At 42.4% G+C, this 453513-nt stretch overlaps 11 protein-coding genes and 1 long non-coding RNA gene across 36 annotated transcripts; 3 read left to right on the top strand and 9 right to left on the bottom strand.

The window, feature by feature from the left end:
* Positions 1 to 17462: 17462 nt before the first annotated feature.
* Positions 17463 to 34081, bottom strand: LPAR3 (lysophosphatidic acid receptor 3). Of its 5 annotated transcripts, none has more exons than XM_067001234.1 (3): positions 34006 to 34081; positions 25000 to 25757; positions 17463 to 19734 (listed from the first exon to the last, which is right to left on the bottom strand). In XM_067001234.1, the coding sequence occupies exons 2-3, from the start codon at positions 25733 to 25735 to the stop codon at positions 19385 to 19387; spliced, it is 1086 nt and encodes a 361-aa protein (XP_066857335.1). In that variant the 5' UTR covers positions 25736 to 25757; positions 34006 to 34081; the 3' UTR covers positions 17463 to 19384. The 5 variants fall into 5 exon arrangements, with proteins under 5 accessions (XP_066857335.1, XP_066857336.1, XP_013033503.1 ...); XM_067001235.1 differs by having other exon boundaries at positions 34010 to 34049; XM_013178049.3 differs by lacking the exon at positions 34006 to 34081 and adding an exon at positions 33578 to 33994.
* Positions 34082 to 36439: 2358 nt separating this feature from the next.
* MCOLN2 (mucolipin TRP cation channel 2) lies at positions 36440 to 55231 on the bottom strand. Of its 4 annotated transcripts, none has more exons than XM_048059019.2 (14): positions 55086 to 55231; positions 52555 to 52714; positions 50054 to 50227; positions 47429 to 47573; positions 46837 to 46924; positions 46604 to 46700; positions 46063 to 46162; positions 44460 to 44575; positions 42912 to 43061; positions 41275 to 41376; positions 41042 to 41164; positions 39116 to 39322; positions 38447 to 38562; positions 36440 to 37153 (listed from the first exon to the last, which is right to left on the bottom strand). In XM_048059019.2, the coding sequence occupies exons 1-14, from the start codon at positions 55133 to 55135 to the stop codon at positions 37117 to 37119; spliced, it is 1665 nt and encodes a 554-aa protein (XP_047914976.2). In that variant the 5' UTR covers positions 55136 to 55231; the 3' UTR covers positions 36440 to 37116. The 4 variants fall into 4 exon arrangements, with proteins under 4 accessions (XP_047914976.2, XP_013033479.2, XP_013033480.2 ...); XM_013178025.3 differs by lacking the exon at positions 55086 to 55231 and adding an exon at positions 54322 to 54455; XM_013178026.3 differs by lacking the exon at positions 55086 to 55231 and adding an exon at positions 53567 to 53695.
* Positions 55232 to 58037: 2806 nt separating this feature from the next.
* On the bottom strand, positions 58038 to 72500 carry MCOLN3 (mucolipin TRP cation channel 3). The gene is made up of 14 exons (XM_048059018.2): positions 72369 to 72500; positions 71133 to 71362; positions 69159 to 69326; positions 68488 to 68641; positions 67932 to 68016; positions 67755 to 67851; positions 67048 to 67147; positions 64921 to 65033; positions 64699 to 64848; positions 62717 to 62818; positions 62483 to 62605; positions 61687 to 61893; positions 61155 to 61284; positions 58038 to 59285 (listed from the first exon to the last, which is right to left on the bottom strand). The coding sequence occupies exons 2-14, from the start codon at positions 71358 to 71360 to the stop codon at positions 59266 to 59268; spliced, it is 1677 nt and encodes a 558-aa protein (XP_047914975.1). The 5' UTR covers positions 71361 to 71362; positions 72369 to 72500; the 3' UTR covers positions 58038 to 59265.
* DNAI3 (dynein axonemal intermediate chain 3) lies at positions 72408 to 98499 on the top strand. Of its 5 annotated transcripts, none has more exons than XM_048059012.2 (23): positions 72408 to 72751; positions 77240 to 77367; positions 78392 to 78430; positions 82329 to 82510; positions 82974 to 83078; positions 83929 to 84087; positions 84522 to 84721; positions 85004 to 85120; positions 85801 to 85991; positions 86842 to 86966; positions 87067 to 87156; positions 87601 to 87738; positions 88419 to 88547; positions 90331 to 90404; positions 92042 to 92183; positions 92954 to 93041; positions 93810 to 93940; positions 94735 to 94798; positions 95222 to 95352; positions 96030 to 96234; positions 96694 to 96785; positions 97730 to 97852; positions 98254 to 98499. In XM_048059012.2, exons 1-23 carry the CDS (start codon positions 72408 to 72410, stop codon positions 98311 to 98313), a joined length of 3057 nt encoding a protein of 1018 aa, XP_047914969.1. In that variant the 3' UTR covers positions 98314 to 98499. The 5 variants fall into 5 exon arrangements, with proteins under 5 accessions (XP_047914969.1, XP_047914967.1, XP_047914968.1 ...); XM_048059010.2 differs by having other exon boundaries at positions 91925 to 92183; XM_048059011.2 differs by having other exon boundaries at positions 87601 to 87765.
* A 5548-nt stretch (positions 98500 to 104047) lies between these two features.
* SYDE2 (synapse defective Rho GTPase homolog 2) lies at positions 104048 to 129427 on the bottom strand. 2 transcript variants are annotated; one of them, XM_048059015.2, is made up of 7 exons: positions 129168 to 129427; positions 125644 to 126366; positions 117553 to 118652; positions 115252 to 115378; positions 110957 to 111138; positions 110265 to 110496; positions 104048 to 106667 (listed from the first exon to the last, which is right to left on the bottom strand). In XM_048059015.2, the coding sequence occupies exons 1-7, from the start codon at positions 129271 to 129273 to the stop codon at positions 106165 to 106167; spliced, it is 2973 nt and encodes a 990-aa protein (XP_047914972.2). In that variant the 5' UTR covers positions 129274 to 129427; the 3' UTR covers positions 104048 to 106164. The 2 variants fall into 2 exon arrangements, with proteins under 2 accessions (XP_047914972.2, XP_047914973.2); XM_048059016.2 differs by having other exon boundaries at positions 125644 to 126363.
* Positions 129428 to 129555: 128 nt separating this feature from the next.
* On the bottom strand, positions 129556 to 150876 carry C8H1orf52 (chromosome 8 C1orf52 homolog). 2 transcript variants are annotated; one of them, XM_067001239.1, is made up of 5 exons: positions 150549 to 150876; positions 150249 to 150456; positions 148527 to 148603; positions 139163 to 142413; positions 129556 to 136708 (listed from the first exon to the last, which is right to left on the bottom strand). In XM_067001239.1, exons 1-4 carry the CDS (start codon positions 150810 to 150812, stop codon positions 142399 to 142401), a joined length of 564 nt encoding a protein of 187 aa, XP_066857340.1. In that variant the 5' UTR covers positions 150813 to 150876; the 3' UTR covers positions 129556 to 136708; positions 139163 to 142398. The 2 variants fall into 2 exon arrangements, with proteins under 2 accessions (XP_066857340.1, XP_047915244.1); XM_048059287.2 differs by lacking the exons at positions 129556 to 136708; positions 139163 to 142413 and having other exon boundaries at positions 148052 to 148603; positions 150549 to 150869.
* A 704-nt stretch (positions 150877 to 151580) lies between these two features.
* On the bottom strand, positions 151581 to 161771 carry BCL10 (BCL10 immune signaling adaptor). 6 transcript variants are annotated; one of them, XR_010833082.1, is made up of 4 exons: positions 157043 to 159534; positions 155126 to 155414; positions 153592 to 154021; positions 151581 to 152820 (listed from the first exon to the last, which is right to left on the bottom strand). XR_010833082.1 is itself a non-coding variant. In XM_048059281.2 (4 exons), exons 1-3 carry the CDS (start codon positions 157127 to 157129, stop codon positions 153657 to 153659), a joined length of 741 nt encoding a protein of 246 aa, XP_047915238.1. In that variant the 5' UTR covers positions 157130 to 159538; the 3' UTR covers positions 151581 to 152820; positions 153623 to 153656. The 6 variants fall into 6 exon arrangements, 5 of the variants coding, with proteins under 5 accessions (XP_047915238.1, XP_013033467.1, XP_013033468.1 ...); XM_048059281.2 differs by having other exon boundaries at positions 153623 to 154021; positions 157043 to 159538; XM_013178013.3 differs by lacking the exon at positions 157043 to 159534 and adding an exon at positions 160117 to 161771 and having other exon boundaries at positions 151581 to 154021.
* A 140-nt stretch (positions 161772 to 161911) lies between these two features.
* Positions 161912 to 259241, bottom strand: DDAH1 (dimethylarginine dimethylaminohydrolase 1). Of its 5 annotated transcripts, XM_013177904.3 has the most exons (7): positions 195838 to 196484; positions 195689 to 195756; positions 179952 to 180051; positions 178715 to 178788; positions 178008 to 178127; positions 166908 to 167051; positions 161912 to 166450 (listed from the first exon to the last, which is right to left on the bottom strand). In XM_013177904.3, the coding sequence occupies exons 3-7, from the start codon at positions 180040 to 180042 to the stop codon at positions 166334 to 166336; spliced, it is 546 nt and encodes a 181-aa protein (XP_013033358.1). In that variant the 5' UTR covers positions 180043 to 180051; positions 195689 to 195756; positions 195838 to 196484; the 3' UTR covers positions 161912 to 166333. The 5 variants fall into 5 exon arrangements, with proteins under 5 accessions (XP_013033358.1, XP_047915241.1, XP_047915243.1 ...); XM_048059284.2 differs by lacking the exons at positions 195689 to 195756; positions 195838 to 196484 and adding an exon at positions 259206 to 259241; XM_048059286.2 differs by lacking the exons at positions 195689 to 195756; positions 195838 to 196484 and adding an exon at positions 252442 to 252642.
* LOC136791329 (uncharacterized) lies at positions 220144 to 222244 on the top strand. The gene is made up of 3 exons (XR_010833083.1): positions 220144 to 220356; positions 221371 to 221469; positions 222169 to 222244. It is a non-coding gene; the product is annotated as an uncharacterized lncRNA (long non-coding RNA).
* On the top strand, positions 253507 to 256050 carry CCN1 (cellular communication network factor 1). Its single transcript, XM_048059279.2, has 5 exons — positions 253507 to 253668; positions 253780 to 253996; positions 254333 to 254680; positions 254818 to 255020; positions 255130 to 256050. The coding sequence occupies exons 1-5, from the start codon at positions 253609 to 253611 to the stop codon at positions 255427 to 255429; spliced, it is 1128 nt and encodes a 375-aa protein (XP_047915236.1). The 5' UTR covers positions 253507 to 253608; the 3' UTR covers positions 255430 to 256050.
* Positions 259242 to 263891: 4650 nt separating the features above from the next.
* ZNHIT6 (zinc finger HIT-type containing 6) lies at positions 263892 to 297304 on the bottom strand. The gene is made up of 10 exons (XM_067001236.1): positions 297155 to 297304; positions 296250 to 296315; positions 296063 to 296169; positions 295890 to 295975; positions 294459 to 294562; positions 285666 to 285734; positions 284796 to 284876; positions 284223 to 284303; positions 269496 to 269620; positions 263892 to 264856 (listed from the first exon to the last, which is right to left on the bottom strand). The coding sequence occupies exons 1-10, from the start codon at positions 297220 to 297222 to the stop codon at positions 264771 to 264773; spliced, it is 873 nt and encodes a 290-aa protein (XP_066857337.1). The 5' UTR covers positions 297223 to 297304; the 3' UTR covers positions 263892 to 264770.
* A 701-nt stretch (positions 297305 to 298005) lies between these two features.
* COL24A1 (collagen type XXIV alpha 1 chain) lies at positions 298006 to 432977 on the bottom strand. 3 transcript variants are annotated; one of them, XM_048059107.2, is made up of 60 exons: positions 432691 to 432977; positions 426027 to 426091; positions 420261 to 421543; positions 412483 to 412536; positions 409347 to 409400; positions 405525 to 405578; positions 404439 to 404492; positions 398472 to 398516; positions 396383 to 396436; positions 395164 to 395208; positions 392985 to 393038; positions 392331 to 392375; positions 388950 to 389003; positions 386856 to 386900; positions 382694 to 382747; positions 382558 to 382602; positions 382135 to 382188; positions 381477 to 381530; positions 379870 to 379923; positions 371316 to 371369; positions 366951 to 367004; positions 365563 to 365607; positions 360431 to 360484; positions 359317 to 359361; positions 350276 to 350329; positions 348415 to 348468; positions 346614 to 346667; positions 345853 to 345906; positions 340077 to 340130; positions 339726 to 339770; positions 339565 to 339609; positions 338234 to 338287; positions 335239 to 335292; positions 334183 to 334236; positions 333915 to 333968; positions 332545 to 332598; positions 331793 to 331900; positions 328706 to 328759; positions 328058 to 328165; positions 327059 to 327112; positions 326253 to 326306; positions 324920 to 324976; positions 323450 to 323503; positions 322363 to 322416; positions 322199 to 322252; positions 319257 to 319310; positions 317529 to 317636; positions 315545 to 315652; positions 314287 to 314394; positions 314148 to 314201; positions 313771 to 313833; positions 312496 to 312549; positions 311016 to 311051; positions 305215 to 305250; positions 305085 to 305111; positions 304303 to 304368; positions 303360 to 303528; positions 301907 to 302016; positions 300556 to 300771; positions 298006 to 299735 (listed from the first exon to the last, which is right to left on the bottom strand). In XM_048059107.2, the coding sequence occupies exons 1-60, from the start codon at positions 432744 to 432746 to the stop codon at positions 299589 to 299591; spliced, it is 5058 nt and encodes a 1685-aa protein (XP_047915064.2). In that variant the 5' UTR covers positions 432747 to 432977; the 3' UTR covers positions 298006 to 299588. The 3 variants fall into 3 exon arrangements, with proteins under 3 accessions (XP_047915064.2, XP_047915065.2, XP_013033440.3); XM_048059108.2 differs by having other exon boundaries at positions 420693 to 421546; positions 432691 to 432975; XM_013177986.3 differs by having other exon boundaries at positions 420261 to 421546; positions 432691 to 432974.
* Between the last annotated feature and the right edge of the window lie 20536 nt (positions 432978 to 453513).

Genomic DNA, 453513 nt, shown 5'->3' with positions numbered 1-453513 from the left:
TGGTTTACCTGCCCCCTCCCCAGTCATGAAAACAAGACTTACTATCAGCAAATAAACATGTCTGTGTCATTGTTCAGCCCCCAACGTAGCATGCAGAAACCCAAACTCTGATGGGTTATCAGATGAAAAAGGAGCAGGAGTTTGATTATAATATTAAACATATGGGAACTGAGGCACCAAAGTGTTAAGTGCTTTTTCAGGGGAGTCCATTTCACAACCAAGAGGTGTAATTTATTTTCTTTGCTCCAATTTCAGATCATAAAAAATTAAATGCCAGTAGAAATATGCTCCTAACTCTCTCACACAAACTTACCATTCATTTTACACTCCTATGAAGCAGCATGACCTAGGAGCTATCAAGAGTGAAGCTGCATGCAAGTACAAACGTCCTACTTCAATGAGGAAATTAACTGCAGCATCATTTATTGACTGCAAAGGAATTACACAAACGTCAGAAAAGAAGAATTAAAGCTTTCACCTAGTGCCACTACCAACCATGCAGTGAAAAGATTTAGGAAAATAAAATTTCTAGAATCATATTTCACTGCAGTACAGTCCTTTCAGTGTGAGGCCCACAAAGTAATTCAAAATGTCAGTAAGCCAACATAACGTAAGGATTTCAGCCCTGTGTCTCTTCAGCTGGTCTGTGACTAGCTTGCAGAGTAATTAAACAGCAGTTATCCACTGTGAACACAGCTGATACTCTTGTTTTTAAGTGTCCTCAGCTGCAACTAGTTTCAACTGATGCCTCTCTGGAGAGGGGTGCTTCATGTCATGCCACTGAAGTGTAGTCTGAGCTAGGGAGAGTTTACCACTTGAAGTCACTTAAATCAAAATCCCTTTTTTCATTTTAGGATGAGCTCAGCAAAAGTATAAGAAAACAATTTTATCTATGGTGCTCAGCCTAGCAATGCTGATGTACATGATGTACGCCAAACTTCACATGCAGAAGTACTGTTATCCAGATAGAAAAAAAGTAAATGCCAGAAGAGATCAACAGCTGAAAGGAAACTAATTTACAAAAATGCCATATTCAAATTAATACTTTAAAATAAAATAACTTACTGATAAAAATAAGTTTTAAGGGAAACAATATGGGAAGGAGCAGTATCTCTTAACTCTGCCAAGACATGCTGCCACTGCAGAAAGGAGGTGGCATGCCTCCTGCATGCTGTGCCTCCAAGAGAAGCAAGGACAAAACCAAAAGGGAAGCAAAATACTTTAAAATCTAAATGTTTAAAGATAATGACAAAATCCTTGTACCGTGAGTTGTTTTCTCCTTAGTTCGTAATCTGAAACCTACTCAGGGAAACTTCTCATTCACTCATACCTACACAGTTTAAGCATCACAAATGCTGCTAGTATAATAGCTCTCTGTCTGTAACTGGAAAGACAACTTTGAGTAACTTGTTCTTAATACTCTCTTGGGTAATAGCTTAAGAAAGGTTTTCTGTTATTTGAAGATATAGAGTGAACTGCTTTAAAAACAGATTGAGACAAACAAACAGACCTTGAAAAACATCCTTAAGTGAAGTCATTTTTGTAAAACTGGTGTCAGGGGTTGCATTCCAGCAAACGCCACAACAGCCCACTCATAGCCTTATTTCTTTGAAAGGCTGGAGAAACAGTATCTTAGGTTGGGTGTTGTGGGATGGGGATGGTAATAGCTGCCTTATACACGACTTTGGTCACTGCCATTCTACACAGCACACTCAGATTTACAAACAGCTAAAGAGTTCTCTCAAAATGAAGCCAAAGAAACCTGTTTAAACAGCTTTGGTTGAGCATAGAAGGAACCCACAGTGAAAAAACACTTTTTTGAAAAAATAAAAAAAAAGAGAACTAATATCAGGAAACATGAGAGAAAAGGTTTTGTCTTCATATCAAAATTACTTGAACTTCTGGAAATTGCAAAAGAAAAAATATGAACCATGAGAGACTTGTCTTAGACTTGATCAGAAATTATACTATCATTTTTGTCTGTCCCCGCAGAGATGACATAGTCACCTTTCCCTGGTGACTAAAGTACACTTACTGGATTTTGAAAGGCAATTATAAAATGAAGTTATGGACCCCTCATCTGGAATAAAGTAAGGTTGATTTTAATTTCAGACATCTAGCATGTGCACGTGTGAAATTGCCAAAAGAAGGAATAGAGATGTGTGTACATTTCATGAGGGGACAGGGAAAAAAAAAAGAAAAAAAAAAATGAATTTCCCTTTTATACTGCCTGCAGGAAAGGGAAAAACTTTTTTAAGAGTGCTACTGCAAGGTGCTGGTATGTAAAATAACTGTCTGATTTAGTGCAAAGTTTTAGAGCAGACAATTCAAGGTACCACTGCCTGCAGTCACCATCTTCACCTCTTGCTGGAGCTGATGGCCTCTGGGATCACAGCTAGAGAACCTGAGTGAGGAACAACTCTTCCCCCAGCACCAGCAGTAGGAGAGCTGTCTCCAGGAGAGGGAAAATCATGGGAACTTAATCACAGAAAGCACCAGTGTGAAATAATACACAGGTTCACTGTCACAGGACACAAAAGGATGGAGGCTTTGGGGCTGTGCTACACCCTGCAATGTAACACAAAGGTGGAAGAAAAGCCCTTGCCTTCCAGTGGGCTGAGGTGCACCCCTGGGAACACCTCAGCACCAGGTCCTGCATCTGCAGTGTCTTTCTGGGGGCTCGGAGACATGGCAAATCTTGAGGAGCTGCAGGCTCAGCTGTGCAGAGAGCGAGGAATTCGGCGATCCGTATCCATGACTCTGCAGCTGGGCAGAACTGGCCTGGTGTCAAACACATACACACATTCCTACACATTAAGAACAGTAAAAAGGCTTTAAAGAGCAAGATAACACAAAAACACTCGTTTAAAGAAAAACCTGCGTTTTTCCCAACACTGCCTTCTCCCAGCGAGAAGACACACGACTCAGTGCCGAAAGAGGCCCTCGGCTGGTGGGACATGAGAGGCCTGGGGGTACGGGGAGCCAGCGTTAGTGTTGTTTTTCCCAGCTTTGGGACTACAATAGGTCTTCCTGACTGTCTCCTCAGCACCCTGCAGGATTTGCGATCGCTTCTCCGCAGTCAGCAGCTGGGGCCAGGCTGCCCGGGCTGCGAAGGGAGGGCTCGGTGCTGGGAGCCCTGGTGAGCAGGCGCAGTAAAAGCCATAAATAATTTCAAATATAACCTCTTTTCTGCAGCGAGTTGCACGTGCTGGCGCTAGGGAAGCTGCTCTGACAGGGGCCGGGCCAGGCAGGCCGGGGCCGTGCCTTTCGGTGGAACAAGAGCGGCATCCAGCGGCCAGGCGGCGAGGTGGGGGCCCGCCGGGCACCGCGCGGCGCCGCCGCCATTTCCCTGCCCGGCCGCCCGCTGCGGGAAGCAGCGCATCTCCCTGAGGGGGGGGGTGTAATTGCCGCTCAGCCAACACAGCAAAATACAGTTTATAAACTCCAGTAATTAAAAGGTTAAACCCTGCGGCCGTGTTGTCGCTGGCCTGAAGAAACTGTGGAGAGGGCTTCGTGGGCCCTGGCGCAAACGCGCTTGGTGTGGAGGCCCTCTTCTGGAGCTGAGGTCGAGCCCGCTGGAACACGGCATGGCAGCCGTGCTGCGGGCGGCTCCCCTGGGTGGCCGGAGGAAGGTCTGGGTGCTGCTGTGTGCATCACCAGATGTAACGCTTTGGTTGCTCTAAAGCCTCAATAAGTGTCTTTGCAGTATCACTGAAGTGAGTTGCATCATGCCTCCTTACAAGCTATCATTTATATCAGCGAAATTATCACTGGATTGTGTAGCTTTATATCACTTCTTCCCAGCCTGACTGAAGACTTCAAGAAGTGTTTTTTCGTGTTTGGTTTTAGACGCTCACCTTTAAATCATGTATTTAAAGGACAATGAATGGAGAGCTTCCGTTCACATCGGGCTCGTCACCGTAACACCCATTACATGGGAGACCAGTCCCTGACAGCCTGCTGCTTCTGGCTCACCAGCTCCTTGCAGAGCTGAAGAACGTGGGAAATAAAAAAAAAAAAGAAAGGAAAAAAAAAAAAGGAAAAAAAAAAAAAGAAAAAAGGGAAAGGGAAAGGATGGGGATGTTTACTCCAGCAGACCTCCAAGGAGCTAATTTACATCCATCTGCTATTCCATTTGGATTTCAGCTAAAGCAGCGAACTTGACCCTAACCTGGTAATGACAAAGGCACCTGCTGCAGTCTCATTTCTGCACAAGCAAAATGCTCTGAATGAGATGGTGCTATACTGGGGGGAAAAAGTGTGTGTTACCTGCCAAATACAGAAAGACAATTAATTAAAATTGTGTGTTGTGACATCTGATGGAGAAAAACTGAGTCAACTTTTTCAGGAAGTTCAGAAGAGGTTTCAGCCCTTTAATTTAATTACATGGCAGTCAAGTGACAGCAGGGACATAGCATGGAGGGGTGGGAGAATCTTGTTCTGTTGTGGTTAGTAGATACTTTCTGCTAATAAAAGATGTCAGCTGCTATCTCAAATGTATGTATTTTATGTAGACTCTGTAAATTCTGGAATTCTGATTTTGTACAGATTTCCCCTCCACGTCCCCTTCTTTGTCCTTCATGCTCTTCAAATGTCCCAAGTTGGTCCACACTGAAGTAAATGTAAAGCCTCCCACTGACTGCAGTGGGAATTGGATTAAGTCTCTAAAACAACAATTACATGCCTAATTGCTCTTTACTGCTCACTTAAAAATGCATTCTTTGAAACACTACCAATATTTGTAAAGGCTGAGAGTTTAATGTGCCAAACTATTTAGGTCATTTGGAGACCTGTTTTCCACCAGTGCCTGGGGATTTAAATAAATACTATAAAAGAGTGTTATTTACATTCTGCATTTGTAACAGAAGTGTTTATATTGCATCATTATTCTTCACAGTGATTTTCCCCTAAATGCCAAAACTTGCTGCTTTGAAGTCAGTGGGAGATCTGCCATTGACTTAGTTCTGACTGAAACTGGTGATGCAGGTTTAGATCATTCAGAAAAAAAGACAAATTTTGTGAAGGACTCTTCACAGAGCTCTGCCACTGGCTTTCTCTCCTGAAGATCATCTTTACCCTGTCTACTCCCATCCTGAGTGTCTCTTGAGCAGCAAAAGGCCGTGTGAGTTTGGCAGTGGCAGTAAATAGTAACTGAAATAACTGTGTTAAATCGACAGTAGCTTGGAGAACTTTAACCCTACTCTGCAAGCATCAGTCTGTGCCTGCTCAGTGCTCTGAATCGCAGTCCTAGCCCTAAAATGAGTACAAACAAAAAACACGTGAAAGTGGGTAGGAGAAGATTCTGTGGAAATTAATTAACCATCAGAGATTCTTTACTTGGCCTCCAAGACTGAAAAAGTAGTCAATGAAGGAAAACAGCACAATTCTCTCCCTCTAAAATCTACTGAAAGAAACAATATAATTAAAATAACTCAGTTTCACAAGCATAGCCTGGAGGAGGACTGTAAGATTTGAGTTTGGCTGTGTGCCTAATGACTTCTACAGAAGCTATGACTTTCTTCATTACCAGCATCCCCTCTGCATACAAAAACCCAGTCTCTGCCACAGAGCACCTTCTAAGTATAGAGTTTGAAGGTTAGGTATCCTTTTAAACAGGTATAGCCATAACTCTCTGTATAGACTTGTGGATAATTCTGAATAGTGCTGAATAACATTTTTAGACACCATAGGTGAGTCAGATTTGGGGAAACAGAATTACAGGTTACAGAATTTTCTCTCTAACTCTATAGAGGACTGATGAAAGGCATCTAGAGAGTAAATAGCCTCAAAAATATTTACCAAAAAAACAACTGATGAGCAAATAAAAATGAGCAGTCCATCAGTATACAAATTAATTTTAGCATTATTTCAGAGATGTATGCAGATCCTGTAAGACGACCAGACTTTTCCAAGAATTAAAAGCATACACATCATCCTGCTGCTATAATACATCAATGTACACACTCTTCATATTTAAAAGCATTTTAAGATCATATCTTAATAAGCTGCAGCAATTAAAATAGTTTCTTGTATAGCATACTGTTTCTCAGGAGCTGATATTAGAGTAAAATGTGCTCTTCTACTGATTTGATAAAGGTAAGTAATTTAAGAGCAACCTAATAAAATATCCCAAAGTTAAGACTGGCATATGAAAAGTTTGTTTTCCTGGAATCTTTGATAAATGTAGAAGTTTTTTCCACAAAAACATCAGCTGTGAAGCTGGCTCCAAACTCTTATTTTCTTTCTTTGCAGCCCTGCATTTCAGCTGTGATTACATTAAATTTTACCTCAAATACTTTAATTTTTATGCAGTTTAAACTCTCATGGTCAAGTTTTATCTCCAGAACGTAATTTTCCTTGTCATTGCTGTTCGCTTAGCAAGATGTTACTATGATGCTAGAGGCAAACATTTTCAGTACAACTAAGAACCCTGTGAAACTAGGGCAAAGCTGGAGATTGCTGAACACAGCAAAATGAAAGGACAAATGTGCGACATAATGATGCTGAACTTTATCATATACTATACTGGCACTGGCTCAAGGAAACGCTTCTGGATTAATAGAAAGAAGCTATGTCCACGTGCCTGCTTAGTTGCAGCAAACAACTCTCCTCATCAAACCCATTTTCTTGGCGATGCTCTCCCTGTTGCTGGATCTGGGCAGAATGTGTCCCCTGCCCATCCCAGCATCACTGTGGTCAGAAGTGCAATACAAATGGAAGGGTTACATCTGACCAAAAAAATTCAAAGACAAACATGGATGTCACACAGCTGTAAAATAAAACCAACAAAGACTACATCCCACAAGCTCTGATGCTATTATCATTTTACCTTCTGTCCCCCCAGCATTTTTTCCAGTATGAAGAGGGATGAGTTCAGAAGCCATTACCGAGCACTCGCTGAGCTGAGGCCCTTTCCCATGGCAACAGGAGATGCAGCCGTCCGCGACCATCTGCTCCTGCGCGAGCCTGGCTGATGGCAATCCAACAGCAGCAGTCCACACGTTTTTAGGAACTAAGCTTTACTGCAGTATTTTCAACTAACTGAAACAGAGAAATAAATATCCTATTAATGTGCTGTCAGACCTTTTTTTGTGTGTGTGCAACTTCTTTTTAAAGTTATTTCATAAGTCAAGTCTTCCTAAGGAATTTTTATTGACTAGGAAATGCTAATATTTACATTGTAATTATAGCATTTGCAGTCAGAAACTTCACCTGATCTTTCAGGTGCCTCTGTGCAGGGGCAGCAGCCATGCCCGTGAGGCACTGGCTGCAAACCAGGGCTCACCTGCAGGTAAGACAGCTCCCTTTTTTTTTTTTTTTTGAGACCATGCAGTATTTGTGTAGCTCCCTTTGATTCTGGCTGACAGCTAGAGTCACCCTCCTGCCATCAGTGGCAAGCCCCAAATCAGCAGTCAGGAATGCTGAGCTCTTCCCCTCTGCCCTGGCAAGGCTGACACAAGGGCAACAGCACTTTGTTGGGTACTGCCAACCCAACCTGGTGTACCTTGGCCCCCAAAATAACCCGCAGGTGCAGCTGGATGTGGCTCTCCTGTCCCTTCCCCAGTGTCCAAAAGCCCCCTGCAGGGACCTTTGCCAAAGCACTCCTGACACACCTCGCGCCTCCCCAGCATGCAGCAATGGATGGTGTGGCACGTGTGATGAGCAAGTTGTGGCTTTGGCAGCTTTATACCTGTAACAGAATTTTCTGTCTGCACAAACACCAGAAATGCAGCACAGCTTGCCCCTGCTTGGAGCATATTGAATTATAAGGAACTAACTAGAAAAGTACGTAGGGAGTGTGGCATAACACTGTGCAGCATATGGATATTCTGGTTTTCCATGCCCAAATTCTGTCTAGCATAAATAGGCTCATTTCTCACTGGCATCAAGAGATGCTGTCTTACATTATTCCATACTGAAATTTAAAAGAGGATCACGATCATCTCCCACATCATCAAGCAAAAACTAGTTGTCCGAAGCCAGACAACATTCCCATAGCAGCTTTAGTGTACACCATCAATCTTTCCCTGAGAAGCGATTTTCCCTCTCGCCGCACCGACTGTCCTCTGATGCAGCAGCAGGTTACTCGCAGGACAGCGTGGAGATTGTACCTTTCCCCATGGTGCGATGGCTCAGCCTGACGCCACGGGGAGACGTGACAGCTTTCAAAGTGGGGAAGCGCAGGAGCACATCCCCTCCTACCAGCATGGCCTGGTCTTCTCGTGGCAGAGGTCGTCCCTCCAGGATCCACCACGTTTTCCAGCATCCCCATTTCGCTCACGCAGCCTTCCCCCTGGAGTCTGCAAGTAACGGAGGAGCCACATCAACTGCCAGTGAAGCGCCCTTTGGACTAATGTTTTTCAAGTGGCCTGCTGTGTCAAATCCCTAATTGCACTAATGGACCTAATGAACTGAGGCTCCCAGAGGCAGCCACACTGACAGAGTTATTTAAAATTAAACCCAACGAAGTGCTCAGGAGCAGACTGCCGGAGCGGCCCTGCCCCGGAGGGAGGCAGCCCCTGGGCCCGCTTCAGTCTCCAAGATTTGCTGATCAGCGCCCGCAGCCCCAAAAGGAGGGGCTGATGAGCTGTGTTGCTTCTTTGTGCCAACAAACGGCAAATACACAGGCAAACCATTCATTTCCTGATGTACCCAAGCCTGAAGGTTATTAACCAGATGTCCACTATTTTTAATATCTGTTTTAAGCTGTTTTCCATGATGATTGCACTGCCTGAAATGGGCGTGTGTAGTGCACAGCTTGCTTTGTGGTCCTGAGGTGATTTTTAATTGATGAGTGGCCTAGAACTGGTTGAATGCTCAGAGCTATCTTTTAATAATAAAACAGGTTATTTCTGTATCCCTCCTGCTGTAACTGCTTGTTCATTTCCATAACTTTCTATTTTTTTCTTCTTGGGCAAAGAAAGAGCTAGGACCATCTCCTGGAGAGCTGGGCTTTGGCAAAAATGCCTGCAGCTACTGAGGCTCAGTCACTAGCCTGCCTTTCAGCGAGGGTCAGCCACTGAGTTGGTTTTGTTGTGCTGCAGTTGCCATAGAAATTATTTTAAAGTTGTTTCATCCCACTAAAGCAAACTCTAACAGACAGCAGCAATTCATGAGTCTTTCACATTTTTCTCTAGTTACTCTTGATCCTGTCTGTAACTGCAAATATTTACATGTGGGCCAGGATAGTTTATCCCTCAAGTAGCCTTTTAATAGCAACATAACATCCCTCGCAGATCTTCAGCCCCATTCACGGAAGCCTCAGCCTGCTTCAGGAAAGAGAGTTAGCTGTTAATCCAGTTGAGGGGAACAGGAGTCATCACGTTACTGTCTGGAGAGGTTACCTGCTCAGGACCAGCAGCAAAACTGGAGGTGGAGTTTGGAAATGGTGCTTGCAAAGACTTGCGCTGCCACTGCCAAACTGTCTTCCTCCGCCAGAGCCTGCAAAGCAAGGAGGGTGAAGGTTTCACAGCCCCGACCAGGTATCTGCAGTAATGCAGGCAAACCCCAGAACACATTGCTGGCAGAAATGGAAGATGCCGCTAAATCGACAGACCAGCCCTACCTGGAGGCTCCCCCACACACTCATCTCCTCTCCTCTCAAACCACTCAGCAGTGGTGTTTGTCCTCCCTCATCACGCAGGTCTACCGTCCGGCGAGGTTGCTCAGGCTTCCTGGGAGGTCAGGTTTCTGTACGACTGCCAGCTGTGCTGCTGTCCTCCAGACACTTCCCAGTTTGTCTGGAAAGTTCAGCCCAGTGTCCTGCATGCAGCCTGCCACTGCCAAGCCACATCAGAAAACTGCCTCCCGTCCTGCTTGTGCAAGAGTCCTGGTAACGTCCCTCTGAATGGCACTGGTATTTCTCTTCTGTCTGCAACAGCCCAGCACTAGTGTTCAATTCTTGCAAAGACAGGATAGAAAATGGCCTGAAAATGTGCTTTACCATCAGCCTTCAGAAAAATAAACTAAACTCCTCTCAGATTGCCATGAGCCACTGGGGAAAAAAAAAATAATAATAATAAAAAACACCACTGTTCTCCCAGATCCAAGTTCAGGTGGTCCCTTTTTTTAAAAATAAAAAATAAAAAAATGTCTCCAACCATGCCCAGACAAAGGAAACACTAGCCTTTCACAGGTCTGCTTTAATGCACTCCTTTCACCCTTTATTTACAACTGCTGCTCCATGGGGTAGCACTTTCTCCCATATGCATAACAAACCTCTGCCCCAAGATTACAGGTGCCAAAGCCCAGTGCCACGGCTGGCAGCTCCTCATCGATCCTCCTCGGTGCTGGGCCAGGTCACCATGAGCTCTGACAGCGTTTCGGTGCCCGGAGCCCTCACAGAAAGCCACATCTCCCCACACCCGCCTGCCCCCACCTGGGGCCCAGCAACGCCATGGCCAGGGGAGGGCCGCAGGCCGGGCCAGGCCGTGCTGGGCCACGGCTTGCCCAGGACGTGGCTCAGGGCAGCACCGGGCTCCCGAGCCCTGCTTGTCCTCTGGCTCCGGGTGTGCCATGAAGTTGCTCAGGAGGCAGGTTTGGCCCAAGCACTGCTTTCATACATCCCGTGTGAAGCAACCTGGTCCTAGGTGCTGCGGCCTGGGGCTGGGAGCAAGCACAGGGGATGCCGAGGCCAGATTTATACAGAGGGTATACATTTGTATGTGGGTTATAAACACTAACATCGCATTGTTTAAACCAGGAATAAGCAAATAATTGTGTTTACAAGCATAGATGTGTACAACCTCCCTAGCGTGCATCAGCAACAATCCAGAGCTGCTATAAATAGCAACATTCCTAAAATCACATCCTAAGAAAGCTCTATTGTAACAAAACTTGGCTTATCTTTACTGGTAATCGGGTTTTACTATTCTTTGAAGAAGACTGCTAAATAAGACCTTTCGCAGCTGCTACTGTCAGGCAGTAGTATTTTTGCTGCTGGAAGCATGGCATTTAACAGATGGAAAAGCAGATAATGTAATGCTATAGCATTCACAAATAACATTTCAAAAGTGGTAGTCATGGGCTTTAAATAAAACTGGGCAAAGCAGAGCTGAGTCAACTGCAGCTCCTGGGTCAAAGAAAGCTCCAGTTGCTTCAACTTTGACAATGTCAAAAATGGTCCTTAAAAACTACTGGGACAACATTTAAACCTCATACCTGGAAGATGTACAAGTGCCAGTGAGCTCTCCAGAGAGGGTGGAGATGGAAAACCTGAGGAGGCCCCCCAGCATGGGTGCGAGCAGTTGCTGTGCCCTGGCTGAGCGGTACCGCCAGGACTCCGTCAGCGAAGCTGCCTGCCTGCTTTGTTCCTCCCTTCCAAAAAATATACATATAAATAAATAAAATGTAAGAAGCTTCCAGCTGCATTTGGTGCACAGGCAGCCCCAACCACTGCTGCACCTTCGGAACCCCAAGATCCTTACTTTCACAGCGATGTCTCCCACTTTAGCCTATGCAGAAGGCAGGTGCACAGAAATCAGAGGTGCAGAACACAGCAGTGCCAGCTCCTCACAGAGAATGTTTTTGGTTTACTGTTCATAAAAGTAGCACATCACAAAAGCATTGCTTGTCTCCCAGCCAAATATAGGGATCAAATAAAGCATTAGCAAAAACCCAGTCTGCTGGGCGTGTCATCTTTGGCATGTCAATGCAAATATTTGCACCCAGCTTGCCTTTTGACATAATAGCTCCTTCAGTCTTCATTGTGGGATTAAGTGAATCAACAACCCTTCAGGGCAGTTCCTGATGGAGCCTGCTCCTACCATTTGTATCACATCAGTGGATACCAGCCCACAGGAAATTATTGTAGCAAGTCAAAATATTCAGTGTGAATGCTGCAGGGAAGGAAGAACTGCTCATACCAAATCCAAGTGTTATCTCAGCCCCAGCACCTCTTCTAATCAACGTTTGTCTTTACTCCCTGAAAGCTCTGTGCTTCGAGTCTGAAGCTCGCACTGCTGCTGCTGCAAAGGGACAGAGGGCAAGAGCAAAGGGGACAGAGAATTGAGTTCTCATCCATCAGACACTTCTGTCTGGCAAGCCCCAGCCAGTCGTTTGGGTTAAATCCCTTGTGATATTGAAGTGTCATGTCTTACTATTCCTTTGAGCTTGAGCCAAAGGGGATGCCAGCCTAAATACCATACCTGAAAACCAGGGAAGATGAACCTCCAGTCTCCCTCCTATATAAAAAGAAGTGGACCTGGAATTAATTCTTATCTGACAGTTATTGACAGGGTTATAAAGCGCTTTGATAACTCAGTGAAGAAGACAACTGTAGATGTCACTAAGATAGATGGCCATCTGTTAATGTAAATATTCATGACTTCTTTTGTCCTGCTCACAACCCTGGTACACGGGCAATGAACGCTCTGGACCTGCTGCCCTGGATGTGGCATCCAAGGCTGTGAAATCCCAACAGCACCATGGGCTGGCCCACTCCCATTCAGAGAAAAGGAGCTGGAAACTACAGGTGTCAGCTGAACAGCTTAACAGCAGAACCCAAAGAAAAGTCGATAGCATCAGGTTTAGTTAGTAGGATGAGTAGCCCTGTGTACTGGGAATCTCCTGTGACTGGCTGCAGCCCCTGAGGTTCCCTCACATCAACCAAGGCATGATGACTGGCTCACTCAAATCTCTCCTGCTGGACACAGCTTTCAGAATTCACATATATAAGCAAACACTTGCAAGAAAGCCTCTGGTCAGAGCTCCTTCTCCGCTCAGCAACCGTAGCTCCAGCTCTGGGCTTTGCCCCATTCCTGGGACTCAGCAGAGGTCCTGGGAGCCCACGGATGTGGGTGGGAGCTTCGCCAGCGCAAGGGCTCAGCATGTCGTGCCTCACGCTGGGTTCTCATGCCCAAGAGGGGCTGCACGCACACTACAGCCACGCTGAGGTTCAGAGAAGTCGATCAGAAAAAAGATATCTTCAGTTCTCCTCTTCAGAAAACTCCCTGGTTAACAGCCTAAGACTCCCAAAGTGTTAATTGTAGAAATCAATCATACGCCTGGGGTCTACTTTTGTTTAGCCAAAGTATTTGTCATTTGCCAGCATCTAACTAATGTATGCAAACATTACTTTTTTGTTGTTGTCGTTATTGTCAGTATTCTGACCTTGCAAAAAAGAAACACGATGAAAATGTCTGCTCAACCATCTCTATTTCTTCTTGTGGCTCTCTGGTCTGTGAAATTGGAGGGTTGCTTTAGGATCCAGTACTGCTGGAATTTATCTGTTTAGAGAAAAGTGTGGTTTAATCTGTGCTTTGAAGAACAAAGCAGAACACAAAAAATTACATGGACTGTGCAGAGATTATACAGGAGAAAATGGGACAAAACAGCGTAGGTCAAATTTTGGACATAATCCAACATTGCAAATTTCTGCTTTATGGGCCCAAATGTTTCTTCTTTAAAGTCAACAATTGTGTCTGAGGGGAGGATTAGTGCATGGGCCAATCCAGCCTTCTGCTGCTGCGCCTGTTGGTAACGATGTAATGGGAACGTGTGTCATATAGCAGAAACTTACAGCCCAAAACCAGACATTGAACGTCTTGATCTCACAAATGCTGACACATGCTTGGCTCCTTTCACATGAAAGGTCTCCTGGAAGCAACACAACTGTGCAAAAATTACAGCTAAGCACATGTGTGAGCAGTTGTGAGTTCACAGTCTATGGGCCCTTTATCCTTATAGGCACAAACCCTTGCATTTCTAATTAAATTAACTCATTTATACCTGTGGGAAAAATCACAGCCCAGTATCACAAAGTACACTGCACAAACACACTGACATTCATAACAACTGATGCGTTAACCAGAATTTGAATAGAATCATTTAAGCATTAATAACATCTCCATCTCTGGAGGTCAAGCCTTTTTACTCCCCTGCGTTTTGACATCCATTAGTAACGGAACATATTTCTAATAGAGACCTAATTAAAGCCAACACACCAAGTGTTTGTTTGCGTAAACACAAATGGAAAATGGAGATAAAATTAACTCTGCAGTACTGTGAGAGTCTAGCATATGCAGGAGAATCTTAACATTTGGGGTCAAGACAGTAGATACATATTCTTAACCATTACGTACGAAATGCAATACTTGGTGAGAGTACCAGCTCTTCCAGACCATGATCTCATCTCCTTCCACAGCAAGTTTAGGAAAAAAGTGAAAGGACCTCCCTAAATAAGAAGTACATCCCCAGATCATCACCTTCTGAAACACTAAGCAATCCACTTTTGCTCAGAAACATCACCTTCTTACTTTCATATATATCAGAGCAAGCAAGGAAAACTAAAAAGGTCAGGGAAGTTAAGTAGGCTGACTTACTCCTGGCCTACAGATATGCAGAGGAGTATTTTTTGGAGAAGTTAGACTGTATCCATGGTTTCAGTGAGGCTAATGTTTAAATTAAAACACAGACAGTAGTGTCAACAGATTAATAAGTGATTTCTGCTTTTGTTATTGCGCATGTTGATTTCCTCATAGGGTTGTACATCAAAGCCCTAAGCGCACAAGTAGAGAAATGTGTGAAGTCTAGTTCACAAAAAAATTGTTTCTAACATAACTATCTGGTGAACGTAGCATTGGTTAGTTTGAAAATAATTTATTTCAATATACACAGGAAAACGCACTTAGATACTTACAGGAGATGATCCAAAATACCATATCTACAGGCTGTAAAACAGCACTTCTAAATAGGTTGGAAGAAAGCAGATGCTTCTGCCTGCTGCAGTGAAAAAGCACCCTCATCATGTAAAAAGATGTATAAAAGAAGCACAGGGACCAATTACTACTTGAAAGATAAGCAGGGTGTTTTGAAGAACGGCTCAAAGCATAGAAGTGTTTAAATTCCTTATCTTCCAAAAGGCCTTGGTGGGGAGGGGGTTGGGAAGCCTAACGTGACCTAATTCCTTATTTCATGAGGGATTTTTTCCCCCTTCCCCCTGACAAGCATGCATATTCACTGCGAAGCATAGAATTCAAGGAGGATTGTTTTAAAAAGAATTCCAGAAAACAAGTCATCTGTGTGACTGTATAACAAGCCGATGAAATAATTCAGCTGCTAGGTAATGGCAAGTGGAAACTCTTCTCTAGTTACTACCAGCGTGCATCACCCAGAGCCATTTTTCAGCTGGATTGGATACCCACTGCAGTTCGCCATCTGGCCTCACAAATGGCTGCACCAGCATTGGAAGTGGGGAGTGGGTGCAAGGGGGGAAAGTGAAATTACTTCTTTCATGTAAGTTAGAAGCATTCTTTAGACTCATATACTAACAAACAAAATTTACCTGCCTTCTTCTTTTCAGTATTTCCACTTTTGGGGTCTAGTCTTGCAAGAAGCAGTTGCTTTGGGCTAGACCAGGGCCTTACCCCACAGTGCATCCTCTCTAGGATAGCAGCCAAAATAGCCAGAACTCTAGGGAAGAAGCATAAGAAATACGGCAAGCTTAAACTGACTCTTCCCCATCAGCTTCCGTTAACCTGCAGGTTAGGCCTAAAACCTAAACCTAACCGTTTTAGCAAACAGTTTTGTTCACTAAAACCATGGAAGAATCATAGTAGTGTTATTGCTCACGTTGTTAGCTGCTACTTGGCAGTTTTGTTTTGTTTTTTTAAACAAAAAAAAAAAGCAAACAAAAACAAAGCCATGTATAACTATTCATAAGATGTATCTGATCAGGGAAGGAAGGGCACCATAACTTCACAGAGCTGCAGTAGTTATTCCAGTTCACGAATACATGCACAAGCTGCCATACATATAAATTCTGTTGTATTTCACCATTTCACAATAATTACTACAATAAATAAATAACACAACCAAAAAAAGAGTTAACCACAGAAACAGAGAGAAAGAAAAACAGCCATGGTAGAACAGCCCCAGAAGCAGTGCCACGCAGGCTGCAGCAGTCTGGCTGCTCTCCCAGACGGCCCAATCACCCCCACCACCTTGGTCAAAACGACGGTGCAGATCTTGGAGGAGAAACATCTCTCCCACGCACGGTTAGTAAACAATGACCAGGCTAGCTGCTTATCCAGAAAGATTCAAAAGATCTACCATGTAAAATAAAGCCACGTTGCTTGAGCTTTTAATAGCAATTCCCTGAAAATCACTTCTATCGTGACCACAGGGACTTTATAGGAGAGCTAACCATGGAGGACTCTCCCAGCCTCTCTTCAGCCTGAGAAAAGCCACAGAGTGCTTCTTCCTACACCTACCGATCAACTGGAAGAGCAACTTTGGTCTGGGAGACAAGCAGTTGGGGAAGGTACAGGAAGAGACATCACAAAGGTTCTCAATAATTTCTGTGAACACATTGAATTAGAAATACCTGCTCACCACTTAAAACAATACAGCAGCTCTTGAGGGTCTCCCAGAGACAGAAAGGCCTCCAGTATCACCAGGAACACCCAAAGTCTTGTAGCTACACAATGTTGTGCCAATTCTACACTTGCCTTCCTCTCTCTCCTAAGAATTAACCTCGTAGAGTTCTTGTGGGTGTTCAGCCTAAAGCCCTCCCCAAAAGCATGTTTCATCTCCTACATCAGTACACTAACATATGTAAATAGGAGCAGACACATGCAAAGTCAGAGGATACTAATACCTTTTTTGGGTTATTACTGAAAAAGGAAACAGGGAAACCCTATAGAATATGCCTTCTCCATCTTCTTTAAAAAAAAAAAACAACTCAAGTACAAATAATGTTTTAATGTTTTCCTTGAGACAAACTCTTCTGATAAATATTTACGGAGTTAAAAAGAAATTCCCTGCTTTGTGAGTAGCTGGATGTTTAGACAGTTTGATAGCTCTCCAAGGGAAGCATCATGCCAGAACAGAGGCCATGGCACAGTGCAAGAAGTGCCATTCACAGAGCACCAGTTTACAGAGCTTTTTTTTTTTTCGCCCCACAAGGAAAAGCGTGGAGACAGGTTTTGGTTGTTTGGTTTTGTTTTTAAATGAGACAACACAAAGACTAGACGTACAGACCTCAAATCCTTCCACTTGTGGCAGAACAGTTGTTAATACCTCTCAGGCCTTCACCCAGAACGCGAATCTACTGTAGGAGGAATACTACAAGCAATGCCATCCTTTACCTTTTTACAGGATTCACCTTTTCCTGCTTACCTGGAGAAACTGTCCACATGTTACTGTTTTGCAGTCCAAATCCCAAGGTCTGCAGGAGAAATCTAGTGCTTTCTCCACTGCTGCAGGTGTCCCAGGCCTTCATGCAAGTTCTCTTCAAGACCCTGACCAACCAAGTATTACACTGGCTAGTGTTGCCAATAAACATAGCAATTTTATTAAGACAGAAATCCCTTTGTGATAATATAAAACAAGGCTTTGCCATCTTCATTTTTACTTGCAGTTCGATCAGTCTCAGCTCCGGTGGCTCCATGGAAACAAGTATGAGCAGCAGCAGCCATTTACTGCTGGCGGTGGTGCCAGGTAACGTTCAGCCACAACCCAAACAGGAAACAAAACAAGTATTTTATTTTGAAGTAGCATTTTATTTTCCATTGGCTTTGTATACTGAGTTTTGGCCTGGTTAACACAAACTGTGCACTGCAGGTAGCTCTAGGGACACAAACATTTGCATGATATGCCTTTGCAATGTCACTGGCTTTACAAAGCACAACTTTACATAATTTTCAAGACACCAGACTAATGAAGTAGTAATTGCACAAGAACATTGCATTATAATGGCCAAAAACAAAACCAACAAAAATACCACATGTGTAAACCTTTCCAGCATTACTCATAAATACAGCATTTACTGTGAAATGTTAGGTCATACCCATACTAGCTAACTTGTGTTAGGGGGGAGCTCTCTGGCCATGGGCTTGCGCTTGCTGTGCTCGTAAACTAAGGTCTGCTCCCAAATCCCCCAGTGCCTTCTATAAAACTTCAACTCGGCCTTTAAGCCAGGCGCTGGTTCTGCTTCAACCAGCACGATCCAGATTTTCTGCGAGCAAATTGTGCTGAAAGAATTTGCCCAAACCAAACCACAGATTATCTTCTGGCCTTGTACAATACGCTCTTGATGTTGTTCTCCAACAATTCCACGTGGTCTCTGCATGCGATTGCCTGATTTAGTACCAGGAATCAGGTTTTCTCTAGGACAACACAGATAACTCCTGTTGAAATTAGGAAGAGGGAGCAGGAAGCTCACTGCTGTTGAAATCGGACAGCAAGAGACAGGTTCTTAGACCACTGAGAAATCCACATTCGAATTTTTAATTTAAAACCTTATGGTTTAAAAACATTACCCTAGAGCTTTAAATTGCTGGATCCTCCATTAGAGCATAGTCCATAAGACAAAACTTACTTTTTTGGACGGCTGTGACCGCACGCACACTGCACATGATCGGTCACAATGCTGAAAGCCCTTCATCACTTGCTGTTTCATGGCCTCTTCAAGCATATTACCTTAAGACTTGCTTGCAAATCAGAGGTTAAATGTGGTCCAGATGAGGTCAGATGATCAATTCATATTGTATTCTTGTAGGAGTTTAAGTTGTTTTCAGGCTTTTTTTCTTTAATTAATTTCTATTTTAAATAAATTAATTGAGCCTGTATATATTATATGTACATTTAAATACCCCTTAGGAGTTTGCTGTGTTAGAACAGGGTTTCGGGTATCATTTCTCTCAGTGGCAAAATAGTCACAAAGAAGGGTGAGCCACCCATTTGATATTATCTGGGAAAGTAAAAAACAGGCTTAATAAGCACTGCCTTGCTGTTAGTCCACCCTCCACAGCTGCCTACGTGACAGCAGCAAAGTGTGCAACATGTCTCCTTGCAGCACTCATCCGCCTGTATATAATGGCTTTTATACACTTTGTAATGTCAGATCCTGACGATTTATGGCTGAATTTTATACACACGCACAGGTATTTGGTCTTCCCATTGCAGCTGGGTTTCTGGCACAGCTTTAATAAGCCATTGAACTACTTATCTTGAAAGCAAGAGAAGGAGGAGGACAAGAGAAGTATGAACTTGTAAACAGGGAAAGCGAAGAGGCCACAATCCTGTCCAACCAAGCCTACAATCCTCCTCAAGAAACTGTTCAAAGCATGAATGCCATTCACTGGAGGACCTCACTACACTGTTTACGTTTTGTTTCCACGCACAGAAAGTCTCTCATATATACTTATTCCATTCACAAAAAAGATAATTTCAGGCACTTAAAAGAAAAAGAAGCACAGGAAGTTTTCTTCATTACAAAGTGTTTTTCCATCAGTCAATTACTTATAAGAACTTCTGTTAACACTGGAGTTGAGGCTCTGGAACGAAGTGGATATATTGTTTACCAGTTTTGCCAGTCAATCTTCTCTTACAAAACTTCTCCCTTCCCCCTCCTTTTCTCAGCCAACTCAGGCCCTTGAATTACTCAGGAGTTTCCTTTATCATTAAGATCTCCTTTCCCACAAATCGTCCCTTGAATAATACCATCTTCAATGTACTGCCCTGTGGTGTCCGTGCTCCTGCCAAGCACGGTGGAGGGAATCCGTGACGAGCGTCTCTCCTGGCTCTTATCATCAGACGAGCAGCAAAGCATCTTCTTCATCGTGCTCCACATCTCATCATCTTTGTATGAATAAATTACAGGATTCATGACAGAGTTCATCAGGGCCAGGAGAAGAAACCACCTTTTCACATTCTGAACCCCACAGTAGGTGCAATTTAGACCATCAAGCAGTAAGACGACCAGTCCAGGAGTCCAGCAGACAACAAAGGCACCTGGAAATAAAGGAGAAAGAGAAAGAAAGGAAAAAAAGATTTCAGACTTCTAGCTTTGTCGTTTTTTAAACATCTTACTAGTTTGTTCATCAAAAAATTACTCAAAAATTAAGAAAGCCGGAGCGGACAAAATACTAGTGACAGTAGCAAAATGGCGTCTGCTATAGCTTCTCTGCCAGGCCCGGAGCACGAGGCCCTCAGAAGCAGGCAGGGTGTGAGAATCCAGCTGCTGTCAGCATCAGCTCAAACGCAAGTCGGGAAAGGACCTCACAACAGCAATTTGTCCACTCTGGTAAATAAACAGGATCTCTGGAGCACACAGCTAGCACTTTGAACAGAGAAGATGTCCTCTCTTCACGTATCTCGTATGCTGGAGGGGAAGATGCCCAGCGTCTCACTGCTACCGCTTGTAAAGGAGAACAGAGAAAGAAAAAGATGAGTCAGTGAAGATGAAACAAGGCTGTAGCAGTCAGGGCAAAGAAATGCAGCAAAGTGCATGATTAAAAAAAAAAAAAAAGGCAAAAAAGATGAGGAAGTAGGAAAGTAGTGGTGTGGGGAACAAAAAAACAAAGGACTAGCCCTAGAGCCACAGGGTTCTCCTCGTCTCCTCGAATGTGTGCAAAGTTGTCGGGGGGACGACATCGGGGTGTTTGGTCTCAGCCTCAGGCTTGGGAGGTGCCCGGCCCCAGCTGCCCCCCGCGGCACCGCCAGCCTGGGAGCCCACGGGGAAAGCAGCCCAGTGCACGATAATGCTAACTTAGCACAAGCCACAATTGCAGCCTGACGTACTGAAATAGAAAATTACAACTCTGCGCAGCAGTCACATTTCAAACAACGTACTGAGCAAATTCCAATCACTTACAGAGGCATAGCTCCCCTTTTTTGGGCGTGAAAAATAATCAAACACGTAAGGATGGCAGCAGCTACATGCTATAAAGCTCTCCTGGGAGTCTTGGTATCTGTTCAACAGTTTTGGTCACGCTCCTTTTCTCGAGGCCACTGATTTTCCCATGTCCAAGCCGTGCCCAGCCCGGCGGGGGAGCCCGGCTAGCAGCAGGACACCAGCTGGGCAGCACCACAGGCATGCCCTCCGCTGCGAGCACCCGGCCTGGGTTCATGGGCATGCACACTTACCCCCTGCTAAGGAGCTCAGGGGTCATGGTGCCCACCTACACCAGGCCATAACGGTATGCAAAACAAATCAACGTGACAACACCCCACAGACCTTGTTGCAGAACGACCCCTCTTTTATAAAGAGCATCTTAAGGAGTCCAGAAAAAATCCAACTGATGCCTTTACTGCGTTCCAGGAAGAATTACACAGAATGGAAAGGTGAGAGACCACCTCCTTCAGGAAATGCATTTTCTACTCTGCTGTACCAAGATGTCTGTGATGCTAAGTACCAATTTCATGGTGTTAGTTTAGAGCTAATGGTCAACATCAGTGACACTCCTCCAATACCCACTGGCACCAGGAGCGGCAAGCTGCGACCACAGCACATGCTCTCCCCGGCCAGCCTCTGCACTACGCTGCACGCTGGTTTGGCTCCACCACGCTGAGTAAGCAGTCGTGACACCAGCTCCCTCTTACAGGCTGCAAGGGAGAAAACATCCTACTGATTTATGGCCCTGGAGTTCAAGGGCAAATCCCACCCACTGTAACAAGCGCTGGAACCAGACCACCCAGACATGGCTGTGTCTACACGAGTGCCTCAGCAAGTATTTGGACAGGATGCTTTTGCTGGCCACCAAAGGTCACTGGCAAAGTTGTCAACACACCACCTCCATGCAGAAATTAATATGGTAGCGAACCCTCCTCAGAACAAGCACAGAAAGCATTCTGATCACCTGCCTTTTTTTTTTTTAATATTATTATTTTTTCATTCTACCAAAACATGCAAGGTCCAACCCTGCTTTCATGGAGGTCAGCAGGACAGGAAATGGACCCCACAGCCACATTTAACAAAACCAGAGAGAAATCCCTCCTGCAAAAAAAACCCTGAGCTCACAAGCAGGATTAGTCCACGAACTCTCAGGAGACATTGTGGGAGCCCTATCAAGGTTGCAAAGGGAAAAGTGCGGAGGGATAACATCTGCAGGCCTCTCTCTGGCACCCAGAACCTTTCAGTTTCCCCTGCTGGGAGGCTGCACCCACTCCATGGGCAGTGATGAGGAGGGGGCAACGCAGTGGCAGCACTGCAGTTCCTGGGAAGTGCTCTCACAGGGCTGCTCCTTCAACTCCATCCAAAACACATTTTACTGTCACCAAGCAATTCACACCCTACTCACAGTGTGGCACTGATGAAAGCAAGGCATGGCTCAGACTCGCAGCCTTTCTAGGATTTTGCTATTTTTACCACAGAACTTTGAGAGGGACCCATGGTTAAACATAAATATAAGCCTTTGTCTCGGCCCTTCGGCAATCTTCTTTGCAGACTTTTTATCCCGTAGGAGCTCCTCTCTTTGAGAAAGTGCCACGCTTTGAAAATAATTTCATTTCTGGGACTCTAAAATTCAGCGAGTGACAAGAAATAAAGCCTGGCTGCAACATGAATCGGGAGAACAGCTCTGAGACTTCACACCGGATTATGGGAGATCAGGAATCACAGAGCCTCAAGGTCAATTTGAGGATTTTCCAGGAGTTTCAAACATGGATTTTCTTGTAGATTACATCATCTCTACTTAAAAATTAATGGCTTCCTGCGTACCTGGACGTACTACTGATGCTTTGGTGGCACCATGCCTTAAAAATCCACATCAAAGCTGTCTCTCAGCATGCCGACACTAAGAAGGGGCGGGGAGGGAAACAACAACAGAAAAAATACGATGCGGTAGCTTCCACTTGCCTTTGCCACAGATGTGCCCGTGTTAAAACAGCAAGTTACCAATTAAACTATAAATTCACTAAAACTGGAAGTCACGTGCCTTAAGGTTGCCATTTCAGCGGGAATCTCCCTGCCAAGTTCAGACGAGCTGCCACACACACACACCACCCAAACATCACACACCCCGGCACCACCAACTGCCCTGCGTCACAGGGACAGTCGCATGCTTTGCCAGGACTGTGCCACAAAAGGTCAGCCCAAGAGGATTTTAGCCCCTTTTGCTAGGTTTCCCAGTTCCAAGCAGATAACTTCCTACAGTTGAGCATGCCAAAGGGAAAGCCACTTCCACTGCTCCTATCCTGTGATGGATCATCTGAGGGCCTATGGCAGAAAGAGAGAGCTTACAGGAACATGGTCGAGAAGACGGGGACCTGAATCCCAGGCTCTGGAAGGAGCCATGCAAGCCCAGCAAAGGGTGGTGCAAAAAAGCCATCTGCAGCTGAGATGACCACGCAGCCATGAAGTTAAACAAACCCAGACTCCCCCAGCTCTCATCTGCAGGACCACAGGAGAATACCCAGAGAGGACAGCGATGTGTCGAAAGCAATGTATTGCCTGTGCCTCTTTTCCTGGGGAAGACGGAAGGATGAGCATGCCAACAGCACCCTGCAGCACGCAGCCTCCTCCCATGCAGCAGAATTTTGTCCTGAACCTGCCATGACACCAAGACAGCAAGTTAACAAGCACTCTCATTCTCATCATGCTTCCTCCAGCGACAGCGCTTCCTGTAATTGCTTTTAGTTGAGACCATACCAGCCATTTACTGCAAAGCATCTTCAGATGGTTAGGAAGAAGCCACTAAAAGTAACTGCCTTGAGCTGAAAACCCCATGCCCACTTGCTGCATATAGGTATAGGCCGTTGTATAAGTGGACGTAAGAGCAGTTTGTAAGTATCAGAGTGGTCACTTGGGGGTTCCTTTTGTAATCAAAAAGGCCATAAAACATGGCAATCCAGTTTCTAATGCTTTTTGCATGGTGTGCTTGAATGACTAAGCCAGGAATACACATTGCAAGCTGTTCTAAGAAATAAATTCTCATTCCTATAAACAAATATTTACAAAAAGCCTCACAGAGCCAAAATCTGTAAAATTAATAAGAAGGAACAGGCCAAGAGACAAGTCATCTGACATGGGAGTTTGGGGTACATCTTGCACCCATTGACATATGCACTCATTCGACTTCTATGAAAGCAGGCTCTGTTCTCATTTTGTTTCTGACTGGAAAAGTAAAAATACAAAATTATGACCTCCAAAGCAGCACCCAGACTAAGTTAAATTTGTCTGACCCATGAAGTAATATCATCATATGCTTTGTCTGAATTATAGTTTAATCTGGTGGCTAAAAACCCAGACTCTGCAAGTAAGAGGAAGCTAACGCTGGGCTTTAAATTGATCCAAAGGCCCCTCTCCCCACCAAAAGAAAGAAATAATTTGAAAGGAAGGACATGAAATTTGAAATCTGGTTTCTTTTCTGAATGCCTAAGGAGGAACAGGAACAGATTCATGCTGCCTCAAGAAACAAGTGTAAGTAACTACACCTGGAGGAGGGCTTTGTTCTGGTCCTTGAACTTTATGCTACAGGTGCTCACTACTCCACTAGGAGATGCTCACTGCCCATTCTGCCTGAAAATTCACCACCACAGCTAGTGTTTTCTTCCAGCTATCAACCATCCACTCTGCACCTCTATTTAATAAGCAGCTACATCACAACTAGCTGAAGTGATCTGAGCTGCTCAGATAACCAGAGTGTCTCTAGGGTGAAATCTAGGTCACATCTCATTTTCTGATCTAGAGATCTAAGGCTGTACTGTATCACCATCTGAAAGTACTTTGCACTATGCAATCTTTACAAAACAGAGGCAAATTCTCCCCCTACAAAGCAAATAGCTGCCAGGAAAACGTTACAGATCCACCAGGCATCCTCTCCTTTCCCCAGTGAAGGTGAATTTTCAGTAAATTCAGGAAACGGACAAGAGGAAGAAGTACAGACAAAGCTACCCACATACAGCCACAGGATTCAGGGCCCTGTGCACATATTAAAGAACATTATTTTGAAAGTGTTTTACTAGGTAGCAGTGAACCTTCATAAGCCTTCCTCCACAGCTGTTCTGTAACTCCCTGTCCCCTGCAACAAACGAGGGACAGCTCACATTTTTAACAAGCTGCCTACAAACAAGCCCTGTGAGCATTTACCAAACAGAGACGCGTCTCTTCCACGTGCCGCCAACTGGCCCTCTGCTTTGCATTTCTATTTCGTGCAACATTGATTTCACTGTTTAAGCTGGACAGAAGGCTAAATAACTTCACCACTTGTAAGTTTAGTGGGTTTTGTTTTTTAATAAACACTGGTTGGCATTGCCAGCCTTGCTCCAGCCTCTTACCTAAGAGAGTCATGACGGTCTTCATAAGCTTCACAGGGGTTCTCCTGCGGCTAATGGATCCACTAGTGTGCGATGATAAGACGTTAGTTTTCCGCTGGACGTACATGTAGATTCTTATGTAAACCACCACCATAATGAAGAAAACAACAAGGTTTAGGACGCTCCAGAACACCAAGTAACTTCTGCTGTAAATAGGTGCCAGGGAAGAGCAGGCGGTAATGTCACAGAGGCAGTTCCAACCCAGGGAAGGAACAGCGCCCATAAAAATAGCAATGGCCCAAATTGATATAATTAAAAAGGTGACTCTCTTCTTTGTGAGATTACTGTGGATCTTCATCCGCATGATTGACATGTGCCGCTCAACAGCTATGACGAGGAGATTCACCAGGGAAGCTGTCAGGCTGGTATCCAGAAGACCCTGACGCAGAAACCAGCGATTTACAGTTAATGTCTTAGACACTGGGCCAGTGTTGAACATCAAGAAGACATAGGCAATTCCAGCAAAAAAGTCTGCAGCTGCTAAATTGGCCAGCAGATAATAAAAGGGAAAATGAAACCTCTTGTTCTTGACCACAGCTGCTATGACCAATGAGTTTGAAATGAAAATGAAGAGACAGAAGAACGTCCCAAAACACAGAACAACAATAAGCGTTGGCCCTGTCCACTCATCTGCTGTGTCAGTGTTTGTCCTGTTATAAAAAAAGTCCATGCGCTTATCATAGTAGCATTCGTTCATCCTGGATTACAGCCCCTGCATCCTAGGAAGAGTGGAAGGGGAAAGAGAAAGAATTAAAGTTAACTATTGGTCCTTGCTCGAATTACCACACTTAACATGTTGGGGTAATTTTTTTTTTCCTTTGGGGGGCAGGGGGGCATGTATTTGGAAACCTCAAGTAAAAATTCATATTGTACAATTTATTAGTGCAGAAGGAGATATTCTGTCCTCTAAAGGACTGCAATTAATGATGCTTCCATGAATGAGGATTTTTTTGCAAGTCTTACCCGCTTACAAACAGCCAGCAGTCCCCTTGCACTAGCAGTCACGCTGTGCAGGCAACAATGTGGAAGTTAAGAGGTTAAAAGTGGAGGTCAAAAAGAAAACCTGAGCTACAGCCAGGCCTTTCTTACTGTGAAATCCCATGTTTGAGCCACAGCCCCATCATTATTTCCATTTCTCAGTGCATCCAGTCAGGACAGCAAAGCATAAATCATAACTCTTCCATTTTACTGGCTAAGCAATAAAAAGCCTATTACTGGAAAAAAAAAAACTTTTTTTGAATTATATATTAATGAATGCAATAACGTATGTATATAAAATGCTAAGGGCATATATGTTCTGAACACATGCCCGTTACTGCTACGGGATTCAAGTAAATGTGCTGAAAAGTGAAAAAAAACCACTGTACATATTTGTCTGCGCTAAAGCCACAGATTATTTTATTGGGCTGTCACCCCAGAGCGCTGTGAGCAGCACACACACACCAATTATCTTCAAAACCAAAACGCAGCTCTGTACCCAACCACAGGATAAAGAACGGCCCAGCAGGAGCAGCAGCGCAGGGCTGTTTTCTGACATCTGCTCCGCACTGCTGTGGACACGGGGCTATTAGACGTGACGGAGGGGCAGCTCTGGCTACCAGATGACAGCGCACTTCGGCTTCTCCAGCGAGGTCAATGTCGGCAATCTCTGACAGCAACTGCTCACGGAGAGCAGGCCCTGTGCAGGGTCTCACAGCCTGGTAGCGGGCGTTTGTGTCTGATCACCACGAGCCCTCACATTCACTGCCAGGACCTGAGTAAGTGTTTTAACCTTGACTTTGCTAACGAATACCATATAATTTTTGCCAAACCCAGGATCCCAGCCATGGCACAAGGCCCTAGGCACGGCAGACACCACACAGAGCAGCAAACCCGTGCCTGACTGAGGACAGGAGGCGGCGTGGGGATGCAGGGCTGCTGGAGGAACAAGGCTGCCAGCTTTGTCAGCTTCCTCGCAGGCCTCAGGGTGCTGTGAGTGCCAGAGCGGCGGGCTGAGTGGGGCTGAAAGGATGGAAAGAGCAGATGCAATGGGCACAGGCAGAAAGATGCAAGAAATGGCCTAAGCTTCTCACCTCTGCAGCTAAGACTGATCACAGATAAAGATCAGGTACACTTAGGTAACCACAGGCTAATAATGGACTAGCAATGGTATCTCATCTCTCTGGAGAGTGAGAAGAAAATTAAGCAACCCCCAGCAGGCTGGCTAACAATCCACATTTATGTTAAAGATTCTTTCTGAGCTTTAAGATAAAAGGTTTGTCTTCTGTGATTTAAGTTATGCTACTGTTGTTATTTTCTCACACAGCATTTGTATCATCTAACTTTAGATCAACTCATACTATTCTGTGATTAATATTTGCAGCTAAGTGAAAATTTGTTGAATACTTCATTTTTCTGAACTGGCTTCTTAGCCTTTCCTGGTTTCCACCCTGTATCTAGTAGTCAGCATGAAGGCAGGCCACTTGATGTTGATGTCCATTTTTTTTTTTACCCTCAAGAACCTAGGCAACTGCTTCTTTTATACAAGAATCTCTTATTTAAAGCATCAAATTCAAGTATATAGCCAGAAGTAAGAACAGCTGTTTAAGGATAAGAAGTGGAAGGAAACAAGTAAATCATCCCTTGCACTGAAATATTACAGAGCATCCCTTCATCTAAAAATAAAGAACCCTCAGTAACTCAGAACCACCATCAGGAGTCAACTAGAGCTTGGTACCTACCTCTCCCAGCTCAAAGCAGCACAGTGAAGTTGGGCAGTCAGTAAATTCCCCGTTTTCACTTAGAAAGTATTCAGAAGAACATGATGCAATTAAATCTGTAAGCAACCAGAAGTCCCTAAGCAGCTGCAAACAACAGCTACTCAAGCTGGGAACCCTGCCCAGCCCAGGCAGTTCTGGTCTTACCCACCAAGGCAGTAAAGGACTTGCTGAGCTTGGCAGGAAGCTTTTAAAGAACAACCCAAGTGCCTGCATATAGAAGTAGCATTTTGGGCAAGAGTAGCAGGAGAAAAAGAAAAAAATCTGTGAAAATTACAGGGAAGGTTTTCTGAACATGTATCTTACTGTGTAATCATCTCAAGAGATGAATCTCTTGCTTGCAGTGACAAGAGAGCAAAGAGATCTGCAGACACATCATTACATCTTAATCTGGGCAACAAGCTTAAAGAAATCAATAATATCAACTGTGAACTTACTCTGAATACTTCCGCTTATTGAAATGCCATACTCATTTGAAATAGTACCCCCAAAGAGAATAAAAATCACCTATCAGTAATTCTCCTCCAAAATAACCACAGTACACTCACTGTCACCCAGCAGAGCTCAAACGGCAAATGACTTCGAAAGTGATGTCTTGTGATGCTGAGATAAGGCACGAAGGGAGTAGGAAAGCATTCAGCTAAGGTCTGAAGGTCACAGGGCCAACTCTGGAGATGTCCAGACAGAGGCTGCATCCGAGCAGTAGCTGAACTGGAGCTAGCTTGCATCCCAGTACTGCAGAGCGCAGGGCTGCCTGTACCAGCCTATACACAGAGAGCACTGCTCCTCACTCCAGGGCCCATCCAGAGCGTGGATATCTTACACCTTCATTTTATGTCTGTGTCCTTACAGCAGAACTGGCCCAGCCTCAGGGCAGCTGTATCCTCGATGGCCCTGCACCAATCTGCACCAGGCACAACGAATGTGCGAGAGGAGATCCCATATTTCCTGGCGTGGCACAGGTTAACGCATTGCAGGACTTTATTCTCCAGGTCTTCGCTTCCGCAGTCAAATTGAAGAGCTTTTTCCTTACAGCAGGTTTAAACTTAAGAAGAAAAACAAACTTCTTAAGTATTAGATATTTCAGATTTGTTTATTACGTATTTTTAAACAAATATTTGAAAAATCAGGCATAATATAGTCTGCCAAAGTTATAAAATTAATAGAAACTGAAGTAGTAGAAAAATAGCTAGACCTTTTATTGTTAAAGTGGCTCTCACCAGCTTGATACTTCTAGCTTTTATGGGAGAGGACAGCAAACAACCTCTATTCACCACCTCTGTGCCACTCGTGGCTTTATAGAGCTCCACATAGATCTCCAAAAACTCAGTGACAGTAACCATCTTTTCTATGTTATACAGATAGGTTACACTATTTGCTTGTTCCAAGTCAGTCGCGAGTGAAGACATCAAAACTTTGCCAATCCCAGTGCCTTTTTGCCCTTGTCAAAAAGGTTCTTTTCCTCGTGTCAGTCTATTTAGTTAGTTCAGTTCAACTAATTTTGGCTACAAATATCAGGAGCTGATGGACCATTTCTTCCTATTCTTACTCAGAGTGCTAGAGGTATTGAGGGAGAGAAGTCATCTGCTCCAAAATCTCAAAGGATTTGGTTCAGTTAAACTGCTTGCAAATGAGAAAGCATGTATTAAAAATGCTTCTCATTCCAGTGCATTTTCAGCTCTCTTGTCTTCAAGACAGCTTGCGTATTTGAATTGATTTTACTTTTCTCCATGTGAGCACAACTTGTATCATGTCAAAGAATGGTTTGGGTGGGAAGGGACCCTTAAGGACCACTTAGTTCCAACCCCCCTGCCAGGGGCAGGGACACCCTGAGCCAGAAAATATCCTTCACCATTCTCAAGAATTTGTCTGAGTCTCTACTATTATAGTATGCTAGCTACTTAAACAAAAGGTTACTAAAATAAACCATCACGTGGAAGCTTCAGACAAAAGCTTCAGCTGGTTGCCAGTCAACACACTGTAAGAGTTGTTATCCAATTAGAAAAGGGTTTGCCTCAAGAAAGTTACAAAATCACATATATTTACACAAAAACTGGTATCGGTTATTTAAGTCAATGATTTTGCTGATTCAAACTGTGATTAAAATCACCTTTTAAATCACTTTGACTCAAAATTAGCTCGGCCTGTAGGTCACTCCCAAGGGGAGATTCTCACCATTAATGCAGCCTGCTCTGAAGGGAAAACTCAGATAGCATTTTATTGAGAGATTTTAATGAGAGGGTCATTATAACATTTAGCCTGCAAGCCACAGCGTGATTCACGGCACACACCACTGCCTCACTGCCTTTCCTGTCCATTAAAAGCCGAGCTGTTTCAACGCGTTTGCCACAACCTTATTGCAAAGCTGGCATCAGTTTGGAGGATTCAGGGCGGCTGCTGGCCTGCTGCTGCAGGAAGGCACCAGGGTGGGAGCGTGTGAGCTGCGGGGAGAGGACAGGAGCCCAGCTTCAGGCCGGGGCTGGGTGGGCAGTGAGGGCTGTGCACACCAGGCAGGGCAGCCCGGCCCCAAACCCAGCCCCAGCAGCGGGCAGACCTCTGCCAGGCATCTCGGGCCTGTCACACGGCACCTCTGAGGCACGCAGGGGTTGTACAGCCGACTTGTCACAGGCACCTGTGGTGGAGCAAGGAGGCAAGCTGCTTGAAATCCCCCACTCCAGGTCCTGCACCCGGTCTGTTACTGCAGAGAAACACTCTACGGTAGATCCGGCTGAGGACAAGTTAAAACACAAGTCCCACCGGCAGCAGGTGGCTGTGCAGCAGCACGAGCCCAGGAAGGCCAGGACACTCACGGATGGCCCCATTAGCTGCACTCCTGCCTGCCCCATGGGCCCATGAGGGCACCCCCGGCCTCCTCCTCTGTTCTGGACAGCCAGTGCCCCTGCCATCTTGTTTTCCAAGTCACCGAGAAGCTCCTTCTCACCTGGATCCACAGAGGCAGCGATGGCAGCAGAAGGCAGCCAGCATTCAGCAGCCAGGCTACGTGTACCAGTAGTACCAGTTTACCAGTCCAGAAAGGGAATCGGTTCCTTGTTCCCCTCCACACCCTGAACACATGCATGGCCACGGAGGAAAACAACACAGACAAATGATTGCGCAGTAACCCAAGAAACCCATTCAGGTTGCCTCAGCTTAAAAAGAAAGAAATACCAATGCTGAAAAGGGTGTGTAACAGAGCCGAAGCCAAAAATGTTAATATGTAACTGTAAGAAGGAATTTGGTGAGGTAAGCTCTTAGGTTTACTTTGAATTGTCTTTAGTAGTTAATTAGTATTATACAAAAGTCAGTTCAGAGAAACAGACAAAAAGGAAGTTTTTCCCTAAATCCACATTCTTAGTCGTCAGTTTCTGATGCATAAAGAACAATGTTATTCCTTAGTCCTCAGATTCTAAACCGAAGACTTTATCTGATACCATTAGAGGATGCAATGGAAGTCAACATTCATTTGGCAGGTTTAACGGAGAAAAATTATCTCAGAAGTAACTGTTTTACATTTGGTTTATTAGGGAAATTCTGTGGGCACTGCCTGTACTTGGAACAGCTGCTACATGGTCTGCTTTTCCAGGCACTAAGAATGTACTTTTTAAAAGCCATTCTTTTTAATTCAGTGTTAAAAGTATAATAAAAAAAAAGATTATAAATAAAACTATAAGGCTTAATGAGTAAGCTCTTGAATCCAGAGAATTTATTACTACAGAAATCCATTTCTGTCTGTGGTTGGCCATGTTTATTTTTCTTCATAACTTAAGTATCCCCCATTCTAGATAATTGACTGTGAACTCAAATCAAGCATGCACAAGCAGCATTATCTTGTTATCTTGGTCTTCAACTCTTTTTAGAATAAGAACAGAGTGCCACATCCATTTCCACTCCAAGCCAGCTTCATCCACATAACGTTAACTTGATAGAAATGCTCAGGCTTCCACCAGGGTTCCGGCCGCTTCCAGTAACGGTCCATTTTAGTGGCAGCATAGGTTGGAATAAAACAGGCAGGGACCGGGAGGAGGGTAGTCAAGATGATTCTGTAAGCATGTTATATTTCTGAGAGGCATAAATCATATCTCTTTGAATTACTTCTATATTTGTCAACTCCTATGTATTGGTGGTGGAAACATCTAAGGCTTCATTACTTATCAGATAGCCTTGGTATCGTACACAGGATAGGGGGGTACAAAGGGTCTTAAAGCATTAAACCTTCCAAAATTTTAGGAGCCCAAAACTAAATATTTAAATTGCAAGGTCAGGAAGCAGTACCACCAGCCACGGACCCACAGCGCCTTGTACACACAGACTGATAAAAGGCTTAAAAATCGTTATGGGGGCACCCTGTGCAAGTCTGTGACAGCGCTGGCCCCCAGCGAGCCGTGGCAGGCTGGTGCGGGCTGCTTGGCTGTTAAGCACAGGGTCACCTACACCAAGTCCTGAAAAGGCTCAGGCTCCAGCTCCCGGCATCCCTTTAATGCACAGCTACCCCACTGCACCAGAGGTCTTTTTAAAGCTCTGATCCACTACAAGAAGTTGTTCAGGGCAGCTACTAAGTAACTCACTAGTTACCACAAGTTTAGACTTCAGACTTTGGTAATTTAAGACTTTCTGAAATTATGGTTTACTAAATCTATATATGGAGTCCAAACTAAAAACTTCACTGCAAAGCTTTCATTTAGAGCCTCCTTTAAGTGTGGTTCTGGAAGGAGCTGGCAGGTCATCCTATAATGCGGAAACAGACACAGTATTTAAAGTATTTCAAAGCCATTCAAGCAGCCTTTACATTGTGAAACATGCCTAGAAGAAAATACCTGTTCTGCTTATAAACTAAGCTTGTCGTTTCTCCAGAACCCTGCCATCAGCTCATTGATCACCAACAGATGCATTTCTACAGCCCAACACATCGTCAGTCTTTCACGAAACTCGTACACTGGAAGTACAGAACCCTTCAGCACATTCACAAGCAAGTGGACTTTCATTTGTAATTTTCAGCACAGTGCTCATTAGGAAAAGCCACCTGCCCACATCTGATTTATTAACAGATTCAGAGCTGTGGTTTGCAAGCATTCACTTCAGTGGAAGTGGTAAGAAATGGTGGGCTCCAAGAAACACTTAGCTAGGCACATGAAAGTGGACTTAATTGCTTTAAAAAAAGAATCCAGGCATGAGAATCTTGAAGACCAACTACCTGAGAAATTGCTTTTGTGGAATATATTCTCTATGCTGTTTTACACTTCAGAGACCTTATTTCATTCCCTGATAGCATAAGGAGTGTGCCGGAGGGGGCTTTGAAGTGGTCATAGCAGGAGATGAGGATACAGCCAGTTCAGCTCGTCCGAAGCTGTACTCTGGCATTCTGCAAAGAGCCAAACGCATCCTTCAGCTTTTCTTGCTGATAAAAGCCACGTCCTTTCTGATCGTGCAAGTTAGCTTCTTTTCTTTCCAGCAAACAGATAAACGTAGCGAATTCAAACGTTTCCCCACATAACTGGATTTGAGTTGTGCTTTCTGCTAAACCTCTTACAAGACTTTAAGAGCACGGAAGAAACCACAAGCTGTACGTAGGCTGGCGAAGCGAGCTACAGCAGTGCACGATACCAGCCTGTAACAAAAAGCGCTGGCTTCCAGACCGGCACCGCGGGCGGGAGCACAGACCTCCCTGCACGACACGGAGGTACAAAGGCGCTCGTTCTTTTTCCGTGAGGAAAAAACGATCAGAGCATATCGCGCAAAGTCGCATCTCTGCGTTTCTCAGAGCGGCACGCGGATTCGGACCCTACCTTACGAGCAAGGTGCCAAGGGGCCACCCGCACGGCGTGCCGGCTGCCGGCGGCTCGGGGCAGAGGCGCAGACCCAGCGGGAGGCGCACGGACACGACGCCACGCGTGTGCCTGCCGAAAGGGGCCGCGGGCGCTGCCTTCGGCCCCGGCCGCTTCACCGGCGGTAACCCGGGGGGACCGCGGCGCCCCCCGGCTCCTGCCCGGCGGCACGGGGCAGGCGCTCGCAAACGGGGGGAGGGGGCTGCGGCATAAGCGCGAGTTCAACAGAGCTGCAGACGGGGCGGTTCTGACCGAATAAATGAAAAATAAAAAGTTCATAAATCACGAAGTCGGTCCAGCCTGCGACGGAGCCATCCCGCCGCTGCCCCCCCCCACGCCGCCGGTGCCCGCGGGCCCTGCCCCGTGCCCGCAGCCCCGCCGAAACTCACCCACCGGCAGCCTCCGGAGCGCCGCGCCCGCCGCCCGCCGCCCCGAGCCGGCCCGCCCGCTGCCCGCCCCCGCGCCGCCTTAACCCGTACGGCGCTGCCCGCACGGCCCGGCCCGGCCCCCCCTTCTGGAGGGGCCCTTCTGAGGCGCGGACAGCGAGGGGCGGCCGGGGGGGGCCTGCCAAGAAGCCGGCTGAGGGGCGCCGAGCCCCAAGAGCCCGCTGTGGGGGCGCTGAGACAGGCCCTGGCCGCGGGGAGCCAGAAGGAAGCCCATAGAAAGCAACCCAGAGTAGGCCCGGACAGGTGCACGGCTGCCACCCCCTGCCTCACCTGTACCCGTGTTTATGCCTGGTTTAGGAGAACAAGCAAACAGAAGCATCCCGTACCTGTACAGCAATACAGAAAGCGTGAGGCTCAGTCAGCTCCCACGGGCAGGACCTGGCCCACACAGCTTTGCCACGAAGGACAAACCAAGCTCAAGTGTGGAAGGCAAAGACAAAATTTACCTAAGGACTGTGTTCTGCTGGGTCTGTCCAGTGCTGCCTACCTGGACAGGTTACCAAGAACAAGCCTGTGTAGAAGCTGTGCGGAGCTACTCGTGTGGCTGCTCACAGCTGGAGGAGAAGTGGCAGAAGAAAATCTCGGCAGAAAGTCTCTGCCCCACTCCACAGAAAACCCAGTCGCAAGTACGACATAAATCCTACTGTTCAAGGCTGGGTGGAGCCTCGCACATTAACTTTACATGCAGAACAGCACACAGCGTCTGCTGCAGCCGCTTTTCCCCCATTTTATCCATGAATGGAAGGCCCCAAACTAAGAGCCCTGAGTCTTATCCCACACCATACTCCCTCCCCTGAATGCTCACCTTGAAGACGGCTCAAGAAGTTATCTTCTGCTCCTTCCTGCCCTTTTCCTTTAGCGCAGCCTTCGCGCTGCCTTCCCACCCATTTCTCTCCTGTTGAGTCTTACATGGGATTAGCTTTTTATTCCCAGCGAACAAGACAAGCAAAAGTAAGAGCTTGCTTTCAGGACACTTTGCAAAAGCTTATATTCAGGTCTTGCTTCCATTACAGTGCATCACCTCCTTAACAGCTGGGGAGGGACCATCTATCAATCAGCAACTGCATTCAAGCCCATACTAATGCACAGAAGTAAGGGTCACCGTATGCCAGAGTTCCTGTTAAGTTCAACCTCGGTGGAACAGAAAGCTAATGAGGAGCTCCAGCAACTGGCTCTTATCTTTCTTCCAAGAGAAGAACTAAAAACAAAAAACCACCAAACAGCTGGTGAAGACACAAATTGGTTTCTAAAATACATTAGTGACCTGTTCTAATAAGGCAGGGCTGAAGCAGCGGTCCAGCTAGCAAGCAGCTCATATGATTAAAAAAGACATCAATACAGGACAAGAAAGCTTTGTGATTCCATTATAGAAATTAAATCTGAACAGCAGTAAGAACAGTAAGCATTTTCTATATTCCTGCAGTTGATAATACGTACCCTCATTCCCCTAGGATTCCCTCACAAACAACTATTTACCTGGGCCGTGGCTCCAGCAGGCCACGCTCAATGCCCAACCAAGTCAGTGAGAAGCAGCCCGAGTGAGAGCACTGGGGCTCCTGCGCTGCAGCTCAGGCACTAGACATGGCTGGTAGAGACCCAGCACAGCTATAAGCTTGGAGACAGGCAACGTCCATCCCCAACAAGGCTTTATAAACACACAAAAAATGCTTCTTGTTTTTCTCTCAGTACTGATGCACAGAAGCAGGATAACATGACCAAAGCAATAGGTACCACTACCAAGCACTACCAAAGGTATCAGAGAAATGTTACTGAACTTTTCATGCCTTTGCTCAAGGGTAATAAGTCAGGCTTTTCTATCTATGAATTACTTTAGGTAAACAAGTAGTGCTGTTAACAAGAGCAGGAGCTTTGGACAACACTGTTAGCAAGCCTTTACCTTTTTAAAAGGTTGAACTTTTTTTCTCCTGACCCCCAGGCAATACTGGAGCATGAATTTGCCAGGTTCTAGTTTTTAACCATAATTTTTCTACGTTATAGTTATCTGTTACCAACAATTCCTGGTCCTCTCTGAAACTCTTCCTGCCAGATTGTAGTGGGAAGTATATGCAGTATTGTGAGGATGAGTCTTCTGTAATAACAGCTGTCAGTAAGTCAGGATCTTGTACAAGTTTTACCAGCATCATTTTACCCCAAACTAAGCTGCCACCCACCTTACACATACAAGAACAGGATTTTTTTCCTCTCTTACAGGCAATTTGAAAAGTCTTTTCATCATCCCTTACATTATGCTTGCCACAGAAGTTTCTAACTGTGCAAAAAAAGTGTTTACCTATAGGTGAAGCAGTAAGTTTAATTTGGTCACAATATACGCATCAAATACTGTAAGCATAATAGAGAAGACTCACAACCAAAAAAGGATAACAAATTGCTTTTGTTTTTAGTAAAGCTATTAAACAGAAAAATGATCTAAAAATGGTTTATGTTAAAACTGATATACAAGAAGGAGAACAGCAATTCTTTTGCACTTTTTTGCAGCTCTGTAGTTTTACAGAAATTTATTCCAAGGAAATGAATTGTGCCAAGTAGAAGTTAGTTTCAATGCTAAATGCATCACTTGAAGTGAAATGAAAGCCTCCTCCCTTGCCAATAGTTGTAATACTCTACTTTTTATTTATTTTTGTGCGCATGTGTTTTTGTTTTTACTGTGGAATTATTTTTAAATGTCATCCATGTATGTCTTACTAAGAAGAACTGCTGGTTCAGCACCACTTTTCTTCCTCCTGGCGGTGATTAGCAAACAGAGCTCTCATAGACACTTCTCAAGGATCAGCCTTCTTTAATGTGACAAAACTTGGGGCAAGAATGTAGAGTTCTTCACAGGTCTCCTCCAGACCAGCTGGGCTCTTTTCCTGATCAGCCAGCTGAGGTCACATTAGCAGCTTTTCTTCCCCAACACCTTAATTAGGTCCAATTAGTCTGTTCACAACGAGGCAGGTCCAGATAGTGGGTTTCGTTGCAATTTGGAGAATTATTATTCTCCATACAACTATGCTTTCTTTGCATACATTAGTGGTGAATTTCAATGCAGAATCGTCAGTTAACGAGTATTAAGTTGTCATCACTTTGTCGCCTGCAAAAGAAAAGTTGACAATTTTTCATTCAGTAAGGAATAGGAAGCAATACAAAACTATGATGAATTTTGATCATTCTGCCCTGTGCTCTCCCATTTCAGGATACAGCTCTCAACACCTGCACTGAGACAATCAAGCAGAAATTGTTTTAGTAAAAAAGCCCTATAGATTTGCACTCCAGCTACCAAGCTTCTGTCCTCACCACACTCTGCAGCATATTACAGTAAAATATATTTATTATGCTCAAGCAGACAAGAATCTCTTAGCTTGCATGATAACTCAGATGTGAAACCTGAAGCTGTACCTGGCTGGCTTTCTCATGAACTAGTCAACTTTCAAGTGCCCACAGCAACTGCTGGGATACCTGCCCATCATCATCTCACTTGCTCCTTTTTGGCTAAGAGGTTTCTTTCTGCCAGAGTACATCAAAAGTATAAGGTTGCATTTCACAAAAGCCTCAGTATATAAGAAGGATTCGTTACGCCAGTTGGGACTGAAAAAGAATTCACATTCAGCACTATTCCTTCTCCCATAGCCTTGGCTTCCTTGCCCTGTGCCCACAATCATTCTGTGCACAAGCACAAATACTCCTAGACTGTCTAGTGACAGCGACAAGAAGTCTCCTACCTTTTCAGTCACGCACTCAGAGGTGTATTAGGTTTCCTCAGAAACAGAATTCTATTCTTAGAATTCCAAACCAGATCAGCACCAAATGAGATCTCGATACCTCACCAAGACCAGCTTAAGAAGGACCACAGCTTAGATCTCCAAAGGTTTGAATTTAGCGGCAACCAGACATTTAGAAATGTTTCTGGTATTGTGACAGATTACATTGGACTGGTTTGCCTCACAGATACAACATAGCTGTGGAATTAAGTACAGGTCCCTTGCTGAATCACATCCTCTTGCTGTCTACTACTTCCCACAGCCTAGTGGAAAAACTATTTAGAAACAGAAGACTTAAACCCTAAGCTGAGGAGACGTAATTTTCTCCTGACTTCTTGGCAGCTCCACATTATACTTTGCCATCCTTCTGTCAACTTCCACCAGTTTCTGCATGGTAGCTTTTACATGAGTAAAACACTTAAGGTGTGTTTAAACTTAGAAAAGCTCCCCTTCACCACAAGCAGACTAAAGATCTAACACCCAGTAAAACACGGGAGGGATAACAGAGCCCAAGTACTCCATGGGCAGAACTCTGGGTGCTCCAACATTTGCGAAGCTCCACTTTGTAGTGAGAAGCTAACTGGTGTACTTCTGAGAATAACTCTCATCAGAAACACCCTACTAACCTTCTACAGCAACAGATGGATGGCATGGAAGCCTGTTCTTTTCTGTAACAAACATTGCCACAATCTTTTAGAAATTCATGTAGATCTGTTACTGGAAACCCACTTTGCTGGTATTTCTGAAAAATAAAGCATGTTATTACAACACATCAGAAATTACCGGGCATTAAGTGTTTTCAAGTCTCCTCTAGAGTACAAAAGAGAAAAAATGATTTAATGATTTGTTTCATTCATTCAGTATTTCTATAAGAAAAAAAAAATACAATCCCATCCCAGAAACACTATATATGTAGTGGGATCAGAGCAAACTAAAAGTGACAAAATTCACATTGTCCAGTTTCTTTTACATCTAGTTCACTGACTGCAAGAACAAGCAAGCAGTCTTGAATCATGCTTGCATTGATCCTCCCTTGTTCCAGCTAGCTGCTGTGCTCACTGCGATTGCCCTGGGTTCATTTTCATTAGCAACAGCAATTCTGGATTCCAGAGGCCCCAGCGTGGACATTCAGCATTGCCATGCAGAGGAAATGCTCTCCAAAACACCAGTTCAGCATACAAGATTCTAATATTCTAATCAGTCATCATAATTAGCGCCAGATATTCTGGTGTTGAGTGATGAACAAGGATAAATACAGAACTAGTTAGAAGTGCAATGGAAGACTAATGCTTTACCTTTATGGTGTCGTAGGAGTCAGTGATGAGTGCAATAAAAAGGCTGAGGATCATGTATATGAACAGACTAATGAAGGAATACAGATACAACCGACTGAACAGCCACACCAGCGTGCTTTTCTGCTGGATTTGAGCAAATGTTGCAAACATATCATCACCGTTGACCAAAGAAAACAGACACTCGGCCACCGTGTTCAGATCTTCAAACTAGAAAATAAAGAGTACAAATACTATTAGAATTTCAATCACTCATCCAGATTAAAGGGAAGGTGAAAAATGTAACTACAAGACACAAGTATTTCCTCCCTTTAGAGCTTTACTCTTAGCAGAAAAAAAGCCAACCGAAGCACTACCATCCTTCGTTTCTTTTCTGAACATTTAAACTGAAACATACCTATCAGTAGTAGCTATGCTTATATTTCTACACAGTTCTGAGCATTTTGCATTGGCTCTTTTGCCCGTTGAGCATCACAGGTCTATTTTGTGATAATAAATCTCCTTACATTTCTGTTGTCAGTAAGTGACCACCACAGAAAATTTAAGTTCTTAAATTTTAAGCTATTCTAAACCTGCAGGAAAATAAAAAATAAATTAAAAAAACAGCATAGTTATGTTTTCCAACTAAAGTTTTTCAAAGTATCTGAGAATAAGGACCTCTCTCCTCTGTACCTGCCCAGCAGGGAAGGCTCTTCCCTCTCCCAGCGCAGGGAGCAGGCTGCCAGCCCAGCACCGGGCTCTACATGCTCTGCACAGCGCCACATCGCCTTCCAGTGGGGCACAGGGGAAGTGTTCAGCAATAGCAACGGTGACAAAAACCCCCACAGAACTACAGTTGTTTCCCCGATATCGATCTGTAATATTAGCACGAATTAACATGGAAATAGATAAGCACGTTGTTGACTACATTTCCTTCTGCTCAGATCGTTAGTGCGCTTTCTACAAGGACAGCAGGGAAGATTTCAGGGAACAGTATTCATGTCGTGCTTCTTATAAAGAACTTAGCTGCTATTACAATAGAAGATCTCACAGCATATAGCATCCCGGAGAAATGCATTGTCCTCGATTTAAGACATATGCAGACTGAACACCTACACTTCAGAGGAGAGAGTTATGAGTTTGATGAATCCAAACCCTGGGGGTAACAAAAGCTAAAGCAAGCACTGCAGCATGCATCTTTTTTACTGTATATAGGGTGTGTAATCAGAAATCAAGCACAAGAAGTCGTTTGTTATTTATGAATGGATGTTTAAAATCAGGAACCTGCTTCCCCTCTCTCCCCCCCCCAAACAGTCAGATACAGCATCCATTATGAAAAGAAACCAAAATTTAGAGGGTTTTTTGTGTGCATTTTGCAATGTATAAAGCTTTACTTCTGTACACAGGTTTCTGAGAAGATGAACACACCAGGCAAACATTTTGATATCAAGCTTACACAAACAACACAGAATAAAAGAAACCACAACATACCCAGACAAAGCAAAGTAAACATAGAAGAAAACCACTCATCCACCCATCTGAGTCAAGATTTAGTGGCTGAAGTTACATGGCATGGAAAAGATTTGGAAAACAAGGTCAGTGGATGTGATACCCAGAAATGCTAACAGTGAACTTCATTCCAGTTGCACGGAGATTGCCAGGAGAGGGCGACAGAGAACAGAGCAATGCACCTCTAGCCCCAGCCAAACAATACAGACACTCAGATTACAGGTCGGTACAGTTCAGACAGAGAACGCAAGAACAGAGTTATTTTGTTAGAAGAAGCAGGTGACAAGAAGCGTATGTGGAAGGAGAAACGCTTCCATGTTCTTTTGCGTTGGAGCTTTTAAACAAAAAGAAATACCAGAAACAAGTCCTAAATTCATAACCGGGAGCTTCACGCAGACATTTACACAGTTGACCAGAAAAGGAGTAACACTGCTGACATACCTTTTCATGGTACGGTCCCAATACAATCCAGCCACAGAAAGTATAGCCAAGATAAATCATCCCAGCACAACAACAAAACCTTAGCACTTTGGGCAATGATGCTTGCATAGTTAAAATGAGCACCTACAAAAAAAGCATGGAGGAAAGGAAAAGAGGTCACACATTAAACAAAGACCTGAATAGGAGTGACAGATGTAAATATATAATTGTTGAATATTTGATTCCAGCCTTACATTGTAGGTTTGAAAATATCCCAGGTATCTGATGACTCCGACCCACACAAATAAAGTTGATGTTCCAAGTAAAATGCTGCAGACATCGTAACTTGTAAGATTCTGAGGGATCCAAAGAGAGCAAGTGGTCAGGTTACTAAGCAAGAAGTATGTCAGCTTGAGAGCTGATCAAGTTTCAGCAGGTCAAACAAACAAAGCAGGACAGTCTGATATCCAAAGGATATTGCTACATCACAAAAGTCAGACCACAGTGTGCTGCACTTATTTAGCAAGATGACCCAAACGCACTAGTGCTGCAAATGAAAGTACATCTACACTGACATTCTTGAGGTTTTTCACAAAGCCTGGAAAAACTAAAGCCCTTACTTTAGTTACTGCATAGTTCTAGGATCAGATTGAATATATCTCCAAGTTCATTTATTTTTTAATGAAAAAGTTAACATATGCCGTTGTTAGGCCAACAAGCTTTCCTTCACTATTTAGTATAATGTGAGCCATCATTTAAACAACAAGTTAGCCTCAGGACCACAGCTCTGTCTGTGCTACAAGCATTAACAGCTTTGAGCAGGTTGCCAGCTGTTTGAAGTGGAACACAATTTTCACTACCAGGGACATTTGTAACCAATTCTACTCGCATTCTGCTTGAGCAGATGGCTAGAACTGGTGACAGTAAGTGTGAGATACTCATTTAGTTCACGATTTCCCACCCTCGCCATACAACTGGACATTGGCAAGTGCTTCCTCTGAAAGCCACTCTGGGCATTTGCCCTTTGAGCATTAGTACACATGAAGCAGCAGCAGCACACCACCTATTCTGCTTTTCCCAGAATACAAAGTTTTGTGAACATACAAATTGTTGACACACAGCTCTATTGAAATTAAAAAAAAAAAAAACATACCACACACCACTTACAGCTGCCAGCTGGACAAAACACATTGATTTCAGCAAGCCCAGACGAGGAGGTCAAGGACTAGCAGTTGACACTGGTTGTGCCTGTAGTTTGGGCAGGCTGGGACAGCAAGCTGTACTAGCTATTCTTCCAGCCCCTGGAGCCATTCAGGCCCCTGTTTTATCCAAGGCGGATGACTCCTGACTTCCCTGTGCAACATGCACTACCGCTACTTACAGGAATAACATAACCCAGGGATTTTAGTTAGGAACCGTCTACCCACAGGTTCTAAACCAGGGATTAGGGGACTTCACACTGTGGAAATGAGACGTTTAAACAGCTTACAAGGTCTTATTGAATGACACTGGGGAAAGGGGACTGAAAGCAATTATTAGTAAGAATAGCCCAGCACAGCCTTCATTTTAACAGATGATGCATGCATGTCCTTTTTGCTGGATGCAAGAATCCCTCCACCACCCATAAGAGCAGTGCTCAGAAAGAAGAGCAAGCCCAAGAGTTTGATGTGACATACAACATAATCCTCAAGGGGGAACAAATGCCCAATATCTCAAGCAGCTGCCTGTGTTACAGTACAGAGGACAACGACATAGGAGAAATAAGAACTAGCAAGAAGCAAACAAGATAACTATTAACTATTGTAGCTCACTTTCATTTGTCGCCAAGTTAAAATACATTACACCTGATTGTAACAAGACTAGTACTTCACCTGAAGCATTGAACTCTCACCTTGGCTTTTATTTCCATTTTTAGGATTGACCCAATGATTGTCATCACATCACTGATAATGACTAGGACATACCATCCATTTATGAACTCCAGGCGATCAGCATGACAGACATGACGCTTGTATTTCTCCAAGAAGAAGTTCACAAATCTCTATTGACAAGCATTTAGATGTTTAGTTACAGGTCACCTTAGATGAAAAATATGTACAGATGCCCCAGTACTGTAGTAATGCTCAAGATTCACATACCCACTTTTTCCCATTGTATGTGCTGGAATAATAGCCTGAAAGTCATTGGCAATAGCAAGAGAAATAAACGGAAAGAAAAACAATTTAGACCGGTGAAAACCAACTTTCCATAGAACAGCTGACTTCCTAACTGATCCCCACTAACCTAGCCATGGCTTGTTATCCCCTTGTCAACTGCCTTCACAAGAGGTTTCTATCCACCCCCCAGCAGGAATGAGACAAGAATAATTGATACCTACAACTCAAACATGGCTGTAAGGCTCACTTCTGACAGAGCTAACAATACCACCTCCTGCACCCCACCTGGCCTATCTGCTCTCACTTGTTCTTTTTGCTCACACACAAATGACAGTGTCCATACTCCTGGCAGCAGTTTGATAACACCTTTGCTGAATTCTGTAAACCACACAAGGGTGAGGACAAGAAGGATATACTGAATAAGATAAACAAGCATCTGTGCTTTCATATCGTACATATCCTGCACTTATTTTCCACCTACTATAAGCTTACAAAGTCTGCGCCAATTAATTGTTACAGACTATTACACCTCAGGGCCCAGCTCGTGTCTCTGCATCAGCCTTTGGCCCAGAAGAGCCAAGTCTGCCTACACAAGGCTCTACAAGCAGCTTGAGATGAAGTCAGTCTCAGAGTCTGCAAAGGAAGGTAAGCAAGAGGAATCTGACAGCGGGCTGACCAGGGACAGTAGAGGGAGAAGGAAGAACTGAAAAGATCTGTTCCAGTCTCAGAAAGACCAACAAACCGACAGAATTAAAATATATGCTATGCTTTCTGTTCTCCAGTTATTGTTGGCTTTGAGGGATGTTCATTAAAGTATTAATTTACAATATGACCCGTATCGGATTTCTGCTCTGAAGTCAGTGAAGGAGAATTCATACTTTTAAGGTGTAAGATGTGTTGGCTGTTAGCAGCACAAAGACTCAGAAGTATTATTTTGTTCGTTTGTGAAGGTCTTGATGGTTTTGTTTGTTTTTATTTTGTATAAGATCCTGAACAACATTAAGTCCTGGACACACACCCAAAAAGTGCCCTCCTAGCACCCTCAAGAGATAAAATGAAATGCTTCATATTACAGTAGAATTCAACCAGAAGTAAAACCCCCTTCTGCAAGCAACTGTTCATCACAGACACTTACACATCCTTTCTAGCAATAGAGATATAGCAAGAGAGCAACATCCTCGCAAGTGATTTGCCAGCCAATATTTCAAAAACATCCCACTTCACAAAACTAGCAAACATGATAGAGACAAAATAAACACTGAGATTATGAGTACTGTGCTTACTTTTTGTAGCCTCAATGCAAGAACAATGGATCGTGTGCAGAGGATAAGAGATGCTAAGCAACTTAAGATGACAAATCCATCAAAAACTAGAATATACTGACTGTTTTTCTGGAGAACTGTAAAAAGCCAAGGAAAGGAAAGAGTTAGTCTTCACATCTTTTTGAGCACATATTGTTACAAAATGGTCAGATATATTGCATTTAAACTCTTACCCCATGAAGAAAGGAGGTATGAAACTACTCATTTTTGAACAAGTATGTCTTGAGTATAATTGACCAGAGAATTACATGGGTATCAAGAATTATAAGCATGCTTGAGTTTTTCAAAATTAAAACAAAACTGGGAATATTAATACAGGTGTCCCCTTTCTCCACTAAGTTCATCTCTCCATCTACATCTGTGCTCCAACAGTGTTACAACTACACAGGGTAAAAGAAGTGATGTTGATATGAGTCAACATCTGTATTAACTTTAAAACCAAACAACAAAAAAAAATCCCACCTTGTTTCTCATTCCCTGACCTGCAATCAAACTTGTTTGACTTTTGCATTGTATTCTTTTCATGCACAGATTTAGAAGCCATCATGTAAACCCAGAACAGATGTTTTATCATCAATTGTCCCTATCACATGTATTTTTTAACTATATGAAATACAGTAAAACACTCTTTACCATTGTAAACAGCACTTCAGGTTTATTGCAAAATTACATATGGTCCCTCAGCTGGTTATTACATGTAAACAAACTACTCAAGAACAGCTAGCTGAAAGACAGCCACCAAGAAATTTTGTAAATAGATGCAAGCCAGAACACTTTGTGGTTATTCAGAACACACTATAAGATATCTCTTTAATATCAGTACCACATGCTATTATCAGAGAAAAGTTGGCTTTGGCCAAAGGCAGGCTATTTAACATCATCATTAATTGAGATCCTGTATAGGACACACAACTATTACTCTGCTATAGTCCTTTACAGCAAGTCAACATACAGAAGTAGTCACATACTGTTCAGTACAGTGACTATTCCTGCGAAGGAGTCTTTAGTACACAATCCTCAACCATTAAAGCCTTCACAATTGAAAAAAAAGGTAGATACCATCCCTTGCTCATGCACATCATGAAATTTATCAGTGGAAAAAACAATTAAAGAAAAAAGACAACTCTAAACTCTTTCAGAAATAGCATGCTTCAACTGCTCATAAAGAAACACTTTTGAAAGTTGTAAAAAGGATTGAGTTGGGAGTTTACCATTGTTAGTACATGAACTGGAATCGTTTGAGCAATCTCAGATCAGTAGAACAATTAAAATCTCTAAGAGAAACATCCACCCTCCTTCCAGATATAGCCTACTGCTAACACACACCACTGTATAGAGATGCCCATGTTATCTCAATCTCTTCTGTAAAAGGGGATTATTTCCCAAACACCTGATTACAAAGAGGTAATGAGTTGCATCAGGCAAAGCTTTTTGTTGCAAGGGCAGGGAGTGTGGAGGATGAACAGGATAGGGAAAGTCTTGTTAGACAGACTTACAGAGCAGGTGAAATGACAGGAGGAGATGTGTAACAATGCCATTGTGCAAAAGTGTGTGCTATACTCACCAGAACCAAGTATGTGCCAGTCTTTGCATTCTTGAATATCAGTATCACTATCAAAATAGATTTTGATTTTTCCACTGTGAGCTCTATTATTGAAAGTGATCTGGAAGCACAAGAGTATATCAGAAGCAAGACCAACAAAAATGTATTTATAAAACAAATTTTGGTAACTGTTCTGACATAATATATATCAGTATTTGTTATTCAGGTAAGTTTTAAGAAAGCTGTCACCATAAACAGTGGTGTAGAAATAGTTTGAGAACATGTATCTTATAGCATAAAAGGCAGTATTCCAAGAAGCCAAACTTCAAGTTTAGCCTTCAGTAGACTAGCAATTACTTACCTCCTTCTCAGGCTATGAAGTTAGCAGCTGGAAACAACATTGGCCCATGGAAACAATTCCAGGAACCTTTGGTAAGAAGGGGTAAGGGCCAGGACTCAACTGCTTTTCCCTTCCAGTCTAGATACAAGGATGATGCCTGTGGGCCCTTAAACTCTTGTTATATGTATAGTGTTGGAAGTGCCATACCCCACAGTCACTTACAGTATTTTGAAATGCATAGCAGTCAGGCAATTCACGGGCATGGATTGTTTGTAGGGCAATGCCTTTCAGCTTGAAGGAGATTTCAACCTGTATAAGCCTGAATGTTTTAAAAAGTATATAAATATACACACAAGTACATGCATACACAAAGCACAGAAACTGTACAAATCCAAATCCATCATATCCATATGAAAGTGAAAAAAATTGCAAAACCAAATCCCACACTACTTTACCTATAAAATTCAAGATTGAAGAATGAAGAGTTCAACTTCAGTTCAGCATTTTTACTGGCCAGCTCCTGTGGCTTTAAAACGATACATTCTGCAAAGAGAAGACAAAAAGATAAAATGCTAAAAATTTCACATATAAAGCACCATAAAATTCACCTAATTGGGTTCAATCATAAGTCCTAATCAAGCAAATATTCACAGAGTCCCAGCTAGGGGATTATGTAAGCAGCTGTGGAGAAGCTGCAGCCAGGTCTCTGCTCTGAGAGGTGGTAAGGACACCCACCTACAGAAGTTACAGCCTTATCAGCACTCGGAAACCTGCATTTGAACTTTCTGCATGGAATGGAGATGAAAAAACAAACAGGAAAAAAGAAAAAAAATAAAAATAAGACCACAACCAGCTAATGACAGCAGCTGAATAGCTTCCTATAGTCTACACAGTTGTCACTTTTAGGTAGATAAGCAAGAGGGAAAGAGGCAAAAAACACATGAGCACCACAGAAAAAAAAGCCATTAGTTTTAAATTTTACTGATTTAGCATTAGAATTTAAATACTCTACAGTTCAAGATACTTTTTAGTGCAACAGTACCATACCTGTTTCAGTAGAAACGTCTATGTTCAGTGTGTCATTGGAAGGAAGCATTGCACCTTTCTTGTACTGCTGTTTACAAATTTTTAAACCTGATCCATCATGTTCATAACCAAGCGTCCCCAAGGATATGTTCTTTAATTGTTTGTACTAGTTTAAAAGCAAAACAGAACTAGAAGTTAACAGAGATTCTCCTCTTTCTGCCAGAGACAGTAACTTGCTGTCTCAGTTACATGCATCAATACAACTTTTGCATAAAAAAAAGAAAACCCCTCAACTTGCAGACTATGTGAAAGTAAAGATTTTGGGGCATCTCACAGGAAGCTAAGCCGGCTGCTGGCCACTAATGAGTAGTGCTTGACATCCTGGTTACACAGTGACTAGTTGCCCCATACCTACTGGGCTGCCGGCAAATGATTACCCGTGTGCTGTTCAGCAAGCCAGCAGACAAGCTTTAATGAGATGCGTGGCAGGGACTTCAGTGCAGTCCTGCTACTAACCACACGCACTCCAGGGATATCTTATGTATTTAACTCACGAAGGTGCTAGTTTTCAAACCACTTGAAACTTTAAGATCTTTGGTTTAAAATTCAGCACAATTTTAAAAAAATCCTGGGCTGTATAAGTTAAACTCTTCTATCTCGAACTCAGATGCTGGTTAAAACAGTTAAAAGCACAATACTAAGCAAGCTTAGGACTTACATGAGCTATTATGGGTTTAGTGTTAAGGCCTGGAAAGATTAGTAAGTGATTTGCAAATTTCTGCTCTTTTTCTACAGCAATCCCTTCCCTAAAGTAGTCATCTCACGAAGATAAGTGTACCCAAATTATTACTGCCTCCATGAAGAGGCTTAGGTTGAAAGTACTTACAGTCCAAGTCACAGTTGTATCTTTGTCTGTAAAACCTACCCCAAGAGCAAAATCAAAGCTGCTCCCTGTAACTACAGGAGAGTGAAGCCACATATCTGCTGTACAGCTAGCAACCAAGGAGCACACACACAGCTTGGGCAGCGTCCAAAAGTAATTTAACCTGTCTGCTTTACACAAGCACAGAGGCAACTCAAAGTACGCCTGTGAAGAAGGCACTTTAGTTTCCACTTACTTTACACACAGTGCAAGTCACCTGGAAAGCGTCACTGTGCTAGCTTCTTCGTATGTGCTTAAAAACAAGGGCTAGAAATGCAAGCCAATAAGGAATGTCAAGTCAAGCATTCTCCATGCATGGATCCACTGAAAAACTCCGTTTCAAGGCTGATCCTATCCTGACCTGCCTCCTACACAGCCCCAGGGCTGGATGCCAGGTATATGCTCTGACCGTGGAGTCTCACCTTGCAGGTGATGCTGGCACCTGGGGCACAGCTCCTGCCGTGCCTCTCGGCTGCCCAGCAGCAGAGCAGCTCAGCGACAAGCCCATGTGCCAGCCCAGCTCAGCACCAGCACCCAGACTACACAACTTTATCCTTCTTGAACAATATGTCTACATTTATACAACATAGACATTTTATGAAGAGACCTTTTCCTGATGCCTGTATCACACATTGGCTCATTCTTGAGGATATAAGCTATTATTTCTCTACTGTCTTCTATCTGGACTTCACCTCAGCATTAGTGCCTACAAAAGAAGGAAAAGAGAGAAAGCAACCAAGAAAGAAAAAAAAAAAAAGAACATTTTGGAGCAGAAATAGTAGCAATATTGAGAACTCAGAAGATGGAGAAAACTACCTCAGCACTCATTTTAACAGCCAGACCCTTGACCTTGCGCTGCACAGTAGAAATGTGTTTGATCTGCTGAGGGCTCTGCTGTAGTGTAGAGATGTCTGAGAAGCAGCAAACCCCAGCACAAGCACACATTTAAAGAGGAGGCATGGCCTCGCACCACAGCATCCCCAGATGCTGCCAGGCACAGCTGGCAGTGGGCAGCACTGCTCTGACTGCGTCAGAGCTAACGTCCCGAGGTCTGGGAAGGGAGAGGTGGTTCAAAGCCAGTTGCTGTTCCTCACACCTGAACTGTTCCTGAGCCTATCACCATTCCTGAACACAAACAACATGTCCCATTTTACACACACACACACCCTCTTTCATCTCATGACTTCTGAATGTATTAAATATAAAAATACATACTAGAATGAAAATTCTAGATTTATTCACCCTCCTCCCTCAATTATAAAGGGGAGGTTCCTTAAAATGCCATCCCTAGCCAGGGCCAGTGCCCCTACATTCCTGGGAGTACCGTATTCCCCATTTTGAGGCCTCTGGCACTCACTACAAAGCTGCAATTCAGTATAGCTGTAAGCACAAAATTTTTTGAATACCACACATAGGTATACTCAGGCCCATGGCTCTTCAAAGCAAGACCTAAACAAAGGTTCCAGTTCATGCGAGATGACTGATTTTTCAGGTTTTCTGGATTTCAGTACTATCCACTAACCAAATAAAATTTGTCTTAGATTTATCTCCAGGAGACAAAAATGCAGACATCTACACACAAGCTTCAGAACATCCCACCTAAGTGGATTCACTAAAATATCAAAGTTGAAATTCAAATAGAGACAGAAAAATAGAGGCTTAGCAGAGGTCTATTAGCTCTACATTCAGCTTCAACACTCTTCATTATAAACAAATGCACTTACCTGATTAATAACATAAAAAATACTATCATAAGCATCCTGCTGTGTATATATGCTGCAGCTGTAGTCATCTTCATCAAGACCAGAATAGCCTTTCAGGAATAGGTGTTTAAAAGCGACAGTGTTTTCCTCTTTGAATGAAACCACCAGCTGGTTACTCAAACCGAAGAAGATAAGCTGACAAGAGAAACAGAGTTTTGAGTACTGTTCAAGCAGCAACATTTTGGGAACAGCTTTAAAGGACAATAAATACAAAATAGAAAGGTGCCAATTACTGTGATCCTGCTACAATAGGAGCAGAGTATCTGCCTGTTTACAATGCTAATGAACACCACACCACTACTAAAGTCAAGGTCACCACATGCACGGCAAAAGAAACAGAAAACCAAAGTTTTCTACAAAACTTACAGTGCAACAACTACACAAAGAGCTAGGTCACTGCTGCCTTTTACACACCCACAACCAGCAGCTCTAACTGAAGCTTGCCAAAAATTTTGTGGAGGGTGCAAGGGGCAGAAGAGCTCACCTAACAGCACAGACTGCTACCCCAAAAATGCCCTGCTTTGCTATGGGACAAATTCCAGCAGGTCCTTGGCACGGCACAAGGCTACAGCAAAGCTATGTGGGACCCCAGGGCAACAAAAAGCATCACCTGGGGCCCCAGGTGCTGCTTAAGGAGGCTATAACAAGCAGCAGCAGAAGACAGCAGAGTCTCTTCTCAGGATTTGTGCTGACCACCTATATGGATGCCCCTAAATGCTGAAATCAAGCGGCAAGAGTTTCTTCATGAACATCATAGCTGGAGCATATCCCAGGCCCCAAATAGCTAACCCTTCATCCCAGGATTCAATTGTTTACTAACGGGAAATGTGAAACTGGCTCGTTACTGCATCAAGTTTCCAAGCCCTGCGAGAAACTGGTAGAAGCAGGAGGGAGAAACTGCAAGGGAACCACAGACTTAGAAGTACCCCAAAGCAAACAGGCAGGCTCCACTAACATCCAGGTGCCTTCACTGAAAACAATGGAAGCTGGAAAGCACACCTATTTTTTCCCCTTCACTGGCACACTTCATCATTTGTCCGAGGCAGTAATTGCTTATCTCTGGGCTAGGCTAAAAGGATACATGCAGCAGTACTATTTAGAGAAAGACTTTTTGGTTGCACAGCGAAACTACAGCCAGAACAAAGAAAAAGGAGGTGCCAGCTGTGCCTGTTACGCACAGTCTTTAGATTAAAGATATTCATGCTTCTAGCCAAGTTTTAAATCAATTACATTTTCAGTTGGCTACAAAATTGTTAACTGTGCTACAAGTGAGTCCACAGCACTAGTGGTGCAGTAGTTAGGATCTCTGGAAAAACAAAACCAAACAAAACCAACAACAACAGTCCACAGGGGTCTTCCAGCCACAATACAGAGAAATCAAACAGCAGAATTTCCTCAGGGGACTCCCTAGGGGATTTCTGCACAGAGTTGGAGTAAAACTTATTCCCCACGCTGGGACAGATGCCTCTTCTGCTTTTCACTAAGGCACAGATGTCTAGCTGCTATGCCACACCTAAGGAGCTGCAACAGGAGCCTGGTAATAGGCTGACATGAGGCAGAAGCAGCTACAAGAAGGCTTAAACAACTTCCAGGACATTATCTGGGATCTGTGAAATATACAGACACTTACGAGAATCTGTCTACCTGCTATTAGCTTCTATTCAAGACTGCCTTGAGCCTTCACAGTTTGTTTTCCTTCTCTTGCTGACTACCTGGCAGGTGTCAGAGCAAGGCCCAAGGTCAGCCTGAAAGAAGCCTTAGGAACTGATCCAGGAAATCTTGTGGCCTTTGAAAGCAAAGCTCACAGAGGGCTATGAAGGGACCTGCCAGTCAGCATTTGCCAGTGGATAGTAAGATAACCAACCGCACCATGACAGCTGTGTGTTTAACAGCCTCCTCTTCTCTGCCCCTACCTGTCCAGCTCTCCGCAGACTGTTTGAAATGCATCACTCGGTGACAGAAGCAAGGGGCACGCCTGATTCCCACAGCCTGGTCATTCCCTGCATCAGCAGACAGACTGCCGAGCATTTTCACACTGAACACGTACATTTGAAGTCACTGACTAGATTCTGAGGACCACCACCTTTGACGTGACCCAGTGAAACAGTGATATATGAGTGCAGCAGGAAGCAGAACATGCAGCAGCACTGTGACACAAGCACTTCTTAAGATGGTGTTGGATTTAGAGGAACGGATGAGTAATTTCTTTAAAGTGCTATCTTAGAAACAGCAAATTATTTGGTCAAACGCTGCCGCAAAACCTCTAGGAGGCTTTTGTAATTTAATTTGTTATTCTTCCCCTTCAACATACAGCTTTCATAGTATTTTTTTTTTTCTTTCTGGACTGAATCAGAAAGTCAAAGCCAATGAAGAATACTCAGAGATGGCAGAGACAAAGACCACAGACCTCCTTCTCCTGCATATCATTGCTTTTCTAGGAGTAAAAACAGAGGAAAGATTACCTGTGTAGTCACCATAAGGATCTTCAAAATCTGCAAAGCCAGTTTCCATGGTATCTGACGTCTTGCTCTGTATTTTTCACATGGGTTCATGAAGTAAAATTTCAAATCTTCTTTTAGAGCCGTCTCTTTTAGGTCTAAATCTGACTGAGCCATCATATTTCTGCCATACAAACAATGTTAATTAGAACCCAACAGAACACTTCAGCAAATTATTCCCTCATTTTGCATTTTCACCTCACATCTCCACATGACATAAAGGGTGTGTAATTTCTTTATAAACAGTAGAATTTAAGAAATATTAACGTATGATCACATAATTAAAATCACTCAACCATAACATAATTAAACAGCTATTTCTCAGGAAACAGTTGTTAAATAGGACCTGTAATGGCAATAACAAGTCTAGTTTTATCCCGCTCTTAAAACTGAAGCTTTGAAGCAAGAAGAGGCCACTGTTAACACTTCACTGAACAACCCACATTCCACCACCAGAAAAAGATACCTTTAAGACTAAACAACCCAAGCAGGCTTCAGAGCGCACTGCCATCATGAACACACCTCTTTAAGGGCTAAAGTCATAGACGTTTAAATATTTGAGGAAAAAAAGAAATCAAATACGTTAAAAAAAAAAAAAAGAAGAACAAGCATAGAGGACTGCTGTTGTAGATGTCTTAAACCACTGGAAGCTTCTCCCTCTCAGCTGAACACGGCATTGAAAGCTTTCCCCTTCTCTCACAGTCTTTCTAACCTTGTTCTCCGGTGCTGCAGTTGTCCGAGTTTCCCTGCCTCAGACAAAGGTCAGAACCAAGCATGTAACCTCTTTCCCCCCTCCAGTTGTCAAGGCAGAGCAAGCACATCTGAAACGGCTACACCAGCTGATTATCAGTCCCGTTAACCATCCACAGAACTGCTCCCACCTTCCGAATTTTAAAAAGGAAATTTTCTCTCAAGGTCAAAACCAAAACGACCAATTCCAAGTTTTCAGACACAGTCTTACTTCTTCTGCCCCCACCTGTCCGAGGAGTACAGGTATTTCTGCCCGAACAGTAGACCATGAGGTGCATTTGGCTTGCTAGAGCAGGCAAACACGAGAAGTGAGAGCTAGCCGCAAAGGCAGCGCGGTGCCATTCCTCCATAAGAGGAAGTGAAAATCTATTTTAGCATCAGAATCTCAAAGGTTATCTTTATTACACATTAAATCAATCATTCACAAAGGGGGGGGGGGGGGGGGAGGTTGCTTTTGGTTTTGAGACAGGGAAAACACAGGAATGGTTTTAAAAGGAAAACTTGTAAAATACAATTGTACTTGGATTTTTAAGAAAAAACAAATGTGATTAAAGTCAGTCCAGTATAAGATATAAACTTGGAAAAACAAACAACCAAATCTAACAGAAAAATATAATAATAACTGAGTAGTCCCTAAGGAAGGGGATATGTGTGCTTTTCAACCCAGCACTGACACCCCAGGAAAGAGCTTCTCCTGTCCCAGCTGCTCATGAACAGGCAGAAGCACTTGTGTGGTACGCAATGAACAAGACCTGCACCAGACTAAAACGAATAGGAGCAGGGAAAGGAGGAGGAAACGGAGCAGGTTTAAGCTGGATCTGATTGATATCTAAAGCATAGAAGTATGACGTAAAAAGCACCCCAAGATATAAGCAAAATCCTCCCTTAAACTTCAAGTAAATCATATCTGAAATGGCAGATGTTAAAGCAAACAGCAAGCTTTCCGAGAAAGACTGTTTCCTTAGATATTCGAGTACATACCACGGAAATCACGGTGGTTTTTTCCAAAGTCGCCTCTCAAGCCCCTACAGCTACTCTAGCAGCTACAAGGTGACTAATAACAGCACTTTCACTTCTACACAACCCTCGCTTATCTGCGCTGCGAGGGATCATCTTCACTGATGCCTTCAGCTTCCTTCAGTAACCAGCTGCAGAAACTCTTGGCAGGAAGTTCAGCCACGGAAAGCAGCGCACATTTTGATTTACAAAAGAAGAGGTGAGACTCAAGCCTGCATCGCTGTTGGGTTTCTGCTTCCAGCAACCAACAGGCGGGAGTGCTCTGGGGTGGTATTTAAGGAATAATACCCTCAACAACAGGCGATACACAGCAATTGCTTTCTAAGCCGTTAATATCTAGAATAAATGCAAAGTACCATTCAAATAAATTGCATTAAACTGCAGAGCTGCAACTTCTAACCAAAATATTAGGAAACAAGCGTGAAAAGCGGTGGTTAGAGCACTCTGAGCGGTCAGCGGGGGGCCGCACGTTGTGAGCATCGCCCAGCTCCGAGCCCCCAGCTCGGGGCACGGCGGAGGGGCGGCTGCATCCCGGCACGGTCCCGGCCCCGGGGGCACCGACACGAGCGAGCTGTGCCCAGGGGAGCCGACACCGCAGCGTTACCTGCCCGTTACCTGCCCGCTACCTGCCGCCCCGCGGCGGGGGCCGACCTCCCGCAGCCCAGCTCGGGGGAACACCGGGGGCTGCCACCCCCACCCCAGCCCCGCCGCCTCCCCGCCCCGCTCACCCGCTGGCGGCGGCCCGGCCGCCGGGCAGGTACTTGAGGGAGATCTCCATGGGCGGCCCGCGGCGGGGAGGGAGCCAGCGCCGCCTCCCGAGCGGCCGGGGCTGCGCAGCGCCGTCCCGCCGGGCCCCGGCCCCGCTGGCTTTAAGGGGCGCGGGCGGAGGAGGGCGGACCCGTGCCCCGGGAGCGGTGGGACTGGACGGCACCGGATGGGACCCCAGGCCGAGGCCCAGCGGTGCCAGCCTCCCCCGGTACCGCGGTGCCCCCCCGGCGGAGCCAGGGGCAGAGGGTGGCCCGGCCCAAGGCGGCCCGGCGGCACCTCAGCGCTGGAGAAGCGGCGTTTTGTGCCCCCTGCAAACGGGGAGGGTTGGCGGGGGCTTCACCAGGGCACCCGCGAGCCCCTCACCTGCCTACACGACTTATGCACTTGTTGCTTTTAATTGCTTTAATTTTAAGTTGTGAGCAAAACGGGGGGTTGATTTCCCCCTCTTTGCATGCGTACTGTACTCGTTCCCTCAGGGATATGCGGCGTGGGCAGCGGTGCTCAGAAGGCCCTATTCCCCTCAGTCTGACTTATTCTGTTAATACACAGGAGGTGTGCTAAAAACAAGAAGTTTTCACTGCCGAGCCATATGCAAAACCACGGTACTGAGGCGAGCTTCGGTGTCAGCACTGCTGTGACCCACGTTTAGCACCCTGCTGCTTGTTTTCATGAGGGAATACTGACTGAAAAAAACCTCCATAAAGCAACTCTTACCCCTCCACACCTTCATGGACAGCGCTTAGAGCCCCATTTTCTTTCAGAGGGCATTTTTGAGCACAGTAATTTCATCTGGTGCTTAATTTGCTTATTTGCTCTCCCCACCTACACTTTACAGTGCTATCTGTGCCTGCCTGGTGGTTGTATCGGCACGAAGATAGCGATGTCTCCAGGATGCAGCTTTACATGTGTCGCTAGCATTGCTGATGTTGAGGTCACTGATACTGAGGTCAAGACTTTTTTTTTTTTTTTAACAGAGATCATTGTCTCTACAAGGCTATAGTCAGCACATCATATGTTGACAAGAAATAAGAGTAAAAAGCCTCATCCCATGCAACGGCAGCAGCTGTGAGGCTCCTGGCAGAGCTGCCCTTTGTCTCAGTTGCAGCCAGCAGACCAGAAAGCACAGAACCGCCTGGCTGCTTCTCAGGTGAGCCAAGTGCTCCGGCAGAGAAGGGTCCTGAACACCAGGAACTGAGCAGGTTGTAAATCTGGACAGCAAGCACTTGGATTGGCAGCACGACTACCACAGAGAAAAATAAATGTTTGAGCATCTCTTTCTCTTAGTAAATAAATAAATAGGTATGTAATACAAAGAGCATTTGTTTGTAGCCACAACTGGACAACCTGAGCAGGTGTCAGCCAGTAACCTTTCAAAGTACGGATCTTTCCCTCATATGCTAGCCTGCATCCATAGCCAGAAATGTGTAAGTGTTGCTCTGCTAACTTTCTGAGCAGTTTGTCCCTCCTTTTCCTCCCACCCCAGCCTATCCGCTGCTTCACATAGCCATCTCCTAATTTCAGATAACCCTTCCTTTCTGGCTTCACACTGTGGCCTTTCCCATCATTGTCTAAATGCAAGTTGCGTTGTGTCTCGCCTCCCCCAAACCACACAGCTATCAGCAATGCTAGATTAGGAGGAGCACTAACACAGCCTGGTGTTCCAGCAGTGCTCTGTGTCTCAGCTGATTGCCATTTAGCTGCAGCACAAGTACAGGGCCATACTTAAAGGCTCTAACTGGAATCTTGCTGCAGAAAAAACTTCACCATGAGGTTTACTCCTTAGGCAACAAAAACCACAGAGGTTTACTCTTTAGGCAACAGAAACTACTCCTGAGTAGATTTCTCCTCCTAGGAATTAAAAGAAGCTGTATACAATATCTTGTCCTGCTTTTGTGTCATCCACTATAGTTTTCTATGCCTTATTTTCATGCTGCAGGCTTCTATTAACATGATTTCTCCCTACTTCTATGAAACTTTGTAAGAATTTGATATTTCAAAGCTGTCAAATTCTGCTGAAAGCTGTTGGCAATTTTGCAAATTAACAGAGATGAGGTACTCGGCCTTGCTTCTAAATGAAATTAGACTTCTACTTCCCTTATAAATGTATTGGAAAACAAAGTATTCCACAACTGTTTACAAAATGCATCTGCATTTTGAGCAAGTTATTAATTCAGGGAAAAAAGAATGAACTATTGGGTCAGCTTTGTTTTGGGTACAAACCTTGAATGAGTGTTGTTCTCAATGCAAGCCTCGGATTTTCTATTAAAATTTAGCTTTCTTAACTTGGTATGAAAAAGCCTTGCTAAGATGCCAGCCTTCTGCAGTTGAGTGGTTTTAAAATGCAGAATTCCTTGCATAAACTGCTTTACACAATAGCAATGTGCACATTACTATGTTGTGTGTTTTCAAAGATCCATAAGGAGTTTAATGTGTCACCAGAACACGCAGTTACTTAATATTTGCTTTTCAAGGCAAGGATGCCTTTAACTTCCTTAAACAGCTTCAAAAGTCTGCAATCTTAGGTGGCTGTTAGAGGACAAGTATCTCAGTACAAGAATCTTTTAGATACCTTGAATAATCTGTTCTGCCTCCACATGGCATTTGGTTTGCCTTTGCTGAATTTGAACTTCATGTAATACACAAAAGCATTCTTAGTATAAGGTTTAACAGTTGCTTGTTTTTATGACAAACATGCAAAGCTGTTATCAGGATCAAACTGAGACCAGCTGCTCACCATGATCCACAAGAACTAGCCTGACTGCAGGAAATACAATTTTGCACACACTATATATTGCTGCATGCCAGAAGTTACATATTGTTATTAAAAAAAAAAATAAGCAAAAAAGCTCCTATGCTATCCTGGAAAAATATTAAATTTTCACTCTTGAAATGAATAGTAACACACCCAATACTTACTGCAACCACAAGTGTTTATTGTAGCACATTTACAATATGTAAACATTGAGACAAAATAAGTTTAGTGTCCTTCATATTGGTGCACAGCATACAGAATTTCATTACATATTTGCACACACACCTACTAAATTGTTGCTTACAAATGCAAGTTATCTAAAATATGCTTCCCTTTGTTTTCCTCCTCTGCTCCCAGAGTGAATAGACTATAGAAAATAAGGCATCCATTAAATGGTATCACAATGAGCAAAGTATATCATCCAAGTTGCCAGAATTGAAATTCTGTAAGATCTAATGTTTCAGACAGCCACAGACAGTACCAGGTTATTAGGTTGGTAGGAAACATCAGTTTCTATAGTGTGGTGAGATGACTCTCAGAGTCTGTGTGTTCACCTTAGTTTATACTCCAGGCTTACAGACTAGTGTACCAAGGGAAGTTCTCATCTTAAGAAAATAGATACTTTGAAAGTGCTTCTGTCTGACTTTTCCTTTAAAAACATAAGGTGAGCAGACTGCTAAGCTGAAGACCGCAGCTGACCCTTACTGGAGCTGGATGTAGAAGGTCTACATCTCTCCTCTCCCCTTGCCCCCTGACTTCAGCCGTGTCCTCCCTGAGAAGAGGCTGCCACTTATATCGCATGGCGCTTCTCTTTATACAAGTATTTAGTTTATGCTCAGAGCCGTATTTGAATGGCTTGTGCACCAATTGTGCACTGTAACATCTCCAGAAAAAAGTTCCACCAAATTTCATAGGTTTAGTTTATTTTTACTATGACTGCAGATAAACAAAAATGCTGAGAGCACTAGAGTCTGCCTTAGTTCATTCAGTGAGCGAGAGAGAATGCCTGCAGTACTGAGGGCCAGCTCGGTGTTCAAAGTCGCAGTTGTCCGGCACCATTTTTTGTAGTTGAAAGTTCCTGCCTTCCTAGTCCTTTGTACAATCTAGCCAAGCCTCTGAACAGACAGCTTGTTAATGCCCTTTGCAGTCCAGCACAATTTAACTACGGAAACAAATAGAACAAAGCTAACAAACAAACAAACCTGACCTAGAAGTGAGAGTGCCTAATGAGAAAGTCTGTAAGTTTACCACAAGCTTCTGCCACAGGCTTATGCTGTTTTTGGAGAAAAGCATTCAGACTTAAGGTGTAACATTTTCTGCTGACTCCACTATCCAGTTCTTGCAACATGTGCTGCTTCAAAGCCTCCAAGATATGCTCCCACAAACCATCAAATACGTTCACTAGGACCTGTACAGGGGAGGGGAATAAAATGTTGTCAGGTGCAGGCATCAAAATTATAGTTTCATTGTACAAGGAGCCTTAAAATTGCATCGGAACTAGCTAATTAGTTATTTGACATATACTGATGAGAAACTACCATCAACCACAACAAAAACATTTTGAACATGTGAAAGGATTAAGAGGAGCCTCGTGTGTTGTGTAGGACCACATGACTATTTAAGGAACAGAAGCTATATAACCTTTACCACCTGAGATACTTGTTTATTCCTACGGACCATTTGTTTCCAAGTAAAACCAGAAGGCCACAGTACTGAGCTAAAGGAGCAATGTCCGTTTGGAGCAATGACATTTGTCTTCCCAAGATACCGTTACACGTGATGAGCCCTGCTTTCCTGGGAGTGGCTGACACCTGCCTGCCGATAGGAAGTAGTGAAGGAATTCCTGGGTTTGCTTGGCTTGTGTGCAAAGCTTTTGCTTTGTCTAGTAAACTGCCCTTATCTCAACCCATCAGTTCTCACACTTTTACCTTTCTGATTCTCTCCCATATACCAGCTGGGGAGAGTGAGCAAGTGGCTGGGTGGTGCTGAGCTGCCCGCCAGGGTTAAACCACAACACCTCTAGATAAAAAATGGTTTGGAACACTAACATGCATAGCATGAGGAGCACATGTGGATCACGACATTTGCCACGATGATGAATAATTAAAGAATCAGTTTAGGAGACAGGGCTGCAAAACCAGGCACTTCAATGGCCACAGCTCCATTCACATCCAGGGCTCTGCGGACTGCCCAATACTCCTGAAGAACAAGTTGCTTGAGAGCAACCAGTTCTTCATTTTCAAATGCTCTTCTAGAGTCCTCTAAGTCAGTGGGAAAAAGTACCATGTCCCCACCCTGTCCTGCCTCATATTGGGTTTCTTGCCTGATTAAACTGAGAGGTGTGTGCAGAAAAGGAAACATTACCACCAGCACCCTTTACCCAGGAGCAAGATGGCCTGCTCTGCTCCATCCCACACTTTCATCTCAAGTCAGGCAATGGGTCGGAACAAGGGCTCTCAGCTCTGGACAGCCTCACTGCGGGCTCTGTTCTCTCCTGGCTCCAAATTTGCTCCCATCTCCTCTCCTTCATATATACGTGACATTTAACGATATATTGCACCAGAAAAGCCCATATCAAGGAGCTTCAAATTTCTTTGATCTTTTTAGCGAGCTGCAAGTATTTAAGGCTCCTGCACCAAGGGACCCTACAGCAAGCAAGACGCAGAGCTGCTGCCAGCCAGGTTAAATATAAACCGCATATCCTGCAGTCTGTACTCCTAAAGAAACAAAACTTTAACTGAAGCATTATGCTCTCCATAGAAGTTAGGCAACCCTTTTCCTAGAGCTGTGATAGTACCTTAAAGTGCATGCTATCTTAAAACCTTTGCAAGCTGATTTTTTCAGTTTCAGAACTGCTAACATTTAAATTAAGACACCTTGCTGCATAAGGTATCATTAAAAAGTGGATAGGAAAACAGGGAATGACTTCAGTAAGTCCCAACTATTGCAGTGGGTACAGGAAGAGTTAATGCTTGCACATGATACATATACACAGTAATTGGGAACCCTGTATTATCTAACTTTTTGTACTATTTTTCGTATGTTAAGAGATTCTTAATTTAAAATTTTCCTCACCTCTCCTGAGGAAGTTTGGTGGATGCAGACATTTCATTCAAATGTTCCATACAGCATAACAAATGGTTTCTGATTTTTGTGTTTGTTTTTTCCCCTTGCCCCCCAGAAATTAAGTACACTTCATGAACATTATATCAGGGATCTTTTGTGGTGTGCTGCTTTTGCACATACAGTAATGTATAATTTTAAGTTAGGTACTTACCCTTGCAACAACAAAATAGTGACACAGAACTCTCCTCTTCTAACCTGTACCTGCCAGAGTTTGGTAAGTCTTTGCACTGCGATATAAAACACTGAAGTTCTGTCTCTGGAAAGCCATCTTGTTGGTAGTGCTAAAAATCGATATTTAGTTAATACTTTAACAAGGCTAAAACATACAATAGCCTAAAGCAAAACAACAAAAACATACAATGAAACATGCAACAGCTTCCCCAGACAGTGGTCAGATATTCAGATACTGCTCAGGCCTGAAATCTGAGAATGGAATATGAAATTACTGCTTTTTAGTTGATACTTAACTTCCATTGGGACAGGAAATCAGATAGGCTCGTAAGAAAACCAGAGTACAGAAAAATAAAAGTCTCTTGTAATCACCCTATGCCCTCAAAATTAGCTATTATATTCATTCTTTAAAATGGCATGCACTGCAAGTCAAAATATCAAGGGAAATGAGAGCCTGCATAACACCAATCTTGCCTTTGTATTCCAAACAAAGAGTAGGAGTTCGTGCTTACCTTGATAGTTTCATACGTATCTGTAATGAGCGCAATGAAAAGACTCAGAACCATGTAGATGAACAGACTGATGAAGGAATAGAGGTAGATCCTACTGAATAACCAAACCAAGTAGCTTTTCTGCTGCATTTTTGCGAAGGTGGCAAACATGTCATCTCCATTTATCAATGAAAAAAGGCATTCAGAAACTGTGTTCAGAGAACGGAACTAGAGAGGAGAGAAAAAGACAAGGACATCCGTTGCCACTTTATTTGGGGCCAAAGCCTGTACATAACATGAAGGAGATATATAACTGTTGACTGGCTCCTCCGATCTCTTTGTATGCCCACAGTATGACAACATGCAGAGCTAACAGTAAAACATTTCAGGAATGAGCAAAGTTTGTCACCTCCTATACCCATGCAGACTCAATTTATTCTCCTGTGAACGCTTTCTAGAGTTGATAAGGCAATTTCCCTTTTAAAAGGGATAAGGATAACATCTCCAAAGCTTTAATCTGACACCAGAGTTCTGCAAGATGAAGATTGTTTCTCAGAACACCAAGCAGGACTCCCAGAACGTGACTGGGAGTCACAGCAACTTCCAATCCTGACTCAGAGCTTTCACAACCAGAGGAAAGTCTGACCGTGTCATGACAGTCAGGCTCCTCGAGCAGAGCAGCATCATGTTGAAGATGCACTATTCTTATATTAGAAAAGCCTTGACATGGAAACTTAGAAGACAACAGTAGTAAACTGTCATTTATTTGGAATCCATTCTATTACTCAAGTTGTCTTTTTCACGTCGAGTATGTTACCTTCACGTGGTACGGTCCCAGTACAATCCATCCACAGAAACAATAGCCCAGATAGATCATAGCAGCACAACAGCAGAACCTCATTACATTGGGTAATGCTGCTCGCAGTGTTAGAATGAGAAGCTGCAGAAGGCAATACAAACAGTAAGAATTCAACCAGGTATTTCTCCCAGTTGTCTTATAGCAACAAACAGAATAAATACCAACAGCACGAAGATCTCAGGAGATCCTTACATTATACTTCTGAAAGAAACCTAGGTAGCGAATGACTCCAAGCCACACAAGCATAGTGGATGTTCCTAGGAGTATGCTACAGACATCGTAACTTGTCAGACTCTAAAGGAAAAAAAAACAACAAAAGAAATCAAATATTATAACAACTGACAGGCTCTAAATTGTGACTCTCATTACTACAAAGATCTGATAAGGAGCATTGTTTTCCTTGGAAATCTCTCTCATTAGAAGTTTGTTTGGGGCAATATACATCAGAGAGCAGAAGTGCCACCAAAGAGCAAGGGAACTTTCAAGTGTTACTCATTTCACATGCCTTTACATATGACTGTTTATAAAACAAATTCTGACAATGAGCTAAGTTTGTTTTGCAAGGCCAGCCGCACAGCTGGACTGCAGATGCAGAGACCCCCTCGCCAATGCCCGGCACTCCAATGCCGACTGCACTGGCAGATTCCCTGCACCAGCTTGGGAATCTCTCAGCCACATCCCAACATACAGCGCAGACCTGATTTTAGAACTGCAGAGCAAAAACAGTTCTTCCAGCATGCTGGCAAAGCGTTTTTTAAAAAGATATCATGACTTGTCAGCAGAGTTGAGATAAATAATAAGGAGGATCTTGATATATAGCAAGGACCTGCAAGGCGTAGAAAGTCACAGTGAGAAGAATAATTAGCTTCACATTAATTCTAACCAGAGCTTCATTTATATTTTATTGACACTTGGCTGTTTTTTTTTCCACCTATAAATACTGGCTCACTTTCATCCAAGTGAGCTGATACTCTGTTCCCTGAACTGCAGCTCTTCTCTGGAATGCTCACATCTGGAAAGCTTACTTGAATAAGAAGCTTCCACTATTTTCTGTTTTTATTCCTCTAACAGCTGGCTAATCTTGCGTATTTGCATAACTCATTTACAGCTTGATAAAAAGCAAATATGGACTACTTTAATGTAAACTTGATACTTATTCAGCCATTAACTTTCACACAGTAACATGGAAAAAGACCTTGCTATCGTGACCCACAAGGCTTGTAAAAAGAAGTGATATGTACCTGTAGATAAGAGTTTAAGTAAAATACTGCCTTAGAAAAGATATATATGTATATATATATGTATTTATACTTATGAGATACAGGAATGCTAAACACAGGATCTTGTTTCAGTCTTGTTCCTGTCTTCGCTTCTCCCCAAGCAGGATAGACCTCTCTTTTTTATCGTAACTAACTTCCTCTTAGCTTCTTTCTACTTCTAAAAACTAAGTTTACATCTCCAAAGGTAAGATAGAGCAATTTGTGCAGGGTGTTTATGACAGTCAAGCTGTCACCAGATGGATTTCAGCACTGTGCTTTTATCGCTACTGTCCAAAGTCTGTTGTGTTGCAATGTTATGCTTCAAAGTCTGCTGCTGATTCAGTGAAGAACAACATTATCTGAATATTAGAGTGTTTCAGGACAGCATATTGCAATTTTTGTTCCCCAATGTTAAAAAAAATATATATCAAATATATATTTTTTTTCTACAGCAAGTTTATTTTAGAAATTGAAGGCCTAAAACCAGGCTGTGACTGTTATGTACATGCTGGAAAGCAGAAGATGGGAAAGCAGCAATGTGATGCTCAAGGAGAGTCCTTACACCAGTTAAGCACTCGTTAAATGGGGAACAGAAAGTTAAATGCTAAACCTAAAACAACAACAACAACAAAGTATAACTGGTCCTAAATGGTGAAGAGAGGAAGTCAACAGCCTTAAGCTTTCAGAGGTGAAATTAACTTTATTCCTTGGAGACAACCAAGAGGAGCAAAGAGAAATAGAATTATAATATCTAGTGATATTTGGAAACAACACACCTCAGTTATAAATGTAGAAGAGAAGACAAAGTTTTAAAAGTCCATACCAGTCAGAACTAATAACCAGCCTAGAGTCCTCAGAGATTTAAACCTAGTTGGGATAGAAATAACAAGCATTGCTTCCACCTAACTATCTTACCTTGGCTTGTATCTCCATCTTGAGGGTTGATCCAACGATAGTTAGGACATCACTAACTATAATCAGGATGTACCACCCATTGACAAATTCCATCTGAGCACTGAAAGATACTTCTTTTTTATAATAATATTGGAAAAAGCTTACGAATTCCTAGGGGAACAGAAAAAGATAATTAGACTTACTCAAGACGTGAATATTTTCCAAAGGAAGAGTTATACCCACCCTTTGGAGTCGAATTCCTTTAACCACCGATCGCGTGCAAAGGATCAATGAGGCGAGGCAAGTCAATATGACAAAAGCATCGAAGATCATCATGTAATGAGTATTCTTTTGTACTGCAGGAACAAAAATGCATGTGTTTATCATCATATGCATTTCATCTTGAATACTGAAGTAAGAATCAAGTTTTGATGTTTGCGTTTATATAATTGAATTACGAAAAATCTTAGCATTTTCCCCACAGAAGCTTGTCTAACATTTTCAAGAGAGACACAAGTATATCTGCACTGCTGATAGCACTTCAGTTAAGAAAGTTGATGCCACATCAAAAATATCATATATCAGAGTGTGAATGCATCTTACAATGCTGCAAAATTGGGGGTGAGGGTTGTCCATTTTACAAGCACTGGAGACACAATATTTGACTAAAAAAATATCTTAGGAATTTTACAAAATATTTACCTTCTCTTCCAGAACAGTATTTGACTGTTAGATGGGTTTTCTGTCCTAGAGCCATGTAGATAATTTGCACTGTTGCTCAGATAGCTAAGACCAACATTGAGCTGGACGTGAGAGCTCCATCTCTTTTATTACTAAAAATCTCATTCTTTATCAATTAAGGTCAAATTTTGCACCAAAACTACAATTAGGCATCTTTTTCCTTTTTATCCTTATCACACAGAAGAAAATAGTTCAAGTTAGTATAAGGATTAGATTTTTAATGCTAAAAGTATTACTGTTTGAAGAAGAAAAAAAAAGCAGCAAATTAATGCTAACGCTTTGAGAATAGGCAGCAAGTCTCCAAAATGGGATGATGAATTTCTAGTTGGCTTCACAAAGATACCTGCAGAACTACCCAGAAAAAGCCCACCTACTTCTTGTTTATACAAAAGCCACTAACACACGTGCTGGTGCCATTTAAGTTGGTTTTACAGTCTAGTCCAGAGCAGCAGCAGCAGCTTGTTATTATCCATTTGCCATCAGTGCCTTTGTATTTTTCCTTGACTATCAAAAATTAACACAGGGTACTTCCAGAGACAGTTTTGAGAACTGTAACACAGGCAATCTACATAAATGTGAAATATGGATTATTATAGAAGCCTGGTATCGAAACCTTCTTCTACTGCTGCACAGGCAATCTGTTTGAGGTAGTATGCCATCTGGTGTGCATTTATAACATGGCATCTAGCAAAGCCAGTTGATAAAGACTGTTTAGCAGAATATGTGTTTGCTTGTGCGGTATGTCTTGCCCTCTGTGATGCATTTCAGTAAATTTGCAAAATTAATTCCAGTCTGGATCTTAAAAAGAAAGCAAACAAATAAAACACTCATTTCTTACTATCAGCTGTTCACAAGGGAATTTCCAAATGTAGGCACAGAATAAAAGAAAACAGCCAAATATAAAAATGGACCTCTTTCATTGTATTGCTTACATCAGCAAAAAATTGAAAACCAAGTGGAATTTGGAGTCCTGGAAAGCTTCTGGCATTCAAAGAGATTACTTTCTCTAATCTTAAAAGATCTCAGGCAAAGTTTGGACTGGAGACAGTAGGTGACAACAAAGGGTGTTCCTGTCAGTAACTACCTAAAATAGATATTTAACCATACCATGCATCTCAGTTACACTCAAATACACACCAAAGATCATTTAAACAGCAATCAGAAGTGTTTCTAGCCATTGCACTCTAGCAGCCCTTAGCAACAATGCTTCCTTATCTGGCTGGTGTTAAGTCCTGCAATAAGAGTGAATCAGTTTCAACTTTCCACTGCTATCACATGTCCTTCTGTTGCCCAGTGCTACAGCAATGCTGCAAAGCCCTGCCTTAACCAGTGAGCGGCTTAAGCTCAGTAGCCAAAACAAGAAGGATGGAAAAAGTTTGGTTTAACAGCATCAGTGGTACAAGGTTTCAGAGCTGATAAGAAAAGTAATGATGTGGCTAGGTTCCAAGATTTCAATTCAAGAGTTTAAGAACAACAATTCTTTAGGAAAAAAATCAAGATTTAGAGTGTACCCCCTAGGTAATGTATGTCAATAGTGCATCATCTTTAAATAAAGGAAAAGGTTAACGAACATTATGTTAGCATGATGAAAGTTTAGCACAAAAATTAGATCACATTTATGTCACTTACTTGATCCAGAAACATGCCAGTCTTTACATTCCCTGATCTCTATGTCGTTGTCTAGACTTATTTTAATTCTTCCACTATGTGCTTTATTATCGAACAATATCTGTATTAATAAAAATTTAAAAAAGTGCATGTCTTTTTAAAGTTAAACCATAATATATACAGTATATTGTACTGCTAAGATTGCATAATGATTCAGAATAATTCTGCTAGGGCAGAAGTTATGAAACTTGTTTAAGCTTAAAGTAATTTTTGTTTATTCAAATAAACAGTCAAAATGAAAGACATCTAGCTAAGCAAGTATCTGCCACAAATTGCTTGATCAACTAGATACTGAAATATAGGTGAAATTCTTTTAAACTACAGCCCCCTATCTCCACGATAGGAAAAAAAAAAACCACCCACATTCCTAGAAGCACCTCTCTAAATGTGCTTTCCTCATAAGCCAGACGGGTTAGAGTACAAAAAAGCAGTAAACTGAACAAGTGTGTGAGGACTGTTTCAGGAGCACTCAAAGCTTAACCTTCTATAATCACACCTGATGGTGGTTTACAGGGTACCAATACAAGGCAGAGTAATCCAGACACCATTGGGGACCAATGAATGGTACCCAACACACCTCAGAAAACATCTGTGCTGACTGCATATAGTAAATCAACAAGAGTGGGTTCTCATTTCAACTGAAAGATGCATGGCAGGCTCCCACGTACCGTCAGAGTGAAATCATAACAGTCAGGGAGCTCGTGGTGACGAACAGTCTGGAGGTTGATTGCCTTCAGATTGAACATGAGCTGCACTGCTACTAGCCTGGAATAGAGTCTCACATTAGCTTTTTGCAGGGGAAACACACAAATACACCGATGTGGGAAGTACTTACTCCTCCTCACCTGTGGAAATCCAGAGTGAAATTCAAATTGTGCTTTCCCACTGTTCTGTTGTCTAAAGGCGTCATCGGCTCAATGTACAAGCAGTCTGCAATGGATAAGTACTCACAAAAACATCTCATGGGTTATCACGCTCTTTAGCTGTAATCTGCCTTTCCCACTCCGAAGGCTGTAAAGAGCAGTTGGCTACAGTAGCCAAGATAGCATGCTTAAATGATGAGTTGTTTTGGAGGCTAGGTTACAAATACGTTGGCTTGCTGAACGCTAGCCAAGACATTCATCATGAATTCACTGGGAAGGCTCCTGAAATTAGCCTCAAATACTTGTATTAAAGGGTTATCATGCTAACAGATCCCTTTTTTGTGGCAGCAGTTAAAAAGGACAGTTTTTCTGGAAGTGAAATTAGCTACACAGTACTTTTCTTGTGGGTTTTGGCTGGTACTAAGTTTAGTACACCGCATTTGAATACACAATATAGTGCTGGATGTTAATTAAGAATTAAGCATAAATGTAGGGTCCCTCACCCCAAAGAAACAATACAATAGACTAGATCCATTACCAGTCACAATCTCTGGGTCTATATCAAAGGTGTCATTTCCAGGACAGATGGTTCCTCGCTTGTAGAACTGCTGACATACAGCCAGGGCTGTCTCTTCTGCTCCTCTCTTCTCATAAGCGTGGTTTCCAACAGAAATGTTGGGCAGCTGTAAGTACTAAAGTTCAGAACAGACAAACCAAGTCAGATTGCACCAAAACTATTGGTCTCTTAAAAAAAAAACAAACAACAAAAAACAAAAACAAACAAACAAACCAACAAAACAAGCAAAAAACACAAGTGTTTGAATCTGTGCCATAACTCATCTTTGTTTTTAAAAGGTCCCACCCAATAAAAAATCTTTGATATTCAACAATTAAAATTTGTTACCTCATCATAAAGTGCCTGTTAACAACAGAGGAAGAGCAGTGTTTGGGTCCTCATCTTTCCATGAGGAGTAGGTTTCCAGGACAATAACTCAAAACACTTTACCACGTGTATGTCACATTTTAATCTGCATTTGATAGATGGGACATAAACCTTCCCCAATATCAAAAATACCCTTAACAAGTCAATATTCGAGTGTTAAGTAACAGGTGCACATGTGCAATCTCAGACATCAGGGAAGGAAGAGGAAGAAAAGGCACATAAGTAAGGAGCATGTATATTGTATACATTGCAGAGACAACCCTTACCTGGTTAATTGCAAAGAATATCTGGTCATAGACATCTGTCTGTGTGTAAACAGCATAGGTGTCATCCGTTCTGTCCATGTACCCTTTCAAGAAGAGATGTTTGAATGCAACAGTATTCTCTTCTTTGAAGGCAACCACCATCTGATTGCTCAATCCAAAAAGCACAAGCTGAAAAGACATTTATATTTCCTGTTCAAAGGCAAATTTGGCTTCTGGAATAGCAGATAAATCCTGTCCTACAAACAGCTACTCCCATCGTGCTGGTACACACAGCACTTACATGCAGGCTACTCCATTTTGCAGCTGGTCAAGTTTGACTTTAAGGAAACAATGGCTTTCAAGAGTGTTCCTTTAACGTGGTTACCAGTGTCTTGGCTAAGGACTCACATTTTCACAAAGAAAAGTATACCAACCCAAATTCAAGCTATCCAGATACTGTTACATTATTTTTTAGTTCAGCCCGACATTAATATAACTTGCCTTGAGGAATATCAGTGTTCCTCGGCTAAATAGGCAAGACAAGACATAACCAGACCCCACTTGGAAGCCTGGACTCCAGCGCAGAAAATGCAAATTGAGGACAACTCAAAAGAAAACAAACATCTCTCCCTCAGGTTTGGGTAAAAGGTGCTTTGACAGTAACTGATGAAAACTGTGCTTGTAACAGGATAACCTTCAAAGCTGTTAAAAAATAATACTGCAACAGTTCATGAAGAGTTAGCATAAAATGCTGCTAGCTATCATCCAGGGTGGGAAAGGTTTCCGAAAAAAAAATGTGCTCTATTGTTTGCAGGAGCTCATAATTCTCTTTAGTGACTATTGTTTCATACCTAGTGTTGGGATTATTGTGAAGAAACTCATCAGAGCTAAGTCTGAATCAACAGTCTATAGATTAGCTTTATGGCCATGATGCAAACTGTATATATACTTTTTGATAAGGATAACTCAGTTACAGAGATACTAAGATAGTCTGTGAGCAAACCCGGTATTCAAGGCACAGACGAATACATTGGCTAATCAACAGCACTAAGATTTAATTACCTATTGGCAGATTTTCTCTGCAAAGGCTAGGGTAAATTACCATTAGTTTCTTTCTTATTTAGGTTCTCGAACCATCAAATTTTATTTCTAATTGAAAAATGGGACAGATGACAATCAGAGGATGATGATGTATTTGAAACTAAAGCATGAAGTGGGGAATACAAACATACTTCTAGATATATAGCAAGAGAACTACTATTCCTATAGTTTTACCCATCTTTCAGGTACCTGTGGAAAAAAAAATCTTCTCCATACTTTTATTTTCATAGCACTAACACCACCATGAGTGTAAATCACATGGGCAACTCGAAGGATGATCACCCAAGGCATTAGAAACGTTACACGGAAAACTTCCTAACTCTCTACTCACATTGCTCTGAGGCAAACCTTGCAGCTCAGGCAGCAGATAATTTTTTTACAAGAAATCCATGGTGTAAGGCTGGGTGAGAGGAAGAGTGGGGCAGAATTTTTGCTTTTTTGGATACAAGTGTTTGTATACCATATGCAAGGCACAAGCTTATGGACACAAAGCAGGTATCAATTTCAGTTCCTATCACTATTGTAATGCATGCCACTGTTCCTTCCCCTAGCCACACACACACCGTCAGAGAGAAAATGGTACTGGGGGTAATAGACATGTAAGGATGCCATCCTTCAAAAAAGGAGAGGAAGCGGAAAATGGGAAAAAGAAGAAAGCCCTTGAAGATGGTTCCTTTCATATCCACTCTCAGTAAAGCTTTTTCAGTCCACAGTTTTAGAGAAAACTATGCCTCATGAGATCCCGAGACGTAAGCTACATATATGCAACTAAGCCGGTTCTGTAGTCCATCCTCTCCCACTCTCCACACCAGACCAAGAACAGCATTTCTAATCTACACCCTTCATTTGAATTCCCCTGGACTAAGAAGAGTTCCTGCTTCCATACTTACTCACCTGAATAGTAACCATTGCTATTTTGAGTAGCTGAATCCCAAGTTTCCAAGGTTTCCTGCCCCGGGCCCAGAATTTTTCACACGGGTTCATGAAGAAGAACTTTAACTTCCTTCTGAGCTGGTCTTCCACCAGCAGCTCCTGTGATGCTGACGGGTGTTGTTTGTAGCTGCAGAGCCCTTCATCATCATAAGCACTGCAGCTGCTTACAGCCACTTCAGGATTTTCCATTTCTGAAATGAAAAAGGTGCACAGCAGTTGGAAAACGTGCAAGCACGCATACAGCAGCAGCAGGTCGGTCTGCACCGACAACCTGGATCCCAAGGGCGTTTGTCTTCTGTGAAGGTACCCGCACGTCACACCGAACAGGGGACCCGACCTGTAACGTTGCAGTGTTCTGCAGAGCCCATATTGGGAGCCTCACAGCCAGGAGGTCAGAACGTTTATTTAGTAATGGAATTTCTGCCCCTGTGGAATTATAAAGTCGCTTGTGGAAAACCTCTTCCCCTCTCACTGCCCAGCACCAACACCGCACATGCAGGGCGCCCTGACTCATTTCCTTCTGCTCAGCAGAGCACCAAAGCCTCCAGCAGCACTCACCGGAGGCTGATCTGCCCTGCGAGGGCTCCCCCCCCGGCCCCAAGCCTGCCGCTGTCGGACGCGGGCAGCAGGGGACCTCCGGGCGGCGGTGAGCGCCGTCAGGGGCGGAGGGGGCACGGCTTGGGTGAGCGCTGAGACAGGCGGGCAGGGCCCCTCGCAAGCACAGCTCGGGATGTTGCCCTGCACCATCAGCGCGTTTAGACCGTAACCCGTTACCGCATTCACCGCGTCCCAAACGCGTTACAAACGCTACCACCGATACCAACAGGCAGCCAGGGCCGCGTAGCTGAGAGGACGGCTGCTGGCATTAAGAACAGCGCAGGCAGCCTAGGTCACGAATAAGTTTACAGGTGTGCCGGATTAGGCTTATTTTTTTTTAAATTTGCTTAATGAAAGTTTCCTACGTAACTCAAACAGAAATCACCACCCGGTAAACCCCCCGAGGCACAGCTGCCCCCGCTGTCCCCGAGCCCGGTCACGGCACACACGGGTCCCCCCGGCCCGCCCCGAGAGCCTCCCGGCCGCTCGGCACCCCGGAGGGGCACGCAGGTCGGAACAGCCGGCCCCGAGCACAGCCGGCCCCGCTCCCGTCTCCGTCCCCCCCCCGCCCAGCGATGCGGCCCGGGGGCTCCCCGTCACCTTGCTGCACACAGCCGGTCCCAGCGCTGCAGCGCCGTAATGGCGGCGCGCGGCCGGGCGCCCCGGTACGGACATCCCTCGGCGGCACGGACAGCGGGGACCGGCACGGGAGCGCCTTGTCCGCGGAGCCAGGAGCGCGGAGCCGCCGCCTACTACGGCCCCCATGATGCCCTGCTCCTCGCTCGCCCCAGAGGCAGCAAGCCGTTGCGCGCACGGCATGCTGGGATGCGTAGTTTTTCTGCCCGGCCGCGCGGAATAACCAATAGCGACTTCCGCCCGCGGGGGCGGAGCGCTGATTGGCCGCCGGGCGCGTCAATCCTGGCCCGCCCCGTTGCCGTGACAACCGCGGAGCGCCAGGGACGCGGCGGGGCCGGGCCGCGCAGGTAGCGGTGGGCGGGGCGGGGCCGGGGGGGCTGAGGCGCCCCGTGAGGGGGCGCGGGGCCGTGTGGGACCCCGCTGCCCGCGCGTAGAGGAGGTAAACTAAACCAGGGGCCGAAACGGCAGCTTTGCTCCCCGCAACACCTATACAGAAGTCGTGTCCGAATATGTACGAGCGCTAGTTGTAACGCAAGCTTGAGGCGTTTAGTCAATCTCGTGTTAGCGCTGTAGAGCGAAGTAGAGTATTGTGTGCTTCCTGACAGACCCCTCCTGGCAGCCGGCCCAGCACGCGGGCGTTAACGTACCGCACTGGTGTGCTGCGCTGTGGGTGTGTTAATAGGGTATCAGCGTATGTAGGGGCCAGGTTGCATGTGTATTTTGTACATTGTATTTTTGTGCCTTAGAGACTAGGTCAAAAGATGGTATTTTTAATGATTTTTTTTTAATGAGTTCCCAAATGTTTACAGACAGATGGGTGGTTTTTAGCTTCACACTCAGACTACCTAAAGAGCCCCCAACAAAACCACAAAAATAGAGCACGTTTTTTTTAATAATTTCCTCGCAGTGCGTTTGTTAAATGGACTCACGTTTTGTCCTTTCCAAACCAGAGCAAATTACAGGCCTAAATTAGTAATGCACACAAGCTTGATCTTAAATCATTCAATTAGGCAAGCAATGAATCACGCTGACCTCAATTCTGACAGCATCTTTTGTGTTACCGATAGCTAATTAACTTTCCCCTTTTGCAGTACCTAGCAACTTTGTGGATTTGTTTTGTAACTGTAAATGTCTCAGCCCATTACCGGACCGGAGAACATTGTGATCTGTTCCTCTTGACTCTGCAGATCTGAGATCCGTCTAAAAATAAATGAGGCTACAAAACGTCAAAGGATGTTGTCAAACATTTGCAGCTTTAATTGGGCCTTACCAATTAAAGTGTGACATCGCGTTCCGCTGAAAATTTGCTGAAAAATTAGTCTGAACATATTTAATGAAGAATTTTAATAAAATGCTACTTTAAAAAATAAAATATAGGGTAGTGTATATGACAACTGATTTTCAAGTGTTGGTTTTTTTATTTTTATTTTTTGCACTTTGAAATTTTTCAAATTATGTTAATGTAAATGCTGTTTCCAAGCTCACTTCTCAATCACAGCATCATAGATTTATATAAGCATTAATGGAAAAGTATAATGCATTTTTGCCTGTTTGTGGACAAATATTTGTATTATAGAGTTCTTTCTAAATAAGCAATACAGAAATATCCCCAACAGGGTAGGAGCTAACCACAGATTAAAAAAAAATTCTCTTCAAATTTAAGACTTTATACTGTATGAAATCTTTGGGTTGCAAGATTTCCACCAGCCAAACAACTGATTTTCTTGTGGCTCACAGTCTAAACACTTAACAAGAGGTACCTCAGCACATTGTATGCAAGTTGTTTTTTTCCAAGCACTTTTTTTCCCATGAAGTAAAACACAACATTGAATAGGAGCAACGGTGCCAGTGCCTGGCATGCTGATGCGAGGAATTACCGAGCCCCAGCCCTGCCTGGCAGCATGGTCCGCTGTAGCTCTTGGCCACAGGTTGCCCACGTGCGCACTCTTTTTGGAAGAGCTGGGGAGTGGAAGATTGCTGTTCGTATTTTACAGTTCTCAGCTGGTGCCAGTTTCCCACAGGGAGCACCTAGGGATTAGTAGCATAATTCTTGGTTTTGTCTGTTTGTTTTTTAAACTTTAAAAAAAAAAAAGTTTAAAAATGTGCATATACAGTCTGTAAATGGATATAGGCTGGATCATCTTTCAGAGAAGTTTTTCAAAGTTCTGCCTTTGCTTTCATTGGAGACTGTAAATGTTTCCAAACCACAATCATACGCCCACAGGATGACAAACAGGCAGATGCAATATGTTATTAGGGATATTGTAAAAAGAGATAATTACTTTGTATTTTACTTACTTGTATTTTTCTAACTGCTTTGGATATATCTGCTTTCCAGTTGGTGAGGTTCTGTCACCAAGGATGGGACCATAAGCAGTCCTTATTGATTGCTGTATTCGTTTGCAGCCGTTAACATATTGGATAGATACACGCTCACCCTCCCTGCTTTCACCAACGGTCCCAGTATCTCTATAACACAGCTGATTCTTTCAGTTAAAGGAGGAAGAACTTCATTACTTGGAGACAACTTCCAAAAATTTTAACTGTTTTTCTAGGTATAATATTCTTGAAGTAATTCAAAGGAAAAGAGGTTTTTTTTACTTGCAAGTTATTCTACTAAAAATAGCCATGTGATTTATCTCTGCCCTTTCAGTGTTTCCTCCATGCATGTGACTTAGGGTTTAGGTTACTCAGAAGAACTCAAATTTTCCAAACTGGCTTGGTTTCAGAGTATAATCAGGAAACAGTAAAGTAAGACAATGTAGCTGTAATACATATGAGATATAATTTCTCATTATTATATTTTCCATTATATATTATATATATTATAATTCAATATATATTATATATAATTCAATTATAATTCAATTCTATACATATTATATATATATATTATATAATTTCAAATAATTTCTAAAACAACTGTCCTCTCTTTCTATCCTGGAGGCCACTGTATCTTTTATTCAGAAGTATCAAGGTTGGTTTCACGTTAGAATAGACACAGAATCCCTCTGTAAAATGTGTCACAGATTTTATTTAAAATATATGAAGAGATGGATAGAAAATACCCCCCCCCCCCTTTTTTTTTTTTGGTAAATGAGAAAATTAGCCTCTCTTAACCATCTGAAGTAGCACGCCCTCTAAGTTAGGTAGCCCCAAGTGTTTCAGAACAGTAAACCAGGCATTGTCCAATGTAGAGGCACCTTTAAAAGGTTGTAACTGGGAAAATATATTGAATGTTGAACATAACAAATATATTGTCAATGTTTGTAATCCTGTACTTGACAAAAAGACTGTAAGAATGAGGGCAGAAAAAACCTCCTAAGTTTCTCCTTACAGTACATAATTTACTTTTTTTTTTAAATCTTCCAAAACCATCAGCTACTGCAAGTAAAAAGTTTCAGAATTCTAAGGCATTAATTTGTTGGGTTGTTATTATCATTGCTTTTTTGGCAAAAACAGAAGATTAAATTGCTACAGGTCTTCAGATGGAGTAAGCAAGGAGATTGTATTTGGCATAATCAATGCACAACAGAGAAATGCCCGCAGCTTATCACCTGTGATCTGCAAGATCCAGTCTGATAGAGAAAGGAGCGCAGGGATTTTGAGAGTATTTTTCTATTTTAATTGGAGTAGGATAAAAATGCATAACTGTAATAAGAGTTTAAATCTTGCTGCCATTAAAGTCAATAGCAAAACTTATCCTGAATTCATGTGAAGTTAACATAGGTCCCAAATACAGGCTATACCACCAGGCTATAACCTGTGACCTCTATCTATATTGCCAGCTTCCAAAGTATTTGAGAACTGTGTTACAAAACAGATAAACACCATGTTTCACAGCCTGGGAGCAAATGACCAACCCAAAATGATAGCACCCAAATACTGTAGGTGCTTTGTATAATATTAAGAAACAATTTCTCTGCCTGTCAGTTTACAGTCCTAAGAAAAAGTGGGGAGATGGAAGTGGGGAGAGGGAGCGGGTTCAAGTTTCTTTCCTGTCACTAGGGGCACTCGGAGCACAAAAACTGGGAGTCCCATTGTCCTTATCCCAGCTGAATACCTCCAGCTGTTCAATAACAATATCAATTTTCAATACTTTTCGTAACAAATTTTGGAGCATGCTGGTGTAGCTTTACCAGGTGCTACATGTACATCTTCCACATGATGGTGCTGGAGATCTATTTTTTGGTGGTGCTGTCCAGTCTGTACAGCGTGGGCAGGCTGTTTCGTTTTCTTCTTTGCAACGGAACGGAGTCTTTTCTACACTGTTGTTCTTATGCTTATTCTAGATACTAGGAAGAAGGGGAGTAAATGAAATAAAAGTAGCTTTCTATGCAGTATAGTCTCCAGCTGTGTGATTGCTGCATGTACTTATGCATACAATTTCTTTCCAAGTTTGTCTTCCACAGACTTGCACTGAAAAATGAAATGGAAATGCAAAAGCAGAAAAATAGTTTGTGCAGCTGTGTAATGATTTTATACTTGAGGACACTGGGACAAATATGTACAGCTATAGAATTTTCACCTATACTTTTCACACTGAGGCTCAGGTTCTTTAGCTTTCTGTAAGGGTAATGCCTATTCTAATTTAACATTCTACTGTTTTGGAAAATCAGTTTCCATACTTAATGACCCTGGACAGAAGGAGTATTTCCAACTATCACATATCATATAAAAATACAGTTTATGATTTAAAATTCTGGAGCATACCTTTGACTGTGGCTGAAATTTAAACTGTAATAATAAGCTACATAAAGGGCCAAATTTTCACTCATGCACAGTGCATTCCACTGCCTGTTTACTCTTTATTGATGATATGTATTCTTCTCTAGAGAATCTGAAAACATGTCAGAAAATCTCAGATCCAGCAAGACCACCTCGAAAAGTCCAAAAACTTCAGCAAAGAAACAGAAAGGTGACAAAGCTAAGCAATCCTCAAAAGGAAAACGAAAACAGCTTGGTACGTAAGATACTACAGATATGAAGAAAGCAGTTATCTGGTTTTGCATAACAGCTACCTTAATTATTTTGGGCCCAGGCATTTAAGTAAACATGAGATAAATTAGAATATACTATTTTCATAAACAACTGAGTGATCTATGATTACAGATAATGTTTTTGTAACCAAAATGTGGAACATAAAGCTACATTGCAATATTGACACTTTGTCTTAGTAGTTTAGATGTAATAGTTTGTTGTATCATAAAACCAGTATTGAATGGGAAATTAGGAGACTTCATACATTTAAGCGGGGAGATTTACAAGAGCTAACTTAGTCCAAGTACAGAACACCAGGCAGAGAAAGGTGCCCCCACAGCTGGAGTTTAGATGCTCAGGATCATACTCTAAAGGTACAACAACAGACTTTAAAAATATACCAAAGTCTCACAATTTAATTGCAGTGCATTTTATTGCATTTTTCTGAGATGTCATGAGAGACTACACCACTTGTGTCATTTACAGTGCACAGCTAAGGAAGCATAAGGCTAAAAACAAGGCCTTGCTAAATACAAATTTGTTGTTGGTAGGGTGGTTTTTTTGGCCATGACAGCCAACTTCCATAAGTTGGTTTTCCCTTTTAATCACCTTTTTGTCCCCATTTGATTAATAGCTATCGTGCTGCAGAGAATATTCTGCTCATCAGTGGTAATCTCCTCCTATCCTACCCCTCCATGGAGTTTGTAGGTTCTCTCTCAGGAACTGACGAATGCCCAACTCCTGCAGCACCCTGCCACTCAGAGCAAGCCTGACTTCTCCGCTGTTAGGAGGAGTAACATCTGCTCCTACCCGCACACCTGCCAGTTCTGCTACTGTACCATGTTAGCCAGCCTTGTCTGTTTGTCACCTCCTCACATGACATGATTTGCATGATGATTGCCCCACAATTTTAAGATTTTAAGTATTGCCCCAACAAGGAAAAGAAAATTCATGGGTATTTTTTAAGGAAGAAAAATTACTGATAACATCATGTTGTTGTTTTTCAGATAAAAAAGATGAAGTTGATCTTTCTATGGAAAGAATAGGTAAGTGCTATGATGACTGGGCTTTAAAGTAATAGTTTTGGAATATTTTCAACATTTTGAAGCTTCAGTGTTACTAATGCCATGGAATGAAAAGAAAAAAAATATGAATGGGAAAAAATAGAAACTGGGAAGAAGTACGTCTATTACAATAGTGATTATAAACAGTACCACTCTCTGAGTAGCACCAGTGCAGTGAGAAAAGAAGCAGATATGGGTTTGTAGATGATGTTTTTATCTTGGATTGAGAGGAGCTGTGATCAGGGGAAATAAAGAGCATTGCAACAGAATTATGGGATACAAAATGTTTGCATTTAATAATAGGTAGCAATTGTAAGAAAAAAATGAAATTTTAATCATTTTTTAATCTTTGATTTCGTAAAATCATTGTTAAATCTGATTATTTAATATTACGTGGCAAGCTAGGAATATACAAACCTGGTAATTTTTAAAGACTTCGTATATCACTTGCCTTCGTACACAATCCTATACAAACGTAGGTGAAAGTGAAAAGCGCACTCTGACTAGCTTCACCAAAATGGGTAATCTGCAATTAAAGAAAATGGACAAGTGATTCCTCAGATCATGAAAGTGTTACTTTTAAAATGAAAATCATGGTGTTCCTGGAGATTCTTAGTTTTGTCATTGAGAGAATTTTAGCTCCATCTGGTGGCAAATAAGGTTAGATCCATAATACCTAACCTGACAGTAGAGAGAGGAAAAAATGATGCTCTTTAGTCACTGTCTGTGCAGGATTCAAACTGTATCCACGGTATCTCCTTAGTGCAAGATCTGCAAATGTTCTTTACTTCTTGTAGAGTTTTGGCCCTTTGTGAAGTGCTGATAGCACGAAGAGCTATGGTCTTTTCAAAGTACATGAATACAATTTCCTATTAGAACAAAATATGAAGTACATATGCTACATACTTTTTACTGGAAAACAGCATTCAATTAAAATGTTCATACTGGTAAGAATTCCAACAGCAGCTCCTTATGAATCTATAATATAGATCTACATATAGTTTCCAAGAATCTATAACACAGGCCCTACAGTATAGAATGCTGTAAGGTACAATTCTATAATACAGAATATTAGTACTTTTGACTAAAAGATGCACATATTTTAAATCTGATGACTGCTTTGTTTTTAACTTGAACCTACAGCAGTTGAGCAGTGAAAAAACACGACTTAGACTATCTGTCCTACTCTGCTCTCTCTCATAATGATGTCCATTGTATTTTGCTTAACTTTAATGCATGCTTGTATTGTTTCTATTGATATTGAAACCTACATCTCTTTGAGAAGATTTTTTTAACTTTAGTCTTTGTGGACAAGACTGCTTGCATCTGATTCAGCATTAAAAAAAAAAAAAGTCATCATACAAGCTTCCTGAAAAAAAAAAGTTATTTCTACTTAACTTTTTTGATGTATCAAAAATGTAATTGTTCAATTTTACTTTAATTTACTTTGAGCCACGAGAATAATCTTCTGCTAGAAATTCACATAACAGTCACCAAATTATGCTTCTAAATTTTTAATTTCTACTCCTCTAAATTGCACTAGCCACATAACCAACTCTGAAGACTGTGATACATACTAATCCACTGTTCCATTGCCTTTCCTGTCCATTCCATCCTGTGAGCCAGTTGTGTATAGCAGAGATTGAAATTACATTCTTTTTTGTAGGCAACTCTAAGTTTCTATCCTCTTGGCTTATGCCAAGAGCACAGCAAAGGGACAGTCATACCTTCTTAGTCATACTTTCAGATGGAAGGTTTCCCACTGTAAGCAAGAGGGGACCACCTCACCTCCCAGTATTGTTTTTCTGTTTCGTCTTTGTGTTATTTTTTTTCTGCACCCCTTTTTACTAATTTATCAGATATGCCTTAAGAAGTGCAGTTTGCAAAATGAGATTTAATTTATGGCTCCAATATATCAAAATGTAAAGTCTATCTGTTCTGTTGTGGTTTGTACTTCGGTTTCAGTCCATTTCCTTATGAGGTCTCATGTCTTTGGCTAGGGTGACCTGGGAGTCCTGCAGATCAACTTTTGCAGTTTCTTAAAAAGATTATATGTTTTAAATCAACATAGACTATGCACTTTTTCTGAGTCTGGTCTCATTGCCAAAATTGATAAGCAAAAGTAAAATCCAGATCTTGGCCTCGTCAGCTACAGAGAGTAGTATCAGAAAGACAAGAATATGGGCTCCAGAAGATAAACCAGAGCTGACTTGGTCTGGTGTTGCCTATAATGACAACCTTCAGAGATCTTTCCCAATCCTTTGCCTATAATATGCAATTTTTGGAAGCATCCACACAGAAATCCTGGAAATCTCCGAGATATCGAAAAAGAAAGCCATGTAATATTTACTACAATTGTGCTGAAAGTGAATTAATGGACTGTACATGCCTATTGTGTATGCTACAAAATAACCAGTGAATGCCAAATAAATCATACCTGGTATAGCGCAGGGTGTACCAGATGTGCCATACATTTCATTAATTTTCATGGATGACTGTAGCAGAATGGGTGCAGTGGAGGAGCAGCACTGAAAGAGTTTAAAGGATAAATGTCAGATTCATCAAACATTATATATTACGTGATAGGCTTATGCAGATTTAGTTTCCCAGATGATAGATATTAAGAAGGATTTATTGTTCTGTCAGTCCTTGTTGGCTTAGGTCAGAGATAGCTTCTCAAAACGTGCTGAGCCAAAACTGGTCAATATCATTTTAGACAAATCAACTCTAATTTAAGGCACACACGAGAATAAAAATACCGCAAGTGCGAGGAATTAAGATAAAATATTTAATATCTCAAAGAAATGTTACAGAGACTGAAAGTATCAGCTTTTATCAAGCCCATTATAGTAGATGATAAACCCACATCAGCAGATAATAAAAATCCCACATATACATGTTGCTAAATCTTTACCATTTTCCAGTTTATCGAAAAATTGAATGTTCAAAATGAACACTTGCTAGCCTTCTCAGATGAAAGCACAGTGGCCTTCATGAAGAATACAGTTGTGTTTTGTTTTTTTTTTTATGGCAGGGCAGTATTGGTAAGAGTCTTTCAGTGAGGAAGGATTCATCTAGCTTGGTCTATATTGGTCTTAACTTTTATCCGTTATGTAAGGCAGAAGATGTAGTTTGTGCAAGACAATGTACATATGGCTGACATAAGTACTGTATATTATCTTCAGATTGTGAGTGTTTGCAAAGTGCAGTCTCCTGGTTACCTAACTGCACCCAGCCTCTCTAAAAATGCTGAAGATAACAATGTCAAGAGTTGGGATAAGAAACTGCTGTCTTGTTCTGAACGGACATGACTGAAACTAACAGAGGTCAACTATATATTCTCCAGCAAAGCTGAAAATAAACTCTTGTACCTGGTTTAAATCTTAGTGACCTCACTTCAGTCTCACCTACTAGTTCAAAAATAGACTCAACGACAGTCGGAACTGAATGAGAGGAAGGCCTAAGTCCAAAATCAGAGAAGCGTCCTTATTTGGGATGGTATTGAAGCTGTATTTAGATTGAACAGCGGCTTAACATGGTGTTGCTCTACAGGGAAGGACTAGAGTATATAATCAAGCGCTCTTGTATCCTTAATGTATATTCATAAAATTCATAACCACCTGTTGATCAAAAAAAAACCCACTCATACTAGGAATAACATATATTCATTACGTAGAAAACATTAGGTACAGTCATTTCCAAGATAAGCAAAATATAATATAATTTGTATTCCACACTTCCAAAAATACCACAAACTAAGCTGAAAGATTCAAAGGCAATCTGCTAGGAAACAGTACAGACCTGAAGTTATTAAGGGATATGTTTACATTTAAAGAACACTCTAAATTTGTTTATTGTGCAATTTTGCTTTCTTTCATAGGCCACCCAGAAATTTTTCCCTTGGTCTTCACTACAAAAACCCAAGAAATTTTTAATTGCCGAGTGGATGAGGATGTCACAGAAGAAAATTGTTTCAAACTTATTAAAAAAGAAGACATAATTCAGGACCTGAAAACAAGAGCTGCTATTTCTGATTTCTATCCTGTCAAAAGAGTTGTTCTAGTATGTAGCTTATTTCATTCTCACTTTAAATTGTATACTCTCAGAACATATATTCTTTTAATAAGTTCTGTCCTTGTTTGACTCTGTAAAAACATTAACACTGTAATACCCACAGGTCATGGACCACTGTCAACTCTAGAAGTTTGTCATGGCCCACCATGCACTTAAAAACAAACAAACAAAAAATAATAATTTTAGATTGAAAATATGCTAAAAGTAAAATAAATGGTACTAGTTTTGATTCTGTGAACAGACAGAGCTGAACAGATTTGGCTTTCTCTGATTCATAGGCTACTTACTGAGAATCATTGAAACAGTTTCTTGTTTAATTCTGCACATGAAATTCTCTGTTAAAATCATAAGATTAACCAAAGATTCTGAGTTTACACAATCTCATTAGTCTTATGTCTTTTTTGGATGCTATTTGTTTTCAGTTTTCCAATATTTGTTTTAATTAAAATAGGAATATCCAGGGGAAGAACTTCTGGTAGTTTTTGATGCAAATTTCCAGTATGGACAGAACTTCTACCTTGTTGCTTCTGAGGAAGCCAAGGAAAACTTTCTGAAGGTAAGGAAATATACCACAGCATTACTCTATCAATAATTCAGAATCTTGTCTGAAATATATACTTCAGGATTGGTATTGTGTTCATAAACATCTGATATGCTTGGTAAGCCAGAATGTTTCTCTGAAGGTTAATCTGATCATGAAAAAGAGATGTATCACTGTTAAAATACATTTTGCAGTGAGAAAGACTTTGTATTTTACTTCAGATGGCTAGTATAACTGAGTGCTGCATTTTTATCATGTGTTAATTTCCTCTGCCAAGATCCAGGTTTACAAGACATACAATTAAGAGATTATAATAATATATTGGATACCTTCAAGTAAGTATTCTATTTATTTTTCACAATACGCATATATAGTCTTCAAATAATACTTTGTTCTGTAGCTCTAAACAACAGCAGATATATAGATTTCCCCTTGTGCTTTGCATCACAGGAGAAGGTTTATGGTCAGATTATATCATTTTTCAACATGAGTTTCTCACCCACCATTAGAAGCAACAATTAATAGAAAAGCAAATTGCAATTCCAGACAGGAAGGCGTAATGTAGAAAATCACTATAAATTCTTTTTATATAACAGTGATTTGCTTTCAAGACAACTCTTGAATATAACATAACACTCTTTAGTATTTAAATATCAAATATGTAACATTTATTGGAAAATTCTCGTGCACAAATGGATAAATGGGACCTAACCCAATTGAATGCAGGGGCACAGCATAGCCAGATTTATTGCACTGAGACAAAAGAATGCGTAAATGAAAACTGAATTCCAGGTTTCTAGTTCATACTTATATTTCAGAAACACATTTTTGAAAAAACATTATTTTTCACTGTTTGATGTCACAGCCTCCAGACACTGCAGAAGAAAAAGAAGAAAAAAGTGAAGAAGAAAAAGAGGGAACTCTGGATGTCCATGCCTATAAGCGTTCTGTCCGCAAACCATGGGTTTCTCTTGGCAGCGAAAAGGAAGTTGAAGAAGAATCTGTTAAAGGCTATGTTACAAAGGTCAGAAATAACAGATGTAACTTAATCAAATATCACAAAAACAAATTTATTTTAATTTCCTTAAAAAGCAAAAGTCAGAAATTGAAGCTTGCAATCCTAGTTTTTGCTTGGGGTCTTTAAAAAAAAAAAAAAAAACGAACACATAGAACTATCAACTGTTACCAAAAACAAAGTGCTGCAGAAACTATTTTTTATGACTCCTTTCCTTTTAAGGGTCTCATCTAACCTGGTCTTGAACACCTCCAGGGACAGAGGCACTTGTACATAGCTGATTTATATGAACACTTCGGAATTTCACAATGCAGAAATATAAGTAAATTCAGTACAGAAACCATCAATAGAACTCATTCTACTGTTATAAGAATAATGCCATTTTACAAAATGGATCTTCCAAGAACTCTCTCCTTTGCTAACTTCAGAAATGCTTTTTGCAGATTAAGTACATGTTTTCTCGAGCACGCAGGAAGTTTGGCGCACCAATTAGATTTACTGATAGGAATGCTTCACATGTGAAAGACAGTTATGTTGAATGCACTTCCTACCAAGACACAACTTTCAGCATTAAACTGCTTGAAAGAGATGTGGGTGTACAAATGGTTCCAAAAGTAAAAGAAGCTAGTACTCAGACAAAATGGTAAGTGTGAGAAATATTTATCAGCTTGTTTACTAAGCTATGAACCGTTTCTGATCTCACCTAATGTTATGCAGATTAACTCAACTCCTCTGGACACGCTCTGTTACAAATTGATTAAGAGAACAAAATTGGATGCTCTGTCTGTATCTTCTTTCACTCTTTTCCAAAGAGATTCTAGAAAAAACAAATATACTTAGCTTTTAGTTTTACATATTACATGGCTTTTTGCATTTGAAGTTGTTTATATGCATACTCATGTTTATATTTATTTCAATTGGTTAGGACCTATCCAAAAAATGCAGCCACGCAGTATTCTCCTAGACAGTTGTCAAATGAAGAGATGGAAGAGAGTCTGTCATCTGAGAAACTGAAAGAATTTCTCACATCAGTACATTTAAGGTAAAGTTACTGCAGCCATATACTTTAAAGGCTGCATGAAATGATATAGAATCAAAGTGAATGGAGTCAGAACTCTTGGCTGAGTGGACCATCAATCTGGTCAAATACTGAAGTTTTTTTTTCTCTTGCTTGTTCTTTCTTATCCTCTTGCTTTTATTCTTTCTCTTGCTTATTATTTTAATATTAACAAATATTAATCTGATATTTGTGCCTAATTAAAACGAACATGAAAACTATACTGCATTAATTTGAATAATAGCTTAAATCGGAATTACGCCTGTTACAGTTGGTAGCAATACATCTTTTCAAACCAGCTGCAGAGCTCATCTTTCAAACACTGCTCACTCAAGCAGAGAGTTATGCAGAAGAGCCAAGGTGCTGTTCTACAGGCCCAAGTCATGGGACAAGTCCCACTTACTGACACTTTTTGCACAAGAATGGGACAACTGCACAGTACTTGATGCACACACAACTGGAGTCAAATTCTTGGTATAATTATTTTTTTAAATGGGAATAGTCTCCTTACAGTTGTGATATATCACAATTTTTAATAATTTAATAATATGGTCATAATTTTATGTAAAACAAAAGCTGTCTCTTCACAGACATATTTGTGATTCTACTACTGAGTAGTCATATCTGGATTCTTCAAAGTATTAACTGTTCTTTTCACAAAACAGAATGGAAATTGCATTGCAGCAGAATGAAATTATGAATGCCTTTTTTGATGACTGGAAGGCCCTAGCAGAAGATGAAACCAGTTCTGGTGACAAGTCAGATGTCTATCTTAAAGCATACCAATCATTCACAGATCCGCAGTATCTCAAGGACAGAAGTATTAGCTGCGTCCGTTGGCATCCGACCATCTATGGTAATGATCTTAATCTTGAGTGACATGTATTACATGACTGCTATAAACTGTGCATCTTTCATAGTCATTGACCTTTAAATTTTAAAAAAATAATAAACACAATTTTGTATGTCTAAATAGCCAATTTGAGATAAAGTGAAAAATAATACAGACATTGTTTATGTAGTTCAGAAAGGTCATGCAAAGCCTATCACACAAGCATAGAACTGGAGCTTATAGGAGGGGGAAATTTCTCCCTTATGAGGCTCATTTAAGCAGGGCTGCAACTGGGCCAGGTACTTGTGGTTCTATATACGTTGTTCTCCCCATGGCTGGGTCTTGTAGCACACCTAATATTTTTGAGGAACGTTACAGCTACCCTGGCATGTGGCTCTACTGAGTAATATTAAATGTCTCCTTCTGCTCCCTACTTGGTATTACTACTCTAAAAAGCCGTGCTTGAAAGCACAATTAAGTTTCATATGAATGTCTTAATTGCACAGCATACTAACAGCCAACATTGCTGCCTGCATAGGATATTAATTAAACTACGAAAGATTTGATTTCATGATGGATGGCCAGGTCTACATGCTTGTCTTATCATTTCAGGTTCAGTATTACATGATTACAGATTAGTAGCAGAAAAGTTGAGTTTTATCCTGATCCTGAGCTTCCACAACACATTGATAGATAATTCTAACAGAAGTAATTCCTTCAAAGTCGATCTATAAAAAGAAAAATATAAATATATGCACTTTTTTTTTTTACCACTGTACTGGCAAGGGCTAAATATAAGTCACTTAGCATAATTAATAGAATGTTGAAATTTGATTTTTCTCTTCTGAGAAAATTTCTTTTCTCTCTCAATCAGGGATAATAGCAGAGTCAGCAACACAGCAGCATTCTGATGAAGAAAGAATTAACCTTTCTGACAAATTATTGTTGCAGGACTCAGTCATTATTTTTTGGAGCTTTTCTGACCCTATCCACCCTCAGGTATTTAATCAGGATTTTCAAAAATTCCAAGTGTTCATATAACAAGAGATCAATAAATGTGAATGTATTTCTCGACTACTGTTTTCTTCTTTTTTTTTAGTTAATATTACAATGTCCTCATGACATTTACTGCTTTCAGTTCAGTCCAAGTGATCCAAATATCATTGCTGGTGGCTGCTTCAATGGACAGGTATTAATTCTCTGTTTCAGAATAAAGTTAGATATCTCTGTATTTTCTCACAGTATGAAAATACTGTAAGCCAAAATTCTATGGCATAGAATTTGTATTTCTTTGTATTTTCACTGTGGAATGAATTAAAGAAATTCTCTAATCCTGTACTGAATTCTGCTAAATTTTCTGATTATTCCAAAGTTCAGCCATTACTTCAAAATTGTTCTTTGCAGTTCATCAGTAAAATAGGATAAAAATCAGGTAAATAGGTCAAACTGTGAAGACTCTTTTTGTGATGTAAGTTTGGCCTTTCAACATTGAAGAGGCAATACTTCTGAAGACTTAATTCTAGTACACAGTAAATTTCTCATCCCCCCCCCCAAAAAAAAAGAATTGTATTTGAAAAATGCATATTAATAAAAAGAATGAAAGAAATCATAATATACTTATTTCTCATTGTAGGTTGTACTGTGGGATATTTCTAAACATGAAGAAAGACTGCAAAATGCAAAAAGCATTACTGTTGGAGTCAAAAAGTCGGTTGTTAATATGGACAGTGCTTCTGTTCTAAATCTATTGGAGAGCAATGATACATCTGAGGTGAAGACAAGGAAAGTTAGAATACAAGTTAGTGGGAAAAATGGGTGAAGGTATCCTGGCTCAAGACAGAGGAGTAGATAATCTTTGCAATGGGATACTAAGCAGGATAAGAAACCTGATGGGTTCACGAAATAAACCCATTATCACAATATCATTTCTACCTGATTAGTGCAGCTTAATAGCTTTACTGTATTTTGTGCAGGCTTTGGCTTCACTAAGACTGCTCTTTATTGGGCATCAACATACACTCAACCCTTATCATATGAAGTCCATCAAATATGTATAGCATTTGTTGCTAAATATAATACTGAAAGCGACTCAGCATTTCACTGAAAATGAAAATATATGGACAGAAAAAAAAAGGTAGCTTGGAAGACAACAAACAGATTTCAGTGGAAGGAAACTATAAAGGGGAGAGACCTAAAAGCAGAGGAGAAACTCATACCTTACTGGATGTGTGCCTCTAGAGGCACATTGGAATTCTCTTCAGAGCTTCATATCCAAATGCCTGTTTCAAGGCTGTCCATTTTCAGAAGGTTCTATATTAGACCCCAAGAAAGTTTTACAGATAATATGAAATATGGGAAGAAGCATTTATCAGTATGTAAAGTAAGCTTTTTCTCTGACAGGTTTACAATTTTATTTTGGAAATACGCTAACTCTTTTTAAAACATTTCTAGCCATCATATATGGAAGACGATGAGAGTGTTACAGAACCACCTTTAGTGAGATACTGCGCAACCTCTTCCACAGAGGGTAGCCATAAAACAGTGATTACAGATATACATTGGCTGCCAGATCATTTTGAGGTGAGTTTAAATACTTATTTTTCCACTTTTTACTGTTTTCCTACTTACTTCAGAAATCATAGTGTAAACTCAAGATAAAATATTAAAGGTTCAATTATTTGTAACAGCTCTCATTACTTCTGACCACGTTTTAAAATGCTAAATAATCTGGTGCTGCTTGTCCCGTTCATTGTGTTTTACAACTGTGCTGTATTCTCACCCTAATATGATTCTGTCATTACTGGAAAAAAACATGTAGTTTTACACAAAATACAATTCGGAATTACAAGTCTAACTGTAAGCTTTCTGTATCTAAAATGTGTTGAATTTCTACTATGGGTAATCCCAGTCTGCCACTAAGAATTCAGAAAAGTAATTTCAATTACCTAAGTACCTAGGCACCTAAAAAGACTGCTATAGTAGTTAACTTAGTTTTTGTAGCTGCTGTGTACTCAACTCTTGTATTTTCGGTGATGTTTTTAAAGCTCCATGGTACACAGGCTCAATGTAGTTAAAGGGTCCAAGTCTATTACAGGAGTATCAGATGTTCATTTCTTATCAAAGTTCTGCAATTTGTTGTACAAATTAACTTGAAAAGCAAAAGTAATCAAATGCAAAATGGCCGTGGAAAAGCAGGTCAAGAGGAAGAAAACTGACACCTTTGAATGGTTTATACAAATTAATCTATCAACATTGTTTGTGACCAAATGTTTAAGACTTAATAGATACTACAGTCCTTCACAGCAGTACCCATGGATTCTAAATGGTACCAGATGTAAAACACGAAGAAAGGGATTGGATATCAGAATGCTAGTTTTATTTTACATTTGTTTGTTTTGCCAAAGTTTAGGCTCAGAAAGCTGTTTTCATGTTCATATGGGATAACAGATGCAGGAAAATGGGGCTTTATAAATAATAGTGATAAAGAAATCACTTTCTTTGTCAATATCTAAGAGTATGTACTGGAACATACTTGTTACATAAACAAATTTGAGATGTATGTCAGCCTTTCCACAGCACTGCAGTTTCTAAGATCTGCAGTTCGTTATTACATATCAATGAAAAAACTTTCAAAATTATATGCAGAACCTAATCCAGCTTTGCATGGTTGAGAGACTACCACTTAAACTCCAGGTTGGCCCTAATGAATGAAAACAACAGTAGAAATAGGCCTAAAACCAACCAAGCAAACAAAAAAGCATAGCTGAAACTTTGCTGCACAGTTGATAAGTAGCGTTTAAGCCAGAAATAAATGTTTTTTTGCCTACACTGGGGATCGTGTTTAATTAGAGCATAGCCTGTCATCAGATGTTCCCTCTCCAACCCATCTTCTGGATAAAACAATGACTACTCAGTACATAATTACTATAAAACCTGCAGCATCCCACATACACAGTGATAATTTAAGATAGATGACCATGGTGTGAACTGGGTTCCCACCACTTGAGATAAATTTGTCAATAATTTGCTCTTTGGTTAAGCTGGATGAAAAGTTACAAACACGGTAATCTAAGGAGGGCCTGACTCACAATGTTTGCAGCAAGTTTTTATCCTGTTGATTTCTTAGAAGTTTAGGTGTCTAGGAGGCAAAGCTGACATCATTTCACTTGAAGTACATTTGTAAAAATACTTGACTATTATTTTAAAACTACAGGTTACTGAGCCCTGATTTCCAAACTTAACCAAGCTGAAACAGTGTCTTAATTCCTAGAAGACCATTTTATGTATTGAACCGTATCCTTAGCAGAGTATGACTTTCATTGCTCACTTTCCTTTTCCCTGTAATTATTATTATTGTTTTTAGGTCAACCGAACGGGCACCACTTTTGAAAACAGAGCTGAAATTTGCATCCAGCTCGTGACCTGCTCCCCTGATTGGTATATGCAATGCCTACTTACTTTACAAGATGTCTTCCAGCTTCCTTTGGAAAGCTTTATGGAACATACTCAATGATACTAGCACAATTCTGGATTCCTGTCAGCCTGTCCTAAATAGTTGAAACGTAGTTGTACACAGAAGACAAACACACCAAGTTTAAGCCCTTTGCAGTGATGGTATTAAGGGTTCATTAATTGAACAAGCTCACATGTACACCTGTATATTATGTGCTTACCAAGTGCTGGTCACACATACATTGGCCCGGAGAGCCAAATCACCACATTTGGCTCATTTATACATTTTGTATGTATGAGTCACATAAGATTATGAGAATCTTGCACAAAAAACTGTTAAAGATTTTGAGGCCACATAAATAGTGTAAACTATATTTAAAGATGGAAATTCAACTGGCAAAATTATTTGGTATGAAACTCCTCTTTTGTGGACTTCATAATCATGAAGGTTATGAGCAAATATTATCTTATGTGAAAGACAGGCAGGGGGACAGAAAGCAAGAAGTGGAAATACGTGTTTAGCTTTCATAATGGCAAAAGGCTTATGGCTAGGCTCAATCAAGTATTTGCTAGTTATATCAAAAGGAGGATCAGTAAAAAGACAGCAAAATTTGTTAATAATAGAAGTTATTTTTCCTAATCAAAATCAGAAAAGACTTCAAAGAATTAAGTTGGAAGAATGATTGCAAATACAATTGTCCGTAAATTTGCACTGTAATGCTGGTAGTGTACATAGAAGAAATAATTTTAAACTACTCACATACCAGGGCTCCACATTAATAGTATGCACCTAAAGAGCAGGGGAGTCGCTGTAACGTGGTCCTTGAAGAGCATGGGTCCCTGGGCAACTTCTGTAAGCAAAGCAAAGGAAGGTATCAGTGATGAGGCAAATTATCATCATCTATGCCAATTCAGTGAATCAATGCCCAGAGAAGAGCAACGGGAACAATTACAGGGCTGAAAACTCCAATGGTATGGTACATTCAAGCAAGTAGGGCCATTTGTCTTAAAAGTCAGCAAATAAACTGGCACATATAAGAATTGGTGATGAGGTTTGATCTGCATTACTGTATTACCTGCTAGAGGGTTCTGTCCATTTCTCTGAGCCTCCAGTACTGGCCCAGTCAGAGACAGAATATTGACTTCGATCAGCTAAGATGACATCTATATTTTTAGGCTGTATTAGCATGTTCCTGCTCTTACAGCAAACTGGGCCCATCACAGTTGCATAACAGCCTCATGATCTGGTCCAGGCGTGGATTTCAGCTCCCTAACCACTCTTTTAACTAACTGTGGAGAGCCCAAGTAATCACACTGGTCAACAGATAAGGGAGTTTCACCCAGTACTGCCATTAACTTCACCCAGTAACTTTCCATAAGCAAACTGTATGAATGCCATTTGGCTGCCTTGGTAGAGTTACAACTGATAAAATGTTGAATAAATGAATATAATTACTTCTTTCATAAATGATGGCTTAAGTACTTAGCATTTGCCTGCATTTCAGGGTCTCTATTGCTAAGTTTGAAGATGAAAGCGTAAAAAAAACATTTTTAAAATGCATTGAAAATTGCCCCGACTTTAAAACAGAAACAGAAGATAATACTATACAGTCATTTTGCAGCTTAATATTGTTTTGGGATATTCGAGTCACCAAACTTCCCGGCAAGCTTTCATTTGAGAAAGAGAAGAACATTTTTGATATGCCCCCTGGAGTTCCAGATACCTTTAAGCACCTAGCTCTCAGCTGGAAACCTCTCATAAAGGTACTGTACACTAATACAGAACAGTAGGACCAAACCAAACTGTAGATATGGCCAGAAATCCATAGGAATGTATTCTTTCGCTTCCCAACCCTTTAGTTTTTCCACAACATTGCAAGGTTCCTGTGGATTTCCTTCTAATGATGAAAGGCTTCAAAGTTCCTCTGAAACTTCAATAAAATGTGTTCTGTAAAGTTAGCACAGAAGCAGCAGCATGATGATGTCTTAAAAACTGCACTAATGCAAAAGCAGTTGTAGTAACAGCAGATGTTGCTGTCGGCACTTTCAGCCACTATGCTGTCTATCTCAGGGGGTCACAAACTGTGAAACATGTCATGATCAACAGGACCTTAATTACTGGCAACCCAACAATCAAAGTCTGATGAAAATGGTTATAGCAGTTTGTGTGGGACAGTAAACAAATGAAGGCTGAAAATAATAATGTTAAAAAAAAAGGAAAAAAGAGAAACTGATGACCTGTTCTGCTCAGAATAGCTTCAGCTAGTACAGTCACTGAAAAAGCAGGACCACTAGAACCACTTTTTGTTTGTTTCTTAGAAACATAGCAAAAGTCTTATAAGGAAAAGCTAACACAGGAGAAACTGCAAATTTGCAGTTGTATACACTTGCATGTGAGGCAACAAATGCTGGTTGTGCAATATTACAAACCACAGACTAAAACAACCTCTTTCATTACGGCAGAAAGTAATTTAAGTCTTGTAGGTACAAAACATCTGACAAAACAAATTATCAAATGCTTTTTTTCTGAACAGATAAACCTGTGCAAGAGTGATACCGAAATGGAATACAGTCCCATCAAAATTTGTCTACTGGAACAGCATCATCATTACAAAATCTTAGGTAATATTTTTATTACACGTTATTGGAAAAAATGTTTTTAATAAGCTTGTATTTCAGTATGTATATAATGAAAGCTAAACAATAAAATGTTCTACAGCATCTGGAGAAAAAAGGTTTCTGAAATATACTGGTATTCAAAGTGGAATATACTTATATTGAATATGAAAACACATACACATATTGAATACATAAGAGCAGTTCGGTATCCACGGTAACTGCTGCATTTTGCTCAATAGCCCATGCAAGTCTCCCAGTCTCTTAACTCTTGAAATAGTACATCCTTTTCAGTCCACGCAGAAAAGTATCTTTAGAAAACAAATTCCTGGAGTAACAGCATATATTGTATGCATTTGGATAGAGGTATCCTAGCACTTCACATTCTGTAGTAGATCAGTTCTCACTAACAGTGCAAAGGAACTCAGAGACAATCTGCTCCTGCCCAATGCGTGTCTAACCTACTGCTGGAAATTGTCACTGCAGAAAGGGTCACACCTAAAGTACCAGCATGGTAGGATTAGACCACAAGTCCTGCTCTGACAGAGAGAACTGAGCTATTCTAGCATTCCCATCAGCTGCAGCCCCAGTATCAGGGAAAGATTTTCCAGGGAAGCAGCTAGCCTGCAGGACTGCTGCTTTACTTGGCAGTCGTTCTTTCTCTCTGCTCCTGTAACTCCCCTTATCTATAAACTACCTTTATAAGACAAAGGAATTGTTTGATCTGGTAACTTTTCCGGTATAATAAATAAATGTATCTATATTGTTTCCCAGATAAGGCACAATCTCTGAACAAACCACAAGCACTTGCCAGAGAGAACCCATATGCAAAGATGAGTGTTCCTTCAAACAAACCTCTGAAAGTGCTAGAGAGTATCTCCAACAACTTTTTTGTTGGAACTAAAGTAAGTGAAAGTAGTAAATTACTAAGAAAATGTTAATAAAAGATCTCTGTTGTTTAGTTTTTCAGTCTTTCAGGGCTTCCACAAATGTACACGCCTACATGTTTTCTTCAGGTGTTAACTAAAAAGATCGTTCTGGACATGCCATATTTTACTCTCACTTTAATGCATTTAGGGACATGATTAAAACAATAATAAAAGCCTGTATTTGCTAGACTATGAACCCTTACTTCAAGGGCAGAGTTAGAAGACATTTCCAAAGTGCATTGAATTTAACTAGCTGACATCAGAAACCAAACAGTACTTCCTTATTCCAAAACCCAGATTGGTAATATTTTTTCCAGTGTTTCCTCAAATGTCTGATAGAAACAATACTACAATTTCCCCCAGAACTTAATTTTATTCTAGGAAGTCCCAGCTACTCATAGCTCTCTACCTACCCTACCTATCTAAAATTCCAAAAATCTATCCCACTTTTAAGTTCACGTGGAAACAAACATTCATCTTTCACCTACCCTTCTTGCTTCCACCATTTCCCCAAATACTTGGGTGCCCAGTTGTGCAGGAAGGACTGCCTACGTACATCATAAGTAAAGCTGTTTTGGCAACACAAAACTGTAAAATGGTGATCCAAAAGTTTAGCGTTTTTTCAGTCATTGGCTGCAGACTTTTGTTTTAACTTACCAAGAACATATTTAATAATGGCTATAAATAAGTCACAGCTTAAAAACAAACCACTTTGTTCTATGTCCTCAAGCTCTAAATTTAGTATTTACTTGATTTTTCTGGCGTTACAGGATGGAGAAATTATCTATTCTGACTGGAAAATAAAGATTGATAGCGACTCAGGAAAACCAGTTAGTAAGTTTCTCAACACCTGTTTAAACCTTAATATACTGCTAACTTTAAAGTCTTTGCCACTACACTCTGTCTTCTTAAGGTTCTTGCTCATTCTTCTGTTCTAGTAAGTTGGTCTCACTGATGACACCAGAGTTTTCAGCAGGACATGCTCAAGACTGCATGCAGTTTAGCTGTCACAACAGAATAGAGAAAACTCTGGTGTATCGCTATGTACCTGTTGGCACAAATCAGGGAAGTCATACTTCACAGTAACTAGATTTACAGCAATTCCAATTCCTATACCATGTAAACAAAAGAAACAAGGCTAGTATCTTTGAGGCCTGTGCTGGATCCTTCATCTCCATTTCCCCCCACTTAACTCCCATTGTTAAGACAATCATGGAAATCACTAGTTATAAGCAACTGTCTTTTTCATTCTGTTAGGTAAGAAGCCCTCTCATAAATACATCATCCATGATGAAGCTGTGAACACTGTCCAGATATCTCCCTTTTTTAAAGACATCGTTCTAAGTGTTGGAGGCTGGAATTTTGCCATTTGGAAAGAAGGTGTCACAGTAAGTTACTTTAAAACATCTGTAACATAATTGATGGAGATACAAAAGATATCTATAATAACAGCCTCACAGACCATTTTCAGAACTGTTTGTATATCACAAAGCTTGATAGCTTAGAAATAAATTGGGTATAAGAAAAGCTTTTCCCTTTTCTTCACATCAGAAAAGCTGTTTTAGAAATAGCTTTGTAATCTTGACATTTACAGAAAGAATGGGGTGACCTTCTTTAATATCAACTTCATAAAAGCCGTAGCTTCTTGACAAGTTATTTCTGCTGCTATAAAATCAAACAATAAAGGCAAGGTGTGCTAAACAAGTCTGAAGAGCTCTTATTTAGGATGCAGTCTCTTCGTCAGCTGAAAGCATAAAAACATGGGCTTTTTTTTGTTTGTTTTTGTTGTGTAGGGGAGCCAGGTTAGCTGCACTTAGCAAAATCTCAAGACCACAGCTTTTAACAGCAGATAGACAAATTACCTTAATAGACAAAGCGAGATACCAGCTTTTTTTAATCCCCCATATATGTCCTAATCACAGGTGATACAGATTTTGCCATCTGTATTATTCTGTAATAGGATCATTTAAATTATGAATGTTCTCAAATGATAGGAAATTTAAGGTAGTGAATGGACAGCATTGTTTGATTGTTGGGTCTTGTCTTTGTTTTGAAAAAAAATAAGGATGGACCTATTCTCGAGTCAAGCTGCACGGCACAAAGATACACTACGGGACACTGGTCCTTAACAAGACCAGGCGTTTTCTTCATTGGCAGAGATGATGGAAATATAGATATTTGGGACTTACTGAAGAAACCTCATGAGCCATCTCATTTCCAGAACATCTCCAAATCAATGATAACTTGCATCAGCCCCTGGATTGCCTCACGTATGTTGGTGTTGATCATACTTATGCTTTATGTATGTAAAATGGCCCATTACTCCAAAGCACACTAATCTTGCTACATCCTATATAGCAGATAAGTATATACTTCCACTAGTTGAACGCTGCACTGTACACAGAAGTGCATACATCACATTCTAAGCATATTAAGTGTATTAGGAAGGCATATAGCAACTAAAAATTTTAAGTAAAAAAAAAAAATTTTTGAAAAAGTACAAACTTTAAATGGAATTTCATTTGTTAAGAAAATAAGAGCAATAAAGCTGTGTTTTTGCCTCAGTAAACAATAAACCAAAAAGACCACAGTACAACTCTTAGTAGCTCTTTGCACTATCCATAGTAAGAGACATCAGTTCTCGTATTAGAAACCAGACATTTCATGGTTAGGTGGAGATATGTATTACTGTTGGAATTTAGATTATGTTTTTGTTAAATATCTTTCAGCAAAGCAGCAATTTCTCGCTGTTTCTGATGATTCTGGAGTACTGCATGTTTTAGAAATCTGTCCGATATTAAGCCAGTCTTCCAGCAATGAGGTTGGTAATGGTTTTTATTTATCTCTGCGACAACTTATCCTGAAAACTCTAAAATAGAAACAGGCCTAGCTGAAAAATCTTGCCTTCAAACATGTCGTGATTAATTTGAGATAAGTAGGCCATATTCTCCAAAAATCACTCATAGCAAAGCTGACTGCACAGCTCCTGTAAGAGGCACCTAAAGGAAACCCAGGTGACAGCTGGCAGAATTCCACTGCTCCAACCTGCCTACATGAAAACACAGTGAAGAGTGCTTCGTGCATAAAATGACACCTGCTTTCATACATTAAAGTAATGTTATGTGGTGCATAGTAATGAAAATATACTGAGTTTCTCTTTCTTTATTCTTCCCAGCCCAAGAGCAAGCTAGGATCTTCGTATTACCTAGTCTATCAGTCTTACCTGCTACATAGTCTGTTATTTTTATAAACAAAACTTTCACCTCATCTTATCCCAGTTCTAAATCTTCCATGTATATGTTGAAGTAGTTTATAAACAGCCCACAAATGGTTTGCTGTGTGCAGAGCTACAGTATGTCACAATGTAACACCAGGTGAGCCACCAAATTTTAGTAAAACCTTTCCAAAGTAAAGTAGGAGTGGGCTACGTGCAATAACTGAGGAAAAACATTGCTTCTGCCCAAATTATGAGTGTTGTGGATCTATGCAACTTAGACCACAGAATTATTAATTCTGTGTAATAAAATTCAGTGTAAATAAAGTTATAATATTCAATATAATAAAAATCACTTAACCCTATGCATATTTGTATCCAAAATTAACTGGTTTCTATCCGTATCTTTGCATTATTTTGCAGCAAATCATTTGGATGAATAGAGATCTATATTCTTAAAATAGCCAATTTGTTAATACCATGCAGATCCATCAGCAATAATTCCAAGTCTTTAGGTTTGTAACAAGACTTGCTTGTCATTGTGTTAATAGCAGGCCAATGTACTTGATTATTTTGAGAGAGAAGTCAAATACCTGAAGAATTACGAGAAATACCAAGAGTTTCAAGCCAAAGAAAGAACAGAAAAGGAGCTGGAGACACAGATGGAGAAAACAGTATGTTATATATGGAATTAAGCAAACTTCCTTTGTTTCCTTAGATCTTTAAAATGCACCTATTTTTGCTAGGCTGAATTTCCCATAGTATTTTCAAAAATCAGGATGTGTATTTTCAGAATGACTTAGCAGCTCCTTATTTCTTATTTGCCATGGTTAGGATTAGAATAGATGGTCTTGGTTCATTGGTTTCTTTCTTCACATAATGATTTTGCCTATCTTTGGTAGATGGTTTAATAGTACCAGCTAACAAACCAAGAAAATAACAATTCAGTTAACATAGCTCTGTCTACTCATTTCTGATTGCACTTAATACTATCCACTGGAAGGCAATGGAGTCTTTGTTTTTGTGTTTCAAAGCTTACCAGTGAATTATTGCCTTGTTTCTGTTCTTCCTTCAGAGTGCAGCTACTAAACAGAAAACTAAGAGAGATGGAGGAGCAAGAAAATGCAGATTATGAGGTGTTTCTGGAGCTGGAGAAGCAGGTACTAATGGATTTAGGACTAGTAAAGGAACTAGAAATGCCTTACTCATCAGATGCTTAATGCCCATTATCAATTTGAAAAATAGTGAGCTTTTTATTTCAGGGCCTCTTTGTTTCAGTAGAACGTCTTTAGCTTCAGAAATAAAGCACCTCGCACTTGGAGGTTATTGTTTCATTCATTTTATCTAGTTTATTCAAAAAGGGTTAGAGAACAACTGCTCTGGGCACAATTCCTCCACTACCTTCATTAACACAGTTGTTATCATTATTCTATCTGTTTAAGTAGTAGGGTTTTTTTTGTTTTGTTTGTTTTTAAGTTCTGTGCCCGTCAGGACTCTATAAACTATAAAAATCTTAAACAAGTTAACTGACCAAATCAACATGCCAGTATTCACCCTGCAATCCACATCTGTGGATTCTGTTCCCGTAGTTATGTACACATAGGCCATCTAAATTCTGCTACTCTGCTCCACCAAGGATCTCCTCCCTCATCCTCAAAGTACTCATCTTGAAAAACTACAGACAAGCAGTAGTTTTTTGAGGTATCCAGGACATCACCTGCTCTGGAGATACAGTGACAGAACAGACTCCGGATCGAAGAAACACCCTCCTGAGTCTCATGCAGCCCCGCATTCCCGAGTTGCTGCTGAAGGCAGAAGAGGAGGCATGCAGGCACATGGGTACCTCAGATGACGAGATCAATCACAGTAACACACAAAAAGGAAGGAACAATTCCTCATGAAACAGCTTCACTCTCACCCTGTCTGTCAAAAACAGACCCTAAATTGCTCTTATAAATCAATGAGCCACTGCAGTTCATGAAGCATAGGAACAAAAGCAGTTTTTCCACAAAAAGGTGATTTCATTATTAGGTAGTTTTACGCACTGCAACTTCCATAAACAATTGTTTCCTCAGATACCATGTGCACTCACCTGGACTACAGCAGGGAAGATCTTCTCTGTATCAGAGAAGAATATCTTCTCTGAAGATACTCAAAACCCACCTGGATGCCATCCTGCACAATGTGCTCTAGGTGATGCTCCTCAGCAGGGGAGTTGGACTGGATGATCTCCAGAGGTCCCTGCCAACCTCAACCGTTCTGTGATTCTGTGATCTGAACATGCTGTCATAAGCACGACGAATTTTGCAGCCGGAACCACTTTTACTCACTATCATTGAATTAGAAAATGAAAGTTATTTAAGCCTGGGTAATACTTCAAAAACAGAAAACCAAAACTATAAAATACATTGTTCTGTGACAGGAATCAGTACTGTTTAGAACGGCTTTCACTAAGCACGCTGCAGCTGTTGTGTGCTTGTACTTCTGTCAAAAGAATTATTCTTGAGGGAGACTGAACTGTGTTATAGAGCAGTTCTGTTACTTACCAGTGTAAATGAGTAACAGCTCGTTAATATTGATGTTTGTCCACCATCCAGAGATGACTCTTTCCATACGCAGTGCTCTGGTTGCTGCTTGGTAGCCAATAGCCAGGTCAGACAGCACGTAACTGAGTACAGCCTGTCAAGTGGAAATTAAATCCATCAGAGGAGGACAGATTAAACTCTATACGGGCGAATTCACTCTTTCCATGACTCACCCAACTGTCTGAGGGTCAAAGACTCCTGTCAAACAAACATCCATATGGTCACAGCAGAAACCAAAGCGCAAAAGAAGACTGACACACGGGGGATTTGCAGAGAGGAACTGCAGCTGACAAGCAGTCACCAGATCCAATGCTGTGCTTCATCAGAGCAAAACGTGGCCAGTCAGAGCACAGGATCACTGTGAGCCTCCTGTGTCCCAAAATAAACGCTGCAGATTAGTTTTAGGTAATGTTAAAAACGTCCCCCCTCAGTTTCCTAGGGCCAGGATCTATCTCCCTCTCACAATACTTTTATCACTTTGAAACTCAGTCAGATTTAAGATAGGTTTGGTGCCAATGGATCAGATTTGGTTTGAAAAATAGTCTTTCGTTAATTTGATGTTTAAATAATATATCTTGCCCCTCATATTAAACTACCTGTAAATTAAAACCAAAGAAAACTCAACAAGCCTGTCCCTACCACCTGCAACAGTGTTTGCAGTTGGAGTTCAAACAGGAAGAGAACACAGTTCCCCTGCTAAACCAATATTTAACTAACAATCTGATTCATACGGACATGTAAATATCCCACAGCTGACTAATCACAAAGCTCTGCTCTTGGTTATCAGGCCAGGATTTCTCTAGAACACCTCCGCAGATCATCTTTCACAGGTTTCTGATTAACAGGGCTGCCAACTGCATATACATTAAAGTCAGCCATATGGCCTTGACTTGCCTGGAAAGCCCCAGTTGTCTCCACTCCTTCACAGCTCTGTAACTGTCACTTAGGGACAGCAGCCTCAGCGTGCCCCTATTTCCCCCGGTGCAAGAAGAGCAAAACCTGCCTTCCCCGTCACCTGAGCTGCCCCCTCCACTGCCCTGTTATCAGCACAGACCAGCCAGGGCCAGCACGTTGCACCCAGTCCTCCGGGATTTCAGGAGAGGCTGCTGTAAATGCATTTATTTTCCCATGTTTCCAGACAAGAGATATCCCAAACCTGCTCACACCAACGGAGAGTGCAATCCCAATTAGCCTCTGTGGGAGCTGGGCAGGAACAGCCACGTCTCGCTGCTCTTCACACATTTTAGGTTAAAAAAAAATGGTGCAAAAAGAGGTACTTACTTTGTTAAACAGCACCGCAGCATTAACTTGGCACAGCTGCCCTCTTTAGAATCTCGATTATCAGGTACACCTAAATATTAAGAATCTTGCAGTTATCCTAAAAGCACCCAAGACCCACAGGCCCTGTTCTGGGCACGCAATCCTGAGGTGGTCAAGCGAGGCTCAGGCTTACTCCCTTCATGACTAAATCCAGGCACTGGCTGGCAGTCCGGACGGCTCCCTCGCTCCCGGCATTAACTGCACTGCTTGTGGACAACCTGAAGCACTACCGTGGCCAGCCAGATTTCAGTGCAAAACCCAGCAAAAATTAAATGAACACTGCAAAATAAAGCCTTGCTTTGCAAGTTGGAAGACAGCCAGATTTCAGCTGAGTTTTCCTAACAATGAGATAAAGGAGGCAGTGAAAAGGAGGTAGCAGATCAACCCTGGAAATGGAGCAGCTTCCCAGAGAGGCATTTTCCTCCTAATCTATGCTAGCAAATAATACCAGAGACATGAGATTAAACATCCCGTCGTGATCTTTGAACATCCAGGATTACATTAGAGAGGATAAGAGGATAAAAATACCTGTAGGGTTTGCTTTGCATTATCTTGTGGCAGGCTGTTACACAGACAAATTCTGCCTAGCCAATGTTGTTGTTGTGACAACATACAGGGTTTCTTGCATGGCTCTGAGAAAATCAAAACAGTGAAAACAGTTAAAATGTCATTCTGCACAACGCAGTAAAACCAATACATTCTAGTTACAATTAAACATAAGATGTCCCATACACCAAATAACCACCTTTCAACTGTTCCTAGCTCCATGGATCTAGAAGAAGACTTCTTATTTCAAAAGACAGTTTCACTGTTAAGAAAAACCCTGTACCGTGAGACTGGGAAGAAGGTGAAGGGGTTAAGGTCTGGCAGCAGAAATAGCAGATGCGTCTCTGGCTTATCAGATTTATAGATTTATTCTGTAAAATCCCTGAATACCCACTTCTGCTGGGGATGTTCCCCTTTATTTTTAGAACATCTGAATAACTGCAGCTACATTTCTTGCCTGTGCATTAATAAAAAAAAAAACATATACATTATGCATCTGGGAAAAACAGATCGAAGACCTGAAGTTTCTCTCTACGAACACAGGTCCCCAGCAGCTTAAGCCAACCCCAGGCCACACTGCCACCCCCTCTACATCCCACACAACCTGTACCCATCCCTTGCCCACTCCTCTAAGAAGCCAGTTTGGGAAGCCTGGAAAGGGTGGAGAAGCGATTCGGCGCCAGCCGGAGCAGCCACACAGCCCTGCACACCCGTAACAGCACAGGCACACGGGACTCGGCCGCACCACAGGGCCAGGGCTACTGCAGCCCAGCCCAGCACCACGGAGATCGGCACGTTAGAGACCTACCAGGGAGGCTAAACCAGATAATCAATTACAAACCAATTCCTGGGCGTTACAACAAGTCCTGATGACCACATGCAGTCACGAAGGTCCATCTAGCTTACCAACAGCTCCCCAGGAGCAGCCAGTAACTGTGGTTGGAGAGAAATAGTAAAAGAGCAGGTAAGCCCAGCAAGTCCTTTTCCTGTTACAGCCTCACAGCCTTCTCCAGTCACAGATGTGAAGTCTTCCCTAACTGGCAAGCAGCATTTGGACAATCCTGTTCAAACAAACAGCAATGGATTAAAATACCATGAATTACCCTAGTATATTTCTGAACCCGTGTTCAGTGTATTATATCCTTAACATTTGGCAACAAAGAGTTGCACAGACCTACACAACTCATTTCCTCTTTTCCCTGGGGAAACCTTACAAACTCATTATCTTATCCAAATCTTACAAACTAAGATTCTTGGCTGCCACCCAGGCCAGCATATGTACATCATTGGCCAGGCCCAAAAACACCAGAAAAAACACTACCTGTGTATAACAATTTGCCTCTGTGATTTTGGTGCAAATCTTGGAACTGTTTCTGTGAGAGCACCTGCGTTCATCCTCTTCACCTGGGAGCTTGCACCTGCAGGAAGTCCAAGCACCCCAAGGACATCAGCTCTGAACTCAGCTGCAGGCTCTGCCCACTGCATTTAACCGCTTCCAGTCACGGTAGCAACCCCTGCAGAACAGAAGCTGCTCTATAAAGTCAGGCCAAGTTACACCAAAGAGTCAACAATAACCATTAGTACTCTATGAAAAGCTTCTGGCCATGCCCACAGGGTTCAGTAGGAGCTTTGCCCTGCAAAGCCCAACAGCCCAAGGCTGTCCTTTTGAATACACAGTACTCGTTACTATCTTGGTAGAAGCACATTATTTTAATTTCCTCACTTGGTGTTTGTAGATCAGGGTAATTCCCACACCAATCTTGTTCCTTAAGAATCTGCAACAATCCGAAAAAGGACGCAACTTGACTTATATAAGATTATATAAGTAACTATATAAATATAATAGTATCTAAGAGTGCATGTATGTATGCCTCATATGAAGTACAACATAAAACAAAAATACCACTCAGGAAATATCTCATTAAAAGAGGGATTTCTAAGATACAAAGTGTGTTGTACAGGTTGCTATAACTAGAATAAAAAACAAATCAAATGTTTCATTTGAATAATACCAATACTAAATTGTCTTTGCTTTACTATATTTTAATTATCTAATTAGATTAACATTAATACAGTTTTATCAGGTCATTATTTCCCATTGCAAGATTACAGTATTAAAAGTTGACAGAACAGCACAGTGCTGTACTGAGTGACGTCTTCCTGCAGGAAAAGCTCCGACGTATTCAAAGGCACTCATTTGCATCATCTTGATTACTAAAAACAACTAAAAATGAATATACCGTTTATCAAATAGCTTTAAAAAACACAAACACCTTTTAACTAGTGCTAGTAAATTCACATACCCAGTGCAAGACAGGCTACGATCAAAAGCATCAGCATCCTGCAATAAAATAAATAAATAAAGACAGAACTGCTGCCAAAACACTAGTTTGATGACTTCTTGAGAATATTATTCCTTTTGGATTTGAGGACATTTTCTCGTTTTTTTTTTTTTTTTTTTTTTTTTAAATTGTGTAACTGAAATGCTGATCAATCTAGAGAAGACGCAGGTTCAAATAATCAGTAACCATGCTTAGTCGTATTTTGTTCTTAATTCAAATTTTATTTAGAATTAAAATTTATAGTTTAAAATGTATGCACATTCTGTAGGTATAAAAGTTTAAAAAAATACATTGATTTATTGATAAATGCTTCAGGTTAAATTTACATTTTCATACATTATCATTATATTGCAATAATTGTTTTGCATCTTTTAACACTTACAAAAAATAAATTAATGAGATTGAATAAACAATTTGAAACCATTTAAAAATAATTCCTTAGAAAAGAGGGATGAAGTTTGTCATAACAATTCTTAATTCCTTGCTATTGTAAATAAATAACTCTTCAACTAAGCAATACAAGGAAGTCTGGGTTGGCAGAAAAGCACTTACCCACGCGGAGACTAGAAAGCCATGGCGGGATGCCAACATCGTACCGAAAACATGGAAATAATTCTAACCTGCCAGTTGACAAAGACTTGACATCTCAGAACAAATAACCACCTCACCACCTCTCCCCCAACTCCCCGGCTCCTCACCAAGGGTGACCTGTAAAGGTAACTGTATGTAATTTGGTAATTATTCTTAACTAAACAAAGATTGTGTTTTGTTACCATCAAATGTTTAATTACTCACCACACACCAATGACTAAAGATAAAAGTTGATCTGACAGCATGCTGACAGCTGAATCTAACGGAGCCGCAGCAAACTGCGATCCCACTGCGGCTCCCCAGGGGTAACACCACTCTGCCCACTCGGCCCCGTGGGACAGCCCAGGTGTCCATTTTGGGGCGATTAACTAAAGGCTCCGAAAAATTAACTGCTGCTGTGCAGAATCTGAGCTCACATCTCCAGAGGGCTCAAACACTGCTACCAGCAGCCAGACAGGGCTAGTTCAACACAAACACAGGAAACTCTGTAGCAAAAAGAAGTGTCAAAGCATCGAGAATATGGGAAGAGGTTACAGGGACAAACCAAAAGCCTTTAAAATAGAAAGTAAGCACCGTTCAGACCTTCTTTACATGAAAAAAAAAACATATAGAAAAATCTGAAGAACAAAAAATAAAGAATCATGCCTTAATCTTCTTGCTGTGCATGCTGGTCACCCTTAAAGCCAGCAGAAAAGTTCACTGCCAGAAATCCTAGAAAATCCTTACAATTGATCTGAAAGGGTTGTAGGGTTTTGATTTGGGGGGGAGGGTTAACAGTCAACACCTGCAAACCAATGACCTGCAACACAAAGTCATTTATATTAATCATTCACCGTGCCTTCTCTCTGAACACGTTTCTGTGCATAAATCAAATGCTGTGCTACTCCAGGGGTAGCTTCATCTTGGCTTCACCGAACGAGTCCTTTCAGAAATGGGTCTGTTTCAAAATTCAGAGACCCTTCCTTTCCAAAGGCTGCTACAGAGACATGCACATTTACACACAGATGTATACAAGGTTAGAAAAATATTTAATTTTAGCTTGTTTAAATAATTATTGAAAAGTGTTAATACATGAATACGTTAATATTTGTACAATTAAAACTTTATATATAAATATTTTATATATATATAAAGCATTTTTCATAGCAGCCATTGCATATATAGTAAAATGAGTCTATCTAAAGTTCATGCCGCAAAACTCAAGCCAAGCAGCATAAATCCTCTTCCAAGAGGAACTTCTGTACCAGAGCTAAAGTTTCAGGAACAAGGATTCCTGCTGTTAGACAGCAGAGATGTTGATTTCTCCTCTGTCAGATATTGCCCAAACCGCCTAGGTGCGTAGCATTTTCAGGGAGAAATGCTACTACATGGAATCACTTCATGGTTTCCAAGCTTCAGCCTTAAACACCAGAATCAGGCCAACACGTTCTTCTACCGAGAACGCAGAAGTATAACAGAATGCCTTGAAACAGACTCGTTAACAGACTGTGGGCCACGGTCTCATGGCAGCTCGTCCAAGGGCACCGGCACCCCTCACAGCACTGTGGGGGAAGCCCGGCGAGGGGCAGAGGCACTGCAAGGAGGCATCGTGCAGGCAAGGGCTTAGCAACTCATGTTTAGTTTGTTTTTGTTGAGTTCCCTTTCCAGGTTTCCTATCAGGGTATCGATACTTTCCTGTAGGTCTTTGAGGTTTGCTCTTTGGTCCACCGCCGAATCTATCGCTTGCATTGTCAGGTAGCTCTGGAACGCGTGCTCTCCGGGGACGGGCTGCGGACGCGTCGTGAGGCCGTCCGAGTCATCCACCCTGCCGCTGTCGTCTCCGCTCTCTGCATCCTCCGAGGGGACGTAATCGTAGTCTGCTTCGCTCAGGCAGTCTTTGGGGTCTGAGAAGTAGTTCTCCCCACAACCGCTCCAGTCGCCAGCGTAGCGGTTGCTCGATGGGCTGTCAAGGCCGGCCGGCCTCGGCCTGAGCACCCCAGCCATGTCAGCGCCGCTCAGATTCAGCATTTGAGGCCTTGGCCTCCTGGGCCTCAGGTAGTTCAGGGATGACGGGTGCTCTGGAAGCGTGTTCGGATGCGCCGGTTCTTGGGCAGCTGAGTGATGTACTAGAAAAAAGGAGAAATTAAACCAAATGGGGCTGAATCCACGCTGCAACGCGGAGTCCATCGCAGAGTGCCCACTGACCCCCCTGCAGTGCAGGCTGACAGCATGCAGGGACACGTGCACACTTACAGCCAACTCCGTCAGGTCTTCTGCCACTCTTTGATACAAAATACTATAGGAAAACTACTGTAAAAGCTGTTTTGAAGGGTCATGCCAGATTCAAACTGCAACAGAGAAATCCTCTTTAGGAGCAGAAACCCCCGGAGCACTGATTAAATTCACTGCGTTAGTCAAACACCATCCAGCTACGGGTCAAAGAAAAGCAGACAGCTCGGCTCACACGCTTCATCCAGGCTAAAAGAAGTAACAGAAAGCAGGCACAGCAAAAGAGGTTAAAACACAACAAAAATACCAACACTGAGAAACACCTAGAGAAGCTAAAGATGCACCAGAGCTGAACTCTCGTGTTTCTCTTTTGCCCTAATGTTCTGCACTATTAATAGAAGCTCATTTGCATTAATTTTTCTAAGCAGCCACAACCAGAGGTACACTCAGGCAGGTTTGCTGGCAGCGTTACCTGAGCCCACGATTACACAGCACAAGTTACTAACAGTCTCCTCCACTGTTACCGGCCTCCTACAGTAAACAGCACAAATATTTTTACTGGCCTGTGCCTATTAAATGTCTGAACTGCAAAACTTTTTTTTCGGTTTTAAACAGACCATTGCCTCCTGTAATTAGACGCAGAGGCTTTCTACGTGCACTCACTGCTGAAAGCACGGTGTGCACCAACACACCTCATTCAGCATCTGACCCATTTTCCCTCAGACTCCTCACAGGCACAGGCTCAGCCCTGAGCCCTGCCAAACATTGCTCTCACACTACAGGTCTCCCCGGGGGACTTTAGCCTCGCTTTACGTCTTGCATGGTAACGTGCAATAACTATCACTGCTTTTTTTTTTTTTTTTGCCTGCCCCTCCTGTAACAAAAGCCCTTCTGTTTAGACTATGCTCCATTAAGACGAAGGGGCATGGGTTAACAATAACTTGCCAGTATTGCATGTTCTAACCAAACAAGGACTTACTTGTCTTCAGTTGGAAAAATACGGAAATCGAAGTATTGCACAACATGTTGGTTATCAAGCTGTCCCCAGCTCCTGGAGATTAAATGGAAGAGACCAGACTGCGATCCCTCCCTCAGGTCCAGCTGCTCTGTTCACACCACACCAAGTGTTTGCTCGCTCACATCTCTGCACTCGTATTTACCTCAATTTTAGCAGTGTCCTGCACACCTTCTTCTTTCAAGCCGAGGGATTCAGACTTTTCTTCAAGGTGAAGAAGAGCTCTACTACTTACCTTACTCTCACCTCCTCGACAGTAATGCGTACTCCTACGGACAAAGCTGCATCTACCTGCCTTTGTTCCCCACAGCACTCACGCCATGAACTATCCCCAAAGTGTCACCATGAGCTTCTGTGCAGTATTGTTTCTGTGCAGTATTTGCTGCCCACGCAGCTCTTTATCCCTTTTTCCACCCACCTTTCCCACCTCTCTCGCACTGCCTCATGGAAGTGACTGAAAACTTAACTTCTGGTGCCCGGTGGCTCTGGGGCTGCCCAGTTAGTGCTGACAAGGGCACGCACATCAAGCCAGCTTCTCTGGCTCTTCTTTTCAGCCAGAGGCAGGTTTCCGTGGGGCTGCACTGAGCAGACCAGTCACCAGGCAGCTTCCCAGAGGTTTTGACCCAGAACGTGGTTGGTGCGTGCTTGTCACAGCCGCCCAGTGAGCTGTCACCCAAGGCAACTCCAGGGCACGGGTACGGTCAGGTCAGCAGAGTGTGAAAAAAGAAGTCTAAAAAGCACTGCCATTTACTTTGTCTACAGGCTGCTTTCTAATGGAAGCAGTCCATTAGGAAATCAGACTTCCAGGGGGAGGAAGTAAAAAACAACACACAACGGAGACAATATTTGTTCTTCCCTCAGGACATTTACTGTCCACGCTGACTTTTTTGCCAAACTCATCTCTCCCATTGCTAAGAAATGGAGGCAGAAGCAGGTGCTTGCAGCCAGCCAACTGCTGCAGGCACTCTTGCCAAGGAGGTTTGCAGCAGAGGATGGAGCCCTGGGATGCACCCAGCGTGCTGACTGTTTGTACTAGGAACAAAGATCGTGACGACTGCACGCACTGTCTCACCCAGATTGTTCTGAAAAGCAGACCTCCTCCTCCTCATGTAAAAATAAATTTAACAACACAGCGTCAGACACATTATTCCTTTAGATTAACTGTAATTGTTTCATTGGTGCAGAAAATTAGCAGTTTCCCAAGAGCAATTACTATGCTCTAAAAGGGAACAATTAAGAAGCTGCTAAGATGAGCTGCATCTTCTCTTTGTCTCAAGAACTTAAGGGTTTACACTGTTCATGTTTGGGAAACAAATGTTAAAATACTCAGGGTACCAAAAAAAAACCCAAACCACCAGTTCTCCACACCATCAGTGAAACCACTGTGAAAAAGGAAGGTACTACAGCACAGAACAACAGATCCACCATCTGTACAGAAAGGAAACTTTCAGCAACTATTTGGCCAAAGAGTATCTGAAAACAAAATTAAGCCCGTTGGATCTAATGTTGAGTTGTTTCACAGCGTTATCCTCAAACTTAACTGAAAAGCTCCAATCCCTTCGTCTGCTCTTGATTTACGGCAGTGCTTAGTGCGATTCAACAGCAGAAGAAATGCAAAGGAATTCACTGTGGGCTGAAATCCAAGGCTCACTGATGCCATTGTATTTCCACTTATGTCTCCCCTAATCGCCAAGGAAATTTGAACACTGTATAGGCATCGTCCATTTGAAAGGAAGATCTTAGCAGAAATAATTGCCTTCACTTGTACTTCAGTAGTTAATTAAGACTGGAATTTGATTTCCTTTCTTATTGGGAACTGACTGCAAATTGGGCAAAACCATACAACCTCTTAAGTTTGAAGGGGGAGATAAAAGGTACTTACCTTTTTTTTTTTAAAAAAAAAAAAGTCAAAAAAAGCAAACAAAACAAAACAATCTACAGAAATCACCACACACGCAACATTTTTCCTTATGCAAAGCTCTGGAGAAACTACCAGAACCTGCATAGCTCCTACTGTAAGGAGCAACTCTGCCAAATTACAAACGTAGAAATAAAGTAAACCATTGAATCCCATACACTCAGAATCCTGAATGGTAGAAGCATAAAAGCAAGGGAAAAAAAAGAAGAAAAACACTGTAATTCAGATGTGGAGACATTATTATTACTGGGTCTGCTTTCTCTGGTGCCTTTACTTACATAAAGCACTTTTCACTGCTTCTTATGTTACACTCAAACACTGCCATTTGGTGAGGAAGTAACTAAAACAACAAACTTCCCATTAAGTGAAGTGACTGAGCACAAAGAGTAGGTTATATACTTGTCATGATTTCTTTACGTTTATAGGTGATGCCACAGTACCTCATATTTTAAGAATCCTGATGCCGCCTAATTATCCCGTGACTTAATCTACACTGACACACAGTAAAAACATACAGCAGTGGCTTGACATTTTCCTCTGATCAGGCTCATGAAACAGTACCTGGCCATAGCTGGAGTAAATAGTGAAGAACTTCTATGTGTTTTTTGAAGTCCAGGGCACTAGCAAGCTCCTCTGAGTCTGTGAAGACTCTGTTGTTATGGTTGGTGGTCTCCTGCTTCTGGCTCAGTAACACTGGCCCAAAACACACAGCTAAGTTCTGGCACGTCATCTTATTTACTTCGTGGTAAGAAGCCACCAGTTTCAGGTGATCCAACAGCATCCTCAGGGTAGCCTGAAAGAACAAAATATTAGATGAGGCAGTGCTGACATCCTAACATCGTTGCTCTAGAGGGATAAGACCAAGATTCATAGCTTCCAGAAGTCAACTTGCTTTACTAAAAAAGGACTTGTTGCTAACTGTCTGCCAACCCACTCCTGCTTTAAATGGGAATGACTTACCTGAAATCCATAAAGCAGTGTAATTTTAACTGCTTAGCTTGCAGGGACAATGCACAAAGGTACATTTTAATTAAAGTTATGGCCAGGTACCTTCACTTTCAGCTGTAAAGCTCTCCTGTATCTTTACCATAGGAAGTATTTTCAAAGACTTGGAGCATCAAAAATCCACGTGGACTATTAAGTCAGAAAACTGATGTACACGTTTTGACATGTTCTAAATACAGTGTGAAAATGCTACTTTATTTTCTGGAGCAAGCAATTTACCATCACTTGACCTTGTTAACACCACTCACCTTCTCAACATCTGGCAGGCAATCCAGAAGCGCCACTGTGTGCTCAGAGTCACTTGGGTCATTTTCACAACCACTCGCTGCCATTTTCAGGGGATTTTTCACCATGGCATCCACCACTGCCTCATAGAGCTGCTTAGTTATGAGGGGAGAGGGTAGCTCTCGCAGGTAATCCTTTAGGACGCCTTCAGAAAGGACACAAGGATAGCTGCTGTTAGCAAGCCGCAGGTTCACTGATCAGAATTGGTTGGGAGCACTAAGGCACACAAAATTCACCCATCTCATGAGAAAATCCTCCATGCCCGTGACAAATCTGGGAGAAAGGGGAACTGCTGTGAGGGACTAGTTCAGGCACTGGCCACAGCTAGGAGGCTGCTGAGAACTGAATGTTTGCACTTCTGTAAGTTGGTTTTAAAGGCTGGCTGGTACTTCAGTGTGAGCGGGGTTTCAGCAACTGTAAGAAGAAAACCCAACACAAGACTCCAACCAGCAGCAGGCACGTGAACATAACGCCGTCAGGGGCAGCAAATACTACCACAGTCTGCTGTTTAACAAAGCACAAGTTTGTATGAACTCAGTCTTTATAACTTAGTTGCTAACAACTGTATCGCAGCGGGCTTTCTTACAAGGCTGTTTCTAAAAAAGAAATATGGGGAATGGAGTTAACATTTTCCCCTTCACAGCCATGTTTACATGCAGAATACAAGTAAAAGTTGGCTTCTCTCTGTATAAATGTTTTTACCCCTCAAAAAGGCTGCATCTCTATCAACGCAGACATCCACGTCGCACTGCATGAGCAGTGCTAACTGGGCAGCACCACGCACTGGAGCGGTCGGACCATCAGTTTGAGGAGTGGGGCAGCCAAACAAAACTTGGGTCCGTGCAGAGCAACACCCAGCACACAGCAGCCCGCCCCGAGCTTAAAATGGGCACATTCCAGCAGGAACGTAAAATCCCAAAACAACCATCTGTGTATTTTCCTGAAAACATATTCCCCTGGGCCTTTCTGTTTGCTTTGTTGTTGGTGGTGGTGGTGTTTTAATGCAGAGCAGTTACAGAAGTGGCAGATTCTTAAGTTTTTGTTCAGTAACTTACATTCCCTCACCAAATTTTATTTCTTCCTCTCATTTTAGAGGCTCATGTCCCACGCGTGGATTAACTGGTCAAAATATGTCTGAGACAAATGTGGCAGGAGCTGGAGCAGCATATGACAGGTCGGGGTGCTTTTCCCTTTTCCATAGGCAGAACACTAGCAAGAGACGCTGACTTTATCAGGATTTGGCGGGGGAGGCTGAGGAGGCTGACATCAGAATCAGCTTACAGCAGGAAATGAGTAAAAAGGTATGGCTTAATCACATCAGCTTACACAGTTGCAACATTCGTAGCCGTCTGTTACCAATAACCTGAGAGGAATTCCTGCGGCAGCATCCACAACCACAGGACTTCTACCTGCCAAAAGACTTTCTCCCGTTTAACCCCGGATAGGAGGCTCGTTTGGGAGCCACAAATGCCCTCTGACCTTTCTAAATCTTTCTGCTATTCACTCTGCCAAATTAGCCCCGTAGGAGGCTGCTGTTATTTTCCAGGAACCTATGCTTCCCACTGCTGGCTGCCAACCCCCTAACACGTTCTCCTTGACACAACCCCTCACCCCACAGAACAAATTTAGATGGCAAGCTGAAATTGCCATCCACTTCATTAATTCCTCATTTTTCTGACCCACTGAGCTGTTAACAGTAATACACGCTTGATGGTATGTAATGGTATGAAGTAATACTCAGAGGTATGAATTCACACGGATGAGAACAGACATGATGCAACAACACTGCTACCGGTCAGTTCCTAAAATTGGCAGCGTGCTTGATTTTGGGCCACGAGCACACTTAATTGTGTGTAAGCCTCTGCCAATCCCAGGAGCAGTTCTCAGTCGAGATTTAATCATTAAATGTTCATTCTTTGGTCTTTGGATAGCTGTCAAAAAAATATCTTTATAATCTTCTAAAAAAACAGTGCTACTCAAATTTCAAACAGGACACAAGAAAGCACTCCTCTTCAAACCTGCCAAGAGTTACACTGAGAATTCGTACTGCACGGAACACATGTTTTGGCTTAGAGGAGTATGAATCATGTGCACCAGCCTCAGCACTGCAAGTGCAGCAGCAAAGCACCAGGGCGAACACCCCCCATCAGCCAGCCTCCCCAGGCATACGCGGGATTTTGTACTGTGGGCATTTTCATTCCTAGTGCTAAGCACAGCGGGTTCCTCGGGTCTGCCAGCAGCAGTCGCAGGCTCACCTTTACGTCCAGCCCCCAGAGCTCGCAGTTAACCAGAGGACAGCTTACATTTTGGCCCTGCCCTGCCTGCTCCCTGCGACACGCACGCTATCACCGCATTGAGGCTTCTCAGCGCAACGCCAACACGGGCGCTGCTGGCCATTACGTGGCACAGATGCAGGGCTTCCAGGGGGAGACATTTCTTTTAAGTCATTTCTTAAAACAATTTCTCTTATAGGTAAAGCAGCAGGTAAGTACATTCTTGCAATATAGCATACAAAAAGCATAGCCAGCAGGCTTTGTGTAAGAAAGGCATCAAGGCTTTTCACTCCTATGACCCTAATTCTGGATATAAAAACAAAATTTACACTACAGCAGGATGTAGCAAAAGGAGGACTAAGAGCCCAGGATGTTCTGCACGGTCACAAGTTCACCAGCATCAACGAGGCTTACAGCAGTGGTACTGTGACACTAAAGCACGCTGCAATTTAACCATCGCATCCTAGACCCATGACAAAAAGATCAGTCAGACCAGTGCTGCTGCCCTTCCAGGGCTTTTTATCTGTACTGAGCACTCCTGCAGTACAAACTTCAGTTTCAACCAATTATGGTGGGTTTTGAGTGCACCATGTGCTCAGGGATACTAAATGCTCACAAAGTATTTCAAGTTCTTTTGTATACAGATAGGAGGAAACTCCTATAACCTTTCCCAGAATACTTCTGAAGCATTTCTGCAAACAGTTTTATTGTAGATGATTTCCTGGACCATGGGAGCGCAATGACATTTTTATAGTTGCAAAATTAAATGTCAAATACGTCAAATTTTACATCAGCCAAAAATTTGCATCAACCAAATATCTGCCTGACATTGGTCTGCTTACAAGTCAACATCAGACTGCTTCTTCTGTTTGGCAGAGGTTTATTTTTTCCCCCTTCTGAGTTCATTTATTAAAATTGGGAAGAGGTTTTCAATAATAACAACGTGATTTTAGAAATCATTGCTGCCCTTTTTCATGAACTTACATGTAAAGAGAAGAAAAATATTAAGTTATAAGACTGTCTGTATTATTTACTTCTACTATTCACCTTCTCTTAAAAAAGGATGCCTCGTACCAGAGTGAAGCATAAACACAAGATTCTGCTGCTGCGAATGCTCGTGCTCGAGAGCAACACCGAATCCAACAGCAAAGCCAGCCAAGGCGAGTCAGGTGAACAGACTAGCTGGATGTTCTTTACCAAAAGGTCTATTTAACTAAGTAAATGTCACCAGGTAATATCTCCTGACACTACTTTGCATAATTATGAAATGTACTGAACACAAAATGAATTCCCAACATGCTGGAATGAAATTAACAGTCAAACAGGACAGAACTGTCCAATACCTCTGAATGTCCCAAAGTGTTCAGGCACAGAAAATTTATACCCACTGCTGTTACGTGACATTTTTCCATCACTGGATGCATAGGAAATGAATGTTATTGCCTGATAGCCTGCAGTAATTAATGTACTCTGTGATCCCTTAAATTAGATCAACTTTGGTTTACGTAACAAATATCATCAACAGTTTTAGAATTGTTCCACCTTTAAGCAACGACAAAAAAACACCTCAACAACTTCAGTTGTACTGTGCCGCTCCTGTGAAAATGCTCACTTAAAAAACTGATGCAAACGAAGACAAGCCTTGTAAAACATTCTGCTCCTCCGCTCCCAGTCCTTCTTACCCTTGCCAGGATCTTGCTGTGAGAGCCCCCAGCCTTGCGCACCATTACCTTCCTGCACCAAATGCCGTGTTAGCAAAATTCCACGTCCTCCTCCCTCCCAACCCCAGCTATCTGACATTTGTACATCTCCTAGGTTTGTATATCTCCAATACTCATTTTCATTTAACTTTTAGCAATACAGGGAAGTAATTAATAGCTTGTTAAATGACAACAGAAAACTAGTTCAGAGCCCAACTGCACCTTTTTGAAAATACGTTGTGCACATGTCCGGATTATGTATTACAAGTAAAGTAAACGTCTTACCTGTTATCACATTAATATCTGGGTACTGGCTTTCAGAGAGAGTAACTGCCTTGCTGTCCCTCTCAAATGCCTCTCGAAGCTCCTTCTTAACCGCTGCTGAGCCACACAACCGATACAGACCTACAACCTAGAGGCAAAAACAGTAGCCCCACATCAGTTTGCAAGCATTAGACAAGGGACTGTTGATCTGTGAGCGAATAACATCACAGTTTTGCATAACAGCAGACATCCTGAGCAGTACTTTACTGACAGAAGCCAAGTTTTAAGTCACAAGCACACCATCAAGTAATTCAAGATCATTTAGCACTTTTACATAAAACTTAGCAATACGGATGAAACATTGATTTTCCCTTTATCCTACTCATTCAGGTCACCACTGTTTTTCCTAGTGTAACTGTTTAGTTATACAACATAAAACTGGACCTTCAGCAGAAATAAATGAGGACAGACAGCATTTTGAACGTTAAGTATACCAAAGTACAGTATCCCAACATAGTTATTAATCATTAGTAGAAAAAAGTAGCCACACTACTGACTACCTGCTAACACCAAGAAATGCTATAAATCCTCTTTTAAAAATCCTTAACATTTTTCGTGCATGAATAAGCTAGACATAACTGAAACTAAACTATATTTGATGTCAGTAAAAAGAATTTCAAGAGAATTATGAATACTCCATTATAACATCCACAAGATGCTTTTCGAAAGATGGCAAGATGCTGACTTGCATGTTTCAAATTATATGGTAAGTTTTATGCAAAGCAGGGGTTACTTCGCATGTTCAAGGTGATAGGACTGAAGCCCACAACACACCTGGACTGTTACTAATTTAATGTGCTTTCACACACAAATTTTGCATTTTATCATTACTGTACTTTTCATCAACTTCATTTGTACAAAGCACTTCTGTGAGTGAAAGGAAATAAATCTTAAATATATTATTTTTATGGACTTTACAGGCAGCTGTACTGAGCTGTAAATGGCTAGTCCAGAAATGCTGTGGACTTTGGCAAACAAAAAGCCCCCAAACCTAATGCAGACCGTACTGACTTAGAACACGTATATCCAGGTTTGCAAAGAAGAGTATTTGTCTGGCCATATATTAATTCCTGTTTAAAGAAGTGGAAAGTTACTCAATGGAATTTGTACTCCATCTTTTCCAAGACTGAATGACCTAGTATTTGCCTAAGAGAATTTCTTTTAACTCCGAAGTTTTCTAATGCCATGTCTGAAATTCAGGTGGAAATGACGTACCATGACAGTAGTCTGCAGCCTATAAGAAAATAAAAAACCTCAGACAGGCACATGGTTAAAACAAGAAGTTAACAGTATATTTTGCATTTTTGATTCTCCTTGTGCAAATGCACAAATCAGATTTCATGCTCAAAAGCACCAGGTGCACGCAGACAGCTCAGATCCCAGTCGCCTCATTACCAGTGATGCCTTGATTACCCAATATCATTTGCATGACTAGGTTCTAATAAGCCCAGAATAAAATGCTGAAACCATGGGACACATATACTGTAAAGAATACAACTTCTTTTTTTCCACTGATTTGCATGTCAGGAGAAGCACTCACAATGAAAATCACAATTATTATCAGTAATGACTTTCAATAAGTAATTACATAGAAATACTATTGCTGTCTGTATTATATGACCTAGGTTATAAGTAGCCACGTTAATCTCATAACACCTGGACTTACAGCCAAACTGCCAGCAATTTAAAATAGCAACAGTGGTAGGTGTGATCACTTCTCAATTTCACCTGAGCAGGAACACCTGTAAAAGAAACCAAGGGCTCACACATGCTAACGAGCAGTGCAGAAGTCCTCTCACCAATTTCAGGTGAGTTGCCAAGGGGAATCATCCATCCTTAGGACTGTGCATCTTCCTTTTTATTTATTTATTAATAAGGCTGTGCCTTATAAATAAAGGCTTATTTATTAATAAGGTTGTGCCTTATTTTGATGGTGACTCTACACGCTAGGGGCTGCAGGTTCATTTAACTACACCTAGTCCTAGAACACTACTGTGAGCAAGCGTACTTCTTTACGAAGGCCAGGTTGGAAGCACTGATATCACAGTCCTGTTATTGTTCACACAATACAATGACAAGTGTTCAACAAACAACAGGAGCAGCAAAAGAAATTAAAATTTAAACATGGAAAGTTTTTTTTTTAATTACCCCTTTTCCACTCACTGCTTATGTTCCGTAAGTAACAGTGCGAAGATCTGTAACAGCAGAGATCCTGGCACAGCAATATTAACAACACAAAACAGATTCAAATACGCACAGTACCTGACAGCCTCTCTTTTCAATCTCCATAATGCATTTCTGAATTAGAAGGGGTACCATCAAGCCTGTATTTTCTTTCTCTACAACTTTTCGAGCATCTACACCGAACATCACTGGCTCCCGATCTGCATCCAGACCATCGAGGGAGTTCTCCCACTGTTCCATAAGCGACAGCTTGACGTAAATAAGTCCCCTTGGCTCCAGTCTGACAGCCAGCTGATGTGTCTTTGTCACTCGAAAGAGAGTAGGAAGAGCCACAGTGCCGTGACAACACACGCGGTTTTTCCGCGGGGTGGGTTCCCAGCTGAACACCACTAGCTTTAAGTGCTGAGCATTTTCAATTTCTATGTTGAACGTGTGGTCCATATCCAGAAACGTTGTCCTGCATGTAAGCAGGGCTGTTCTTGCTTTGTTTACCGAATCAACCTGTATTGCACAAAAGACATCTTTAGAGTCTATTCTTGGTGGTTTCAAGTCTTCGGCACCATAAAAGTGAATGCTCATGAGTCCAGAGATGTACTGAGAACACTTGGGTTGATCAGAAAAGTTGTAGTGCCTGAAAGCATCAATATCTATCTCAGTTTTACCACTGTTACTAGGAAGGCTCTCCTTTCCTTTCCCACACTTGGTTTCATGTCCATGTTTACCTGATTTTGTTATGAGTTCAGGAGAGTCACCATCACTGAGGTAACCACCTTTGCTGGAGGATTTGGAACTCCTCGAGCTTTTCTTTTTGTAGGTGTGCTGCGACGACACGCTGCTGTCGAGATGGTAACGACTTATCACGTTCCTGCTGGCAGCTGCAGTCGAGTTTCCAGAAGATGGCAAAGACGTTGTATGGCTTGTATCCCGACAGCTCCCTTTCAACAGGGAAGAAGGATTATCTGAACTATTATGGCTTGAAGTTCCCTTGACACTCAGCTTCCTGCTGAGCTCTGGCAGCTTTTTCATTTTCATTGAAAGTTTCCTCACAGTTCTGGGAGATTTAATTCTATCAGGGAAGGGCCAGTTGATGGATCCGCTTTTTTTCAAGGGACTGGGACTTGGAGGAGAAACTTCTGTTGATGGTATATCTGCCTTGTGTGCAAGTGTAACTCCAGACCCTTTAGGAAAAAAAATAAAAATAAAAATAAGTATTTTTTGAACCATTTGGTAACTGCAGTTTGCAGCTATGAAAATAAAACAATGAACTAGGGGAAAATCCGTTGATTTGTCCTACCTTTATAAACGCAATTCAGACAATTGTCAGTCAGATGGTCAAATGTTCACAAGCATGCAGAAAGCTGTATTCTGCTGACTTGTTCGGCCAAATTTGGCAGTTCATAGTCAGAACCCTGATCTGTTCTGCTTTATGGAGATGAAAGAGCCAGAAACTACAGATAAACAAATGAGCTATTTCACCACTGCATTCAGCTCAGTCCATTTGTGTTATATCCCCCTTCATCCAAGCAGACACAACTGCATTCCTGGGGCACAGGTGCAACGAAGCCAGTATCAAAGGGGAAAACACTGCATTATGACGTGCACTCCTGCCTGCGAAGCAGTTAGCTATGAAGATAACATGTCAGCATTGCCCCCTCAAGCCTAAAGGAAACAGGCTCATCCCTGGTGAAAAACACTGCTTCTTTTGCAAGGCCCTCTGTTACCCCAAAGTGTACCAAATCCTTCCCCGTGTAGATGCAGGTAGTGTCTCAGACCTCTTCTTCCATTTCTTTCAGCTCCCCTTTTCTGCTGCAGGAAGGAGGAAGAGGAACACAACAAGGATTTCTTTCTTCTGAAAGCTGCATCGTGCACTGCCACATGCCAGCAATTTTCCCTTTCCTGGCACAACCATCCCACAACAGGGCTTAGTTATACAGTTCCCAAGTGACATCCTTGTGGCAAATCACTCATTTTTCCAAGGAAATACAAAAACTAAGTTACAGTTCAAGCCCTTCTCACTGTCACCAGCATGAGGCAGTGATGACTGCAGGAAAGGCAATGGATTTACATGAGTTGCTGAAGCGTGCAAGAGGGGGATTGAGGCCAGAATGATAGTTACACATAAAATTTCATAAGTACATTCATTTAGAGCTACTTTTCTGTCCATCAAGAAACTGATAGTGGTTCTTGGTAGCAATAACCACCCCATCCACTCATCCCTTGGCAAACTCGAGCAGCTCCCAGCAGGACTTGTGTAGCCTTGCACACTCAGCTGTGCCAGCACGGAGCCCCCAGGCAGGCTAATCCCTGCTTGTGCAGCTGGAGACCACATGCCTGTACCATCAGTTATCCATCCCCTCGCTAACCAGGGGAAGGCAGAATCTATTCACGGCATGTAGAAGGAAAGAAAGAAGAGACTTCCTCGAGATACTCAGGAAATCATACTTTACAGCAGCTGCTTCTACAGATTTTCCTAACATTTACTGTATAAAGCCTAATAACTAAGTCCAAATCACCATACTACTAGTGATTTTTACAATTCTCCTGCTCATCCAAATTATTTTGTCACCATTTAAGTACAACTTTTTAATACTTCGCTTAGCTTAATAATATAATAGGCAATCTAGTCCTTGATCAAACTGATGTGATGCCTTTTTTTTCCTTCAGAAAACCTACAAAGACTAGTTTTAGTCCCAACAGAAGTTTGGCTTTAATAACTTTTGCAGGTAATTGCTTAAAAGAGCACCTTTGTAACAGACAGTTTCATTTATGAAGAATAACACGTTAGAATTGGTTCTCCAGTGCAACAGAGTAAGACGCGCCTTGCCCTGCGTTTCACTGAAGGTGTGCCCTCGGAGGGCGCGGGCCATTTCTAGCACGCCTGCTGTGCTTTTCTGGCAAGCAGCTGGTTAGGAACGTGCTGTTTGATAAAGTTGGACAAAGCCCCGCTTGTGCTGCGACTCGCGCCCTGGCCGTGCTGGTGGGCTGGCCTGAGGCACCCCGTAGCAGTTGGTGGCATACTCCAGCCCGCTGGCATTCATCTTCCCCTTCTGCCATGTCTCTGGCACAGGCTTAGGAAAGCAGGCCAGCGAGTTAAACTTCCCTCCATGTCATTAAAGCTGAATAGCCAATTGACACCGTGACTTCTTTGGGTCCAACTTCCGCCACCTGCAGCGCCGAACAGCTGAAATGAAACACAGGGCTGAGAGTCACGTGCCGAGTGGGTCAGCAATACCACCAGGGTCACGCCACACGCTGGCCCACTAAGGCCAGCAATGTGCTGAGGTACACACTGAGGTACTCCTTTAACCTGCAAAAAAAATCTTTTTTTTAAACTCCATGAAAACTACTGTTTTGACCAATTCAGTCCCTGTGTGCAAACCCTCAGAATGCTTCAAGGTCAAAGAATGGTGAAATTATTAAAAGGGTAGAAAAAAAATCTCTAAGAACTCTGTAATGGTAGCTTATTTTCTTCCAATACACTGTCAAATGTACACTGTTGTTAACTAAGCTGTGACAAACCCATCAACTCTGGGATCACGTTTTCTGGAGCAGAAGCGACGAACTACTTTAAACAGGCCACTAATTGCAGCAGGACGTGACTACGAAGCAGCAGAGGCCGACGGGCCAACCGCCGCCTGCTCTGCGCCACAGCGATCCTCAGAGCATCCTCTGCAGGGCCACCCCATCCCCGGGGAGAACAAGCACGTTTAACAGCACTCTGGATCACCAACCAGGCTTAAGAGTTCAGTATCTGCAAACAAGAATGAATTCCTTGCAAATATTTTAAATGTTAATGATTCTCCACGTCACACAGACCACAGCAGGCTTCGTTTGAACGCTGGCGTTGGCCCAAACTCCACTGGCCCCAATGCCAGGCACAGCTCTTTCGGGCTACTTGCACCAAGTTCTCCTCCTCTTGAGGTTTCTTTCATGGCACAAAAAGCAGCTTTGCCTCCATTTCCCCAGTAAGAGGATAAAAACAGTTATTCTGTACAAATTGGAGGCTGAAAAGGGAAATAACTACTTTAAATTAAGTGCTTTTAGTCCTCAGTTGCTACATCCCCTTGCCTCTTTCACCAGCAGGTCCTTATGGTACCTCTGCTAGACAGACCGAAGGCATGCCCGTGAGGAGGCCCTCAGCCCGAGGCGTGCGTGTGGTGCCCTACAGGCCCGCTGCGGCCCCACAGAAGCAGCCGGAGCCCCCCCGGCCTGCGGCAGCCGGCCTCGCGCAGCCCTCGCCCGCCCTGCCTGAGGCTCCAGCACCAGCCCAGCCACAGCTCAGGATGCTCTGCCCCGTGACTTCGCATGGCTCGGAGGCAGCTTCGTTGCACTTTGGTGACATTTTGTCACTGACATTTCGTCACTGACCTCTCCTCCACATACCACATCATTTTTGTACCACAGACGTGACACAAATATTTCGCGTGAATGCTTTTTTGCCTTATGAAACAGCAGCTCCTTGCACTTGAAAAATAGTAAAAATCACAAAACGCATTCATCTCAAGAAAGTTAAGTAAAGAGGATTTGCAACATATGGAAGTCAGCAAACGTGATCTGCTGCCCCGTATGATCTATGTATACTGCTGGAAGCTCATTTGCAACATGCAAGCACGAGAAATATTTGCCCTCACTGGCCCCAAAAGATGCATTTATAAGCCAGGATAGCAGTCATGGCATAAGTGAAAAAAAGAGCACAGTAGTTTTATTTTGATTTAAATCAACCCCAATACATGCCAACTGTAGTTTTAGTGCACAGTACCAACCTTTGGTTCCTGCCAAGGTCCTCACAAGCTACGATGAACAAGTCCTACTAGAATGTCTCTGAGACACAGATGCACATGAAATGATCCCCCTGATTAGTTGGACACCAATCCCAACAATAAACCTTCCCAAAAACTAAAACATTACAAATGCTCCAAAAAGTCCTATTTGGAGCTCCACAATGTAAACCTGTCGCCAGAGCAGACACTACAAAGGGGTGCTATTCTTCAACATTTTGCAAGGAACACACACATCTAGCAAAACATACAGAGTACAATCTTAAACAGTTGTAAAGAAAATTTACTTTAAAATTTTGTATATGTGAAAAACTCTAACTGCAATATGAAAAGTTCACTACGTAACAAAATGCCCTTTACTTCCAATCACAACCATTTTGCCTGTGCAAGGACACATTGAACTATAAACGTGCTCCATGGTCCACTTAAATTTCCAGCTAAATTCTTCTCCCAGAGACCTAAAAGCACGAGCTGATGCTATGTTTCTACACTACTGACTCAGAATTAAATTAGCTTCTTACTGCTACCGTTTCTGTTTGTCATAAACAAAATACATGAAGTGTTTTCTCAAGCTCTGCTACAGGGTCAATTTATTTTTAGTCAGTTTCCTTTCTAAAAACCAGCACAGCTAAAATTATTAAATGAGAAATTACCTGACAAATCCTATTAACATAAATGGCATTTACTGAAGAAAGTAACCTGAATAACACCAGGAACTAATGATGTAAGTTAAGACTATGGGCAAATTAGCAATCCTACGATTATGTCTCATTTAAAAATAACATCTACAGGACGTATCTGTTTGCTACTTTTTTTGGGAAGACTCCCAATAAATTAATTCTATCCTTTAGATTTTTTGCTTTATATTTCAATATAAACCTTTCCAAAAAATAATAAAAAGAAAATCCATGACCACATTCTCTGTACAAAAGTTTGAAATCCAAATGAGGCAGCATTGTTTAAAGTTGTACAGGTTAAACTAATTGCAGCAAACGATAAAACGAACAAGATATGGATTTTGTTGGCTTTAAGAGTATACCACTTTTTTCTGCCATTGCTTCTCAAGATCTTTCTTAGATTCTAGCACTAACCAAAACTGACATATATGAAGTTCTGTCAGTAAGAAAGATAAGCAGACTCTTCCCCAAAGCAGTAACTGTGTATTTCTCAGGAGTTACTGCTTGATGTATGCAGCTCTCTACGAATATAGACATCTATTTCGTAGCAATTGTGTGTTAGAACCTCGTTTGAATTACACACAACTGAAGTTAAATTGGCCATGTTGCCCTTCATGCGGTAATTGTGTATGGATAAGCTGTCATTTTAAATTTGACTGAAAATAACTGCAGACACCTTAACTGGACTGAAAAGAAGAACTAAACCACTTCTCCATGATAAAGCCAATTACTGAGCAGCAGGGATCCACTTCACCAATTAATCTATTCAGCCTGATCACTGTTCAAAACATGCAAAAGGATAGCTGCATTTAAAATAGCTTAATTAACTCAGTGTGCACCAAACCAGTCAGGGGAAATTCGTAACACTTTTTTCCTGGTTTAATGAAAGACTCTTTAACGGGGCAATTGAGCTCTCATGAATAAATGTTTCTTCAGCATGAAAAAAAAAATTTCCTTCTTGCATAAAGAGTTTTATTTTTTAAAAAGAGTCATACATCAAGAGATTAATCACCAAATTAATCAAAGGGGGTCAAACAGCCTGTAGGACATGCTCATGCCTTTCCTTAATAACCATGCTTAATAATGACCACTCCAAAGTGCCTTGAACTTCAACCGTGAAAAAATATCATATTTCACCTATCTTGCAAGCAAATATAATTGGTCTAAGTATTCAATGCAGACTATAAAGTGAACTATTTCTAAATAAATGTTCTCAGTATACTTTGTGACTAAAAGTACATTCAGATCTGCAGTATTTCCACAAAAAGAACAAAATGTGAGCTCCCAGAAGAGAGGACAGAGTGCTTTTTCTTCCACTGTTTACAGAAGTTGCTTTGGTGCCTCTGAAAACATCTCCCATTCCCAGAAGCCATCTCTGCGCTGGAAATCCATGCAAAATAACTTCTGGCATTTACAGATTTGGGGCAAATTTTCCAGGACTGAGCACCACGGGGACAGGGCTCCTCCAGAGGGCAATGCAGAACAGGAGCCTGGTACCCAAGATTCAGGTCCTCTGCTAGCTCAGAAAGACACCAGTGCTTCCAAGTCAGTGCCCTGCCTCTCAGTGCAAGGAGGCATTTAAACCAACCCCAAAATACACGAAGCAGCTCATTGCACCTCTCTCCACTGCCTGCAAAGCAAGCCAAGGGGAACAGTCTTCAAAACTCAGGCATCCAGATGTCTACATGGTGTAACACGAACCCTCTCAGCTTTTGATTGTAAAAATATTGTATATCCACACGAAGCAGATGATTACTAATGCATCTGCTTTGTACATGAAATACGGGGTGTGCTGGCAGACGAGCTGTTCTGTTGAGAAACCACATCGGTGCCAAGAGTGGAGTCTGGAGCTGCTTGTCTCCTGACTTTTATGCTAAAACTGCAACTCTCTCAACAGGATACTGGAGTTAAGGTCAAGATATAAGAAAAATCAGTAATTAAAAAAAGAACTTTTTGGATTTTCTTTTTGCTTACTTTTGTTCAGTTATTTCTGTTTGGGTTTTTTGTTTGTTTTTCTTTTTTTTTAAATAGACTGGGAAAAAATCTTTAATAAGATGCTGAACTCGTATACTAATGGAATTATTAAAATGAGACTATCGAACACTCAGCCAAAAGTAACAAGCCAGTTAAAACCATTCCTCTCCAGTCTATTAGATTAACCTGAGAGAGTCAACAAGACAGCAATTACAGAAAGCGACATGATGAATGGCATTTATAGTCTTCCAAAAAGCCTTTATTAAAAATCCCAGGCAGCAACTTCTGAAGATATTAAGCAGTTTCAAGGCTGGAACCCAAGACCTGAATCAGACACTAGCTAACAGAAAGGAAACCAAGTGTGTCCTCTCATTAACAGGCTTAAGTAAGCTCACTTTATAAAACCTTTGTTTTCAGCCAGGTGGGAGCCAAAACGAACAAGGACTGTTTTGAGTTCAGAGCTGGTTCCAGAGGGCTGGCAAGCAGGGCAGAGGAAAACCACATCCGGGCATACCAGGTGAACAAATTGACTGAAAAATCACTGTGCAGCTCTACATTTAGTAGGTATCAATATCACTGCTTGAGTCTTTTTTTTTTCCTTCAAATGAACTTAACATGCACTTCCACTGGAAATTTGCTCAATGCAGACAAAAGGAGGAAAAAGAGAAAAGAGACGTAAGAAAGCCTTATTATTCCTTTAAAATATGAGAGAAGATTTTTGTCTTCCTGAACGCTCTTACCTGTTGAAGGGCACCTGAACGCAGGATTGTCTTCTGCTGCCGGCACACCCTGGATCTTGCAGGCAAACCTCTGCCGCTGCTGCTGCAGATGCTCCCCAGGGTGCACGGCATCAGCTGGACCCAGCTCGCCGGGCTGAGCGTCCCCTGCCCGCTCTGGGGAGCCCGGGGGGCCAGCGTGGGGCCCCAGCTCCCGCCCCAAGTCCCTGCTGGGCACGCTTTTGCAGCAGCCCGTGGGGCAGTCCGTGGTGACAGGGTTATTCACAGCAGGACGGAAGACCCGCAGGACGTCTGGCTCGTCGTCTTCAGGAATGGGATTGTACCATATTTCTCCTTCATCGTCTGCGTCGTTATCCTCACCAAAGTTGAAGGCACAGCGTCTCAGCGCGGTGGAGCCCGCGGTGCTCGGAAGGGCACTCATGGCACCGCAGCCAGGTACAGGGCACTCCTGCCCTCCCGGGGACTTGGCAGGAGCCCTCTGAGTTTTAGGTGTAGGCTGCGGGCTGGGAGACTTGGGTAGCTGGGTGACAGCCCCCTGCATTTTCTTACATGTGCTTTCTCCCTCCGGGCAAGGGGCTCTGTGGGTGCTCTGGTGCAGCCAGTTGCGTTTCTTGGAAACAGTAATGCTGTTCATCTGTGGCCGGTGCTCGGGGACCTCGCTTACCTTCGGAGACTTGGGCTCTTTTCTGCTTCGTGGAGCTATGTAAACATTTTCAATTAAATCTGCTGTCAGAAAGAAAGGCAGAGAGAAGGGAAGACTTAGAATACCATTTCATTTTTAACAGGACAAAGACATATGCTGTTATGTTACATTTGCCTTAGACCCCATCCAAGAGGGCAAAAGACAAGTTGATACCATCATAAAATTATACTTCAGCCTGCCAAAACAGAACGCACGTATAATTAATAAAAAGTCAGACTTGTCGGGCTGTATTTTTAACACCATGTAATTTAGATAAATGGCAGAGAGACAGCTGTGTGGAAAGGTCACGCATACTTAGACAGAAACGGCTGCCTTTTGCTCTGGTAAGTTCAGGTACAGTGGGTTTGACAAGTTGCTACCTACTATTTCTACAGTCTGTTTCTGCCACTGAAGAGCAGCCCGTGCTTTTGGTATAACGTACTGCTCAACTAGCTACCAAAACCACGTAGATTCACTTCTACATTTAAGTGCAAAACGAAGGTGAAGACCTCTGCTGTGCAGAAACCTCCAGAAAGGACTGTCCTTACCAGCTTTATCCTACACTGAAGATAGGGCATCCCCTGATTTGTGGGGAATAAAATGAAGCACACAGTCATGAAAGGAACAAAGGTGGAAAGAGCAATCTAGAAAACTTCTTAAATAAGCCATTTTACAAGTAAATTTTCATCTAATAACTGATCAAAGTCCATTCGCAACTCCCAACTTGACACAGCTGCATTAAAACAACGGGTAAGCTTTTAATGGTGCACCACCGGGCAGGCTCCTCCCTGCCCCTGATGACTACCTCAAGGCCCTCACCTTCTCCAAAAAGCCTAAGGAACTCTGCAGGCAATATAAATAGGTGCAGCGTGCAAGAACTGTGTTCCCACAAACAAAAATATCTGCCACTTCCTGCTTTTCCAGGGAAATACGGGCCCTCCTGCACGGGCTAAGCAAGCCAGCAATTCTCTAAACCAGAAAGCCTGCACTTATAGCACCCATAAAAAGTGCACGCGTGCCCAAGTACGCACCGATGGCACACCTGGAGCCGCGGGCTGCCCCCGGTGCTACGAGCAGCAGGCGCGCAGAGCGAGCTCAGCAGCATGCTCCACCGCGGCTGTTCTCGATGCGACCCTGGGCATCTCGGTAAGAAGCTACCTGCAGAAGCTCACCGCAGACGCGTTAATAACCCGGCAGCTTCGGCGCACTCACATAACCTGCCTGCTTGCAGAGGCACGCTGCATATCGCGCCTGCACACAGCTACCCTCTCGCAGTCTCCCAACCAGCCAGCGTGCTGCCAAGAGACATCGATTGCAAATGTTCGCTGAATCCCATCCAAATGATCCACTTGCATTTAAGTCTTCCAAGCGCAGCTCTTGCAACCAATAGCTGCGTTTGCAAGTATTGCTTTCCCTTTATTCAAGCTTGGCCCCGATCCTGAAAGCCCTTATGCCTGTTTATTTTAGTAACAAACCGTTTCGCGTGCAAGTATCTGCACAACCAGCGGTTCCACGGAACAGAGCGAGTTCTAAACATCGTGAGCTGTTATAGTAACGAGACAAATTCAAACAAATAGGAACCTTTCGGAGCTATGCAAGCGACGAACACGCTTTTTGCTCCAGAGCAAAGCTCCATTCGGAGGGACGCCGCCTGCCCTGTGCTAGTGCTCTGCTCCCAGGATGTAGGGCATCCCCAAAAGCTGGCCAGGCCTCCGCCAGGCAGACCCAGCACAAACAGAGAGCAAGACGACAGCTCCTCCCCAACAGGCCTTGATACAGCACTGAAAGTACATAAATAAGTAGGAGTTGGAGGTTCAGTTCACCTTCCACTCTTTCTACAGAAGATTAAATAAATCGCTAGTTAAAGCTCAAACATTACGGTAACACCACAGACGCTTTCAGAACCAGCGCCTCAACGTTTCAGCTCAGCTGAGGTCAGGATAAATATCCTGCCTATTACGCGCACACATGAAACATTTCAGCACGATGCTGGGCGCTGCTTTTCGGGCTGTAAGGCGCTGGGAGCGGCTCGTCCCAGCCTCCCCACGTACGGGTCAGGACGATCCGCAGCCCTCGGCTCGGAGCAACGGCCACGGCAACGCGCTCTCCTCCCCGAGGCTCTCGGTAAAACCATCGCACGTAGTTTTTATGTTTACGGATTTAAATGGCATTACGGATTTAAATGGCACAACAGCGAGGCTAAAGTTTGATCTGTTAGCTTTCAAATGCATTGTGTAATATAAAAAAAACGGAGACAACAAAAGCCAAGGAATGACAAACAGCCGCAAGCCAAAGAACAGCAAACGGTCATATGATAAGAAAGCGCGTGGGGACCCACACAGAACAGCGGTCTGCACTCAAGAACCAATTATTCCTAAGAAATTTTACTCCCGAGACGAAGAAGGACTGACGCGAAGATGCTGCCGCTGAGGGCTGGTTCAAGACCTAAACTTGGACGTGCCGAAGCGGACTGCCTCTGCTCTCACCAGAGCTGGAGGCTTCCCAAGGTCTGGACGCAAGGCAGACGCTTCCAGACCGCGGTAAATAACTCACTACTTCATCCACCTGGGTGCTGGCAGCTCCAGCTTAAACCCCCTCGGTTTTAGGGCTGTTTCTGTTCAGCTGTACCTCACAGGAGCCGCCACGGACCGGCGCACCTGAAGGCAGCTCTGGGGGCCGGGCGCGGGGCCGCCTTGCCCCGGCAGGGCGAGCCGGCGGCCGGAGCCTCCCCGGGCTCACCCGGCGGGCCGGCTGCTGCCAGCTCCGAGCCGCACGCGGTGCCCCCGCGGGGCGGCACAGAGGATCCGGGAGACCGAACCCCTCCTCTCGGCGGCTTCTCACTTACCCTGCGGGGCGCAGGTCCCGCCGTGCCGGTGCCCGCCGCCCGCCGCCCCGCGCTGGGACCTCCTGCCGCGGAGCTTGGAGAGGGTCCTGCGGAGCGGCTCGGCCATGCCTGCCCGCTCGCTGCCCGCCCTCAGCGCCCGCTGCCCGGCGGCGTGCGGCTGCCGGCGGCCCCCGGGAGGAGCGGCGGCGGCCCCCGGCCGCGCTGCCCCATGGCGGCGAGGCTCCGCGCCCCCGGCTGCCGCCGCTGCACATACTTGGCATAGCTGAGCGGGGTGAGAGGCCGCCCGCACTGCGCATGCCCCCGCCCCGCGCCCGCCCGCCCGCCCGCCCCGGGGCCGCTCCCCGCGGGGCGCTGGGGGCCGGGGCCCGCCTCAGCGCGCGGCCCCCTGAGGTGAGGGGGGGGGGCCCGGGCCGCCCCCGGCCCCGAGCTTCGCCGTGCGCGGCCGGCGGCTCGCCGCGTGTTTTGAATACCTCTTGTCCCTTGATGTTAAATGTTTTCCTCGCCCCAAAGAGACAAAGCTGTGGGCTTCAAACGCGCCGTGCTCGCTCCCCGGCAAGTCTTCAGGTGGTTGCCTGGGCCCTGGCCTCAGCCCCTCGGCACAGCAACACCGGTGAGGCAGCGGTAGCCTGCAGTAGCCTTCAGTATTCCAGCCAAATGCCACAGAGGAAAAAGACAAATGGCATTCGGACAGCAAAAATAACGTGCTGAGGCCGCTTCCCTGGGCAAAGCTTTGGTTTTGGTGTGTGCGTTGCTCACACATCTCCCATCAGTTCCATCAGTGAGCATGCATTCCCCACCAACCTTGGGAAAAGGTACGCTGCCGATTTGCTACCAAGATAAAATCCTGAGACGGCTTTTGTTAATTAACATCCACACAAGCTTACACCTCGTGCTCTTCATTGCATTACAGACAACTTCAGGAAATCTCTGGCAGCTTTCCATATGCTGTACCCTACAAACAACCAAATACCGGGCCACAGGAAATGCTCCCTAGGTTCTGGAGAAAACCACTGCAGCTCACGAGCATAGCATGCATTCACAGATTTTCTTGCTTACCAAGTTTTGAGAGTGATTTAATTACGTTTGAAAGTGAGTTTTTCTGAAGAACAAAATTAGATTCAAATTTTAAGTCTTAATATGTAAAACACTAACTGCAGTAGGCCAGTGAGACCTGTACACACACGATGTGGAGGAGCTCCAGAGGCCTCGGCCCACCTCGGTCACTCCCTCGACCCCAAATTTCCCCTCACATCTGGGCTGCCGCCCTCCCTGGCCGAGGCATGGCTCGGATACAAGGAAGGAGCTCCAGCCAAGCAGAACACCAGTGATTTCCTGGGTAAAACCCTGCACAGGCACCGCAGCACTGACCTTGCTGATGCTATCAGGGGGTCAGCTGTGCCACCAGCAGATGTGTGCCTAAAGCAAAGGGCAGGCATTTGATGACTGGAGGAGAACACTGAAAGGATTCAAAATATCTCCTAGGTGAACTGTGCTTTTCCTGAAAGAAAAAGTTAATGTAACCACTTCAAGCGGAGCAAACATACCATGTCCTAACCTCCCTCGACTGTGACCTTCATACCTGCAGACTCCCCACCTGCTCTAACAGCAAATCAGCTTCCTGCCTGCCTACCCGTGCGTTAGGCTGTCTAAATCAGCTCCCTAATGAGTAACAACTTGCTGTATGGCAGCTAGCTGTAAGTAACTGGAAGCAAGTTCCTCTTTAGATGCCATTTTTGGGAAGTTTTTGTCACTTGGATATTTTCCTTTAGCAATTAGAATAATATTAGAAAGTACATGCTAGCCAGAGTAAGGACCAAATCCCATAAAGAAGTGGACTACCCACGTTTGATTTGCAGTACTGCATTCTCCCATGAGTATTACCTATGGAAACAAAAGAAAATTCAACATCATTGTGTTTTCTGTGCTGCTTCACACAGAGTTTTCCTCGTGTTCTCTATGGTCTTAAATGTTAGTTTAAGCATTTAAATGATTCCTCTCTGCAGTAGGCACACAGGAAATGGCTCAGTGAAAAGCTGCCAATAGTTGAGTCTATAAACACAGTTTGATCTGTATCATAGAAAACTGTTTCCATTCCAAACTGTGGTTACAAAGCACTTTTTCTTGTTGGCAGATGGATTTTTTTTTTTTAAATCCCTATGCATCCTGTATTTGCCCAATAGAGTTGGCACTGATCACAGAAAAAAAAAACCTGCGGATAAAATAACATTAAGGATCTGGCTGGAACTAACTTGAGCCAGTGGAGTAAGAGTCAAAGCCGAGCTTTTGTTTTCAGCTCAGCCTGTTTTGTTCAGGAGCTGCAAAGCACACAGTGCAGAACGTGATTTGCTTTACCAGGCTTTCTGCAAAATGCAGAAGTGACTTCAACAGAATGGGAATAGAAGAGACTTACTAGGAGACTGACAAATATTTAGGACTGGTTAAATACAGTATGACTTTAAACAAATAGCAAGCAGTATTTTCCTGTACACGAGAAATGATTTTACAAGTTTTTTTTTTTCATCACCAGACCAAGATTTTGCCAATTTATTACTTAATCTTTTGTGAGTTGAGGACATGAGAATTGTAAATGATCACACAAGCAAAAAGGTCGAATTCAAGTTGGAAAGAAACCACACTGGGGAGGAGGATGTCCCCGGTGAAGAAGCTGACACGTAGGTGGCAATGTTTGGGCACTGATATGTCCGAAAGATGACATGATGCAAATAAATAGCTCCTAATAAAAGACAGACAAATAACTTCTGTAACCTCCCTGGCAGCTTCAGAGATCAGCTCTGCCTCAGCAAACACCTTTAAGTGTCTGTGCTTTCCTAAGTACACAGGCTTCCATTTCTACACGGGCTCAGTGGCTGGTTTTGCACTGCTCTGGTATGATTTTGGAAAATTCCGTCTCTCATAGCATGTAAGCTGTCCTCAGGTGTACCTGAACTGAAAGTTAAAGATTAACTTAGGATGTAACTGTGCAAAGATACACTTAACTTTACTTCAGTGGGATTCATTCACGTGAATAAAAGTGTCTGGAAACGGGCGTGAGTCCCCTTTTCATTAAAGCCTAGCAAATCAGTATCTTCCTTCTCTCAAAATCTGTCACAGGCAGGGGGATAAAGCGAAAATCATACGAGTAAAGTGGAGCTGATGACAGCTGGGAACCGGACGCAGTTGAATGACCCAATAAAATCTTTGAGCACTCTTGTTATTGAAAGCGTCTGCCTTGCTGGCATCCAAACGGACTGAAACAGGAGTCTCATGAAATTCTATCGGCCACACCTGCCAGCTAATGGCAGCATGCATTATCTCCAGCCCGCCGAGCGACTGATCTCTTGCGTATGCAGACACCACTCCAGTCACCCACATCTTTGTTACCCCCAGACCCTATTCTGAACGGGCCAGACGAGGCACCCCAGTGGCTCCAACAGTTTGTAATACAGCTGTTTATCTTCTTGCAAAGACAAACCAATGGGAGAATAAGCCATTCGTATTCTAGACCTAAGGAGGCTGCTAGACAAGAGGCCGGACAAAACCGAAGGTGTTCATTACCAAAATGGCTCCACCATCAACTCCCTGGTCTCTGGCCCCATTTCCAGTTGAGGTCGCACTATTTAAAAGCAAATCTTACAGACTTTTAGAGCAGCTAAGGGTTTGGCTCAGACCAGTGACTCCTTTCTCCAGCACATCCTTGCCAAAAGCCCCCTTAATCCAAAACTGCTCTAAGAAGCACTGCTGTTGAGACTTATGCTCGGTGCAGGTTTTGGACAGCAGCCATGAACTCCTGGACACTCCCAAGAGGCACGTGGTGTGACAGCCCACCCTAGGATGTTCATACAGCTGCCAATGGTCTACTTGCTCTGTTAAGCTGAATTTAAAATTAAACAGGAGAGAATTTAAAAAAATATCTAAGGTAAGTATAGATTCAAATGAGCAGTGCGATGGAAATACTTCTGTTCATAACTAAGTTAGGCAGCAAGCGTACTCATGGCTCTGCCTTCTGTGCTTTGTTTAAGCAGAAATAAGACAGTAGCTCATGCTGTTTTTGGTATCTTGTACTTAGCTTTTTAAGTTGGTGTTTGTCTTTTTAAGGAATGCAAGCTAACATCCCAATGAGCTTTCAAACCATGCCGCTGAACTTCAGCGCTGTCATTACCACCTCTGATTGCAATCTTACAGCATGAGAGTGCTATTGTAGGATGCCAGCCTCCCTAAAGATATGCTAAAAATACCAAAGTATTTTGGCTACCAAGAAGCCAAAGCATTACCCACACAGTAAAAATAGTTGGTATAATGACCATCATTACCATTACCTCCTCCTAACATGGAGACAAAAACAACAGATCAGTGACACTCCACCTTGGCTGAAGTGAACATAAACACCACAAACAAGAACGTAATATGTTTAGGCAAAAGAACAACAGATTCAAATCTATGCTTAAAACATCAGAAGATCCTCTTCAAAGGAACTGAAAATACTAAATAACCTTTCTCTGCCTACTCTGTCCTACCTGCTTCTGGCCAGGACCACATTTACAAGTCACGAGAAAGCATTTTCCTGCTATTTCTGCCCAAGGAGGACAAGAAAGAGCAGGATTCTCACCAGTGTGCCTGTGGTCTTTCTCCTCAGCCTTGTGACTGCACAACGTCATTGCCTTCATCCAGTTTCTCTCTGTATTTGCCTATTAGCCCAAATTTAGAAGCTCATCTCGTAACTAGCTGGAGCCATGGAGTTTTTGAGCTGTGTGCTGTAGCAGTGCCTGTCAGCGTTGTCGGAACATGAGACCGGCTCGCAGACCCTCGGCACAGCCACTGTTCTTCCTGCCAGCCTACACAGTGAAGTCCATGAGATGTTGCCAGGTGCACCTACCTACAAATCCTCTTATGCACAGGGTCCTAAAAATTCCTCCATATGCAATATGTATTTAATTAAAAATCCTGCAAAACTTAAAAGAAAAACTGTAAGAAAAATATTTTGAATGGTTTCCAGTTACCTATTAACAGCCAACAGTGCGTCAGATTGGGAAAATGCATTTAATGAACGTGTTCTGAGGAGACTCCACTTCCTTGAAGTTCCTTTCTTTCATTTCTACCATTAGGAATGGGAATTTTTCTTAATCGTCAGCCTCAGAACTCTGAGTTTCAGGACTGAGCAAAGTGTAAAGGACCCAAATGCTGTAGAAGGATAGGTAATATTTAAAAAGAAAAATTGAAAGGTCCTTAAATTGGAACACAGATCCTTTTTAAGAACTGAATATACTGTGCTGTGCTCAAAGTACTTGAGATAATCACAAGATACTTCAAAGATGTGTGGTCTTCAATTTTAAGCAACTGATGCTGTTTCTGTAGGCAAATTCTGCAAATGGCTTTCACATATTGAAGGCACCTAGTTTATCTTTCTCTTAAGTTAAATACTTTTATTATTCAAATAACTTTATATATTTGCATGTATGATCGTTTCACAATAGCTACCCTGTATGTTGCAAAGCCAAAAAATTAATTAAAAAAAAAGCCAGAGGAACCCAGTGTACCACCTCAAGCTGCTGCACGATCTGCAGAGTTTTATACGTGAACCATTCTCTTCTGTCTCTTCACCGTGTGTGCGGCAAAGTGAGCAGTCAGAGAAGCTGTTAGTAAGAAACTGTTACGATGAAGTCTGTGCATGCATTAACGTGCTCACGCCTAGTTGTTTGCAGAATGTGAACAGCACTGCTTCAGTAGGGTGACTGAAAACTAGAAAAGCATTCTTGTCTGCCTGTGCAGATGAACCCTGGGTCTGGGTGGTGGGCTTGTTTTTCTTTTTTTTTTTTTTTTTTTTTAATCTCCTGGAGTGTACCTACCAAGTGGAACAGAGAAAAATCAGTGTTCCACAGGAGAAAAAAATCTTTCCTGTTTAGGCCAGCCACGGTGAAGCACATGTTTTGACCTGATGGGCTTTCTTGACTTGTAAAGAACAATCCAGCAAAGAAGACTAGTACTTGATCCTACCGGCTGACGCAGGGAAATTCCCTCATTTGCAAACTTGCCAGGGTTGCTGCTTACCTTCTGCTGACAGCTCGCTCCCAGCTCTCCTTCATTCCTGTGATAACATGGAAAGGCAAAAGCGCAGCAGCTGATGGGGAAGCAGCACGGTCAAGCTTCTTTTGTTTGTGTCCATTATAACGATTACTCACCCCAGGAAGACACAACAGAATCCAAGAAAAGAAAGGTGAAAAAATACATTTGTGCTCCCTTAATCATAAATCTCCTTGTTTGCTCATATTCATACCAATCTAGTTATAAGTATCTCAAGCTTCATGGTCCTACTAGCATCTCAACGGCCTAACCAGCCACGTGGTTAGGAAACATTTCCAAAAATGTAAACCAAATGTTAGTCAGTTATTGTGTCCAGTCACATCTCATGTGATGCATCAGTGTAACGGCCTGCTAGCATTCTGTGCTTCCTCACTGGTCTCACTTGTAGAAGACTGTCCCACCCTTTTCAGTGTGCTGCCATGGTTTGTTTGGCTATTTTTAGACTCAAATTCTATTTTGGATTAAACTCTGTGAAATTTCACTGACTCAAAGTGCGCTGCAAGACCCGACCCAGAACAACACCTCAGTGTGGCCCCTTCTCTAGACCACAGGCTCTTGCCTCCTGCCACTAACATCATCGCCAAATGTGGACATTGCACTTTGTCCAAATTCAGCTCGGTGCTTGACTTCTTTAGCTTCACCCACTGCCGCTACTAAAAAAAGGCTCCCGGGATGGAAGTGCTGACAGTCGCCCCTGCCCCTGATCCCAAGCAGTAGGCACTCTGTGGCTCTAAGCATATCTTAAATGCCACCTTATCTTTCCTGATGTGAAGCGTGCATTACAGCATGACATGTACAATAAGTGCTGCCAGAACGAGGAGCGGGCTTTGAGTAAACACAGAATTATCACTAACAACAGCAACAAAACAGCAACCAGGAGGGGAAACTAGATGTCAGTCATTAGTCTATTAATAGCATTTGAGGAAAAGACAGTACATAGTAACTGTTTAAAATTATGTAAGAATCAACATATTAAATATATACTAAGCTGTGTTAACAATTCGTGCACTCGGCTGCGAGGCGCAGGCTCGCTGTTCAGTCTGCGATCACTGCCAGGCAGAAAGTACACAAGCACTGACTGATGGGGTGGCCAGCCCAGGTGCTGTCCAGGCACTGCTAGGACGCAGGACAAACGCCGAGCCAGCAGAGAGAACTCTTGACACAGCTGGCTGCAGCCAGGAATACCTGCAGTACAACTGTAATCACAAAAACCATGTCTCTTGTGGTGCACAGCGATATTATATATATAAACGACAGCGTGATATTCTTGTAAAACGTGTTGCACAGAGCGAGATGCATTTGGCTTTCATTTGCTGCTGTGTTGTGGTGCCCATGACATGGCCCTGCGTGGCATCTGCTCCTACCCGGCACAGCCTGTGGCAGTCCTGCAGGAGGAGGCACTGGACGCTGGCACACTGCCAGTCAGTCCTGCACGGGTTCCTCTGGGATTCCAAGAGTATTACCTGGACAATGATATAGATATTTAAATGCAATTTAATCTTCAAATAATTTAAAAACAATTTGCTTTTCACTTTGAGATATTTTCTGAGCGGGAGTGGAAAGTCCATGCACCTCAGCTCATTTCAAGTGCACGGGGAAGGCTACAAAGGCTTCTGCGCTTTCTGTAGTGGGCCCTCACAGTGAGGGTGCTCTTCAGATCAGGTCTGTTATTGAGAAGTGTGAGCTGCTGAAAATATTCAAAATATTTACATTCTTTAGTGGATAGAAGCACTACTTTATCCTAATCTCCTCCCTAATTACTTTGAGTCTCCAGCCATGCCACAGGGTAATCTGGGTAACGCCCGCCCAGGCTCTCAGCGCTGCAGTACAGCACAGCACTGGCGATGCTCACAGACCCTGTGTGTCTACTGCATGACATCCGTATTTCAAAGTAGGTTATTCCTTGTTTAATGCGCCCCCCCCCCCAGCCTTTCTTCTGAAGAAGAAAAAGACTTTGCACTACGTAAAAAATAAGCATTTAAAATTAAACTTCTGTGTTGTTTTTTTTTTTTTTTTTTACATTTATCTGTAAGATCTAAAAATGTCTGGTTGCTTTTTCCTTTTAATCTATTCTTAGAAGGGTTTAACTTTGTATGTTTCCAAACACTGGTTTCATGCTCTGAAACATCATATGCAAGGTCATTTTCAGTGTTCTTCCAGCTTTGTCTGGCAGATTCCCTTGTTTATATAGAAAAGAAACACAGCTAAACAGGATATACCAAGTGTAAAAACAGAATTTGCATGGGAGGGAGGAGGGCAGAGGGAAGTCTGAAACTAAAATTACTCCAACTCATTTTCTGAAACGGTGTTTCCAAGGTGACTGAAAAGCCTTTATGGTGAGGTTGCTCATTTATCTTGAACAGTTGCCAGCATTTTGATCTAACTTTTACTTCTGAAGACCTAAAATTACCTCCCTCCTCCTCAAAAAAATCACCAACCAAACACAACAAAAGAGATTTTAACCACACGGAGGCTTCTATCTTTACGAACAACAACAAAGAAAACACAGGTCCCATTGTAAAGCCTCCAGTTTTAGCATCCTTTGGAACAGGTCTCTCTACCCAGCCCATTCTGATCATGGGGTCATGCGTGTGGTTTATCAGGTATCAGGGGCCAAACTACGTGATCAGACCCCATTACGCCTCTGCAGCCCTTCTGAGCTGACATGGTGTGTCCTTACATGACAGACAGGCCCCCGTCCGGGCAGCTACTGGCAGGTCAAAGCCTGCAGGCCTTGGAAGGGAAATTTTGGAGACACACACACACATGGCGTCTATGGCAGCATGTAGCCATGAGTACTTAAATACACAAACCTACCTGGTGAAATGCTTCTTCAGATCTTCATACATGTTCGCTATCAAATATGTAAGGGAAAAACAATAACTCTAAAAAAGCACCAAAGAATCCCTCTATAAAACATCCCCAAGCTGACGAAGCATTTAAGCAACACTGCTGGAGCCATACAGCTGGCACCTTACCAACCAGGGCATCAAGTCTCAGAGCTGCAATACCTCAAAAATGTTAGCACCTTGTCTTAGGATTCAAAGTGCTCTTTCCTACAGCCCATGTTCCTTCTTTAATGACAGAAACTGCAAGGTTCATCTCCTTTCCCAGTCCTGCCCTTCCTCCTACTTACATCCTGCTCTCACAGAAAACACTCTAAAAACCTATTAGCAGGCATCTTTCCCCTTTACCCCCAGCTTTATCTCCTTTCTCCCTCTTCACTTCATTCTCCTCACTTACTACATCATAGCTGAGTTTGCTGCTCAGTTTTGGGACAAGTACCAGGACAGAGCTCCACCGATTTGTTTGCCTGAAGTGGGATTTCACCAGCTCTAGACGTCTTTCCCTCTGCAGACCCCATGCATCAATTTCTCTGGCCACAGAAGGGTTCTGACAGCGATGCTTGCCAGAGCCCTGTGTTTTGCCACTGCAGAGGAGCAGAGCCCTGCCTCGCTGCGTGCTTTCGGGTAGAAGAGGTGCAAGCTGTGGTGCTGCTGCTCCTGGCACTCCCTTTTCCCCCAGTACCGGACAGGGTCTTCTGGCCCCTGCCTCAGGGCACATGCTAAAATGTGCTTATCTGTCATTTTGATTGCCAGTTAAAGCAGCTTCAAGACCAACATGTGAACGGAGGCAGGCTTACAGCAGCTGCTCATTTCGATTCGGTGCGCACAAGCAGGCAGCACGTGCCGCTGCACCGCCTGCCCTCGAGCCCTCTGCCCGCCGAGTCAGCAACCAGCCCGGGGCTCACGAAGGCATTCGGTCTGCACCGGCTCTCCTGTCCCCCACACCCTTGGAGAAGGACAACAGAGGTTATGGGGGGACGTGAAGGACTGCTCACTAAGGAGCCACTTCCTTCACTTCTGACAGACATGAGCCCCACCGCTCCCACTGCTCAAAGCCACAACTGCTCTTACCTCAGAGACAGGCACAGATGGGAGGAGAACCTTTTGTTTCCAGCTATCGGGGTCTCTTTCAGACCTGGCTGATTCTCAGTTTTCACCATTAAGACGTCAGCATACTGTAGCCACTAGAGACAGGACACTGCTGCCAGGGAAGAGTCAGCAGCAAAGGAAATATCGGCTTCTTGTGCACAGGCAAAAGCAGCAGTGATGCCAGCTGCTGCTGCGTGAGTCCTGCTTGTGCTCTGCAGGAAAGCGAAACGGAGCGTACGAAGAAGAGGATGCAAATGCACAGTCACTCAGTCACTCTCCCCGACTGCCTCCCATCTCCGATGACATGGAAGACATCCGCTCTCCCTGCTTCTGTAATTCAGGGAACTCCCCAGAAGCCCCTTGTCGAATTCCTTGTCATCCGCTGTGCCACGTCCTGTGGGCATGCAGTATTTAGGAAGCCTACCAGGAAAGGTACCCAAAGCATCAATTAAAAGGTGAGTGATGTATTTCCATCATTTCCACTTCTAAGCAAGCGGTGCGGGGTGATTTGTCTAATGAGAAGCACACTGAATGTGGCCTCTGTATTTCTCCATGAAAAGCACATCCATCCTCTGCCTGGAAATAGGTGACACAGGGAGGGAAGCTCCAAAGACTTTTAGCCCAGTCAGCAGGGGTGAGCCCCACCGTATCACCGCAGCCATGGCAATGCAAATCGGTGCATCTCAGGCACTGTTGGGACGCCTTTCATACTGGCCTGCACTCTCCCTGCCAGATTTGCATACAACATGGATTGTTTTGAAATACATTCACAAATGTTACCTGAAGCAGAGTTTTTCTTTGCCTGCCAGCAAAGAGCATCTGGAAATGATCAATCTCTCTCTCCACCTTGCCCAAACGTCCTCAGGGAGAAATTCATCTTTTAAGACAACTATATTGCAATGAAAAAACGTTTTTGTAAGCTTGCTAAATTTAGATGCTAGTAAGTTCTCTAGAGAAGAAAGCATAGGGAGGAGAAAGGGATCCATTCTTTCAAGGAGTACAAAAAAAAAACAAACACAAATTACTTTCCTTACTCTACTGTGGGATGTATAACAAGGCTTCAGTCCCTATCAAGAATCAGATGATCAGTGCTATGGCCCCTGGCAGCATAAATTCACATGTGATTTACTTCATACACAAAGATTTTCCACTGCCTGTGGTGGGATTCATGCATAGCTGAGCTCCACAGACGCACGTCAAGTGCTGCAGCAACAAATGCTGCATCTCTAAGGAGAAGTGTCACCAGTCTGGGTACAAGGAAGCAAGGATAAGTGCTTAAACTTAACTCTAGTTCTCTTTCTCCAGTATTCCCTGTGCTTAATTAATATCAGAGCCATTAATAGGAAAAGAACAAAACCAACAACGCCAACAATAACAACAACAAAAAACCCCACACCACAATCTAAAGCATGGAAAAAGCTAAGTTTAGAAGTCAGTATTGGCATGCTACCAAAAGCACAAGCCTTGAATCCAATCTGCATACAGTCGTTTTTGTCCCAGCAAGGCTAATTTTGGGCAAGGAGGCGTGCCCCAGAGACAGGGCTGCTCGCAGGGGCTGACTGTGGCAGCAGCAGCATTCTGCTTTGGGTCAGCAGCATGCTTTTGAAGTGACTCTCCCCATCGTCCTGGCAGATCATGCTTTGGTTTCAGAGTGCACCAGCTGGATTCCTTTCGGATGAAACCCAAACCAGAAGATGCAGCGCAGGAGTGCATTTAACGCCCTCCAGCTGCTGCTGGGTGGTGAGGCTATGGGAGCAGAGCAGAGCTAGCCTGCAGCACTGACTGTTTCACATCATGGATACTCTCCCATTGTGCCAAATGATTTACTGAAGTAAACGTAACCACAGACTGAAAAGCATCATTGTAGCATGACATCAGAAATAGAATTAAAGTGGTTATACCACATATAGCTTCCCAGCAACCCTATAGTATTGACAAGGAGGGTCAGTAAACCTGCTTATTTTGCAATAAACACAGAAGAGCTACTTATTCAACAATTAAAATTCATATGCAATATAACTGAGGAAACCAAACAGCTTTTTAAGATGGAACTGACCTTTTGAAACGGATTAGCAAGCACCAGGAGAGCCAATTTCCCAACAGCTTTTCTCTCTGGTCCTAAATGTTCAAGTGTTATATCCCAGTCTGGCATAAAAACGCAGCACTGATGGAAAATTGTAGAGAGTTTCCTGGGAATTAGTGCTACATGTTACTAAATGTGATAGTTTTTCAGGATAATTTCTGTGGAACACTATTTAAATGTGGGACTTCTGCAGAATGAGAAGGAAAAACAAAAAACAAGGTCTGCAAAATATTCCCATCATGAAAATGACTTTCATTTAAGGCATGTTACCTACCGAAGGCTGAATTTCATAGCTATCAGTGAAGACACCTGTGTTGCACCCAGCAGAAGACAGCGAAGGCATGCATGGAGCTGTAGTCCAAGTGGAACTTCCACCTACCATGGGACACATTCAGCTCATGGCAACCTGTGCCTTTTAAGCCCATCATATTAGGTATTTCCACAGCAAACAAGTTCATTAACTTCCAGTATAGAGCCAAAATCCAGTGAAATATTAAATGAGGTCTTTTAATTAAAAGACTAAATACATACAGTGGGTCAGTTCCAACCTCTAGGACCTCCGTTTCATCAGCAACACAGTCGTCAGCAGAAGCCTGCTCCAGGGGAACGTCGTTGCAGCGCATTACCAGGTTGTTTTGACCAGACAAAATGCCCTCAGAAGTTGCTAAAATTCTGTCATTGAGCTTAGAATTGGGTCATTGACATAAAAAATGTTTTTCTCCCAGCTGTGCCGCAACCAGAGAACCAAGCGAAACCCAAGATAAATCACATTTGGTAGCTCTGAATATGTCATCCTGAGCCACGTGCCCCTGTGCTTACACAGGAGGCCTTGCTCTGAGCAAACACAAGACTATAATCCCCAGAGCTGAGCGAGAGGGTTATATGATTCCCCAAAATGGAGAAGAAGGGTGTCAACCCCCTTATTCAATGCATGTTTTTGCTGATCCCTACAGATTCATTAAAGTACTGACTTGCCAAAACCGAACGACGTGCTGGTGGTGCTCACTGCACTGCTGCCTTCCATGGAAGCATTGTTTTCCAACGGAGACGTCTGCCAGGAATGGCGTGGGTACGGCTGGCCTGGCCTGGGGCGGGTGGATGGGCTGGATGGCCTTTGCGAAGGCACATGACAGCTTTATTTTTGTAATTTCTATGAAAGACGGGAAAAAATATCTGTAAAACTGCTGCCTAATACTCAAGTTACAAGCATGCCTGTTTTCCTAATAAAACAAGCAGCTTATGATTGCATGGGAAATTAGGCAAATAAAACTTTCAAAAGCCAATTCCTCCTCACTTTCTCATTCCCAAGAAATCAGCTTTTTGAGTGGTCTTGAATTTAATCCAACCATTACTATTCCAATTACAGGATAATAAAGTCCCTGTTCTTGGTCTTTTTTTTCTAAGCCAGAAACTTTGGAACCCATGAATTCGTTTGCCCTCAGTAGAAGTTTGGTATGGTTTTAACCATTTATTATTTTGATACTGATTTTCACTGCTTTGCTGCAGACACACATACCTGGCTAAAATCATTTCCCAAATAACTGCAGTTTGAAAAGCCTTCGTTGCACAAAAACAATCTAGAGCAAGGTATCAAGAAAGCAAACAAAACAGATGTGCACGCTTTCAAGAGGCACTTAATTCAGGCTGAATCAAAGAAAACCAGGCTCTACAGCATAAAGTAGTACTGCTAAGTGAACGAAAGCACCCTCTACTGGATACATACCTATACAGATACTTTGCAAATTTTCAGTTTGAAAGATGCAAACAGCATTTCATTACAATGAAGATGTAGCTTACTGAAGCTGTCTCAGAGATACAGCACATTTACAACCATCCCTGAGGTGGGCACCAAGGTTCCTTTGAGACCATGCCACTTACAAGTCACTAACAGCAAGTAAAAACTTGGACCTTGTATAAAAATCAGGATGCCAAACTATTACACAGTATGTTTATAAACAACCTTTTGCCATCACCCCTGTTACAGCTACATTAAGTACTATTAGTCTTTGAAACGTTTCAGACATCTATAAAGCTCTGTTAGTCTCACAATACACATTAGGATTTATCAATCCTAAGGAAGGGATTTGTGCATTTGTTTTAGAAATCTTATCACACCAGACAGGGATACTTTCTCTAGACCAGAAGCCTAACTGAGAGAACTTTGGTTTTTTTAAACCTTCTTTATCTCTTTATTAAGTAACAGTGTTCTTTCCTACAAAAGGAACGAACTAAGTCTCTCACAGCACCAGGGCTGGTTCCTCAAGCATCTCTTATCACAGTGTGTTGGAGAAGTTCAACAAAACTGGCCCATGTTTTGCTTCCCAACTAAAAGGCTCATGATAACTCTCACTAGGAGCCTGCTGCCGGGGGGTGTTGTTTGGTTGGTTTGTTTTGAGGAGAGGATGTTAATCCTCTCCTGATGAACCCTGTGGTTTAGCTTTCACTCCCCATTACACTTTCCTGGGGTTATTCTGTGTTAATCCATTCTGTATTTCTTTTTCTATAAATCCATCTACAGCCAAAACAGACAGTTGGAGAAGTTAAGCAAAGGGATGGTAAATCAACGTTTGCACCCAGGAATAAGCTCACCTTGTCAGAAGGCAGCACAACACAGAGCACTTGTGTTGGTGCTCACAGCCGCAGCAGAGCAAAGGTGTGATTTATCTTTTGAAACTACCAAGATGAAAGCATTCTAAAGATGAAGAGCACTTCATCTTCTAAATGAAGAGCACTGATAAAAGTATTCGATAAGGATCAAAAATGCTTATCTCCATTCACTGAATTCATTGCATTCTTCTGTCAATCCAGCTCCACAGGTCCTGGCTTCCCTGAAAATTCCTGATTTTTCAGAGGTGCCCTGAAGAAAACAGTTCAAAGGAACCAGAGCATAAACCCATTCCAATCTCTAATGCAACTCCCCCCTCCAAGTCCAACTGATCTAGGTCTACATGTCTATCAACGACACAAATTCAGTGCACTCGTATGAATACTCCCCTAGACCTGGGATACCTCAGGGACTCTATTGTGATCTAGTCCTTCATTCATGTTGAATCTCTGTTCCTCTGTTATTCCCACTATTTCTTGGTTCCTAATTATATGACTTCACAAGCTCTGATAAAAAGTCCACTGCTACCAGATGGTTTGTCTCAAGAAGAAAATAATTCACTGAGATTCCGGCATCTCACTGGAAGCCTCATATACAACAAAAGCATGGCATTTCTCTCAGCAATTTTCTGTATTTTGCAACCACCTGCTATACAGAAATACCACTTACATTTCCATTTTGAAAGTTCGACAAGCCCACAGAACGTCTAGCTACTCTCTGCCTCTTGTTGCATCACCCTTTAAATTTGACCTTAGTCAATGCACCCAGAAAATGCCTTTGGCAGTAACGGAGTTAGTTAGATTCCTTAACAAGGTGCCTCCATTTGCCAAGGTGTTTTCTGAAAACATCCCATTCAAGTCCTCTTTTTGAGAAGTCTTTTTGTCTGCAATATTAGCCTGAAACATGCTTTCAAGACAGTCCTGTGTCATTCGCACATCAAACCTACACCCAAACCAAAAGCACAAGCGTCTGTGTCCAGCAGTAAAAGGGTTGTGGAAAAACCAGCAAGCTAAGTCAGAAACGGTCACAAGAGCCTTTCAAGCCTGAAAAGAAAACCCAAATTGTATCCTGCTGGTGACTGAAAGCATTACATCTTTTCATCCAAATTCTGCCAAGATTTTGCAAGATTAGCAAACGAGCTTCCTGTCATCAGAGAAATAAGGGTCAGCCAGTTCCACACAGCTCCTCTTTCTCTCTGTTGATAAAAAATCCTCCTCCTTTGCTGATTACAGGTTCAAGATAAATTACTCTTTGTGGAACACACTGCATGTCCCCGGCTTCAATTTCAGATTGGCAGCCTGAAGCTTATCACAAACCATTTGTAAATGAATCAGTTCTTCGACAGTGTTCGCATGCATCGAGCCCTCGCAGCGGAACAACAAGCAGACTGACAGAGGGATGCCTTGCAGCAATCTCTCCATCAGCACTTCCCAGAGGACGCGCTGCCTGCCATGAAAGCCATTATCTTAAACAGCTGTAGTTTTATACTGCCTTGAATATTTCTTCTCCAGATCATCCTGCCTGTCTCGGAGAGCTACATTATGTAGCTGCTATTATGCCAGCATCTGGAGGCGACATGTGTTCATTGCAAATAAATTGCCTTCCAGCCACCATTTTTCTACTCTTGACAATTTTTTTAGAGAATTCAAATCAAACTTGTAGGGACTTTTTACTGCCTTTTTTCCCCGTTACACATAATGATCATCATCACATTTGATTCATGGTAAAAACAATGCAAATGATGAGTTAATAGTGGGCTAATTTTCAAAGCCAATAATCCACATTTGTAAGCAGGGATGTATGTTCCATGTCACTGTCTCCTCTTGAAAGACACTGGGATAAAGTGTTCTCTAGACATTTTTTGAACTGAGCTATCAGTTTAAGTTTAATAAGTGTTCACTTATGCACTTCACAGATCCTGTTGCAGAGTAGCCAAATTTTCTTTATGAGCTGCCCAAAGCTAGCTTTGCTTTTCAGCTTCTCATCTTCCCCTCTTCAACTTTTGAATCAAATGGGAAAATCTTATTGCTCATTTCTTCACACTTGCCTGATCTGCTTCTCTCAAGCACTGTATCACTACCAAACTTTCCTGTTTTGTAAATCAGTGTCACTCCACCTAATCACCCAAAAAGCACACAGAGGAAACAGTCCACTCTCTGCTCTAGGCTTTTCTGTACACCCAAGAACACTTCTGACTTGCTTCAGTAGCTGCAAACGCAGAGCTTCTCTGGACAGAAGCATCTCTACCAAAAATCCCTCCAGCAACAGCAGCGGTTCACCCAGGTAACTCCACCTCATTCAGGCTCTCAGCCTTGTTTCAGACGTCTTAAGAAAAAGACAAATAGTTGCTTTTGCCATGTGTCCTGAATAGGGATGCTGCCATGGTCACTGCTTACAATGGAGTTTCCCTAAATGTGTAAATAATACAATTAATCATTTTTCTCCCAGATTAGACATGCTGGTTTTCTCCTTGGAAACTGAGTATCAGATGGTGCTAGCTTCAAGACAACCGGATACCACGTATATCATCTTATCTGAAAACAAAAGGTGTGATTAGCATGGTAGCTTCCTGAGCTGCCGCGTAGAATAGCAGAGCACACAATGCAAGGACAAAAGCCTCCTTGGTCATGGCAATCGTGGGAATGCATCCTATTTCCAGAGGTAATGACATTAACCTCCAGCTGTAACGCTCTTCAAGAAGAACGTCAGTAGCAGACATTACTATTAGAAGTTTTTTGAATGGGGCAGTCCATTGAACCCTGTACTTATGTCAAATCCCTCAAATTTCAAGAAATTTTTCCACCCAACCCACATAAACCTGGAATAATTTTGGTACATACAGGCAGATTTCTCCAAAAGCATCTTGCTAGACTAGGTAATCTGCAATTTGCCGGCTGGCCACAAGCTGAACCTTGGAGAAACTGACCTAATATCTGATTTTCGCACGTCAAAAGAAGCTTGTTATTATTCCCTACTCTTAGGTCTCTACATCAATTATAGTATAAATACATTTCCACTAACAAAGGAGCATAAACACTTTTTTTTTTCCCCTACTGCATTCTCTGAGGATTAGCACCTTCAAGCTAGCAATATCAGGACAGCAGATACAGAAAAAAAACAGATCACAGTGAGCCTTTTCATTCAGAGAGGTCATACTCAACGCTCAAACACCTGATCTCAAACAGAAGCTAGAGAGCAGCTGCGTTAGTAGCTTATGACAATCTGAAGTGGATGATCTCAACCTGCATTACAAGCATGGGGACGGGTATTCCTTTAAGAGAACAGATACGCATTAGATGGTAACTTTTAGATAAAGTTTCATGCACAATTACTAGGATATTGGGAAACTTACACTAGCATTCTAGGAAAAAATGAAGTATGGGCATAAGAGTATAGTCCCTCAACTGACCAAAATGCAGATATCTGCAGTTCCTGACCAGGCGCACTGTGCTGGCTCCCCACCTAGTAAAAACTCCATTTCAGCAGAGGATAAACTGCTGCTGATAAAATGCTGTGAAGGGCTCTTGACTCCACCTGGAACTCAGCAAGATCATTATTAAGCAGGGTTTCTCCTTGCAGCAATTACGAAAATAAAATCTACCAGCGTTTACACTGATTGCTTAATTACCTAAATTTCAGTCAGTAGGCCTAATCTCACTGTACACTGCCCAAGGTGCAGATGCTTTAGTTGACAGCAAACCTATGGTAACCCTCCCTTTCCCCCACAAGTTTGCTGTTACTTTTCCATGTACAGACCCAAAACTCCATGCAGCAGCACATCACAAATGCAACGTGCGCTGTCTGTAATACTTTAAGAAGCTTAACTACTGTTAGTACTGAAGTAGATACAATTTGACAGCAAAGACTGCCACAGCTTTGCCTTAATATTTTTCATGTAAATACACAGTTGCTATTTTCAATTTTAGGAATAACACTTTAAATGCCTCGATTCTTTTATCACTTAAGATTCATGTTTCACTGATGCAGATCATGTAACGTCAAAATCAATCATCCAGTGTTAAACTCCATTTTTAGGTCCATGTTTCAGTTTGCAGTTGTGTATTTATTACAAACAAAACCCTGAGGAACCTGTTGAGACATTAGAGATACAGCACCAAAAAGCATACAATGCGGAATCCATCCCTTCTATTCATCAAGCATGCAGTGCAATACTTATACCACAGAAGTTTTCAAACGTAGATTTATTCCAGTGGCTTATTTACAGTCTTTACACAAATTCCAAAACAGCGTTATTCAAACATATCACAGTACAATACTCAAAGAATTTTTAGTATATGCTCCTTTATGAAAGGCTTTGACACAATGGAAAGATAGATCAAGAAAAGCTCACGTTACCAGGTTTCTCGATAAACAAAATACCAGGAAACCCTGTAACCTGCACAAGTACGCATCACAATGCTTTAAGACACCTCTTTTAAATAAACTGGTTTAAATTTTGTTTAGTAGCCGAGTTTCTATCACAACACTGTCCATTGAGTTTTGTGCTTTCCAAAAGGCAAGCATACTGCTGAAATACGATTCCCTACCCAACAGGAGAGAGAAATTCAGTAAACATGTATTTGTTTCCCATTCCAGCAGAGGAATCCAAGTTCATTGAAATTCTCATTACAGTGAAATCAAGCATATTCTGCTTATACCTTCTTCCTCTTTGTGTGCTCCCCAGAGTCTAGTTTACGTTTCTTAGCAGAAGCTGGTTCGTCGTCTTTTTCATCATCTTTAAATAAAAAGACAAAATTAATCAAAGTCAGCAAAACCAGTGTTTTTGTCTTAAACACCATCCTCATCCCAGAGCAACTGACTTAGCCACACATGAGATGCCTGGAAAAGAGAGACAGAAATATTAGCCAACAACACCCTCATTTTTGGAATGTGGACAATATGTGGTCAGAATAGGGTTGATTAGCTGTTTTAACTACCACAGATCATGGAGTATAACTAAGAAAAGGCCTTGTTATGCTAGTAGTTATGCTGTGCAGTACCTGCTTCTAAAAAATTATTATTTGAATAGATGCGATAAAAAGCTAGGAAATACATTTTAGAAGCAGAAAGTAAAGTCAAGGTAAATTAATAATTTATCTTTTTAGTTTCTGGGTGAAGCCTAAGAGAAAGGAAGCATGGAGGAAAAATAACAGCATATAGAACAAACAGAGCAAGACAAAGACAAAATAACAAAGAAACGTAGAGAACGAAAAAGTGCAAGAAAGCAAAAAGAACAAACTTTTTTTGCAAAAGGTTTGATGAAAACTTAACTGGTGAACCAAAACATTATTGTACATTCTGGAAGTCCAGAATTTCTTCTTCTGGTTTTGTTCTCCTGTTTGTCATTGGCTGTTCTCTTTCTCCATTAGTTTGTTGTTTTATTTTATTTTTGTTAAATAAAATCATTCCTTCCATCTCTCAAATATTTCTTTCTGTATTTCCTAGATTACCATTAATGTTTGTACCATGATCAAAAGTGAAAAGGACAGTATTTTCTTCAGTAATCTGTCACTTGCATTTTATTTTTTTTTAACTTCCACCTTGGACCCCAAGCTTTGCAAACATAAAAATAATCTGACCTGCTGCTCAAATGCATCTGCATCTAGGGTTGAGATAGCCCTATTAAAAGAAGCTCTCACTCCTCTTTGTATTCCAGCAAGTCCTGAACCTGTCGGTCTCTCATAACTGCTGCCCTATAATGCCTTTTAATCATTCCCTGCTTCCACTAATGATAATGGAAGGGGATCAGAGAAATTCCTGATGGGTCTCAGTTGGCTCCAGGAACACCAGAACACACACACACTGAACTCGGTTACCATCACTGCAGCCAGTTACTACTCTGCCCTTGAGCAGCTGCAGATGTAGAAGAGGCCAGCAGAATTTCCTCTGAATTCGTCAGGCACAGCTCCAGTCACAAGCTACTCACAGAATCCACGTGCCGGCAATTCTGCTCTTTATGCACACGAATTTGAAGCACGTGTCTGTGCAAAGCACACCAGGTCTGCACAGGAAAGGAACAGATTACAAACCGTGCAAGAGCATCACCTGTTACGTGTTTATGACAGAAGACAGTACATCTTGAATAAGCCTCCAAGAACTTGCAAGTTGTAACCACTGAACCCTTCAGACATTAACAGTTTTAAACCATCTCCTGTCAAGTTCGGTCACGCAGTACTGTACGTAAAACTATGGTTTCACTTAATCTCTCTGTAACTATGTATTTATCAAGTTACCTTACACTTCTGCAGACAGAGGGAGTTTTTGCCAAGGCTTTCTGCACCGGCTCCCTGCATTAGGACAGCACCTTACGAGGAGGGCACTGAACACGGGCTGAAGGCCACCAGCAGGGCAGGTTCCCGGCCGCCCTGCAGGCACCCTACCTGACTCGGGGGGCTCCTGCTCCTCCTCCGGTAAGAACTTGGCCTTGCCGGCCTGCCGGGGCGCATCGTCGCCGTTGTCCTCGTAGATGTTGGACCACTTTATGGCCATGTCGACGGCGGGGGGCGGCGGGGGCTTCTTCTCGGGCGGGCTGTACACCTCCGGCGGGGGCACGGCGTTGTTCCTCCACACCTTGAACTCCCGGGGGGGCTGCGGAGAGAACACAGCGCCCGGGGCTGCGGCGGGACCCATCCGGCCCCGCGCAGCCCCGGGCTCCCCGCCCGGCCCGGCCCGGCCCGTACCTCCTCGGGCGCCCTGAGGACGCGGCTCTCCCAGTCGATCTGCTTGTTGAGCGGGTTGTAGAGGAAGGCGGGCGGCTGCGACACCTCACGGAACAGCTCGTCGGGCGGCGGCAGCCGCGGCCGGCTCCCCGGGCTGCCTTCCGCCGGCGCCGCGCCGGCCCCCGCCGGGCTCTCGTCGGCCGGGGCCTCGTCGGCCTCCGAGTCGGAGCTGGAGCTGCCGTAGGCCGCGAAGAAGCCCAGCGGGTCCCCTCCCTCCGCCGCCATGGCGGGGCCTGCGCCGCCGCACGGCCCGCACGGAAACCGGGCCCGCGCCCGGGGTTCCGGCCTGAGGCGGCGGGCGGCGGGCCCGGCCCTGACTGACTGACCGCCCGCCCGCCTCCGCCCCGCCGAGCAGCGGGGCCGGCCCCGGCAACCAGGGCTTTCTTCTAACGGGGCAGAGGTCTAGGAAGCAGCCGTTGAGTATAATATGGTAACATTCCTTGCTGGGAGTTAGTAAACTGGGCCCAGCTGGTCTCTCCTATTACATACCATAAAACATAAGAAACCCTACACGCAGTGCAAGGAAAACAAGCACTGAAGTCCCCGCAACACTTGAGAATCCTTTTGAGTCATGCTGCTCAATGCACAAAGGTTTTGGTTCTCCCCCACTAGTCCAAGAAGTCTTGAGACTGAAGTCAATATATGCATAGGCAGAAGCAACACTTCTCACATCTTTATAAAGTGGAGCAATCAAATCATTAAAAAAAAAAATCACAGCAAGAATCTGGTTAGCGATACTAATCATGAACCACAGAACTGGTAGTTAAGCAGATGAGGTCTTCATTTCACATGCATGTCTTCCCTACACACTGCTCTTGAATGCAGTCCTACAGACACAGGTGTGTCAGTCTTTCCACCAGAGACAAACCTCTCTAAAAAGACAGCAAAAGCCTCTCTCACATACAAAACCAAAACCCCACATCCAGATACTGGCATGAACTGCACTTAGAACCTACACATTTTAATAATGATAAAGCCAGACAGAAAACAAGCAATTGTACAAAAGAATTTATTCCAAAAGTTGTGATAAAAATATTTTTTTAAAAAAATGCACCTTACAAACATTGGTAAGATAATACATTCATTTAAAGTCTCAGGTTAACAGGCTCCATTGCAGGAGTAATCCCTGTAGAGGCAGGCCTACTGCACGCTGTGCTGTGTGACAGGCAGCAAACAACCCAAGTTCCCATTTAGAACTGCAACACGGTTTTTACCTTGAGCTGATGCTCTTTCAGTTAAGGCAAAGCTTGCTCTCCCTCCCTCTCTCCCCTCCATTTATGAGGAATCCAAGAACAGACCCAAAACTAAGCTTCTAAGGAGGTTAAAACAAGGAGAGAAAAAATATTTGAGAACACAAGTGCAACTCAAGTGGTTTACAGTGAACAAAGGGACATTTAAACTTTTATACATCCTGAGTACATGCAACTACAGTTCAAGTTAGTGGAAGAGAGATTTACACCTACCCTCCAATTCATGTCAGAGAGCAAGATTTTGCTTGGATTTAGGTACTTAAATCCCAGAGTGCCTTCTGTATTGAAGTTTCATTTACAAGCATTTGCACCATCCTGACAGTCTATCACCTTAGATGTATACCAGAAAATCAAGGATTTTATAAACACTAAACAGAAGCCCACATCTTTAGCAAATGTAAGCTATTCACATACTGAATACAGAGTATAACTGAACAGTCCAGTTTATTTTAACCTACTTCCAAAACCATAGCAATCATGAAATAAAAATTTAGAGGCCTTCTGCAGGACCTCAAAAAGGAGAGCACAATTTAGGGTTATTGCCCTAAATTATTACCCTGGCTTTGAATTGGAATGGAATTATACAGCTACAGCACTGTATAAGAGCCTAAATAATTTAAAACCTTAAATACAAACCTGCCTTTTGATATACTGAAAATACTGAAGTGTAGTTTTGCAGAACATAACTGTACACATTTCCAAGGAAGAGTTTGTCTTTGTCTAGTAATTTTAAAGTGATTAAAGGCCACCTTCATAAAAAGTAGATTACAACTCAAGAGTAGAGTATGAGAGGAATATAGCATGTTATATTGTGTCAAGAAATATGAGAACCTTCCCATGCTCAAATGGTTTAAATACCTTTGACTAAGCAATTTGAAATGTAAACGTGTCTATCTGCCTCAAGGAGTAGGTATCTTAAGTGCAACATTTCCAAGAATCCTCCAGTTAAGGATGCTTTCCTGCTACACGACTCCTCTACTTACCTACTGGGACAAAACATACAAGCATTAGTCCTTAACAGCATTATACAACAGCATTTTTTCATAGCCCACATGACGTGGTTACAGCAGTTTACTTTCCTTTTCCAGTATTAATGAGAATTTATATTTAAAGTGCATCTCAAATCACAAATCTCTAAATAATATACAAGAATAATATGCTAAGGCTTGTGGAAGTATACGTGATGCTGAGTGCCTTTCAACGTACTGGTGGACAAAAAGTTCAAAAAATTAAGAGACTTCTTGCAAATAAGCATAGAAACAGATTTGGTCAGATTTGTTCTTTTCAAATGGAAATACTTTTTGCACACAATATACATACAAGGAGGACAGACTTTATCCTACGCAGAAATATTTAATTTGGCAAACGAGGTCAAGCTTTTCTGCAAGCGAGCTAAAGCTTTTAGTTCAGGAAATTAATTTCAATACTCAGTACTTTTCCTAACCACCTTTGCCTTTCACCTGTCACAGAAAGGCTAAGAACACCAGGTTTGTTAGTTACTGTTCTGTAAACTGCAGCTTAAGTGTCTGCAACTAAACACGAAATCTTAAATATATTGGTTAAAAAAAAAACAAAAACAAAACAACTTTGCTGGCGTAGTATCATGACTTTTTTTTCTAATAAAAGCTTCCTAAATAACATGAAATCAAGCAGCTAGAGTCACCTGATCATCAATTAAAATTGTTAAAAACAGTAAATAGCATGGACTGTTTCCTCTGATTTCACAAATAAACAGTTTGAAAACTTTTTTTTACCCTTATAAGACATCACATGCTGTTTCCGTACCCTTTGGATGAATAGACAAAAGTCACTAAGTTCACTATGGTTGAAGAGAACGTGATCTTAGAGGCAAAAAGCAATTGTCACTTGAACTGTTAGATGGTTCTTGCTGTTCTGACTGGAGCTCTGGTGGGAGAGGGGGTGCACCAGGGTCTCCAGGGCCTGGAAGGGTGGCTGAGAACACCACACACTCTGCGTTTCCTGTCTCTGCAATTGGTAAATTCATGGAATGAAGAGAGACAGCAGACATAAACGCAGCAGTGCTATAATCTTCTTCTGGATGATGCATCTGGGTTGATTCTTTGTCTTTTGTTTTATCAAAAAAATTAGATTCATCAGAATATGATCTAGAAAGATTATTCGTTCCTTCATACAGCGAGGTCATGCAGGTGCTGCAGCTTAGACCTACGACAAAAAAAACAGAAGTTAAGTTTAATTACATTATGATGCACTCTTAAAACTGTGCTGATTTAGCATCAGTAATATTGTCAAAGATCAGTTGTCTGTAATTTTAACCAGCTGTCCTTTTCGTCTCACCTGTGACGTCCAAGTAGTTGTGTCAAATTAGAAAATACATGCAGGTCATCTCATCAGCCATGTGCATGATTTCTCTACGCCAGCTACTAGTTGACAAAGTGCACTGTAATTTAAGCTTCACTTTAGGATGCCACTTGTACAGGCAACCTGACCTATCTTTCGATAGACTTTTCTCACCGTATTCTTCAAAAAACCTTTTAAAAGCTTCAGCCATATTGTTCTACTCCAAACGGGACTGCTTTTGAAGGCTGCTGCACTCGAAGCCAGAGAAAACTGCAGGCCTTTCATGTCTAGGGTCAAAAATGTACCTTCTTCCTTCTTTATTGCTCTTTAGATGGGTGTGGAAGGGGAAGTAAGGTTTTTGGTTTAGAAAGCTTATACTTTCTTTTTCTGCCTTCAGATGTGAATACATAGAGCAACTTAAGTTTTCTGTGTCAGCAAAGCTTCTGATTGTATGAAGCAATACATTCAGAGTCTATTTTTAAGTTTTGCACTGAAAGCATTTTGGGAAAATTCCCCTCAATACTGCATTTGTGGGCTTATCCTCTGCTGAGGTGCAAGGTTGAACAAAAGCCAAGCATCCTGCCACTGCAGTAAATAGCTTCAAGAGAAACGCAAGATGGAAGATAACCACTTATTTTGCGTTCTGAATTAGAACCTCATAGAAAGCAAAACTGAAGTGTGAAAAAAGACTTATCCATCAGAACAAAACAGAGTATGTTTGTGGTTTTCCCCCCCTCTCCCTACTTTGTTATTTATGATGTGTTCAGATAGTAAGGAGGCAGAGCTATTAAGACGTCCTGAGATTTTAAACCCAAACTGATGCAGTGTCCAAGAACACTGCCCCAAACACTAGAGAAAGGAAAAAAAATCTGCAATAAGAAACATGTATTGAAGAACTGTGCGAGTTGTATTTTGCAGACCCTCAAAGTAAAACTTCTATCTTACAAGATTTTATTATAAACTTCTTACCTTTAAGAGCTTCAAGTTTTTCATTTTTGACTTTCAACACTACATCAGTTATCTTTTGTAACAGAAAGTTTTGTGTTCTTTCTCGCCTGATAGACTCAATCAAAGCATCTAGTCCCTTTGGGTTTTCTGCTAAGTAGTCCAACAACTTCCCAGTTTTTTTCCTACTGGAAGATCGAGAAGAGATCTCTTCTGTGTCCTCTCTGGTGAGTATTTTCTTTGAACGTAGGTAATCAAAGTGTCTCTCAGCTATAATCTTGTCACACAAGTAAGGTCGCATCCTTTCTAACGCCTGAAAAACAAAACAAACCAGTATCAGCCGATCTTTTAATTCATTTAGAAGCCTTTATTAGAAATCTTTCTGATTTTGTTACAGGTTAGTCAAACAGTTTTTAAAGCTGCCACCGTATTACCTAGGGGAGAACTTTCTCAGTGCAACTGAGTAAAAAAAAAAATATATATATATATTTTAAAAGTATTTTAATTTACCTATCCTTTTCAGTTTTCTTTTGAGTGACCTGTGAAGCTTTAATGCATCTTAAGTAATTAAGGCAAATATTTACTGAAAATATTACTTTAGGTCTACGATTATCACGTTTCAGAACAGTCACCAAGTAAAAATGAAATTAAATAAAACACAACAGCAACTACTCATTTTGCCTACATGCATCCCCACTCTCCCCATTTTACTACCCAACTGCCACATTTTCATGTTACTTGTACCCAAGAGGCACAGCTCCGTGGCACTGCTGTTATTGATGCTTTCTGTATACTGAGTAAGAGCGGTCTCAGAGCAACAGCGTGCATATACTCACTATTTAGAAGTTTTATTAGACAGACATTGCTGTGAGTTCACGAGTTCACCAGCAGATTACCAGCATCCCCAAGACATGCACACTCTTCCACAGATGTACCTACTCTCAACAACTTCGCTGGCCGCTTTTTCTTTATCAATCTGCTTTCTGGTGGTTTAAGATTTTATATTAAACACCTGCAGCACCCTGTACACTTCCGATACGCTGCACTGACCCCTGAGAATTAGTACATCTCTGATGACTCTGGCAGAAGTAAAATGCCTCTCCCCCCTGCAGCACAACTTCAGCTAACAAGTGTCAGCTGGTTGCTTAATCCTCTCTGTAACCAGAAAAAGAAGAAAAAGGAAAAAAGCAACAATCTGCCCCAGGAGCGGATTCCATCCATTGTCTACAGACCCCCACACTCAGACAGTGAACACGGGGCAAGATGAAGCAGAGAAGTCTGCTCTGAGCACTTCACGTCCTCAGGAACCGCACCACCGAGTATCCCGTCCCGTTCCCCCCGTTCCCCCCATTTCTCCCAGGGGAGATGCGCTGTCCTTTCTAACCGTACTCAATTAGCACGTGATTACCGATTTCAGAGGTAATTCAGAGGAGCAACATCACCACTTTGAACTCTTCTTTGCAGGATCCTGTGTCCCCTCTTGCACTGACGGATTTGTTCAGACACCCAGCAAAACAAGAGGTGACCTCCATCCCCCTCGTTCCAAGGGTCCACGCAAGCACCTCCAAAGCGTAAATGACATTCACCTTATTTCAATCCGCACGTTAAGAGGCCTGCTTGATGCCAACGTCATAACAGAACTAATGCCTGTGTTCACAACTCTGGTTTCAAAAACCAATCTACTGCTCTGTGAAGATGACAGTCACAAGTATCCTTTTACTTGAGAAACAAACTCTCAGTTTGTACAATACTACAGAATCGGCAGGCTCCCTTGCCAACAATTTTCCCTGTGAAGAAACATGCATGTCAGATACACGCTAGCTGAAAGTTGCTGATGTGAAAAAGCATTCCCTCCTCTCCTCCCAAAGTTGCCTCATTTGATTCAACAAAAGTAAATTACTTGAGAGCTAAAAGGGGAAGAAAAAAAGAAACTTTACATACGAGAGATGTGATAAGATGAAAAACAATCACAACTTTTTTCCTGAAGAAAGTCTTCCAATATCCTCTTGTTTTTTGGTTATATCCCATGAAAGCAGCATGAAGACGACTTTGCTTTAAAGGAATTTACTAGCTCAATAGAACTGCCTGGCATCCTGTGCTGTGGCAAGCACCAATAACTCAATTAAAGAAAAAAATTTCTGGACTGCTTCACCAAGCGCAGCAAAGGAAGAATGGAATGTGCTCTTGTAGTTTTCCGCTCCTAGAGGTCCAACAAAAGCAAGCCATCAATAGAGAGCCTGTGGTTATGCAGTTAAAGGAATAATCAGGAGGGCACGCAAGGAAGAGAAAGGAAGGCTGCTGGCAGCAGACCATCACCAGTGAATACAACACAAAACCCAAACCCCAAGGGCGCGGCTGCAGGGTGCCTACATCAAGCTGAGGGCAGCTCCCTGTTCCCACCCTCGCTCAGGCTCTGGCAGGTGAGAGGATCCATCCACGAGCTGGTTCGTTACCTGACCCCGTGCTAGCACAGCAGACTGGGAGGAACAGAAAACGGCAACAGCACAACTCCCACTGCTTTTCTCTGCCATCCCTGTCAAGTATCCAAGTGCAAGAAGCCCGTGCTTGCTTGGCTACGGGTGTTGCGAGCAGTGCTGTGTTCTTTCACTTCTCAGGAACCTCTTCCTACCACCAAGGGGGATCCACCAACAAACTCCGAAGCAGAACAGTCAGTATGTTTTTCAGCATTAGAAGAATACAGCGAGCTGTTACTCGATTGAACGACTATTGTGTTTTGACTAACACCCTCCTGTAATGAGCCTTACGCTGCATGAAGCGCATCGGTCCTGAATTCCCCTCTGCATTGTCCTCAGAGGGTAACAGTTTGTAAGGGACAGAAAGGGTAAACACAGAGCACAAGCATTAAGCACCCTTTGCTCTGTATCGATGCGTTTGCATGGCTCGCTGCCTCCTTCCCAGCCGGAGGAGGCGAGATTCCAACCTTTCTAATTTCTCCTCAAGACAAGTTTATTCAGACCAGACCACCCCTGCAAGACGGCTGAGGTATGCTGCCACACCACACACTGAGAATTCCTGCTGTTGCGTCAGTTCTCCTTCACAGTTCACTTAGTAAGGAACAGAAGGAGGCAACACACGGTAAGGTCACCTCAAGTCTTCCCTGATGTGACAAAACAGTAGGGAAAAGGTACAGAAAGTTTTGGGGAAAAATATTTAAGTGCTAGTTTACTTGAACTCAGATGCCAAAACAAATCCTGAGAGTGCTTGCGTGGTTGTAGCAAAAGACAGCAGAAACTGCTTGCATACCCTACATAAACCATACCATGTTTTAGTTATTCTAACGTACTCAACCCTAAGCAAGCATACCTTCAGTTTCACGATGATAACACCTATATCCAAGAAGACATAAAGCTTTAATACAGCACCCTGTTTTTGATGGCTTTAAGATTAGTGCACAGAGCAGAACATAAGTAATGATACAGACAGAATATAAAACATTTTAACCTAGCCATCTATGCAACATAGCTGTCAGTGACGAGCAATAACCACCTGACAATGTGCAAGTGAAGAAATATAAGTACAAAAGAAATTATGCACAAATATATTTAACTACGACTCTTTTTTTAAACCTAGGATACAAAGATTTACATTTTCTTTTAACAAAAGCATCAGTTCGAGTGACTTGAAGCAGTCCGCCCTCTTATTTTAAATGTAATCTACAAGAACATTGCTTATTGATGCTAACTAGCAGCTAAACTTTTATTACAGCTATGCCTTCACAAGGATTAGTGGGGTCTACACTGTATCTGATACCCTAGTTGTCTTGTTCATTGCTTAATCTACCCGAGGCACAGACACCTGTTCATTCTGTTACGCTCACACATCTTGCCATGCAACTCACAGCAGTGTTGTGCCGACTGCGGGAAGAGGCCAACGCCTGACTGGATCCCAAGCTCACCCTGACAAGGTTCCTTGACCAGAGCCACCTGCACCATTTTGGAGCAGCTACGTGAGCTTGCAGTGAGCAATGAACCTCCCTGGGGGGAGGATCTCTGCAGTCAGGTTTACCATATTGTGTTTTGATGACAAACCTAGCGGTATTTCTTACTACGCAGCAAGTTACCACCAAGCCCTCTGATTACTGAAGCAGACTCTGTAAGATCTGAGGCTGAAGCGACACAGATGGACTCTTTTGTTTGAGAAGAAGCTGTGAATTCAGTCACTAGCTCAGGCCGATTTATACATCGTGTTACACAGCTGGTCTGATTTAATAGTTCTTTTTTCCCTGCGACGACGGGATGCTGCCTACTGCAGCGTTACCCTGCGGCTCTACAGCAGCAAGTGGTAACTTGTAAAACATGCCTCACAGAGCTCCGACAAAGCGTTTAAAGAAAATTCCATATGCCTAATGGTACTAAGAAGCCAGAACTCAGCTCTTTAACGAACTGGAAGATGATGTGACGGCAAAAAAAAAAAAAATCACACAAAGGGCCCCGGGGAGGCGGCGGGGCCGTGAGGGGAGGCCCGGCCTCACCCTGCCCTCAGCGGCTCGGCCCTGCCCGGGCCGGGCCGGGCCGGGCCGCGCCGCCCGGCCCCGTCCCGCCCAGCCCCGCGGCGGCGCTCACCTCTTTCTTCACGTCGGCCATCTCGTCCTCCGTCAGCGGCCGCCCCGCCGCCGCCGAGGCCGGGCCCGACCCCGCGGCCTCCATCGCGGAAGCCGCCGCCGCGGAAAGCCGCCCCCGGCACCGCTTCCGGCCCGGGCCCCGCCCGCCCCGCCGGGCATGCGCGGTGGCACCGCCCCGCGGCGGAGGGCGGCCGGGCAGGGGGCGGGGAGGCGGGGCCGCGCTCACCCCCCGCCCTCACAAGATGGCGGCCGCGCGCCGGGCCGCCGCAGGGGGTCGGGGCCGAGCTCGTCCCCGCCCGCTCTGCCTTGCCGCTGCCTCGCTACCCGAGGCGTAACGGTGCCGGTGTCTGCCTCGCGCTGCCGGCCGATCCGGCTCCCCAAAAAGCACGCTGGTTCCGCTCAGAACACTGACGCACGCCCAGGGGATACTCACCCTTCTTACCTGGCCCAGAGCTGATCCCTGCCGAGCCGGGCGTTAACGTCACAGTCCCCAGAACGGCTCCGGAAGGTTTCAGGCTGCGCGGAGCTCCCAGCGAGGCGGCTGTGGCACGGCCGAGGCGGAGGCCGGTGCCCCCCGGCCCCTGAGTCCGTCCTCGCCCGTTAAACCAAACGCCCTCTGGCTCCTTCTCTCCAAGGCGAACGAACGCTGCTGTAGGCTTCGCTGGCTCTCTACAACGCTTTGATAAAAATAGCTATCGTGCATTCTGGACCTAGGGTATTTATTAATAACCTTGCTCAGCGAGAGGTGCAGTTCAAAGCCACGTGACGTCTGGAGAGCTGGGCTTCTGGATTCCTCAGCCATGTAGGCCAGCATGAGGCAAACTAAAAGGAATTAACTTAAGCAATCAGGGAGGAGGGCATGTGGTTAGAGAATACCAGAATAGAATAGATTTTAGCAGATTTACTGCCAAAAAAAAAGAAAAAAAGAATTAATGGTCCAGGCAGCTGGAAGAAGACTACTCTCAGTATGAAATTTATTTCAGGAGGTTAGCATCAGTTCAATATTGAGAAGCGAGCCTCAATGAGGAGTGAGTTACAACTTTTTTTTAGAGGGAGGTGAGAAGATTTTGGACACCACATTGGTTTATATGATTATGTATATATGTCGTGTTGATATAGAATAAATTTCTGAGTCAAAGAAGTTTGCCATTTAGAAAAAAAATCAAGTAAATTAGTACCAACTCTCTCCTGTAGACATGCGTACACAAAGATGCGTATAAATGATGCAGTTTACTATATTAAGTAATTGCGCCAAGCTACCACAGTAGAGGTAGCACCAATTTAAATACCGTATTATAAAAATCTTACTTTTAACTCCTGTAAATTAGTACAAAGGCTATACTTACATCAGCCGTAAACAAAATATTTCCTCATCCTTGCTTCTCCAGCAGGAGGCTCTATTAGATTATAGTCTGTTTAAAGTCCTATTACTAGCCAAACTGTACGGTGTGGAATTGATGTAATTCTTTCGCTCCAGTACTGTTATTTTATGTTGGGTTTCCTAAATAAAGAGTTGAAGCAACAATACTGAAGCCCTGAACAATTAAAACTTTGACTGCCACACGGTGGCACTGAAGGCCTACGAGCACTTACCCTAGGCCCCGTGGAGGTGGGTGTAGCTGCGCGTCTCCTAATATCATTACTCCTGGTATCAGTCTAGTCATATTAGAGCACAAGAGTACAAGCAGAGATTAACCCCACCTGCATCATCTACAGCATGCAGCCAGTGGTATTTAGATATAAAACACGCAGCCATCTGTCATATTACCACAAAGCAACGCCTGAAACGCTGTCAACTCTCTTGACATCTTGCAGGAGGAAAAGATATAAGAGCTACATAAAGAATTAAAACAATGATCATGCCACTATACCTTAGTCGTTTCATTTGTTGTAACTTGCAGTAAATACACACACTACAGAAAAATACTGTACTACAATAACATCTATTTAGTTATCTTGGAGAATAACATCAATCGCAATCATTGCATCTAGCACACTTAGCCAGTACCTCCTCTATCTACGTTATTCTTAAAGGTAAGTCTGAAATCATGATTTGTTTTTAAAGAGTCACGATTTCTTCTAACAGGCTTAAAGGTTTAGTACTTGTGTCTATTACTGGCTTTATTTCTAGGTATGTAGCAAGCTTCCAAATAAAAAGATGGCATGGAACAGTATGAAATTAAATGCATGTGCTTGCTGTTTCAAAATAAGAGGCAAAAACTACATAGTTCACAGTACAATTGACACTTTATTCCATTGTGATGGGGATATATAGTAATGAAACTGCAAGGATCACAAAAAGAAAGAAAAAAATCAAAGTGCAAACCTCTATTAGAATAGATTATGGAATGTACTGATGTTTTTGGCACAAAAAGTGGGAAACTATATACTGCAACAAGATTTTCAGTTTGATGAAATGTAACACTTCTGTGTTCAGTAGTCATATTTGTGCACTGCAGAACAATACAATGTAAAACAGTGACTAACACGATTCACATGCAACTCTAAACAAGTTACATCATACGTCCAGTTAAAACTTTTCTGAAAATACACGAGGTCCAATGATACTTTGTTCACAATCACTTAACAAATACCATTCTTTAAGCAGTCTTATCTTTTCAGCTTCCTTACTGATAAAAACAAAAATAGAGAATCTTAAATAGTAAATTATTTTCCCAAAATGATTCTACATGAATGCCAGTATTTTCTATCAAAGCAATTTGGCTCTGACTTCATTGATATAATGTTTAAGAAGATGAGTGAAATCAAAAGCTGATTTTTTTTCCATATTTCATCCCCAATTTGCTGTGATCAAACAGAAAAAGCAGATTCCTGTTCTGCATTTCACTGAATATTTATTTTTAAAACTGGACATGGTGCTGCCTATGACCTCTGTACCTATTACATGGAAAACACCCAAAAAGTCAGAGAACAGCTTCATACAGTGGCATCTATTTAAGACCAAAAAGGATTATATTAGCATGGAAATGACAAAAATGCAGAAATGGAAGAATTCAAGATTATCTTAGAAGTACAGTATGCATTCACATTTTCATTGCAGAGAGAGATACTGTGTTCACATTGTTAAAGAGAGAAACCCACATAACACAGATCTTTCTAAACTCACAGTAAAGATAATAACCGTGAAAGATCTTCAATGCACATTGCAGCTCCTTCATTTGATCTAAGCTTGGTCATAGAAAAAAAAATACTGATGAGTAATTCAAACCCCGTTGCTGAGCTATTAACCACAAGATCTTCTGCACTGACCTTCTCTGTCATACAGCCTGACAGTTGTTATCAAATGCTTTATGTGGGCAGTTCAGTGTCTCATCTCCTTTTTTGGTTTGGGATTTCATCTTATTATTTATATTAATCAAGGATGATGATTCACATCAGACATCTGAGAAATGTTCTAGTGACAAGATGCACAGGACGCCCGTTAGATGTATATGTGTTACAGCAGAAATGTCCTCGCAATTGAATTCTTTGTTTGGGCAGCAGAAAAAGTAGCAAGCAGCAAGAAGTAGCAGCATTTGGCATGACTCTAGTTCTTAGTACCATACTGTAAATGCAAAGTGAAATGCTTTTAACGTTGTTGCTTTTTAATGTGATAACAAAGCATAATGCTAAAAGCAGAGAGGTGATGGCAATCCCATTAACCAGTTTAGGTAACTTTTGGCATCGAAGATTTGATTTAGAGCATCTATATTAGGAGGCAATCACACCTGTGACAACCTATGTCAAATGGAAACAAAGCACATGTGATTTAGAGCACCCAAATTCTGCACCTGAAGTTAGGTTGAGTACAGTTTGAAATAACCACCTGAGGGAATTCAAATCCCTCAGCCACTCCTCCACTCTTTCTGTATGCCAAAATACAGCCTTGAAGGCAAGGAAACCTAAATGGCAATAGGTGAAAGACCAACAACCTCTCTGGGAAATGAGGTGTTGCTCAGCTCTGAGATCCACCCTCCCCTCTCCCTTCCTTGGGAAAGCTATTATCACCTATTCTGTTGCTTTCAGGGACACAAGGTATCAACAATGTCCACCACATTTTTCTCTTTTCTGGAGCAATCCTGAAGAGGAGTCATCTCCCTTGTCACTCTCTAGATGTACAGCCCCTGCTGACAGTTATCCTTCCAGCTCAGTCCCTCAGAGTTAAAATGGACACCTCAGTTTCTCCTCCTACCTGGCAGCTACTTGAGGAAGGAGAGAATTAAGAATTAATTCACTATGAAGCGAACAGCAAGGAGACGGGAGTGCAGAAAAAGACTGAAGTAGGAGAACTGAGGCAACAGAAGGAAAATCCACTTGGAGTTAAAAAAGTGCTTATTGTACCATAAACTAGAAGCTGTAGTCTGAGGAAGAGAGGGGAAAAACGCAACAAGAAGTTTGAGGTGTGAATTGAATGGAAATCCCACAGCCTAACTGGCACAGGCCAGCTGGATGCTCCAGCTCCCCACTGAGATGATGGAGAGGGACTGAAGCAGATAGATGGGGCAAGGTGCGGCCAGGCCAGGGGAGTACAGACAGGCCAGGGGGTTCTGTTCAGGCTTTGTACAACAGCTCCCACAGATACAGATGTTTTTAAGCATAAAGCTTGGCTCTAGAAGTTATAGTTAAATACTGCGGGGTTATTTTTTGGCACAAAATCTTTGTTTAGTATCAATTCATTTTAAAATGCAAGATGCTGTACCAGATACATAAAAAGCACTGAGGGAAGGAGAGAACGGAGATTTCCCACTGCAACATTTACATCTCTAGAGCCTGATCATGTGGGTCAGGCTGAAATAGTAGCTCATGGAAAGGGAGGAGACAAAGGAGAAACATCAGGAGAATCCTTTGGGACAGCCACAAAAACAGCTGCTGTTTGGCTGGTGAAGGACCTCCTTTGGGACATATCTTTCCAAATACATTTTATTTGCTCGTCATTGTTCTCTCCCTCACGGTGCCTCGTGTCGTCACAACGTACGGTGCACCCAGACATGAGATGCATCCTGGTGGCTGCCAGGATGTTTACTCCACGTTAGCCACTGATGTGGGGTGAGAGATGCCCTGTGGAGAACCTATAGATATATGTACTTGTGTTTCCAACCTTATGATCGTGTGAAAAATCACGTGGGTTTCCAAAGCATACCAAAGTGCGCGCTCGGTTAATGCTATTTGCTGTGCTACAGAACGCATTACTAACCCCCCTCCCGCCGCTCGCTTCTGACTGTACCTCAGAAACACGCCACAAGTGGTTCAGGAAAGGTGGAGGAGGTGCCTAGGAAGTCGATAACATGTTCAGACTATTTGTCAGTCTCCGGAGAGTTCCCACTGCTGCCTCTGTTTGGGAATTTCTCCATCCTTAGTTTACAGATGGTTTACCAAGAAGCATGTGAATACAATGGGGAATGCTTCACTTTACTGTGGTGAAAAAAAAGTATGACTCACTGGGTAAACATGTTGTGGAATTTGCTACAAAAACTGTATTTGTTTTAACTGAATACCACAGTAAATATTCATGCAATTAAAAAAATAAGATGGTCATTGTTCCAAGGAAAACTACCCCAAGGGCAGATAAAGTACACATGCCAATCTTTCAGGAAACAATAGCTTCCCTTATTCATGAGCATAATCCAGGAATAACTGTCCTTCAACTCATTCTATCAGCCTTTCCTTTTGAATTTTGCTAGTACATGGCCTCCAAAAGAAGAGAAAACAGCAGAACAGAGGGACAAATACACAAAAAGTAAACAAAAGAATAAAAAAACAATTTAGCTTACTTTCATGGTTTTAACTTTTCCAAGAGCATCTGAACTTTTCATTTTTGTGGTCCAGGTGCTCCCTGGGATCTGGCCTTCAAAAAAAAACTCGTCTTTCATTCTCACTGAAGTGAAAGACAGAGCATTAGCAGCAAACCGGGACCTGAACTTGCAGGACATGTTGCATGTGGCTGCACTGAGATTTCTTTTTCTGTCATCCAAGTTTCCCAGGCAGACATTGCCCTTGAATGCTCCCGTCAGAGAAAGCTTCTTCCAAAATTGCCACCTGGCGTCTGAAACTGATTCTAGGCACGATTCTGCCCAGCAGCAGCAATGTGATATGGCTGAGACAGTGAGCAGCCTATTGCCCACTGTTCCAGCTTCCCAACCACACAAGATACCAAGTTCATGAGCCCCCTGAACTTTCTTCAGCCCCCACTGACACCTTGCATTACTGAAAGAAAAGAGAGAAAGAGAGATGAAAGACTGAAGAAGGAAAAAAAGACGCAGATCAAGGAAGCAAGAGAAAAAGACAGGAGAAGGCAACAGTACAGAGACAACAGAGGTTCTTGAAGTGTTGAGAATTAGTTGGTTTTCATAAAATTTTCACACAGATAAGTTAAATCACTAACGTGAGGGGTTAGCCATTATAATTGTCTTCTGCTAGCCCATGGGACTAACATACTTGAGAGTTATGTGCCCCTCAAGAAAAGCATACATCCACCTTAAATACCATCTGCAAGGACATAATAAAATTACACAAAGCAAAAAATTTGTAAACAAGGGTTAGTAGCACAGTGGTACAGTAGATTGTCAATAAAAACAATAGAAGTGTGGATACAGATTCGTCTACCTTGTGTGTAACGTTATTGCCAGTTACAAGGGAGGGACTCTGTAAACTCATAATTCTGAAGTTTTGTTAATAAGCACAGAGCAACAGGTGAGTGACCCATCTACTTTCTCCAGTTCTGTGTTGGCTATTGGAATCAGCATGTGGTCCTTCAGTTTTTCAAAAACCTATTTAGGAGAGAAAATAGAACAGAAATCATTACATTTTACACTTCCTTATTTTCCCTTTTCCCTAAGTAATTACAGAATAAATAGGCATGGCTGGATCAGTGGGTGCTAAGCGGTCTCGTCATTTGTAATCAACACTAACATCATGGTGTATGTGGCCTTCTGTCTACAGCTCTCGAAAGGTTCACAAACAACAATACCGCAGCAAGGGGAACTGTTACTGCTCCCAGTTGTGCTGAAGTACCACCAGGGGCACAAGAGACAAAATTAAATCAGTAGTGGAGATGAGCATAGAGCCCAGGCCTGCCACCTTTCAGAAGCCAGTGCTTTTGCCCTCTGATTTTTTCCATGACAGGATATAACCCATTCTGGAAAGCACCGCATTTCAGCTCCCAGCGACTTCCCGGAGGGGCCAGGATGCTGGCGGTCTCCCAGCCACGCTCAGCACCTCTCTCACCTTTGCGCTCTCCGGGTACTCCTCGGGGGCTCGGTGCAGCAGGACGTGGCCTTTGCTGGGAATGTTTAAGTAGATGCAGTTTGCGGCAGCATCATCGGGCACCGTCAGCTTGTCGTAGCGGTGGTCACTCATCTGTTGCATGGTCTGCCAGGAGACACGAAGTGCAGCTATTTAGACCAAACGCTTTAGAGGGGCCCAAACAAATGCAAGAACAGAGCCTTCAAAAAAGTGCTAATTACGACTGCCAAGTCAGCCAAGAGCCATTTTGCTATGCAGCAAGTAAGGAGATCTCTCTTTATCTCTGCCTTCAGGGAAGAATCTACTAACCCTACCCAAAAAGAGCAGTAGAAAACCTCTGTCAAACGGTTCCTGGAAATGGCAGGATTAAGCAACAAACAGTCCGTGGGCTTTTCCTGAAGGAATGCACATCGAGTATGCAAACCTCCCGCTCACTTTGACAGAAACTATAGGTGTTCAGCACCTTTGCGAAAAGCAGCCATCATTCAATATTTATAAAACGAGCGTGAATTAACACAAACAGGACAGGAACGGTTCCCAGCTTGGCTATCAGCCCAATCTTAATTCTTTTCAAGGACCTCCTTTCTGCCTTCCAAGCAGTTACTCTTTCACTAGCTAGGCACCTGTGCCGGGGCGCGAGAAGGCACGTCTGAGTTAATCCTCGTTCCCAAGGGGACGACACAATAACCTTGTCAGAACAGTAGAGCTGGTGGTTTTCAGAAGTTTGGTTTATAAATATAGGGCTCATACTCAAATTTGGATCCTGGCAGAATTTCCGAGACAGAGACTCTCAGCACACGAGAAGCCTGAGATCGCGAGTTTTGGATTAGGCTCAACTTTTTACTAAAGATAGAAAAAGCCTGGAGACGAGAAGCCTGGCTCCCCATTGTATCACTCCAGCTTTACACCAGCTTCTCTGACAGAGACCCCGAATAATGCAGAAGTGAACAAAGCTCAAAGCTTTGGCCCTACCCAGCGCCTAAGCAAATTCAAGTGTTTCAGTTTCTCTCCTAGCTCTCCTGCATTCCCACACAGATTTTTAAGCTTTTTTTTTTCCAGCTTAAAATTACTCACATTAAAATTATGTTAAAAATAAACTAGCACTCTGTTCACAAAATTCTTCAACTAAATTTCCTTCTCAGGGAAATCCCACAGATCTACATCACATAGCTGAGAGCAAACTTTGATCTTAGGCACAGTTATCTTCAAATTACTGGTAAGGTCATTTGTACTACTACTCATTCATAAAAAATGCCATATGGAACTGAATTATAACAAATGCATCTCCAACATATTAAGAAGCACCAAAACAACTCACGCTTCCACACAGCTACAGTAATTCCTTTATAGGTCTGGGTGCATTTTTCATGTTGCAGCCTGAGTCATCCACATCCCGTGGAGAACGTGGAAACTCGTACCGAAGAATGCAATGCATTCTTGAGGAAGCATTATCAGATTGTTATTTCTTGTTCCTTCTTAAGTTATGAATCTCTGCTGAGTTCCCAAGGTTACATCTACCTCCATAAAAGGTTAATGTGTTTTGCTGGAGAAAAATCCTTGCACCTTTCCTTTACCGGATGTATTTTTATTACTGCACTTACCATGTTTGACTTCCCTATTTATGAATTTGTTTCCGCTCCGTTGCCATGATGTATTTTTTTTTAAAGCTCTTCTCGACGCTGTAAGCATCCAGCAGCAGGTGACACGCCTGCACCCACTGCTGCTGCTGTCCCTGGTAACAAGTCTGCAGACTCGTCCTCTACCCACAGCCTCCCTTCCCTAAATAATCTTTTTAAGTCTGGATTAAGGAAACTTATTTATTAAATCCACACTGAAATACACGTAGTGGTAGACAAAAAGCCACTGCCTGGATTTCGCTCAGCTCCCGAACAATTGTGCTTTCTCCAGTCCTTGTTGGTAACAGAATCCCATATTACCAGTTTTCTGTAGGAGCAGCTCATTCATCAGAAATACATTGTGACTCACTCTGAAACATTTCCATAAGAAATTATAAATTAGTTCTCAAACAGAAGGGTATGGACACATCTCCCATTCATTTGCTTCCACAAAACACTCCAAGTCGGAACACCCATAGTGAACAGAAACGAAGAACAAGTGCAAGGCTCTCGCTGTGCCACAGCAGACACAAACCAGCTTCAGGAAACCTGGGAGATGATGGCGAGGGCACGTTAGGAGGATTGCTTTCAAGATTAAAAAGCACAGAAGTGGTGGATGAATTAATTTGGGAACAAATGAAGAGAAAAAATGAGTAGAAAAATGAGAAAGAGAAGCATGGGATTTTGAGTACCCAGCTGCGGTAGTGGGGATGGGTTCTGTTAGCAACAACACTGCCGCAAGAAAGCATTTATTAGTAACTGGCAGTCTGACAATATAAAATTACTCTCTTCCTTGGCTTTTAAGATAAGAAGGAAATCATATTTGCAAGCTTTCATCCCTGTTATAACTATGTCTGCACGTTGAAATAAAATTCCAAAAACCAATTTGTTGAGAGCGTGCACAGGCAATAACACCCCAGACCTGTGCCACGGGGAGACTCTGAATCCAACAGAAATATGCTGATATGATGTAATCAGGTTATTTTAACCTGACCCACGGTCTTACATGTCTCTATGACACAAACTCACTGCATAAAGTCACTGAGCACGTGCACCTGGCCAGACAGGACTACAAGGCAGAGAAAAAGATAAAAGCAAGGTTCTTTGATCATGTTTTCTATCAGATATACCCCCAAAATATGTATTTTTTGTTTTGGAAATGGCTAGTTTACAGAGACTATAGCCCTCGCGCAATGCGTTTGGGCTGGCTTTCTGCCCACAAACATATGACCAGCTATGTTAACAGTCAGGCATTTCCCGCATGCCTAGTTTTTCTGGGAATTTTCTTCAGCCCAGAGAGGGTAATTTTCATTGCACATTCTCTCAGCCCTTAGTCATGCTTTCCTTATATGTTGAAGTCATTCGCATAGCCTAAAATGCCTTTTCTATAGTTTTTACAGTGTGTCCTCAGACAACTGAGGTAATGGATAAGCTAAATAATCCTAAATATGAAGCAGCATTATGCATGAAGGAAAAATGCGTATGTGTTCAGGGCCTATTATCGCTAGCTGAGCTGGGATGACCACATGCACATTTAAGGCAGGCCAGGCCCAGACACTTTGTCCCTCTAGGAGGAAGGCCCCAGCTGGAGCCCTGCTGCCATCTGGGACCTGCTCACATGCCGGTAGCTATGGGATGCAGCGACCAGCCCCACGCCTTTTTACCTCCAGCACCCCATAAGCAAAGACAAACACACAGCAGCTGTTCTTCTTCCAACATGACAGCAAACACTGTATGTAAGAATGCCCGCATCACGTTGATAGAAAAAAAAAACCTGTCAATTTTCAGGCTCTGATTTTAGTTTTAATTAGCCCTCCTTCCCTAGCCCTTGGCATTTAAGAGAAAAAAAAACCCACAAACCTAAGCCCAATTCGAGTGCATGTAACTCCATACCCACAGGATCATTCCCCTCCTACATTCCATCCAGTTACCTTTCCTAAACCCTTCTAGTCACGGTATTCTTATAAAAAAAACTATTTATGATATTTTTTCCATCCCTCCTCTCCTCATTCTTTCCAAGCATATCAAAGTTTTGCCTGTTTTACAGTGAAGCATAAGAAACATTTGGCCTGGGGTACAGAGCAAACTGGGAGATTTTAACCCAAGAGATTGAAAGCTGTGAGAAGAGATTAAGCTACATCAAGTCTTTGTCTGCAATGACGACAACTGGGGTGCAAATTGGGTGCTTTTTGGGGCACAGGGTGACCAACGCTGATGAGAAGAGTAACCCAGCAATAGGCAGTAACATCTCCCTCGCTTGGCTGGGCAGTCTGGAAGCACAGTGCGCTTCTCTTCTGCTTGGAGGAAGAACTACTTGTCTAGGAATATAAATCTTTGCTCACTACCAGGAAAATAACTCTGAGGAAGCAAGATGAAGCTCCTTGCCCTTAGAGTTACTCTGTTTTTTTGCACCAGAAGAGACAAAGAACAATTGATTCCCAACCTCCTTTTCCACACCATTCCTGGTTTTTACAGGCATCTATCATCCCCTCTTAGCTGTCTCTTTTCCAGGTAATAGTCACAGCTTGCTTAATTTGTCTCTTTATGCAAGATTCTGAGTATCTGTCCATCTAATACCCTTTTCCAAGTCTTTCCAGTTCTGCTTTTTTTTTTTTCTTTTAATGAAGGTATGGTGCATGCAAAAGGCATGTAACAGCCAACACACAGATGTACCACAGCTTTAACTGGTGGCGTAATGATGTTCTCCATTTGTCTTTCAGCTCAGATGACAATCTCAATTTCTTGATCAGATCTTATTTCTGTGGTAATGACCAGTCAGAGCACATTATTTCATATGTGAAGTTCACATTACCATTCTCCCAGCCCCATCACTTTACATTCATCTACACTGAATTTCATTCACTGTTTTATTGCCCTGTCTCTGCCTTTTAAGTTTGCTTCATCACATTTGGAAGAAATAATTGACACTGGAGCAAGAAAGCAGCAGCCTTGGGGTTCAACAGGAGAATGGGGCTGGGGAGCCATGCCGCGGTGTTACTCACCGGGGTGCCGGCACCCAGCCCACACATGCACCATGTCATGAGATGTTTTCTGAGAGCTTCCTTAACGCAGCAGTGACAACAGCGACCGTGACCAGATGGACAGGAGGGGACAGGAGAGGGGAGCTGTTAGAGCCAGTGCTCTGTTCGAATGCCAGGATCTGTCAGGAGCATCACCCCAGGAAGGTGGAGGGGCCGGAGGGAGGACAGTAGGAAGGGGACAGCACAGCCAGTCTGGGCAGTGCAAATCACACTAGAAATGGTCTGGGTGTTTTTGTCAGGAACACATACATCTCCCTAGAGATATAATATACTTAATAAAATATAAAGATAAACCCTGCAGATGCAAGCACAGGATCCCACGAGTACAACAGAACAAACGCACACCACACCTAATCCAAACCAGCCATGCCCCCAGTCGGCCACGGCCACGGCACCCAGTCTGCAGTGGGCGCGCAGCCAGCGCGCGGCTTTAATCTCCGCCTGCCCCCACATGTTCTCGGCAGCTGGGCTTTGGGCCCTTTCCTCCCTCCTGCGCCCTCCCAGTCATCTTTTCCAGAACGCCGAGTTCTCTAAGACACCTCTCCCACCCCGGCCCACGGCGTGGCCTGGCTCAGGCCACCCCTTCCTTCACCTCACACGCGTGGCACCGCCCTGCCCCTCGCAACGCCTCGCGGCCCCTCACAGCGCAGTCACCCCGGCCCCTGCCCACGGCAGCGCCTCAGGGCCGCTGCGTCCTGAGGCAGGGAAGAGGAAGCAGCTAGCCTTTGCTGTTGCTCTCAGACAGACGCCTGCAGGACGAACATCCTGTCGTTTGGGACAGGAACCCAGGGAGAGAGCAGGCAAAGGAAAAATAAGGCAGAGGAATGCGAGTCCTCATTTACGCAAGTCGAATGACATCGTCTGTCAGCCTCTGACCCAGCGCCTGGTGATGACAAACGCACACGTAAAGTGACACTTGCCTCGCCTTTTGTAAAAACAAAACACAAACCAAAAAAAACAGCAACAAAAAAAGCAACAAAACAAACCAACACCAAATACAACACGTTATTCTATAAATACGCTTCTGAGTCTGTATCTTACAAAAGACTCAGTTCTCCTGCCTGTATACAACTTGAACAACACTTACACTCAATTCAGCGCAGCAGATTCATTACAACATCCAACCTTAATTAAAAGAAAAGCACAAGTAGTTGCCTTTTTAAAACAGCAGGTCATCCGGTACCCGGTGAAGACCTGTGTCCTCTGAGACGCCATACACCCTTAATTCATGAAGTAATGGAAAATCAGAAGGAGCTGAAAGCATGCAACGTCTCACAGGACCTGATCCAGAGCAAGCAAATATGAGCTAAAGGAAAGTGCACAGAATCTTATAAATTGACTAATTTTCCTACCTATAAGGCTGAGAGCACATGCCCTTTTTTTTTTTTTTTTTAATTATTTTAAGGAGCAGGTTGTCAATTGTTCTCTGGATTTCACTAACTTCTTTGCTGCTGCATTATACAAGTCAGGATTCATCTGCACTTTCTGCTAATTCCCTACCTGAAGTCATCCTCCTTGGGTTATTAATATTAGTAATCATTTCCACAGCAACCCTTTGTGATATCGTAAATAGAGGATTATGACTTCATGCAGGGAATAAGCAGAGGCACAAATGATGAATTCTTAAGGAATAAGAGATAATGTGCTCATGCAAACTTCTGCATTACTAGAAAAGAAAGCCACTGTACAGACAATAGCAGGAGCAGCTCTGGATGAGCCTTTTAGTATTGCCCAGGGAGTATGGGCTGCTTTGTAAGCACACGGGATATATGACCTTTTCTTCTAGGTGCCCATTCTGGAGACGCTTCTGTGGCTGAGCTGGGAAGCCCAAAGCTTTTACGCAGGCACTACATCCCTGCTGTACTGCAGGTGAACAGCATTCTGCTTCTTAAAGCTGGCACACGCTGCAGGGACTTGAGTTACCCAAGACAGAGTAAGAAAAAGAGGCATTTAATCACAGGGATAGGGGCAACTCTGCCAATGCTATAAAAACTTCTTGTGCCCAAGTCTTTAAAAGCATGGCTGTGATCGCAGCTTTGGATACAGACTAGTTGGCCTAGCTGCCCAAAAGAGATTTCTTTCTACTGTGTGCTTACGATGTGATTTTCATACAACTTCCTTGACTTCTGTCAAAACAGAGGGGCTGCATTTGTAATAACGTCCTCCAGGGAACGCTCCAGGAGATGAACGAACAGCTCCACTCCCCACAGAAGATACTGAACGGAAGAGTCGATAACAAGGCAAAGCAATAAAGTCCAATCTTTTATTCAAAGGGAGAAAAAAAGACAGGTATTTACTGAAGTCAGAGTACTCCAGTACTGTACCTGCTCTGATACTCTCCTGATCATAAAGAAATCTCATTGACTAGCGAGGTTGGGGCACCAGGGAGCAGCTCCACATGCAGGTGTCTCCAGCACACTGGGTCCCACACAGGCAGCTCTGCTGGGGGAAGTAAGCGGAGGGGAGCCTGGCCGTGCTCACTGCTGTGCCTTGTCACCCGGCCATACTGCTCACAGCCCAGACATCGCCCGGCCACGCTGCCTCGCGCTTGGCAAAGGGCAACCTCACTTCCCAGCAGGAGAATTTTCAGGATTTAGCATACGGAGAGAGCACAGACAGGAGTGTCAGCGCACACTGGGGCACTGATCCATTGCAATCCTAGAGTTTGCCTTTGCTGCTGAAACTGGACCTGACTGGGCCCCAGGCTGGCTCTCGCTCCTCTGCTGTCCCAGCCGGAGCCCCCACTGCGCCCCTGGGTGCCGACAGCGGGGAGCAGAGCGTGCACCAGGCAGCACTGCCCGGCGCCAGCCCGGACACGGACTCCTCACGCTGGGTCAGGGCCCCAGCCAGAGCCTCCAGCAATGCAGGATCAGAGCCCAAAGGCGACACGTTTGGAGAACTCCTGGCCTCACTGACGGAACAGAAAAAAATTCGCCCCAGGCTTTATCTGCCCAACAACCACGGCAAACATTCAGTGACAGAATTATGAACGGGGTTAACTGCAAGAAGGAATTAAATGCATGCTGCAAGCAGCAGAGGGAAGTTAACATTTCAGATGTGAAATCAGGACAGGCCACGGTAGTTTCTGTACTTAATTTGTCTCTCTCTTTCACCCAGTTTCCTTAAGCGTCTCTTTTCAGCTGCAGCCCAAATAAATATTCTGTACTTGCCAGAGTCTGAAGTGGATTTCATGGTTAAAATGTCACTTCTGATTTATTATCTGCTTCTAGCATGTGCTCTCTAATCCTAAAACCTGTACACTCATTTTATAGTTCACTTGCAGTGCTCTCCGTTACACTCATGATAAACAGCACTCTGCCAGACTTGAGCACCAGATGTCATTTCTTTTTCTATTTTCATGGAATCATATGGATACATGAGTAGCACCAGCAAGAACAATCAAGAAAAACTGCTGTCTTTCAAACAAGACTGCTAGTAGAAAAAAAAAATCCTATTTTAAATATAAAATGTTAGTCTAGCATGACACAGCAGCTCACTTGTTGCCCACCAAGACACCCTACAGAACAAAACCAACTGGACTACCACAGGTGCTCAGAAACATCATCATCTTTCTTGTACAAAAGCATTTCCAGAGCAGACACGAAGGATGGCATCGACAAAGCCAAGGCTTACCACAAGGAGCCATCCAGCTAAAGGAGCAGCACTCAGGGCTGCCACAGGCACTGACTTGGTAGGAGCTCAGGGGACTGCACGGCCGCACAGGCTGCGAGGAGAGGCGGACAGGCACTGCTATTGCTCCATCAATCAGCCCAAAGTCAGGCAGCAGCTTTTAATTCTGAGGATCAGCACCTCATAGAGATCCTAAGGCAGTTTTATTTCCACCAGGGTGTGAGACACTGATTACCAACTGATTATTTTTTTCTTCAGAGGGAAGCGAATAAATACAAAAATCACTTAGGTCAAAAAGCAAGAATTCAAACATTAGACAAAGCTATGGATATGCAGCACGACCATTCCTATCATTTCTGAGGGAGATGCTTTACTCACTTCTTTTCATATAATTTCTTTGAAGAGAAACCCAGCTCACAGAGTGTGACCAAATATAACCCTTACACACACATGAACATGCTGCTCAGTCTCTGATGCACAGAAATACACTGAAAACTGACATAATTGATTTTCTTTTAAACAACAAACTGCTAGGTTACCTTGTTATTTAGGGTATTCTATTCAAAATGTATCTGCTTTTCACTGCGCCTTGATTAATGGTGGTATCTGCTCTATTTGACAGCTAGTTATCAGCATCATTTAATCAGCTTATACAAAAAATATGTTTGGCTACAATAGCTGAAGTTATGCACTGCAACACGATTAGCCGAGCTGTGCAAAAGGCTTTAATCAAACTGATGAGTTCTCAGATTAGTCCTGGCTCAAGTTCAAATTGCAGCTCTGAGTAACCAGTATTGTACTTGAATTTTGCTCATGTTTATAAACACTCTACACAAGAGTATGGTTGTCTGGATATCTGCAAACTTCATCAGGCTGCAGCTCACGAGGCATTTTGAGTCTGAGCCTGAATATTTGGGATAGTGCATATTTCACAGGGAAAGACACAGGGCACTTTCCATCCCAGACTAAATCAATCTCACGGCATCAGGAACATCAGACCTTTTCAACCAAAGCCATTTGTCATAAGTTCCTCAGGGGAGAGCAGAGGTCGATGTGGCTGGGAACACGCTCCCAGAGCTGCACACAGTGATTTCTAGTGAGACAGTAACTTCCTCAGGTCGTTTAAATGAACAAGCAGACTTACAGCCCCTCTGAGCTGTGTAGGAAACCAAGGGACCATCCTCCTGTTTCACAGCTCCCCTAAGCTTACGCTCATCAAAGCAATTAGGCTGCTACCCTATTCCCTCCATGGCTGTCAGGCTACAAATCTAAGGCAGCCAGGATTGCATTTTCCTCTCTTCCCCTCCATAATTCAAGCAGCGTCCAGCAGGGGAGATCCTGAGCAGATTTGAAACATTGGTATTATATCAGCTGGGCACCGAGACATTTTTAATCTTGAACTACCACAAGATGGAAAAGAAACAAACAAACAACAAATCTCTGCTGAGCTCTGATAGAATAAATGATCCTGTTGGGAAATGTAAAGTCTTGGGATTATGCCCATGAAGAAGATCTATATAAACCTGAAGAGCAAATGTGCAAGGAAATATCTCTGCATGGCAGTAAGAATGAGAACAGGCCTCCATCTTGCAGACAATTAAGGACATTTTTAAGTCAGTATCACGTTTTAAAGTTAGTGTCACTAGCTTGCTGAAGCCAAGGAGGTGTTCAAGACATGCAGGACGGGTTCCAAAGCTCTTTCGGAACAAGATTTCAGAGTTATTTATTACGTCCATAGTAAATGTACTGCACGTAGCAGATACAGATCAGTAGCCATGGGCACCCATAGCAGTGCTGTTCCTTAAAATAATTTATGCTTTATAATCAGAGCAAGAGATATAAGCTGCATTTAAACTGAAAGGGCTTCAGAGGGCTATCTCACTATAGTTAAGTAGAGCTATCTCCACCCTTCCCCATCTGTAGCTGGCTTCCTCCAAGCATTACTGATCACGTTGCATCAAGGAGGTTTTGGCAAAACCTAACAGGTAAGCAAGTCTGCCAGCAAAGAGACCCAGATTCACAAGGCCCCCTTAAAGGCTCAAACCCACCCCTCCTCCTTTAAAGGGAAGTGTTCAGAGACTCCATGAACGGCAAGGCCCGGATGACAACTCCCTTTCTGCTGAAGCCATCCTGCTACGAAAGCCTGATGTGAGCAGGGAGGAAAAAGTGAGCAGAAAGGAACCTGACTCTGCAGCCACCCAATGGAGGGATGGGGAGTCCTGCGCCCAAGTCCCTGTGGCTGGAGTTACATACTGATTTTATCCAGAAATCCTACACTGAAAAAACGTACACACAGGCCACCTTTACAACAGGGACCATGCCCCTTTCCCTCCTCCTTCAAGCCAAACCTTTTACTTCTCTTCCGGCAATTTTAAAAGCCACATATTCTCACAGCAACATCTGAAGTAAATACAGAATCACAGAATGGTTTGAGTTGGGTGGAACCTTAAAGCTCCAGTTCCAACCCCCAGCCACAGGCAGGGACACCTTCCACTAGACCAGGTTGCTCAAGCATCTCCTGCTGCCTTGATAGTATCTCTTTCCTCCCTCCTATCACCAACCTGTCACATTCAATCAACAAAACTGTAAATAATAACCTGCGTATTCCATTTTATAATTTAATGTAGATAGCTTAAGCTAAATTAATGTCACTGTTCTCTTACCTGATATAAACACGTACTGATTTCCTATTTCACTGATCTATATCTATTTTAAAATTCCAGCAACCTTGAGCAGTGATTAAAAACAAACAAACCAAGTTTGCTGGTTAAAGAAAATTTTCTTACGTGCTTTACCTTGAGGGCTTTCTGTGCAGCTTCACTTGATCCAATAGCAATCAGGTTTGGTCCAGCCATGCTGCAAAAACTCTTCAGGTGCAAAGAATCATGAACAGGGACTGTGGAGACAGCATAATCCTGTACGGGATCAAAGAATGGTTGCTATAATTATTCTTAATCTGTCCTATTTTCATAATTATATTGAGACATTCGATAATTAATTGTACTCTCTGCAAATTAACAATAGCAACATGTCCCGGGGCATACTGTCAACTGTTTAAGTACAACATACCTCTCTGGACCAGCGTGTCTTATGCACTAGAGTAAAATCCAGAACATGTTTCATAATACTATTGTTGCAACTGTAAAGCAATGCATTAAAATGCGTAATTAAACAGTATGTACATAAAAACTCTCCAGGGACGAGCATTAAGAGCATGGTGCTGATACATGAGAACATTAAGAACATGTCAATATGCTCTCAGATAATAACAGCCTCCCACTCTCCAAATTACTTTTATGCAGTGATCCCTCACTTCAGATCTAACTTCATCATCTGTCTCTTTAAAGGACGTTCAAACCTTTTCATTAACTTCTGCATTTTTTAAAAAGAAATTCTAAACAAAGCACTTAAGAGTATGACAAGTGTCTTGTCCAGTATAATTTTTCAACTGATCCAACGGATGATAGCTTGTATTTCCTGTGGCATGAATGAATTTACAAACCTTAAACGTGTCAGCCAGAATTTCTGCACCACGTTGATTTGTCCGCTTGGAAAGACCCACAAAAAATTCTCTGCCTGGAATGAAAAAATGAAGCACAAAACAATTACAGCTTTTTTTTTTTAAGCTGAAAAAAAAATAAAATCACATCAGCTCTTCTGTCAAACAAGCAGATTTTAAACCAGGCCAACTTTAGAGACATTTTGAGGCAATCTTTAATATAAGTTCCTATCTTTCTCTTCTTAGTAAATAGTAAAGCTGAAAATTCAGCTTAAACGTATGCAACCTGCAATCGTGAGCCGATAATTTAAAGCAATTATCTTTTTCCAGAAGATGTGTTTTGCTAGGAGCATAAATAGCTTCCTCTCCTAAAGCCCTGCAATGGTCATTGACTCAGGAAAGAGAACAGCTGGGCTGGATTAGTACAGTGCTGATTGACCATTTCCCCCTCCCTCTGAGATTTCCTCTGGTCTCAAGGCAGCTCTGCAGATGCTGGCACCCTCAAGCTCCAGAGGAAATCAATCGGTGCTGGATCTGCGCTGCGTTAGAAAGGCCTTCCTTCTTGGCCTGCCTCTTCTGAGACCCTTCCTTCCCCTCTGTGAGCTAAGGCAAGCAGCCAGTCTGCTGTGATGCTGATCAAAATGAACAGGCTCATTCAGCGCAGGTGGGGAGCAAGCGTATACGCAGCTGATGTGAGAAAATGCCTAATGGGCTTAATGACACAAAAAACACTGTCAGGATCTTCATCCTTGAAGTCAACCATGCATATAAGTTGTCTAGCACATGACATCTGGCAGGCAACTCCGCCACTTTCTGCATAAACTAAAATGCACTTCTTGTATTTGATTCGTTGAACCAGTGACAATTGTCTGCATCAAGCCCTCACAATTCCTGAAAATGAGTCTGTGTGAGCATAGCTGCTTGTAATAAGAAATATGAAACAACTGCAGGCAGCTGACTATTGAAAGCATTTTTCTTATTGGCATTTTACAAGCTAAAATAAAATTTGTATGCACAGTACTGCTCTTTGTACTGTGTGTACTGCTACTTCATTTACTGAGACATTAGGCAGGACATTGAGGGTTGCACTGAAAATTAATCTCTCAGCTACCTGTGTGACATTCAGCAAACAACTGATTTAACAAGCCACGTGAACAACATTTTGTTACGCAGACAACAGATAACATGCTGTCTTCTAGGCAGCTGGAATATTTAAACAACAAATTTACTACCACTGTACCTGTAAATAAGACGTCTCCGCCATCCAAGGTTGCATTTTCATCGACCATCTCTACTATATTGAGGTTAAGACTTTCTAGTACTCTCTTCATGGCTTCAACCTGTGTAAGAAAAAGTTGTTTAGATCAGACTTTGTCTGTATCACTGAAAAACTTAAAAAAACAAAACAAAACAAGAACACAAAAACCAAACACAACTCAAACCCTACCTGAAATGCATATCTTTAATAAAAATCAAAGCTCTTTAACACACCAAGAGCAAGATGGACAGCAGAGCCCCTTGCGTCCTTGTGTCAACCTCCCTTCAGTCAGAGAAAAAAACTGAAATCATTGTGTGTCCATTTTCTCTATAGTTTTCCAGCTTTCCTGAGAACTAGTTCCCCCTGCATTTCTAAGCTACCACACTAGAGCACCGCAAGACCTGTCATTTCGGTGTGTCTCTGTGCATCTCTCATTTCTGCCTGTTGTCCGTGCGGCTGCTCGCTGCGAGGCCGTGTGCGTGGCAGGAAGCCCAGGGCTGCCCCAGCCCTCTTCCCACTGACCGGTGTCCGGAACACAACTGGGGAGTTCAGCTTTCCCGTGTTTCTTCTGTCCCATGAGGGCTGCTAAGGATGCTGAGTGCAGAAGCTGCTCCCACAGTGTCATGTCTTAGGCCATCCGTAAGAGGGGTTAACGCGCGTTATGTTCAAGCACCATTGTCTTGGTGCCCTGTAATCCAAAAGAAGCACCCACACACAACCAACAGCTCACCAAAGCTTATGACTACGCCTGGCAAAATATCAGCGTGAATATTGCCTCATCCACAGGAACGTGCAAACTCTGGTCCCGCACGGCAGCACCTCCGTGCTCAGCGAAACCGCCTCGCCGTGGTTAACCAGAGCATTAATACGTGGAAGATGCAGCGAGGGCCTGTTAGACAGCGCTGAGTTTTGTATGTCCGTTACCTTTTTAACACGCTACATTAAGCATTTCTAGACGAAACACGGGAAGCTAAAATAGGTGACACAGTAGCTGTCCTGCAGCACCACGCACCAACAGTGGCAATGCTGGCAGCACTGCGACTTGGGCCCCCAGCCACGCCTGTCACAGCAGGGAAAGCAGTCTCAGAGCAATTGCAGCAAGTTGCACGGCTGTCGGGCCTTCATAGGAGCAGTGCTGACTTCAGGGAATAAGGGAAGGGGCAGATGCAGTCCACCTAAGCCCACTTTTGCTGCTCATTTTCCACAACTCAGTTACCTGGCACCTGTGTCGCCCCCCCAGCCCTGAAGCGCCGGCAGAGCAGGCTGGTCTGCAGGGACTGCCAGGCAGCTGACGTAGGGATGTAAGGGATGCACCGGGGTCGGCATCTTACCAAGGATCCGATGTGCTCTTTGCAGGTACCTCTTCCTCTAGCCCATTCGCACTGCCCAGTCACTTTACAGACAAAGCACAAGCACACTGCTGAAGCACGAGGCTCGGTTCGAGGCTGAGTGGGATGAAGGCAGGTCTCTGCGCCACCTGCAGCACACTCACAGGTTAAACGGCAACACAGAGCTGCACCCAGGAGCTTCCCCAGACCGAGGGACTTGTCCTCCCTGCTTTGTCACGCAGTCTGGAGCGAGCCTGAGGCACATCCTTTACAGCTACTGATGTTTCTTTTTGATCCTGTCTTTCACTTGATGCTAGAATGACTTCATCTTTGCACTCAAGTCTCCAGGCATAGCAGTAAGCTTCACCTTTCTTGGTCCTGCTGCTCCATCTCCAGTGATCTTTAAAATTAGGTTTAAGAGGAGGACTGGACCCATGTGGTATTTTAAAAATCAATGTGAAGCAGCTGAGTTACAATTGGAAAACGGTCTGTTGTACAAAACCTGCAACCTTTCTTAACATCCGTGTGCTCTCTGATACCAAGATTTCTTTTGCCTGTGAAGCCCAGCTGTGTGTATCATGCTGGCGCTTATGAACTGTGAGACCCCCAAAGAAGAAAGGATAATACAGGGCATAATACCATTGTGCCATGCTACAGGAAGGCTCCCAGGCCAAGAGCACACAAACTGACTGCGTTGTGCCAGAGCAAAGCGGACCAGCCAACTAAAGGCTGGGCACGAGGATACCCTCGCACACCTACGCCGGGCATTAGGGCAGCACAGACCTGCCCTACCTCCCTTCTGCAGGGAGAGCCAAAAGCAGAAGTTCCCCTTTGCCACAGGAAGGCATCTGAGAGGGGCAACGTCTGTGCAATCTACAGAGAGGGGGAACAGGGAGGACCTGGATGAGCCTTGGTGCAAGGCGGGCTGGCAGAAAGCTCGTGTCCATTGTTTTAACACATTTAATGGTCAGAAGGAGACATTAATGAGGAGAGCAAAGCAGCACACATCTTGACTAGGCGAGGGGGTACAAAAGACCCAGGGTGGGTGCATCTGAGACCAGAGCTCCACCTGGGCTCCCCCTGGCAGGTGGGAATTTGACCTGAGCACTGCAGCGATGCGAACTCTTGCACTGCCCTGAGAAGCAGCCCCGAAGCCAGCAGTCACCTCGCAGAGGCGAGCAGGGAGGTGGCTGCAGGTAACGAGGCCGGAGCGTGTCCACAGCTCCACGGGGCAGGCAGCAGCACCCAGGCCCTGCGCCAGCACGGGCTCGGAGCCCTTCTGCTAGAGGACCAATTAAGCAAAGGGCCCGGCTAATGAGGACAGTGAAAGGTAAATACCGAGTTCAGAGTTGTCATTTCAGCCATGTGCATTTTAATTACCAGGCGCTGATCACAATTTAACCACCAGGCTACGTCAGAGATGCCTCGAATTGTTTCTTTATTTAATTTGCAGGGGTTGATGCAGCTGTGGCACAGACATTAAGGAAAGTTATCACATCTGTAAGTTGTCCAAAATCACCGAAAACCAGTTTAATTTGCTCTGTGATTGTTCCAAGCCTTGCAGATATACATAAAATGCTCAAGATGTTTTTCTCCCAGGGCTGTGCTCATTTTAACTTACAAAACCAAATTTAAACAAATAAAATGACTGCCATGTAAATAGCTGGATCTTTTTTCCATCATGGGTGTTTATGAATTCAAGTTTATGGTTCTCTATTTTGTGGGGTTTTTAAGCAACCAGTAAAATTTCCTAGAGTTTTAATTGGAAAGTGCTGTTCACACATCTGGTGACATATACTAGGAATCTCTTTCAATATCCGCAGCTTACGTAAAATAAAAAGAAGTCTCAAGTTACTGTTGGTTTTTTATGCGAACAACACCAGGAGCTTCATTCAGTAGAAGCAGAAATGGAAGAAGGAGCACAAACTGAGACACAGAAGATCAGAGGGAAGACTTAGCATTATCAAAAAAGACTACTGGGAAAAGAGGATTTGTAAATACAGGATCCTGGAAAAACAAAACCAAAAATGACCAGCCCTTCTGCTTTTGCACGTAGTTGATTTTCATGCACAGGGAGAGCGCAGACTTGCATCACCCCCACCACACTGACATCTTCAACGCAACGCTGCAGTCCCCAGCAGGCTCTCCGATACAGCATGTTCAGGGTAAGTGCTCGCCACCAAAGACACCCGACCTGCATCACTCAGCGACGGGGTTAATAGGTGGTAAAGTCCATGCAAGTTACTTGAGTCTGTATCTCACTATTGCAAAAGGGAATCAAGAGCTTGGCTCCATCCTTGAGCCCTCGTGAAAGCGTTCCCAAATGAGGAAGGACTGTGCCACTTCTCAGTGCAGCTCCTGCGCAGAGAGAACACAAGGTGCCATCTCTAGCTGATGAGGGACAAGCGATCATTATCCTCAAGTGAAAAGTTCAAAATAGGGATGCAGGAAACGGGTTCGTACAGAGCCCTCTATCCTCCTTGTGTTTTGTTCTCCCAAAGCAACCGATCCCAGTTCTTCTGAAGCATGAAGTCTTAATGCATATTGGTGGGATTTTACAATGAATTAAAGACTAAGTCACAGAGCTAGCTTTGATTTTGAATGCATAACCACCTCTTGCTTTTTTTCCCAGGAAAGAACTGAAGAAAGGTAGACGGACAAAGTCTTCTGTAAAGCCACGTTACCCAGGAGACAGCTGTAAAATACATTAAGCGTTTAGACATGAACTGACTACAAGTGTATTCACTATGAGGAAGAATTATCATTTATTTTTTTCAAAATAGCCAAAAAGAAAAGTCACCTTCCCTCACTTTATCTCCTTTATTTGAAAAATAAAACCCCAGGTAGTCAGAATTGTATCGCACAAAGAAAACACTCATCTGTATCGCTTAAGATTCCTGTATCGTATTATCTCAGGTCAGCCTAAGGTTTGTAACACAATATTGGGTTTTATTGTAAACGTAGCCATTAGTACATCAGATGAGTGTTAAAGCTTGTATGCTTTGTGTAGTGATATTTTTTCTAATAAGCACATTCCTGGTGTGAGACGGGATGTGTCTAATCCATAACAAAGCTGATGGAGAGACAATGGACTTCAGCCAGCTCAGTTCTGTTTCAAGGAAAGAGGACAATAACTGCGTTTGACATTTATAAGAATCTAATTTCCTCGTGCTTTACAAATGGAGCTCATTACCCGCCGGACTGCTGGTTCCACCAATTACTGTAACTGATGTGCTGGGATTTTTCCTTCTCTATATTACTATTTGATGCACTCCAAACAGAGGCTGTTTCCTTAATTATTTACTGGTATTCTGTGCGCTAACCACATTATGAGATTTATGTTATTGACAATAAGAAGGAAATGATCTTTTCGAGGGACAGTGGAAACAAGGAAATGATTTTGCAAGAGGGGCCTGAAGCCAGCATTGAGCACTCCGCTACAAACCATGGCTCATCCCAGCGAAGAGGCCAGCAGAAAAGATGCCTGGCTAACACCTGGGCTGGGTGCTGGGACTTAGGCAGCGCATCCCTGAGGCTCTGAAATGCCACTGGGTGCAGGGGCACAGCTGGATCTGGGCAGAAGCTGCGCGTGGTACCCAATGAAGCGTTCCTTAATGACTCCAATTACCCGTCTGCATTTGTCTCCGAGCTCTCAGTGAAAGAGAGATGTCTGCGGATCCATTTCAAATGAAAGGATGCAAAGAGATTCAGAAAGCAGAAGATCATCCTATGAACCAGATATTAAATTAGGTTTCTGAAACAGCAGAGTTCAGCTTTAAGTGCTAACAGCTCGGTTCTCTGGAGACCGCAGCCCTAACAGAAAGGACTCGCAGCCCAAGAAACACTACTGCATTGTCTCCTGAAATTTTACATCCACCACCAATTTCTTCAGCACGGTAAATCACAATTATTGGATTTCAGTCTCCACTTCATTGTGTTTTAAACTGTCATTTATAGCCATGCAAAGCAAATGTCAGACTCAATATATGCAAAATTTGGGCTACGATATCTCTGAGGTGACTATTTCTGGAGCCATTAGTTCCGAGTTCACGAAGTGCCACTGTCAATATATAATGCATTTTTCAGCAAGGCTCCGAGTGAGGACTATAAATAGAGAGGGACAAATCCGGGGCCAGGGAAGGGTAGACTTCAGTTTTGCAAAACCAGATACCAGTGTTGGTCTTGATCCAGATCCTCGCCTGTCTGAATCTGCTGTTTGGACATGAGGAAAGTCTGTCTCCCCCCGATGATAAGCACTGCCATTCTGGGCTTGCAGAGGCTTCAAAGAAAATAAAGCAGCACTGTAATAGTTTTGAGCTTTTTTTTTTTTTTTTAAAGAATAACCCAGTACTGGTTATTTTCTTGCTTTAAATAGGTCAGATACACACCCTAGTGCGTATTGATCTCACAAATCAGTGGGATGTGGGTTATGGCAGAGTTTCCGACTCCTGTTTCCAGCTCTGTTGACACCAGAAAAGGCCCTGGCTTTGAGACGTCAGCCGGGAAGCAGTGGAAGAACAAGACGCTCCAGAGCTGCTCTTCGAAGCAGATCAAATCACAGAAGAGTTATGTGCAAGACAAGTAACATCAGCTCCGTCACAGCAAACAGGCTCCAGCACAGCCTGGTAAGGACGCCCTGTACCTGCCATCGCCTCCCGTGCCAGCTGAAGGACTGCAGTCTGCCTTGGCAAGTGATTCTTTGCCCTTTCCACCCACGCAGGGCCTTTGTGTCCACCCCCCCCCTCTTTCAGGAAGGGGAGGCGAGGTGAAGACCTGCAGCTAGCTGCTTGGCACCACGTTACGGGGTGACACGGGGTACGTGTGCCTGAGGTACCCCTACCGAACCCACCCAAACTGCTCAGTTCAGAGCCCCCAGAGCACAACGTGCCCAAACCAGACCTCACGTCGCTGTGTGTGGACAACACGGTGCTGCTTCAGAACACCCAGAAAAACCTTTTCAGGGCTTTCCCTTTTCAGGGGTTTTAGTGAACCCTGCCCCTTCAGTGCCCTAGCAATGTGGAGCTGTGGGGCCAGGCCTGCACGTGGGCTCCTTCCTCCCCCTCACCCGTGACCACTTCTCCTCACGCGGACAAGGCCACAGTGGGGACAAGAAGGCACACCGAGGTATTCCCAAGCTATGTCCTCGAGCAGAAAATAGCTTGTCACAAAGCCTACCAGGTACAGGTACAGCTTTTGGCAGGGTTTGGGTAGTTCCTGAACCACGGAGTTCAGAAAGGGCCACACGGATAATTACCCCGTTCATTATTGCCCACACGCTGCTTATTATGGATCCAAATCCACTACTACTGAAATAGTCTCAAACTGTGTACCTAGAACTGACGTACCTGGTGCTCAATGTCCATCGCCCTTAGAGCACCCTGAGATCAGGTTAAGCACAGCATGACTAGGAATGGCCGGGGAAGAGGAAATACCCAAAGAACTGGACCGTGGAAGGCACCGGGAGGGACCAGCTCATGGAGGAGGAGCAGAAAGTAGAAGGTGGCCTCCAGGGCTTCGTGTCACTGAAGTCTCCTCAGCTGCACATCAGGAGAGCCCCAGCCCGGCACGTCTCAGGAGGTCCTGTGGCAACCTCCTCCTGCAGGTGCCCCAAATGCTGGGGCCACATCTGCTCGCACCCCCCCCCCCCCCACACAAATGCAACCTTTCACCAGTGCAGCAGGCACCATCTAATCTCATGCCCATCCCGCGGCAGAGAAACTGCAACAGGAGGAACTGATAACAATAAACAAACAATAGTCTGGATATTCTATCTTCACTGATATTTTATGATTTTAAAACTTTACTAAAAATCCATTTGGGACTTGATTGTTTTACACTAGGTGTTTTTCGTGATGCCTATAGAAATAGATTTATGTAGATGTAAAACGACCAAAAATCCTTCAAATTGCTACATAGACAAGAGATGAAACACACTGTGGAAAAACTCTACCCTCGACCACTATTATTCAACTGATCTGCAACAAATTCATTGTAGTTAGATTTATACATACAGTTAAAACACCGCTAAACGGGATGTCCTTGAAGCGTGTCATGTTTTAACAGCTAAGCAGAACTGAAGCACATGAGAACAACTCTACACAGCTCACCAGTAGTAAAGGACGCCTGGCTTTCCCCTTTCTCTTACAACACTTAGCCTTTGAAATGTAGGGACACCATTTCCCACAAGACAGGAGCCAGCGATCTGCTTGCTTACTAGAAAAAGGCTGAAATTTCAACCCACAGCGAGTGGAAATAATTTCAGTCGAGTATAAATCGTTGACAGCAAAAAAAAAAAAAGAATGCTTAAAAAGATGGAGATTTAAAGTCACTAGAAAAAAAGGCTCGCTAAGATCTACTAAGCATAAAATCAGGTTAGTGGAAAAGTTTAAGCAGCATGAATGCATTGCCACAGAAAAGCAGCGAAGATTTTGCTGGATAAAGATGATGACATGAAATTTAAGTCGTACACAGGCATGCTGAGAAAGTAACGTTCTAAATACTTTCTGCTTACAATTACAAAATGATCAATTGTTAAAGGTTGGACAGAGACATATCTTCCACTCTGCCTGGACATGCACAGTGGGCCAAGAATGCACCTGGATAAGCCAAGCATTCATTATCTCCCAGACACTCAATATCCCATAATACCCACAGCGGCTGCCAGCTTCTTGTCCACTGTTGACCACACGCCATGTGCCCCATTTCACAGCTGAAAAGTATTTAAAATTCATGAAGCCTGTTGAAAGCTCGACTGTCACATTCTGCTCATTCCACAGGCTATGGGAAAACCGAGCAGAAGGGACATTTCAGCCAGGGCTATTATGGCTCTTGAATAACCAATATTCCATTAAATTGCTAATAAACCCACTTGAAGATAAGTTGATCACAATCGAACCATACAGTAGCATTCCTTCCCTTTAACGGCGAGTTGTCAGGTTTCACTCTGTACTGTACTAATGTTTCTGTGCCATTTGTTCATGACTTGACACCGAGCATTCACCATGCTTACTTTGTCCCAAGCCATCTAAATGCCCTATTCTAAAGAGGCTGAAAGATCTCTGGCAAGGATAATACTCCACTTATTTTAAGGTAGGGAACTCTTTTTAAAGGAAAATCTACACTAAAGAAGTGAAAAATAATTACGCCTCAACCAGGACAATATATATTACATACATATAGTAACTTCTTGAATGAGGTGCTCCCAGTTTGGATGCAGTAGTAAATACTGCTGGGGCTTCCTGCAGAGGAATGGCCTCTGGGGCTCCCAAGTGCCCCGTCGGGTTTGCTCAGCTGCATTTTCATTTCAGCAACTCATTTCCTCCTCTCTTCACCGAATCTTAGTTTTAACAACCAAAATAAATATAAAAGACTTCAAAACAACAAAAAAAAAAACAAACAAAAAAACTCCAAGAGTGTTTATTTTGCATTAAAGCAGATTTTGCTGAGATTCCTAACAGTTAATTGTCAAGACGTGGGCAGACTGCCTTCTGATCTTGCTGGGTGCGTGTCATTTTGCCAAGAGGACTCCAAATTTTGTAACTTCTAAAAGCATCTCAACCTCCTTCTCAGAAGAGGGTTTAGAAGTTTCCCTTTATACTAGCTAACGTTACCCTGCTGAGAGGTGGCTCCCACCCAGCTCCGTCCCAGCAGGGCCCTGGAGCAGTTGTTCCCATCCAGATCCAAATCCCCTTCCCATCACCCAGACAAGGCAGGCACCGAGCACTCCGAGGACTTCAGCTGCACGAATGGCAGAGGATCTTCAGGAAGATCTGGCCCTACCTCACCTGTCTGGTGGGGAGCCACAGAGAAGACCCAGTGGTCACTGGCAGGTCCACGTGCTGCGGATGGCAGCGAGGAGAAGCAGAGTCCCCTGGAGCCAGCCCAGGAGGAGCAACGACCATCGCCCCAGGCAAAGAGAATATTTTTGCTCGCATTAAATTCACTCAATAACTGACCTTTCACTGAGAAACATCCGGTTGCTCCCTTGTTATTTTATAACGAGGGCCCCACGGGCAGAGGTTATACTAACCCAGTGTTTTTCCCCCTCTAATAATAGGTTTCATTCATGCTTTTACAGAAGTTGACTTGACGGTCTTATTTTAGCTACGCTAATACATCCTGCAAGAGTGTCCTGAAGCATATAGACAGATAACCACAATAACAGCAGAAAATGTGAGTTCTGACCATTTTCCTTCCCCAAATAGTTCCAGGAAAGTTCTGCTGTCTGAGAAGTGTCATCCAAGAAGGAACACAGAAATCTGCTGAAACACGTAAAATGGAATTAAATCCTTGAAGACATAACAACAGTCAGAGTAGTCAAAAATCGATGTACCTCGGTACCAGTAAGTAAACTAGAAGTGATCCGCTGAACAAATGGGCCATCGCAGCGCTAGCTGTGACACTTCAACCCGAAAATAACCTGAAGTGGTCTAACACAACACTGACAGGTTTTAACAAATGCTTATGCTCTAGTAGAAAACCCGCAGCAAGCGTAAGTAACTGCCCATCTCTGGCTACGATGCGTTCAACTCAACCCGACCGAGGCGGAGGAAGAGCCCGGCTCACACGAGCTGCTTTTACAGGCTGCCCCCTCTGAGGCTGCCAGCACCAAGAGGAGACGAGAACAGAGCAGCGAGCACAGAAGCAAAGAGCACGCGAGGAAACACAGCGGTTGGTGCGTTCTCTCCCCAACTGCACGCATTTATGAGGTAGGAAGCCATGCGTACACACACCCCCTTCCCCGCGAGCCTGCAGGGTGCTGCCTGGCAGGCTGACAGCAGTGTGGGAAGAGCCCGGGGCTCCCCGAGTTGCTGTTGGTGCTCCCCACAGGCACGGTGCTGCCCTGGGCTGCCCCACGGGCACTGCTCCGCACCTCCGCGAGGGGGGCACCGCGCTAAGGGCCCCCTCTGGCCACCTGCAGGGCCGAGCTGCACAGCTCGCGGGCAGGGGCTGGTTTAAAAGCACAACACCCGCACGCAGACCGCACCATTTTGTAATAAACGCTATGTGAAGGTTACACGCACAAGACAGGGGTCACACCTCCAAACCAGTGTGCTCATGCCATGCCCCCGGCCCTCCTGAGGCCTTTGCTCGGGGAGGCTGCGGGCGCAGAGCCGCACCACGGGACGCTCACGGCAGCAGACTATAATAAGCCCGAGTCACTCTGGTTTCAAGTCTCAGAGGATGACGCTGCCCGGACCCCTGCCGGCATCACCCGCGTAAGCCCACGCGGATCTGCCAAGGGTGGGAACCGGGACGGTCAGACCTGAATGTGGGACGCGAACCCTGGGCAGGTGGCAGGGTGAAACCCTGACCCCAGCGAGGTCAGAACCCCCTCCAAGATGTCCTTAATATTTTGTACAATCACTGCAGGAACGCAAATATCAGCATTCCTGTAAGGAAGCCACTTTCCAGGCACTAACAGGTGCTCCCTTCCCCACCAAGCAAGACCATGTTCTTTTAACGGTGCTAAATGCCACGTTCTGCTAGAAAGAGCAGGGAAATGGGGGAGGGGGCTGTTGTGGTTTTGATAGGAATAATTTCTTTGACATGCCTGCAACTAGATTACTGCTGCATTGTGCTGCTGTATGGACTCGGCCTTGTACAAATATAAAATGCAAATGGATTTTAAACGCAGGGAAACCACCACACCTCGTGCTCCTTTAGAAAGAGATGTGCTTTGCAAAGCTGTCTCCCTTCATGTACTTAACAATTCCATTCATCACGCACTTTGCAGGAGACGCAGCTCCCTAGCCATCCTACCACTCTGTCTTGCAGTCACTTCGGGAAGGGAAACCTCTCTGTGCAGGCTTTTAAATGCACGTTAGAAATTAGGGTTTAAGCTAAGGTATTATTTAATAAGATCTACTTTGAAGGAGGAGCAGATCCAGAAAGAACTACTCATAGCCAGATTGTACAGGGCTAATTAAATTTGATGACCCACATTTCCTAATTACGCCCGCTGTACCCGAGGCAGCACGTGCCCACGTTTCACAGCATCCAAGCCTCCTTTTTTGCTAAGTGACCAGGATATTCCCAAAGGTTTGGCTGCCAGCACATCTCAGCCCTGTCCTCCAACCACCTCAGTCCCCCGACATGTCCCCTGCTTGGGGCTATGACTGTGCCACGAGATCGGCTCGAGCCCACCGCTGCGTGAAGACCTGAGGCAGGAACAGCCCCTGTCCAGGCTTGGGTGGAAGGGGGAGCACATCTGCTGGAGTAACAGCCAGGAGGTGATGATGCAGCAGACTGCCTGATGGCTTTTCCTTTCCCCATGCAGCACTACATAAACTCGCCGCTGCTTAGAAATAAAGGGAAAGGCTGAAATTTATAAAATCATAACAAAATGGAAACGATTACCTCACCAGCTGTTATCAAAACCGCCTGAGGTGCGGCAGTAACCCGACAGCTTGTAACTGCAGCACGCCCAGACAACGGCGATGCCAGAGCCCACACGTACCTGCAGGACCTGGAGCAAATAAAAAGCAAGCTTCGTGCTGGAGCAGGGTCATTCACAAGAGTTAAATGAAAACCATTTCACGTGCTCATGTGTCATGGAGGAGCTGAAGAGCATGTTTCCTCAGGGGGTATTTCTGGTTTCAGCCACGGGGCCAGGAGCAGCTGCTGTCCCAGGGGAGAGCATCGCTGCTGCGTTGGGCAGCTAAGCCCATCAAGAACCGCAGCCCTGGATGCACGCATGGCCCAGACTGGGAGGAGGGAGATAGCGCCTCCATCACAGGGCAAGCATTTGGGAATTGCTGGGATCGCCTGGCCTAACGATGATTGTGTGTGACTGCTGCATCGAGCCCTTAGTGCACCTCCTGCCAGAGAAAACGAAGATGCCCCAACACTTGCTCATTACATACCACCAAGAAGCTAAACTGCTCGAGAGTTCCTCATTCACTTCTCACCATCACTGGGTTACTTTCAGGAAGAACCAGAGAAGCATGTGTGACATGGGAAATGTTTTAGCTTCCACAGTACAAGGGGCTTCTGCTGGTGGTGAATCTCCACATCACACATGCTTACAGATACGTGGGTGAAGCAGTAAAGTGGAAACTTAGATAACAATGGCTATATAGTTTGTAGATGTTAGCATGTGTTTTTAAAACTCGTCTCCATCTACTGCTGAATGCTTCTGATGTCCTGCAAGCAGTAAGTGCTTGAAGAGAAAGGCAGGAAGCCTGTTTTCCTACCCATTTTGGTTGGCGAAGAGTTTTAAGTGTAGTTACACAACAGCAGAGAGAAAAAGCTGCAGAAACACATACGGTCCGGAGGGTCGGAGCAAGAAGAATATGATCTTCTCTTTGGCTTATTTATCTTGAGCTTCAGCAGATTAACAGGTTAAAAAGAAAGTGAAGGCATCAAGCATGTCTGCAACACACTGGAATGCACCACATCTTTTCAATACTCACTTCAGCTAGGGGGAGAAACACAGCTTCTCCTCCAGAGACCACTCATCGCAGTGACCAGGAAGATGGTGTTCCTGACAAACCTAACGCACAGGTAGCAGATATTAGTTTATAAAGCCTGTTATTTTGTTCCAAATATGGGTAATACTCCATGCTCTTCCAGTTGCATAGAAAGTGATGAAGGTAAAATTCACTGAACAAGTGACAGATTTCATAGACAAGATGTCTCTAATAAGCAAAAGCAGCTACACAATGAGTAATGTTCGCAAGCATGATTTTCTCAAAGCTGAAATAGTAGTAAGACAAATCATTAAGCAGCAAATCCGCATGCTAGAAATAAGCATGCTCAGGAGTTTTATGAAAATGTCACTAAATGTCCAGAAAGCCTGCACTCACATGTGGGAAAGAGCGCCATGCAAGATTAAGAAGCAAACATAATGGATATTTATAGCCGGCGTAGAGGAAAAATTAAAGTCAGTTAAAAAAGCCAAAACAATTGTAAGAAGTTACAGTAAAATATATCAGAAATTACGGGAACTTATGAAAGCAAAAGGACCTGGTGAAAGCCTCTGGACAGCAGAATCAAGATTCAGAACATTTTTTCAGCTTTGCTTCTCTATCTGAGGAACAACAGGAACAGCAACAGTGGTGCTAATTCATTACTAGCTGGAAAGGGTGAATTTTTCAATATTCACACAAAGATAGAGCATTAAATAAATATTTTTGCTCTGTGTTTCGGGAAAAAGTCAGTTAAATATTCAGATTGCATCATGGAGAGTCACTTTCGATCCAGCTGTAACCCAGGAGGACATTAAATAGCAGATATTAAAAGTCATTTTTAAAACAGCAGGTCAGGGTGCTCTCTGTCTGAAGAGGGGTTGCGCAGTGTTCATGGCGTAATGGTGATGCCAGAACAAACTGCAAAGTGACTGACAGGGGAGTAACAGGGAATTGCAGGAGGTTAAAATAACTGATACCAATCAGCGTGTGTTCACATAAAATCAATCCTGCCTAGTTCGGTACAGTTTTAGGTGAGAGGATAACTCCAGTCAATAGGAATAACGGTGCTGAATGTCAGGCTGAGATGTGTAAGACCAGGTGCAGCTGTAGGTATACAAATAAAATTTCTTCATATTAGTCTCAAGATGTAATGCTAATGGAAATCCTTGCAGAACAGGTGTGTTTCAAAAGGAAGCCCCCTGGTGAGTGGTTACACAAGTAGCACACGAGGAGCAGGAAGCCAGGACTGCTCAGAGCACAGGAGCACACAGCAGCACACAAACCAGGCCACAAGCAGGGAGGTGGCAGCAGGTAGGGACAGCCCATGCATGCAGCCCTGCGGCACCTCAGGCCAGCAGCTGGGGCCATCTTTAATCTGCAACTTAAGCCATGGCAGAGGATCGCCATCACCTGCATGGGGGTTCTCGCCGTGACCCCGGGACTCAGGGGCCTGTGGACAGACAGGCAGGGGCACCCCCAGGAGCAGCAGAACCCAGCCAGCCCAGTGCCCACGGTGCCACCACCGCTGCGCAGGGCCGTGTCCCTGCGCTGGGAGCAGCGCCAGCCAGCACCAAGGGCTGGGGAGGAGGGCGCCATTTCAGAAGCCTCAGACAAAGCAGGGTTGTCAGAGCTCAGTCTATTTTGCTGACTGGAGTGGACTAAAAGAGGGCTTCATCAGTGTTCACAAAGACCTACACAAGGAAAGGTTTAAAAGGCAGGCAATCGATCGCTCAGGTAACCTGCAGCAGGCAGCCCCGTCTGGGAGAAGATGCTGGACAAGAGGCTGGAGCCCGAAGCCCACCGTGTGCCCGCACTGACAAGCCATGATGGGCAGACTGTGACTGGGCACCACCTCCTCCCCACTCAGTGAGGGGGAAGAAGGTGCCGAGCAAGGCAGGCGCTCCTTTCAGACTGCTGCCAGTGCCCGGGAGGTAACTGAGGAACAGATGAGTCCAAACGTCTCTACTAAGAAGCTTTTTTCTTTCACAGTTTTTTAGTCACTGCCCCACATCCACACACAGGCATAAGTGTGCTCACAGAAACAGATGTGCTACGCTGTGCTACCGAGCAGATCAATTTTCTCTTTGTGGGTAGCAAAAGGCCTCCTTGAGGCTATTTAGGATGGGCGAGGTGGTTACAGACACCTGACAGCACCTCTTACTTGGCACTTCTGCTGGCAAGCAGGGATGTTACAGGGCCTGGCCTGCCCTCAAACCGCCCCGTGCCCGCAGCAGGCCCTGGGCAAGCGGGAGGAGCAGCACCGAGAGGGAGCTCGCCTGGGAGGGGCAGGGGGCAAGGCAGCCCGGGAAGCACTGACGTCTTGTCTTTCCATTACTGAAAATTACACTTCGTGAAATAGCATTAGATCATTTTAAGAGGTTTATATAAGGACACTGAAAAACAAGTGTTTAAAAAAAATTGCAAAATGACATCTCCCTCCTCTCTTTCCATTTCCACTCTGCATCAAGTTGTGAAAACTCCGCATGCAGTAAGCCTCGCGTTCCCAGACAGAGGGGACCAACCCCAGCCCAAGTTACGTCTTCCAGCTGTTCCCAGCTCCTTCTCTTCTCTCCCTCAGACAGGCTCATAGCAGCGCCTTAATTACTTGTTTAGGAAGGATGTGACATGTTCCAATTTAATACATTCAGCCCTTCTTAGAGCAAATGTAGAATTAAGCCTCAGTATGCACTTGACAGATCTCTTAGCAACTGGAGTGCAATCGGCCAACAATGGATGATTCACAGTTTTAGCAAGAGTGTGCAGAACTGCCTGCCAAAAGTCTGAATAAACGCACATTGCTAGACACTATGGTAAAATGTACCCTGATCTCTTTTAAACTATTATATCATAGAGGAAAGTTAAACTGCATGCATTCCAGCAGCTTGTCGGAGTCTGGAAATACAATTGAACTGTAACATCTTGATTTTATGATAACCAATACTTCTCGGGGGTTATTTTTGCTTAATTGGAATAATGGTACCTTTCAAAGAGAACCGCTAAAATCCATCAGTGTGTGAACAGGGAGCTGCTATTTCCGTTCCTGTTGGTCTAAAACGGGAAGAGAAACAACCCCCGTTAGTGTCCTCCAGGTTCTTATCCAGGATCTCGCCGATTAAGAGACGGGCTTACCCTCATGCCTGCTGCTGCAGACCCAGCGTTGCCTCGCATATTCAGAGACCCGTGCAACCCGCCAGCCCCACCGGAGCAGCAGGAGGTGGCACAGGGGTGCCAACGGCTGTCTTGAGGCACTGCTGCATTTGCTTTACCGCTCACAAAGCATGGTCAAGGATCCAGCTCAATTCCTCGGGAGGATTGCTCCTGCGAAGACAAGGCTGTTTGTATTTCTACAGCCAAACTTCTGCCTTCACTGGCCGGTTTTACTCCACACTTCATCTCTTGCTTTGGAAGAGTTTCCTGTATACACTCCATGTGGAAATTGTAATACACAAGAACAAACTCAAAGAAATCTTTATGAAATATTATGAAGAACAAACAACACGGGAAGAGCACTGTTGGGATCAGTCCCACACTGCAAGAGCACCAAGGCACAGGGTAAGTCACAGCCCCTTCCCCTCCTGCTGCAGCCACGATTAGCGAGCACAGCTTTTCCTGCCACCCACTTCGTACCAACTGAAGAGACACCCTACAAAAAGAGAGACATCCCTTAGCCTCCTTTCTCCTCCACCCGTTCAGTGGGTCCCATCCTCCAGCCCTCCTGCTCTCTGCCGCCATGGGGTAGCAGCCCAGCACCCGGTGGGGCACCAGCCCTCAGCTCAGCCCAGGCACAGCAGCAGCGTGGTGCCCCCATGCCACTCAGGGAACCGCCACAACGGTCCTTACCGACCAGGCTCCCGCCCGAGACCCAGGGCAGAACCACCAGCTGCAGCACACTAACCCACTCACCGTCTGCCTCAGTTGCCCATGGCTCCTGCTCTGCCAGCAGCAGCCGCCCTCTTCCAGGTAAAGCAGATGAGCTTGGCAAAATACGCAGCTTTCTTTGGCAGAGGAGAGCAGAGCACCCAGGCCGGCTGGCAGACTTCGCCTCTAGGAGGAGGCTGTGGTCAGGGGAAGGAATTTGAGCACAGAGCTCCCTGCTGCCTTAACACTAGGGTGGCTGCAGGCTTCTGCCTGTACAGGGCTGTCAGCCTTCAGAGCACAGCAAAGGCAGCAGGGGAGGTGCAGCAAGTGTTGGGGAGACGCATTAAGTGCAAAAGTGCCGTGGCTGAGAGTTCCTGTAAGTGTACGAGGACAAAAATCAGGCAGATAAAGAGAGGAGCACAGAACAGAAGGTGCTTCTACAGTTATTTCTTTTGTAGAGAGAACGTCTCACTGAAAGTCAGTAGGACAGCACTCGATAGACAAACCAGAGCCCAGAAATTTTTTCCATCTGCTTCCACAAGGATAAGATCAAAGGGCTCAGAAGAATGCGAGCAGCGGGGCTGCAGAAGAGCTGGGGCACTGGCACTCTGGTGGGGAGCAGCAGTGCTTGATCTGCCTGCACCACCAGCATCACGATGTACCACAGGTGAAAAAAATATCATTGCATCTAGAAACAAAACATGCTAGGGGCTGATTTTGCCTCAGAGCAAGCTACCCTTTGCTGGAGTGAAGGCAGATGGAAGTAATTTTTCCACCCTGAGCTGCCCCGCTGCAGTCTTAGAGCACGCTGCTGCAGTGCCCCTGCCCGGGGTGCTCTGGGAGAGGGCACGTGGCTCACGGGCTGCCGCGAATCCCACATCGCAGGAGGCCGGGGAGCAGGGCTGCGCGCTCCCACTGTGACCGTACAAGGGCAGCCGGTGACAGCGCCGTGAACCTGTGCCTTCCCCCAGATTTGCTGCAGCTGCTGGAGCACTGCGAAGCCAAGACCGAGTTTGGATTCTTGTGTGTTGTGATAATCAGCTGGGGTTCGGAAAATCCTTCAAAAAAATCCAGCGTTCTGGCAATTCTGCAAGGCTTCTGAAAAAATAACAGTTTAACATCTGGAACAAAAATACTCCGAGGAAGTCCAAGAGCAACACAGCACAGAACATTTTCCCCCCCATAGCTGTTGCCGTACAGCACTTCCTTGTCCCCGGCTCCGGGAAGCTGGAACATTCGCATCAAGATGCTGAAACATTTCATTGGAAGTCACGCAGAAGGTGGAGAGAGAAAGAGCTATTCATACACTTGAACATTTTTTAATTTTCTGGGTTTTGTTTGTTTTTCTTCCTGTCCCATGAATTTCCTCAGTCATTTAATGCATCTTAATCTTCATCAATATTTAACTCTGCAGCAGAAATACCGCATACTATGTTTTCCCGTTTAACTTGAGGGGGGGAGGTCTATGGGAAGAAGAAAAACAGCCAGTTCTGAAGGAAACTGCTTTTCCTTTTTCCACAAGATGTCCTGGAATAGAGTCAGGGAGAAGGATGAAAGAGAAAGGTGGGCAGCAAACACACCATGCTGTTTCAGAGCGTTTGCTAATGTCATGATTTAGCTCTGCTTTCTGCCTCTGGGGGGCCAGGTTTAAAAGATGGTTAGATTGAGACTGGAAATATTTCTCGGGGATGAACTCAACCAACCCTCAGCAGGCATTACCATGTAAGAGCTGTTCCCTGCAGTAATAAAAAACCTGCAGCATCATTCCCAATGAACTAGTAACCTTTATAAAGGGAGTATGCAACTTACGATATAGTTCCATATTAAGGGCACACATCTGTACATGTATATGATATTCCTACTAAAAATTCACATCTTCAGTTGAAATACAACCCTTGCAATCTAAACAAAACTCCATCCCTTTCTGTACTTCCTGGAACAGGAATCTCAGCCAGCAGCAGCAGACGTTCCATGATCCTAATGCCCCCTTGGAAGCTGGGCTCACCCTTCAGCTCTGCCAGAGAAGGCAGGTACAACAGCTGCTCTGCACCTCGGGATCCGACAGGAAGCAAAGCTAAACCCAAAATATATTCTATTCCATTGTATGGCCCAGAGGGTTTACATGGATGAACGCTGGTGCGGTGAGCTTTCCTGCAAGGGGAACTCAAACCTAGCGGAGCACGTATTGCCCCTCCACAGGAGGGTTTCTAAGGAACACTGCTAACATCACAGGACAGCGGAACCAGGCCCTGCAGTATTTACATTTGTAAACGCATCCATGCACAGGCAACGGCACGCGGTGCCAGGAGGCACTGCCTGCAGCACCTAGCCACCCGCTGGGGTTAAATGCGGAGACTGACAAGTCAGCCTAACAAGTCTCACGTGTGGGTACACCCCAACGCGTGGGAGCGCTCAACAAAGGAGCTCTGACAGCCACCCCTGGAGCCTCAGACTGAATACATTACACATCTGTTCTTGCTTGCAACTGAAACCTCAAGTGGAATCACCAAACACTTGAACAACGGCTTTCAAGCGCTCTTGCAGGAGTCCACGATTCCTCCCTTCACCTCCGCAGCACAGGGTTTTGCTGCCCACCACGGGCAGACAGCACAGCCCTGCCCGAAAGGGGCCAGGCACCACCACAGCCACAGCAGGACGAGAGCCAGGACTGCTCAGAGCACACCTCAGCCCTGAGAAGGGAAATGCTGGAGAAGGACCTGTGCCCACCACTTAATTGCTCTGGGTACAGAAAATCCTACCTGATTAAACAAAAACTGAACTTCGACAGGAAGAACTCAGACCTGAAAAAACAAGCAGCAGCTTTCAGCGGGCTCCTTGCAACTCTGACCTGAGATGCTAGATGTTCAGGCAGCTTATTTGTTCATTTCAGATGTTCTCTTGATCAGAGCAAACAAGATAAACAAGCACTTCAGAAAGAGTACAGAAATGCTTTAAGTTTAGCCTGGAATGTTTTCCAGACTCCTGAGATTTGCCTCGAATTTTTATCTCGGATTTATAATGAAAAGATCCCCTATTCATACAAATAGACATAAAACCCATCAAATCCATCCTCGTTTCAAGCAAAACCGAAACAAGATAAATGAATACACAACTCGATGAGGAAACAGAAGTTGGAGCTACAACTTGGTCTGTGTGGATGCTCCTGGGGCACTCCTGTGCCACCTGGGGAATCGTATGATGCGTTTCTCCTCCAGCCCAGAGCTGACCTTCCCCAAGGACCCTGGCACTGGTGTTTTGCAGCAGCTTTTTTGAAGTTTTTGCTGCTGAATGTCTACTGGAGAAACAGCTTAACACAGTTGTGATACAAAGCCAAACTAAGTACATAAGGCATCTTAACTTTTCAGCTTATTTAATGGTGACTTCGCATTCCATAAAAGCTAAGCAAGTGGTCCTTAATATAACCTGGTAGATATGTCCAATCTGGACAACATTCAGCACCTTCCCAACTACAGCTGCCCAGTTTTAATTCTCCCTGGGTTTCAGGGACCTGCCCATAGCCCTGGACTACCTGGTACCTGTCCTCCTGGCTCGGTGCCTACCGTCACTCCACAGGATCTGGGCACCCCATGGCAGCTGGGGTAAGACCAGCACCACCACCTCAGACCCAGTGCGTTGTTTCATGGATTTCCCATCTTCTGGGTTGCTGTCTGCTCACTAGGGACACAGACCCACTGCACTGCTGACCATCCAGGCTTTGCAGAAGGTTGCAAGAGCCCATCCTCTATCTTCTGCTGTCTATGGCAAGCCTTCTTAAAAGGAGAAGGCTGCAGAGCACAGGAAGAGGTGCAGGCAGGACGAGCTCAGCCCAGATGCTCACCTACCCTGCCATCCAGGGCTGGAAGCCCCAGACACCCACACAGCCCATTCTAATCCCTTACCATCCCTCTCATTTTTCACCAGTATCAAACCAGAATCTTGCTCGCTGCATTTTAATCCCACATCATCTTACCCTATCTCCTGTAACTAATTCCTCCCTTTCAGCAGTTGGCTGCCCATGGGATACTTCCGTATTTTTACTGTTGGACTATATAGAACATAATGAATCTTTAAATGGACTTGATGAGTAAAGTCATTCAAATTAGGCTTCATCAGCAAGACAAAACCCCAGCTGTCTTTCCTAAAGGATATAAAGAAACAGTTTAAACTACCTGGAATCTAATTTTAGCACTGCAGAACAACAGTTAGCAAAATGAATTTGAGGTAAGCAGGGAATATCTGAAACAGAAGAAAATCTTCAGGATCTTAAACAGGCATCTTTTTAATCCATGCAGCTTTTATAGAGATTCCTTCATACCAGTAGTTTCTAGCAGCCTAACAGGCTTAATGGAGCCAGTAGCAACTCTGCAACTGGTTTCACAGGGGTTGTCACTTGCACATTCAATGTATTACAGAAAAAAGGTGCAAGAGCCTTGGAAAAGCACCTCCAGGAAGCTTATTGTAGCTCCATGGAGATGGAGTAAATAAAGCATGCACCATCAGCACATCCTCAACACGCTTCTCATCTCTTTCGAATGAAAGCAATGCTGGGAGCTTCTCTTGTTTAATCTGCAGGAGAGATTGCACTTGGCAATGAATGACTCCTCACATTGACTTCAGTGGGAATAAACTACCCTGGATCTCAGAAGAAAAATGCTCTAACAGAAAGTTAATGAGGTACAAACCAGGTTATGAATGGACCAAAGAAAAACCCTCCTAAAGCTATTTCCTGCCCTGCTGTGATCGAATGCATGCCTTTTAAGGCCTCCCCTTGTCCCCTTCCCTTCTTTGGGCAAGGCTTTATTGCACCCCAAGACTTTCCCCACTTCTCTAATCAGTTTCCATTATGTCCTTTTCCTTTAAAGTTCCCCACCGTTACAGCTCCACCAGGAGCAATAATGCCCAAAACGGCAGCATAGGCTGGATACAGCTTTTAAAATTGTCTTGAAATGGAGCCAAGGTAGAATAAGTCTGCTGGACGGAGGTTAAAGCTCGGCTCCCTCCCTCCAGTGCCGGCATCTCGGCTTCCGCCCAGGCAGCTCCGCACACGACAGTGCGGAAAGTTTTAGAGCAGAGTCTAGCCCGGGTTAAGGGAAAAAATCCTGACCTACAAGTTCGAAAACTGTTGTGAACCAAAGTGCTGGGTTTGGCCCCCTTTGAACCAGAGGGGGGCCCCAAGGAAGAGCAGTGCCAGACCAGCTCCACGGAGGAGCTCTCAAACTGCAAAGGGAGCTTCCCCATGTCCTCCTCCACTGGAGGAAGGGACATGATGCAAATTTGCTTCATTTATTCATTGCTTTTACATTCAAAACAAAGAAAACCATTGCCTCCCCCCATACACACTGCCATCATTTCTAATTAGCCATTTTGCCCATCTTCAGCTATTTCCTTCTCAGCTACATCCCCACCTCACCATTTTGCACTAATAGCTAGCAACAGGGCCAGCCTCGGAGCTGGCTGGCAATCTCATGAGACAGGCTCTCACAAGAATTTCCTGCTTCTGGTTCAGCCAGACATACTGCAACAACAGACGCTCTCGCGGTATTTTGGCTCTCCCATTCCTTCTTCAGGCCAAGACCCTGGAATGCAAGTGAAAAAAACCTTAATTTTCAGAATTTTAAAATAACTTGGCTCTTCTCTCTGCTGCAGTGGGTGTCTGGTGGCTTCCACTGAGATGAACCGAGTTGGAAGTTACAGTGCTGAAGGTATCACCAAAAAATTCGTTTCCCAGAAACCAGCTTGGTAAGACACCATCACAGTGGGACATCATGGCAGTTTAGTACAAAGACGCAAGTGTTATGGAAAGAACAAATGAATGACCCAGCATAATAAATTGTGTTTCCATGAGTCCTTGGGTATTTCCAGCAAGTGCTTTGATCAAGATGACCTAGTTGGTGAAAACCACGTAGAAGCCTCAAGCAAGACCCAGAGATGGATGATCCTAAGTCCTAAGACGTGCAACACATGAGGGACTGAAGAGCTCTTTCACCAAATTACTGTGCAAGCCTGCACTCCGCTTGGACAACACCATTTCTCAGTGTGACTAATCTCACAGTAAATACTTTGGATACTTGCAGGCTGTTGCAGCCCACATCTGTACTTCAGGGAACATCTTTCTAAGCATCACTGCTGGGTCAATACAGTTCCCACTGACTGACTGGCTTGGGTAAAGCCTTGCTGGAAACGCAGAGTTCAGACCACATACAGATGCCCACAGACATCTTTCCTCATATCAGGTCTCACCTTGCAGGACAGCCTGAACATACGCCCATGCTGCTGGCACAATGTAATGGCCACGCTGGACACCAGAGAGGGTCCTTTTGTGACAACATGCTCCCAGCATACTGGCAGATCAAGTTTTAAGGGCCAGTTTAGAAACTGGAGCCAAAACTTCTCAGTACAAGCTCCCACAGCTGGGCTGGGCTCCTAAATCCCATTTAGGCTCAGAAGCAAAGAGCCCTGCCTTTCAGAGATGCTGCGCCTGGACTTCCCATCCCAGGCTTTGGCCAGGGGTCAGAGGACACTCAGCACAGCACGAGCTGTTATCCAGGCATGTTTAAACACTTTTTTAAAAGACCCTGCTGCTGATCTCATCTGTGAGAGTTATCACCTACTCGGTGCCTGCGCAGGGGCAGAGGTAATGCCTCGCACCAGACAGCACGAGGTGAGCTCTGCTCCTCCTGAAGCAGAGCTGGGGCTTATGGCAGCAGCCTCCTCACCCCCAGCCCCTCTGGGCTCTGGAGCACTCCCCCAAAAGCTACACGACTGCGTCTGTTCTCTACTCGGCGTGAAGGGACAGGCCTACAGAAAGGCTGATTACTAAAGCAGCCAACACTCAGGGGAGACGTGTCAGGTGCTTTATGCATCACCAACAAAGAGACGGCTTTCCCCATCCCCGGAGGAGCACACAGAAAGCATGACACAGACCAAGCGTTTAAAGATGTGCTACATATGGATTTAGCTTGTTCATAAAACTCATCGCAGGATATATTAAATATTACTACACACAGCATTTAACATTACTATTCCAAGCTCTGTTGTGTTATTAACCACACTTGCAGGCACTGCACTGTAGCCTAAAATCTCCTAGTCAACATTTCAGGCTAAGAAACACTTTCAAGCTAAAGCCATGTCATTTTGACAAATGTTACATTACATCAGACTTTCCACTACAGAAAAACACGATCATGAGATCAGCTCAGAGAGAAGGTAAGTAAGCAGACAGCACAGGAAAGAGTTTAAGCGCTTTAAGCTAGGGAGAACGATTACAGGCTCCATGTTAAGCACTGCACCTTGCAGGATTGAGCCCTCGCTACCTACAAACTTGCGTCACAGACATAAGACAGGCCTTAAAATCCAAGAGTTCCCTTCCTTGAATGCTACTGTTACATTTGAACATCAATTGCCTGTCTTTACCCTGGGCTGAAGCCGTGGGCGAGGCCTACCCCCAGCTCCCGAAGCCACCCTGGCAGCAGGCCGCAGCAGCCCCCACGCTCGGTCAGCCTCACGCTGCAGTGGGGCCGCTTCCCACCCCAGATCCCCCCTGCTGATACTGAGGCTGTGCTCTGTTCTGTGCGCTCAGATATTTAAAGTGACTGTCAATACGCAACTTGTAAGGTAATAAAATTAAAGTTGCCTCTCACAACCTCTCACGCTGCCCCGAGAAGTTGGGTTTGTTAGCAGCACAGCACCTCACGTGCAGCAGCGTAGGTGAATCTGCTTTCAGGAATGCACACCAGAGCTATTTCTAGGCACAGACTTCATATTTACACGATCTCAGTAAGGCCTTACACACTGTTTTATTAACAGCTCTTTGTTTACATTCCATCCCCAAGCAATACAAACTCATTTCTTAAGAAGTTTTGGGAGTACTGCTGCCCATTGGAAGGGCTGGCAGACCTTTATGGGCTCCCGTTAGGCCTCTGGTTGGGTGCAGCAATCTTGTAGAGAGGGTGAAGAAACTCAAAGCAGAACTCAGTTAAAATCAGAAGCCTGGTACAAAATTACAAGCAGTGCCTTTAGTCCCTAAAAAAAAAATCAAGCACGATAGCATTTCAACTGCTCAGAAGCTTTCTGCAGTTTCTGGTGGCTGCTGACATTCATGCTAAAGCTCCCTTATGTAAGAAGAAGTGAGAAATATAAAGCCATGTCTGGCAAATATCAAAGCTGGATCATTAACCAGAAAACCCATGGAGGGAGAGGACACACTCTCCCCCACTTGAGCTGCTCACTGCTAATGGAACAGGACAGTCAGGGCAGTATTTTCCCCACTTGTACCACAAACTCACTGTCTTTGTCAGAGCCTGGATAGCAGCACTCTTCTTCATACTAGTTTCATATTCCCTGGCATTTACTTTTGCTACTCGTCAGTCTCCTGCACGGCCGTCGCACAGCGCCATGGCGGTAGGGGCTGAAGGGAAGCTCCAGCTACCAGGCCGGACAAGCCCCAGGGAGCACACTGCAGCCGAACGAGCGGCACTGCAGCAGACAGGGGTGCAGCCCCAGGCCTTCCTCCCGCCCAGCAGGGCCTGGGTACAAACCACCAGGTCCCAGGCTCACGCAGCCCACATCTGAGGGGCCCACCACTGAGGCCGTGGGTCCGCACCAGGTTTCTGTGGAAAGGGCTCACAGCTGGGAGGAGGCCAAGCAGGAGGCCTTGCAGGCCAAGCTCGATGCTCTGCTGTCAGAAAGGGCTTTTAGGCTGCTCGTGGCATTATCTCAGATAACAAGATGGATGCCACCCCTGGCACTCCACCATTCATCAGACCTACCTGAAAATGCTCCTGTGACTGCTGTTTGCAGGCATAAGATCAGTTCTGCTTTGCAGATGTTTAAAAATTTGATTACCTGTAAAGCAGGGGTATAAGTGCAGAAAAGAGCAGCACCTTTTCCAAAAGGCTCCTTGTGCTCTGAGAAAGAACTTCCTACCACCAACACTGATGTTTTCAGGCTCACTATCTGTATCATGCTATTCAGGAAAGCCTGACCATGATCTCCACAGCCAACAGCAGCAGATTATCAGCTGCCATCAGCTCCCCCATGACAATATTGACCTCAAAGCCCAGGGGAGACCACCCTCCCCACAGCACCTTTTTGCCAAGCCTCCTCAAGGACATTCTCTTTCACAACACTAAGCCTGGCTCTCAATACATCAAACCTCTGTATGCCAAGTATTCATCGCTAGGCCTTTCTAAGAAAGATTTTGCAGAGCTTGGATGGCAATATGTTTTCACAGCTGATGTGGAAAAGCTAGAAACAACATTTCCCAATGAGAGATCTCTGTGTTACAAAGTATGCACTGTTTCTTAGGGTTAATCTGACTTGGTACAGGGAAGAAAAAAATCCTTTTATACTGTTGACAAAATATCTCAGCCTGCCTTAATAGCATAATCATTCCATTTTCTAGTCCCTGTGCTAGGATGGATATGGATAGAGGCAGAGAAGACAAAAAGTTAACACCTGACCTCAGATCATCCATGTTTGTGCTACCACAGCCCACCTAGCACCACCTGACACCCTAAGCCTGAACACAGGTTCCCACAGCCCCACAGGACAGAAACACTGGCAAGATGACTGCAGGATTCACACAGGGCAGCAGTGGAGAAGTGTGTCCCAAACCGCAGCCCTTGAACCACTCGTGACCTTCGGGATAACAGCAAGCAACTCATTATAAGGCTGCTAAACAGCTATCAGTATTACAGCTTATTCATAATACATCAGCTGCTTAAGTGGGTCACAGGGACCTGGATATCCAAGTAGCCTGATTCCAGCAGCACTGGCAGCTTAAGGAAAGAATAACAGAAAGGACAAGTATAGAGTGACTCTGTCTCCGGTATAATTTTCCTCAGCTTATATTGTAAGAGGCAGTGTACACGTTTCCAAAGCCAGATATTGCATCTGGATCAAAGTGTTGAACAGCTATTGATGGATCTCTTTTGTTAATTTACACCCAGCTGCACTTTTGGACCCCACAACGTCCTGGCAATGAACTTGACAGCTCAGTTGTGCGTTGCATGACAAAGTACTTCCTTCTGCTCGAGCCTGCTGCCTGGGTATTTCTCTGGATATCATCAGGTTGTTTTATCATTCCCAGTTCATTTTCTCTGTACAATTTGAGATATTATAGAGCTCTCCTATTTCTCCCCTCCCCAGAATAGCTTTTTAAGATGAAGGCATTTATCTAATTAGCCCCACTTGACACAAAGGCAGTCCTGTACTGCAGCAAGGTCTTCTCATCCACCCCTACCTTTTCTGCTTACGCTGCGTTTCCAGGACAGGTAACCAGAACATCACACAGCATTTCTTATCCAGGTGAATAATCAATCTAAATCCTGTCCAAAAAGTGGCCTTTCAGCAATACTGGAGGAATACAGTATTTTAAAAAAAGTTTTAGAAATGCTCATTCAGAAGGGAACGTCCTAATACAGAGCCCTGCAGTCAAGGAAGCCTAGAAATAGTTATCTAACTCATATCCTCCTCCAGCGGTATCTTTAAGCAGTTTCTATTTGCCTCTCAACAGCACTGCTCACTTCAGCTCTAACTACCACATTTTGTCAGCACAGGCATTAGTATTCCCATCAGAGGCTTTCAGAGGCTTTTAACGTAAAGTGAGCCACAAGCTAGCGTTAAGCCTCAGGGAAACCTAGTGGCTAGCAATAGCCACAGCTCCGCTCCTCTGTGCGGTCAACGCTGGAAGAACACGAGGTGCTTGAGAGCCACCACCTCGACTGTTTCAAGCACAGTGATGTCAGACACTCAGCCATCTGGGTAGATGAAATGCTCCAAATCACTTAAATTGTTTGCAAAATGAACTCCTGAAGGACTGGTAAATATCTCATCTTTACAAAGAGGCATAACCTGGATTACTACTAAACATGTGAAGTGCTCTTAAAACAACAGCTTGCTACTTCTGGACAGCAGGCCAAAACCTGGCTCCCTCTCTAAAACACTCACCTTTCTAGTTAGCTCAACATAAGTGCTTGGAAGGAGATGACCACCTCCACGGCTGCTGGCCTGCAACTCAAAGGACACCAATTACACAGAAGTGCAGGGACATTGGTATATGCAGGGCTCTTGCCCTGAAACATCCCCCCATGGGGTGTGGGAAGAAACATACAGCATCCAGCCTCCATGACAACTCTTAGGTTAAGGCTCTTTACAGATGAAAGAAAAGAAATCCAGAAAGATATCACAACACTGCTGCTAGTTCCCAATTCTGTGGCAGGTCTTGTTTCAGCTTGCTGCAGTGGCCAGCTGGGACTGAGCTGAGACAGACGATTTGGTTTTGCCAGAGAACTTCGGCTGGCATTCAGAAGCAGGCAGAGCACCAGCTCCTTTACTATTAACACATACAGCCCTTCCAGAAGCAAATTAGCACAATTATTTTTTTTAAAGACAGTGCCAAGCATTGAATGTCTACTGAAATTAAAATGAATTCCGCAAGTCTCAAACAAGCTATTTTTGATGTACTTGTTTGGTTTTGCTATCAGTGCAAAGTAACAGAAAGGATACATCACCTGACTCAGCCCAATTGTGTGCTATCAGCTGCTTTAGATGGAAGCAAGGCCTGACTCAGGTACATCTGAGCCACAAAACACTTCCTTAAAAGAAGGTATTGCTACTACTACTAAAAAGAAAGGCAGCAAAAAAGATACTGTGACCACGTCACTCACCTCGCTCTAGAGCCATGACTGACCAGTTCTTACCACTGGCCAGATCAGACACCAGGGTGAAACTCTTACAGCATAAGCCTTGACTGAATAGAGGTGTGCTCCCGTGTAAAAATAGGGTGTTGGAGCAAAAATTGATCAGTAGTTACTGACCATGGTAATTACTTTCTGATAGGAGCACGTTCTCTGCAGGCGCTAACCTCCGCAGGCCTTCCAAAAACAAGGGCTTGTACACAGCTGCCTATGCACCGGGATAACTTCTGGGCAATGGAGACTCCTGCTCTGTATCTGTACAGGCCACTTGTGTTTCAGGTCAGACATTTACTAATCTAGCCTGCGTTTTTCATCCAGCACTGTTTACCAGGAGAATTAAGACAAAGACAAGAAATCCTCTGAAAACTGAACAACGCAGAAGCACAGACACCACTTTCTTGGATTAATTTATACCACTAATCTCACCAAATGCTCAACAGAACAGAATAATGCAAGTTAAAGCTTGCTGTATGGTCACCTCCTATAGCATCCTCAGTGCAGTCCTGCAGTGCCTGCAGCCAAGGTTGAGTACCAGACTGCCTCTCCAGAATCACTCCTGGGAAGCCAGCAAGGGCAGAACAGTATTGGCAGAAATGCAAGCCTGAGTGTGCTTGCTTTAATTAAAAAGGTCAGTGTTTACACCAGTAGCGCTTGTTGACATGCTGCACGCTCTGGTGCCCTCGCCAAGAGGGACAACTGGAGGCACTGAGTTCATTAAGGACAACTGGGGACCTGTTACTAACTCTCCCCAAATCCCATCTGACCAAACCAGAGGGTCTTGCCTTCGCCATGTGTATGCTCCTAAATCAGCCGTAAGTATATTTTACGATGAGCCAAAAGTTTCACAAACTTGGTCAAAGTGACAGACAGGCACCTACCTATCTGACCTGCGGGACACACACTCCACACACATCACCAGCAAACCAGAGCTGAATTCGCAAGTGGAAGCATGCAAGAGGCAGAGGGGGGGAAAACCAAGACACGCGCTTCTTCCTGTGCGTGTCCTGGCACGGCGCTGGGAGCAGCTGCTGCCTGTGCTACTGGTACAGCTCAGGAAGTTCAGCTGGGGACCTCACTCCCCACACCGAAGCGTCTCAGAAGCCAGCAGGCAGAAGCAGACACCACGGCAGCTCCTCTGCATCCCACTCGGCGCTCAGAAGGTGCTGCCAGATCGCACCGCGAGCAAGGCAGCGCCGCAGCCCACATACAAGCCCTCTCCTTGGCAGGGTACACAGGGTGCTGTGGGACTGTGAGCAGTGTGAGGTTAAAAAAAATGTATCCATCAAGCAACTGGGGATGTCAGGAACCCGCATTTATACTCCAAAACACGATTCCAGCAGTGACTGAGTTAAACCAATTTTTATGATGCTTTTAAGTAAGGCAGCTGCCAAAGAGAAAGATTTAGCTTCAATCTGACAGTCGGGCAGGAATCTCTTGGGAAAGAAGCAGGGTAGCTCCGAGCCATATGGATAAGTCAGAACAGTAGAAAAGGCTCTTTTCACTTTCTTATGGAAATGCTTAAGGTTATTTGGAACCTTTAACCACTTAGCATTTGCACTGAACCATAAGCTCACCAAGGACTATTTATCACAGCTAAAGAAGCTGTGATTAAAAAGGTACGAAAGCTGACATCAGGCTTGCAAAATAATAATTGGTGTTCACAGGATATTAAAAGCAGACATTTAATTTGGCTTCTGCCTTTTTTGTTTTGAATCTTGGTCAGCAACTCATATTGCTGAGAAACTTGATGTAGCAATTTATTAAAGTCTAAACATTGCCTCTGGTAGAAGAGCATTGAACTCAACTTGTTCCTAGACCATCCTTAAAGATCGTTTTACAGTTCTATAGATAGAAAGCAATTATAATGAATATGGTCCACTTATATTGATCTGACTAGAAGCTGCTTCCTAATATTTTCATTAGATCTGTGATTACAGCAGCAAAATTGAAAAATCAAAGAATGTAGTTCTTGGCATGACCCATTTGCCTGAAGTGTCAGCCCTATTAATGTAGGGTCAGAGCTACATCAGCAACGAACTCGGAGACCAAAGCAGAACATACCCGAACCACAAGGCAACACTCCGGCTGCAAAGAGATAGGAGGAACAGAGCCACAGAAACAAATACAACCTGCTTCTGAAGTAGGCTGCTTAAAGAGGCTAAACCATTCCTTCCATGTGTCTGAGACTACAATTACATAGGCTCCTGATACAGGTCTGATGCTGTCAGTGATTTTTTAAAACTCACTTCAAGTACTCTTTAGGAGGAAAGCTGCACACTGTTCAAGACAAAACTTCTCCACTGGGTGCTTTCCAGTTATTTTACCCACTAAGACCAAAACACTGAAATGACAGCTAACAAAACCAACTGTAGGAAGCACTGATGTAGATTCTGATGAGAGCCACTTGGTTGCCTTCTGTACCCCACGATGGGCAACACCTGTTTGCTCCTGGAGAACACTGCTTTCCCTCAGCACAGGCACTAGCACACACCTCCACATGGCACACACTTTGGGGAAGATCATTGCACTTGCCTCCATCAATTATGCGTGGAGAGCATTGAGAACAGCCTCTCCACAAAAGACGAGCACAGCCCAGGTATCCATCCATCTCAACCATCTTATCCTACATCTGACTGGGACTTCTTGACTTGTTTTCAGCACAGCTGCAGATAGCAGTGACAACCATCGACAGGATCTTTTGCACTTCTGATTTTGAAGTTAGAATGAGAACACTGAAAAGAATAGGCCAAAGGAGCTTGTGTATGGTTCAGCATAAAATGGGAAAGGCATTCAAGAAAAAAACAACACAGCCTGAGGGCAGAAAGGTGCCTAACACCATTTCTAATTGTTTTGTCAAACCTCAAAGCTTTTGCCCCTGTTTACTCATCAGCTGGTTTAAACACTAAGCAATGACAGAGGGGTAACCCCTGAGACTCCCTCCCAAGCTTTCTAGGCAGAACATTAATCAGTAACGTCATGGGCAAAGCACAGTAAGTGCATGCAAAGGAGCCAGTGCAACTGAACAAGACCTCCAAGATCTGCTATGACAATTTACAGAACTATGAATTAAAGTTGGTGGTTTTTTTTAATCTCTTGCCTCTCTAACGATCAGCAAGTGCTAATCCTCCAAGGAAATGAGACAAATGAGACAGGTCTCCGCCAGTTGTGCAGAAAGAAGCTAGTTTAAGTGATTAGTCAGCAAATACAGGCTCTTGCATACTAGCATGTGCTATAAAATAAATCCCCCATAGCCTAATTAGGTTCAGGAGCTAGCAGAGCCTTGAAACATTTCTCTAGAGCCAAGCTTTTCTATTACTTTGCAACAGACATTATCCTGCAGAACTACTGAGGTCTACAGATGGAACGGACGAGATGTCTGTCATTTAGCAGCTGCACTACAACGAGACCTGCCTATGCAGGCAACTCCTCACCTGTTTGCTTTCTGCTTTCTCAGAGGCATCGGCCACCCAGCCCACGAACCATTCCTGGCAGCACCAGGCTGCAGCCAGGTCCGCAGCCCAGCACATGCACGAGCACCAGGATGACCTCTCCATGCAGCCCCACGGGAGCACACCGAGCAGGACGGGGTGGCTGTGCCGGGGGCTGCTTGGTGCTGAGCAGCAGGCTACATGGCCCAGCACTGTGGGAAGCTTGGCAGGACCACAGCTGTGCACAGGGCCCTGCCACCCGGTGAGCAGATTCAGGAAGAACCCAGAGATGCTCAAGGGGCAACTGGGAGGCTCTTCCAAACCTTGTTGAGAAGATAGCACATAAGCACATTCCCTTGTCATTCACCCCATCCTCATTGCCCGTCTTCCCTCCCCATGCTGCAGGAATGCAGCCCCACAGACTGGTCCCCAATGGGTTTTGGGGGGAAGAAAGAGGGCTCTTGGATTGACATTTCCTCTTGACTTAGGAAGGAAGAATCACTCAGTGATCTCTTCTGCAGCAGATCCTGAAGCTTCCCCAGCCATTCTCCCTTCCCAATGCAGCAGCTGAGAAGAGGCCAGGTTAGCGGGGGCTATATTTCGCTGAGCTTTTGGATTTCCATCTGCCTGCATAAGCACAGAAATGGTGGAAGCGCTGTTTGTGCTATCCCAAGCACATTAAGACAACTTAGGCAGTACGAGCAATGTGCTGATCAGGGCTCTTCTCCGCATCTAACCCTGTTGTGTTCAGAAGGTGACGTGAAGCGTTTATACTAGAGGAATAAGCAATTGAGAACACGCTGCTGGAACAAAAGGTGCTGGAACCTGATCAGTGATCACAACATTTCCATTAGAGTTACTCAACTTGAACATTAAGTGCACTGGTGACTGCACACAGCTAAACAAAACACCAGCTTATCCGCATTAGGTATCTACCTCTGGCTTACTTTAAACGCTTTCACCTTTCTACTAAATCCAAAACTCTCCAGAAACTATGAATTTTAAAATAAGTTCAGAAGTTGATAACACAGAAACATAATGCCTTGGAATAAGCCCCTGCCTCTTGCAAACAAATCATTAAATGCATGACCAATTTTTCTACTTTACTAAAAAAATACTGGTCTGATTCCCAGTACTGACTGAACATGACCAAGTTTAATTCAACTCTTTTTCCTCCCTACAATAACTTGGAGCAAGAACAAATAATCTGTGGGTTGGGGTTTTTGTTGGGTTTTGTTCCAGGCAGACAACCAGTAGAGAATCCAATGGTGCTGGAAGGGGAACCGCTAGTATCTGTACAGCCTGGAAGCTCAGTTAGTGCTATTAAAGACTGCTGCAGAACTGTGCCTGCTACACACAGCGTTGCAGTAATTGATAACAAGCCTTCTTAATAAGGAATCTAGTCAGCGAAAGAACACGCTGCAACAGTTCTTAAATATTGCATTACGGTTTCAGTAACATGAAGTGCGGGAGGACAGAGATAGTGCCTCCCGATGAGCTGCCTGCCAGATGGGAGGGCTGAGCGGCTCCAGCTGTGTTCAGCCAGGCTGCACCTCAGCAGCCCCCAGGCCCTTCATCTTCCCCTTGTCCTGATGGGGCTTCAGCGCCCGGCCCACCGCAGGCCTCCCGACAAGCTGCCTGGACACGAGCCCTCCTCCATTAACACTTGACAGAAGCGGCGCCCCGCAGGTCAGGGCCGAGGCGAGCAGGCCGTGCCTGGCGCAGCAGCTCCAGGCCTCACAGGAGGCACGGCCGCAGCGCGTGCTCAGCGCACGGCCCTCACGTTAACTGGGTTAAGCCGAGCGCCAGCCGCACTGCTGAAGTACTCATGGGGTTACGCCTGTGTTACATAAAGAGCAAGACTGCGCTGTGAGAAACCCGTACTGCACGTGGACCGCAGCCACCGCCTTCCCTCCTCTGCGAGCCTGCTGACCGTATGAGCCCCGGTCACGTTCGTACCAGGCTGGCCAGGCCAGCTGGGCTGGGAGCAAAGTCCTCCAGAGAAGGCATGAGAAAACTAGTTTCGCAGGGCCTCGTCCTTCTGACTTCTGGCAGTGGATCTATCAGACCATGAGCCATCCAGATCTAGTGACTGTCCATGCCCTGGGCAGGCAGACCAGGTCATTTCACGACCATTAACTGACAATGCCCATCTCCAAGTATCCTACCTTACAACAGGCTTCACCCCCAGAGTAATTCAAGTCGGAGGGGACCTCAGGAGGTTTCTAGTCCGTCCTCCCTCTCAGAACAGGGCCAGCTATGAGAACAGACCAGGTCGCTCAGGGCTTTAATCCAGTCAGGTCTTGAAAGCCTCCGCAGATGACTGCACAGCTTCTCCAGGCCCCCATTTCACTGCTCAGCTGCCCTCACTGTGAGAAGCCTCCTTACACCCCATTAAAACATACTGCTTCCACCGAAGCCTGTTGTCTCCTGTCCTCCTGCCACACAAGTGAACAGCCTGGCTCCATGCTCTTGATAACCTCCATGTAGGTACTGAGGAGCTGAAGGATATTTATAGCTTGTTTTTTAATTCACAGAAAGCTCATGGGAGTGATTGCCCCTTCATTCAAGGAAACTAATAAGTTTCAAATTGTGCTTCAAAGCTTCCTCTCACGTTGATTTGTGACTCTGCCTGGACAAGTCATCCAAGGAAAGAAGTAAATCTGCTCCACTGCTTCTGCTAAGAGTTTACCATGCTCAGGCTTTTATTTCAAATCATGTCTGAGTTACTACTTCATGCAAAGTAGTTGGTGCTGATCAATAAGAGACCTAGCCCAGCAAAAAGGAATATAAACAGAACAAACTTTGTATTACCCTCTGACAATACACTACATAATTCAATGATAAATTGTTACCATATGCATCCTCTCCAGCACAATCCTTTTTAATTATTTTGTGGATGCTGGGGAGCAACTTCTAATTATGATTTAAAACAATTTAACATATTTAGAATTACATAAGTAAATGTCATGTCTTGTTTTTTGTTAATGGGGTAGAAAACAGACTGTTTTACCTGACTGATTCTTATAATAAGCAGGATACAACTCATGGAACTTCATTTGCTGCTGTTAACCCTCAGGAGAGGGCTAATGCCATCAGGTACTTGCACTCAACATTATTTCACTCAAGGGCCAAGCAGCCTCAAGCATCACTAACTCCCCCTCATTACCCCTGCAGCCTTGGGTTATGTATCTTTGTCCACTACCTTCGTGGAACCAGAATAGCTAGCAACACTGAAGGGAGGAGAACAAAGAGGAAAGAATGAAGAGGAAAACATAACTTGGGGTTTTTTAAGCAAAGAAGCAAGTATCCCACATCCTTTGCTTCCTTGTTTCATGCATTTTAGTTTCTTTATTGCACCTCAAATAGAGCAAACAGTTACAGCCACTATCGCATTCAGTTGTGCTGCCATATCTCATCTCTTCATGTTCACTGTACATTGGCATAATCTGAGACCTCAAAGTAGGCAATGAAATACCACCTCTTACTTTCAGCTGGTGGCAACTGGTGTCTCCCACCTCCTGCCAGTGCCACCAATTGTCACCAGGTGGGTAACATAAGCCACCACCCCTTGCTTCCCAGGCTCCTTCTAAGCACATCCACCCAGAGCTGACCCCCACCTCCATGCGCAGACTCCTGTCTACTTGCAAAGCCCACAGTCAGTGACAGAGGCGTTTCTCCTGCAGGCCACTGGAGCACACATGGCGACACACACCAGTGACTCACGGGAAATGGCCACAGAAAGCTCAGCTGGGCTCCAGCTGAGCAACAGCCACTGCTGGAAGCTTCGCTCTGGTGCCGCTGCCTCAAAGAGGACTGGGATGCGCTTGAAGCAGCGCACACACGTGTGTATGCACATGGAGGTACGTGTGTGCGAGAGCTGTGAGACATCTGCGACTCACTGTCGGACAACGCTCAAGTGAGCCTTATTACTAGAACGAGGGCACCATACCCATACTAAGGATGCCAAGGCCACGGAGACCACTCCCCGCTGTACTTGCCAGCCAGGCCAGGGGCACTCACTGACAATGGGCAGCAGCAGGCTGCAGGTGCCCGTGGATCACAGGGCGAGTCCTGCCCCTGGGGAGGACGGGCACTGCGAGACAGGAGAGGGCTGCATCGGGACACGCCTGCGGGAAGGCGAGCGGCCAGCTGGGCGGCCCTGCAGCTCCGGGCTGGGTGCGAAAGGTTCCTCGCCCCCCGAGGATGCGGCAGCCGGGCGGCACTCGGCCACCCGCCCGGACCGCGCCCGGCGGGCGCCCCACGAGCACCCGGAGCCCGGCTGCAGCCCCCGCCCCGCACCTCCCGCGCCCGGCCGGGGCCGAGACCACCGGCGGCAGCTCCGCGAAGCGCCGCGCTCGGCGGCCGGGGCCGGGGCCGAGCCGCGCTGCGGCAGCGACCCCCGGGCGGCGGCAGAAGGGAAGGGCCGAGCCCGGCCGGGCACCTGCGGGCCGGAGCCGGGGGGCCGGGGGTCGCGCAGGCGGTGCCGGCCCCTACCTCCTTCCTGCGGCTGGGCGCGCCCGGGCGGGTGAGCAGCGCCGTCTCCTCGCACACCACGGCCGCGTCCTCCACGAAGACGCAGTCGGGCAGGCTCTCGTCCGCCGGCAGCTCGAGCACCCGCAGCCCCAGCTTGCCCCGCAGCACGCCCACGTACAGCTGGTGCTCCCGCTCGGCGCGGGCGAAGTCCACCTCGGGGCCGGCGGCGCTGCGCAGCGCCTGGCGGCACAGCGACTCGGGCAGCGCCCGCACCACGGCGTGCGTGCAGCGCCCGAAGGCGCCGGGGCCGCCGCCCAGCCCGGCCATGCTGCGCGGGGACGCGCGCCGGGACCGCCGCCGGCACCGGGACCGCCGCGACCGGCTCCGCGCCGCCGCCGGCCCCGCCGCTGATAAAGCGCCGCCCGCGGCCCGGCCGCGCCCCATTGGCTGCCCACCGGGCACGGCGCCACGGGGCCGCCGCCGAGCGCGCTGCCATTGGCTGGCGGCGGCGGCCGCGCCCCGCCATTGGCCGCCCCCCGCCGGGCGCCGCTTACCTGGGACCCTCCCGGCCCGGGTGGGGCTGGGGGCGAGGCCGCGCCCCGCCGTGAGGCGGCCCCGCAAGGGCCGGGGGGGGGCCGGGGTCCAGCCCCACCGCACGGCCCCGCGCCCTCCCGCCCGCTGGGGGGTCCGTGCCCGGCCTGTAACCCCCAAGGCCGGCTGGGCGACGCCCGGCGCGTGGGAGACGGACCTCGAGCTCTGCCCCTCACCGCGGTCGTCCCGGCGTCGGTGCGGTGCCGTGCCAGCAGCAGCCCAAGGGCCAAAAGGCTGATTTCCCCTCAGTTTGTTCAAGGCAGACACAAGGCGCCCGCTGACTGTTGCAAGCAGTTCGAGGAGCTACTTGCGTACAAGGTCATTCCTGTAACCCACGCTCCAGGCGTGCAGTGCTCTTACAACCACGGAGTTACACCGACCATGCCCAAACTCCTGCACCTCCCTGCACCTCTGCGTTCCGCCAGGCTCGGCCCAGAAAGGCCGCTTGCTGCTCTGTCATGCCCAAGTGCCATGCTGTCTGCCCGCTCCTGCCTGTTGTTTCCCTGGGACTGGGCGGGTGGCTGGGAGGTTGATCCATAAAGCCAAATGGAGAACCTCCCATGAAGGAAGGCAGTTCCAGAGGAAATAAAACCAAATCACTCTTCATGCCTTTCTACCAGACCATTCACTGGGACAGCTTGTCCACCTTCTTCCCTTCCCTTAAGGTATCAAAGCTTCCACCTCTGCAGGGTGGTAGGGAAACCAGTGTTCTGCTCCATTTCTGCCTTGGAGACTGAATCAATGAGGACTTTCCATCATTTTCCCTAAAAAGAAGCCCTTACTTCCCCCCATTGGATTTTCCCCAGGCTGCATCCTGACGTGAGGTCACCCTGGGGGAGGCCCAGCCCTCCCCGGCCCCTCCAGTCGCGCACCTCTGGCTCGCAGGCAGGGAGCGAATTCGGCTCGGCGCCAGGCCCCGCGCTAAGGGAGACGCCCTCCTGGGTACCTCGAAGTCTCTCCTCACCAGAGCAGATGGGAAGAGAGGAGGAACCTGAATTTGCCTTCCAGCTGTTCTTTTCCTGGCGAGGCTGTTTCGGGTGTCCCTCTGATCACTGAAGCCCCCCCCAGCACATGGCTCCCTGCTCCCTTTCGGCACTCAGAGAAAACCCGGGCAGCTGCCTTGGTTGTGCTGTCGTGGACACAAGCACATTTCATCTTTTGGGGATATGATTTATGAGTAGTAACATGAAGGAAATATCAAGAGTGTTTCTAAAATGGCAGCTGACTAGATTTTCATCTGCATTTTTCACACGTTCTCCAAATACCCTGTATCGGCTGCCTTTACTTAACGTGCATAGGCGCAGTTATTTGTATAACTGTGATTCATTGAATCATGTGCAAATATTATTCTCCTTAAACAAATGGTCAGGCAATTGAGCTGCTATCATTTACGACAATTTAAATTATTGAGAAACAACTACAAATGGTACTATACCATTTCTGGTATACAGTAGTCAATAGCTCATAGAGTATATATAATGTGTGGTCATTCCAGAATCATTAAGGCTAATTTTTACACCTTACAGATTTGGGATTTGGCCATTGTCAGTCTTCATTTTATTTATTTATTTTTTGTTAGCACGACTCTTAGCCAGAAGAAAAAATGCTACTATCTTTCCGCAATTTAAAAAATTGCCAGAGTTCCTATCTGAAAAAGTATTGAAAAGACTTGTTCCTGTAGCCATTCAATCGGAAAGTTCCAGTCAATATAGATTTTTTGACTTTCATAAATACCTTATGAATTTAAATGCTCTGACAATGTTTAAATCTCACTGAGAGATGCCATGCACTCATCTTGGCTGCATATTACACGAGAGGACAGCGCGGTTTGCCCCGGAGGCATTGCCACTGACCGGGCTGGCCTGAGGTGGCCCGCGGGAGCTGGCCCAGCACCACAGCCAGCATCGCCGGCGTGCCTTCCTCTGGTGGGGGACGGGGCTGGAGAAAGGAGAATCTCTTCACGGGCAGCGGCATGCAGAGAATGCAACGTGTTTTGGAAACATAAAACGTTACCTATTTAGACAAGGTTACAGAAATAATTACCACGGTAGAAAGACAAAGCCCCGGCTAGCTCCACCGATTTATAAAAGGTGCAGTGTACATACAAATGATGAACTGTTTGCTGATTGTGATTGTTCTATTATTTATGTTGAACAGAAAGGCATCATCAGCAATCTAGGAACAGATGCAGTCAGAGCAAAACTGTGCATATTTGTAATAAGATTAACAAAATATCAGTTTGCTCACAAATTAGCGTTACATAAGGGAATGTGTTCACACAGTCCTGCAGGAGTTGTGTTAAAATTCATCATAGGCAATAATACAAAATGGGTCAGCTACAGTCATCTACATAGGATTTCTCGTCTGCCTTGCTGTATAGCCAGTATTTTCCTGGTAATTTTGTCCTGCTGGAGCAACTGCTGTTAAAGAACAAAGCTGCCTCCCAGCAAGAAAAAAGCTGTGTCACCTTACGGAATTCAGGCAAAAGGAGAAAACCGTGCTGGTAACAGAAGACATAACGCGGACCACTCAAGCACTATCATAGAAAGCTGTATGTAGAAAGGAGAAAACACTTTATACAGAAAATATAGAAAAGAATGCAAATCCTTTTTTTTTTTTTTGACTGACACTACACAGAGTCATCTGCTGGCAGTGACAGTGAAAAGAAAATTGCCTTGCAAAATGTACTTGAGGAAGCACATGTGAACAGCGCGTTCACTTGCAGGAGAAAGCATTAGATATCGAAAAAGAAGATATGGCTTAAAAGTTATGACAGAAAAGTCATCAATAAACAGAGCAAAATTTCATCCATTTGACAAAATCTCCAGCAGCATATTGATAAGATTTTTTTACAGCCGTGACTTGAGAACAGCCTGCAGCTCCGTGAAAAGCTGCTGCAAAGCCGAAGGGAATAATTTGTCCTCCTTACCCACAAGGTTGGAGACAAGCATGGGACTTAGATTACTGCAAGGAAAAGTACGGAAAACTTTCTAACAATAAGGAGCAGAGGAAAAGATTGCCTGGGAACAATGTGCAGCTGCCATACCAGCTGTTCTTAAGAAGTTAAAAATATATCTGTCAGGAGCAGCTCGAGCTGGGGAAGAAGGATGGATGAGAGGAGGTCTTTTCCATTCCTGGGCTTCTCTTATCATTTTTACACTGGAAATGACTGATACTTTTTTTCACTGCTGTTGAACAGTTTGTGGGACAACGACAACAGAGAATTTGGATTTGGGCTGATTGCTCGGACGTGTCCGAAGGCTGCAAAGACACCTCTGGGTCTACAGCCTTAATGACCACCTCGCACACCATAACTAAGAGCCACCTGAAACTCAAGACATTGAAGACCCCGGACTAGAAGGCCACTGAGCCCCTCAGTCACCAGCACTTCCCGCTGCGGTGGTTGAAGCTGTACCAGAGAGAAGGAGAGACGCCGAGTTTCACTTTTTAAAAGGAGTACAAGTTTAAGGGGTTCCTCACCTCAGTACAAGAGCCGTGCAACTACTTCCTAGCCAAACACCATTATGAACAGAGGCAGACACTTTGCAGGAAAAGCTCCCGTTATGACCCAAGGGTCTTTCATTCTCTTAGCAAAGGTACAGGATTGGGTCTTAGAGCCATAAAAAAGAAAATATTATTTTAATCACCCTTTAGATACATGAGAAGTCATTCAAAGGGCTTAAAAAGCCTAGATGACTAATTTTCAACTTCGGCTCTGGTACTGTAATGCAAAACAACATCATGAGTCCATTGAACAGTATTTGTACTAAGTAAGTGGCCGGGCGCCTTAGGCAACATATCACCTCTCTTAACTTTGCCCCAGCACATGGACAAACTCCAGAGCCTTTTATGTTTTCCAAATGCTGAACAGACTTAGCTCTCTGTGTAACAGGCTGCTCTTGGAAGAGGGACCAATCTCTCCGGATGGTGTAAAGCAGCAGTGCATCTGCCAGCGTGCGGGGAGCAGCGTTTTCCCTCGCCTGAGCTGAACCCGAGCTATCTCACAGCCTTACCGCGGTCAGATTAATTCTATATATAGCTGGTTCCGGAGAAACACAATATTTGTTTTGTCTGGTATGGGCTAATGAACCGGGCCTGTTCTCAGCTGGCATTTCGCATACTCTGGAGAAGGAGGAATTTCCCTGAGCTGACAGCTAAGCAGTTGTTGGGGGACAATGCTGTCAAAGGGTGATTCTTTAAAAGTCAGCTTTGGCAGCATTGTTGCCAGGACACACGGCACCAAAGAGCCTGGACAAAACTCAGAGGCTCAGGGCATTCTTAGCATTTATAGCCTTCCCACGTGTTTTGTTACAATAGGTTGCACTAGCACCACCAGGATCAGCTACTCGGCTGAGCAAACAGATCGTTCGGGAGGGAGCTGCTCCGTTCTGTTCATGTGCCGTGCTCACGTTTCCTCACCTGCACCGTGCCTTACGTGCACTTCTGCCATCCTTCCTCTGTAGGGGGAAAGTCTCTTGTTCAATTAATAAATAAATAAATAAAAAAGCCTGGGTTAGGTACCACAGTTTCAGACGACAGGCACTAAAAAGCAAGACTAGTAATCTGTGGGAATTTATGCTGAATTACAATATTTGACATCTCCCTTACAGAAAGGAATAGGAAGACACCATTTGTTTCCCTGATGGATATACTTCCCAGCAATACGCCAGAAATACTACGCCAGCCAGGAAAGAGGAGACAGGGCTAGGGTAAGTGCTTTGTAATTTGTTCTCATTGTGGCTACCCTGGGAAAATTAGACAATAAGACTTTTTCCTGGTATCAGATGGCATTTTTAATAAAGTATGCTATTTTATCAGCTTGGCAAGGGAATATCTCCAGCAGTAGAAAGAGGGATGGCTCATGCCATTCGCACTTACGCAGCTAATTTTCAGTGTGTCTCACAAATCCCAAAATGCCTGCTGTGGGGTGGCTGCCCAAGCAGCGCTGCAGGTGCCCCCATGGGCTGGGAAGGACAGCACAAAAAGGCTGCCAGAGGTAAGGGTGGGATGAACTCTTTGGTAAGTCATAGCTGCTGAAACAGGGAAGCAACGATATGACAGGGGTGATGCACATGCTGTTTTTTCTTTCCGTCAGTTCTCCAGCAAAAATATGTCTCTAATCCCTAAAAACCCAAGAGCCTAAAAATGCTGATTGATCCAGGTTAATATTTTCTGAAGGACCCAAGCCCTTTACAAAGTGACTTGAGTTGCTTTTTAATGTTTACCCTAAGTCTCCATTTGCCTCTTCTATGGAGCCAGCTGACCGGTTGGCAGCACCCCGCAGGTGTGGCAAGCTGTCCTTCCATTTCATTGCCTGAAAAGCCCTTGCAAGCTCAGCAGTAAGATGCAATGACATTTGGCTGTACCATTTCTTGCTTTTCTTAGTTTGCATTTCTTATTCCTTCCAGTGGCCAGCTGCCTGAGAATGAATTCCCAGCCCTTCTTGTCACGTTGGCATCTTTTACCTTGGTTTGTAAATGCTTGGTACATTTTTGGTGTTGATTTGGTCAAAAATCTGCAAATGCAACTATGAAATTGTATATTCACATGAACATGGTAAAGTGGAATTAGCTTTTGTATCCTCAAGAAAGAAAATATGTTGGTATATATAAACACACACACCTATATATACATCCATATATGTAAGTGTATTCACGTAAGTCAACAACTTTGTGGTTTCTCTGGCGTGCCTGCAAAGGACAAGCAGGTCTTTTGCCAGCTCCTTTGGCACTAAGATTAGTGTTAGAGACAAACAGGTTAATACATCACAAATTAAACTGAGAAGGTAAAAGATTTCCAATATGCTTTTTTACAGAGTTTATTAATATACTGTCCTAAGTGTCAGAATTAAGCTACAAAACATGAAAAGATGCACGGATTAGCTTCAGTATTAATGTATCCAGGCTTGTGGCAATAAGCATTGCTGTAATCCGTCACAGAATAGACATAAAAGAATCTTTTCTTCTTCAAACACAAATATTCAATAGCTGTTTGCCCCTCCAAACCAGAACAATCTGTAGTGCTTCCACAGGAAGCAGGTAGTAAACAGGGGAGTGACACTGGTTGGAGGACTTGACAAGATACTGGGTGATCAGCTTGTTCCATTTTAATTTGTGTTGTTCTTTATCACTTAATTGAGAGGTTTCTGGATACCTCTAATGCGCCAGCTGAAAATGGAGAGATGGAACAGTTAAGGTGCAGTTCAGAAAGGGATGTAACTACCACTGCGCACAAGTTCCCTGACAAGCAGAGCCACTGCGCACAGCCGGGTCTGGAGGCAGCGCTGGGAGCACTGGCTTCAGGCAATAAACTGACAGAGCAGCAGGAGTTGAGGCACCCTTGACACCACCTAATGTCTGATTCTGAGCAAGTGCTGAGCTGAAGCACCTACCGAACTTCAAGATCTTTCCAAATGGCAGTAACCAGATCAGAAACCATCTCGCCGTGTTCAGTACTAGGATCGTTTCTCCTTATGCACATCGCTTGAGTAAATGTTTCCTGCTCGCTTGTCCTGCAAGCAGTTTGCACGGACGGTCTACAACCAGAGCACTGCTGAGTAGCTGCGTTCTGATTGACCTTCATGAAGATGGTTTTGTAGGGTCCGTCTGAATTATCCCACAGATCAGCACAACCCAAACTGAAGATTTGCACCTCAGCGTATTCCAAAGAACAAGCAGGTACACCAGTAAAAGATCTCATTCACCTTTTCTTAATGATGTCTTGAAACTGATGATTACAACTCTTTTTTTCCCCCAAATCCTGAGGACTTCTGATAACATGTAAATTAATGTGCTGCAAATATTCTGTACTGCTGCTCACATTTTGGCCTGATCTCTCGATATTTCAGAATTTTTATCCTTTTACATTTGATAGCAATTCAATATTTTACAGAAATTCAACCATTAAAATTTTAGGCAGACATAAAAACATTGCCAGCCACATTATTTGAAAGGAATAAATGTCTTAATAAGCAACTAGAAGAAATCAGTTCACATACTGAGTATGCTTGCCAATAGCTTTGCTGAGCACATAAATTCAGGTCTGTTTGAAATGTTTGTGAAATGAAGTGGAGAGGACCAGTTATGCCTTTCACAACATAACTGCAAAGACAAAGGCAGCACTGAAAGCAGATAGCTCTCATATTGATTTCTCTGAAAGCAGCAACAGAAAAGTATACTTTGTGTATTTTGCCAGTTCTACTCCTTACTGCTATAAATATATCTAGACTAGTACCACAAAATGCTCATATTCTTAATCCATTCAGGATCAGCGAAGAAATACCATATGGTAATGAGCACATTAAGTGGGAATGGAAGGAATTTTATTGTGCATCTAAATAAAATATAATTATTTAATGATTATGGTCGTAGTTTCACAGGATATATAGACCTAAAGTATAATTATCTGCTCACTTCCACAGATGTATTAAATAGCAGGAGTGGAACTGTATAAAGCAATTTAAAACATCTTTTTAATAGCAGAGGGAAAAGCATTCTTTTAGTTATTTTTCACAAGAGAAAGACCTATCTTTAAAAATAACCAATTACTTCAGGCATTTACACTTCTGGGTTCTGTTCTTTCAAGACCTGCAAGTCAAAGGCCTGGGAAAGCGCTTCGGTAAAAGCAACATCTGAAGTATCCTAAGTAGGACACACCACACCGTGAGTCATTTCTCAAAATCTCACTAGAAACAGTGAAGATGACAAGACAGTGTCATGTGGGAAGTATTTTGTTACAAACAGTAGAACTACTTTGAGTATAAAATGAGGCTATGATCCAACACTGAATAACAAAGGAGATGTATCAATAGCTGTTGTATTTTAACAGCTGTCTGAGGCACCAGATTACTTGTGCTGTGCATACTGTCATCTCCTGATTGGAAAGGGAGATATATATACATGAGAGTAAAGCAGCAGTGACATCATGATTTAAAAATACTCTAATAGGACAAGATGAAATTCAAGATCTAACTAACCAACAGAAAATGCATCATTTTCCTATTCTAAAGTTGGCAAGTATGGATCTAAAACTTGCCTTTTTTTATCTCCACTATCTTGTCCGTGTACAGGGTTTGCTTTCCACTACAGGCTATTTTAATGGGATTAGTTATTAAAGTCAAATGTAAATAAATCACTGTCTCCAAGAATGTTTGAATTTGGAAATTATTTTTTCCCTACTGCTTCAGATTAAATCTTTCTTAAACAAAGACAAACACACAAAAAAGTGAGATATTACTAGTGAATGACTGTACTAATCCAAGTTAGGCATTTCTTTCCTGGTAAGTCAGAAAAAGATAAATTTAAAACATAAAAACTCTTACTACACAATATTACTTTTAGACGATTTCTTTTTAGGTATTAGTCAAGTATCACTTTCATCTTAAGTTCTAAACCATCACTTAACTTTGGCACACTTCCTCAGTATTTAGATATCTGGAGGCTGATTCTGCCTTATCATTGCTGTCAGGAGAAGAGTTGTTCCAGTAAAGTCACTTCAGATGAAAACACGGGCAAAGTCATTTTGCTAGCATGGGGTACGTCTAACAATTTTTACTATTGACCGTGATTATTTTTACTGTATAGAGCACAATTGCCTGGGGCGCTATATGATGGAATTCCTTGTATGTGTAAGGTGTATCTGCTGAATATGTAGCATTTTACTAATTATCAGTTCCTCAACAGAAGGGAATTCATTATTCCAACCTGTATTTTTTTTTAATTTCAGAAAGCCATACGCACATTCACCCAGCACAGGCACACCAATCTCCATTACACGTACAATGCTGGATTAGTTATCTGAAACTGTGCGTAATGATGCTATTTGCAGATTGAATTGTAAATCACAGCAAATCCGTATTTTCAGTAGCTTTGCAAAGGCAATTCTACCTCCTGCTCCCTTCTCAACCTTTTCCTGCAACATTCCCCCTATTTTTTTTCCAAGTTCAATTGCTACACTTTGTGTCTGCATATGAGTTTTTTCATGTCTGTTTCAAGATCGCGACCTGCACCAGCTGTGCTCCCCTGGAACAATGAAACTGTCAACTACAGGGCAAAAATGTGGCATTTCGCCCATGAAATTTGGAAGCCACCCACAAAAGGGATCATGTTGACTATGGGCATTAGCATCTTCAAAGTGAAATGCAAAATCCACTTCTTTTGTCTAGCCCTCTGCTCAGTAACACCACATTTATAAACAAACACACATCATAAGATAAACAGTGCCTTGCTCTTGTTGACCAGAGAGAAGAAGGATCTTTCTGTGCCCATTTTATTTTTGGGAAGCAACTGGACACTACAGCAATGAGATGCTTTATCTAAGGACATAGAGATGTGGAGATTCTCCAAAGCTGACAGCACATCGTGTACTGGTAGTGTGGTTAGAAAGGCTATTTTACAATTAACTCCTTGCAATTCTATCCACATATTCAGCTGAGCCCCCACCTGAAATCTGCAGATGAAAGCAGCTTTAGCTTGCACACAGCAGTGACAGAGAATGAGGATACACATCGGGCTGATGAGCACTAAGAAGTAAATTGTGTGCCCAGATGGAAATCAATAGCTCTCTTCATTCTTTGGCAAGATCGGGAGCTTTGGATGGCAATTAAAGCTCACCCAGCTGCCAAGTGTCCTAATTACACACACAAGAAATTTCACGTATCTCCTTCTACCTGAAACATCCCTTGGGCCACATTCATTAAGGTCATTACAGTCATACCTGCTGCTGTTGCTAGCACTGATTTTTTTTCTTCTTTAATATCTATCTATCTATTTAAATATATCCTTGCTTGCACCTGGCTCCACCGGTGAGCGGCCCACCCAAAGGCCAGTGGATGCTCCACGATCGCCTCCAGCCCCCCTGCAGAGGCCAGGCAGCCATCACAAGGGATTTTCACAAGGCCCATCCCGGCAACGTCTTATCTCTCCCACTCCATTTTTACCGTTTTTCACCTCCTACTGAATTTCCATGAAGAATTGCTCTCCTGCCTGCTCGTTCACCAGCCACTCGTTTTATTGCACCGAACTACCTCGGATTGTCTTTAGCCATCCCTCTCACCGCCTGGGCTCTGCACTGCAAGCCCCTTCAGAGCAGCAGTTACAAGCAGTGAAAAGCAGCACAGGCAGGTGTGGAGATAAAACGATGGCTTAAAAGTGAGGCTGCATCTGTGTGCGGGACTGTGCATGCCGAGCACCTGCGGGTGCCCCCTTTGCCTGCTCATCCGCGTGAGCAGGTGAGCAGCTTTCCAGGACGGCGCGGCATCAGCTGCGCACACCGCGCAGAGCGCTCAAAGGCGAGCGGCGAGCTCTTCCGTTGCGACATCCAGGGACCTGCCTGGTTCTCTTGGAAACGAAGCCCTGTCTTCTATGTATTTTGGCATTACTTTGTTCATACAGCCTTTGTGAGCCGAGGCAGGTTGGGATTCTAACAGGAAAGAGCAGATTTTACTTCTCTTGTTAGGAACAATACAGAAAAAAATTCTTTATAATCTCTTTAATTTTCCTGGCACATTTTCGTACTGTATAAATAATAGTACCTAATGGACAGCTGAACTTGAGTGGTGCAACCAGTTTCCAGGAACGCTTCATAATTGTCCTTGACCAAAACATGTTTGTTTTTTTTTTTTTTTCAGAAGCCTTCAATAATTCAGATCTGAATCTAATGCAATTAGTGAAGCTGTGCAAAGCACACTGAAAAGAAAAGCCACTAAAAGCTCAGGACTCTTCTTTTATCATCATGATTATCACTTTATTACGAATTAAAGTGGGAACACCCATTAAGTACCTGTGGAGCCAAGAGCAAGGGCTCTAAAAGCTCTAAAAAGTCAAAGATAAAATACCATCCCACTTAGCCTGACAGCTCAAGACCACAATGCTCAAGCCATTGTGCTGTATAAATCACCTTGTGTTTGCACAGAGCCTAGATTATTTTTATTAATCCACAAGATTAGCTGAACTGGGTTCAACTATATTCACCAAAGAACAAATAAGCTACCGGATACATCAAAGGTGAGAAGAGACAAGAAAGGGTAAGAGGGAATCAGTCATTCCCCTTGGGCCGTTCCAATCTACATATGAACTTCCCAGGAGGAGGCTGACTATTACAAACATTTAAGGATATTAACTTATCCTATGCCTTTTTTTCTCATTTATCCTCAGTGTCTGCTGCACCACTCTGGAAGGGCAGTGAGGCCTCAGAGGCAGGTATAAATGGCTTTATGCTGCCAGACAACCACAGGGGTGCCTTAGAGATAATGAAAATTATCTCCATTGTCAGAGAAAAAATAAACATTGAACAACCAGAACTATTTTTGGTACAAGAAATAGTTCATAATTTCACTTCATCTAGATGCATTTTAGTTTGCAAATAAATACTATATTCATTCTCCTTTACTACAAATAATTCATATGCACATTAACTATTGCAAATAAAGCCTGATGGGAATTCTCCTTGAAGAAGAAAAAGACCATCTGTCCTTCACCAGCCAGGCACAAAAGGGATGCTCGGCTATTTTATAAAAGCTGCCAGTCACTTCTAGGTGTGGGATCATCTCTCACAATAGGCAACATGCCATCTCCCACACTGGTGAATGCTGTGTAATTTGCAGCACTAGGAACATGGTTTGTAATGATATTTGATAGGGCCGTAGGACATAAATTACAGAGTTATTACACTGAGCTGCTACCGCAAATTCCTGTCGGGCATCAGACCCTATGGGTTTTCACTAGGGATAACGAAGAGGAGAAAAAGACATGTTCTGAACTTTTTAGGAGACATTATTTTTACAAAGAAGTTTAGGGAGAGAAAAGTCTTATGTGGAAAGGTTTTACTGTTATCCTTGTTATTTCATTGTTAAGAGAGTTATCATTTCAACTGGACAACATCCCGATAGCAAGAGAAAAAAAAAAGACAATTTATACATTTACGTAGTTGTGTTAAGTCTGGGGATGGCACTATCTGTCTAGGTACGGCACAGCAAGACCGGTTTTCCTCTCCTAATTTCTATGCTTCGTAAGCGCAGCTGTCAGGCAACATTCTAGTCTGGAAACCAGCTCCGTAAAGGCGATAGCTTATACCCCATTATACACGTCGGGTGCAAAACTTTGTCATATTGCTGACTGTCATGACAGATGCTCTCCAGGACAAACAGCACGAAGGCCTCTCCTGCAGAGAACTTAGCGGTGGAATTTGAAGGGACAGATCATAATCATGGCACAAAAGTACATACTACGCGATTCCCCGGGGTCTGCTGTCACTGAGGAATCGGAGCCTGAAATCGCTGCCCGGCGAGGCCGTCCTCAGACACTGATCCCAGCGAAACACTGCATGATTGAGGATTAGCAACTATTTAATTCATTTTGGCCTGGAAAGAATTTAAGAAGAATGAGAAGCTTGAATCAAAACTTGAGTAAGCCTGAAGCTATCCTGACATGTTTGTGAACTAAATTCCCTCCCAACACTTTTCTATTATTTTGGTTCTTGGATCATCATTCTTTACATGCTGGGACCAACAATGCCTTTTATTGTAGCCTGCCCCATTTTCATCTTGCACACAAAGGGAAAGCTCCCTTGGTGAATGCCATAGGCAAATACTGCTTTCTCAAAAAGTTACATGGGAGAAGTATGTTTCATCTTTTGTTTGCATACTGTAATCTTCAGCCTCTCTGAGGGCAGATGAGTCATTCATAAATACGGCCTTTGGACTTTAAAGGTCAGCTATATTTTTTATAACAAAAACCTGTTACACAAAATCATCCTGGCAAACCCAAATAGCAACTTGAATTAACGTATCACGAATGAACCACCTTGATAAACGCTCCACCCACAAAATGCTACTCTAATCTACAACAAACGGTAGCAAAACAGGAAAAAGTGATGAGAAGCTCTTAAAAAGGTTTAGGAACATCTGGGGTACTTTTCACGGCTATAGCTTGGTGCAGGAGCTTACTGAAAAGTCTAGGACTTTTGAAACAGAAGGCCAGCTTAGGAAAGACACAGAATCATCCAGTGCACCTCACGCAAAGGATCAGCTCATGAATGAGAAGCCTTGCAGCGAAAAGACAAGAGCCAGCTGTAAGTAAGAGAATAAGATGAGATACAGAAAAAAAGCAAAAGCTCTCTTCCAAACATAATGAAAAGTTCAAACTCTTCCAGCAGCTTATGGTATTTAAATGTAAATGAGCCTACTTCACCCAACCCGGAATTAAGAATTGCTTAGAAATTGTTGCTTTATTTTCTGTTGAGTCTTCCTAACTTTTGAGTGTCTGGGTGCTCAACATACTGTCTGACAAGGAGCCTGTAAGCCTGGTGCTGGCATACGTATGTGACCGTCTCATATTAAACAAAAGGGATGTCTGTTCCAAAAGGGGTAGCTCCTTCGCAGCTGGGTTTTGTGCACACCAGTTTAGGTGAGACCAATTCCTTTACAATGTGCCCGAACCCCAATGGTTTACTGTAAAGTTGTCATTTTTATGGAAATAAGTTAGAAATATTTAGAAAGAGCGGCACAGGGTTGCTTCCTCTTAAGAGCTGTAATATATTTTAAGATTTATGACTGGCCTTGGAGCTGATGCTTTAACTTGACAGCCAGAAACCGACAACCGCTGCAGAAAGCTTGCTCTGGAGGCAGTGGGAAGCAGCACCAACACTCTTGGCTGCAGCAGCAGCCGCTGGGGCTGCCCACATCCCTGCCTACTGTCCTCCTCCCTCCCCAGCCGGCACCAGCAGCTATGCCGGTCCTCACAGAGATCTCTGTGTGCTGGGGGGTTCCCCACCAAGGTGGCGGGAGTGAAGAGCAGCACTCGATCTGGCGTTTGACTTCGTGCAGCACTCGCAGTAGGACAGACTCAATCCTCACCTTCCTCCGAAGCCCCTTCCTCCTGCCCCATCCATGTCAGCAGTGCCACCGCCCCTCCTCCCATGCAAGCCTTCAGCATCCCATAACCTCTGGTGCCTTTGTTTCCTTACTCCTTCTGTCCTCCCAAAACGCGTCGAGCCTCTGACATTTCCTTCTCTACAACTTTCCTGACAAGTTCAGGCTGACCTGGCCATCTGCACTGGGCTGCAAGTACAGTGCCCCTCCTGCCCCCCGGCACTCAGCCACCCCTACAGCCTGCTAAAGCGTTGCTTTTGAAGTCGTCTGACTCAAGGATCCATCAAAACTGGACCTCCACACAGTTCTTCGCCAAGTTTGGGCTTCTCAGAGCAACCTACAGCTGGCGGGAGCCGTCTTAGGTCCCTCTGACTTCAGGATCAATGTTTTCACCACCCACAGATCTGCCCCTTAACCTTCCTTTAAAAACCCATCCCTGGTCCCTTCAGACTCTGATACTGCTCTTACACACACAGCCCTGATGCTCCTTTCAGGCTCTCCCAGAGCAATGTTTTCTTCTCTTTCTTCTGCCACATCTCCATAAGGAAATGTTTTGCTAATTCTGCTCAGCTTACTGCTTCTTTTTTAAATCCCTCGTCAAACTCACTCTCACCAGACCGCTCGCAATGCAAACAAAGTAATACCCAGTTATTTGCAATAGCTTCTCAGGACGTTATGTCACGTTGCGATACAACTTAACCCTTCTGCCACGGGCTTGCAGCCAGGGCTGGCAGGGGAAGGCAGGGCTGGCGGGACGGGCCTGCACACCGGGGATCCGAGGAGGGAAAAGCCCGTGCCCGCAGCTGCCCCGCTCACCCGGTGCACGATGACCCCACTCTGCACCGCTGCCCAGACCTCGAAGCTGCTGTCCCCCACTCCCTGCCCCCAGTCCTGTTGGAAACAGTCAGCTTTTGGTCTTGCTTAAGTTTGGATTGTTAAGATCCCTGGCCAGGAAACTTGGGCTGTCATCAATAAGAGAATTTCCCTTAGAGCACCCAGCAAATCCCTGGGCAGTGCCAATTTACCACGGGGAAGGCCATTTCTATTGCCAAACAGTATGAAAATGAATGGAATTTGCAACGTTTGTTTCTAGTAGTTGATAAATGCTTACTGATGTGGATCAAGAACTACAAAATTCCTACGTCCAGTTTATTCTACAGTGTGATTCGTAGTAAATAACTTAAAAGGCCAAAGCTAGCAGGCTGCATGTGAGCTAAAGATGGAAGATGAATCAAGAAATTATACATACTGTAAAATATTTATGCTACTGGATTTCTATTGCATAGATCTAAATAATAAAATGACTCATGCCATGTAGCTATCCCATTCCTACATCCAAAAAGGCACCGCAGCTATTGTTATGGTTTCTACATTTGAGAGCTGGCCAAAGTTTGTTCTTTTAACTTCTGCGAGTTATAAAAAGGCCCATCTCTAGTGAAATATGTATTTAATTTGTATTTAATGTCATTTTTGGAAACCAGACCCAGACTTATTTTATACAGAAGAGCACAAAGGCTTAACATCTGACATTTTCCTAAGCTTCAAATTGTACTCCAATGCGCTAAGATCTTACTTTAACTTGCCTATAAGGATTTCTGTGGGTAAGAAATTTCTTGTTGGCTGTGATGTGTTATTTTATTTGCAGTTAATGTCTTTAAAACAGAAGGTATCAAAGACAGCAATTACAGAGTCTGCTTTCTACTCTGGTATCAGAGCAGTGCCAGTGACGCCTGAGCGCGTATATGAGAAACTACCACAACGATGGAAATCAGGAAAGGGAAGCATCAGCGGTAGGGAAGTGAGCGAGGCAGGATTCAAAGAGTGCTCCAAGCCCACACAAACCACACCACCGTGGAGCTCTGGCTAGAGGAACTGTAAGACATGCCCTGTCACAGTAATGACGAACAAGACGAGCATCCCAACCACACAAAAATAAGCTGAAAATGGATAACAACTGGATACAAATAAAATGTATGAAAGCATGCTGTACAGCTAGGCAGAGAGGTGCTGATACCACTTACAGACCCTATCCAGGCAATCTGACCCAGACTAGAAATTCCTCTGAAAGCACAGGTGTACCTTTGTACTTAATACACGTACAAAACCCTCCGATTTAGGAGATCAACTAGTTGCATATGCTTCTATCTCCAAGCTCATGCTGAAATCCCACGGAAGACAACAAGGCTTTAAACACACGCTTGAAGAATTTCCTGCCTAGGGAAGGAAGTCTTCCTCGGCCCAGCAGTGTCCATCTGTCTAGACACTGTTTGGGTTGGAAGGATTCACCCTTCTCGGAAGTATCTGATGAATGAAGGTAAGTGACAAGACGGAACAGAGATCCTGTACCGCTTGGCAATTCTTCTAACTCGCAAAGCGATAGCCCAAGGATGTGTCATTCCCCGCAGAGAAAACTGAGCTGAGAGGTTGCGGGTCACCTTCCTGCCGTGATGCTATGCCGCCGGGTGTGTGCACGCTCCAGGGTGTAAATCAAGGAAGACTTTGCCAGGAAGAGCTTACAAGGAAGGGGAGGATAAAATAACAGGCTGAAGAAAAAAATCTGGGGACAGGGTGGGGCGGTGCGGGTGTTTCGGATACCAGTCAGAGAAGAGGATTAGGGATGTGTATCTTCTCAAATGTTAATATCTCTGCAAGAATCTGACCTGAAACACAGAGTTCAGCCTTACACTAATGTATTTTCTGTATGTTTCACTGGATCCAGGGAGGAGAGAAATAAAATCAATTTCTGCGACAGAGCTGGGGTCTCCAGCATTTGGACAGACTTCCCACTGCTCCTCCCCAGGGCCCAAGCAGTCACCTCACAGCTCATCGTGCCCAGGTACAGAATGGAACTGTTGTCTTCTCTTTTTAAAAAGTCAGATGTCCAAAGGACAACTTTTTTTTTTCTTTTTTCTTTTTTTCCCCCCAAAACGGAAAACTCCTTGTGCTGGAATCAAATAATTGAAAAGATGCTGAAACAAGAGACTAACAGTTAATCCTGCCCAAAGGGTAAATCTAAATTCTCCCTGGAAAGGCTACTGCATGTGGGATTACATACAGTGGTTAACCAAATATTCAAGGGACATTAGTAATTACCATAACATCCCACCACTTACTCTGTCAAATGCACAATTTATGCAACAAGCCCACAACTTCAAAAGGAATTTGTTTACTTTAAAAATAGTTGGAAATACATTTCCAACCCACAGTTTTTCCCCCAATGCCTTCCTGTCCCCACCTCAAAAAATGCCTGAAAGGCTTGGAGGTGTTTTGTGCAAACACCTTTCTGGGTGAATTTTCTCTCAGTGCCATCCGTTCAGAGCATGCAGTGTGCCAGGAACACAGCTTCTTCGTTTCCCTGCTCTGCCAGCAGAAGTTTGGATGTGGCTGCTCTGGATGTGTGCCACCAGGCCCAGGTCCTGGTCTGGCTCCTTCCTTCCCACCTCAGGGGATCACCGTCAGCTCTGGGGCTGCATCGGGGCACTGGAGAGGCTCACACAGAAGGTGGCTGGACAGGGGCTGACCTTTACACTGTGATTTCCAAATTCTAAGATTTATAAAAAACACACCTCCGTAAGCAGATGTACAGCACGAAGTCACAGGCGGGGGGCAGAGACCGGCAGCTCCTGCTGCTCTGTGACAGCGGCACCGCCACCCCGGGTGCAAGAGATGCGCTGGGACAGAGGGCGAGCTGGTGCCCCTCTCGGCTGCTCTGCTCCTGGTCCAAAACCAGCTGTGGCCACGGCCCTGAGCGGCACCTCCTGCCATCACCGCTCCAGGCCAGGCTGAGTCAGGGCCCTAAAAATAAGAGTGGCCCCTTTCCAGCCCCCGGCCGTTTGATCTCCCGGCCCTAGCACACACGCTGGAAATGCAGCGCTGAGCGGCCAGCCCGGTGGCCTGCCTGGGCTTGTCTTAACCCGCAGCCCGGTAATTTCAGGGATGTGTCACACTTCATCCAGAGCTCGCTCCTTAAACCTGATACAGGCTTGTTTTGGTCACTTGCTTCTTTCTTACCGACGCCCTGGGAGCACCAGATGCCTTTAGGGACAAGGGATCGGGGTGTGCCCCTGATAACACCGTGTTTTTATAGCAGCACTTCAGCTTCTGATGGGATTTATGTAACGCTGTGGAATATTTATAGTTGAATAGAACTGAGCAGGGGAATAAATATAGGCTTTATACATCGCAAAGCTTATGCTATTAACTGACCCAGTGCCGGTAGCCAAGCCCGAAGCAGCGCTCAGTAATGCAATTCCGTGCGTCCAGTTGAATGCACACGTCGGGCTGAACTGAGGGGTGTCTGAGCCAGCGCTCACTGCCCTCCCTTGAGTTTTTGGCAACCCCCCTTCTTCCCCTGGTACATGCTCCTCCGGCCGGGGCGAGCCCCTCGGCTGCCCTTCCTGCAGCCCCACAAAGCACACGGCCGTCCTCGAGCCCCCAGCCCGGGCCCTGATGGGCTCGTCAGGGGCAAACGCCGACCGGGCCCTCCCTCTCCTGGCCCCTCTTCCCGCTTCGCGTCTCACCTCACGGCTTCACAGCTGAGCCTGCCTTAGTAGAGGCTCCTTACTAAGCCTTACAAGGCTATTTTACAAAAAATCGCAAAGATACCGGAACTAAAAGCCTCGCTTTGTTCATATTTTTCTTCCCTTAGCTGTGTGCGTGCCAAAGAGCTATCATCTTGCTTTCCGGCTGAAATAGAAATTCAGTAATGCATACTTTGGGAGTTCTGTCACTGAAGTAATCACTTAAAAGTGACAAATAAGCCAGAGAATAAAACAAACAGATGGAAAATGGTCATCCCCATCCATGGACACCTGCTCTGGGATGCAGTCTGCGATGATCTATATACACTTCAGAGACAAAATTACTTTACCACATGTTCGAGAGTATCTGTTCAGACCTTGGAATGGGTTACAGGAAAGACATAATTGGTACCAAAAATGGCATAAAATCAGCAGTCTAAAAAGTACCTAGTTGTAGTTTTGAAAATAACAGATTATCTCATTCACAAAAAAGCTCATGAATTGTGAAACAAAATAAGGATAAAAATACTCCTTAAAGAAAACCAACGTGAGCCCCAGCACAATCCACCCCCAGGCTGAGTCACCTACGCCCTAAGCTTTGAGGGCTTTTTCAAATGTGCGTTACTGAACCTAATTTTATTCAAATGAGGCAATCCTCTGACTAGGAGCAAGACGGAGCCTTCCATGCATTTCATTTCCAGGATCAGGCCTACACTGAGTTTAGAAAACCTACATGCTTAACACCTCCAAAACACCAGGCAAACCTGACTGAATGCCTAAGAAAGATTTCAGGAGCATGTGATAACACTGGCAGCCATCCCTGTGTGGGTACAGTTTACAGTAAGGAAGAAGAACCTTTGCAAGAACACACCTTATATGCGTTCCCTAAGCAAAACTGGCCTTATCAGATTTTTTTTGCAAAGTAGAGAAAGGATGCAAAAACCCCCACTCCTTATTCAACATCACCCTCCCAACAAAAGTTTTCAGTGTCTCCATCCTTCTGAAAGAAAGTATTTTCACTCCTAGATTTTGGAATTGTCTTGGAACTCAGATAGTCAGAGCACTCTTACGTAATAACAATGTGGCATCATGCTATGAAGTCACTATCTGGTCAAGTTTCAGCTGTACAGTACGTAGGTATTTTAAGATTGGGATTGCTGGTCTTTATTTGTAGGAAGGCCAGATTTAGGTCACCACAAACTGAGTACAAAAAAAATCTCTTTCCCTGCTCTACCCCTCCCCTCTTGGGTTTAATGGGAAACAGCGTAAGTCCTAAATATACATTCATTATGTTGGCTTTCTGAGAACATATAAATATGCTAAAATAGCCCACTAGCATTCCCCCCCCCCAAAAAAAAAGAGCAAGCCAATGTAGATGATGTAATATGACAATTCACTTATTAAGACATCAATTCTTTTGCACTAACAGAATAGATATTATTGCAGTCCTAGAATCTGACAGTGAATCCTTGCTTTCCAATCATGTGGCTTAATAAAAAAACTTTGTAATAGGAAGGAAACAAAAGCAGATATAAACATGGAAAGAAAATTGAAAGCAAATGGGATGAATTTTGGTGGCAATTACATAAAGTAAGCGTGAGCATATACAGAATATGTATAAAAGCCTTATTGCATGTTTTAACATCAATTATACACCATCACTCCAAAAATAACTTTCCGGCAAAAACACATATCCACAGGAAGAACAGAAGACTGTTATATAAAGGGAATCAGGGTCAAAAAAGAAGGTCCATGAACAGTGATCTATTCACAAACCCTGAATTACTTCACCTCTTTCATGGAAAAATACAGGGCAAGTGCAGGCTTTCTTGCTTCATGTGGTTACAACTAAAAATACACCTTTTGCTGACCTGCAGATATTTACTGATGCCAGGCAGATTAAAGGGAAATTCTTGCCAGCCTTTTCCTCCTTCTTTTGATAACAGGTATATGTCCATGACACTTAGCAAGAGCAAAGTCCAAAAATGACTTTGGGAATCTTAGAAGTGACAGTGGCTATTTTTATAATCCCCTTGCCTAGATCTGTGGGATTTTCCCCATTAGATAATTGCTATTTTAAGATTAACTTGTCAGTCAACATGAGCCAGAAAGATGAGAGCCAAACTTTGTACTGTTTGTATCACCATCTTGAGTCTGTAATCAGTAATGCTGTAAAATAACTAATTTTAGGCATCTGAGGCATGTAAGCAACCTCCAGCCAAAAGAGCATCATGAGCAGTCTACCTCACCCGAACAGAAAAGCACTCCATATGTTTAAGATGCTGCCCACTACTATTTGGGAGGGCAAACTGGTTAGCCCCGTATCAGGATTCAGTCAATATTGCTGCTAGCCCAGCGCATCACCGCGGGGTCACCGGGAGCTTCGCGGCCGCCCCGTGGTGCCCTCTGCGGCAGCCCCAGGGGACGCTCGCCCCTCAGCTGCATGCTGCCACCCAGGCCAGGGCACAGACCCCGTGCCTCACGCACTGCCTGCACAGCCCGAGCCACAGACCCAGCCTGGCACGAGGGGCTCCTTTCCCGGGCAGACGCTGCTCCCGGAGCCATTCGTGCGAAGGCGAGGGGACCGTAGGAGCCTGCCGAGGGGAGGGCGAGGTCTCAAACCAACAGCCCTGCTGCTCAGGGCAATTACTCCAGCTTTGAGCAATGCAGATTGTGAAAGAGTTCAGTTGTATGGGAAAAAAAAATTATTATTTTTCTTCCTCCACAGAAAGGAATGGATTCAGCGTGTGCCAGACTTGCCTTTTTTTTTTTTTTGACAACTTGCAGCCCATTGTTTATAAAATGGCACCCTGAATCTTCTGCGTCATATTTTAACTTAAATACTTTTATTTAACTAAAACAATGTGTATGATGGCAAACAAACAAACTAATAAATAAATAAAAAAAACAGGACTTCTGTGGAAACTAAGTTTACAATTTCCCACATGGATTAGATGTTGATTTTCCTAATGAAGTAAAACACTTGCACATAATTCTGCTCTGGGCCTCCAACTATGGATTTTTTTCAATGTGACTGCTGATTACAAACATGTTGTGATCACCTCACCCTTGTACCTTTTTTTTTTTTTTTTAAAGAGATGCTACATTTCCGTTTCCATGTGGCTTCTGACCTTTTTTGTTTCCTCCAACTGGAACAAATCTGTTCCAGAGGACACACGTGTCCTCCTCCCCACCAGGGGGTTTCAGGGACGAGCTGGTGCGGCCGGCCCGGGGCCGATGCTCTGTCACAGGGGCCCCTACACTGTGGTCGGGCAGGGGATGTGCCAGCAACACATCGGACAGGAGGCGGCTTTGGCTGGACCCCAAACGCCGGGATGGTACCTCCTAGGACTTGTTAATAGCCTGAATAACTGAGAGCAGCCTTAGCCTGCTCTAAATCACGCTGAGGCTGTGTAACCCTCCCTGCCGTGCTGTTGCAGTGTCCATCAGAGGCCTGTGTCCTGCCCCAGTCTCCCACCTTACCCTGCTCAGTCCTCCCCAGTGAAATTGTTTCAGTTTTGCCTTCAAACAGTGGAAGTAAACAAGAAATATCAAGTGCGGTTGGCAATGGCTGAGAGGAGAGCGCTGCGAGCCCCTGCCAAGGAGAGGCGGTTACCTAACGCTGTGCCGGCGCTGCAGCACCGCTTCCTTCACCTCCACTTGTCCCCATTTGCCAAAAATAAGTAAAAATCAAACCCTACAATCCTTACATGAGGCATCAAACCTATCACGCGGGGTCTCAGATGGCTGAAGCCCTTCTAGGCTAATAGCTTTGCTGTTAAGAAATACTGGATTAATGTAGCAAAGGGTTCAAATATTTATGAGCATCATGGAACGAGGCCAGGCAACATGCACAGTGTGCTAGTCCAGCTGTTACACTCCCCTGGCATTTTTAAACGGTGCCATCTTCTCCAAAGGACAATATGCACATTTAAAGAAATAATTAAAAAGAAAGAAAACAAAATATGATTTAGAAGTTAATTTTCTTTGGGGATTTTTCTTCAGGTAGACAGATGACCAGTATTTACAGAAGGTGCAGGGTCTATGGTGCTTGTGGTTGGTTTGTTTTTTTAAGCAAGCTACAGTTGTAAATAAGACCTCTGATGACTAAAATGGAGAGAGATCAATGTGTAAAGCTTTTTCAGGCTGTTTATGAACATTTGAGAAAGTCTGCTTCACTTTTTCCTCTGCACAGGCAAGTTTCCTCTGCCTCTGTGTACAGCAACACAGGACAGAAAAACACTGGGAAGATGTTGGAAAATATGATAATAGAGCTACCAGCACTGACAGGTGGGCTCAGCCGAGGTAAAGCTCTCCCTAATCATTTTATTTTTAACAGGCTGGACTCCATATAGAAGCGCTGCCTTCCCCTCCGGTGCAAGAAGAAGCCCATTGACAGGGCAGGGAGGAAGGAAGGTGGGGAGGGAGCGCGGCAGGACTGAGCTGGCATTTCAGCCCAGTTCCTCCCAGCTCTGTGGATTCCTTCGAGTCATCCTTGCCCTGACGCTCGCCCGCTGCCCTGCGTGCACCCAGTGCCTGCTTCCCGAAACGCCCTGTCCCCAGGGACCCCCTGCACCACGGGTGTAGGTGGCAGCTCCCCGCAGCAGAAACGCGGCTGTGGAGTGACGCCGTGTTTAGGGAGGCCGGGAGACTCCCACCTGCTGATCTGCGGGCCAGAGGAGCAGCTTGGCTCCTCGCTAGGTGATCGCACTCGAGCACAGCTTTCGAGAGACGTCCCATATTCAGACAACGCCGTGTCTGGGCGCTGCTGAGCTACCTGGGGCCGGGCAGGGTGCAGCATGATGCAGGCCGTGCAGCAAGGCCTGGCAGCACGGTTGGCTCCGTGAAATCCTCAAGTAGTGTGTATGTTTGTACCGGCGGCACTTCGAACCTTACTGCGCATTGAACAGCAGCTGCTCGAGCATTCACGCAATGCTCGTGAATTACTTTTCCCTAGTAATGTTCCTGACAGGCTATTTTTTTAATTGTATTTTTTACTTTCTTAAAAAGGGGGGTGTTTCACCGTGAGGCCTCCTCCGATGCCGACAGGCGGCTGTGGTAAGCGCGGACCCAGCGCTGCCAGGATCAGGCCACGTCTCTGAGCCCGGGCTGCACGGCCCAGCTAACCCGCTGCAGCGTGGAGAAACAAGGGCTATTCAGTGGTTTTAAAAGGGGAAATTATTTTGCTGCCAGACCATCCCTGGCTTCTAGCGCTCCCCACACCGCCCTGACCAGGAGCTACGTTTAAAACATCCTCCCTGGCTTGTTCCCTCTGTGGAGGAGACATGAACAACAAACCAGCGCAGCCCTGTTATAATGCCACATTTCTCCTGGTCAGTAAGATCTCCAGCAAAAGCGCAAAATATCCAGCTGGATTTTGCAGCATGGGAGCCGGGGTGGCACCTGAGGGGCAGGCTGGGCTCAGCTGGGTGGCACGGCCCCGTGACCCATCCAGGCCCTCGGGAAGTGGAAGCCCGGGGTGACCCAGGGCAGACATCTGCCTGCTTTCCGTCTGACCAAAAGCCAACGCTTGGAAGCCCTGGTAGAGCAGCTAACAACTTCTGTCAGCAGCGGGACTCATGAAACCGTATTTCTTACAGACCCATGTTGTGTGGTTGGGCTTTCCAGTGTCCCTGGAGCACAGGAGCTCCAAGCAGGCGCTTTCTGCAGTCGGGGTGCTCAGCGCCTCTCCTGCAGGGGCTCCCCAGCACCCAGCTGGAGCTGTGCTCGGGCAGCAGCATCTCCCGGGGCACTGGCAGGGCCTCCCTCAGCTCCACAGCTGCTCACCTTCCTGGACTCTGCCTGTGATTTCATCTCTCTGAAACAAACCCCTTCTGCTTATGGTGGGTTGAAATCGATCTGATGGATTCAAAAACCATAGGGGGAACCAACAGGCCAAAGTGACTTTAAAAACTGCATTTAATAAGAAAACTTCCTGACGTCCCTTCCAACTTGAATGATCCAATGATCTTGAATTTTCCCTCTGCCATGGTTTCCCACGTGCAAAATGCAGAGGAATACATGGATAGCATTTCCCACTCACAGTAGTTTCAAGAAAACACATACACTGAGACTGTGTGGCACCAGTGACCACAGAGGTTTAAATATAAACACCTTTTTAAGACAATGAAGAATAAATACCCTCCACATGAACAAGTACAAAATTAGCTAGGGGCATGTTGTCTGTGGGACAGGATTGACTTTGCTGTGACTTCAAGCACTGGTGCTGGTTTGTGGCGGAGCTGCATGACACGGGGTGCGACCTGACGGAGCACGTTCCCTGCTGAAGGAGGCAACCAGGACATCGGGCCAGAGCCTCCATCTGCATTTACAGCTTAGTCCACGCACCCAACACCTTCTCTCCTTGACAATCTGCTTCTTGAAATATTTTCCTTCCTAAAACTAACATGAAAATGAGAGCAGAAAAAAAGCTTAGCCTCAAACTGCTGTTTAAATGGCACTGTTACTAAAAAGCAGAAAAAAAAAATCACACACAAAAAAAAATCAAGCTGTAGATGAAAGTTTCTGGAGTAGAAGAGGCTGAAAGGCAGCAAGAGACTTCCAGATATGTTCAGAGAAAGTTGGCTCCCATTCACATCTACAGCAAAATGTCAGTCAGCATCTGGATCAGGACCCCTCTGCACTGGAAATCAGCCTTCAGATGGGGGGCAAGCCATTCTTTTGTATTTCCTTGTCTGTGCCACAGTGACAGTGCTGCTAACACTTCATTTATTTTGTTCATTTAGGAGACATCTAGTTATCTCAATTATTTAACAATGTGTAAAATTACAAACATATTCAACTACAATATGTTCCTCTTGCGTAAACCTCTCCTCTTGGCCACATGCATAATGAAAACCCTGTTGAGTCAGTAATAAAATCCAGAAAGCTTTCAAGTCTCAGAACTGAATGTTCAAATTTTGTAGCTCACTTCCTTTTCTAACCAGACAGCAGGGCTGCCAAGAGAATTTCTGGGCGTTCAGCCCCTTTTGATATACATATACACACACACACACATATAGCACTTTACCAGGGCTGGCAAAGAGCAGGCACTAATTGTTTTTAAGCCAGTTATGAACAAACGCATTTTCAAAAGAAGTCAGAATACTACTTGTTTTCATCTGATGGAACAGACAACTCAGACCTGGACAGGGAAAACGATCAGCTCCAGCTCTGTCAATAAATAAATATTTGTATTTCATTCCAGCAGAGGAAAAATGCAGTACTGATTTTAGGAACCAACCTCAAAAATTCATGTGTTGAAATACCACAGTTCTTCATGCAAAAGGGCCAGTTGCGCTTGCAAATTCCTGACTTGCCTGAATAACTGCACTAAATGCATGTACAGGTTGGGCACATCATCTAGCGTACCACATTTTTGGAGGTTAAGCCTCATTCCCATGAAGAGAAGAGCATCCTCATCCTGCACTGAAGCCAAACTGTAATGAGTGAACTTGGCCCATCTCAACTAGGAAGACTTCAATGCTAAATATGAGAGCTTTAAGATCATATTACACAGCACACTTATGATTCTTGCCTGAAAGATTAAATACCTTCTAAATCCTTTGCACTATTTATAACAACAACCACAACTACATTTGTTTCTCTTCAGAAGCACTGTCTGCTTTTGCATTTATACTGTAAGCAGCATATTAAAAAGGGGACAGGATAGGTTTCACATATGTCAATGCAATACAAGAGCAGACAGCAGCCACGTGAAGGGAAGGACAAACACTCAAAGAGTTTCATATGGCATGGAAATACAAAGCTAAGTTCAAGTCTGAGAGTTTTCCCACACTTTGGCTAAGTACATTACCAACAGCCACCGATGTGCTACTCGCGGCGATCGTATGGGAGTGTGATGACACACGGCACAATGCAGCACACCCCTAATGCACACAGGCTCCACAGCCAAGGAATATATGTGTGTCTGCTGGTGTGTGCCCTAAGAACGACCGAACAGCCTTAACCGTCTGCGAGATACATTGGCAAATAAGCATTGACTGAGGAATTAGACCCTGTGGCTCTTCACTTGACAGCAGAAGCGAGGTCGTCCTGACCTGCCCTGCACACCCAAATGGAAGATCTTTGCATTGCTTGCGTGATCAAATCTTTCCATTATCAGTGGAGAGTGAGTCAGAATAGGATACAGATATTGTTTACTAAAAATCTCTTGGAACATGAGAGAGGAAAAGGGAAATACATAGGAGAGGCTAAGGACAAATTCCAAAAAACAAGACAAGAAAAATAAAACAGGGACAAACCGTGAGAGTGAGAAAAGAGGTCGAGAAAGAAATACCAAAGTGAACGCAGAAGGGGAGACACGAGCTAGAAGAACCCAGACAGAAAGCTGAATACAAGCAAGGAATAAGGAAGCCAGGCTGGGACACCAGAAGGGTGACAGTGGGAATACGGGAGACGAAAAGGGGAGACAAGAGGCGGTGGGTCCCCAGGATGTGCGCTACTGATGTGCACACGCCCTTTATTTAAGCAAACACATAGCCAAGATGACCCTAATATCTTCTGGACACTACCAACACTGTCAGACAGGTGGCTTGCACTGGCAGAGGGTATAAAACAGAGCAGTCTATGAGCAGGGAGAATCCCTGCTGTGACCAATTAGACGAAATGACTGGGATGAAAGGGAAGACCCGTCGTCCCCAAAATGCCATTCCTCCCACAGAGGTCACTACCCCATGTGCTGTGGCTGCTCCGCACACGCTCTTGCCATCCGTGAGTAAGCATCCACAGTCCTCTCACCCCTACTTCAGGCATCTGAATGCCTCCCGGTCTTCAGCACGCCCCCACACCATCCCTGTGAATCAGGACACAGAATTTGTCTCCTCTCTACAGACGGGGCATTCAAGCAGAGAGGGATGCCTGCCTTGCCCGGGACCACACTGGCAGGCTGTGAAACCCAGAGCTTGAACCCAGCTCTCCCAAGTCCCAGGCCAGAACTGCAACTGCTAACGAGAACCAAGAAAATTCAAAAAATGCAAATGAGCCATCTTGAAAGTTTTATAAGTAAAACTCCTGCTGTAGGCATGAATGGAGGAAGTGCAGACTCCAGCAGGCAAATTCTTTGCCACCCCATCTCCCGAGTCCCAGAAATCCTGTTGATCTGGGCTAATAAATTTCCCCAAGCCCTAGACATTCTCTTGGCCCTCATCCCAAGCTCACATAAGAAGCTATTTCATAGGCAAGGTTCTTATTTACAGTTACTCAACTCCCATAATATTTTATCTGAGGTGGCATTTTTAACACTCCCCTCCCCAATACTGGATGAACTGTCTCTTTCTTTGCTTTATAGGTTTGTAACTAATCTAGTTAAAATCCCATAAATACTGCGATGTTTCTGTGCTCCACATTCAGGCAGGAGGCTGGCTGAGGAAAAAGCACATTAGCATTAAAATGATGGTGACATCCAGACTGAAGCTGACAATTCATTCATTTTTTAAGCCTACTGTCATTATGCCAGCTGCCCTTCAGGAGCTGACTGTGCAGCAACTGTGTTCTCTCCTAAATGCGCAATACCCGGGCACAGGTATCCTGCCATAAAATCCAGAGTCACAAGCCCTTGCCAGGTCACACAGTGGGTTAATGTGCTGGGTTTCCACCCCCTGGAGACCTGGGCTGGCTTCTTTGTTTTGCTGCAGACCTGTGTGCCACTCCAGCAGCAAAGGGAAGGTCATAAAAGCGGTGGAACAGGGCACTGGGGAGCAGCCGCAGCAGCGCGGGGTGCCTCAGGCCAGGGCTGCTTCTGGAATCAATGAATCTCAGTATGGGTCTAGGAGCGCTGGCTTTGTGTGGATCCCTGCTCACAGCTAAGGCACAATGAGGAGGTGCAAGCAGGCCATATCGAAACGTGGCCTCTAACTCGGTGTGTGAAGAAAGAGTTGCATTATTCCACCACTTCTCCCTCTGGATGGGCAATGGCCCACAGTGCCGCAGCTGTAACACCAGCGCTTGGCATAGGTTTCCTCCTCTTGGTACCCCAGCTTCACGAGGGGTCCACCGACGTGGTCCGTGGCTGGGCAATTCCAGGGCAGGATATGGCCAGTCTGCCCAGCAAACACCTCCTTCTGTGCTTTCTGTGCCGACCTGAGCTGCTGCCTGTGGTCACGGCGACAACTGCTCCCCGGATCCATCCCAGCTGCTTCTCTTACATCCGTTCTTCTGCCATGAGGGAAGGGCCACGTCCCTGCACCACCCAGCCCAGCACACCTCTTGAAGGACGCGCGGGCTTTCCGCAAGGCTAGTGACAGAAAACAGTGATACTTAGCCTGGGGGAGGATGAAAAACCGGACCCTGCCTAGCACTTGTCAGAGGAGGAGCTTGCAGACCAGGCAGGGTGCCCGTGCCGGGGCGCTGAGCAGCTGCTGCCTTGCCTAGGTTGCTCCCCGTGGCCTGGCCCTTCGGGTCAGCAGGACAGGGGGCCGCACGTGGCTGGGAAACGTGCCCGGGAAACGTGCCCCTCTGCTGGTGTGGCTGGTGGGAAAGCAAGACAATCCCACCCCGCCTCCCAGCTTTATTCACGTGCTGAGACGACTATTACATTTATATACATGTATATAGGCGGCTCTATGTACTCACACAGTGCTTAGCCCACCGCAGTGCAGACTCCCATTCCCTAACTCTACTTTTCTTCAACAGAAAATTTCCCTGAGAAACTAGCCAGACACTCCAAGAATCTCTTTTTAAATGTTACCTTAATCTCTTACAAGAGTTACAAATCAGCCAGCTCTTTAATCAGACTATCAAAATGAACTCACTTCTTAGCTGAGATAACTTCAGAGGAAATGAGGGAGACACTGATGCAGTCCCCCAGTCCTTGGGAGCTCTCAACTCCAGTGTCAGCTCTTTAAGTTAATTAATGTGTGCTAATTAATGCCATTAACTTTGATCAGACAAATCAGGTTTAATGTCAGTATAACTGAGATGGGAAGCTAGTGCTCAGGTAAGACCCCAGTCGAAACCAAAGCAAGTCTTCAAGAAATCCTGAATCTGGGAGCGTATTTCTTAGCATCCTGGCCGGCAGCCTACACGCACGGTGGGTGCTCACCTGCCACCCTGCACAAAACCAAAGGCACCGTATGCTTGTGCACGCGTCCATCCGCACCCGCTGTCAGGAGTGGGGGTGGCACAGCGTGGCTCGCTCCTGAGCTCTTCTTCCTCGTCCCACACCGGCCCTTCATCGGGAGCACTTCTATAATAACTCTGTTCTCCTTCAGCCAGAACTCCATCCTGACCTCCTCCTTCGCTGGCTATGTAAGCGAGGGAAAGCTTCTTACCCCACATCCTCACTGACCACAATCTAGTCCTCTATTTTTGAAATATTTAAGGCCTGAAATGTAGAATTTGGGGTTTTACACCAGTTAATATTAATAGAAGCATTCTCAGGATTTTTTCCCCCAATGTAAATGGAACGCTTTTATTTTTTTAAACATCCCCCTGTGGTGCTCGCAGACCAAACACTGCAGCATTGTGCCAGCCCGGGGAGCTCGCTATAAACAGATCTGTCTAGCTTCTCTGTCAGACCCAGGGAGCTCCGCATAAACCAGGAAAAGTAAACGTGTACATTAAATATTTACTGTTTTCAGCGTGTATAATCTAAAAGTGTTTTTAGCAGCACAAGGAGGGTGCACTTTTAATCTCCGATTTTTATTTTGACATGGCACTGTTATAAAATGGTACGGGTACATCCTGAAAAAGCCCAGTCCTTCCAAGCAGAGGCTCTCCTCTCACAACTGCTGACAAACATTGTGTTATTACACAGTGCTCACCTGAAAGACCCACGCTGCTCCACATTGTTCTCAAATAGTCCCATTAAAAGTTGAGTCTGTGGGAGTTTCAGAATCGGACCCCCGGTTAGGCAGCAGGAGAGGACAGTGATCAGCATGCAGGTAGCTGAGTACAATACGATGCAGAAGAGTGCAAAGAGTTAAAAGAAATGAGGAGCAAACATCTCTGAAAGTACGTAGCTGCCAATCAGCACTTTTTTGTTTACGATTAACAGAACATCTAGCTTTTAATGCCTGCTCCACGCGGAAGGGTTTCTGCTTTCATCTCAGCACTGACACTAGGAGTCATAATTTCTGCACAACAACAGGAAAAGATATGTTAATGCAATCGTAAAAAAGTCTCCGCACCACAGCGGGCTGCTGATAGCCCTGCTAACCCCGCACTTCCTGAGGACACCAGTCCCTGGGAAAACAGTGGGCAGCAGCCACGCTTCCTGGCTGACTCAAAGAGATGTCCTCTCCCCACGGGTCGCGCTCAGCGGCGGGCTGCACGGCGCTGGCTGCTGCAGGGAGCCACGCGAGGACCCGGTGCAACGCAGCAGCCTCTCGCCGGGCTGCCCACCTGGTCTTGCCTGCCGGCTCCCTCCAGCTTCCCTTTAGTCTCCGGCAGGGATAAACTGAGGAAGGGATTCCATTCAAACCGTTTCTTCTTCACTCCCCAAGAAAAAATCCCCCCAACCAGTTCAACAGAGCAAGACACATCTTTTAGATTTGGATGCTACTCAAGTCTAGAGATGGTTTAGCACTTCTCCTGAATCGCAGACACGTAGGACTGGGATGGGCAGTCATTTGCACATTCTTGGACCGTAACTCTGTCTCCAGAAACATTCTCAAAGCACATACATGATCTGTTGGCTGTCTGCAAGTCCTCCCTATCTGCAAGGATGACATCGTGTCTACTTATTTGTCTGCCATTGATTTTTCTCACTCCACTATCACTGACCAGAAGCGAGGGGCACAAGCCAGAGAGCAGCGCACGCAGCTGATCTCCAGCAGGGCAGCCCTGGGCTGGCTTCCTTCTCTCAGCTGGCTCCTGGGTGTCACAAGACAAACGCACGCAGGAGAAGAAAAGAACACAGCTGGCTGCCACTGAAAGGTGCTCACAGTAACAGACTGGTAGGCGAAGGGTAAGAGCCTGGAGAGAGCAGAATGGAAATAAACAGTAACGCAGCAAACACAACTACGGTCTCACCGTGTTTTAATAACCTTGTGTATGTAGCAGAGAATGAGTAATGATTCTGGACAAAGCCAACGGGCACCTCAGGGGATTCGGCACTATTCTGCAATTAATCCTGTGACATTTACAGCAGCTAGCCTGGAAACTGACAGAATTCACTGTGTGGCAAAGCATCTTCTGTATCTTGCAGGATCAGGCCTTCCCTTCTACATGTGTACAAAGAAACAGAAATGCTATTTTTTTCACAAAACCAAGCAACAACAACTAAAAACCTACAAAAAATGTGTTCTTAAAACCAAAGGCCGGGCAAGCCCTTTGAATGTCCACGTACCAGTGACAAGAAAACATTTCCTCAGGTCATTAGCAGGAGAGAGGGAGTGAAAGCACCAGAACGAAGGCAGAAGGTTCTGCCAGCTTTTATTCAGGCTAACCTTAAGGAAACAGACCTTTGATTAAGAACTATAACAAAATAAAACACCTTTTGGGAAAGAAGTTTGCAGGTATTTTAAATGCAGAAATGTAAAAACAAATCTGAATGCACTGAGGAGCGTGTGTTCTGGGCCAGAGTTCCACATGCAGATAAATGCAGAAGGCAGCTGTCCCCAAGGTGTAGCTATGATGTAGGCTGAGGCAGACAGCAGCTGAAAACCATTATGGGCTGCAGCCTGCAAGTGTTCTGATGCTGAGAAAGAACCTGTGCATGCTCCTGGTGCCTCAGCTTCCTTCAACGAAATTCACAAAATGCAGCTGTTAAAAGGATTTTTCTATGATACATAAAGAGAGATTTCAGCCTACATTTCAAGTTGAATCGCTGCATCGCAAGACGATAGGCGTGACTTGGAATTCATGCGCAGCCAGGTGCTAGCCAGGACCACCTGATGGTCTTTTTGTGTTGCGCTTAGGCCAAAGCCCCCCCAGCAGTCTTTTCATTGCAAACTTCAGATACAGGGATGGGCCTGATTGCAAATTCTCTCTTCTGAGTGTACCATAATGTTGAAGCATACGCACGTGAGAGTGGGTTAATACATACTAAGTAATCCACCTGCCTCACTGAGAAAACAGAACTTCCCAGTAGTGCAGCAGTAGCTAGTACTAAAATAAACTGAATGTGAGCTCCTTGAGCGGCAGCGACAAAGAGCTCTCGGTTCTCTGAATGGACAGCAGGAACTAAGCAGAAGATGACTGTAACTGCTTTGCCTTTCTGCATCCAAGCCTTGGGTGAGAAGCCGTTCAGTATGTGTTACCAGTCAGAGGTTCAACGGGAACACACTGATCATCAGCAGGGATGCTTCTCGCCTCTGTTTTGATGTTATGTCCCTTATACCTACATGGGGTGCAGTTCACGAGCTGAAGCAGCAATGAGCACAACTGAATACTACTGCAAATTTAACTTCTTTGGTTCCCCTGCAGGCTCAGGAGACTCCCAAGTTCCCTTTCCACTTTCACAGAAGCAGAACCTTCACAATACCTTGAGAGCAGCCAGAGGAAAAATCAGTGCACCTACAAAGCAAAGTGCCTCGGCACAAATATTGCAAAGCACAAACCCACTAGTATTAGAAAACACAGGCAAGGCACATACTATACAAAAACTGGCAGGCATGAGCATAGCTAAAGGGAAGGTAGCAGGGAAGAGGAAGAAAACAAATAGGAAATGCCATACTCAAAGAATTCAGCATAAACTCCGAGCAAATCAAAGCAAGAAAAAAAAAATCTGAACCCACTTGAATTTTAGCTGCTGAAGTCTTCTGGCTACTCTGCCTGTGTGTTGGTATGCTTAATTTGCCCCACTGGATTTGCACCTCCTGTGAGTCACTGAGAGGAGCCATTGACTGGAAGAACTGATTTAGTGCAGCAGGAACCGGCGGCCTGGCAGGAGCTGCAGGAGAGGCCCAGCCTAAGGTAGGTAAACATTAGAAGAGGAAAGGCCACAGGGAAAAAGACTGGAACAGGGAAAAGGAGAAGAAGGAGAAGGAGAGATGGAAGAAATGCACAGCAAAGGATGGGCAAAGGAAAAAGAGAACGGGGAAGAGGAAATAAAAGTACAAAAAGGGCTATACGCTGGTTTTAGTAAGAACCTTCCCCAGAATCCACACGACTGTAAACTTTTGATGTTCCCTAGTTCAGTGCTGGATACCTACTGCCACTGGACATAGCAGCTCTCGGAGGAATATCTGTCCTATACATCCCCTTACGCTGCTCTGGAGTCCCTACACATAGCTGTGGAAAACCGTGTGGAAGGAAGATAAACCATTCAGTTATTTATTTATTTTTTTCTTGATTTGTCTCTCTGGAAATTCCTTTTCCTGGAGAAATAAAGGCCTGCAGAGATGACAGTGTGTACTCAGTAAATCTGTAATACCTGGTGTATAAGCCAACTGTTTCAAATTCCTGCCTTGCATTAGCCAAGCTCTCAGCAGACTTTACCTTACAAACAGCTATTATTGCCTATGGCACAAAAAGTTAGGAGACAGTAAAATACCCTTCATTACATAAAGCTGGGAACACTTCCCAGTTCCCTTAGGACAACAGAGGTCTGGAACTTGGTGTTATACTGAATACAACCTCAAAAAAGAAAGATACTCCAAACTTTTTCCTGTTTCCTGATGCTCATCCACAAGACATAGGCACAGCCTGGAACGTAAACTCGGGGTCACAGTTTATGACAGGGAAATGTGTGCAGTGGAAGCGTATGAAAGGTTCACAGTCTAACCTGAGCTCCAGAGAAACGCAGCCGATCTCGAGCGTTGTCAACTACTTGAAATTCAGGACAGGTTTGTTAAAAGGTGCTTCAAAGCTTTCAAAATGCCCTTTTCTGAGCAAATGCAGGTTCGGTTACAGTTTCCCATCAAAGTTGTGTGAATGTGTGGTAAGACATGAAACCAAACGAGAAAAGGCGCCATTCATCGACTGTTCCTGTGGCATTTGCTGAATGTTGTGAAAATCATAGATCAAAGCAAAACGCTTGGTACGTGTCCTTAAATTAGATGTAATTAAACAAACAAGTGTTTGCATAAATCCCTGAAAAGCAAAACCGTCCAATTTAACCACACGTTGGTGTGGCAGCTCTTTCTGCTCTAACATTTTCAAAATTGTCACTAGCAAAAACGTGCTGAACGACAAAATCGTTCCTCCTGATCACAATGCCACCGCCACAATGTCACCTTGAAAAAAAAGGACCGGTCAGGCGCTCCACCTATGAGCCAACGTTCGACTTTGTAAAACTAAAGTGCCGTAGCGCACACACACACCTACCAGACTGAGGGAAGCCTGGAGCACTGGATAGCTCAGAGGCTGGAAGCAGGACCAAGCAGCTCCTCCTCGTCACAGCTGGAGCCTGGCCAGATCGGTGGGGCTGGAAAGTCGTTACCGCCATTACTGGCAGCCGCCTGAGTTCGCCGGCTGTCTCTGTCCAATTCTTCATGGACACATAAAGTGATTCCTGTCGCCAGTAATGGCACTAATTGGTGTATATTGGCATTCTCAGGAGATAGCTGCATATAATTAAAGACCAGATTTCCCTTTCAACAATCATCCTTTCCAGTCAAGTTTGGAGGTGTACGAAGGAAGCAGAAAACCAGCGCCGCCCTCTGAGGGCAAAGCGGGCCTGAAGCTTTTCTCCTGCCACCTTTCACAAGCCACCAAACCACCCGAAATAGCTGCGGGGATCTAATCTGGAGAGAAAAGCACAACAAGACTCAGCTGTGGGGGAAAGCACCCACAGGGCACCAGCCCTTTTGCCAGAGGCAGGCTCTGCAGGCCCGGCCTGGGCCAGCCAGCTCAGGGCCTGGGCCTGGCCGCTGCGTGTCGGGGCAGCCCAGGCCTCTGTGGAGGCTTCCCCGGTGGGGAGAGGCTGTCTGGCAGCAAGAGGCCAGTCTGGGGCACCGGGGACACCGCGCTGGGTGTTTTCTGTGTGAGGATGACACAGGGGCTGCCTCGCCAGCCCCCCGCTCAGACAGGATGCGCGTGGGAGAGGCGCAGCAGCTCGGTGCGTGTCTGTGGGAGCCCGCCGTGGGGGTGCGGGGCAGCCGAGGACAGGGGCCCCGTTGTGTGGGACCCCTCTTGTGTCACCCGCGCCTCCCTGGCAGCCCGAGTCCCCCCGCCGCACTCCTCCGGCCAAAGCCAAGCCCAGGAGCAGCGCTCCCAAGACAACAACGAGCCCCCTTTTCTGCGGCCCCGGCAAGGTCCAACAAGGCTGCCTTATTATTCCTGCCGGTATTAAAATACAAAGCAAAACAAATCGCACGGGCGTGCGCGCACGCCAGCCCCCAGCCCCTCGGCGGGCTGAGCGCCGGGAGCAGCCCTTGCCCAGCACTTACCCAGCCATGCGCACCGTCCGTCCCTCGCCGTGAAGCCGTCCCGGCCGTAACCCTGCCGGCAGCGGAGAGGGGCCGGCGGCGAGGTGCTGGGGTGCTGCCGGAGCCCCTCGCTGCGCGCCCCTGGCTGGGAGCAGCAGGCACAGGCTCAGAGCCTGGCAGCGCTAGGCGGGCAGGTTAACCGGGTCTCCCTCCTCTGCGCATCCCCTCCCTCTCCCCTGCCTCCCCCTCCCCTTCTGCTTTTCTGGGCTCTCGAGGGTTTTTTGCAAAGTTTCTCCTCTCCTCTGCATCTGCTCCTCCACCTTCCATCGTTGAAGGCAATCAAGAAAAAAAAAAAAAAGAAGTAAGGAAAAAAAAAAAATCCCCCCAAGCCCACCCCAAAGTTGTGTTGGGCACAGTAATCTCGTTTGCCAGGAAGCATCCCGGGAATGGGGCTGGCGGTACCGCCGCCGGGTCGCACACGGCGCTGGGCTTTTTTCACCCGAGCAGCGAGCGGCAGCGCTGCGCCAGTTGGCTCCTCCGGCACAGCGCTCCTAAATCATGATGGACAGATTGCGTGAAAAACAGGAATTCCAAAGAATTTCCTGCCCTGGGAACAGAAGCGAGGGCTATATTTAACAACCTCTGAAGCTGTCAAGAATGCTTTGTGGCTGGATAACAGAGCAGAAAAATGCGAAAAATGCGGGCTACTGCTCTACCAAATAAGGCAATATTGTTACGTCGGGTGCCCGCTCCCAGCTGGAGGCGCTCGGGGCCGCCAGGAGGAAGGCCGCCCCGGCAGCGGGCTCCCTGCCCGGCCCGGCCCGGCCCGGCGGTAGGCGGCGGGTGCCGGGGGCCGGGGGGTGCCGGGGGCGCCGGTGCCGTGCGGGCGCGGGGCCCCCCCCCCCCCGCGGCCGGGGCGGGGCGGGCCGGGAGGGGCGGGGCGGGGCGGGGCGGCCGCGCGGCGCGCGCCAGGCGCATTCCTGGGATGCCGCGAGCGCTGGCCGCGGCCGCGGCCCGGAACGCGCGACGTCAGCGGCGCGGCGCACGCGGCGGCCCCGCGCCCTATATAAGGCGGCCCGCGCCCCGCCGCCGCCTCAGACCGCGCCGGCCCCGCTGCGCGCTCGCAGCTTCCCGCCGCCGGCAGCCTCCCCTCAGCGCCCGACGCCGCCGCCACCACCGCCGCTCGACATGGGCTCCGCGGGCACCCGCCCCGCTTTGGCGGCCGCCCTCCTGTGCCTGGCCCGCCTGGTAAGTCCGGGGAGGGAGGCTCGGCTCGGCTCGCGGCTCTCCCCTCACGGCTCTCCCCTCGCGGCTCGGTAGCCCCGGCGCTGACCGACCCCCGCTGTCTCCGCTCCGCAGGCTCTCGGCTCGCCCTGCCCCGCCGTCTGCCAGTGTCCGGCCGCCGTGCCGCAGTGCGCCCCCGGCGTGGGGCTGGTGCCGGACGGCTGCGGCTGCTGCAAGGTCTGCGCCAAGCAGCTCAACGAGGACTGCAGCCGGACGCAGCCCTGCGACCACACCAAGGGGCTGGAGTGCAACTTCGGCGCCAGCCCCGTCGCGACCAAGGGCATCTGCAGAGGTAAGGGCCGCCGCCGTCTCCCCCGGCCGAGCGGTGCTCCCCGGAGCGCCGGAGTTTAGTAATTTTGAGTCCTTGTATGGTTATGCTTTGTTGTTGGTAGCTTGGCAGAAAGGCACATGACTTCAGCAGTCTGGAATGCGATTCAGTATGTCTGGGCTCCGCTAAAAGCACATAAGGAAAAGTGATTCCTGACTAAGTTATTGTTCTGGCCCCGTGTCTCCCGGGGATTGTAGGGAGCTTTACCGCGAACCGAATTCACAGAGCAGCAAACGCGTGCGTTTAAAGGAGCGACTCCCACCTCTGACTCCCTCTCCTCTCTCTCGTTGCTCTCTACAGCACAGTCCGAGGGGAGACCGTGTGAATATAACTCCAAAATCTACCAGAACGGCGAGAGCTTCCAGCCGAACTGTAAACACCAGTGTACGTGCATAGATGGAGCTGTGGGCTGCATCCCGCTCTGCCCGCAAGAGCTCTCCCTTCCTAACCTGGGCTGCCCCAGCCCCAGGCTGGTCAAAGTCCCCGGGCAGTGCTGCGAAGAGTGGGTCTGCGATGAGAGCAAGGATGCGCTGGATGAGCTGGAGGGTTTCTTCAGCAAAGAGTTTGGTCTGGACGCTTCTGAAGGCGAACTGACTAGGAACAACGAGCTAATTGCCATCGTGAAGGGAGGCCTGAAGATGCTACCTGGTGAGTATGGGCTAGCCTGTGTAACGGTGACAGTTAAGGTGGGGAGGAAAGCCATGTGGCTCTTCAGACCCCAGCGGGAAGAAAGAAACCCAGTGGGAAGATGTACTTAAGTCTGAGTCCTCCTTTTCTTTTTCCAGTGTTTGGATCCGAGCCACAAAGCCGAGCTTTTGAGAATCCCAAATGCATTGTGCAAACAACTTCCTGGTCCCAGTGCTCCAAGACATGCGGAACCGGCATCTCCACGAGGGTTACCAACGATAATCCTGACTGCAAGCTCATCAAAGAGACCAGGATATGCGAAGTGAGGCCATGTGGCCAGCCAAGCTATGCCTCCCTAAAGGTAAATACAGACTCCTGTGGTGCTCCTCTTCTTTCCAGACTGGTTTGGATAGAGGGGAAAAGCTGGACAAGAATCTCCCACTAACAATATTATTGCCTTCTCTTTATAGAAAGGGAAAAAATGTACTAAGACTAAGAAGTCCCCATCCCCAGTGAAGTTCACTTATGCCGGATGTTCCAGCGTGAAGAAGTACCGCCCCAAGTACTGCGGCTCCTGCGTGGATGGCAGGTGCTGTACGCCCCAGCAGACCAGGACTGTCAAGATCAGGTTCCGCTGCGATGATGGAGAAACCTTCACCAAGAGCGTCATGATGATCCAGTCCTGCCGATGCAACTACAACTGTCCGCATGCGAACGAAGCTTACCCCTACTACAGACTGGTCAATGACATTCACAAATTTCGGGACTAAGCTGTGGTGGGGGTGGGATGCTAAACAGAGTTCTGAAGTAACCAGCCATGGAGAAAGGACCTTTGATGGAAGTGGTGCCTTGCCCGTTGGAGGGCAACATTGAGATGTTACAAGAGTGCACTGTGCAACTGGACACTAATGCGACAGATTTAAGCATACTTAAAGCTTCATAGTACTGGAGCAACTTCACTGCTTCTTTTTGGAGCACCTTATCGTATATACTGTTTTCTGTTTGTAAGTGATCTGAGACATGTTTTGTTCCGGTTATGAAAACCTTCTTCCTATCCTGTTCGATTTAACACTATGCTTTTCCCCCCTCCCTCTCTCTTCTCCCCCCCTTCCCCAACCAAGTTGGAAGTTACATTCCTTCCTGAGGTGGGCACTTGTGAGGTGTTCACAGTGGCAGCTATTATGTACCAACTGTAGTTTAATGGCAAACAGAAATCAGTTGTTTTAAAGCTGAGTATTTTATTTATCAAACTGTAGCTTTTTTTTTTCTTTTTTAACCCCTTCCAGACCCTGTAATACTGGAATAAGTTGTAAATGATTTTAATTTTATATTCAATGAATTAAAAGAATTTATTTATGGAATTAATCATTTAATAAAGAAATATTTACCTACCTACTCTCCATAGAGCATTTGAAGATGGAACAGCTTTAACTACAGCAAAGGCAAGACCTTTCTATGAACACTTTGAGTCCCAAGATTCTCGGGAAACTAAGGCAAGCTCTCCTGCAGATGCAGCCATGAACTCCACTAAGCTGAGTCTAATTCGTGGGGTAAATGATATACTGAAGGGGTATATACGCTCTGCCCCCCATGCTCTAGAAAGCATGTGCAGAAAAATGTTCCTGGCAGTGAAAGCCCATGTTTGATGGAGAGACTGAAATGTTAATTAGAGTGTCAGATTATTCAAACTGTCCTGGAATTTGCAACATGAGGCACTTCATTAGAATGCAGTATGTGCACAGCGAGGTAGAGCACTGGGGTGGAAGTGGTCGTCAGGTCTCACATTTTTTTGGTGGCTGCTTCTTGCAAATTAATAGAGTTCTGTGGAAGAAGAATGTTTCCTACAGTCTGCAGGAGGTAGTTTGCTTTCACTAAATTCAAATTAAATGAGCTTGAAGCAATGACTTTTGTTAATCCTAATAACCCAGTGATGAAAAGTAAACATACTGTTAACAGAAGAAGAATGTGAGGAATTTCAAGTACTTTTCCAATAGAGTAAAAGGCAAAGCAGCCAATCTTTTCTCTTCCTTGCCTCCCCTTCCCACTTTTCAAATATGTAACTACACTTTAGGGATGTGGATGACATTTAGCAAACCCAGGGAGCCCTAAGATAGCTAGCTGGCATGCGTTAAGAAAATGGCATTTAAAAAATGACCTAGAGGAGGAACTGAGAAAGCTGCACGAAACATTTGTACTATGCTGGTTAGTATAAAGCTGCACTACAGATAAGGCTGAAAGGAAACCTGCAACACATTTTTTTCTCCTCATCATCACCAGTTAGTTCTCTGCCAAGAAGCCTTCCTGTAGTCTTGAGTGAGAAAAGTACTTCTCAGGAAAAGCAAAGACCGATTGTGGGGTTTTAGGCTGGTAGTACTGTCATCCACCACCATGCGGTTTGACACGCAAGTGGTTAAGAGTTCACTTTTCATTTGATTAGACATAAATATTTCAATAAAATAGATGGCCAAATATCTCAGAAGCTCATCTCTGGCACCTAATGCTTTGCCTGACAAATTACAGCTGTCTCTCTTCTGCTCAGTCAAGTTCTCTCCCCGAAGGCATTCAAAACTTCAGCTGTTTTGGAATTTACCACCTGGCCACCAGTCTTAGCTGTACCTAAACTTGTCTGTACAATATTTGTTGACAGTAAAAGTGTAAAACGCAATGAAGCGCTTTTGTTTGGTTTTGACTTACATCTAGCACCGAACACTTCATTACATCAGCCTCTCAACGAGGAATCACTGGGTCTGCATGTCGGGTTACTGCACGGAGAGTAGGAACACACGGTTCACAGACACAGCGGAGCTGCCTGCTCGTTCTTGGCCACCTCCACTTTCAACTACACCTGAATGACACCCACTTTAAAGTAACCTAACTCAGCTCTCCTAAAAATTACACGTAGGCATAACTACACTATATCCACAGAGTAAGTCTGAACGCGCACACGGCACCCAAGCAAAAACGGCCCTTCCAACTTCTGTCCGAAGCGTGGTTCCACACAGGTCCTAGTTTTTACAGCCTGCACTTTGGGCTTTCCATGTCTCATCAAGAAGAGGGGTGGGTCTGTAATCTTTGCTCACTAAAAAAACGTACTGGTGGGAGCATAAGGGCTGCAGGAGCAGAACATGCAAACATGAGAGCAAAATATACTAAATAAAATTACCCTGTCATAAAGAGGGGAAATGAACCCCACGAGAATGAACTGCTAATCTTCCAGAGCTGGGACTTCACACCAACCGAGCATCAACCACGCTGTTCTCTTCTCACTTGCTACATTTCACAATTGCATGGCAAAACTACTAAACCCCACAATACTGTAAAAGGAGTCAGCATCACGTCTTGCCTTTGTGCTTGCTTTGAAATCTTTATGTCCCTGTTGTTCCAGCAGAAAAAGAACCCCAGATACTAGGCATGAAAATATCAATGATAAAAACACGGCTTCCTTTAAGTGCAACCAGGAGGGCCCACAGGTAAGGTAAACGATCATAACTGTTACTCTATCTCTGGGTGGAAAACTAAAATACCAACGTTCTTCTTCAAGAGTCCTCGCACAGCAGAGGGGCTGCTGCTGCCCGCCCGTGTCTGTGGCAGTGCGTTTGTGGGGTGCTCCGTCTGCCGCGCACCCGTGCAACGAGCAGCGGAGGGGCTGCCAGCGGTGGGGTTACCCGGGGATGGGAAGCGTGGCACGGGGCAGTTTGCTGCAGCTGCTGCTGCCGCCGAAAGGAACGCTCGTCAAACTACAGCTGTAGGCCTGAAGAAATGCCTCTTGTTGTACTCAGCGCAGTTATTTACAAGTGCCTGGTGGAGGTAGCCACTGCGGTATCAGGGGCGCACATAAAATCTTCCCTACCAATGTAGGCAATGCCGTGAAGACAAAGTTTATGTTTCCTCAAGTGCTGCATCACAAGAAACAAAACAAAAGCTACGGGGGAGCCCCAGCAGAGCAGGGCCCACCGGGCTGTGGGACCGCCAGTGGGCACCTTCTGGCAAGCAGGCCCAGCGCCCTGCTCCGGCTGGGAAGCTGCACACAACTTGTCTCCTGTGTAACTGGTGGATCTCTGCACGTGCAGCGAGGGAACGCTGGGTCTGTGGTTTTACCTGCTGCTCTGCCTCAAGCCCGTTTTTCATGAAGGCATGTCCTTGTTTTGACCTTCAATTTGTTTTCTCCATGTAACATGCCCACGTACAAAGCAGCACATAGAAACATAGAGGGGCCACGGAGAAAGCAGCAAATACAGCTCGCTTTGGAGGTACCTATAAATGCACTTCAGGTCACAAACAACTGAAGTGCACGGAACTGCAGTGAGACTTGGTATGCAAAAAATACAGATCCAAGCAACAAGGCGATGCAACGAGCACCTATCTGTATTATCCTGTAGAGACCAAACACCGAGAAACTGAACAGATGGCATCCAGTACGCTATGACCTCCCCACACCCCCTCCAAAAAATGTCCACATACACAATTTATATTGGAGAACATTCTGGAAGACCCCAAGGCACCACTCACATAAGCAACTTTATCTGTCCTAAGTACAGCCACTTACCAGATGGAATGCAGCAACCATCCAGGACGAAACGTTACACGAGCTTTTCGTTTACTGGCCAGAAGGAAGACTTGTAAAGGTAGGGTGCAAAGGTTTGTGCAGATGGAAATCTGGCTAGGATATAGGCACTGACAACCTCATGCCGAATGCAGCCGGAGTTTTAGTAAGAGGAGTGACGAGACGCCGCTATACGCACCAGTTGAAGTCGGCAGGCCAGGCCAGTCATGTTCTGAGAGCACTGTCCGACAGCAGGCCAAAAAGATACCTGTGGATCTGCGGACTCTAAGCAGCTGATTCTCCAAAGCTACCGAGCTTCTTGAGCATCTCAAACCAAACATGTTAGATCTAAATTGGCTCATAAAATCTAACATAGTCAGACATTAAGATAGCACAGCTATAAAATCTGCAAGTTGTTTATGAGGACGTAAAATAAGAGAGTAGGTTTTACTTGTGCTGCGGTGAAACAATCCCATTAAAACCAACATGGATGCCCAAGCACAGCTGAAAGCAGAAGCAACAGGCAGCTTTCACAGTCATTTCTTCCTCCTCTTTGTGGCTGAAATGGGATGCCAGGAAGAAAGTGGCAATGTGATTTTCAAAACACTTTTGCTTTCTCCGCAAGCTGGGATCACGCCGGAACCAGCCAGCTCCCAGCGCAGTGTGGCAATTTGTTCTCTAAACCAGGACTCACTCTCCTCCCTCACTTCTATCCCTGTTTCTTGGGCAGGTTATTTTTAACTTGCTCTGATTTGTCACGCAACCCCACCAACAGCTGTACTGATGCAACTGATGCAAAAAGCAGCCTAATGCAAAAGGACGAGACAAATATGAGGACTCCTGTGCCAGTTAAAGAAAAATCTCCCGTTTCTATCACAAGCAGGAGGCAGCAAGTCCAGAAAGACTTCCCTTTGCCCCAAAGGTAGGCAAGGCACTAGTGGATTTCTACATTTTATCAGTGTTAATTTTCCTGCCAAAAAGCCCACTACATTAGGATAGGCTGGAAAAGCTAGTGGTGGGGAAATCAGGCCAAGGCAGTGGAATTCTGCTTCCCAAACAACAACAACAACAAAATATGTCACAGCGTGCAGAGCCAAGCAGGGCAAGAAGCTCAGGCAGTAAAAGCATCATTACAGCTACGCTGCTGTCCGACGGGTCGGCGAGACAGGCAGGACACGGCACGAGCACGGTTCTGTTGTCAGTTCACAGAGGTGGGCAGCAAAACAACTATCCCTGTCTTTTCCTGGTTTTACATGTCATCTGCAACTCCCCTTTCAGTTTCAGTATTTATTTGGAGTTGGTTTTGCTGCCATTTCTTGTTTGTCCCGCATACATGTGACTTCCTTCCATCTCACCACAAATTTCCACCAAATAAAACCATATGCACTGCCATAGCAACATCCTAATACAAACACAGGGTAATCTTTGTTCGCTGAAGTACACAGTTGTGTTTTTTTTCCCCCTCTCATTAAGAGAACCTGCATCTGCATACAGTTTAACTGAATGTCATAGCAACAACATAAACACAAATTCAAGATATTTTTTCTTTGGAGGGAGGAAGAATAAATGTTTTCAGGAAAAGTGTGTGGGACTTGAGAAAGCAGAACGAGATGTTTGTGACCAAACAGGGCCTGACGTTACATCATCACAGCTGTATATTTACTCCTTGAGAGCCTGCTCTGACAAGGTGTGATGCACTCCCAGCTCCTACAGATGTCAACAGAGAACAGCCCTAGCTGGCAGGGCAGGGTCCGAACCACAGCTGTCCCCACGCTCAGTGCAGAGGTTGGGCTTCCTATCGGCACGAAGCCTGGACATTTCTGCACTTTTTTAGTCTAGAGAGGGTGTTCTGCACTGTGAGCAGGTTTACTCCTAACGCGAAGTAAATCCGCCCTGCTTTACTGGAGTAGCAGCTCTTGGTTAGCTCGCTAGTCCAGACTGCCTCTAAGAGCTAGGGCAGCAACTCTGTTTGCGGCATGATCCCCTTTTCCTCTACAAATCAACAATCCCTAAAGTGGAGTAAATACGGTACAGCCTAGCATTCAGATGTGTTCATTCAAAACCTTGCTGTCATACTGACAGGGAGTTGTTTACCCATGACAGTTCCCTAGCTTATGCCTCATCCACCCCAGGAAGCTGTACAGAAAAGGAAAAGAACCAAGTTCTCTCCTAGGACTGACTCAAGCCCAGCTCTCAGCTATTGCTATGCTCTTAGCTAGGCTCTATTTTTGTCCCTTAGTTTGTGAAAAGGATGACTTCATTACTTTTTTTTTTTTTTTTTTTACTAGCACGTTCATTCAGTACAAGAGCCTCTACTCTTTGCTTTGTAAGCTGCTGGTCCTTCAGTTCAAGCATGCTGTGAGAGTTCAGGGTTTGAAACCTGAACAGTCTAAACATTAAAAGAAGTGCTGTAACAACGCTACACACAGAGCTTGTTCCTTCTGTGACAACTAGTTTATAGAGAAAAACAAATGAGTAAGCATAGTAGGCATAAAATCAAGCACTCAACGCAAGCTGGTGCTGAATGATGAAGATTAAAACAACAGCACGGGTTTCTCATTCACAGGCATCATCTGCACTGAATCAAGTCAGCGGCCTATATTGGGATGCCAATACAACGCGATTATGAGAGGATGTTTTCAGAATGGACTGGACTGAAGTCTTCCAGGCATCCTCTGCGCTTGACCAGAAATTTAAGAATATGGCTTTGTAAGATGTATTTTCTTTCTTCAGTTTTTACGATACGAGATGTTCATTCTGCGTTAAGTCACTCAGAGGAATTAAGAACTTCTCCTAACTGCCTGTGAAAGTACTAACAGCCAAAGAGTGCATCAGCTGTGACTAGGTCCGTAACCTCAGCACTGTTACCAGTGATGCCTGTTGCAGGACCTGCACTAGCCAGCTGTCATCAGTAAGACTGTGCTGTTAGCCCAAGACCATCACTTTAATTCATTTTTACATACAAAATATTCAACAAGCTTTGCTAAGCTAAATATTTGAATTCCACCTTGGCTCGCATTCGATGAATTGCCACTGCTCAAACCAGTGTGCCCGTTACCACCACTGAATAAAACCCACTAGACAGCAACCTGGGAATGAATGGCAAACACACCTACTAACAAGGCCTTTTACTCTCAGTTTGTCTGAAATCTGAACTATGCTCACAGCTTTGTTTGGTAAATCTCCTTTCTGGTAACCACTACAGGAATAACCTTTCAAATTTTTTAGAACCCTCTTTAAGGTAGGAACAGATTTACATCCGAAGGGTAGATTTAACAGCATCTTCATCTAAAAACAAATTAGGGCTGTGTTTTGACTCCCAAGAGAGCTTAAATTAGATTTCTACAAGAAAACACAATGCAGGGAAACACTCAGTCAATTAATGAAAGCCTCCAAGAGCGCAGGAAAGTAATGCAAATCCCATTGATTACAAATGCGTGTTCCTCAGCCGAAGCCGAACCACACACACATGCAGAGCAGCGTTAATATCTGCGGCACTCTCATTTCCACTGCACGCTCTGACTCGGGGCAGAACTACCACGCTTTTACTCCAGATGAAACACTTCTTGGCAAATGAACTGTGGCAGTTTTGCTGTTCTGCTCTTCTATAGGTGTTAATATGAATGGGTTCAAGGCTGGTTTAAAGTAATTTGCGACTACCAAGTGAGCATGCAGTAATCACTGATTAGGAAAAGCTTATTCACTGTCACTGAACTGAAAAAATATGAAAGCAACACCTATAGCTAGGAACCGCGCTCCTTTAAAGAGGGCTAAGAAAACAAATATTGAAACGAGAGGTGGGCAGAGGACCAACAATGATTAAAAAAGAAAATAGAGCACAGGTGGCTACTGACAGGCAAGAGCAAAGAATTCCCTGTTTTATTACAGATTGTAAAACAGATGAAGGAGAAGGTACACAGAATCACCGTGAGGAGAAGCAGCATGCGACTACCAAGGTCTGATGCTCTTTCCAAACTTCATTAGCTGGATGTTGCAGCAAACAATTTATTAATGACAATTTGTTTGCAAAAGTGTGAAAAAATAACTTCTACAACCTTGAACATCTCAGAAATCCTCTCCAAGCAGTATGGCTGGCCAGGAGCGGACAAGCTGGCGCCCTGAAGTCTGGATCGAGCGCCTGAAAGCCTGAGCCCTTCACTGCTGTCACAGCCTCGTGTGACCTCAACAGGCAACTTCACTGCTTTGTGTTATCTTTCTGTCTATCATGTCAGCCCTGGCAGGAAGAACACTTGTGACCGACAAACCATCTTCACGGGAGTTTGTGGTCAAAACATCAAGCTCTGCACTCGAGTGGCTGACCAGCGCGCATCCCGTGCCGCCGGCCTTGGTCACAAAGGTGATAATCTCCAGCAGCAGACAGAGCAGGGCAACAAGGAGCTGGCAGAGCTGTTTACTGAGCTGGGTAACCACGTGCTTAGGATTTTACAAACGCTGACTTGCAGCTAGACCTTAGGTGAACCACAACCCCCGCCGCAAACTAATCCCAGATGCCTGGGCTGACTCCCGAGACTTGCGCTGCGAGGGCGCCGAGGGGCTCACCCACCCACCTGCCTCCTCCAGCTGGCCCTGCGGGCACGAGGGGCTTGAACCAGACACCGCGACAAGTGCTCGGGGATCGTGGAATCCTCTATCGGCGGTTAGTGACAGATTGCTGTCGTCAGTAGATGATACAGTACAGGATTCTTCTGTTTTGTCTTTATTTGCTTTTAGGTAGTTAAGTTCAGTTGATATTCCAGTAAACATTTTCAGTACCTGGCTTCAGTAGGTAAAGCAACAACACAGGATTACTAGATGCACAACATCAGCACTGTTTAGAAGATCAGTACGTTAGCATTAGTGACACTCCATGTATGTACTTCTATTCATTTTTTAAACCGATGCTAATTTAGAAGATCAGGGTAGAAGATTAAACATGCCACGCACAAAACATGGCTCAACTTGGTCCTTGCTTGATATATTAAGCAAGATACAACCAAACAAGAAAAAGATACTGTGCTAGACATCCAAAATGCCACCAAAAATTAAAGTCAGAAAACTTTAAGAAAATTAAAACCAAAAGTAAAGATCACGTGCAGCAGCTCAACATGACAAAGAAATACCCTAAAAGAAAACTGATCTAATGAAACACCAGATTTTTTTCAGTAAGTTGAAGCACGATGGCTCATATCCATTGATAAATGCAAATATGTGATATTTATGCTCAGACAAATCAGACATTGAGATGTTAGGATAAAAGGAAAAATATATTGTTGAAATGAACTTGGAAACTTTGAATCTGGGTTACTCTGTTCAGTAAAGATAATGGATAAAAGGGTGCTGTGCAATAACGTCAGATTTTTCTTGAACCATTAATTCCCCATCTCTTTATTTACATACCTAAACATGCATTACTAAATCCAAAGTTAGGGAGGCAGCTTGGAAATGCTGCCTTTAGTGAAGCAAGCCAAACCGAACCTCGGAGAAATCTGTTGTGTAAAAAAGATTTAATTAAATTAAAAAAAAAATATATATAAAAGGCTCATCACACCCTCTTCTCACAAAGAACTGTCATGAGCTCTCCCGAATTTCCCCTTCTTCCTCAGATGAAAGTGACGAACTTTCACTGTCCGAATCCTCTGCAGATTCGCTGGCATCTGAGAATGAAGGACACAAACAAACAAAACAACAAGCAGTTAGTCTCAGCAATGTCGTTTCCCCCTTTTCCAGCTTGCTCAAACAGAAGTAGTGTTTTGAATCTTCTTTTCCTTTTCATCACAGTTTCCTTGAGGACAGTTATTTCCTAGCAAGTAACAAGTCTCATAATGTAGGATACAGCCCTGCGTAGTACTTTGTTGTCGAAGGACAAAGCAAGACAATGTTTAGGATTTCTTTTAGCTTTTAAATCTTGGTCTCTTGGTCAGGTAGGTAAGCAGAATATTTATTCCACACAAAGCTCTTCATCTTCATCCAAATTGTTCTCTTGGTTTGTTTTAAATGCTGTTTTCTGGGTTGCTACATACATGTATTACAACTGCAGTGAATTACAGGTCATTAGCAGTGTGCTGTTAGCATTTCAGTTAAGACAGGGAGCTATTGAGAAATTCTGAACGGAAAATTAAGATGCGGCACATGTGCTCCTTCCACATATTCCCACATCCCAAAGATGGTGTCAAGCTGCATGAATCCATGAGCTAAGGCTGGGGAGGCTAAAGCTTCACAGTAACATGTGCTTTAGGACAGGCTGCTGCATTCTGTTGCGATCACATCATGAAGCTACTCATTTCCCAAACTGGTCTTCAGCCATACATCCTGAGACTCCCTCCTTAACAAGCACCGACCCCTGTCACCTCGTGGTGAGGTCACCAAATGCCGCTGGTCGGTGGCACTCGAGCTGCACAAAAATAAACTACAGCGAAGCAGGCACATGATTCACACACCGCTCTCATTGGTATTTTCAGTGTTTGATCCGACCATGAATTTAAAGAAGATTTTGAGCATTTAGTGTCAGATGCTTCATTAAAGAAACACTACCAGAAGGGAGCTGATGAAGCATAGCTACTGTCTTGTCAAGCTCAGTTCTACATCTGGTAGTACACAGGACACAGTGTGCACCTGTACTGTTTCAATGGAATTTGTTCAAGAAAATAGAAGGATTTCACCCAGAAACACCAGAGGTCACATTTTGTCTATATTAAATCTAGTGTATAATCAATTAACATTTATATGCCAGATATGTACCGAGTAATGCACAAAGTAAGGATTGTTTTTGCCTCTAAGTCCTGTGAAAACTTCTATAATCCCCTACTATCTTCAGCCATGACTGACCCTGCCTGCTGAAATCAGAGCACCTGTATTTTTTGCTGTAAGCAAGTCAAGCATCAAAACATCCCGTAAAAGAATGCGGCCATCTCCTGGCTCGCCATGAAGATCAGCAGACAAATGTTAGCTCTAGTTTAAAGTTTTGTTTTACAGGTATTAGAGATTGTCTTCACTCAAAAAGAACATATTTTTATGGTCATAATGGCGCTGCCTATAAATTAAGATTGTCCAGTCCCTCTCACCATAAAGCTGTCCACAGTTTACTGATAACGTAAAAATTAAACTCCTGGTCTAAATTGTTCAGTGCTGGTTACCTTCCTTCATTAGAACCTTTTTGGAAGTTTCAGCCAAAATACTTCAGCCATTTCTGAGAATGAGGACAGGACAAACAGGCTTTGTCCTCACTAACTTCTAGCAGCCTCTCTCAGCAGGTGTCCAGCTCTAGCTCTTCCCCAGTCTTTCAGGGTAATAACTTGTGTTGTGGCGTACTCGCTGAAGAAGCTGGACTGCAAGGAACATGCCAAATGCTGCAGCAGTAAGGTGACTTCTGGGGAGACAAGTGGGCTAATGCTCCTCTCTCCTTACAGTGTACTTCTCCCTGGCCATGCTGGAGGTGAACCCACGACTCCCACTCTTAGCAGTTACCTGTGAACGTAACTGGTAAAGCAAGCTAAGTAGTGTTTGTTTCTCCTTTCTTCTGTAAGGCTCTTTACAGTACACAAACGAAGAGTTTGATGATTGTGACACACTTCTACAAAAGCGATTTTTTGTCTTCACGTGGAGTAACAGCACCAAAAGGCCCTCCTATTTTTAAGTTCTGAGCATGCTTTTCCTGAAACAATCTGGAGGACTGGAATTCAACACCAGAAAATAATATGCTTGTTTGCAAAGCCCAGTCTATGCTAAATGCCTAAATACGCAGTCAAGAGAGAGCAATGAAAATGTTCAATGCTTGGCCTCCATACATAAGGTCCTAAGAAACACAAAAGTAAAGTGGGAAAGCTTACAAATACACACTCAACATCTTTAATGTTCCTACAATACAGACTTTATAAAAGTATACAATTTGCAATGTTTTGCAGGTCACAATTCATTCTTTTCCTATTCATTTAGAAGTACCTATTACTACTTGACTAAAAGTACCAGAAATATAATTGGTTTCGTGAAGTCAGCTTTCAGATGTCCAATTTTTGTTGGCCTGTTAGTAAAGTAATATCCTTCACAATTCAAACCCTAAAGCTTTAGAGCGAAAAAAGACAAAAAATGTAATAAAAGGAAAGAAAAAAAAAAGATTGGGAAGACTGAAAAGGCTTTTTTTTTCTTCTTTTCAGTATATAAACCTATTGAAATAGTTGGCTTTTTATTTACTTTCCAAAATTATCTTACAGCAAGTATTAAGTAAGGGAGGAAAGGACTGTGCTACTTCAACACGAACGACGTACTTCACACTTGTGAAAGCACAAGAATGTAAATGAATGCTCCTACTCTTACGCAAGTAATATGAACTGGCACTGAAGAGTATTTTGGACATGAGGAGCTATGGCCAAATCAAAACTTACATGTCTCCCAATGAAGAGACATTAATCCCTACATTATACAAGTATCCCGACTTTGCATTTTAATGTATTGGGAATATTTAGACAAGCACAGTATGAAGAATTTGCAGCTATTATATATGTAACTATAACATGTTTTATTTCAGTTACTGTGTCTTCAGTTTGCTTCCAGACAATTTGTTGGAGACAGCTGCATAAGACTCTTAAAAAGATCACCTGATTATAAACTGGCTTCACCCCTCTTACCTCCCACCTCCCTTTAAGTGCGAAGAAATGCTGTATAGCATTTCTCTTTCCTTCCCTCTGTTATATCCTGTTATTTTTGCCGTTAGCTATAAAATTTTGCTGTCACAAACAAGACACCTCAACAAGGAGTTATGCACCTGATTTTTATGGAATCTCTAGAAACAGTTACCAAAGATTAAGAAAATCAATGGTTCCCCAAAGCTGCAATAGCTGCCAGTGTTCCCCGAATACCAGCCTCAGGGATGACGGCTAACTGAATGATGCCTGCAGCAGAGGAAGGTCACTGTCTTGAGGACACACGCTTGCACTGCCCTGCGCCAGCTATCGGCACTTCCAGCTGCTATCAGCTCCCTTTCCCTCGCCCCTCCGCCCTGCGGTCCTGCAGAGCCTGCCTGTCGCTGCAGCAGCCTGACCTCGAAATACGGTTGTTCAGACAACTTATTTGAAACTACACCCTTCGAAGGACAGCCTCCCTACCAGCTCAGGAGGCGGTAATGACGACCACGCTATTGAGATGGAGTTTGAGTCAACCAGTTGTAATTCCCTCCTGACATCTAAATCATAGGGGCAGGGCTGACAACTGAAAGGCAAGGGACCCTGACCAAGAAACGATGGACAAACTAAAGGTATCTCATGTCTTTGTCCTGCAGCACATCTGCACGTACTCCCAGGGTGAACATCAGGAGATCCAGTTGCTCAGACAAGACTTGGATCTTATCCCCTGGCGTGGTGTCCCCCCTCCTGCAATATACAGATAGCACAAGAAATGTCTGCATACGGTTCCTTGACAGCAGATTGCTCCAGTGGATCACTTAGTGAAATCTAGCCAGAACATCAGAGACCCAGGGAGGTGTGCTATCGCTGGTATGATATTCTTAGTCTCATATTTACTCAGTTTAATTATATACATACAGAGCCATGATTCAGTTGCTGCAAGGAAATAGCCACAGCAAACTTATTTCAAAGCTTTTCCTTGGAAATCTGTAAAAATAACAGATGGGCCCATCACTGAAAAGTATGTTCTTTGACAACTAAAGTTACTAGCTGAGGACTAAGGGACAAGGAACTGGCTCCCTCTATCAGCAGCTGCAGAAAGCAAAGCTTTTATATGGAAAAGCAGAAATACAGAAAGTGAAGCCTTTATATTATTGAGAAAGATGGTACTTTCCAAAAAGACAACAGTGCTTTTAACCCACCCAAAAAGCTACTTCGCCATTACAATTTCTAATAACCATCATATAATTCATAATTATTTGACCAATTTTAGGAGTTATGCTGGGAAATCATGGACAAAGCTTCCCTTTTCTGTAGCAGGCTTACAATTAATCTTCCTCTGACAGCTTGATTTTTTAGAAACAAACAACTCTGTCCATCTGCTATGTACAAAATTTAGCACGAGTCTGAAGGATTGTTTTACCTTAGTGGCTAAAACCATACAAAAACAGATGAAGCACCAGTAAACAACGTTAGGACAAATACGTACAGTAACACTGAAGTGAGACATCAACCATAAGATTTAAGACAGCATTCACAACAGTTTGATATCAATCTTCTAGAGTCTGACGGAAATATACTGTGCATTCCTGGCACCAATAATGGGTGTATCCTTGATTATTGTTTATTCAACTAAAATATCTAAGTATAGAATTACAGGAAATAAATATATGCTTACCTTGGCCAAGAACCACCATGTCATTCTTCAATTTTTTTAAGACAACAAATAACGTTGGGTACTCAATTATTACTTTGTTTTTCAAATTTTCTAGGAGGCTTCTACTGGCATCCAGTTCATTGTACCTTAAAAATAACAGGAAAGTTTATTTTGGGTTTTAATACTACCAAGGACATAATGTACACTTTCTAAAAAAAGCTTTCTTGCAGTTCACAGGATTTTCTGATGATATCATGTTTAGAAGAACTCTCTTATGATTCAAATTACATATCTGGCCTTATTATCCAACTACATCTTTTTAAACCCTCCTAACATCTAAGCTTAAGAACAAGAGGAGAATGGAAGTAAAGTTTCATTACAGGCCAAAATGTTTTCAGAGCTGTTAATGAATATGTTCACCAAAATCAGAAATGGACATATGGATATATTTACCAAAATCAGATTCTAAACTGAAAATAAGACAATGTCCTACTTGTTTTTTCCAATCACTCTTAGTATATGCATAGTAAATGTATACATTTGTTATTTTTCACGCTTATGGCCTCTAATATTACAGATTTAATTTACATGCCTAGTAGTGCACCTTATCATGTTTTCTTACGAATTGTCACTCAAGTATTGGAAAGATGACATAAAAAGCGTGGCTGACCAACTATAAAAGCAAAGGCACCTTGGAAGTGCTTAGAGCTCCGTTTTTGTAGGGCTCGGATACCCAGAACAGACAACCATAAGCAAGCATTTCTAGAAGGTGGTACAAGATCCCTGTTTACGGCCAAGAGAAGCCCTGCTTACAGCACCATCTCCAGGAACCCCTGTACAGCGAAGGCTGCACGTGTGTGTGCTACGAGGCACGCGGCTCGACGCGCAGCCCCTTCCCACAGAAGGGCTCCCTCCCCTTCACCCCGCAGGCTGAGGCCGGTTACGCAGCCATGTAACGTCATACAAGTAAAAGGTAAACTGAGCATCTTCTCCTAATCTACAATGATATCCTAAAACTGTAATGTCCTCTCCCATCAGAAACCTGCACGTGGGATTTTGGGGAACGGAAGGGTGTTTCAAAGCCCCCTACGAGAGAAACCCTGCTGCTTTCACTTGATACAACCACAGCATGCACCACATGCTCTGATAGTATTACACTGCAATCTGAGTTATGCAATTCTTTCTGTAATCAGGATTATAAAATCACCACTAAGCTACTGTATCAGCTAAAGCCAAAGGAAGTTCAAAACCAAAATACACTGTGGGCAATAAGGGGAGTATTTCGCACAGCTGCTCCGCCTTCTCTGAGCATTTACATACTATGCACTTGGACTTTCTTTTGCCAAAAAAACCCACCACAAAACAACCCCGGAGGGGTGAAGGAAATGTACACTTTATGATTTTCAGCAATGTACGATTAGGAACAGTACATCAGAGGAGTCAGCAGACAAGAAGAATATTGAAGGCAAAGCAGGATTTGAGTTCTTGGGATTTAAGGGAAACTTAGTTTGAGCAAAAACTATTTCTCTCTCATATTCGACTTCAATCATCATGAAAATATTTGGTTTCAAGTTTCTCTTAACCCAAAGTAATTATGACCTGTTCTTTCTGAAACCCTTTAGAAGGGATAACAGTATATTACATTTCTCATTGAATGAATGCATTCATAACTCGGGGATTAACACACATGAACAGAAACATATTTACTGCTTTATTTACAGTACTCTAAATGCAAAGCATGGCGATACCTTTCCTTTGGCAAGGACCTCAACACATTCTTTTCTGGTTAAGCAAACGTTTACCACCAAGAGGCTAAACTAATTCACATGCCACAATACACTTTCCATTATCTCATGTTTTAGACAAAACATCTCTAGCGTCCAGCTTGGCATAAGATAAAACATTTGTACTTAAAACTATTTTATGATAGTAAATTACTGGAGTGTTAGATCATTACAGTCAGAGCTTTATCTTTTTTTCTGTGTTTAGTAAATGGTACCGTTTGACAATGACAGAGAAAAAACCCCAAAGTTTAGTTCATAATCTGGTCTGTAAACTTCAGGGAGAATATAACAAAGGAGCTTAAAGCCTCTCTTCTTCCAACTTTAGTGCTGTTAGTGCCTATTCTACCCAAAAGACCTCAGTCTACCACACTCCTTACTCAATATACAAGCACAAGTTGAGGTTTTCTGCTAATCCACCTGTCAATCTTTTCCTCGACTGTGCATGTCTAAAGATCTGAAAAGAAAACTAATACTTGTCATTCAATTTCAGTCAAATACAGGATGGCTCGCAGAGCAAGGCTGACTTCAGGTTCTCTCCAAAGGACTTTTTCATGAGAAAAACCTTCCCACTTGTACCCCAGAAGCAGAACACAGCTGTACACCAGTGGGGAGAGCAGCACAGGCCTCTGGCCAAAAGACAACCGCCCTGTACAGCATTTCTAGAAACCCAAATTCACCCCAGTCTCAGATTTTACTTATGAAAAGGGTAGACCTATTTGAAGAAAAACCAAAAAGCATGAATCCTAAAAAATGGAATGGCTTCTTACAAGTCTTGTGACTGCTCAGCACCACGAGGAGCTGCAGGGAAGCGGTGTCACCACGGCTGGGGATGGTGTGGTGAGAGCTCGGAGCAGAGACCCCTTTACCATCACGTTACCTACTTCTCCTGTATCACTAGCATCGCCTAGCCTGCTCGGCAAGAACCTACAGCTGGCTGCACCTTTTTTCACGCCCTTCCTTCAGCGTGCTGTTCAAGTTCAAACCTTGATGTGATGCATCACAACCCCGAACTGCACATTTGGAAAGACACAAATAAGACACGGAGGTTTTCTTTTTTAAGTTGTCGTTAAGCATCCTGCTGCAGAGAAGCTGTCCTGTTCTGGTACTGAACACACGTTGCTGTCCCTCCTTGCCTCATTCAGCTTCCCATTTCCTACACTCGGCAGGACTTCTCATTGCGCTTTTCCCTCTGAATCTTCCTTCCTCTATGGTATTTACTTCTATTTACTGCCCCTTCCATACATTCCCTCAGTCTCCTCATCCTACACCCGCCGCCTAATACATTTTCCAGATTGTTATCTTGCCCCAGGCAGGGCTTTACGCCCATGTCATGAAGCAAGAAATGGGCCTGGATTTCTTCTTAATAAGAAGATTCCATTTATAAGGACCACAAAGAGACACTCTTGGCACACAACAGCTTTTGGTTTTAGCCGGGATGAAATAACAATAACTGCTTTTTAAAGGACAAAAATTAAACAGAATTTGCCTGCCAGCAGGCAGTTTAAAAGCCTACAAAAATTGAGACAATTGAGAAAATTTAACAAGATTCAGCAATCCCACATCAGTTCCCATATAATCTTTTACATTTACCCTATGAATTGCTTTGTTACCTTTCACAAATGCTGAAATTCACATGGCTCTGCACTTCTGATAGCATCTGTGAGTATCTGCAAAGGCCAGTTTCACTATCTATAGTTATTCTGCTACCTTCCAGGAATTCAAAAATTCGGCCTCCTAATCTGTCTCCCCCCGCAGGAATGCTCCATTAGGTCACTGCATCACAACAACCTCCCTCAGATGGAGCCTACGGCTGTCATCGCAGTGGTGTAACTTGTCTCCACAAATTCAGACAGCAGGAAATTCCCTGCTGATCAGGTTTTCCTGAATGTCATCGACAGGAACTTTGATTTTAATAATAAAGAAAAATCTGCAATCTGGAATTAAAGATAAGTTGTAACCATGTTACTTCTCTCATTCAGTCTTCTAGCTACTGGAAGAAAAGAACAAAAAAGTTTTCCCAATCTAAAACTGCAAATATTAGTAAGATGCATGCTTGTGTAATGATGTTCATAGTTTTCCTGTGAGAGACATAAATTAAAGCTTTTACTCATATTTTAAACAAAGACATTTTTTCTTCCTAGAACTCAGTGGAAACATCTAGGTATCCAGTTGGCATAATTCAGATACAATAAATCATGGTATCTATTTCGGGCCTAATCTTAAAATCCACACTCAAACTTCTGCTAAGTTATGGGCAGGAGGATTTCTCCCCCACATCCCCCAAGTAAGGCAGGCGGCATTTTCCAGCTATCTGCGTTTCCCCAGAAGAGAGCAAAGACTGGGTACAGCATTTAAAGGCTCTCCCAAGCACTCCTTGTGAAGAGCTGCAGCATAGCAAAGATAATAACTAACAGATGGACTTTCATTCCTAAGTGGTGAATAACCTCGTCGTGTGGTTATGATTTGGTGAACATGGAAGTAGTGAAATGCACTCTTGAATAGATATGAAAGGAGGCTTATATGGCAGAAAGTAAACACAATGTACCAAAACAACGCAGACTTTTAATATTTAACTTTCTCACCAGAATTTTGACATTCTAAAAATCTGGAACACAGTGAATTTTGTTAGTCCTTATGCGTGAAAAAGAATTACAGAAATACAATAAACAAAAAGTCAGAGTCCTTAAAAAAAAAAAGAAAACAATAAAGGAAATTACTTGCCGTAATGCTTCCTTTGTAACATAATTAATAACAGCAGCTGAAAAACACGGAAGTCTCTGCTTTGCTTGACCACTCTTAAGGAAAGAGAGAGGAGGGTCCGACCACGTTTAAGTTAATATTCTAATACAAAAATTACAATACAGTTTACACAACTATTTTAAAACTTCCTAGGCTCCTCCTTCCACTTTTGCTTTATGGTTTCTCTCCCAGTGCAGGACATCCACAGCCTGCCTTGACAAACACTCACTAACCTCTCCTCCCTACTGTCAAAACCTGCATAGCTTAACCTACACCCATCCAGAACAGATGCCTGACCAATCTCTTTTTGAATCAGATGGCCATTTTCAGCAACAAGTTCCATCACTGTACAGTCATTTTTCCTTTTTTTTTTTTTTTTTTTTTCCAGAAAAGAAAAAGGAAAATTAGGACAAGCAACCTCTTCTTTTCAGCATTTGGCCCACCAGTCCCATTGGGATACAACTAACAATGCAGAGGAAGACACGCCAGCGCACCGGGAAGGCATCTCAGACTTCATCACCACCTCCTCACTATACCTACACGCTTCGAACGCATAAAGCCACTTCAGAGTAACGAGGAAACCACGACACTGTTCCTTTTCCTTGCTGTATCTCTACCACAGACCATCTTCACACAAAGACCCTATTAAGACAAGCTATAACAGGGACACTGACCGTCACGTAAATTATCAGGCACAATAGTAGCTGTCCAGAAAGATTCATTGGTTTGTTCACTTTCACCCTAGCAAATACACAAAGCAGTTTGGGGAAAGAAGAGATAAGCAACGTAAGAGTACAAGTATGTCACTGCAGAAGCACAAAGGCTGTCCTTGTCTAAACCTCTTGAGAACGAGGCAATTGCATGAAGGGGGGGAAAAAAAAAAAACAGCAAAAGTTCTTTAATGACAACCACGGAAAAAAAATATCAATTGATGGCAAACAACATAACACAGATAAGGCATCTGTTGCAACAACTGAGTAGACAGAGCATTAGGCGAGATGTGGTAAGAGGACTCAGGATGCAAAACAACAATCTAAAGATTAACTCAAGTACAAACCATTCTGAATCTTTTAGTTATTGGAGAAAGTACAACAAAACAAACAGGAGGAAAATATGAAGCTAACTAATGTCATTTTCTTGGATTCAGAAGAATTTGGTTCAAAGAATACAGAAACAGTGATACTGAATTTCAAGAAAGCAAATATTTTCCCCATCTCCTAAGACATAATGAAAAGAAATAATAAAATCCAGCAAGTAAAGATACTATGGCTCAAGTGCATGACAGCCAACAGTCCTTTATACATGCAGAAATTTGCCATGGAGCTTCACAAACTGCTCAAGAGCTTAAGGTTTACGTTGTAAAATCTACGTTGTACAGTGCAGATATACTGTGAAAGGGTACTCTGCGATCGCATGCTGCTGCTACGTGCCTGAGATAAAGAAGCTAACCAGCCTAATAAGTTAATGATAGCCAGAAGGCCTGAAGGGAAAATGAAATTGCACAAGGGAAAAGTTATTAGAAAGAGAGTGGGTTTAATACTGAAGACGAATTCCTGAAGTTTCAAAACCTGCAAAGATATTAGTGGCATCTCTAGTGCAACCAAAAGCTGTGGGTGGTTCCCCAGAAGTCCAGGGAAGTCAAGTTCTGTAACTTTGCCATTAACAAAATACTGGCATGTTCATGGAGGAAAAGTAAATGTCACAGGTCTGCTTTACAGTCCTTCTGTTACAGTGCCCCATGAAACATTACTGCAAGGAGTTATAGAGGTGTGTGTGGGGGGGGGTTACAAAGGAGTAACAAAGGACATGAAAAACTCTGATATACCGAGTTCAGAAAACTAATAGGTCAAATCTCATTGACAACTTAATGCAAGTCAGCAGTGCACTGACAAAATTAACAGAAATACAAAGCTGATGAGAAATTACCCTTTGTACGCTGGAAATAATTTTCTTATTACACTTGAGCTAGTCTAGTGAACCACTACTTCAGAAACCAGAATTGATACTTCTGTAATTTAGGATCCCTTGATAGCAAATTCCAAGTTTTCCAATTTAGCTCCCATGAAGATAGCCTGAACACTTCTAACCCTCTGCACTAAGTTTTGGAAACGTATCCACAAATTTACAGTTCTTTGCATGGAAACCACAGCTCAATAAACCTTCCATTAAGGGGTTACTAACGCTTTACAATGAAAAGGAAAAGCTATGAAATAAAGAAAACAAATTATTTTCTTGGCAAACAAGCAGGAAGGTCAATTCCCTCTTTGGCGGGGTCGAAACAATCAGTCCTTGCTCATTTCCGTCAGGAAAGCGAAAAAACAGAGGGATTCCCCTTTGGCAGCATCACAAGGAAATAACAGGATCTCGCCTTTCCCACTGGAGCACGAAGAGGTTCCCCTTTCCTCTGCCTCTGTGAAAACACCGATGGCTGAGTTGCCATTTTTCACAGCGCTGCAGCTTCCAAGTTCAGTCTATCGCTTTGACTGCTCTCAAACACAAACGAGTTTGTATCTTTGCTTCTAGAAGCATTTTACTCTGGCCTCCCCGTGCTGCCTGGTCCCCATACCTGAGAAACTCGGCTAGCTTCAAGTCAGAGCCTCACCGTGCCTCTTCCTTCCAAGGCACAGCTGAACGTACTCTGAGGCATGGCCTCTCTCCCTTTCTGGAAGACACTGAAGAGCAATCGAGGTAGATACAGCTGAATTAAACCCTCAGTACATCTCACAGCACGACACTTAAGCTAGGCTGGATCAGGACAAATGGTTTGAATGTTTCCTCCAATCTACAACCCACCTTCAGCAAGTCCCTCCCCTAGCCGAGGGGCGGCAGTTTATTCAACAGGGTTTTTTCCAGTCTGCAGTTGCCTCTCGGGCTTCATGGCCTGTCTTCTTGCCTTTAGGTATGCCCTCGGTGTGCATGGTGCACAGTGCACGGACTTCAGTGAAGGCTTTTTCCACACCATATGTACATTACACGTTACAGCCGTATGCGCAAGTTCCTCTCTTCCCCCCAGAAGAGATGGTTCTGGAAACCCATTCCTAGACGAACACTTACTCAGAGAGAGGAGAGGAGAGAAAATCGGCTTGTGCACATGCTGGGCACATCGCTCCCATGCTAATAAGCCCAGTTATGATGCAGAAAAGAGGCTACGGTGTACACTTTTCCCCTTCTTTCACAATTTGGGGCCTGCCCACTTGCTTTGAAAGCGTGAAGGCTCTGAAGGTCTTTAAGCCTGCCTGTGGTACCTGCAGATCACCACCAGATGACTAGACAGGGCAAACCACTCGGGTGAAGCCAACACTAACACTTTTATTGTTATCTCATCCTCCACCTCTTTACTTACTCACACATTTTTCCTCTGTAAGTGGTCTGGATCTAACTTGCCGCAACACAGACTGCAGAATTTTGGAGCGGAGAGAGCAATTTCAAATAAATCTTTGTGCAATAGATGTCTCAGCCTGAGACTCTCTAGCTGGGACGCTCCAGAAATCCTAATGCAATACCATTAATTATAAAACAGTTCATCCAAAAGAATTCAGCATGGGTTACAAAACGCTGGATTGTTACTTTAAAAAACAGGCGCATACTGGTTCATAAAGGAATTCTTTTCAGGAAAAGAAAAAATGAATGATTGCTCAAGATAGTAAGATGGACAAATTCTGTTTTCTTTGGAATCATCCCAAAAATCTTCTCAAAGGTCAAGTAATTATAGTCAGACATCATAAACGTTTAGCTGTGCATGCTACAGATTCACATCATACGTACTTTTTATAGTCAGCAATGACTAGTTTTCTGCTTTCCTTTTATGTTGTGTAAGATGATTTCGATTAAGAACGTAAGTAGAAAGGAAGGAAAACTGACTACTTTTTACAGTAAAAGTTGTACATCCTGGAATCTGTTGCTCTCCATTGCTTTTGTCAGCAGGGAGACGGATGTTCAGAGAAAGAGGGAGCAAGTGAAAAATGACACTGAAATGGCTGCAGTAACAAACCTGGGAAGATGAAAGTGACCTATAAGAAAACATAGCAAACTATTCAGGAAGAAAAGCAAAAGTTTTAATAAAAAACAAAACCCAGCACTCTGGGAAAAGACAGCAGCAAGTAATACACAGGAGCACTGTGTTTAAGAGACAGACTACAGAACAAATTTGATTTCCCCTTGAACAGGACGAAGTAGCCAGAGCCTGACTAGAGTTGTGCAGTGAAGAATAACTATTGTAAGCTAACTCCCTGCCTTTGTAAAGCAGGCAGAGCTGCTTTTGTGCCAGCTGCTGTGAGCTCGAGAAGAGTAATGAATTCTACTGTCAATCTTCTGCTGGCATAGGCTAAAGCCAGCCTGGGGTCTGTTCCAACTCATGCCAAGGCCAGCAGTTCAGCCAGGGATTTGTATCCGTAATTCCTGTCTCATGTATACCAAGCACTACATAAATGTGAAGAGAAATTGCTTCCTAAGTAAGACTAGGGAATATTAAATAAACCACCCCACACTTTTCAACACTTGCAGAAAATGCAGGGAAAGAAGAATGCCTGAGAAGGGCCCATTCCAGCCTTTTGTTTTGCTAGATGAATGAAGTAGTACTTTTGAAATGAGTTCTTAATATGATGATAAAAATTGATCTGAGCACCGCACTGGTAGCACTGATTTTTTTAAGCAACCAAATCACCTATGAAAAGCAGAAAACAAAAACTATAAGCTGTACTGGTTTCACATGAAGTTATTCACAAATGATAATGCAGAAGGAGTTGCCCTAGGAAGACAGTATGAAAAATTAACACGATCCAAGGAAGACACTGACACTTGATATTTGAGGCTCTGATGTGTTTAAAGATAGCAGTATTTGATACTCTTACAACCACTGACAAAATATCAGGTATAATAGACTTTAAAAAAAAAATAAACAAAAACAAGAAAATAATCAAATCTATGTAAGTTTTGCATTTAAAAAGATTCGATTCCATTGCATTTATATTACTCTTGGAATTCCAAGGCAATTTTCTAAAAGTCTGTTGGCACACACGCACTGAAGCAAAAAGAACTGACTTCATCTTCCTAAATCTATTACTGTGACTACTGCGACCTACTAATGTGATCTAACCCGCAGATGCTGAAAAACAATGGACTACAAAAGAAAATTCTCTTTGAGCACAGAACTCAGTCATCCAAGGAAATAACTCTCATTTCTGCCAGCTGATCTTGAGACAGGGAAGTGCTCCAACATTACTAACATCATCCAGGCTTCTGGGAAGCAACTGCGCTGGATCAGTTGAAGCAAAATAAGCGTTCACCACCATAAAGCAATGACATTTAGTAGAGGAGAACCTCTGATACTTGTTTAGCAAATTTTCTTCCCAGTGGTCCACAAGAATTAAGCGGCAAACATGCCAGTATTCTCATGTGCACCGGCCAATGTCACCACACAAAGCAAGAAGCCCCCTGATGCTGGAACCAGTACAAAAATGCTTTGGATATTTTTGGCTTTCTGAGTCATTGAATCATGAGCTGCACCACTACCACTGATACAAACACCAATGCTACAACTGATCCTATACACCAACACCCCTGCATGGTGTGGCTGGTTTACAACAGGAAAGCTAGAGTTCCTTGGAGGACACGGTCCCCCGAAAGTAGTGGGCTTTGCAAGGCTTTAGAAGGCCAAGCAGCCTCAATTTTCCACACATCTAAATGTTCTGGCAGTGCCTCCAAAGTGTTCTACAATGACTTATGCTGAAACAATGTTTACATGTCATTCGGAATACACTAATGGTCAAAGAAGAAAAATGACCTATAAAGGACCTAACAACGATGTTTAAGAAACCATTATTTTTAATTCCATTAAACTAAACAAGCGTGTCTAAAGACAACTATCTCAACTAGCTTCATGCAAGAAGTTATGAACCCAGTAAAGGAGATCTTTATTTAATTGTCTCAGAGAGAGAAAAACATCTACTGTAAGCCTAGTCTGTTGCAGTTCCTTCTCATGTAGAAATAAGTTCATCTTCTATGGTAAGCAAGCGTAAGTAATGATCCCATTAAAATCTACAGTCACAAAACCCCTCAAAACTTTGGCCACTAACTTAGCTGTAACAAATATCAAGGATCTGCTGGATTTCGGATTTTTGTTTTTGCTTTTTTTAGTTACACAAAGCCTAATAAGGCAATTCTCAGGAAGAGAAGAAAAAGAAGGTGTATTTCCCAAACCAGACTGTATAATTTGGCAGTTGCATTTTTTCTTTCCTTAGTGGAAAAAGCAATGCTCTTACCATATGAAGTCACTTTGAAGGCATCCCAAATAAAGGACTGAAGACAGTCAGGACATTAATTTATCCTGAAGAAAGAAAAGACTATTTTATAAAAGAATGTAGACTGTAAAAATCATCCAAGAGGCAGCAGCTAAACCTTTCTTGGAATATTTTCAGCCAAGGACAGAATGGACACCAACTAAATATTGCGTAACAGGTGATAGAGGCGAGCACCACAAAACGGAAAACTATTATAACAACCCATTCAAATGCAGATTTTTTCCAAACCAAAGCTTTAAAGAAAGAAGAGTTGTGTAACACTCATGTTTTTAAACCCTCCTTCACAAGATTCCTTATAAAGTAACTGCAGTTACACGACAAGACTATCGAGTGGTGTAACGGGTGCAGTGCCATAGAGCATTAGGCGACAGATGCGGACGAGAGGACACGAGGGGAGATCATGCTTTAGGTTACTCCAAACAACTGTGGGGTGCTACCAGCTCAAACCGAAAGCAATTTTAGAAACTGGTTGTAGAGGAGAGCTAGAGACCGGGATGAGGAACAACAACAACAGAAACCCGCAAGAGCTTATCACGGATGGGAAAGTTCGCTCAGAACTGTCACCAGGGATTACAAAAAGCACCTAGCAGGGAGAAAGCCACCACCACGCTGCTTGGCAGCCCTCCGCGAGAGCCACACAACAGGGCATTTCTGAAGTTCTGCAGCACTCCTGTGAAGAAGCATAAATCTGCACTGCATGGATAATTTATACTTCTGGATAAAGAAAAAAAAAGCCCCCCCCGCTTCCCCTCTATCCCCAATTTAAAGCATTCTGCAAAGGACTTTCAAAACTGAAAGGATTGTTTGCTGTGAAATACAGAAAACAGACAAAACTAAACCACAAACTCCTGTTTCATAAACATTTGCAGGAAATACTAAAATCCTTCTGTAACATACTTAAAACTAGCAGACTAACATTTATAACCCATAATAATCCTACTTAGATGTTCTCTGAAACACCACTGCACTGACTCAATAATACATAATCCCAGCTATGAAAAGTATTTTTCTTAAATGGTTCTGCTAAGCCTAAAACCAACATCCACTCAAACAAATACATTTTACAGCCTTCCTACTAACCTACTACTTGTGGAGAAATAATTCTCTGGTGGACCAGAGGAAGTGCTGGATAACAGAGTATTTATGTAGACTTGCATGATTCGTAGACTACACCAACCGCATTCCTCTAGGCTGCTGGCCCCAGAGGGACGAAGAGGAATGAAGAGGGTTCTGCCCTACAGGAGCCCACAGCCTAAAACCAGGCAGGGGAGGCGGCGCAGGATGAGTGAGCTCACAGCGGCAGTGATGACTTCACAAACCAGCAGCTCCCCACCGCTAAGACACAAGCTGGTCTGCATCAATAGCAAGTACCGAGTGCTCCCACTGCAGCCCCAGGTACTGAGTTTTTTACTGTGAGACAACGCACACCCTAATTAATTTAACGGTGGGGAGCCAAAAGGAGCCAAAATCAAAATAAATTCTCTCTTAACTATAATGCAACTATAGTAAAAGCTTAAATTCCCTCCGAGAGCCTTTGTCACAACAACTCTGCTAGCACAACTACACCGAGAGCCTGCTGGCAGAGCCCCAGCTCATGTTGACAGAAGATGCTCTTCTGCTGAGCTGGCAGTCCCATCGTGTCAAACCAGCTTTGTCCTTTCCTTTCTGAAGCAGGATTTTCTTTCAGTGTGCTGCTTCCGTGACCTGCCCCCGCTGCCACAGCAGGGCCTGCTCTACCAACAAGGAGCTGCGTTTCTCATCCAAAAGACTTCTTGTTAACTTCCTACAGTTCTTCTTAAAAATTTACGATTCACTGATTAAATACTAATTACTATAACTTTGGTATTGGAAAATAAAGACGATTCTGGAAGTGTAGGGTGAAACTCCAGTTTCAGGCTATTTATATTTATTTTGCAGATAGCACAACTTCTGAGATTCTTCTAAAAAGCTTCATGAAAGATGATTTTCTCTCAAGCACATGGGCTAAGGAAGCATTATACCCATTTCAGAAGATGAAAATGGTTAAGTAACAAAAGGAAGCAATGAGCAAAAGAAATTGTCTACTTGGTATTAAATTGGTTTCCTTCTCAAGCTTTCTACACTACTATCCTACTTCAAATGACTGAAAGGTGAATTTAACCTGCTATTGCAAAAGCAAATTTTTCTTCCAAGCACCTGTCTGAAAGTTTAAGTAGCAGTTTAAGCAGTCATTAACACTTCTGTAACTGAAAAAGCCGCCAAAAGCTTAGAACTAAAATAACAGTGAAAAAAATCTGTGTATAAATGACCATATTTTAAAAATACAAATGAATATTCAGTACCATCACTTGAATACTGCCTTTCCAACCATGCACGGCAGAATGATGTACAGCGGTAACTAGCTGAATGCATTCTCAGTTTTTCCTACGTTAATCTGCGAAGGGGACAGAAGTTGTTCATGCTGTGGAAACCTGTCCCGAATACCACTACTGACAGCTGAGCCCAAGTCTGCCATAAAGTATTGTAAAATGGGAAATTGTTCTGATGCCGTTTCCTAGCACTAAGTTCTAGAATGGCTTTTTTACTTGGGTACAACACCATACACAACCTGCATGGCTAAAGTGCCTGAACTGAATTCACGGAGCACTGGGAAATACAGCAGAGAGAGAAACCTGAGAAAGCTTCACCTGCCTGCATCCTTCCACACGGAACTTTTCAGGTCAGCTCACAATACCAGCATTTTTAATTCCCCCCTAAATGTAGAGAATTAGGCTATTCTTGAAGTAAACGGAAGTCAGTCCACACATTTCACTCAAAACCAACAGGTTTGTAGCTGAGAACTCTGATGGCAAATTTTACAACCTTATTTCAAGTAGTGATTGCAAAGAGGAAAAAAAAATCAAAACCATGAGGAGTTTATATTTGTGGCTTGAATGATGAAGTATGTTACCCACTTCTGAATAATACTTACTGGGAAAGAGAAACATAGCACAAACATGTTCAGTTACAACTGGCATTCTTCTACTATACCTTTTTTCTTCCCCTTAGAAATAACATACCATGCTTCAGGGAAATATATTATTTCCATTTGTTACATTTGAAGAAAAGAATGTACTTTAAGAACCCTAACTAGGAATCACTGGTCAACCACAATAAGCTATGATATTAAAGCTGGTACATATCCTTTTCAGTAACAATGACAACAGGGTGGAGTCTTCAAAATGGTATTTATACCATCAAAAATTATTTATTTAAAGTTTAATTTTGAAGTCCAAGATTATTATTGTCTGTTCTGGAAACAAAGAAAACAATTTTTCACAAGTCACAACTCTGGAAACTTAAAAGCCGACACCCAGCAATATCTTAACATGAAGAGTAATGAGCTAGTAACGTTGAGAAAAATATGCTACTTCCAATTCAGCGACTGGGTGCTGAGAAGTAATTTCTGCTGCAATGGTGGTTTAAAAAAGACAGCTCCCCAGCTGACTCCCTTGAGAGGTTCACATATCCACAGAGGATCTTATAGAAGAGAACGGACACTACGCTTTAGCTGGTCAATGCATTAATTTAGCATTTAACACAACTTCAGCGCAAACACTCAAACATTTGCATGGACTGCTGCTGAAGCAGTTCAGGCACACGCACACTCACCAGTCCACCAATGCAGCCGTGAGTGCCACGGCTTCTTAAACTGTCCAAGTATGACTTGGCTGAATTTACCAATCGTGCAGAATCGTCTAATTGTGCAGAAATTTCAATGTTGATATATTAAAAGACAAAGAAATAATGTTTTTTTGCAGAATCACTTAAAATGGCTGGTGATTACTCACTGAAGCTTAATCCATGAGATATGTGATAGGTCCCTGTGATACTAAAGACTAAGAAATGTATTTATATATTTTTTCTATCCTTAATTAAGAAGCACACAAACTAAAGAACCATCTTACCTGACAGAGTTTTGCTTCCTGTTTTCTATTTTCATTAAAATTTGTACATCTGACTGAGGAGACATTGTATAGATTTTTAATCTGAAAAAAAAGAATAAGCAACAGATGAAGAGACAATGATGTACTTCAGACTCTTATCATCCATAAGAGATGGATATCTTTTGTATGTCAACAAGCAAAAGCATTTATTTCTTCATAAAAAACAAGTATTTGCCATATGTTGAGTATCTTCTAAAAATTAGGGCTATAATTACTAGTGTGTTTTTCTAATTCCTCCAAAGAAAAGGTTCACTGCAGATAATTATGGTCATATTTTTTAGAATTACAGTTGCTTTATTTGATCTGTATGCTATGAGTCAACGTCTTAATCTTCTACTGATTTAAACTTTGTGGCTATATTCCAGGGTTACTTAATTGTGAAAGTTGGGATGGTTTTTGCCACAGGAATTAAGGATGTCCTGCTGACAGGGACCTCAACCTTACATATTGAAAGTGCAGCTACTTTAAGCAATCTATTCAGGATGACTCCTTTCTTTTATTAGTGAATTAGACAGAAAGTTATTCAGTACGCACCTTTGACAAACTACAGGATCTGACTCCACTGGATCAATGTAGGGCTTAAGGATATCGGTGAGCGTTTTATCCTCTGGCACCCTTTCACAAAAGATAAAAATCAAATACATAAGACATGCTTCATCGTGTACACAAAAATCTATTATCTGAGTCATTTAAAGGAAACTGTGTATTTGCGTGCTACAGTGGTACAACTGAGCACTTTATAGGAGGATTATAAATGTGTATCAATACAGCACAGGTAATTGACAGCTCTATCTCAGTTTCAACACTGGGACTTCACTGGCATCCACAAGGAGTAAACAGATGAGTATCTCTAGTTTCAAACCCTGCAGCATAACATGCTGTTCGTACAGCCCAGGAGTAGATGCGGGCGTACTTCTCATACCCCTTCAGGCTAGGAAAAAAAGAGAAAGAAGGATTTGTCAATAAAAGCTTAGTTTGGGGATTTTGGAAAATGCGCTTATGGGCTTTCCTACAAAGGAAACAATGCAACCATTTCATTGTATGTGAAGGTCAGCTCCAGCGCGCAAGCGGAGAGGAAAGTGAAATCCTGCTGAATCCCTGCTCCACGAGAACAGAATAGATTAGCTGTACAGCATGTCACCACCATGAATATACATGCTGTTCTCTTTACATCAAGGAAGGACTAGCAATGAAATATTTCACCTGATTTGAAAAGCCCACTAGCTTTCAAGGACTAAAATACTACACAGCGTTAATTTAAATGCCCCTGTAATTAAGGCAGAAAATAATATTAAAGTTTACCTTGTATAATATAAATATTTAAGAACTGATCAAAATATTTTCCAGTTTAATTCCAGCAGAAGAATTTAAACTTTATACAAATCTGTTTATCAAGCTCAGTACCTTTTTAAAGTGTATTCAGCATGACAGTGAGGAAATACAAGCTTCAAATGCCAGTAGAACTTTTGCTCCCTGAAAAGAAAGAAATGCATGCTGTTAATGCCTTACTAGTGTTAGCTGGTAACTGCCATTTTTTTTCCTATGATAAAGCCTGGTAGCCTATGACACAAGTGCAGAATACAATATATAGTAAAGATTTTGAATGGCATTTTCAAAGAGTAAAGCAGCACACAGAGGAGCTGAGAGGGGCACTCAGAAAGAGGCAATGATCCCAGCTCCTGCTGAATTTCAAGTCCTTTTGGGGTGAAAACATCTTCCTTGCAAATACAGGCACGGTACCACCAATCAACTGATCAGCAACATTTCACGTTTTAAAAGGGAACATCCTCCAGCTGACTTTCTATGTGCACAGCTGCCCTTTCATTTGAGAAAAGGAAAATGCTTTTTGGCATATCACCCAGGCCAGACTGCCAACCCAGCACAACAACAACAGCCACAGGTCCGAGCTGAGGCCAGGCTCCCCACAAAATAAAGGACCCGTCTTTCTGACCAGAAAAGGTGCTGGGGCAGGAAGGGAAGCTGCGTTTTGGCATAACAGGGTTAACAAAAGTTGGAAGGAATAAACGCTTTACAGAAATATCAGGAAACTCTTGGTAGACACAGAAATTGATGCCACAATCCCTTCTCCACTTTGTGGGCTGTAAAACCATCTTCCCTTTAAAGCCAGCGCAAGTAGTACCTGAGAACAGAAACTCCTGGAGCATGGTTCCAGCGCAGTATCGTGTCAAGAAAGGCAGTACTGCCTACAGGACACCCCTCTATGACTAGAAAATCTCTGGCTTTGTCTCTCATTTGCAGAGAATCTGCAGAAGTCAATAATGACTTAAGACCAGCCATTCTTCCTTTCGTTGTTTCAAACTCTCCCACTCTGTATGGTGCATGTAACAATCTTCTTCTAAATGAAATCTCATAAAAAAAAAAAAAAAAGAGCAGTCTAAAAGGTAGGTGCAAGGCCCTTTGCTCTGGTTCCGAATTTTACACTCGTGACAAACAGTACAGATTTGGGAGAGGAAGGAGGGACGGACTAGCGCCATTTAGAAAGCAGACGCCAGACATCTAAGTGAAGCACAGGAACTTTGAGCGGTGGTGGTGGTACTTTTTTTTTTTTTTTTTTTATAAACTACTTAAGAGCTATGAATCATTATATCCAAGATAATCAGCATCGGTTATGCGAAGGTTCTGGTACCACAATTAAAAACAAACACATTGTTGCTCCAACTTGCTCTCTCATTTGCTTATCGGGCAGATGGAACATTATCCAGCGGGGTCTAGTCAGCTGCGGAGACAGGGTATGTGTATCCAGCAGCAAAACAGTCAACAAGTTAGTTGCTAAGCTCAATTAACTATCTTATCAATTTTTAAATGCAGGCTCTTTATGAAGCGCGCTTACCAAATATTCACTGCCTTATCTAGTTATTTCTGGGTTAAAGCTAAGCTTTACAGCTGAACTATGCTTCCTGCAGTGTAAGTACAGTGGTCTTCGCTTTTACCAAACAAGAAAGGGATGGGGGGGGAGCAGCAAGCAAGAAGCACCCTTCCAAGGAGTTACTGATCAAATACAATGAACTAAGGAAGGCTAAGGTCCACAAAGTAACATGCAACAAGCTCACTGACATCTTGCCTCGTGGATTTTATGCTATTTTGCATATTGCTATGATGCCGACTTAAACTACTGAACTGAAAAAGTTTTGAAGTAACTCAAAATCAGTCAGTTTAATGGAATTTTTAAAGTCTTCTGCAAGGTGAGTGAAACAAAGTTTTTAATTCTTTATCCTCACAACTGAAGGAAGCATCAACACCAGCATGTGCACAGAGCAAGCTGCAGTGGTATCTGGCATTTAACGTGGCACAGTATTAATGCAAAGCACCTTCCCAAGCAGGCTTCGGTAAAGGTTTGCAATCTTTAAACAGAAATAGGCTCACTATCATTAGCTGCAGTGACCACTAATGATGGGTAGGTATGCTTATTAAAACACATACTTACAGGACCGTTCGTTATACACTGTCCACTAACTCGGGGCTTTCTAGCAATTTTTCATTTAATTCACCACCGACTTGTTCAAACAGGCCATGCTCATGTATTCTAAGTGACCAAGCCTTGTAGTGACGTGAACTTTCTTTCTGCCAAACCTTTAATCAAGACGGCCGGAGCAGTGGGAGCACTGCAGACCTGCCTCTCCCAGCTGGGCCCAGCACGGTGTGACGCAGGTCACAGAAGCCCGGACGTGGCCTGTAGGGCTGGCTCTAACACAGGCACTTGAAACAGAAATGTTCCAGAACTACTTCCAGCTATCTGCTACCTGTTGCTAGGAATACTCTTTGTGTCTGCAGAAACTGTAGTCACACAGCACATCCTGATTTCACATGCAAGACCAGTTCCCTGTGGGCTCACTGAGGCAGACTCAGTCCGTCGCTGCAGCTGTATAATCAGCTTAAGAGGGCTCTTTTCAGACTTTCACCCAGCCTCCCTCCCCCTTCCAGGCACAACCTAGTCCACGGATTAGTGCACAGAAAGAGTTATGAATCAGAAGTCTGAACTCTACATTTAAAAATATCGTTCCTTGTCAGAAGGTTCCACTGGAAAAACAGAAATGTCGATATTGTCAGCACACTAAAACCTAAACCGGTGTTACTTGCTTCATCTCTCTTCGAAGTATTCTTGCCTGAACGTAAATGGCAAACAGTAAGAGGTAAGACAGACTGAGAGCTAGGTAGAAGAAGGCAAGGGATAAAGAAGCTTAGAACTGGAATAGCCTCACACACTTTGCTGTCAAATGAAGCCTTGAAAAACAGCAATATTTTTACACGGTAAGTTTCCATAAGTAGAAAAAATTTGTAACGACCTGCTGGATCCCTCCTATTAAAGTGAAGCATCCCTCACCATCACTGATTTCTGCTCAATTAGAGAACTTGATGCAACTGTAGATGCTATCAAAGCTGCTTCACAAAAAGTTCAGATTAAAATTAGATATCCTGGCTCCAGATCTCACTGACTTCATTTTCCATTATGGCTCACTGGGGTAGTATTTCCTTCAAATATAACTGTCATGTACCATGTTCATTTTCTAAATGAAACGCTTAATTGAGTCAGTCATCTGCAGTTGAGTAACAGCTCGCTGCTCCAAGTGCTCCACGCCGCTCAGCTGCCGAGCAATGCCAGCCCATGGTTTTCTTGAATACCAAGGCACTGACTATAAAACTACCAAACTGCATGGATCTGGATGAGGCGCAGCACATCCTTGATGCCAGTAAGAGCAGCATCATCTCCCATCCCTGCGCCGCTTGGCTTCATATCCTATTTTGCCTGCTTCAGAGCCATACAAGCCGATCAGAAGCAGAAAGAGAAGCCAAGCACCGCTTCCCTTGCGTGAGATGTAGCTGCAAATTATGCTCAGAGCTGCACAGGCTGTTCTGCAATTACTGCTCTTCTACAACAAATAACCCTCTCCCTCTTGTTTTACCTAAAACTTCCAAAAAACTACTTTTTGTAATCAACTTCAGTTTTCCTCACTGTTTTTCTTCTACTGAACCACAAGCAAGTGATATTTCAATTTCTGAAAGCTAGAACTGAAAGATTTTTATTTCTGATATTACAAAGACTGCAGTGACATGCACAATGTGGCTGTTACCTTCAAGTAGCTCTGGGCACAGCTGCAAAGGTTTTCTTCACTGCCTTTTACATTTAACGCAGCACCCAGGGAGATGTTCCAAGCTCTGTGGGTGTATGCAGTACGGGTGCTGGGAGGTACAGGACAGATCTAGCACCTGCCTAGGGTGCTACAAAGGATTTTGGGACTTGGAGCCCCCCCATACGTACCTTGAAGGATTTTTAAAAGGGGTCCAAAGCCTACATATTTCTCAAAACATTTGAGATTGTCACAATTTCATACATAAATGTTTCATATAATATAAATGTTTCATGAACATTCATGAACATTCATTAACATTTTTACCTACTTTCCTCTGAACAGTCAATTTTGTCTAGATCACTGTAGAAGTACATATAAAGAGCTTTACACATATGTATTTATTTTTATAGAGAAAACCTGTATTAAAAACCTATTATATATATATAAAACTTTTCACATGTATATTTATATAGATGTATAGAATATAAATATAATGACAGAAAGTTCCAAACTCATCACATCTTGAGATACCAATAGTAGTTCTGGCTCTGCAAAAGTACCTAAGGGTTGGTCTATCAAAGATCTCTGACAATTCTGTTTCCATTTAGCAAGTAATATTCTTGAAATGTTTTAAGTAAGTATGTGTGACATATCAACGCACAAATACTGTAGTATCTCCCATCTATGTTATTTTACATTGATAAAAGAGATGAAGAGGAAATAGATAAGTTTAACGAAGGACCAGTTACCTTTAATTTGACAACGCCCTGTACTCTCACCTAACACACTGAAGTTTCACTGCAACACAGGGCCTTCACTATCCACTCCTTTGACTAATGTTACCTTTCTCAACTTAAGCAACAGAGATTCAGCACAACTAAGTGACTAGATTCCCTTGTGGAGTCAAAACACCATTAACAAATGAGAACGTACAGAAGTGTGATGGTTTCCTTCTCCCCTCCGCCACCAACTACGTGCTCCTAGTGCCAAAATGACTGCTGCTGTACGTCTAGCAATAGCACACAAAAGAGGATGTCTCCATTTTGTTGAAACTTCATTAAGCTTATTCCTGGATTTGATGTATAAACAATAAAACAATGAAATATTTCTCCTGAAAGTTCAAATGTTTCCTAGTTACAGTAAACAGCACGACAATCGATGAAGAAACTGAAGCGCACTTCCGCTGTAGCACATATGGTCTTCTACAAGGGGGCCTCACAACAGCAGGAGATGTTACTAACCGCCTGTGTTGCAATAATCAAACACGATAGGCTTGAACTGAGAGTCCTGGGTAAGGAAAGGGGATGCTGCTGAGGCTGAGTGAGTAACTCAATGTAATTCTCAAAAAAAAAAAACCACCAAAAACTACTGTCCTCTTTAACTTCTGCAAGTAAACAAAATGAGCATCAGACTCACTATGAGAATAAAAGATTTCAGTTGCTAAAATAAAAAAATGTCAGCTACAGAACTCAGTAGCTATTCATTTTGACATGGGGATATTTGGAAAGCTACTGATTTGCAGAAATGCACACAGATCCTGCCCTCAGTACTAAGTAACAACTAAATTCAAGCTTAAGGGCTCCAGCAGTGTAATATGAGCCCCAAAACCTGCTCATGTAACTCCTTGGTAAATTCTCAAGATCAGCAACACTTCAAAAAATTCACGCTGATTATCTTTACCTAGTTGAGGATTAAAGACTTGACATTTTAGGGCTTTCATAAGCACCTCAGAAGTAACTTCCATAGCACTATCACCCACTACTAATCCCAAGTCTCCACACCAGATTTTATTCAGGCTATTAAATCAAAGAAAAGAGACAAAGGAGAGGATCCCCTCTTCTCCCACGTACGTGACGTGATCAGAGGTCCCCACCCTGCAGGAACGCCTCCCACCCGGGGGGAGCTGCATCCCTCCTTCCCGTCTCTGAGCCTCCGCAGGTTCTGCGCAGGGGTGCTGTGCGCAGACGGGATGAGGCAGGGCGGAGGGGCCCAGGCAGACAAGCAGCAGAGCGGGGCTGAGCAGGGCTGCAGGGCCGAGGGAGTGGAGCTGCACTGCCCCACCTCAGCTCCTCGTTGCTGAAATCAGCTCCCGCTGAGGATGCAGGAGGCACAAGCTGCAAGCTCCCCCGGCTCCTCCCGTGTGCCCTGCTGGCTGGAGCTCCCCTCTTGCTGCCCAGCCTGGTCACGCCCTGCAGCCCTCTCCCGAAGGCTCCCTGTCACAGCAGCGCACCCCAATTCCATGGCAGCACCTCCTCCAGAAGGGGAACTAGCACTTCTATTGGAAAATGAGGGCGCTACAGCAAAGGTACGATGAAGCAGTGCATTAAAAAGAATTTGCAAATAAGGGGGCCTAAACCACCTGCAAGTCAGATGGCCCACAGGTAGGAGTTCACAAACTGGACTCAAACTCCATTCTCTACTGACCCCCCGGTATCTGGATTGCTTGATACTGCAAGTTAATCCAACCCGTGTGTTACCCAGCACTGGCACGTATGCTTTCACAATACTAATGGAAACAACAAACTAATGGAAACTGGGAAATGAAGAGTCTGGTTAACACATCTAAACAACCACTGATTTGTCCTCCAGAGCTGGCAGGGGCAGGGAATGACACAAGAATACATCTTGTACTTCCTAGTTTTGGATTACTTTCATTCCTGCCTTGTATAGCCTAACAGCTTGGCTCCCATGGAGAGTGTGAAAAAGACATCAGAGAAGATTCTCAGCTCTCCACACACATACGCAGCGCAGCTTCCAATCTGCACCCTCCAGAGCAACCCCTCCACAAACCCCGACAGACAAACAGCGTCAGAAGGGGTTCAGAGCTACCGAAGTGCAGACACACCAGAGCCTGACAAGAATCAGGTGTTAAGCTCATAGAAAGCAACCATTTGCACAGCTTTACCCCACTTGGATGTAACATTCAACAAAAGTTAGGGGTCTTATCATGAAATCACACGGGACAGGTATCAAATGGCTGATACTTTTTGGTTCGATCAAACCTTGGGTTTGATTCCTCAGGCACCCACAGGAGGAGCAGGCAAAACGTGCCAATTACAAAAAATAAAATTAAAAATAATTAGTTTTTAATCTACATCACTGAATTCAAACAGCTCACTGCTGAGTGAACAGTAGCAGCACCAGAGAGGAAACGTCCCTCTTGTAGTTACCACAGAGCATGCCCCATTCCCTTGGCAGCACGTGCAGGAAGCAGAGGGTTACTTCCTATCCTCCTGGGACAGAGAACGTTACCATGTTCTTCCTGCTGGGGTCTGAAAGCCCCGGAAAGGATAACATTCCAAATCGACCACAAAAAACCACCCCAGGACCTCACAGCTGACAAAACAATAAGGCATCATCCCAGACGGCCTGTGAGACACTTCCATGCCTATTTGGCAATGTCACTTTCTTTGCCCCATCCTTTTAGGTTTTAAGTCTGCTATTGTTAAACAACAAAACACGTGAAACTGTAACCTGCTTAAAGCTTCATTTGTTATCAACAGAAGGTACATTTCAGTACCTACCCAAAAAAACTTTCTAGAGAAAAAGAACTGAAGAACATGTTACCTGAAGGCAAATTTCCGTCAGCACAGGATCGCACTGTGCCCGGGATCCTACCAATAGGGTCAAAATCCCTGCATCTGTGCCTCTTCTGTTCTTCTGTCTTTAGATACCAAGCCGCTGATCCCAGCAGCTCTGGGCCTTCTGCCCTTGCTCTGGCTCTGTAACACTACTCCCTTACCCTGTACTGCCAGGGATGCCCGTTTTGTTTTATCCACAACACTGGGAAACGCCGCAGCTCGGCCTGAGATACTTCAATAGCATGAGCCCAGCACAAGATATCTGTAGAAGGCTGAATGTGTGGCCAAAGCAAAGGAAGGCAGTACAGAGGCTGACAGCCTCTGCTCATGTGGCTAGAGAGATCCCCAGTGATGGAGAAAACACCCCAAATTTCCTTTCTTTCCATGGGTCTGTCATGGATTTGCTTTGGCAGAGCTTGCAAATTATGTAACTGCTAAAGGTTACACTTCTACAACTTTCTATGCCTTATGTTCTGCTAAAAATGACGATATTTGTGTTAAAAAAAAAAAAAAGCTTGTGTCTCAGAACGGCAGAGATGAGAAGAGATGATACTGGATGATACTGGGAAGTGTGCTGAGCAGCTTTTCAGGTTGGTTATTGGAGAGAGACACCTGGTGGCTGCTCCCCAGCCACAGGCACCTCACCCCTTCCAGCCACCGCTCCTTGGATCGTGGTTTGTAAGTCACAAGAACAGAGGGAAAAATGCATACTGAAACCAGAACTTGCCACCAGAACTAAGAATATGAAGAACTGAAGAGGAGGAGCCAGCAGGGATGGCCAGCATATCTAATTACTGTAAGAAGCACAGATCTTCAAGCTGAACGTGACCTGTTTCCTGTCGTAACAGAGTACTCTGCAGTATGTTTTTCATAGTAAAAAAACCCAAAAACCAAAAACAAACAAACAAAAATGCTTTAAACACAAAGTCTGGATACCAGAGAAAACCTACAAGAGTAGATAAAAGAAAGCACGTCTAAAGTCTTCTTAATCTTAGCCTTCTTCCTGACTTTGTATCTGTCTGTCTGCAGTTGTCTAAGCTGTGCACATGCTACAACATACGTCAACCCTAAGACGGCATGCAGCAGGTAGATGGACTGGAAGCACCCCTTTCAGACTTAAAGACAGCTATTTTCAGAGAGAGGAGTTCTCAGCAACCATTCTACATCAATACTCTATTGTAAACCTTTAAAGGAATGTTTTCTTCTTCCAACAACAAAACCCCCAAAAACCTTCAGAATCCCATTTAACAGATGAAAATCACAACAGTACTAATTCCTCTTACTCCTCTCCTACTTAACGTTGGTATTTTTCAAAATAAAACACGAATTGTGTAAACTATAAAACTGAGCTCAATGAGACTAAAAATGAAAAACTGCAGCAGGAAATATTAAATCTAAATAGCTTTTGTAATAAAAAAAAAAAAGCATAACATTTTAAAAGCAAGCATATCAGTATGAATTTAGATTCCCACCATTATGGGTTCAGTGAAAGCAAAACATTGCTGACTAACTGACTGAAGACTCACTTCTTATTGAAGATGGTTGAATTTTCTTTTCTTTTTGTAAATCCAATGGGCAGTGTCTTCAGGTTGATATTATGCCTTCGAGCTCTGTTTCGCAAGTAATTTATCTAGCAAAAAATAAAAATACATTTTTTTGAATATGAATAATATACACAAAGCTGGAACATTAAAATAAAAAATGAACAGTAAATCATAAAAGAATTATGAGGACATTATAGAAAAGGCCATATTTAATGTAGAACTTTGACTTTTGGAAAAAAACCAAAACACTGTGATTGAGAAAGTCAATAAAGCAAGAATGGACACTACCTGAAACATTTTCAGCTGAAGTTTTCCACAGTTAAGAACAACATGCCAATGAACTCTTTTCTTTTCCAGTTAAAGCTCTTTAACATACCGTGAAAGTCACAAACAACTACTGTGGGTGTAAAACCACCTACAGAGCTGGGTTTTGAGCTACAACCCTGCTAGTGGATGGGATGCACAAGCAACACCTCAGCCACTCTAATAAAATCCTATCTGAAGGTAGCGTGAAGGATATCATCCTGCAAACATGCCTAAAAACTGCTGCCTCTGGAGCATCTCACCATCTTCAATGCACGTTTTCAAGACATGGTTATAATACAGAGTATGACAGCAGCTTAAAAGACAGAGGAAGACTTTAAATTTACTTGGCAGTAAAAAAAACAACATGAATTCTCTCCAACTGAGGAGTTGAATGCTATATTAAAAAGTATCTTCACAGGACTGGAAAACAGTGCCCTTATGCCTTTTTCTGACACACAAATGAGACAACGTATTTTGGAGTGCATTTTGGTTTTTATACTTCTTGATCTTGGTCTTCCCTGTTCTGTCATAGGGCTTTTAGGAAATGACATCTAATTCCATGATCTCATTGATGCTCTAGTGGAACTGGAGGAGTTTCAAGAAAAATCGCCTCTCATATTTAGCACGTTAGCTTTTACTTCACAGTTGCTTAGATTTATTCTTTGCAGAACTCTAGTTATCTTGGTTTGGTAAATGGGGAAGCATGTAAAACTTTTTAGGCAAAAAAATGCCAAAAAAAACCCCATGTTGTTTACATGGAATATTGTATGTAAAAATTCAGAAAAGTTGTAGAGGTAGAAAGGAGCAATCAGGCTCTCTTAATACACATCTCTCATTCTCAACCCAAGAGAACAGCCACGCATCAAGTATTTTAAGAATGCACAGACTGTTAGCAATTTATTCTTCTAAGCAACTGGATGTAGCCATCGGTACTGCTATTACATAAACCTGGAGACCTTTCTCGATTTCTGGCTCTAAAATCCAGGGTCATCCATAGCTTCACAGTAAAGGTATCAGCTCTGAAATCTACACTGGGACTGTCTCAGTGGGAATGTAAAGGTAGTCAACCCTATTTCCAACAGACCAAGTTGCTAATTTAAAACTTACAAATTTATTTGTTGTTGGCCTATGCACAGAAAGATCTCGAGCCGCAGCATCAGCTGTCCTTCCTACATCTTCCAGGAAACGATAATCTGAAAGCAAAAAACAGAATAGAAAAAAAACGTAGTGCTAACCTACTACAAATGGTGAATTTTAAAAAGCACATGGAATATTCTTACCGCTCAGAAGGTTCAAATCGGTAAATTCATTTACAGAGATAAATGATGTTTTATCCCTGACTCCATTACAGCTCAGTGCAAGCTTATGCTTCTTTACACACGATAGACTGAAACGACACAAAAAAGAACCATTAATACGCCACGCTCAGCACAAGAAACATAACAGCTCAATTTAGATAACAGATACCTGCACGAATATTTCATGCATCGCGGACATCTGTACTTAGCTTCCTCTTCACTACACGTTTCACATCTGAAAGAAGCAGAAAACACCTCTTAGGAAAGTGGCAGCTTTGTGCCCAGCTGGCAGTGGCTTGGGAGGGCACCACCCAACAGGCAGGCACGGTGCCATCAGCTGTCACGTTTGGATAACGTTACCTGAACCTTGAAAGGAGAGAGGGAAAGCACAGATAGCTTGGATTTGATAAGCTAGTGGACACAGCAACATGAGCTACGGTGAATATCTCCAAACACGTACCAGGGTCCTACCGATATTAAAATGCACCGCAGAGACGCTTTGAGGAACACCAAGCTAATGCAGGGCTGGAAGCACAGCAAGGCTGCATCACTTTATGCTTCGCAGGCTGCTCTATCAGTGCCTTTCTGCATTTATATTACTCATAATGTGCATTACTACTTTTCATCTGTCTAAAACTGGGTGCATCAGTGTCTGGGATTCACACTATGACCTGAACACCTCCGCTGGCAGAGACCAAACCCGGGAGCCTCCTGGGGCTGCCTCCCTCCCTCGCTCCCTCCCAGCCCCTGCCCGCTGCCCAGCCGCCCCGCACCCTGTCGGGCAGCCAGGCCGGCCGCATGGCGCCGCACCGCCGCTCCTCCCTCCCAGGCGCGGCGGCAGGAGCGAGGATGCCCGGGGCAGGGCGGCGCCGAAGGGCTCGGACCCCGCCGGGCAGGCCCGGCCCGGAGCAGCGGCCTCGCGGTGGGGAGAGGCCGCCGCAGGACGCGGGCCGCAGCCTCCCCGCGGCGGCCCCGGAGCCCCCGGGAGGCGCCCCCCGGGCCGGGCCGCGGCCGCGAGGGGAAGCGAGGGCGCAGCCCGGGGGCTGCGAGGCCGCCCCGTCCCCGCGCCCCTACCTCTGCAGGGACATCTTCCGCCCCCCGGCCGCCCGCCCGGGGCTCCCGGGGCCGCCCTGCCCCGCCATGGCTGCGCGGCGCCGCCTCCGCACGCGGGGCCCGACGGGGCGAGCCCGGCCGAGGCCTTCCCCCGGCCGGCGGCGCCGCCTGGCGGCTCGCGGCGGCCTCTGCGGCCCTCCCGCGTGGAAATCCTCCCCGCCTCAGCAGGGACAGCAGGGCTCTGACACACAGCTGTGGTCTAGCTCAGGGCTTGCTCTAAAATTCGGGGTAACAAAGGAGACGATTGCCTCCAACCATCAGCAATTAACAGCTGAGGGAAGGTACCTTCACAACACCGTGGGACAGAGTTGGGCCAGAGCTCCTGGGAGTGCTTTGAAGAGCTCAGGTGGCTGCAGGCAAGCGGCTTCCCGAAACTCATGCTGCACAATGTAATAGTACGCTGCTTTCAACCGACCGTTTCTGGCAGCCTCCCACCTCAAGCACCACAGTACATTACTGGCTGGTAGTGGCCCGGTGCACAAAGTCTTCGTGCAGTTGGCATGGGATTTGCATTTTTGACTCAATCACAGAAATGAAGATATTTACATCTGAGCAGACTAATAATGCTTTAAGATATGTGTTTTTAAAATAGACGATTTCTGATAGAAACTAAGAGAAAACAAATACAGGCTATAAATAATTTCCAAAAGTAAGGCAATAAGATTAAAAAATACACATGAAGCAGAACATTTTCTAACATTCTTACTGTACATATATATATATATCACATCAGCTCCAAAGACAAACTAAGAGCAAACGCCAAGTGATGCTGGCAAAACTAGCAATCTTGAAAATGCAAAAGCAACAGGAAGGAATTTTCTATAACCTTTATTGTCATTCAGTGATCTTACATAGTTTTTGATCAGATTTTCTCACAGGGAACAAAAACAATGCTTTAATCAAAAACATAGGATGTACATGTACTTTACCTTGTAAAAAGTAAATACTTGTGCAATATTCCACGGCATTTCCCCTTGGAAAACAAAGCACTAGCACCTAAAAAGTACCCTTCTAGAGGATTTCCATCATTGCTGAGAATGAACTATACAGTATCAAAACAAGATAGTAAAAGACAAACGGACAGTTTGGAAGCTTATTTTATTATAGCTTAAGTATGCTTTCCTGTGGATCAAGACAATTAAACCAGTTGTTTGAACACTTCCCTGCTTTGCAGTATGGTTTGGTATCATTTCCCACTTATCTGCCATCTTCCTCAGTAGACTTTGGATTGAAATAGATACATCGTTATAAAAGAGTTATAAAAGAGTGCTTTTCCTAATAGTAAAATTGTTTTTTGTTTGTTTTTAATAAAGATGGTTGAACATTTTAGGCTTAATTTAAGGAAACAAATGATCTAATAATATTGCAAAAAAATGAAATTTCTAAATTGATGAAATGTTGATTATAATTTAACAGCAGTCTTTCAGAAGACATGCTGTAGTAATTTGTTTAACAAGTTACAAAATATATACACAATATATCATCATCTTAAGATGCCTTTGGCATTCCGAATCTAAAACTCAAAACTACTGTAGGTAGCTCTTCTAACAACAACTTTTACAATGGCTGTAAAGCTAACTGTTCTGACTATATGCATCATATACAACGTGCTGTCTTATATACCATTTCTGCAACAGTACATAAAAATATTTTAAACAAGAAATCCACATAAATAATGTTTTAATTGTAGTGAAGTATGTGACCAACGATTTAAAATAAGTACCTTGACAACAGAAACATATCCTGATGTAACCAGCACATACAGTCTGAAAGATAGAAAGGGACTCAAATAATCTCTGTTACGGCCACCAGCACCTTGTGTTATGAAGAGCACCAAGGCAACACGGACAGGAAACACATAAGAGGTAGTGTGCCATCTGTTAAGATGAATGTGTCCACAAAGGACTATAATAAAACTTAATGTTTAAGAAAAGAGGATGTATTGTACTGTGGCATAATTCACTTCTCATATATAAGCTATTGCACATTTAGGAGCATTAGCCAGTATTGCTCCTTAGTATTGTATGTCTCCAGCTTTCCTTGGGGTGGTTTTTTGCAGTGCTGTTAAACAGATTGCCAAGAACACTAGAAGTCCTGAAAAATTCCATGCTCAGATATTCAATTTCAGGAAATTATGCAAGAAAGCACCAACCAGTATTAAAAAGAGATTTAAATACTTTAGGAAAATTCTTGTAGTCTTCTCTTTCTTTCTTTTATTTATTTGAAATGCCATTTCTCCTTAGGAGGAAGTCTTTTCTTCCCGAAGTTCTTTAACCAACACTGTTCAAAATGAATCTTCAGTTTCATAGCAATTCTGCCTATAACAGGTCATTACTCTTGCACTCAATCTGTGCAGCAATTCCGTGCTGATGCAGAAAGAACCAGGACAGAACCTTTAAAGGAAGCACACTGAACCACTTTCTATGAAGTGCTGCTGCCCTGGTTTGAGATGAGGAAGTGTGTTAACTTGAACAACTGGAAGCTGATTAGTGTCCTGAGTGTGAAAGAAGAACTGTGTCTTACGCCAGCTGCCATCTTGAATCTGCAACACACAGAAGCAGAATATTAAATTCATATCAAAGATGAGGTTCAAAACACAAATGGAAGCTGTACTTAAGGAGTGAGGGGAGAAATGTACAGAAACATTTCTTCTCCCAGCAGTTCATAAAGAAACTGCGTAATGTAACAAATGCCATTTCTCCCACAGAAAATCACAGGCACTCATGGCGAAACTGTGACTTCTCAGCCTGCTGCAGAATACAGCTGGGGCAGATGCAGATGCAGTGCAACAGGGCTCAGGGGAGAGAGCCTGCCGCTTTGCAAGAAGCCCTGGGCTCATACAGCTTCTTAGATCTCTTGCTAAGTTCACCTTGAAAAAAAATTGACTCATAGTCAATTAATTTAATGATAATTAGCTGTCCAAAAATAATTACCAGCTTCTTCAAAACTGAGATTGTGTGTTATATAACCTCAAGCGAACTATAATTGAAGTCGGAATTTTCATTTTGAGAGTAATCATTCCTAAAATTCCCTCGAGGACCTCCTTATTTCTGTTTCCACCTCTCTTCAGAGTCTTAGTAGATTCTTAAAATATTTGTTATTTAATGTGAACAACAAGTACAAGCTCCATATTACTGGAGTTGCTTTAGTACTTGAGTAGATGTTGTACTGAATATCAAAAGGTTGGTGTATGCATAAATATGCAGAACAACGTAAGAAATTAGCTTCAAGGCGTATAAATCTAAGTGATTGTCACAAGAGCAGGAAAAAATTGTTCTCAAAGATTATTTGCTGAAAGTTAATACTGCCTAAACAGTGACTCCGTTATGGTTTTAATGATGCTAATGCTAAAAAATATTTACCATGCATTCATCCACCAGCACCTTCGGTTCGAGCAGCGTATTTGCTTTAAATACTTGACCATTCCAGCCTTTGAAGCTAACTGATGTTTTTTGGCCACCTGCCTCATTTAATTCCCACATTGGTGTGTTGAGACAGTGAACTGTGATGCTGTGGGTGGCTTCTGAGCTCAGTAAATGAAGAAAGTTCATCTGCACTTTTCCAACGCCAAATTCCAGCTAAGTTCCAAAAGAAACACACTGTTAGACTTACAGCTGGGCCATGCCAAACGGCCACCGCAACGCAAAGTGACATGTGTACACTTGTGCAGTATTTACACCTAGGAGCACACACACGTTTATACATGGGGATCAGTGCCGAAGAACAGCATTTGTAGTTTTCAGGAGAACTATTAGGTCCTGTTAGAGTGCTTACTTCAAAAAGAAACTTTCCCTGGACATTTTCAAAGCTCAAAAAGAAACATTTGCTAACGCTTACAATACCGTTGAAACATAGCTAGGCAGAAAACGCTATTTTAAAACAAGGAAACTGAGAGAAAGGATTTTGTCATTCAAAACAAGATAATAGCAGCAGCAGTGCTTAAACTGCAGTTGCACCTTTCTGCTAATTAGTCTTCTTAGACCACAGGTTCTGGCTGTTGATACCTACAGCCTGTTAATAGCCTGAAAATTATAAGCATACTTTGATTTTAGACAGAAAATACAGTTATACATTCCTCAACAAGAATTTCTCCAAGACTAGGTCATATTCAGGAATCTTCCAAATGTAGGAATGCATATGGAGCTTTATGTTATTTCTGATGCTCTTTGATGGCTGAAGTAGATATGCAAAACTCCATAAATATAAAATGTCTACTCCCACTGGTTTAAGGACCACAAGTAATGGGCAGCATGGACTAATGACATAAAGGAAACCAGTCTTTACCTAACAAGGCATTTAACAGTAGCTAGGTGTTGAAAAGTATTGATAATTTTTCTTCCTTCCCATTGCAATGATGTCAGCATTACACAAGTAGCTGCCCTGAGTGATGAGTTACTAATGTAGCTTAGAAGCATTTCAGGCTTATTTTTATGCTATTTTTAGAAAGGTATAAAGCAGAACGAAAGAATTCCTTTAGCATGGAAGACGAGTAAATGAAGAAAGTGACAGTTACAGTAACATACATCGTCTCCAGGTATTCTGCAACTTCCTTACCAGAACATACAACGCGTCCTTCAGGAAGATGCACATAACACCCGTTCAGCCCCCACACTCCACACTCCCCTGAAATCTAACATCTTCTCATGGAGTCAACAAGCAACCGTTTGCTTGAAGTTTCAGCACAGACAGAATCTCCCAGGAAGCAATGCATACCTTTGTCACAGATGGTGGTGTTAAACACGTCTGACCACCTGCAGTGAAGTTGCAGAAAACTTCAATGGCATCAGAAGGACAGCCAATATTTGGGTCAATCCAGTATCTTCCTATTAGTATAAAGTCCCAGATAGAAAATGAACCCAAATTATAATTGTTACTAAACAAGAGCTGCTAAAATATTCATAATTCTTGGCAAGCATTAGATTTATTATTACCATAGCTTCAGTGGGGAATAGATAGAAAGGGAACATGAAAGTCTTTCCACTACCATAATTCTATTAATAATGAATGCTGAGCAAAATTATCATAGCCATTCAGTTCTGATTACATATGCAATAACTTCTGAATACGGTTACAGTTTCAAAAACGTCCTCTCTACAGCTAAGTAGTGGGAATAAATGGCATTTGCAGTCTGCTCTTTATGTATGAAAACTTAACTTTTTCCTTGGCTTTATACCCAGAATATATTAAGAAATCTAAATTCTTTTCCTCTCACAGCAACTCGAAGATCTTGTCTTTTTCCACTCTCTTTCTCCCACCAGGCACTTTGTATGACATGTGCTAGTGACAGTAACAAGGAGAATTTACTGTTGTGAACCCATGGAATTTGGTTCACAAAAAGAAATAGGACACATGTAAATTAGAGTAGGATTTAGCTTCCCTGAATTTATGGTTAGAAAATAGGTGAGCCTGGGCCATCCAGTTTGTGTGTGTGTAATCCTGTGAAGTGAAGAACTGTGTCAGTGACCTCTGTGGCCCTAAAGGAAATCTTTTTAGTTCACAGTTCTAATAAGTGTTAGGCTCATCTTGAAAAACTGATTTGTCCTTACCTACGCTAAGGAATAGGGATTTCCCTGTGGTCTCTAATTTCATTTCCCATTTCCTCTTTAGTTAATGCTAACACTTGATAATAAGGATGTTTACAGGTATTTATTTTATTAACCACTCAGAATGAGAATTATGTCACAGAATTGACATTACACATTAAATAATTATTTTTGATTTGAATTATCGATTCAACATCTTCTAAGATATCAACAGCTATCAGTGTATCTGACAGTGGTAGTCTATTGTATACAATTTTCTCATTAGTAATCTAGAACCTGATCCACACAAAACTCATTCCAAATTGGCTCTAAAATTGGCTCTAAATATTCAGAAAACTTTTGATCACAAAATGAGATTCATTTTCAAAATTTTTGTATGCTTTTGTTTGCTTTTATATATAATCTCTATCAAATATCTATATAATACTAGTTAGCTACATACTTCAATCTCTAAAATCCAGAAATTGTATCATAAATAAAGATAAAATAAAGATAACCGACAAACTGCAACAAAGTCTAACAAAAAATCTACACATCCAAATCTGGATATAGAACATATCGTTTGGCAGGAATGCATTTCAAAGCCTAGTTATGTTCAAGCTTTGATGAAAGTGGACACTTACCATCTGACACTTTACGTTCACAGCTAAGCAAATCCCTGCAGATGCGTGCTGGGTTATCTCGTGTGCCAAGGGGGTTCTTGATGCTGTGCAGTAAATTGCTAAGGTAGTGCAGCGTTTTGTATATCTCTGTACTGTGATCTAGTAAAGTTACTTCAGTATTCTGGTATCTCTGCCAGGGGCCATTAGCAAATGTGTTACCACAGAGAAGTATCACAACAGCAGTATATGCAGTAAACATCAAGTGGCCATTGAAAAGCCAGACAGAAGCAAAATATTTATAATATATGCCATCAGCCATACAAAACAGGGTAAGAATAACATATTCCAATAAACACGTTAGTGCATTTTATTAAAATTACCAGAGCAGTGAAGTTACAGGCAGTGGAAGATCATGCAAATACAACACCAACACGTTGACAGAAATATGAATATGGGAGAAAAAGAAAAAAATAAAAGTATATGCATCAGTTTTAGATTTTGAGTAGTGAAATCTACTCTTAGACTTATCCTACAAAATAAATGCAAATATATTTGACTTTACACATGAAAGGAGGGTTTGTTGTTTTTTTTTTCTTTTTTTTTTTTTTTTTTCAATGAGACCACATACTTGCACAAAATTAAGTATGTGTGCCAGTATTTTTTTGGATCAGGGCCTAAATGTTGCTATAATCTCTAGCTGAACAGTTATGGTCTGCTATGTGTGATATTTGATACATTTCCATCACTGCTAATTGTGATAAAAAGATAGAAATGCTGTTTTTCCTTAATTCTGTTTAAATTGTATCCTATGTATCTCAACATGTTTAATTATATTCTACAGTAATTGCTTGTAATCATTGCTTTGTTTTAAATTGTTTTTCTAAAGAAGCCCTGATATTTCCTCAAATAGTCTCTTTATAATTGCATATGTAAATGTTAAAGTAAATACATTGAAATTCATTACCTCCATCTGCAGTGCAGCATTTGACTCAATCAAAGCTCGAACAGCAGCATTGATATCCACAAGTTTCTGAAAAATTAAAAAAAGATAATTCAGAACATAAAAAATGAATAGAAATATTCTAAACTACAGGTAAGTAAATTTATGAGTATTCTTGTAGAAGCATACAGATGATCATAATTTTGTCATTTTCAGAAAATAATTCATTGTAAAAACTTACTTTTAAAATAGTATCTTCATTCTCTACAGTTTGTGCGATGTACATAGCAGACACCAGATTTATTTATTTTTAAAGAATTAAGAAACCCATACAAACAAGCAGGTCTTGCAGTTGGTTCTGGTTCTCAGATTACATATACCACTGCAGATTTAAAACACTTCAAATATTGAGTTTGTCTTGACTGGCACAATCCCTTAACAGACTAACTGATATAGGAAGAACAGCAGGGCCAGAAATAACACAGACTTTTCTGTTGCTGTCTTTCTGCGTGTTCAAATACGGAACAGCAGAAAAACCTTTTAGAGTATGATGGAGTTAACCCATATTAAAAATATGAGCGTGCCCATGAACATTGCCTGTTAAGGACTCAACAGTGTGGTAGAACAAAGCCAACAGTGTAACATGGCAGGTCCAAAACCTGTATTACTGTAGCAATGGAAATTGTAGAAAAATGTATTTGCATTTCACTTACAGTGACAGAATAAGCAATGCATTTGAAGACAATCCTGTATTTTCACCTTCAACAGAGGATACAACATGTAGTTCGGGTAGTTACAGTACTTACTCTTGGTCCTGGTGGTCCAGGTGGTCCCTGGAAAATGGGAGAAATCACAGATTAGGTGCTTCACATGTTTATTTTTTAAATGTTTAATGCAATCACAATACAATAATACAGGCATTTTTAATACACTTACAGGTGGCCCTGGCTGGCCCTGAGGTCCCTGAGGTCCCTGAAAGAAATTGAAATAAAATGCAGTGGTTATAGATGAACATTTCTACTTTTATATTTATATATAAAATAAATATATATATTTAATCACAAAATGCCACAATACATACCGAAAAGTGAAAATGTTTGTGATATAGGTCTCGATAAAACTGTAGATTATTAGTTATTATTCTTAAAGTACCACACTCTGTTAATGTGAGATTGTACCTGTGAGAATTTCTGGGTTGGCTGTTTACCAAAACTTATTTATTCAATTACCTGTGGTATACAAGTTATACAAGCTATTAACATACAATGTGGCAGCATTACGCGCATATTGCTGATACAAGTACTACAGTGGATGAACGATCATAAATGCATTGTAAAAAAATTTATAGATTGTTGTAAAAAACTGACTGATCTGTTTGACTCCACAGATATCTACTAGGCATTTATTAGCTCCATTTATTAGCAGTGCCACTTTTCAGCCAGAACATGTTAGGCTCATTTTTAATTTTTAACAATGTTATTGCAGGCTTCCTTCATATTAATGAAGTTACACCCATGCTCCTGATCTTAAGAGACATTTTTTTAGTATGCAGGATGTTACAGTGGGGAGGAGGAGAGAAGGAACAGCTGCTTTTCCCTAGTTTATAGTGCCTACAATGCACAGTCTTATATCTGAGTTTTAGTCTTGCCTCAGGGTTGGATGAAATGTAAATAAACTCCCTGTCTGATTTAGCCTTTCTCTGAGCAACTGTTCACACTGAGATACAATGATTATGAATATCTGTAAATATTCAGTAATACTTTTGTCTCTGTTAGATTCTCTTCTTCAGTCTCTATATGCTTAAATCCTCTAGGAGCTGCTGTAACATAAACAATAGCAAGAACAATGACAAGGGAAAGAATAAGTGGCAGCGGCTTAATACAAAAAAGGAGAAGGAATGAAAGACACAGACCAGATCTGCATTATGTATTAGTAAAACCATTTAACATAACCGAGTTTATTTAAGCAAAACACTCTTTAGCTAGTACTTATTGTACCAATTATTTAAGCACAATGAGCTGTTCCAGCAAAAACAGTCGTATACCAATATGGTTATGCTAGTGCTAAGTCTCTGTAAAAAGAGAAATAATCTTATTTGACATGGTAATTAATGCTGGCGAATATTGTGAAGCTAATTTAGTCAAAGAGGTATCAAGTTGTAAATCACTTCATATAGCAATAAGAAGTATTCCTGCTGTGAGATTTCACAGCAAGATCTGTGCGAGTGTCACTGCAAGCTACAACTGCTGAACTCGGGCAGTGCTTCAACCTGCCACCAGCTGAGGCAGCTGGTTCAGCTGGAAACGACTAGATGGACAAAAACAGATTCAATCTTACATTGATTTATGTATATTTAAATAAAGAAGACTTCAAAGTACATAGGAGCAATTTATTTAAGTCACTGAGGCTCCGGATCTATCAATATTAAGACAATACCAGCTGCGTTTTTTACTATTCCTATACATACTCATAAAATAGAGCATATGGTGGCCACCTGGGAATAAATCTGACAGGGGATTATGATGACCTCCACAACTGCACGAGGTTAAGTGCGCCTGCACATCACCTGCCCTGGCCATGCCAGAGGGGCTCAGGTGCTGGAGAGTGAAGGCTGTGAAAAGTGGGGGCCACCACGTAATTCCTAGCACCAGATCTGTGCCAACAAGGCTATGATAAGGGACCACAAATGACTTCGAGGCTGAGACCCATGTTTTGTGCAAGCTCTCTGGGAGAACTGAAACTGAAGCTATTTCTGGGAGTTTAGAGATACGGCCTTCTGACAGTTCAGATGACATTGATGGCATAAGCACTAGTCGACTAAAAGTCAACTTTCAAAATAAATATGGTCAGGATGCATCAGTTGCATTTCATACAACTGTAACTGTATAAGGGACTCTAAATCGTTTTGTTGGTAAATTTGTACTGGTATTTAATTAAGGCATCAATGATTAGTATTGAAAAATGGAAATCAGAGGATAAGTCATTTTAGAATATGCAGTAATACAGAAAACCTGGTAGATTCTGTGGCAAGTACCTAGATTTCCCTTTTTACTCTGATTTTGATTACTGTCCAGCTTGAAATTTTCTTTAAAATCCCATTACTACTACATAGGCGTAAAATATTATTACTGTTATTCATTATTTCAAAACTGATGAGAGATGAGTTTGCAGGGATGACATCCACTTGACTGATTTGTTGTAGACCCTTGGGTGATACAAATTAATTGGGTTTCAGAGCTACACTGTTGAATACCAGTGGAGAAAGCTGACCTCCACATTTAATGAACCACATCGACAAACTCGGGGGCTGTGAGACTGCTGCAGCATACCTTCAGTCCCACGTGGATGCGTTACTGAACTCTATGATCATACTTGGGGAAGTATGTTTAATATAAAATGAAAGAGAAAGTGTGAAAAAGAAACTTGATGGAAGAATCTGACAGTGTGAGGACATATTTGTTTATCTTGGTTCAGGACTTGATTATGCAAACACCGAGTCAAGCAAGGCACAAAGTCTTCAGCAGTTTGTCCCTAAGTAACCACTGCTCTGATGAATAGATGCCTTTGTTCTCTGGGTGTTGAGATTTAGAAATTCCAGTGGATTTTTCAGATGACTGAATACTTCATCTAATAATCTATATTCTTGGCATATGCCACAATTTTAAGACTTCCAACATCTTGAGACTGGAACAGCTGAAAATTATAGTGGTTTTTGAGACAGAACTGAATACTTCAAAAATCAAAAAGCGCACTGTTCCAATGAATTTAAGGTATTTTGCGAAAGATGAATGTGATTTGTCTTGATTTACTGTCATCTTGCCAATAAAATCCATGTGGAAAAAAGGTAAATAGTGAATGCTATTTTTTAACTGTAGTAAACTTCTTTGGAGGGATATTAGATTTCTTAAATGCATTAAAACTTCAAAGGTCTATATCAATTACTTTTACAAGCCTTTAAAATGTAACAAAACTGCTTGAGTGTGTTGAAAATCCTGTAGAGATGTTATAAATGTTCTTGTGTTTGTTATAGAGCAACAGAATAAGGTTAAGTTACACTTTCCATGGATTAAGCTAATTGCAGAATGTTTCATTGGAATGTGCAGGATTACCTTTACAAAACCACTTAATTTATCCTTTGATCATACTAGAATTTAAGTGGGAAGGTTCCAGTATAACTCCAGTATACTGAGTATAATTCTAGTTCATAATAACAAAAGCAGACAATAGAAATGTTAGTTTTAGTGTGCTCTTTAATTCTTTAATCACCCAATTTGATTGCTAGTACAGAAGTTCAAAGGCCAAAACTCTAATCTTTTTCTAATACCATAAGGCCCTGATTTTATATGCAATGATACACATGCTTAACTTCGAAAACATGAGCAGTCCCAGGGACTTCCATATTTTCCATAACTTTTGAAATTTTCCAAGAAACAAAGTAAAATAATGATTTTAAATCAATAAAAATGATTTTAAAGAGGAAAAAAATGCCATCCCAAGTAATTAAGCTTTCCCTGATCACTTCTGTCACTTTGATGTTATTTCACTGTGTCTTGGAATGGGTAAATCTTAGCAGCATCCTGCAGTACAATACTCTGATATACCATTACAGTGTAGCAGCAGCTATTACTTACTGTAAACCTAAGATAAAAGATCATAATAGAAAATTACAGATTATGCTTTATCATCTTGTGCGTGTATATATACATATAATAATAATAATTATTATTATTATTTTACTTTGAGGATAGTCAAGCACTGTAACACTTGCCCAGAAAGATTATCTAATCTCCGTTCCTGGAGGTTTTCAAGATGCTAAGCAATGTGGTTTTATCTCAAAGCTGATTAAACAGGAGGCTGGACATGAAATACCTCAAGATCCATAACAACCTGGATTATCTTATGATTCTATATTATCATCCACTATGTATTATTAATGACATGCAATGAAATAAAAAATCCCAGGTAAATGAAAACACTTTCAGAGATGTCAGAATTCTGAAACAATATTCTAAAAAGCATTCCATGATTATCTAAATGTTTCAATCAAAGCGATATGAATATTAGGAATTCGAAAATATTTTTGATTTTTTTTTTCAAAAAACTCTCAATCTGACTATCAATTTTTCTCCAGAAATAGCCTACAGAAGCTGAACTTTGGTTCACCACTGACCTAAACAAGGAGGCATGATTTTACATTCCATGTTTTTCAGGGGATAAGAGAACATTCCTTTCCAGTAATGAACTGATATCCCTGACAGACTAAAAACTGTAACTAAACTTGGACTCTTAAAGAAAAGTAAAAATCTTTGTGAGTCTAGGAAGAATACCAACACAATTTAAGATGCAAATCCAATCTCAGAATACACAGTTGGATGGAAATCATTTTCTCATCTTTGTTTGTGAAAATAGTTGGAAATATATCCTTTTCTTGGCTAGATATTGAAAACTTCTTGGCTAGATATTGTAAACTAATGCCACTGTGTACAGTTTAAAATTAAAATTTTAAAATTTAATTATTTAATTTAAAAATTAATTTAGAAATTAAAATTTAAAACTTATTTTTTAAATTTAATTTAAAAATTAAAATTATTTTGAAAGCAGTCTTAGGAGACGAATTAATGATTTAGGAAATCATCTCTTTTTCTCTTTTCTTTTTTTAATGTCAGCTTTTAGTTCTATGCTGTCATAGAAATTCTTATGAACAAAAGATGAGAAAAACACAGTTGAGATGTTTAATAGTAGTACGAATTAAGAGCTTAGTTTTCCTCTTACTCTGAGATGGGAATTGCCTCAAGACCCTTAAAATCAATGAGGAAAGGTCCTTGAGACATGTACACCAAGCTTCATTCTAATCCTTAATTCTTTAATTTTGAATTTTTATGATTTATTTTTCAAAGCTTTTATAAGGCAATTAGGTTGGAATTGTACACAGGTGGATGCTTAAACCAAAATACAGTAAGATGAGAAACCAAATTTAAAGTGATTTAAAGTGAGGTGGGATAAAAGGCAGGGTGAGAGCAACAGGAACAAGATCGCATTGGCCAGCTACCGGAAAAGGAAGTAATTATAAATCTATCATATAAAGTAACGTCATAGATATCAGCTAACATTGTATTCATATTTGCTGTAAATATAATAAATTGGCACAGTCATCATTAATTGGAGGCCTTACTAGCTCTATCAAATTTTAAGTAAAATCAAACATTTAGTAATATACAAAAATGAATGTACAAGTCTTACTGAAAACAGAGAGTGAAACTTCATTACCCGTCAGTACTGCCTACCGCTACCATAGGCAGCATATGTTGCATAGACACCCACCTTCATCTCCAGGTTTTTCCTGAACTTCTCCTCTACAGGAGATGATGTAGACGTCATGAACACGGCACTGTACGCACATTGTGCCGTGAGGTACTGGAGCATTGACAATGAATGTGACAAAGGATTTTGCTTTTAGAACTGAACTGTAACAGATCCGGAGTATGTGACTGCTACACGATCAGGGCCCTATTGCCTGGCAGCATACACTTATCAGGCATGCCCGTGCCTGTGTGAACCAACTCATACAAGAAAAGGTCCAACTTCGAACTCAGGGTCCCAGCCTTCTTGGCCAGCACTCTGCAGGAGCACAACCAGGAGGTTTGGCATTCAGAGCACGCAGAAACACATTCAGTGTAACACACGAATACTTTTTACACAGCCAAGAGGACAAAAGCACAAAAGTTGTTTCAACTTACCATTTCACCCCTTGTGCCCTTTTCACCTCTTGGTCCCTGTAAGACAGAGAAGTTGTTAAGCCAGCATGCTCTCTAGGCTTCTAGGACTGAAATAAGCAAATTAACGTGTGGGAGAGGTATACTGCTCCCATGAAAAGTCCAAACTCATCTGTGGAAATATTTACAGCTCTGGGGCTTTAATTTTTCTGCATTATTAGAAAAATAAATCACTTGAAAACATCTTGTAATTCCTATATTTGGAAAGTTGATTGTTTCCTTCAGGTTGTAGATATGTTTTTTCCTCAGTAATTTTAACTGTCAGCATTCTCCCTGTCAATCAGCTGTACTCTCTTCAATTTGATCTACTGTAAAAGGAGGTAAGTGTTTCACTATTGAAGAGCTGAGAGCCAAACATGGCACTCTGTCACCGAAGAAAGCTATCCGTCATATATCTGCTTTATTACCCTATTAGTTCTCCTCTCACAGTATACACTGGTTTTCTGTCTCCATGGCATTTTTTTTGCTAGTTTTCCACTTACACTGTGTTTCTGAAGCCAGTAGCAATCTTCCAGTTCTCTGGAAGAATGTTGTATCTTGATGGCAGCATTTCATATCACATATAAATAATCTTCAACTTTTAATGCTTTCTGAATGATAATGGCAAACTATTACATTCAATATGAAGTCTATTAAAACCTTTATACTGGTATACATAGCTGTGAAGTTTTCCTCCTAAATGGCAATGAAAAGAATGCAACAAGACTTAAAATGCTTTTTCCCAGCAGGTGGAAAGGATAGTCTAATTATAGGAGGAACATTTTCCTTCCCCTTTCTTTTTCACTTTTAAATATTCATATTTATTATTTTTATTATGGATTCCTGTTATTTTGAGGATTATTATTTCAAATTTTTCAACATTCTCATTCCCTCTAAGTTTTGTTGATCAGGCAGAGGAACTTGGGTGGTATAAAAAAAAGCTTCTATATGTACCTTACATGGGTGGGACAGGCACTCTGGACATAGCAGATAGAGCCAGCAGGTGCTCCTGCAGAATGCTGCTCTGCCTCTAGCACAGGGAATGCGACGAGGGATGGAAACAGGGATGAGGGCAGAGCTGTCCCACTGCAGAGAACCTAGGGAGCTCTATGGGTCATCAGAAAGGCCAAGAATTTTTTTTTCTAGAAACATTGCAGACTTAAGGCTGAATATGAATATCCAGGTGACAGTTAGGGTGCTAGTTTACACCTTGATTTGTCTACTGCTCCTGTAGAGATGTCCTCTGTATAATGTACTTTGATAGAATGCCATTACAATGATTTTTTTCCATCATCTTGTTTGTATCAGATGCTGAAATCACATATATTAGCTTGGCAGCATGGTAATATTACAAAGACAGTCCTACCAGTTGACAAATGGCAAAATACGTCTAGTTGTAAAACAGATTATTAAAAATAAAGGTAGGTGAAATAACCAAACTATCCAAAAGATAAGGGAAACTTACAGGCCTGCCAGTTGGGCCCGTAATGCCTTCTTGACCAACAGGACCAATATATCCCTGTAAAAAAGCAAAGTGATTTATTAGTCCACCATGTTTTCAAAATGAAGAAAATCCGTATGACATGTCCTGGTTTCAAGTTGCTCAGCACCCAGCACTGGCAAATATCCCAAATATCATGGAAATATTATCTTTCTGAATACTGAACATACATTGCTACATAATCAACAAGGTAGTTATTTTAATAATTAGTAATAGTTATGTTTGGAAAGCCCATACGCATTCTTTTATATGAGAGGTGATGCACTAAAAATAGTGGAAACTTAAGTACTCTGACTACCAAAAACAAGTATTCATTGAGCTACAGTCAGTATTATCTTGAACTATATTACTGCCCGCAAGTGCTCTTGTAAGGCTGCCAGTAAATACTGCTAAAATGTTACTTTACCGTTCTGTTTCACTCAGAGCAAACTGTTCATTTCCAGTGTTTATCTTGTATAGGAATGTTTAGAAAAAGAAAACAGCTATTAGAACAGGCCACTAAAGCCTTTGCTCTGCATCTGGTTAACTGAACCGAGTAACTTCTGTGATGTCAATGGCAGCAGTGAGAGAAGAGCATTTTGCAGTAAGATTTCCCATGCTGCAAACTTCCTCCCTTTCCTGCTTTTCACTTGATGCTGTAAGCTGGATGCACGCTCCCAAATATGATAAAATTCTTCCACATTTTTGGAGAGTAAGAAAGTAGAATGTCATGAAGAAGGTGTTATGAAGAACGAGCTAACGCAGACTTGTAGCCACATAGATAAAAAGGAAATATATTTAAAAGGCTACCTATTAATTCACAGTGCTTTTGAGCACTACCCTGTCTTCTGTGGGTAAAGTTTGACCCCTTTTTTTTGTTTCACTGCTGGACAGTCATACAGTCAGCATTATTGCCAGTAAGAAGAAAGAGAGCATTAAAACCCCCCTCAGACAATGAAATGACAGTGATCAAGAGACTTGTAGATAAAATTATTGCTAAGAGAGTATAATTGTCAGCTGAGTGTGTTTTTTTTCCTTTAAGACCGAGAGCCCAGTTCTGCTTGTGTATCTGTATGCACACTGTAACCAGACTAGTGTGGAAGAACAGGCAAAGGGCTCCTAGTGCAGGCACAGCCAGAGAGAAAGGCTTGGCTAGAGGGCTCCAGCCTTTCCAGTAGGAAAAAGAGGATTCCCTAAATTAAAAATTTGTGCCCCCTGCAAGCTATCCTGATAAGCACTTTCATGGAGTGAAATACTTACAATTTGCCCTGTTGGACCTTTTGGGCCCAGAATTCCAACTAAGCCAATGTCCCCTGCAGGACCCTGAAAATACAAAGAAGTTTAGTCAAACGTGAACATTAGTTATCAACTTGTATTAATCTCTTGTAAACAAGGGAAGTAAGATAATTTCTAAGAGCAGTAACAGTGAAAATACCAAGCTCACTGACCCAGACCATTCATCCTTGAAAGTGGAGTACACAGCTCTGCCTAAAACATCCCAACAAGTGCAGATACATTCTGAACAAATTATTGTTAAAGCTGATTAAATCTACGCTTTCCTAATATTTTCACTCTGTAAATATTTTCAGTCTGTAAATCTTAATCTTAAGATCTAACAGAAAAGAATGAACACATACTTTTGGACCTGGGAATCCTTGAAAACCCATCAAACCTTGATCTCCATCTTCTCCCTGTAATAGAGGCAGGCATCCTCACTTATTTCACGTTGGTAACTCTTGGAGTAGTTGTTTTGCATCAAATGCTGTAATTACGTACAGTCTGTCCTTTCAGACCAGCATCTCCTGCTGGTCCTTGGTCACCTTGTGATCCTGGATGGCCTCTTTTACCTCGTTTTCCTGGATGACCAAGAAGCCCTTTCTCACCCTATGAAAAGGAAGATAATACATCCTTTATTATAATTGTGAAAGTTATAAATATTAGTTTCTGGTCAGAAATGTGGAACATGCTTTCTGTCTGTTTTAAGAAATAAATATACTCTATTCATTTCATTTCCATAATTATTTCTTACACTAAAATGAAAATATGACCTGACTGTTCCTTGATTTGATAACAAACAAAAAAAACCATACATTTCAGGCCATTTCCAGTATGGTACCTCCCCATGAAAATGCTAAAGTACACAAAATGAAATACAGAATAGGCAAGTTAGAATCAAATTAAAAAAGCAATCCCCTGAGCACAGCACAGTATAGCTGCAGAACTCCTTGTTGTTAGATTAAAAGTTCATGTCATTTCACATGGAAACTAGGCAAGTTCATGCTAGGGAAATCCTCTCAGGACCATCAAACACACAGAAACCATGTCTAGCTCAGGAGATTACCAATCTGCAAGTAATTAGGGACTATTCACCTTCCATGACTGTTTTGCACGTACGCTATTTCTTTGGTGTTTCCTTTTAGCTCTAACAAAGACAGACTTTTGGTCTGACTCAGTACATCTGCTCTTAACATTTATTTTGCACAGTCTAGTATCCCTTTTCCCTCACTTCACCTATTCCCTGCCTTTTTGAGATTGCAATATTTTCTGAGCAGGAGCTACGTTCCTACATTTCATTGCGTAGACAAAGGCATATAACCCAGACTGAGAGCACTGGCAATAAACACTAAAAATAGTGAATAGAGTTTATACTAAAATATCTTCATGAAAAGAGAACAAAGATAGACGGTATTTCCCTCTCCAGTTTTCAATTAACTTGAGGTTTTAAAAACTGCTTACCGATAAAACCACACAGAGCAGTGCATATCATCATTTGAAATGAAAAATCCTACACCAAATGGTGGAAATTATCAGTAATGTTTCCATTATTTGCTTCTTTTATCATTGAAATAAGTAGTTAATATTATCAGTAGAAGCTGAGTAGGGCAGCAAAATCTGTAGTTTCACCCTTCAAATACATTTTGATATCAACTACTTGTACAATTAACAGTAGCATGCATAGCATCACTGCATGCAGCATGAAGACTGGGCAATATCAGTAATACTTCTCTTAAACAACAAGAACCTATATGCCTACCTTTAGTCCGGGTGCTCCCATGGGCCCTGGCATGCCTGGCAATCCCTTGGGACCTCGAGCTCCAGGATAACCTGCCAGACCCGCTAAGCCTGGGTTTCCCTTATTACCCTTAATGAATAAAAAGTGATTGATTACAAGCAGAAAAGCCAAACATATATTTTCATTGTATGCGAAAACAGGCATGTAACATACAATCGACTAAAGCTGCTTAATATTCTTCTGTATACATGACACATTGGAGTACATCAAAACATATGAAAAGAATGATCGGCAGTATTTCATCTGTATTTCTGTTAATTCATCAGAACCCACGATACTTAGCAACACAGCTATATGTGTTTTAACTGTGGGTTAGACTGAAGATTCTGAAGAGGCAAATTAATGCAACTTAACAAGTCACTGACTGTCAAGCAAAGCAAATGCTAAGCATGCTTAAGCAAACGTTCATATCAGTATTCATCTCAAACCTTGTTCTGTTCTAACCTAAACATATCCTGCTGTCATCTGTGATGAGAACCTTCTGAGAACCTTTGAGAGAATCAATTGTCTGTTGGAGTTGGCGCATGGCATCTCCCCTATTAGCACACTCCTAAATAGGAATAGTTGCCCAGCTGGATCACCAGGTTGGGTACCAGGGACCTACAAATCCTGAGCATTTTTCTGCCCATAGTTGTTGTCAGTTTTATGGACATACCAGTGATTGCTTTCACCTTCCACAGGGAATCATACAGAATAGTTAATGAGACTTAAAATGTCACCCACACCTGCAAATTTGCATATTCAAATTAATAGTCTTTACAGCTGAAACATATCATTCTTTGCTAACGGTATTTTGAAACCTGCAGAACAGAGCACTAATACCTGTTACTTATAGAAGATGACTTCTTGAAATGTTTCTTGGAGGAGCGCTATGTGATATCTCTTTAGCTAGAACTCTGAGGATTCTGAGCTCAAAATAAGAAGCTCCTGATAGAAACAAGATACTAAATTCATTTACTATGGATGAGCTGAAAATGCTGTTGAGATTCATAGCACTCATTTTTCAAGAAGGGACTCTGCATCAAGAAACAAAATGAGACTCCCTTCCCACAGAAGCATGCAAAATTCAACATGTCTATTTATAAATACCAGGCATACTAATAATATTAGTACGACTATGTACACTCTGAAGATATACATATAAAATAACTTTACCACATCAAGGAAGATCAGAACAGTTGTTATGAAAATGTATGATAAACTCTAAACAATAGCAAGAATTTTGAATGAAAAATAAGTCATTGAATGCATGGAGTTAAGCCAATTGTCATGTTAAAGAACTCAAAATGGAAATTTGCCACCATCCAAATGAACATTGCTGTGATGTTGTTTAGTAGAAAGAACAGTTATCCTATATTTCATATGATATTCTGCTAAGTATTCATAGAAATAAAAGGGTTACATGAAACATGATTTTTATATTAAATGTGATTTCCAGAACTTCTGAATATGGTACTGTGGTTTATAGACTGATCAAATGATAAACTTATATAGCAAAAGTTGTGTTCTTTTATTCATAATGGGAAAAATCAGAAGTCTCTCTTTAGTACAGGTTATAATGCTACTACATTTAGTTAATACGAAGTAATGGAGTAACTTTTAATATGAAAGATGACATTTTGAATGAAAAGGCCAAAATATAAGAATTCTTCAGGGTGTTTATCCTAAATCCAACTCCCCAAAAATTAAGTACTTGGAAGAGATTCAGCAGGCCATTACCTGAAACCTGAGAGTCTCAAAGAGGGTACACCTGCCCCCTATGGGCCTCTTGTTTAATCTTCTGTCAGATAGGCAAATTTATATTTGTAAGAAAGAAAACAAAGAATTGATCGAATTTTCAAGATGGCAACAGTACTGGGAATGGTTCCTTCTATTTAAACACCTTGGCTCAGAAAATCTGTAAAGCAGAATGACAAGAAGAGGGGCAATGTGGAAAGCAACTTACCTTAGGGCCAGGTTTCCCTGACAGCCCAGGCTTGCCAGGATTCCCAGGAATACCTTCTGGTCCAGGGTAGCCCACTGCTCCTTTCTGCCCTGCTGGTCCTGGTTTTCCCTTGAAACAAATTCAGACTAAATATAGCATGGTTGGCTCTCTTTAGCTTCACCATTACAGAACTACATTGCAGTCACAGTATTTCTTAAAACCTAAATAAAAACAGACCCAGTGACACAGATGACTCTGAGTTAGCATGTTTGATTTAAATAGCTATTGGCTTAACTTTAGATGTGTTGTATTGTGGGATCTAGGCAAATTCAGCTGAAACCATGAGGCTGACTGCTCTGCATGCGAGGCCTGGAAGATGGCTGAGTGTGTTGATTCTTAAACTGAAGCAAGGAAACCTGATGAAGTCATCTAAGTAACTCTAAAAAATTAACCATATGCCTTCATTTTACTAGATAGCATATATTGTATGCTCACAAATATATTCTGTTCGAATTTGTACACATTAAAAATACACACAAACTTCTAATGAGACAAGTTTGTGCTAACTGTTGCTATACGTGCACTGAAAAGCCTTATATCACATTCACCAAATGAATGGTAATTTTTTTCTTTATAATAATTTCCTTTTAGAGTGACACATATGATCTTAGGTGTCTTGGAGTTCTGCAATTATCTCCGTATGAATGTATCTCAGGAATTTAAAACAGTCTAGCTAGAACATGGCTCATTGTAAGAAGTATATTTAACAACTGTCTTATAGAATATGAGAAGTGTGCCATCTTAATCTCATTTCTAACTTCTGATTGCTGAAGAATCACATTCTTGGGATGTGTTTTGAGATTTCCTCTTTACTGTCTTTTCCTCCTCACTTCTCCATTTTTCTTGCCTTTCTCTTCTCCTCCATTTGCAGAACGATTATCTCCAGAGGGAAGAGCCAAATATTTACAAAAGACACAATTTGCTTGCCTTCAAAAGGCTATTCTTCCACTCTGCCCAGAAGGTACAAGCTCTGCGAAGCAGCTGCATTTCTCTGGTTACTGACGATGTTTTGATGTGAGGGAGTAAAATATATTTACAATATGTGCTTGTGTGGTATTATTTATTAGGGGACCAAAATAGCCTTGGATGCATTTTGTTCTTGGTTATGTTTACAGAACACCTACTGCTTCCTGCTCTTTCTTTTCCCTCAGGGAGAAAGGGATGCAAGTTATTTTCTCCCCAGTTAGCTTCTCCAGAAAGAGCATTAAACATTTCAGCTCATGGCAAGTGAGAAAGAAGAAAACCTCAAGAGATCTGTCAGCCGTATGCATCACGGACATATGGATACAGCCTTCTCTAGGCTGCAGCTGTTCAAGGAACTGATGGGAGCCAGGAGTGAACAGTAGTACAGCTCTGTGCAACGTAACGCGATAACTTGACTATGAGACACATAAACAAATCACTTAATTAAGTAACTATACAAGTAGGAAGCACCTTGGTTATAATAGCTGCACTTCACTTCCATGTGCCGAGTAACTGAGTGTAAATCAGGTTGATGTCACAGAGTTTCAAAAATCATTCTACTTTCATGGGGGCTCCTTTACACTTCCTGGACAATGAGGCGATTCTTTAGAGTGAGCAGAAGACTTTCTGGTATGACGCTGGCATGACCCAAGTTTGGTTTAATTAATTAATATATATGTTTCATTTATAACATGAAAATTATAAAACTAAACTTTTGTTACTTACAGGAATTCCAGGTTTTCCCGCCTGACCTGTTGCTCCTTTCTTCCCTGTGGGTCCCTAAAAGTTACAAACACTGGTGAACTGACAAGTGTTATAAACCCAATCCCCTAAGAAGAGCTGAGAATCGTTTTCCCCTCTAGAACAAATGTTCACATTGCCTGGCTTTGGACCAGATCATTTCCACTTCAGGAGACAGCAGAAGGTTTTTCAACAAGTTAATACATTTTCTGGTAGAAAACCACACCACTGTAAGGAAGTATGCTTTTACAGCACTTTCAATACCTTTCAAAAATGGAAATCATTAAAAGTTGGCAATGTAGATGCACTGAGTGTACGTGGAGGAAAGTACTAGAAAACAGCATCACAAATGGGAACATTCTTTTTATCTAAAATGTAGAATAAAGATAAAATTTACATAAAACCACTCTTTTTTTGTCTTGACTGATCTAGGAATCTGTAGTCTCAGTCAACCGAGGGATACTGACAGAGTATCTTGTAAGTGGTTTAGTCTGAGTGGACAGAGTCTTGTAAGTGGTTTAGTTACACAGAAGCCAAGAACCAACACGGAAAAGCTCGGAATGGGTCGGAAGAATGTGAGAATTCTGTTTGCAGCATATTCCCCATGGAATATAGATATCAAACATACCAGAAAAATTTAGGAAGTATTCACAAATTACAACATGGGCATGAATTTTATCTTAACTCTCAGACGTAACCCCTCAGACAGCAGAGATAAAAATAACATTTGTTAGCACTGATCAAGTAGAAGAGTTTCCAAGGTTTTCTGGATTAATTATTTTTAAGACTGCTATTAAAGGAAAAACTATGATAATTATGCTGCCATATTACATAACATGCAATAAAGTGAAAAGAATAACAGTCATTTTAAGTGTAAATTTTTTTTTTTTTACAATTAATATGAATATGATAAAATCAGCAAAATTGTGTTCTATTCCTTAATTTAATGTCTTTTTGTTTATAAAGGCATACATAAAGTCCACCAATCAGAACAGGAACCTGTATATCCAAAGAACTCTATATTGTTTTCATTAAAATTTCTGAACACATAAACTAAACCCAGATGATTCAGCATTGCAATTTATGGGATCGGCTTTGTGAGGCTTGTTATAGCAGCACCAAGCATGCCAACGGAGTTAAGACTGTATGGATGTTTCCACTATTTCTTGTGTAAATCTTTAAGCTCTTTTGGTTTGCTCCAGGCTGCATATTGGTTCCATATTTAACAACGGCAGTTTTAATCTGAGGGACATTTGCAAGACCAAGAAAAAATTCCCCAAGGGAAAGGCAGAGGAATGATTGATTTTATCCTGTGCTGTGATAGTTTGTTGAAGGCAATATATCTGAGCACATGGTTACAGTACATGCTGACAATGTTTACACATCGCATTTTCTTTTTGTTTCTCCCTATTCCTAACCTACTGTAGATTCTTGTATTCACCTAGAAAATTTTGGAACTTTAACAATCGTCTATGGAACATTTCAGAGAAAATTTCTCATTTAAGTTGCAAAGGCAATTCAAGTTGTAAGAAATTTCTAGCTTAGATCTTCTGGAATCTCAAAGGTAAATAAAAGTCATGGTGGAATATAAAATACTTTTGGCAACTTTCAACACACCATCTACATGAACTATTATTTCTAAAGAAAAATATTTAGTCTTTTTTCTTGACTTGTTCTGTCTTTTTACTCTACTGTTCTGTAGCAAATCCCTTATTTCCAAGTCTGAGTGAAAATTCAGCGCAGTGCAGTACCGGGAGGCTTCGTTTACAAACCAGAGCAGTAAAATCCTGGGTGTTTTTCAGAGCTAGTTTGTCACAAGGAACTCTATTTAAGGGTATAACTGAATATCACTCAAATTTTTCAAAAAAAGCCTCTCATAATGCTTTCTATTACCCCAAAGTAAAACCACTTATCTATCAAATTACACATATATACTAAGATCATTACGCAATTTTCCATTCTATATTTTTATTGTCCCTGCAGGTATGAAAAGGAAAGCCAAACACTGAATTTCAACCTTATGTAACAGTGAAACAAAAACCAAACCAAAACCAACCAAACAAAACCAAAGAAACAAAAAATCAAAATGATTTCCATGCTGCTCTGTCAGTCATTTACAAAACTTTCCTACAAGCTTAATGTTTGGAAAAACTAGCCCAATAGTTTCAAAAGAGAATTTGAGTATGAAAACCAATTATTTTCAGGGAAAGGCAAAACGCCACTAATAGATACTGTCATATAAATGCCAAGACACTACACACGCATCTTAGATGAGCTAAACTGTGCCTGCAAGAGAGAACACTGTGCTCCACGTGCAGGTGGCTACTGCCAGCTGTAGAAGAAACCACAAAAACTGTTGGAGCTTCAGTGAGCACTGGGCACTGCTCTGTTCCCACTTCAGACTGTGTGACTCAAATGTATTGCTTGGGGATGTAAAATAGTACAAAAAGAACCTTCATTTAAGTAATCAGCAAAAATTCAGCCTAAATCTACAAAACAGCTTGCATCTATATTTGAGATGATTTGAAACCTAAATATCTTTAGTATAGAGATGCCCAGCAAGCACAGAGATTTCCTACAACAGGCTGTAGCAAATCTGTCTAGAGCATCATGCAAATCATAGTGGCAGACAATGATAAGAACTTAAGCAGAATTCAACTCAAACGTGCTGGTTCAAGTTGTTGAAGACTTCACAGGATGTGCAACTTGAGAACAGGTGATGGAGAGCCCTAATTTTCTCGTAAAACTGGAATATGAAAGCAAATACTACATCTTTAAGAATATCCATCAGAAATCACGTTTTACTCTTGAAACAAGTCTTATCTATCAAAACCCTACACTTTCTTCTTTTCCAAGGATAGTCAGTGAACAGTAAAACCAGACAAACTCCAATTAAGTGCACTGTTTCTTTACTTTTTTCTACTTACTTCTGAACCTCTTTCTCCTTTTGGTCCTTGCTCCCCAAATCCACCTGGCTCTCCCTTTGGAAAGAACATATATTAAATAAATAACTAACAACATATCACAGAAATGCAGAATAAAATGTAATTTCAACGATCAGCAGAGAAACCTCATCGTTTACAATACTTACTGGAGGCCCCTGCTGTCCAGTTGGTCCTCTAAGCCCTGGAAGGCCTATGTGACCCTGGGAAGCAGAAAATATAATATATTGCAATATAAATAACTCAGGATGTCATGCTCCGTGAGCTACAGACTTCCTTCGAAAGCCGATCTTGGGAAGTGCTGAGTGGCCTCAGCTTCACTGACTTCACCTGTATAAAGTATGCTCAGCTCTCCTGACATCAGACCTTAGGGACCTTTTCTTCTTTAAACTCTCTACTCCAAACTCACTGCAAGAGGGAAATATATGTTTTAAACATTCCTGCACTTTTCTGTGCACAGACTATATTTGCTTCACTGATTTATTACTACGCCTATCCGCACTGTCTGTGTAACTTGAACAGGATACTCCCTGTCAAGGAGTCTCTTCTGTTTTTCAACAAACAGAATGAGTTACCAGCCATTTGTATTTGCTGAAAGACTGCATACAATTAATGAATGATTATTAGGATTAGATTTACAAAGCTATAGCACTTACATTTCAAATAAAAATGTTAATTGATTCTGTCTAACAGAATCATTTAGGTTGGAAGGGACCTTTTGAGATCACCTAGAGCAACTAAGCTTAAGCAGGGCCATCAGTCTGTCCAGGACCATGCCCAGGGGGGCATTAATGATCTTCAAGGATGGGCACTCCAAAACCTCTCTCTGGGCTACCTGTTCCAGTACTCAGGTACCCTCACAGTTAAAAAAAAAAAAAAAAAGTGTTTTCTGGTGTTCAAATGGAATATTTCATGTCTCTCAACGCGTGCCTTTTGCTTGTCACTGTATACTACTGAGACGTGTCTGCTTCCTTCATCCTCATTCCTTCCCATCAGGCATTTATACACATTAAGATCCCCTGCCTGAGCCCTCTTTCCTCCAGCCTAAACGGTCCCTGCTCTCCTAGACTCTCTTCACATGACAGGTGCTCCAATCTATACTAAGAACTCATCAGTGCAGTGAGACACCAGCAAGTGCATCTTAGCATACTTGCAATGACACTTTTTCAGCATTACTACATGTATGCACAGCACACCATGTTCAAATACAAAGAATTAAAAAGCAAGAGGTATTACCTTGTAGCCCTCATCACCAGATTCTCCTCTATCTCCACGTTCTCCACTAGGCCCCTGGAGAGAAAAACAAAGAGCATAATGTAACAGCTGGACTGAAAAACTGCTGCAGAGAAGTGAAAAAAGAAAGCTGGGATTTCTCTCAAAACAGACAGACCAACAAGAGTGAATTGAGGATTACTAATATTAAAATTAGCTTGTCTAAAGGAATAAACATGATTTTTTTTCTAAACAAAATGCATTACAGTCAGGCAGGAGACGCTTTCTAAAACATTTTGCTACTGAAGACCAGAAGCTAAAAGATGAATCTTGTATGGGGAAAAATGAAATGGGAATATTGGCCTCAGTAGAAGTTCTCCAGGTTTACACCCATATATATATGGTATCAGAATTAAGACTCCCTGTGAATGACCAGACTTTATTTTCAAGGCATGTGAGGAAAACTCTCTTATGGCTTTCATAAGAAAAATGGTGGAATAAGGAATCATGCCCACAGAAAGTAAGAACGGCCAAGACTTTCAAAAAGACATCCAGCTGCTCGTTAGATGAAATAAGGACTGTCTTTTTCTTCCTATGTCTGAAGTAAAAGCACATAGTGAAAAACTGGCCCGGCATCACTAACTGCAGCGCATCTTTGTGGTTCAGAAATGAATAGATTAGCCGCATCTACTGCATATCCACCAATAGGTACTATTACGCAACTGGTTCTATACTCTCCAAGGTTTTGGCATGTTCATGGCATGTTTCCTAAAAGGAATCTGCAAAGGGCAAGGCCCTGCTTGCAATGTTTGAACAGTCAGCATAGCAAAGTCAGCTCACCTACAACAGAACTGGCTGGAGCCTTTTCTCTCATGCCTTTCCCTAATTAAGTTAAGAACCTAGTCCAGACTGTCTTCAGTTACATCTGTGTCTTACAGTCCCTACTTTTTAGGGAGGTGAGGTACAAATATTAAGGCCAATCTGAAGAGGAGTAGGGTGTACAAGCACTACTTTCTAGCACAAAGCCTGAACGTTAAATGCTTGTAATAAGATTTTGAGATTGCATTTGTTTTTTGGACATGCTCATAATTGCATAGATATTTAGTAAGCAGAAAGGTTATAAAATGAAGCCAAAACAGCTAAATTAGCTTTGTAGTGATAATGAAGTAAGTCAAAATACATTTCTGGTTAGTAAAGCAATTAGGTATAATTCAGTATAAACATAGAGGATAAAAATTCTGTTCCAAAACCTGCCAGTCTAGACACAGAATGATGGCATTAGTGTAATTAAACATTAGGCACATACTCTTAAAGCAGGAAAGAGCATATCATTGCATTTTTCAGAGAGAGATTACTGATTAAAGGACCATCACTCTACAGTTTTGTACAAGGGAGTACCGACTCCTTAGACAGTAATAAGAAGTTTCAGGAAGAGCCTGCGTTGTCTCTTGTATTGAGGCACCAATATAATTTTTTTGAGAAATAAAGACCTACTGGTTCACCTATGGGCCCAGGTGGTCCAAGCACTGTATTGTCTTCGCCTGGGTAACCCTAGAATAAACATACGGATTAAAAAATGCATATATGTTTAAATATTAGTAATACACCACAAAGTATACTGTATAGATGCTACTAGTGAATGTGATGCTTATGTTTTTAATACAGTGGAAGCGGTAACTCCATTTCAACATGCACCATTTGTTTTAGGAAATAAATATAGGACTCAAAAAAATAAGTATTTGTTCTACTTTTAAATGCAGCTATTAAAAATAATACTAGTATTTGAACAAAGTCCACATAATCATTTGTTAGGAATGGAGAAACAGGGTATATGACAAGAGTAAAAAACCAAAATTTCTTCTACTGTCTTGAGATATATACTTAATACAGGTAAACAAGTGTCCAGAAAACTCCAACAATCAGCATAAACAGGATCATTCTGTTTATAATTTTAAATATGAAACATCCATCATCCAAGTAATCCAAATAATAGACAACACAATTACATATTCTAGATGATATTTACCAATACATTTAATGCAGAGGCACATATTTTGAATATGATTACCAGTTTCAAAAGTGCATCAAACGGAAATTTCAGAGGCAACGAGCAAGTTAGACTCCTACCTCCCAACAATTCAGTTTTCAGGTAGTGTTTATGAAGATTTTCTCAGAAGCTATTTAGAAAATCCTCACTAACTGCCTATTAGCAGTATTCATTGCAAAACTGGCCAAAACGTGAGAATAGGTTTCTTTGTCAGGCACAACTCTAAATTAATCTTCCTGAAGGGAATCCCTGTACCTGCCTGGGGCTACACAGACTTCACTCAGCATACAAATTTGTTTGCAGGACTTGGAGCTTGAAAGAACAGTAGTGAATTTGACACTGAAATAGCGACACTGAGGCAATATGCTGTCCCTAACATTTTATATTAAGCATAGAGCTTCGACCATCATAGTTGAACTTTCAGCAAAATCCATGGCAGTACTCACAGGTTTAAAGTTAAGTGAATACTTAGCAGTTCCCACACTGATTATTTCTGTCAGTAGCATTTACTGAGGGCAGTGGTGCTATCTGATACAATTACACATTCTTTACACTGGGTACCTTGTGTTTTAAAGCCTCAAACATTCCAACTACAGTTCAGAACTTTGCATCCAAATGATCGGTTCCACAGTTTATATTTCTTTTCATGTTCTCTCACAATACTAATAAAAACTCCAAATGGTGGCTTTGCTGCATGCTGAGGAAAACAGTGAGCTTACAGTAATATTTCTTTCCTTTATGATTACTCAAACTATAGAAAAGTATAATCCAACTTCATACCTTCTCTCCTTTGGGTCCTGGGGGCCCTGAAGGCCCTGGAGGACCTTGGTGGCCCTAATGAAGAAAACAAAGCAAAAATTAGTTCCAACACAAATAATTAAAGAAAGAATTCATTTTTTAGATGCTTGTTGTCATTATGTTTTGCTGCTTGCAAAATTAATGGGCACAGGCAGAAAAATTATTCTGTGCAGGAAAACCTATGTGCACAGTTAGAAACCGAAGGTTCTGGCAGGGCTTGATGTAAGTGAGGGGAGCTGGGCTGGTTCTCACATCAGGGTTAGGGCCACAGATGGACATTTCTGTTTGGAGTAGAAATGGCAGTCTGGTCTGTAAGAGCAGGACTCAATCCATCTACAGTGATCATCGGAAAACAGTAATTATTTTTCACTGAAAGTCACAACATTTTTATGCCCTTCAAGTAACCTCATTCAATCACTGGTTTTGTTACTGAAAGGGAAACTGCCTGGCCAGACAGTAAACAGAGGTGGTGGTTTGCTGAATCCTCTTTATAATGAATAGCTGTTGTAATTTTATAGGAACTTTATTAACAAATAGAGTGGGATGCATTGGACAAACAATAGTTTCAAATCTGAGAGGAAAAAAATCTGCTGGTGAACTCACAAAAAAACAAGTCACCACTGCTTAAGGCTAATGCTTTTAAGTAGGCAATCAAGTGTGACATAAAAGTATGTATCTGAAACACAATACATTTGTGTATTCTAGATACAGATGATATTTGAAATTATTTAGAGCACCAGAGTTACACAGGAATGTGTGTGTACATGAATTCATTAAAAAAAACTCACCCCATAACCTGGAATTCCTAATTCTCCTTCTGGTCCCATTCCTCCCAGATGTCCCTGTTAAAAGCAATAATCAGTGATAGAAAAATTAGTTCCCTTTTAAAATGTTACAACAACACATACTTCATAAAGTAATCACTTGGAAAAATCTTCAGATATTGAGATTTGAGAACCACAGATTACTTCCTTGTTACTTCCAACTTCATTTGTTAAAGAATACTGGACTTTTCCTTGTGCTGTGGAAATGATGGTCAAAATTTCAGTCCTAACAAAAGAGTTCAAGTCCTTCTCTTGAAAATTAGACAGTTACTTTAGTTCTAAACTTCACGTGTTGTGGGAAACAATGCTGCATTCAGTGGTTACGGTATTGGACCTTGGAGCTGTGATGGGCAAATTGCCTCAGTTGCATGGAGGGTGCATTTGTTTTTGCATCTGCTATCACACAGTGTGGAGCAAGCTTAGAGAGCCTGTGATGAGAGAAGTTCATGAAGTTAATGAAAATACCCTTAAATCAGTTAACTTTGCCAGACTCCCATTCAATAAGATGAGCAGTTCTTGACTGAAATGCTTTGTTTCAGCCATGACTAAGGCTTTCTTTATGTAATAGCAAACCCCACAATTTCTTTTCTTGGAACACAGCAACATCAGTGAAGTTACATCTGGATTGTGGGGCATGTGTACTCTCTATGGCAAGCCCTGCCATCCTGCTCCTCTGACTGCCAGATCAGGAACACGACCAGAGCATGAGATGACTTCCTGAAGGTCCATGAATTTCTGCCTGGAAAGGTGCATAGGTCTCATGCTTGTTAGCATGAAAGGCCACACATCGGTACCCAGGGGCTGAGAAGGACTTCTAGATAGTTTAAGCACTGCCTGCATCTCCATCTCCAGCTGGTGATATTTGTACATGCTACACCTGTGACTTGCCTCCTCCCATGGAGAGACGTGACACTGCTAAATCATAAATATATGAGCTCTTAAATAAACATATTTTGTACAAACCGAGGGGCCCCGAGTTCCTCTTGCACCTTTGGGACCAATTCCTCCAGGTTGGCCAGAGTCACCTGCAGGTCCAATTTCTCCAGGAGGGCCAAGCTGCCCTTTTTCCCCCTATTGGTGTTATTGTATTAAAAATAATAAGAGATTGATACTATGTTTAAAATGTAGTTTAAATGCCTACTGAAAGCATGTAACAGCATTATTTAAGAGGATTATTATATTTACATGTCATTTACTGTAGTTTTTAGAATGTCTGATCCCAGAACTCTGCAGTGCAAAAAAATAATTCTGACAGAGAATTTTTTTTGGTTTAGCCAAAGCTTTACATTTTTGATAGCAGCAGAAACTGCGTTGCACATTTTGATCCAAATTTAAATTTCCTGAGGTCTCAGAAGTTATCAAATGCAGAACAACGACAATTCTAATTGCTATGGCTAGCAAGAAAAAAATTAGCTTGAAGCGTGATGGAAAATAGGTATAGATTTAGTTCACTTTATCGTTAGATTGCAGTATGAAACTATCAACACATAAAACCTGATGTCTTTTACGGTGCTGACTGGCTCTCAACAGTGTCGAGGGATTGAATGGAATTATTTTGTAATGTAAATTTCAGACAAAAGGAAGGGAATTTGGGAAGATGAAAAATACTACCTTCTTTCCTACACGTCCCCTTTGACCTGGATTTCCTGGTGTTCCTTCAGGACCCTGTATGTTAATTAGGGAGAGAAAAAGAAACGATTGAGAAAAGTCCTGGAAACATGTTTAAATTGTGCTCCAAATTGGATAGCTAAGCAGGCTTTTGTAATACACAGAGGTGGGAGGAAAAATCTCATTAAGTGTTGCTGTGAGAAAGTCAGTAGGACTGTTTCAAGTTACAGCAGAAATAAATGGGCATACATAAGGGATCACTTATCAAAGTACTGAAAATGCTCTGGAAATGAAGAAACAAAACAAACAAAAACCACCAACCAATAAATCTTGTCCAGACAGAAAATATTACTTTATTACTAAAGTTGCTTCAAGATAAATACTGGATTTAGAGAAATGCAATACACAGTCAGGAGAAAATTAACAAAACTTTGGGGCTGTCAGGTGTGAAGAGCAGGGCCCTGACACAACTTGCTGCAGCAGAGAGCCCTAACTCAGTTAGTGGTGGCGCCTCCCACCACCAGCCTCCTGGTGATGGTGTAAGTGGGTGTGTTGCCTGCAGGTGAGGTGTGCATGAAGCTACAACACCGCTGCCCTCTGGGTCACTTCAAAAAATGATTCTCCCAAAGGGCTGGAAGTGTCTAGAGCTCATTGGCCTCAGGTTACCTGATAACTCCTTGAAGGCAAGGAGGTAATTCAGCTTCAGTTTTGGGTAAGGAGAGATCTATCAATCTCTCTATAATATTTTCAGGATATTGTGGTGATGAGCCATGATAAACAGAGTTCAAACTGATTTGTGAAGTACATATGTTGCTTCATATGTATCTGTAAGTAGAACGTAATATTAATCTCATCCCCAATAGAACACCCAGACAACTGATGATAGGTAATCCATTTCCTTGTTTAAACCAGAATGGCATGATCTGTTCACATCCCTAGAATGAGGTCAAGCCAAAATCATGATCTGAACACTCCCAGATGCTGGGGAAGATGAGTGAGGAGGGACTGCAGCCACCTCTGGAACGCATGGAACAGAAACACGAAAAATACCCTGCTAACCACATCCTCCCAAACATCGGATCACCAGACCCGCCCGTCTCACTGAGGCACAGCGGCACTGTTGATTTTGTTTACTCTATACAAGTTAATTACATACTTTGCAGATATGCCAGGGCCGAGCTGTTTTATAATTTTAATGTACAAAACATTCCAGCTTTTCCAGAATTGCCAATGCATAAAATAAAAAAAGTCAGGGTGACATTACTGTATCAGAAACTAAAATTGTTCTGCAGCACACTGTGAGCTACCAGCACGCTGACAGCTGAAAGCGCACTTTCTTCCTTTACTAGCAGAGTAGGTCACTGTGAAGAACCCAAGACTTAAAAAAAAGCAAATTGTAACACTGAGGCTTAGAGGACAGAGAGGATAGTGCTCACAGCCCTTAACAGCTGGCCCTCCAAACTAATGTTTACTCAGACTCAATCATCACATAAGAGCCACGGTGAAGGCAGCCAGAGGACTGTGAATGAGAACATGACAATTTTTGCTAAGGGAATCTGACGTCTAAATTAGGACTACGTACTTGCTTTGGAAACTGTGCTCTAAAAGATTAGTTTACATTAAGAAGTTGTATAAAACTTCAGCAAAACAGATTATATGGATGGAGTTTAGGTGCTAGGCATTAAGCCAGAACAAATAAGCAAACTGACCTAGCAATGTTGACTGTGGATCCCAATGCTCATTTGCTATTCGACCTGTGCGTGCGTGCTGCTCTTTCTCTCCATCTGCAGTCTCTGGTTTAGTTATCTATGGCAATTGGTGATATGTTCATTTAATGATATGTTCATTTAATTCCTTTCACAGAGGCACCAAAATGAAGTTAGTTAAAGTGTCTTTTAAGAATAAAATGGAATCAAGAAATTCTTTCTTCTTTCTCATTGCTTTTTATAGTATCTGCCTCATTACAGGACCGTTGACGAGGGAAGAAGAGAAAGCCCACCAAAGATGTGACCTCACACCACGGCACAAAATTATCAGCTGAAGTAGGGCTTCCTGGCACGACACACCTTCATTTCTGGAAGTCAGTTCCAGCATAGGATGGACAGCATCCGTAACAATGTCTTTACATCACTTTGCCAGCAATGTAGAAAGGCCACTGTTAGGAAAGACAGGCCATCCTCCAAAGGCAACTGATCAGGAAACACCAGCAGATGTTGTTTGGACTATGTGGTATCTACTATCACGTGACACTGGTTTTAAGCCACTTTGACCTGTCTTGTATCTCTTAGCAGAGAAGGCCCTATAATCCAACACTTTAAGAAATCCCATGCTGTCGGTGTCTGTGCTGCATTAATTTTCTAAATAAAGACACCTCAACATTACAGATACCACTTTTTCTAGAAATGTTATTTTTAGACTTAACTTTTGTTGTTAAAGTGTATTTAAAAGAACGACAGCATGTATTTGGTGAGAACATCAGCACAAAATCTTCAACTGGAGGCAGATCTTGCATGCTTTAAGTTCTAGAGCTTTATTATTTGTAAACTGCTCAAAATGGCAGTTCTTTGTCCTGACAAACTTTTAATCTAAACTAAAAACTAAATAGCCCTGGGACAGCAAACAAAGCCATTAGGTAGGGAAAGATAGAAAACAATGAAACATCTTACAGCACAATTTATGGTAGGATACATTATCTCACCAATTTCTTTGGGCATTTTTAAAAATGTATAGAATGATTTAATTCTGTTAAATTGCCCACAGTCTCCAAATGAAGGTGAGGATAGAGACTAACAACAGAAGGTTGTCTGGTGGGGAGAGATCTGAAGTGAGAGACGCCAGGCTGTGTGGTGTATGTGTCTAGGTGACAAGTGTGAGGAAATACTGTCTGCTAAGAGACCCCAGATTTAAGATGGGGAAAACACTTGTTGATCTACCAACCCTGAAAAGCAGAACCATATAGAAAGGGCAGACAAACTAGTTTAAAGACAGTAATCTTTAATGCAATAGCAAAAGAGAAAATAAAAAATAAAAGTAAGCTAAATTAAAAAGAAAAGAACCACAAAGAGCCCACTTAAAGTTGAAAACACTTACAGGAACACCCATTATGCCAGGTTCACCAGGGGGTCCGACAATTCCGGGTATCCCCATCTCTCCTTTTTCACCAGCTTCTCCAAGTAGGCCCTGTTCTCCAGGGTCTCCCTAAAGGGTAGCAAAAATAAATAAATGAATAAATAAAATTAATCAAGTTACTGTTCCAAAATTAATTATTCTTGAGAAAAGTGAATTCGAAATCTTCAGGTTTGACCATAAAAAAAACAACCAACCAAACAAACAAAAAAACTGAAAAACCACCACACTAAAACTGACAGGAATTTTTCCAGTCAAATTCAGATCAGGCTCCAAGTTAGGGTAAAGCCCTTTCTATCTCATTCATTCACTCTTTCTACAGCCAGATTTTGCTTCATCCATCTCCATCTACCTTGAGGATGTGACGTCCCCTGTCCTTGCACCCGACACAGTCCCTGGCATAGCATTGATCTGACAGAGGACATGGAGTAAATTTGGGCTCGCTCTGTCCAGCATGATGGTCATAAAGGAAATAAGATGTACTCAGTTCTTCAGTTTGCATTTCTCTGTCAAGCCATTCAGCTTTGTTGAGCTTGCAGAGCCGGTCTGTGCCTAAAAGGCACAGGAAAACCTATAATATATAGGGCCTCCCATGTTAAAACTGAACTTACTCAGCTGGGCTCTGGTGAACTTGTGAAACGGGGTGGGGGCAAAAAGATATATTGGTCTTTAAATTAATATGACTGCTTTACATCTGCCATAAAAACTGAATGTACCTTTGGGCCATCTTTTCCTTGAACACCATCTTCTCCTGGAGGTCCTGGTTCACCCTTGCAGAAATGAACAATTGAAAACAAAGTTATTGCCACTAACAGAACTTCTCCAGATAGAAGTATTGCCTTGGAAGAACTCAGACTGCTCTTACATATGCTTATCATCTTTTTGGACTTTCTGAACTTTGGACTACTTTTATGTTGCTGTGATAATTTGTCTTCATTTTTCGCAGATTTACAGTGACAGTTACAGCCCTGTGAACCTGGAACACTGGAACATGTAGAAGACAATCTACATTAGAAAATTGAGGCAATACTATGCTCATGTAACACTGAAGATTTGAACAGTGGCACTGAGATTGCTTAGTTTCAGAGTACATGACATGTAATTACAGTAACCTCAAAAATACATCTATTCTGTTCCATTTTATGGAAGTTTATGTGGATAACTACTGTATTGGTATGTTCAGTGACTCTGTTTAGGGCCATGAAAAACTCATCATTTACCAACAGTACTATCTACTATGACATTTTAGAATATTTGCATTTCTCAGGGCCTGATATTCAAAGACAGTGGCAACTTGCAACTTTTGATGCAGATAGTAAAACAGCAAATACAAGCTGTCCTATACTAATAACACGGTGTTTCAGGCATAGAAGTATGGTAAGTCCAGAGCTTCTATTGTGTGCTAGTACCAGGTTTTACTGTTCTGCCAGGGCTGGCAAATTGTGGAATGTACCTTGCTAGAGATTTTGGGCAGGAGAAAAAGATAACAGCAAGGAACTAACAGGACAAGAGACTAGCTCAATGGTAAGGCTCAAATCTAAAAGGATACAGTTTATGCTCTTTTACAAGTGCCCTGAATAAAACCTGTCTCTAGCATTTTAAAAGCTTTTATCATCCTTCAAAGGTAGGCAACTGTCACATGAAAGAGGTAACACATGCAGAAAGAATAAGCAGGCACACAAGTGTTTGGTAAAACTAGTTGCTGAATGAGCTATCCACAGCACCAGAAGCAAATCAGCTGCATGAGACAGTGGTACAGAGGGACAGCTTGCTCTGCTGGGACTATAATGTTCCCATTATTTCACCCAGACTGGGTATCTGTACACAGCAGTATTCTGTGCTGTTATCTTAACAGCTGGGCTAGACACCCTTGGATTTAGTTTCCTGCTCAAACCACTTATTCATGGGTCTCTGTGACATGAGACACTTAGAAAAATTTCACCTTCACAATCAATACTCTTTTTAACTTGTCATGGCATTACAACACTCTTCTAAAATCTTCTGACAAATCAAGGTTTTCTGACTTGCATTTCTGACACATCTGTAACATACTTTTCTTTCTGGAAAAGATTTACCCAGAGCTCACCCTTAAACCTTGGTCGCCTGGTTCTCCAACCTTCCCAGCAGGTCCAGCATCTCCCTGGAATATCACAAGAAAATTAAATCTTGAAGTTGATATTTCTAACAATGATGGGGTTTACAGATAATGCAATCATCATGACAATACTGCTTAATGGCTCACACACTGTATCGCTATCTACTTGGCTAATAAGTCAGATCACTCTGATTTCCTTTTTTTTTTTTTTGGAAACCGGAAAATTTAAAAAGCCCAAGAGAATATTTTCAACATTTACCTTCGTGCCTGGTTCTCCCTGCATTCCAGGTTCTCCTTCAGGGCCAGGAGGTCCCTGCATGGTACAAGAGCTATTGTTACACATGATCATCAATAATAATTTTGCTACTACCAAATAACACAGACAAAATACAAGCAAAAATATGACATGAGACACTTAGAAAACTGCATGCCTGAAAAATAAAAATAAGAGAAAACAATTGCTTGGTCTTACTATAGACTGACAGGAGAGTATAAAGGCATTCAGAACTGTACCATCGAGCGGTAATATACTGAAGACTCAGCAATACCACTAAGCATTTACCTTTCATCATAAATTGCTAGCAAGCTAAGCAATAATCTACCTTTTGGAAATCTTACTGACTACTCCATCACTGTTTAGACTTGGAGTTAAGTAAATACAGACATTGGAAAACAAATATACAGGTCTTCAGCTTTCACAGGGTTAATGGTATCAGATTACTTCTTGTAGAGCTTATATTTAAACCTTTTTCTGATTTGGTTTTTAACAGGCAGTCAGAAGACTGGGTTCTGGGTGACTGAGGCAGTGCATTTCTTTGAAGAAGCCAAATTCCTTTTGTTCTAAGCGAGCTCATCCCTCATCTACTTCATTGCAAATGTGGCTAATACATTCTGTCATACTTCTTTCAAAGAGATATTAAAAACAAAGCAAAAAATAGAAGCAAAAGTTAGGAAGAAGACAGCCTGCAGCTGCTTTTCTTCATCTACCATTTGCAAGGACATATGATTAATACCATTCCAGTTGCAAACCCCCCGTCTTGGATAAGCTTATCTAACTGCAAGGAGAATGTTTCTTCTTCCCCCCACAAGTTGTTTACCACAGATGTCGTGAATGCATGCCTGACAACAGCTCACAACAGAAAGAGGTACTTGTTTCAGACATTATTGCTTTGCAAAAGCTTTAAGAGAGACTCTCAGCAGTCATGGTATTTAAGTCAGCTACATGTAATCCAAAAAATAATTTCTGAACACATTGTCTAGGCATATTCTGTTGCTCGAGTGTTTGTGATTAGTATATAGATGATTAAAAACTCACCTCCAAACCCATTTCTCCAATAGTGCCAACATCCCCCGGTTGTCCTCTTGGACCCTGCCATTAAACAAAATTTTGGCTGCATCATTCAATTAACATTAAATTATGTTGTACAGCCTTGACTTTGTCTCTTCAGAACTCTACCAACTGGCACAAAGAAGCATACTTCATTGTCTTTCCTCCTGAATCCCACAGTGTATGCAAGTACCATGAAAGCATACAGTACCAAAGACCTCATCGCCAGTCCTGACACAGTGAAATAACAGATTTCACACCAAAATAACAGATTTCCAAGAATAACACAGATGTCTCTTCTTATAGACCAAAAGTAAACTGTTATCTGAACTAAGCTCTCCTCTTGATTAACTGAGACTTTGTTTAATTAAGGTTTGTTAGACTGTCTGGTTTGTTTTGTGGAAAAGCCTACAGTCTGGTACAGAATTAACTGAAAGCAACTACTGTGTGCTTCACTGTGGATTTGTGGATTTAACAATGTTTACAGAGAACAATCACTGAGGTGTAATGGAGTAAAGGCTGAAGTCTTTTTGATAATATCAGTAAATATGCTACGATCATTTTCTTATAAGCCCTACTATAAATAATAGATTGCAGTAACACACGTAAGGATCTCTTCCTAAAGTAGCATGCTCAAGCTCTATGCATGTTAGATTGTCCACCTCTGCATACGGAATGGAATTTGCATGCCTGGGGAGCAGAGTTTGCTTGTAACAGCTTACAGCTGTTTCTAGATCCACTATGAACATATGTCAAGACAAATCAACCCCCTCGATGTATCCAGTCTGAACTCTGAGAAAGTTCGTACCCATTTACCTCTTTTGGACTCATTTGAGTTTAAGGAGATTCTACATTCAAAACATTTTGTTGCTCTATTAAATCTCATGTAAAGATGCTGCTACTCGTATTGGTGATAGAAGCCTTTTGAGCAAGTGTTTACTCTTTTTTATTTCACCTCCTCCTTACAAGCTACGCATATGGTTTTCCTCCTCCTGATGACTTGGCAGTGATCACACAAGTCTGTTCTTCCCTTGCAGTACCAATGTAAACTGCATGTGAAGGAGAACACTTCAGCAGATGCATCTATTTTAACCTACAGATTCATTTAAGTGTGAAGAATGACTGAAACCACAGTTAATTTCCTGTTGATAATTCAGTTGGGCTACACTAAGTCCATTGGGTTTTGGTTTGCAGCAATTCCATGACATTCCACAACGCAATTGTCAGAAAGCTTCAGTTTGATTCAGGAGTCAAGTCGTAGTATTCACGCAGAGCTAAGCCTGCTAGATTGGTAACACATCTTTCCCCTGTGACTTTCAGGGAAATCCAGACGCCAAACAGGGTAATATAGGGATTCCTTTTAACCATTAACAGCAGATAATTTGCAAACAAGATTTTCACTGAATTGCCTGACAATAGGTCAGGTTAACATGTAATTTAGATCAAGCCTGCTACTACAAATAGTTCTAATTGCATAAGTTTCTGTGCTCCTCCATCAATAATTTGCATTTTTCTGCTCTGTGCAGAACTAGTGACAGGGCAAGGGAAACTGTTTCAGCAGCTGGCTTCTGTATAGTGACCAGCTGTCAGAAGATGAAATCAACTTGCTTGCAAAAGCAGTTAAAAAAAGAGCCAAGCATTTCATTTTGAAATGTCTTGCATCATTTTCACAGCTTCCTTCATAGCTGACAGTGCGCGTATAGATTCTACAATGATGAGAACAACAGAAGCGTAGGTTCCTCAAGAGTAGACCACTTAAGTTAGATAAGGCTGATTGTCATTCAATGTATATAAAAATTCAGTATTGACCAGAAAATAGCAGGAATTTTATGTATAAGCCTTGCGTTATAAGGCTGTCAGATGTCACATTAAGTAAAACAGATTAGATTATATGGAAGAGAAAAAGTGACACGAACCCAATAACAGAGGTTAGAAAATACATTTTCTGTTGACACATTTTGCCATTCCTACAAGTTGGCAACTGAAGTAAACAGGCAATTTTATTCAAAAGAAAATTTGCTAAAATTTCTAAAATGTTGGCTGTTGGAATTTTTCTAGACCACGCTTCTCCAGTGTGCAATGGCTTTCTATAAGCATCTGTCAGCCTAAGGATTACTAGAAATATTTTTTAATAATTTTAGAAATAATAGTAGAAATAACACACTTTATATCAACAGTTCACTTTCAAAATTTAAATTAACTGTATGTTGTTTGATGTACAAAATATCATTTCAGAAGCAACAAAACCACACATTTTTTGACAACTCAGACTTCTGCACCATTAAGTGGCAGCCTTTCCCCAAGTCCCCCTTCTAGGAAAGCACGCTCTTTCACTGGACTTACATAATCTGATTTGCCCCCAGAGATGGTGATGCAATAGTATTCCTATCACGGCTACATATTTCAGTACTTTGTACGTATTTGCTGCAGATCCTTCACGTTCGTCTGTTACAACTTTAGCCACATGAAAGTGAGTGTGGCTTTGAAATAATAACAATCAGAACAAGAATCCATTCAGCAGAGGAATGTCTGAGGTTTATTAGAACAGTCTCTTTTTTATTGAAACTTTAACCTGCCAAATAGATGCGGTTCCTGAGTTTCTGAATAACAATCCTAAAATTTGTCTGAAAAAACACCACTAACATCAGTACTGGCACATACATTTACATAATCCATAACTTGGATGTCTACCTCAATACACGGTAGAGCCACCTAATATTGCAGTCCAGATTCTGCCATGCTCTCTTATGTTGTGCATGCCTTACTTCAGTGCTTCCCAACATGATTAACAGGTCTCCTTATTTACAAGTTAGGCTAAGCAATGGAGGCAGACTCTAGCCCTGTAGTTTTAGAACAATTACCCCACAATTCCTACCTAACCGCTGCTAACAACAACAAATCTTGGTAAAATGGAGCTTGAGTTACTCGGGAATTCAGTACAATATGTGGAAAAATTTTAAAGCAGGCATAAGGATCAACTTACTGGCTCTCCCATTGGTCCTCTGTCTCCTGTGGTTCCAGGAGGCCCAGGCATACCCTCAAAGTTAAAAATAAAATGAAGTAAAATAAAAAATCTGTAGGAAACAAGCTGTTTCACATTCTGTGAAAAGCCACTTCCCTCTCTTATTTCTGCTCACTCAATCACTTGCTCAGGAATACCTAAGAAATTTTTTCTTCTGGATGACATGCACTGCCATATCACTGGCCCTTGTGGCAGGTGAGGAAGCCCCAAACAAAACCTTTTTTTTTTTTTTTAAAAAAAATAATATTTTTTACTTAGGGATAGATCTTGGCTGACCCGCCGTTTATCAGATCCTCACTGTTCTCCTTAGTCTCATGTTCTGCTTGTGTGTGTAGACTCAACCTAACCATAACGTTACGAGTGTCTTGTCCTACAAACTGTATTTGAGGTACCACTAAGGGTTCACACCCCACTTTTCTTTCTGCTCATCCTGGCTCATTGCATGCGTCTCACACCCTCTTCTAGAAACTGCAGCTGTAGTACTAGTGCAGTATCTTGTACTTTGCAATAAATGTACTAATTCCCATCATTTCAGCCTAATGAGGCTTTGCTTCATTCATTTGTGTATATATAGACACACACACAAGTCCTAGTGAAGGAACAGGAAATGAAAACCCATTGTCAAAGGTGAGAGGCACCAGGCTCCTAGATCTGACCAGAAGAGGCAAGAGAAAAGCAGTGGCAACCAGCATGCTGAGTCTCAATTTCAGCACAAAATCACTACCATTACTGCTTTGCTTCTGCTTTTCTGCTTCCTTCTTTTTAAAAAATACTGTACCATTAGGATTGATTAATAACCTCCTTTGTAAAAGAAAAACTTAAACAGAACACGTTAGATTTCCATTGAAAAAAAGAGGAATTTTCTCCTACACGATATCTATTTCATATATTTTTCTTTATTTATCCCAACATCGATGGCACACATGTAGTCTAAAATCCGTCAAACAACTATTTTCTATGTCACAATGAATTTCTCCCTTAAAACTACAATAAAACTACTAGCAAAACAACTTCTAGCACCCCCAAGCTACACATAGTTGCCATTCTGCTGCAATTTGCTAACATACCGTAGGTATGCACTGTGGGCAATTGTCCATGAAAACACTGGTCTAGCAGCAGACCACCATGTTCACACTTACTCTCACTTCTGCCTCTGATTCTTTGTATGAAAAAATACAAACTCTTATGTTAGTTTTCCAGCTGCTCCAAAGTAGACAAATTCCCTTATACTAGTGATAAAGAAGTATGGTATTTGGTGTTTGGGAAGAAGTACTAGAGCATTTCATACTCACTGGTGCACCTTGATCTCCTCTTTGTCCTGGATTTCCAGCTTTGCCCTGGTCAAAGAGAAATATTGAAAGATGATGCTGGCTTCAGATAACTTCCAAACACAGTTCAAAAACTTGTGTTAACTGCATTAAGGCTTAATATAAAGATTGTCTCCAATACTTACAATGAGCCCAGGAGTGCCTTTCTTTCCTGGATCTCCTCTTTCTCCCTGATAAATAACCAAAACCATGTGAGTTCTATGCGCGTTTGCTAGATAAGCTGCATACAGCTGCTCCAAGTTGAAATGTTGGGTTAAGTGCAGAAATTGCGGATTCAGGCTTAGATGAGTTTATACCATAATAAGGAAATATTTGAAAAAGGCAGAAATTTGCAAGGCTTCTCCCAGACTAAATGGAAACTTGTTATGACTTCTAACACACTAGGTGTTGTGGTTTTTTTTGGGTGGGGTGGGGGATATTGCCAGTCATGATCTATCTAAATGTTTTGTAAAGTACTGAGCAATGCAAGCACTCACCTTAAGGCCTTGTGTCCCTGGTTCTCCTGGAGGACCATCTAGACCTCTAGGTCCCTGAATATTGAACAATTGATTAGGAACATTAATTGCATGTTATTTCAGGCTATCAGCAGGGAGATGGAACACAAGCTTTAGGAGAGGAAAACACATTTTGTTGACATGTACTCTGAAAATCCACAGGACAAAGAAAATTTTTCACTGTATGTTAAGTGTGAAATAGAGCTTCAAATAATAAAACTCATTACTGGCTTACTATAATGTGAATGTAAGGTTTTCTTTTTGTTTGTAAACAAAATGTAAAAAAATGTAAACAAGATGTTTAGGGACTCTGTTAGACCCAGCTTGCAGGCAGATATTTTCCACTCTTTTTCATCCACTTTTTAAGCATGCAACATGTATTTAGAAGAATTTAGATGAGCACTGGTTATATGGGGTGCTTGCTTTTGAGCATAGGTTGTACATGTAAAAAAATCCAGTTAGGTTGTAAAACTTTAAAACAGGCAGATAAATTTCTTCCATTAGTAAGCCTGTTTGAGGCAAGATTAAAACCGATTTATAATCTCACAGAGTAAACTGCTGTATTATTAAAATAAACTGTCTACTGTAAATTGATATTTTACAATCAATACATGAACAAAGACTATTATGTTATGCTATGCTATTACAAATATAGCAAATATTTATTGCCAAGATGTTCAGATATGATTATTTAAGATTAGTAATGCAAATCCATTAGTTTACAAGCAAATAAAAAAAATCCTTAAAATAGGTAATGAGCTAAGTGGAAAAGAACATTTTATCCACACTGACTCAGGAGGGTATTTCCATAACTCTAAACACAATGAATGTTTGTATATAGAAAACAAAATTAAAACCAGTTAATAACAATCTGAAACCTATGACCACTTTAAAGTAAGAGCTAGATGAATATCAAGACAACAGAGTTGGGCTCTTTACAGCAGAGAGACGACAGCTTTCCTGGTGGCTTCTTGGCTGTGCTGGTACCAAGCAAAAGGAACTAGTACACTGCTATGGCATTGCCTTGAGGAAAAAGATCTGCATTTTTGGAGCGCACTACTAAGTTGTAGAGAGCCTTACTTCTTGGGTCACGGTTTATAGTGCAGGGCATGCAATCACATCTGATTCCACAGAGTTGTAAAGTGTTCTATCAAGTAATAATGCGGGGCTTGTAAGAAGACTTTGTTGGAAGTGCTGGAAATACATCTGATTTTATTTATATTACTTTCCCCTCAAAAAATGCTTGTGGCTTCCATGTCCCTCTTGAGCTTCTGAGGTAAAACATGGCAAAACTCTGTTCACTCTAACTTGGGTTTACCAACGAACATCAAAACCTCTGTCAGAACAGATGATGAACACCCACCTGCCCCTCTCTGGAGCTACAGTAAAAGAAGTGGCTGGTCGGTAACTTGGAATCCAGAATCTGTTAGGCTTTGATCTTGCAACAGAATAGTCTCAAGAAAAGGTCCTTCCTGTGAGTTGATATATCACTACATCCCCTGGCCAAGCCATAATTATCCCATGAGAAGCTTATCTGCCAGCATTTCAGCACTGCTGCTTCTGGCCAGCATGAGGGAGCAAACAGGAAACACAGGATGAGGAAAAGGAACAGGCAGGGAAAGCTGTCTGAATACTTCGGAAACCTTTGGCAGTTTTGGACACAGCTTTTGTGAGGCAATCCTTGTGTTATCCTGGCCACCTTCCCCGTTATGATCAAATCATGACTATTTACAGGCACTTTTTTTTTTTCTTTTTTCTTTTTAAGCTAGAATAGAAAAGAAGAGAAGCTATAAGAGACGACAACACTCCTGGCTGCTGCAGGGCTCTTGCTGAGAAAGGTCCCAATCCAAAGACAACTAAAAGTCTACGGAGAAACTCCTAGGGACTTCAACACACTCAAAGATCAGGACTGAAAGACTAACAGTGTTTTCAAGGGTGATGGAGGCCTTGATAAGGGAAACTGGACTGGGTCTCAAGTTCAGATTATGTAATTGTGTAAGCCCAATTACTGAATTATTATACAGCATTACTTAACAGAAAGCTAAACATCTGGATTAAATTAACGTCAGGTTACTGATCTGCTCTTTTTCTGTAACTGATACCTATAATGCACACCAAATGAGTTGTGATGAAAGCTCAAGGAGGACTGAGCAGGTTTAGAGTCCCATGATCTGACATTGCTTTCAAGAGAAAGTTCTCCGATAATGGAAGGGAAAGGGAAGGTGGGAAGCCTTGAGATGAAATGAGGATGAGTCAATGAGCTGGGGTTAAGGGGAGATAGAAGTTCAAGGACAGGCTGCAAAGGAATCCCCTGGGGAACACAGGGAGGGGGAAATTCAGAGTGTTAAGGTTAGCAATTGCAGAATAATTTTAGTGTTTCTCAGACTTCTTAGATACGTGGCCTGTCATGTGTCTTTGCATTCTCAACAGGGCTGATAAGATGAAATACTCAAGGAGGACACATTTTAATTGTATGAATTTGTGTAATAAAGAAATTTTTATCTTCTATCATTAATAATATTAACAGATAGATCTTTTTTAAACACTTGTGACTTCCTTTTAGTCATAATGGGGGTCATAGCCCATAGTTTGAGAAATGGCCCTGTCAGGAAACTGCATAGGATTCTGTCTGTATTATGTGTGTAATGCGCCAAAACCTTTCTGCTAGTCACACAGGGACTGCCGCTTCAGTGGAGATGGCATGAGCAGCCCAGTCATTAGGAAGAGAATGACAACTGAGTTAATCGTTGCTAACCAAGTCAAGTGGCATATCATTCAAAACACCAACCTTTCTCTAAATAATTTTGAATCGAAAACAAAGTAACAGAAACCAACATGAAGCTCAGCTTCTGTCTCTGGGCAATGCCTGTTTTTAACCTACCGTTAGTCTGCCATAGAGTAGAGTGCTGGAATCCAAGGGAAAGCCAATTTAATATTCTATCAGAAGCACACCATAACATTCGTATAAATAGCACAGCGTGACTCATTATTGGCACGGATGGGTTGGATCTGTATCTTTTCCTACTATAACTAGGACAGAATGAGAGATACACATAATTTGCCTGCTGTTATTTAATTTAGGTTGCAACTGAGCTGAGGAGTAAGGCTGCCAAATGATTGCTACTACTTTTTTCTTTGGCAAGAGTTCAGCTTTATTTCTAAAATGGAACATATTGCATAGAAAACTCAAGGATAATCAAATGAAAAAAAGTTCATATACGAAGGCAAGAAATGCCAATCAACTCTTTTTGTTTTCCTCATCCTACCTCCTAGATATAAGAAAAGATATAAGAAAATAACATTATAAGCACACTATGCAGCTACTTATCTCTCTTAATGAGCAGAATTCCAGGAAAATAAGAGCAGAAAAACTATTGCTTTTAAGCTTTAAAACACCAAACATCAGCCTGAAGATTACTAACTGCTCAGAAACTTGGCAATTCTTAAGATTTTTACTCCAGTCTCACTCATTAAGTGAATCTAACGATTCATGAACTCTTCCTCTCAAATTAAAGATAACTGTTGTGTTAATCAGAGATTATCGTATGGACAAAAAGCAGCACCAGTCTCTGGCATTCTAGTTTTCTTCCCCTTACATTAACACACAGAACTAAAAAATGCGTCAATGCCTTCATGGCTGCCAACATTGCTACCAGCTTGTCTTCCAGAAGTCTTGAACGTGAGCTGAGGAACCTCTGTGCTCAGGGGCACATCCCCCAAAACCCCCTGACTGAGGTACTCCATAGGCTCCCAGACAGCCTCCCTTCAGCTGGCCAGAACTCCCCAGCGTACTGCAGACTGAGCAGCTGGATGCTCTCAGGCAGAAGTAGGCTGCTGGGTAATCTTGGATGTGAACTGGTTGCTGTAAGGTCCAGAATTTATGACATGAAGGAATTCCACTCTGTGACAGTGCAGAAGTGGAGGGTCAGCACTCCCAAGACTTCCTGCAGATTCCAGCTATGAAGATGGGGTAAGATGTTTCAGTCACAGTGAAGGGGAATTTCCATATGCTTCTATTTAACTTCTGTATGTGACTGCGGTACGCATTTTTCCAAGGGCTGCCACACAGAGCTTAGGGTTCTTACACTTGTCATTCTGAATCCAGTGATGACAAACCCCAGGTTTCAGGGGCCTCCAGATATTTTCCTTATGCGAGAGTCCACTTTGGGTCTGATATTTTGATCTTGAGAGCTGAAAAAGTTCTCAATGGTTTCCTTGGGAGTTTGTTCACAGAGCCTGAAGACCTGGATCGGCTCCAATACATGCTTACATGAAGCATTCCCAGTCATGCTGGATGAAGGCAAAGGCACAAACCACAACTCCGAACCAGGACTTCCACAGAGCTTGTGATGTTTGGGATTTATTTTGAGTGATCTTTAATTATAAGCAATGTACTCCATGATGTGCTGCCAAAGGCATAGAGACTCCCTCAAAAATTCCTGTCTCAGTTGGCAGATGATGTGATACTCCTTAAATAAAATATCTCCTACCTTCAAAACAGAATCTAAATTAAAATAAGTCTGTCCCCCACCCCACAAAAACAATCACCAGGTAGCAGATGATGCTGGGAGGGAGGAGAGGCTCCAGGACTCACATTTATGTCAGCAGCTTGGTTCTGACTCCAGCTCTGGTGATGCTGGCAGATGGACTGCCAAGAGGGAAGGATCAAAAGAGGAGTTTCTAAGGGAATGCTGTGTCTACTGGAATTAAAACATACATCCTGAAAGCAGATCAGTTCCAATCTTAGAGACAACTATTTGCACTAAGTTACTTTTCAGCTGGCCTTTGAACTTACTGCAACCTATAGGTGATTGGTGAAACAAACTCAAAAAGACAGATAAGGCCCAAAGGATTTTTCTTTTTCAGACGAAGCTCAAACATCAGCATTTTACAGTGAAAATGGGTCTGCATATATGTACTCCTCCTCCACGTGCCACTAGCCTGATGGCTAGAAGGGTGCAGCCTCACTGCTATTTTTGACAAACTTTGTAAAGCCAGTCAGAAGAAGGTTGTTCATGCTGTAACCAAAAGCATCTATACAATGAGCCACCAGTGCTTCCTGCAGGCATCTTGAGCTCAGACTGCAGAAGTAAGAGCATCCAAGCCCAGGAAATGACTGGTGGGGTTTATGAAGGAAAGCGTTTATGAAAATCATGAAGCCATCAATACCAAGGTAACAAAGTGGAATACTTTCACTGAACTGGTTTTATGCACTGTGATCGAATGCTCATACAATTTGATAAGGACAGACTCCCTCTTGGTTTATTTGGACTTTGCATAAAATGAAAAATGGCTTCCCATTTCATTTTTTCAAAATGCAGGAATTGCAAATGACAGCCTAATTGGAAGTCAGAGATGCTCGACTACATCCTCTTCTGACTTTGCTCTTTCCTCTCACAGCCACTGAGGACTTTGATTTTATTTCCAAAGATATAAATGACATGCTGATAAAGAAAACAGTTCCTAAAACACCGAAACAGTCCAATGGTAGTTATAAATGGCAACATTTGCATATTTATGCCTACAGAAAACAAGGTCATTTGCAATTTTTGTCCTGGTCCTGTTCTCAGCTGAAATCAATGGCAAACCCCTATTTAACTGGAATGGGAGAAGAAATGAAGAATCATATTGCTTTCTACATGGGATTACAAGTATCATCCGTCTGATGTCAGTACAAATAGTTGGAGTCCGGAACAGAATTCAGTGGAAGCAACTGTACGTGGGTCACATATCAGATTCATACATCAGTATTACTTACTCTTCTTCCCTTAGGTCCCTGTGGCCCTGGTGGTCCTCTTGTCCCAGAAGGTCCCTACATGTCAAACAAACTTATTATTGTCTTCTACAGACAGATTTCTAGAAACTATGGGGTTCATGCACACTTAGTAATAGCTAATGTAGCCAACACAAATCAGTAACGCCTATTCATGGTTCAAATTCAACTAATTGTGTTAGTACAATTTATCTATTAAAATCTAAATAGTAGTCTCTATGTAATTTTATTCTGAGTAAGAAAGCACGATGTGACTGTTGGATACATTACTTTTGTCTAATGTCCAAAAATTCCTCAAACTTTTACTTCAGAAACATTATGTTCAAAAAGCCTAACCGTTGTGTATTGATGAGCCACAGCCAAATTACAACACAATTACATAAGTAAATCAGAAAATATTTTTATTAATAATGAAACTAAATATGATATATGTAAATTATATTAAGCATCAATGAATAAAATTGCTGTGCAATAATAAACCATCCTTAAAAAATTTTAAGCCTCTACTTTTATCAACTGAGTAGTTTTTATATCAGTGAGTAAATGATATAATTACTTTTCCTGTCTCTCATGGATTATCCTGGTAAAGAGCAGGTAAACAGACTTTGTGTCTGGATGGGTAAATTTTCATGACAGTTTTACAGACTGCAGCACCAATTAGAAAATGTTCTTAATTCCAGCAAAGCAAAAAGGCAAGTTAACAATGGCACATTTTTTAACAAACCAAAGCACTATTTTATACCTACAGGTAATCCTTCAGGCCCCACAGGCCCAGGGCCTCCTGGAGGTCCTGGATAGCCCTAGAATTGAAATAAATACAGAAAAGGACACAGTTTTATCAAAACTGTTATTACAACAATAATAAATCCAGTTAGTTACCTGCAAAATTGGCAGTAAATTAATAAAATGTTTAATCTTGCAAAAAATATTCTCAAAGCTTTGTTTAGAAAACAGAGATCTATTTGGATATACCACAAAAATATCCAGATATTGGATATATCACAGAAAAAATAGCCTAAGAATGTTTTTCCCTGCACATGGGCACTAGCTGACAGGGATTTCCTGAAACAAAATCTGCTGAGTTCTAAATTGATTTCATTATTTTAGAGTCACATTCACAAAATTAGTCATGCAATTCTCGGAGATATCCCAATAAGCAAAATTTCCTCTCCAGTACCACGATATATCAATGTGAGCTCCTCCTGATGAACAGAACTTTTCAAATGTCTAAAACTCCGAAGTGTTAGCTGGTTCTAGAAATAACTCTTTGTGGGACTGCTGTTTTGGGGGAGGAAAAATGTGATTAGAGTCAGTGGCCCAGAATAACACTAACCACTCAGTTCAGTGGTTGTTATATACACCTAATGAGTCAGTTAACTGTGGCAATGCATCCTGTAGGGTTTGTTAACCCCATCCAAAATCCTCATGACAAAGCTGTGACAATGGGAACAGAAAGCGGAGACAACCTGGTGTGGACAGAACTGGCCAGGACAAAACGCCAAGCACAGCTCTTGTCCAAAGCCCTTGTCCATCACACACAGGCCCACATCTGCAGCCTCTACATAGAACCACTGAGGCTTCACCATAGCCCACCACATTACTGCCAGATATCACAGGACAGAGTACCCATGCTATGTCAATGGATAATGAGTATGTCAAACTACCAGCATGCCAGCTCTACACTGACTTTAATACTGTATAAAAGAAAAGTACAAAATAATCCCTGAGACTGACAGAGCACAAGATCATGGTATGACCCCAGAGCCTCATCAGTAACATTGCTTTGAGACCAAAAATTTCTTATAAAGGAACACTATGACCATGAGGGGAAGGTTAAGTGTTACACATTGCCTATAACTGTTTATAAGGAAACAGGAAGGGAGGTTAAGTCTGTAAGCATTCTCTGTTCATTCTGGAACGACCACAATACTTGCAAACAAATGCACAGTCAAATCCCTACTACATCTCCTCAAGAACTTCCATGCGTATTTGGCAATGGCCACACATGTATAGCTTTATACTTCTGTGTTCTGATAACCCACCTAATATGACCGTGGCCTCTAGACTGCCAAATGATGCATGAAATGTTGCATCCTGATTTAGGACCAGTGGTGCTGTCAGGAAGTCAATCCTCCAACCAGGGTGGTACCCAGGGGCTGTCTGGGTACTGCTGTGCAGCAGAATTAAAGAGGTCACACTGGTTACTAGCCTGTCAACTAGAATAACTTGCGTTACCCCAGCATATGTAATAAACTGTTCATTTACTTTCCTTCCTTTATTTCTCTCTCCTTTCAATTCAGTGTGTTTTATTTTTTATCCACGTTTGCCAAAAGCCATTTTCAAAAACAGTTATTTTGCTGCTTCATTCAGCAGATCACTCAGAGGGTGTTAAAGCTGCTAATGAAGCTTCTGGGGAACAATACCTCATAAATACTACTCTTTTCTATAAGGGTTGCACAGTCAGAAGGGTGAGAATTTATCTGTTTTGGAAAGTAAAGTGCCTTTCTAAGTAATGTAAATATGGATTCTACATTACTTGTGACTTACCGTGACACCTTTCTCTCCAGGAGGACCTACTGGTCCTGGACTGCCTCGCTCTCCCTTTAATGAAAAATTAAAAAGAAAGTAACAGTGAGTGCTCTGTCCCATGTCCATTGTTCCTAGGATATACTGCCAACAAGGCTAACCTGCACTAACAATGTAACAGTGATAACAGTGATGCAAAAAGACTTGTATCAGATTATAATCCACAATCTATAAGCGACTTGATTGCTAAAGGAAACAACTACTTGCAGAGTGTAATACCACCACTGGTTTAGGGACTGCCCTTCAGGAACAGAAGCGGTTTTTTTTTTTTTTTTTCTTTTCAATAAATGATAAAATTGAGTTGGTGTGTCTTCCCTTTTCTTAGATGACCAGAGAATAGATTCGGTACTACTTCAGTCTCTGTGAATTGCTGCTGGCAGATCCCTTGTCTCTGTTGCATGTACCACATTCTTTAACCCATAAACCTTGCCACGGAAAACAAAAAAAAAATACATTCCCGTCTACCTCATTTCTTCAATATGTATTGGGAAAAACAGAGATCTAAAAGCAAGGCAGCCCTACAAGCAGCAGCAGAAGAAATCAATTGGAGTAGGTGGAGTAAAAAGGGTCTCATTCTTGTCTTGCAAACTTTCTTATCTTTTATTCACTTCACATCCAGCCCAAGTTCTATGCCCACAGATTTTTTCCATTGCAAAGATCACACTTCTATTACAGCATTATCACTATGTCATGTGTACTACCTGTATTTATTACATATTTTAAAGGCACATTTCTTTAAAATAACTGTGCTCAAAGTACATTCATCATTTAAAACCACATAGCACTTCTGCACCGCAGCATTTAATCCATAAAAGAGGAAGATCAATTCTATAGAACCAGCACAGTAATGAAAATAATTATTGCACCATGAAGAAGATTGCTTCCATTTGCTGATAATTAGCCTTTTTCTCTCTTCCCTCCCCTCCTACTTAAACTAGCAGCGGTATCCCAAGGTAATCTTTGTTGGGTGAAGTGTAATTATGAAGAACAAGAATCCTTTGATGCTGAATTCTAAGATGATATTGTGATTAAAACCATATGACAGTTTTCTAAATTTTTAGTTTACAGAAATAGTGCTTTCCACTGATATATTTCTGTTCATATATTATATAAACCAAAAATAAAAAATTATCATCAGATTTTCATGGATGCGCTAATAAATTGCAAAGACTTTTACAATGAGGTCTCTTTAAATAGCAGCCACCAGTCCAGGTGAAATAATTCAGCCCTGCAGGGCAGAAATAAAAATGGTGTTGGATCATTCCAACAATTATGTTTTTATTATAATTGAAGCTGACATGCAGTCCCATAATAGTTTCCTGTTTTTCAGTTTTAAAATATTTCACCTAAATAAAACCACGTCAAATATGCTTAAGCTATTTATACTGTTCTAGTCAGGTTGTCTGCCAAACGTTGCTTTCATAAACACAACTGTTACTGCACAGCAGACAAAACTAACAACATTGCCTTCGTTACTCAGTTAATGCATACAGCCAAATTTTATCTTTCTACATTCATCTCGTAACTATGTAGCAGGGCTTAATCAGCAACTATTGAATACACCAAGTATCATTTATGCCAGTTTTGTGAACCAATAGCAATGGATGGTAAAGTAAATGTCGTGACATGAACAAGGTATCAAATCTATCAGCAATCTGTCAAATTTGATATCTTACCATTTAATACATCCCTGTTCTCTGAAATAGCTACACAAATACTAGCTTTGTCTGGGGACAGTAAATGATCTGTCCCCAATATTTTATCTCCTCAATGGTTTTTAACTCCGATTTTTGCTGCTGAACAGTCAGATACATTTTTATACCTTTTCACCAAGGTTTCCAGATGGCCCAGTTTCTCCAGGTAAGCCAGCTGATCCCTGCGATAAAAAGTAAGGAGAATTATTAGTGCAATGTCCAAGTTCACGGCTGGCAGCTCCCCAAAAACCTGGCAGTGGAGCATGTTCTTCAACCCTGAGAACTACTGGTCTATTTGTCTAAGTGCTCATGGGAGGAAGTGATGATTGCACAAGCTAACCTGGCTTACAGTTCAGGCAAGAGGATCACTGCATTTAGACTCATCAACAGTAAATGGCTACTTATAGAAATTGCATTAATTTAATAATGATACCATGCCACCACCTAGGGTCTGCCTCTGAAGTCAATCTTGTAGTGCTAGAAGCTTTGCAAACATAAAATTAAAGGTAGTAATTGCTCTGCTGGCACTTCAGTCTAACCACAAAGTTCAAGGTAAATAAATTCAGTAGAACAAAGTAAAAGACAGTCAAAAACGATATTGGATGAGGTGTTGCCAGAATTTCCCTTTAAGTGTTGTAGCCCCAAACACCTTTGAAGTCAGGGGATCAGAGCCTTCCAGCCCTTTTAAAAATGAAGTAAAACTCTCTCCTGAGACTCTCCCACAAATTTCCACTGTGTAGAACAGAACCACCACATGGAATGGGAAACAAGGTATGAAGTACCTTTAACAATCTTATTCCCAGTGTCTGGAATAACTCCGCTATTATCAAAACAAGAAATAGAAAATAAGTTATAGCGCAAGGCCCCAGCTGAGAAAAGTATGGAACACTGAGCTTGAAGAAAAATAGGTGTCCAGAGTATATTGCATGACCGCACACGAAAGATGACAGAAACGTGGAAGCTCCTAGCAGTCCATAATACACAACTGGATTGTCTGTAACACTCTGAAAGACATTGTACAAACAAAACGGCATTTCACACATTGGCATTGCTCTCCATACACGTGTAGAAATGTACTGGCTTAACTAGCACTAGACTGGCACTAAAGCGAGTTTTTTTTTTTTTTTAACATGACTCCTATGCTCCCTAGGACAGTTATATTCTTTTCATAAGCCTAGTAATAGTTTTTTTTGTTTTTTTTTTTTTTGTTTTTTTTTCCATAGAAATCATTTCATATCAGAAAGACAACATTCCAGTCTGAGATTTGTCTTTGAAAATAAATACATTTTTCAGCTCTTTACCTGTATAATTTAAGCACAGTTCAGTCTCAAGTACTTTAGCATGACAGGTGCAAAGTAACTAAGGCTTCAGGATTGCTTTTTATTTTCTTCATTTTTTTTTTGAACTACTAGCTACTCCGGAAATCTCATAGTTAAAATTATTGCAATGAGCCACTGAGATAGCCATCTTTGAGGTTGATAACACTGGCACAAATAAGTTTGTGGAAGGGCTAAAGAGACAAACAGGCACCTCAATGGCTGCTGGAGTAACGTATTGTATGTCTGAACTTCTGTATTATGTGTCAGTCTAAGACGTCTCTTGGCAGCTGTCAAAGATTTGTCCTGGTGATACTGGCACTAAGGCAATGCTCAGAGGTCACTGGCAGAAACGAGGGACTTCGTGACTAACTCTGAGAATGAGAGCTACCACTGCTGCCGTGACTCATGACTGACAATGGGCCTCAATACCAAGTAGAGATCTGTGAGACAAAGAATTACCCTGTACTTTTGCTCATCAAGATGAGGGCTGTAGAGGTCTGGTTTCAAAAGGCTGAAGACTAATCACTTTGATTTTCTTATTCCAGAAAGGGAGTAAGATGTAATCAGAGCCAAGATGTAACTCAAGACCTGTTCTCTCTCCACAGAGACACTCCTGAGTGCCCAGTCAATGCCACACTGTTTAGAGGGCTGAAGGTGTCAATTAGAAAGATGGGTAGCCGTGCCCCGTCTGCGTGCAGAGAAACTTTTGCTATAAAGCCCCTGATCAAGTCCCCTTTTCAATCCAGAAGTATTGTGTTTCTCAATAAGTTGCTCTGGTGTGAGAGAGAAGGAATGACTAGGAAGCAGCAAGTGTGAACGTGCTATTTTGTTACCCAGCACATTAGGCTTAGCCTACAACGCCTTCCAGAGCAAGGACTGAAGTTGGCTATGACGTAGAAAGTTTTGTAGATGCTGTCCCTCAAAAGAAACTAATTAAAGAAAATTCACAGTAGAAACACTAAAAGAAAGTAGATTTTTGTGGGGATAAAAAGAAGGAAAAGAAACACTGTGCGACAGGAAGTGGGTATGTATGGAAAGCAAAACAATACTGAACAAGAACTGAAGCTAAAGAAACTGGAAAAGCAATAGGGACTTCAGGAGGAACAAAGGAGAAAATTCATGACAGATTAACTAAAGTTTCTTTCACCTCTCCATCCAAAACAGAGTTCAAGTGTCCAAGACTGAGATAACGCTAGGGCAGGTACCAGCAGAGGCAAGAGAGAAAAAGTTTTCCTAGGAATATAATTTTAGTTTTCAAAAAAAATAGTAGCACACAGTGAAGAGAAAGTGCAATCAGAAAGAAAAGCATCTTGTTCCATTAATATATTAGCCATAAAGTGGTGTTTTCCCCATGGACTGTCTTTAAGATCACATGGCTCCTTAAATCTTAGTTTGGGGTTGGTTTATCATAGAAACCAGCCACTAAGACTGGGATGAGGTTTCAACCCTCTCTCCTTCTTATGTAAGAGGATGAATACACTCCAAGGCACATTTGTTGAGTCACTGTCTTCCAGAATCCCTTCAATCCTTTGGGAATCAGTGGTGGACTCAGAAAATCAAATTGAAAGTATTAGGCAACAGAAAAGTAAACCAAAAAAACAACCTTGAAATGTTTAAAAAATCATCATAGTTTTAAACCTAATTAAAAAGCAGTCATAAACTTTCATTTACAAAGATATGTGTAAAACTCTACAATGACAATAACAGCATTTTAGAAACCTTCTTGACAGAAGCATTTTCATGGAAAATCAGAGACCAGATATCACAATTAACACATGCGTAAGACAGACAAAACATCTTGCCAGCACATATGCTCCATGTTAGAAACCGGACTGTAGCTGAATAATTGAAAACACACAGAATACTTCATGAAAACGCAAGTTTGGAGTAATCCATTGAAAAGCTTGGTAGTGAGGAATGAATACTCAGCTGGTTCCAACAGTTCCTGTGGAAGCAGCTGCATATCAGGTTGTATGCTAACACTATCTTCTGTGTTAAGTGAAAACTTTCCAATCCAACATTATTTCATGAAGAATTCAGTATTTTCAAATATCCTCATTCTGTGTTCTTTTAATGAGATCCCAGAAGTAAGTTTTAAATATCATCTTACCACATTAACTTTATTCTTTGAAATTCTTTTGGGTATTTTCAATTAATTTTCATTAAAATTTATCCTTAACCTGTACATTCTACTTCCCTCCATATTCAGCATGGTCATCACCTCTGCCTGCTCATTTCATTTCCCACTTAAACATTTCTTGAGATCCCATCAGCTTCATACTGCACGAGGGACTTTATGACGCATACAAAAAAGCAAATGAGCAAATATTAAGGTCTGATTTTAACAGATCAAAACTTATTTGACAATGCTTGAAGATTCACATCAACTACCTCTTAAAATAAAAGCCAAGAACAATGGGCAGAAGAAGGAAGAATGGATGCTCTAACAGTCAGCCTCTACTAGTTCATACCCAGCTGATATATAGAAAAATACCTCCACAACTCATAATATAATAAAAATGAAGTTTTAAGAAATAAGCATTAATCTAAGCTCAGTTTTACTAGCCAGACATAACAGTACTTACAAGTATTTTTAAAACCGATCCATCTGGACCCTGGTACCATACGCACTAATTCTGGATCACCCTTGTAACAGATGTGGCCTCGATTAGGCCTGGACACAAAGAAAGCCTGACAAAGGGCTTGTGCTGGCTGCTATTTGGGCTTCATATAATCTGTAGTAGAAAAAAAATGTAGCTGATCTGTCAGGAAGGAGGTGTTGTGGACAGCTGATACCAGCTCTGGGATTTAAAACAAACAAACAAACAAAAACTAACACCTGCTAGTTGTAGGTTTCTGGGTGAATTTCTATTGGACCAGTGCTTTCATGGGGCTCTGTTAGTGATCTGACCAAAACTAGCATATTGCCGAACCACAGACAGGCTTTTGAAACCAAAGACTTGCAATAACGCCTTTGTGTACAACATCTGCTCACTGCTGTACCTGTATCAGGTACGAACTAAATGGAGCAGCTGTTAATATCCTTAGAGAGGCATTATCCTCTTCCTTACAGGTACGAGTAACCTGCAATTTTAAAAGAAATCCCTGTCTTCAGACTAAGAAAGGTGAATAGCATTATAACCAACCAAGAAACTGGGAAAACAGTTCTGAAAATGCCACCTAATTACAGTCCAGTTTTAAGAGGGTTTTCTTCTAGGCCAAGTTTTTTTTAATGTCATGCACAACCTGGGTACAAACTGACTGCATCACAGGAAAAGTTCTGCACTTGTACCCTGCCTCAATATGAGTAGAAATGTCTGTGATTTCTAATTATAAGCCCATGGGCCAAGAAAGGGCTGAACGTCCGTAATGGAGTTGGCACGGAAAAATTGGAACTAGCTTCCACTTAGTTATTCAGAGTGCCCTGGTCTGGGTAAACACTAGCACTATCAAACAGTAACGCAGTCCTGACAAGCAACCTTTAAGTTCAGATGAGTTCAGTTTTGTGCCACAAAAACTACGCAATGAATCATTTTCCTAAATCACCCCTGACTCTGTAACACAGACAGGTCACTGGTATGAGGTACTTGAAGCAACATGGTTTCAAATACTTGCTATCCATCGCTGATACAAGAATACAAAATCCAGCTGGGTATGTCAGCAAAGTGAGCTTTTCCTCCCCCTGACGTACGGGCAATTTTCTCAGTAGCTGAAGTGGCTGTTTCCTTTGGCATGACTTCCAAAAGATTTTGTCTCATCAGCAGTGTAAATTTGCTCTAACTGCTGGCTGCTACTTTTCACTATCTTAACTGATTCCTCTTCAATTGCACCTATTGATTGTACAGTAACTGAGTATCTCACAGCAAAGGAAAGCCCTGGATCCCACTCAGCTTTGGGCTCTCTTTAGCCAAGCAGCACCACCTGAACCTGCCCACCTTCCCCTTGAAACAGGGCAGATGGTGTAGCCAAACTTTTTTTTTTTTTTTTTTTTTTACTGTAGAACTCAGTTAAGAATAGTGTCTGAAGTCTGATCTTGGGAACATTCCTGCTCTAGTATTAAAATGTGTGTCATTTTTAAGCTTACGAGCACACTGAACATTTTGTAAATTTAGTCTACTCAGTTTCCACTCTGGACAAGCATCCAGAAATACTTCTGCAGAAGCATGCTTTAAAGAGTCAGCAGCTTCATGTGACCTAACAGATGGTGGACAATATGACAGCTAGTCTATTGAGAGAGTGCGTTTCAGCACATATCCCATCTTACTAGACTGAACAATAAAGCATTATGCTCCAGTCTCCCACTGCTGAAACTTCCCTGCTTGTGCACAGCTTCCATCTGTATTCTTCCAAGCTGATATTAAGCAGAACTTGAACATTAACAGACAGATTAGTTAAAGATACAAGATGGATGATACTGGGAAAAAGCAGAAGAATAGAAAGAAACAGAAGAAAAACATTGGTGTAACCATTTGGTATCAGTAGCAGACACATGCTTCTTGTCATAATTTCTTATGAATTTAACATTTACAGGACTTATTTCAAAATTGTTTCTTTTGACAGAATATTCACGAAATGCATGAGTTTTCTTTTAGAGAATTGGAATGCTGTGATGGATTTCCCAATAGCAAAAACTAATGTAGTATACTTCAACTGTGGGCTTTAAAGTTTATATCATTTTCTGTAATTTGAAGAACTCAGTTAATGAAGATCATGAATAAATATCAATAGATAAGCCCCCCCCAAAAGGAAGAAACCATAAACACAGGAAGTCCAATGGCTAATAAAATACTACCAACTTTCTAGTAATGTCCTTTTCCCTTTGTCTTTACTGTTAAATAAATTGTACAGTAATTGTAAAATATTTAGTGTTATTTGTACAAATCTTGTTTGTATTTGGTGTCACCAAGCATGTGATAACACAGGCTCAATAAGGTATCAATAAGGATGGATGCCTTACTCCATTTAAGGAGTTTGGATTCTCTCTGCACACCAAGGACAAGAAAAATTACTTACTGCAAACAGAAGCCGGTGAGAAACTGGAAATAAAAACTGCATCCAAAACGTACAGAAGTGAATATGTTGCATCAGGAATCACATCTGGAAAAACGTTTTCTGCTAGTGCTTTTCATTTACTTAGGCAAGGCTTAACTGTTATAGATTACAGTGGGGAATAAAGTGAGGGGATTTTGAAAGGCCTTTCCTGAGTTGTGCTGAATGTGTTTGAAAGGCTCTCTCCTGCCTTAGGTGTTTTATCATAAGTTTAACAAAGAGATAGTATATATTGCCCTCCAAAAGAACAGACAAAAAGTGAGCATTAGTCCTCTGCTGCCAGTTAATAAAGGTAACACAACAGGATCGAGGGCCAGTGAATCTCATTTGAGTAAAATACATTTACATAAAACAGAAGACATTCTAAAATTCACAAGTAAAAATAAAGAGTAGTTGCCAATGGCTGGCCAACCATGTCAGTTTGCAGGAATCATGTCATCCTCTATTATATGAAAATTGCCCAAACAGCAAGTATGGGAATTGTTAATGATGGGCCATAATTATCTTTATTTATAACACTGTAACAGGGCTGCAAATAACCCTTCTTTGGGAATAAAGCATATTTTATTTTATTCTTGCAGCTTGTTCCTGACTGCAGTTAGGTAGGTAGTTTATTTTATTACTCATAACCATAACATATAATAATTGATTATACATTTCAGCTACTCTGTTTCACATTTCTATTAGAATGGAGCTCACTTTGCAGTGATTATTATGTACACACAAAACACCTGAGTTGTGGAAAATGTGTGCACTGAATTCAAGTTCACTGAGGAGCAAAACAAAGCCTATGACAAATTCAGAATCTTAAGGTTAAGTAAATTCTGTGACTGTTTTATGTGCTATTTAGGTAGTGGATTAAGATTGATTTTAGCTTTGTTTTATTTTGAGGATTTTGATGCACATGGCACAGAAAAACCAAGTAAATGTCACTGATTTTTCCTAACTTGTTACAGGCTGAAAAAGTAGAATTTGTATGTAATAAAGCCTTCATTTTGCACACTGTTGGAAAAATCAAGTGTAATGTTGGCAGAGAAATGCTGTTTATATGGACAGATTATATTACTGTGTCTCAGTACACAGTCACTCCATAACAGCAACATAGTGTTGTGATGTCCCACCCACTCTCTCTCCTCTACCATAACATCCTCAATCCCCAATACTCATCTGTTTGTCCTAATCATTCAGCAACATTAAAAACCAAACAAACAATTTTCCAAATTGTATCACAAGGAAAGGAAGCCACTGTTTTACAGCTCTAATTACAATCTAAAAAAAGAGAATGTTTTGCTATGCGTATGAACTGCTGAACAAAGCTGTGGATCAAGCTGCTGCTAAGTATACTTGCCACATTCAGAGAGATGCTGGCTTTCAAATGGACCTTATATTACATTATCAGTACCTGTCTAAGCAGATATTTTAAATGTTGACCGAGAGTTCAATTTCTCAATCCTCTGTCTTGGGATATGGACTATTCATAACGTCCAGAGGAGCCGGGACTTGACTTAGAAGCAATTCTGAAAATTTCAGCGGTAACCAAGCATCTCATGAGCTTGGAGGTATGTCTGCTTCGTATTTTGCAGACAATTGGGAGCTCACTTTGACTGCAGTCTAAGTTGAACAGTTTACATGAACAGGACAGTACTGAGTCCAAACCATCGTGTGGTATCTCACTTTGGGACGCATTAACTCAAGAAACAAAATCAATTTAGTCACGTTCACACAAATTCTCAGTAACTCAACCATTGGGTCAACAAGCTCACACCTGCTCATAATTCCCAGACAGAAGTCAAAAATACAAAAGGGCATGGGATGAAATGCAGCAGGCAGAATTGCAAAGCAGCATGTGTAAGTGGTAATTCACTAAAAAAGCACCTAAAATGGAAAAGCTGAGAAAGATAACTTCACAAAACAAAACAAAAGATTGGAGACTGTGGATCACATGCTGAACAACACACTATTGCAAAAACTGGGGTGTATATGCAAACATATGGCTTGTAAGAAGCAATTTTTCCTTTCCACTCAGCTGTCTGAAGCAGCTTGGGCAACAAGCTGGAGTCATAGGTGTAGAGATGAGTTAGAAACAGGTTACAGGAGAGTAAGAAGGTGATCTAAATTATCTAGAAAACAGGAAAGGCTAAGTGACTTAGGATAGTGTAGCCTGAAAAGACAGAATGAAGGAGGGACGCAGTAAGAGCTATCATTTGCAAAAGGTTGTTTCAAGCAGAGGAGGGTCAGTTTACACAATCAGAGGAACTTCAAAATAGCCAGAGAAACCCTAGGCTGCCTGCAGGTCGTGGAGCCTTTGTCCTTGGAGGGTTTTAATAAATGGTTTGCCAAGCATTTGTCAGATGTGATATAACTGATTCTGCCCAGGCACATGGACTACATGTCAACTCAAGGTCACCTTGAGCTCTGTGATTTTACAGAGGGCAGACAAAACCAGTCTGCAAAACACATCTCAGGCTAAATGTAGCCTCTCAAATCATTTCACTGGAAAAGAATTGGTCATTCATTTACTTGAACGTGCTTTGGAAGATCACTACAACTACCTGTAATGTTCACTCAACCTATTAGGAAAAAAACCAGAATTAACTCTGGCAAATATTTCAAATGGGGATTTTTTTTAAATAGTATGATTCTGAAAGACCACAAAAGGTATACCTGACATCTTATAGCTTCAAAGGAAAAACAAACTTTTCCTTTGAGAAAAAACAATGAAAAAGTTACTGCAAAAAATTACTCCACTCTCAAATGGGCATAGAATTAAAAATAAAATCCGAAAGAGAATTCCAGCTTACTGCTTCACCAGTTTTTCCAATGTTTCCCTGGTCTCCTTGTTCTCCCTGTTAAATGGAGAAAACAGATAACGCAGTTCATTAGAGAAGTAATTTCTTTCATATGTGTATATTAAAGTTCTTTATTTTCCTAAGAGACACTTTATTTTCTAAATTACAGCAGCAAATTATAACTTTAAAAAATAAAATTAAGCAACCAGCAAAAAAATAAATATTGTCATTGGCTAATTTTAATTTTGTAAAAAGATGTAAATTTTGTCCTAAAGTATTTATAAGTTGCCCATAAAAATGAAAGCTGTGCATTAAGGGCTCACTAAATACATTTAGTCAGCAAATACTGTAAACGAATGATATAATTTTAATTGAAATCTTCTTCCTTGCAAATATAATCACCTTCATTATTTTACAGTCGTTTCAAAAGTAAAATGTTACCTGTGTACTCTGTAACTTTTACTACATTACAAAATATTCTATTAGGAAAATTAACATTTAAATTATATTTTAAACAAATGATTTTTTTTTTTTTCCTTCCAGAAATTCTGTACTTGAAACTTGAAGGATTAAATGAATTAATTCTGTTCTTAATAATGCTGCCAGCCGAGTAGCATTTTGCTATGTATTTTACAGGTGAAAGCTGGGTGTATATGTGGCATGAATTATCAGTCTTTGACTATAATCCTGGTGCCCCGATGAACAGTGATTTGGGAACTGTTTGCTCAGATTACAACACAGCATTGAGAAATTTTGCTGCCACAAGATCCTCTTTCAAATTGTAGCACTCCTCCTTTCCCTGCCTCCCCAAGTTCTGCCAGCACAGGAACTGCCCTCGGTCCCTTGATGGCCCCCAGGCCAGTACCCTTTAAATCTTTCTGCAGCTACACCTCTATTTAGCAGGTGCTATCTTTTTTCATACATCTCCTAGACATGCATAATTTTCTTTTCCAAAATGAGATCTTGTGAGAAAGCAGAGTTACCAGTATGATATACATTTGTATTATATGGAAGCATATGTAATTCTCATTCTTTCACCGGCACATCACTGTACATTGGACTATATAAGTGTACACAGCTGATACTCCAAACACATGTTCATTTCATAAATAAAAACAGCATTTACCTTTAAACCTTCTGGTCCAGGGTCACCTACATAACCTTTCTGTCCTGGCCTTCCCTAAAATAAATAGAAAGGAATATTAAAAATATTTTAATGTCATCCTCATTTCTGTGTTTACCAGAATACATATATTAAAAAGTGTACAGTTTAGTAAAATTTAATACCTGTGTTCAAAGTCAGCGTATTTATAAACTTAAGTCTGAAAACACTATTAATTATCACAGACCACACTAGCGCAGAAAGCAGAATCTGTATTAACTCTCAGTTAACGCTAAGAAAAAGTCACAATCCAAGAATCAAACACTTCATATTTCATTTTTAAAACCATATTAAGGAGACAAAGAAAAGACAAGGTCATGTTCTGTCCTGGCTAATTCCAGCAGAACAGGGAGTAACAGTAACAGAATTTGATCTCTAGACTTTAGGGACTGGTGTCATAACTGTCCTTCCTCAATGAGACAAAGTCTACTCGAATATCTTTTCCTGTGTTTACCAAATTAATTATTATAAACCTCATTTCTCTCCGCTATCATTTCTCTGCTAGTAGATCTTGGTGTTATGATACTCTGTCAATGACATAACATTACCTGGAAAATAATATAGCAAGACCAATCTGAGCAGAAGGCCATGAATTGAAGCGATCCTCGAGGAATTTTCAAAAATACATCCCTCCCTTTGTTGTGACAGAACCACAAAGGCATAAAAATTGAAATATTTTTCTCCTGAATTTTCAATTAGATGTTTATAGCTTATTATGCCTCACTTTTAAGAGGTTATTTTTATTTCAGGCAATCTTTACTTCCTATACAATCTAAAACATGACCTATACATTTGGTATATGAACAACATAGCCCTGTCTAGACAAACTTTCTCCATCAGCTCTGAGGCAAAAGCCTTGCTCCAAAAGTAAAGGTCCAATAGGCTGGAACTGGCTCTTCAGCAAGCTGTTAATGAAACTGATGAAATGTGACAATTGGAGAAGGAAAATAAACACCACGTTTTAATGATTCAGCATCAAGAAAATGCAGATTTCTGCTAAAAGGAAATTATCAGCCATTAGACCATGTGTTTGTTCCAGCAGACTGAATAATTGCAATCAGACTCTGTAATGAGAGCTTTCCTTTCCATATTGGGTGTCCTGAGACAAAACTGATCAAAGCAGCAGGCACCAAAAAAGTTCCTTCAAAAAAGATGTGATTTTTTACATTTGGCTCTTTTGCTCTGGCTTCTTTGTGCCTGTTTTTCACAGCAGAATGTTAGTTTCTGGGCATCTGAGAAATTCTCTATTAATTATTTTAATAATATTAAAATGTTATTATCTTAGTAGGTTTTGTGACTTCTCATATTAATCCTCTTTCTCTCCCATTCTCTCTCTCTCTGTGATTTCATGCCCGAATGACTTCATTTTGTTCTCCAAGTTCCAACAAGTCTCAGTGCGTTAGGAACAGGCTTTTGTTTTGGAAATGGATTAGCACATGACACAGCCTGGAATGCATGGAGAAGAGACCATGAAGACTGGTTCTGAGAGACTCCGATAAGGCAAGTCATGTCTTCCCACAGGGCTTAGCAAAGAACAAGCGATGTGCTTCTGCAGGTTCCTACATGCTCTTTTACTACTACACTGCAAAGAATGTGAAGGTCTCTGTGGTGAGCAGGCTGTAACACAGGAATGTTTTAAATGGAATTCCTAGAAAGAAAACTAGTGGCCACTATTAACTACCTAGATGATTTATTTCAGTCCGGTCATACCTGAATTGCAGTTACGGCTTGTAAAGCTTTCTTAGCTGTACTGCCCCAGTTACATACTAACTTTGAAGGACACATGGCAGATGCAAGTCGGTCAGAGAATGGAACAAGTGGATTTAACTGGTAAAACAATTTGAAATGCACAGATTTGGCTCTCAGCAGGAATGCAATACAATTGTAAATCACATGTGGAGGAAAAGCCACTCACAGAAGGTTAGGCTAGGGATGGCTGCTTTTCTACTTGCTAACCCCTAAGAAAGTTACCCTTCCAGGGCAGTGTGATCCCAAAGGAAATGTATTTCCTAAAATATTAACTGAAAGTTCCTTTCAGGAAACAGCAACCACCTGTGCTTCTTCTCACCTCACTTCTCACCTCACTTCTCAATGGATTGAGTACAGGCTTGGGTATTTTAATATAAACTCTCTCATTATCTCTCAATTCCCAGCTCTCCTCCACAAGCTCCTCACATGCCTTCAGCCCTCAGGAAGACACAAGCCGCTTTCAGGAAATACTGCACGGGGGAGTGGGGTATTTCTGAGAGCACTTGCCCCAGCCTTCAGGAGGAACTGCTCATCTAAAGCCTGTAAGATACCAGCTTCTGTTTAACACATCTCAGAAATATCAACTTGCAGCTCTTTTTTACGTTTTGGTTTAAAACAATTTCCCCCCTTCAAAAGCATTTTCTGCTCCTGTGATGAACATACAAAAAATGCTTTCACTGACAGCTGACTACAGACAACTACAGTGTTAACATTGGGATAGCTTTTGAGAAAGAGTTGATTATGAGGGAACTTAATAAACACAGACAGTTCTTTAATGTTCAATCTACTGTATTTTCACAGAACAAAGAAACGCTAAAAAAACAACATTTTTTGATTTATGAGGATACATTTAAGAGAATGCAAGTATTTGACACTGGAGTAGAATGGGGGGGAAATCCTGTGACCAAATTCAGCTCAAAAATCCCTTTCTCAATTCAAATAGGCTGAACTCTGTGGAACCTGAGACATCCTGAGTAAGCAGGGAAGCATCCTCAGTTTTGACTCCAGCTGTTTGAGACGTATGGGAAATCTTTTCAAACCTGGGACCTGGAGCACAGGTTCATATTCACCTTCTGCTCCAGTAGAGAATGATCTGTTTTTGCATCTGTCAGGTGGGACCCAGAGGTTTTTGGTGTCATGTACTTTTTTTTTTTTTTCCGTAAGTAAATGTTAGGAAGGAGTGGGGAGGATGGCTGGGAGGGGGAAATGAGGAGAAACTGTATTGCTGCCTGCTTGGTGCATGCCTAAACCTGACCTTGGGGCTGAACACTTTAACCTGAAAACTATACAGTAAGGAGATGATGAATTCCAGAAAAACTAGAAATCATCTCCATTACTGTTCAATAGAAAGCTGGAATAATTTTCATAAAGATAATCAAAGGTTTAAAATACATAATCTACAAGGATACTTTACTGAGTTTAGAGAAAACCAAAGAAAGTGAGGATAACAGCTGCTGAAAGGGGGAGTAAACTACTGATGTCTGTACCTATATGTCTGTAGGACAGGAAATCAGGTTGTATTGAGAAAAGCAGGCGAGACTTTTAGACAGAAAGGCCAGACATTAGAAAAAGTGTCAGTAAAACAAGCAGAGCACTGAAGCAGATTGCCAGGGAGAATGAGGAATCCCCTATCCCTGGGGGCTGCAAAAAATAAGTAAGAAACATCTGCCTAGAAAGGCAGAGCTGACAGCTGACGGTGCCTTGGGGCCCCAAGCATGGCTTGAGCAGTTCCTTCAGGTCCCTCTTGGAGACCTCCCCTGCCCCCTTGGATACTTCATTAGTTCACTGAAGACAAACACAACAACACAGCTTTGACTGCATTTACTTTCAAACATGTTTTAAACTTCCTTCAATGAACCTGGAAATTAAGCCTTATGTAAATCAAATGAATGTAATCAATCGCAATCAAGCGAACATAACTTAGAAAGATGGATGCATTCCAGAGTTAACTGATTCAGTCCCATTAAACTATGTATAATGGAACAACTTCATGACCGGGACTCTCTCTCCAACAGGCATGCTGTCTGCGTTACAAACGGGAGGGAAGAAGCAAGGACAAGCAGCGTTCAGGGAGGCAGTGAGGAGAAGCTGGCCTGGAGCTGTGAAACAGCTCGAGCCAACAGAAGCCGTAGAATCCAGGCGAGAACAGATGGGCCCCGGGATGAGGGGAAAACAGGCAGGGCTCCACACCAAGCAAAATTCCCATTTCCCCTACCTCTCATTTCAGGGGGTAATGTTAGCCAAGAAGCTACTCAAAAATGTCTGGAGACAGCAACCCAGGGGCCCACCATGGATCCACACATTCTTCTCTCAGCAGCTCGTAGTGAGAGAGAAACCACGGAGCCGTAAGACACGCCAATGGTGTACACATTTCCCATTGAGAGAAATCAAAACCAAATTAATTCAGGTCAAACTGACCCAAAAGAGGTTAAAAATATTTCTGCCTGCTGGGCTACATAGAAAGTTTTCTTCTTGGGTCACTTTGACATCAGCTGATGGTGGCCAGCGCATGCATGGTGATGCAGAGAATGTGATGGTCGGTGTCTGATTGCCCGTGAGTCACCCGCTGCTGCATCATCTTTCCCAGTCGCCACAGCACAACATGGGAGATGCTGTCCAGCCACAAAGCCCTTCCCAAAGAAGAAGATTCAAAGCATGATGCAGCCAAAATAAAAATTTCCATGAGGCTCTTGGCAGAAGCTCAGGCAGATGAAACAATATCGAACTGAGTCACAAAGCGTTTCAAATTTCTGCTCAATTTTTTTCCTGTTTCCTCAGCTAAAAAAAAAAGTGTTATTTTATTATTCATTTTTACTTATTTCATGTGGCAAATAAGCTTTTTAATGTTATTTCTAACAGAAGAAAATTCACAGCTTTGACTAGCTAATGAACAGCGAAAATGACAGAGGTATATTCTCTCCAGAACTGGGGAGCAGTAGAAAAGACCTCACTTTTGATTTTTATTTTTTAAATAAGCTTCAAGTCCCCTAGAATGCTTAGATGCTAATAAATATTCCTAATTAACGAAACTGGTGAAGGTAAATTATCTTTTAAAACTTATTAGCCCAAACAGCATTGTGAGTTTTCATCTTTAGTGTTCTCAGCAGTCTACCACATCAATTAGAGAATGCTTTCTTAAAGCATCAGTCCTTTATATCGCTCCCTACAAGGTGAGTCTCATGATGGGTTCTTCTCCGATTTCGATATTTCAGTCTATCAGCTGATTCGGGTTTACAGAATAATTTATTCATGAGGTGGCATTTCAACACAGTCACTTCGCAGAGTAAATGTATCTTTTAAACCAGTACTTCTACTAAAAAAAAGTCTTCCATAACAAAATTACTTACTCTTGGGCCAGCTCCTCCAATAGGTCCATCTGGTCCTACTTCTCCCTACAAGAAATCAGGACTTCAATAACCTTGATGCAAATACTAGCTTAAAAAATAAATAAATCTGTAGACAACTGTTTTTACTTATTATGTCACATTACATTTGCTTCGTATGTGTACGCATGGGTCTTTGAGTCTGACAGAAGCACTGTAAAAGAGACTAATCTGATTTCACTTAAACTCATTAGCCAGAAAGCCATGCCGTATGTCACCACCAGAAGTGGCCAGAAAGGCCGTTGAACTATTGATATCTTCCTTCACAGCAGTATCTTGATGATTCTGAGCAAGGGGAGACCTGACAGTGATGGATCAACCTCTGTCTGCCCAATACACCTACTTGTAGCAACATTTCACACTTCCTAACTACAAGGACAGTAGGAACATTCTTGCTCTTTTCCTCCACTTGGCTATGGTACAGCCACTAAGTTAGTCAAGCCATTTAGGCAGGGCTTATTCCTGTCTTTTCTTGGGAATGGAGGAAGACTAGAGGGTCAGGCTTGTCAGCTGTATAGTAGAAGAAATGAGACACTGTGCCTGTGCTGCACAGTGCACTGATATAGCTATGCATGCTAATTAACACCAAAGCACAGATTTGTATCAGTGCCATACCGGGAGCTCATGCTGTTATTTAACAGTTATCTGATCATCCTCAATGTGTAAGATTTTCTCCAGCTTTTGCAGGAAGTGGTATACAATCTTTTCAATTCAAAAAAATACATAGCAAAGGAATTAAGAAACACTATCTGCAGCTTCCTGGCTGCTAACTGAATGGATCATTTTGCCACTGCTAGCTTTTAATCATTCAATATCTGTCATTAAAGTCCTAAGTAGCCTGCTTAATTATGAAGACTAAAGGTCTATTCCCAGACTCGTTGATTAAATAATTTCTAATGTTAACTATTTTTAGCCTAATAGACATGAGTTTTCATTTTTATTGTGATGAATTAAGAATACCTAATAAACTTGTAAGATGAAATGTTGCCTTCCTTCCCCTTCAATTAATAAAGGTCTCAAAGATCATTTAAATCTATCTCAGATACTGTAATTAAATTCATATTTGCTATCTATCTCTACACACACCCCTGCTGTCTGCCTGCTTAACAAAAAGAAGCACGTCAGACTCTGGACCCTTTGAGACTCCACTGAAATCACTTAAATTATGAAATGGATGCATGGCCCTGTAACACCACTAAAGTCTCTCTGCAACACCAGCCAAAATACAAAAAAAAAAAAGAAATCTTGCATGACAACACCATAAATACCTAACCATTATCGTTTAACCCTCCTCCTCCTCATAACATTTTATTTTAAACAATCTGTTGATCAAATAATTTTTTGTATCTTACCTCAACTCCTTTGGGCCCCTGTGGCCCTGGAGGCCCTCGGTCACCCAGAAGTCCCTGAAAATCCAAACACACACAGTGAGATCTTACATCAACTAACAATCATATTGGTATAGTCTCTTCTCCTCTTAAAAACCTGGACACAAATGCAAAACTGAGTAAGCAGACCTCATTAAATACTATTGTCCATTTCCCTTAGGAAGCCAAGAGAATATGCAGCAGAATTTTTATATCTGCTGGAAAGCTGGGTATCTTACAAACTTCAACTATATTAATTTTTCTGAAATTATTATTTTGACTTTTGAAAATGAAATATTGGAGCTCTCAAATCAACAATTTCTGTTTTTTGAGGACAATGCATGCCATCATATTAAGATCAGAGGCCTATAAGAGTTGTATTGGTCCTGCTTTAATTTAGATAATCTTTAGTATAACATTTGATGACAACATTGCAATGGAAATGAACTAGAAAGCGAATTTAAACTACCACCTCGTCCAAAACTACTCGTGATTTTCAGTCCTTACTTTTCTGTCAGAATTATATTCAGCTTCCCAAAGATGAAGGACCTCGGCCTCTGCCAACTCTGAGTTTTTATGACTGTTCACAGCAATGCTTTCAAAATTTTGTTAAAATGAATTAGCAGCTAGCAGTGTGTAAAAGTTCTCAGTCATCCAAATTACAAAGGTAGTAATTGGGTACAGCACTTGTTGACCAGGCATAGGACTTTTTTTTTTTTTTTAATATCTCTCTGTATCTATGTAAACGTATTATTAATGTTCTTGGAAGCTGGGATTAACAATATCAGATAAAGCAAGAAGAAAGACACTGTAGAGATGATTAGCCTCTGAAGAAAGCGATGGTGGGAAAGTTCCTAGTGTAAGCCTTATTAATTGCTTACTAATGAAGCTGAAGTCTAGACTGAAGGTGCAGGCATTCATCCAGTAACAGTTCACTCAGCACGCAAAGTAAAACAGAACAGAAAATTGAATAGGCCACCTCAAGGTCCATAGGCCGCCATCACTCTAGGAAAGAAGAGTGTGAAGAGCTGTTGTTCGATGTACCACAGAAAACGTGACAGGAAGGCTTTTAGTAGCACATAAGCAATAGTCCTGTGTAGTTAGTCAACAAATGGTCATTTTATTCTAATAGCAAAGCACATTAGGAGATATGATTTTCAGTACAATGTAGTCGCACCATGAAAATGTTAGCAACACTGCTACTCTTGCGCTGCACTTAACTGGATCTGCAAAAAAGTTCCAGACTGTACAATTGATAATAGGGCTAAACGAAATTTCCACCTCTCCTTTTAGGTTTCAGACAGCAAACAGAATTGAAGGTAGTCATCAGACATGTGCCAAAGTGTCTGGAAAAAATCTGTGGAGTCAGCAAACAGTGTATTCTGTATTTCACATACATAGCTTTGCAGATGATCATCTCTTCCAAAAACAGTGGAACTCCTAATAGCCACTTGTATTTAGCGTGCTGTCCAAACAAACATAAGCGAGCAGGACTGAAGTTCTCAGCTACTTCCATGGTACAAATGCACATTACCGGGGACACAACAGCTGTGGTCAACATACTCTGTCCTTTCCTCCCATTTTTCTCAGTTACAGAGCATAAATACTTATAATAACATATAAAACCAACTAAATTGTTTCAGAACTTCTCAAACTTAACTTTTTTTTTTTTTTCCTGTTAAATAAGCACTGGATTAAGATCAAACACCTAAAATACTGCTTCCAAACTGAGTAATGTGCTGTACACCAGATTATGTAATAAATCACTTGAATGTTATTTTAGAGAGGTTAGATTTGCTGATTACTGCACTAATTTAGGGAAAAATTAATAATTCAGAAGCTCTACTGGTATTTAGAGATGGCTGATCATGCTTATAGAGCTTAAACTTTCCAACAAAAAGCTGAATTTCTCCCACACTAACTGCTAAGAAGTAAAGTTTACCCTGCTTTCTTTTTAAAATTAAAAATGGGTATTGCTTCTGAGGAAGCATAAACAAAAACATGCGGAAAAGAGCAGCATAGTGAAAACAGTTTTCTAAAAATAGAAAGATGGATTTTTTTTTTTTTTTAAAAAACTGTAGTCAACACAAGACAGCTGGGAATCCTGAAAGACAAACACTTCCAGTGTGCAGACTTTCTCTAATGTTCTAGGAGCAATTTAAGAATTTTTCCAGTTCTTCCATCTCAAATATAAGCCATCAATTCTTCCTGATTAGAACAGGCTGTCTAAGCTTTTTGTCTCTAAGAGCAAATGTGCAAGAGACCACTGAATCCTACTCTGCTGTGTAATTTTTTTTGTCATTGGAATGCATAATCTTACATAAACATTGTTGGCTACCTTTTTTTTCTGTTGGAGTTTGGGTGAAAAACTAATAGATTGCTAAGGTATGTGTTAAATATTGACCCAAATCTATCAAAAACATCTAATTTAACATGTTGGATATAACATGGAAACATACGATCTCAGTTATTGAAGAAGCTGGGTAGCAGAGCAGGGATAAGGTCTCAGAGCATTCATGTATCAACTTGAAGGATTATAACTGATTTGTAATTCAAGAACTGTTGACTCTCTTCTATCTCCTTTAGATTCTGGACACAACCTATCACCAAATTTTTAAGTCTCTTGATATTTCACCATTCTCAGAAACACAAGACCTACTGCTACTGCAGTGGTCTGATAATCGTTCATATAAAGAAGGCTATTATCTTTTCACATACAAAAAAGTTAGTAAAGCAATAAAACAGAATGAAAGTAAAAGTCCGCATCTGTCTCTGGCAATGTATTTTAACTTCTCCCCATTTCTGCATCAAACAATGATTTTTCAGCCTTCCTAGTAGATTCATGTCTGGGTTATTTTGGGAGAAGGCTCTTGACACAGCTGATAGACATGAGATGCAGAAAATGGCTATGGCTCTGGCAACTGGATTATTTGAGATGTTCTCAAAAATGATGAATTTTGTCATGGAATGATTCTACTATTTTCCAGGCAAAACGAAGACTATACCATTAAGCCATTTACAGCTCCCTGTTCTATATTGTCTTAAGCAACCCGCTGCAGAATTTCACAACTATGCTGATGAAAAATCTCATTTCCATCTCTGTTTATTTATGGACAATTCTAATGCTGTTCTTGGAGCAAGCATAGTTCATGTCCATGGTTCTGCATAGTTCTTCTGCCTACCCACAAATTTTGCCCTCTGCTTCACTTACAAAGCTCAGAAAGGCCCTTCGCTTTGGTAGGATAAATAAACTGTCTCAGAATACAGTAATTTGAGTAACCTTTTCGGCATCTATTCCCATTTGAGTCCTTCTGGAATACAAATGCCTAGAACTCTGTGGGCTACTTAGATAAAGTCTTCTCGTGCTTTGTACAGTAGCATTAACATGACACCTTCCCTCCTGCATTCTAGAATTTCACTCATTTTTAACAGCCTTATAATGCTTTCCTTTCAAGGAGATCTGGCAGTGGCTTTCCTTCTATTGCCAGCTGCAAAGCTGTAAGTTTACAGTAGGATTTATTGTTTTAATTCCTGCATGCATCAGTCTGAAGTAACAGAAGTGGGGTGAACTGATGCAAAGTGCAGTTTTTAAGATTATCTAAAAGTGCTCAACTTTGTTTCATATACAAATTTAATTCCAGCACTCTTGTGCCTACTTATTAACGAAAATATTACTTAACGATATTCTCTACTACTATATTAACTACTAAGTTAGGAACGTTATTGGTACTTTTATCAAGAAGTAGTCTACATTTAGGCACTATGCGATCATCTCCCCTTTGGGTTAATTTCTGACCCACCTGCATTTTTTGGTACTCATCCCTACCTTCTCCATTTTAGGAGAAAACTAATGTGTTTTTATCCAAAGCTTCATTGAAAACTCTGTATGAATTTTTGCTAAGCTTGGTTTACAACATTAGTCTGCTAAGTAATGCTAAATTATTTAACCTGGCATGTGATCTTTGTCCATTTTTCTGTAACCTTTGCTATTTCTATCAAAATTTGTTTCAAAATTTGTATTAGCTGAGATTTTAAAGGTCTGCATGCCTTTGACAAGCACTGTTTTTAATATTTGTGATATACATGTTACTTCCTAGCTACACAGTGCTTTCTCCAAATTTCCTTGCACTTAACTTGCCATTACAAGCTTCCACCTAACACAGTAATTACCCTCATAACTGTGTGGACAGCATTAAACATTAAATTAACTTCCTCATACATACACCTGGGGCAACGTATTTGTATTTTGACAGATTATCTTACCATAACACCAATGTCCATCTCTCAAAGTTTTTCCTCAGACTTATGCTGATTAACTGTTACTGTGAATAAGTTTTCATACAGTCTTACCTTGGGACCTTCAGGGCCATTTAATCCAGGTACACCAATATCTCCTGGAAAACCCTAAATAAATCAGACAGACAAATGTTTTATAGCCTAGGAATGTTTCCAATGTACTTGTTCTGATTCTGTCCATCCATTTAACAAACTTGAATCACAGAAACAACAACTAAATTTGTTCTACCATTCCCCAAATGTCAAAATACATTAAGTACCCTTGAAAGGCTTGGATAAGTGACGGATTTTAGGCAGCTTTCATTAAACTCATTTTAGCAGATGTCAGTACGGCTTTCAATTCTCTTAACATGAGACTTTTTAACCACTGAGCAACGTTTATAATTAAGCCATTGGACTGGTCTTAATACACAAAGTACACACAAAGCAGCCAGCACCAGGTCCTGTACTCGTAAACTCAGCTTCTTAAAAAACAAAACAAAAAAACAAAACCCACAACCTTAGAGAACATCTAAAGCTTTTTAATCCTTGGCCTCACTTTAAGGACAAGATCATTGCAAGATTAAGAACATAGCAAAAAGCCTTTTGCCTCCAAATCAGCAGGTGCTAATCCAGTTCTGGCTGGCAGTAACTGAAGGTCACCAGCTTGCAGCATTATCCAGAATAAGCTTTGGTGAAGTAGCGTGTGGCATAGGTCCAGCTGTTGGTAAAGAAAACTGTATACGTAAAGGAAATGAATCAACTGAAGTTATCACCTAAAACCATCTGGCCAGTAGACCCTAAGTAGGATACCACGAAGACGCCTTTGGGAGAAGAATCCAATGCTACAACTAGATTCCTTTAAGGAATGAGCACATTTTAAGGGAACAAAGATGAAACAGCTAACCCTTACACAGTGTAAACAGCAGGGAGTTAAATTTCATAAATACCCTGTGAAGAAATAAAATCTTTATATTTGTAGGATACAGCATTGGTAACTGACTCATTAGCTAATGCAGAGCTCGCTCATCACTGGCCTAGATAGCTTTGTTTTGTTTTTAAACATGTAAATTTCACTAAACCTTGCCTATTTGAAAATAGCAAGCTGGCACCAAGAACTTCTTCTGAGTGATTTATTTACTACTACATCTGTGCACATCCAATGCCTACCAGAAAAACTAGTTTCCTTCTTAACAGAACATCACTGCAGAATAAAACTTGTACCTAGCACTCTTTGAATGCATACTTTTCCAGTAACGGAACTGAAAGCATCATAAGTGATCAGAACACCTTAAACAATATCTCAGACCTTCTAGCATAAAGTTCTGTCTTATATCTTCCTATATTAATGCAGGCTAATTCATGGCTTCATTAGAGTTTCAAGGGTCACTTTTTAGGTTCTCTAACCATGAAAAAGGTATAAAAAAAATTGTCTCACTAAGTGGGTAATATTTGGCCATACTATATTCTTCCAGAATAACTGAACTTCAAATACAGCTAATAACCATTTCCAATGATTATTCAAAATCTGTTAAGCATAAACCAAAACAAACAAACAACCACACAACTTACCAGAAAAGTAAAGAGAAATCATAGTAAAGCAAGAGGTTTAGAAAAAAAGACATATCCCTTCACCCTCAACTAGAACAGTACAGCTGTCACATCATAATAGAATAAAAGCTTTTTTTTTTTTTTTTTTTTTACTGTTCTTATTTGTAGGCCTTTCTTCCATTGGGTTTATATAACCTGTTCTTAACAGGATAGAAAGAGAGAGAGGAAGTTATAAGTAGAGATGTAGATATGATGAAAATATTTTTAGGTGCATTTATATAATAGATCAAACACGTTTAAAACATCAAACAATCAAAAAAAATACAAAAACACCTTAGTGTTAGCACTTGAATACTAGCTAGTACTAAAGAAAACCCACTGAAGAACGAAAAAAGAACTGAGCTGAATGTTCAGAATAACTGGAACAGCCCTAACGGACAGCATTTCACAAACATCACGTTGGACATTGCTTTTTTGCCATAAAGCAACTGGTAGAGCCATGCAACAGCTCCAACATGCCTCTAGGTGGCACTTGGCATATTATTCACGTGACAAAGGCACCCAGACGGGTAGCTCGACTTCGTCGTTGAAAATGAGTCGAGATTAAAAACAAACAAACAACAACAAAAAAAAACAACCTTGACACACTGGTGACATTTGGAAGTTTCAAGCCAAATCTTATGAGGTGAGAGCTCTACTGGCCTGACAGCATCAACACTAGCAATGCATTTAAACATTTAAAATCTTGGATCATTTTGTCTTTGCTGTAAAGAATAGTCTAGCAGTTTTCTTGAGCAGTACCACCAATGCAACACAGACGTTACAGCAGTCCTAGAGCACTATATCCAAGCTGGTCTCATATCAGTGAGAGTCCAGGAGATGATTAGAGTAATCCATGACATAGAAAACGTCACTTAAGCCAATTAGAGAAAATGAATAAAGGAGCTCTTAAAACACCTCAGCAATGGCATTTGCCATTCAGACTCTGAGCAGTGAAACGGTATGCATTTCTATTTATACTTAAATTTGCGAAGAATTATTCAGCAGCCAGTTCCGTAGGAAGCCACTCCAGATTAAAAATTATTATTGTTCCATAAGCGAAAGGCTGGGAGATCAATGTATAGCTTCCAGCTGCAACTTAGTTTTCTGCAGAGACTAAGCGGAACAAAGCATCACTTGATATTATAGCTTCTCCAAGGGAAATGTGATGGGCAGATTCTGGTCTTGCTATCAGCCAGAACCCTGACAGCCTGTAGACTACCAATTATTTTCAAAATCTTGCTGCAGAGAGAGGTGGCCTTTTGCCAGCAAAGCACTTTAGAGTTCACTCAGTTTAATCAGACTAGAGAGTGTCAGAAACTACAGTAACCACCTATCTCAACACAAAGGTAGTTTAACCTTGCTATGAAAGTTGCTTTTTGCGCTCAACCATTTGAGCATAAAATTAATTTCATAAATAATACATTTATTGTTCTCATTTACCTATATGATCTTTAATAAACAAAAACGCAGAGATGAGCTGGCTGCTACAACATCAGGGTATGTCTTTTTGTACTGAAATCAGTGTCTCAGAGACGAGGAATCTGCAAATGCTGTTGCTTTTCTTTTGTTTGTTTTCCTGTGTGGCTGCTAACATGGAAGCAGAATATCAGGAATGTTTGGAGATTACACTCACTTTCCACTAGGAATTTTCTTGCATTTGCAGAAGCCCACTCACTCCAAGCAGTTTCCACATGACATTTGCCAGCATCACTATTAGTCACTGGTCCTCACGCCCTCAGCTTCTCAGCAGCCCTCCGAGGGATGGGGATGAGAGCTCTGGTGCGAGAGCAACACAGAGCAAAAATCTCTCCAGGGACTGTGTTAGTCCCTGCAGTTGACAAATGCCCCTTCTCAGAAGCAATTTCATTCAATTGCATGCTGTGTTTCATTTGAATGAGAGTTTACAATGAATTTTCAGAAGCAATACTGACTGAACTTCAGCAAGAAGCTTTATTAGAGCTTCATTAAAACTTATTATCAAATTACCAAAGAAAGATTTCTGCTTAAAACTAAAATCTCTCGGAATTGAGAAAGAGAGAGCTTTAATTTTGTATTCTCAAATAAGAAGCGTTCATTCTTCTGCTGAAAGGACAGGCTATCCAGAGAGACAATTCAATCCAAATAATCTGCTTTCTTCTCCACACGATTTTAGAAATGTCACTATTCACACAGTTACAGGACTTTGCTCTCTGACATTTGTACAACTGTGTGACAATGTCAATAATGTGCCAAGTACAAATAGTAAAGTAGTAAGGAAAAAAAAAAGATTTGAAATGAGCTTTTCTCTGTGTGTACCATTCCAGCCAAAGCTTAATGCCAGCATTTTTAAAGGGCAGAGACAAAACCTTATTTTTTTCCCTACAAACCTTCAATCCTGATTTTGTAAAGGGTGAAGGAAGGAATCTAACAGTATAAATTAAAACCACACGATTGCAATTTGTCAGAGAACAGAAAAAACAGCAATCATGGATTACAGTAAATATCGCAGGCAAGATTCACAATTCACTGTTACTGAGATGTCAGCAGAGTGGTGCTGCTGGCTTGTGCATTTGCTAATTGCACATAGCAGATCCATTCAGTCATGCTCAGCAAGACAGTAGCAACTGCTTTTCTTGTGAGACACGAAGTGTAACGTATCTAGTGTATTCTGCTTCATAGCATGAGCAGATGCTAGAGCAGCCCTTCCAAATACATGTCTTCCACAGACCTGGTTGGCTGCTTTATAACCAAGTGGCTGGCAAGTGACCTGACAGACAGCACAGCAGCACCGGCCTCTGATCAGCGTATTAAAGGTGAAATCTTTATGCATTCTGCAAATCTACAACACAAAAAGGAAAGAGCTTTGGCACGAACTTCAGTGCAAACCTACCCTGAGGGTCAGACAGGACTTCCAGACGGAGCTGGACAGCTACTTTTATGAAGCTTTCCAGTACACAGAACAACACTAAGCAGGTAGATGTATGCTTTTACATTTTCTTCTGACTGATGGTGAAAACAAACACCAAGTGTGAGAATTTCTTAAGGAACAAATATCAGTTTACATACTACTTTTAAAATATCCAGGCTCATTTTCGTGTTACAGGTCCTCCAATAACAGTTAAAAATCTAACATATGAGGAATGGGTCTTCATTCAGGCATGCTTCTAATGATGTGATGGCATGGTTATGCAAAGCCTAAGTGCAGAGGAAAGTCACCAGGAACACATCCGTGCATTTTTAAAATCGATTAACTTTAAAGCTTAGAAGGAATAGTAACTAACTAATGGTTGGTGAAATAATCCTCATGCAAGAGAAAAGACTTGAGCTGAGCAAGATAGTTCCAACAGATGGCCTGGACTCCTTAATGGGAGATTCAGTCCTGGCATCTGCCAACATTAACTCAGAGATTTTAGGTACGGTGGTGCTGCATGCTGTAGGTTGTGTCTATGCTGTCAACTGCATGCCCACACAGATCAGACCACAGCTAGACCCAGGCCCCTCCCCACCCCCAAAGGAAGAAATTTCAAATTTATTTCTTCTAAGATCAACAGCAAAACCCAAGATGCAAAGCAGCACAGGTGTTTAAAAATCGAATAAAAACATTTAAACATTTGCTTGCCTTGCTAGGCAGATTCAGAACTTGAAGAGCAAATATATTGCCCCGGGAAAGCAGCACAAACCAAGTTTGATTTATTTGTATGTACCCTCCTTTCTAGGGGGGTCTCAAGACAGCCCTGCCTGAAAAAGGAAAGTCTCCAAGAAGACAAATGCAAAACACCTACGAAGGTCTGTAAAAACAGCCTAGGACCCAACAGGCAAAGACTGTTTCACTCCGAAAATACAGAACACGGGAGGGTCATCTGGAAAAACATTGTTCAATATCATTAAAAAGGCAAGGAAAACTGAATATTTCTGCAAAAGTAATACACCTAAAAAAAAAAGAACAGAGAGGTACTTATGTCAAGTAAATTTATGAAAGGACACATTAAAGATTCTGTGCAAAGGCAAGCATAAAATATAAACAGTTCTACAGTAAGAACAGCTCTTCAGACATATGCCGGGACATGCAATTAATTCAGCTATAAAATTGTCTTTATTTCTATATTCCTGCCAAGTCATTTACACTTTATTTTGTTTGATGTAATATTGAAAGAGAAGACTATGTTATTACTGCATTCATGGCATTGTCCGCACAACTCAAAACATCATGTGATAAGATAAAACAAGCATTAAAAATAAACTTCCCTCTTTTAAAGTGAGCAACTCAAAGCAACTAGTGATTCACTTAGAAAATATGTGCCTTTTTGACTGTTTACTATGATTTGAATGCATTCTTTTCCTTTTGTAAGCTACTGCCTTCAGCATGAAACAAAGCAGCTGAATCCCATATGAGCACCTTCCCAAAAGAATAAGCTAACAACCTCAGATCAAAACAATGCACAGATGAAGAAAGTTCTATTGAAGATAATGACTAATGCTCCCTCCACTCCAGCTGAAACCTATTTATAATACTCAAAGCACATCTGAAGGAAAGTATCACCACTGTTCATGGGTGAATCACATTCAATGTGATTCATAGAGCAAAATTTACCTATAAATAAAAATATTCTGAATACACACAGAAGCCTGTTAAAACCTTGCCTAATTGTGGGCTTAAAGTGAGACCTGCACCTTCTAGTTGCTATACATAAAAAAAAAAGCTCTCAAAAAGCTGGCATTTCTGCATTTTTTTCCTTTTTTTTTTTAATGAATAACAAAGCAGGAAAACATGCAAACACAGATGAAGAATACACTCTGTCAAGCGTTCACTAAAGATATCCAGTGCTTTGTGAGCAGCAAGCATTCAGGCATACAACAAAACTGAGCTCTGTGGCAATATACCCAGAAGAGAATTTTGCTTGACGCTGCAGCAATCTTACACTTGGCAGCCCCACCTCCTACAGCCACCCCGACAGCGAGCAGAGACCTCTGTCCCTTCCCCACCTGCTCCTGCTGGTCAGCACTGCAGTTCCCAAACAGAGCTACGAGTGGGTGGCTTATTTCAATGTCAGCTTGGTGCACCCAAGCTGAACAGCTACAGAGGAAAGATTTAGAAAGCAATTCACTGCTGACCTGCATATAAAAAGCCAAGACCCTGGGAGAATGAGCAAAGCCTGCCAGGCTTGCTCCCACTAATGCGGGAGCCCTGTTTGACCAGCCTGTTTTGTGAAAGAAACAGGATTAGTGATCATAGAATGGGTTAGGTTGGGAGGGACCTTAAAGACCATCTAGTTCTGACCCCTTGCCACAGGCAGGGACATCTCTCACTAGACCAGGCTGCTCAAAGCCCCATCTAGCCTGTCCTTGTTGGCCAGCAGGATTTTCTTGTAGGAAAACCTGCACTCGTCACTCGTATTTCATATACCAAAATTATTACAGAACTTCTGAAATTTCCAGTTTGTTCAAGATCCTGGTATACTGCTGTCCAACCTCCCTTCTACTTCTTTTATTTTGCCATATGGTGACCATGCTTTTTGTGTGTATGCGTAATACAGTCAAAACTTTTTTTTTTTTTTACTTTATATGGATCTGCCTTGTGTGACTAAAACCAAGTGAAACACTGCTTTGTAGTTTTAAACCTTATGTTTTGTAGACAAATATTCAAAGGAAAACACCTGCTTTAATTACATGCTTTGATTACTTAACATGAAGCACTTTATTTGCCTTCTAATGGCTGAAGCAATTCCGCACCCCTGAGCAAAAGGAAATGGTGAGATTGTCAGACAGGAAGATTTCCTGTACAACCTGCCGTGAGGGTACTAACCCTGAGTGACGAATTTCTCCCCAGGCCTAAAGGAATAGCATGCTTGGGTTGGAATAAGGTTCAAGACCAACAGCTGGATACTAACCTGTTGCAGGTCTTCCTTGCTGGCAGCTATACAAAGAGGATAATGCAGGAACATCTTATGCTAACAGCAAAGAGGATCACAAAATATGAGATCCTGAGCCACAGAAAGAGGCAGCTCTGGGCAGCATGCACAGGCTTTGTGCATTTTTCATTGTAACTGAAGGGCATGAAAATAATCTCTTGCCATTGACTAAAACATGTTGGCGTTGCCTAAAAAGACTGTCTTGTTTTACTACCACGCATTTCCCAGTGAGTTTTCTCTCAATGAGGGGTCACATCCAACAAGAAAATCTGTGTTATCTAGGACTTAGAGGAGCTATAATAGCAAATCAGGTGATAAAACCCAATAATTTGTTCTGTGAAGATCAGAACCCTTCAGTTCCCCCTTATGAAAGGCAGAGGAGATACACTCCCAGAGTTAAATCTTGTAAGGCAGGACAACCATTATTGCTAAAACATAGTCCAAATGTATTAAAAAAAAAAAAAAGTAAATACACCTGGTTAAAAAAAATCTGATTTTTTTCCTTTTACCTTTCCAGCACGGATACACATATATTGTATGTGTGTGGGTGTCCAGCAGCATTTTTTCCAATAGCCCATGGTATAAATGCCAAAGAGCACCCAAATGGAATGATTCAGGGACAGAATTAGTTTCTATGTACACTTCCATAATACTAATTATTATGCCCTGTTCTTGGGCAACTGCTGAGACAGATTAAAGTGCTTTGCAATGCTTCCTACGTAACCAGTGTTTATTCTTTGCATTCCTTCCAAATACAGTTATTTTGTAAGAGATAAATATGCAACCAGGCTTGAAGAATCCAATTTTTAGAATCCTGTAGAATTCATGTGTTCAAGACATCACATGAGCCCCATTTAAGGTGTAAGCCATAACACCTGGTTTCAGATAAGAACTAATCTGAATCAAATAAGTGAATGAGGCACTTGTTTTATTCAAGAATTGCACATATTAATATTTTGCATTAAAAATATGCGCTAGAATCTTTCGTACTTTAGGGAGTAGAACACAAGCACTGGAAATAACTGATTAAGAAGTGCTCTCCGATTCAATTAAGACACCAATCTTAGAGGTAAAGGTGTTTGCTTCACAGATTTCTGTAATTCAGAACTAAGTAACATTCAGTTTATATCTATCAAGCAACTTCTTACCTCAGGACCTGGTGGACCCAATGGTCCATGGGATCCAGGATCTCCAATTTTTCCCTTAAAAAAGGAAAACATATTTGTGATATATGTATTTTTTAAACAACAGATTGTTATTAAGATTTTAAACACATTTTATACCTTCTTCTATTTGGATATAAATTCTAGTTCTTCATATCTCATTCAAGTCACAATAATATATATATATATATTTATTTTTTTTCAGAAAAATAAAACTGGGTGCTTTGGAATGGTCCACACAGTTGTATAAAGCAAAACTTGAAATATATAGCTGTTTTCATAATAAAAAATCACACATTGTTTAAAAGTTAAGGAAATAAGTCTTATAGATATTGCTTTATAAACCTACCTCTCTAGCTTAACTGTTCATTCATGTCCAAGACAGTTAATGGCAGTTTTGCAATTACTGTTGCAAATATTATTAATTATACGAATATTATTAATACTATAATTTGCCCAATAGCAAAATTGGGCCCTACCTGCATGTTATAGTGACTCCATTATATACAAATATTTACACACCTAAAAACTGAACAAAATTTTTCTCAAAAGTCTACCTTTTCTTCCACATTTTTGAACGTTTACTGCTGCTGCCATCACTGTGTGTTCACTGAGCTAAATTCAACCTTGACCTTGAAAAATCTTTTTTTCATTTTTTTATGAAAATGATTGTAATGTGAATGCATTCTACAATGTTACTTGAAGGACTGAAGTCTCTTATCTTAATTTAACAGAAGTCAAGATGCTGATCACATTCAGTTGGTGCCTAAAATCTACACCTGATCAGGAAAAGGCTGATGCACATGTTTATCTTTAAGTACAAATAGGCCAAGCTTTCCCACATAAGCTTAAGTAAACTTGCATAAGTCTTTTTGTAGTATTAGAGTTTATAATATAAATTCTCTGAGACAAAAAGCTATTCCTGTCGAGTCTAAAGGACCATGATAAAAACTAAGACTGGAGTTATTAATCTTTTAAAAACATTAGGTATTGGCTGCTTTAAATTATACACAAGAAAAGAGGCTGCTAGTAGTGCTAAAAACAGCTGAGGAAAAAGCCAGGTAAGCCTTTCATGCCTCAACATTTATAAACCTAGCAGAAATGCTAGCACTACACAGATGCTTTTAAAGTTGCTACAAATCAGTAAATACTTGAATTCATGACTACTCCCATCCCTGTGAGAAATGACTGACCAGTATTAATGAGTATTAATTAATCCCACACTCTCTCCAAATCCACCTAGCCCTAATGGTCATCTTGGCAGCTCCCAGAACTCTCAGCTGGATTTGTTTCAAACATTACCAACATGTCTATTCCCCCAGCAAAATGAGTGTCAAAGAATAACTAATGTAATAAGAAGTCCCATATTAAAATCTGACACACATACTAAACTCTGTGATATTGTCTCACACATGCTAGGATCTGACTCATTCTAAATAGAAACAAAAGCAGCTTAGACCTTATTCTTCATGCTTTTTGATGTAGGTAGCTTCTAGAGGATTACATGCAGTGTGAGCATAAGATACAAAGAAGTATCAAACATAATAATATGCAGTGATATATTGAAAGCAAAACTTTATGTCTAAACTTACTGGGGGTCCTGGTTTTCCTCTGATCCCTGGGGGTCCTGGTAAACCAGGAGCACCCTGAAAAAAGAAAGCCATTAAATGCAAATGAAAATATATTGTTGTTACATTAGAAGCAATAGATCACTACACTTTGCCACCTGAAACATTCTTCAAAATAACCGTAGGATCAGAAGTGACTTCTAACATTAAACTCTTAACAAAAGAGTTCTCACAGGATGTGCTATTTCAGAGACTTTTGATGTACTAGTCACATAGGAAAGAAGATAGTGTTTCATCGTATGAAGGAGAACACCAGATCATGTGCAGCTGCTAACCACAGTTGATCCAGGTGAGGTGCAGATGAACAGCAAGGTTCAAGGGAAAGCATTTTTTACAATAGTTTCTTAGCAGGTTTCATATTACACCATAATTATTTTCTTGTTTGATGCATCTCAGACAGCAGCCATTATTCTGCCCATGCCCTTTACTTGTCTTCGCTCATTACTTTCCCCAACTAAGTTTTAATTAGCATAGTATTTCTTTAAAAAGTGTTAATTCAGTGGCATCCAGTAACTACTGCATTCTTCTTTTACGCAGCTGAGTTATTGTATTGTAATACTCAGAAACCTAAAGAAATGTCTGAAAAGGGACAATTTTTTAGAACAATGCAACTATAAGTTACCTTGTCTCCTGGGTACCCCTGGTCTCCTGGATCTCCTGCAAGGCCGTGCTCACCCTAAACAACATATTTTATACAGACATATTTCTAGTTTAGAATGGAGTAGTTCTCGGAAAAGGAGAAAGATGAATTCAATATTTAATATTTAAAACTAACATGGATCTTTGAATGACAATGCAGTATGTGGTCCTGAAGCACCTGCTCCATGAAACCCTACAGACATAGCAATGAGCTACTCTTATGTCCAGTACTCTGTCCAAAAGCTTGTTCAAAGTATCAGATCCTGAAGTATTTTTAAGAAATACAAGTTGAAAGAGAGAAATCAAAAGGAAAATAGAAGGCTTTGTCAAGCAGGTTATTTTCAAGATTTGATGACAGGGGTTTGAAAGAACTACATCTCTGGGATAACGGAAATATTTAAATCACCTTATCACCTTTCATTCCGGGCTGTCCCATACTCCCTGGGAGACCCTATTAAAATGAAGAAAACAAAAATCCAATGTATTCCAATAATTTGGAAAGCAGCATAGGCACTTGGCTGTGGGAATGTTCGACACCATACCATAGGCCCTGGAATTCCTGATGGTCCACTTGGTCCTGCTGGCCCAATGTCACCCTAAGAGACAGGAAGAAAGGTGGCTACATTAAACATTTGATGAAGTGGAGAGACTGGTAATTGTAGCATTTCCTGTACCACATAGATAAACCAAAATTGTTTTCAGACTAATTTCTCATGGAAAAAGCATTCATATTATAAACCCTTCATCTTATAGCTCCCATGTACATGAACAGAAACACCAGGAATCAAACTTCCATCTTTTCCTGCAGATGACGTATCCAAGAGAAGATAGAGCTGCATTGTGCAGCGCAGAATAAGGAAGCTTTCCTTTGTACTACAGCTGCACATTCAGTGGCTATTCACTCTGTCCTGAGGGTTACATGACAACACTATGCTGTAAGCATCAAATTTGGCTTAAAGGAATTATTCTACTGCCAATTATGACATGGAATAAAAAGTGACTTTTTCTAGGATTTCTCATCTCTCCATTACTTCTTTAAGCTAAAAAGGAGATGGGATTCTCCCCAAATACTAAGTGTGCAATCTTAACCTAAGATGAGCATGCTAACTTCTTCTGTTCTTATGTACCTTCAAGCTGTTCTTACCTGCCTCCTTTGTGGGATTTAAATCTACAGTTTCATGACAAATGAAAAATGAACCAGAATTTAAAAAAAAAAATAAGAATTTTAAATGATCAACACAGCAAGCGATAATATTAAAGATTGTGAACTAAATATAAGAAATGATCCAGCAATAACTAAAGCTGTATTACAGAGATAAAAGGAAATCTACTTTCTGCATATTCTACCTCTGGGAAAAAAAAAAAGGCAATGTTACACCTCTGTGACTATGCAAGAATTTAGCAACAAACATGAATACAGAAACCTTTAGTCACTTGCTGAAAGTGACATGAAAAAGCTGAGGTGGACCTACCAATTCCCAGTTCAGCACACGTTATTCTCTGGAGGTCCTTTATGTAATGTTAGCACAAACATTTTTCTGCAGCCATTATCAACCTCATGGATTGCTGAAGGAAAAGGAAGAACATCTTGTCTTCCCAGTGGTGCTTGGTACAACTCCTAGGAAGATTGCCGCTCTGTATTGCTTCATAATTCAATAACTGCTTATAGACTATGTCGTCACATTAGCTCGTGCCAAGATAAATCAAATATAGTATTGTCTCTTACTTGAGCTGTACATATTAGTTCAGCAAGACATTGCTGTATTAAAGATACCATGTGTCGAAACATGTACTTATAGTAACAAGACCTTTCATTGACTGAAAAAGCAGAGAGCTGGGAAATTTAGCTTACAAAAGCAATGGGAAGGAATTCCAAAACAGGAACAAAATTCAGGTTAATGAAAGTCCTGCCACAGTCTCCAGAGATATTGCCTGGCCTAATTAACAGCAAAGAGATGGAACTACACAAAAATGAAACTATCTCAAAGGACATCAACCTTATTCCCAACTTTCACACTTGTGTTGAACTTCAGGCATGAGGAAGGTCTGAAAACCTTCTGCCTCTATTAAATTTGATAACCTTTCCTTCCACTTGGCGTTCACATAGAAAAAAGGAAGGAAACTGTCACATTTTCTACCCTAACGTGAAGATGCAGAGTTGAGGTCACTGATAAGAAAAGAGTTGAATAAGGAAGTCTGTCAATTTTTGAAATTGACCTCTGTCTACATCAGCATTGCTTTATGTTAGCACACATCGATCAGTTTTAAAATCTGCTAGTAGAAAGGAAACAAATTACTTCAGCTACAAAAAGCATACAACAAGTTAAACTAAAACCAAGTTTCTTTTACCTGTCAAAAAGACAGGATATCAGCAAAGGAAAACTAATGTTTCCTAGTATTAGGATTTTTTTTATTATCATCATTATTTTTAAAGAAAAAAACGTTTAAAAAGGCTAGCTCTGATAACTGTACTTGCAAGTTTTCTCAAAATCCTTGTCTTACGAAAACTCCTGGCCTTGCAAATCTTGAGACTGACTGCTCAGCAAGCCAAAGCTCTGAGCTTGGCAACAGTTTTGTATATTTAGAAAGTCATAGAAAGAAGGAATTCTTGGACACAGCTTGCCAATGCTGCTTGCTTTGCCATTCTTCTCCTGAACAAACACAAAAATATAATTAGCTCTTGACAATGCATACAGCTGGGCTGGACAAGCTATTTGAATTCATGTTGGGTTCTGCCAGAATAATATTACATTCAATCTCATGTTCAACACTGTATCTTGTAACGATGTAATGTGTATTATTGTATAATTCACTAAGTTTTTTAGGACAAATGTTGAGATCTCTAGCTCTTTACTCAGTTTTAAATGGCAACTGGCCTTTGCGTGAGCAAGGGCCATGTAAAAACAGAGGCCAGAGGTGTACAAAACCATTTGGTTTAGTACAGGAACAGGACTACACAACAGAAATTGTGCTTGGTGGTGGTAGGGTCAGCTGAAATTCCTCTTCGTGAAACTCTGCTACAGTTTAAAGAGCACAATGGACCCTTGTAAAAAAACAAAAAACAAACCTCTGAAACAAAGCAGAGCTTTTCTAATTATCTTACTGACTGGGAAGCTGGGAACCAGAGCACCAGTATGATGCAGTGCAGAGACACGAACAGATGGTGCGTAATAATAAATGTTGCTGATCATGCTTATACACTGTGTTAGCATCTACACAAGAATCATTAGGACAATTAGATACTGGAGTTCTCTTTAGCTGTATTCTGAACTTATTTCAAAATTCCAGGTAGGTTTTCCAATGCCTTGGAAGCCTCCAAAGGCTGTTCAGAAATCTGGAGCAAACGTTGCTGTGCCATTTTCCTCAACTGCAAAATCTTGCTGTACCAGTAAGGTCTTATCAACCACAGAGACTCATTGAGCCAAGACATGTTAGAAATGCTGCTCAAGGACACATTAAAAAAAAAACACAACAAAACAACAACAACCACCACCACCTTCAAAAACACCTTAAGATATCCATAAGATCTATTAGGCTGTCAGAAAGGTGCACAATGACCCTACCTTTAATGTGCTGCATTTGTACTTCATAAGCACTTGTCTGTACATATTTTTATTCATACATTTGTCATCCCAAGCAATACACTCATTTAAGACCAGAAGTTCATTTGCAAAAACATTTCTGCCTTTAAAAACGTTAGAGTTTTCAGCATACATACATACACCTCAGCTACAAACACAGGTGTAGGAATCAAAGGAGCTCTCTGGTCCATAAAAGTCTCTAATTCCTTTCAGTCAAAGGAAGCATCAGCAGATGGTAAGAGGATGATAACAATAGACGATCAACTGTCACACTTCAAAGGAAAAGTTAGATGACCATCAACGTAAACTAACAAACATATCAGGGATGTTTTAGATCTCAAGCTATCAAGAAAACCCCACCAACAAACAAAAAAACCCAACTCACACTGGACACAATTATGGCTTTCTTAACTGAAGTGAAAACATGCTATTTTCTCCCATGTTATGAACACTGCTGTGTAGGTAGGCCTTGACTGAGCCAACATCAAGAATCAAACCCAAGTCCTCTACCAGCATACACTTGAATTACTTTAGGAAGTCTACATGATACAAAAGTATCACAGTCAATCCCACCTCTAACTCCTACACAACTCATTCATGTCACAGAGTTTCTCTGGTGCAACTGCATTTATACAACTGCAGTTGCCAGTCCATAATGGGCAGCGCATAATTCTGAAAACATTAAAAAAAATCGGACATGATACTGCATATAAAAAGTAATTTTGCTTAGGAATTAATTTTGCTTATAATTTGGTAGCCACATACAGGAATTAATGAGGACTGTGAACATTAAAAAGGGTTTTTGAAAGCATTGCACATTTTCAAAAAGTCATGCTGGATTTAGGAGTAGAAACTCAAAAAGCTCGTTATTTCAAATGAAAAACCCAGACACATCTGAAGCATACAAAACCCAAACCAAATATATAAGTGCTTCATACCCAGCAATACGACAGCAACTTTGTGTAGTGACTTTAACTAAAATCACAGCTATATAAACCAATCTGCTTAAACAACTGTCAGAATTTCTGGATTCTTGTATTTATTTTTGTTATTTCACAAACATACAAGACAATATTATAACAAATATTCAAAGCCATATCAAAATAAGTTGATGTGTACTCACTCTTAGTCCTGGAAATCCAGGAGGACCAACACCACCAACAATTCCCTACAAAGACAAGGAATTTAGATTATAATAAACATGTATTCACTCTCAGTGATCTGCAAAGCAATTACATTGGGATTTATATAGCGAGTTCCTCAAGAATGACAGATTTTCACTCTGTAGGAGAACATGCTTATTAAAACCTCTGATTGCAGAGTTGGATCTCACAGTATTTGCATCATGAAATCATTCCTGCATTACCAAGAAATATCAGAATTGTTACCTTCGTATTTCAAGTGGGAAGAAGAAAACATTTTTGTGTGGAGAAAAAAAACAAACACCTGGAAAATTTATATAGATTCCTTAGAAGATAAATAGAATACCAGCTCAGTTCATTGAAAGGCCTTTGCAAATTAAAGGCTACACTCTTTATGGAAAATTATGGAAAATTTGCTCTAGCAAAACCCTCCAGAGCAGACTGACACTCAGGGAACTGAGGGGTTGTTGGGGATGCAGATGGCATTACTCTGTTAAACAGAACAAATCAGGCATGGCGACAAATGTCATCAGCACAGGGAAGATGGGAAGAAGAGTCTTCCCTTCAAGCTCCTGCTACCACAGGCTTCCTAGGCAGCCTCTGGTCTCCGCTGCAGCTCAGGAAAAGGCTCTGTAAATATTCCATCAGCATTGCAGGCCCCTGCAGCTGCAGCTCGGGCCCCTTGCTTGAACAAGCCCTGCAGGGTGAGTTTTGGGGGAGGAGGGGGAAGTGTTGCTGCCTGTTTGAGAAGGCAGCAAGATCAGAAGTTGTCTTGACAGATTAGAAGGAACTTGTCTGCAAATATTTGTGTTAAAACAGGCTTCTTTGTAATGGGTAAGTCTAATTTCAGATCCAGGCTTTCTGAGTTTAATTCTGTTAAAGTACTGTTCTTCCTCAGATCTTGTGGAAAGGGCATCTCTGCTTTCTCAGGAAATGAGGGAGACTTGGGAGTACAAAGAGGGGGGAAAGAACTCACCTTTTGATATAATTTGCCAAGCAGCAGGTCACATAACCCCTCAGAGTGCTTTGAGGATGAAAAGCTACATGCTGGCATCACCTGACATTCCCACAAGGGGAACTTTGCCTCAGTGACAGGAAATGAAGAATATTTTTTTCCTTATGCTCCAAAACATTAGCATCAGAGGATAACAGCTATAGCAGCAAAATTTGCATAACCTTTTCTAAAATAAATTCCTCATAAGGGTGTCTGGAAAGGACAAGCCTTCAGAAAGGCCATCTCTGCCCAGTTGCTGACTCCGGTCCGTATCAGAACAGTCTTTAGAGACAAACTGACTGCACTTTCCAAAGCAGCATCCAGCAAGAAGAGCTGATTCAAATCAGTTGCTTTTTTGCCCAGCACTGATTGGTCATTTGTCTTTTCACTGTTTTCCCATATCAAAGGAAATTTGAGTTTGGAGTCTTCAGCCAAGAGTTCCCTACAAATAGAGCAAGACAGCAAAGCTTCTTTGACAGTAGCCAGTAAAGCAACTTGACTGTGCTGCAGTTTGAACACCATACCACGAGAGCACTTCAAGTCTGCACAATGCCAAAGCCAAAGCTGTTATCATACTGATTATAATGCAGTAAATGACATACTTGTATTCAAAATGACATAATTGTGTTCAGTAACAGTTCAAAGGACAAAATCAACTATCAAATGCATAAGTATACGAAAGCTGGGGTTTGGGCACAGAGGCAGAATCCCATTTGTTAAGACGATCCTAGAATAATGGTTTAAATAAGAAATACAAAATCATATCTAGTGCAAGAAGTTTTGGAGACGAGACATTCATCAGCAATGCAATGAGGACAGTAAGACACCTGGTTCTCAAGGTAGTCAGCACCTGCAAGAGTGGAAACTGTGCTCTCAGCAACTGTGCAGTTGTCTTCTCTAATACACCTGCTTACTACAGAACTACCCTCGCACTTTCCACATAAAAGTAACAGCGCAAAATTTTCCTGTGGACTTCAATACTTTGCTTTTCAGGCATAAATCTCCTTTCTGTTTGGGAGAGGAGTTAATATTGAGTGTTACATATTTTACTATGTTAATTAAAACATAATATAATACTTACAGGATTCCCATCTGGGCCTGGGGGGCCTCTATTTCCAAAGTCACCTGGAAAACCCTGAAGCAGAACAGAAAATGTTTTCTTTGTCCAAGACACAAAGGATGGTCTAAGCGCTTTGTTTGTTTTAAACTAATTTTTATGAGTGTACTATGGCCAGGCAAATCTCAACAATCTACTGCCATAACTGTAAGGTGTGACGCACATAGCATTACTGTCTTATCATTTAATCAATAGAGGTTCATAGGTTAGTGGTCAACTCAGCAGATTTAACTGATTCTCAGTCTGTACACCAGTGGCCGAATTTTTGCAAGGCACTGAAAGCGTACTATAAAATTTCTCACACACAAAATGTGTATTTGACAGTGTCTATCTTGTTAAAAGTTACCAGCTGACAGGATATAGACAGAGATTAATTTACTATTCTTTTCTTAATAACATACTTTGGTTGTATAGTCTACTGCAGGTAGATGTTGGAAGAAGCAGAGTTACCACGACACACAGGAGTATCGATTATAAATAAAGTGAAAAGAAGAATACAATGGGAGTTTTGCCAGCCATCAGATCACAGATGCAGGCCACAGATGATTATTTATATACAGCAGGAACACAGCACAGCACAAATTATAAGGGCACTAGATTACCCAGTCATCATAATCCCATTATCTTCTAACTGATGCTGATAACACTACACTAGTAAGTAGAAAAAGAACTGAATATGCAACAGGAAAACAGATAAGCCTAAAATTGAAAGTAATATAATACTACTACTGTGCAACAAATGTTTTATTACATCAATATCATCATCTAACATTATTATAAAGCATACGAAGGACAACCATTCCTATTTTTAATATAAAACAAACTGGTTTTGCATAGTTATAATGGACAGGATTAGTAAATTCTTGGTATAATTTACAACATCTGTTCTGTCATATTGACTGCTGGTTGTAACTAATTCCATACAGAAGAAAGCTATGTAAAAACATTCTCCCTAAATGTGGTCAAACTATGTACGTAAAAGCACTATACATCATACTAACAGGACTGACAATGCATTAAAAATATTGGAGAGTCAGCCAAATTTCATATTACAAGCACACAACGGCAAGAAATGGGATACATATGCTTTGGCTATGAAGTATTTTCTTTAAAACAATTGTAGGTACAATCCAAAATTCAAACAAATTCTCCTGCCATAGTCTTTAGTAATTGGAGATTTTGTTCAATTTCAACTGTGCCAAAGATATGACAAATAAGAATAATTATTTAATAAATCTGCTAAGTGGTTGTATATTGAATTTTAAGGGAACGATCCTTTCTTGGATATCAAACACGATACCTATCAGTTCCTCGAGGTGATAAACTAAGTGGGAGCAAATGCAACTGTTTATGCCCTTTTAACATGTCCTTACTGTAGTCTTCAATGCTTACAAAATGTTAAATGAACATGAAACGATTTATTTACCAGTGAAAGATTGCAGTCTCGTCTTTTCTTCTACTTTATATTACTTTCCAAAAATAAGAATCATATTTGGGATTTTTTTTTTCTAGAAAGAACTATACCAGTCAGAGTATTTTTTTTCCACTAGCATTACGGAAGGTCAGGTGTCTGACTTCTGACGTTATGCAATTCCCAAGCTTTTTTCCTTTAAAACAATGTCCTGCCCCAGAGCACTGGAGTAGTCAACTCTGGGACACAGTGGCAAAAGACATGGTCAGTTATTTTAACCCTAGACAATGATAGTGGTGATGACATTCTCTACATTTGTAATCCAGCAAAGTACTTCAAGACAGGCTCCCAAGTAAGTGTTTTCCTGGTTTGTTCCCTACATTAAAGGACTTAAATCAAATAAAGCTTACAAGATTCTATAGAAAGGATGTAGAATGAACCTTAGGACTGAGTAAAAGACAAGATAGCAGAGGAATCAGTACTGAATGAAGATAATCACAAAGACTGTGCAGAGGTGCTTTTGGTGCCTGTCCCCTGTGTCAAACCACTGAACTGATCTATATAACTAGAAATCATCATCAGAGCACAGCCTGGCACTAATAGAAGCTGTGCTTTTTTAAATGAAACAAAAACTGCTTACTACAGCATGCACAGAACCAACTTTCAAAGAGTGAAAGAAACTACTACGCAGGCAAACAAAAGCCTCAGTGAAGCCTGTCATAGTGAATAACATTACAAAGCAAAAGCAGGTTTTTGGAGAACCCTGCTGCCACCTCCTCTTCCACACTGAGCACAAGCCTCTACCTTCCATCCAGCTTCACTTTCTTCTTGAATGCCACCCATGACTCACTGGCACAACGCACTGCTGACTACCACAATGCACTGACAGCACAGACAGCTCTTGCCCAGCACTCAGCTGTACAAAGCAGTGTTTGAGTCAAATTACAAGCAAACTACAATACTGTCAATAAGCACAGAAGCACCCAGTCCTGCTAGCTGAATAATTAAAACCCAAAATCTTACTTTGATTTTATACCTTACCAATTCGATGGCAGCTTCAGATAGAGCAGTGTATCAACTTAATGACACTTTCCTCTGCATGACTTTCTTTACAGTAGAAGGAACTCTACTGAAGCCTAGCGACCTTTTTTGGCTGGTATTAGAGCACACAGAAAACAAAACTTAATTAACAGAATCCTCCACAATTTTCATACTGTACATCAGGGGCTAAACGATAGTAATCGCACTACTACTGCCGTGCATGCTTGTTCAACATGGTAGATGAAAGTCATCTGAAGCACAACTTGAGTGCACGACTGCAGAATGGTATCTCAGTTTCCAATCACAGACCACAGGAGAGTTAAAATTGGAAACTCCTGGATAGTTTCAAAGACCTAAAATAATAAGGTTGCAGCAGAAAACAAAAGACTTGGCATTAAGGATATACCACAGGAAATATGTAAACCTTGATAATGTATACTTGGCAGATTTGTGTTTATTCTCAGCTGTAGAAATATATTTTAAGTAGAAGACAGCTTTAATTTACCATCATCCAAAAATATCATACATTAGAAGCAGCTGATTTGCATTCAAACCGGCACCAAAATCAGACCTCATAAAACTTGCATCATATCTGTACCTTGAGCTAACACTAATTTTATTGAATATATTTATGTGTTTGTCATTTTTTAGCCCTCTGGCAGCTGATATCAGTACCCAGCCACAAGGCTCATCACGCTGAGCATTCTTCACTTCAAAATATCTACTAGTTATACCCTGCAAGGAATTTGCAATACTGCAAAGTACTAACTGGAAACAATAGACATACGTGAAGAAAGCAATGTTAACATTTTTCAGCTGATTAAAGTTGCAGAGTAAATTACAGGTACGTTTACATTGGCATTAGAAATTGTAACAAATGTTAGCAGCTTTACCTGTCTCCCTTTAGGACCTCTTTTTCCACGGAAGCCTGGAATGCCCTGAGAAAGAAACAACCCATCATAACTAGGTTTTCTTTTCTTCATCATCTTAAAGTCAAGTAATTAAACCTTCCTTTGATTAGAAAAGACAGCCTGAGAAGTACCACCATTAAAAATAAAAAAATATGTTGAGTGAAGAAACAGCGAGAAAATGTCCTGTAACAGGGGGGCAGAAACACAAACTGTGCTTGTGTTTACTTTATCCATATCAGCAGAACCATGAAGAAAGGCCACATTGTGCCTCCATTAAAGTACATGGCCAGGCATCCTTTGTACTCAAGAGAAGAAAGAATTAGAGCACAGTGACAGAGATTAAGATTTCCATGACGATTTTTATTGCAAACGTCATGTGGCAACTGACAAATATTACTTATTGATTGAAATTGCTTCAACAAAAAACACTCGTTATAGATCTATGTGGCTCTAATCCTTTCATACCATTTAATTTAATCAATTAGACAATTTTGATGTGACCTATTCATGTAATTTCCTCCACATCAGTTTTGTTTTTAGACCAAGACTCAAATGAACGGTTACGTGCAGTTTTTCCCATTCTAACATATATTACCACCCAAACATTAATGTTTCGTTGATGTTTCATTAACCTACCCTTTCTCCTTCAGGTCCTGTTTGTCCTGCTACACCTGGAGGTCCAATGAAACCCTGGAAACACAAGAACAATTCAATGCTTACAAGGCTGCTTCCTACCATCACTGCTTGCCCGTTAGTATTTTCTAGCTGTGGGTTCAAGATCCAGGGATTAAATCCAGGCTCATTTTAAATTACCAGTGAAATTTAACTGACTTAAATGTGATGAGGATTTATTCTCCAGCTAACAGCAAAAACAATTCCCTATTATACAGATACTGAATAAATTAACAAAGAACTATGAGGTGAGTGTTTCAGTAAGTCAGTCTGGCAGAGACTTTATTTGAATAAATGAAATCTGAAAAAGCTGCTGATACTAACCTTATTCACAAAATGCATCAGAAAAGATGTTCCTTATCTCTAATAACTTTGTCTGACCCTTGTTATGTACAAGTGTCCCCAAGAGTTTATCTTGTCATAAGCAGAATGTTCTTCTTGAATTGCAGTCACCATGTATTTTTCTCCCACTATCCTCTCAGAAAGTCAAAAATAGATCTTGTATAATTAATTTCATGGACATTGAAACATGCTGTTGAAGTGACAGTACAATTCACAAAAAATTATAATGGATTCTGCATTAACAGATTCAAAGAGATTGGAACAAAGTTATTGTTAGTTACAAAAAAAAAAATCCCTGGCTTTTCTACTTCTCTGAAAAAAACTATTTCTCTAAAAGAAACTCATTTCTTCCACGATAAGGAAGGTACTTTATTTTTTTCAATGATTTCTTAAACAGCTGAGAAGCAGACTATAGTTTTATTTCAGGGATGCTCTAAACTTAAGTCTTTAAAGATACTGTACAACATGTAGCTACATACCTCCATGGTACCTCACAGTTGTATAACTCAACAGGCTACCTCATCATTTTTATTGCAATTTGCTTGTAGAAGTCATATAAAGGATTTAGTCTTAAGACCTGACAGATATTTTTCTCCAAAATTACTCATACCTCTAAACATTGGCCATTTTTAGCTTTATGTCAACAGACAAGTACTAACTTTTCAGGAAGTAACTGGGATCACTTAATACCTTGTTGGTGAGAGGAGAATGAGACAAAATGCAGTCAGAATTTGCGCAAAAATAAAGTGAAGAAATGTAGAAGAGATACAATCCCTGAGGGTGCAGTATGTGTTGGCACTTGATCCCAACAAACGCATTTTTCCCATCACTGTAATGAAAACTGACATCAAAGACATCCCCATGCCAAAAAAACAGACTTAGTTTAAGAAGATATTACAGGTAAAGGCTTTTAGTAATTACATTTTAAAAATGGGGCAAGAACAAATCTAGTAACACAATAAGATTATTTCAATAGATGCTTGAGAACACAGCGAACTGCTCAGCAAACTCTACAATGTGAGCCCTGTGGAGCTGAGGATCTGAAAACAGCTTGCAAAAGACCCTTGAAACCCTTTATATGCAACCTGCGATATCAAAATTTCTGGAAACCGATGTGTACTGCCTGATGGTGAGAGTCAGGCTTAAAAAATTTTTACACACAGACGCATGTATACATGCATATGTGCCTATTTAAAAACAAACAAACAGGCAAAACATGGAAAAAAAACTACTTATTTTACCTCCAAAAGCAATCAGGAGCAAACCCTGAATCAACAGAATGTTAAAGTTTGAGCCTTCAGTCCCTGCGTTGCGTGTGACTAGAACCGAACCATTCTAAAATCTAGAAGACAACCACTTCTATGTTTTTTATGTGACAAGACTGTTTCCCTTTATCAACTTCTGTAGCTGTTGCAGATTGTAAATGGCAGATACATCTCCCCTTCTTGGCAGTTTCTGTTATGGAAATAATGCTTCAGGCAGGAAATGTCCACTCCTTTACACTCCCAGATCTCACACTCCCACATTCATTACTGCTTTACTTTTCTTGCCCATATGCATTCCAAGTGAGAGGAAGGGCATCGATATGAGACTGTTCTATGCCTCTCACCATGGCCAAAAAAAAAAAGTTATCTTTTTATTTTGAATATGTACTAGGATCTCAGTTTCAGGTTCTGTAAAGACATAGTGGTTCACTGGGCATACAACTGGCAGAGATACATGAAACTCCCCATACCCTTTCTTAGGTACTTTATATGTGAAAATAGGCATGCATGCCAAAATGCTTAAAATCTTTACTTACTCTTGCACCTTTAGGACCTGGGTTACCTTCTGGTCCAGCTAAGCCCTATTAAAAAAGACATGAGTTGTACTTAATTTTAAATTCCAGTTCTTTCAAACAGAGCATACTTGTTTATAGTATTTGTTAACTGCAAGCTGGTAATACGTTCTTCAAAGTGATTAAAGTTGAAGAGGGTGTCTGCCATCAAGCAGTGCCCTAGAACCATTCTCAGAAAGGTCTCCATTAGTTCATGGCTGAATCTTAGACAATGACCAAAACTTCCTCTACATTAAAATTATTTCTTCTCAGAGGAAATTTTTTCCAGACTCAGTGATCTCGTATGACGGTGACATAATTTCACAGAGCTTTTCATAAGCTTTTATATTTGGACACAGTTCCATTTATTTTCAAGCTAATGCCTGAATAGTATATGTAGTCCAAATGCTCTAAACATTTTATATGATTCAACACAAACACATTACCATCCATTACTATATAAAATATTGTAATGGAATTTTTAAATATATAACCATTACAAACCTAACCCAATAAAATGCTAAAGTATTGGGCAAAATCACTCTTCAAGCAGACATAAAAACACAAAGTCAATAGTTGAATTTGGCTCACATATCTTTATATAGGGAAAACAATGAATATTTCTATTTTACATCTTATTCGTGTTACTGGACCGAGGTATCTGTTAGCTTATATAAATACTGGTTTATTTTTTCATATAAGTGCTTGTGTTTATAGAAAGCTGGTTTCTGGTTTTGTTGGTTCTCCTTCTCAATTATCTGAGTGGAAAAAACTCTTTCTGTTTCTCTAAAAGGCTGAAGAAATAGTTTCAGCAGTGAAGCAAATACACTGGGGCAAATCATGAGGAACTATACTACAATAAGCATTTTCCTATTGCTTCTAAACTTGAAATTCAGTTTAAAAACACAGATCTACAAGAGGTTTATGCAGGAACATACAGTGCTTAGACATTCAATCCTACAGTGATTTTTGCGCACCAGAAAGGTACAGCATTATGCATTGAGGCCATCCAAGTTTAGAAGGCCACAAGATTCAACATTACCTAAAGGCATTACCTGTGAAAGAGATTTGTTTCAAGAATAGATTATAGGATATAGATCAATACATTTATACTCTTAGTTCCAGAAGAGTTACATATGATACTCTTGAAAAGAACAAACACGGGAAAAAAAAACTACCAAGACATTAGTAACAGTTACTGCACCTGCCTGCCAGGGTAACCCACTGTCCCAGTACTGCCAGCCAGTCCTGGAATTCCCTAAATGGAAGGAAAAGAGAAAAAAGGAAAGAAAATACAGAAACAGCAAACAAGCTTAATGTCACGTTTATAGTTCAATTGTTTTATCATTTTTCTTTTAACACTTAGTCATATGAAACAGCTTAAGCTCACTGAAAAATCGCTTTTTGAAAAAGTTACACAGCAACTACCCAAAACTTACTTGTCATATATAAGTAATTCCATCAGTTGCATATGCTTAAAAAGGTATTACAAGAGTAGTGTAAGACTTCGTGAAATACAAAAGTGTACTACTTCCATAATAAAAACACACAAACAACTTATGAAAGTAGTTGAGGAGGACTCGGGAGACAGATCCTTATAGCAAAGTAACGGCACTGGTCTTAGCTATATTTGAACAAATACGTTAAATGTTTCATTAAATTAGAATTCTTCTGTCCTTCAAACAAAGTCAAACTTCTTTGTGTTCTCCAGAATCAGGTCAATATAGCGCTGTATTAGTCATGAACGCATTGAGCTTCTCTCCACCTTCTTCCTCGTAATCAAATCTAAAAGTCAATCATGTTGCTGTTTTACTACTAAAAATCTGCACACCCTACTGTTTTCAGAAAACGGTGCTTTTCTGAAATGGTGCCATATGCTATGGTGCCATCACCAAGACACGGGAAGCTCCACCTACCTCTGTTCAGTTCACTTTATTTTATAAAAGCCAAGTCCATAAACTTCACTGTCTCCCAGACTGACCCTTCCACTCACTGTCATATGTCAGTGTTACTATAGCAATAGATCAGGACTTGCTCTCTGAGCCATTCACAGCTGATTTATGGTCAAACAGCAGCCATAGGAAGGACAACTCAAAAGTGCAGAGGCAAAAAGGGGTTGCTGTATATTTTGTTTCAGTGAGCTGCCACTGAGGCAATTCTGTCACTTAATTTCAACTGCCAGTGATTCATCTTCTGACAGATGTTATGCTGTGGAAATGGGATCTGTGCTCTCCTACTTCGGCTCAAATGGAACTCAAAAAAAAAAAAAAGCATGCATGAAAAAAGCTCAAAAAGCAGTAGAATCACTGTATTTACAACTTATCTTTTAAAATTCTGCTTTGGTTACTAGCTGTGCAAGGAATTCAGCAATTGACATATGCAGAGGAATGTCTGTCTTTGCTGTATAAGCTTCTAAAAACTACAGACATGGATAGGTGCTACAGATGACTAGTAACTGGTGTAACTCATCACCTTCTCCAAACAGGTCTGAAAATACCAGCAGTAAGAACTACTTGCAAATTAAAACACCGTCCTCCAAAGTGCTCTCTTAAAAGAGAACTCAGAGTACTTTCTAAACAATAATAAAGGAAACTATTTACAGCAGTTCTGTTAATCTCACTGTTAACTCACAGTCATCACAGAAAAATACCTTTGCGCCTAATAAAAATCGCCACTCATTCAGCAAAGATGGCTAAAGATGGCTAAACATAACTTAAATTATGGATGATGTTCATGAGTTATCATCTCCCTTCTGCTGTCTATCATCTATTATCATCACCATTTCCCTTTCAGCATTGTCCAAAAGGGCACTCATGTTTCCACCTATCCTGTTGTTAGGTGCCTTGTTAATGCTAACATGATGCATTCATCAGTTGGATATCTCCAAGAGGTTGCTTCTTGAACCGACATGGAAGTGCGAAAAACGCACTGTATAACCACTTCACTTTCCACATGTTAAGAGACTAAAGAAAAAAAAGGCATTAGAAGCATTACATAACAGGTTTTGAGAGCACCTGAACGGTGCCTCTAACAAGGATTTTACACCAGCCTCTGCCAAGCCAGCGCGGTAGTTGAAGAAAAACAAACTAGTCTTTTCTGCTTCATCTAGATCATTTTTTCACCACACTGATCTCTACGTAATCTGATTCTTGGTCAAGAACTATCAAGTATTTCCTTAAGCAGTCAGTAATTTACACTGATTGATTGCACTGAAGTCTTATATTGGATTATGCATTCTTCCATTCTCAAGTTCTCATCCAAAGAGTAGAGTCTACTGTGTTTTCATCACTTACCTGCTCACCCCGTGGCCCTGGCAGTCCTAGGTAACCCTTATGACCCTGCAGGTAGAGAAACAGGCACGTAATAAATGTAATTAAGCACAAAAGAGACTCTCTCTTCTCACTCCAATCTCCCTTTATGAAGAAAAAAATATCCAAACATTTTTGCCTGCAGCATTAACGTGGTTTACATTTAGAAGCTCTCATGGAAGCCAACCTCGAGAAAAGGAGTAAAAAATCTTCACGGCAGTGTAGATAATTTCGGGATATCAGCATGCTTAAAGACAGTTCCAGACTTGTGCTTTTTTTAAACAAAGGAGTATATAGGATGCCTTCCCCTGTGATTGCTGAAACTGCAGAACTGGATTTGGTCCAGTTTATTACTCTGCTCCAAGTCCTTGTCATAATGTCCTCTCTGCACACAGCAGAAAGGTGGACAGCTATATGGAGTCAACCCAGACTGTTCTAGGACACCTTAAGGAAGACAGACCTTTCAGGACACAATACTTTTTAAAAATTAACTTATAACAAATTCTAGCCCTTATTATACTATGGAGTTCATATCAGTGGAGAGAATAGCCTGTTCCTCATCTCAGAAATCTTTCCTGTGGTGCTGGAATCATGAAACCATCCAACTTTACTCTGTACTTCAACAATTTCAACCATATTTTAGGTATTAAAGATTAAAAAAAAAAAAGAATTAAAAATACACCTGGAACCTGCTATCAGCCTCAGTACACTTGAAAAGGAAACCTTCTTGGATGTCTTTACACTGTCCCAAAAATATCCAAACAAGCTGACCAAAAAGAGAGACTGTAACAGTTGCACGATTGATGCAGAGGCCAAACGTCTGGTCTCCACATCCCTTGCAGAGGTACCGGGAATACACAAGCTTCTTTCAAGCTGCAGCTTTGGGATAAGACCAAAACAATCCTCATTCCACACAGAAATCTATCACAAAATTGGCTTCAAACACATTGACTGAGGAGCAGGAGTGCCTTGGCTGATGTGGAACATCTGGCTGCCTTGGGGTATGGTGTTGCTTATTAATAGAGATTGGGGGTAACATGACAGACCCGTTGTAATAAGGAATCCTGAAACAATTTCAGTAAGCTAGGTATCCCCCCATTTTGGCTAAGTTTCTGCAGGACAAAAAGAGTACTGCTGCATGGAATTAATTATCATATACAAAATTAAAGGACAGAATAACTTTACTTGGTGATAATTTTAGGTAACGGAAGATAATGACATCTGCTAGGCAGTTTTACTATTATAGGATTGCTTGAGGAATCTTGGTCCAAAAGAGATGTACTCATTAAGCAGCCCAAAGGCCTCATTTTCTCAAAACCCAACGCAGCAGGTGTGTCCTTTCATTTTGCTAATCACACACAGGACATTGCCATTTTGCAAAATTATAATCTATTCTGTTTTCAATCCTCTCCCATAACATAAGTCTAACAAACCTATACATGTTATCTTGTATCTAAGAAAACAGCTCTGCCTTGCTGTTGTGGGAAAAAAAAAAAAAACCTGTAAGAGATATACAGAGCAAAACAATTAATCCGATCTTGGATAAACCAGTTAATGCAAAATATTCTAATTTACTATATTAATGCATGCTTAAAGAAAAAAAATGATTAAATTGCTAAAGCAGAATTAAAGATGCCTGCATAACCCAGTAACATATCTTTAGATTTCAAACTGTGCTTCAAAAGCCACTACATTTGTTACGGTTCCAGTCCTCTCTGTATTTCACGAGTTTTGCCCATTTTAGAAGTTTACACTCTCTCTATGATTAAATGATCAACTAAAATAAGCGTTGCTAGAAGAAATCTCTCAGTAGTTTATTACTTCTGTGCAAGGGAAAAAGGAAAGCAAGTGCTGTTATACATGCAAAGACTAAAAGAGAAGTTTGTCACAATTTAAAGTGGGTCAGTTTATCTGAGTGACAGCTGCATGGACAATCTCAAAAGGCGGCACACAAGGAACTGTGAGATGAAGTAGGCCTAATTGCCACATGTATGTTTCTACATAACACCATCTTACTTCTGCCACAGGAAAACTGCTATTATGAACTTCAATTTTAGAGCAGTGTGTCTGTTCTCTTATTCAGACTTAACACAGTCCTAATTTATTTTCAACTCGATGCTGGTTGGGAATAAAGCTAAACAACACTAAAGCAAGTATTTAAAAATTCTGGATTGTTCATTAGTCCAGGTTCATATTCTTAAGCATACCCACAAAAACAAGTCCCAGTTTGCTCTGAGCTAAGATTAAAATGAACAAAAGGAATACAAGTTCACATGCATTGGTTCGGAAAATGAAATACCTCCCAAATCCTAACGCAGATCAACACTTTGATTTAAAAGATCAACGTAGAAGTGAAAGGTTTGAAGCTTTGAATTACAGCAACACAGACTTCAAGCACATAACTAGAACACCGCAAGCTGCAAGAATATTTCGTTCTACGTTACAGAATGATCCTTACCACCAGCTAATGGCAATCAGAGAAGCCTTCACAGAGAGTTTAAGTGTCTGTCTACCATATGGCCAGTGCAGCAGGACCCAGGCTGAATGAATTCTGTATACACGAGCATCGTCCTTTCTGACCAATCTATTCCCCAGTACCCTGTCAGAGGCAACTACTCGTCTGTCTGTAGAGGTCAAGTAGGCCCTTTTTGGGAGGAGGAAAGAACAAGGGGGCTTCTACCCTGGTGAAGTCTCTGCACTGCTATAATGAAAGTTTTGTAAGTGCTGATTTTAAAGTGGCACTGTCAAAGATAGCTCCAGATAAAAGATTTGTGCAACTGCTCTAGAAACAGCATTCTCCTCAACCTAATTCTCAATTTCCAGCCATCATTTCTCTGTTTCAAAAGATGCCTGAAAATACAGCCTTTAAACACTTCATAAACATGCAATTTTCTATTCTTACACTAGAACAAATTTGGAACACTATCCAGGGCAAAAAAAAAACTACCATGAATTGAGCAAAGCTCGGCTTTTTATAGTGTGTGTTACAGGCAAAAGAAATATGTCATATTTTATATGTAGCCACAAGGATACATACTCCAGCACACGGTGTGTAATGAAAAAGGTCCATCAAAATAATCTGTTTCCACAGTCCTGATTAACAACATACTTTTGTTTTACTATCTCACAAAAAAAAAAAAACAACTAACCCCTTTATTCAGCTGTATTCAGCTTTATAAAAAGAGACACATCATTTTATAGTTATAATACAAAACAGTAGTTGTGCTGTTGTACTGCACTGAGAATTTCTTTTTTCTTTTCTTTGTAAAAAGAATCTTTCCAAGAACCTTTCCTAATATGATTTACTAAATTCAGATATTCAGGAGAAAAAAAAAAATCATATGGCTTCTCAGAAGTCATTCAGATCAAAATAAATAAATAAATAAATAAAATAATATGGATGTTGACCTCACATTTCCAAAACACGTTTTTGTATAAGCACTGAGTAACAAGAGACAAAGTCCAAAAGCAGGGAAATTCTGATGAGAAAACTTGAACACAATTTCAGCCACAGCTACTGTGGCAGGTGTGCTAATGCCCAGCGGAGGGCAGCAGGCATTGCGGTGTACCCAAACCTCAGCTCTCCAAAGCCACCAACCACCATTATGGTTAATGCAGAATTGATGTTGAATTTGCTGAAGAAAAACTTCAGACTTATAAGTCGTTCAAGAAAACAATGACAAAAATCAACAAAAAAATGTAACTGCCATGAAACTAGTATAGATTTGTATTACACTATTAAAAGAATATCTGTAAGAACTTCAGGCTTATTTGCTATCAAATATCTCATGGTTTAGAAACTGTTGAATTAACACAAGCCATCTGCCAAATATCAAAGAGAATTTGTGACACCATTAATTCATATATAAGATTTTCTTATCTTCCTTTTTAAGTGGAATAAAAAGAATATCAGAAATATGTTATTTATTCTGTACTATGGCAATTACCCGGTAGTACTGGGCTACAAAACAAAAACTGAAGTACTTGTTTTTGTTTTTTTTTCCTGCAGTTTATTCTTGTATCTGGTTTATTTCACAGCTATTTGTGCTTACATTCCTTCGAAAATAATTTCCAAGATCACAATAAGCTAACAGCAAAAGGACTAGTCTGACAGCGCATTTACCAATTTATATATATTGAAAAGTGATAATGATCAATTATTTAAAACAATGAATTGTGAGCTTGTCATTAAAAAAAGCAAGCATGAAATGCTTTTTAATATTTACAGGTGTAGTGTGTTCAAAATCTGGTGTTCTTGCAATGTAGGTCAGGCAGAAGTTAACTTAAAAGTGGTTCTAATTAGTGTCTGATGTGTACAACATGGAAATAGAGAGTAAAGTTTCCAGTGATCAAGTGATCACAATTCTCCACTGAGTCTCTAAGCCTCAGATAAGGAGTGAATTCTTGTGGCAGGAAGAAAGCATGATGGCCATGAGATTTTCATTTCCTCGCCCCCAAACGTCAGTCTTATAATCCAGAACAAGTGACAGCTGCTTCCCATCTAAAAACCTTTAAAACAAAAACTACTTTGTTTTCTAAGTAAAAGCATAAACCTGATGAAATGAGAAAGCACAATACGTGGGGAATCTCAAGGTGGCCCAAGTTCAGTGAGTAACAAAAGCTATCAACATGTAGGTTAGCTCCCAACAGAAGGGTTGCGTTGCAAATTCTTGTTACAGCTATACATTTTCTCAGTTCACAGAACTGTGGACCACATGTGTTTGGCAAACACAAGTTTCCACACTCACGCTACTCATGATGCTAATCAATGATAGTTTCCTTTTCTGGTCACATTTTTACTGTTTTGGTGAATTCTAGAAATGAACGATTATTTACATATAGTTTAAAAAATTGTCTTACACTAAGATCAAGCCAACATAGAATGAAGATGTTTTAAAATGTAACACTGAATGAGTTTTGTTGCAATACCATTTTTTCTTTAAGTCAATAACAGGCAAGCCTTCAATCATTATTCCTTCTTCATATGTCAAAGGAAGACCACGAATTCCAGGGCCTGTATTTCTAACAGTTCATTCCATTCTTTTGAGGAACACTTTACAACTGCTTTTAGTGCTACTACTGCAAAATTTTACTGTGGTATCTCTTCTCCATCTTTTTTATTACAATTGCAAAACAAAATTGTCTTCTTAAAAGACAGCATTTAACACTACTTTCCCTCCAACCTTCTTGATGATTTTTTCTACTGTGCCATTTTATTAACAATACTGACAATCCAGAGCAGCCTACTGGACATGTCAGATAATCTTTCCACATAAGCTATACCCACTCCCTCACTCCACTCTGCTCATTTTCTTCATGTTGTTTCATTCCCTCTATTAACATCCTTCAGTTTCCCTCCCCAAATCTCCTTGTTTGTCTTGTGCTTTCTTGTATATGTGGGCCTGCCATAGTTTTGATGTATTTCTTAAATGCAGTGTGTAGCACCTGACGTTTCTCATACCAAAAAACATCGCCATTATATAGCACCCAAAATCGGAACTTATTTCACCTGGCTTCTATTTTTAGCAGTTCTGGCACACATTTGGAGATGTAGTAAATAATGCAGCACTGAAACACTGAGCACCAGAATTACTACTCAATGAAAGAGCACAAGATCCCAAAGAACTTTTTCTAAACTATGAAGTACACAATAAACAAAATTAAGAGACTTACTGAAAATTGAACACAATCAATTTTTAAATGGCTGTATCTTGCAGGTACACCCACACTCCCGTTCTGTTCAAGAAGGGGCATGCCATGCCTGCCATAATCTGTTTGTTTACTTTTTACAGAAAGTTTTGCGCTGACAGCCCTGGAACCTCATACATTTAACAGTACCAACAGCAGGCATAAAGCTCGTTCACTTTCTGTTCCCTTAACCACAAGATATACTTCTGATGGCCGTGCATTTGAGGCAGGGAAGCCTGTGTGAAAAAGGAAACAGGAACTTACCTTCTGGCCTTTGATCCCAGGTGGGCCTTGAAAGCCTATTGGGCCTGGATCACCCTGTACAAGAAGAATATCCAGAATCACTGTTTCACTGGAACATGATCTAGGGCTATCAATATGTAGGACTTCATATCTTTGCACTCTTGGACATTTGGTATGAAGAAGTAAATATTTTACTAGGCACAGATTTTTTTGCTTAAAGGAATAAAATAGAATAGGCTACACTTTCCCAGATGCTACCAGCTGGTACTTAGGCTGACGAAATTTGACTTGGGTGAACAGTCGAGAACCCAAAAGAAAGAGAACTAGAAAAATGCCTATCCATCTGATATTTTTGGATTATGGAGGCATTTTACATACAACTAGGTGTAGCTAATACTTATACATGGGTGAGCTTTAAACTGTTCAACAATATATCTGTGATAGGTTGGGCTCCTGGCAAAGAATAAACTTTGAGTTTCAAGTGGCCTTATATAGCTCTTAACACTGGTTAGATTGTCAAAAGTACAAGCTCGTTAGCTTAAAATAATGTTGCTATTTCTACAAAAGCAGCAGTTAAATTTCTTATCAGTGCATCAATAGAAACTTTTCTGAATTTTGCTCAGCATTTCTTTAACATTGAAAATATGTATTTGTGAATGTTAGGATTCGACAAAATTTACACATTAACAAAGAAATATTATTTTACATTCACATCAGCAGCTAGTAAACAACAGTTATTTGTTAATGCTTATTTCATTATAGATAGTATAAGTCCTGGACTCCTACCTGTTTTATACTTAGCACAAATACTCCGCAACTGAACTAACAGCAAATGCTCCTAATAAAGTTTTTCACAAATACAGGTCACTCTAAGAACTAGTCTAACACATTGAAATGTAAATATGCCATTAGATTTTTAGTATTATCATTGGTTTTAAAGTTTCATATGTAATCAGATGATTCGTAATCTAAAAATGAATAAGCCACAAGCTTTCAAACATAACATTTCCATGAGGAATCATTCTAAATATTTATACTCAAGACTTCCACAGAAGAATGCAACAGATAAAACTTTTTTTTTTTTTTTGGTAATTAAGAAGGTGTTACCTTTTCCCCACGTTTTGCAGGTCCTGGGGAGAATCCTGGGTCTCCTTTAGGGCCCTATCGCAGAGAAATTAAGCTCATTAATATCACCCGGGAACAGAGTTTTAAATTATGTATGTGGAAACAAACGTTTTCACTGTTACAGCAAGAGAAGTGGGAATGTATATATAAACTGTATTTACTATTACTGAAAAAGTTTTGGAAAAAAATCTGAAAAGAATGATGACAAATTATGGTAATTCGCACTGAAAGGAGATTCATATTTTTGAAATTTTATGTCACAACAACATTTATTAAAAAGCTTTTATTTGTAACTTGTCTAGCAATATAGATGTCAGTGTGTCTGTATTCACAATTATAACTGAATATATGACCTGTTATTTGTTTTGCCTGTAAAGCCTTATTTATCAAACAGTAAATGGATACCAGTAGAGCATGCTGTTATTTCAATTTCTGTGAAACTATATTTTAAAATCCTAAAGGATTAAAGGATTTTAATCCAGAGTAGGCCTGTTTAAAGCTGTTCATTTACTTCAAATGCTTTTCTTTACTTAACTGTGTCAGTGTTCTTCTCCGAGTTAAAGGCTGCTTTAAAGGACCACGTGCTTTCAGCAACCACTTTTATTCTCACAGGTATTCCCATTAGCTTGTCCATAAGATTAATATACTTTTGCACTAACCCTTTAAAAAGGCACATGAGAAGCAGTCCTGCTAAGCAAGATTACAGTAGTCACCCCAACTAAAATGCTTTCCTCAGGACCCACCACTTCAGGACGCCACGTATTCCCCAGTACAATGCAAGATAACCACTCTATATTATTGCGCTGATTTAAACGTGTCTGGGTCTTCCTCACGCTACTCTACCCAGTGGAGACATCCTGGAAGGACAGAGCTGTCACCATGCCTGAAAGCCTCTGTTCATTTACAAATTATTTCCTAGCTGATTATACAGTTCATCATTCCTGGGCAGAAATTACTGCCTGCATCTAAAACTAGGCCACAGAGCAGGGAAGAACTCTGCCCCACTGATCTCTGCTATTCCAAACCCTTGGTGCCAGACCCTGCCACCAGGCCCCGCAGGAGGGCCTGGCACCTGGCCCTGCAGAGCTCTCAGCTACAGGCACCTCTGCCAACGCCACAGACACCACACCAAAGATACCGGTGTATCTTCAGTTACTCCTCTAAATGGCACAGAATGTGTATCATCTGCTTGGGCTCCTTGGTCAAGCTTTACAGGGAAGTCACTGAGACCTTTTGTTTCCTTTGAAAGGAACAGTTTAGGCCATCCTGGGGACAAGGTACAACAACACCTGCCACCCATGGCTGGAGATCTCTAGCTACCCAACACTCCTCTCATAGGGATGTACAAAACGAGCAGTGTGAAGCTTCCTGACAGTCTGCCAATTAAGACCTGTAAAATAGTTAAAAATTTACATATTTGAATTTTATATATAAATTTTATACACATGAAATGCTACTGGGTCTGATACTCCTCTTGCTTACATTACTGCAGATCAAGAATTATCCCACCACAGTTAAGATTTGTATATGTGAAGCCACTGGAGAAACTAAGCTTAGTGAATGCTAAAAATAAAGTCTAGAAATATAGGCAAAATGAATCTTTACTGTCAATTTGTCAGGTCACATAGAACACAATTCTTCAGCATGGTAAGAGTTTTTTAAGTATATTCCAGCAGCTGGCTTACATTTTGGAAGGTAGATTATAATATTCCTTGAAAAAATCCAATCAGTCTTCTGCTTCTATTTTCCAGTGCAGGAAAGCTTATTAAACTAAGAGTGGAAATATAAACTAGCAAAGAGCTGGACACGTACACACAAATCAAAAAAAAAAAAAGAAAAGAAAAGAAAAGAAAAAACCCACCACCACCAAAAAGAAAAATCACACACAAAAAACCAACAAAATCAACACAAACACGCCAGCTCCCCCAAAACAAACAACAAAAAAAATAACACAAGCCTTCTGACAACTTAACTCACAGCCTTTCCTTTCCCCTATAGACATAATTCCTCATTACTTTTAATCTAAAAAGCAAACCAGCCATTGTTATGCATCATTTTCAAATTTGGATGAACACATGACCAGGTCAAGATGCGAGGATAAATAAAGCAGCTCATTATTTAATCTATGTAACATTAGAGTGTAGTTAGTGCCAAAATCCACAAACTTGATTTTCTTGACCTAACCCTTTTTCCTGTGAGCCAGAAACATAGTCAAGCTTCTTAAGTACTTTTAAATGACTTTAACGCCCTCAATCAACTGTTTATCAGAAATTAAATGCTGAGGACACTTAGCTATTGGTAAGAACTGCTAAGCATAAGTTCGGGGTAGAATCTGGCTCTCTATCTGAAAGGATCAGTAGAAACACTGAGAAGGATATTAGCTAATGTTGTTCCATGCTTCAAACAACTGCCTAAGGGATGTTTCAACATAGAAGAGAAAATGCATGCATCTCATAGGTGAAATACAATTCTGCATGAAGAAATACAATTTCTGCCAGAAAATTATTGCAACTCATCTGTAATGTGTTAAGATCAAACAGAAGTGTTTCATTTCAGCTTCCATAGTCAGTGTAGGTCAACTGGATTTTCATAGTCAATTCTTAGTGAGCACTCAGTTAGTTTCTTTTCAAATAAAAGTGTTTCAGAAGGTACTTGTACTGAAAGGGTAATTTATAGTCCAACAGATTAGGAAGAGCGCTAACCACCTAGTGAAATGTGTGTGTATACATACCTATATATCTGTGTGTGTGTATAGATATGTGCATATCCACACAATCCCTTCTGGTTTTAAATTCATGGAGATGGCTACATGACTGATCAGGATTATAACTCAGTGGAGTGGGAAAATCCATTATCAAACAAAACCTAGGAGTAATTGGTTACAATTATTTTCCTAACAATGTACTCTATTATACAGCAACCATAAATATTGTGACAATTAACTATGAATCTAACTGTTCCTATAAAACTAGACAGTAACAAAAGAACATAACAAATAGAGTTGCTTCGTTTTACAGTGTTCAACACTGAAAGCTTTATTTAATTTCTTTTTATGTCCTCAAGTAGTTTCTAACACCTGTCATGACAGGTCAGATTCCTGCCACAAGGAATCGCACTAAAACAAATCATGGTTGCTGTTCTTTTTTCCTAACTTATCTATCAAATCATTCAAACTAAATATGAGTTGAAGGCATTCTGCAATTGCACAAATCTGTCAAGACTGTTTAAAGGGCCTTATGTTACACAGGTTTGAAGGGTTTTTATTTGAGCTTCCAGGTCTTGTATTTTTTCTTCGGTTTTAAATATCACATTCACACATCTAGAGAAAATTACTATATTAATCAAGTGATAATGTTTGAAATAGCAAAGTATTTAAATATGAAAGGTTGGGTACTGACAAAAAAGAGGAATTTACAGAGAATGACTCAGTCTTTTTTTTCCCCCCTCGTTCTTTTCCATCAAGACAAAAAGATTACAGCAATTAAATGTTTACTCTCCATAAATTCCAGTTTATTGAAGAGGCTGAGCTAATTTACATGAACTCTTTTGGGAAGCACAAACTACTTGCATGGGTAACAGTTTCCAAGCCACCATTCTGCACATAGTTTTTTATTCCCTGAATAAACTGCCATTTTGTTTTGATTTTGATTGATTATATTTAATTAAAAATTGTTTACAGTAATAGTCTCCATCTGTAAACCAAAGAAGGCCAATTGCTTCAATTAAAGGAACCAGTGCTATGACTTCCAAAAAGTCATTAAGAAGCTCACGTATTCACATGGCAACATAGATAAATTAACTCACCTTTGGACCTGGTAGTCCTGGCAAACCTGGATTACCATGTGGTCCTGGAATACCCTATAAAAACAAACAAAAAAGAGAGTGGAATTACTCAGCACATCACTGAACAACTGTGAAAAGTTTCATGAATCATTTTACTGTATAATTGTTGCTTTTAGAAGCACTGTTTGGGACTTTCAAAGGATTCTCAAGAAATGTGCACTTCTTCCTAAAAGTTAAGTATTTCCCCCTTCTTTTAAATCTCTCGTGTTTTTGTTTTTTTTTTTTAAATCATCTTCCCAAATCTTAACAGGTATTTGGCATGCAGTCACTGCAAAGTTCCTCTGCAACTCCAGTGCAACTGCAAAACTTGGAAGCATTGGATTAAAGCAGAAAGATCACATTCAGGGGCACCCAGTTATAAACTGCAAAAAGAAGGAATTGTAGTAGTTCTCACTGATTTAAGGGATGACTCAAACAGGAGTATTCCATCTCCTCTAAATAAATCATCACAGATAGAAACCTGTCTGATTCTCCCACAACCAATGTAGAAAATGGGTTTGTTGCCAAAATAATTTAACTAAAACCATTCCAGGAACAGAATGGCTAACCGGGACTATCTATATCCAGTTAAAACACCGTCCAGGATAAGTGTCCATTCCTGCAATACACTGAGTAATCCTCAGTCCATGACAAACTGTGCATTAGGGAAAATATTTTTGCAATGACTGTCAGCAGCTATTTACCCAATAAGTGGAGGACCAAACTGGTGAAAATCTATCTCTGGTAAGTCAGCAGCGAAACTTTCACTGAATTTACTAAGGCCAAAATTCAGCCAAACAATTCATCCAAATGACAAAATAATAAGAATCTGTTTCATCTCTCTCATATTCTCAGTATTCTTAAAGGAGATAAATTCAGCCTCTATTTTTTTCTTCACATGACTCTGAATTTAGCAATTATACCTTGCAGTAACACTGAAAGCTATATCTCTTAAGCGCTCTGTCTTACTAATGACAATGTTGACAAAACTCCATAGAAATACTAATCTCTCAAATAGCACGTGGGATTAGTTTGACTGCTGGCAACATTGGAGGCGCTCTCAGGGATTTAGGAGAAAGGAAACAAATAGAAAGTGCCAATGGAGCTCCAGTGCTGAAGTGGCTTCTAGCTTTTGCTGCTTGCAAGAGTCACTTGCAAGTTGGAGCATAACTGAAGATGTGTTGCACCACAGAGGTGCAAAGGTATCCTGGTGGAATGGGAAGCATTAGGGGAAGTTGATCTCATTGTTGATTAATTCTGAAGTCACTGAAAGTTCATTCTTGAGAAACTTGGAACAAGCCAAAAAACCAAATACACACAAAACCAAAAACCTTCAGTGGACTTCTCTACCACAGAAACACAAAAATCAAAATCCATTTTTAATGGCAATCTCTGACCATTAATCAGACATTGGTACCATGCCCAAAGTGTTCAACCCTCGTGAACTTGTCAAAATCAGGCTTGGGCATGCACCCAAGAGACCTTGCAAAAGGCCCAGGCAATGCGACTCTGCACTCTGCTGCTTTCCTTCGACACATCGAGTCACATTTTCAGATTTCAAGTGGCAGCTCACGCGATGGAAGACAAAGTCACAAGGCAGACTTGTACATGTGGAGATGAACTTTGCATCAACAGGGTTTTACATGCTTTTTGGCTCAAACTACTCTGACATACCATGTCTTTTCACTAGCTGTAATTGCTTGAATTTATCAGCATTAGGCAAAGTAAAGAGCAATAACATTTAAAAAAAATTATTCCATTGCTCAAGTACTTTTCTAAGCTTTCTTGGCCCATATAAATATGTATTTTAAACTCTGTGGCAAAATTGCTGGTAAATAATAATCACCTTGGCCATTTCTTTACTTCTTCAGGTACCCTACCATAAACAATGTCTCCTTACAACAGGAAGGATGCCCTACTCAATAATTAATCCAGAAAACTCACACAGTAGAGCACTATACTCTACACCTATAAAGAACACTATACTCTACACCTATATACACCTAAGTCCTCTACACTTATAAAGAGGATCTGCAGCAATACGAACAGAGCAAGAGAGAGATCTCACCAACAGGCATGGCTTTAGACACATGGGCAACTTCCAAAACAAAGGCAACTTCCACTTGTGAGGGTTGGCTTGGGTATGTTGGATCCTGCCTCTGAGGCAGGAATGGCCTCAGAGGCAATATTGTTTGGCAATATAAAAGTCTGAGATGTAGGTACTGTCAGCTCTTATGTAGCAGGATAATTTGAGAAAAGAACCCAAGAAATTAAGTCAAAAAGGTATGTATTTGAAGAAATTGTTTTCATTTTATACTTGTAAACGTGTCTTATCCACTCTCTTACCTCCAGCTGCTCTAAAGCACCAGGTCATTCTGCCCCCTTGACCAGTGTACTTTCCTACCCAGCCACACCACGTTTTGAAAGGGCATTCAACACTATGTGTGATAACTTGTTTAAATGTGCCTCAAAGGCTGACTCAACGCTACTCCCACGCACCTGCTGAGATTTTCATATAAACTGCTCCCTTACTTCCCACTTGCCATTCAGCTAGCCTAAAGTGCTACAGCCATAACCACTTACATCCCCAAATACCATTACCCTAAATCTTCTACACAATAATTACCTATCACACCTTTTATCAAGCTATTGTAACACACAAGTCCAAAACAGATCATTAGGAATGATTTTTTTTCCGTCTTGCAGGGGTTAATATTGTATCAACCGCCAGCTCCTCTGTGGCAGTGATATGCATTGCTCACTCCCTCTCGTTCCAAAAAACAAATGAACGTGATCTTAGACTGCAAAGCAGCAAATGGGAGCAACATGGAAAAACAAAAAGTTAGCATTGCAAGCAACAAAAGCTAGGTGCAGATGTAACAGTGCCCCATGTACACACCCATACACAGAATTAACTATGCTGAAAGGTCACAGTAGAAGAAAAAGTTGATTAATTTGCCTTATTCTAACCTATCTACCAAACGTTAAGAATTACATACTTTCATAGTCAACAGGTATATGAATAAGGTTGAAAATAAAACAAAAAGATGCAAACTCCAACTCCAGTTTAATTATCGTTGACTTGTGCAGACCCACACAAGAACACGCTTTTACTCACCCGAGGACCCCTCTTTCCTGACGGACCAGGTAAGCCTGGAGGACCTGGAGGACCCTGGTGATAGAAAATCAAAACAATTAAGGCTAAAATTCAGCACAAGGACAGTACCACAAGTCTGAATCAGACCAATTCTTCTTGCTGATGACTTTTTACTAGTAAAAGCCTTCTCTACTTAAAAACTGATTCCCAAACTGCAAGCACGTGTGTTTTTAGTCTTGCTCAATATCAGATTATGTTTAAAAATTATTTTATGCCTGAGGAATTGGAGACAATCTAGATTAATACAAATACACTTAAGCAAAATTTACAAAGGAAGGAGAACTGATCTCAAGAGTTAGAAACATGATTAGTATATTTCAAAACACAGAACAAAGGATAATTAAGCCTTTTTAATAAACACACTGGCATGCCAAACATTTTTAAAAAGTCAGATAAATAATCATGAAAAATGAGATACCACTGCACAGAAAAGACAGACATGAAAAAAAAGAAACAAACATAGACAAATGATTGTTCAGGTTCCCTGATTACAAGCTTGGGATAAGGATAACTGGCAACATGTTCACCCTTAGTTTCACTTGTATATAAATAATTTGCTTATATATATATACATATATAAATAATATAAATCACCCAGGCTTTCTCATGCTTCTGTTTTCCGCAAATTCTGCATCCTCTCACCTGAAAGCCTAGGTGAAACACTTTGAATATCATCCTGCCCACCCCCAAGCAACACTGCTGAAAGCTGGAAGGCATACCAGAGAAAATCAAAAGGGCAAGTATGGTGACTAAAATGAAATGGCCAACTTGCAGGCTTTGAAAAGAAAAGCCAGCATGTTTTTCATAAAATAAATATGTATATATTTATAAAATAATCCCTTTGAGGTTTTAGTAACAACAAATAAATTACTTTATTAAGGCAAAACTGTATTTTTTATAAACCTAATTTTTTAGGGAAGTGACATTTCTTTTACCTTGGAAAGAACATCACTGGCAGAGAAGAGAGCGCTGATTACAGGCTTTAGGAAATATCAAGCCAATTACCTTCATTTAGCCAAAATATGGACTACTTTGCACAGTTCTGGAAAAAAAAAATCTTATTCCAAGGAAGAACAACAACAAAAAATATTTTCCTCTCCAATTAATCATAGTAATCTTCAGAGACTTTTTTTTTTTTTACTGGACAAAATTCAAGTGATACAATCTTCCACATTAGAGGACAGAGCTTCAGTGTTCTAGACTCAGTAAGATCCCACTGCATTTACTCACAAAAAATCTGCTAGAGCCACACTGATATCTCCAGATAGTTATAGCCCTATTAATTAAATGGTCTAAGAAAACAGGGGAATTTTAAATTGGAAAAATAAAGTCTTCCATTAATAAATGTCTAGCTGAATCCTGGAACCTTGCTGACTGCCCCAAAACCATCAGAATTGGGAAACATCTGGTTTTGGAGTTAGTCCCTGCAACAAATGTGGATTCTCCTGTAAACAAATTATAGGCTTTTTTCCCCCCCTCCCCAGGCTGGCAATTACAGCCAGTGAAAGTCTCAGGGAAACTGGGCATCAGCTTGGGCAGTAAGAGCAGACGCCTCGACTCTCTGAAGTGCTGAGCACCGGCTATTGTCCCTGGGCTCCGTCTGCCGGAAAGTTCAGTTGGCACCCACAGTGAAAATAATGACTTCTAATGACTTATGTATAATGACTTATACAACCCAACTTTAAGAGCAGTACTGGCAGCATTTCCCCAAAGTTACTCTCATAGACGTGATAGCTATTTGAAGAAAGCTCAGTGGTAGACAGGGACAGTGCAGAGAGACGGCCCTTCTGCTGTAGCCCTAGCCCACACCTGCACCTCTAAACAGCAACTCAAGTCTTGCTCTGCACGAGGAGATATTATAACAGAGCAAGACTTTGAATACTGTTGAATGCAATATTCATCCTAACTGCAGTGCAGCTGCCTATTCATAGCTGGGAATGTACGTATGCCCATCCTGCATAACGTTATGCAGACACAAACCACATACTGGTTGTATTTCTATCCTGGTGTAATTTAGATCTGTTACTGTCCCAGGTAGGAAGTCCTGGTCATAAAGTTGAACTCTAACATCATATTTTTAGTTAAGGATATTCACTATTCACCCTGACTGCATAAACACTCACTAGCATCCTTGCACTTTACTTCAGTTAAAAGACCTTCATAGTGTTTAAGAGTAAAAACCTAGCAGGCAGACACGTGGCAAGCTCTTCACCTGGCATTTTTGTCAGGAGAGTTCCAAAAACACACCTCAGACAGCACAGGGAGCTCCCGGAATAATGCTTTCTGATCTTTCCTCTCAAATTGTAAATTGAGATATACACTTTGTTTAGAAAATTATCCTGTGGCTACAAAACAAAACATACCACATTTTTCATTAAGTAAAATAGTTTTAACTAGCGCACAATCTTTTGTGGTGAGATGTTCTTCTCCACTCTTATTTCAGACACTCTCTACATTTCTGTAAAAAAATAATAATCAAATCCCACCTTTTTCTTGGCAGAAATATGAATGTGTATTTATTGACATCTCTCGCCTTTGCTGCTGATTTATTGAATGAGGGCTGCAGGAATATTTTCTTTACTCGACTCCTTTCTTGATAGTTCTTTTTTTTTTTTTTTTTTAAAGAGTCTGCTTCCTTTGGAAAAAAATGCTTTGTGATTACACTAATTCATTAATAATTACCTCTCTTCATCTAAAAACACAAAAATGAAGCAAAACTAATGGAGGAGAAACTTTTAGCTACACAGTAGGAAAACACACTCTGTTCTCACAACCAAGCTCTCAGCAAACCCTAGAAGAAGTAGCAAAATAATTTGAACTGTATAGCCAGGGGTGAATAATGCTTTCCTCAGGCTTTCTAAAACAAAGTCAGCTGTTGTAGTAGATGAAGTCTTTGGTTAACAATAATTAACAGTTAAAGTTAATTGAACAATCTCTCAAGACTTGAGTCTTCCTGCAATCCTTCCTTCATCCTTAAGACGTCATCTTAATTTTTTTTCTCCAAGACCATTTTCTCCACAGAAAGCCCATTTGCCTTTCTACCTGTGCACAAGGACTAACAAACCAGCTTGCTGAATGCATCTGCAGAACATTACCACTTAGAAAATATGCAGTGGGAAATATCTTAGTGACCTTATTCTACAAAGGGTAGTCCTACAAAGGGCGTCCCAATTGACTTGTGCCTCCATCTTCCATCCTGTAAAAGGATATTTTAACTTTCTGGGGAACAGCAGCCATAGAACTGTACTTAAACACTTCTCAAAACATTCACTTGTTATATACGTGCAACACGTTTCAAGGAAACATTATTGCCCCTCCCAGGTGACTGATTAAAGCATTAACAAGGGCTCTCCTTGACCACAGCATCTTTCTTACTCCTCAACCCACAGCTCAGACTCCTCAACTTAGGCAACCTCTCAGCTGAGAGCAGACTTAGTACACCACACACCAGTCTTCCTGGAAATGTTCTTCCAACTAATTGTGAGAAGCTATTACGCCCCATACACTTCTTCATCTTGTTTAAGGAACAGCAAACTTCAAGACAGCATGACTGTTTCTATACTAGTTAGGAAGCAATTTATGAATACAGTAGAGAGAGACCTCTCAGGCATCCACTTAAGCTCCTGAAGACAACTTCTGCAAGTGAGTCAGTCTCTCATAAACCAAGGAATTAGTCATTTGTTTGAATAGTTTCTCCTCCAACTGTTGCCAACAGTAGTAATTAAACAAACTTGAAGCAATTAAAAGTGTTAACTTTTTTGTACTTGACATTTTAACCACCAAAAAAAATTACTACTTTGGTAAACATTACAGATGCAAACTTTAAATCCACTTCTTTAATAGAATCAGCTTGCACAACACAGATCGTATGCAGCTTCTTTAAAAAAGACGCTGCAACTTATCATCCTTATGAATTCTGAGCACTTCATTGATATAACTGAGGGGAGAAGCTCAAGTTGTGACTTCATCCTGAAAAAAAAAATAGTAGAACCCACACTTTCAGTAATTTTCACTACCTTTTGAAAGGTCCTCAATGAGTGTTGTAGTGAGCGTGCACAGATTTCCTAGGATATTCAATCCAGCCTTTCTATGGATGCATGTACAGTTCTTCCAGTCTGTCAAATTGCTGTTGGTATGTTTTTGTTTTTTTAAATTTATTTAAAGACAGAGCTCAGCACATGAAAATTGAGGACAATTCTCTCAACCGTGGCCTCAGCATACTCAAACCAGTAGAAAAATAGCCGAAGCTCATCCCTCCTAGTAATGAATACAGGTTATCACTGTAATGCTTGATGCATTCTCTAGTTGTACTGTAACAACAGCCTAATACCCTCATCTGATTGCCTAACTAATCATTCCCCAACAACTATTTGTACTTCTGATTTCTGTAATATTGCACTAATAATGTAATATTGCACTAAATGTCACCCCATCAGTTTTGGGCCATCTAGAATTCAGATTCTGTCACTCAAAATTCTTCTACCTACATCTAGCATGCTCTCTCTACCTTTTTTAAGCATTAATTTTTGAGCAACCAGGATTCTACCAAACATGAATGCCCACCTATCTTTTTCCACTTGCTTCATTTGAATTTCATTAGAAGTGATAAACGAAAAACACTTCTCTTCCCCAATGCCCTAGAGCAGGCAGTCACTTGTGTAGGATTAACCTCCCTTCTGTACAGCTGTTGAAGTCTCTCTGTAAAGAATCCTACAGCAACCAAAGCAATGTCATTAACATCAGAGGAATATACATGGCTTTGGGTTACAGATTAAAGCTTCTCAAGATTTCTGTGAAGAAGACAGGAAAAATGTATCAGCTTCAGGTGAAGTAAAAGAAATGTTTAAATAATTAGGATAAACTTTATTTTTTTCTAGTAAAAAAAATAAAAAATAAAACAGTAGCTTAACTTTTTAACTGAATTAGCAGATACTGAGGTAAAGATTTCCCAACCTGGGCAGGGAACTGTGAGGGTTACCTGCAGAGCTAAGATATGTGAAGGTAATTAACTGCCCAGTACATCCCCTGTGGCTAGGGAGAGCTGCAGCAAGCAATTTTGTTCAACTGATAAACATGCTAAGAGTGAAATCTCGGATGACACCATTCTTACTGCCTTTCTATGTAGCACCACATTTAGGATTCCTAAACTCCTGCCCTCTTTGAGGGTTCTCAGCCTCATGCCTCTTGGCTGGAATAAGAGGAACTCGTCCAGGACTCAATTCTTCCTGATGCAGGGACTGCATTTCCAGTTCCTCCTGGCAGTATCTCCAGACTACTTGTCCTTACCAACCAGATAACCTAAGGAACACCACATTTTGTCTTCTATCACTTCTCCTGCCAGACTAGTGTCTTCATAACCCAGAAAACTTTTCCAACAAAGAAAACTAATTCCTAGCTCATTTCTCAGGGGAAGTCAAATCCTGTGCAGCTAGGCAGGCTGATGCAGTTACCTGCCAGTAAGTAACCGAACTCGGCTCTTCAGCTCTTACTAACCCTTCCTTCTAGCCATTTGGAACTATACATCATGCTACTGCAAACAGCCTTAGCACTGTGCAATGAAGAGTATCAGTTAGACAGTTAAACTGTTAAAAACACACTTTTTAAAAAATTTTTTTTTTAAACCTTTATACATTGCCAATACCATCTGCAATACAAAAAGGAGAGGCTCAGCAGATAAATGGAGCAGCTTTCCCTCCAAACTAGTGTTTTAGGAGACCACACTGTTTCACTTTAAACTTGCATCATATTTTTTTAGGGGATTTTGGTCATTGCAATTGCTAGGATTTTAATCAGTCATAGTACTTTTGAAGAATTAGGTGCCCTTTTCCATATGTTACCCATAAATGAAAGCCTGAATTCTGGAGCCCTGCTTTGTAGTGATGGGTGAATTCCACAGCTGTGGGATCACGGAACACAAGGGGCCTAATTATACAAGGCAAGAATCAGTTCTGGTAGATGATTAAAAGCTAACATGAAGCTGAGGAGTTTAAGAACCACAAAAGCTAGTTCTTGCCTGTCAACTCCAATAGAACGAACGTTATTTTAGTGATGAAATCTTGAAAGAAGGTTCAAACCAACCACAACATAATGAAAGAAGAAGAAAGGGGGCTTCATGCCTCATCAGAACTTTTTTTTCTTCCCCTGCACTGTTGCTTTTTTAGGATCTTCACTGATAAGACTGTGTGGGTACCTATGTATTAAAGGGTTAGAGCCACACAGATAAAACCTGGATTACCACTGTTTTCTCTCCATGGGTGTACTAGACTGAGAAAGGAAACCAAACGCATCTCTGCGAGTCCAAGGACAGTGACAGGCGCTGTGCCACACAAGTCGCACCAAGCACATTACAGAAATCTTGTGTGGAAAAGCCATACAGAGGTCTTTTCTCCCTTTGGCAACACAATGCTTCAGCTTTGCCCAGTGGCTGCTGCTGGCCCTTTCAGCTGAGCTTGTGCCCACAAAGGTCTAGATCTAGCTCCTGGCTCTGCAACATATCACTTTTAAGACCTTGGGCACGTTAAATGCTGACCCAGCAAAACGCTCCAGCACAGACACACAATATTCACTGCTACAGACTATGCCAAATGCAAGGTCTGCTGTCACTAACTCGTAGACAAGAAACTTCTGCATCCCGTCTGTAAGAGAGACATTGACAGATTGACATCACATTCAGAAAAGATTAAGCAAGAGCACCTCTCAACTAGTGTGAATTACTTGTTAATGCATTTCTCAATTGTGTAACAACCTCTCTTGGCATCAGGATTCTGGTTAGAGTAAAAATTGATTTTTTAAATAAGTTGTCAGCTGCTGACTACACAAAATATTTTTCAGTGCTGAAAGTATACATGCCATAAATTTATGGACACATTCAAATGTTAAGAGCTGCTTAACATCTACCAAATTACTTTCCAGTAATATTCACATAAACACACACAAGAGAAGAGCAAGTGGAACTACCTTCCCCATGCTATAGTTTAAAAAAAATTAAAGACTTCTGCATTAACTACCATATCTCCCAAGCTAAACATAAACTGCTGTTCTTTCTTGCCTGCAGCTTCATATAGATTGTTCCCATTTTTATGTATTAAAAAATACATGGCTTTCATGCACACAGAAGAAAGGACAAATTAGTGCTATTAAAAGCACTACTGTGCATTTGAATCATTTCAGAAATTGCTTACCCACTAATTGAAGAAAGGCTGCAGAGTAATGTAAGAGTTTAAACATTATTTTGCATCCAGCTTTCGTGATCCTGCAACTGTGGGTTAAGAATGGTTTTACTGGTCTAGATTCTGCAACTGGTCTGCTTCTACCATTACAAATGTTGATAGCATTGCTCAACTGAGAAAACCATGTCATTCTTCCAAACAGCCTGGTTGTTCTTTTCATGGATCAGTGTCTATGTCTGTGTACAGTATGAGTTTATCCTGTAATTTTGTTAAGTGAGCAGTCTCCATAGTTAGCAGTTACAAACATCTGGCTGCATTTCAAATTTTCAAAACGTCTGGCTTGCCTATCACTTCACCAGAAGCAAATGCCTATGTATTCTGCCAGTCAAAAATATACAACACTTAGGCCAAAATTACATGTGAGACACACTTAATGCAGACAAACATTTGTACAGTACAGTTGGGAGAAATAGCAGTCACAGCATGGCATGCTTTGCTACACTTATTGTAAAGCCTCTCTTAAAGGTATGTTGCTTCATTACAATAATGAGTGTAGTAAAGGTAACTTACAGGAGGTCCAGTTTCCCCCTTTGAACCTCTGATACTTCCCATTTCAAATATTTTGTCACGATCTTCATAGCCATAAGCATAATTATCAACATCAATTTCATAACTGTTTTCCACATGATAAGACTTATTAGCATCAAATGGGCCTTCTTCCCCTAGACTGAGTTGATTATCCAGAGACAGGTCAGCAGTCAAACTGTACAGGGTTGTGTTGAAGATTTGTTGCTTTTTGGTTGGTTCACCTACATGCTGTCGTTCTTTGTCCATTCCATCACTTTTAAATTTACTCTCTTTTACAGGGGAGATCAGAGAAGGCTCACTTTGTCTGTCTGCATCTTCTATGGCATTATGTGAAGTATTTGGATATGAACCCATGGGTTTTTCAGTAATGCCTCTTCTTTTGCTTGGTTCCTGCTGATGAAGGGGCAGACTGACCTGCTTCTGAAGTTCTGTTTCTGGCCATGCTTCCAGCACAGGTTTGGCCTCTGCCGAGACATTTCGTGATTCCAAGTACTCTGGTAGAGAGTGAATCCAAGCAATGTTAGTAACAGGAATGTTTGATGCTCCTTTCCTTCTGTAAGCAGGTATGTCTTCTGACTGTTTTTTCTCACCCGTATTTTTCTTTAAAAAAACATCCAGCCCATCTGACACATGTGGAGCTCCTAACTGAGATCGATACGTTTCAGCCTGGCGACACTGCTGTTTCACATATTTACAATAGTTTGCAGAGGCTTCTGCAGAAGGAATAATATCTAGCTGGCATATAACTCCTTCAAAGCTGACAGAGTGAGAGTTCATCCTTCCCAGGGTAAATAAACCATCCAAAACAAACATCTCCACTTCAGAATGTATTTCCTTGCTATAGTACTTCTTTCCACACTCAGCAAATATTGAGACAGTCTTGTCTCTAATGTCAATGGCAAACGAATGCCATTGTTCATTATGAACACTGTATTCAAAGTATACGGACTGCTTCCCTCCAGTGAACACCACTACTTTTCTCGTTAGCAACTGGACACCAAACTGCAGCCTGTTTTTGTTCCTAATACTGAAAAGAAAAGCATTATTTACTCTGTAAGAGTACAACCCAACCAATATGGTGAAACGATGCCCTAGATTTGCTGGTATGACTTGAGCGACGGGGGACTCAACATGTGCATCACCAGTCAGTACAACTCCTGCTACGGTCAGACGAACCCCCTGAGGTAATGGCGATGCTGAGGGCACTGTTGTCTCTGAAGGCTGTTGAACATTGCTCACGAGGCCTAGCTGATGAAGAACATCTACTGCTGAAAAAAGAAATAAAAGCATATTGTTGATTTTGTTTGCAAGCTCAAATTCAGATCCATGTAAACAAATGCACACAGAGCATCTTAACGAATCTGTGCTTCCTAAAGCATAAATACTGCATGCAGCAAGGCCTCCAAATCCCTAAAGTAACGTACAACAAGCTTTCATATAAATCAGACAAATGCAATTAAAGCCAGCTTTCCTGATGAACAAAATTTAACTAAAAGAAAATAAAACACTCATGTAATGCCCATTGGAGACTAATTCATTTATGAAACTGAAAAATCCCTAGTGCTGTCCCACACCACAGTTGTGGCACACCGGTTGTCTGAGGCAATTCAGAATGGTTCTCTCCATTCTGACTTGGAGTAAGAAATTAAAGCCACTTTCCTCCGAAAGGAGAAATAAATGGTCAAGGATGAGTGAATTCATTTGCTATTGCATAAATTAGATACAGGCACATTGGAGTTGGTGTGCCTAAACACCTTCTTCCTTCAGGATGAATATAAAGACACTATATTAAAAATGACTAGTATTTAACAGTTGCACTGATGTCATAAGCCTAACTAGGAAGAGACTGGTACTTCCCACAGTATTTAGCTGAGGATTTTTTTTTTTTTTTTTACTGCACAATTTGTGCTTATATTAAGTAAATAAAGCTATTAAATGGCATAACAAAAACTGGGAGTAATCAACAGAAGCCAAGGATGCACTGCTATCTTAAGAGAAAAGAGCAACTGAAACAAATGGATGTTCAATATTTTAGTGGAAAAAAGGTTTCCTTTCCCAGCCTTCCCTTCCTCTGTTTACTGAATGTATTCACGGCAAACTTTAAGGACAGACAGATGTTGGCTTAGTTTCAGTAGTAAATTATGAAAAGAGCCTGAGACTTCCTTGAGAGTGGTTTATAAGTTGGAACCAAAAGCATCAACCTGAACGCACTGTGCATCTTGAAAATTAATTACACACCTTGTAGTGTTTCTAGCCATGTTAGAGATGTGCAGGCGTGCCAAGATTATGCTGGCGGGCAGCCAGCCCAGCCAGAGGTACAGGGAAAGCATATCTTTGCAGAAAGTCATGCGTACGCCAATTTCTCAAGACGTTCTGCCTCAGAGCAATTAATTTACTAGGCTATATTTTAATCTGTCATACTGATAACAGAGGTCAGGTCATAGAAGAGCTTCGAAGCAGAATACTTCTGCTAATGAACCACCACACTTTCCCAGGACCCCAGTCCTGCGTGGTCTGAACATAGCTACACAGGAGAAAGCTGTGCATGTGTTACCCTTGTGAAAGCTAAGAAGAAACACGGGCCTGAGCTCTGGGCAATGCAGAGGTCTTACACAGGCAAATAATTCCCTGAGGGCTGGAGAGAGAGCTCCAGCACTTCTGTGCGCTGGCTGAGCCAGCTGATTGCGTGCGGGAGAATACACTGCACCATGACAGCCAGTCTAATCTAAGGCTGTACCTAAACATCACAGTTCTAACCTGAGATATTCGATAGGTATTTGCAAACATTTGAAACTAAGTAGTCCTATTTAAAAATAGCAATGCACCTATGATCTCTGTCCAAAACATAAACTTCAGAATAAAGCATCAAGCCTCCCATGACAGAAAACAACCAATTTTAAAGTGATATTAGAGGATCATTCCTAAACCTTAAACTACAAATTCTGAAAGTTCCAATTTGAAAACAGCACATCGTTTAAAAGTTATTTTAAAAAAGAAAAAGGATCCTAGAGCACAATGAGAAATAAAACATTCTCCACATCCTGCAAACAGATCCTTGCTAACAATGACAGGTCTTGAGAAGGCTCAATGCTGAGAAATGCTGTGTGAAAAATAACAGCAAAAGATTAAGTATCGGATAATTATTCCTTGCTGACTTGCTGCCTGTTAACCCACCGTCAAGCCAAAAGGCTGTTCCAGACTTTTTTGGCCAGTCATTTTACTTCTGGTCCAACTTTTTTTTAAGCTTTCAGAAGCTCTTGGCAGTACATAGGGTTTTGGGAGCAGGCAACCCTCTTAACTCTTCCTCCCAGCTTGACAACCACAACTTTCTTTACCTATCAGTAGTCAGTTTTCTTTGTTTACCCATGTCTGCACAACATCTGTCTTTGCTTACTGTTCATTGAATGCATTAGTCCCCCGAACTGCAACGGCTCAGCTTCTTGAGTGAAAAGCTGTTTGGGGTTTTTGGTGTGAAGTGCTTTCCTTCCATCTCCTTGGATTACTTTTAAAATTCACAACATAATCAGATCATAAAGGGAGGAAAAACGTATCATGAACTTGAGCGAAAAATCTTCTGACCCTCTTGTGGCATAAAATAATACCAAAGAGAATGGTGGGGTGGTGGTGGTATCAGGCTGTTACTTGGTTGTAGTGTTCTGCATCACTATTCTGTCCAGTCTCTGTTGTTCATTTTCCACATTCCTTCGTACTTAAGACTTCTCTGAAGGCAGGATATTTGGGGTGCTCTCTTCCTTTCAACAACCCCAGTACACACATTACTCACTTTCCTTTTACTGGTACTGGTAAGGGAACAGCGAGGATCATTCTTCAGTCAGCTCCACCAGAACAGTGGATAATTACTCATCGGGTGATTACTCATCACCCATTTTCTAGGTGATGCTGCATCTGGAGTTGGGTAAGTTAGGACACCTGGTTGCAGCAGATGCTCTCCCAGACACCAAGGTTGAGTACTGGCACAGAAAAAACAACCCGACACATGGATTCTGTGTCCTTAAGCCAAAGTCAAAGTACTATTCCTAAAGCCTGAGGCTGTATATTTACATATATTTCACTGAACACAATTTATAACACCCGACTGAAATGCATAAGGAAGAGCTTCTCAGGTAAAGGATGCACAAGCTGTCTAGAGAAAATGGCTTCATTCACTTACATTCCCTTCTCTGATGATTTTCAGATCTATCGTTCAACTACAAGACTTCCTAAGGAAAGGTTTTTGGCAGGTGCGCTTATTCAATTACTTTTCAGGAGCCACACTTTTTGTATGTCCTTTATACAGGGATTCAGAGGGAAGATGGGGCCTCTGCACTCATCCCCACCAGCAGGAAAACAAATCCTACAGAGCTAGAAGGTGCTGGAGCATCCCCAGGGCTGGCGGCCCAGCAGCCTTCACAGCCCTCTCCTTATGCTTTTTCGACAAACCATTTCTAAGGCTGCAGAACATGAGAAGCAAAAGAAATTGCTTATTTATTTGCAGAGCAGAGTGGGATGGAGAAGTGAGAACAACTCAAACCATGGCTGCAGAGCTGTCTCTGGCATCCCTCCCCAGCTCCACTGGGAAGATGCAAACTGCCTCCCTGCCCCAGCCTCTCCCCTCCCGTCCACGCAGGCCTGGAGCAGGGCAGGCCACACACATCTGCGGGTGCTGCCCTTGTCAAGCAAGCTGACTTTTTTTTTTTCCCCTCCTCTGATGCAGAACTTGGCTCAATGACTAGAAAATCTGGGAAAATCCCATCATCACGAAAGCACATGTCCCCCATTTAGCTGAATGTGAAAAAAACAGCGAACAATCATACCAGGCAAACAATGAGCAGCTGATGGAAGATAAAAGTACAAAGGGAAAGGGGAACCCACCCACCCCCAAAAAAAAAAGTAACCATGACAAAAAAAGCTCTCATTATATAATGAGAAGGAAAAAGGCATTGGTGAGAGTAATGGTGGGAGGCTGCAGAGATATCCCACAGGGCTCTAGCAAACCTTATCAGGAATGTGCCCTGAATTCACCATGTGACCCGGCTGTTTGTATTCAGCTGAGCATTTGCAGTTACCATACACATCATCAGCCAAGGACAAGCTACTTCTTGCTTCATCTGTATGGTGAAGGAATATGGTAGAGAACTGACGTTGCCACTCTCCTTTCAAATAAGAGAATAAATGGCACGTCAGCCTTCACCACCCTGGGACACTAGCATTCCCACAACAGTCCCTAGTGCAGGCTGCACATCTGGTGCAGATGTAACAGCTGGCAGATCAAAAAAGAAACAAAAAACAAGACAACCCTATTTCCTCACTGACATCTGCATCTGAATGCAAAACCAAATGAATACACAATTTCACTTTTTGCTTTAATGATGCCAGCCTAGACTAAGCCTTTATTATATGCAGTGGTTTGCTTGTTTGCCCTCAGAAGTGCAAAGGTAACTCAGTCATAGCTTGCCACCCCCAAGGACACCCACTTGCAGTGAAGACACAATCAAAGCCTTTTCTCTGTACAAGACTTCTCTTTTATGAAGAGTCTGCTTAAATATGTAAGCAATTTCATGGACAGAAAGTCTGAGTAATTTTCAAAAGGTCATCTTTTCCAAACTGATTACTTTAAACTTTAGCTCTCATCGCACTGCTGCTGATATTTAAGTCACCATAAGGAACTGAACCTAAGGTCACTAGTAGACATTTACTCTCTTGATCTAGTAACAATCTAAGCATCTTGGTATAAGAAAGTGTTCTCACCTTGTTTTGGTGCTTGTGCAACACCCGCAGCTATACATATTGCAATACAAAGGAGGAGGGGCTTCCTAAAAAGAAAACAACATGTGAGAAAATATGCAAAGTTTCAGGAAAGCATGCAAAGTTTCAGACTTGAAGGAATTAGAAACTTGATTCAACATCCACAGCCAATGTCAGGATACCACTGACTTCAGCAAGTCCTGGATCAAAACCTTCAAGCCCTCCTTCACATCGTACAACTTTCCACTGATGCTGAGAAGGCATTTTGCACAGATATCAAGGACCACGGATGCTCTCATATATAGCACATACATTTCACAATGGCTTTTATTAATAACGTAACTGCATCTGTTTTATATTTTCTTGTGGCAGCCCTCAAATATGAATGCTGCTACGTAGTAAATTTCTTACTGGAAAAAAAAGTTACCATAAAGAAACTAAAAAAACAAGTGACAAGTTAATGCCTACTAGATACTTTTGTCCCAGTGTACCTACAATGTCTTGTCACCGTATCACATTGTGTACCATAAATTAAAGTGTTGTGTCATTTTTCTTCCTGTATGATAGTTTTATCATACTACAAGATACGCTCTTCAAAGTAAAAAAAATCCCATCGCATTTTGACTTAAAACTTCATGATCTGATAGAATTTTAATGGATACTCTGGTCTCGCTGATGGTAAAAAAGCAAATAAGGTCAATACAGATAACGAACTTGAGATTCACATTAAACAAAGATACCATTAATGCTGAATCTGTGGGTTGGGAATACATTTTTACCATTCTTAAAAAAGTCTAAAAAAGTCTTTCATTAATTCACAAATTAGCCAGATTAACAGCTAATCACAATCTTCTTACCAGTGACTAAATCTTGTAATAATCGAGAAACATTTTCTATTAATGTTAGACATCCAGACACAGACACAATTTTACGTAACAATGATAGCGACGTATACCAATTAAGCAGTAGGAAAAAATATTTCTACAAAGTGATGCTGAGCAGTCAACTCATGCTCAACCCTCGGCTCAACCCTCTTGCTCACTAACATATGTTTAATATCAAGAAAAATCAATGAATGAGATCCACTGAAAGAGTTTGCTGGACCACACCAGAGTACTTGAGCACCTGGAGTAAACAGAAAGCATTTGAAAGTAATAAAACCGCAACTAAACACCTGTAACTTTGTATGAATTAGTCTTGCCAGTTAGTCAGGTTTGCATGTCAAGAAAGTGCAGGAAGAAATCCTCATGTCTTTGTAGAGGAGTGTACAGTTCAAACAGTAATGGCAGACAAGTTTCTTCCCCTAAGTGTTTGCTGCCAGGTTACCTTCAGCACGGAGGATAACATACACATAAGCCAGGAAGTAATGCTTCAATGAAAATAAATCATGCTATGATTTACAAATATCTATGTACCTATATAAAGCAGTATTTAGTGAAAGTCTTAATATTTCTTTCAAGCATTTGCAATTCAAACATTCCAGAAATCACAGAGCAAAAATCTGTCATCATTGTTTCCTCAGAGAAATAGAGTCAAACCTCATTGACCTAGCAGAGGGTGGGTTTGAGTACTTACCCTCTTCCACCCGGGCAGCTTCACCGTGAGGCTTTCAGAGCCAGTCTCTCCTGGCGCACCCCCTGCGCCCCAGCCCAAGCAGCAGGCAGCTCTCAACCACTGCCCCCAGCCCAGCCCTTGCTGGCACTCGCCAGCCACCAGCTGAGTGTCCCCCCTTCCTGCTACAAGGAGAAACACCTGCAGCAAATGCCAGAAGGAGAAAGGAAGCATTACAGGCTCAACCAGTTACCACCTTACAGGTGCTCTGGTTCACAAGACAATCAGAAGAAGCATGCTTTCCATCACCACCCGCTCTGCAGGTTGTATAGGGTATTTGGCAATAGCCATCACTGTTCTAGTTCTGATCGCGGAAGGGGTGGGGGAAAGCCTATGCCTCACAAATCCCAATGTGCTTGTTAGGGCACACTTTAAAATTAACCACTGCAGTCCCTAGCAGTCCCCCTCTTCAGTCCTTCTCCTGCCAGTCATGAAACTTCTACCGCAGCAGTTCTGCTGCTTCTGCAAAAGAGTTAATATTGCCTGTTATCCTGACAGCAGGTCAGTTACTGGGCTCACACTTTATTTTATTCAACTCTGAAGACCAGAATTCAAGTTCTGGTGTAATTTCATGAGTAAACAGTTTCTGTGTCACACAGTGTTTCATCTTTTGATCTAGTAAGAAGCTCGGTGAAAAAAAAGTCTTGGAGGTGGACAGTAGACAGCTGTGTTAGCAAGGAAGTCCAAGTATTGCACCGTATCAGCCAGAACTTTTTTTTTCTTTGAATTTTTCTTCTCTTTTCCTATCTTTCATGGACACAAAAATTCCCCATTAAAAATAACATGAAACATTTTAATTAACTGAACTCCAAAGTCAGGGTGCTCAGAGAACCCCAGAGCCCAAAGTGCAAAGATCACTCCTTAACATTACAACAACCTCTTCCACAAAGTCAGCCAGGGACAAGCTGAGTGTCAGGTATCTGCCCCTGTCACCTCCCAGCAAATGTTGTAGGAAGGCAAGAAATTCTGAAATGCTCCCAGGGCTGTAAATTACACAGATGTAATTGGATATACAGAAACATTAAGTGAGAGGTAAAGACAAATGTCTGGCTTACAAAGTGTGCTCCAGCTAATGTTAAGAACAGATGAGCGATCAGCTAAGAGAAAAAACAGGGACCAGAGACAACCATAGGTCTGGAGGTCCCTAATGCATGGGAAAATATATTCTTCCTTCTACCTTTTTCCACAACAAGTACAAATTTTTGTAAATGAAACTTTGTGCAAACTAAATTGAAGCTATACAATGCAGCCTCCTCCACGGCCAAAGACGAAAGATGAAAAAAGGAAATTCTATCTTTTGAAGAGAACCTGTTCATTAAAAACCTCCCTTCTTGGTCAAGATCACTACTGTTGGCATTAAAAGCAGCAAAGCAGCCAGCTCTCAGACCCTATCCTCACACACAGAGAGACCAGGTTCCCTGCTGCATAATGCATACACGGCTGAATCCATCTTCTGCCGTAGCTGCAGGAATGAAGTGAGCAGTGTGCAAGGCACAGAAGCTCAGCCTCAGTCCATGTGCCTTAGCAGAGGCCATAGCACTTGGGGAGACTTGCCCTGTTGGGACATGACAACAGAAAAATGCAGAAGTGTGTGGCAGGAAGACCAATCTCCCTGGCTGACTCAAATGTTGGCCATTATTCCCCCTTTTAACAACACACAATGAGCCTGAAGCTGTTCTGTATTGGAACAGTAATGCCCCTTGGCAATGTCCTGTCCTAGAGTCCAATTATCTTTTGAGCTTCCTCCCCTTCTCCTACCTTTGCATCCTCTCTCCTGTTTTATATGGAAACATGAGCTGATGGCAACTACATAATTGCTTGCAGGAAGGAACTTCCAAATGTGGTTGAGCTATTCCACCACTTAAAATAGAGCTTATCTTTCTGTTTATCTTTAAGATCTTGTGGCTGTTTGTCTCTTCCTATGCGTGGACAGCGACTGTGTTTTTTTCCATTCAGGATGACAGACGGCTGAGGAAACTGATAAGCTTCAAAGCAAGTCATGGCAAGCAACAAAGCAAAATTCCACATTTGAAGACTACTCAGCAGCATACGGAGCTTGGGTTTGGTCAGTGCATGGCAGTGTAGCATAACAGTATCCTCTTCATTCCCTGATAGTTTCCTAAACCTCAGATTTGAAGGAAGGAAGACCACTAGCTGGTTGCTAAAGAAGGCTAGAAAACCTGATCCCAGCGTAACCAGCACAGACACAGAACATACTAAACCTGAGGGCTGCATTCAACCCCGCATTCATCAGTGACCCCACATGCACTGCTGCTTTAGATCTCCTCTGAAGACAACAGCCCAGTTTGTGTCCATCACAGAAGTTGAAAGAGTGTCATGTACATCTTCTAATGTATGCTGCATAGGCAGCCTTCCTCCCAGCAGCTGTCCCCATAACATCCTTCCCCCGAACCACCTGGGCAAACACAGACTGTGCACCCCCTCATTCCACTCAAACTAAGAGCCCCCTTGGAAATCTTAGGCAAGTGCTTAAACATTGGGAAGACCCAGGACACAGTAGTATATCAGGAGATTTGGATTATCCTCTCCAGATGGGCCTGCTGTTGGCAGTCTACAACTCCAAGCAGCACAACCCCTGTCTCTGTCAGCTCCAGCAGTGCTTAGGCTGGTGTTGCAGTTCTCTTCTGTCTCCTGATGGCACATCCCTCCACAGGGATCAGCACTGGCAAAGCTGTTCATACTTGGACATACCTGGGCGTCTAGGTATCCATACAGGTAACTTTTTAAGTCAAACCTCACAGCAAGTGCAGTCACAGCTCCCTCACTGATGGGCACTAGTGTAACTTCCTTCCTTTCTTCCAGTTTTTTCCCACTCTAAAATCACTATATCTGTTTTTCACACTGCTCTCCTCAGCCAGGCAGCCCTAGAACATCCCGTGCCTCCCACACAGATTTTCTCAGAGTTTCCTACGAGCCTTGTCTCCACAGCAAGGAAAAGGAGCAATGAGTGGCAGAGCTCCTGCCATGCACAGCCTCCCTGGCCTCTCAAAAGCAGGAGGCAAATAAGGCACTCAGGTAAAACCCTGAGGGTTTTTTGGGGACCGGCGATAGAACCTTCTGGACAGAGGCACCCCGTGCCTCTCAACGACCCCAGGCAGTTAAAAAACACCTATTTCAATATCTGAGAAGACAGATGTCTTCCTTTGCCACTATCACGAGACAAGGTGGCAGGGCCCATGCTGCTCCCGGGTTCTGACGCCTGCAGCCAGCGCGGCTGGCGGGGACATGGCGGCCTCCACAGCCTGGTCCTGGGGAGCGTCGCGCACCCTTTGCTCACCATGCACCTGGTAAACAGCGAGGGTGAGGCGCCTGAAAACCTTGCAGCAGGCTCCCAACTTTATAGAAGGGAGGAAGGAAGGGACAGAAGATAAGGTGAGAGGAACAGGATCAAAAAATGCATTGCTCTTCCCTCCTGAGGAGCAGTGGCCTAAGAGGAGTCCTACAACAGAGCTGTGGTGTGGAGGAAGGGAACTCCCTGCCTGGTGGTCCCGTTGCTCTCGGGACAGCATGTGGCTTATGACGACAACCTAGCACATCCGGAACAACCGCGTTAGCATTTCTAAAAGCAGAAAAATGAATGAAAAAATATGATTTTACAACTGTTTTTACGAGCACGTACTTGATTCCTCACATTAGCTCTTGTCTGGACAGAGGACACTAAGTTTCCCTCTGTATCAAGGCAAAAGTACGCAGCTTGGATTCCCAGTCCTGTGAAACGCGCTTGTCTTTCTAGGATTGTCTCTGTGCATTTTGTAGATCACTCTTCAAAGATCCTACAGCTCACTGCTTGCAAGAGACAAGGGGAATACAAGGTTGTTCATGTTTTAAAATGAAATATTCTGTCAGCAAACTGTGTCAGACTTAGACGTCACGCAGCTTTAGGAGTTTTATGTATTTAACCTGCAGAGACACTCCATAGAGGTAGCAGGTCTGACCTAATGGCATTTCCACAAAAACGTGGTTGAGGTTGAAAGAGACTGGCTGGTTTGAGAAACGCTAAGGAAACCTGATCCTTTAGCAAAAAAAAATCTGGTTTGTTAACACAGGCAAGCACCCGGGTTGCCTTCTCTCAAGAGAATGAGGTAAACAAGACAAACTGTCCATATAGCTCCAGAACATATACTGTATCTACTACAATTCTGTCTCAGCGATACAGGTTTTGTACTCAGGTAAACTGCATCTGTGTTACTTTACAATAATTCAGCTTTTATCCATCAGCAATACCCCTTCACAAATACCAAAAAAACAAAAATCCTGTTTTTAACTTGCGCTCAGAAGTCCCGCAGACGCAGCCACTCAGACCACCTTCGGGCAGCCACGTAGCTGCTGATCACCGCTCAGGCAGACCCAGGTAACACGCCAGCAGCACAATCCTCACCACAACACAGAACAAATCCTTCCCGTTCCCACCCGGAGCTCACAGTAAACCTCATTCCAGCCACTGCCTGAATAAAATAAGCACTTTATAAAGAAGACACACACTGGTAACCTCTATAATGTCATTTCAACCACCAAAAAAGTTCACGGTCATCTTGCTTAGTCTGCATTTAGGCAAGCCACAGAGGAGAGAGGAGCTCTGCCTTCACATCGCAGATGTACTCTAGAAACGCATAAGCCTCTTGGAGAAGCATGTAAATGCAGGGCACCTCACCTGGTGATTCACGTTACAGAGGGAGCAGCCTCAGCTGTTAAGCGTTAAGCCTTGCAGGCTTTGCTTGCTGCCCTTGAATAGACGTGCAGTAAGGGGGGACGTGCAACCAGGCCACCTGCGGGTGCAGGGACACGCTGTCCCCCAAGCGCCCCGCTCCAACCTGGGGATGGGGGACACCGCTCCTCGACCGCGCTCCCCGCAGGGCAGGACAGGGGAGAGCTGCAGAGCACCGGCACCCCCACAGCCCCCTGAGGAGGGAACCAGCACCTCGTCGGGTTAGGGCTGGCGGCTCGGGAAAGCCCCCGGGTGAGGAGCCGAGCCGAGCCCCGATCCCATCCCATCCCATCCCATCCCATCCCATCCCCTGCCCGCGCTCCCGCTTACGTTGGTGCCGCGGGAGAGATGCGTCCTCGCCTTGTCCTCTGGGCTCCCAAATGCATTTGTATGCATTTGTCCGGGCAGCGGAGGTCCGAGGGAAAGCCGGAGCCGAGCGCCGCGCCGCCGGAGGCTCAGGTCCTGCCCATCAAACCCCGGCGGCCCCGAGCTCTCCGCCGAGCTCCGCGCACGGCCCGCGGGGGGGGGGGGCTCGGGGGCCGGGAGCCGGAGGGGGCGCGGCGGGGCCGGGGGCGGTGCAGGGGGCGCGGGGGAGCCCCGCGGCTGCCGGAGTCCGGCGCTGCTGCCGCCCGCCCCGGCACCCGCCGCGGTGTTGGGTTTCACCGCCCGCTGCCGGGAGATTACATCAGCAAACGCGGCCCCGGGGCGGGCCGGCCCCAACCCCACGACCCCAACCCCACAACCCCGGCAGGTGATGCCGCTGGGCGCTGCCCGCCGGGCTTCAGGTGGGGACCGGGGCTGGAAGGCGCAGGTTGGGTCAAAACGCAGGGATTGGGGAGGGGGGCGGTGAAGCGGTGTGAGGGGGAAAAGCTGAGCGTGCTGCAGGCTTCTGCTTCTCGGGTGGAAGGGGAGTGGGGTCCTGCAGTCCTCCCTCTGGAGAATGTTTGAAGAGCAGATGTAATTTGGTAGCATGGGGATGCCAAAAGAAATATGACTCCCTTCGCTGGCTCTTCCTAAAGAGACAGAGGTCTTCTTAACTGTCATCTGCAGTTCTCCTGCCTCGTCCCAGGACCAGTCTAGCACAACTTTTTCCCATAAGACATCTTGATGCAAGCTGTCTCTGAAAACACACAAGGTAAAGTTAGACGATGCAAGACGTTGCAATACACACCGTGCTGCAAACCCGCGGTCAAATCCTGCAGCCTCACTTAAGCAAAACTTCCATTGACCTAAGCAGAAATTTTACACGAGTTAAGATTGTGGTATTTGGCTCTATCTGGGTGTAATTTCACAAAGATTTTACATCAGACCTGCAGCAAAGATCTTCAAGCTTTAGGTATGATGGAGAAAGGTGACATGAAGTAAAACTGAATGTGCAGAAAAGAATTGCTAAAGCACAAAGAAAGGTTTCTCAAGATGAGGATTGCATGTTGTCACTGAGGATGCTCCACTCAGCTGAAAAAGCCTCCTCTGCGTGGTCCAAGAAGCTGGGAACAGGCATAAAAATGGGGAAAAAAAGGTGAGGCAACCAAGGGCAAACCTTGACTGGTGACTTTTCTTGAGTATAGCAGAATACAAAGTTACAGGAGATAAATTACTCTCAGAGAATTGACCTGAATGTTTCACTGTTTAGTTTCACACAAATTCATTTTCAACAACTTGAATCACCCAGAACGTTCATCGTCTCACTGACTACCCTGGGATTTCCTATTTCCTTTGCATTTTGAAAGCTGAAGGAAAAAAATGATGACATTTTACCTTCCTATGTACCTTGCATTAAAAATAAGTGACAGCAGAACATGAAAATGTATTTGTTCACTGAGGAGAACTTTGTTCCTGCCCAGATGTATTAGACGCTGCTGTAATCAAGTCTTTGTCAGCATTTCTTTCTGGTTTAGACCATACTTGAGTGGCTTCCTGGGTGAATCCTGCCCTCATTTCAGTGCACATTGACAGGTCTAAGAGCCATCCTGCAGCGCAAGGCGAGGTGGGGTGAGGGCATCGTGTGCCGAGATCGCCCCTTCCTGCAGTGCTTGTGCCAAGGATGGCACAACTTGAGCTTCTCGCCAGCCGCGTGTACAGGGTATAAATAAAGCTTGCTGACCCTGACTATGCAGTGACTTAAAGCAGTGTAATGTTTAAAAATTAACACCAGTTGTTCAGTTTCCTATATTCAGAATGACAAAATTAAGTTCACAAGTAGGACGCTTGACTCCTGCTTGGCGCTTTTTTCTTTTTGTCCTTGTTAAAGTCTGTGCTGTGGGTTTGGGCCCTTCCTTCAGGCTACTTGGGCAGGGTCCTTGGCTGGCCCATTGTAGGGAGTCCAGGGGCCCATCAGGACATGGGAGGCATGGGCCAGGGCTACTTGTGCCATCCCGTTTCCCTGCCACATGCAGCCCACACGCTGCAGAGCCAAGCGTGCACCAGCGGGTTGGGGCCCCGTGAGGGCAGGTCCTTGTGCCCCCACCCCGTGTCTTGAGCCTCCTTCTGTAAAGTGACTAATGCTACTCTGCAGCTCAGTTGTTTTCCTTTGGCATTAACACCATTCAGAGCCTCTGAAGCTTCTAGCAGAAGCAATGAGCACCATTGAATGAAGACAAAGAAAGCAAATCAAAAAGCATGAGGAAAACAAATGGCTTGCCTGAGGTCAGACCACGAGTGTGTGGCACTGCTGGAAACAGTCCAGCAGTCCCCACCTCGTAGCCCATCACCTCGAGTGTTCGATCTGCGCCAGCTCTCTTCGAAGCTTCACGCCAAAAGTCAGCATCGGTCTTAATCCTACACTTCTTCCAAGTGTTTTTACAGCCTAATACACAAAACCTACCATGTTTAAAGCTATCAGATTACTTGTGTTTATTTCAAGAGCTATATTTAGTCATCTGTATACTTACAGACACTGAAAGACACATTCAAGCTCCAAATGTGTTAGCTCTCATTCCAACACAGTGATGCTGGAGTTTCATTTCCTATGGCGAATGTCCCGAGATCCCATTTTTCCGTGTCTGCTCTCTCCTGCTTGACTACAGCCTGTCCCTGATTTCTCTTATCTCTCCAAGTAAGATTACTGAAAGACAAAATTAGTTCTTTCAAGGCACCACTTCTGGCCTTTCTGACATGATCGCAAGCTCTTCTGTTTGTTTTCTCATTTTCCACCAGTTTTTTCCTCCTTTCATGAACTAACTTGCTTGTCTGTCACTCCAGATTACAGCTGCTGAGTTCCAGCCCCGCTGCGAGGCACATAGCACATGTTCTTAAGCGGTGTAAGAGGCAAGGAAAAAGGTTCCTATCTGGGATTCTCCTTCCAAAATAAGTACAGGAGAAAGCAATAGTAAGTACATTTCCAGAGCCTAAAAATAAAGAAATAAAGGAATAAGAATTTGAAGGAAAATGTGTGAAATGGGAATGTAAGGGCTTGGAGTTGGACTCTGAGTCTTATCCCATTGCACTCAGTGAGCTTTACCTTTGACTTTGGTAGGAGCAGAACGGGACCCATACAAGTTTCCTGGTCCGGTCCCAGAATTAGGATTTTTTGGCAGAAGATCTACACTGCTATTGAGTTCCCACTGGCGACCGATTTTCCCTGCACACCACAATATATGGTGTTAGGCTACGTACCAAAACTGTTGGAACATAGTTCAGCAAAATATTTATTTAGAATTCTCTCTGTGGCAGCCAAAAAAATGTTTAACACATTGCTCTGGTTAAAGAAAGTTACCAAGCTATCAAATGTGATTAAGAAATACAAGAAATGGAAAGGATTACAGCATGTCTTTGACAAAAAATGCCTAAAATCAAAGAAAAAGGAAAAGTGGTCTGAAACCATTTGTCTTTGCAGAATGTGAAAGAAATTGTAATGACCAGTATCTGCCTTCTATCTCTAGATAGATAGTATCTGCCTATTACCTTCCGATAGAAGGAATTAGTGAGAAACAATGTTTTCCAGTTCTGAATATGCCAAAAATCTGGAAATGCCTTTGAAGAACATGGTTCTTGATGACTTCTTACTTCTATCACTTTTAATTTTCTACTAGCAAAATTTCTGCTATGGAGAAATAATTAAATTTACATTCCGAAGAATTCAGAATGGAGAGGATTTTTCTACCTTACAAGACAAACACAAAAACCTGTGAGGGGAAGGGGCTAAGAGAAGAAAAGATGCCATGAGTTCGGAGGACTAAAGTTCAGAGATCCTGGCACACAGAGCAAAATAAATAAATAAAACTAAGATAAAATAAAAGCATGCAATAGTCAGGACTGACAAAAATGCCAAGCCACAAATGACCATACAGACCAGTGAGATCCTTCGAGATGCTTAGTTAAAGCAAACAAGGGAGCATATCCAGCCAGGAGCAAGAAAGAGAAGAGAGCCCCAGTGAACCGCAAGACATAGTACAGGCTCCAGACCACAACGCTCCAGTGACTCCAGCTGGGAAAGGTGTGTCACTGAAGCCAAGATACTTGTGACCGTTTGTGAGACCTGGTATCATCCATTTTAATAAGCCACAGCTCCAGCAGAGACCCACCTTAACATAGAGTTAAAGACCCTTTTAGAGAAAGCTGAAATGTGCAACTGAAGCAAACCGTGCTGGAGGAGCAACCCCACACCCAGCAGCTGAAAATCTGTGACGTGTTGTTCCAGTGATGGCACACTGTACGCCATACCAAGAATGCGGAGAAGCCTAGCCAAACACACAAGAAAATATTAAAGGAAGAGAGAAGCCTGAGAAGCAGCTATTCTGAAAGTAATAAGTGAATGGAAAGTACAAGAGCAAGAACGAGCGCAACATAGGAACCATGGGAATGGCTCACCAGACAAGAAGACTCCAATTACCAAACAGGCCAAACTGCCAAGAGAGAAGCACAGTAAATTTCCATCTCAAAGAAAGGCTTTGAAGCCCAAGAGCAACTAATGAAAGAAAAACCAGAGGAGTTAAAGAAAACCCTATGATTTTCATTTTTAGTTAACCTTTGTCCCATCATCAATGGAGTGTTTTGCGATCCAGGCAGGAAGCGGAGACACCCACTCTCACGGGCAGAGAGATGTGTTTGACGTGAGGTATTTCTGGGATACTCATTGAACTGAAAAGCTACTTGTAGGTGACATCTGTAAATATGGCTGAGAGTCGGTATGCCCAGGACCAAATCACAAACTCTACAGGCATGTGCTGAGACAGAGAGCAAGACAGACCTCAGTGGGTGCATTTAACCAGTGCTCCCACTGGGGTGGTGGTTGCGACCTCCCACCACAGGATTTCAGCAACCTCGGTGGGGTCCCCTGCACCACAGGGTTTCCTCAGCAAGTCTCCAGGAGCTTTCCCGTGGAGAAGCCTTTCCCAAAGGGTCCCAGTCCTCTGTCACTGTATGAAACCTGCCCCATCTCCATCCACAAAGGGATGTAAAAGCCTATTTTTGAAAATAAATAAACAACAGGAAAGCTCTGATAGTTCTATATGAAACTCATTTGTGTCACCCAGGGATGCTTGGCATCCTTGGTAGTGCTCACTGGCACCCTTCTGCATAGGAAGAAAGGGACAAAAGAACTAGCATCGTATAGGACATCTTTCTGTAGGATAAAATCTGCAGTTATTTCCTGAAAACCACTCTCTGTAGAAGAATAAAAATGGAACTCATTTGGAGTGAAAGTGCCCACACCGATAGTGCTCTCGCAGCCTGCTAGCAAAATCTCAGCAGCACTAAAAATTGCTCACACATCTGGAAGAAACAGCGCAGTCATCTGAGAAGTATTTCGCTCCCAAGCCACAAAGAAGTCTGCGTTAGGCCAGTCCTTTTCCAAAGACATTCCTATTCTTTTCTCAGCAACTGCGGAAGATGCTTCATTCCTCAGTTCATTAGTCCTAGAAAGGTCTTTCTTGTCCATCTTTGCTTCCAGCCCTCACTAGAGGAACAGGGCTGAAATATGCTTTTGGCCTGTTTCTGCAAAATTAGCTTCTGGCAACATCAAGGACAGGTTACAGAAGATTTACTCCTCCACTTACTCGTGATGAGTGGTAGTTAAAACCACATTAAATCTCTCCCTTGGAAAAAGGGAACTTGTTCTCACTTTAGAAAACCTTCTCACAATTCTCTCCCGTTGATCTGATACATCAGAAAGTTTCCTCCAACTTCGCACCAATTCTCTTAAGTGGTTTTTGAGTCTCTTGACAGTATTTGTTGATGCTGTTCATTAAAACAGGAGTTTCCAGACTCAGTAGATACTAACATTATCAATATAAATTGCACTATTTCCCCCTTTTTTTGGTACAGGTATGTCAGCATCAGACTTCTGTGCTCTTTAGCTTCCAGTAAAGGGAAAAATTGGGACTTACTTTCTTGGAACCTCTGGATCAAAGAAGCAAGCCAAAAGTATTTTTAAGTAGGACTTGGTATTTTTGCGTCATGGATATTTAATTTCCAAAGTGAGAATTCTAGATGAGGCATGTATAATAGCAGGAAATTTTTCTATACAGAAAGGGACTTTAAGTAGATCGCTTTTTCTGAAAATACCAGACAGCTGAATATGTGGAATCCCAGACCAAAATACATTGGCACCAACTTCAATGCTGATATTTTTATAGTAGTAGTATAATTAATTTTTGTAAATCCTTTGCAGCTGTACCACCAATATAGTGTGGTATTTTTAATAGCCTATTTTCATCACCTTATTTTTAGAGATGAAGGTTTTAAATCTGTTCTTCAGTTATTTAAAATTGTTTAGATATGTGGACAAGAACTACTGTTACAGCAAGGGACTTTCACCAGGCACAGCATGATTTCAGAGCAACTCTTCCCCCTTCCCTCTGTTCCCAGTCATCTCACAGTAGAGACTATTCTTGGAGTAAAACTGAACCAAACAATAAGCACTGATTTAAAAAAAAAAAAAAAGGTAGAGAAGAGATGAATACATCTGAAAGATGAGAATTTTTTGCTTGGATCTAAAAAATTTGTTAAGCCAGATGTGCCCGGATTATTCTTATTAGATGGTGGTAAAACCTCATGGTGGTTTAATTATATGGCGTTGGCTTAAAAATCATCAAAACAGTTGAACAACAGATGATGCATGTAACTGCACTGTGTTGACCCAAACTCACACAAAGGTTTAGTAAATGATCCTTGTTACAAGCTTTGGACTTCTCAACTGTAAGTCGAAGCACCAGCATTAACTATTGCCTGCAGTCTGGCAATGCACACTGGAGTTCTTGCAGGATTGTGGATGATTTTTCACAGGGCTCCAGCTTCTTCTGGTGCTCAGGTTCCTCTCGAGACCAACCAACATTGCACCCTGCGACTTCCAGGACGAGCAGTGGTGGAAGCTGCAAAGTCTCTCCTGGACACAAGGGAACTGCTACATTTCCAAAGCTCACAACTTGCCTGAATTTTAATGGAAAGGCAAGAGCTATCGGACTGGCACAATGGTCCACTTTACTGCCAGACTTTAGGTATTTTTGCTGAAGCAGGAGATGCCAAACCTTAACTCAGTCTCCATGTTCAAACATAGGTTTTCATCATCAAACAATATGGTTTTCATCTCCCTTCAGAAACTGCTGGGGCAGTACGAAGCTTTCTGAAACGATCCAGCTGAGACAGACCTTTGCAGACTGACTGTGGACCTCCCTAAAACCAGTAAGAAGAAAAATGCATAAAAATTCTATAGTTTGTTCTTTTTTTACTTCATAGCTCAGGGAGCACTTTATTGTCCCTAAGTATTTAAGGCATTAGAATGTGCTTACCAAAAAATATGGCATTTATGGTTATCAGATGTTTAGCTTTGCTTTAAACTGATTGCCCAACACATGTAAGCTAGCCGCTCTTTTCCAAAGTGAAGTATTTTCCCCGTAATAGCTAACTTACAATGATTTTAGAGTTACATATGTAATAAAACAGCACTTATTTGCCTGCTGGAGAATTTGAATGAAACAGGTTTTAATAAAAAAAGTTAAATATCTTATTCCTTTACAAAGAATTGTAGCCTGTATTTTATAGTTTAAATACACATTAAAAATTGGATGAATATCCTCAGATATTTCCAAAAGATCTGCATTATTCTTGAAGCAGCGTTATTTACAAAGTGATTTCCCTAAGCTTAATAGTCTATAGGTTGAGTTTTGGGGTGGTGGTTCTTTTGGTTGTTTCTTTGTTTGTTTTTTGGTGGTGGGAGGGAGGCAAGGGTCTTCAGCTCGCCAGGGTAGCTGAGGCAGTATGAGTTGATTATAAGCAGACTTCCTGTGAGAGGGTAGGTCCCGTGGAGCATTCCCAGGTCCTAGAACACCGCGTTTGTCAGAGCAGACTCCAGAAGAAACTGGGGCAAGCAAAAAAGGGTTATATTTTCCAAGAAATAAAATCCTCTTTTCAGATCCATCCAGATACTTCAGTGACATGAACAGATCCCTCATTTTTGGCAATATCATGTCTATTGAGTCCAGTTTACCTTAGCAAAATCCCAGTAACTGTCAAACACAGACATGGGTTTTGTGGAAGAAGTCCAGATTTTAGAAACTTGGTTGAAGAGAGAAGTATTTCAGATGTGCCTCTGACAGCCAGCCACAACTTGATGCCTTCACTCCACTCCATTTCCTGCACTTTGGAGGATGCAAGAGATTTTGAAGGCCTTTGGTTTAGCAAACTTGGTGATAGGAAACATCCTTCCAGGCTTCATACTGACTGCTGGGAAGATGAGGCATGTGCTAGCAGCAGCCAGCCGAGCACGCCCTTCCCCAGTTCTGCATATACAACTGGTAATTCATACGGATCAAGGCATGCATCTGTTAGGAAAAAGATTGTTTTATCTTAATGATACTTTTGAGGAAATGCTGGCAATGAAGACTGACCGCTGCCATCAGACCATCACCGAGGAGTGGGAAGAATCCCAGTGGCACCAGAGCTGCTTGTTCTTCACTATGGCAATTTGTGCTGAAGTTACTCCACGCGGCAGCTGGACAGAAAGAAAAACCCCAATCTTCATTTTGCATAGCAGCAGGTAATATATTACTCCAAATGTGTAATTAAACAGCATAAATATCAGAGAAATATTTGCTAACAATGACTATCACTTCCTTGTTGACACTACATAATTTATTTTCCATTCTTTTTTATGCCTCTCCCATTCAGCTGCTTCACTCATTTGACAGTCTTCCATGAAGAGACTGAAGAAAATAATGCCACAGAACATTTGGAAAGGGGAGTGTTTACAAAGCATATAAATAGTCTGATATAGCCCGGGTAATTAGTTGTAAGCAAAGTAATAAAAAATGTGGAGAACGTGCAAGTATGTCAGATGGCTGAAAATGCAAGACTAATTCAGCCATTGGGGCCAGGTTGCATGCTATATGAACATATGATGGATGCCACTCCATAATGTGAGAGCACAAAATAAGCCATGGGCTACGTTCAGTCCAAGTGTGTGCACTACAGCTGAAATATCAATCAAGCCAGATGTTAATTTAGCTCATGGCCCTAAAAATACATTTCTGCAATCTTAGGTACAATGTGCAAGGCAGGATACATTTTTTCCAGAGTATTTACTGAACATGGAATTATTCTGAAAGATCCTTAAAAAAAACTTAGAATTCTTCAAAATTTACCCACCAACACAAATTCTGCTTTTATTTAGACAACGAGCAGCGAGCACTGAAAGCATACCTATCCCCTTTATGGAAGCTGCTGGTTAGCAGTGAAAATCCCTGGACCTCTTTGCCCCCTGCTGTTATGTTTTAAAAATTAATGCAGAAGTCCATCAGATCAATGTTTATTTCAGACAGTGAGGTTTGGCTGGGATGTAGCTAACGTCCTTGGCATGTTTTAAGTATCATATCAGAATGAATCATCGACTTTGGTAATACTGTATTATATTTGTCTCTTATTTAGAGAAATAATGTGTAGCAAGGGAACCCTTAAGGATTAAATCCCCATTTTGGGAGACAGATATACATGTGCTAAGATATGCGACTGAAGTTGACTAACAGCAGCTCTGAACTTACTGTGTACATACATCTGTCTGTTGATTTTCTTCTTCTAGTCTAGAATATTAACCAATTCTCCAATTTTGCATTTCCCAAGAGAATGTAGTTATTAAGGTTTTTTGCTGCGTTGTATCATTCAAATCATCATTTTTCTAAGGGTCTAAATGTATGGAGGGCTACCACCAGCCCAGCGTTTTCTAGCTTTAGACACACAACAGCCTGGCTGCACCAGAAGCACATGCAGTGCAGGGGGATGCCAGGGAGCACTTTTCACAGTAGTCCATGCAGAGCTTGGGGTAAAACTGGTGGCTGGAGGTAGGTGCTGGCTGTGCTGCCAGTCTCTCCCCTGAGCTGCTGACTTAAATGAAGCACCATCAGCTAACATTGTGGTTCTCCATGGGATGCAAGACTCATAGTCTTGTTTCATTTCATTCAGTGACTTCCCCATCTCCCCCGGGAGCTACTCTCCACAGTGATAATATCAGACAATTGTACTGTAGCAGAGCCTGGCCCTTTGTAACCTTGCAAGTACCTTTATTCTCTCGTTACAACAGTGCTGCAGCACGGAGTTTTATCACAATTGCTTCCATCCCTATTTGCTATTGTATAATTCCAAGGGCTGTAAATGCAAAAAGCTTGATAGATATTGGCACTTGGATTGCTTTGGCACTTGGATGTGTTGCTTTTTTTCAAACGTCCTTTAGTCCTAAAGTCTGAAGAGATTATCCTCCCAAACAATACCATCTGTGTTATAACTTTTTTAGCACTCAGTTATTTGGATTGATATTTCTACCACCACACTAGACTCTACAGCATAGGCTGCTATTGTCTGCTTGAGCTCGTGCATCTGAAAGGACTGCAGACAGCAATATGCTGCACCCTGATCATCTTCCTGCTCAACTTTAAAACAGAGCCAAGAACAGCCTATGAATAGAAAGTCATTCAGTTTTCTTGTTTAAGTCAACTGCACCTCCTGACTGCCACTGGGAACCTCATGCATCTTGTTTCTACTGCATCAAACTCAGACTTTGCACTGTGCCTGCCTGCTCTTCAAAAAAGGCTTTCAAAATCTCTTTTCATTCACTGGTTCTAATGACAAACCATATAAAAGCTTCATCCTGCCTCTATCCTTCTGTGTTTTCTGTTGTGTTTTGTTTTGTTTGTTTGTTTTTCCCTCAAAAAATATTCTGACACTTGTTAAATTACTTTTATGCTGTTTGTTGACAGGATAATATAGATCAGGAAACATTACAGTCAATTGTGTGAAAATCTTCTACTGTTTCCCCAACAACACGTAACAGCACCCCACAACTAGGAGTTTATTCTGGTCTGCTGCCCTTTGACATATTTTTCAGTTTTATTTTCGTTTGCAATTGTGCAGTCCTGCATCCTAGGAATTCACTCAGAGGAACAGCAAGTCACTTACAAATATCCCACCTGGCATTTCGTGTATTACTGATGGCAGGATTTCATACTTAAAGAATTAAAATAAGTACTTGCAAATAAGTTTTAGGGTATTGGCTTTAGTTTGTCAATAAACAAGCCAGGCCATAGAGTGGAACGCATCTCAGAAATACAGTTCATCCTTCACAAGGCTTCTCTTCAGAGAGAGGTTCAGACTCCCTCATTTTTGAATAAACATGACATTCATAAGTCCCTTGTTTCAGTGATGATAGATCAGATTCAAGCTGGTTCGTTTAAACACTCTAGAGGAAAGTCTACCACAAAATCAATTTGGAGAGGCAGTGGAGAACAGAGCCTGCATGCCTGATGCCTCAGAGAGGGGCCTGGGTGTGCTGGGGAGCCAGAGGCACCATGAGGGTCTCCTCCCTGCCCAGCCACCCCTGAGCAAGGAACCAGGACAGCTGCCCAGTGCTTCCACATCCACCACCTGCCCACAAAATGGTGCCACCCATCATGGACCCCCACAGCTGCTCAGCCAGGAGGTGCAGGTCAATGGACTGCATGCAGTACTGCAGCATCCGAAGCTGACAGCACAACACTGCGAGCTGCAGATCTACTCGCAGCTCCAGCTCCTTGTTAACAGCTACGCCAGAGCATATTTAAGACCATACCTAACATTTAGTCAAGTTGAGCAAGCATCTTCTCTTCTCTGGCATTTTGACCTGCAAAAAGATACCCAGTGCTTTCACATATACTATGTACTTTCCAGAGAGGCAGATTTTAACTCATTTTCCTCAGAGACCTCTCAGATCTTTTGCTGTTTCATGTCCAAATATTTACAATAAAGAGCACTTTCCTGTAAGTGTAACAATAGGTCACAACATTTCACTGTTGTGTTTTGGATTTAGCCTCAAAACCAAGCAGACATAACTATTATCTGTTGTTTTTTTAAAACAATAGCTGCCACTATGTTATCAACAGCCACATAACACCATCCCAAACTGAGCGCATTCAAGAGCAAGAAGATTCACTAAATTCTGTTGAAGTATTTGTGCCCATGACAAGAATAGGAAAAAATATCCTAAGAAACCACGAGGAAGAACCAGCACAAAACTGGATCATATAAAAATGGTTTACTGGAAAAGACAATTCTTTTGATTTCTCAGGAACTAAAAAATAAAATGTTATGGATACGTTAAGGTTAAGAGACTGCTTTAGAGGGGAGTTAACTCCACTGCGAGGTATTACACTGTACTAGAATAACCTTTAAGGCTTTTTTTTTTTCCAGACCTGTCACACAACTGAAGAAAAACTGTAAGAGTGTGTTTGCCCCAACCTTTTGAAGGTTAGTTTATAGACTCCATAGCTTTATTCAAACAATTTCAACCCCTTTCAAATCTGGAAGAAGATAGACGCCTAACTTGGAAGTTAGCAGTGTCAGATGTAGTTAGGAGAGCATCAATCTCCATGAAGAAAAAGGGGTTTTCACCCTGAACCTGACACTGTTTGCTTTCTCAGGGAGAATGAAGCATGGGCATTTTACTTTCAAGACCTTACAGTAAGGACTGCTTTACAGCTTCCTTATGTGAAGATCCAGAGACAGATGGCCTCCGCTGCCAGCAGCCTCTGGACTGAGTTATTTTCACTCCTAGGACCTTTGCCCATTCCTCACCTGAAGTCTGAACCTCTGGTCTCTGATGCAGGACTTTCCCTTCATCAAACATGGAAGCTGCACGTGTGAAAGAACATGGAGAAAACTCTACCAGTTACCAAAATGCCTCAGTCTTTAAAGATTCAGAACTAATATCAGACTGACATAACAGTGGAAAGGGAAAAATGCGAGAAACCAGCCTGATGAACCTCACTGGATCGTGGGCTGCTTTGGATGAAACAAGTTTGGTGGTTTTTTTTCAGTCTGCAGACAAAGCACGGTGCAATGCCATCCTCAGGCTTACAGAAGTCTGCCTGAGCCTAAAGCCACTGCGAGGACAGCAGCTGTTGAAGTTGAGGCACGTGTCCTGCCTGAAGGGCCACGTTGTCTTCAACATTCGTAGTTCGCTCAGCCTGACCAACGCAAGCACCAAGCAACCATGCTGAAGCACATTGGCACTACTGGTTTCTGACCTCATGGCAATGGAGCAAGTGCATGGGCAGTACAACAGCACTCCTGACACAGAAGCAGCGAGCTGTGCTGATGTGAACATAGAGGGAGGTAGGGTGGATGATTCAACAGGGAATTCCATTTCATGCCTTGCTGTGTGGGCCAGCTCAATCAGCTGCATTACAGGTGAACATGCCTCTGGTATAGTTGCACTAGGATCCTTATCACTGCACAGCAAAGTTTAGAGGATTAGTTAGTATTATTGTCACATGGAAATAGCATCTACCCCTAGAAAAGTGAGACATTCTAGAGCTAGGAGTAAGAATCAGGGTTGTTTCAGGTCACTGTCCCACCCTTTTCATCCTGGTGAGGGGAATCCCAGGTGCATACATGGTAGCAACTCTCTCCAGCTGCCCACCAGCTCCAGCACAGCCTGGACTCCTCTGCAACAGGGCTTTGTTGCAGCCCTTCTCCCAGACACGAAGTGCCTGCTTTGGGCCTGAGCAGCCACCCTTGGAAGAAGGCTTCAGCAGGGCTTCTGCAGCCTATGCAGAGCAGATAACGCATGGCAGTGTGAAGAGCTGGGAATGAGCCTCTCTCCTCTGATCCGTAGGGGACAGCAGCTAGAGAGGAGCGACCATGTCTGGGATCAAACCCTGCTGCCCTCAGCCACGTTCCCCAGCCACCAGTGCTGGGGCCAGGAGCAAAGGTCTAGCTCCAAAGGGGTAATTGGTAAACGGTATCAAGAGCAAGTTTAATCAAAAAGTACACTTGCTATTCAGTACAGCTGTTTATATTTATCACATACATTCAATTAATTCTGTCCTCACTTTGAATTTGTTTCTACTCACTGGACTGGTTTCCATGACCATATTCTAGATTTGTACTAATGAGTAGAATCAGGCCTGCTGGATTCCCTGGCAATTATCATCTTTGTAGGCCCATGCTTAACGAGGAACCTTCAGCAGCCAACAAATGACATTAACAAGACAGAAAAAGGAAATAATGTCATTCGTTACAATACATCTGTAAATGAAAGAAAATTCTTTGCATCTGGCACTGTGGTTTACTGAGCAGGTATTTCTTATCATTTGCCAAAACACTATGTCCATAATAGAAAGGCAATAAGTGATCCAACAAAACCAGTTGACATCTATAAAGCACATTAAATATTGGTATCTGTTTCAGGAGTTGGACAGAAGTGAACTGGTGACAAAGCAAAGGAACTGTCTCCCAGAACATTAAATGAAAAACACCAGAAAACATCTAGCATAAATTACTTTTCCATTTCATTTCCTGATTCAACAACCTTTTTAAATGAATGAATACATCTTCTTGATGAGTTTTCCAGTCTTGTTTTAGAAAAGGAAATGGAAAAGACTGTGGTTCATACATTAAAAACAAAGAGAAATCTGTGTTAGCTTTGTCATGTTTCCTCTTCACTCTAGATTAGAGTGAACTCTGACTTTCTTGTAAGAAAGTTACTAGAACAACCAAATGCTACAGGTGCTCTGAAAATGAACGTGTTTGTGGTTGGTGACTTTTGCACAGATTTATGGAAAAAACTAAAAGGAAAAAAGTATCCGTGCAGGTACTACAAGCCCAGAAAACATGGTATGTTTGAGAAGAACATGGTAAGATGTTTGACAGTAGACAAGACTAAGCCACACCTTAATGTAAAATATTTGGCATGGTCAAACACAGCTCAAATGGCCAGGTACAATAGGAACCTTGTAACGAACACTGTAATGACAGTGAATAAACACTCTTCACAGCAAGGTGTTTACATTGGTTTCTGTTCTGGGGGCTCAGGAGTCCCCCTTTTATCTGCTTGAAATCAGGATAACCGAGATGTGTCCTTGACTGTTACAATTTCCACGAAAAGCACATCTGAGCATCCTATACAGGAAGGGTAGAGGGCTATCAGAAGAGGGCTATCACACTCATACAGCTGGACTCTGACAGGTTCCCATTTCTGCCAGTCCCCCCACATTGCTTTAGCAGAAAACACCAGTAGTCATGCTTCAAATTCCCTTTTGTGTTCGAGTAAATCAGCCTTACCATAAAACGACAATCAGCCTCAGAAGTCTTTATGGGAAACACTACATGGTAAAAAACACGTAGTCCTACAAATATAGAATCCTTTCTTTTCTTCACTCTTTTTCAAACCTGAAATTTTCCTTAGGCATATGAAGACATATAATTAAGGACATGGAGCTGGCTGTAGGGATGCAAATATATAGCCCTGCTCTAAGTTAGGCTACTGAAACGGAAGCTGCAAGACAGACCGATAATCAAGAAGAGCCATTTATAGAAGGAGGGGACACAGCACATCTGCCCACAGATCAAGCCATGGCCTCGCACCTGCAAGGGGCCCCAGTACAGAAGCAACACATTTCCCCCCTCCTGCAGCCCTCGCCTGGAGCCTGCCCTCACCCAGGTGCCCTTAGCAAGGGTTGGAGTAAGAGAAGAAATGGCTCTTGCATTGAGTTAGGGTTATCAGGGACTTCCGGGTGCTGCTGAAGCAGCTTCCCACAGTCCTATGGACAGCAGGGAGATCACAGGAAGGGTCTGGTCTCAACTACAAGACTTGAGTTCATACAATGGTTTAAGGAGGAACAAAGAGGGAATGACTCTCACAAACATTTTGATGTGACACAAACTAGTTCATACTGCCTTGTTCCATTGCAGGATAGGAGCGTGCAGAGCAGAGGATCCCCGGGTTTGCTGCAAGCAGTAAGCAGATCCTTGCTGTGCAGCCGTGGGGCTGTGATCTGCAGAGTGGTCCTGCTCAGCACCCACCTGCCTGCCAGGGCCCAAAGGCATCCACTGCATCACTGGTTTTTAATGAAATCCCATTGCACTACAGTCCCTGTATGCAGCTACAAAAAAAAAAAAAAAATATGTGCAGTGCTGCTTCTGACACCTCCAGGACTGGCAAGTATCTCAGAGTAAAAATTGTAGGTATTTGCCATTTTAATCCTTCACACGAGTATCTGAATGCAGGCTGACAGGGCCAGTGGAAAGCATCAAGGCTGAGAGCTTTCAGCAATTTTTTACTTAAAAGCCTGTTTTACGCAGCTGTCCCAAAGTCTGCAATATTTGAATGAAACTGGTTTGGATGAAAGAGGAGCTGTGTACAAATTAACCATTTGTTGTGAATCCGACTTCTGCTCCTGCTTCAGGAGTCTATCCACAAGCTGCATATGGCACTGAGCAGGGCCAAAACCCAGTGCAAGGCTCACTTCTTCCTCTGCTCAGACAGGTAACTCCAGGCCAGTCCCACACCATGCATCACACCATGGGGGAGAAGTTCACAGCAGGCTTGGAGTCCTTCGCAGGAAGGAAGTCACCGGCATGTATTGCTGACCAAACAGACTGGCCTTAAGTAAACACGTTACGATTCCAGTTGTCATCCAGGACAAAAACCTCCTTTCACCAAAATACAACACTGAAGATTGCTCCCTTCCCCTCTGAGCTCTTCTTTCTCCAAAAACCACACGCCTCCTTTCCTATGTTACCAAAATAAAACTCCCAGGACAAGCAAGCAATGCAGCTGCCATGCCAAAACAGTGGGAATGCTTTCCTACAATAGGGTTTCTTGCTGAGTGATGAATTCAAAGCAGAAAGAGGTAAACTCATCCTTGTTTTGTTCCCTGTAGAGAGGGTAAAAGAGCTGCTTCCTCAGATCCAGCACATCAGCTGTGCTGCAGCTCCTCACTGACCGCTCCCCTGCATTCTCCAGAGCACAGGAGACATTTTTCTTGCCAGCCCAGTGGATGCAAACACTGCCAATGGTAAGCAGGGGTGGAAGCTAATGCTGTTCAGTGAGCAGTGCCAGGAGTGTTGTAGCAGGCCTAGGTACCAAGGTCTTGGCTCGTCTGCCCCAGATGACAGACAAATCTGATCATCCTGCCACCAAACACTGCTTGTTCTGTTACAATGGTGTAACAAAGCTAAAGATGTGCCTCAGCAGGCCACAGTGTTGGTCTGTTTTCCTCTCCACACTGGATGTGGTATGCACCAAGACAGGAATACTCTGCAGCACACCACACACTCAAAGCTGCTCTCAAGGCACCTTCTGGTCTAAAAATCCAAATGTTACCTTAGAGTTATGAGCAAAATCTCCATATTCATGTGATGGAGAGTAATGCAATGGGGACACCAGTACCTTATTCAAACTTGGAGCACACGTTTCTAAGTCTTGAGTGAGCTCACTTTCTACTGAGAGTTCTAAAAACTCGTTAACATTTCTTATCAAGCTATCAGAAAAATGTGGCCTTTAAATCTCTGAGCTGAACACAGAGAGCATGACCTGCAGGATGAAGTTCGTGGTTGCACTAGGGTAGGACTACACTGGACAGAACAGCTATTCCTGAGTGCCTCCACAGCCAATTCAACCCCAAGTGCCTGTCAGCTTTCCGAAACAAACCAAGAACATCCTGCCTTTAAAGACAAGAATAGGTTTTTGTGGTACTGTATGCCCTTGAAAACATTCCAATTTTTAAGCACAGTAAAAAAAAGTATTTTGTTTAGCAGAATGCTTTCAGGTCGCCCCAGTCTACACAGCACCCCAAAAAGGTAGCTGAGGAAGCTTTAAATTACTGAAACTAAATGTCACTGTGCTGCAGGTTGAGGCAAAGGCATGTTGGATATGAAAAATGATGGCTTACTTCAGCCGGCAGAAGTCCAAATGCTTTACTTATTAGCACAACGCTAAATCACTCAGAATTGAAGGCCTCATGTATAGTGTGACACACCTGATTTTAATGGTGGAAACTCAGGGGACGCAGCTGCACACCACCAGAACAGGCAGCAGGAGTTCTTCCCTGGTATCTGATAGAAGTTTGATATGTGCCAAGATTGTTAATGGGAAAGACTTAGAAGTGATACTGAGCACAGCATGTTTTATTTATTAGGCCGTATTTTATTTTTTTTTTTACTAGCTTCAAAAACTGAAGATATACCTGGAATAGGTTTCACAAGCATCCTAAAATTAACAAAGCTGAATAATTAGTGCATCCTGCAGACAGCGATACAGTATATGCAAAATAAGCAGGGCATTCTTTCATGCACTTTTCAAAGTATTACAAGAAGCCAATAATGGTTTTGCTGCCCTTATTTTACACCAAGGCCACCAGAGAAACACTAAGGTGAGGAAGTTCAGGCACAGGCCTACAGTCACAAGTACATGCACAGCCACTTTGTGATATTCACGCATATAACAGCTACAGCCCCACACAGTAGCAGCATAGCAATATAGCTAAATATCCACTTAACTCTACAGCTGGTCCTGAAGGGGTTTCCGTACACTCACATGTAAGCATGGAAACAGAAAAAGGAGCAGCGGGGAAGAATCAAAGAATGGTTCAAAGCCTCTACTCAGACACAGAGCCTGCACTAGCAACTGCATTCAACCAGCCATCAAAAACCGTAGGATAAAGCACACTCATATGCCCCACAAAGCAAGGGACAAAAACCCACTGCCATTCTACAACAAATCAACTTAGTTCAAACATATGAGCCCTACTAAGCCCAGTGCTCCAACCACAACACGTACTAACCACCCTACTTACACATGGCTTCTCACAGCGAGGCCCCCACCAGCGGCACAGCCTCCCTCCACCCAGGCACAAAGAGCTGGCTCTGCAGAGGAAGGCCCCAGCCGCCTCACCCCAGCCAAAGAGGGGCAGCCTAAGCCTGGGGGGTTATAGGGGAAGAGGCTGATCCTTTGGGACTGATCGTGGCAAGCAGAGACAATAAGTCTCACCTGGGTTTTACCCAGGTGCACTGTTAGGGTTGTTTCTGACGCAGAGGGCCATAGCACCTCTAATGATCAGACTAGGTGTTGGGACTATTCATACCCGTGCTATTTACATTTTTCCTGCTTATTGAATAGTAGCCCACATGCAAGGAGGTGGTATCGTACCAAAACCTCAGCACCTTCAAAATCTGCTAACGTGGGGTTAAAACCTGTCAACCGCCCCTGTCTCCGCTTTTGAAAAAAAAAAAAGATACATTTACATTTCCTTTGAACCTCTAAATCAAGCTGGAAGGGGTTCAAGTGCCCCAGAGCAATTTATTGTAGCTGCTGGGAGATAGGAAATTTGCATACATTCCTGTTACTACGAATAAGCAAGAGAAAAAGGCCCAAATTTCACTTCTGCATAAAGCACATCCATCTTTATGCTAAACTGATTTATATGGTGAAGCCATCTGTCTGTTAGCACCTTTTAAAGTAGAATCAACAATTGCTAATAAGGCAGCTATTTAGAAAAAGGGATAAATACAGCGGTGGAAGCAGGTGCAGCTCTGGCTCACTCCACAGCATAAATACACCTCGTGCCCCCAGTGAATGGGGGTCACTGTAAATGGTACACTTCAAAGCAGGTTAACAATTGTATCGGATGTTGGGCATCTTCACAGCATTTTCCAGTGTGATGTATGTTGTGGCACTGATGTTTTTTTTTTTTTGTTTTAAAGCACCTGGCTGGGACAGGAGCAATAGCAAGGGCAGGGCACGAGCCTGTCTGGCCTCAGTCAGCAGAGGGGCAGGGACGATGCATCCCCCAGCCACCCCTCCAGGCCGCGCCACCAGACAATGCTTTGTGGCTGTGGTTGTGAGGTGTTCCCCCTCTGCCCCTCCCTGGCTGCATGGAAACTGCCCTGCGTGGGCTGATGGCAAAGAAGCTCCTGCTGCCTGCCCTCCAGCCCTGGGTTTGCGTGGGAGCCCAAAATACGAAAATCAGTCCGTGACCCACGTTTGTCTCATTCAAGGTGACATCGTTACCCAAACCGTCATTTCCTGAGGAGACCCGTCTATGCTAGGCCGCTGCATAGCGTTCAGTGAGACCAGGAACAAATGCTGTGCAAGAGAAAGTGCACCTGAGCTGTCTTCCTGGATCTTTTGGGTACTGAGAGACCATTAGGGTAAATGTGCCGGGCTCCGCAGGCCGCTGCCCTGGGATGCCTTTCCACACCTGGGAGCTGCGGTGCCGTGAGATTTACACAGTGTGTATATGACTGCCAGCGACAGACCTGATAATATCTAAACACCCACTTTTCACCTCTTTAGGTGAAATGGGTTAAATCCGTGTGTTTAGCTTTTACTTTTCCACATTCCACAGCGCATAAATACACACCAGATGTGCGCAAGGAGGGATAAACTCCTGTCAGGCTGAGAAAAATGGCGTCAGAGGCTGCCTTGACACTTCCAGCTGCTCCTGAGGATGCAGGACAGGTGCCTGTCACGGCAGAAGCAATCGCCTTTCCTCGGGGAGGTGCCCCACGAAGGCAGCCCTCACCCTTGGAGAGTGTATTCCTGCGTTTCGGGTGCACATAGCTAACCAAAGCAGTTGCAAGCTGTATTTTTCTTGCTCTCTCAGCAGCATAGGGGGTGCTCCAACAGTTCCTGGGTTCCCATCTTGTTGGAGGTATTCGAGACATCTGACAGCTTTGTTAGCTGAGTATGACTTGTTTCAAATGACATGACAGATTCAAGGCAAGACACTCCTGGTAATTTCATACATCATTCTGTTGTCAGTAATTATTCGCGGCTAGTGCTAAGTATGTGAAATTCAGTTGTTTTCTCCCATTCTCACATTTCTTTCTGAAGTTAGACACTATCTGTATAATGAAAAAAGCTTTCTACTTCACAAAAAACTCATAGCATGTTTCCAGTTATTGATGTCT

The sequence above is a fragment of the Anser cygnoides genome, chromosome 8, assembly GCF_040182565.1.
Source record: "Anser cygnoides isolate HZ-2024a breed goose chromosome 8, Taihu_goose_T2T_genome, whole genome shotgun sequence".
NCBI classification, from domain to species: Eukaryota; Metazoa; Chordata; class Aves; order Anseriformes; family Anatidae; genus Anser; species Anser cygnoides.
Note: the sequence above shows the minus strand (reverse complement) of the source record. Positions and strands in the feature narration are given on the sequence as shown.

What these genes read in the sequence shown, in the direction of transcription:
- LPAR3 (XM_067001234.1), bottom strand. Translation starts at nt 25,735, where the DNA reads ATGAACGAATGCTACTATGATAAGCGCATGGACTTTTTTTATAACAGG. An exon ending in GACCGTCATGACTCTCTTAG is followed by an intron (nt 19,735 to 24,999) that starts GTAAGAGGCTGG and finishes CTTTATTTCCAG; the next exon opens with GTGCCTTTGTTGTCTGCTGG.
- MCOLN2 (XM_048059019.2), bottom strand. Translation starts at nt 55,135, where the DNA reads ATGGAGATCTCCCTCAAGTACCTGCCCGGCGGCCGGGCCGCCGCCAGC. An exon ending in CTGGCACATACTTGGTTCTG is followed by an intron (nt 44,576 to 46,062) that starts GTGAGTATAGCA and finishes GGCTTTTTACAG; the next exon opens with TTCTCCAGAAAAACAGTCAG. An exon ending in GATATTTTCAAACCTACAAT is followed by an intron (nt 41,165 to 41,274) that starts GTAAGGCTGGAA and finishes CTTTTTTTGTAG; the next exon opens with GTGCTCATTTTAACTATGCA.
- MCOLN3 (XM_048059018.2), bottom strand. Translation starts at nt 71,360, where the DNA reads ATGGAAAATCCTGAAGTGGCTGTAAGCAGCTGCAGTGCTTATGATGAT. An exon ending in CTGGCATGTTTCTGGATCAA is followed by an intron (nt 65,034 to 67,047) that starts GTAAGTGACATA and finishes TTGTTCCTGCAG; the next exon opens with TACAAAAGAATACTCATTAC. An exon ending in GTTTCTTTCAGAAGTATAAT is followed by an intron (nt 62,606 to 62,716) that starts GTAAGGATCTCC and finishes TGCCTTCTGCAG; the next exon opens with CTTCTCATTCTAACACTGCG.
- DNAI3 (XM_048059014.2), top strand. Translation starts at nt 72,408, where the DNA reads ATGGCGGCGCGCGGCCGGGCGCCCCGGTACGGACATCCCTCGGCGGCA. An exon ending in GCCAGTCTTCCAGCAATGAG is followed by an intron (nt 96,786 to 97,729) that starts GTTGGTAATGGT and finishes TTGTGTTAATAG; the next exon opens with CAGGCCAATGTACTTGATTA. An exon ending in AGACACAGATGGAGAAAACA is followed by an intron (nt 97,853 to 98,253) that starts GTATGTTATATA and finishes TTCTTCCTTCAG; the next exon opens with AGTGCAGCTACTAAACAGAA.
- SYDE2 (XM_048059015.2), bottom strand. Translation starts at nt 129,273, where the DNA reads ATGGCCGAGCCGCTCCGCAGGACCCTCTCCAAGCTCCGCGGCAGGAGG. An exon ending in CGGGACCTGCGCCCCGCAGG is followed by an intron (nt 126,367 to 129,167) that starts GTAAGTGAGAAG and finishes TCTTTCTGACAG; the next exon opens with CAGATTTAATTGAAAATGTT. An exon ending in TTGAAAAGAGAGGCTGTCAG is followed by an intron (nt 115,379 to 117,552) that starts GTACTGTGCGTA and finishes TTTTGCCTCTAG; the next exon opens with GTTGTAGGTCTGTATCGGTT.
- C8H1orf52 (XM_067001239.1), bottom strand. Translation starts at nt 150,812, where the DNA reads ATGGCGGCGGAGGGAGGGGACCCGCTGGGCTTCTTCGCGGCCTACGGC. An exon ending in TCCTCAGGGCGCCCGAGGAG is followed by an intron (nt 150,457 to 150,548) that starts GTACGGGCCGGG and finishes TTCTCTCCGCAG; the next exon opens with CCCCCCCGGGAGTTCAAGGT. An exon ending in GCAGGAGCCCCCCGAGTCAG is followed by an intron (nt 148,604 to 150,248) that starts GTAGGGTGCCTG and finishes TTTTATTTAAAG; the next exon opens with ATGATGAAAAAGACGACGAA.
- BCL10 (XM_048059281.2), bottom strand. Translation starts at nt 157,129, where the DNA reads ATGGGATATAACCAAAAAACAAGAGGATATTGGAAGACTTTCTTCAGG. An exon ending in TTCATCTTATCACATCTCTC is followed by an intron (nt 155,415 to 157,042) that starts GTATGTAAAGTT and finishes TTTGTTTTTCAG; the next exon opens with GCGTTAGAAAGGATGCGACC. An exon ending in AAAACTTGAAGCTCTTAAAG is followed by an intron (nt 154,022 to 155,125) that starts GTAAGAAGTTTA and finishes TTTTTGTCGTAG; the next exon opens with GTCTAAGCTGCAGCACCTGC.
- DDAH1 (XM_067001237.1), bottom strand. Translation starts at nt 216,496, where the DNA reads ATGGCCGGGCTGGGCGGCGGCCCCGGCGCCTTCGGGCGCTGCACGCAC. An exon ending in CTGCACAGAAAGCCCTCAAG is followed by an intron (nt 167,052 to 178,007) that starts GTAAAGCACGTA and finishes GTCTCCTGGCAG; the next exon opens with ACCATGCAACAGATGAGTGA. An exon ending in AGTACCCGGAGAGCGCAAAG is followed by an intron (nt 166,451 to 166,907) that starts GTGAGAGAGGTG and finishes TCTCCTAAATAG; the next exon opens with GTTTTTGAAAAACTGAAGGA.
- CCN1 (XM_048059279.2), top strand. Translation starts at nt 253,609, where the DNA reads ATGGGCTCCGCGGGCACCCGCCCCGCTTTGGCGGCCGCCCTCCTGTGC. An exon ending in TCCTGTGCCTGGCCCGCCTG is followed by an intron (nt 253,669 to 253,779) that starts GTAAGTCCGGGG and finishes TCCGCTCCGCAG; the next exon opens with GCTCTCGGCTCGCCCTGCCC. An exon ending in AGGCCTGAAGATGCTACCTG is followed by an intron (nt 254,681 to 254,817) that starts GTGAGTATGGGC and finishes TTCTTTTTCCAG; the next exon opens with TGTTTGGATCCGAGCCACAA.
- ZNHIT6 (XM_067001236.1), bottom strand. Translation starts at nt 297,222, where the DNA reads ATGGCGGGGCAGGGCGGCCCCGGGAGCCCCGGGCGGGCGGCCGGGGGG. An exon ending in CGGAAGATGTCCCTGCAGAG is followed by an intron (nt 296,316 to 297,154) that starts GTAGGGGCGCGG and finishes TGCTTCTTTCAG; the next exon opens with ATGTGAAACGTGTAGTGAAG. An exon ending in AGGAAGCAAAACTCTGTCAG is followed by an intron (nt 269,621 to 284,222) that starts GTAAGATGGTTC and finishes GTTATTTTTAAG; the next exon opens with GTACAATGAACTGGATGCCA.
- COL24A1 (XM_013177986.3), bottom strand. Translation starts at nt 432,746, where the DNA reads ATGCATTTGGGAGCCCAGAGGACAAGGCGAGGACGCATCTCTCCCGCG. An exon ending in CCGGAATGAAAGGTGATAAG is followed by an intron (nt 382,189 to 382,557) that starts GTGATTTAAATA and finishes TATGTTGTTTAG; the next exon opens with GGTGAGCACGGCCTTGCAGG. An exon ending in AGGGAGAACCAGGCACGAAG is followed by an intron (nt 333,969 to 334,182) that starts GTAAATGTTGAA and finishes GTGATATTCCAG; the next exon opens with GGAGATGCTGGACCTGCTGG.